Source organism: Cinclus cinclus, chromosome 5 (assembly GCF_963662255.1).
Source record: "Cinclus cinclus chromosome 5, bCinCin1.1, whole genome shotgun sequence".
NCBI lineage: Eukaryota > Metazoa > Chordata > Aves > Passeriformes > Cinclidae > Cinclus > Cinclus cinclus.
Window position 1 is genome coordinate 3,548,578 of NC_085050.1, and position 576,716 is coordinate 4,125,293.

The following is a 576,716-nucleotide window of genomic DNA, read 5'->3' on the forward strand; positions in this document are numbered from 1 at the left end:
ATTTGCGCATACAAGAGGTTCTAACAGTATTTGTGACACCTTGTGGGCTTGCTTCACATAATTTCTAAAATATTTCCATATTTACATCATATGGTAGAGTAGCCAGAGATATTTTCACGTGGTTATTCTGCAAATGTACACCAGGAAAGTCTTCTGTATCTCTAAGTCTAAAGGGGACAATATAGGGAAGAGTCTCATTATACTGCCAAATATTTCTATAAATATATACTTTTAAACTTCTAATTTACATGTGTTTCAACAGTCTTACAGAAGGTGGTAGCAGCTACCCTAAAGAAAGCTTTGAGCCTCTTGCATGACTTCCTTTTCCAGGAAATACACGTCTTTTTTCCAGCTGGAGACCTCTTTGCTCTTTAATCCTATACAGGTTTTAGAGAGGAAGCATTTGAATCACTCTTTTCAAGTGAAAATATGTTAAGGAATAAGAACATTTCATGTGTTGTTCATGTGTTTATGACCAAAAAGTCAAATTTAAATCAGAATCTCAGCATCATAATCCTTTAGCAAATGTTACCAGCTGTTCAGCTCCACACTTTCTTGCTTCTTGAAGCAAGTAGGAAAGTGAAAATCCATCATATCAGTCAGCTAGAGGTTCTTAGTCCCTTTACCTTTACAGATGATATATCAGAGTGCCTGTCTTTCTGGAAATTTTAGTTTTAATGGGCTGGGATCCATCTTCCTGCAGATACTAAAATAAAAATATGCATCAAGTCATTTAGATGACTTAAGCCTATATATATAGACTCACTTTTAGATGTTCATCTGAGAAATAGAATTAACTTTTCTTCTTTGTCTATTTATTATGTCACAGAGCATTTTTCTTCATTGGAATGGCCAATGAAAGCAGCATGGCTGCTCTGCTATTATGATACCCTTCCAAATGCTAATAAGTGTGAGATTATTAGAAAAAAAAACAGAGGTGTACGATAGGCAGAAATATTCATCTCAGTGAAATTCTGAGAAGTTTGCCAAAAAAATTAATGTAAGAGAGGAAAAACAAAATCATGAAAGGGCAATAGGAAAAAACCGCCCCACCCACCAGGGAAAATATTTTCTAGAGTGTTACAGTCAATCAGATATCAGGAAAATTCCTTCTTCAGACACATACTATTCTTTATTGCATATAAACCTAAATTGCATGTGTAAAATAGAAATATATTATTTCCTGTATGGTGTAATAGCTACTCTGCATTCTTCTCTCATAGCTGTGCAGAGCCCTGCATGACACAGTGTGGATGCTAAACACCCTGTTAGATGATACTGTAATAAAGATCAATATACAAATTTACTGCAATAAAGACAAACAAATTATCCAGGGGTGAGCGTGGCTTTTGAACACTATAATCTTTGTCCATGCAGCAGCAAAACAATGTTTAACTCTGAACATCTGAAACCTGGGAAGTAAAACAGCCTCTTTTTTCCACATAGTTGTGACTCTGGTGGCAATGAGAAATAACAGACAGATTACACTGTAGACTTCAGGTAGCACAGAAACAGTCCTGGAAAGAAGGGTTTTAAACGTTTTCTCCCCTCTGGCAAATAAGAATTACTGTGAAAAATGATCTGAGACCTTGTGCCTCATGTACCACCCAGGGTGGTAATGCCACTGGGGCCTTTGACAGGAAAATTGGATAAGGAAATGAGGAAAACAAGTGAGGCACGTTTATATCCATGACTTTTTGTACTGGTATTTCTCATATCGAATCATTAAGGTTGGAAAAACCCTCTAAGATCATCGAGTCCACCCCATAACCCAGCACTGCCAAGGCCACCACTGACCCCTGTCCCCAAGTGCCACATCCCCATGGCTTTCAAATCCCCCCAGGGATGGGGACTCCAGCACTGCCCTGGCAGCTGTGCCAGGACTGGAAAAGCCTTTGGGTGAAGAATTTTTCCCCAGTATCCAACCCAAACCTCCTGGCACAATCTGAGGCCGTTTCCTCGTGTCCTGTCACTCGCTGGTTTTGAGAGGAGCCCAAAGCCCAAATCTGGGAGAGTTGCCCAAATCAGGAGGGCTCAGCTGGAGCCCCCAGTGCACCTCTCCAGCAAAGAGTGGCTTCTTGGCTCAGTGCTCACACCCTAGCAGCTCCCAGATCCGCATTTTGGATCCATTAACCCATTAGGACTCCAACCTTTCCCAGCATTCTCCAAATTTCTGTCCAGCTGTCCATTCATCCTGGATCTCCACACTGTCCCTTGGACTGCTCTTCAAACGTAGGAGCATCAAATTAAAATCCAAACATCTGTTACCTTATCTTTCTTTAAATCCTGGTTTACAGCTCATTTTTCTCATGCAACCTACTCACGTTTTCCATTTGCTGCTTGTTTACTTCCAATCGCTACTCTGCATTAAATGCAACAGAAGTACTAGAAATGCCTAATTATCTCATCTCATTTCCTTTTTGTTATTGTCTGTGGACTGAAATATTTTCTTCTGATAATTCATTTTACTTTCATTTCTAGCCAGCCTGGCAAAACATGAAAAAAAAGATTAAATTATTTTGACTTAAAAGAGTATTTGTTTGACCTTAAACAAAGTAATTCAAATTCTTTCTTAAACTCTATTTTTTACTATAAAGAAATTGACTTTTTAAATACTACTTTTAGTTTGAAATTATCCTTTTCAGCTTTATCCTTTTTTAAACATTATGCACATATTTTGCTTGATATAATTCAGCCTTTTAGTCTCATCAAAAAGATTTGATAGCAAAATATCCCATACTCAGAGACATAAATGGACCACGAAATGTTTAATACTTTACTATGTTCATTTATGTGCAAATTCAGACTTTGTACCCAATTTAATGTGTTTTTGTCTTAATCTACAAAGTTTGCTGGGCAATGATGCCTCCCCTTAGTATTTGTGCAACACCTGCCACAAAAATGTTTGGACCTTAGTGTGGATTTTTTATTCATAGACCAAACCAAGTGCCAGGAAAGGATGGAAATTGTCTACTTTTCTTGTCCTTTCCAGATTTAAACTTGGGTGAGGCATCTGTCAGCAAATATCCTAAACAGAAATATTCACATGAATAAAAGCCTTATTTATACAGCCAAGAGGGAGCACTTAAGGGTTGTTTAATGTCTAAGTACTAAACAATTAACAATAACATTATCTTTACCAAGAATGGTGGCAAGAGATGATGTATTCTTTCAAGGATTTATCTGTACCCATTCATTTAGGCCTTTAGCAAGAGGCTAAACATCAGAAAATTTAGTTAAGGTGTCAGTTTAAGGGCCTGAAAAATGTTGGAGAGGGTTTGGACAGGAAAAATCACCTTTTGTTATGTTTGGTGTGTTTTAAATAGCTCCCAAGCCTTGTGGGCCATCAGTATGCAGTTACTTGAGGAATATTGAGTTGATTGCAGGTGGCTGCTGTTGGGAGATGAGGGTGGAAGAGAAAATCAAACAGAACTGGTTGTAGCTGTGCCACCAGAACAGGCAACTACAGAAGGGCCATCTAATTTTCTGAGTTTTTAAGTTTTACCCACAAAATAACACTGATCCTGAATTTTAAGCTATGATGGAATCAAAGAATGGTTTGGGCTGGAAGGGAACTTAAAAATCATCTCATTCCACCCCTGCCATGGGCAGGGACACCTTCCACTGTCCCAGGTTGCTCCAAGCCCCATCCAACCTCATCTTGGACACTTCCAGGGATGTTTGGCATCTTCATGTCATCAGAGCCAAATTATTTAAGAAACAGAAGAAAATGGCACAGCATTAGCTGTGTCTCCAATGCTCCTCAGCTGAATTATATGACAACTTTTGGAGACTCAGGACTTCCAGCTGTATGGAAATGTCCCATTCAATGGCAGAAATGCTGGTGGGGAGCAATGATCTCAAATTTCTGGCCTATTTTCAATTGGGATCTGCAGTGTCCTTTTCTGGTATAACACAAAGGACAGCGAGTTTCAGCATATCCTTGGGATATCATATAAAATAACTGCACTAATTATTCCTAGCAGAATTATGAAACGATCTAGTCCATTTTAAACAATATTTTTATTACCCCTTTCCCCCCTCTGATCCAGCGGTATTTTGCAGGTTTGGGATATAATCAGCAATTCTGTGTGAAAATTTATCACCCAATTAAACACTGTTGGTTCAAGTTGATAGGAAGAATTGCCTAAAAATAATGAATCAATTTTGATCCAAGGGTACTTTTAAAACAACTACTTGAAAGGGATAGGGTAATGTAATTAGTCAGGGATGTAATTAGAAATATTTTGGTGATGGCTTGAGTGAATGACATTTCTTGCTCAGCCGTGCATTTTGGAAATGTTACACCCTGATTCAAGTTCTCAAAGTAACTTCTGTCTTGAAATTTGAACATGGTGGAAAAAACAGCTGGCATATGCTTTGAGGGGATGCTCTTCTGAGGCTCCCCAAAATGCCTTTGCTACAACCTTGCCCCTGTGTCATGGCCTTTATTCAGATTGAAAGGGAATTTCAAGCAACAGTCTCATGTCAACTTGAGCAAAGACCAGACTTTGGATCTTGAAGAGATTTAAGGAAGCAGCATCTAGAGACACAATTAGTGATACTTGGGCTAGGACTGACTTTTGGCTCATGTTCAAAGATCTGGCTGTGGGATAGCTTAAAGTGACACAGGGCAGGGCTGGATGGGATATTGGGAAGGAATTGTTCCCAGTGAGGGTGGGCAGGCCCTGGCACAGGGTGCCCAGAGAAGCTGTGGCTGCCCCTGGATCTCTGGAAGTGTCCAAGGCCAGGTTGGATGCGGCTTGGAGCAACCTGGGATAGTGGAAGGTGTTGGGGGTTAGATTTACCTGGTCTTTATGGTCCCTTCCCACCCAAACCATTCCACAATTCTATGACAGCTTAAAATTCAGGATCGTTATTTTGAGGATGAGACTGAAAACTCACAAAATTAGTGGCACTTTGTAGTTGCCTGTTCCAGCAGGGGTTTTGTGGCCAGATTTTATCCTTTAATTTCTTTAGCAGAAACACACTGAAGAAAGGTGTATTTTGAAGGGTTAATAAACATGAACAGAGCAATATGAAATGGATCAGGATAGAAAAGATTGATTGACGGTCAGTGTTATGGATTGTTCTGCAGGAACTTTAGGAAGGCAATATGGTTTGGAATTGAGCCTGGGACTACACCTCTAAGAACAGGTTTGAGTTGGGCAATGTAAAATCCCAAGCCTTTTATATGTAGGATCTGAATCTGCATTTATATCTTTAATTAAATAATTTTCTTTTTAAAATAAAACTTATTTCCTTTGTATATTTGAAAGCTCTTCATTGTAGAACAACTGATATTTTTAATGACCAGCTGTTTAGAAACAGCCTTGTACACACTAAAAAACTGTACATAAATTTGCTTCTGTGTAAACAAAGGAAAAATTGAGTATTTTCAAGGCTGTTTAAGCTGTTCTTTTTTCCCCCATTAAAGCTGAAGGGTTAAGCCTCTCTGTAATTTGGCAAATCAAATGTTCTTTCACCCAATCAGTGATGGATAGAATGTACAGATGTTTCACCATCATTTAATACTGAACAAACCCCTCCAGATTTCCTCCAGACCTCCTTATCTGTTATATAGTAACTGTTTAAAACTATGAATGATTTTTTTTTTCCTGTATTAAATCCTTTCTGTAGAGTGACTTTCTTTAACAGGATGTCATTGATTACTTTTCTGTTTAAATCTTTTTTAATGTCTGGCTTTCTGGGTTTTTTTTTGTGTGGATGGCTTTTTGGTTTTTTTTACTGTTTGGAGGGGATGTGGTGTCTGGTAAGGCGTTTTGGGATGAGCCTGTCTTTCACTGAAGGTAGTATCAGCTAAAACTCCTTCCTTCTGGGCCAGGCTTGGTATTTGTGGTGGCTCAGCAGAGCACAGGGAAGGGTTAAAGAGCTGTATGATGGCAACTGCTTGGCACAGGGCAGTGAGTCCCCAGCTCAGATGACACTGCAGCCACTGTGGGAGAGACTGATCAACCACCAGTGCCTCAGAGGAAAGCTTTGCCTTGCACCCTGTGACTCGTTTTTCTTGCTTGTGACACGGTGCAGGCTTTTTGTTTAAAATGTGCATAATTTTGTAGCTGCAGTAGTTACAGACTTTAATCAGCAGTAAAGATAAAACAGTATGGCTTTTGTTCTCTTGCTAAAGCTCTTTTCATGTGGTGTCTCTGGCTGCTCCACAGCCACATTTATCCTGGATGTTTTGTCCAGCCTGGCCAGTCCACGAGCAACAACATTCCTCATTTTTTTTTCTTCCTACAGCAAACATTTTCCACACATTTCCTCTCCCATGTTTATGAACCATCATCAATCTGGGAGTAACATCTGTCCTTGCTCATCCCACAGCTGTGTATGACCCCCCAAAAAATGTCAGAGCACAATTCCCCCACCATTCCACAATGCTCTCACTTTGCTGATGGACCTGAAAACTCTAAAACTGAAAATGTTTGGCTAAAAACTCCCAAATGTGAATGGTGGAAAAGGAGGTCAATTTGATCCCTAATGAGATGGCTCTGACAAAATCAGGTAGGAGGATTTCTTTTTCTTTCACACAAGCAGATAAGCAGAACAGAACCAGCAAGTGCCAGATATCAATCTTATTTGAATGGAATAACAAAGCTGTCTCCCATCTGATGATTTGGCCCTTCATTTCTCATTTTATTGACAGAAGGGAGAAAAAAAGCTCTTAAGACTTTTCATCAGTTGTGTAGCACTTGGATTAAGACGGGAAAACTTAAATGAAAACTACAAAATTTAAATTTCTCATCAGAAATTAAAAGCAACGTGCTTCCTTTTTTCCTCCTATGCATCTGGCCCTTTTGTTGTTAATTTTTTGCTGTACTGGGGATTATGGAAACAGAACTGAGACAGTGGACTCTGGTTGCACTGTGCTGTTTAGGGATAGTTTTGTGCTCCCCTCATAGCAAGGGACAGGAAAGAACCTGACATTTACCTCTGTTTTTTTGCCAAGAGCCAGCTGGTGTGACAGCATATGTGTATTAGCAGGACAACTGGCAAAGCCAAGCTTTGTGTAGCATGTGCTCGTTTCTTGCAGGGAGGGGGTCAAAAACCTGGCACAATAAAAGCTGGAGATACTTTAAGATTTTGAGGAGAATGTTTAGAAAATATAGAACAGGAGTCCACAGAAAGGTAAGTCTTTTAATGCTATTCATAGAGGAGCTTATTCTGTGCATAACTGAATATGGAGGTCCATTAAAATGAGTTTTCCCAGGAAAGCTGCAGTACCTTGACTGTTTTAGTCTCTCAGACTTAAATAATTTTGAATCAATTCTTGTTAGTACAGAAAAGTCTGTGCCTGAAAGATTTTTCTTCACTCTCTTTAAATTGCTGGTGCAAAAGTTGATGTCTCTCATTCTCATTAGTACTGGGTTTTGTCTGGGAAAGGGTGTTCGACCTTACAGGACAAAGATGAATTTGGCAAGAGAAGAGGTAAAAAAGAATTTGGGTGCCCTAAGCTGCTACCTGATTGTAAGACGGAGTTCCTAACAGAGGGATGTTGTTGTAGACTAACTTAGAGGAGTGGAAATTAGGAACCTAATTTTATTGCATGTGCTGGAACCTTCTTGTTCACTGAGCAGAAGGAGAGGGTAAGCAGTGTCCAGACCTCCTGTCTGGCATGAGAAATGAAGAGCTGGGAAACCATTTATTGCCTAAAACTGTAGTCTGCTGGTCTGCAGTCCACTTTTCCCTTTAGCACTGGAAGATGGCATCTCTAATTTCCATTTCACTGACACTGAAGCGGTTCTAGGATGAAATGTGAAGGCACAGAAGGCACATCTGAGCCAGCATGCAGGAGGTCTGTGTGACAGCCAGAGCCAGCACCTCCTCTGCTGTGCTGCAGTCCCACAGCTAAGCACACATAATTTTCCAAGTCTCTATCATTATGGTCATTTACTTCAGCAATTTAGATTGACTCATTAAAACGCTTCCCCTTGGTCTTCCCAGATCAGGCAAATCTACTGCGTGTGTTACACAACCTCACCATCATCACAACCTCACATCAGCCCTACCAGGGCTGCTCTGAACTTACGTGAAGGGCAGATCAGCTCTGCTCCACCACGTTTATCTAAGCATCCAAGTCCCATTTTGAAGATGCCAAGTCTTCTGCCAATTACTATTCTGGTCACTTTTTGAGTTGCATTACAATTTCTAATGATACAGTTTTCAGAGGGAATTTGGAGATAAAACATGGAAGAGATTAGGCAATTTTTCAAGAGATAACCACTGTCACCTTAGAGAGAGGAAAAAAATAGGAGATTTAAAGTAAACGTCCTCAGTGTATTCGAATGCCTTGGAAGACCTGAATGTTTGCCAACTAAGAAAACAGTCCTGAAACTTAGTGTTTGGAAATAACATTACAAAAGAAGTCCGAGAAGGGAGATGTGAGATGCAGAACAGGGTATTACTTAAGCTTATTTGCTCAATATCTTACTTTTACAGTTTCAACCTGTATCTGATGTCCCTGCAGCTGTAATTTATCAAATTCCCTTGTAATTTACAGCTTTGCAATTCCTGCAACTCGTAACAGGCATGAGAATTAAGGTCTTAACTGAACAGGTGGAGGATTTGGAGGCAACTTTTGCTCACTTTTTCCCTTTTCACCCCTGCCAATCCCATTAGGTGCTTTGTTGTATCACATTCAGAGCACGTTATTCCTTTATTCTTACACCACCCTGCGTTGTGGGCAGTAACCTGGAGCCTCCCTCCTCTCATCCTCTCACCTCCTCCTGCTGTTTTAATGGGAAACAGGGAGTTTTTATCACGAGGCAAAACAAGGGGCCAGTACACATCAGCATCAGCATTGCACTTTTGAAGCACTGAAGACAAATATTTCAAGATAATTTGCCATTGATATATATATTAGACCACATCCTGTGGGTGTTCCTCGGGGTTTAGGCAGACCAAGGTCAAAGGATATCACAAAATAGAGGATTTGGACCCTTTTGCTGTGTTAGCTCCTTCTGTACTGCTGGGATTTTCCTTTTAAGAGGGACCCACGTTGGAAATGCAGACTACATAAGCCTTGACCCAGTTTTGGGGAAGAAATGTTATTATACATTACCTTAAAAGGCTCTTAAGATATTTTTGGCCACTCAGTCCATAATGAAAATATATATTCAATACTTTAATGCAGCATTTCTTAATATTCTAAATGGGTTAAGGCACCACAACCACACTGACTTTAGATAATGCTAATTTTTTTCTACTTGTTTGCATGTCTTTTCTTTAAACCATTAGTAAGATTTTCTTAAAGCATTTACAGCGTCAAATAAATCACAGGTTTGGACTGCTCTGACAGTGTTTTACTGCTGGGTAAGTTGAGGTATTATCAGTAATACAGAGTTGAGCACCTCGTGGGATGGTCTGTATTGGCCACTCACCTTCAGAAAATCAGACACTGAATGGTAAATTTTGCTTTCTTGGTTGATTCTTTCCACATCTTCTGGAACATCTCTCTTTTGTCACTTGCTTTCACGATTCCTATGACTCTGCTCCCCAGACATGATTACACCTAGTGTAGCAATTATAGATATTCTTGGCACTCATGTATTTTTTATTGGTACATTTGCACCTGTTAAGGCTTGAAATGAGCTGTGTTACACCAGCTGACTCCCAGTTTTACATGTATTTTTCAATGTCTTGAACCCAGCTGATTGTCTTAAAGGCTCAGTGACAGCAGAACTCTCTGGATAAACAAGTCCACGCAATCAGTTCTCTATATGCCCAACACATGCTGACACTTAGAGGAAAAAGCTGTATATAATAATAATAGCTAATAAAAAGCACCTGATATAGACTGTTTTTTCAATCCCAGCACAAAGCAATAACAAACACACCTAAATGTGTGCTTCAGCAAGTATCCTGTCCTCGAGCCAAATATCCTTTAAGAGAGTCAGGGCCCTCCCATAAAACACTTGTTTTCTCATCAGCTTTATATAAATAAGCAATTTCCCAGGAGCACTTTCCATTTGACTCCCTATTACTCCAAACTCTCTCAAACCCATATGCATTTATAACCTGCTAACATGAAAAAAAGCATTGAAGCATTATAATAAAAGTATAAAATATGTGTATCTTGGTCCTTCGAGTCAACTGCAGAAGTTGTGTTAATGTCAGTGTGTGGGGGGGAGGAAAGAGTGAAGTTAACTAGAGCTTGAATATATAAAAAAAACAAACTAGGAGTTTTTCTAGAATTTCATGATTAGAATCACTTTTCACAGGGCTCTGTAACATCTCATCACAGTTCTCTTGACCACCTTTCTCTTCCATTCCCACTGCTTTGTCTCTGAGACAGCTCTGTGGCTTGGGGTACAAAAGACCAAGAGAAAAGCCTGTGCTCTATTTCTTTGAGCATAAAGCCTTTCACCATGTGCTGAAAAAATGTAGGTACCACTAGCTCCTGCAGTTCTTCATCTCCTTGATCTTATATCAGCTCTTTTCCAGATGCTTTTTCAGATTATTCCACTCTCTGTTGCTTTTATTTCAGTGTGGTCTCTGCTTGTTCCTTGCTTTGGGATATTCCCTTTTCCTTCTTTCTCAGCAACTTCACATCAGCAGAAAATAAACTGCCATTCATCAAATGATTTCTAGTTTCCTGACAAAATTCAAGTATTTATTTCTGCCATGCTGTAGTTCTTGAATCACTTTTTGAGAGACCACAGCACAAAGCAACACAGATGTCAGCCCCTCTGAAGAGATACCAGCACTTGATAATCTGTGACCAAACTCATGCTTAACTCATGTGTAGGACACATCTGGGTTAATTTAAGGGAAGAATATATATGAATTTTAATTTAAAAAATTGCTTTAACTGTAATTCAGCAACTTTATTACCTCACACAAATAAATTCTATCTTTGGCAACTCCTTCTTCTCCAACTTAAACACCTTTCTTCTGATGCAAAAAATCCCAAATCTGAAAATACCCAGTCCTTTCAATACCTCTGAAGGAAAAGACTCAGCTGCCAACTTTTTTTTTTTTTTTTTTTTTACTTACAGTGGTCCACCTGCAGAAAATGAAATTAGTTCCTTATGTGGGATTTCATCAATGATGTCTGCATGATAAATCTGTTATTTTTATGTCTTTGCCTTTGAGATTTCACCTGATTCTTATTTACAAATGACTAGATGCAATTCCCTGTACTCACTTAGATTTCACTTAGCATTTTACTACTGAAACAAACCCCCAAAACCAACGACATTTTCTGGCAGTGGCTTGTGCTTATTGACTCCCAGTTCAGAAACTACTAGAAAAGGTTTCACCAATGTTAAATGTCTTTTATTTTTTCAATCACTGTTATACGGAGTAGAAAATGAAGTCAATTAAACTAAGAATACTGTATCTAATGACATTACTTATTTATAAGACTAAAGCTATGTCCTTGTGGGTTTATAGTTATGCAGATCTAAGTCACAGAACTTGAAATAAGCCTTCATCTTGACTTTGGCAAATATTTTTTAAAAGCCCGCAAAATTTTTGTTTGGACAGAAATGGCTTCATTTTGACATATTTATAACACAAAACAAAGCTAAACGATTTGTAGGAACTGTCATAGCAACATGCTTTGCTTTAAATTGCCAAAATTCTGTAACAGAAATCACTCAGGTTTTATAAAATATTTTAAGTAGTTTGCATGAAGAAATCATAAAATGGAATGGATCCTACTTTATTGTCAGAGAAATTCCCCCATTAGAATAGTGGTAGTTTCCCCCCCTCCCCCAAACACATTATTGCAAGTCCTGTGACCACTCTAGTTTGCTATGTGTCCCTTCAATATTTCTGAGCAGGTTCACCAATTTAATGAAAAAGCACTTTCTATTTTTTCCTTTAGTTTTTTTTTTTATTATTATTATTTTTTTAAGGGGCAGTTCATTCAGCCGTTATTCAAAAAGGAAGAATGATTTGAAAATGTCAATATTCCTGCAGTGCCTTTCCCATTTGAGGTGAGCTTCATGGAAGGCCTGTGAGCCCTTAGGTAGCACTTGACCTGACTGACCAAGAGGTGCAAGCATTTTCAGAAGCAATAAAACTGCTTTATTCAATGGAAACATTCACAGCATTTCTGATACTGAAATCAAGGTTTTTATCTAGATGTGGCACCCTTGTTTTACAAAGAGCGTTCTTCTCGCACTTCTCTCACAATTCTCAGGTCCATGTGGGTTTTTGGAATGTCATTTTCCTTCTGTGTGAAATTACATCCATCTTCAGGCTCCAGTGGATGAGCCTGCTGCTGGATAACTGCATAACCCTGGGATCATTCACACACACAAACACAAAAAGCAATTATTTAATGAGGACTGGCCAAAGGGGTGTGAAATACTCCAGGCTTCTTGCTCATGATCCATTAATATGTTCAGGATAAAAAAAAAAAAAACCAACTGAATTTTATGTTGCTGTGTTATTCTGTAGATGAGAAAAGATTTCTTAGTTGAAGTACATGAACCTTAGCAGAAAAAAGGGTTTGACCTCTCTAATGAAGTTAATTACCAAGGAAGACTCTGTAAATTAAGTTAAAATGTCCATTAAGATACAAGAAAATTCCAGCTTACAACACACTGGTCACCACCAGTAGTAGCTCTCGTCATCAGATATATGTATTTTAGTTTTTTCTTGATTTTTTCCTCCTCTTTAACTTACAGAACCTGCTCCACTAGCAAAATTAGCTTTCTATCATTTTCCTGACTCATCAAGGCCTGAAGGAAAAAACCAGAATCATCCACAGTCTTCTAATTTGTGACACAGACTATTAACAACTTCATTAACTTTCTTCAGGCCATGTTTTAGCTCAAAGTCTCTTGTGCATTTTTACAGGAGTTACTGGAAAGATGCATTCTCTTGGGCTTCTGTCAAGAGAAAAAAAAAAGGGAATTAGAAAGTTTACATTCTTTTAAGGAATGGGAAATACTTCCCGTAAACATTATTGTAAGTAAAATCTTCATCACTGCTTTGTGCTCAAAATACATTTGAAAATACATTTTATTGTTTTTCTTCTCTTTAGGAAACAATGTATCACAACCATCTGCTTTAACCCTTGATTAAGCACAGAGAATCATTAATGTAGAGCAAACCAGAAACTATAAACAAGAAGTTTCTAAACCCAAGTTTCTTGTTCTATACCTAGACTACCAACATGCAACATTATATCAGGTATAAATAATCCCTGTCATGTTCTGTCCTCTATAAATCTCATAAAGGCAACAGGAGTTTCTGTAACAAAGCCTGAGAAAGGATCAAAATTTAGCCTAATACTCATGACACTGTTCTGGGGTACTGAGGAATCCAGCAATTTTCACTGTGATGAGCAGGTATTGGACAGCTTCCCATCATGCCACCTATGTGTAGAAAGCACAGCAGAACCCAATAATGGAAAAGCAGAAGGTGTGAGGGCAGTAACTCCCCTGAAGGGGAGCAAATCCATTGGCTGTTTTCCTCAAGAGCAGAATAATTCCCCAACTGCATGTGCAGCCACGGCAGCACAGAAACCCTTCTGCTCCTCAGACTGACAATTCTGAAGACAATCTTATTTTGTGACAGTTATTAAGATCTGGATATTAATCCTTCTCCCCACGCTTTTCTTTGGCTGGGAAAAGAAAGGGATTCTAGGGACAGAGAAGTTCCAGAAGACAACTTTTAACTAGTTCTGCATGTGCCAAAAATACACCCTGCAGTTCCTAATCTGTGCACCTTCTGCCTTGTTCCTCTGCCACCTCCTGTCCCTTTTCTCACCCACGCAGCCCAGTTCCCTCCTCCTCTGGTGTCTCCCTCTCCGTGCTCTGCCCCCTGGACAAGGCTCCTGAACACAAATTGTGTGCACAGATGAACCACGATGAATTACAGCTTACATCATTGTTTACCTCTGACAAGTTCCCTTAATTGAGAACCCCAGCAAGAAAAAAACTATTCTGGCGTTGCGTGGGCTTCCCAGTCATGGACAGATTTCCTGTTGTTTTGATGCAGTGTGCAAACATAAGAAAATAGAATTTGTTTTCCAAGGAGCTAACAACATCAGCAGCACAAGGCATGAAGTGTTTACAAACAACAGATGGGAGACAAACAGCTCGAAGGTGGCGGTCAACATGGGAAGCAGCACTCTCTGCCTAAGAGCTGCTTGACTGAACAAGGGGTTTGTAGGGAAGAAGAGCTCTGAGGAGAGATAGAAAATGATTTTTTTTTCTGATATATGTACAATTAAGAAAGCTCTGAGGCAGAGAAAATGAGGCAGCTTCAAAGAAGTCAACTCAGTTATTCAAGAAGAGCAGAGAAGATACATTTTCCTGAGTCTCAGTCTTTGGGACAGAAACACATTCATTCATTTGATAAATGTGAGAAAAAGAAGTTATGGCATTTGAACTGAATATTCTAAAATTTATATCACATTCTCTGAATATATGCATAACTTCTAAACCCTTCTTTTTCTATCCCCCTTTGAAATACAGAGACCCAACGATTCCACTGCAAAGTGTCCTTCTTGCAATTAAAGGCTGAGAGATGATCTCCACAAACACACAACCCCCTGTTCTGACAATTGGTGGCATCAGCTGAAGTTCAAAGGAAAATTCTGACAAAATCTAAAACCTGTTCCTATGGTTTTGAGAAGAAACTATTTAAAGAAAAGGCTTTTTAACAGCCTGCTATGGTGGGCATTGATCTAGGTCCAACACCAGCAAAGAGCAGGTGTATTCTTTGTGTTTCTTTTGAATTTTCAAATTCAGCTTTCTGAAAGCAGTGACGGTATCTGCCCCATCCTCACAGACAGACCCCCTGGGTTGTTTTTTTGTTTTTTTTTTTTTTTTCCCATACAAAGTGCATCTGCTGCTTGTCTGAAAATCACTTCAGGGGTCTGAGGCAGGCTAAGCCCCTGGATGCTCTGCCTGGCAGGCTTCTTTGAGCCAGAGAAAGGGGAAGCAGAGGGCAGGGCAGGCAGGCGACTCTGTGTCACAACACACCTTGCAAGTGACTCTCCATCCAATATCCAATTTAAATATCCTGCAGGAGGGGGAGGCTTCACTGTGCTGTTCACGGAATACCCAGCACAGAAGTGTCTCACTGCACAGGAGAAGCAGGAAATATTTTTTGACTCATTTACTTCAGCAATACAGCACTCAAGTAAATGTGTCAAAAAATGACACACCCAAACAAAAATACAGACACCCAAACGAGTTCAGGGACAGGGAGTGATGTTAGTCAACCCCTGGATATTTATGTGCACTCAGTCAAGTCCAAAAGGAAATGTCTTATTATACAAAGCACTGAAAGATCTTTTCAGAGCTGCTGACAACCTGCCTTCAGCATAGGTGGCCAACTATCTACATTAAAGGAACAAGTTGGTTTGTCTTTAAAGATCACTGGGCCTAAAAGGAGCTTAAAGTATTCCAAGTTCTACCTGCAGCTTTCAAAATCTGGTTGAATTGCCTATGAGATAGAGCCTCCTCAATTTCTCTCACTTAGATATTAAATTATTCTTTTCCTTAAAAACCTCCACTAGTCTTAGTTTGCCTGCTCTCTAAAATTCTCTTTTTCACTAAAGGACAAATGCTGTACAAATAGGAACAGGCATTCAGGATTAAGTGGTGAAGAAAGCCCATTTAGACACAGAGGTAGTGAGATAATAGCAGAAGATGTAAGAACTCAAAAAAGTTCATGTTCTTGAAGCAAACGATCAAACTGTTTTTCAGTAATAATCTCTCTTGCTGCAGCAGAAAGTTCTACAAGAGAAGAGATGAGTAAAAGGTGTGAAGAGTTTTCTTGTGTGTACACAGACACAATGCTGAGACTATGCAGGGGAAAGGGGGGTTAGTACCTGCTGTGGTATTCTCACAAGAGCAACATGTGGAGATAAAAAAACAGTTTGTAATACTCCAAGAAGCAGACTAAGCTACTGTAAGACTGAAAACATGTCAAATATTAAGTCTAACTGAAGAAGCTGGTATTGTGGAGGACTTAGATGCAAGGAAAATACAAGAAAACAGAGGGAAGAGATATATTGATTGCTATATTAAAAAAAAAAAAGCCAAAAAGCTAGAATTAGGATGAAGAAATTATGTGATCATATTTATAAAACATGCTCAGTTTAATTTTGTATCTTTCTTCAATGTAAATTCTTCTGGTATGCTGGAAAAAATAAAATTTTTAGATTATTATCCCCATTATCAAGGTAACTTTGTCAGAGATCACATGTCATATGTAATTTTATGGAGAAAAATCTGTATTTGGTGGATTTTAATGGTATTCAAAAAAAAATTACACTACTCTACATCATGTCAAGATCCCTCCTTTCTAATGCTGTCATTAAAGAAAAAAATGCAAAAGAGGATTCAGAAAGTCAAGTTAAGATCTGTCTGTGCATCAACAAACTGTAGATTATTGAAAACCAGGACTGCTGTGAGCTGAAATTTGCAGTGTGGAACCATCAATCTGCCTGTAAAGCCACAATTCCCAATGTAGAGTTCCTTGAGCAGAGAAATTTAAGCCCCCCCCCCTTGATTTCCTTTCCTTGTTATCCCAGGGACCACACAGCTTTGAGTTCTTCCAAGAGGAATGCACTCAGAGAACCTAAATGCTCATCCTGCCACGTGAATCCTGTGAACTGTCCCCAGAGCTCACAAGACACTGGGAATTGTCCTGTGCCTGCTCCTTCTGGTTGGTCACTCTGTCCTTACAGAGCCAGGTCCTGCACTGGTGTCTTTCAACAGTGATCCCACTCCTTCCCTGATGGCCTTTTCCATAGCTAAGGACTACTCCACCGAGATGAGGTGAAGGGGCACAGTCAGAGATCATCTTGCACAAAACCCACTTAATAACTGGGTTCTAGATTGTGACAGACATCTCCACAGTTGACACAGAACTAAAAAAAACCCAACAAAAAGCATCCATGCATATTTCCCTTAGGCAGAACAGTCCTTTTGTCTTTCTTGCTACTCCAAGTGCCCAATATTTCCAATGGTTTGGTGATGTTTCTTCTCTCTCCGTAGCTGGATGTTGGCAGCAGGTGATCTCGGGGAGTCAAAAGCATTTCTTTAGAGCTGTCATTTGGCCTCCCTTGGCTGGTGTGAGCCACGTTCACTCACTGAGCAGCTTAGCAGCTTATCTCAGTTTTTAGTAAACAGTGGTAACAAATTCAGTTTTCTTCCTTTTCTTTAAGACAGTGATAAAAATAAGGGCGATTTCAAAAATCACTTAATAACCTAAAGGAAAGAAAGAAAGAAATGACAGAGCCTCTTTCAGGACCATGAAAAAGTAAGTTCATACAGCTTTTCAGATTTCTTCCTGGCATTCTGGGAGATTTCTTAGCAACAGTCCAGCAATCCAGGTCTTCTCTCAGATAAAAGTGATCTGGACTAGGTAAGTAATCTCGTTTATTTCTGAAATTAACACACTTTAAACGAAAAAATACAAAACCAGCTGAATGAGTCCTTGAGTTCAAATTTACAAGAGATGTATTTGAAGCCCTGCTACTGGTGAAGGGAAGAAATACTATTTTTCATAATCATGCTTATTTATTATTTGTGGTCTTACACGTACAATATAGCTCATGCTCATTTCAGTCAGATGCCTGGAGGAACATTTAGCTGACATTCAATTAGCAAAGTAATGCACGGTGATAAAGCAGTAGGTAATTTACCATGTTCTGTTTGGGAGCATTCCTTATTGCCATTAATATTCACAACACCAGTTGTGAATATTCACAGCCAGTTCCAAAGGAAAGCATTGCTCCTACCTAGAAGAACCAGCAATCCAAAACAACTGGATTATAAAAATATATGCAAGAAACAGAAGGTCTGTAGGTAACAGTTTCCTAACATCACATGGCTCCATTTAACAGGGTGGGAAGGACAATAACAGTACCTAGAAAAGGAATTTGGTGCCACCTGGGAGCCCATTAAAAACACAAACTAAATCCCCAGTTTGCCTTGCCTCAAGAATTTGTATCTCATCATAAAGGGGAGATCAGACTAGCACAGCCTCTGTTCACACCTGACACTGTGAGGTTAAAATAATTCAAAGTATTTCTGTACACTATTGACTGTGACTACTTCCAGCAACATGGCTGCACCAAGTATGTGCCACGAAGCATTTGGTCACATTTAAATTCACATTTAAATGAGTTCTCGCCTAAGGATTTTTTTTTTCCTGGCTTCAATCCCTGAGAGAAGGTTCCTATGCAGCTCCACTCCTCACTTATTCACTGTAAGCATGAATATGGATCCTGACTATATTTTTATATGGGAAGAGAGAAGTAAAAGACTGGAAGCTGCTGCCTCTACTTGAGGCCTAACAGGCACCTGTACCACTAACATCATTCCCATACAGGCTGAGGCAGGGAAATTGTTTCGGCAAGATCCCTGCAAGCCTAAAACTGTCAAGCAAAGGTAAAAGCGTGGGAGGACTCCTCCCCTCCTTGTTGCCTGTGAGTTTAGGTGGAAGCCAGGGAAGCAGATGGATGCCACAAGAGGTGCAAAGGATGCCTGGAACAACAGCACTGTCAGTGGGATTTGCACTGCATGGGAACGGCAAAATCCCTTCACAGCACCCACGCTCCACAGGGATCCTCCACCACTGGGGTTTTCAGGACTTCGGGCTCAGCGGTTTTGGAGCAGGATGTCCAAAAGAGACAGCAGAAGGTGCTGCCAGTGTAGCAAAAGAAAAAAAAAGTTGGTAAAATGAGCAATACAGTTGAAATAAGTGGGAAATCGAAGTGCAAGGCTCTGCAGAGAGGACCGGACACTGGTATTTGGTGCACAGAATCGGCAAATCACAGGATCAGTGAGGTTGGAAAAGAGATTATCGAGTCCAACCTATGACCCAACACCACTGAGGGCCATGTCCGGTCTTTCCTTAATCACCTCCAGGGATGGGTACTCCACCACCTCCCTGGACAGCCCATCCCCACGTCTAAGCACCCTTCCTGTGAAGAGATCCCTGCCAGTGTCCACCCGAACGTCCCCGGCACAGCTCAAGGCTGTGGAGTCAGCTCATCCTGACTCCCCGGGAGCGGGGCCCGACCCCGCCTGGCTACACCCGCCTGTCAGGTAGGGCTGCCGAGCCCCCAAGGAACAAAGACACGCACTCAGAGCTTCTGTAGTTTAAGAGAACAGGACAACTGAGGCTCTCGCAGTCAGTGCTGACGGTACATCCAGAACCCAGGGATCCCATCCATGACCGCCCTGCCAGGCGCCTGGAGCCGCACAGAACGCACCCGGGGAACCGGAGCCCGCAGCTCTCGGCTCCAGCCCTGCTGCCACAGCTCCCAGCGCTGTCCCTGGGCCCCCCACTGCCTTCAGAGAATCACGGAACGGTTCGGGCTCGAAGCCCATCTCGTTCCATCCCCTGCCCTGGGCAGCGACACCTCCCACCATCCCAGGTCGCTCCGAGCCCGTCCAACCCGGCCTTGGCACGGGGCGAGCGCAGCTTCCCCGGGCAACCTGTGCCACGGCCTCACCGCCCTGGCACGGAGGAATTTCTCCCTACAATCGAGCCCAAAGCCGCTCTCTTTCAACGCGAGCCCATTCCCCTCGCGCTGTCACAACCCGCTATCGTAACCATCCCCTCTCCATCACTCCCGTGCCTCCCCGCCGCTCCTCGCCTCCCTCTCCGCACCGCCCGCGCCGGGGTCCGCGTTCCCCGGTCCCGCAGCGCCAGTGCCCCGCTCTCAGCCCCCCACCTGCCTCAGCCGAGCCCGCTCCATACTCACGGCCGGCCCCGGAGCCGAGAGCGGCGGCGGCGGGTCTATCTCTCCGTGCATCCATTCATCCATCCCTCCCTCCCTCCCTCCTTCCCTCGTCGGCAGCGCCCGGCGGCGCAGGCGCGCTGCCGCCTCCTCCCCCCGTGGCTGTGGCGGGGCGGCCGCGGCGGCAGCGCCCGGCTCCGCTCAGAGCCGAGCGAGCGCGGCTCGGGCCGGCGGCGGGAGGAGGGAGCGGGGCGAGCGGGGAGGCGGGGACCGGGCGAGGGAACCGCGCCGCGCACCCGGCCCGTCAGTGACCGGCGCTGCTGGGGAGGAGGAGGAGGTGGCGGAGGAGGAGGCGGCGGCGGCGACGAGAGATTCTCCCACCCCCACCCACCGAGCTGAGGTGAGGCCAGGGCAAAGCATCTTCCTTTCTTCCCTTCATCCCTTCCTCCCTTTCATCCTTCCTCCCGACCTCCTTCCTTTCATCCTTCTTTCCTTATCCTCCTTCCCTCCTATCTCGCCTTCTCCTCATCCTTCCCTGCGCTTCCTGGTCCTCCTTTCCTTTCTTCTCTCCTTAGCCACCTTTCTCCACTCCTCCCCATCCCCCAGGCTCCTTCTCCCCGTGCCCACATTTCGCACCCTCCAGATAAAATAATCTTGCCTTCCCCCCCCCCCCCCCCCACCCCGCTTTTCCTTTTTTTTAAAAAAAAAATTTAAAATGCAATTTCAGTTCTCGCGCAGTGAAAGACTGGGAGAGGGAAAGAGACAGAGTCGGTCACAGAGATAATCCCCCCTCCTGTAAAGAATGGATTTGAATTAATGGTCATTTTGTGGTGTGTGTATTATGGGAAGGGAGGGGGGGGGAGAATTATATTTAGGGAAGAAAAGAAAGGGTCAAAGGTGTGTTGTTTCACTTATTCATCTATTTACCCGCCATCACTTCGAGGTGAAACCTGCCTCCGTATTATCTTAAGTATATTTTTTGGGGGGTATTGTTTGAAATTATTCTCCTTTCTTCAGGCGTCAGAGGCTCCTTCCTCCCTTTTCTCCATCCCCCCGTGCGTCCCTGTGGTTTGCAGTGGCTGCTGCTCCGATCGTGTGAGCCGGGAGCCGGCGGGGAAGGGGAGCGGGGCTGGGGGCTGCGGGCACCTCCTGCATCCCTTCCATCCCTTCCCATCCCTGCCCTTCCCTCTAGGCCTCTCTCTCTCCCAGGGTCTGAGACCTTCCCAGCCGCCCGCTGCACATCCCAGCCAGCGCCCAGCCCGAGAGCCGCCAGCTCCCAGCAGAGGATCTGCTCCGGTGGCGAGGAGCGAAAGTTTAAAGCGTGGCTTTGTCTTTGAGAGGAGCCGTGGGGATGTTGGCTGGAAGGCGACGGCAGCCAAAGCGTCTCCTTGTGGGGCTCCTTGGAGTGGAAGAAGTTTTGCTCGGCCGTGGTGGTGGTGCTGGGGGGCTGCCAGGCTTGCCTGGCTGCCGTGCCCATCTGGGAGGTGGCGTTGGGGATGCTCGGTGGGACATCCGTGCGCCAGGGATTTGGGAAAGAAACTTTTATAGGTATTTACAGCAGGGTGTAGCGTGAGGTGGCAGGAGCTTCCTTCTCTGCAGGTTGGAGGGGCAAATGCCCTCCCTCGTGTCTCGCTGGCTGCCTGTGATGCCTGGGTTCTTTCTAAGGTGATGCTCTGTCACTTGGTGGTTGTGTCTCTCTCCTGTGGAGCATTTACTGGATTGTGAGCGTGCTTCAGAGAATTCCAGACTTGTCAAACTTCCGCTTGCTGCATTTGAAGTTACTTCATACTTCACCAGGATAGAAGCGCTTCAGCCCCCTGTTATTCTAGAAATCCACAGATACCACAGCAGCCGATGCTACGGCACAACTCTGTGAGCCTGGATATTTAACGTCTGTGTTATACATTGCCTTGGCGTGTATTCCTGAAAAATGTTGGACTTGTCCAGACTGCCGTGAGTGCTGTGTGTGTTTTGGAGTGCTAGGCAGATGAGGAGCATAAACGGGGGCAGGCTCAAACAATGCTGCTGATGCGAGCACCAGGTTTTCCTGGCTTTGTGGTTATTACAAGGCTGCTGGTTTTCCTTTTTTAACCTGTAGTGCCTGTGGTTGATACAGTGCATTGTATCATCCGTTTCATACTCCAGGTCAAACAGGACTCTTTCTGGAGGAGAAGAAGTACTGATGTGAAGGGTGAAGTTCTGCTCTTAGTTGTGTAAATGCCTGTTTACAGAAGTACCACCTCAGCTGGGTACAAGGTAGCTGTAACTCCATTAATGGGCTCTGCTGATGACAGAAGCCTCAACAGGAAAGCCCCAGTGTCACTCGAGCCCTTACATGGAAATACAACTGTCATTCATGCAGATTTTCTGAGAGCTCTTTTAATATTAATGTTGAGCATGGTACTACTGAAATACCTTTGAAGCATTGAAAACTAAGAGTATTGGTAGGCTGAGGCTTGAAAGCCAAAGGAAGCAATTAGATCTCCTACTCTGACCCCTTGACTGTTGTAGTCAGTTGGATTTCATCCAGTTATTCTTGAACGCAATAACTTGCATTTGGCTGAAACATGTTTTCCAGAAAAATTGGAATTTTGATCGGAAGACAGTTAGAGGTAGAGAATCTGCTGTTTATTAAGTTATTTGGCTTCAGCTGCTAGTCACTGGTTATGCCTTTCTCCACTGTGCTAAAGAGCTCAAAGTATTTTCTTACCATGGAAGTATTTATCTGCTGTAACCCAGTACTCCCTCTCTTCTCTATTTGAAAAACCAAGTGAACTGAAATTCTTTAAATTTGTTGCTGCGTGCATTTCCCTCACAACTCAGTTTCTGGGGATTGTTTTTTTCCAAATCCACTTTTTCAGCATTTTTATGAAAACGTGAGCTGGATGCAGCACGCCAGAGCCTTGTCTCATGAGTGTTTTGTGCATTTAAATATTACCTCTCTGGTGTTACTCTCCTGCTTCTGCATCACATTTACATATTAAACCTTCATTTGCAGCCCTGCAAATTTTGATCTCCTTTTCTCTGGGTACTCTCACTGTGGCAAACCCTTTGCAGGACTATTTCTTTCCACAAGAGTTCATCATTCCCTCCACAGGCTTGTGCTTTCCTGATTGCAGCTTTGTAACTTTGTACATGGCTTTTTTAAATAACATTTTGTTTCTAGCATTGATGGATTATACCCGACACACCTGATGGCTTTTTGGAACCGATTTATCTCAGTTATTGTAGCACTCTCTCAATTTATACTTGTGCAGATTATGTCATGATTTGTGGTGTAGACTTAACAAGTAACTGAAAAGGTGTTTTGTGGTAGTGGCTCCGCCTTTGGGGAACTCCATATTAATCTGAGTTGTGCTGTGATGAGCTCTTCTCAAAAGCTGTTCTTTTTTCTTTTTGAGATGTCACTTAACCAGTTCTTCACCAGTTTAATTGGTTCTGTTTTGTTGCCAGGCTCTCACAGAACATTGCACCAAGTGCCAGAGAAGTTTATGCATGCAGACAGATATTTCTGCCAATTGGAAGTATCAGTCATATAAAGGAATTAAACCAAAATAATTTTAGAAAGTCAGCTTTCGTTATTTTACTTCCTATTATTTATTACAGTGCTCTGACACATCAGTTGAGTCCCATATAATTTATCTTAAATGATTGTTTTGTTCAGGACTGCCGTTGTTCTAACCTTCCTATGGCTCCAACCACTGTCTCACTGGAACTTTCAGAGAGATGGTTGTAACAGAAGTGTTCATTCAGACTTTTGGAATTTCCCCAGGATTTTCAGAATTTTCGGAATGTTGGTAGGACCGATAACTCCTTGGATACTTCTGAGAGTACTTCTCCATGGTGATTATTGGTCCTGCTGACCAAAAATATTTACTGCAGAGTAACACTGTCTTAACATTGTATTTGCAATGAGATGGAAAAATAATATTCTCATGAGGTATCAGGAAATAATCAACTTCTTTGCACATGCAGAATTACTTTTTGAACATACGTGCCCTTTTGCACTATTGGTGTAAAGTCCCTGTTCAGCACCACACCTGTGTGACAGCTGAGATTTCTTTTGTTCCTGCAGTTCCCCCCTGCTTTTCTTCCTGCTGCCAAGAAATGTCTTCATCCTCACCTATTAGTTTTTTACACCTACTGTTTCAAAAAGTATGAATTTTTTATCCCTTAATGCTTTTCTTCTTGTTATATATGAATTATAACCATAGTATTTATTGAAATCTGTTTTGTGGCCAAACTGCAGTAGTTATGACAATGCCTTGCAGGTATTACATGCTGTCTGAACATACCAGCGTGAGATTTTTTTTTCTGTGTACATCCATACAAAGACAATTTCTTACATTTTAGGTGAGCAGGCTTTGCTTTTAGTACAGCATATTCCAAGGCTTGGCTAAAGAAAGTTGAACTCTTCGTTCACTTGCTCCACAGTTTGTTCATAGGTGTATAAAGCAAAGGAATACTTTGAATTTAGATATAATATCAAATGGTCATGGAAAGATGAAGGGCAGCTGTACAAAAATAATCATAAAATCACAGGATGGTTCGGGTTGAAAGAGACTTTTAAGATCATCCAGTCCCACTCCCTTGCCATGGACGGGGACACCTTCCCATGCCCCAGGATGCTCCAAGCCCCAGTGTCCAACCTGGCCTTGGACACTTCAGGGATCCAGGGACAGCCACAGCTTCTCTGGGTACCCTGTGCCTCACTCACAGGAAAGAAGATGGAAATAAATATACAGTATGCAGTTGTGAAATGAGAAGGGCACCATGCAGAAATAAAGAATAGAACACTAAGCTGTTAGTAATTAGAGTGGCATGTGTACGATATGAATTAATGGGAGGCTTTCTGGCTCGGGTCTGTTGGAATTGTTCCCTTAGAGCTGCTTTAGGTAAGATGCAAGGAGGGGATAGAAAAAAGACCAGAATGGGATGGGAAGATGAAAATTACAAACGGAAAGTTGTATTTCACAGGAGGGTGACAGCGACACCTGACTAAGATAAACGTGTTGATTTTGTATAAACACTACATTTATTAGGATTAAGTGCTCTGAAAACATTCCCGAGGCACAGCTTTCCAAGCCAGCAGGCTGCTGCAGGGAGCAGGAGCAGCTGAGGCTCTCCTTCCTCTTTGGAGCTCCAGTATTGATAGGTGAGATCCTCCAGCTGGATCAACCAACACCGCCTGAACCTGGCAGGGAGCAAACTGCTGCTGAGTCCAGCCTGCCTCCAGCAGTGTTGGAAAGTAAAAAGACAGGATTTTTTTAGAGACTACAGTTAGCAAAAAGTTGAAGAAGTGACAAAGACCAGAAACCAGGTTTTGTCTTGTATAAAAAAAGTGGTTGATGACTAAATTAACAACATTATTAGTTCTGGTGCCTCCAGTATAAGAAGGATGTGAAACTGTTGGAGCGAGTCCAGAGGAGGGCCAAGAAGTTGCTGAGGGGGACCAGGGCATCTTCCCCATGGGACAGGTTGAGAAAGTTGAGGCTGTTCAGCCTGGAGAGGAGAAGGTTGTGTGGAGACCTCACAGCATATTCCAGTATCTGAAGGGGCTGTAGGAATTCCAGAGTGGGATTGTTAATCAGGAACTGTAGTGACAGGACAGCAAGTGATGGGTTCGTACTGAAAGAGGGGAAATTTAGGTTAGAAATACAGAGAAATTGTTTCCTGTGAGAGTGGGCAGGCCCTGGCACAGGGTGCCCAGAGAAGCTGTGGCTGCCCCTGGAAGTGTCCAAGGCCAGGTTGGACAGGGCTTGGAGCAGCCTGGGATAGTGGAATGTGTCCCTGGCCATGGCAGGGGGTTGGAACAAAATGGTCTTCCAGGTCCCTCCCAACCCAAGCCACTCCATGATTCTATTCTAAGCTATTGTGTTGTAGCTTCTTCCTGTTGTAGAGGAATCCATGGTACATCTAAATATATCCTGGAGCCATAACACTGTTGAAGCAAGTCTTTGGTTGGGCAGGCTCAGCACTCTACAGCTGTAAATTAATTTTGTATCAGGTTTCTGGGTAAGAGCTCTACATCTCAGTTTTCTCATGGTTTCCTCAGCATCACACACGAGCCACTGAGTGAGCAGTGATATCTGGTTCCAGACAGTGGTTGGATACAGAATGGCATTCCTGAATGTTTCCAAACACTAGCCTAGGCTGAAGTCATATTTATACAACAAAAGATCAGCTGCTCTGGGGAAATAAACTGCTGTGACCATCAGTTACCAGTAGAGTTGATTGGAAGGCAGGATTTTTGTGTTCTTTGTGTTTTGAATCTTTCTTTTTCTTTTGGCAGGGCATGAGCAGGTGAATTTTAAAATTGCCAGCAAAATGAACAATCTTTCCCCTAGCAGGAGTATCCCTTCTCCCCCCACCCCCCTTCATATTTCATTGTTTCTCATGTCTTGTGCTGTCATCAAACAGAGCATTTTGACTTTGTAAGGGGCAGGAGGAAAGCTTTCCTGTAGTTTTTCATTGGTTGTGTGGAGAAAGCACACCTTTCCTTGAAGTACTTTAACTCTGCTGAATCAGCATTTTCTGATGGCCAGGCTTATTCCCCCCTCCCCCCCCCCCCCCCCCCCCCCCTTCCTTTGGAATATTTTTTGTTTAGCTGTGCTTTTCAGCCACATTACCCCCTGCATTAGTATTCTGGTACAGAGAACAGTGGAGAGACATTTTCAGTGTTGCAGCAGAGACTGCCCAGGTTTTCAGGCTTCTTAAGTAATGAGAATTACTCAATTAAGGTGAAGCTGAATCCTGTAACATTGAGAACAGCTCACAGGGACTGCATTTGAGAGGTAAGGAAAGCAGTAGATTTAGTAGCTATTCAAAAGAATTTCTGTGTTCAGAGTATTTTAAAGATATATTTGTAGATGCTCCAATCTGCTGTTATTACTGGTGTTCCAGTCATTATGATGTGACATTTTCTTTCTCCTGTGGACTTGTCCTTTTCTTTGAAGCTCTTTATTAAAAAAACCCAACAAGCATATGTTACAATATGCTTAATGCAGGCAGGAATATTCAAATGGATGGCAGTTTGAATGTAAGTGGAACATAAATTCTAAATACAAAAAGTGGAAGTGGTTTTGGTCAGGGAAGGCTCCTAGTTGCCCAGGTGACTTCTGCAAATGGGGATTAGGCTTTTAAGTTACTTAAAGCTTCTGAATGGATTATTCACTTTGCCCTTTTCTAGAACTAATCAACCTTAATTTTTAATATGCTGTTGTTTACTAACAAAAGCCACTCTTCCATATTCCAGTGAATCCCTTTTTATGGCAGTTTTCCATTAAAGCCCATTCAGCACAGCAGGAGCAGCTGAATCTCTCAGTTGTGCTTGTAAGGAAAGGATCAGTTGGAAGTATTCCTTATGTTTTAAATACAGAAGCTGTGTCCATCCTGTGCAGAGCTGACAAAATCACTTTTATCAGTTCTCTGTGTCTTTGCAAACATCAAAAGAAACTCCAAAAGGCTTCTTCCCAGAGATCTGACTTTCAAGTTAGACTGTGGAGTAAAGCATTTAAAAAATAGAGTAAAATTTTGGTAAGCACTGATTTTAGTTCTGTTGTAGTGTCATCATGTCAGTGGCAATAGTTGTGCCCTTTCCAGAGGATCCACACTAAGAAAAATGAATTAACTCTTTCATAAAGAGGCATAAAACTTATATACAAACAGATAACCTGAGGCAGATGCTTTTATTACGTTTTTTTCCCTCCTTTGCTACTTCAAGAAAAACATTTTTTTGTTTGCTTTTTGGGATAGCGAAATTTCTTCTTCAAGGCTGTTTTGTAACTTTTAAATTACTTTGGAAATTTCTGTAAAATAATAGTTTTAAGTAAATGAATGAATATAAATCAACAGAGAATAGGTGTGATGTCCTCTATCGTTGAATATTAACTTTCATGAATGTTATTAGCAGGTCTTTCTTCCAGATATAAAATTACCAGCTGTGATAAGTTATTCATGGTTAATTCTTCATTATATTTATGGAGAAACTTTGAATATAGAACCCAAATACTATTTTTTTCTTCTGCATCTCTGTAAAAATCATGGGATGGAAATGGTTATTTAATTTTTTACAAAAATAGAACAGGATTGAGTCTAACATTTTTATTGTGACAGAATATTTACATAAAATTGTGTCATCTGTGCTTGGTTTTGATAGAGAATTTATCAAAGTGCTTCATAAATTGTTATCCCATGCTTACAAATGTTGACTGTTCAGATAACAGACTGTACAGGCTTATAAGGAAAGGTATAAAATAGATAACAACTAAAATATGAAGTGAGAAATCCAGGGTAAGCAGGAGGATAGTTCTTCCATTTGTATAATATAGGAAAGCTGGTTACTTTAATTCTTGCAATTAAAATCCACAGGAGACTGTGGATCTTTAGAAAGAAGTTAGAGAATAGCAAGGAAACACTTCCACAAAAGTTCCATTTGTTACCCTTTGTTTTCCCCTGTAATGGAGTCAAAGTGAGAGAGATTCATGTATCTTTATTGCAGCATATGATCTCCTTTCTAGTTCTTGTGCAGATAGTCTTCAGTGCTTACTATAATCAAGTCAGAAATGCAAATTCAGAATTACAGCTGCTTAGTCTAATTTTAAACGTCTCTATTATCTCCGTCATCTACATTCCCAGGGCTTGGATGCTCCACAGAAATACTTCTAAGAACAAGAAATTGTCAGGAAGGCTGTGAATGAAGGAGGATGAGGTGGTGCAGGGAGAGGACCAGGATAAAAATGCTCTGACCAATGTCCTGCTTGGCTGCAGAGTTTGCAGAGCTGTTACTTGGCTTACATGGGTGGCCCATGCTCCCCCTAAAATTCAAGCTGAATTTCATTCGGCGTGTTTTGGGACTCCTGGCCTTATTTCTGGGTCACATCTGATACCTAGCAAGAACAGGAAGGTGAAAAGAAGGAAAGAGAACTATTTCTGTCCTATGATTTAATTCTCCTTGCGTGGCTTAGGGAGAATTCTGTGCAATCCCTCTATGCGTTAATTTGCTCCCGCACACTGATTTCATCCTGGAGCAAAGTTGGGTTTTTTTCCCTTTCGTACTCACATTCCAACCTTGCATTCAGGCCTGAGCCCAGGGGATGCAGGTGAGTGTGGAGGAAGTGCTCAGGTGCTTTCTAGGTGCTAAAGAGCAGTGGGGACACAGGTCCTGGGCAGGATTGTCTTCTGCTCGTGCAGTGTGTGGGTGAGAACCAGCATCAAATCTTAACACACATTTTATCATTCTCTGCATGCTTTTCTCATCTTCTGATTAGCCTAAGTGCATTTCCAGTGCATTTTCTGCACATACTTTCTGGTTTGCCTTGTTCTTAATTCTGTACTTGCTACCCACCTGTATTTTGTTTACAAATTCAGCCTAAGAACTAGAAAATGTCTGGGGTATCCGTGTTCAGATATTTACTTTCATTTGGCTGGGTAAGAAGCAACATTTGATTTTTCTTTTTAATTATATTTAATATATTTAATTATAATTTCCTTAATATGATCAGTGAAACTATCATTTTGCTTCTTGTGGAGTCTTCTTGGAACACCAGCCAAAGGTATTGAATAGTCCCAGGTGATCTCAAATGCTGCAGCACAACCTAATTTACATGACAGAGCAGTATGGAAGCATACATTTTGTGCAAACATAGCCAAAAAGCCTTCAGAATTAATGTCTTGAAGTAGTTGAGAAAACTGAGTGACTGTAGTAGCCATGGTAACTTTTTTCCCTTTTGCTTTTAAGTAGAAACCTCACTGATTATAAGACTCTGCATGAGCTTTTGGCTGGGGATCTGCTCAGCAAACTACAAATGTGGTGGCAGCAAAGGAAAAATCATGGATAACTGGACAGATTGAACACAGGGAGGGAGAGCAGTGTGGATTGGATGCAAAAATAGTAGGCTTGCAAACACAATTAGGTTGAGAGCTCTAATTGTGGCAGAGATGCTTTTTTGGAGGCTCCACACTCCATGTTCTCCTTTTTTGCTGCTAGTTTTAGAACTGTTTTGGCTTGACATGTGCTGAAGCTGCACATCCCCTTTAGCTCAAATGCTGCCAGACACTGACTTTGGACTGACAGATCCTTGCAAACTTGGTTGCATCCTGAGGGTGGAGTCAGCTTTATTTTAATTGTTTTATGGCTTTTGGGTTCACGAGAATGATGCTGAGATGCACTGACAACATGAGTGTGTTCAGGTCTCTTGTCAGCTTAATGGGTTTATTTTTGCTGGGTGGTTGACAGTCAGCCAAAAGAAACAACAACAACAAAAAAATACATAGCCCAAGAACAGCTTCTTGGCTGGTTTTTCATAAAAAGATCAGTCAGGAGGAAGAGAAAACACTAGAGATAGATATTTTGAATATTTTTTTAAGCCAGTTTTCATGATGGTGTAAAAATGGGGATCTCTTAATTTTGCACTCTCTCTGCACCACAAACTGGTTAGAGGTGGTGTGAGGTCTGTTCTGTTGCCACGATATCCAGAAGAAAGGTTTGTGCCACCCTTGAGGTGCTGCAGGGTTTGTGATGTCTAAAGCTTTCCCTGGTCAACCCTTGGGAGATAATCCACAGTAATTAAATATTTCTGGTAGCAGTGAGATGGGCTGTGTAATGATTAGGACATGGGTGGATCAGAGTAGTCAATGTTTGATTACACAGTCAAACAAAAGCAACCTTTAAGGCAAGACTGAAAACCACATACCCCAGAGAAATACCATAGGAATTTTATCAAGGGCAAGTCCTGCATTCTGCACCTGGGATGGGACAGCCCTGGGTGTGTGGACAGACTGGGGAATGATATCCAGCTCAGGATATTCCGTGATTCTTTAAAATAACACACTGGAGTTTAAACTCTTCAGGTGTGCTTGAAATTACTGCTGAAAATTGCAAAGACTGATTGCATCTCCCAAAAATTTTCTACACTCGCCCCTTGGCTGGGCTGGTTTGAATGTTTCTCTTTCATTGCTGGTTTTCATTAGTAAGTAGTTTTTCACTAGGGTGAAAGCAAGATGAGGAAAGAATTTTGAAATCACTCCTTAAAAAAACATAGTTTTGATAATTTCCACCTAGCTTTAATTAGAAATTGGAATGGAAGTCACCTTTGGGCCATTGCAGCTTGGGTATGGGAAATACAGGCACAGCACAGCTGCTGTGGGACATCTACATCACTGCAAGACTGAACGGCTTCAAGTTCTTAGAGATCCTTTTACTAAGAGGAAAGTATGTAAATACAAAAAAAGAAAAAAGTACTGTGTAAGAGCAGGTAAACCTCCTTTAAGCATTGAAATAAAAGCACCCATATTGATCTAAACTCTGGTCTTCACTTAATCCTCTTTTTGCAGTAAATTCAGTGCCTTGAATCCGAAATCCGTTTCTCCAATTTCAAGAAATGTGCAAAACATGAGGAACACTTAACAAGGACTGAATAGAAAGATTTATTTTACCAGGAGCCTGTTCCAGCATTGCAGATGTTTTCTGGCTGTCTTGTCTAAGGGACTAGTTTGGGTATTCAGATTATGCAAGATTAAATCCTTGATCCTCTGAAATTAATTACAGAATTTTCATCAGTGTTGCAAAGCTCTTTCCCAACACTTCTGGAGCTGGTTCTGCCTTTGGCTGTGGATTGTGTCTGTGTCTTTTAAGTGTAGCTGGAGCCAGTCCTGTGTACTATTACAGTGATACATAAATTGCTTCTGTCTCTGGAAAATTAAAATGTTTTTCTGTGTTACCTTTTAGAGCAGTCTTGAGCACTGATTGTGTCTGTTGCATGCTTTAGAAAGCAAACGATTTATGTGAGCAGGATCTTTTTTGCCATTTTAGCATTAAAAAGAATTAGCAGTAAATGTCTGGTACAGTGCTCTTTGCATCTGATTTCTGAGCTGCTGCAAATACACAATACATGCTGCTCAATCTCTCATTTTAATGAGCTATTTTTTGTGTTGTTGATTTAATCTAAAGGCTGCTTTTCCTCTGAAGTGAGAAGCTTCTTTTGTCACGTTGGGCGAGTAGAAGAAAACATTACACGTGGATTGAGTTCTCTAAATATGACAGAGAAACCTTGCAGCGTTCAGCTTTGCTCTTCATTAGGGCACGAGTCTCGTGCAGGTCTGATTCTGTACAATATTCTGGGTTATAACTCAGTGCCAGAAACGACCCCAGCCACAGCAAAGCACTGAGTTACTTGATAAGTTTCACTGTGTTTCTCCCCAAAGATGGGTGGAAAGATGCCCTGGGAGGAACCACAACTCAGGGCCAGTCTTTAGTGTGGCAGGGTACATGAAGTGATGGTGAAATTTTCATGAGACAACCAGGATTTCAGAGAAAATTCAGCAAAATAGTAATAGAATTTCAAATGTCTAGCACAGGTCTGTAACACCCGTAATTTATCTCCTGTTGTGTGTGATGAATCTGAATTAACTCTGGGCCTGTGTTTCTAAACACAGAGTACTGTGGGAAACATCACAGGGAGAGATGCAAGATCTGTCAAGGGCAGTGATCACAGTCAGTGTGTTAGAAAGGTTTCATTATTTGTTTCTCCAAGGAAATGTTGGTGACTGAAGAAAAGCTGTTTTGTTGGCATTTTTGGATCCCACTAAATAAAATAGATGGATTTGATGAAGGTGTGTAATCACTTGGATTTCTTCTGTCCCAGCAGTGAAATCATACCACCATGTGGACAAACACGTACGGTCCTTGCACATATTTCATCACCATTAAAGAAGGTGTTGAGTTTTCAGCCATGTTTATCAAGGTGTTCTCTTGTGAAAATGCAAAGCAAAACCTCACCATCACCTTCTACTGAAAGGTGTCCCTGCCCATGGCAGGAGGTTTGAAACAAAATGATCTTTAAAGGTTCCTTCCAACCTAAACCATTGTGTGATTCTGTGAGCCTGTGATTTCATTCTTTTAAGGAAATAATTTTGTTGAGACTCATTCCTAAAGTCAATCTAAACTTCAGACCAAAAAAGTGTATGTCTGTCTATTTCTAAATAATGGAGTGCAAATTAGCTGTCAGTAGTATTTTTAAAGCTAAAACCATTTGAATGTGTTAAAATTGAATTCTGCACAGTATTGTGAAAAAGCTGAAAAATAGGAAAACGTTTTTTATTATGATAAATTATTGAGCTTCAGGTGATTTCCAGATATCTTACGTGTTAAAGCAATGAGCACTTCCCATGCTGAATTAGTTTTTGCTAAGTTAGGTTCTTGAGCCAAATGAAAAATTAATTTTAAGAGCTGCATTCTGTGAAGGTTGTTACAAAATGTGAATCACTGTAGTGAGGCCCCAGTAGAATGCAATCTATTCTTCCTCGTGTTTGATTTCAGGCCAGCTGAATGTGGGGAGATGCTTTTTTGCTCCACACGGGCTCACAGTTGCTGCAGTCCAATGTTTTCTGTCCTGGTGCTATTTTTGTTGCTGCTGTTTGTGTTGAAGGCTTGTGATTTCATTAACAGTTATTTTAAAACATGAACAACCTGACAGAGGGCTAAATAGAGCATAATTCTGTTTCCCGTGTAGATAAGCTCAACAACACATGAATAAAAATCAGGTTGGCCTCTCCTCCACGCTTCACAAGTCTCCCGCGTGGCTTTGGCAGCCTTTGGGAAATGGGCCATGTTATCTATAATTTTTAAAATCATTAGCATTACTTTAATCCAAAGTGTATTTCTAGATGAATTTGTGAATAATAATAGTTGAAGATTCCTTTCTTGCTGGCTGTTTTTGTCTGTGTTCCTGGCGTGGGGGAGTGGGATCTTATGCCATGAGCCACCTTCCCTGGGTGGGAAGCCATGCACTGAGTGAAGGAGTTCAACAGTTTTCCCAGACTTTGAACCCATGTTAGGTTGTGATAACCCTCAAACCACCAAACTTGTGTTTTACATGTTTACTGCACCTCTGCAGGTCATCCTGAGAGAGGGTCTTTGTCACTCAGGGTGTCACAGCACAGGCTTGTGGTTGTGCTTAGAATTAAGGAACTCTGATTAAATTACAGTGGCTCTCCTGATCCTCATTTTCCTGGCCTTAGGAACGGTAGGGTGACCTTCTGCTGGCACTACAGGGAATGTGGGCTTTGTTGATGAATTCGAGATCTGTCCCTGAGGTTTCAACCAGAGATGCTTGTTCTACAGTGCCAACTTTGTGTTTTGAGGTTATCACTGTGCCATTTGCCCCTTCTTCCACATTAGCTTCCATGTTCTAATACTTGTATTCATTTGGTGTGATTTGCACAATACACGAAAACAAGCCCATGCTACATTTAAGTGAAGAGAAAAAAATGACTTTTTCTGGAGTGATGACAATGAGCTGTTTATTACCACAAGCTGTGCGTTCTATCTTCTTTTACTTAGAAAGCAGTGATTTGTCTGAATTTTTGGAGTGTTTTTTAAGTGAATAATGATATAAGAGCCTTCTTACTTGAGGCTTCTTATAAATGTAGTTATTTATATGAGGAAAAATTGTTCAAGTGTGGATTATTTATGCGGAGGAGAAAACTGGCTCTGGATTGATATAATTTTTCTTTCCCATCTGCTCTGAACAAATTTGTTTTCTCTTCCAGCAGTGAGTGCTTGCTTGCAACTTTGTTTTAGATACTTAGGAACTCCTTTTAGTACTTCCCCTAATAAAATGTTCCAATTCCAGCCTCACCTTTTGTTCTTCAAGACCAACTTTGTTCTCTGATGGCTTCAAGGAAGTGTTGTGGCCTTTCCCCTTTCATTTTTAGCAGACCTGGTTTCACCAGGCGTTTAAAAAAGTAGAACCGAACTTTTTTTTCCTTTGGCCTGGTGATATTGTCATGTTTTTTCCTTTTTTTTTTTTAATTTCTTTTGTTTTTCCTGTTCTCTGCAACAATTAAGATTAATTGCGCTTTGCCCCCCTCCCCCTCTTGATTTCAGTTTTGATGCCAGTCCCTTCCTAAGCTATGCCCAGAACCTGGGCTCAGCCTCCTGAGGGAACTGTGATATCAAACTACCCACTAGATTGTTTCAAAATGGGTAATTCTGCCATTGGGAATGTGCAGTTGTTGGTTAAAAGAGCATCCAAGCAGCCTTCCTAAAGCATTGTTAATTATTGACTGTAAAGGGAGATGTGGAAGGCTTTACATCAATAAAGATCTCTCCTACCTACAGCCAAGAATGACCTGATTTATTTTATTTTTTTTTTTTTTTTTTTGATACACCAGCAGGATCTGTCTGTAAACAGTTTCTAAGCAACAGCTCCCTGTCCTCTGGAAAGGATGTCACATTTTATCCCTGACTCCTGGGTTTTACAGCCCTTCTGCCCAAATCTGCCCTGGTTTAGGGGGAGGTTGGAGGAGCTCTTCAGCAGGGATGATTTTTCTCTTTTGTAGCACCAGCACCCACCCAGGGCTCACTGAGGTGTTGGAAATTAAATCCCTGTCTCCTTTAGTGCTGCTTTGCCAACAGCTTTGCTGTCACAGGCCAGCACTGTGAATTATTTCTGTGCAGCTTCATAAACATTCTGTAATGATCAAAGAGCCCATGTTTCTACTTCCATTTAAATCCAGGAGGTGACAAACCAGAAACACCTAGGTACATTTTTTTTCTTCAAATGATTACATGGTTTGAGCTGGTTTTAAGGGAAAAAGTGAGTTTTCCCCACAGCACAAGTCTATATTTTCACCAAGACTTGTGTGTCATCTGTCTCAGACTGGGAAAATTCAGAGGTAAAGAAAGAGAGAGCTCTTTGTCATCAGATTTTTATTAATCCCATCCCTGGAAGTAAGTATTTAGTTTTAGAAGATTTGGGAGGAAGAAGAGTAACAACCCATCTGTTAGCAGAGTATGGTAGGACCTACAGAAATGTTTTGTTCATTTTACTTGGTTAGTTTTAATTTGCTTTGTTTTCTGCTACTGTTACATAGTATTTCAGTTTGAAAAATGGTCTTGCTGCTTTTATTAACAGAGAAGACCTGTGGATGTTGGAGCTGTTTGGATGTGAGTAATGGTTATGATTGATAATATAGGCTGTAGCCTATGGCCTGATTTAAAGCAATTGTAGAGTTTATTTCTTTTCTAGATGAGGCAAAATGATAGGTCTTGTGTTTGAGAAAAACAGAGCTCCCTGAATGTTTCCTCTGCTATTGTGAGGAGCTGTCTAGTTTCTTACAACTCTCTTTCATTTCAAATCAAACAAAGGAAATAGAGATTTCTGCCACATACAGAATGGGGAGTGAAAAAGTAGTGGAGGCACTTTTCTGGCTTGCATTAAGAAACAAAAATGAGTAGAAGGAATTCTGAGAGAGAGGTTAGGTGTTATGATGTGGAAGTGGAAAGCACAACAAGAAAAGAAGTTTAAGATACCTGTCTGTTTAAAACTTAACATCAAAGTCAAAAAATCCGGAGTTAGAAGATGGATGGAACACGAGCTTTTGAATAACTTTTTATGAAAAGGGCAATAAAACTAAGATTTGTGATGTTCTTACTGTTTAGGGGCTGCTAGGGTGGCTTCCTGTCAAATACCATAAAAAGAGGCTGATGAAAGACCGAGAGTAAATTCTGGTTTTTACTGTTTGCAGCGTTCTCGCCTTCTCCATTACATTTTGACCAAGAGTAGTGTATCATCATAAAATTCAGACTGAAAGTGAGCTTTTGGGGCTTTGTGCCTTTCTGTTGATTTCTTAGGTAAAGTAAATGGTCATCTCAGTCAATCCCTACCGATATTTGGCTGATATTTCCCTCTAGCTTTGGGCCAAATTTACCTGATTATTTGTCTTTCATGTAGAATAATTCCTCATTATTCTCATCATTTCTCTGTTATTGTGTAAGATGTGGATGAATCCCACTGAAAGAATATCTCTGTTACTTAAATATTCTGCTGCATACTAAGTATTCTTTTCTGTACAAGGCAAATTCTTGCACCTTTGCAAGCTCTGGGTTTATAGAAAAACCTCGCTTTTCATAACCAAACTATTGTAGCTTTGTTTTCTGCATATATTAACAAAATGTTTGAAGATTGAAGGGAGTGAACATGCAGTGAGTCATCTCATGTGGAGAATAAAACCTGATAGATTTGTGAATGAAATCCAGCTTTGTGAAGGGGAGCATGCAGTTTATTATTGCTGCTTTTTGGGTTTGTTTGGGTTTTTTTTTTTTTAGTATATTTTCGCCTTTAACAGATGCGTGAGGAAAGTTTTAATTAGACTTGGAAAGTGCTGTCTTGTACATTTGTAAATCAGCAAGTACTGGGATGACTTGAATTCAGTAGAACTTTAATATGGCTAGGAATATCTGCCTGAGATGTTCTGTAGAATTTTTGGAAGTGCCTCCATCGACTCTATTTCAGGACCATTGATTCTTAAACCTAAACACAATGACGTGGATGCCTAAAAGGTTTGATAGTGAACTGAACACTGGAAGTTTGATAAAAGTTCCTTGGCTGTTATGTGTTAGAACAAATGTAGGATTTTAGCAGAACTGTGGGTTGGTCTGATGACATCTCTGGAATGCCAAACTCTGCCCAAGTCCAAGCGTGTGTTGTACAGAGATTTTTGCAACTCAGGAAATACTAAACATGCTGATCACAGGGAAGGTTAATAATAAAATCTGTCCTTCTTTCTGTGTTGGTGTTTGGAAACAAGAGGATATGCACGGTTTGATTGATCCCTGGATATTCCATCCAGCCTCTAAGAACCAGCTGTTTATGGACTCTGAGTCTCAGGGCAGCAACTGGACCAGAGTCTTTAACTGAGGACAGATCTGTTATTGTTTCATAGATTCCCTTGTTCATGTTCACTTCTGAAACAGCCTGCTGCAATTGCTCCATGAATCTGAGGGGAGAAATGTCTGTTTGATAGTTTGAAATCTGATGAGTGAAGACTTTGAGGTGCATTTAAATTCTTGTGTTGTAGGAGCTGCTGTGAGTTCTGTTCACCTCTGTGCCATCTGTCTTAGCACAGAATCATGGAATGGTTGGGGTTGGAAGGGACCTTAGAGATCATCCAGTTCCACCCTCTTGCCATGGCCAGGGACACCTTTCCCTATCCCAGGTTTCTCCAAGCCCCATCCAGCCTGGCCCTGGACACTTCCAGGGATGGGGTGTGCTTTAATCACATTTCTTCTTTGTGATTTATTTAATATTTGATTAATGAGGTACGTTTAGACTCTCTTCTAAGGGAAGGCATTCCATGTTCCCTGTCATGGAGACTTTATAGATATATCTTCTGGTTCTGCCAGACCTTGGTGGAGGAGGAAAGACATAAGGAATTAAGGATATAGATATGTCATAGATTTATGTGGTGACATACAAGTATTTCCCTCTGCCTTCTTTTCCTTAGAAAAGCTGTGCAGAACTTTAGGTTTTTCAGAGGTCTCTGGGATCAGTTGCCATCTTCAAGCCAGCCATTTTATACCTAAAGCAGAGATGCTTTTCCCTGTGTTATTCCCACACTGTTCTCTGTTTTATGCACTGGTGTGAAAAATGAATTTTCATCAGCCATTATTGCCCCTGGTCACTGGGGTTGATAAGATCTACAATCTGAACAGGGAGATTTCTGATGGAGTATTCTGCTTTACTTATTTGTTTATATTAATAATTAGAAATAGTTCACCTTACTCTTCACCTCCCTTTTTTCAAAGTGGTTACAGGAATTCTTTCTGAGGACTGTTGGTACTGTACAAGTTACAGAGGGAAGATGGGAGGTTGTGCTTTACCTTCCAGAAAGCTCAGAATCCATTTAAATAAAGGAGTTAATTGTTTTAACAGGCAGTATGATTTTGTTGCATGGACTGAAGTTCTGCAGTGAAGTAGGAAAAGCTCAGTGAGGATGAGGCAGGATTTGTCTGAAGACAACTTTACTGAAGTGTAGTCAGGGATCACAGGAGAGGAAAACTTGGCTTTGAATGAACTTGGGACTAAAACTGTGACTGTTGAGAACATCTGAAACAGTGATCACAGAAATTTTGGTTCAAAGCCTTGTAGGAGATGGGGGGGAAAAGGCAAATTCACTGTGGTAGTGTTTAATCTCCAAAAGAACTACACATACAGGGAGATATGATTAAAAGGCAATTAAAAAGAACACTTTGGGATTTTGTTCTTGAGAAACTTCACAGAATCATAGAATCATTTAGGTTGGAAAAGACCTGGGAAATCATGGAGTCCAACCATTTCAAGGCAGTAAGGAAAATAAATAATATTCATTAAAATAGAAAGTGAGGGAAAGGCAATGAGGACTCAGGACAGCAGTGGAAGCTACTTTTAGATAAGAGAATTTTTTTAAAAAGGTATCATAGTGTGGAAGTGTTCAATGCCAAAAACCTTTTACGGGAGGCCTAAAATAATTCTGCAAAAACGTTCAAGACGTGAAAACCAATTATGAATCTTTTTCAAATGCTTTGGAAGCAAGAAATGTTGCAGAGAGTTAGCACTAAGGCAGTAGAAAATGGAGGTAGGAAAGGTAAAAAGGCAAAGAGGATGAAGCCCAGAAAAAAAACCAGGGATAGTCTGAGCATCCTTGTTGTGAAGCAGCCTGTGAAGGGTGTTACAGGGAAGCTTCCAGAAAAGATGGCTGAGACTGAATTGTCGGTCAAAGAGTAACATCATGTCAGTAAAATGGAATGAATTTCTAGCTGACCATGTATTCATGTTGGGTCTCGCCCTTGTTCCCCTGTCTCAGATACAGCAGCTGCCTCAGGGGTCAGGTTTCATAGCACACAGAGCATTGATTAGATCCCGAATTGACTCTGGCTGCTTTCTGCCAATTTTTATCACTACTTAATGTATTGCTTAGGTTGGAAAGGTGCCAGTTTCACCTTTTTTATTTTTTTTTTCCATCATAATCCTAATAATCCTATGTGGAAACTCTCTCTATTCCACTGAGGTGCCTGTAATAATTTATTTACCTGATAGTATGAAAGTTTCTTTGCCTTTTTTGAGTTCCTTTGTTTTCTTAATCTTCGCAGAGATTAGTTTTTCAGAGACACTGATCAAAGATTCACTATCAATCTGTATATGTAAAGTTCCTCTGTGGAAAAATTAATCTGATGTTAGGAAAATTGCTTTTTTTGAAGGACTGGCATTCCATTGTCACCTATTTACTTCTCACATTTCCTTTAGCCTGCAAATACTAATCACTTGTTAATTAATCCCATCAGAATGCAGGTTATTATGTATTTATGCAAGAAGTTACTGCATGTTTTAATGTTGGTAAAGAAGAAAATGCATCTTCTTTCTCCTTGTTTTGGGGGATTTTCAGTTCCAGGAAGAGTCAGACTGGAGAGGTGTTTTGAAGACTGAAAACCAAATTAGATATGTTGTTTTCCTCTGTGGTCAGAGCATGGAGTGAAGGTAATTGCTTGGACAGGTTGCTAACAATTCAAAATACAACTCTGCAGCTACTGTACCATTTACTCTTGAATTTTCTGTTAAATATCTCTATTTTTTTTTTTTTTTCTGAGTTGGTCCTATTCACTTCTGCATTGCTTCTCGAGATTCTTCTCAGGTCCATTAGTGGTGAAATCAGTTTCCTTCTGAGAATAACACCATAGCATCAGTGAAAAACTGCTTTAAACTCCTTAAAATGCCCTTGCACTGAACCTCATGTAAAAAGTTTGAAATTTTTTTTTGTGTTTAAAATTTTGGTTATTTTGAGAACAGGTAATCTTTAAAATTTCCATAATATTTTTGGAATGGGCACTTAGAGGACGTGGCAGTGCAGAACCACAAGCATCTCAGATTTATGTCATCTGACCATATGGATCTGCCTGTTGCTTTTCCAGATGAATGAATTTAGAGGATTCTCTCAAGTGAAATACCCAACAGTCTCTCTCTCAGTGGAACTGTACAGCCTGTAACCATGTATGTTTATAGATGTCTCTTGGTTCAAAAAGTACTGTTGTAGAGTGATGGATATTTTAAGGATCAACCACTGTTCTTCAGACCTCTTTATGTAAGAGATGCAGAAAAATTCCACATTTAAATGTTTTTGGTTTTTTTTTTTCTGGTGTAGGGATTTGTCTACGTTTTAGAGGTCAGCCAGGTTTCTTCCCCCTGTGGAGCTAGGACAAAACCAAGTAAGCTGAGTAACTTCTGTGTATTTGTCTCATACCCCGCTGCTCTCTCCTTCCCAAGAGCAGAGATTTATATCTGGAAAGCCAAATATTTTCTCTCTGCCATTTCCTTGAGTGCTTTCCCAAGACAAGTGCTGTCCTGCTTCGGGTACAAATGGATAAGGTTAGGGCAGCTTCTAATCCATGGCAGTTCCAGATTTCTTTGAAGTCCATGGGTGTCCTGAGCATCCTCTTCCAGGCTCAGCAGAGGGGATGTTTGAACAGCTCTCTCAGCAGAGCACACTTCCCACCAACTCCACAGAGTTGCTGCATTTCTCTCAGCTGTTTAAAATTCATGTGCTCCCAGCTTATTAAGAGTGTTTTTCCTCTCCTTTCTCTGTGTTTGTGATTCTTTCACCTTCAGTCAGTAGTAGGAAATCCTGTGCAGATTGAAAAGGCTGTAGAACCCAGATGTCAGTCATTATGCTGCAGTCTTCCTTCAAAATCATTTGTTTTCAATGGACAAGAAAATTGTTCATTATACGTACATTTAATGAAATCACATTGCTCATTGAGTTTTTGCAGGTTTGCCTAGGGGTGGGAATAAAACCATGATCAATTTAAACATAGCATCAGTTTCTGTTCAGCCTTACTGTAAAAAGGATAACAAGGTTTTCATTACAGTCTTCCCTTTTCCAGAGGTTTATATCACCTACTAATTTACTCATTATAAGAACATTACATGGAAGGTTCGTGTACTAATCAAATTCCGTTTGCAGAAAAATGCTCTCCAAACAGCCTTTCCACCTGCTCTGGAAGACAGGTGGTTTGCAAAAATTGCACTGAAACTTCCAGACACTTTGGTTCAGAGAGAAGGAGGTGCCAGATCAGGGTTCTCTGTATCGTGGTGCAGGAGCTCCCGTGTTCCTATTCCTGTGTTTCATCTCATCCTAGGACTTCTGCCATATGAGAAAATGCTCCAAGGGCTGGAGCCCCTCTGCTCTGGAGCCAGGCTGGGAGAGCTGGGGGTGCTCACCTGGAGAAGAGAAGGCTCCAGGGAGAGCTCAGAGCCCCTTGCAGAGCCTAAAGGGGCTCCAGGAGAGCTGGAGAGGGACTGGGGACAAGGGATGGAGGGACAGGACACAGGGAACGGCTCCCACGGCCATAGGGCAGGGCTGGATGGGATATTGGGAAGGAATTGTTCCCTGGGAGGGTGGGCAGGCCCTGGCACAGGGTGCCCAGAGAAGCTGTGGTTACCCCTGGATCCCTGGAAGTGTCCAAGGCCAGGCTGGATGGGGCTTGGAGTGACCTGGGACAGTGGAAGGTGTCCCTGCCCATGGCAGGGGTGGAATTGGATGATCTTTAGGGTCCTTTCCAAGCCAAACCAGCCTGTGATTTGATAAAGAGTATATCAGCACTCCAGATTGAATTTATGTTTGAAGAAAAAAAAGGGAGATGGGAAACAAGAGAACTTCACCTTGATGGTTTCTGTAATGGCTTTTGTGACTCTTTGAGAGAGAAGGGGAGGATGGGGTGTCACTTCCTCCAGTACCTTTGGTTATGAGTCTTGGGCAGCATTCCCACTCTGTGCCAAGTGCAGTGTAAACACATGGCAAATGCAGACTCACCCCCTCTGTTCCAAGTGATGCTGGATTTTTTCAGATGGAGAGCAAACACGGAGTTAGAATTGGTCACCAAGATAAGAGTCAGTGATAACCCATCCCAGTCCCAGCCATGCTGAGTTTCCTTCCATGCTGCAGCCAAGTCAAGCCCTGGGAGGAGGCTGAGAGGGAGCAATGAGGGAACAGCTCTTTGGAAGAGTTTCTGTGCAGGTGTCAAGCCCAGCCTTTGAGAGGGTGCAGCATTACCTGTTTAACAGTTTACTCAGCTGCTGTTTGGATGTTTGGAGCTGAACTCAATGTCCTGTTGCAGAAAGCTTATTTTCAGTAATTCTTTAGCTCCAGGGCTAAGTCAAGCAGCTGCTGTTGATAATTCTCCTTCTGTGCCAGCTCCTGAGCTGTGCTCTGTCATTTGTGCACAGCTGATGTGTGCTAAATTCACTTTCATTTTAGAAATACTTTTTCCAAAAGTATGTTTTTGTTTTTGTTTTTTTTGTCTTGGTTTCATTCAGTTCATTCTGCACCTGAACAAGTCCTTGTATGAGCAGAACTGGGAGCAGACCATGTGGACAGGGAGAAGTGAGGAACAGGTGGATGCAGCTGAAAACCATCAGTGCTTCAGGAAGGAAGGCTCATTAAATTGCAGCCCAGTGGGTGTCTGAGTGAAGTCTTGAAATGCTTTAAAAGTAAGGTGAGCAGAGTGATGCAGAGAGGTGATTTAGTTCATGGAAGAAGTTTGAGAAAGCACTGACTTTACAAAAAACTGAAGTACCTTTGTAGTAGTTTTCTGAGTACATGTGATGGAATAAGATTGCTCTTAACAGAGTGTGCAGACAGTGAGGTGCAGGATGATAACATCAGGAGGAGGAGGGGGGAAAGCAGAGCTCCAGGTATATGGATGAGTCAGAATGTCACAAGAGTAATATCTTGGAAGATTTAGGTGTAGGTTGGATTGGACAACATAAGAAATCCAAAAATAATACCCATATAACAGGACAGAGAGATAATAACTTCATTTTTGACTGGGAGTGTGATTCTTCAGAGAGGAGGTTTAGAAGCCACATGACTTCTTTCTGCACCTCTTGTTTCTTGGTAACTGTTCTAAAAGCTGAGTATCCAAACTGAATGCACCATGGCAGTCCTGTTGCTTTCCACACAGCCTTTAAAACCTTTTAGTCATTCCTTTCCACTCTGTTCCACTCCCTTCAGAAGTAGTTTATTTTGTTCTTTCTTTTTTGTTTTGTTCTATTTTATTTTTTTTTTCTTATATTGTATCAGTTTCCCTGAATAACTCAGATTTTGTGGCTGAACTATTTCTAGTGTTCTCTTTATCCTTGTGGTGATTGCAATTTCCATCGCTTTACCCATTTTTTCTTTTTTCTTTCTTTTTTAATTCTTTCTTCTATAGAAACTAGAAGATGCTTGGGAAAATACTTTATTTCAAGTAATGGACAGCCAGCCTCAACAGGCTGAAAATCTTTCTTCCAAGAAATCTTAGCAACATTTAAGCTGATTTTCTGCAGACAGGTGGATAATGGATTGTGTCAGGAGGATCTCTGTGCTCCTAGCAGGTCTTTAAAGCATTTGATTTGGTCAGTGCTTGTTTGTCCTGGTGAAAGAAAGATAAAGCAGTAAAACATTATTCGGAGTGGTTATTTTGGTCACCTGAATGTTGATGTAACTCTTTGCCAGTAATTCCACATTTAACTTGGGGGTGCAGATATTCTTAAATCTCACTTCTGGTTTTTTGTAGCAGTGAACATAGTTCTGTTGCTTTGGGGGGTGCAAATATTGGATGAAAATGCTGTATATTGATATTTTAGAGCGAGTGAAAATTTAATGAACAGTTTTCTACAAGTTACCTGCAAGGCTAAACATTCTATGTGGATTAAGGCTGAAGTCATAATAAAATCTCAGTTTGAATGTAGATGTGTGTTATCCATAATTGATAATTTCAGTATTTCGCTTGAGTTGTTTATTGCTGTGTTCATAGTGTTAGTCAAAAGCTAGACAAAAATATAAATCATTATTAAATCTATTAATTTCTGCCCTCATGCATCCTTTTGAAGAAACTCTTAAGTTATACGTGGAAGTTGGCACAGAAAGTCATGAGGTGGAACGTATTATGTTAATACTTGATATTTATAAGGCAGTAAAACTATAGTCAAGCTCTTCCATGGTATGGTTGTGGTATTAAAAACTTTTCTCAAACACTTTGAAGTCAACAGTGTACTCATGACTTGCAAAAAATAAGTAAATGACCAAAAAGGAGAGAGACAATTTGCAAATCGTTGTAAAGTTCTCTCTGTATAAATTAAATAATTATTGGGTTGAAAAGAACTGCTCATTTCCCTAAATGCTGAATTTCTCATTTGTACAGCAAACTTTGTGTGGAATGAAATCTTAAATGATTGAGAAATCTCATCTGGGACACGCTAAGGCAAAGCTGGAATAAAAAGACAGTTCTGGAGACACTGATTTCTTGATTTCTTTCTTGGAATTATAGAACTGTTAAGGTTGGTACAGACCTCTGAGATCACTGAGCCCAACCATGGATTTGATGGCAAATGTATGGTGAATTTGAGCTGTGGGATTGACAGAGGAAAAGCCTGGGCCTGGTGTTCCTTACAAGAAATAATTGCATCAGATGTATTAATTTTTTTTAATTTGGAATTAAAACAAAAATGTTGGGCTTTTTTTGCCCCGCCTCTTTCTTGTTGTAATAGATCCCTCTAAGCCCTTAGAGTAATAACACTTAACGTGGCCAGGAATTCAAACCAACAAGTTCATTAGATAAGTTCCAGTTCAGTGGCACCTGAAATTTCCTCCCAGCTCTTCCCCCACCAGCTCAGTTCTGACTGAGGCTGGGAACAGTTTGCTGATGTGTTCACACCAGAATGAAACGAGAAATTAGAAGCTGCAGTTTGCAGTTAACCTGTTTAGTCCCCGTGTTTCGCTGCCACCGTTCCGGCTCTGTTTGTGGTTCGCGTGCTCTTGTCCTCGGAGCGTGCAGTGGGAGCAGACTGGGAGATGCAGCTCCTGTGGTAGCCCGGGTGAAAGGGATGTTCAGGCTGCACCTGGGCATGGGGCAGGAGCAGAAGCCCTCCCACATCTACAGAACAGCAAAGCACTGTTTTTGAGATGTTCGATAGTCCAGCACTGCAGCGCGTGAAGAAATGTTGGTGCATCGTGGAATGGTTTGGGTTGGAAGGTGTGGGTGGGTACCTTGAAGGGATAGTGCAGAAGGCTGTTTATTTTAGGAATTTAGTAATTCATCTTACGGAATGAATTTCAGCTGTACTGACTGCTGAGGAGTGGAAACATCTGTGCCTGCCCGGTGAGTTTGGGTGTTACAAAAGAGTGGGTTAGCTGGCCACGAGTTACAGGTGCAGTTAGAGCTTGGGACTCCGGGTGCTGCAGTCCAGGATGGAGTGTGCTGGCTGTGCTGAGAGGGGGTGAGGGACACGTGGCTGTGCAGGGGACAGATAAGGTAAGAAAATGTTGTGTGAGGGACAGTCAGGGTAAGGCAGCTGGAAACAGAATAGCTTGGGGTTTAGCCAGCTGTGCAGAGAGGAGAGAAGGAGGCAGAGCTGTGTGCAGCTGTCTGCAAGAAAAGGAGTCAGTGCTGTGGGAAGCTGCCATGAGGAAAGGAGTCAGAGTTGTCAGAGAGGTCCACAGAAAGAAGGCATGAGAAGTTTTCTAATAGAGAACTGGTGGTGATGCCAGTTGTGTCTGTCTCAATGTCATTGCGATGGGAAGGGACCTTGTGGAACGTCCAGTTCCACCCCTGCCATGGGTAGGGACACCTTCCACTAGCCCAGGTTGTTCCAAGCCCCATCCAGCCTGGCCTTGGACACTTCCAGGGATCCAGGGGCAGCCACGGCTTCTCTGGGCTCTCTGGTCCAATGCCTCATGACCCATTTAGAAATTTGTTGCAAAAATATAATCTGAACCTTCCCTCTTCCAGTGTGAAGCCATTCTCCCTTGTCCTGTCCCTCCATCCCTTGTTCCCAGTCCCTGTCCAGCTCTCCTGGAGCCCCTTCAGGCCCTGGCAGGTGCTCTGAGCTCTCCCTGGTGCCTTCTCTTCTCCAGGTGAACCATCCCAGCTTTCCCAACCTGTCCCTGTAACAGAGGGGCTCCAGCCCTCAGGTCATCTTCTTGTGTGGCAAAAGACATGGGATGGGATGGGATGGGATGAAATGAAACATGGTGCGAGATGCCCAGACAGTTTGTCACCATGAGGTTGCTGTGGCAGCACTGACAGGCTGTGCTGGACAGGTTGTACTGAGATTCCAGATTCCTGAGATTACAGGTGGACTATCAACTAGAAGAAAAGAAAATAATTTCAGTTACAGCTCTAATGAGATTTCTGAACAGCACATCCAGCTGGTTCTACTTGAAGAAAAAGAAATGGCTTGCAATATGTTGTTTGGTTTTTATTTATTTGGATTAAGTTTTGGGCTATGGCCAGACCTAATTGAGATAAATTCTGTTATTTGACTGTGGATATGAAGGTGATGCTCTTGTCAAGTGTAGATCAGAAATCTCTAAGTGATGTCACAAATTCTGTTTCCTAAGAGAATTGGACGATAATCACATATTCTTTTTTTAATGTGATACCACCATGTTCTGTCTAAAAAAAAATTAAAAAATTAAAGTATGTTCATGAGACAGCTTTTCTGAGTAATTTGCTTAATCTGCTCCTTTTTTTTCCAGTATGTATAATTATTATCATACCATTGCCAGCATTATTTAATTTCTGTAATTATCAGCATTAAAATGAAAAGCCTTGGTGTTTTTGTCAGGCATTTTAACTGATTCCTCCTCTGACAGATTTCTCTTTCCTCCTTTGGTCTGTTTATTGAAAAGATTGGCAGTTCTGTAGAGTGTGGAGTTTGTAGATGCACAGTGATTTTCATATATTAAGGAAAAAATAATTATCAGTCTTTTAGTTCCGTTTATTCCCGTATCATTCCAGAGTTTCAGAAATGGGATATTGGGCGCGTGGTTTATGTTACTGTGGCACGTGGCTGGGTTCAGATGCTGTGGAGGGCAGCCTGCTCCAGAAATCTGTGCTCTTTTCCATCACACACATGGAAAATACAGGGGATTTGCCATTTCTACAGCACAGAGATGTAGCTTTGAGATGTTGTATTACACTAGGAGGTAAGGAAAATGGGGGTTTGGACATCTTCTGTGCCTCTTTGTTTAGTAAGAGGTGCTGAGTTGACCATCCCTGTTCCAGGAGGTGAAGGTGCTTAGGCTGAGAGTTGGTTGGAGAATCTTTCTTTGAGGCAGAGTTAGAGGTTACATTTCCATCCACGTTTGTCCAAGTCCAACTCGGTTTTCAGATCCCAAAAAATGACTTCCCCCCCCCCCCTTACTGAGTCTACTGACAAATCGTCCTCTCCCCAACATTTTAGGTCACAGGGATTTTTCTGCTTTGGCCTTTGGGGTTGGTGAATCTCTTACTATTGAAAATTAGATTGATCAGTCCTTTTCTCCTTCCCCCCAGGTTTTGCTTTAGGAAGTCACTGAATTATTCCTGTTAAAATCTGTCCCCTCCCTGCTCTCTGGAGCAGCAGTGACCAGGGCAGGGATTGTCCCCCTGTGCTGGGCACTGCTGAGGCCACCCCTCGAATGCCGTGTCCAGTTCTGGGCTCCCCATGACAAGAGAGATGTGGAGGGGATGGAGAGTCCAGGGATGGGGATGGGGATGGAGAATTCCTGAGGGAGCTGGGAAAGGGGCTCAGCCTGGAGAAAAGGGGGATCAGGGTGGACCTTGTGGCTCTGCACAACTCCCTGACAGGAGGGGACAGCCGGGGGGGAATTGGGATCTGCTCCCAGGGAACAGGGACAGGAGGAGAGGGAATGGCCTCAGGCTGGCTGGAATGATCAGATTGGAATCAGGAATAATTCCCTCATGGAGAACTTGTTAATCATTGGAAGGGGCTGCCCGGGGAGGTGTTGGAGTCCCCATCCCTGGAGGCTTCTGAGGAATTCCTGGATGTGGCACTCGGCGCTCTGGGCTGGTGACAAGGTGGGGGTTGGTTACAGGTTGGACTCCATGATCTTGGAGGGCTTTTCCAACCTAAATAATTCTGTGATTTTTGTGATTCCCGTGCAAACCAATCACAATCCACAGGTGGCAAAGCACTAATGTCACCCCAAGGAGCCAAACTCAAATTTACAAGGACTAAAAGTAAAGGCCATCAGGGAGATATTTTATGCCACCTTTCCTCTGGCGGCATTATACATGAGAGAGATGCTGCACTGCCTAGTTGGAATATATTGCTCATCTTTATCTCAGCTCTGTCTTCTTAGAAGTTCTGTTACATTTCAGCTTGTTTAAATTCAGAATGGCTTCAAGTGACTGCTTTAAATCTACATTTTATTGTTGCAAAGTACTTTTTTCTTTTTATTTTAAAGATAAAGGTTGAAAATAACTGTAGACGCTAGCCTAGATGTTGAATAGTGTCTGAAAAAAAACAGCAATAAATTGTAAACATAATTATTTTCCTTGAAAATCCCAAAGCTTCATTTGATAGAGATGCTCTTAGGTAGTTAAAGAATAATAAAGTAGGCTTGCCCTATCAGTGAATGATTGTAGCATTATTATTATTATTTCACAGTATCTTTCTTTCTCACCATATATTTCCAGATAATGCACAGTGGATAAAGCTTTTTAATTTCACTTTGTTTAGATTAGTAATTATTCTTACAAACACGGACTACTTGTTCTGTATTTGATATGGAACCTGATAGCCCATTTGTATGGAAAGGGAAGTAACAGATACCTCCGTGCTTTTATTTTCAATTATTAGGCAGTGTGAAAGAACCCAGGAATGCCACATGCAAAACCTGTGTGACATAAGCACACGCTGCTGGCAGTCACAACTTGAATTTCAGAGGCCATCAGCACTTGTCTGGGTTTTTTTTTTTTGCTGATGTTTTAGGCAGTGGAGCTGTGTCTTAAACACTTCTTGCTCTGTTTTGCTCTGGGGTAATGTGTGATCCTCAAGGCTCAGAATTGAAGCAATTAGAGTGGGGGAAAAAAAAAAACCTGTTGGGTTTTATGGCTTATTTTTTTTGACAGTGCAGGATTTTATCTCTTACACCATGTTTTCAAATGTGTTGTAATCACAAATGATCTTCCTAAAAGTTGTTTGCACAGTTTCTAAATGCGGATCACCATAGGAAAGGCGTCGTGTGTCTCATTTTTGTGGTTTCCTTGTTGTACTTCTCATTCATATTAAAGAATTGTGATTAGAAAAAAAATAAAAATTGAAGTTTGTCCCATTTTTCTCCTCATCAGTTACTTTTCTAAAGGCAAATCATTCTTCTTGATCAGTGACCTCTAAAACTAGTTGATTTACATTTAAATGCCATTTGCCATTTACATTCTTAATAAAAGGGCCACAATATTCACATTGAAACATTAGTTTTCATCTCACTGTGAAAACAGTTTATTCTAAGCCCTGTATCTATGGAAAATACTAATATTAAAATTGAAATTAGAAGTCAGTACTTGACAAACTGACACAATGTTGTTATATTCTACATTTCTTTTGTGGTCTTCCACTTTTTCTGCCTGCTTATGAGCTGTTTAAATTCCTTTGCCTAATTTTTAATTTTTTAGAATAATTTGCATTTGAAGAATGCTGAATAATATTATTTGATAGATTTTTTTTTTTTTTCATTTAACATTTGGATGGAAATTTTAATTAACATACAGAGAATTGGCATTTAAGTAGTTCTTGTTTTAGGACAATTTATATGCAGGATGAATGCATTATTTTTTTACTGTTTAAATCTGTAACAAATGTTATGTGTAGCTGTAGATGATTTTATTTATTTTGAGTATGTATGTATATTATCATATCCTTTTAATTTTAGGAGTGGGAGAATTCTGGCTATTATACTGATTTATTTTTTTTTTTCCTTCAAATGCTGAAATGAATAGAAGAAACAAAACTTTCCAGCATTTTCAAATGCCACTTAGAGCCTGAGCTTTGAATGAAGGTATGAAATTAGACATGACATAGATGTTATAAATTCCATAGCTGGAATATAAATCCAACTGTGATTTAGAGTATATGCATGACACTAAAAAATGCAGATGGAGTTCTGACCTCGAGAGCTCCTGCAGAGAATAAAGAACACTTTTACACTCTGCTCTCTCTGTCTTTATTTTGCATGGGAGTAATAAACATACTGAAGATTGGCTTAAAATTTAATCTATTACTTATTAAAAAAACCCAACCAAGCAATAAAATATGATTTTGAAAAGTGTTCCTGGGTAAAGTTTCCAAAAGCTTGCAAAAAGGAAGCTGTAAAGAGGTTTTATCTTCAGCTTCATTATGAATTGATGAACTTGGGATTTAAATTAGTTTTGCTCATTAATTTTCATGTTAGTGAGCTGAAGTTCATTGTATTGATCAGAAGTTCTAAACCTGATGTGATTAAACCCCATAAGTGCTATAAGAGAACAAACACTGGGGTTGATCTCTGATGTGATTTCTTTTTCAAATTAACAGGATCTTGTTAATTTGCTCTGATGGAATAGATCTGGGCAGGTTTAATAATTCATCTTACAGAACAGTTGTCAAGGGCACTGGGTGACACATCCTGCCTCACTGGTTCTAATTTTTGAGGCTCAATTTAAGATTAAAACTGCGAACTTAGTAACGGCCACTGCCTTTTATATTGTTCTGAGAACATCTCTCAGCATTATGAAGCCAAGTTTCACTGCAGAGCTGTGTTGGGCAAAAATGAAGAAGGTGGAGCAAATGCTGTTGCAGCTGCTACTGGCCCATGGGCAGATTTTTGGTTTTTGTGTGTAGATGTCTGAGTAAAAGTGACAGAACCAGCCGTGTTTCAGTTGCCCCTGGAGAAGTTTTTGAAAACTTGCAGGAAGCTGGAGAACAGCGCATTTTAAAATGTTTTTTGGGCAGATTTGGAAAAGGTTTTCTTTGGTCCTGCCTTTCTTCCCCACTCCTTTCGGGAGTCAGTGTTTATCTCTGTTTTGTTTTATTTTTAAGTGACCTCTGTCTCTAGAGTAATCAACTGACTGCTTGATTAAAATTGGATGTTTTGCATCATCAAATGAGCTTTTTGGCCTTTCTTGCTTTGATGTTTGGTTTTAGTGGAGACCTCAGTGATGCTGCTGCTGCTCCATATAGGATCTGGAAGTTCTAGTGAATAGGATTTTGTTTAATTTTGATGGGGATTAATACCTTCCTATAACTGATCATTTTTTAGAGGTTGATGTGATTAAAGAGAACCTGAGTTGTGCTTTCTATACTTAGGCTTTTCACATTCTAATTTCCCTTTTATTTTTTTTCTTTATGCCATCATTATTTATAGACCTTTCAGTGTGAATAATTTACAGGCCAAGGCCTTTGGACTTTAATACATTGGGATATATTTGGTTTTCCTGGTTCTGCAATATTTTGTTTTAATTTTTGAATCAGTGGTTAAAGGAGCACAGGGACACCTTGGAGAATCCTCTTATTAATGCCCTGATTTTCTCTCTGCTTTCTGTAAAGCTTCTGTACTCCCTTCAGTCAGTAATTTTGATTTTTCTATGACTTTGTGATCCATCTTAAATAAACATATTGCACACTCCTTTTTCCCCTTTCCACCATACATTTTCTCTTGAAGTTTACATTCTTACATAACAATTCTCTGTCGTGTTTAACACATCCCCTATAAATGTGAAAAACTTTGAGAAGGATGAGCCAACCTAAATCTAAAGTTGGGATCTTTGTGTGTCCCTATGAGTACCTGCGAGGATCATTTCTGAGACTGTAAACACACTTGTCTGTGTGCTTTTAATCAGTGAACAGTTTTGGTGACCATTCAGTTATAAAAACACTCTTGGTCTTGGTTTTGATTGAAAACTTTCCTTTTACCATTAACTCAGATGTTGCTGGAACATTGGATGCTTTGATGTCTCTGCATTTGAGTGTCATTGCCTATTAATGAATTCAATAAAAAACCCTCATCCATCAGTAACCTGTAGTGCCTTAAACCCACAGATTTCTTAGACTCGCTATTATGAACTTCGAGGTAGCTTCAATAATATTGTTTAGACATCCTTAATTATTATTTTTTTCGAATATGTCATCTGAAGTTCTAGAGAATGATAAAAAAATGGGTTGAAGTTAGTGTCCCTTGTCTTCCCAGCCACTGTTTCACATGGCATTCTGCTCTGAGTGGGGCTTATTTGGAGTCCTGCTGATAACAGATAAAAATACTGATAAATACTGTGGGCTCCTTCAGCAATGTTCAGTATTGTAGCAAAGAATGACTTTACCCAGGAATAGTTTAGCTTTTAACACAAATCTGGTGGCCTCAACAGAAGGACAAGTAGGGTGTGTAAAAAGACACAAACAAAAAAATTGCTTGTGAAATGTCTGCATTTTCTGGTTCTGATCTCCAGCCTGGTTTACCAACTTACCTTGAATTCTGTCATGTCAGTAAAATTATTCTTGGAATATGCCTTTGTTCCTATGTCAGGGGAGTTCCCTAGTCAGAAGAGGCAATGAGATTTTGCTGTGTTGGAAAGGAATTTTCTCCTGAGAAGAGCTATCTCCCTTTTTCATGTCAGGAAAACCAGTACCAATATGTTTTGTAATAGATAAGAATATAGCCAGGTGCATCTTAAGTAAATAATATCACTTAAATGATCTTATTCTGGAATATCATGCTTCTTCTCAGCTCTGATGTTATAAGACTAAATATCCTGTATTTTGAGACTAAGATTATAGTAAAGGTTTCCACAGTAGAATCAAAATCTCTTCTGAGATATTTGGAGCTGATAGTTTGTACTTGTACATCCAAAAGAATGATTATACTCTACGCAGTACACTCGTAGTAATATCTTGTTGTGAGAGAGCAAAGCGTGCAAATCCCCAAAGATCTTACAAAAATTAATCTACTCCAAACCTTAAAAAATATCTAAATGGAAAAAGAAATTTTAAAACTCTATTGCTCTCAGTCATTCTTTACTTGGGTATCTTTTTGCTGTGGAAAATTATTTTTTGATGTCAAAATCTGTATAAATTCTATTTTTGCATGATGTCACTGTAGTTGTTTTGAATATTAAAGCAAATTCTTGCTTGTAATGTCTTTAGAATCACAGTTCCTCTAGGGATCATTTGTCTGGTGAAGTTAAGTTTTTAATAATAAGTTTCTATGAAATTCTTCTTGCCCAGTATAAATATTCCCACTTGAACATAGATAAAGCCAGATTGAAAAAAAATAGATAAAGAAAAGCCTTGGTCAAAGTCCATAAAATTTTATAGTACAAATGACTGAACTGTGTTCCTTAGAATAGTTGCTATGGAAATTCTTCTGTTATTTTTTCTTTTTTTTTTTTTCCCCCTGCTGGATTTTTGTTGTGTATGCAGTGAGGCATTTAAATAACAGAAGGGATTACAGAGAAAGTTTGAAAAATAGGAGTCAACCTTTTATTGCAAGTACTCGAAATAATCATCACATCCTGGGTCACTTAGCACTGTCCCATCCCTTTTGGCTTTAGAAATTTTGCTCACAAATTGTCTCTGCACTTCAGAGTTAGTGGTATAATAGGAAATTGAAAATTTGGCTAAAGATAATAAACAGGCCATATTGCATATTGGCTTTCTGGTCACTGGTTTTATTCCTGACTAAGAATATGAAATTCAATTCTGCTAAATCTTTTGCACTTCATCAGCTTGATATTATAAAGGGTACCAAAAGGAATCCAAATTTGCCCTCACATTTATTTGTCTTTTTGATAATTAATTTTATTTCCAAACAATTAAATGTGCTGGGCTCAGTGCATGTTTGACTTAAAAACAGACTAGAAAAAAAATGCAATTATGATAATCAGAAACTGTCAACAGAAAGAAAAATGTCTTTGAAATTCTGCATTGATGGGAAAAGGTAGTTATAGAAAAGTTTTTGAAAACTACTAAGAAGAGAAAGAATTGGGACAAGTCACCTGCTATATCAAATTTAGAAGTGTTCTCCAAAGGTTGTTAATAAAGAATCATGTGTATGTGTAATAAAAAGGAAATGGGAAACTGGAAAAAAATAGCTGGCTTTCAAAGAGACCAGGGGTTAAATCACATTGGGGAATTTTTTGGTGCTTTTAAGCACCATGAAGTCATCATCAATCTTATATAATAGGAAGTCAAATCTTTTACTGATTGAAGGCAATAGAGAAAATTACTGATGGCTTCAATAAAGCAGGTTTAGAGCCCGTGTCATGCTTTGTAAGGGGAGACAGAAATCTCTGCTCTTGTAAGATCCTCTCGTGTCTGACACTCCTGAATTGCCAAGCTCCTGATGAATCCTATCTCCATCTGCAGCACTCGGGTCGTAATTGTAGCTTAGATGTGGTGGATTGACTATAGCACCAGCAAGTATAGCCTGAAAAGAAAACTAAAGTTATTTCAAATAATCTGAAAATGAGAATGTATGAGACTTGAGTATCGGGTTTTTCATTGGATTCATGATAAAAAGTCTGAAAAAATCCAATTAGAATCTAGTTTGTCTTTGAAATTCATGTAATATAAGTAGTTTTTTTGAATTTTGTTTTGCCAAGCTTTTTAATGAATCTTCTGCGATAGCATGACTCAAGTGAATAATCAACTGTGTGGATTGTTTCAGTTATTGCAAGTAACTTCAGCACTGAGAAACTCATGAATTCAGCAATGCCAAGTGCAGGGTGCAGCACCTGGCTCAGAGCAGTCCCAGGCACAGACACAGCCTGGGAGTGGGAGAGGACCTGAAGGAGCATTGCCAGCAGGTGGGGAGGATCCTGCCCTCTGCTCAGCCCTGAGAGGCACCTCTGGGGCACTGTGTCACCTCTGGGATCAGCAGGACAGCAGGGACAGGAGCTCCTGGAGTGGGGCCAGCAGAGGCTGCAAAGGTGATGGAGGGGCTGAAGAATCTCCCTGATGAGGAAAGGCTGAGGGAGCTGGGGCTGCTCAGCCTGGAGAGGAGCCCCAGCTGAGAGGGGCTCTGGGTGTCCCTGGGTGTCCCTGGGTGTCCCTGGGTGCAGGCAGGGGCAGAGCAGAGCCCAGGTTCTGCTCCGGGGGCCCAGCAATGGCACCAGAGCCACGGGCAGGGACTGAGCCCAGGAATTGCACCTGAACAGGAGGAAGAATTTCACTGAGAGCGCTGAACAGATTGTCCAGAGAGGCTCTGGAGTCTCCTCACTGGGGATATTCCAGAAGTGCCTGGACACAGCCCTGGGCCCTGTGCTCTGGATGGCCCTGCCTGGGCAGGGAGCTGGCACCAGGTGACCCCACTGTGGTCCCTCCCAGCCTGACCCATCCTGGGATTCTGTGAGTTGAGTTGAAAAATCCCAGAATCACAAGGTTGGAAGAGACCTCCAAGATCATCAAATCCACCTCAACTAAACCAAGGCACCGAGTGCCACATCCAGTCTTCTTTTAAACACATCCAGAGCTGGTGACTCCACCACCTTTCCAGGCAAAGCATTCCAATACTTTATTATTCTTTCCATGAAAAACTTCCAAATATCCAGCCTGTATCTCTCTTGGTGCAGCTCGAGACTGTGTCTCTGGTTCTGTCAGTGCTGCCCAGAGAAAGAGCCCAACCCCCAGCTGACTACAACCACCTTTCAGGGAGTTGGAGAGAGTGATAAGGTCACCAAAGATTTGTAGATATTTAAAAAGTCTGATATACAATGAAAAGTAGTGATAATAGAGTCCTCCTTTTTTTTTTTTTTTTTTTTTTTTTTTTTTTTTTAAATTATTGAGCTGCCAGTCACTTCAATGACCAAGTCCTCTTACTTTGGGTACACCAAAGTTTTATTTTAAATGTAATATATATTCTCCTTTCTTGAATAACACAATAGCTATATAGCTGGAATCATAACACTGAATGTGTTACAAAACCAAGTTATTTATTTATTCTGTCCTTTGGCAAGCTGGAAATGCTATTTGTTGCAAAGAAAGAGAATGGCACAGATGAGGTGGCATCTTGAAATTACTAAAAAAAATCAAAAGCTGAGGAAGGATTTGAAACAAAATTCTGTGGCTTCTACTCCAGTGTGGCACACACCCAGAAGGAAAATTACTTGTGGTGTAGAGCTGGCTCTCAGAAGGTCTCTGAGGAGAAGAAAAGGTGAATGTGAGGTGTAGGAGTTGTTCTGGTAGTAACAGCTCCCTGCAAGCTTCTGGCCTTGGGTAGGATGAGGCATCCTGGACCAGGATCCATCTTTTCACATGGACACTGCAGAGTTGTAAACTGTGCAATTACCACGATTTATTTTATTTCTGGCTGCCATGACTTCCATCCACAAGTAGGTTGCCTTCATCTTGCTGTAGCTGGGGCCACCTTGCATTAACAGGCTGAGCTAATGTTCTTCTTGGCTGAAGAATTTGGGCACTGTTGAGCTGAAGAGTCATCGAAAAGCAGAGCTGTTTCCTTGGAGCAGTCACCACCATTATTGCAGGATTCCCTGTTAATGAGCACAGTTGAGTGAACTGCATCACTGGCATCCAGAAGTGTCACTGTCTGTAGACAGCCAGGCTCACTGGTGTAAGCTGTGGGACGGATACTTTTCGGGTTGTGATCCCAGAAGGATTTTATAAATAACTCCAGCTTCACTGGGAGGAGGTATCTGTGACTGGCATCGGTGGTGTAATTCAAAGTTATGCATTAGTGTGGAGGTTCTGCACTGAAATAAATGTTCCTGAAAGGTCAAATGGAATGTATGCAGTCAGGTCTGGCCCTGTTCCCAGAATTTATGAATGAAAACATAATATTGGGCTTGTAAAATCATATCCTTTCTCTTTTAGTGGAAAGTAGTCCTTTTAACATACTTCCTTTAGAATTTGTAACTGCTTGTGTAATCTGGTGTGAAAAATGAGAGTTTGCTGTTCTGTTTCCTTGGGTACAAGGTTGTCTTCTGTGTGGTCCTTTTTTCAGATGATCGCTTCCTTTGTGTTTCACAGGGAATGCCATTCTCACATTTTGGCATGAGTAAACATCTGTGTAAGCCACGGCAGATACTGGAGCTCTTTCCTTGTTCAAATGTCTCCTTGATACCCAAGGTTTCCATAAATGACAAAGGAAAACAACAAGAACAACAACAAAAAACAAACCTAAACAAACTAAAGAACCCAACAAACTTTAAAAAAAACAACCCAAACCAAAACTAAACCCCCAAACACCCAAACCAAGAAAAACAAAAAAAAGCCCATAAACACTGCCCTGCAAAAAAACCCAAATCAAGCAAACAAAACAAACAAAAAAAAAGAACAAATAAAAAGGGACAAATTAACACATTTTTCTGCAGTACAAGTAAATGACTTGGAAGTTTCCGTGGGAGTTACACAGCATGAAGCAAAGCTGAAGTGCTTTATAATACCAGTCCTCAGTGAAGTGTATATATATTTTACCTTGATTTGTTCTGCTCACTATTTTATGAAATCTAGCTATTTTTTTTTTCTTCCCCAACACCTTTCATGAAATGTCTTGAAGATCATAATCTGGCTGTTGATGGAAACTTTGCTTTTTGTTTAGTTTTTTGAGAGTTGCTGGTGTATTTTAACTGCTTTTTCCTTCCCATTGTACCTTCCAAAGTAAATATGCATTTGAGAATCTGGTTCTGTATTTTGCTTGTAATCTAGTTTTGAGTATTTTATCGTCTACAAACTCCCTTAATTACCTGTGGAGTTTCTACCCAGGTTATAGGAAAAGTAGCTGCTTAAGAATGAAATTGTGGCACTGGTATGAAGGCAAATGTGTGTTCTGTGCTCAGAGGATGTCACTGTGACTGGTGGTGGAGTCATTAATCAAATATACTTCCCTATTTTCCTGATAAAGGAGGGGAGAATGGGAGTTCAGAATATGGAGATTTCAGTGATTTGAGTGGGAGAATGCTCTGCCTTTTGTTTTGTTTTAGTGAATTTGAAAGTGCCATTCAGCCTTATCTGGAACTTCCATCCAGCACTCTCAGGTTCAAGAGTTTTAGTGGTGCACTGAGCAGGAATAATGTCATATTTGAAACAGAGTTCTTGTGCCCTTCAGTTCCTGTATGTGAACCTGGTTCAAAGTGTGTCGTGTTTCAGGTGAAGCGAAGGAGACCTTGGTGACGTAAATAGCAAATGAAATACTTGGTTAAATATCAGGCAACACAGATCTTGTCAAAGAACGAATAAAATATTCCAAAACACAAATGCTGTTTTCTGGCGGAGGCTGTGCAGACCAGAAGATATGCAAATATTGGATTTAAAGGTAATTTGTGTAAGCTAACGCTGCTAATAATTGGAATTTACGTATATGCTGGCATATGGGAAACACTAATTAACCACTCATGCCTAATGTTGCATAATAGGAAATGGTAACTTGCAGGCAAATGCATGAAAAGCTCATCAGGTTCTTGTGAGCAGGAGCCATGATTCAGATTTTGGGATTCAGGCTGGATGCTGCAGCGTTCTGTGGGATCTGCAGTGTGCAGTGTTGGGCTGTCTGTGAGTACATTAAAAAAAACCAAACCCTGCGAGAAATCCCATTTCAGCCCTGGAGTGTGTGGCTGGAAAAGTCTGAGGGACTCCTGTGAGGTGAGATTGGGAATGGGCTGTAGCACTCCCAGTCCTGGCTGGAAATCCTGTAGGCACTGGGAAGCTGGGAATGGGCAGTGGGAAAGGCAGGTAATGCCTGGAACATCCCAAAACTTTGAATTGAAATAGACTTTGGAAGAGAATTGAAATAACTTTGAAATTTCCTCATCCAGCAGTCATAGGGCATTTTTGATATTGAATGAAAAATGCAGAATTGTGCATTAAAATATATATATATATATTTATATGTATTATTTTGAACCAGTTATGTGCATTTTTTTATTTAAACACTTAAGCAATTATCACTTTAGAGAAGGATGTAGAGGGTGTAGAGCTGCTGATTTGTAAGTTAAGGCTTCTTCTTGTTTAACCATGAAAGGCACAAAAATGTTGAATTATCTCCTATGCTAGAAAGCTGGCTTGTACAGTTTTGTGTTCTTAATAATATTTATTCTTGTATTATGTTTTCCTGTGAAGGATGTGGAAATTTAGAGTGACTTGTCAAATGATTCTTTTTAATTTCAGGAAGAACTATAAATGTTTTTCTGTTCTTTTTAACTAGAAGGAACCACTTGAATTTCCCACTTCACTTAAAGTACACATTTTTATTTGTTTGTTTTGCATTTACAGAGAGTAAGAATAAATAAAAAAATTGAATAATTCCTAAATCAACAACAATTTTTCAGCCATATAAATATATTTAAATTATCTCCCAAGAAGGCAAATTAAATATTTAGTATATGACTATGGATTTCCATACATTTTCAGCTGTAATTTTAAGCTGCACTTTACAACAACAGTACAAAATTGCACCATTGAGACAGGGTAATTTATGAGATATGTTTGTAGTTTTGCAGCTGATAAGGACAGGATATGAAAAGGAAAATCACAGCCACAGTGCAGTGAAGTGACAAAGGAGACAAATTTATGTGATTCAGACAGGACGGTGCAGAAGATTGTTTCAGGGAGCAAGGTCAACTGTGTACAAAGCTGCTCCTGAAAATGTTACATTTAAATTAATTAAGTTCATTTTAATGGAACTCGGAGTGACTGAGTCCACACCAGGTGTGGCTTTTATCTGCCCAGGATAACTGAGCTACTCTTCATTCCTCTGCCTTTGGAAATATGAAGCATTGTCTTAAGGCTGAGAGAATGGAGCAGTGGATGATGGATAGATAACTCTGAATAGGAGTCAGAAACAGCAGTGCTGATTAAAACACTGATGGTATCAAGAACATTTCAGAAATTATCGTTTTCCCCTCCTCTTATATACTTGTCCTACTGATGGCAGGATCAAAATGAATTCCACAAAATAATCTCTTCTGATTCCATGCTTTCTTCTCAGGCGCGAATCCCGTGTTTTGAGAGGAAGTACAGAGCATCAAAATTGTTAATGGGAAGAGATAAGTTTGTGGCTCCCTATCTGAAGAGAATTGTTTAGGAAATGCAGAAGGTGACAGGAGTGGAGATGAATGCTGAAGGTCTGTTCCCTTTAGACCATCCCATTCCCAGAGGCAGTGCTGCCTTTGTCCTGAGATGACTACAAATGAGAGGAGGGCCCAGGACATGGCATAAACAATGCCAAAGAAGCACTATTAACCTGTCAGATAATCAGAAATATTTACAATAACAGCGTTATTTGGTCTACTTGAATGTAGATTTTGAGTGTGAGATTTCAGTGGCAATAGGAGTAAAATATTAAGCCTTTTATAAATTGTACTTTCTGTTATTATTTTTGTAGGGAAAATAATAAGCTGAGTTGTCTTAGTTAAAAATAATGCATGCGCACGTATTGCTGTGATGCTCCTCTGACCCATATTGTAATTTTTAACAAAAGCTACCTTAAATTACCCTGTTTAGTTGTAGATTGCAGACCTGGGTTTGTGTAAACCAATTTCGCCGCGGTGAAATTCTGGGATTAGCATTTTGTCTAATTCAGTTATAAACTGTACAGCAAGGCTTGAATTTGGCAGATATCCATAGGTTAGATTCATTTATGGATTTGACTAAATGTGCTCATTGTTGTTACAAGACTTGTGTAGCTAAGATTTATCTTAGGTTATTATTTTAATTTACTTTGCTTACTTGCAGTAAACTGGTGGAATTGTGTAGAACTAGTTTTTTCTTCCAAAATTTTATCAGCTACTACCAGTCCTTGTTCAAAGGTTTCCTTATGAAGCCAGCCCTGTGGTGATGTTCCCAAATTTGTATCTAACAAGGAATTTCAAAGTAATGGAAGTTCAGTACCTGGGGTTTCATACTATGACCTCATATATAATTAATTTTTCACCCACTGTGAGAGTTTAGGAATGGTTTTTTTTGTGATGGTAGAAATAGAACAGTAGTAGTTTATTGATATATTTTTGATTATAGTGTATTTTATATATTTGGAATTAAATTAAAGTTTCAGAAGGCAAGTATTTTCTTATTAATATCTGGTTTCAGTTGAGTTTGCTCTGATTATTAAAAAAAATAATTGCTGGTAGGAATGTTTGATTTCTCTTCTGTGATCTGAGGAAGTAATTAAGTGCTGTTAAATAGAATCCTGTGTCTTGAAATGAGCTCACTTTCTTTTGAATTTCCTCATTAGCTGCTATCTTACAATTAAGTAATTGTGCAAGATCATCATGGATTAAAAGTAGTGTGGAGGATTTAAATGTGCATTGCTGCTTTTGGGAATGTGTGAACTGTTGAGGGGCTAGGGAAAGGAAGAGGTGCAGAAAAAAAATGGGCATATTTGTTTTAATATGGCTTTTTATTTTCCTGTGAAACTAAAAGGACAGTAAGGAGCTGATCAACCTGAAAGCGACTTAGAGATGGTTTTTATATTTCTCTGCTGTCAGGAGGCACGAGGGCAGAGAAGGGGACAGTGGGAAACAGCCTCAAGTTACACCAAAGGAGGTTCAGGTTGGATTGTAGGAAAAAGTTCTTCACTGAAAGAGTGGTCAAGCATTGGAACGGGCTGCCCAGGGTTGTGGTGGGGTCACCATCTGTAGAAGTGCTCAAAAAAATGAGTATATGTGGTGCTTAATATGGATTAGTGGGAATGGTGATACTCAGAGGTTGGACTTCATGATCTTGGGGGTCTTTTCCAGCCTTATTTTGGTTCTGTGTTAGAAGACAAAAAAAGGCTTCTCTTTCTGCTTGATAAATAGATCTTATATAACGTGTATAATCTCTCTTCTCTGCTGTGTTTTCTGTGCCCTTTGGCACCAGTAGCCCATGGAGAGTTGTGTGAACCTCCCTGTTGTAGGATGTGAGGACACTGACTGCAGAACAACTGTGTCACTGCCGTGCAGACAGTGGAGAAGATGTCACCACCACTTCAACCCTGGAGCTTTTTCTGTGCCTGCCCTTCTCAGTAGTGATTCCTCACTTCCAGGAACATCGTGGGTCTGTGATAAGAAGTAATTTTCATGAGTGCCTCTGTTCGAAGCTGAATGGTTCCTCCATGCACCTCTTTTAGTAAATGAAGCTGCTGATGCTTGAAAGGCAAATTGGAGCTGTCATCTCTGTGTTCCCTCTCAGATCTGCTGGGTTCCTTGATTCCTGATCCTGCCTGTCAGGGCAGAGCCGTTCCAGCTCTAACAGCCTGGCACCAGGTGCCCTGCTTGCTTTATCTCACTTGAAGAGGGAAAGGAGTAGATTTATCTCACTCCTAAGAGCTGGCCCAATCTCTCTTGCCCTGGAGGTTTCCTTGTCTGCTGGAGATTGCCTCCAAGTGATTTGTCTTGCTCTCCATACCAGAGGAGGCAGCAGGCTGGGGTGCCAACAGTTTCACACTCCATTTAATGAGGGGGTGAAGTGGTTGATGCCTCTGAGTGAAACTGGAGGGAAGCACTGATAGGTTTCCTGTACTTCTCTCAAGCCTCAGGCAGCCTGCAGCTCAGCAGCTTCAGGGCAGTCTTTTGGGGGGGGTTTGTCTGTTTTGTGGGATTTTTGCCTTTCTGTTCTCTTTCATGAATGAATTTTTATTCATTAAAGGCATTTTATGAGCTGATGTAAACTTCTTACATCAGTAGTGCGCTATGACAGGAAGTTCCCAAACCTTTCTGGATAATGTTAAAAGGGTTTTGTTAATTGTTTTGTTTTTTTTCCATTGGGAAAGACAAAAGCAAAACATTGCTTAATTTTATCTATGACACAACAGGTGGTTGTTATTATTATTATTATTTATTAGGAAAAGATTCTTCCCCCAGAGGGTTCTGGGCACAGCCCTGAGTCTGCCAGAGTTCCAGTAGGGTTTGGACAACACTCCCAGGGATGCTCAGGGTAGGATTTTTGGGATTCACCTGTGCCAGACCAGCAGTTGGACTTTGATGATCCTTGTGGGAGCCTTCCAGTTTAGGATATTCTATGTTTCTATGATTTTAGGTTTTCTTCTGTTCTGCACTATGAAGATGTTTTAATCTCTGTAGTTTTTCCTTGAAGTCCTTGACTGCCCTTGTTGCCACTGTATTCCTCTGCAATATTCTTTGTAGGAAAGTGATGGTTAAATTATATTAATGATATGGATTTATAATGGCATAATGGTGTTTTCTGGTTTGTTCTTGTTCCCTTTTAGAATAATTCCTCACCTTATTTTTGTTGCTGCTCTGTGTTAAGCTGACATGTACAGAAAGCTATTATAATTCACAGATTGCATTCCTGGGTTTTAATAACCAATTCAGAGTCCATCATTATGTATGCAGGCAGGATCCTGATCCTTCCTGTTTTTTATCACTTTGCATCTATCAAAGTTAAATTTAATCTGTCTTTTTCACTGCTGTCATAAGAACTTGAAAGCAATCCTGCTCTATGGTTCTTGTTTGTTTGGAAGGAAAGAAGGGGGAGGACCAGGTAAATGATCAAATTCTGTAGGCTGACATTTTGCATTTCAGTAATGTGTTCACTCCTGAGATCAGTTAATTTATTGTCAGTAACTAGGTTTCCTGGAAGCACAAGAGGAGAGGGAAAGGACATGAAAGTAAAGGAAAATAATAAATATTGGACTATCTATGTTTTGAATTCTTTCTGTATGGTGGATCAGCGAGGCAGCCTGAGATACAGAAGTGAGAATGGAACCTGTAGCATTCCCAGCAGCCTGATGCCTTCTGAAGAGTAATGAATAGATCCCCAAATAGGTGTCCTGCCCATGTGGAGTAACAGAGGTGGAAATGGGACTTTCTCAGGCTGTCAAAGACATGGCAAAATATGTTGCTGCTACCCAGCAAGCCTCCACAAAATGCTGGAGCTGAGAGCAAAGCCAAAGGAAAAGCTCAACCCTGGAAGGATGGAGATGAAAAGAGACCCATTTGTTCATAAATCCTTTAAATTTTGATTCTCTCTTCCTGAATTTTCTTTATTTTAGTGACCAAGCTGTGTTCTAATAAAATCTGGTTTTACTAATTCAAAGCCCTTGTAGTGTTTTTGGTTCACTTAGTTGAAAGAAAAGCTATGAGTAGATGTGGCTCAAAGTAGGGGTTGGCACAGGGGCCAATTAAAGTCTTAGTGATGAGACTGAGGAATTCTTTCAGTCACCAGCTGCAGATGTAGTCTCAACTGCACACTGATTGATTGAACTGTCTTGTCTTCACTTGTGGTCACATCATAAATGTCAGCAGCTAAAGTAAAGAAAGAAAATTCTGAAAATTTCTAGAACAGTGACCATAAAAGTTCTAGATGGTAGAATTAACACATCTTTGTGTATGACAGTTGACTGATGAAAACTAAAAAAACTCCAAATTTGGTTTGCCAGTAAACTTTTTTTTTGTTTTGTTTTATTTTTAGGTTTTTTTTTGCCTGTAAGGTGTTTTTGTTTTGTTTTGTTTTTAGTTTTTGTTTGTTTGTTTTTCTCGTTGATTTTTTGGTTTGGTTTAGTTTTGGTTTTCTTTTTTTTCTTCACTGTTTTTTTTTTTCCTCTCCCTGTTTCAGATGTTTGACACAAATCTGAGGCAAGAAATTTTTTTATAAGATATGATGCTGGGCCTTTGTACAGCACTACATTATTGAAAAGGTATTTATGTTCTGAGGGTGGTGCAGGTCATGGTGGCTTGGACTGCAGATTAAAGCTAAGAGGACAACACAGTTACATCTCAGATAAAAAAAAACCTCTCCTTCGTCCTTGAGATGATTGATTTCTTCATGGAATAGGTGGGGAAAAAAAACATGTTTAGTTCTAAGTACTACACAGAAATCAAAAAATATGGGCTGATGATGATAAATTAGATTTTTGTCTTGCAAATTGGAGCATTAAGAGAATATAGTAGATGAGAAACAGCCCTGTCAGTCTGCTGTCAGACAGTAGAAAGCTGGAGCCACAGTGATAAGAATTATTTTTGAAGAAATAGTATGGCACAGTGGAATTAGTGAGGACAAATGGGGAATTTAAGGAGTGGGATGTAAACATGTAGTTAAAACCAAGTGAACAGCAACAAAACAGCCACGAGGGATAAGCTCAGAGTGTTTTGTACGTGGCAGCAGAGGGAGGGATAGGATGCCATGGATTAGTGAGGGCAGCAGAATCACCTGCTGCCTGCCTGTTGGGATACAGGGGCAAAACAAAAAAGAGCTAGGGCTTAAAGGCTGAACATCCCTTGATCAGGCACAAATGGTGGTTCTGGGTACTTTCCATGGCTGTGCAATGAAGAGAAACTGTGATGACACTTGGCACTATTGAATTATCTGCTTCGTTTTCTTTCATTCTGCTGCAAATACCCCACTAAAGCCCAGGAACATTCATGCATTGTTGTGATGGCTGGCAGCATGCTCTGGAGTTATTAAAGACAGGGCTGTGAGCCAAATCAAAGAAATTTACTGTCTTGAAAACTGGGATTGTTCATAATTAGATGTAAAGGAGGAAACTTAAAGTATTGGTATGGTTGGGAAATTAATGACTGTGTTGGTGAGTTTTTATGCTCCTGCTGTGTATGTGTAATGAAAATATCAGCTGCTACTAGACTGTGATTTTTGTGTCTGGAAAGGTGTTTGAGGCCAGGTTAAACAGGGCTTGGAGCAACCTGGTCTAATGGAAGTGTCCCTGCCCATGGCAGAGGGTGGAACAAAATGAGCTTTAGGTGCCTTCCAGCCCAAACCTTTCTGAGGTTCTGTGATTATATCATCTCTAGCCCTGTAAGTAATCACTTTATTTGGAGAAATACAGCTTAAAACAAACCACCTCCAACGTGTCCATTCCAGGATGAAACAGTTCTGAGTGTTTTATGGGTTTTTTTAAACAAATAGTGGATTGCACCAGGCAGTGCCACTGCCTTTCCAGCTCTGTGAATTGTGTTGCCGTGGAGCATAAATCTCCTGATGTCACTGGCCTGTCTGACCCATTCCAGCACATCTGTAATTAGTGGGAACTCTTAAATCTCTATGTTCCTTATCTTAATGGAAGGTAGGGCTGTAGATTGTGTGGTGTTCACTGCTGGAGTTCAAGGGGTCTGGAATTCAGCTGGATAAAAGCAGTTTAGTTATCGCTGGAGCGTGGGAATCGACTTTTCTGGAGACTTGGTCGTTTTTTGGGGACTGCAGAATGACCTTGAGTGTGTTTGTATGGCTGTGCAGGACTTTTTGAAATGAAGCCAGATCCCATCCTCTGCCTTTTAAAAACTTTTGGTTGACAGTGTCCTGCAGGAAGGAAGAGATGTGTTTAGTGTAATCACCTCCATATCGTGCACCTTATCTTCTAATGAAGTCAGTTCTGTTTAAAGTATTCCTTATCTTGGAGGCAGTAAAGTTCTGAATTTAAAATAAGCAGGGATGAACAATCCATCTCAGGTCCCTGTTCCTCATACATATTTTTTCCCTATTTAAAAATCTTTTAAAAGTTGTTTATTTGTATGAAGAACCTATTTAATTTTGGCTTTCATCCACTTTGCCTGGATTGGAAAGTCTGTTACAATAATTGGTTATTTTTTGTTTTTGTGATTTCTGAAGTTTTCTTAAATAAAAATCTGTAAATCTATGATACCAAATTTAATTTTGTTACCCCCATGTAATACTTTGTTGCGTGTTCAAGTGTCTGCTAATCCTGCTGTTTTGTAAGAGGTTAATGTTGAATTGTCTGCCTTACTCTGAGATAATTCTGCTTCTTTTCTGGATTGTCTTCAGTACTCTGCATACTCAGGAAAAATAAGAAAAAAATGAAGATTAGTCCAAATGTATAAAGTATTAAAGAAATAGGGCAGGTGCTAGAAGCCTTGTCTTTCTCTCTTTACATGATATTTTTCCAAAGTTGTGTGTTTTTGTTTTTCTTTTTTTTTTTATAAAGTTACATTATTTAAAGGCTTCCGATGGCATCTTTTACTTTAGAAATTGTACATATTCTGTGATTATCTGCATCCTTTCCTTTTGAATAAAAGACTGTTCAGAATAGGAAACACAGAGCTTTATTATCTTTATTCAGTTAAATCAGTTGAGAATAAAATGGTGATGCTGTTCTTATGCCACATTGTATTTCAGTTTTTCCCAGCTAGCAGAATTACAGCAAATCCCGTGAGCACACAGCTGGGGAAGATGAAACTTTTTGGATATCATCATGCATTGTGCTTTATTTAAAACATCCATCAGCATAAGAATAACATCGGGAAAGTTTTGAATAACAAGTGACCAAACAGAATTAAGCAGTTTGGTTCTTATTCTTAACGTTTAGTTCTATCATTGCAGATTTTTACTTTGTTCTTTTTTTGGATTGGTGGTGAATAATTACTGAGTAGTAGCTGTGGCTTGTCTCAGAATGACGCCTGTTCTGAACAGGTTTTTGTAAGGATCGAGCAACTTTCTGTAAAATGTTTAAAGGAAGAGCAGATTTGATGAACACAAGGTTAGATGATAAATACCTCTGAAAATTTTAGGAATTTCTCAGAGGCAGCTGATGAGCAGCTGGACAAATGCAGATACAGGACAACGTGACATCTGGAAGTTGGTGGGAATGTTCAGAGAGGTGGTTAATGACCCCAGATATTAATTGCTGAGGAAAATGTGAAATGAGGAAATGTCAGCTGTGCTTCCACTGGGCGTTGTTTGAAGCCAATCCTATTTAATGTGTTAATTATGGAGTTGGAAAATGGCACAGCTCCTTCTCCATACTGTGGAGGCTTGTGGACTTTCCAAGGGCAAGGGGAAGCTCTTCTCATCCTTCTCATCTCATCTCATCTCATTCTCATCTTACCTTCTCATGTCATCTTCTCATCTCATACAGTGAAACTGTACAGGCTTTGGGATGGTTGTGTCTGTAGTTCACATAGCTAAAAGATTCTTTTCTGAGCAGGAAAACAGTGTTGCACCTGTAGGAACAACAGAAAAAACCCCTTAATTAAAATTATGAATAATTGGATAATTTAAAACTTAGTGAAAGAGAAATGTGTGTAGAGGTGCTACTACAGCCTTGCCATTCTAGTAAAACCAGCAGGGAAACAGTCTCCTGAAAAAGCCAAAAAAAGCTCAAAACCCCCTGAAGCTTTGACTCTCCATAGGAAAATCTGTCAGTTGTTTCATTTGGAGGCAGCAGTGGTTGATCTGCCTGGAATAAAGAGTTCTCTCTCAGAGAAATGAAGAGCAGCTGCAGGGTAATACAGAGGTAAGGTTAATTGTAGTTTCCAAGGATGAGGAATTGTAAATAGGATTCTTTCAGTGAAAGGATGACCCCTACATGCAGAAGCAGAAGCTTGCAAAGTCATGGTTAGGATTAAGTTCAAGAACTCTTTTTGAAGAACTGTTGGAAATTAAGAGACTGATTCTGTGTTGTAAGGGGAGCAAATGTGTTAATTTAAACCAAAGACTCCTAATACTTCTCTGCCTGTGTAAAATGTGAGCTGGTATTACTAATGGCAAGTTCTTACAATGAAGAAAAATTAAAAGTGAAATAGAAGAAGTGAGTAAGTTTGGAATTTTTTTTTCCTGCAAGGTGTGTGATTAATGTTGCCTTAAGTAGAAGCAGAAAAAATAAGTTTCAAAACTTAGGGCTTTATTACTAAAAAGGAAGGTAGTTTCTGTAAATCCAGCGTATCTACAGTAATTTGTGTCTTTTACGGATATTACTTTGCTGTATGTAGAAATTTGCATCATTGAGGGGAAGTGTGATGGATAGAGAAGGCAGATTGTAAGATCTGCACAGAGGACCTGATTTAAAATGATTTGGTTTCCCTGGGCTTGCAGCATGACCCGACATGAACCAGGCTCCCAGCAGCACGGAGCTCAGGGGCTTTGATCACATCCAGCTCTGTGAGAGGACTTTTATTAGGAGGTGGTGAGGAGCTGTGTGAATACAGAGCAATTTGTGGGAAATCTGTGGTTGTACAGAAGAGACTGGACAGCCTTTTGCTGAGTCCTGGGCTGCTTTGTGGTACAAATTCCTTAAAGTCTTCTATTTCACTGAGCTTTTTGGGTAATTCCCCTACCTGTAAAAGTTACTCAGTGGAAAAAAGCATGCTTGTATAAATAATGCAAGATGAATTATTTGAATATTGGAATTTTATGTATGTCTGTTCAAAGCAGCTTTCAAGCACTTTGATTGCTTACTCGTATTGGAGTAAATTACTTTTCATGTGGTTCTACTTGTAATATTCATTAAAGCAAAGAAATGTGAACAATCCTATTTTTCATCCTTCCTAGGGATAGCGCTCCCTAAATCACCAGGCTCCTCATGGAGAACCAAACATTAAAAATTCAGGTGTTTACCGCTAGAAATTCAGGTGTTTTAAGGGTTGGATATTGGATATAACATCCCCCTGGAGCTGAGGTCCTCTAAACAATAAACTTCCCCTGTGTGCTGAATGATGGGAGAGCCCAAACAGGCACTCAGACTGCACTGGAGGTGCATGAGCCCTTAAAGTAGAATTCTTTTCCTGGGACATAGAGTAGATAAAAACTATTCGGACACTGCGTGCAGCTGAGGTTTGCACAGAATTTGGAGGTGCATTCTCACTTTGTAGTGGAAGGAGCAGGTCAAGCAGGTGGGTGTAGGTGGGAGCTCTCTGTTACTCCAGCCCTTACATTGGGGTTTGCACCTTCCCTGGGAGATTTTCAGGGCCTCTTTGATTTCTGAAGGCAATTTGCCCTCATGCTTGATGCTGGTTAATGTGACTGAAAAATATGAATCACTCCACCATTGGCTATTTTTAGATTTCCAGTTCCCATGTCGGGGCTGTCCAAGGTCTCTGTCCCCACGGTAATCCTCCCCTTGTAAATCCCTTTTCCCTCCTTCCTTGGTGGTTTATTGGGAAGAAATCTGAGTTTGCATCTTGGGCTGCTTCCATGTAAGAACTTGGTGTTGTTGAGGCCAAAGCAGAATCTCACCCCACTGTGGAGGGTTAGCAGAAGGGGAGAGGGCTGTGAATCCAAAAGGGAGTTGAGAGCTCAGGAAAGCTCCAGTTAAAAATCCTCTGCGTGGTTAAGCTTGGGAGTCAGGCCTAAAGGTTTAGTTTGGCTTGTTCCTTTATGTTTTAGGAAAGCAGAGAGGAGTCACATTCATGAGACAAAATAAACGGGTATGTCAAGAAGTTGTTGTTCAAGTGTGGAGATGGATATTCCTAATACTCCTCCAAACCAGCCCGCTCTGTTTATTGTTTTTTTCATTTCACCTTTCTCCATTTTTTAAAGCAAGGTGATGGGAAGTGCCCGCTGGAACTCTGATTGTTCCAGCCAGATCTGCTGGAGGCTGTACTGGGCTGTCATTGACTAATGATAAGAGCTTTTTATCTGCAGAAAGGCATGTTCTCTATTCCCTTTCCCACTGCACTTTTACTCCTCATTGTAAGTCTCTGTCCTCTTAGCATTCCTCCTTTATTTCCTTTCCTTGCAACTGTTAGGCGCTCCTGCTTTTTGTCCTTCGGTCTCTATTTGTATTCTTGTGTGAGTAGAGACAAAGAAAGAGCAAATGGGTTGGGAATTGTGCTGGAAACCAGGCTCCCTTGAGGATCAGAGCTCTTGCAGCTAGGATGTCTGCTGCTCAGGTCAGAGCAGAGGTGCAACTGCATTGCTCAATACTGCAGATAAATGTAAGGGAACAGAATCCTGGCTATATATACCAGGATTCTATACATAAATAGATCTATATATACAGATCTCAGTGCAGCCCCCTGCCAGCCCGCTCAGCCAGGAGTGGGCTCTCCAGGGCTGTGTTTGTTGGGATTTCTGATGTCTGAGCTGCTTTGTCCTGTGCTCCCACCTCCCCTGTACCTGAGCTAATCCAGAGCCAGCTCGTGCCTCTCTGAACGCTGCTATGCTCTGTGGGCAGACTCAAGGGTATAACCATTCACGTGTTTAGATTTCTACCTCCCAGTGAAGCAAATGTCTGTGAAATCAGTCAGATTTTTTTTTTCTCTGTCTGTCTCAAGAGACTGTGTATCCTGCTGGAAGGAATTCCGTATTTCTAGCAGAAGTCTGTCTCTGTGCAGAGAGGTGTTTGTTTTGACGCGGTGCTCAATCTTCAGATGCGAACCAAGGAAGTGCAGATTGTGTTGTTCAGTTCTTAACTCCTCTTAAACCAGTTCGTGTCTGGAGAGGCTGCCCTGTCCTCCACCTCTGCTGTCCTTTTCAGAGCTTTGGTTGTTAGCTGTGCTGCTGTGAACATGGCTTCAAGGGCAGGCATGGAGCTGAGCGCTGGTTTTCCTTCTCTGGGGTCACTTAGTGTTCAGCCGGGTTCTGTGCCTGCTGGAATTCACAGCCCTGCTGCCAAGGGAAAAGGGTAGGAACCTGCAGGAAGAGCTGAGCTGGGAGATCAGGTGGGTTTAAAGCACGTGTGGAAGTGCCCCACTGATCTGGACACAGGGACTGCAGTCCGGGCTGGTGACTGATGGGGGACAATCAGATGTAAAACACATTTTCTTCACTAGTGCATATAAATGCCTCAAGCATTGGGTACTAAACACTGAATATTAAAAAGTTAGCATTTTAACTTTACTATTTGGAAGGAAGAACTAAATTATTACTATTTCGCCTTTTGACCCCTCTCACCTTAGTGATTTTCTACCTTGCTGGACATCTTTCTTTCACTAATAAATACAATTTTTTGCCTTCCGGTAGCAAATAGAGTTTTGGAAGTACAGACTTGTACTGCCAGCACTACCAATCTACTCTTGCCAGCTGATTAATCCCACAGCTTTGCTATGAGTCAGGTAGAAAGGGTTTTTAGTTTATTCTGGATAAAATGTTTACCATCTGTCTTTCATGTCTGCATTGCAGATGTGAGCTGGGCTAACAGCTGGAGGCCTGCTCAAGACTGGCAATGTTTATATTTCTAAAAAATTATCACTCTGCTTCGGCAAACGTTGCTTTTTCTTGCGTAGATTTTAAATATTTTTACTCTTAACACTGGACTTGCAGCACAGAAATGAGCTGCACTGTCACTGGTGAGCAGCTCTGAAAACCTCAGAAAGCTCCTCTGTGTAAGTCACACACAGAGTGGATCTGTTGTGGAGGAAAACAGGGAGTTCTACTGTGACAGACAAACAATTCCACATGCTGAGGGTACGTAGGATGTTCCAAAAAGTAAAATTATGCTGTGTGAAGAGGCTGGTGGTAAGGGTGGTGTGGGGTTAGACTTCTGGGGACTGTTATGTAATTGCAAATTCTACTGATGTGGATTTTGGCTCCACTTGTTCAAGTAAATTCTTGTTAGTATGTGCTGAAGTAAACACTTGTTTTCTTTACAAATAGGCTTTGAAGATGGACTGGCTGAACAAATGCTCACACTGGACGTTACTGAGCTGGATAGAGACATTTCCATATTGCTGTATTTAGGAAAAGCTAAAAGCTTAGAACAAGAGACATTTTGGCACATGCTCAAGGAAGAAGAAACACAGGCAGTAGAATTCCTAAAATATATTTTTGAAGGAAGTCTGGAGTTACTTTCAGGATTAGGACTGCAGTGTCTGTGTACTTGTATGCAGTCTGTGCTGTATCACTACAGCACTGTTAACTTATATTTCCTTTCAGTGGAGTATTGAAAGCTGCTTTTGGGAAATATTTGGTCAAATAGTCAAAAAATACTCTTAGCATCCTGTCCTTTATCCAACTGAGCAGTCCCTGTTTGATTGTTTGTTGTAGGAAGTTCAGTATAAAAATTGCAAGAAAGATATATTCCATCTATTCTTACATAAGCTCTTGGGCAGGTAACTTCTTTTTAGTCTTGTCATTTGAAATTGCTGTTGTGACAGCAGCTGAAGTTGAGAAAAATCCATTAATTTTACTTTTCTTTTACTTATTTGCTGCTGTGGTGTGGATTTGACTGTGAATGAAAAACTGTCATAAGTTTTTAGTAAGTTTTTTTCTTGCCTGAACTCTTTTTATATTTGAAAGCCACAGTCACCCTTCCATATTGAGGTCCGAAGGATATTTTATGTTTTAGTGAAGGCTGAACCCGAGCCTGTATTCTGGCTGTAACAACTGAACTCCCAGGTTATTTTTAGTATCACCTGCATGACTGCCATCCACTGAAATTAATTTGCTTTTGTAGGCTCTGGACTATGGTACAGCTTTGAATTTGTTTTTGAATTATAACAAGTTTGAGTACTCATGGTAATAGTCAGGAAAAGTGTGCTTAGAGAAAAGAAAGACTGTGACACATTTGAAAGTATCATAACTAATAATTAACCAATTAGAATAATTGTCTACTTCTGACTTATTTTCTAAATTCCAGAGGCCAAGTGGAGTGGCAACCAGCTTTATATAAAAAAGAAACGGGCTCTGAAAGATAATTAAATACTGTCTGTTGGAAAAATGATGGCTCCCACATCAACCATGTTTACAGCAACTAGAAACTGTCCCACATTTTCTTTAATCACGCCTGGGTGTTTTCAGCAGTGTAAAACATGAAACCTAATGGGTTTTTGTGGAAGAGTGGAAACTGAAATAGTGATTTTAGCACTCACTAGGTATTACTGACAATTCTGTTACCAAATGTTGGCAAGTGAGAGGAGGCTAATGGTGGTTTTATATGTGATTTATAAATACATTGATTAGGGCGTTCTGATATGGCTCCCTTTTTGAGCAAGTATTTTAACCCAGTGAGAATCTTGTGCAGAGACTCACCAGCCTGTTTATACTGATTGATAGTGACTACTCAAGACGCTCTCCTGAGCAGAGCAGTAGAATTTATTTTGTATATTCTGGATAATGCTGCTGAATCCTGAGTAAATACCTTACTGAATTATGCTTCAAGAAGTGGATTGTGATTCAAGGAGCAATAGCTGAATTTCTTTTGATTTTGGTCCCTTAATTACGGTGGTGATTCATTCATTCATTTATTTGTAAATTTTATTATTGAAATTAGCTTATTGGTTAAAAATACTGCGATAAAATACAAAGGTTACTAAGTTAAAAATACTAAAATTGTTTTCTTTGAGAAAACAATTTAAAACTTTTGGGATGCAGAGGGGCTTGACTTGAATCTCATATGATGTCCAGTATGATATTTCTAGTTTGTCTTTACCTATTAAGTGTCCTTATGGTGTATGGGACCTCTAACTTTTCACTTTAATTTTAAAATAAAGGGAAATATTTAAATCAGAATTACTTAAAATGACCATTTGTTTCATTAGATTTTTCTGTCTTCTTGGATTTGGTGGACAATTTAATTTCTATGTGGCTTTGCTTGTCACCAAGTACTTAAATCACTTTCCAGCTCAATGAGGTGCATTGGATGTCTCTTACAGCCTGACAGCCAGACTTCTCTGTATCTGGATTTTCCAAAATGAAGTCAACTAGAAAATTGCATGAAAACCTGAAATAGTGAATAAAACGACAGCAATTTGCTGTTGTCTTTATTTTGGGCTTTGTTTAAGCTTTAAAGCCTAAGGTGGTCTGGAGAATCTGTTTTGACTTTAAATGAGTACTCCTCTTCTTGATGCAAAATTAAGAAATGCTGAATGCCGTGGGGGAAGTTTGATTCAAAAATCTGAACAGAGTTGTTGGATTTGTTTTAATCCTGACTCTCCCAGTTCCTTGTCTCTCCCACTCCAAGTGGCACAGGGACATATGGGGCTGTATTAAGTTCATAACACTCCTGCTCCTTCCTGACACTTTTCCCCTGCTCCACTTTGGGGGTCTCCTCTGTGGGATGGAGTCCTTGAGGATAAACCTGCTCCTGCCTGTGCCCTCCATGGGATGTGGTTCCTTCAGGACACACCCATCTGCTGAGGTGTTGGAGGTAGGCACAGGACTAAAAAGAATTTGGAATATAAATGTCTAAGCACCCAGTGGATGTGGCAGTGTGCCTGGGAGTTGTTGGAAGTTGAGGAACACCAGCAAGATTATGAAGTATTTTATATGTGGCTATATATATTTATTCTTTAAATAAATGCTATGTTGTATGGGGATATTGCAGTAATAATTTTCATGCTGTGCAACTTTATTCCAGGGAGTATGACTTCTGCAACTTCACCTATCATTTTGAAATGGGACCCCAAAAGTTTGGAAATCAGGACTCTCACAGTAGAGAGACTATTGGAGCCACTCGTTACCCAGGCAAGTAACTTGGGTTTGTTTTTTTCTTCCTTCAGCCTGATGCTGTGTTTACTCTTCTTAAGTAATTATCTTAATAGTATTTGATAATAAAAACATGAGCAGTTTTTGTTTGTGATCTCTGTTGGAAAGCTGTGTTCAAACATGTTTAGAGACTCTTGTTCTAAATAATTTATAGTCTCAAAATGTGAGCAGGAATACAGTAGCAACAGCTATTTACTTATGTCTGTCTTATAAAGCAGTTTAGAAACTTAATGAGCAGTCAGTCAAAGATAGGGATCTGACTGAGACATGCTCTTGGTTTGTTATTTCACCATGAAAGACAGGTTCAAAATGAAAACAAAGCAAAACCAACCATCCAGATTACAGAAACTATTAAAACCTGTTTCATTCTGTCCTGCCATCACTAGGAGTGTATGTAGAGGCCTGGTGCCTTTCTGTTTCTGAGTTGCTGTTAATAATGGAAAGCTGCTTCTTTAATTCACCTAAAATGATGTCTCTGTATGGTTCCTCTGCTCTTTCAGTGAGTCACTTTCCAAAGAAATGACATATGGTTGTCTGTCTTTGTTTTTGAGAAAAATAAATGTTATTTCTCTACAAATTATTCTGGAAATGAAAGTCTCTGACTGTGTACATAACTTTACCGACTCAAGGCAGAGAGAGTTCTTCCATTCCACATGGTGATAACATGGTAATTAACGTCCATTATAAACCCTGATAATTTTGTTCTTGATATAAAAGACAGACAAAAATCCTGAATTCACTGTGAAACCAACTGAAAATGAGGTTGCCAGTTCTCTGTTACTCTGGTACTGATCAACACCAGCCCGTGAAGCTGCTGTGCACCAAACTCTGTTGTGAAACCTGTTGCTGGCTCTTCTGTGAGGGAATTTCATGTTTTCCATTTGCTTTATTTCCCACTGCTTTGCCCAGAGAAGAGAAAACATCAGCCCAGAAGGGAAAGTAGCATTGTAGCTCCGTAGTTGCACCAGGTGCTGGGTTAGCTTTGGGCTCAAGCTGCACCTTTGTTTGATAGCATGCTTGAGCAAATGTAAATCAAGAAATTACAAGCTGAGCTACAGGACATGGATTTCTTCAGTGATAAAAACTCATGTTCCCAGGATTGTATTTTGATGAGGAGCAATGTGTTTCTATTTTAGAGCGTGTCAAGGAGACCAGGGAAAATAAAATGCTGTCAAGAGAGGGTAGAGAAATGTTAGGCTATTGTTTTATTCAACTTTTATGAATATTTCCATTCTGGTTTCTTCTTTTCATAGGTTTCTAGATAATATGAATAAATAAATAAAACCTCCTTCTTTAACATGTCATTTGATTTCTTGTATTAGGGAAGTCAGTAGTTTTACTTATTTCCCTTTACTTTGATTCCAGTGGAGTATGTTTGACTAAAATGTGTTTTATATGTTCCACACAAAAGTAATCACGAAAGCTCCAAATGATGAAAAATGTGGTACCTTCAGATTGCATTTATCAGTTGCATTTCTAACTGAGGCTATTCACCTGCTCTTTCTGTTTTTCTCAGATAAGTTAACGATCATCTCAGTTTTAAAGACTTTTTATTTTTTTCCTCTGCCTGAAATTGTATTTGCAGTCTGGTTGGGTCAGGAATAGTCTCTGGTTTACCTCTGCAGGGGCTTTGATCACAATCTGCCTCTGCAGTGGCAGCCTCCAGAAGATGCCACATGCAGAGATTTGGATCTCTTTAAAAAGTTCCAAAGCAATTTCCTTCCTGAGAGAGAGAACATCTAATTTGAAGCTTTGTCTTGGCCAATAAATAAATAAATAAATAAATAAATTTATAGGTATTTAATCCCATTCAGTTTGAGCTCTGAAGCCCACTTGTGGATTCAAATGGGATCATAGAGATGGGAAGCTCTTCCGTAAGTCATCGAAATAGGTCACTGAATAGAAGAGAGAGATTTAATGGCCACAAAATGCAGCAGAACTTTCACAGAAGTTCCTGAGCAACCTTTGAAGGCAGTCCTACTTCCATAGAGTAATTCAGGTGGGGGAAGCTCTCCAAGATCATGGAGTCCATGCTGTGACCAGTCCCCCACCTTGTGCCCAGCTCAGAGCAGTCAGTGCCACTTCCAGTCCTTCCTTGGACACCTCCAGGGATGGGGACTCCAGACCTCCCTGGGCAGTTCCAGTGCCTGACCACACTTTCAGTGAAGAAATTCCTCCTGATGTCCAACCTGACCCTCCCCTGGCACAGCCTGAGGCCATGTCCTCTCATTCTTCTGCTGCTTGTCTGGGGGACGAGGCCAGTCCCCACCATGCCTCCACCTCCTTTCAGGGAGCTGTAGAGCAGTTTTGACCAGCAGTTTGGAGGAGATGAAATCCTGAGTCCCCTTCAGCCAAAGTTTGCCTGATCCTTTGATTTCCATCACCACCTGCAGAAATTCACGTTTTGTTTTGGCATTTGTATTTGATTAATCAGAGTACCCTCTTGTTCTCCAAGCGGTGTGTGATTGTGGGTACTGCTGGAAAAACTGGAAACAACTGTACACAAATTTTAGGGCTCCAAAAGTGCTAATTTAATCTTTTGTACCTGTGAACTTAGGCTCTTAGCACAGTGTATGTATAGGCACATGACTGACAGATTTCCAAATGATGGCAGATCCATTGGTTTTTGCTGATACTTCAGAGATTATTGCAGAAATGTGATGTGGGTTTGACAAAGAACACCTCAGTGAGTCAGGGTAGGAAAATGGTGCGTTAAAGTGAATTTTAGACAAGCTCATTAGTGTTCCAGATGAGAAAATATGGATAACCTAGAAATTGATTTAGAAGAAATTATAAGACAAGAAGGTTGTCTGAGCTGGAGGCAAAAAAAAAAAAAAAAAAAAATCCAAAAATCCATTAACTGATCATGAGAATGCATTAGAAATGACAGAACTGCATTTATTCTAGGAAGCCCTGAACTAGCAAACTAATTAAAACTTTGTGTGGCTGTCAGAGATGTGAGAGGATTGGGGCTTGCTGGGGCACCCTGTTCCCAGTGCTTGTTGTCATGGTGGAAGAGTAGCAGGTAGGGCTTGTCACGTCATTTATTAACTTGCCATTACTGAGATTTTCTAAGAAATACGTGCTGGAAAAAAAATCATTAGAATTTCTGTTCTCCACAGCGTTGAAATTACTAATTGAAATGTGTTTATTTTCTCTGGCTTTAGTGTCACGATTAGCTAAAAAAGCATAAGGTAATTGTATTTATTGCTAGTTTTGTTTTCTGATTTCATTTTAATTCTGTAATTTTTGATTCCATGAGATTTTTATAAGGAAATCTATAACTAAAGCATATTCTCAAGGCTTGCTGCCTGTTACTCTCGCCCTCCTGCATAATAACCAACTGGATTGCTGTTTTATTTGTTAGACTGTGGGTGGTTTTCCAAAGAAAAAAAAGAATTATATTTTTAGGAAGATTTTAACTGCAATTACACAATATTTTATGTATACCTGAAAAATAAGACTTTTGGAGGTTCTCCATAAAGTGTCAGGGGATAATTTTTTGTTTCTGGTGGTTTTGAGTGCTAATTAAATAAGAATATGGATGCAATAAGGATATGTTGAGAAGAGAAGAGAAATAAATGCTAACTATAAACCACCAACATCCATGCAATTGTTTTTTGGAAAAACACCAAAAATAATCATGTATGCACACATGGAAGAAAAGACGAAGAGGCTGTGTCAAGCTTTTGAAGATGAGATTTGCTCTTTTGCTGAGATTCAATTTTTCTAATGTCAGTCTGTGTCTCTTTTCATTAGTTTTGCCTGGGAATTTTAGATACTCAGCCTATGTGGCTGTTTTACAACTGTGCCTTTTTTACCAGAGCCATGCAGCTGCTGGGCCTTTTAGGATCCTTACATTTTTGGACTGTTCCTTATTATTGCAGAGTTTTAACAACAGCACAAATAATTGTGAGTGCTGCTGTTGCAGATTGTTCCTGACTGATTCTGCTTTCCTTCGGCGTGACACACTTTTGTCCTTCTAGATTTGCTGTGGAGAGACAGTTCTGAATGCAGTGCATGTTTTGTGGGTTTTTTTATTTCCAAATAAATTAAAGATGGCAGTTACAGCATCTTAAAGGAAGCAACAATCTGTCAAGGCAGACAAAAATAATTGATTGATGATTTTGTGGTTTTTAAAATAATAGCATCACTCAGTAAAATTAATTGCCTATACCTGTGAAATAAGTAAGTCATTGGGTGAAATTCCAAATAGTTTTATTTCATGTAGCTTATGTAGAAATTCGTAATAATAATGGCTAATGTTATTCTTCACAACTTCCCTTGTACTCTGTGTTTGGAAAATGGACAAATTTCTATACTGTCATAAATAATATGGATATAACTGCATTCCAAACCATTCCAATTAATTGGATGCTACTTGCATTTTGTGAACCTTGGTTTTATTGCATTTGAAACCTAAATCTGGTGTGCTCTTTTCCATGGGAAATACATTATTTATTAATCTTGTCAGCTGCATTTGAACCGCAGCTGTACTTTTGTGGGGTTGGTGAATGCCTTTGCATATTTCAAACAAGTTTGGGGGAAGGTGGGTAATGGAGCACTTTGTGCCTGCTACCTGTTGCACTAGTTCTGGTAGTTGCACTGAATTCTCCAGCACTTTCTTTCTTTGATAGCTGGATTCACCTGAAGTCACCTTCAAGACAGACCTAAGGGAAAATGAATTATAAAGGTTTATTTTTTTGATCATTCAAGCTCAGTTCAGTTGTATAATAAGGTCAGTATTGCTTTTTTTTTTTTTTTTTGCCTGAACAGAACTATTCTTCCAATAGTGAAACTAATTATTGATCAAGCTCTTTCTGTCAGAGTCCCAAATCTGTGGTGTTTCTGGGAGTGTGGGAGGCTGGACTGTGCACCAGCCTTCCCTGGCATGGATTTGGTGATTGCTGTTCCATGTCAGGGAGACAAAGTCAAATGGTATCACAAAAGGAATATGGAACTTCTCCTTCTGAAACTGAACTTCAAACATTTTTATGCAGTTATTATGTTGAATAGGAAGAGAATCCTCCTTTCTTTCTCCAGCACTGTAGAGTCTCCATCACTGTAGAATCCAGCATTGTAGAAGGAAAAACCCTCTGAGATGATCCAGTCCAGCCATTCCCCCAGCCCTGCCAAGGCCAGCACTGACCCATGTCCCCAAGTGCCACATCCACATGGCTTTTCAATCCTGGCGGGGATGGGCACTCTGTCACTGCTCTGGTCAGCCTCTTCTAGTGCTTGACCACCCTTTCAGTGAAGAAATTTGTCTTGATAAAAAATCTAAGCCTCCCATGGCACAACTTGTGGCCATTTCCCTTTGTCCTAGGTTTTTGATACGCATTACTTAAAATAATTTCTGAACTGAAAACTACCAGCTGCCTTTTTACTTCAGGATGCTTTTTCAACTGTTAACTCCTGCTAGAAGCATCTGCTGCACTCTGGCCATCCTTGTTTTTTCTCTGAAATTGGATTCTGTAACATCCTTGCCTCTGTGCCACCTCTCGGCATGGAGACGTTTTGTGCTGTATAGGAGAACCTTTAGCTAAATTTTGTCTTTCCTACTTTTACTCTCCATGCTTGAAAGCTGCAGGGTATTTTTGATGTGCAGTGTCCTGTAAGGTCTGGACCTTGTCAGTCTGTGCCTCCCATTTTTTTTGCTGTTCAGAGGTGTTTGTGGGTGTGTTTGTACTTTGGAGTTTATGCATGTCCAGGCTGGCATTTGCAGGGGGCAGAACAAGGACTCAGAGGGCTGTAGGTCTCATCCATTACTCCCATGTTCTGCTTTTATGGAATAATGGTTCTTAACTCAGAGCAATGCAGTATGATGGCTGCTTTTTCTCCTCTCCTGCTGTACAAGCCCATGTGGAGAGATGGTGAGAAAATTTGCCACTGGTGTATCATAGCTGGAAATGCAGATTGTGCTGGGGGTATCTTGGGTGAGCAGTAAGCTGTGGCTGGAAAACTCATGGCTAAAATGAACCTGCTTGTAATTTTTAGTTCTTAGTATTAAATGCTAGATTTTCCATGCATTGGATAACTTTTCAATTTTTTTCATCATTAGGCAATTATTAGTGGCTCAGGGTTACCAGAAAGTGTTTTTGTCTTTATGTGATATGGACAAAATCATTTTCTTAGCAGAATGGTTTGGTTGGAAGGGACCTGAAAGATCACTTTGTTCCAGCTCCCTGCCATGGGCAGGGACACCTTCCACTATCCCAGGTTCCTCCAACCCCTGTCCAGCCTGGCTGACTTTCCTGTAAGTGTAGGGAAGAATTAATGCAGACAGTTTCATTGCTGGAGCCGAGGAACATCCCTGATCCTGTCTCCATCCTGAAATAATATCTTTGGAACTTTTCTAGACAGCTTTCTAACTCAGCCCTGTTTCTGCAGATGGATTTCTGGCAGCTTTCATGGCAGACTTTTCAGAAAATGTTCTTGCCTGGGATTTCCAAACTCTAATCAAGAAGATCAAACTAATTATTGAAGTGTTCTTCTTCTGCTTGTGTCCTTGAAGATGTATAGAGAGGTCTAGTGAAACAGGGATGAGCCTTTTTCATGTCCCCAAATCCACAACTCAGCAGGTTCTTAACAATCCTGTTGATTTAATTTGGGTCATCCCTGTAGAAGGGGAACATCTAAAGGTTTTGAGGGAAAATTTGCTTTGGTTGCATTTTTTAGATGATTTTTCTGCAATTGCTTGAAAAGCAGTTTTCTTTTGTTGTTTTTTTTTTTTTTTTCAGAATATCTTGTGAACTGCCTGTCACTTCCAAAACTTCTCAGGGTCAGCAAATATATTAGCAAATTATATTCATCTTCTTTTATGTTAAAAATGCTAATTAAAGCAGGATAGGTATATCACCTTGTGTTTTAAAAGATAATTGCATAGTTGAAATTGATACAAAATAAGAAATGGATTTTCATTTTAGCTGATAAGGAAATTCTTGTTGATAGCATAAACTTCTGTTTACTCAAAGTGTTTGAATAAATTAAACACTTTTTTTTTTTCCAGTGGTTAAGGACCTCAGAGTTACTACAGCAGGTACAAGTGTTAATATAATAATTTATATAAATGGAATGGTTCTAAGTCTAGGATATTTTTTGTCATACAAATGTAGTGCTTTAACAGGGGGACAACTTGAAAAAATGTTTTTAATAATGTGAATCAAATGTATTAAAATAAAGAATTTCAGTCACATACTGTATGAACAGGGTCTTGGTATGATTTGTTAAGCAGCAACTTCAAAATATCTGTTCAAATATCCAACTGAATGTGAGCTCACCATAACATGATGAAATGGTCCTTAAGTGCATCAGCTGCTGGGTGTAAAGTAAATTTTATTTAGGCATTATTGTTGTAACATAGTGTTTGTTAATGAGATTATTATTGGAAGGGTTTCCCCTTCTCAGAAAAGCTGTTGACAAATTGGAATGAGATCAGAGAAGAATGATGTGAAATATTGCACTTTTGTCTTTTAAGGGAAGCCTAAAGACTTTGGATGCATTTCATCTGTATCAATTAAAAAGAAATTGTCTTAAATTTGCTGCCAGTATAGATTTTGAGACTATTTTGGTAGCACTTACAGTGTAAATAATACTTCACCATCCTAGTCTAAATCAAAGTCGAATATGGGATTCACACCCTGAAACTAAAACATCCCAACACCCTCAGCAAGGATTTTGGAGTAGGTGTTTGCAGGACAAGGAGTAATTTAGTAAGTTAAGAGGTATTATGATCTTAACCAATGTATGTTTGTGTATCAGCAAGAGGTTGTCTTGTAGTGAAAGTTTTGTTTTAATCCCACAAAATCCTTTGGCTTGAGAACGAATGGTAAGTGAATAATAAATGAAGTGTAAATTACATACAAGCTGCAATAGTACTCCTGGAAAGATGAGAAAATCACTGCTACCTGAACCTTTAAGGAAGAATTGGATATATTTTTGAAGTGTGATACTCATGAAGCATTTTAAATCCTGGGGTCAGTTTGGGCCCCTCGTGACAAAGAAGACATTGCTGGAGAGAGTCCAGGGAAGGGTCTGGAGCCCCAGGAGCAGCTGAGGGAGCTGGGAAAGGGGCTCAGCCTGGAGAAAAGGGGGATCAGGGGGGACCTTGTGGCTCTGCACAACTCCCTGACAGGAGGGGACAGCCAGGGGGGATTTGGGATCTGCTCCCAGGGAACAGGGACAGGAGGAGAGGGAACTGGGCCAGATTCAGGTGGGCTGTTGGGAAAATTTCTTCATGGAAAGGGTTGTTAAGGGAGTGGAGTCACCATCCCTGGAAGTGGTCAAAAACGTGTGGATGTGGCACTTGTGGTTTAGTTGTCCTCAGTTAATGGTTGGGCTGGTTGATCTTAGAGGTCTTTTCCAACCTTAATAACGCTTTGAGATGCTTTAGTTCCACCAGGAGTGATGAAACTGGGAGAATTATTACTGGAAGAGCAGAGCCCTGCACTGATGGGTCTTCTCTCTTTCTGAATCAGGGAGGAAGCACGGAGCAGGGTTGCTTATTTTCTGTCATCAGATTTGCCACGGAAGAGAGAAAATAGATACCCCACCTCTGTGATTAAATATGTATGGTTCTAATGACTTTGGGAGCAATTTGGATATTGAAGTTTGCAATCAATCTTAGCTTCATTCTTCAGAGTGATCTGAAAATCTTCCTCACTTTCTTCTTTTTCATTAACTTCATTAGCTGTGTGTGTCATCAGCCTGCAAAAGTTAGGATAGAAAATAATCCTAATTACAAAAATAATACCCTAATTACAAGATTTTGCTTTGAGGTGTTAATTAACCTAATTCTAATGATCCATGTTCTGAGAAGCAGTGGCAGTTTCTGTTCCATTGCCCTTCAATACTTGTTTCTGAAGACTGACTGATTTATTTGCAGTTCACACGATTCAGGGCATAGGTAGATGGATATTTTAATGGCTCCAAGTAGACTTTTTTGGTAATCTTGGACTGTTTTATTAAATGAATTTTTCTTTTCTTCTTTTTTTTTTTCTTCTTCTTTTTTGTAACTAGAGAGATCTGAGCTTTTGGTGTATTTTAAAGATGACCTTGATTTTCAGCCAGAGAAATTTAGCTGCAGTTTTGCCTTAAGAAAATGGTGTAATTGTGCCTTAAGCACATGGTGTAAATTACCATATGTATTTTCCTGTTTGCTAAATTAATTTTCAGTATCTTTTCTCACAAACTCATCAGTGGTTGGTGTTCTTGAATATTATGTGTCTGAGCAGCAAATGCTCAGATTGGGAAGAAATATCCGCTTCATCTTCTTTCAATGGGATGATTAATATTTTCCCCTTTATAAATTGGAATTTCTCTCTTATTTAGTCTATTTCTTTGTATTCCTGTAGTACTTTGGTACTTGTTCATGAGACTTCAAACCATCTACTAATTTATAACGAGGTTGTTAAGGATATGTAACTTAGCTTATTCAGCACAGATTAATTCTATATTGTGCAGATGACCTTTGATGAATACACAAGGAATATTTCTCTGCTGAATGGAAATTTTCCTTTTTGTAGATACCTGTTTTTAAAAATAAGTCTTTTTAATATCCTAAATGAAGTCAGCGCTAAAATTTTCATTCTCATTCAGTTTCTTGAGTCAGTGTGGAACAAAGGAACTATCTCTACAAGTTTCCTTTCTTCCTTCATGAATAAAAGGGTGTTTAGCCAAAAAAAAAGCACAGTCATAACAAAGTAACCTTGAAACTTAATATGAGTATTGTTCTTTATCAACCTTTTTTAAAGATGAAAATAGATGAAATTGATTGTACGTAACATTTTAAACGCAGAAGCGCAGCTTAATTTTCACTGAAGAAACTGGTAGTGTGGAAAAGGATACACTACAATCGTTTATTATAAGTATTGGGATTGCATGGCCAGGTTTTGGTAGTGAGGGAGTGCAGGGTTCAGTGAGAAGCTGCTGGAAGCTCCCCCAAATCTGTGGAGCCAATTCCAGCCCGCTCTGGGATGGATCACCGCTGGACAAGGCTGACACCTGGGCACCTCCTTGCTCTAAATCCTTATCTCCTTGTACAAACAATTCATCTCGAAGTTTTCAGAGAAGGGTGTTGGATAAATGACATTTGCAACAGGAATTAATTGTTCTGATTCGTTTCATCTTGCTCTCTAATAATGAAAATGCATTGCATCTGCTTATGCTAATTATAAAAACCTCCATTGGAAGGGGTTCATGTAAAAGCATAATGAATCCAGTGTGCTGAATGGCTTCTGAATAGGGAGTTCTTTCCAGGGAATATGTATTAATGTATTCCATTTTTTTCCCCAGGGAATTACACATATCTACACCCTTAGTGTGGAATGATTATGCTTTTACTGCTCTGCTTGAAATATTTTAATAGGCAGGTAGTTTTATACTTTTTCTGACAAGGATGCAAAAATTTGAGGGAAATGCATGCATATGAGGGATAACATCTATATCTGTTTAAATATCTATATCTATATCTTCTTTTTCTTCTTTCTTTTCTGTCTTCTCAGTCCATATTCTTTAAATCTGCTTCATTCCTGCGTTCCACCTCATAAGATCTCCATGTATGCTTCCATTGGCTGTAATATTTATGTTTTTTTACTTCTTTTTAAGCTGAGGGACTCAGTGCTTTCATCTATATGCAGTGTGATATTGTTGACTATTGGAATGTGATGGTTTAACAAAGTTTGTGGTAGTGTTTTTATCCTTCATGGAAAAATGGTTTTTATTTGAGCAGTTCCTGTCTGACACAACCAAATTACTTGTTGAGTAGCTGGGAACCTGCAGGAGCATCCTTGGTGTAGTGCTGAGTGTGATCAGTGAATTAATTTTATGATGGTCCATTCCCTGTAAAATAAGCATTTCTTTCTGAGCCACTTATGTGATAAATAAATCCACTGTCAGATAGATATCTTTGTTTTGGAGTTTCTGAATTCAACAGTGTTCCAGCTTATATGTTCAGGATGTATCCAGGGTCACATCATTTGGTTCCAGCCAGAAATCACTGCCATTTTACACACAGCCCTTCTCATCCACAGCATATTTTTAATGGCATTACTGCAGCTCTCAAGAATCCCTGGAAGATAATTGAATTTTGCTTGTGTTTGAGCACAGAAGAAGAAAGTCCAGGCTGTGAGCTGCATCTCTCCCCTTCCCCAAGTGGCAGAAAGCTCTGGAGACAGAAGTTTCTACTTTCTTGCTGTTTTGCTTGGCCAATAGGAAGAAATCAGGAACATTATCTTCTGGTTTTTTTTTTTTTGTTTTTTTTTTTTTTTTTATTTTGGTTGTACCTTGTTGCTAGAGATTTCAGTCTCCTTGCTAGGGGCTTTCTTGTGTTCCCACCTTGGCTGTCTGTCAGGTTTTGTTCTCTCTACTTACATTTTAGTAGTTTTGAATATTGTGTAGAAAGTGGCGTTAGGTTTTCATTGAAGAAAAGGCGGGGAGGACACTTTTTGACACCGGTAAAAATTTCAGCAGTTGCACTGTCTTTTGGGCATTTGGTCTCTTTTAAAAATGAACTTTCTTCTGGCAGTAGACAAGCTGCAAGAGTGGAAATGATTATTGTAACCATCGTCCTAGAGCTTTTTCACATGTTTAAATTTTGCTGGACAAAAGTTACTAAGCACTTTGAAACTGAAGCCTGAAATTTTGAGCTCAGTGTAGCAGATCACTGCATAATATTTTATACATCTTTAATGAGAGATTAGTAATGCATTTGTTCTGCACACCTCTCAGCCTTTTCCACTGAACTGAAAAGTGTCCAAGAGTAAAACTGATACAATCAAGTTCACAGTTGTGTTCTTTTTTCAAGTGATTGCGGCTGCAGTTTTCTCAGTAGACCTTAGAGTCTGTGAGGACTGCTGGCTGTGGGGTTTGTGCTTTTTATTTTTTTTTTTTTTTTTTTTTGGTGGGATTTTTGGGTTTTGTAGTTTATTTGGTTGGTTGATTTCAGTACTTTTTATTTCTTTTCTTTGTTTTGTGACTGTTTTGGTTTTACAGCCCAGCACCAGCCCTTTAGGCTGGGCAAGCCATCAGAGACCTTAAACATCCATAGATCTTTTATTTTACATCTCTCATGGAAATGAGATAGGGAGCCTGGAATATCAGTTTGTACTGAGCTGTGTGAGTTTTGTGTATAATCAAATAGTGGGTTAATGCATACTTTTGTCAGCAGAGAAATTGGAAACCAATTATGTCAAAAACCAAGTCAGAATAAATTAAGGTGCTTTATGAGCTTTCCTTTTCATTAACAGTGATGCCCTGAAGTGGGACAGATCCTTCAAAAGTCTTCGGCAACCTTTCCTGCAAGACTGCTGGGACAGGGAACCCAAAGGATCTTTTAAGTTTCTGTAACATCCTCGTCCTCCTGGGCTTCCCTCCAGCCCTGGGCTCTCACCAATCACTTGGGTTTGTCCCCAGGCCCCATCCTGTTCCAAAATTCCTATAAAACTTAAAAATTTGCAAGAAAGCACAATTAAATATTTTTCAACTGGAAGGAAAACAACTAAAAATATTAAAGGTCTCGTTCTTTATGGGATGGAACTTTGGGAAGGAAAGCAGTTTTAGAACATTGGAGGTGAGGGTGTGAGAAGTTCAGTTTCAGATTTTAGCTTCCTGTAGTGACTTGATGAAGGATTGTCTTACTGCTCCCATTTGACCATTTTTGTCTATTCTTTCAAATACTTCCTGTGGCAAAAAAAAAAAAAAAGTTATTAGATTGTCAGTTTAGGTCCTCTGGTAATTTCTTCTCTTTTTTTTTCCCCTTCTTATTTTTCCTTGATATAACACCTGGGTACTCTTATTTTTTTCTTGGCTTTTTTTTTTTTTTTTTTTCAGAATCATTGCTTTAAACAAGAAAAATAAAATACATTAAAAATCACTGCAGTTTTAGCCCAGAGGTGGTTGTGCCTTTCTTCAGGCCACACTCTGTGGTGGTCCTTGATTTTCTCTGCCAGACTCTTTAAGTGGGTTCTTGCCTTTACAGTCATTGTGTCAGCGCTCCTTAAGGCTCCCATGGCAACATCTGCTTCCAGGTTCTTCTTTACCCTTGACTCCGACAAAGCTTTTGAATTTGTGTGTTTTTATTACAGGAAAGGGCAGAAATCAGCAGGGTTGCATTTATTAGTTTAGAATTACCCGTTTTGGAGAAAACAGTTTCAGGTTACCAGCCTGTTGGGTCTGGATTCGTTGCCTGGCTGCATATTGAGTTTCATGAGGCTCGTTTAAGGATGTCTTCACTGGGAACTCCATCACGTTACAATTGTTCTGTGGGACTGGCAGCCTGAGCTGCAAGCTGAGCTGCAGTTTCACCCTGAATTGCTGGCAGATACCAAGGAAGTGCACACTGTGGATGAGTCAACCCAGTTGCAGTGAGCCAGGAGCTCTTCTGCAGGCTCTGTTACTGATGTGGCCATCAGAATGCTGAGGCTGCAAAGGAAGGTAGAAAGTTGAATGTCATATATCAATTTTTTAATATCCCTCTTCTCCATCTCTCTGGCCAATACTGTACAGAGCATTATCTTATTGATTTCCTCGTTGGTGGCTGCTCTAAACTCGCACAGGGCTGTGTCGAGGTGGGGACGTGGGGCTGTCACCGTGCGCTCTGTGAGGTGATGGATTTGTCACCACAGCTCCTGAACACTCTGCAAGGAGCTTATTGAGCCACAAAATGAATATGTGTAATCAGCATCTCATTTCACTAAAGTCCAGCAGGGGAGCCTGTGCTGGGCTCCAGTATTTCCATTTCTGTAGGGTGGAACTATCAAAAACTTTAATTGTGGCATTAAAATGTGCCTTTTGCTGGAGTCATTAAGTCCCACTTTTGTCCACTGAGAAAATGTGGGAAACTTGATATTCATAAAGCCTTTATTAACATTTGTAATTTCACTTTATACTCCTGCACAGCCCATTTTTACTTTTCATGAGATTTTTTTATGATGTTGTTTGTCCTTGTAAATTTATTTATTGTGGCCTTACTATAGTAAATCTTGTACAGGTTACTGAAGAACTTTACATAAAAAAACATGATCTAAGGCTTTTTTATTGTGTTTTATTCTGGTTTGACACATTTTCTTTTGAAGTAGCTAAATCTCTGTATCTCAGATGTTTCTGAAACTTGGTCCATATTTTGGTTTAATAGATTTTGGATTTAGTTAAGATTCTGTCTTGATACAAGGTGCATATATGAAAAAAAAAATAGCATTTTGCATTACATTTTCTATATTGATCATGTTTTGTTGACCACATTGATCAAGTCTGATTAACCACTTGAGACTCGGATGCTCAATTATTTAATGGCAAGATTCACATATTACCCAAATATTTTTTTTCTTTTATGAAGGTGTTTTAGATGAGGGTGATCCATCCACACACACAGAAAAGGTGGGGGAAGGATGAAAGGGGAGGGGGGGGAAGTTTCACTGAATCAGATTGTTTGATGCTGGTTCTAAATGAATTTGGAAAATATGTTTTGAATATTTTCCCCCCATGAAAGACTTTTGATTATACCGTGTCCCCCAGCACAGTCAGTATTCTAAAATTACTTCTGCTTGGAGATGAGATGCAAAGGACGGTTCAGTGTTTATCAGGCATTTCTGTGTGCTGTGTCCTATTTATCCATTTAGCACACACCTTTGTTTTTTGTAAGTCATTCCACACAGGGAAGCATAAGGCAGCTGATCATTGCCATGGGAGGAGCGGGGAGCCAGTCAGCCCTTCTGCAGCTGGAGGGATGGGAGCTGGGTGTGCTGGGGAGCAAAGGAAGGGATCTGGCAAATCACGAGCTGAGATGCTCGTGGAATGAGTGCTCACAGAACAGCCTTGTCTGACTTTCTGTGAGCACCTCATCCAAAACAAAGAAGCTGCTTGAACATTTATCCTCCCAAGGTAAATTTTTATGACAACAGCGTGGTCCCTGAGTATCTTACCAGATGTGTATAAAGGATCAGCAAAATCTAGTCATAATGAAAATCTGACCTGCCTTTGCCTTGGAAGTGGCTGATTGGAATAAAACATTGCTGGATGAGACAGCTGAGCAGTCATCTTACCTCATGAAAGAAGAAAAATAACAAAAAACTCAAGTATTTGGAGAATGCCATAGGCAGTTTGAAAGTTCTGGAGCTCAGAAGAAAGATTGCTGTTTTGTGACACGCCTTAGAGGTGCTGTGGTACTGCAGGGATGATACTCCAGAATGCTCTGAAAGAAAATGTCTGTAAAACATTAGTGTTTGTCCATAGGTTTGTGCTAGTAATTGTTTTTTTCTTTGTTTTTTTTTTTTTTCCTGGCATGGTTGCCCAGCAGTAGGATACAATGAAAATACATTATTTTTATCCAAAATTTATCAGCTCACCCAAAATTGGAGTATTTGTAAACATAATGGAAATTGGAAGACTTGCAAGCATCAAGTTATTATTTTTGGTGAGGCCCTGGCACGGGGTGCCCAGAGAAGCTGTGGCTGCCCCTGGATCCCTGGAAGTGTCCAAGGCCAGGCTGGACACTGGGGCTTGGAGCAACCTGGGACATGGGAAGGTGTTCCCTGCCCATGGCAGGGGGTGGGATGGGATGATCTCTAAGGTCCTTTTCAACTCAAACCAGTCTGTGATTCTCTGATTCTCAAGTTATATATACACTGCTGATTTATGATCTGCACTAATTAAAGCAATGATTTTTTCTTAGAGTCTGACACAGGAGAGTGAAATTCCAATTAAAAAAAAAATGTCTGAAAAACTGAGATATTGGGAAAAAGTCCTGTGAGCTTTTGACTTGTTCCTGGTTGTTGTTCATTTTGAGATTTCTGAAGGAGATCACTTGGCCACGTTTTAGAAACACGTTCAAGGTGGAATGAAAAGCCAAAGCAGCCAGTGCCACATTGGGCAGCCTCTTCTCCCAGGTGCCTTCCAGAACTGCACCTCTGCCTGCAGGAGGTGGGGACACTGGGATTGCTCAGCAAACAGGCTGTAGAACACTGGCAAAAAAAAAACTATTTTAAGTGATACTGGTCTGGGAATGGTAAAACAACTGTTGATGAGCCCCTTCACAAAAAGGTGTAGTGTAATATCAACAGCCAGAGTGTGAAACTGGAGCAAGAGGGAAGATATGATTTCATGCAAATCCATAAATACTTGAAAGCAGATTATTAGTAGCAGATTGTCTCAAGTCTAATATTCTCTACTTATTTGTTTATGAGCTGAGAGGAATTAAATTTTATACTTTCTCTTCCTTACCAGTTTGTGCTGTGAGAAATACTGTGGCATTTATAACGTGGTATCTTATAGTTCTGTTGCATGACTCTGGGATTTACTGGTTCATTTTTATTCTCTTGATTTATGAAGGCAACTGAAACTCCTGCTAATTTTGCTGCAAGTACTTGTTTAGTGGTAAGGACATACTTAAGTGTCATGCTGGGTACAGGTTTTCCTTGAAATTCCTCCCTGGTAAGAAGTGGAACGTGCAGTCCTCTGTTTCTTTTTAGCTGTTGCTTGTTATGAACAAGAGGCAGTTAAAAGAAAAGAAAAAAAAAAAAAGGTTCGTATTCATTTTAGCCTGTGAAATCAGTAGGACTGTCTGGATTGATTTTTGTAGCTCTACTAAAGAGACATTTTTCTTAAGTGATACAATCTTATTTCTTTTTATAGTTGTGTAAAAATATTTTAAACATTTATGTTAACTTTGCTGTTAATGGGATACAGGAAATTGCCTGTAAAATACATGTTTAAAAAGCATTAGGACTGATAGAAGTTTTACCTTGTATATTCCACAAGTATCCCTAGGTTTATTTTAAATCACGTATGCTTTTAGATACAGATTCCTACATGCAAATGTAATATTAAATTATTCAAAGATAGAATAAACAGAATTGCTTTTCCTTGTGAAGGAGCATTATAGAAAAAACCTTTTAAAAAATTCTGTGTTTTGCTGAGGGAGATAATCAAGCTTTAAAATTCTGGTGGTTTTTTAGATGTTCGAATAAAAAATTGCACATCATGGCCTTAACTATGGAGAGACTGCAGAAAGGTAATGAAAATGATGCTGCAGCAGAGGTGTTTGTGCCATAGCCTGGCATGGCACGTGAGGAATGTTTTCCATCACTCACTCAGCTGCTCTAACACATCTCTGCTTTCAGCACGGGGAGATCTGGGCAGATTTCTGGCCATCTCTGAACATAGCCATGGAGCTGAACAGCTCAGTTTCTAAGCAATTCTTACACAAAATTTTCAGGTGGGATTCAACGTGGTTTTTAGTACTCTGGTAGCCAAGAAATAATTTTTCAATGGCAAAAAATTGGTTCTGTTGAAATTTTCTTCCAGCCTTCTAAGAGGATAAGGCACTGACACAGGAATTATCAGCTGCCCCTTTCAGAGGCAAAGTCCTGTTTTAAAAGCAGCAAAACCCCCAGGAGGATGGATGCTTTGCTGAGATCTGATGCTGGGAAGGGCTGCCAGGCTGAGCTGGGGAATGCCATCTCTCCTGTCTTTAGCAGTGTCCAGGGGCAGGTGGCTGTGGGAGATTGCTTGGCTCAGTAAATTTTCAGGGATAACTTGCTGGATCCCAGAAACCTGGGATTTTTGAGCTCTCTGTGCTTTCTGGCACTGACCCCTGGAGAACACTGCTTTTGATTTCAGGCCTTGGAGAAGGCTTCCAAATTGGAGTGATGGAGTTAAAGTCACAGGTATAAATAGAAGTGTGTGATTTCACATGGTCAAGGGTTTTAAGTTTGAGGTTTTTATAAGACAGTAATAGGTGTGGGACAAGGTGAAGGATTTTGGGTGGTGTCCCTTTTGGTGTTCATCTTCCTTCTTCATGGTTTGAGGTCGTAGTTTCTGCTTGGACAGTGAGAGCCACACCGAGGGTCACAAATATTTAGTTATTGGGTTAAAACTATAAATAATATAGGTGTTAATTGTCTTTTGGACTGTTTAGCTTTAAGAGACCTTGTAGCTAGCTGGATCTATCTCCATTTTGCTCACTTCTAGCAGGGGGCTAGGACTGTTGCAGAATACTGTACTTTAGATAAGATTTAATAAACAACCAAGCCTGAACACGAGAAAATTAGTCTCCTTCGTGTATTTTTTAATCCTGGCTCTGAGTGAAGATGGAAGAGAATCCAGAAAAAACAATAATTAAATGGTGCAAAACACTCCCCACTGTTACAATCAGTCTCCTTGAACCACCAATTGTCAGGAGCCAAGACCTCAGTTTTGGGCAAAGAAGGGGGTGGAACATGAAATTGGTGAAGCTTTCACAAAGGGGGTGTGCAGGGATGAAGGTGTGCTCTCACCAGTCACTCTCCTCCCTCCGTTTTTGTCCTAGTTCCACTGCCTGTTTTTTGAGGCAGTAATTTGATTCTCGGCTAATTCTCGTCAGCACTTTTGTGGTGTTTGTACAGGGTGTAGGAAATGTGGGTTTTTGCAGTTACCTCTTATATCAGGGATGAAACTTGACTAAGTGAAGGAGAGCCTGGTGCTGTGTATCTTGACTCGTTGAAAACTTTTAATACTGCCTGAAGTGACTTTGTCAGGGGGAAGCCATGGTTTAGGTGCAGCTGCTATGGAGTGAGATTTACCCCCTGGTTTCACTGTCAATAAAGGAGTGTCAACCAAATGGTATTCTGATTTTTTCAGTGTTTTAACTGAAGGTCCAGATGATGGAATGGAGAAATGCCTTCAACACCAAGCTTGAGCTGGGACTGGAAGCCTGCTGGGAGACAGAATGAGGAGTCAACATAACCTTGGCAAAGTGCAAACGATAATCTGAAAATATAGAATCTAATTCAGTCCAGACAATTAGAAAGCTGTGCCTTTGGCCAAGTGTAATTAACTGCATAAATACACATCAGTGACCTGCCATTGCAGAGGAGACAAGGGATTGCAGTGATGCTTCATACATGAGCATGGCAGGAGTGCTGTGATTTACTGAACAGGCCTACACTCAATCAGCTGTGGATCAGAGATAAACTGCCCTGAAAAATATTCATTCCATGCTTTTCAGCCCTGCTGGGGCTGTGCTGGTCAAGTAAGGTTGTAGTTGAAGAGAATATTCTGTGCTGGAAGGAACCCACCAGGATCATTGATCCAGCCCCTGTCCCTGCACACACACCCCAACAATCCCACCCTGAGCATCCCTGGCAGCATTGTCCAAACCCTCCTGGAGCTCTGGCAGCCTCGGGGCTGTGCCCATTCCTGGGGAGCCTGGGCAGTGCCCAGCACCCTCTGGATGAGGAACCTTCCCCTGATATGCAAAATAAACCTTCCCTGGGACAGCTCCAGCCATTCCCTGGATGCTGTCCCTGTCATGGAGAGCCGAAATCATTGTCTGTCCGTCCAAGATTTGATATGATGTCCAGTTTAAGCCCTGCACTGAGGAAAGATTTGAGTTATAGGGGGTCTAGATGAGAGTGATAACTAAGATTAGAAACCTTGAAAGCGTGACTTTCTGTGAAAGGTGGAACAAAATGGAGCAGTTATTCTAAGGAAAGGTGAGTGAAGTGGAATGTAGCAGTTCTCAAATACATGAGGAGGCAACGGGACAATTTGTTTTCTGTGCAGGAGTGGGTAGGAAGAGAAATAATGGACTTAATTTCCAACTCGGAAGATTGCAAATTGAGATAGGAAGAAGCTCTCTTGTACTAAGACTGGGCAAGCATTAAAATAGATTTCCCAAGGAAGTCATGCAGTGGATGGTATTCAGAGAATCACAGAGTCACCGAAGTTGGAAAAGACCTCTGAGATAATGAATTCCAACCATCAGCACAGCACCACCACATTCACCACTTCCCTGTGTCCCCAAGTGCCCCATCCACACGTTTTTTGAACACTCCCAGGCGTGGCAGCTCCACCACTGCCCTGCACAGTCTGTTCCAATGCTGGACAGCCCTTTCTGTGAGAAACCTTTTCCTGATCCCTGATCTACACCTGCCTGATGCAGCCTGGGGTCATTTTAAGGTCTTTAAAACCAGAGGAGATTTAAAACCAGTTCTGCTGTGCCAGTGCCAGGAAGGACAGAGAGCTGGAGCTGGTTCTGTTTTGGAGTGGGACAGTCCAAATATTTTTACACCCTTTCCATGTAAAGTGCCAGAATGATGGGGTTTTTTTTTTTGTCTTTTTGTTTTGCCAAATTTCATTCCTTTGCCTTTCTGACCATCAGTGATCAGTGGAAATCACAGCATCTCTTTGGAATAAAAACAGCTTTATGTATATCCTTGTTTTTTCCTCCTGGTGCTAACTTTTTATATTAGCATTGAAGTTTGTCTTCCATTTCATCCCTAAATGCAGCAAGTGTCCTCTGTGCTGCTTTGTGGTCAGCTTTAGTGTGATTAATTTCATTAGCATAATAGTGGATTTTATGAATACTGTGCCATCTGTTTCCTTTCCACTTTATTCATATATCAAATGCCAGAATTGTTCTTGAGTTCTTGGGTATCTTTTCACTGTCCTTTCATTCCCGTGTCCTTTTATTTGTTATGTCCCTTTATTTATTATCCTTCAGCTGAATTTGAAGTATTTCACCTCCAAGACCTCTATCATAGACCCAAGAGAGAGTAGGAGAACTGATGGAGACCTTTGATGAGCAGAGGTACTCTGTCTGTAAGATCTTTTGTCCAGGGATCTTAGCTGTTACATTTTAATTACATTTATTATTGAGCTATATTAATCTGAGCTTTGGGAAAGGTTATGATTGCAGTATGAGCAATTTCCTGAAAATTAAAGAAAAAAAAAAACCAGATGTGAACAAACACATGATATTAAGATTTTTGTCATAGTGCAAGCAGAAAAGGTTATGATGCTTTATTTGACCTTTCTCCCATTTCAGTTCTCAAGACATTTTTCATTAAGAAGAAAAAGATGGTCAGATTCTGCTAGTCTAAGAAAGCTGTAAGATTTTTATTAAGTGGTGGGATTGAGATCAAGGCCTGGGTCGAGAATAAACAACCATACCCTGTCTTCACACAGAGACTGATAATCAGAAATAATGAGAAATGCAACTTTAACTAAATATTGTGGGAGTCTTCGTGGTGTTTTCCCTTTTTTCTGTGAAATTTCTCTGCTGTCTCTGGAAGGGTGATTCTTTCCCCTGTGTTAAACAGAAGGAAGGAATGTGCTCCTCTGGAGTGTGTGTATGTGTAGGTTTTCCCTTTTTTTATTTTTAGAGACTGCATAGTTTCAGGCCAGCACTGAGACTTCTTATTCTCCTAACAAATCATTCCTTTCCACTTAGGCTGAAAGAGCCTAAATATTCTTGGTGAGGAAGTTCTGGCTTCCCCCTGAGCTGGTGCTCAAGTTTTGAGACTAATAAGCAACCTAATGCCTTCTTAAAAATCAGGGAATTCATCAGCTGGAGATAGATCAGCAACTCTTCTTGTGGCAAGAAGATTTTAAATGGGGACCTTATCTGTGAGTGCAAGCTGTGCCCCTGAGCCAGAGCAGAGCAAATTTGGGATTCATTACTCAGGCAGCAGCATCGTGTGCCTAATGAATAATTTTGGGCACCTTTTTGGGCTTCAAATCCCTCCCCAGCCTCTGCTGGAGCTGCAGAGTTTATCAGGGGTGTTGAAATAGCACGGGGACAACAGAGAGCCTCTGTTAGAGCCTTCAGAGCCTCTGTGGCTGAACAGGAAATGTTTGGGGTTTTCAGAAGTTAACAGGTGTGACAACCTTTGCTTGTGCAGTCAAATATTAAATAATTCTCCCGTTTATAACAGATTGTATTTAAGGGAGCATAAATACTTAACAGCTTGAATTCATTTTCTGGCCAAAAATATTTAAAGGATGTATGTGGGTTTCTATGGTAATTGTCTGAGGTTGTCTAACTTAATGTCCTTTCTGTGACTCCTGTTTCATTTGTGAATAAAAGTGAATATTTAAGCCTCATGCACATATTACTTCCACCTGCATTTGCCTGTTTGGGAAAACATGAGGTTATTTGGATCTCAGGTTTGCTTGGTGGTGACACATATGGGGAATATTGAAGGTGTGCTGTGTGTGAATTGTGTTCGTAAAACAACATCTGTCACTTAAAGGCAAATCCTGCCTCATTTAGAGGCAAAGTTTGTTGTTTGCCCCTTGTTTTCATGTTATATTATAATTTTTTTTAGCATGTAATTTAATTTTGTATCACCTACTCTATTGTCAACATTATTTTAAAAAATTACCCACAACATTTCCTATGAAATCTGAATTCACAAGAAAGCCTCTGGGGGAGAATAAACTTATCAATGGTTATTCCAGTACTGACCAGCTTCTAATTCTCCTGGAAATCTGAATATATTAATAAAAGCAATTTCTGCTTGTCTAATACTGCATGAAATCTTTGGGTGCTGACACGGGTTAATCTAGTTGCTTAAGAATCAAACCTTTTCTTCTGACTTTAATTGATTTGTATTCACAATCATGGGTGATGAAAATTATTAAAATCAACAATAACAAAAAATCTTGAATACACAAAGGAAAAGAGAGGGTGAGACCCAGGAAATGTAAATCTTTCTAATTATTCTTGTGTGGCACAGCAATCCGTTTGTCTTCCTGAAAACAAACACTTCCTTCTATTCAATGCAATCCCATCCTTAATTTCATATAAATACATCCAAAAAAGACACTTGTTCTTTTTAGACTCATCCTTCTTAACTGCTGATGCTTTCAAGATATTTTATAAGATGGTTGTTAAACTTTAGAAAGTTTTTTGTCAGCTAAAAGCAGTCCCTTCACAAATGAATAACTTCAGTAATTCTGCGGATGTGTTTTTGGGCACTGCCCTACTATTGCAGACTTGGGTCAGACTGCTGGGATCAGTGCAGTGAGATTGTTCTTCCAAGTTTTTCTTGAAGTTGTGGATTAACTTTCAAAAATGAAATATTTTTGTTTTCTGGAGATGGTGTTTTCCTGCTTCAGAAAAACTGTGCAGATTTAATAAAAATTTACTTAGCAGTTCGTAAAAAAAATGCAGATTCTTGGTTTGCACAGTAAAGTGCAGAGATTTGAGGAATCTCTTATTTCCATAAATTTCAGAGTGCTGATTTTATTTATCTAAAATGTATGCACTGAGCAGCCTCTCCTCTTCCTTGTATGATGCAGAACTGATCAAACCTTTTATAAAAGGGTTTTCCACAGGATGTGTTTCTTAGTTTTTTCTTCCAGTTTAGTATCAAAAACAGTCCAACAAAACCTCAAACACCTCAACAAGCTTTGTTATGTGTGTGCTTTCTATATCCCACTCCCACACCTACTTCTAAATCCTCTTCCCACCTTTCCAACAGTTTGTCAACACATCAGATCACATTTATTTGGCCTCAGATTTGTTGCAAAACCAGCTCACTTAACAAAGGCCTTCATACCTAAAAATAGGCATTTGAAATACTAAACAGTTTACTTAATTAATAGTAATAAATAAGCATAATTTACAAGACTGACATTTATTTTTCAGTTCGTAGGAAACTCCTTTTAGTTAGCACTCTGTCATCAAAACTTGTGTGTACAGGAAAGGTTTGGCTGTTTATTTTTAATGAAAAAACTTGAGGCAAAAAGTAGTAGAATAAAGTAAATAGTTGGAACAAAAGAGCAAAAGCAGCTTGCAGTACAATCCTGATGGAATTTTTCACTGGAGTGTTTCAGTAGATGGAATCTGAATGTGTTGTCCTGCACTAAAAGTAAGAAAGTTCATTTGCTCCTTCTGCCATTGTTCTTCTATTTTAAATGTCAAGAGTCCCAAAGAGAATTGCCTTGAAGAGGTCAAATATTTACATATTGAGTGGGAAAGGTGCAAGATGATAATTTTTGATAGCTAAATCCTAAACAGCTTCTAAACGCTGAAGTGATACAAGCAATCTTTGCCTAAGGGCTCTTACTTCTGCCAGCACTATATTATCCTGTATATTAAATCATTTGAGCAGCTTGGTCTTGGTTTCAAATTCACACTAATTTGGTTCACAGTGGGAATTGCACAAGTTTAACTCGATCAGTTGGTGAATAAGACAATTTATTTGAGCCAGGTGGATGGAAATCTGGTGTGGTTGTGGCTGCTGGTGGAGCAGGACCAGCGCCTGCCAGCCATCGAGTGCTGTTCATGATGGGCCAGTGCTGCTGCTAAAAAGGATCCTTGTTGGGGCTGCAGATCAAACAAAAAAAGCTGTTCTTGTGGGAGAGGAGAGGCAGTGGCAGCTCTGGCAGGGAATCTTCCCAGTACAGTTTTGTTAACAATCAAATAAGAAACTTTCTATATCTCTCTTATCCTGGTGGCACCTCCAAAGCTTCCTACATCTGCATTAAATGCAATTGCTCATCATTCTGTCATCCTGGTGGATAATCCCCATAAATAATGAATTATAGAATTTGATAGATAAATCTTAGTGAAGGTTCTGTTCAGTGATGTAGAATTATCTTCTAAATTGATTTAACAGCAAACTGCCTCCTGTTAACTCACTCCAGAATGTGCCTGGCTTAATCTTTTACTCTATACAAATGTAATTACCTTTAAAATTATAAGGGAATATTTCTCTAGTAAAAAAAAAAAAAATAGGTATTTTCTTCCTTCCTTGATAATACTATTCATATAGTTTACAGCAAACAGCAAAAATGAGACTTTATCTAGAGACAGTGCAGGTGATGCATTCATATTTAAATTAAACTTGAACCAATTAGCACAGTTAATAAAAAGAGGTTCATTATATCTAAGATAAAAGAATACAAACAATACCCAACCCAAGTATAAACATGCTCCTTGAAGCAGCAGTAGGAGCAGTACTTAGCCTAATGTGCTAGCTTTCAAGTAGAGTGGAAGAATTTTTATGTTTAGGTTGACTAAACGCTTGTTCTTTTAATCCTTTTTTCCTGCTTTGACTGTGGTACTTAACAAACATTTCCACTCATAGATACTAATCTTAATTTTACTATTCCCAGTCTCTGGAGTCTCCTAGGTTGTTCTATGGATGGTATTTTTACCAGCTGTTACACATTCCCTGTGGTAACTGCCTAAAACTTCTCATATTGTACATTCAGCTCTATTTATTTGCAAACTTTTGAACTTTTTTTGAGTCTATCCTTGTGGGGCTTTTTTTTTTACTACTTAGAGATGTACAGATTTCTACTGACTTTATGCATTGCTCTGAAGGCAGAGAAATTAAATTGCATCCCCAAAGACTTAATGTTGGGTTGTTTTCAACATTTCTAAGTGGCATTTGTGAAGAACAACCATTCCTTGCGAGCAGTTTTTAGTGGGAAAGGAAATTTGTGTTACAGGGCTTTGTGTTCTCTAACAGCAGTGTTGGAGAATTTTTGGCATTTTTTAAAGGTTTTTTCCTTTTAATACTTAAAGAAAACAGTTTAGATGTGCTTGTTAAGAAGCTGACTGAAAAGATCTGCTCTTTTTCTTTTTTAATTTTTAGCAGTAATAGCCTACTGAGATAATTGTTGTTAAAATGTAGTATGGAATTATGTGCTGTTAAGGATGACATCTCTGTTAAATAGCTTATTCTTACAAATACAGCCTGAAGTCCACATATTTAGTGTTAATTAATGCATTTCGGTTTTAGTAAAAAGCTTATTTTGTGTCTCTTTGCTTTAGTCAGAATGAGCTGAAAACCAATTTAATGTCACTTTGTGTTTCAGACACACCAACTTCTTTTTGGCACCTGCTGTTCTATTCTGCCAGTTGCCACTTAGTGCTGGGGATATATATCAGATTCTTTTCTTTTACATTTCTAAGACTTTTCTTGGCTGTCACTGCCAGTTGAGGTTATTGCCCTTCAAATTTTGTGATTTTGTTGTTTCCCTCACCACAGGGTTAAGTTTAATCCAGAGTTACTGGTGTTGTGCTGCTATTCAGAAAATCGATGCTGATGTTGGCAATGGCAAGAGACAGTGGGTCAGGAAGGAGTCTTTAATTTGCAGCAGGAGGGGAAAACAGCCTGAACTTTGCCATGGGGGAGAAAAACACAACCCCAAATCCAGGGATTAGGTGGGCAGACAAATGCCTAGTGCTGGGGTCGTCAGGGAGGTTTAGGTGCCATATGCAGTGGCATAATTACGTGTATTACTCATGGTTCTGTTGAAACAAACACAGGGGGAAAAAAAAGATGATGTCTCCTCAGCTAGATCTGTCTGTGGAGTGTGTGGGACAGAAGTGGCTGTTAATTCTGCGTGGGATGATGTTGATGCTCTCTGTTCTTCTGACAAAAAAATCTAGAACAGCAGGAGGAGGACAGAGATGGATCAGTTCCTGGAGAAGCCTGGGAGAAAGCCAGTGCTTACTTCAAGTTTGACCAAAGGAGGTTTCTGGAAATGTTCTCTCTTGCCATGTCTGGAATTCTGTCTCTGAACAACAGGCTGTTTGAATTAGCATCTGTACTGCCTTGGCAGGTCCCCAGTGATGAAATTCCGAAATAAATGTGCATCCAAAGGAGTGTGGCCAGCAGGTCAAGGGAGGTGATTCTCCCCTTTGCTCTTGTGAGACCCCACTTGCAGTGCTGGGTGCATTTTGGGTGCCCTCAATATACAAAGGACATGGAACTGTTGGATCAGGTCCAAAAGAGGCCATGGAGGAGAAGGGGACCAGAGAACCTCCCTTATGAAGACAGACTGAGAGGGTTGGGGCTAGAGAGGACAAGATTATGTGGAGACCTCACAGCAGCTTCCAATATCCAAGGGGAGCCAGATTGGGATTCTTCATCGAAACTGTGGTGGTAGGACAAGAAATAATGGGTTAGACTGAAAATGGGGAAATTTAGGTTAGCTATTGGGATGAAATTCTTCCCTGTGAGATGCTGGCACAGCTTCCCAGGATGCCCCTGGATCCCTGGAAGTGTCCAAGGTCAGGTTAGACAGGGCTTGGAGCACCCTGCGAGAGTGGAAGGTGTCCCTGGCCATGGCAGAAGATGGAAGCAGATGGTCTTTAAGGTCCCTTTCAGCCCAAACCATTCCATGATTTTATGATTCTGTGTTTGTGTGCCAGCTTAGCACCATACCCTTGTAATTCATGACATATGCTGCACTGTAAAGTGAGCACTCATCCCCCAAGCCTAAGTGGATGAGGAGGTTATTTCCAATGGCAAATACACCTTGTGTATGACTATCAAAAGATAGCTTTGAATCTCATGTTAGCTGTATAGTAATGACTTGAAAGCTCAGTCACTTGGTATTAAAAAAAAAAAACAACAAACAAATACAAAACAAAAAAAGATCCTAAGGAACCTTTCCACAGACTCCATCAAATCTCTCACACCAATTATAATAACACAATTCTGTTCTTTTTCTGGTGGTGTTTTTTTGCGGATAGTTTTTTTTTCCCCCTGTATTGCTGTGCAAAAGGTTCACAATAGAGAGAAACGTGGATGAAATATAGGCTCTGCCTTCTAACTGTGGATGAAATACAAGCTTTGCCTTCTCAGTGTCTCTACAATCATATGGGGACTACAAAGGAGGTCAAAAATTGGCTGGACTTCAATAGCAGGGGTGGAAGATTGATGGCCACCAATTGCAAGGGAATTCTGCAGGGCTTGGGGTCAAGCTGACCTTGTTTAATGTCTTGTCATTGGTCTGGGCAGTGGGGTGAAATGCACCCTCAGTGAATTTCCAGACAACACCAATTTGGGAGAAAGGTCGATAGGCTCAAGAAGAAGGGCTGGATGGGGAGTGTCTCAGCAGGTGAGGAAGAACCAAGGGAAGCTCAGCAAAAGCCAGTGCAGCGTCCTGCAGGGGATGGAGTCACTGGTGCTGTGATGTGGGATGGGTAGAGGCTGGCTGAGCCCTGCTGTGTGGGAACAGTGTCACGGTCCTGCTGGAAAACTCAGAACATGGGACTGGAGAGCCACATCAACATGGAGCTGTTCTGGTGGGTTTAGCATAAGAATAATAGAGGGTGAAGGGAAGCCAGAGTCCTCCTCTAAGCCACATCTGCAGGACTGAGTCTTTTTTGGAGGTCAAGAGTAAACCAGACATTGCTGTACTGGAACAAATCCTTATCCTACTTTGAAGGTGGCCCTGCTTAGTTGAGGAGCTAGAGATTGCAGAGGTGCCTTCCAGCGTAAATGGAGTTACGATGATGTCTGTAACAGCTGGGAAGAAGGTGAAGGCTCTAGAGGGGCCATGCGAGGAGTGGCTGAGGTCCCTGGGCTTGTTCAGCTGGAGAAGAGTTGGGGTCTGCAGCTACTCCCCAGAGGCAGCTCCAATCTCTGCTCTTTATGCCAGAACCCAAGGGAAGGGCTGGAGCTGTCCCAGGGAAGGTTTATTTTGGATGTCAGGGGAGGGTTCCTCATCCAGAGGGTGCTGGGCACTGCCCAGGCTCCCCAGGAATGGGCACAGCCCCGAGGCTGCCAGAGCTCCAGGAGGGTTTGGACAATGCTGCCAGGGATGCTCAGGGTGGGATTGTTGGGGTGTCTGTGCAGGGACAGGATGATCCTTCCAGCTCAGGATATTCTGTGATTCTGTGCTAATTCTGGAATTTTAAGTTGGCGATGTAGATTTTATACAGTGTGTGAAATGTGCAAAATAAACAACCTAAATAAAGCACCCTTCAGGGAATACTCTCTTCTGCCTTCCTGGGTGAGAATTCATAGGTGTTCTGGATTTGGGATCTCAGCAGGATATTCTTTGCTGTTTATAACATAAGCCTGAGTGCAATGGAACAGCATGAAGATGTTAATTTCATTATTATTCTTACTATTCAAAGTAGACCCCCCAGAAAGTTAAGTAGTATCCATTCCGGGGGAGTTTCTATTTAATCTCTGTATATAGAGTGGAAGATTGCTTGCTTCTGTTTTCTGCTGTTCTTTATGGGCAAGGTTTTCATTAAAAAAAAAGATATATTAGTTGTTACAGAGAAACCAGAGCACTAACTCACCACATATGTCTGAAATGTTTTACTTCCTTCACTTAGAGTACTTTACATTAACTGAAACAGAAACTCCTGGGAATCTTTTGCCTTTGGTATTTAGTGATGTATGAGATTGTTTTCAGTGCTGTTTAGGGCAGTTCACAAACAATAACATTACCCTGAGGAAGCAACTCCTGGTGCTTCCATCACTTGGAGCACCAGTGTCTCTCTTTTGGCTGCTGGAAGCCTGGGGAGATCAGCTGCCTGTAAGAAGCTTAAATATTGTTCCACCTGCCTTTGTAGTTGCCTGCTATCTTATTTTGGTATCCAGTTAAGGATTATTTAAATCCTTTTGTGTTATTTCTCCTTGTACAATGTCTGAGTCATTGGAGAAAAAACCTAAAAAAAGATAATATTGATGTTTCTATTGCAGATGTGGTATCTAGTAAGGTAGGAAATAAAACTTGCAGGTGTTTCATTCCCTCAGTGTAACTGTAGAATGGTTTGAGTTGGAAGGGATGTTGAAATCATCCAGTTCCACCCCTGCCATGGGCAGGGACACCTTCCACTAGCCCAGGTTGCCCCAAGCCCCATCCAGCCTGGCCTTGGACACTTCCAGGGATGGAGAGTCCACAACCCCAGAGTTGGTTTCAAAAAGCTGTAGAACCTCACTAAAGCAATTGGTATCTCACTTTTTCTTTCCTTTTTCCCCCCTAGCCAGTACAACTTGCTGCCTGCTCTGTGGTTTGAGTTCCTTTGATAACTACATCTTAAATACTGCTGCTTTTAAGATTGCTAACGGATTTTTAAGCCAACAGTAAGTGTCAAGAAAATACTGCATTAAATATCAGCTAAGAATTTCCCTTTGTCAGGCGTGTGCTGTTTACAGTGCCAAGGCTCATGCTCTTCTGCAGATCCAATAAAACAGCACAGGTACAATGAATCCAGGGATTTCACAGGAGTTTTGCTATTACTGTGGTGTGGTGTGCCCTCATGTGGTTAAATGCAATATCTTCCTTGGATCAGTCCGACACCCTTTGGATTTGTTCAGCTAAAGAACTGGCAGAAATAAAGGCTGTTGGTGGAGTGGAAGGCAGTGTGACACCAAGTAGGTTTTTGGTATTTTTTTTTGGTTTTATAGCTCTCGAGTGATTTGGTACTTTTGAGATGAGTATAAGTAAACTTGCATTTTTGTTCTAATTCAGCTACAGATGTGTGTGTTTCCCTTGTCTTGGTCTTTTTGAGATTTTGAGGATCCACTTACTAATAATTAAGCCAAGGTGACTTCGTTTCTGGTTGATTATTACTGATTGATTAATACTGAGTATGGAAATGAAAACTTGCTTGTTGATTTTCTCCCATATAATACATAATACCAGTAATCTTTTTTTTTTTTAATCCATTTAGTATCATGAGAGTTGATTTTGTTGTAATAACAGATAACTATTGACTACATATCTCACATTTTGCATGTGATGTAAGCTTGACTACTAGTGCTGTATTCAGTTTTGGAAGGAATTAGAGTTATTACAGTTATGATGGGATGCTTTATACTTTTTTAGTTTGTAACTTTTACTTTATCATTCATGTAGATTGTGGGCAGCTATTCTGGGGGCTTCATATCCTGACAGCAAACTGCAGATGATGATGACTTTTCTTCTACATCCAAAAGTAGTGCAACAAAGTTTTGCCCAAAATTAAAATTTGGTAAAACCATAGAAAAACCACTTATGGCATCAGTGACATTTACTGTTTTAATTAGCAAGGAAAATAACAGATGTCAGCAGGGGTTTGCAGTAGTAATAACTTATTAACTGCAAGAAATTAACTAAAGTTATTGAATGCAAAAAATTACTTTATCCTCAATTACTGCTCTGTGGTTGCCAAGATCATTTAACCCAGCACTGGAAGTTGACATTTCTGGCTGCTTTGAGGTCAGTGCATTTAAGTTGTATTTACTGATTATCAGGTAGATCCTAGCTTTCTGATTTCTTTTAGCTGGGGTAAGATAAATTTCATGTCTTATTCTTTAAAGGAACGTTTTGTGCATTGTGGTCTGTTAAACCAGTTCTGAGTTGCCCAGAGATGATCATTTGGAACCAAATAACTTGGCCTTTGGTGGTTTCAACATTTTGAGTTCCCACATGGATACGTGATGTTGTCTCACTTGAACAGCGAGAAACGGAAGGAAAATAGTGACAGGAACACAAGCAGAAAGGATTTGTCAAACATTGCTCCAATTAAAATTCAATGTATGCTATAAAAAACCCAGAAGGATCCTTGATTTGGAAGACTCAAAGGTTTCGAGGTGCCAAGTCTGTTTAGGCACCCTGCTCTGGGAGTGTAATCCATAAACAGAAGTTCCATGATAACTTCTCCTTTTCAACACATGGATAACAGAGGAGAGAAGCTTGGGAGTGAGATTTAGAAGATATTGTGGGAGAGATGTGAAAGGGAGCTTTTTGAAATCCTATCCCTTTCCAGACTTTGTATGGTGAACTCTGAGCCTGCAGAGGGGAGTTTACATCACACAGTGATTAACAGAGCACAAGTTTGCTAGGAATTAGTTTGCAGTCTTCCTTCAGGGGTAAAAAATGTCTCATTCTTCTCATTTCAAGCCCAAACACGCTGGTTGTTACAGCCCACCTTCTTATAAAATATCCCAGGTGCTAAGGTGATCACCTTAGCCTGGTTCACTTCTCTGTTGAGTCTGAGGAACTTCAGACCCACATTTCTGACCCCCAAGACAATGCTGTGCCCCCCAGTTCATGGCTTGGCCCCTAAGGTGGTCATCCTGCCAAAATTAGGCCATTGGGTGGGGAGGAATTCTTGTTCTTCTTTTCATCTTAGTAGGATCATGAACTTCTCTTATGCATAATGAAGAAGGAGATGAGAGAAAATGCATGTTTAACACAAGCCATAGATATGAATTTTTGAAATGGTACAGCCTAATGTGCTTTGGTGTAACATTAAAAAGAACGAAACAATGGGAATCTGTGGATTCTGTGCTGTCTTTGGCTGTTGGACTTGACTGGGATCAAGCCCTTTGGTGCAATTAGAAAACCCACAGTGAATTACACATTGAGAAAAACATCTTAAAATTTGAGTTTCATCTTTTTCTTGCATTTAAAGGCATTGAACAGATTTTTTTAGCAGTCAGATTCAGCCAGTGGTTTTTCTAAAGAATGTGTAGTTGCTCCAATTAAACACCTGCTTGAGCTTTTCTGTCTTGGCAAAGTCTAGAATTGCCAAAATTCCTGGCAAGATACTGGAAACCTGTATTCAGGAAGGGGATTATTTAGTTCTTTTAAAGTAAAGTTTTGCAATCCTGCCAGTACAGAGAAGGGATCTTGTAGTGGACGTTTCTGCTTGTGCTGTCGGTTCCAGGAGATTGTGAGCTCCAGGAGTTACCAGCTGACAACTGGATGGTGGAGGAACCTCACAGAATGTACAGGAGCAACTGAATCCTTGGGAAACCTGAGGAACAGAAATCTTCCGTCTTTCATCTGTGGAATATTAACATAATCTTTTTTTTTCCTGTCTACCAGGTAACTCCTGGAATTCATATTTGTCTTCTAAATAGCATCACAGTGCTTTAGTGCCAATTAACAGGAGAAATTTGTCACAAAAGGAGAATTTAATAATCTTTGTGCCTAACTTATTACAAATTAGAGGCAAATTGTATTATGGGAGGCATTTTATTGGCTTAATTTATATTGATACTTGTTTCACTTTTGGGAGAGCTGGAGAAAACATGCTGCAGGTTTTCATGGCTTCATTTTTCATGAAGATTTGTAGGAGGAACATAACCATGATTCTTCATTTAATTGTATTTTTCTAGTCTTCTTTTTCTTAACAATATGTTTTGTGAAAACATATTTCAGGCTTGTGTATCTGTTGTAGAAATTTTTGATATTTTTTCAGGAAGATTTGTGGGAGGAAAGTAAGTGTGGGGTGATTTGTTTATTTTTTTTATTCTTTTTGATAACATAACAAGTAGTCAGAAGTCCCACTGAGAATTAATACTTGCTGAAGAACTTTAGAAGTGCCATATATAATATTAATTCACGTTGGCCAGGATGTAAACCTCTTCCCGTGGTGGGAGCACTGATAAGAAAAAATATAAATTAGCAGCAACGGTGTTGCTATCACCAAATTACATCCTAAAGGTGCATCATGTGGGCAGCATAGAAATATGCAGATTTGTTCAGGAATCAGTGTTTGGCAGCAGAAGTGTGAATCAGAGCTGCTCGCTGTCCTCAAGCTACACTGGATTAAAATACAAAATATCCTGGCTCTAATCAGCATTGTCTCAGTTATCTGGGTGCTTCCCAGCCAAAAGGGAGGTGTGGCACTGGCATTTTGTAGCACCCCAGCTAATAATTTATGCATTAGGGAGAGGATTCTGCCTTTTTATGAATGCCTGTAACCTGTGGGTGTTTGCAAACACTGAGAGGAGCTGGAAGGAGAACAAAAAGCTGGGTCAAACCACTGGAATTCAGCGTGGATAAGCAAAGTTCTGTTCGTCAATGAGAATCCAAATACCCACGCAGAATAGAAGGAGAATTTCAGTTCTATGAATTAGGTAGACAGCTGGTGCTAATCGTGCGGAGATAATTACAAGAGTTAATTATGTAAGCTGTTATGATTTATGGGGTAAGGACAGTGGCAAATTACTCAAGTTGATAGGGAAAATTGAAGAGCTGTTATTATCAAAAAATGGAGTTTTGTTACAGACTGAATCATGCTCAGCACATCTGTGTTCTCACATATTGGTGTAATAGTGAAAAAACCCCTTCTTTTTGTGTGGCATAAGAGAATAAGCACAAGTATGGGAAAAAAACCCCAGCGAGTTATCTGCTCCTCTGCACAAATATGGAGAAAATCCAATTTAGCTGGTTTTCTGTTTTGTATGTGAATGGAAGGTAGTTGTTTAAAGCGTTTTCTCCTGTATTTTCCTCAGTAACACCTTGCAGGTGGAGTGGCATCAGCTAATGAGCCGCATTGTAGTTTAAGTCTTGGTGTGCAGAGCCCGGAATTAGTACAGCAAAATTCCATCTCTGAGCAAAATGCCAGCTCTGCTGCTGGATGGTCCAAGGAAGGTCACAAACACAGTGCTCAGGTCTGTTCTCTACCTCATTTGGAGCAGGGAATCAAATTAGATCTTCCCATGGCCATGCTGGTGCTGTAACCCCCAGCACAATCTGCTTCTCTCTCCAGGTATTTTGAAAGGTCTCTTCTGCCAAAGGAAACAAAACAAAACAAAGAAAAAGCAAACCCAGCCATGAGACAGATCAGAAAAAGAGATTTTGTCTTTTCAGACAGTTTCAACGATTTTTTTTTTTCCTTTGATGAAACAAACTTCTTTTGGAAGCAGCAGGATTTTGAGTGCTCGAGGGGTGATGAGATGGTGCACTGGAGTGGAAGGGCAGCTGATACCCAGAAGAGAAAGGGCCCTTCCACTGAAACCTCAGGGCTGTGTTTGCTCACGTCACTGAGGTTTCCCAGCACCTTGGTGATCTCTGAGTGAAGAGAGGAATCACTCGTAGCTGTTCACATCCAAGAAATGCCACTGGGAAGAACAAATAATATTTACTTTAAAATACAAGGGGCATAGGGGAGAATAGTGATTTTTTTTTTTCAAACACTTCTTTTTTTCAAATACTTTCTTCAGAGAAACCCTTTTACATTGATTTCAGCTGTCACAACCAGAGCCGAGTATTTGTGTCAATGGTTCTCACAACGGGCATGTTTGCAGAGATGTATTTTATTTGCCTGGTTTGGTTTATTAAAAACAAACAAACATGTAAATGTTGTCCCCCCTCAGAAAAACTCCCACCAGCCTTTGTCATTGATATTTAAATTTGTGGAATCACAGAATCATTGAATGATTTGTGCTGGAAGAGACCTTTAAAGATCACCTGGTCTGGTCCCCCTGCCATGTGCCACCAGTGTCCTCAAGCCTTGCTCCAAAGAGCTGCTCTCAGTCCTTCCATCAGCCAATCTGTGCTGAAAACACAACACCAAGGCATCTGTCCTGTGTGAGGGACCAGGGAGAAACCACAACAATTAGCAGGATAATTAAAAAAAAATAATAATTAAAAAGGGTCTATCAATAATTGCCTCAACAGTTGTCAATATGTGCTTGTTTTGTTTTTAATGTAGTTATGGGAAGTCTTGGTAAATAATACAATTCCAGCAGATACTGAGCAAAGAGAAGGCAAAGGGGGAGAACTACAACTCTTAAACTCGTGGCCCACCCCTTTCAGAAATCTGCAGGGGAGACAGTTTAATTCAGAGAGCCAGGAATGTTCTTGTGTGAGCTGGAGCTGCTGGCAGGGGATTAATTTGATGAGTGTGATCCAGCTCCATCCCCTTTCACTCCTGCCCTTCCCCACCCACACGTGACCTTTGCCATAGGGAAATCCATGCTAATAGAATTTTCTGCATTTAGCAAAGACATCCTCACCTTTGTTTTTTGTGCTCCTGGAGCTGGGTAAGGAGGCCTTAATTCAGGATGGGGCTGAACTATTAATTAGCGAAGTTCTGTTATTCCAGCAGAGATCTGTGCTAGGACTGTGTGAAGCTTCTTTAATAAAATAAGAGAGCAAGGTTCCCTAGTGTGATCACAAAGCCAGGATCATTACAAGGCTGCCAAATGAGCTTATGGTAATTATCAAGTGATATATTTGATAATTGTACAGAACTTTGGGTGAGTTCTGCATTAATTAGTAACACAAGCTGATAGAGACATTCTTTCCTTTGTACCACTTTAGGTGGGGTAAGATACTGAAAATAAACCACTTAGCTTTAAAGTTGATGGAAAACTGAGCTATTTTGATAAGATGAAAGGTTTTCATTACTATTTTTTCTTTTTCTCCCATGCAATTTATATAAATTCATAGGTTATTGGCTTTCTAAAAATGGGAAAGAAGCTAATATGCCATGGATTTTTCTGTCACTGGTATCAGATGCTTTCCTTCCCCTTTGCCCTATCCCAGTACAGCTGACTTTCTGGAATGGGAATTCTAATTTTGGAAGAGACTGCTGTTTTAGCTTTTTAACTGGTAATTTAATGTAATTTAAAGAAGCTGACACAAGGTGGGTAAAATGGCCATATTCCAGTTGTTATGAGTGGTTTTCTTCTTATGAGAGCTCCATATTATGCAGAACCCAACCTGTTGGTGCAGAGGCTGGAATCCAGAATTGCCCTTTTCCAAGGGAATGTCCTAGCCCCACACGGAGAACAATTTCTCTCCTTGCTTCATGTGAATGCTGTTGATCAGAGGGTGGTGAGATGTTGCCTTTATATTTATTTTTTTTTAAATTTCATGCCAGTAGAGATTTTTTTAAAATTTTAAAGCCTTTTCTTCCAATTTGCAAATCATTGAGGTTCATTGGCAAACAAAGCCTCTAGCACTGTTTGTGATCTTGTGCTCTCTTGCTGGCACACTTCCATGATTAAATTTGAGTCCCAGCTGTTGAGATGATGGAAACTTATTTTTTAATGGTAGAAACAAAATAAATAAGAGAAAAAAAAAAGAGCAGCGAAATATCTATTAAGGGAATGGGCTCAAACAGAATACACCAGTATTTCCTGTTGAAAAACAGGATGGACTTTGGGGGTGCTGTTTCCAACATGTGGTTATGAGAGTGGTAGAAAAAGTCTTCAACTTCTGTGGTAATTTGGATTTTCCTATGGACTGTGTTAGTTCTGGACTCAGCTCAGAGCATTTACAAAGGTTTTCTGCCAGTGCTGGATCCTCTTCATCTCTAAGGACCTGCACATGTTCATCTGTTCTGCACAGACTGACACAGAAGTTCTTAACTGAGAAGATTTTGACCACTTTTAGACAATTTAAGTGATTTTTCTCTATTTCTGCATATTAAGTAGAATAGGCTTAATATAATTTTATTTTAAAAAAGTCCTAAAGAAAATATTGTTAAATATTTTATTTTCATTTATAATTATTTCCCCATCGGGAAGTTCTGATAAACTTTTCTTGTTGTTTGGTGGTGGGTTAGAATTATTTGCATTTTTGTAGCTGTCCATAACCAGATGCCACTGACAATGATCAACTACGAAATGATCTTCAGGAAATTTCATGAGGAATATTTGCAAGGGAAAGCTAATAAAGAAAATATTATCTCTAAATATAAATAGTGGAAAAAAAAACCCTCTTTATGATGGATGAATATTAACATTCCAGTAGCCAGGCTGACTCCTTCCTGAAAATAGGCTCTGGAATACATTTTTTTCTCCCAGTACATCTATGCATATGGTGTTTTCAAGCCCTAATTGTATATATGGAAAGATATAAATATAAATATAGACATAAGTACATATATTTATTCTTCTAGAGTCTGTAGTTTTTAGATGTGGTTTGGAAAAAAAAAAAAAGACTGAAAGAGAAAAAAAAAATTAGCACAAACAGCATGGGAAAAGGCTTTTTGGTCAAAACTGTACCAAAGACCTTGTCCCTTTTTTGGTAACAGGGATGAGATGACAGTGAATTTTCATACTTGTTTTAGAACCTTTTGGTTTTTAGTAAAATGTATTTATTACAAAGACATTTATTTTCTTGCAGTAGATTTGTGGTTTAGAACACTGATGCAACACTGCAGGTGCCCTGGTGTGTATCCTGGTTAGGGAGAATTGAATCCCTGGGCATTATTGATCCAGTGCTAGTTTTTGTGCATTTAACACCTGATAGTGCCCAATTCCATATTCCTGTTTTACAGGGCAGCAGCCTGGTACTGCTGGAGTCATGCAGGATTCCCTCTGCCCAGCACTCAGCTGTGGGATGTGCACACTTGTGCTGTTTTTAAGCTTTCTAATCAGTTTATTGACAGCTCAATAAAGAATTCCTTTAGGGGATTCTACAAACATGGAGGCAAAGATTCCTTCTGTTTAAATACTGGCAGGATCATTTCACTGCCTGCTGTGGTTTTATGACAAAATATTAGGAATACAGTGAAGCAGCACTAAGGCAAAGAGTTTTAACCTGCACAGTCTTTGCAGTGAGAGCTCTTTTCCCCTTTCATGTCTGGAAAACACAATGTTTTTGTCACCACTTGCATATCACTGCCAGTGCATTATCTCAAGGGACAATTGCTTTTTGAATGGTTTCTGACCCTTGTGTGTTCAGCTTCCATTTTATCAGCGTCTTCATTTTTACAAAAATGAAAACCAGCTACACAAATATGTGGTGCTTTGGCACCACAGCCCTGCCATGCCTGGTTCTTATCTTTCTCTCTTTGCTGCCTGGCTGTGATTTGATTAGCCCAGACCGAGGAGAGGTTAAAAGGAAAACCCTATTTTGGGGGACATGCTGCTGGATTTTATACTTTCAATTTTATCTGTTCAAAACAATGTGGCCACTACATCCCATCCAGGGCCCAGAAAATAGTGTAAGGATTGAGTTAGGTGTTCCTATAAATAAAGTGACCAAAAATTTGTTTTTCCTGCCCAAAGGTAACGACTCTTGTGAACACGAGCAATAAAGGACCATCTGGCAAGAAGAAAGGGCGCTCGAAGAAGGCTCATGTTTTGGCTGCCTCAGTGGAGCAGGCCACTCAAAACTTCTTGGAAAAAGGAGATCAAATTGCTAAAGAGAGCCAGGATCTCAAGGAGGAGTTGGTTGCTGCTGTAGAAGATGTTCGAAAACAAGGTATGTGGGAAAAAATACTTGATGGGAGTAAGGCTTTGCCCAGTGCCAAAGCTTTCTGTTCCACTTTCAGCCTGTTTTTTATTCTGCTGTGTGGCAAAATGATGTGAGGTTGTTTTTTTTTTTCCCACTTGGCTTAATCTGAGCAGTGGTTTGAAGCCTGTGGGTACAAATGTAGAATTAGGATTATGGTACATATGTTTATGAACAATCTAACAATTACCAGCCAGATAAAACTGAAATATTGAAGTACTTACGGTTTCAAATATATTAAAAATAATATCAAAGACTGAAAATGCAGGTAAAATAATATTATTAAGAAAATTATTTTCTGGATGTTGGTAATAAAATAAATGGATACTCACAGTGTCTGACAATTTTCTTTCAAAAGATGAAATGGCTATGAGGTGCTTTCAAATTTACCTGTGTGGTAGGGGAAAAGTATATGTTTTATAAATAAAATAATAATATAAATAATGAATATAAATATAAATATAAATATAAATATAAATATAAATATAAATATAAATATAAATATATAAATAAATAACTATAAATAAGATAACATAAAATATACGTTTTCAATATATGCCTATGACAAAATGTTTCAGTTTTATTGACTTTGATTGTAATTGTCTTTATTGCAGCAGAATTAAGTGCCTTGCAGGTTTATTCCATTGTAAGTCCTATAATGTAAAGTTACCATCTGCCAGTATCATCAGCCCTGGGTTTTAGAAAAAGGCTAAGAGATCTCCAACTGAGATTTCAAAGGGAGTCTAAAGGATTTGGGTGTGAAGTACTGGTTTGCAGTGAGTTACTCCCCCAGAATTCATGCTGGTTTTGGGTTTCTTTTAACTTGTGAAAATTTGACTGAAGTGTTCGTGTGAGAAGGCAGGGTTAAATTTTGTGTATATAAGCACTGATTAGTGAATATTCCAGTCTCTTCTATCCTGAGGGTATTTTTTCCTCTTCTCCACTCCATGTATGTTTGGTTTCACTGTTTTCATGTTCCTGTGTGGTTTGGGTTTTCTTAAATATTCAATTGCCAGTAAGCCAGAATAAGTTAAGTATTTGCTGTGTGCTCTATGTACAATGATATTCCAATATTTGAATGGGGGTTTCTGGGTTTTCTTGATAATTTTTTCTGCTGGGTGTGTTGTTGTAATGGTGGGGTTTTGGTTGGGTGGTTTTGTTTTAGATTTTTAATGCTTATGCTTGACTGTTCTGGCATTAATTTTCATTTGTCAACTACTTCAGTTTCCTGTTGCTTACATGACTTATTTTGTGTTGTGTCAAGTTGTGGTTCAGTATCTTCAGTGGTTTCATGAGTGCCCATGTTCTCTCTGAATTTTTAACATTTTCCCTTTTGGGTTTGTGATGCTGACTCAGCTTTCTCCTCAGGAGCCTTCTCCTGAGGCATCAGCCTAAACTTGAACACTTTTTAAATAGATGGAATTTCTGATTTTTTACATGACAAAAAGTCTTTTCTTAACCTATATTTAGAATATACTAACTCAAGCAACAGTGAAGAAGCAGAGAGGAGAAAAAAGATCTTAAACAAAATTACACAGAATGACACAGACATTCATGTCTTGTCAACACTCCAGGCTGGGAAAAAAGCCTTTCAAAAAAGCAGAGCAGCTTTTTCTGTGGCCTGTTCAACACGATCCCATAATGAAGAGAGCAGGAGACACCACACACCATTATTAGCACCCATGAGCTGTGTAAATTAGACCAGCCCTGGTGTGATGTGAAATGATATGTTTAGCTTGGTGGCATCAAGAGCTGGATTAATGAACTGAGGCTGTGTTTCCCTGGCTGATTTCCTGGCAGGGTTCCAGCTGGGATAATTACATCCTCAACCTAAAATTGTCTGCAGCACTTACAGCTGCCTCTTGGTGTGCTCCTTATTTCCTGCCCTGCGTTGCTGAGGACTGTTATGTGCTGCTAGAGGCAGCAATTCACTCCAGGGACTCTCGCTTTCCATAGATAGGTGTGGAACAAATGTTCTGTATCATTGCAAAATGCTTTGGAATGAATGAGAATGTCGTAGTGTCGAGATTCTTGTTCCTTCTGCAGCGTGGAAGGGTAAATTCTATTGGCTGGAGAAAACTTTGGTGGTAAACGGGTTTGATTTATGAAACCCATTCTAAAAACACAAAGAGCAAAAAAAGAAAAGATTTGATGACTGAAGCTCATCCCTGTGTACCTCTGTAGCCCATAATGATTCCACAATAGGAACACTTATACTTCAAAACCACCTGAGATTATCCGATTGCTGGGCCATTAAGTGCTTTGCTGTGTGGATGTTTATTCTGATGCTGTCAGAGTTGTGTAAAAGATCTCCCAGAGGGGGGACAAAGAAAACCTGGGAAATGTGGAAGTTCATCATTCATGTCTTTTTATATTAGAGAGAAGGGAAAGCAGGACAGGGGTTGGAACCAGATGATTTGTAGGGTCCCTTCCAACCCAAACCATTCCATGATTCCGTCCCGATAAAGAGTGAAGCTGCAATCACTGGGAGGTTCAGGGAAGTGAAGAAGAGCTCACAGCAATAAAAAGTACAATATATGCTATACTCACAGCATAAGTGTCTAAATGCAACTGGTCTTTTATTGATCAGTAAAGAAGGAAATTCCATGTGGAGGACAAATTCAGGCCATGATTGACACAAAAATTTATCAAGAACTGCAGGTCCACTGGGCTCAGGTTTGATTAAATTAGTTAAGACACAGCCTGGGATGCTGCAGAAGGAAAAACAAGGAAATAGGTTATATTCATGTAAATTTATTCTGTCTGGTAAATGGCTTTGGCAATGTCTGTCTGTAGGTGTGTGCTGGTGACTGCCTGTTTTAAATGTAATTTTCCTGGAAGTTTTCTGACATATAGCTGAAACTACCATTAGAAACATGATTTAGTTTACCTGCTGGTTGTTATGTTTTAAATTTTCTTGCTTTTCAAGCATGGTAGATAACATTTCACACCATAATAAGAAATTCATACTTCAATCAAGGGACAGAAAATAGTTGTTGGTGTTTTTTGTGTTTGAAGACAGGGTAAAGTTGAGGTAGACCTAATTTTTTGTTCATGCATATTTATGGACATTGTAAAAAAGAATGTGACCTGTGTACTCTGTGACTATCTTGACACTGTGGATGAGCATCTCTGAGACATGAAAGTGATTTTGACTTTCCTGGCAATTTTTTTCTCTCTGACAGAGCACACTAAACATTGAGATTTTTAGTGCTTTAATGCGCTTAACCATCTAGTTTGGAACAGTTTTTGAATGAAGTTTTAAAATTAAAACAAAATCCTATGGAAGATGATTTCTAGAGAAATCTAGAGAATCTAGAATCTTTTCCTCTAGAATCTAGATATTTTTTTGACAAAAAAACCCTTGATATTTTCACTTAAACATATGTTCTCCTTATGTTTATTTATAAACCTTTTCACTGAAGTATATGAGAACATTTTTTTTTCTTACAAAAGCTAGCGTGTGCTAGTTCTAGAGGATAAAGTGTCTGTGGACAGAAATTAATGGAAAACAGGTTTTTATAGACAAACTAGAATTTCTCTTCTTCCTGAAAGGTGAAGTGGGGCATGTGGGCAGTCCTGCTTAATGGGAGAATGAATCTTGGCCTGCACTTTCGAAAGATCACATGTGTACAATAAATGCATTCTCTTTTTTCCAATAATATCTGTGATGAGGTGCTATGCAACTTGCTTTTGGTCTGGCTGGTGGCCCATGCCTGGGGTGGAAGCTTTTAGCACAAAGATTTGAAGTCTTCTATTCAGCAAGTCACTGGAGCTGTGGCCAGAAAACTCTTACCTTGTTAATAAAAAGTATTCCTTGTCTATTTTGAAGTACTTGTTTCATATGGAAGTGACTTCAATTGTTGTTCATGTTTGCAATGCTCCTCCTGAGAAATTTGGCCTTCTAAATGCCATTCCATTCAAATACTCTAACGCTGGCTCTTTCAGACTCGTTTCCATCCATTAATTATCTGTCAGCTCTCTGGAAATTAAGCTACAGAAAGACATTAAAATTCCTATTCTGAAATGATTTAAAACACATCTGATGAAGAAGTAGATGTTGTAGAGCATCTCCTAGAGTGGCTACACAGAAAAGTAGAGTCAGAGGTTCCCAAAAGCAGGAGTGAGGCTGCTGCAGCTCCATGCAGAGACTGGTCCTGTATTTCCAGTAGGCACATGCACACACACATATACAGCTCATGCATATATATGCATGCATATAATTTGTATTTATGGCTGACCGCACACATCAGGCACTCAGCACTCAGTGTTCTGTGATTCTGTGGGACACTGGAACTGTCTGCCCAAAGAGGTGGTGCCCCCTCACCAGAAATTCAAGGTCAGGTTGGATGGGGCTCTGAGCAACCTGGTCTAGCTAAGATGTCCCTGCTCATTGCAAGGGATGCACGAGGTAACCTCCAAAATCCCTTCTAACTCGAACTATTTTATCTTTATGTGAAACAAGCCCAGCAGCACCAATGTCTTGTCCTGCTCCCCTCTGTTCCTGATCAGGATTGATACTTGAAGAGAAAAATAAAGGTGGAGAAAAACTGAAATGCACAGAGGTGTCCCTGCCCATGCCAGGGGTGTTGGAAGCAGGTAGCCTTTTAAGGTCATTGCAAAAGCAATGATATAAGTTTGAAAAGTAATATCAATAAATGCATTTGGTGATTTTTAAATATTCTATTTATTTACATTGTCTTTCTTGAAGATTTTATTACTATTGTGGCTTTGTATCAGGATAAAATCAGAATAATTTTTTTTTAACACGCCGACTTCTGACAGCTGTCAAAAATAAAATTATACTCAGAAACTGAAAGATAGGGCAGTAGTGTTTCCTCCAGAAATATTTGACTTGAATATGAAAATCAAATCCTAAAATTACTGCTTGTTCTTTTAGAAGAAATAGTACTGTTAATAGAGCTTTTATTTGAGAAAGTATTGCAGAAATGCAGCAGAATTAATAAAAAAAATCCCTATCGAGGGACTGTAACTAGGCCATGTTTTGCAGTAAATATTTAACACCACCATCCATTAATATGCATGAAATTTGTGAATTCAGGTCAAATTTGGAGAATGGTTTCCCTAGGATTTAAATTAGGAAAATTATTAAAAGAAAAAAAAAAAAAAAGACAGATTTGAATAGATACCACAGGCAGTTATCTTGCCCTGTTCTGTCTTCCAGCAGTAATTCCCAAACTGGGTAGGCTTAATCCACAGTGAGCAATCCTCAGCACCATTTAATGTACAACCTTTTCAATTAAGTTTTGAGCTAACCATGAGCAATGTTCTGCAAGGAGATTTCCTCCATGCATGAAATCTGTATTTGTGTCCCCTGTGTGTGTAATTCAATGTGGAGATTGGAGCTGAAGTCCCTGACCCCTCAGAACAGTTCTGTGAAGCTGCAGAGCACCACAGGGTGAGCATCTCAACCTCCCCTTTTGAAGCTGTTCTGATCTTTGTGCTACTGGAACATCCTCTGAGTTGCAGCTGAGTGCTGGAAATGAAATCACTGTTGATTCATTAGGCAGAAATTCTGAACTGAAATTCTTTTTCCTTTAACGTTAAAAAAAGAAAAAAAAAAAAAAGACAGAAATAAAAAAGGAAAAGTTTGAGTCATCTTTGAGCTGGAAAAGTCAGTTATTTTAGTCTGTCGGATCAAAAGTATTTGGAAGGAAATTCCTTTTAGCTTGGCACAGGAGTGACCTCAGATGACTGTGCAGGTCGGTGATGAAAGTTTTTAGCAGAGCAAAGGAACTGAGAGTTTCATCAGCTGTCTAATGATGGACAGGGAAACTGGTGGGAGATCAGGAGTGGTGCAGAGACTTTGTCTGGGTTATTTAAATTGGGAAGTACCATACTGAAGGGAGAAAGTGTCAAGGAGATGAACTCAAGGTTCGCTCATTGCTTTAGGCTTCCATCACTGAGCAGTAAATTTTCAGTCTTTCAAAAACTAACTGGAAAATTGCAAGAATGACTTTGTGATGATTACAGACACACACACAGACACACACACACAAAAAAAATACTAACAAACTTTGACAATAAAATTCCATTCTGTTGAATAAATTCTGCAAAAAAAAATTGGTCTTTAAAAGTGGGATTTTCTGTGTTCAGAACGTACCTGTAACTACTGCCGTGATTCATCTAACATGTGAGAATCTTGGGTTTGGATCCGTGTTACCGGGAGTATTCCCACTTAGTTAAAAGGGGGAATGGCATTAAACTGAAGGAGGCTGGGTTTAGATGAGGCACTGGGGGAAGATGCTCCCTGTGAGGGCGCCGAGGCCCTGGCTCCGTTGCCCAGAGGAGCTGTGCTCGCGGGCTCTTCCTTAATGGCGGGAGCTTCCCCTCAGAGGCGGCTGCTGGTGCTTTGCAGCCGTAGCCATTGGTAAGGATGCAGTTCACAGTTAGTTTAGAGGTGAATTTCGGGAACTCTGGCGACAGCGAGCAAAGCCAGCGAGTCGCTGGGGTGAGGCCGCCGTGTGCCCGTGCGGACAGAGCGTTCCTTCTATCCCCACACACCACAGCGGCCGCGGCGCAGCCTGGAAATGGCAGAAACAAGCAGCGGGAGCGGCGCACGCCCCACACGAGCTGGAAGGTTTTTGCCTCTAGAACTGCTCTGTGGGCTCCTGCCTTTCTGGTACGGGTTGCTGCCATCTTGTCTCTTTGTTCCTGCGGCCCGCAGTCACCGTTTTGGAGGGTCAAGGTGTGGTGCCTTGTTCCCTGTGCCCCTCAGCCACGCGGCCGCCATCTTGGGAAGGCTGATTCCAGCACTTCGGGTTTCTCTTCGTGTCTGTGAGGTTTGTGAGATTGGGCAGGTTTGTGTCTAGCTGTTATTTACTGTAGTTTTTTGCCTGTTGCTGCTCCATTTGTTGGTAATCAGGTGCTTTTGCACTTACGTGTACTCATAATCTTTCCTTGCTGGTGGCAAGGGATTGGTTGGAGTTAAGCAGAGGTGACTGATTTTGGAGCGTGGAACTTTTGAAATGGTCTTAAACCGAGACACTGCCCCGTCGATGGAAGGGTTCAAGGCAAAGCTGGATGGGGCTTGGAGCAACCTGGTCTAATGGAAGGTCCCCCAGCCCATGGCAGGGGATGGAACAAGATGAGCTGCAAGGTCTCTTCCAACCCAAACCATTCTGTCGTTCTGTGATTGCCCGGTGTCATTTCATGAGGAGATACGAGCAGTCCTTGGAGCGCTAAACTTTTATCTGGGAGTTTTCCTTGCCCCCCTGCTCAGTCCTCCCATTTGCCTACAGTACATTTTCTTCTGTGTTCTTTATTTTTGACTGCATTTTCCATGGCAGTCATCCAGCTTCAAAAGTTGCATAAAAGCTTCTTTCTCCAATACAGATCAGGCTTTAATTTTGGATATGGTTTCAGAAAGGGGTATTCGATGAGAGGAGTATTAAAAATGACAGCATGAAAATTTGAAATATACTTTCTAATATCTGAGTCTTAAAAGATGCTTAGTCAGTATATAAAAGGCTTTAATTTATTGCCTTTCCATTTACCATTTGGAACACGTCTTTTTCTGAAATACATTTTTCACATGCTACAAAGGCCAGTAATACTTCACAGAGTGAGGCAATATAAAATGCTATAATCAAATAACAGGCTCTGATTTCCTCTGAGAAGTGTCAAATTATAGCATTTTGATCTCCAGCTATCTTGTTCTCTCTGTTTTAATCCCTTTATCAGAGACAAATTCTTCTTAGACTTTAGATCTGTGAGATATTCCAACTGCTGTTTATATATGAACATGGGAAAAGGAGCCTGTTCTGTATAGCTGATGTAACTCAGAATTATTTTTAGCTACTAAAAATAAAATTGTAGACTCCACTGATTTTAATTTTGGATGTTTGCAAATTTCATTCAGCTATAATTGTTATAATTGACTTTGAGATCTGTGCTTTTTTTTTCCTGCCCTTTTCTTTGGTATTTTAGTTGTAGATAAGTAAGTTTTTAACCTCTGTTCATGTTATGTTATTTCTACAGTGATGAAATATATGTGGTTTTTCTTCAGAAAATATGTCACCTCTACTTCCTTTTTACCTGCTTGTGGTGGACTTTATGGTTCGTTCCTTATTTTATTTATTCAACATTGATTTGTTTGAACAGAGAATTTAGGTGGAACTTGGGCAAAAAAGGACAGTCTGTGACCTTTGTGAAAAGGGAAGAAGAAAGCAGCTCCAGAAAGCTACAGGGACCTTTGGAGGTCATGCAGGGAGAAAATGGCAAAGGCCAAAGCCCAGCTAGAACTGAAATCTGGCTAGTGCCATAGAAAACCAATAAAAAAGGATTCTATAAATTCATTAACCAGAGGAGTAGAAGCAATTTTGGTGGCTTCATTCTGTTCCTGTCTCTGTCCTTCAGCTCAGAGCTCTGGGCACCTGAAGTACAACTCCTCTTACTGTTCGAGACTGGGGCAAAGAAGGTATTTAGTACCTCAGCATTTTCCTCACCCTTTGTGACTGAGTTTTGCTCTGTGTCCAGTAAAGGATGGACATCATGGAGTCATGGAATGATTTGGGATGAAGGGTACTTTAAAGCTCATCCAGTTCCAATGCTCTGCCACAGGCAGGGACACCTTCCACTAGCCCAGGTTGCTCAGAGCCATCTCCAGCCTTGATTCCCCTCAGCCTCCTTCTGCCATGCCCAGGTATTTATAAAGGACAATCCCAACACTCAACCATATTTTTTTCTATTACCTATGCAGGCTTACACAAATGATAATTTCTTTCTATTCTCATTACAAGTTTAATGATAATCATGTCTTGTTTATGAGCCTTTTCCTGTTCACAACAGCAATCTGCCTTTCTGGGTGTTGATGGAGGGCTATAGATTCACTTTGTGCTTTGATCTCTGGGCTGGAATGTAAGTTCACACCATGAAGTTCACCTACCTCATTACCTCTCTGCCCAGAAGCTCTTGCAGTTTTTAAACATTCAAGCAACGAGTATAGTTACATAAAGGAACTCTTCTATTCACACACAGGTGTCACTGCATGTATGTGAGTTCCCATTGAAACTGGCAATAAATTCTTAGGTTACTAAAATGTTGCAAAGTGAAAATTCAATGAAAAACTGCTGATTTTTGTAGTCTTCAAAAATTAATTTTTGAATATATTTCCCAGTTTTGGAGAGATTGCCAACCCCCAACAGAGATAAACTTAATTTTAATGTAAGCTGATGCTTTGAGCGTGATTTTAGAATCTTTGGTAAGTGTGTTTTGGGGAAAAAAATAACTGCATTGTATTTCAAATATAGGTTATCCCAAACAATGTGTGCAGATTATGTCAACTAATAGAAGAAATGAGATCAATTTTTAAAAGTGCTCTTGTACCTTCCATCTGTTTCTGTGTGTAAACCTGCAGGTGCTCTCTCTGTATTTTATGTTATCTTCCTTTTCATCTTTTTCTGATTGTAAGTCTATGCCAAAGATTTTCCCTGATCTGACGACACTCCCATGTCTGCTTTTCTCCTTTCTTATGCTCTCTCATACTGGAGTGTCTTTCTAAATTTTTGTATTTCAATTTTTCCTGTTATTTCTGTCTTGGCTGCAAATCCCTCAATTTTCCAACATTAACATGCCTGTCCTCTTAATCCCATCTGGGGTTGTGGGAAGTTTTTTTTTTTACTTTTAGCCATGTTTGTTCCCCAGATTAAGCAGTGCTCCCTGCTTCTCTTACTGCTTCTGTCAAGACATTCAGGTGGGATGTAGGTGTAAGGAGAAGCATAAATTAGCAGGAGTACAAAAGTGACCCTCAACACAAATAGGGAGCTGATAATCCACCAGACTGATCAATCTCATCATCAGTCCTTCCCCCTCCTCACAGTGACTCTCACGTGCTGACATTAGCAACTTGCTGCTCCTTCTTTTTCACGGATCACTGGGATTTTTTGATAAATTTTGTTATGAAAACACATCTTGCTGGAAAATATCAACCCTTTGAACTGAAGCTTATCTCAAAAAATATCAATTTCAAATAAACTCCTCAGTGTTTTGTTTTTTTTTTTTTAATGTGATAATAGAGAGTGATGGAACTGATTCTAATTATGATTTTGAACTTAGTTCACGGTGCCTTGGGCACAGATAGAATCTACCCTTGAACTCGCCTTCCTGTACAGTATTTGTGAGCCTCTTCAGGTCCCAGAATGAAAATAATATCCAGAATGGTGGAATCTCTGTGCCTAATGCTCAGTGCCACAGTTATTTTCTTGGAGTGCTTCCTTTTCCATGAATTTTGTGTGCTTCTCAAATGTTGTTCCCTTTTATACCTGATACATTATATTTATTAATGACAGTTCTATTTAATTTAATAAATTGTTATGTAGAAACCAATTAAATGATTAAATTCAAGATGTTAATCACTAGGACTTACAGATTTTTCTTTGTCAGTTCCATTCATTTTAGTCCTTTTTTACAATTATGATTTTAGTAAATGTACCATGCACAGTTCACCAGAAAGACAGCAACTTTTCTTAATATTTTCTACCGTAGTTTCTTGTTTAGATGATGAACCACTCTACTTTTTTAGAATGTACTTCTTGATGCAACTCTGCAGCAGTTGGATAAAGAAGAAAATACTTATTTTAATGAGAGATTCCAGAATTTTAGTATAAACATTAAAGTTGGGGAAAAATTGGTTGCTGACCTGCTTGGTGATAGGACATGATAGAAGAGCTTTCAACTTAGAGCAGATGTAGATGGGATATTGAGAAGAAATCATCCCCTGTGAGGGTGGGCAGGCCCTGGCACAGGGTGCCCAGAGAAGCTGTGGCTGCCCCTGGATCCCTGGAGGTGTCCAAGGCCAGGTTGGACACTGGGGCTTGGTGCAACCTGAGATAGTGGAAGGTGTCCCTGCCCATGGCAGGGGAGTGGGAATGGATGGGCTTTAGGGTCCCTTCCATCCCAAACCTTTCTGTGATTCCATGTTACTGTCAAACACTGTAGTTCAGCAGGGTGACTTTTGCCAGGTTATAAATAAAGCCACATTATCATTCAGTTGAGCTTGAATCTTTAAATTTGCCTCTGTATTTATTGATACCTCAAGAGTTCTGATGTGTTTTCATGTCCAAAGCACAGTGCTGAGTATGTAGCATGTTCATGTTGATGTTCACTGAACTCTCCAATTCAGTGAAGGCAGATCAGTTTAGTGTGTCCCTGAAGGGAGTTAATCCATGGAGTAACTGAGTTGCAGACAAAGAGGGATTAGATATGCTAATGTATCCTCACATCCCAAATGATTTAGTTTTGAATTGAAATTTAATTGTGTTTTATTGTTCGTAAGTGTATCAGTCATGTTCCAAATGCACTATTAATCTGACTATTAATTAGAAAAGTTCTTTCTAAAACATAACATTAATGGATAAATTGTCATAGATATTGGATAGATATCTTAAAAGTTCTGTATTTTTGCTATTTTCTGTCCCTCAGGAAAGAAGTAGTTGGGTTAATTAAAATTACATATTTTAATTGTCCATGAAGTGAATGATGTGGTATGTTCTTGGATCTAAGAGAGAACATTGGATCTAAAATACCTACTAGATTTAAGGATATCCATTGTGCTTTAAAATGCAGAGTGATTCATCTTCCATCGCTCTGTGTAAATGTCAAATGTAAAGTGAGTCAAATGTGAGTGAACTGGATTGTCTGGACAATCAGTTCCAGAGAGACACAGCTCCAGGAGCTGAAATGTGATGGGAAAAGATGGGGCTTGATCAGAGATGGCCTTTTCTGGCCTTGAAATCCATTAAAACGATGAGAACAGTGGTCATTCTCCCACGGATGGAGAACAAAGTCCCAGCTGCCAGTGGAAGAGGAGATGAGTTTAGGGGACATGGTAGTAAAGATTTAGAAAAAAGGTATTAAGGAACGGGAAGACTAAACAGCCATTTGTGTGAAGCTTTTAGAATCCTGAATAGAATTTTTAGTGCATATTTGTATTTAGTAAGTATGCAGGGTGAAATTGGTCTATAAATTACTTCCTACATTCTGATAATGTCAAACAGAGGTTAATACTGCAATGAACATCTTCAGTTATGGAGACTGGATTTTAACGTACTGTAAACAAAAGATGATGTTTTAAGAAATGTGGTAAATAATCACTGTGATTAATAACGTAGAAGGAATATAGACAGTGAGGAATCAACTATCCAAGACCAGATTAAGGTCATTATTCCTAAAATTTGACTGTTCAGATATATACTGAGATGAAAAGTGAGTGATCCTACTCTATTTGGTGAATTTCTAGACAAAACCAAGGGGGATAAAATTGCAGATCTTTGCATCCTGAAGTATTTGCTTTTTTGTTTCTTAACATGACAACATCCATGATGAAAGGAATAAAACCTTTATAATTTATATATACGTTATTAGCACCTATGGGTTGAAATCTATTGTATCATCATTTAGTATAACCCTAACTCTTTTATATGGAATCTACAACTCAGTTTGGGTCTACATATTATAATTTAGGATAGCTTTGTGACAGTGCTTTTGCTCTAGTTACGAGGCGAGCACTCTAAAATATTTCCATTATGTCATGGATCAGTTGTTCTGTCTTTTTAATCTTGGACATGTAGAACAAAAGGAAAAATCTGAAAGAAATGGATTAATTGGACTGTAGCTTTATTAATTTCTTCCATTTGAGACCTGTTCAGGAGGGGTGCATCCAATCAATTTGTCATTGTTCTGGTAATTATTTCCAGGTGTTTGGTGTATTGTCAGCATTCCCTACTGATCACAGCTGCTCTCTAGATCGCTGCTCTGTGCTCATCTTCTGTCTCTTAATAAACACTTCAAGGCTTTAGAAAAAATGACATTTCTTCTGTCTATTAACCATTGAAATCCTAGGTTCAATCCTTCCCTCACAGGTAGATGTTTTACTTTAAATCTGCTCATGAAATTCCAGTAGCCCTTTTTTGGTGACCTTTGCAATCATCTGTTGATAGATTTTTGCAGTTGTTAAGCTCTGGGGGTGTGGTGGGATTGTTGGGGTGTCCTGCGTAGGGCCAGAAGCTGGACTCAATGATCCCTACGGTTCCAACCCAGGATATTCTGGGATTCCAAGAGCATCTCTCATAGCTGTGAATGGTCCTAGAAACCTGCAGTTCTTATCATTTGTACTCCAGAAGCAGAATTGTTTCACGGGGCTGCTGTAATGATTATAGACATGGGTATTGTGTGCAGTTAGAAGGGACTGAAGTACTGCCTTTAATCTGTCAGGACTCCTCACAAAAATGCACAAAGCCAAAAAGGGACAATAGGGGCAAGAGTGGAAGAAGAGCACAGTGAAAGTGAAGGACAAATGGGACATGAGGAGAAAATGGATTTAAATTATCTACAAATACAGGCAGTGTGGCATTAAAGTGACTCTAATGAAAAGAACCTGTCAGATTCTGGAATTCATTTTGGAGTGAGTTTCCCACTTCACATAGGATTAATTGGGGTTAAATGACTGAGCTGTTTCTAAGATGGAAGCTTGATAAGTTTATGAGTACAACTATTATCATATTAAGATTATTATTAATTAAATTATCACTTGACTGACTGCAGTGGCAAGGAAGCAGATCTGGTGACTTCAGATGTTTGTGTTTCTTGTGTCAACTCAATTTTCACTGGAAGTAATTGAATATAAATTACAGAACAACTTGAAATGAATTTGGAAATAAATGAGTAGGTAAATGTAGAGTTGTTTTTTTTCCAGATAAAAAGGTTTCTCTAAAAAATAATTGGGCTAGCTGAAGCTCCACTGTTACCTTTAGCCTAAGAGTAATTTGATACCACTGCTGTAAAAGGATTAAAATATGTTAATTGCCACTGAGATAGATGAGCCTTGCTCTCAGTAACTGCTAGTTTCTTTGGTTATTTGATTCTAAATTATGAACTACTAGATCTTGTCAAGTTTTAAACAACCTGCTGTGAACTCATACTTTTTTGGTCTACTTATTTGATTATGTCTATTTAATACTTTTTGCTTAATTATTTTGGAGATTTATTTCACCTATTGTGAGCTTTCTGTGGTTAAATATCTAATTCAAACTCTTTTAATTTTTTTTTTAGGTTTTTTTCTTTTTTTTTTTTTTTCTTTTTTCTTCCTTTTGACCCTCTGTGCATTTTTCCTCTGCCCTTGAGCATTGATTTTCAAATCTTTTTGCTAGGGATATCTCCTTGGATATTCAAGTCCAATAAGATAATTTTCCTTCTTGCTTTCCTGGTGCCACTGGCCGATTATCAAATATTATTTCTTTCTTTCATAGTCCAATATAATTATTTATCTGAAGCTACACACTGCTTATTTAGCAGAAAACGGTAACATCTCTTCAGCACCAAAATGGCAAGGAAACAATTTGCAGGCATCTGATTCCAAAATCCAAAGCTTGCTTTGGCTGCCATTTCAGCTTGGATTTCTCTAAAATGCAGTACTTTCACTTGCAAGAGTTTTGCTGCTGGGTGCTTGGAATCACTTCCATCTCATCTGAATCCTACTTAGAACTTAAATAAGGGAAAGCCTTGCTGGGATTTCCTGTGGTTGTTCGTGTCCCCTTGGGTTCAGTCAGCTCAATATGCTCCAGGAATGCATTTTGGAGCAAACTTTCTATACCCAGTTCCAACCCAGGATATTCTGGGATTCCAAGAGCATCTCTCATAGCTGTGAATGGTCCTAGAAACCTGCAGTTCTTATCATTTGTACTCCAGAAGCAGAATTGTTTCATGGGGCTGCTGTAATAATTATAGACATGGGTATTGTGTGCAGTTAGAAGGGACTGAAGTACTGCCTTTAATCTGTCAGGACTCCTCACAAAAATGCACAAAGCCAAAAAGGGACAATAGGGGCAAGAGTGGAAGAAGAGCACAGTGAAAGTGAAGGACAAAATGGGACATGAGGAGAAAATGGATTTAAATTATCTACAAATACAGGCAGTTTATTTATGTAACTTTCTACACATAGCTGGGATTGTCGGTTTCCCTCAATAAATAATTGAAGGGAAGATGATGCCTGACAATGTTACATTGGTTAGATGAAGCCTGCCTTGCACTGGGATGAAATTCCCAGTCGGGAAACTCACATCTAACCCTTGCTCATATGCTGGGCTTTCAGCTGTTCTGTGGTCGCCCTCAGTATCTCCTTTTACATAAAATATTTGAGTCATTGACTAATAATAACAACAACAACAACAACAAAGAAATTTCGGTCTCAATTTTTAGCACACTCTCAGCCAAGAGTTGCGGATAAATTTTTCAAGCGACTCTTTGAATTAAAGTATGTGTTAGAAAAATCTTTCTAACGGCATCAGAATTCCTTGCTCCTAGTTTCAGTGATTTTTAGCATGCATGTAAAATATAGGGAAAGGTAGGGACAGCAAACTGTGGTCCTCCTCCAGAAACCTTGTTCTCTGCTTTACCTTGAATTTCAGCTCTGTGATGCTGAGCAGTAAAGCATTTAAGCATGTTTAGAAATTTGGTTTGTTAGCTTTTTATCTAGCTATGATTATTTTTTAATTGTCTCCTAAGAAATCTGTGGAGAGTTTTGCCAGCCTTAGAAAAGCTAAGAGGAGTGTGTAGCCTTAGAAATGAGCCTCTTGAATTGTATTTTGAAATTGCATATTAGCCGTTTATCATCCAAGATACACTGCTTGCAAATTACAATTTGAACACGCAGTCCTAATGGTAAATATAATAAGGAAAAGAGTTCTAATGGGAATTAATCACTGTGGCCATCTTAAATCTCCCCTCACTATTTGCATTGTCTTATGGGAAGTTTTGCCATCTGGGATTCTTTTTAATGTTGTTGTAATGATCCTTAAAAGCAATGTAAATATGGTTTGATTTCACAATAGAAGTTTTTTTTTTTTTGAGATTCCCCACTGGAAACAATCAGGATTTTTTTTTAAAAACAGCAGAAGTTAGGTTAATATAAAACCTGTGAATCATGGCCAGGCTAGGAGAGGTGGGGTTGTTCAGCTTGGAGAAGAGAAGGCTCCAGGAAGACCTTGCAGTGCCTAAAGGGGCTCCAGGAGAGCTGGAGAGGGACTTGGGACAAGGGGTGAAGGGGCAGAATAAGGGGAATGTCTTCAAACTGCCAGGGTGCAGGGTTAGGTGGGATATTGGGAAGAAATTGTTCCCTGGGAGGGTGGGCAGGCCCTGGCACAGGGTGCCAGAGCAGCTGTGGCTGCCCCTGGATCCCTGGAAGTGTCCAAGGCCAGGCTGGACACTGGGGCTTGGATTACCCTGGGACAGTGGAAGGTGTCCCTGGTGGGGAACTGGATGGGCTTTAAGTCCCCTTCCAACCCAAGGGTTTTGTGGTTCTCTGATTTTATTTCCCAATAGCACTTAGTTCAGCTTTTAGTGAGTTATTCATACTTCCTGGAAAAACAAAGACCACAAGGCTGAAAGCTAACCTGAGCATCCATTTGTGTCCCCTCCCAGGAGAAACGATGCGCATCGCCTCGTCGGAGTTCGCGGACGACCCCTGCTCCTCGGTGAAGAGGGGCACCATGGTGCGCGCTGCCCGCGCCCTGCTCTCGGCCGTCACTCGCCTGCTCATCCTGGCTGACATGGCTGACGTCATGAGGCTCCTCTCACACCTCAAAATCGTAGGTGTCGCTCACCTTCTCTCTTGGGTTTGTGCGCTGTGCGCGTGGAAAATCGGGATAGATCAGTTGGGAAGGTAACTGTCCGCGTTCCTTACTCTCCGCTTCGCTCTCTGGAAGCGCCCATCAGAGGTAGGAGGGGACGCATTTCTGCGTTAGTCTCGTTCGTTTTGTAATTCTGCAGAAATTAATATTCGAACTCTTGAAGCAAAATCTGTGAGCTGTCTTCAGTGACCAGACTAATAAACAGCTCTCTGACCTGAACTGAAGCGTTTGCTCCCCTCACATCTTATGTCAGTTACTTTCCCAGCATTTTTGTTTCCTGGTACAGTTTCTGTACTATAATTGTCTGCTCTTCTTTTTTATTCTCTTTGTGACTTCTGTATATATCTAAAAATTGAATGTTTAATTTGGAGAGATCCAAATCAAATATTTGTCTAATCAAAGAACACAGAGGAATTAAATATTACCAGACAGTTTGGATGGATTTATATTCACTTTTGACTGGAACCATTCACATTTTCATACAGAAGTATTAAAAAGATTTTCAGTTGAAACTAGGAAATGTGTTTTTCCACCATCCCTAGTTGCTGCACTGTTACATTTTTATTGCAGAAAGAAGAAAAAAAAACCAAAACCTCTCTGAAACAAAAAAAAAAGTTCAGAAAATCATATATAGAATATTTAAAGCCTGCAGAGTGCATATGTTTTTTAAGTTGCTTCTTTTTAGCAACTGTTCAAATAGTATTTCCTTTTTTTTAAATTATTTTTGTTCTTTTCTCCTCTTTTTTTAAAATTTGTCTTTTTGACAGGGTTACTGTACAACAGTCTAATGTTCTGGAAAAACAGTGAGAAGCCTTCAACTTGCAAACTGTGCAGATAACCTGAATAGCTGGAAAACAGTTTTCATAAGGAAAGATACAGATTTTTTGGCACAGGTTCTAGTGATCTCTGTTTTATTGAATAAAATGCTGCTCTCAGAATTGTCAGCACGTGACTCTGGTTACGTGCAGTGTAAGCAGTGTCTCTCTCCAATATGCTTTTAATTTTTCCTCTCTATAATATTCCATGTAACTGTAGTTCAGATTGTCCCTTCCCAGCAAGGCCAACACTTGAATATCATAAGTAGCAGTTTTTTTCCTGAACATTATCATGAAAATTTGTGTTCAAGCTCTTTCATAGGCAATTAGAAATTCTGTTCTTCCATCTGAGATTTCTTTTGCAGCAGAATGCTCTGTTATGTAAAATACAAATGTCCAGTGCTGGTCTGTCAGTGGGTGTATTTGCTTGTACAGTTTGCACCCCAGATAAGCAAGGCCCATGTCTGGCAGTGTGGTTTGTAATCTCTGCATTTATCTAATGGTATTACAGGTTCTGTTTCAGAAGTCAGAGATCTCTGGTTGTTTTCTGCAAAATTCAACATGAGGACCTCAAATGTGACTTTTATTTTCATGTTAAAAAGGGTAATTTATTTCTGAGGATTAAACATGTAAACATCCTTATTTTATCACTTTACAATGCTAACTGCTTTCAGACAAATTAATTACTAGGGGAGAAAGTGATTATACTATACAAAATTGATGAACATTCTATTGACTCAAATGTAACCTTCAAAGACTTGTCTAAGTTACCCATAAAATTAATGAACTAAAATAATTCTGCATGTCAGGGTAATGAAGTCTGATTTATGCTGAATTGTGCTGTAATCAGTTTTTTCTGAAAGCATGTCAAGGGCTTCCCAGGAAATGGTGCATTTTAATTAGTGTTTTAGAGGGAATATATGCAGGTGCTTTCTGGAAGGACTCATGGTCATTGCATTCAGGTAATCTTTTGCACTGCTAAAATTAGAAATAATGGTTATTGCAGAAACTTTTGTAGCACATTAAAAATCCATGTACCATGTAGTCATGCACACAGAGAATTACAGATCTATTGTAATTAACTCCAGGCTAGTTAATCAGAGGAATAGATCAATTGAATGTTTTCTCAAGGATGGAGAACTCACTCCAGTATGAATTTGTAAAAAAGAAATTGTAATAATAAAAATATAATTAAAAAGGAGCTCATGCTCCTGTCCTTTCTAGTGTTTCTCATTACTGATTTCTTCATTTTGGAATCTGTGGTCTTGAGCCTTGACTGACATGATAGAGTATGATCTGCATCCTTCGAAATCTGATTGCTGGAGTGAAATCTCTGACAAATTTTTCAGGAATTCTGTTTAATATGGACCAGGACTTCAAAAAATGTGTATCACTTTGGCATGCCTGTGCTTGGCATTACGAACATAATAAAGATGAAACTTTCTGGTATTTTAATGTAAATGTTTCTGGATGAAAAAGGAAAATGTGTGTATTTTTCAAGAAGTTCTGCAAAAGCAAATTATGTAATACAATGATGCTTTTGCAGTTTGTGTTAATGGTAAGAGAATCAGTTCATTTTTTAAAAACTCTGTTCTCCTCAAGAGTAAAAGAAGAGGTAACTTGGATTCTGAATAAGCTTGTAGCTTGTAAATCAGCAGAACTCGGTTTATGATTTCCAAAGTAACAGTATGAATTTGTGTTCCTGAATTATGCATTTTCCAATAGAAATGTATGAGTTTGCTACTCTACTGCCCTGTAATTTGTAAATCTGCATTAAGTAGGTAAAAGCTCAAAAATGAAAATATACTCTGTCACTGGTAGGAAAACACTGAGCAACTCAAGCAATAAAAAGACAGGTTCTGCACATGATTGTGCCTTTCTAAACTATTAGACACCAGCTACTGCAGAATTTATTAATTCCCAGCAGTGTCGGGAGAGCTGCAAACCTCTGCTCGTGCACAGGAGCTTGTCCCTATCCCAATACGCCCTTGCCTTTTGAGGGGAATTTTTGTTATGTGTGTTCTTATGAACTGCAGCTTTTAACTGAATGGTAGCCTTTAGCAAGAAGGATCTGTAGCATCTTCTCAGTTCTCAATATTTTTGCTTGGAATTGTGTTTTTATCTTGAGGGAGAGAAGTGCAACTTTGAATTCCCATTTTGTCACAGTAATGTTTCCTTTACTTCTTACATGAAAAGAGCATTTTATCCCTTCAGATAGCTTTTCTTGGTTTGCATTAGGTAAAGGTTCACAACACATTTGCTGGATCAACTCGTTGGTATAACAGGTGTTTTGTATCTTTGTCTGGTAGCTACAACATCACTGAATAAGTGCAGATGTGGTTTTTTTGGGTACATTCTTTTCTCAGTTTTAAATAATTAAAAAAGGAAAGCTCAGAGCTGAGAAAAGAAAGAAATGATACAGATATTCTGGGTTGAAGCTATCATTTTTTTTTCACAAAGATAGAGTATTTTGGATTTATCAGGGTAAATTTAAACTTAATGGTAAATTTGAATTTCCTTTTTAGATATTTCTTGTCCAGAAGTGATAACTCGATTTGTTTTCTCATAAAGCGTGTATCACACATTAAGAACATACTCATGTATTTTGTTTTAAACCCCTCAGTTATTAAATATTTCATCTGGTAAGTGTGAGCAGTGAAATTAATCCGGTGACATCTTTGACATTAGTTTTACATGATCACAAAGCACAGTAAGTGGACAGTAATGCAGAGTGACAGCTGCTCTATTAAAAACTTAATTAAAGTTCATGAGACTTCATAAAGCTTCTGTACAGTGATGGATGTGAAACCTAAATTGGGTCCATGTAAGCCAGAGCATTGGGTGGAATAGTCACAGACTTTGTCAAAGAGTGGATTAAAATGCTGACAGAGCTGATTCATTGTGTTGTAGGTAGAGGAGGCACTAGAAGCTGTGAAAAATGCAACGAACGAGCAAGATTTAGCCAATCGCTTTAAGGAATTTGGGAAGGAAATGGTAAAACTGAACTATGTCGCTGCGAGGCGACAACAGGTGAGTACCGGAGTGGTTGGAAAAGTTCATCTTCATTCTAAAGTTCTCGTGCTTCATGTCCAAGTCTGGTTTAAAATGTACAATGGACCATTAATTGCTATGCCGTGGCCTATAATTTAATCACACTGATTATTTTTGAATGTGATGACGTTTTTCAGAAGTGCCATTTCTTTAAGAGTACCTTCCAAGAGGCTTCCCTTAATAACAGATTGAAGGGTGAAAAGGGAAGTGATTCAGGAGGTTAAGGATAGTTTTAATTTGATGATTATTCCCATTTAATTCTAACCTATGCAGACTTCAGGTCACTCTGACAGCTGGTAAAGCATGAGGTCTTGAGGTTCTTTGCTAGTTCAGTATAATTCAAGTTCAGGAGGAACAGAAATATACTTTGTGCTTAAAGCCATTATTAATAATTTTCAGATTTTTTTTTAAATACTCATTTGTCAATTTATTCGTTACTAAGGCAGCTGAAAAAGAGAACAGAAAGTCACATAACATTTATTCAAGGCTGGTCATTGTACAGCTTTGCAATAAAGGTAACTTTCCCCTGAACCCTGTTCTTTTCAAGACATTGTAGATTTGTATAAGGTCTCTCCTACTTCAATTATACTTGGATACCATCAATAATTCAAGGATGGGCCATCTTTGTACTACATTGCACTGGATTTAGAAACCTGGTTTTCCTTATTCATCCACCTGTTTACCTTATTTTTTGAATTGCAGTAATGAAAATTTCCTTCTGAATCATGATTGTGGGGCTTTTTTTTGTGAAAAATAGCATTTTCAGAGTTATACTGAAATTGAAGCATTGAATATCTCAAGTTGGAAGAGACCTGTAAGGATCATCAAGCCCATCTCCCTACTCCTTACAGGACTACAGAAGAGCAAACCATCTGACTAAGGCAAATAAATTAAAAATGCAGAATCTAATCACCGTATGGAGAGTGCTCTTCTGTACATTCAGACAGAATGTGGGATAGAGCTGCTTCCCCTGTGCAAATAGAGCTGCAAATATGGGAAAAAGAGAAAAATGTGACAGTTAATTAATGTTTATATCTCTTAAGCTCTCACTGAATATACAAGAGTATGGCAAAAAAACTCTCTGAAAACTTTTACCTGTCAGCCACGTGTGACTGAAATTAATCACTGGGTAGAACCTTTAAATCCAGAATATCTGGGTCCTTTTTCAGTGTTGCCAATAGATTCCATGTGTGAACAGAAATAAACAATTCACGTCTCCCGACTCGTTTGTTCACAGTTCTAAAATACAACTAATCATGATTTGTTATTCTTTATGAATATTGTTAGGGCTGTCTTAATGTTCATAAGGCTTCCAAGGACAGTATGATGAACACTATAACTAGAAACAATCATGGGTTAAATAACAATAATACATAATTCTTATAACATATTGTGCAGTATCTGATTCTTGTTGTCAGGGGAAACAACAGAAAGTATCTGTCATGATATTCTAAATATGCAAACTCTAAATAATCTAAGGAATGGAACAAAATATGAAGGGATGCAAAATAGAAATACCGAGAGGCGTAATAAATAGGTGTTTAAGAACTAGAACCACATGGTGTTAGGTCATAGGTTGGATGATCTCAAAGTCGGATGGTTTTCCAACCTAGTTAATTCTTTGATTCTGTGATATTCATCTATGTAATACTTTTGTTTTGATATTTTAAAGGTTTACCTTATGTAATTTTATAAAGGACATGGGTGTAGTAATTAGAAAAACAAGGCAATTTCTGTAACAGGAGTGTTGCATTTGCATTGTTCTTACGGAATCAGCAAAAGGAATCCAGTTGTTCGGGAAGAGTAATTTTGAATGTTTTCTGTACATTTTTCATGGTTTTTTGCAGGAGGGAAGCGACTCTTTGGTAAGATTCTGTGAGTAGAACGTAACAGCTGTAGTGATGCAGAAAGGGGAATCGGAAAGGGGCAGGAGGGGAATCCTTTCAGTGGTTTGGGTGGGTTCTGCCATCTGTTCCATCTCTGCCGAACCGCTGCACGGCGTCCGTGCCTGGAAGCTCAAGGCAGTGCGTTCGAACGCGACCCCTTTCGTTTCCACCTCTGACAGCTGTGTGTTTTCTTCCAGGAGCTGAAGGATCCTCACTGCAGGGACGAGATGGCCGCGGCCCGGGGGGCTCTGAAGAAGAATGCCACCATGTTGTACACGGCCTCGCAGGCCTTCCTGCGCCACCCCGACGTGGCAGCCACCAGGGCCAACAGGGACTACGTCTTCAAGCAAGTGCAGGAAGCAATTGCTGGCATCTCCAATGCTGCCCAGGCCACCTCGCCCACTGATGAGAACAAGGGCCACACCGGCATAGGAGAGCTCGCTGCTGCTTTGAATGAGTTTGATGTGAGTATCAGCAGGGTGTGGAGAACGAGGCGTTTCTCCACGCAATCTACGGAGCTTTTAACTGAGTTGTTCTTACACTGGGCTCAAACTCCCCTTTTCATTCACACCCATTTCCTCAGACTGCAGAGGCAAAGGGCAGACATCGACTTGCGTTAGTTTTAGTGAGTAATAGTTGTTTGCTGCTAATGGACTGGAATTACAAGGGGGTATTTGTCCTCAGATGAAGTGGCTGGGATAGTGAGAAAAATAAGTTCTTGTTATCCTTAGGATCCTTGACAAATCCCACTACATGGTTCTAGAAAATGCAAAGTCTGATAAATCTGGCAGTTTAGTTAGGTGACCAAGATCTGGGGTTGCTTGAGTAGTAAAATCATGTCTGTCTAGCAAGTCAGGAAGACAGGACAAAAAAATGAAGATGGTGATGGAGCTCGGTGTCCTGGAAACATTAACTTGAATCATGAATTATGTTAATCAAATGCATGGAAAAAGCATCTTTCAGACTGAGTTGATAGCAGTCAGTTCAGCTGTGGGCAGAGTTCTGCAGCCTCTGTTCCAGCGATAGAAGCAACTTTCCTGATAGCTAATTGTTCAGCTGTTAATTTCATTAGCAGTCCTGTCTGATGATTCTCCCTATCTTGCATGTGAGGATTGTTCTTCAGGCAGTGAACAAAAAGTTTATTGGGGGCAGTCTCTGACAATATTTTCGTCTTTCATTTTGACTGCAGGCAAGGATTTGTTGAAGTTATTATTGGGGAATGGTGTCCTTTTCACTTTGATTAAGACACAAGGCTGCAATCCCAGCATCTGTCACATGCAATCAGGAGCTGCCCAGTCCTGCTGCATTTAGGGCTGGAAGGGGAGGTGTACTGCAGGTGGTTCATCCCACAGCGTGTTGGACTGGGCTTGTCTCCTCCATCTATTCTTACATCTGTGGCTTTTCCTGCACAATCACTGTGGGTTAAGATTTAGGGAATTCCTCAGGGCTTTCAGGGCCCTCTCAGCTCGCAGGTCCCTGGTTGGTAAGATCCTGGGAATAATATCCCTGTGTGGTCTGATGGTGCTCTGGTTTTTGTGTGGGACTTTGCACGTTATGGACAGCAAAGGTTTGACAAACAGGGACAGAAAACATGTGACTTGTCAGTCCCAAACTGATGATGCTGCCGCTGCCTTCTGGAAAAAAAGGCTGCTGTTCAATGCAAAGAGAGTCGCTGTGCTTAGTCAAAATAAATGTAGTGAAGTGTGTGCGAGACACCAGATATTGTCCCCTGCCTCTATGAGAATATTCATCCTTTTTCTCCTCAGGTAAAGTCTTTTCCACTTTCCGTGGTGTGCAGGAGCTGTGCATGCATGTGGGAGATGTGTAGCCATAGCAGCGTGTTCTGTTCATAATTACGTGTGGAAAAACAGCCTTTTTGGGGAATTCTCTCTTTCTCATTTTAGGAAACAAAATGAAAACTTTGATTTACAATGATGCAGAGTCTGAAACAATTGTATTGTTAATTTTCTAACTCACTGTTTAGCTGTTGAATGAGATTTATTCACACCTGATTTTGCAACAAAGATGACAATCCCCAGCCTCCAGGGAGAGTCAAAATTTATAGCTGGTGATGGTGGGATGATTGTGAATTTACCTTTATGTTTTACAAGCAAGAAAACAAGCAGTATTACCAGTCTAGTGAAACTATGTCATGAGGAAAAAGGTGGTGGAGAAAAAAAATCTTGCTTTTTATGGTGGCAGTATTTTACTTCAGCAGGGGAAAGGAACTTTGTGTTTTCTACTGCAAATAATTTTACAGAATATCTATTTTACACTCTTAGTCATACTAGGTGAGATCAGTTTGCATTTGGTATGAAGTGCTTGCTAAACCCTGCATTATGTGCCAAGATGATTGTTCTGTATTAAAAGTAAGTTTGCAGGTTTTTTCTATAATTTTTAAAACTTCTCAGCCTTCATTATTTCAAATTTCCGAATCAGTGTTCTGTGGCTGAGCGCTTCAAAGTAACTGCAGTGTGAATAATGTGAACATTTTCTCAGTCAAAATAACATCACATGGAATACAAATAATTATTCTACCTATTTGAAGCACAGCCATTGTGTTTAACTAGGTCTTTTGATAACTGTCACACTCTAAACATTGGGGGATTGTGTAGAGTCACTTGTGAGTTATAAGCAGCAAAGTTTTGAAGATAGCTGTCATTTATTGCTTCTCAGAGATAATTTATGTAGAAATAAGGAGAGCTCACAAATCCGTTCCTTAGTAGATTTTTTCATTTAAAGTCTTATTTGAAGTTGATTGATGGCAAAAGAACGTGTTTAATGCCTTGTTGCTTTGTCCTGTAACTTCCATATTGCTGCTTTAATCTTAGATAATTTAAAAACAGGTATTCCTGGTTTTACTTGTAATTTATCATTAAAAGTCTGCATATATTTTATGCTCATGAAATATTTCTGAGTTCTTAATGCAAAAGGCACAGTTAATTCACAGTTTATTTTCCCCTCATGATATATATGGCCAAATTTATGGAAGTTGCGTTGATAAAGTTTTGAAGAACTTACTGTGAACTCTGGAAAGGCTCTGTTTTCACTCAGGAAATGGTAATTTTGATCTGGTAAGGTTTCATCTCTTCTGGTTATTGAGGGACTGCTGTGTTGGCACATGTTAAATTGTGGGGTGGATTTATCTGCTGTCCTCCCCACAGTCCTCATGGTATGCAAACAGAGACAGGACCTACACATCAAACTGGAGTGTGGTGGGGAGGTAGATAAAAAGAGAATGAAATTATTGAGTGGGAAGAAATGCAATGAGAAGGACCAGGAAACCATGCTGGATGAAAACTGAGACGAAGATAGATGGTATCGACACCAGTGTGCATTTGGTAACTGCAAAGGGGTAAAATAGATGGGGATGTAAAAATATATATTTATATCTGGAAATAGAGGAAAAATTTTGTTCAGGGAAGGGAATGGAGCTGGGGAAGGGTCTGGAGCCCCAGGAGCAGCTGAGGGAGCTGGGAAAGGGGCTCAGCCTGGAGAAAAGGGGGATCAGGGGGGACAATTGTGGCTCTGCACAACTCCCTGACAGGAGGGGACAGCCAGGGGGGATTTGGGATCTGCTCCCAGGGAACAGGGACAGGAGGAGAGGGAATGGCCTCAGGCTGGGCATGGGGAGGTTCAGACTGGATATCGGGGAAGTTTTCTTCACCCACAGGGTTGTCCAGCTCTGGCACAGCTGCCCAGGGCAGCGGTGGAGTCCCCAACCCTGGGAGAATTTAAAAGCCATGGGGATGTGGCATTTGGGGACAGGGGTTATTGATGTCCTTGGCAGGGCTGGAGTTGGACTCAGTGATCCAAGAGGGCTTTTCCAATCCAAACACTTCTGTGATTCCATGATTGTCTGTGCCACAGCAAGGGCTGTGCACAGATTGTTGGAGAGCGTGTTCTCCATGATGGACTAGATAGGGGGCATTGAGAGGCAAAAATAGGATTTACTGGGCACTTGGGATCTCTGGTGAGTAGGAGGGTGCCTCCTCTCGGAATATGGACTGGGATTGCAATTCCTGAATCCTGAGGAGTGTAGCTGTGTTAGAGGGATGTGCTGACAACACCTCAGAAGTGCTAATCACAGTGGAAATTCAAATTCTAGGGGTTTCAGACTGTGTAACATACAATGCGTTACATTTTAAGCAATTCTAAATAATTTCCTTTAGATTTGGGTATGAAAAATGAGGGTAATCATTCTTGTACAGTACTGGGAGGGTGGGTATAATGGTGTTGTAAATATAAAGCTGTTTACTATGCACTCACCATAACTCCATGGAAAGGATTATTCCTGTGTTTGAAGCAAGGCTTGAATTATGTGCGATAAAATTAAATAGAATTTATAAATCCTCTGACTTAGAGAGGGGAGGAGAAGATATCTAAAGGAAAAAAGGACCAAAATCCCTTTTCTCCACTGATGCCAAAAGCAAATATCTGGTTTTTTTTTCTATATTACTCCAGAAAGAACTGATGAGATGCCTAGCTGACTTTTCTCCCTGTCTTTTGTGTTTATGTGTGCAAGTTCTGCCTCTAGCAATGGAATAAAATGATATTTTATAAACAGGCAAACCCTACAGCTGATGTTGTTTTATCTAATGTTTTACACTTTTTTTATCAATTTTAGTATTGGATTTATTGTTTCTCTGTAATTTGTCTCTAAAGTTGCAGTCCAGCAGTGTTGGTCCTTGTTCCATCTTGAACTGCTGAGCCTGTGGGACACCCCTTTACTCTCTGATTTCAGAGTATGAAAATAATCTGGTTTATGAACTAATTTAAAGGTGTATATGGGGAAGTGGTCACAGCACCAAACCTGCCAGAGTTCAGGTAACATTGAGACAATGATCCAGGCACTGGGTGGGACTCTTGCTGTTGTCCTGGGAAGGACCTGGAGTTGGACTGGTTGAGCCCTGTGGATCCCTTCCAATTCAGACAGGATTCTATGATTAGATAGGTTCAGAATTGAAAGAGGTGGTTAAAATGATTTTTTGTACTTGAGGTATTTATGTATTTGGGATAGGTCCCAGAGTACTGAAATTGTACTATTTTTTTGTCACGGGCAGCATTTGAACTGAGAAATTACAGGCAGAGCAACTCAATCTTTAGTGAATTTTTGAACAGAGCAAGTCAACTATTTAGGAGATGACTACATTGATGAGAAAGTGTCTGATGACACTGGTCGTTGTCCTCCAGGCTGTTAAATGCAGCTCATAATTAATAAATGGGCTATCACAACATATTTTGTGAAAACATTAATGCTCCTTTAGGAATATTTTGTATGGCAAGAGAATGCAGTGCACCTTAAATGGAGTGAAAGATCTAATAAGTGTGTAATGAGGGGAAAACATTCCAGAGAAACTGAAAAGACGAAGAAGTATCTGGGTATAGCAATAGCAAAGACTGCTTCCTTTTGGTAATAAAATTAAGGGCTGTCAAAATGTGTCAGAAACTTAGCAGACAGAAGAAATGCTGTGTCATTAAGTGACTACCTTTAAAATGTTCCTTTTTGGACAAATAACTGCTAAATAATCTAAGAATGGATTTTTGCAGAACATTTATGGAATTGCAATTTGCTTGTAAATATGTTCTTTGGAGAAGTGATTTGTGATGATGCAGAGAACAGGACAAAATGTGAACTTCAAAAGAAGAATTGAAATGTGTTTGTTTTGCTACTGAAATCCATAAGAAACAATTGCAAAAATATTACTGCACATCCCACAGCAATTTGAAGCCAGACTTGTTGAGCTTGAGTAGCTCTAGCCCAGGGAAGTGGCAATTTCTGTATAATAGCAGCTCTGTATTGAATTTACCTAGGAATTAACTAGGAATGCACTGGGGAAAGTGTGCTGAAAATTCAGATAACCTCATGTAGACTTGGATGAGATATTGTAGAAGCTCAGAATGGTTTGGGTTGGAAGGGACATTAAAGATCATCTCGTTCCAACCCCCTACCATGAGCAGGGACACCTTCCACTAGGCCAGGTTGCTCCAAGCCTTGTGCAACTTGTCGTCCTCCCTGTGTCCTGTCCCTCCATCCCTTGTCCCCAGTCCCTCTCCAGCTCTCCTGGAGCCCCTTCAGGCTCTGGAAGGGGCTCTGAGCTCTCCCGGGAACCTTCTCTTCTCCTGAACAGCCCCAGCTCTCCCAGCCTGGCTCCAGAGCAGAGGAGAGTGGCTCCAGCCCACTAATTAACTCTGTGGGTCTCATCTAGACTCACTCCCTCAAGTCCATAAATTTCTTGTGTTGGGAGCCCCAAAAATACAAGTTGGACTTTTTGTCCCTGGTGCAGCTGAAGTGGCTTTTACACTGCAGTAGTGTCAAGCCAACCATCTCCTGTGTGAAGGCAGCCAGGCTGCACCTCAGTGTTCCTAAAACTTCTATGCAGTAGTGAGATACTTTGGCTCCTTCTGCACTCCTGATGTGGGGAAACATCAGACAGGTCATTATTTGCATATTAAGAAAATAATAACTAACAGCAAAATGTTTTATTTTATACTAAACCCAAAAGCTTCACTTGTTTGCAGAGACATGTGTTTGAGGATGCTGAAATGATGTCTCAAATGAGGAAGAATCAGAGTAATGCTGAAATGATGTCTCAAATGAGGAAGAATCAGAGTAAAGTTTTGGGGTCCCGTTGATGCTGTGAGGCCAAACAAGCTTCTCCTTTCAGTGGTTCTTGCATTTCCCATTACAACTCCTTCTGTGTATGTATGGGCTTGTTTATATATTACTGTAGAAAGGGTCAGGTCTAGGGTACAAGGGACAGCACTGGAAATGTCAGGATTTTGGTAGCAAATGTGTGGCAAAAATGTGATATCAGTAAAGGGAAGTGCCCTGGGTTAACTGTGGCTTAGTATCTCATGGCTTTCATTCCCCTTTAGCAGTGGGAATGCTGCTGCTGAGCTGTATTTGCTGTAGAGGAGCACCATCTAGTGGAAGTCTGGTTTATTTTTTTATGTCTGTGAATTTATTTTTCCCCCTGAAATGCTCTTGTATAGTAAACTAGTATTGTGGAAAGGTTTAGCAATCAGAAATACTTGTTGGAGTTTAACCTTAGCACTTTGCTACCACTTCTTTTGGTGGTAGAAAGGGCCTTTTGCCAACACATCAACTGTTCTTCCCTACCAAAATACATGTAACCTGCTTGCAGCGGCCAGTTTATTTGCAAAGGAATTTTTGTAAAGAACCCTCAAGCACAAACTTGTTAGACATACTAAAAACACAGAAAAGAAACACACTTTAGAAACCTAATTATCATTTCTATAAGGAAATGTGTTTTCTGTAGCAGTACAGTTGCTGCATTATTTTTCAAATTATTGCAGTCTCTTATTTTCTTGTTCATGTAAGTATGAATATCTGAAGTGCTAAATCAAAAAAACTTAGTAAATTTTCTTTCAGGTTACATACAATAGCTCGAAAAGAGCACTAAGTGGAATGTTCTAATTAGACTACACTTGCTACTATTTTGTCTGTGTTTATTTAGCACCTCTGAGATGCTTCTGTAGCTTAGGTATGTGAGAAGTGAACACCAGCACTATTTCAGGGAAGCAGCATTTCCATTTCCATTTGGAGAGCAGTCAGGAGAGGGGGCTGGGAAGGTGGGGGGCTGTTGCTTCTGCTCGTGGTTGTGCACTTCTGCCTGAGTGGGATGTTTGTGAAGCTGCTGTGGATGCATCCACTCTGGTGTGCCAGAAGGAGAGGTCAGAGAATCACAGCGTGGTTTGGGTTGGAAAAGAACTTAAAGACCATCTTGTTCCACCCCCTGCCATGGACAGGGTCATCTCCCATTAGCCCAATATCCACCCTGGCCTTGAACATTTGCAGGGATAGGGCAGCCACCAACACCCTCACAGTAAATAATTTCTTCCCAATATGCCATCTAACCGTGGCTCTGACAGCCATTCCCCCCTGCCCTTGTCCAAAGTCCCTCTCCAGCTCTCTTGGAGCCCCCTGTGAATTGTTTCTGTGTTGTCGCATCTCTCCAGAGCAGTTCTTTGGGAGCTGCAGTGTAGCACTGCAGTGTCACACTCTTCCAGCTGCGTGGTGTGTCTGTGGAACACAGCACTGTGGCAGGCAGGAACATTTGATTTGTTGCTAAACAGGAGATCAACAGCCTTGTTAGAATTGCAGGAGACATGGACAAAGGTGCAGAAACCAAACCTGTGAGCACACGGCATTTGTTTTCGCAGGTGCAGGTGCTTCTGACAAAGAAATACATCAAACACTCTTATTTATACAGTCCTGTCTCCGAGTTACTCAAAAAAACGGGTCCCTAAGTATATCATATGCTGCCTTCTGCACAAAGGCAGTTTTTTCTGCTGTCTCGTGGTTGTGGCATTGTTTATCTAAAATATATCACACTTTGCAGTGGCTTTAACCTTCAAAACTGGATATTCCTTGTGCTAAGGGCAGTTGTGTATTCACTGTCTCTGGAAGTGTTAAAAACCCTGTGGATGTGGCACTTGGGGACATGATTTAGTGCTGAACATGGTGGTTGTGGGTCTGTGGTTGGACTTGGTGATCTTAGGGTCTTTTCCAGCCTTAACCATTCTGTGTTTCTGTGATTCTGAATCATTAAGAACCACATTGGGAAGTGGTCTCTGCCCTGAAGGTTTCACATTCTAAATAGATGAATTAAAATGTGTTTAACAAGGAAACAAGGCAGAGGTTCTGAAGAAGCTGCTAAAATTTCTTGAAGACTTTCTATGTTGACAAACCAGGGGATGAGCAGATTTTTCATGAGCAATAAGGCAATTGCACATAATAATAAAGTCATTTAATTGGAAAATGCAGGCAGTGATACAATAATTTGAGGGGGTTTTTTTTGAGTTGTCAAATTCTTTTAAATCATTAATGTAATGTTTTGCTTTTGCTTTGCATTATATTTCTAATAAGGACTGTGAGGAGTTTTTTGGTATGGTTAAACATGAGATTCTAATGCAGATAAATGTCACAATTTTTCAATAATTATGTGCTCTCTGATAATACAATGCATTTTTATAGGGTATGTGGTTACTTTCAGTATTTTTAGCTGAAGTATGAATAATTTATGCACTATTTTAAATTTCCAAAGTTGTGCCCTCTAGTTTATTAGTGTGAGATAGTTTGTTGCCTTCTGAACAAGAGAAAGTTGCTTTATAGCGGTACTTAGTATGAAGAGGTTTATTTTCAGAAGTCTTTTATATTTATTACAACACGGCAACTTCTCTGTAAACACGCCTTGATATAATTTAAGGAAAAAAGAAGAGCCGAAGAGAGAACAGTTAAATATATTTAAAGATGATTTTACCACAAGTTTTGACAGTTTTCAAACAAGTCTTCAATTAGATTAAATTTAATTTTCTTGGATTTTATTTCAGCAACTGCAGCCAAAAATGATGTATGTTTACAGTAATCTGAACATTTATAAAGAGGTTTGAAACACTTAATTATAAGGACTGAATTATGGTATCATCCTTGATTTATGGCTCTAATGTTAACTAATTGAAAATGTAGTGTTCCAGTTCATTTATATTCATCACTCATTAACTGGCTTTTAAGAAGTGACGGGAAATTGCAACTTTTAAAGAAATTTTTAGCCAGATTTCCTGCCAACTGTTTTTTTCTTCTTTCCAAGAAGACATTATTTCCTTGTTAATATATGTGTAGGAGTTTCATAGGTGTCAATAAGAGTCTGAAGTTGAATTTTGGCACCAGGTTCTCCTTGAAGAGTAGTAATAACTTTTGTAAGCAAGAAATTGTATTTCTTTGGTAACTGAACATCAGGAGCTGTCATGGAGCTGGTTCTCATCCTGAGTCTCCTTTTTCCCAAAACTCCAAAACCTGTTTTCCTTGTGAAATACTTGAGAATCAGGTAAACATCTAGACTATCATTTATTTATAGCCACCCATCAGAAAGAAACTACATCATTATTTGTTATATTTTAAGCAATACTGAATTTCGTGGTATTGGGCTTAGGTGCAACTGGCACAACATGATTCTGAGAAAATTCTGGATATTGGGAGGGGAAAAGTCCCACATGATCATCCATGAAGGTGATCAGGAGCTCAGACAGTAGGCAGAGTGGTTTTGAAAATCTCCAAGGATGGAATTCTCATTTTGGGTGGATGAAGCCTTGATCAACCTGGCTTGATGTTAAAGTTGAATGTGTTTTAAGGAGGTGTTTAAAATATAATCTCCAGGAGTTAATTCCAGCCTTGCTGTGTAATTCTGAATTGTCGTTAACAGATACCCCCCCAAAGATTTAATAATATTTAAGCCTACAAATGAATTATAAGCAAAAGGTTTTATGGGATATGGATGAAAAATTATTGAGTATAACTGAGTGACTTTTATATTTCATGAGCTAAGTTTTGATTGTCATAAAGGTTTCTCCTTAATTAGAAATAACCCAGAATATATTCCTTTTTACAGTTCAAAGTGAGGAAAGCTGGCTTGGTTTAATTATATACCCTTTGTGATACACAGTTTATTATTTAAAATCTAAAAGGTATTTGTATGTAGTCTATAAGAAATTCCTGAATTTATTCATAGAATATGATACATTTGCTTGTGAAAACGGTGAGTTGGGTTTCAGAGACTGAAGATATTGGAGATGTTTGATCTGTAGTTTGTTCATCTTCCAGGCTCAAAAAATTTGGAAGAATGCACAGAATCCCAGGATGGGTCAGGCTGGGAGGGACCACAGTGGGGTCACCTGGTGCCAGCTCCCTGCCCAGGCAGGGCCATCCAGAGCACAGGGCCCAGGGCTGTGTCCAGGCACTTCTGGAATATCCCCAGTGAGGAGACTCCAGAGCCTCTCTGGACAATCTGTTCAGTGCTCTCAGTGAAATTCTTCCTCCTGTTCAGGTGCAATTCCTGGGCTCAGTCCCTGCCCGTGGCTCTGGTGCCATTGCTGGGCCCCCGGAGCAGAACCTGGGCTCTGCTCTGCCCCTGCCTGCACCCAGGGACACCCAGGGACACCCAGGGACACCCAGGGACACCCAGAGCCCCTCTCAGCTGGGGCTCCTCTCCAGGCTGAGCAGCCCCAGCTCCCTCAGCCTTTCCTCATCAGGGATGCTCCAGATCCTTTACCACCTTTATAGCTTCTGCTGGATCTGCTCCATGAGCTCCATGTCTCTCCTGTCCTGAGGAGCCCCGAACTGCACAGGTTCTCTGATTGTGTCCTGCCAGGGTTGATCAGAGGGGCAGGATGCCCTCTCTGCACTTCTGGAAATGCTTTACCTGAAGCTCCCCAGGACCCCATTGGCATTCTTGGCTACCAGGATTTGCTGCTGGCTCAGGGACAGCTCGTTGTCCATGAGGACACTCTGGTCCTTCTCCCCAGAGCTGCTCCATCCGGTCACCCCCAGCCTCTGCAGGTGCCTGGGGTTATTCCTCCCCAGGTGCAGGACCCTGCATTTGCATATGCAAATAGATATGCACGTGCATATTTCCATATTCCCAGTAGGTTCTTGAGTCTCACAGGAGACTTGAGTGCAGGGTCTTCAAATCTAAGGAAAAATGTGGTTCATGACTTGCTGAGAGCTGTAAGATCTGTTTGACAATTGCTGTGTAGATCAAGAACCTTACACCTATGGCTGTGAGGAGGAGGAGGGAAATGGAGGCATTTCTGAAAGGATTGGTTAGGAATCTGAAACAAAGAGCTATTTTTTTCAATTTTTTTTTTCTTGCTATTTCCATAAGTTACTTATATAGTTTATTTTGTGCAATTATAGTCTTGCTACAGCCATATGAAATACGAGGCTGTGAAAATAAATTTATACAGCTGATTTCTGAAAATCCCAAGCATTACCCTTTGGCTTAAAAGCCCCATAACATAAATATGTGCAGGCCCAGCTCTTGGAGAAGTCATTTCTAATTTAGGTGCTTGTAAAACTGCTCTGCTTACTGCTCTGAAACACAGACCCCAGAAGATACATGTAAGACATTATTTCAGATTCTGGCTAATGCAGCAATTTTTTTCTGCCAAGTCAGCAGTTGCTGGAGTGGGAACAGTATGTTATCTGGTTAAATTTCTTCTATTTGCCCTTTTATTAAATAATAGATTTTCATAAATTCCTTGTGTTTATTACTATTTAACTGTTGAGGATTCAGTGAAGTTATAGATTTCTCAGGGGTTCCTTTCTCCGTATATTAATGAGAGTTACAGGGTCTGTGTGTGAATTGAAGTTTTATTGAGGAATAAGATCTTTTCTAAGAGCCTTGTCCTGCTGAAATTAAGAAAATATTGAAGTGGAGTTTGTCTTTAGCTTTGACTAAATCCATCGGAGCATTTTTTGATTAATAATAGATAAAATTTTCATATGCTAAAGGCACATGTTGGTCATGAGTCACATTCCTGAATTTTAATGTACATTTTGATGCACTTTGTTGGTTTTGTTGGTCATTTTTTTTCATCTTACTTGTATCATTTGGCTTGTACTTGCTGATTGCTCTTGGATGTTAAAAGAAACAGACTAATCATACAGTTATTAGAACATTGTGAAAATTAAAATGGTTCATTAACCAATCTTACGTGCTTTAAAGTAGGTGTGATTAGAAATCAGAATGCTTTTACACTTTTTATTCCTATTTCATGATTTTTTTAGAGCTCTACTAAAAAGTGCACAGCTCACAGAGCATTTTAGTCCACATACAATTACACTTGTTTGCACAATTTCAACAAAAGGTGCCTGAATTACACGGTGTTGTAAATGTGCCTGAGAGAGGGAGCAGGTGATCGTTGCTTTTCTGTTTCTTGCCATGAAATGCAAAAGGAGAAAAGCAGGTCAAAATATAATCCAGCAGTGACTCAAAACTCACAACTTTGCGTAAAGTTTTGCCGTGTTTTGTGTGCCATTATCTAGTAATGATTTTCTTGCAGTCCTAACTTCTTCAATTTTTTAAATTCATGAAATATTGAGGTAATATAATAAATTTCAGCAGTGTAGGCTGTTTATAAAAACAATCAAAATGAAATTATTAACGGAAAGTTATCAGTCGTATCTTCAGGAATAAAAAACTCATACCTTGGATATGAATGTCCTGAAGAGCCAAGAAATTTTCAGAATATTTGTGGAAAAAGAATACTGGTTTAGCACCATGGAAGGGTTTGGGTTGGAAGGGAACTTAAAGATCATCTTGTTCCAAGGCTCTCACATGAGCAGGGACACCTACCACTATCCCAGGTCGCTCCAAGCCCCATTCAGCCTGGCCTTGGACACTTGCAGGGGTCCAGGGGCAGCCACAGCTTCTCTGGGTAACAAGGTTTTGAATTTATATATGTATATACTTTTCTCTAATATTTACTTTCTCAGGAATTCGGTAGATAATTGCTCCAAGAAAGTTTTGGTAATCCTTTCGGTCCCTTCCAGCCCGGTATACGATGAGAAATTATTTATAGGAAAAACTCAAAAAAACCCTCTCGGAAGGCACTGAGAACGCCAAAGACCCGCAAAGACCGCTCACCCGTCTCCCCATTTCCCTTTTCCTTCCAGAACAAGATCATCCTGGACCCGATGACGTTCAGCGAGGCGCGGTTCCGGCCGTCGCTGGAGGAGAGGCTGGAGAGCATCATCAGCGGGGCAGCGCTCATGGCCGACTCCTCGTGCACGCGCGACGACCGCCGCGAGCGCATCGTGGCCGAGTGCAACGCCGTGCGCCAGGCGCTGCAGGACCTGCTCTCCGAGTACATGAACAACGTAAGTCACAACCTCTGCAGCTGCCTCTGTGTGCCTCCAAAGTACTGCCGCGGCTTTGGGCGCAGTGTGGAGTTAGTGCTGTTTAAGCTGTTGGACTTTTTAATACATTGCAGATGTTTGGCAGGAGTTGGGTTGGATCTGAAGCTCAGGGGGGTGGTGGTGTACCTGCCAAGGAATGCCGTGCTCCCCGTGAATTTGGCGTAAAAGTTTCTTCTCGTGTCGTAATTAGCAATTCCTTTGGAAGTAGAATACTTTAAAAAATGAAAACAGCGGTGCGTAATCTAAATGCAGAATTATTTTTCTTTGCCCAAGAATTATTTTCTTATTGAAGATGAGTATGGGCGATTTTCAGCATGCTTGCCCCTGTAGGATGGTCATTGTGTTGGATTTTTAGGATGTTACCCAAAGATATTCGTAAGAGGTTGACTGTTTGATGTGTGGGTTGAACTACTGAAGGTTTCACTTTCTGGTGGAGCTATGAAATACTCAGTTGCCATGAAAGTAGTGAGTTCAGCACTAGTACTGTTCACACGGTCTTAAAAACAACTCTCTGGGTAAGGTTTCCAGAGGTGTTGAATTGTTCAGTGCGGTGTGAACTGGCAGTGCATAACCTTTGTTCTGCACAGGTTGTCCCAGAAAATCCTCTCCACCCAACATAGTGTATTAAAACTCAGATGTTCTATTGCCGTGTCCTTTCAAGGATGTGGGAAAAAGACAAAAGCAACATCAGCAACCTGTTTTAAAATTAAAATGTTCACCATGAGATACAAAACTGAGCATCCTCTACTTTGCTTTTTCTTTTCTTTGGTTGCTCTCAGAGTATCAGATGACACATTTTGACACATCCTATTTTGCTGGAATCATCAAAATATGCCGAGGAGGGTGTTGGAGAATAGACCTTTAACCTTGTTATTTTTCATTGGTACTGTTAAAATTGTCAGTGTGATGGAATTCAGTATCAAGAGTGCAAACTTCAGTCCTTTAGTCACTTCATTTTACAGTTCAGACTTAAATGTTGATTTTCAAATACATTGTTCCATGTAATAGAGTCACCTCAAGGAATAGCTGTTTGAATTGAACAGCATTATTTGCTTCTTAGTTTTTCTGAAGTGATGGTTGACAGGTTCTTGTGGAAGCTTGAATGAATGTGAAGTTTTGCTGCTGTGTTATGGGTTAGAAGCTATAAAACAGAACATTAAATACCAGGTGATGAGGCTGTGGTGGAAAAGAACTTGCTGGGTTCCTTCCTACAAAATTTTACTTTATAGAAGCAATACTGGTGCAATCCTTTAAGGTCTTTCGAAGAAACTTTGAGAACCCATGAATGGTGACTTCTTATTTTATTGTGGTGCCTCTTTTTTGTGTAAGTGTCATTATGTAGTACTCATGGTATTGGTAACGATGGAATTTGCCCTTGGACCAGAAACATTCTTATTTTATTTCTGACTGCATTTACAGAGGGAGGAGAGTTTTAAATTCCTGCAGGCATTTATGACCACACTGAAGGTTGCTAATATTGTTTCATCATTTTTGCTAAAACACATAATGGTGTGACCAGCTGCTTTTATGGTTTCCACAGTATGTTTTTTGAAACAGTCTTTTTTTTTTCTCCTTTTTTTGTGTCCTTCTCAGTCTGTGTTGCGCAACCCCTGTAATTTATTTATTTTTCTACTTTATACTGAAATGTAGTGAACTTAAGTAAGATTTTTTTATTACCTACTGAGTAAACATTATGAAAACAAATTTATATTTAAATTTCATAAAACACATTACTTCTGATTTTACCAGACATGGTGTGGTAGAATTTGACAGTGATAATTTGCAGACTGCTCTTTACAGTTACAAGGGGTGGGATTAAGATTACATATTACTTTGCCTGAATTTAGGTTTTTTTGTACATAGGGAGAGGTAAAGTAGGGGGTTTCAGTTCAGTTCTTCAAGGGTGGATGCCATTTTAAGATACCAGGTTAAAAAATTCCACTGCTTGTTTCAGCACTGACTCCTTAATCTGCCTCTCCTTTGAATCCTCCGTGGGTTATCTTGTACCTGCCAGCCCCACTTCCATGTCATGTATACTCTAGGAAAGGACAAATTGCCAGACTTCTTCCTTGATTAAATAATTTGAGCCTCTGTTGCATAATCTCCAGTTAAAATTGTCAGATCAATACTGGAGATCAGATCAATACTGCCAAGAGAGCCTGAAGAGCCATTGAGATGACAGCTGTTATAATCTAATATGGGTGGGGGTTAAGTTAAATATCTCTAGACTTCTCTGATACGTTAATTCAGTCCCCACAGCCAGGACAGATCAGATCCTGAGCTTGTAGGCAGCTGCTGTTAACTAAGGATTGAAATTCATCCATTCTGCCCTGGCAGAATTTGCTTTGGTACTAAACCTATTTTCCTTGATACCTGTGGATTGTTTTTCATGGTTTCTCAGTAATTCTGAGCATGTTCATTATAACAAATGATCTCACTTGGAAGGCATTTTAAAGATTTCATGAGTTTCAAAAGGGTAAAAGTGAATGGCACACATCAAACATGACACAGTCCTACGTCTGATCAAGGTTGGTTTTGCAAAGATGGACATCTTCAACATCTGCCACTGTGGCTTTATCTGCAGTCCTCCTCTTGCTTTAGAGATTGTGAAGTTAATCAGACATTAATGTTTTGGGGTTTCTTCTGTTTGATGATAGCTGGAAAATGATGAGTTTTTTGGGATAATGGGAGTTGATCAAATGAGCATACAGCAAAGTAAATACTTTGTGGTGATATTTAAAGGATGCAGATGATGAAGGGCAGGGTGTTGGCAATGTGCTGTTCAGTCAATGTTAGTTCAGTCCTTCTCCAGCTTAAAATAGTTCATTTTCATCCATCTACTTCTATGACTTGGGTTCAGAGGGGTGTTTCTTACAAAACTTCAAGAGCTGAAGGAAAGGGCTGTGAGTTCAAGAAAAGTAGATACTTAAAGAGCTTTGGCATCCAAAGAAAAATCTGGAAAAAAAGTTGGTAGAAGGAAGGATAGGGGAGACTTCTACTTAGGTAAGTAAAAATGGCACTGCTTCTGCAGTTGTATTATTTACTGTTAAAAGGATGTGTTTTGGTTTCTGCTAAATTCTCCTCAGATAAATGTTGATTTGCTCCACTTCCTGCCTTTCAAATAATGTTTTTAATTAGTCCCTAGGCTCGTTACTAGTTCTGTGATTAATTATATATTTGTATAGTTCCTGCATTAACCATTGTCTCACAGTACCTAAACCCTCTGCAAGGGAGATTCCTGGGAGTTCTCTGCAAGAACTTCTATGGAAATGAGATATGAAGTGTTTCATTATTCTTTGTATATCCAGAAACATGCATGTTCTTCATTTGCCTTAGCAGTAACTTTGACAAAATCCTTTCTCTGTATGTTATTTATCATTTCTCTCATGAACTCATATAAGCTTTAGAATCTCTCACTTTTGGGAAGCAAAGGCAAGGTAGCTCTCAGTCTGCTGTGTCACATGATTTTTTTTTTTTTTGCCAGGGTCTCAGAGAAGATTGAGAGGATATTTTGCAGCTTCTTATGTATATGTGATAAATCCCGTAATTTATTTCAAAATAAAACATTTCTAGACTTCTGTCCTACAGAGAAGACCTAAATGCAGCTCCACAGCAGCTCTTAATGCAATTGTTTTCCACTTGTCTGCATGAAAGCCTTATTTAACGGATGGTTAGCTCTGACTGGGGTCTAGTTTCCTGCTGGTTTTCTCTCCTGGATCCTTCATGATTTGTATTGCAGGCTGTCAGAGAGCAAAAATACCAGGAACCTGGGAGTTCCTGCTCTTAAACTCCTGGGTCAGAAACGTGCTGCCAAACTCAGCCCAGTGCTGGGCACCCTTTCTAGCAAGACTCAGGGTGCTGCTGGTCTGATTAACATAAGAAAGGGAGGAAATTATATCTTTAGAAAAATATGCTTAAAAAAGGATGCTTTGAATTCCCTGTGACATCATCAGATTCAGTGCCAGAGACAGACTGAATGTTGTGTTGCTGGGGTGTATGAATGATAAATTTGGAAAGCAGTTGACAAGTGAGTAAACTGTGAGTGTTAAAGACCTCTGTAATCACTCCAGTACTGGCTTGGCATTAATTCAAATCTGCATTTGAAAAGGCATTTCCCAGCTGGTTCAAATCTGATTTTCTCCTCTAAAGCCTTTGGGCTGATTATTAAGCCAGCTTGCATTCTCCTGCCTTGCTTTCCCTCTTACCCAGTGTTCCTGCTTCCAGTCCCTGCTGACATTTCATAGGAGCTTGTTTTTTTTTTTTTTTGTGTTTTTTTTTTTTAATTATAATTGATTTTTGGGACAAATAATATTTCTGTGTGTCTGAGTGATATGATCAGTCCTTAATGGAGCTTCGTATTACTGCTGATGATTTAATGTTTACAAGTGAGGATCACATCTGAGCACCGGAACATATTTCCCAGAGAGGTTGTGGAATGTCCCTCACTGAAAATATTCCAGAAGCATCTGGATGCAATCCTGTGCAATGTGCTCTAGGAAGACCCTACTTTACCATGGGGGTAATGCTGCTTAATGTTTGCTCTTTGAAATCTTACTCTCTATAGTTACTACCTGTTCCTGATACCTGCTCACTCCTGAGTTGCTATAGGCTCTAATTCCTGTTTCCTATGGAGAACAAAATGACTTTTCTTGAAATGACAAAATAGCAGAAAAACAAATGAGAAGGCACAAGCCTGCTGGCAGCTTCTCTTCACAAATATATCAGTAAAAAACTGGAATTACTCAAAGGAAAAACAGACTGCTGCAGTACACAAAGATGAAATGTCCTTAGCAGACAGCTGGTTATTGTGCTTGACTGGAGAATGAAAAACACAATAGAAACTGAAAAATCTATTAACTCTCAAGGTACTGACAGCTGTCACATTGAACAGCTTCATCTGAATTCATATTTAAGATTAGCAATAATTGGTGTGTACATTTCAGCTCTGGAGCTGACTTGTGTAAGGCTAATCTGGGTGACAGTGAGCAGTAAATTACAGTTAGGAGACAGAAGAATGTCCAGAGCTGTCTTGAGATGAGGAATCAGGGATGAGTGACAAGAGATTGACTGCTGGAGGAGCAGCATTGACTGATTCAGGCATGGCTGGCACAGAAGGGTGGTTTTTCCATCGGTACCATTGTCAAATTCCTGCCTGGCCAAATAAATTTTAGTATTTTGAGCTGGAGAAGAGCTACTTTAATGTTCACCTGGCTCTTTTAGGGGTTGTATTGTCAGTTTTGTCTTTCTGCACTTGAAAGAAACAAGTAGAAACACAGTAGTTATTACTGGAGGAATAGGATGTGTTCCCAAGTGTTCTGTGCATTGTTTCTTGGGTGGTTTAAGATTTCTGCACTTGTGGATCCCTCCTGAGTTCCTTCACTGCTCACAAGTGTACATAAATCACTAAGCATGCAGCCCGCAGTGTGACTTGAGACACCTTTTCAGGAACCTTCTGTCTCTTTTATTTTGATGATGTCAGGTCCTCATCATAAAGCATGCCAATTATTTTTCAGCAGATTTATAGAAATGCTGCATCATTTACAATTGCACAATTTAGTTTTGATTTATTTATTCATTCCCAAATTTCCTGGTTTTGTAATTCCATACTCAGAGTTTGCTGTGTTTTTCTTATCGGATTCAGAGAACCACACTGGAGTTTACAATCAGAAAAAAAAATAAATAAAAAAGCTTTGAGAAAATGAAACTTTGTGCTTGGAAATTACAAATATCCTAAAAAATTGTCCTGATTTCAGGTTCTGGTGATTGCAGGTTTACACATCCCTGTTAGGACAAATAGATTTTTAAATTTACTAAAGTAATTTTCTCTTTACGACTACCTGTTACAGGTTACTCTAAAAGAGGAGGGTAGCCCAGGTTCTTGTTAATAAATCCCTTGGGGTGGATTAGAGTGAAACAACCCTGAATGGGTGTTTTTCGTAAATATGCACATGTAGGGTTTATTGTAGAATAGTCTGGTTGCAGAGGAAAACAGATATTTAGTCATTTCATTATCTTTAGTAATAAGACAATGTAAGAGCATGAAAATCACCCAAGAAAATGCACAAGAAAGAAAAGGATAAGAATAAAAATATTTCACCAGCCAAAGGCTTCTCAAAGAGAGTTGGTCAAAATGATGGTCACAGACAAGACCTATTAAATGGTGGAAAGAACCCCTGAAACTCCTCATCTGTTGGGTTTCTATTCACTCAGGTTTGGGTAGGAGCACCCAGGTTCCTCCCCTGGGGTGGGACATTTCAGCTGGATGATGGAATGTGGTGGGTCAGGGACACCTGGATGCTGGAATGTTGTGGATCAGGGACACCTGGATGATGGAATGTGATGGGTCAGGGACACCTGGATGCTGCAATGTGGTGGATCAGGAACACCTGGATGATGGAATGTGGTGGGTCAGGAACATCTGGATGATGGAATATGGATCAGGAACACCTGGATGATGGAATGTGGTGGGTCAGGAACATCTGGATGATGGAATATGGATCAGGAACACCTGGATGATGGAATGTGGTGGGTCAGGGACACCTGGATGATGGAAAGTGGTGGGTCAGGGACACCTGGATGATGAAATGTGGCGAGTCAGGAGCACCTGGATGATGGAATGTGGTGGAACAGGGACACCTGGATGATGAAATGTGGTGGGTCGGGAACATCTGGATGATGGAATATGGATCAGGAACACCTGGATGATGGAAAGTGGTGGGTCAGGGACACCTGGATGATGGAATGTTGTGGATCAAGAACACCTGGATGATGGAATGTGGTGGGTCAGGAACACCTGGATGATGGAATATGGATCAGGAACATCTGGATGATGGAATGTGGTGGGTCAGGAACACCTGGATGATGGAATGTTGTAGGTCAGGAGACAGTTTGGGAGAATTTGATGCCCCTCATTCGATGCAGCTGCCCATCACATCAGTGCAGCTGGGCCCATCATGGCCCATCATGGCCCATCAGCAGAGTGAACACCTTCAGGCCACTGTGACTGTCCCAGGACCTCCCTGGCAGGGGATTTACCACAGCTGGGTTCACTGATAAGGACAAGGAGACAGTTCCTGCCTCACAGGGCCCCCCTCTTTCCTTGTCTCAGCCATCACCAGCTGTCTTACTGATTTTTGACTCTGTGATTCTAATATTTATGGGAGGAAATGATGGTTTTGAACCAAAGTGCTGGATTTTCCTTGGTGCTATCAACCAGAGAACATTTTGCCTCCTTTTTACTCTTTGTCTTTAAGGGCAGACCATGACATGTCATTATAGAAGTGCTGTATGTTGTGTTAAATGTCAATAAATCACAGGAGATTTTTGGAGTATGAGGCTGAATCGGTGTATTAGGTTGAAATACTTCCCTCCAAATTAGCACAGAATTTGCTACACTGACAGTAAATCCAAACCCGATTTTCTTGGTTCCTGTAGGGCTTAGTCTGCCTGGGCCTCTCCTACTCAGCATTAAAATTGAGATCATGTCAGTCTGAATTCGTTAAAGTTTGAATGCCTTGCCATTCCCACATTAAAAAAAAAATCTGCATTAATTATATAATTGCAGTGTTTACCTTTGTTTGCCCATTAAACTGAAAGCTGGGAAAAAAACAGCACATGACAGAGTGAATGAGACAACAGTCAAAATGGTGCGGGATATTATTTTGATGATTTTTTCATTGTTTTTGGCCAACAATCCAAACTGCCTTCCTGTAAAATATTATGTTAATCTCTTATGTGCCATAGTTGGGAATAAATTATTCTGTAAGTGGACCCCAATTTTTTCAATACTCAAGAAACTTGCTTTTCTTGAGAAATGTTTTTGTTGTTCCTCATTGTTTTGTCTCATGTATATATGCATACAAAAAGTCTGCCTGTACTCTTGATACCTTATCAGGGTATTTGATAATTTTAAACTTAGTGTGTTCAGAGAAAATAAAAATGTGTTGTTTCTTCAAAAATCCCCAGTCAAAGTCAAAGCATACCAACCCCCCAGAATTGCATTTTCATGCAATGATTTTTGTATTCAACTCATTTAATTTTGCATTAATTAGTTGTTTTGTTTTTTCTAAAGCGTGTTCTTACAGAAATAATGACTTTGCACCAGTGGTTTTGATATGCTGGAAAGCATTTCCTCAATTTCAGATAAAGTCTGTCTGAAAATGATGTTGTTAAAGCTGCTTGTCCACCTGAAAGAAAGTCCTTTATCAATCTTGGCTATATAGTGTGATTCATAACCTCTGTAATTTTATTTCTACTGAAGTTACCATTTATGGGCTATTAATTTGTTATTTTTCCATGTCTGCAAGTCAATATCAATATAAGAGAGGTTTATAATATGTTTTATACTATGCCAATAATAATATGATTATTAGCTCTGTGGATACCTGCTCTTGGTGCCCAGATCTTACTTTTACTATTTACACTATCCATATTAACATTGCTGGGTGTTGTATTCTTTTGGACACAAAGGAAACCACTTGCAGTGCATTTACAGAACTACTGGGAATGAATCAAAATAAAAGAAACATGGACCTACTGCAGTTAGTGAGCTTTCAGCAAACCACATCAAAAATCTGTGTCTCCTTGGAGGGTACAGAACATGTTCTGTTGCACATTAAAAGTCCCTCAGTAATTGTATAAATGTAGTGTTTGACTGTTGAAGGGGGTGCAAAACATCTGCATTTTCAAAGACATGGGATTTACTTCCTTTTGAAATATTTCCTTTAAAAACTACCTGAATCTCCTCAGCAGTGGGACTGAATTTTTACTATAACTGGGCAAATTCCAAATGGTTTTGGTTTGCCTGTTGCACTGAAAGCAGAGGCAAAAATGACACATTATTAGATCAGCATTTGGATAGTCAAGGATGCACTTCACCTGAGGAAAGGTCAAAGCTCTTTTCCTATCAGTAATGTCACTGCAGTATTTACAGTGCCATTAGCAGTCTAAACTACAGAAAATATGTCAGTTTTGTGGAAACCTGCAGTTTATCCTGCTCTGGTTTGGAGTCTTTTTGTTTGTTTACGTCAGGAATGTTTTTACAAACAAGAGCAAGGCTCCGCAAGGCAGTGTTGGAAGGATTTGCTGTAATTTAGGGAATTTTCAGCTGAAATGATGGTGCTGGATATCCAGAAGAGGGCATGCTTGCACATCAGAAATGTTTTGTGCATCACTAAAGATCTTCATGCTGATGTGGTAGAGCTGTAATCCAAGAAAATGTAATAGTGCACAAAGAAAACATGTTACCTTGTTAGTAGCTATGGGTTCTTCAGAAACAAATAGATTCAAAAGGTTGTTTGGGAAAAGAAAAATGTATTTCAGTAAAATTAGTATTAAGTGGATGAACTGTCAGAAATGAGGTAGTAAGTTCTGCTTTTGGTAAATTATTCCATCTGTAGGTACATGAATGCTTGAGAACACGTGTATTCTTATTCAGAATAATTTCCAAGTTCTACAGCAGTGAAATGTATGCTAATGTGAATGCAGAAATATCAGTGTTTGGTGGGGTCTGATACTTGCTCTGGGAAATGATTTTACAACTTCCAAAGTGCAATAGAAGTGCTAGGGCATCATGTCTTGTGACACAGTAACTTGTTTTTGCCAGAGTTGTGGCTTAATCAGATGCTGGGGACACATGGAGTTGGTTTTTATATTTTCACTTGAGGAATGGAAGACAAGAGAGGTCTCTGCAGTTCCCTGAAAACTTGCTTAGTAAGAGTAGGAGGATTGTTTCTTTTTTTTTTTTTTTTTAAGATGACTGAGCTGAAGGAATAAGCAATGTTCTTTTTGGATTGCATTGATTTTGAATTTGAGGTATTGATTCAATCTTCATAATATTTGGAAATTTTTTTAGAACCTTTCCTTTTAACCGATATTGCAACTGTTTACAGTATTTTGGTTTACAACATTTTGGGTACAACAGAATGAAACAAAGCATTTTGTGAAATTAATTTGTCAATTAATTTGTCTCCCTGTCCATGTGAAGGGGTTGGAACTTGATGATCATTAATATCTGTCCAGCCCAAACTATTCTGTGATTCTGTACCAATGCTTTAGGCTTATCTGCTTTATAAAGTAAATTGTGTTTTAAGTTTAGGGTAACATACTGTCCTCACATTTTCACAATATCTGTATTTTATAGGATTTTTATATCTTTGTCAGATCTTTGCTGCCTTGCATTTATTTAAAAAGAAGAACACAAAAAGAATGGCAGCACAGACCGATGCATCATAACTGTAATTATGCATTGAAGTTGCAATGAAGCTTCTGTATTTCTGTTTACTAAAATACAGTTGTGTAGCTCTAAGTGGCCAGTGGCTGAGCTCTGAAGTACACAGGGTGTAACAGTGTGGTTACTGTGATACTGTCAAATGCATTTCCAGGGATGCCCTTGAATCCTGAGATCAGATGAGTTACATTTTAATTGGCTTTTAAGGCTAAGCTGAGCAAGTAGATGAGGTAGAATTAACCAGAGACTATTAATGCCATGAAACCTGTGGTCCTCTTAAGCTGTTGCACTGAACCCAGGGCGAGCTCTTGATGTAATCACAGAGTGACAGAACCCCTGTACCTGGAGCCCCTCAGCCCAGGAAGCCACAAAAAATCACATTACTTGGATTTTATTATAGCTTCTAGAAGGGAAAGGGGACGAAAAATCCCGAAGTTGAGTTTTCCCAAGCTGTGGGACCATTCACCCAGGGAGTTTCCTAAGATTATTGAATGGTGGTTGGTTTGTTTCTGACAGCAGAACAGAAACTGCTGTGATATTAAATGGCCAAAGCATTTGCTTGGGTATTTCTCTGCTCTGTGAAGTACCTTATGATGATTTTGCTGTGGAATTTTTATTTTTTATTGGATGAATGACCCTTTTTTCTTGTAACTTCTTTTTGTCCTCCACAGGGATGTAATCAGATTATTAGAATTTTTTAACAGTTACAAAATTCAAGCACTTGAACTCATTTGTTATTCCATTATATTATTTTTAAACACTTTTTTCTACTGTTTGAAACTGAACAATAGGTCTAATGACTAAAGGCCTTGCAAGGCAAACTTTATTATGAATAATTTATTATCCAAGGTAAAACAAGGGTCAGTGTCGTGGCTAGGACACCGTAGTAGTCTGTAAGAGTAAACGTCAATCTTTACCTTTTTAAAATTGCCTATATAAATTAAAAAGAAAAAAGAAAAATAGAAAAAGAAAAGAGGGCGTGAGAAGAGGAATTTTTTTTGTTGCTGTCTGTCTTAAGTCCACTAATTTGATAGCAAATTATGTCTTGTTCTTCTGAACTGGGTAGGTGAGTATGAAACCTTGTGCTTCATGCATTATTTCTGATTTCTGCTTACAGGATGAGGATATGGAGCCAAATCCAATGGTTGCCTAGGAATGTTGTTTATCCTTACATGTATTTGTAAGGGATTCAGTTCACCTTATATTCAGGATAGAAGGTGCCTGATTTCAGTATGCCAATATCCCCAGGAAAAGCAGTAAGGTTAACTCACAAAATTTAAAACTTCGTTGTGTATGTTGTGAGTCCTGGATTTTATGGGTTCTGGTCCCTCCTGGTGTGTTCTACCTGGAGAGCTGTCACATGATCCTTGCAAATACTCAATTATTAACATTTTGTCAGGATGAATTCTAATTAACATTATGAAATCAGATTTTGGGAAAAAAAAAAAAAGTCAACAAAAAAAAGCCCCAAAAATTTTAATATCAGGATTTAACTAGTGAAGTACATATTGAATCAGAAATACAAAGACTTTTAAAAACAATTTTCTGTTTTCTTTTCTGTCCTTTGACTGTAACTAAATAAAGAAGTGAGTGAATCAATTAAAGGTGTGCCTGATTTGGAGTGTGTAAGGCCAGACTTCCCAAGCAGATTTACGTCCATTTGTGTGTACAAAACAATAAAACTTGAAGGCTCATTAGCTTGGAATGACCCAACTGTGTTTTGTATGAAGGGGTCATTTCTTTACTAATGAGCCTCTAAGCCAGATGGCCAAGCCCACCGTAGTCCAACTGCATTAGGGTGATTTAGGTTTTTAGGCAAATAGCTTTGCTTTTCTGGTCTTTTTCTTTGTGTCCTACGACAGGAGCTAGAACGACAGCTTCTTCTTGAGCTCTGTACACACTGTTTTTACTCAGAACATAAATGGCTGAGGTGACTCAGCTTCTTAGAGTTTCATATAAACTTCTAATATTTTTTTCTGGTTTGTAACGTATCTGCTAGATATTATCCTCCCTAGAAACTCTTGTGGGTAAGAAGTTGTTGTGACAGTCTTCACCTCTTGGATTTTGTTTCAGTAGATGATTAAACTCAATCTTATCACCTCTTCTCCGAGCATGTATGAAAATACACATGAAATGCAAAAGTACAATGATTTTCAGGTGACAGTGCAAGAATGATACTTCCCATTTCTGGAAGTGTCCATGGCCAGGTTGGACAGGGCTTGGTTCAGCCTGGGATAGCAGAAGGTGTCCCTGCCCATGGCAGGGGTTGGAACAAAAGGAGCTTTAGGGTCCTTTCCAACCCAGATCACTTTGTGTTTCTATTATTTGCTTTCTCATATCTTTTTTCTGTAGAATTTTTGCTTGCCTTCATGAATTTTTGCTTGTCTTCATGAATTTAGGATGCTTCAAGTGCTTAGGGTAAGGTGCCCTGGATAATTTTCTTGGAATGCTTTTCTCTTACCGTGACTAGATCATACACAAGGGAAGCTTGGAAATGACAAAAATCTATGCATACAACAAACCGAAAGAGAAGAGAATTTAAAGGAAGGCGGCTGTTGAAGAGCAGAAACATCACGATGGTTTTGAAAGTGTGTTTCAATGACATTGTGCCAGTGAATAGCCACAGTCCTCTCAGCAATCCCACATTTCAGAGAGATTTGGATATGGCAAATTGTTACAGTGAATAAAATAACTTCATCTCATGATTTGCTCTTACCTTCTGGGATGTTAAATTTTATATATCATATCTTCATTGATGTTAAATAATTGTGTATAGGTTCTTAGCACTGAGAATTGGTCTTATCTTCAAAGAAGGTGGTTATATTTTGGGGGAATAAGAACATAATAGAGCTCAGAATAAAGCTTTATCTGGCCTAGTATCTTATCTCTGATAATAGTCACAGGGGATGACTCAAGAAGAATATAAGAACCTGGCAAACGTGCTGTGATTGTGATTCCTCTTTGCAAAATTTATTATCTTAGCCTCCAGCAATTTATGGTTCAGGGAGTTCCTGAACCAAAGGTGATATTTGCTGTTTAAAAGTGAATAATCCAGATACTTACTTAAAAAGCCTGTAGAGCATTAAGATTTTAAGAGATTTACACAGGCCTCTGGAATAGCTATTTTTGCATCATTTTAACCTAGTTGTCCTTTTAGTTTTAACTCTTTTTTTTCCTCTCCTGAGTTTTGCAAGATGCTTTGTCCAGGATGAGTTGGGAAGGGAAGAAATGGAGTCAGTTATTAAAGGAGAGTTGTGAAAACTTCTGTACTTTGGTAAAACCTTACTAAACCACGTTTTGTAGACATGATACACTTTAACCTGCATTTACTTCTCACACACTGAAACAAAACAGAATGTGCTGCATCATTTTAAATGTATCAAGACTAACACATTCAGATCCAATCACTTTATTTCCACCTGTTAAAATTTTCCTGCTATACCTGCCTCTCACTAGCACCAGCAGTTTCCAAAGTACTGGGAATTCCTGCTGGAGAAAATCTGTCTCAAACTGGCTGTGAAGATCTGGAGTGGGAATCTGGAATCCTGTACTCTTAACTGTGTGCTTTTTAAACAAACTTGATAACAAAAATACCACACCTTGTGGAGCACCTTTAGGGTGGCTGCACCGTGTGGTAAAAATGAAGATGCTGTCAATATACTTTTCTTTGCCACAAAATATTATAAAATGTGCAGTAAAGCTTTATTTCAGTGAAAGGGTTTTCCTCTAAGACAAGTTGGAATGAGTGCCAAAATACACTTCCTCCAGAGAGGGGGAATAAAACCAGTGTCAGATCATGAGCAGAGTAAATGAATTTTGGATGTGAAAGTGCACAGAAATGTTAACACTGTTGTGATTTGCCCATGCTCATAAATCTCCTGCCTTGAGAATTAGGACACGGGTCATTTTCTGGTGGTGACACTATTAACAGGGAAAAAGAAGGTTTTTTTCCTCTTTTATCCTGATTTCTGTTCATTCCTATTTAGCAAAGTATTGAGTAGAGGGTGTGTATGTCACATTTTCAGCTTCTGTCTCTCTTAATCAAGGTAAATGAAGCCTCTCCCTAAGTGTTAAGTGACAGGAAGAAAGTTATTCAAGTCCATCATTGCTTTTAAAATTTATTTGTGACGGTGAAACTTCTGCTTTATAATTGAGAATGGGAATCTGGTCTCCAAATCACACCTTAATCTGTAGTCTGGGAAATGTAAGTGGTATTTTATCTCTTTACTTAGTGTTGCCAGACAAACAGAATGACAATAATATAACTGGGTTTTGTCAAAGCATATAATTAAATGGCTATGAAAACTAAAGAGCATTCCATTCACTGAAGAGTGGTTACACTTGTGCTGCCATGTAAGCAAAATGGCAATAACAAAACGGGAGAACATCACACGCTGTGTACATTTTGATTTGTTAATAACAAATTTAAAATGATGAATACTTTTCCTACGGTAAAATTCTTACCGAATCCCTTGAGAATTCCACGGCGTCGTAAATGTAATTTGCAGTTCTTTACAATTATGGTTTAAATAGACCAAGTCTAAAGGGAGTCTGCCTATTTGATTTCCAAATCTGCATCACTTAAAATCCAATCAGACCAACTGTTTGGATTTTTATTAGATATGAAATACACGAATGGGTTCAAGGCCATGCTATGTATAGCAAACACATCCCTTGTTGTGCAGCATGGGTTATCTAACTCCTTCCTTAGCATGTGGTTCGACCTTCAGCCCACCCAGACTGCTCAGTGCCTCCTTGAATTGTTACTATAATAAACCCTTCGATTTTCAGTAACTGGTGTTTTACAGCCCAGCAGATTGCTTTTGATTTTGTGGATTCGCTGTAACATATTGAGTTTAACGGATTTATGTAGGAATGTAAAACCAAAATAATACAGCAGGCACTCCGAGTTTTCGAACACAAGGCATTAGGATTGCAGATGGCCGAGTCGGATAATGCCGTTGAATAATTTAGTGGGGAAGGTAATCTGGTTTTGACAGAATACATTAACATTTAGCTGATAGTACAGGTGTTGGGTACTGAGCTGCGTGCCCAATCTGAGGCACAGCAGAGTGACGGCGTGAGGTGCAGCTTTACAGCCTCACTGATCGTGCTTAAAAAAGAAGTATGTTTTCAAAACACACTGAAATGGATTTAGAAGACCCTCAGCATTCCAGTCATTGCAGTAACTTCGCACTGTCTGGTGTAATTTTTTTATTCTGGTGATGAGAGAAAAGGAGGAATACTTGTTTAATGGGCTTTGATTAAAATTGTATGTTCATTACAGGGTGGATCTAAGAAAACAAGGAGGAAGAAAGCACAGCAATTAAGAGATTTCTCTGCTATTCACATCTATTATGTCAAAACATGGCCTCTTCCTTTTCTCCCAAATTGACAGTGAGGCAGGCAGATCTTTTTTTCCATGACACTATTAAAATGTAGTAGACACAATGTTAATATGGGTAGCTGTGCTTTAGAGAGAAACAGTGAGAGTAATAACCTGGGGCTGGTTGAGCTCTGCAGGCAGGAGCTCTGTGGGTTGGATTTGTCTGTGTGTGCATTCTGGTAACGAGTGGTGCCATGGGCCTGCAGCTCCCTCTCCTCTCTCCAGACTCACAGAGCATCCAGTCCCAAGGGTTAGGCATGGAAGGACCTTCAAGGCCATCTCGTTCCACGGCCTGCCATGGGCAGGGACACCTTTCACCAGCTGAGGTTGCTCCAAGCCCCATCCAGTCTGTACTTGAACACTTCCAGGGATGGGGCAGCCACAGCTTCTCTGAGCACCCTGTGCCAGGGCCTCACCATGCTTGCAGGATAGAGTATCTTCCTAATATCTAATCTAAACCTGCACTCTTCCATTTCAGATCCATTCCCTCTTGTCCTGTCATTCCAGGCTCATGTCCCAAGTCCCTCTCCAGCTCTCTTGAAGCCCCTCTAGGCAGTGGAAGCTGCTGGATGGTTCTCCCTGGAGCCTTCTGCTCTCCAGCCTGTACAACCATGTTTGTTTGCTTTCTTCCAGCCTGAGGTTAGTTTACCATGGCTTTTTTCTTTGTTAACTGATAGATCTGGAAGAGAGTGACCAGTTTCTGCCCAACTTTTCAGGGAAATACACTGCTTTAAGGAATATTCATTAACTCATTGGATAATGAGTCTATAACTTAAATTATGTACATTTCAATTATTCACTTTAAGGCTGATATTTTTTCAGGCATATCCCAAATAATTTCTGCCTTAGCAGGGAAGAACCTGCCAGTTTGCACATTTTGGAGCTTAAAAAGCAAAACATTTCCAGTGTCTGTGAGTAAATGGGAACCTTTCTGTTGCCCAGCTGCAATGCTTGAGCCATGCATCCTCCCTTCCAAGCCATGACTGTGTCCATGACTGTACTGCTTGATCATCAGCAGAGTTCAACTATTCCAAATTTCCAGCTCTCAGCATGGGGAGATTACTGACGGAGACATTATGGCTTGATTTCAGGTGGAGCCTTGTGCAGGCTGGATCATTTTCAGGACCATTCAGGCACAGCTTGAGTCCCTAGTTGACTGGCAGTATTGAACCCAAAGAAGAATCTGATGAAAGGAGGGGAGGGAGCTTTCAGGAATACATAGCAGAGGGCTTAAATCAAGTTAAACTTGTAGTTGTCTGCATCTTTGGTCCTGCCTATTATAAAAGGCAAGAGCTATCAGACTTTCTGTAAGGAGCTAGCACTGGATAGAACCAAATGTGGAGAATTTGTGTTGAGCAGTTGAAATTTTTCAGTATCCTAGAAAATTGAAAACTAGAGGATGTAGGGAAAGAGACCTTAAAGCAGTTAGCACACGAGTTTTATAAAATAAGCCATAAGTCTTAAGAATGCCAAAATAGCCTGACCATGGTATTGATTTTATAATGTTGCTCCTGACTCTCGCCTTGCAGAGCAGTGACATTTCATTACACCCATCGGAGCCATAATAACTGAAGTGCAACACCAGCTGATGGAAATGAAATTAAATCTATCTTCAGTAATAAAGCAGTGATGTCCACCAAGAATAGAATGCAAACCTGTTTTCTAGTTTTCTAATGTTCTATTACAACGAGCTATAAATAAAAAGTAGGTATTTGTTGTAGCAATGCTTCTTGAATAGCTAACAACCAGATAACCTGATTTCTCTTGGATGTATGTTCTTGAAATGAGTACATCTCCATTGTGAAATTTGTGTTCTGCAAAATATTTTAAAAAATTTCTCAGTTAGCTTCATATTTGTGGTGAAAGACATAGGAAAAAAAAAAAAAAAAAGAGTCCCCAAACCACAAAGCAACCCTTTGGTGGGAAAATATAAATCTGGACCCAGACACAGTTTATCTGGATTTTTGAAGACTTTGAAATACTACATGTTTAAGAATTATATTGGCTAGGGAATTCATACTGTTAGTTTCAATCACTGAGTGACTGAAACATCACCAATCTGAGAGCTGTTTTATTTAATTTTGTTAAATAAAATTTCATGTCTTTTCTCAGGTTTGTCAGTGCTTTTCTTTAAACACAGTATTTACCCTTGATCAACAGCCTGATCTTCCAGGTCAGCATGGGGAGGAGAGACCCTTGGCTTCCTTATTGACTTTTTTTTTGAATACCAGCTGAAAGTAGTTCATTATTTAAATGTGGACATCCAAATCATCACTTGAGTTGCAAATTTTGCTTTCATTGTTTTGTTGATACCAAAGGCTTTTGCAAAGGTATCAGTTGAGTCTTGTTGGATTCATGGCATTTTGTTAAGGATTGTTGTAACTAGATTTTGTGCTTCCAAAGAGAAGAACTTCCATCACAGCCTAATGCAGAAGGGATAGTTATTTACTCTTGGGTTACTAAAGGACTGGACTTCACACCAGGTAGATGAATGGTTATGCGCCCAATTCTTTGCTTTAGGTTCTCAGCATTTTTTCCCAGCTTTCTGTGAGCTGCAATCCTCTATTAAAAGAGAGGCAGGGCAGGATATTTTCATGGTACTTTAGCTAATCGAGTAATGTTTGGGAAAATAAAGTACTAAAATTTACTCATTTTACTTCGTTCATTTCTTCTTTGTGGAAGAAGGACCTAATGCCAGAGTTGCTAAATGACCTTTTCGAAGAAGTTATTAAGAATTCAGAACAATTCTTACAGTTTTCATTTTGATCTTGATGTCTGTATTACTCTTACTGGAGCCATTTTCATTTCCCTGACTGCTTTCCAAATTTCCTGACACACAACTGACAGATTTACCTGGAACATAATGCGTGAGGACCTCAGCTGGAAGGGAGCAGAAGGAGCCTGACACTGGGATATGAAATGCAACCTTCACCTGTCACTTTATGATATTAAAGTGTGTCTGGCACCTGTGATCCCATTTCTTTGAGATGGATAGTAAAATAGTTGAAAAATGTTATAAACTTTATCTGGTTTTGCTTTATGATGGTCTTTTTTTTTTTTTTTTCTGTTATTTGCCTTGTATCCTAATTTTTTTGATTTTGGGGAACTTCTAAATATCTTCTGGTTTCTCTAGCTTCTAGAACTAGTATTTCTTCCTGTCTTGGTATATTTATTTTGTTAAATGAATAAAGGTGCAGAAGTGGATCATGTCTGTTGGGAAAACATGGTTTCTTCTTGTCCTTTTTAAAACTTAAATTCCAGTACCTAAAGGGGGCCTGCAGGAAGGCGGGAGAGAGAAATTCTTTCCTGTGACAGTGGTGAGGCCCTGGCACAGGGTACCCAGAGAAGCTGTGGCTGCTCCTGGATCCCTGGAAGTGTCCAAGGCCAGGATGGACACTGGGGCTTGGAGCACCCTGGGACAGTGGAAGGTGCCCCTGCCATGGCAGGGGTGGGACTGGATCATCCTTGAAGTCTCTTCCAACCCAAATTCTGGCGTTCTGTCATTTTCAGTGAGTTCTTTTAAAATACTTTTCTGTGCTTGGAGAGCATTGTGGGGTGGTGAGGGAGTGGAAATCATTATCTGATTTTCATCATTATTATTGCTGTACCAGGCTGTCTGAAGGACACATGTAAATTTAGTTGCCCATGAGCATTTTATTTGATGGGGCACACAACCTGCTTTGTTGTCCTGACAGAAGGAGCTTTTGTAGTTTAAAAGTGGATTTGCCTTCACTAGTGAAATGGAGGAAGAGGATGCAGGACAGGCCCCAGTGAAGTCTCTACATCTGTGGGAAGGATTCATCTTCTACTTGCTGGTTTCCTTCCTGCGTTCCTAACTAGCACTTGTAACTTCCAGGGAACTCCTAGCAGGGCAGTCTAAGGAAATACGAGAGACATCCCTGTAGTGAAGGGGTTGAACATTTCCCAGATTATCAGTTTTCCTCCAAGAGCAGAGTCAGGGATTGGAACAGGTCCAGTCTCCATCTGTGGAGCTTTTCAAGACCTGCCTGGATAAAGTTCTGAGCTCTGTTTTGGCCTCCCAGCTGACCCTGCTTGCAGCAGGGGATTTGGCTTGGTGGCTGATGAAGTCCCTTCCAGACTGAGTTATTTTATGATTCTGTGATATTTAAGAGAGTTTGGGCACAGTGACATCCTGAGCTCCTGTCCGTTTCCAGCTGACAGAAGTTGGTATTCCTGGCATTGCACAGAGTGGGATGGAACTGATACTCCTGACAGGTGGTGGAGAAACAGAAAAACAGAGTATTAGTTAAAATAGATAATGATTTCTTGTAGAAGGGTAGGGCGAAGGGATGCATAACTCCCAGTCAATCCCCATATGCCTGTGCAAATTTTTGAGCTAAAAGTTGGGTAATTTTTGCTGCTTAATATAATGGAGAAGGGACACAGTGTCAGTATGTTGCTTTTTTTTTTTAATTTTTTTTTTTTTTTTTTTTTTTTTTTTTTTTTTTGGTGAATTAGGAAAACTAAAAATGGCCTTTACTACACCGGCTGTTAGCTGTGTTTTAGAACTTACTGAAGTAAATTTATTAAAGAAGAAACATGCATTGATTCTTTGTCAGAGCCCTAAATTCTACAAGCAAAGGGTAGTTCAGGATAACACACATATGATTAAGACACTGAGTTTTCACTTGCAAATCATGATTTACTTCACCAAATTAAATTACTCTCTCTTTTTCCATATTATGACTGTATGTGTTTTATAAGAGAAACTTCGAGTGCTGAAGCCAACCAGGAATTCCCAGGCAGAACTGGATGTAGTAACTCGTCATTGTATTCTCTGCTCCTCAAAAATTTATTTGAATCTTTTTGTAGGATACCAATAATTAAAATGTACTGTTGAGAAATTTGGAGTTAATATTTATGATGTGTTAACTCAAAGTTAACACAAGTAGAATTTACATTGGAGCTTAATGGTGTTACGTGCGCCCATTTGCACTCATCACCTACACGGGAATTTATTTTTCTATTTCAAATAATTTACAGAGGAAAAGAACAAAAATGGTGTAAATATGCAATAATAAATTATTTTAAAGTGCTTAATAGGCTTTGAAAGATTTATTTTAAATTAGATTTTATTTTTTAGATTTTCGGGGCTTTTTAAACCTAAGTTACATTTCTTCTACAACTTCATATCAGAATAATTTTGGTTTTGAATGTTAGGAAATAAAATAACATGTGCAAGTGAGGCTCAAGCACACTTCACTGTGTTGGTTTGTAATTACTTCTAAGCTATCAGCAGATCTGTGTTCCTGCCCAAATGCAGGATTGCAGTTTGCAAATAAATTAGCTAAATTTGAAGCTTGAAGGCTCCATGCCAAGAAAGGAGCATGTTATTAACTTCTGTTACCTGTATCATTATAACTTCAGGACGCTTGCAGATAAATTCTTTGCCAGTTCTCATTTCCAATAGAGAGGTTGATTTATGCATATTCTGCCTGAAATGATGTTCTGCAAATCTTTAATGAAGTAAAAGACTAATGAGGGGCCTCTTTGGTTTAGAGAATAAATGGAGACTCCCAGCGAATGCTGCAGATTTCTCAGTGTCTGTATTTGTTGAGCAAATAGGTAAAACAGTGATTTGCATTTGTGGTTGTGCTAATTTACGAGCCAAGGACTCACCTTCAGGTCTCTGTTGCTTGTTTTTCTTGAATGTTCTTGGAATTCTGGCACAGCATCAGCATTTGTGAGCTGTGTTTTCAGTTAATCGAATTAAAACACATTTTATGTCACATGAACTGTGGTCAAACTATGAAAATGTGATTTATGAGGATAAAGGCTTTTCTTTACCTATTCATTTTTGTGATATAAGCACATTAAACTTTAAATTTTTTTAAACAGAATTCCAGTTTCAAATTAGTAGGCTTTTAAAGAGCCCCATCTAGTCTGATACCTGGTTGTGATACTTAAGGGGGCATTGGCAAAAGTGTCATTTTGGTGAAGAAAACAATTCACATTTGAGTATTTTAATTTTGCTGAAGCTTATTTAATGATATTTTACTCTGCCATCATGCATGTCATTAGACTTTCACCATTTTTATTTTCATAGAGAAAACCACAGTAATACAACTTTATATTGCAGTGTTACTGTTTCTAGACTTCTTTACTAATGGTATGCATTTAATTAATAAAGGAGACACTCTTAGTATTTTAAATATTAGTATTGTAAAAGTTCATTTAGGAACAGAAAAAATCCTGAAACCTTCTTTAGCAGTTGATCCTGTGCTGGAGATTCTGAGAGGTCTCATGTTCCACACAAGGGTCAGAAGAATTAACACATCTTTAAACACATGCAGAGATGTATAGTGGAAATAATCGAGTTGTGCTGCTTTTGTCCTGTGTGACAAGCCACTCTGATAAGATTTAAATGGAGCCATGTTGTTTACAGAACACTTGCTTTCCAATTAATGCTTAGGAGTAAGAACTTCTTGAGTTTTTAAATTCTGTTTTCATTCCCAAAGGAAGTTGTTTGCCACTCCAGGCCCTAAGCAGAGGCTCCTATGCCATTGTTCCACTCACTTTTCTTTTTTGGGAGGCTGAGGATGTGGCTGATCAGTAGAATTGGAATTTAATTGCTCCCCTCTGCCTCTCACCACTGAAATGTGTGGCTGGGAAAAGTCAGAGAGGATCAGAATCCCAGGCTCCCTGTGTACAGCTCGTCTGCTAACCAGCAACCTGACTATTTTGGGGGGCTTGAAAGGGCCTTTCACTGGTGTATTGAGACTAATTTAATCCAGAAAAATCTGTGTGTGAGGTTTGGGGGGGTAGTTTCCAGCACAATCTGCTTTAGTCTTCTATTTTATTTTTCTGTATGTGTTGAGTTCTTAATGGTTACTTAAAAAACCAAATGTTTCACAGACTTTGAAATACTCCTAAAGATAAAATGAATATTACTCTCTCTGGATTCTGGAAGAACCTTTTAAATCCATAATCAGTGTGGTAAGAGAAATCTCAGATTCTCTGTTTGCTTCTTTTTCCCTTGGGCTTTGTGGAAAATCAAGTCTTCTTTTGTGGATCTCAGTGTCTCATTCTTTTCACTCAGTGTTAAAACATTAATTGTTATCCTGCCTGCTGAGCACTTCAGGTGAATTTTGAAGGCATACTGATGATGTTATTCAATAGATAAACTGAAATGTGGGGAAGTCAGAGTTCCTTTGTTCCCTGCCTTCCCCGAAGTGAGGGTAAGTGACACTCTGCAGGACGTGACTGATCTGTTGCTCATGGTCCTGTCTTTATGCCACACAAGTTTGGAAATAGCTGCCTGCCCATTATAAATTTAGTGGGACATTTAGATTCTTTCTGCCTGTCTTTAATGAGCCACTAACTCAAATTTTTTTTTATGTCTAACTAATTTCTTCTTTAAAAATTAGAGATGAGTGCAGAGATTAAAATAAATACAAGCACTGAGGATTTTTTTTTTTCCCCTTCAGGGCTCTAGCATGGAAATGTAACCACCCAGGAAGAGATCTGGGTTCTCAGAAATGAGGTCACCTTGGCAGCAAAGTCTTGTGTTATTGTCTGAAAGTAGCTAATCAGTGATTTGGCAGAGCAGGAGAATGATGAAAGGGACCTCTGAGCTATTTCTTGTTTTTGTGGTCCTCTTCTGCTGTACAAGGTGATGGTGAGGTGCTTATACCAGAAGCTGGAGGAGGCTCCTGCCTTTCCTCAGTTCTCCAAAGGGAATTGGAGAACCCAAGAGGGATGGGATGTTGTTGTGGTTCATAACACCCCAAAGCTGCTCGCTCACTCCTCCCCAGTGGGATGGGGGACAGAATAGGAAGAAAAAAAAAAAAAGCAAAATCATGGATTAAGATAAAGTCAGTTTAACAGGACAGAACTGGAAGGGAAAATAATAACAACGATGATGGTAATGATGATAAAGAGCATGCAGAAGCAGTGGTGCACAGTGGGGTATGTCACCACTGCTGATCCATGCCCAGCCAGTACCCAGGCAGCAATCACAGTGCCCTGCTTGACTTCCCCCCAGTTTCCTGCTCAGCATGATGCCCTGGGCTCTGGAATATCTATCGCTCTGGACTCGGGGTCAGTCTGTCCTGGCTGGGTCCTATCCCAGCTTCTCGTGCCCCAGCCAGCTCTGGCAGGGCAGTGTGAGGAGCTGGAACATCTGCAACCACTGCTCAGTAAAATCTACATCAGTTTGTTATCAACATCATTCTCATCCCAATATCTTTGACCACTTTCCTTGACCAGTCAGGCAGCAATGGCTTGAAGTCTCTTCAATTTAAAGCCTTTTTTGCTTCACTTTTGTGTTTCCCCCCTCCTTCTAACAATTTAATTACGATTTTAAGGTGTCTGGAGCACAAGTCTGATAAGGAGCTCAGCCTGGAGAAGAAGAGGCTCACAGGAGACCTTGGTGCTCTCTACAACTCCCTGACAGGGGGGTGGATATATTTATGCTGAATTTACATATTTTTTCAGGTATCTATGAAAAATGACCTGTGTTGCTGACCATTTTAGCCTGCAGTTCTTATTACAATTGAGCTTGTAGATGAAATCTTGGCCTTCTGCAGTCATTAATGGCAAGATTTGGAGTTCACTGCCATCGAATGGAGCTGTGGAGGAGGCAAACACGTGCTGTAATTTGGGTGCTGTTCTCTACTGATAAGGATTTCCCACTGCTAGGCAAAGATAAAAGAAATGAATAATCAAACATTTGCATGCTTGTGTGAAAAACAAATTTAACAGAAGTGCTGTTTCTTCACACTTTTTTTTTGTGTCAATGTAATCAGCAGCACTTAATGAAAAATTAGGATGATAGTATAGATTGAAAGAACAACTCTAAGCATGAAGTGGGCAGGGAATTTGGTGCCTGTTTTCCTTGTTTTTCCCAACTCCTCACTGCCTTAATCTTTTTCTGTCTTCAAAAATTGTACACACATTTTTAGGCTGTTTTCTGAACTTTTTAGATTCCTTAAGTTTAACTTTTCAGTAGATACTGCTGCTGATAGGCCTTGTTTAGGAGACAACAACAGAAAGATTCTGAGGGTTTTTTTGCCATTTACTGTGTCAAAAATGATATATTTTATTTTACACTGGTTTGCATGTATTTTTCAGGGGGAGCACTTTACAAAAAGTATCATAAACCCACGTAAACATGTAAATATAGCACATTTTTGAGAGCAAGATAGAAAATGTTGGTTTCACTGTATTTTTTTTTTAACAGTGTGATGGGCCATGTAAATTGTTTGCATTTAGTGACAATATCCATTGAAAGCTGCAAATCAATAAACAGCAGCATCATGGTTTTAAATGCCAATATTCAGACAGGCAGAGATCAATGCTATTAAGATATACACAAGGCAATGCTTCCACAGTTATTAAATAACAAAATAAAAATCCATGTCTGGAAAAGCACTGCTTAAACAGCAAAGGAGTGGAGATTGAAGAGGATTTGGGAAAGAAAAAAGAGAGTGTGACAGGTGAAAAGGCAAATTCAAAGCTTTATGCAGCACTGGAGAAAGCAGAAAATCGTTGCTCCACATCAGAACAATGATTCAGCACTTACTTCAAAGTCTTACTTTTATTCTTTTTATTTTAGTAGGAGACAAACTGCCATATTTTTAAGGAAGAACACCTGTGGTTTAATTTTAAAGCTTTAATTAAAAATGCTTGTTGTATTCTTTATGTTTGAAATGTGTGAAAAGCTGGACAGAACAGCTTCCTTTTCAATCTTACACTGTTGAATTCAAGAACAAGGGAAAGTTGTTCTTACCAAATTTAGGAAAAAAATTTGCCAGGAGACAAAGCTTCTAATTCTCCAAAATTTGTAACAAAGAAAGTTAGGTCTAATTTTCAAATGATGGGGGTTCTATATTTAAGAGTAATTGCCTTCTTATGCCATAAAAATATTGATTTTTTTTTTTTTTATTCAGATAGATTTTTGAATTCAGCTTGACTGTCCCAGAAATTGTTTTGGTATTTTCTTGTGCTTTAGTTCCTGACATATTCTGAAAAAAAAATATGACATTGAGAATATTAAAAATATATATATATATAGATAAGATAAAATATATTTTAAAAATAATATAAACAATATTGATAATGATTATAATATGGATTATGTATTAAAAATAGAAAACTTTTTGTTATTTGTAAAAATAAGCAAGCAGAATAAAAAGAAGATGTCACCCTGGCACAGAATCCACCTTTCAAAAAAGAAAAAAGGGGGAAATAGAAAGGAATTTGCCATCACTTGAGCCATTGGCAGGTATTGAATATGGATAATTAAGGTGATTACCATTAGACAAAACACTCTTGAGGATCCTGCAGGATTCCATGTGGGGAGAGAGAGAGCAGTGCTGTCTTGAACTCAGTGTCAAATTGTGGTTGTGCTCGGCGAGGCGCAGACTTCACCTGCTGGGATTGATTTACAGACAACTGGCGGGTGCTGCACAGACTCTAAAATGATAATTTCTCCTGAGAAATTCACCCAGATCAGCCGTGGCTGCTCCTGGATCCCTGGAAGTGCCCAAGGCCAGGCTGGACAGGGTTTGGAGCAGCCTGGGATAGTGGGAGGTGTCCCTGTCCATGGCAGGGGGTGGAACTGGATGAGCTTTAAGTGATGCCTTTTTCAACCTAAAAATGAAATTTGAGATTGTATTCATATAGGAAGTAATATAAAATTGGATCTTTATTTGGAGGCCTCCAGGGCAGTTATGGGAATATTCGTAGAAACTCGCCCACATGGGGCAAACACAATTTTTATATGTTTAGCAAACGAACATAATTGACAAAAATGTACCAGTTAGGAGGACAAATGGCGATGTAATTTTTTTCCCAGGTCATGTTTCTTCTCTGGCGTCCCGCCTTTGGTATTAGCTGTACTTTGTTTGTGAAAATGTATCTCAAAGAGTCGTTCTTGACCTGGCTTCTCAGGAAGAACCAAGATAAGACAGGGGCCTTGTCTCCTCCAGGGCTTGGAGTTCTGGAATTTGTTTTGTCCTTTTGCCTAGAAAAAGGCCATGGAAAATTACTGAGAAAACTAGCCACGAAAACAATAGGCTACAGAGCTACAAATATAGCTGCAAACAATATAGAGAACGTATAAAAGGAGAAAAGAGAAAAATGAAAACCAGCATCATTAGGTGCCTTCCATCCCAAACCAGTGTGTGATTGCCTGGTTCCCAGTACACAGAGCCCTGGTGTCCTGCTGGGTCTGCAGCTCACTGTGCCCTCCAGAGCAGCAGTGCTCACACTGCACTGGTATGTGCATTTATTGCAGGCAATCAAAGGAAATGCTGCTGTGACAGACCCAGTCCGTGACAGACCTTGGACGTTCTGTATTACTGTTGGATATTTTCTTAAATTTCACATTTGCTTAGGGCTATCTTGTTTCTTTTGTCTTACAAATAACTTGAATTCCATCTTTTTTTGACAGTGAGTATATGAGCGTGAACTGAAAAGTTTAGACTGTTTTTGTAAGGAAATCTGAAATTTCTACATTTTAGCAGATTTTCTTAAAATTCAGAGTAGTTTTCCTTCACATTGGAATGAATGTCTCTTGCAGGTGAAAGGAAAACAAGCCTGTCTCTATTTTTTTGTCTGAAAAGAAACTACTTAGAAACATTTATTTTAAATATGAACTACTCTGATTTCCTTTTTCAAGATGGCAATAATGGATCAAATTGCTCATTACAGAGTGTTAGAAAAGCTGAAATAATTTTATAGCGCTTGTATTTCTGACCTTATCTCCAGTGAAAAATCTTTTTTTTCATCTCTGCAAAAGAGACTTATTTTTAAAGTATTGATATTCAGACAAAATCACTTTTATAGCAGACATTCCTTCAGCTAGATTTTTTTTTTGTTCCCACAGCGTTATCTTGCACAATTTATTTATTGAAAATTGTCCTGAAAGCAGTATGAGATTACTTTACATCTCTTGTTTTGTCCTGCCAAACTGTAGGACTTAATGAATTTCTGAACATAAGAGGGAAAGTCTGACTCACTGAATCCCCAAGTCAAAATCACTTGAAGGATTTGAGTGCAGGTAGTGTTGGAAATTTTTTCCTGCTGATATTCCAATTAATATAATGAAAACAAAGGAAACATCTCCTGAATGTCTCACAATGCTTGTTTAATATTAGGCAACGTTTTATTCTCGGTATGGAAAAGTGAACCTTTTAGGGAGCCTCTGCTTATGGGGTAGCCTACTTAAAAACAGACAGACATGATTCCCAACAGATCTCCTGAATCCATGGTAATCCCGTGCTGATCTGTGAAGTTATGGAATATTCATGAAGTGAAGGGAACAAAGCAAGAGGATCCAGAATGTTCATTGATTTCCTGCAAAATTAAATGAAAAAAAAAAAAAACAAAACCAAAAAAACCCTACCCAGGAAAAGAACGCCAAGCAAACACAAAATTAGTGGTTATTACATTTATTTTATTCCATAGTGTAATGCCTGGAGAAGAAAAGAGTGCTGTCAGCTTAGATATACAGAATCAAAGTGAAATATGAATGTAAAATGTCTGTAGAAATAGAAAACAAAATGAGTAGGTGCTGGACGTTCTCCTTCCATGCGTGAGCTGTTGCAGAGGCTGTCTGCAGAGGGAAGTGTGCAATTCTCTGAGGAATGCTGGTTCCACGCTGAAACGTCCCCAGCCTTCGCTCCTTGGCATGTAATTCACTCACGGTTTCCAGGTAGTCACTGAAGGGTATTCATACCTGCTCCTGTGGCAGTGGATGCTGGGTAGGGCCTCTAAGAATTATTATGGTTTTGTTAATGCTTTCCAGTGGTATCAGAGCAATACTTTTGTTTTGTGAGGCCCAGTTAATGAGATACTAATGCACGGAGCTGATTAAAGAGGCAGTAATTAGATCCAAGCATTTGTTGGTTAATGAGGAAGCTGCTTCTCCGAGCTAGACAATACAGTGGGCCTGTAATAGTTAACTAATACCTTCAGCTAATGATGAATTCTTAATGAAATGTGATTGTGCTTGTAGTGGCAGAAAGAGCTCTTACCATGCTTTTGTCTGATTACATCACTTGCTACATTAAGTTCATTAGAAACATGAAGCAGCAAATACAGGCCAAGGGAGATGAATAATTTTTAACGAATGATGAGTTTTACTGAAATCATTCACTGAGTAAGGAGGAATAATAGTTACAAATAATGTTGTTCTTCCTCTGTGGTCTACTAAAATACATACATTCCTGGGGTTTTGTTTTGGTGTTGTGTATGGATTCACTAGATGTCTTAGCAGAATAGTTAACCAAAGCTCAAGCTCATCTAATATTTTATTTTAATTTCCTTCAGGATTTTGGCAGTGCAAGGATAAACACTGATCTGAGAACTCGTGTGACAGTCATGTCATGAGAGAGCAAGAGATTGCTTCCAAACCTATCAGTCTGCTCTGAATTGTGTCTCTAGGCAAACTGAAGAGCAGAGGGAGAACACAGGACTGTGAAACCAGGTCAGATCCTGGCTTTGCAAACCAAGAGCTCCAGAAAATTCAGTGCTGGTGGCTTCTTTTAATGTATTGGAAAAAGAAATCCACCATGAATGCCCCAGTGGATCTCAACAGTGTCCTCCAGCATAAAGCATGTGCCCCCAACAGCATAAAGGTGGGCAGATCTCCTGAAACCCACTTTTCAACAATTTTGCATTCTGGATGTGATTATCAGTGTTCTTGTTTCCAAAGAGCTCATTTTGGACTCCAGTGTTTCTCAAATCAACTCCAAAAAAAAAAAAAAAAAAAAAAAAAAAAAAAAAAAACCAACAAAACACCCAAAACAAAAAACCCCAAAACATCAAAGTTGGCTTTATAGCTTGAGTTTGATTAATTCTTCATTCTTCACTTCTGTCACAGAACTGTTGAGATTGGAAGGGCCTTTGGACATCCTGTAATTCAAGCCCTCTGCTCAGAGCAGGACCAACTAGTCCAGGTGTTCCTGGTCCATGTCTGATAAATTTGGAATTTTTCCATTATCTCCCCAAATGTTTCTTTCTAAATACATTTCTCTGTGAACATTCTACTGCAAGCTAGGTCGAAATTGTTATTTCTTTGTGAGACTGGGTTAACCCTGGTGTATTGTATGTGTTTTTTTACTGCCATTCTGCTTGGCTCAGTCTTTTACAGAGTTCTCCATCATAATTTTTTGTTTACATAATAATTTCTTATTAATTTCCTCGTTTCTCAGTAACACAGCCATGCCTACATCTGAGGGAGGGGAATGTGTTTTTAAAAACATAACATTAACTATTCATTAATTATCAAGTATTTATTTCATATTGATTAATAGTTCTTGAAACTGTTTCTCTCGCCTCACATTATGCTCTGACTGCTGTTATTTTATCCATGTAGGAATCCTAAGAATGATAATCTGGTTCTGCAATATTAATCCTGATGACTAGCAACAGAAGTGACAGAGTTCTATGAGCAGATTTAAGGAAGCCTGTGGCTTTCTTTGGGAAACTTTTCAAGTCAGGGACTTGGGCGTTTTGTGCAAAAAAAATTTGCCTTGTGCATCTTGGGTACTGTCGAAGTTAAATCAATGCTACTATAGTTGAAAACCATCAGCATTGTAATATTTTTTTTTTTTTCCCCCCAGATTATTACACTTTTTAGGCCAGGTATATGAAGATGCTACTGAGATCCTAGCATTGTTAAAAGCCATTTAAATAAAATAAATGACACTCCCTTTAATATGCTGCTAGAAACTTTTCTAGTTAAGGAACTGCCTAATTGATCAAAGTTTATATTCCTAAGAATTCCTAATGTTTCCTCTGGTAACTCCGGAATTTCTCCCCAGCATTAACACCTGTCTTCAGCCAAGCTTATATATAGAATTCTAAGTCTCAATAGATGGGAAATAATTGAGAATATGCAAGTGATAAATTTTCATTTCTATAGTGCATTGAGGACAAACTTGCTCTTTAACAATTTTATGGTATTTTGGAGATTCAGTGTTGATGTACAGCTTGTGTGACTCAATATTGGGAAATTCTGGAAGATATATTTGCATATTTAAGGAGGAAGATTTTCAGTGACGTGACAAATAACATTTCCATTTCAAATTAATGGAGTAGAAAATGTGTAAATAAATTACATCCATAAATACTCTGATTTTTTTAATGGCTGTATTGGGTTTTGTTGCTGACTTTTCTTTATATGCTTCACTGCTTAATTAGTTTTCCCAATTGTTCCAGGATTACATGCAGGATAAAATACTTTAGTATTAGACAGTGGGATATGTGGAGTTTTAGAGGGATTTCTACTTTTCTGCCCTGGCATCTTCAGTGTTTGCACAATGAACCAGGCTGAGGCCTTTCTGAGAGGATTTCTTAGGGCAGAAAAAAACCAAAATTACTTGAGATGGTAGCCAAGAATCTCAAAGATGCCATAAGACTCATGACTTAAATTAAGGATGAAAAGGAAAAATAGGAAACAGACTTGAAAGTTTTTGTGGTGAAGTGACATAGCCAGGATAAAACAAATCTACGACTCTCTCTCCAAGGACTCCAAAGTCTTAGTTCTCTAAGACTGTTTCTCCAATTTTACATGATTTTGAAGACAAAAGGCCTCCAACAGAAAAATGCTATTGATTTGTGCATCAGATACTCCAGTTATCTTCATGCAAAGGACTTTTTGACTACTTTATGCTCAAACTATTACAAGTTTCATGTTGATCACTAGGTGTAACTCACAACCAGAAGTTCTTGGTTTTTCAGATGAGAAAGGTTTAAAAAAAGCTTAGAAATGTATCTACTTTTTCCTCTCATAAAAATCCCTGGTGCCTTTTGTTAAAGACTGGCTTGTAGCTGCAGAATTCTTGTTCTTTGTGTCCTTTCTCTGGCTGTCAGCTTTCTGTCCCCCTGAAGGTTGCAATGCCAGAGTTATTACAGGCAAATACATCAAATGGCTTGTCAAATCATGCTGATTCCCTTTCTAATCTCAGAGCAAGCTTTCACCTCTTCAGAGGTCCCGCAAGGTTGTGAAATTAAATTCAATAGTTAAAGGAAAATTCCTGTGCAAACGCAGAAGAGAGTCCCTGGCTCACAGCCTGGTTGTGCTGCAGGATTTACCATTATCCCAAAGGGAAGGAGTGGGATCATGGAATCACAGACTGGTTTAGGTTGGAAGGCACCTTAAAGAACATCCCATTCCTTCCCCTGCCATGGCAGGGACACGTCCCACTCTCCCAGGCTGCTCCAAACCCCAGTGTCCAACCTGGCCTTGGACACTTCCAGAGATCCAGGAGCAGCCACAGCTTCTCTGGGCACCCGGGGAGGGCTCACCACCCTCCCAGGGAACAATTCCTTCCCAATATCCCATCCAGCCCTGCCCTCTGGCAGTGGGAGCCATTCCCTGTGTCCTGTCCCTGCATCCCCTGTAAATTGTCCCTCTCCATCTTTCTTGCTGTGTCTCTTAAGGTACTGGGAGGCACCAATTAGGTCACCTCAAAGCCTTCTCTTCTCCAGGCTTGAACCAAACACTAACTGGTACCAAATAAGAAGGTGCTAATTTTTATACTTTTGTATTCATACAATTACTTCCTAAGAGTAGAATATGAAAGCACTATTAAAAATGCATAAATCACATTTATTTCCTTCTTTATTGTTTTGAAGGAAAAATTAAATCAAAAGGTATTAAATTCTCAGGCATTCACTAAATAATTTCCTTTTCTGAGTAAATTCAGACTAGAGAAGGTACTGACCTGCTAATTATAAAATCTGGTGCTTCCTTCATTTTTCTGATCCTTTACTTTTCTTCTTTTTCTTGCATTCAGTTTAAATGAGTTCTGCCATCTAATTACAGCTAAAAGGATTTGACTTTAATTACTTTCCACTGTAGGTGTGAAAATAAGCCAGCAGTTACCAGAGCCATTACACCAAATGGTGCAACGTTAAATTTCTGACCCTACAACTACCAGACAGAGCTGTTCAGTTGCAACAACATTTTAGTGTGGTTGAGTCTAATTATTGCCTTCTGTGAATGCTGGCTTTTGAACTTTGTGCCCTGGAATTGTCTCGTTCACAACTAAGAAATAACAAGTGCCTTCATCAAAGTGCAGTGAATTCTCTGGCATTTTAAAATATCTGCCAGAACCAGCTGGGGAATAGAAAATAATTGCCATTCAAATATAGAGTTTTTTGGGTTTTCCTCCCTTTTTTTCTAGTCTCCTGTGCAACGAGGTTTCTAAACCGTAAGTAGAGAGAAACATTTGGGAGGAAATCAATTCAGTTTAATTAGGTCCTTTTTGCAGGTAATGTCTCCCTGAAGTTTTCTGCACCTGGAGAACTTCTTTGAAACAGCAACTGTGGTTCTTTTATTAGATAAAGGTCAGTTCTCAAATCAGAGCAGACTGTATCTGTTACACCCCCCAGCCCCCCCGAGAGCCTGGCCATGGGGTGAAATGAGGGGTCTAGCCTGCTTTGGGAAGTGTCAGCCAGAGCTCTTCCAAGGACCCTGGGGATTGCAACCACAGTGCCAAGGTAACTGAAAATAATATCTTTTCCATCTTCTGCAGGACAGGATGGGACAAAAGCAGTATTCATTCATTCTTTAGCTACATTTCTTGATTGCTTCTGAACTAGATTTGTCTTAAATACTGTGTAAATAAGTAGAAACAAACGTTCACATAAATATTTCTCTCTTCATTTCCTCTATGAGAGAATGGGTTATAATCTTTGTTCAAAACACTGAGTGGAATTTCAAATGTGATCCAAAATGCACCTTCTGCTGTTAGCACCTTTAAAGCTGTGAAGAATTTCTAATGTGTGCAAACTCCATTTTTCACTTCATTCTTCTAAATGAACTGAAAAGCATTTTTCCCTGTTCAATGGGAAATGGTAATTTTTCTCTTTATCTGTTCATTCTAAGAACAGTATAGGTGTATTTTCTGTTTAATCTTCATTATACCTCCTCTGTGTTAATGTAGGCTTCACCTATATTTTAATACAATTATAGAGTTGTTTAGTGCTTCCATAAATAACTATGGTAACAATCTCTAGTGATTCAAAAAAATTCATGCTCAATTGCCCATATGTTATTTTGATTTAATTTCACTGATATTCATTAATATGTACAGCATGAACACATTCTCAAAAGGGAACACATACGTACCAGTAACTTTGTTCTCTCACCTATATTTGAGCTATTCTTTATAAACGTTGGAAAATTTTATGCATGGCATAAAAACATGGAAAGACAATAAATATTATCATTATTCTGCACATGCTTTCACCACACTGACTTGCAGGCTTGCCTCCTGCATGAGTTTCTTAGTGTATGTGGAAACGTGTATATTATTTCTTATAATATGGAATATGTAATAGGTATGTAATAAAGTAAATAATTTTATATAATACATATGTAAAACATATGTAATAATATGTAAGAAGTAATATGCATGTTATTTATTGGGCCTATCTTCTTATTTAAGGGATAAAGGTTATCTTTGCTTGATGAAATTTTCACCAAAAAAGAGCATTATTCAAACCTTTAAGCTCAGCACGTACAGAAAGCAAATGATTATGCCTGTGCTGGATAGTCAGGAGTAGCTAGTTACTTGCATTAATTTTTTGATATTATTATTCCACTCTTTACAACTGGAGTGTTTCTGATTTTCTTTGTTTGCCATATAGTCAGTGAGAGACCCTGTAGCTATTGCAGTTGTTCAGTTTTAGCAAATTCAGGGGAGGAAATGGCAATTTTATCAAAGTGTTTCTTTTTAAGTGTTTGCCAGAGATTGCACTGCATCCTTGTTTTGGTGTGCCACGGAAATGACCCATTCCACAAAGCAATCTGTGCTTCACTGCTGAATGAAACAGGCTCTCTGTCTGCTCTGCATTTGTCTCCATTTGAATATTTGTGTTACAGTTTGACATTGTGGTGGGGGAGGCAGTAAAGGGGGAAAGGAATGGGAGGCCCAACCACTGGTGCAGGAAATGCAGGAGAGGAGCACTGGCTTCAGCAACCTGCGGAGACAGAGATGAAAAATAATATTGATCTTAAAACACAATACAGCAAGAAGTGGTGCAAGATACATACCTATGTCCTGTTCTTTTCAACTTGTCTAGAAGTTAAAATACAGTGTGAGTCTTTAATTGGATCCAGTCTTTGCTTAGTTATTCCCCACTGGCTGTAGAGGTTGTAGAAGGTCAAGGAACTCCACCATGGAAAGAGCTTTTGTGTGTAGATGTGGCACTTGGGGACATGGCTTAGGGGTGGCCTTGGCTGTGCTGGGTTAACTCAGTGATCCTGAAGGTTTTCTCCAACATAAGTGATTCTATTTAGATCCTCTTTTTTGTATGTAGCAAGGGCAAGCAGGAGACAGGCCAGAATGTGTACCTGACTTTTACTGCCTCTGCCCAGCCCCAAGAAATCTGGTTGTGAGTCACTGCTGGGAGTTTGGGATTTTTATTTTTTTTTTTACCCACGTAAGCTTTCTTCTCCTGGAAATGCACAGGAAGGTGATCATGAAGTTGCTCTGAGGTTTTGTGCCATCACTGATTTCTCTTGCCAAAGGGAAAATCTTTGAAGACAATTTGTGCTGTACCTGTCTAAAGCTATAGTCCAGCTCACCTTTATTTTGATGAAAAGTACTGAAAAAAATTATGGCACTCTGTGATACTCTGATATCTTTTTAATATTGAATAACAAAATCAGAATCTGATTATCCATTTCAGTTTGATGAAAGAACAAAGCAATTAAACATTATTGCCTTTGTTTTATGTAAATAAATGATGAGATTGATGGAGAAGTGAGTTGAGAATATAATTTAAAGAATCTCAGTAATAGTTTAGATTCTCCATGTTTTCTCCAAGCCATCAATTATGGGTAGAATATTTCTGACAAAGAAAGCAGGGAATTTCCTGGTGTGTGAAAAAGATGCATGAGGAGCTGATAGTTCAAATTCAGATGGGGAAAAAGCCACTAGCTTAACTTTAATAGAAATAAATATACTCTAAAAGTGTTCATTTTAATTTTCTCTTGACCCTGTGTAGGTTTCATGCTACTCTTAGGAAAAAAATAGAGTTTAAGCTAAGTGTTCAAGAGGGTACTGCTCTGGAAAATCAAATGGGGATACAGACCATATTGGTATATTAATACCATGAATTATTTTTTACCCAATATGGCCATTCCATTTCTATTGTCTAAGGTTGTTTCCACATTTATGTTTTATCTATTTGACTTTGACAGAGAATTAGCAAGGAAATCTATATTTAAGATTTTAGAATCTCTGTACATTTTAATAAGGCTTAAATATAACATTCTGCTAAACACTGTGGAGAAAAGGCCAACTGAAATCACTAATTGCCAGCCACTTTTTTTAGAATGGCAGAATTATTTTTGCTTCACAGTAATCCTCTGCAGTTTGGAACATGTTTGACTACGAGTTGTTAAATGAGGTTATATCATTTAAGAGTGGCAGAAGAACATTGGAGAAAGGAATTGGAGTATATTTATTTTAAATAGGCAAATTAAGATGTTACAAATACCACCAAGAATAATTTCTAATTGAAAACCTTCACATGGTTTTGAAAAATAGCTGTTTAACCTGTGTGTATCAATATTCTTTCTGAATTATATGGTCTTTTCTAACTCTTTTCTTGTTTTTACTTTACTGATATATATTCCCACCTGATCTTTAGCTTGGTTTTATTTGTTTGCTTTTGTTTTGTTTTGTTTTTACATTTAAACCTTGGTAAAATGTGAGAGTATGAGACTTTCCTGTTGTGGACAATATATTTGCACGTATCTTGACATTAATCAGATTTTTATTGCACATTTTTTGCCTGTTCGAAAAATTCAGTGGGAAATCACAGACTCATTGAGGTTGAGAAAGTCCCCCAATACCATCAAATCCAGCCTTAGTTCAGACTCTTACAATACCCTAAGAAGAACCAAATTGATACTTGCCACTCTCAGAGCATTTTACTGGCCTTTCTGGGTTAAAAAGATCCATCACGATTATCTCCCCTGGTGGATCCATCCCTCCCATCGCTGCTGCCACCACGATGGCAGCAGGAGGTGTCAGGTGGGAATTGCAGCCCTTAAAGCTGCTGGGTGGCCTGGGCTGAGCTCTGCTGCTCTGGCTGTTCATGGGTATTTCCCCTTCTCTCACTCCCAGCTGGTTCCTCCTTTTGTCAGGAAAATGGATTTCTGTGTCGTGCAGCTTCTTTGGGGAATGGTCCCAGCAGCTGCATCCCGCTGCTGGAGTGTGTGTTCCCAGCCACGGAAGAGCTCTGTGCTGCTTTGTGTCTTTGGAGTTTGGTACCATGATGTGTTGGCAGGTGAGGAACAGGGTCACACTGAGATGGAAAATAGGGTTTTTAAATTAATCTTCAAAGAAATGAGCAGAGAAAGACTGAGCAGCAAGGGAATGGAGAGAAATGTGTATCATAAACAGCCGAGTAACCAGATGGGTGAGGGGGGGGTCTGTGTAACATGAGCTCTTGGGTGAAAAAGGGAGATTTTAGGGACTAAACCGACTTAGAATTGGAAAAGTTAAGTTAATAAACAGTGGAAACAATACCTGTGCACAGTGGAAGGAGAGAAAAAGAAAGGGAAAGGAAGGAAGGACGGAAGGAAGGAAGGACGGAAGGAAGGAAGGAAGGAAGGAAGGAAGGAAGGAAGGAAGGAAGGAAGGAAGGAAGGAAGGAAGAAAGAGAATGAGAGAGAAAGAACAAAAGAAAGAAAAAAAATAAATTTCTTCTTATTTTGAAGAAATGCGTCTTCTGAAACGATGCTTTATTTTGGGAATGAACAGGTTCCAGAAGAAAACAGTTTTGTTTCAATTTGTGGAAATTTATTCATTTAGTCATATGTTTCTGGAGGCAAATAGTTTACAGGCTTCCATCCAAACTGCTTATTGTACCTTGTAACTGTGACAATTTCCAAATTGTGAGAGAAGGGTTCCTTCTGCAGAACTCACATCAGAGGGCAAGGAGGCCTCAAAAGTTTCAAAATTAAGCTGGCTCTGTAAATTGCAATAACATTCACAGACAATAAAAGTGAAGAAAGACCCCACCAAACATGAGAAGAAAGGATGATGTACTTTAGTGATGAAGAACAATACATGAAATCACCTATTACGTTCTGAAATGGAAGTCAGTATATCCTTGTCATATTTGTTTTTCCATATAAAAGTAGGTATTGTCACTTGGCTGAGGATTTAATGGGGGAAAACATGAATTGATCGCAAAAATTTCTATCAAGATGGATCACTCAATATATAAGAACTCTGTTTTGAACATGAAATAGGTGGTTAGATATGCAATAACAGGCCAATGTGCTTATTTTTCTGGAGACAGTCAAGTAATACATCTTACTAACTTATAAATTCCTTGGCACACACATTCCAGATTTCTTATTAATAGGGGATCTTCATGTCAAAAGGTTAATTGTGTAATCACTTGCAGACAGGGAATGGAAATCAGTCACAAGTAATGTCCACTTTTCCAACATTTATTGCTTTCTTATGAAGAGTTGCTTTAAACATCTCATCAGAACTTCAGTATAGGAAAACTTGCATTTTGATGGTCATTTGTATAAACTCCCTGTGGTTCAAAGTTTAATTTAAGCGTTAATCAGTGCTCTCCGTTGTCTGTGGAGACCCAAATATCTGAAAGAATGACTTTAATTTTGTGGGAATCTTGAAAACTGGAAAAACTCACACCCAAACCTACTGGACAATATGATTTGCAAGAGTAAAGCTTTGGAGCATTTCACAGTGCGTAAGGTGGTGATGGATCCTTCATGGACTAGAGGCAAAAGAGCAAAAAATATCCCCAAAGATATTTGAACTTTTTGAATTTAGGTGTATATTCTGCATAGGAAAGAAAAAGCCAATTTTTCATATATTTCCCCACTCATCTGACATTTTGAAGGATGGTTTAGATTCTCTTTACGTGCAATATCTACATGGCTAAGTTAACAGTGCTTCAGAGAAGTATTTCATCCAACTCATGGAAGTGGAATTTCTGGGGTTCACATCCTTGTAGATACTGCACAGCCTTGTCATATATTTGGTACTTGAACTCCCTGAGAAATATAATTATCTCTTTTCTCTGAAAATAGACCAGATCTCTAAATATCCGTGAAAATATCCAAATATCAGCATCTACCAGACTTTGAATACTAAAGCAAGGAATGGAAAGTCCTGCAGCAACTTCAGCTGTCTGTAAAAGAAACCAAAGGATTTTAAAATGGATATCTAGAAGAAAAGCCTGAGGCAGAGTTCAATCAGCTTTGGGCTAAAACATTTTTAAATAAAATCAAAAAGGAAATACTGTGGTGATTTGGATGTTTGTGTTTATTGTAAGACTGAAATCTGGATTGTGTTCAGAAGTTAAGTAATGCCATGTAAATTTCTTAAAAAAAAATGGATAATCCAGTTACCTTTCCCAGTTAAATGTAACCTTGACACAACCATTCTAGAGTCAGTGTCTTAATTTGGGAAATAGTTTTCTCACAAAAAAAGAAAAAAAATCACTTTTATCTAATTGACAAATACTTTGGATGTCTCCCAGCTTCTGTTTTCAGAGGAAATACATTCACCAAACCAGAGGGGCTGTGGGGCAGGAGGAGAGAAAAGCTCAGATTTCCTGCAGTGCCAAAGCATTGTATGTTGAGTTGCCCAGGTGGGGCGTTCTCTCTTTACACCACCTTGGCACGGACACCTCTGGGTATTTTTGGGGGCTGTACTGAACATACACAGGGTGTCTGTTACCCTCAGAGAGGTGGAAACGTCTGTTCCTGATCCGTGGGTGCTTCAGGAGGGGGATTTAAAACCACAATGAATTTCTTTCTGGTTACATTCTAAGATACTTCTACAATATATGGTCTCAGTTAATATTTTTAGTGCATCTGGCAGGTTCTTGAGATGTGGGGATTGCAGTTTAGTTGCAGAATTCATCATCCAGCAAGTGGAACTATTAGAGGAGAACCCTCTGCTTTGAACGGGGTTGAAAAAATGCAGCTGTTGGATGGGCTCCCTTACTTAATTTGAATTTCAGGTGCAAAGATCCATTTTTTCTTAACTGTAGATCTTCAACTTTTTACTTTAATATAAATGCTATCTAGAAGGTATCCAATAACCCTTAACAGTTCTAGATAAATACTTTAACTTCCATTCTCTATTGGATTATACTTTCCTTCTCTCCCTCTGTTTTTTGAACAGATTGTCTTTAGAGCTGTTGTTCTCAGTTTAAATGTTTATGAAGATGAGCATACAAATAGCTGCTAATTGGTAAATCCTTGTGATTGCATAATGTTATTAGCTTGACTCTGGCATTGCTCTCTGAGGGATATTATTTCTTTCCCTTTGTCATCTTCCAAAATTTTGTGTAAAAAAGGGAAAAAATAGACAAAGCGTATTTAATCTTTTCTTTTGCTGTCATTGCCATGGAAACATTAAAAGTAAGAGGAATTGTAGGAAGAAGATAAAAAGGTAGAGATAAGGAAGAAGCTACAGAGCAGTAAATAAAAAAGGAAGGCAAGTGGCAGTGATTTACTTGTTAGGCAATATTCATATATCAATTTATTTGAAAACTGTGTCTTAGAAGAGCTCTACTTTTTAGGCCTGAAACGCATGTTAGCTTGATTAATTTGTATAAAAATAAGAAAATTCTTTTCATTCAGTAGGAAAAGCAAAAAAGTCACTTCAGTTAATGTCTTTTCTGATGTTTTCAGATGGTATTTTAACTCTGGGAATGGTGGATATTTACAGTTCAGTTTCATTACAGTGGGTTGAATGTTTCTGGGCTAGCATGTGTTCTGTTTGCTCTTCCATCTTTGTTTGTATGTCTTGGACCACTGCCCAAAGCCTTTGGAAAAAAAATAAAAAAATAATAATAATAAAAAAAAAAGTCTTTTCAGGTAAGCGCGGAGAAGTCGCTGAAGTCGGGATCCGTAAATGTGATTTGGTCTGAAGAACTCTGAGAGCGTATTGATGCTCTTTTCATCTAATCCAATGTTATCCGCATGCTCTTCCCATAAATACCACGCTTTCCCTTGTAAGCAGGCGCTCCCTGTTGTTTTCCTGCATCCAGCAGCGGTGAATTGCTGGTCCCTTTCCTGGCTGTGCCTTGCCGGGTTCCAGCAGGTGGCAGCCCCGCCGCGTTATTGCGGGCTTTGCGGGGCGGCTGAAGCTCTGCGCCGCAAATGGCTTCTTTTGCAAAACTCTTCTCATCCCTATCGTGCCTGTGATTTACACTTGGAGAGAATAATGTCCCCAGATCTCCTTTCTACGCCTGTTTTATCCTATCATGATGTCTGCTATCATATTCCACGGTAAAATGCGTGTATCACTTCTGTCGTTGTTGCTGCGCTCTTCAATCCCCTGTTGTGGTTTAACTCTAAAACACAGGCAGCAATTCCACTGTCTTAAGCTGATAAAGCCAATATTCTGTACAAAACCCTATTACCTGTTGTGTTTTTAATAAATAGTTGTTTCATGACTCGCTGCCCCCGTTTTATTTTGAGAAACCGGTCCCTTGTTTGCGTAAGTCCAGTGCTGTGCGGGAATGAAGTGGGATGTTGAGAGGTTTAGGCTGGGGTGAACATCTCTGTGTCCCCTCTCCAGTCCCCTCCTCATTACCTGATACAGCAACAGAACTCCCACTGCATCTCTTTTTCCTACTTATTTCATCTGTTAAGCAAACCTTCAATTTATCCGTTTTAAAAGATGTTCTGGTGTTTCATAAGCACAGGACAGAACTCGGTAATGTAGGGATTTCTACTGCCAAAGAATAAACAATAAATTTATGACAATGCATTTGTTAGAACTGTGGTTTTAAGCGTTCAGAAGCCAAAAGTGTGTGGTCTGTGTGACATAGTATCTAAGTCTTCTACTTGCTTTGATCCTTTAAGTCTTGTTTGGGTTCTGGAATGAGAACCTGCTCCTTGAGAGAGCAAGGACATAAAGCAGAAGAATCCAGCCTTCTGGATTAAGCACTGCTGTGGATGTCATGAATCTGCTGTTTTCTGGACCTACTCATACATATGTTATTGTCACAGCCCTTTAAATAGAGTCGGTGTTGCTAAGCAATATTCAAATCATGTAAAGTTCTTCTGAAAGCAGCGAATACCTGTTAACATTCCTTTGGGCTATACTCCCTCATTTACTACTGGTAAATCATGAGAACTGAACCGAGTTCATGCATCTTTCCCCGTTTTCCTTTTCCTTGTTTTGTTTTTACTCCAAGAGTTGCACTGCTGCAAAAAATTGAGCCCTGTGCGTTAGAGTGGGGAACCAGTGGGAGGAAGGTACCCAAGTGGGAATGCTGGGCTCATTAATGCACGTTTTCTGCTGTTCTGCTCCTTGAATTTCAGAAATTTAGAAAGTGGAGATAAGAATTGCCAGACAGTGTTGTTGCCTGGCAGCCTGCAGAAACCATATGATGCTAAGTGAGGCTGCCTGACCCAAGTGAAAGATATTTTAGCCCCTTTCTTCTTCCTGCTACTTCATGAAAAAAACTGTTGGGATACTGCCTGGTTATAGTGCTAAAAATTCCTCCAGTGAAGGGACACATATAGATATCAGTATATTTTTAGAAGTGATGCAATTCATATTTTAGGTAGGGTAGTATATTTTTACATTCTTAGTTGGAGATGAAAGGAGATGGTCTCATAAAGAAAAGCTTCATTGCAATTTATGATGGGAGTGTAGGCTGCTACTAAGTTGTGAATAATATAAGTAAGCGATGGATGTTGAGCTGTGTGGTGCATCAGTTCTGTTTCTCTGTAGAAATAAGATTTGATGTTAGTATTCTTGCTTTTATTTCAAAAGGCATTGTAGACTTTTCCTTTCAATTAATTAAATCTTTGTGGTGAATCATCCTCTTTAAAGCTTAAGGAGGTTGTTTTTTTCTTAATTTTTATATCAAATACGCACAAAGAGCAAAACAGAGGAATTCTTATTTTAACATGCTGCATATGAATCTCCCGTGTGTCAATACAGCTTGTTAAAGCAAGATTTAAAGAGATACCTTGCTGGGTAAATATGAGTTACTCTTTTTGTGAGCGAGTTCTAGTGAGGAGAGAAAAACAAACAAGAGTTTTAAATTTGAGAAACTCATTTATTAACTTACTGAACTTCTATTTTTTTTTCTTTCTTTTAATTGGATCTTGGAAGAAATATTTTCATAAGAAGATGGCAGTTTTAAAGCCTGGTGTTTTACCAGTGTGTTGTAAAACATCTACACTGGGTGCTGTTAGTAGTAATGATGATGACAGCAGTTTATTACAGAAGTAGGTAACAACATCACCCTTCAGAGCTCTCTTCTGGTGGGTGCCACACATACTAATTGGCTTAGTGCTTTTAGGAGGTGATTAATGAGTTTCTGAAACACACTGCAAATATTGCAGTGCTTTAGCAAATAGCAAGTTAACAAACATTAGAGGAAATAGCTAGTGAGAAAAATATTTAAAAGCCAAAAATATGTATTAAATATACATCTTCTCAACATTTGTAATGTTCCTTGGTGCATGTCAATGTTGTTTGTCTCCTACTTTCTTCTACCAAAGAGAAATAGGCAGAACATGCCCAGAGAAGCTGAGGCTGCCCCTGGATCCCTGGAAGTGTCCAAGGCCAGGCTGGACAGGGCTTGGAGCAACCTGGGATAGTGGGAGGTGTCCCTGCCATGGCAGAGAGTGGGACTGGATGGGCTTTTGATATCCCTTCCAGTCCAGACCATTCTGTCATTCTGTAAGATGTTGAGTAGTCAGCTGCTGTGTTCTTCATGAATTTTCTGATACTATCTGATTTGTTCTTCTGTGTTTTGAAGTGGAAGATGCTTTATAGCCAAAACAGCTCCACCCTAGAAATCTGGAAGGAGTTTCTCTCTATGGCTAATCTCTGGTTCACTCTCTCTTCTCAGGGTGTTTTTTTTCCTAAGTTGGAAGCTTGTACTCTCCTGCTTGGTTGTTGACAGTCTTGTGACTGCAGAGGCTTTCATTTATGTGACCCTTATTTAACTGCATTTCCTCTTTCATTTGTCTTGTGGTATTTATAAAAAAAATGTGACACTTCTGTTTCTTACTTTTCCAAGTACAGGTTTAGATAACCTGGTCCTAGGTTTTTCATTTGCCATATTTCAGCCAACAGCATTTTGAGATCCAGCGTGTTACCTGGGAATTAAGAAATGCCAAATGATAGCTTGGAATTGCCAAATTTTTGTGTTGATAGACCTTGCCTTTTAGCACAAAGTCCTGCCTTGAGGTAGTGCTTATTCTTCCATGAGCCATTGGTCTCGCAAAATTATATTTTTAGCTACTATCTTTCATCATTGCTTTTGTAATTTTCTAACATCAAGTAACATCTTCAGCACTAGTAGCAACGCTCCTTCTTGGATGTGAGAAAAGAAGACAAGAATCAATATCTAATTTTTCCCAGCATACAAATCCAAATCCAGCTTTGGAATATGGATCTAAAATGGGATTTTGTTTTTTTTTTTTTGGGCTTTGAGGGAATACTTTGCCTTTTTAGGGACAGTTCTGACCTCTGACCAAATTTTAGTGACACTTATAGATGTCCAACTCGTAAGTAATAAGGTGGTGATATTTCTTCTGATATTATTAATTATAAGCTTGCTGTTTTATTTACTTTTTTTTTGGACAACTTTTAACTGCTCAAAAATAAGAAGTCAGGATTTCAAAGACCCTGTTTTAAAATTCTTCTGACTCTGATCTTGATGGTTCTTGTTAATCAATTCAGGATTTCAGAAGCCTTGTAAGATCTTGCCTTTGTCTCAGTTTCTCCTGGTGCTGTGATACTTTGCTGCTTACTAACGTTGATAAAGCCAGCAGTGGGCAAAAAACACCAGAAAACAATCTCAAGAGAAACATGAATCTAATGCCTGATGGACAAACTCATTCTGTAAGAGGTATTTTGTGTTCAGATGCAACATTTACATACCCATTATCACATTTAAAAGGTTATTGCAAAAATCAGTAGTCAATTGAGGTCAATTCGCATCACTAATCAGGGTCATTACAGGGAAATACAGCTGCCTTTGTAATTAGGTAACTACTTTATTAACAAACAAGAAAATCTCTAAAGACAAGGGTTTGGCTGTGCTAGGAGAAGGAGATGCTGCTCCTGCAGTAACCTTGCTATTTTTAGATTCAGGTGCTGGTATCCCAAGGTTTGTCCCAACTTATTTAAATACTGGCCTTTTCATGACCTGTGATCTCCCAAACTGTGCAGCCTCAGAGCTTAATGCAGCAGGGGAAAGTATTTAAAGCTCCTTGTCAGAGAGTGAGTCCCCTCAGTGACTCAGCCTTTGACGTCAGGATTGTCAATGAATCCCCTTTCTGGCTTTGAAATACAAAGAATGCCCAGCACTGGCAGCTGATCTTATCCTGTGACTATTCCAGTGCTTATGTCACCCTAGGTTTGGAGTTTTCCTGCCAGACCTGGCTGTTATTCCCTGCTGGCTGATGGAGCAGTTGCCTTCCCAATACTTCAGGTTTTCTGAGAGCAGCACAGGTGATGAGCACTTTCCTTTTATAGCCTTGCACCAACACAAGAATCCTGACTCCTGACACCATTTTGGGATAAAAGAAGAGGATGTTGTCTTCTTCTTCCACAGAACTCCTGTCTGTTTAAGTCAAGGAAAAACATACTGCAGTACTTGTGATTCTGAGTGACAAACTTGCTGTAGTGTGTGTGTGTCTGTATCATGGATACTAATGAGCCATGTAAACCCCAAATTTGTTACTAACTTCGCAGTGATTGATCATTTGCATCGTGTGTGGATAATTACTTCCCCAAGTACAATTCCTAATATCATGACAACTCTCACGGCCCCCTCAAACTGATTCACTTGTGTAACTATGGCAGTTTCTTGTATTGTGCTGCAAAGATCGTCCAATTAGTAAGAAATTGTAATTTATTTGGATAATCAAACTTAATGTATGTAACAAGGAAACTTAATGACCTCTTAGTAGTTCTCTCCATGAATTTTATTCTCAATAGCATCATGGCATTAGAAGTTTTATTTCCAACATTAGCACAGAGAACTGAAGTTTAAGACTGCCATTACTGTGTTAATACAGAATCAGAGGATACCTTTCGATGGAAGGAACCAGGGGATGGTATCTGACCAAGTCTGCTCAAAGCAAAACTGCCTTCAGTGTGTGATGGGATTGCTCAGGGTCTCATCCTCTCACTCTGTCTCCAAGGGTCAACTCCACAGTCTCTTTGGGCAACCTTAGTTCTGTCCAGGGGTGCTTTCCCCCTGTCCATAATGGGAATCTGCAATAAATAAACTGCTTTGTTTTGTGAATCTTCCATAAAACAACCGTTTTTTAAAAATTGAATTTATATAAAGCATACATTTCCATTAATTTTTATTCTAAGATAATCAGTATAGAGATGCTGGAGGGGTGGAATCCATGTGCCTAGAAGAGGCAAGGGGTGTCTTTGGCACTGAGCTGACTGGATCAGTGAGGTGGGTTTGACTCTGGGGAAGCAGGGTCCAAAGTGCTGATGAAAAAGATGAGGGGTAGTGGATCCATGTCACTGATGGGGAGATTCCCATTAGAGACAAGGGGGAGATGTTTTCCCAACAGGAACAGTCATTTGGTATACTCTTCCCAGGGAAGTGGTAGATTCCCCAGCACTGGACACATGTGAGATACAGCTGCACAGGTTTCTGGGCCATCTTGTCTAGACTGTGCTTTGGCCAAGAAAGGCTGGACCAGATGATCCTTGAGGCCCCTTCCAACCTGGCATTCCGTGAGTCTGTGAAAATATTTGCACCTAAACTGAACGAGGTATTTTGCCATGAGGTTGCCAAGTCATGTGTAAATAGCAGACCCTGCTATTGCAGGCTCTTCCATGTACCCAGTATGGGTTAGCAATAGTAAACTGATAAAATATTTGATTGCCATAATTAAAGGCATTTGATTACATCAGCTTGGAACATTGTCTATAATGTGATTAAAATCATGCTGGGGCGCATTCAGCAGTTTTACACTTCAATAATACACAATATGGAATGAAAACCTGGCAGCAGACTGAGGGATTCAGTGTTGCATGCAGGAATACAGAGTAAGCACAATTACAGTGTTCGGGAGCAGACAAGTAATGCATTTCAACAAATTTTGCCTTTGTCTTTGCTTAGTCTTCAAAATGAAGCTTTGGATTTCACAAGTGCGCCTTGTAACTTGTTCAAGGTTCTTTTAATAGGTGTTTTTGAAAGTGTTGGAAGACCAGGATGCATGTTCTATTGTTTGTACGTACTTCACATTCTAAATGAAAAGCTTAGCTGTGTTTTTTTCTTCACTGGAACATCTTGTTTTGTTTGAGACCTCGTTCTTTTCTCTCCTTTCAGAACCTGTTTTTTTTTTTTTTACTTATTTTGTGCTTTGACTGTATTTCCCCCCCTTTTGTCTTTTAAATTACCTGTTCTTCATCTTTTTCATTCTTTGGTTTTAGCCAGTTAACTTCTCCCCAGCACAGAGAGCATCCATACTGATTAGACTTTAGATACATTCATTGAAATGGACTTTGTTCTAATTTAGAGGTCTAAGAGAGGCTTTCCTTCAGTGGTGTCATGTTTGTTTTTCTTCATTATGTCTAAATTCCCAGAAAGTTAGAGAAATGATGGAAAAGTAACAGGAGCTGAATTAAACCTTAAAGGTATTCAAAAACTTAGGAAAAGGGAATGAGAGAGCAGAGACAGAGCTGTCAGGAAGCAAACAGTAGAATGGAACAGAACTTCATAACAATGTTTTTTCTCATTTTATTAATCACCATTTTTAATACTGCAATATTTTTGAAGCAGTGTGAGTGATTTATTGGTACTAATCACCATGCAATCATTTGTTGAGTTGGGCTGACAACTGGGAAATCTCTTGCTCATATTATTGAATTTTTGTCAGCTAAATTCTTAGACAAGGACTAAGAGCTAACTTCACTCTGTAATTTTACTAGTATACATCAACTTCAAACTTAACTGAAAGTCTGAACATTGCCAATCTCAAGATTATTTTGAAAGGCGTTACCAAACCCAAAGAATTTCCTTGTGCTTTTGAAGTGGCAACGTCCTAGCACTAAAGAAGTGAAAGAACAGGCTCAGTGTTACTGTGCCAAACTGACCACAAAATAAAATGAACGTTACTCTTGGGTGTAAAGCAAGACTCTTCTGTTAAAGCTGAGAAAAAAAAAATCGGTGGAAAGCTGTGTGAGAGGAGAAGACCTGGAGAAAAATAAATAAGAAAGGAGTTCCCAAGTCATTTTTTCTGTGGAGTTTTATCTGTAAGGAAACACCTGGGAACATGAATCTCTACCCCATCCCAGTTTTGGAGTCAAGTACCACAACATTGTTCCTCTTGTTACACATTTTTCTCTTCACCGTCATGTTGTGACTGGTAGTTTCCACTTGATGCCTGTGTATCAAATCATCGTTATTTTCAAAAGAATTCACACATAATTTGAATTTCTAAGTGCCAGGTGTTGTTGTTATTATGTTCAAAGAACACAATTGCATTTAAACAAGCTGTCACTACAAAACTAAAGTAAAATATGAAAATACTAAATAAATCCCCCCAAAGTCAGTGCTGTTGCTCGTAATTTGATTTACTGAATTTTATATCCCTTTTCTGGTAGGTGGTAATGTTTGCCAAAATTAAATGAAATACTGTACTTTGTCACAGGACTGTGCATGCATAAAAAAAGCACTTTCCTGGGCTTGATGAGTAATTATTTTGCCATCTTAACCAGGGAATTTAATCACACAGATAAAGTACTGAAATTTTACGATATTAAAAATTTACTTACAGTGCATTGCATTTTGATTTCTATTGTCTCTTGGAAAAAAGTATTTTGCTCATATAATGGTTTAATTCCTTAAACAGATTTGATTTTGAGAGAACTTTTACCAGCACCTTCCGTAGATATTTTCCATGTCAGTTCCAACATTTAGAAAGATGTTTTCATCTCAGATGGTCTTTAGGTCTCTTACAATCCAGCAGCACATGAGCCAGGACTATCCCACAGAGGTAAACACGGCTGTGCTTGAAAATTTGGGGTAAATACCAAAGTTTGTATCCACCTGTCAAACTAAGCAGAAAATGCTTGCTCCTTTGCTAACTCCAAAGGTAAAAACAAAAGCCAAATTATTTTAAAGCAGATTTATTATTAAGAGAGAAACCCATGCAAGGAATGACTAAGACCAGGGCACAGCTGTCAGAGTTGGTCAGACCAGACCTTCAGCTCCCTGTCCAGTAAGAGTTGTTTAACAAAGAGTCCAAGGAACATGGAAAGTGTGGAGAGTGCTTTTTTGAGTTCTATCTTCCAAGCTTCCACAGGCTGTGATTTAGAAACTTCCTGAGTTGAAATTAGCATCTGAATCGCTGCTTTAATAGCCATCTGTGGACCCATAACCACTCTTTTTGCTAAAGACTTACTGAACCCACTCATATGTTTGAGCTGCCCTGCAACAATGAGTTTCTGAATTTAATTAGTTGCTGTATGAAATAGTAATTATTGTTGTTCATTTTAAATGTCCAACCTGATTATCCTATTTTAGATCTCTTAATTTATTGATTGCTGGCCAAGCTTCCGAATAACCATCTCTTACTGATCATTTTTTTCATTTAGAACCTGAACTGCTGCATCTACTCATCTCTGAAGAGATGATAAGCCCTCAAATATATATTTAGCTTTGTCATTTTGTTCTTAAGAAGAGAATACTGTGGTCCTACATTGTGTATATGATTATCCTTTTAACCTGTCATTTTACGTATAATGTTTAGAAACTTGGTGCAATTTAATAAGTTGATTAAAAAATGTGGAGGCAGTGCTCATATTCAGCAGAATAATATATTTGAAGGCAGATGTTGTGTTAAGTCAGGCAGTACAGTGTGTTAAATTTAGGTGGACAGTTCGAGAACTGCTTTGCATCTTCTCAAAGCTGAAAAGAGCAGTATCAGATTCAAGTTCCTACAGAATCATTAAGGTTGGAAAAGACCTCCATGATCAAGTCCAGCCTTGACCAAATAACACCATGGCCACTAAATCATGTTGTGGAGCTCCAATTCTGAATCTTATTTTTTTTCTGAATGCTTCCAGAGGTGGTGACTCAAATTCTCCCATGGGCAGCCTGTTCCAAGTGCAATTTATTGTCTTAAAATTGCCTTAAAATTAGAGAAAATGGTCCTAGACTGGAGTGGTGAGCTTCCATTGAGGGGATCTACTTTGCTCTTGTTATTTGTTAGTCATAGCCCCCAGCAGCATCCCTGAAGTACAACAGCAAAGTTTATGGTGGTGTCACCCAGTTTGCTATCTCTGAGTGACCTTTGTCTGAGAGTTAGCTACAGCTGAGTAATAGTGACAAATCAGGGTGGGTCAGTTTAATTTGTTTTTAATACAACTTGCTAATTACTTTTGAAATCAGATTTTCCAGAGGTTTCATTGTAATGTTGGAAAGGGATGTCGAGGAAGGAATTGAAAACTTGCAGCAATAAGCACAATGCCTTAATTTTAGGCTATTTCTGTAAAACATTACTGCCATTTTAACAACAAACAGGGGATCAGAATAAGAAGTGGATGCTTGAGAAAAAAAAATGAGGAAGTGTAATAAAGTTACAGCCAGCAGTTTAATGGGATGTTATGATGGGGAAATTAAGTTTGTGGGTTTCACATGCGTTCCCTCCATTTCTTCTACATTCATTTGTAGTGTTGGGTACATTCCTTACGTTTCCTTAATCCGTGTGTACTTTTTTGAGAGGAGGAACATTTAATGTGAGATGTCATATGTTGATTTGTTATGTATTAAGGTAATTCGCTTTGGCTGACATTATAGAAATAATTATGGTAGTGTAAAATGAGTTCCCAAATTAATTGAAGAGTAATGAGATTAATCATGAGTAGGAATGAGTCCAACAGAATTTTAATATGGAGGAGCAAAATGAGATTATGTGGAACAGACCATCTTTAATCCCCCTTTTGTTAAAAAAGGAAATATTCCATCATGGGAGTGGAATTCCCTGGGGTGTTCTGTGGTTGCTAAGCAGTTGACATTAAGGGATGAAAGCTCTGCCAGTGATTATATGATGTAGTGCTTTGAGTTTCAAGCATGCATGAAGGTAAGATATTGAGAGAACAAGGAGAAATTGCCTCAGGGTGATCCAGTAGAGGTGCAGGTTGGATATGGGAAAGAATTTCTTTGTTGAAAGGGTGGTTGAGCATCAGAATGGGCTCCCCAGGGAAGTGGTGGAGTCACCATCCCCACAGTGTTGCCTCTGTGAGGTGGAAGTGCAAAGAGCTGAGGGTGGAGGTGACCCTGGCTCCAGTTTGTCCCTAATCCAAATGGTTCAGGAATCTCCTTCAACGTCTTTCCTCAGACAGGTTCTGGACTCCTCTTCATGAGTTATCACTGGTGTTTTATTTTAACGTGGGCAAACTGGTGCAGAGCCATAGATTTACAATTCTTTTTGGGGATGAGAAGTGTTCAGGTGAGAAGAACTCAGCTTTTCTCCACTTGCAGCAAATCAATGTGATGGTGAAATACATGTTAGCAATTTTGGAAACTTCATTTTATTTCAGGTAATCAAACAGGCTAATTAGATAGTTGAATTTCACGGAAACGCTGTCTAATCAAGGGCTTGGGCAACAGGGGATTTGCAGAAATGAGCAGATCTTTTCTTGTTAAATATTGTCAAACTGTGAGATATCTCACTATATGGTACATTAGGGAAGACACTTGTCCAGTCAGAGACATCATTTTGCCATTTTAAGTAATGCAGAGAGAAATGTTGTGAAGGCGTAGACATTGATTAGAAAGGCAATAGGTAAAGCAATGAAAGTGGGAGGTTTGACTTTCCAATTAGTTGAACTTTTATTATTAATGAGGTAGAGCTAAAATCTGAAGAAAACCCCTGTCAGGGGCTGTTTGTTCTGGAGCAGGGTTTATGTTCGATACAATTCTAGGCTTTTCCTTCAACTCCTTTATAAAGCATTATAATTTTCTTCTGACAGCAGCACACAGTGCGGGACGAAAGCCTTAAGAGTGGCCTGATGTTATTTGGTACTTTCAGGCTGTGCTTTGATAAAGAAAAACAGCTTCGGACAAACAAATCAAGTGTTGTTATTACAGTAGATAGAACACAACATATTTGAATATTTGATTTTAAATCGTATTCCTCGTTGTGTCTTCAAATGGTTGATCAGCTTGGCTGGTTAAATGTGAAGCAGCTCAAGACATATCACAATAATCCTGAAGTTCTCTTGTTAAAAAGTAAGTTTCAGAGTACTTCAGGTAGTTCCTAAATTGTCAAAGGATGTCAGGGCTCTGAAAATACTATTTTTAGTACTACTTTGCTGGCCTGTCTCTTTCTTGAGCTCATTCTGGAGCATTTGCCAAGAAATGAAGTTGCACCCTAGACAGCTGCAGTCTCTATCCCCACTTACAATATCACAGGACTTTATTTGCCTTCCACAAGGGACTCTTGTTGGAGACATTGGGCACCACTGAATGTCCCATTTTGGGAGACATCTGATCTGCAGTCCACTTTGGTGGGTTCGAGTCTCTTCTGCAGGTCGCTTGGTGGCCTATTAAATTTTGGGAAAATTGGGAATTCTGTGTGTGTATAGCCCATGAGATAAGGAAGCTGAGGCAGTGGAGGTGAGGAGAGCTCTGGGACAGACTCACCCAGTTATACAGACTCTGAATGACATCAAAGTTGGGTGTATTTTGAATGATTGGACTTTGCATGCCACAAAAGCTTATGGAGAAGCATTCTTTATGTTAGCACTGTGTGACAAGGTGTGTTGGGATCATGGGAGTCATTTCTAGGATGCACAAATGGGTTTTGTGTGTGTGCAGCTGGGTTGCTGCTGTGGATGGAGCTCTTGGAAGCAGAAGGACCATCCCCAGGTAAGGTGAATTTAGAGTCTAATCTGCAGAGTCTAATAAATATCATACTAATTTATATATATATTTTTTTTTTTACATTAGTACTAGAAAAGAGGAGTAAGTTACCTTAAATCACTGGTCATTATTACATGATGTAGCTAAATAATCACAGCTAGGTATTAGACAATAGCTACCAGGCCAGACTGAAAGTACAGATCGATCAATATGTTCTTCTTTGTGCACAAAAACTGTTGGCAGCAGTAGGCCAGAGGTTCCCTGCGATTCTTTCCCCCACAGAAATAAAGTCCCAGAAATAATGGCAAAAATCTGTTCTGAAAAACACTGAATATTCCAGAGCGGGAGGGCTGTGTGTGCTGCCTGGGCATTGCTGAGCAGCTGGCCATTGATGAATACTTGCTGTGGGAAGTGTTTTGGTGTTTTCTGCAGAAATAGGAGGCTCTGGTGAATCTGCAGAGTGCTGGTTCTCTGCAGTGAAAGGTGTGGTTTCTTCCCTGCACCTGGCAGCTGAAAAAGCATTGATCAATATAAATAATGATGAGGAGAATGAACAGTAGCAATTGGCTTATTTCTGATTTTTCTTTTTTTGGAAAGATATTGTAAAACCCATGATAGGAACTATTATAAACCGTCAGCTCTTGCCCAGGGGATGTTGATCTTTTTCACTTTGACTCTTTTTGATGAGCGTGGTAGACAAATCATATTTTTCTTGTTTTCTGAGTCAGAATTTTGTCTCACCCTCGACTGCAGATACCTGCAGAGTGACAATTAGGTATTGGAATGAAAATATTTCTCTTCATAAATGATGGTACTTGTTGCACAACTGTGCTATAAATTTAATCATATTAATTCAAAATGTTAGTAACATGAGTAACTATTATTTATGCTTTGCAAGGTTTAGATTTTTTTTTTTTTTCTGCTTAACCACTGGGCTGCTGGTTCACTAAACTGGAAGAGGATAGATTTAGATTAGATATTGGGAAGGAATTGTCCCCTGTGAGGGTGGGCAGGCCCTGGCACAGGGTACCCAGAGAAGCTGTGGCTGCCCCTGGATCCCTGGGAAGTGCCCAAGGCCAGGCTGGACATTGGGGCTTGGAGCACCCTGGGACAGTGGAAGGTGTCCCTGCCATGGCAGGGGAAGGAATGGGATGTTCTTTAAGGTCCCTTCCAGCCCAAACCATTCCACGAGTCCTTGTCGTGGGGTGATCCCACACCGGGTGCTCCCACTGAGGATCTTCATTCCTGAGGCTGCTGTGAAAGCAGCTCCATGAAAGCACTAAGGAGAGCTGTGGGACACATTCGTGGGTTTGAAACCACTTCACACAATCCCTTCTCTGATACTGCTGGAGTGAGGTAAGATTTGGTAACGCCCTAATGGAACTAGGAATTCTAAATAATTGTGTTTCATTTGATTCCTCCCAAATCTCTACATTTTCCCATCACGCACCAAATTATCCCTGAAACAATTTGCTGTAGGTGCCTGGTTTGCCATCTCCCAGATGATAAACTAGGAGCAGGATGAATAGTTTTATCATGTTTTCATGATTGTTCTTTTTATCCTTTCTCTTGTCATTGCATTCCTATTCAGAACATCATAGTTCTAAAATAAGCCACATTGTAAACTACCTGCAGTGGTCACCTCAGGATAATCTCTCTCTTAAGGCATGTTTTGTATTCTTTAATTACCAAAGAGAATTTAAATTGTGAAAGGGCAAGAAAATGCACAGTGAAAATCTGATTTTATATTTTGAATTTAATCAGAGCAACTCAGTGCTGACCTTCAATGGCTCTTCTTAATATCCTGGATGAGTTCTATGACTGTGAGATTGCCAAGTCTTTTATGAAGGTCACAGTCATGAAGTTACTGAGGGACTAAAACCCACAGCTGTATTTAATATTTTAAAGATGGTTTTCTTTCCAATGTGAGTAAAAGACTGAATTGACAAGCTTTCTAGCATGGTGACTTCTCTTTGGCAGCTATACATTAGGCCATTTTGTAGAGCAAATTGAATATCAAAGTATGTGATAGAAAAAAAAAATATTTTAACTTAAAAATTAATTCATCCTATAATAAGAATTTAAATATTTTGCATTTTTTTTCCCCTCCGGTTACTTTCAGGTATGTATTGACAATTCTCTTGAAGATTATGCAGATTTGCAGTCCAGTTATAATTATGGTGGGAAATTAAACCAGTGCTGCTCAATATATGAAATGTGGTGACTTAAAATCTGAAAAAAATATTGCAGGAGGCCTTGTAATTAATAAAGAATTATGAAAATACTCAGATCAGAATAACTTAGGGAATTTTGAATATACAAAATCATTATTATTATTACTTATTATTGCTATTATTATTTTTATTGTCTGATAATATTACAGGAAACACTATATATATAACATTATATGTATACATATAATGCTATATATATGTTTGTGTGTATATATATGTATATATATATATATATATATTTATTTATTTATTTATGCCTTAAAAGATTAATGGAGCTTTGGGGTTCTTCTTGTGCTTTTTACATGCATTGGTATACATACATTGAAGATTACCTCTCCTATGAAACCCTTTGTTGTGTTGCTTATAAATTGTCATTTTTTTGGCTGTAGATTACAACCCCAAAGGAGTCCAGCTTCCTACTGTTCCCTTCTTCTTTGTCTCTGGAATTATTTTGGACCCTGGTAGTTCGTTGTCACTGAGTTTAACATTTGCATAATTACAGCTCTACCTGCATTTTTTTTGTTACCTCGTGCAGAAATGTTTCAATGACAACATCACATGCTCTAAGAGAGCAAGACTCCAGTAAGTCAATCCAGAAAGCTCGTCCTGTTGTCCTGCACAATAATTCAAGGGAAACAAAGCAAATCAAAGAGAAGACATTTATAGAGGCTTTAAGAAAAATGTCCCGGTATAATCATAAATTTTCTAAATTCTGTTTTGTGTTGAACCTGACTGTGATTTAGAAGTAGACAATTGCTGCATTTAGTGATCTAAAGCTGTACTGTTTGAGGAGTTAACGCTGTAAAATGCAAAAAAAAGTTGTAATTAAATAAAAAAGAAGTCAGAAACCCATATAATGCACATTTGTGTAGTGTGGTATGTTTTACATCAGTATTACTGCTGTAAAAGCTGAGCATGGACACAATAAAAATTGTGTATTGCTGGTTTAGAACTTAGAAGTATTAAAGGCTTAAGAATTAGAATTTTATTAAAATTATATTCCTAATTATATGGCCCACACCAAAAATACTTCAATTACTTTTTACTTAGGAATTTGGTTTTGGTATTTGTAGCAGAGAGATTCTTGTTTGCCACACAAACTCAGAACAAAATCTTCTGCAGTTGGATGGTGCTCAAATATTAAGAGATTCCTTCACTTTACTTAGAAATTACCCAGTGCTTCAGTTACACAATGGAAATTTATTTATTTATTGATTGGGAAGATCAGAGTGGTTTATCAACATCCTGTACAAAACAGATTAAGCCATGAATTCAGCTCGAGGTAATCTGGATGTTCAAATACAGGCTGAGCACGATGTTGACAGGGACAGCCAGGATGAGTGGGGGGATGTAGGATACTTGGAAAGAAAATTCCCTGCATAAAAAAAGTAAATTTGAACTATTTGGCCAATGCTTGAAGTTAATGAATGTCACCAAATGAGTGAGTGATACCTAATAACATTTAATGAGTCTTTCTCTGTTGAGGCAGGCAGGGAAAATGTTTGGGGGTTATGGCTTTCCCCCAGCTCCTGACAGGCTGCGTGCACGGAAGTCCTCAGACCAAGGCGAGATAGAACGAGGTGCCTCCAAATCCTTACAGCTTCTGTGATGTGCTTTTCTGTGATAGTTCTGAGCAGCGGGACGAGGAAAGCCTTGTAAATTTATAAATATCAAACTTATGAATTAGAAGTGCTCACTTTGATAGAGTTTTCTTTCACTCAGTGTCCCTGCCGCTTTGAAGTTTAAGGCAGTCGATAATAAAAGAGATTTTTTTTTTCCTCCTCTAATCACTGTTTCTGACAAATTCAGAACTGATGGAATATGTCATTAAGAAAGAAAGAAAGTAAAAAGAACAAGCAGAACCACTGCTTTGTGCCATTAAGGTGTTTTTTGTTTTTTGTTTTTTTTAACTTGGGTGACATTTTGGGGATAGGCTACAATTATTTGTTGAATACTGTGCTTTGGAGTTGAAGAAGAAAGAGATGTTCTCTCATTCTTTTGTTCTCCAGTGTTGATGATAATATTCAGTACATGTTCTTTTATTTCCCTTTGATATCTTGTTATTTGTATACATCTCTATTTGATCAGCTAAAGTATTGCTGCTTATTTTACCTCCTTAACCTACTTTGCCTCTAGAAATTTCTAACTGCCCTCACATGCTCCTGACTCCAGGACACTCTTTGCCTTTTTCCACTTCCTTCCTCTTGGTTTTAGTTCTGATTATCCACATAAACAGCTTTGTTGCTATTTTGTATTACAAAACTAAGACGAATTAGCCCACTGAGATCTGCTTTTCTTTTTTTTTCCTCTGGTTCTGTGGGACTTTTTTTGGCTATTTAAGGCTGTAACACTTCTCTGCAGGGTTGCAAAATAAATCTTACCCAGTTAACTTTCCCAACCCTTCAGCCAAAGGCAGTGAAGAGCCCGTGTTGTAGAAATGGAAATACCAAAAAAAAAAAAAAAAAGTAAAACATTAGGCTATCAAATACATCAATTTCTCCCATAAGGTAATTTGCCATTTATTGTTACTAGCTGGGCAGACAGTTAATAACCCTAAGGAAGAGTAGAAGAAAAAGTGCTTTTCTCTCCTTTAGTGTGTTAGTTGTCTGTGTGAGAACATGAAAGGGACCTTAAATGTGGGGTTCCACCCCCTGCCATGGGCAGTGACACCTTCCACAATCCCAGGTTGCTCCAAGCCCCATCCAGCCTGGCCTGGAACGCTTCCAGGGGTGGGACTTACTTAAAGTAATGCACAGTCCTGCATTAGTGTATTGGTGTTTTACACTGCAAAAGAAAAGAGACAAAAATACTCAGAAGAGTGTAAAAGCACTCTTTCTCTTCTCTTAGAGCTTTGCTTGAAATCCAGTGAAATCACTGAAGTGCAAGATGCACATGTGAAAATAGGGAAGGTGTCTGGGGATCACCGAGATCAGCAGAGCTCCTTGAAGCTACAGTTTGTGATCTTTCATTGGATTGATCCAATTTCCAGTTGCTCGTGTCCAAGTCGAGTTGGGGATAGGGAGGAGATTCATGGTGCTTTGCCTTGCTTAAATCACTGAACCAAAATTTTCTTTCAAGCAGGAGGCAGGCTTGAACCACAATTGCTCCTTTCAGCCATCATTTATCATGATAAAGAGAAATATCACATAACAGAGAGCTTGAATTACCAGTACTATATGTACAAAGAAATAAGGGTGAGATAGAGAGTCTGTTGAACTCCTTTAATCTTTGCTCAGAAAAAAATCCATGCACCTTGAAAGTGCATTTTTTAGTTCATCTTTGTGTTCCCTGCTATTCTGCTTCTCTACTTGAAACTATTTGTACCATATATAATAACATAATTGTTTAATTTTATGATAATTTTTTTGCATTCAAAATTGTACTCAAGTTTCTGCAGGAACTGGTACACTTGTAGCAATAGGAGGTTGTGGAAATATTTCAGAATAAAACAGAGCAAAATTATTGTTGTTTTTATTCATGACTTTTGAAAGGTTTGTTGTTTTTTTTTTTTTTCTCCTCTTCTGCCGTTGAACTGGGTACTTGTAGTGGAATGGCAGAAAGATATAATTTAATCAAAAAGAACATGCTATGTTGAAAGTGACTTCAAAGCTGTGATTAAATGTATTTACAATAATTAGTTTCAAAGCATTCTAATTCCTAGCAATGTTTGAAGAATTCAGCATCTAATGAAGTAAAATAAATTGCACACCACTTTGTTCATCGAATAACCAATTTTCTTCTCCTAACCACCATTTATCAACAGAGCCTTTCACCAGAAAACTTCTCAGCCTTCCTTTAAATAAAGTCAGCCCCAAGCACACTCCTTGTACCCCCTCCCACACACACACACACAAAATGGGCTCGATTATAACACCCTGGTTGGATTATAATGTACAAAACCCACTAGTTAAATTTGGATTAAGAGTTGAATCAAGAGAAGGGAAATGTTCTGCTATATTTTGCTTTAAAGGACTCCTGATAATATCAATGGAAGAAGACAAATCACAAATCACATTTCTCAGATTGTCTTTGCTGATATTCTCAAATAATGCTTAATTGAGATGTTCCATGTGCTACATAATGTGAACTGTAATTTTTTGAGAAGGAAAGAGGAAATTTTGTATTTGTCATCGTTGATTTGTAGCAGATCAATAGTGTTTTGGATGACGGAAGTCAAAAATACAGTATTTATATACCCACAAGTAATCTCCCTGGCAGTGAAAATAATCTCACATTTTGACCAAAGGATGTGAGCTATCATGTGATTTCCCCCACCAGAAACACATTTCAGCAGCAGCAAGAACATGTAGGGTTTTTTAGAGAAAAATGGAGATGTGTTCATGTTTGTGCAGCAGGAAAAGGGATTAGTTGGTGATCTCATAGCCTGGCTTGCTTGTTTTTATATATTTCAAGTATAATGAGCAAGTAAATTTGCTTGAAATGGTTCTGGAATAGAGATGATTTTTGGTACAAGTGATGTAGCAGCTCTTCTGCCTCTTGTCCCTTTGGAAATGCAAAAGACTGAGCTAGAGCTGGACTTCTTGTAGAACTGGGAGAATTCAGCGCATAGGAAATCCCTGATGCTGCTGGCACCTCAAAAACAGAAGGAAAAAAATAAAAAATGAAAGATACTTGGTTGTTCCTAGTGAGCCTGAAGTTATTAAGGTCCTTCATTTGGGTTTAATTTCTTACTGCCTTTTGAGATCATGCTGGATTATTTTTCCCGAAGTAGGAATGTAGTAGAGTTACTAAGTGCTCAGTAATTTAACAAGAAACCACTGTGCCCATTAGTCTTCCTGTTTTAGAATCAAAATAATTCACTAAGTTTATTCTACTGCAGTCTGTAGCATTTCTTAAAGATCTGTACACCTTGAAGACGTAGGATCAAGGAAGGAAAATACCCAACTTCTTCCTTCTCCAGTTTGATATTTTTCCTTTCTTAGAGGACTGGACCCAGCATTTACTCTTCCATTTAGTTATTTATTTAGTTACTTAGTTATTTAGCTACATTAGAATTTGTCTAGGTGTATTTGTGTCACAGTTCCTACAGGGGCTGTCTAAATGTGGAGTTTTCATGCTCTCTGTGCACACACTCGTGACCAATGTCTGTAATTATTCCTGGGCCTATTAACTTGAATAACAGAATTTTATGAGTGATGTAGTTGGAGTAAGTGTTTACTGTATTAGGCAGGTGCTGTAGAACAATTCAGAATATACCAGAAGATTAATTTAATAGCAATTTTGAGAAACAGTATGACTTATTTATTGCTAAAGACCACAACATATCAACATGAGCTTGCATCCACTTTTAAAATGTTAATTTCCAGTCTCTGGGAAACTGGAGGCAATATTTCAGCAACTTTCCTCTATAATTTTCCATTTTTAATGAGTATTGTGCAGGGACGTTGTAAACCCCCTGGGAATATTTTGGATATTCATGGATTAATCTGTGATATAACATTTCAGTTAGATAAAGTTATGAATAAGCAGTATATATATGTGTATATTTATGTGTGTGTGTGTGTGTGTTTGTGTGTTAGATACGATAATGTAAATAAACATACCATAGTAATTAGGTTTTATTACCAGATGTAGGCAGAAAAATAAACGGAGGTAACAGAGCAATAATGGCCCAAATGAATGAAATTCAGGAAATTAAGAACTGGAAGGAGAGGCTCTGTCAGTGGTCTGGATTGCTTACTGCCATTCTGTGTTGATTAGTCAGTGTGCACTAGTTATTGGAGAAATCCCAGCAATAAATACAGAGTTTACCTGCTCTTCACTGAGGACATGAAGGATTAGAGCTTTATTTTCTTATAAAATTGTAATGAATGGTCTTAACAGACCTTGTTATTGTTGTGGTATTAATTGTTACTGCAACGCTGGACAAGGCCTTGAATGCATAAGAGGAAACACACCCTGTAAAAGTTGTTCTTATTCAGCTTTGAAAGCTTTGGTTTCTCTGTTGCTGTGCAGAAATTTTAAGATTATTCTTGGCTATTCCATACTTTTGTTTTGATTTTTTTGCTTCCTGTATAGAAAATACATTCTGTTCTGCTCTACTGAATTATCAGACTTAAATATATATGCATATATACATATATACATGTACACCCATGGAAGCTGCTGTCTCTCTATTCCCAGCTCTGGAAGAAACCTGGTGAACTAGACTTTATTTTTTTCTGCAATTCAATCTGCCCAAAGAATTGCACAGATTCCTTGGATAACAGTTTCTAATAAGATTCCCACGACTTTCTGAAAACACAGAACAGCACAGGGAACAGGAGGTGTCTAGGAGGAAAATTTATCCATGGAACAAGTGTGAAGTGATTTTTGCCTAGAATGCTTCCCCAGCCTGAGCTAAATCATGGCTTGTAAGGGAAGAAGAGAATGAAAATGAAAATGCATTTGTTAAAAAGTCAGGGGACAAGTTTTATTTCCATGCTTCTTGTGCAGGTATAAAAGTGTACATGATGGGCACAGTTCTGAACTGTTGTGGATAACTGGATACTGCTACTCTCTGTTAAGTTTTTGGTAACTAAATCCAAATTTTTATCAGGATACATAAAAAGTGTTCTCATTGCTTCATGTCTAAGGTGGTTCTGTACATGTATTCTTCAAATTCATTCAGGCTGACTTAATGTCATATTTGGGAAATTGAAGCAAATACAGTTTGTTTTTCCTGAAATTTAAAGTTTACTGTTATATCAGCTATTTTTTTTCTTTAGAAAAATACACCTTTATTGAAAAACATAAAAGCACAGAGATGTGCAATGAAAAGTGTTTGCAAATGTCTTTACTCCTTTGTTGCTTTTTAGCATATTCACATGGTGTTTTCCTTTAGTGAGTCAATGGATTTTTTTATTTCTTTGGGTTATTGAGCAGCATCAGAAACAAGTTATAAAGAACTTGAAAAGTTCAAAGGAGACTTTTCGGGGTGTCTGATCCCCCTTTATGTTCAGAGATGGTGTTCAAGGTTATGAGGAGTTTACAACACTGAACCCCTTGGTTTTATATTGTATTTCTGCTTTTTTTTTTTGTATAAAAGCTGAGTTGTATCATTAATGCTGTCCTGGAAAGTGCTAAATTGATATTTTGTGGTGATTAGGATTGCTTTAGAGCATGGCCAGGAAAGGGAAGAACATATTTTTGGGGACCAAGAGCTCTGAGCTTCATGACCTCCTGTCAGATAATTTTCCTCAAAGATTAGGAAAGAAAATTGGTGAGATGGGACTCAGTCAATGTATTCGTGATCTTAACACAATCTCTCAGGCTGTGTAAATCTGTATAAATCAGCACTCTCACAGAAAACCCAAGTCTTAGACAAATTACATTATTTTCTTGTTAGTCTTCATACATGTAATAAACCCTTTTGATTTTCTACTGGACATATATAATATATATCCTAGGATAAATGCTTTTATTTCTAAGAATGCAGAATTTTGGTCTCCTAGCTCTACTCTTCCCTTCTCTTCCTCCAACATAATCTTTTGGGGTTTGGTTTGCTGGGTTTTACTTTTTCAAAAGTATTTTGTTCTATATTGATTTATGTAGCACAGACATAAACTCGAGAAAAGTATGGACACCTCTGCAAGAGCCCTTTAACCTGAAACTCCCTGGCTCTCAGTCACCTTGAGAGCTCCAAAATATATATCTTCAATTTCCCTATTCCTCCAACTCAGTTGCTTCCTCTTAGAGCTGTTTCCTTCTCTCCAGATCCACTTCCAGGCCCCAGCTGTTCCCAGTGGAAGTTGGAGGTGATGGGGTGAGGCTCAGCACTGTTGTTGGAGCTGCTCTCACAGGATTGAGAGAAATTACTCCAAGACAAGACGTAGGAATTTACTTTTTGGTGTACAGCTGAGAAATAGCAACCAGAGGGAAGAGGTTTGTTGGAAGTCGTGGTCCAGTTTTATTTACAGAACAGTAAAATCATCGGTAATGATTGAAAGGAGTAGCTAATAGGTAATGATTCCAAGAAAGATAAATAAAGAACTCTTGGTTTACTGGTTTTTTCTTCTTACAATTCTGTTTTTGTACAGAAAAAGAAAGCAGATTGTCTTTGACTACTTTAGCAATGTTAAAAAAGAAGTAATTATTTTAACATGTATAAAAACAAATATAGAAATAAAGGCAAGTACTGGCTAGATGAACAAGGGTAGTTTTATGGGATTTTTTTTTCCCTTTTTTTATGTAAAAGGCAAACCCTACTTGTCACTCTGCTGTTGGATTTTACAGAAAGGAGATCCGTTTTGCTGATTACAAATTTAAATCTTAACAACACTGGAGTTGTTTGAGGAAAACTTAGGAAAATTAATAATCTGTGAAGGTTTCAGGCCCTCTTGTTTCTGAAAATCAGCAAGCTAACCTTCATTCCTCAAGTTATACTGTAGATCAGAAAAACAAAAATACAATTATTTTCAAAGGTCATCCTAAAGTAAGAACAAATAAAAAAATAATGCATATATATATATATATATACACACACACACACATATATTTTCATGACAAATATACTCAGTGGTGTATGAGCCTATAGCATCTCCAGATTGTTGTGTGTAAATGACAGTGTTGCCCTCAGGTTGTTATTGAGTCTAACCTTGGATATTTGGATATAATCACCAAAACTCATAATACAGACACTCCTGACTATTGCAAGGTCTGGTGATAACTGTGAATGTCTTTGTATCTGGAATTCTTTATTCTGGCTTCTGTAAGTCTTTGAACAGGTAAGGTGAAAGATGTGGAAAATCTGAAAAACAATGGACCATAAATGATAGAGGGACATTAATAATTAAATGCATTGCAAGTAAAAAAAAAAAAAAAATCCGCTACAGCAATTCTTAATGATGCCTTCCATGGATCATTTAAGTAGATGAATTTCAAGTGCAACCATTTGTGCCAAACAAGGTTAAAATGGCTAAAAGAGTGACTATATTTTAATGTGCTCTAAAGGAATTAAAAGCGACCAGCAGTCCATAAAAAATATCATCCTTCAGTTCAGAATGCTCTGGCCATTTCCAGGGGAAGGTTTAGTCAATCCCAGGGCAATAACTTAACTCTGTGGTGCTGCAGTGAAGGTTGATGCAACTGTAGAACTGAGGCTTCTCAGTTCAAATTCCAGTGTTGCACATTCCTTTAGCCAGAACTGAAGTTTCTTCACTCTTTAAAGATGTATTATATTTTAAACTTTTCTATTTACTTCATTCACTTAATATACAGCTAATTTGTCTAATTGCTGGTGGTGTGGTTTTCAGTATTTAGTTTATTGAAAGGGATATACCACATCCATTTACTTTGTTTATCTCCACATTTGCAAATAATTGACAATAAATAGTGGTTAGTGTTATATGTTTCATTCCAGCATTGCAGTTAACCCCTCGACTGTCAGGATTTTGCTGATGCACAGTGTTTTTATGTGTTGCACTGCTTCAACACTCTGAGCTCACCAATAGTTTTGTCCTCCCTGTAGTAATTTAATTGATTAAAACCCATCGACAGCAATTCAGTCCAGATATTTGATTACCTGTATGTTGAAAGAGAACGTGGCCTGAATGTGGCCTCTTTTTTTTTTTTTTTTTTTTTTTTTTTGTTTTTTTTTTTTTTTTTTGTTTAATAAATGGTTTTAGAATTGGATTTAAGTCTCAGGTTCAGATGAGTTGCAGCTCTTGGAGTGGGACAGATTGTGTTATCACAGAGAAATTCACCGTTTGGTGTCCCAGCCATTGCACCCCTCCCAGGCAGAGGAGTTGCAGTGCTGTGTGTAGAGCTGGCACAAGTGTGGTCCCATCCTTCAGGTCAGGGGCCCTGCCAGTCCCTGCAGCTGAGAAATCGCGTGGGGCAACGGGCTTCACTTGGTGGGAGTCCAGAAAGGGAAAAAACACTTGGCCAGAGCAGAGTGAACATAGAAGTGAAGCTGGGTGATCCATCCTCCTTCACCTTCCTCCCCTCTGATCCCATCTTTATCTCTCCTCTCCTTTGTGCAGAACCCTGTGCTTGCTTTGGAAAGAGGAACATTTTTTCAATTCCAGTTCTTCCTAATCAAATTTAACCAGCAGGAAAGAAAGGAGTTTTCTCACAAGTTTCTTAGGAGCAACACGAAGTGGGGAGGAGTCAGTCTCACAGAGTGAGAAAAGTTGCTTATGAGTTTTCTTTCATGTTCAGTTTTGTTTTTTTTTTTTTAATTTCATCATGGCTGCTCAGCATCTCCTTCTGAGCAGTAGCAGAGACATCTGTCAGGCTTAGGAGGCAGCTACAGCATTGATATTCTTGCTTTCATGTTTCAGTAGTTATCTTTGCAACTCGAAATGACAGAACCTCTTTTAAATACCATTTAAAATAAAAGATACAATTCTGTAGACATTGGTGACAATCATGTGGGAAGGATTGCCACTTACCATGAAAATATGGCTTTGTTAAGTTTCAGATAAGAAATGAATGAGATTATTAAAGACAAAAAAATGGGTTTATTCCCTTTTTTGTTATTAATGAGTGTGATTTGATAAATACATGGTAAGTTTTGGAGTGACAGATCTGCTCCTGACACAGCAGGCTTCATACAAAACGAAGATTAACAACAAATTAAAAGAGAAAATCACAGAATCATGGAATGGTTTGGGCTGGAAGGAATTTTTAAAGGTCACCACCCAGCTCCAGCTCCTGAGCACCTTCCACTAAACGTGGTTGCTCCAAGCCCTGTCCAGAGTGGCCTTGAACATTTCCAGGGCAAAAGAGGAAAATGCCATCTCTGGGTGTCAGGAGCCCTGGGTGACAGGTGGGGTGTGCATTTTCTGACAGCGTGGTGATGGTGGGAGCCGGGCCTTGAAACAGCTGGGAGAGGGGAAGTAGTGGTGCCCCCTGTTCCAAAAACAGGAGTTACAGTTTTTCCAGTTAAAGTGCACTGAGAGGTAATGAATTGAGAGATAATGAACATAAGGACGTTTCAAAGGTGAGAAGCACAAAGAAGGAACAGACAAACTACACATTTTAGAATCATGGATAAACAGAAGGAATTTTTCAGAGTATTACCATTTATTAGTCAAGTACAAAAGGAATGAATGAAATGCGTGTTTATTACATGCATTACTTACATTACTATTCAGTAAGAAATGTGGAAGAATAAATTACAAATACATGGAACCTAAACCAGATTTTTTCATAATGTGAAAATAAAACTACAGTTGAGTGCATCCTCCTAAATCTAAGAGCAGAAGGAGAGTGGGAACAGAAGAACATGATTAATCTTTAACAGTAAACTTTTTTCTTGTCACTCTAAATCAAAGGCAACCATGCATCAGATGTTGAGTTTGAACTAAATAAATGATAAAAATGCGTGATTTGATGGAGTTGGTGAAAATTACAACAGAAGCCTCTATTCAGTTGTCTTTAACTGAATTGACTGGCTAATCCCTCCCTTGTTCTCCTACCTTTTTTTTTCCTTTTTTTTTTGAAAATTAATAAAGAAACAAAACTAATTTGAATTAAAACAGTAGGAAAGGGGAGGGGGTATTTTGAAATTTCCTGTCTGTAGAAGTAGGGTAGATCCCATGCAGGAGGAAACTGCATAGCTATAGTTGGATTTAGGGTTTTGCCTTTGGGGAGCAGACTTGGAGCAGCCATCACTTTGTTCCTACCTGGATGCTGTAGCATCACTTTATAGTCACCTGTTGGCACAGATTAAAACATTTCTGCCATCAGAAAATGGAGCACAGGAAAAGCCACTGAAGAGATGAGAATTCATCAGGCAGTGTTAAACAAATGTTGGGTCTTTGCTACTGTGTTGCAGTGATTTTGTAGTTGATTGTGTGATTCTATGACTGCTACTGGAAGTTAAAGTTGTCTGAAACAAAAATCTCTGTTTCTGAAACACTACCTGAAACCTGAAGATTTTAGCTTGGCTTCTTTGTATCCTTCTATCCACTCAACATATCACATGCCACCAAATTGTTAAGGCTTATAAATGAAAGCTGCACTATATTTTTCTGCTATAAAGGTTTGGGGGAAAAAGGTATCTTGGAACCGTCTCCCAGAATACCTCTGTTTTCCTGTGAGCCAAGACAAATGAGAGAAGGGCAAAAGCACCCACCAACAAAACCCTTTCTGCAGTGTCTGTTTAACAAAAATGGAACATAATTATATGTGTGCTTTGAAAGAAACTGAATTTCATATCCCATATATAGAGCTGGAGCCCATCTCTGGTGGTAGAGTAAATTAATTCCACCATTCTCTCAATTTTTCCTTTCTGAATTGCTGAGTACTTCAGAGAGTTAGTGCCGTGAGCTATGTCGGCCCAGTAAAATATTTTTGTTTATTTCAAAGCCAACACTAAATTATACTGCCTGTTTGTTGTCTATAAATTCATGGAGTTATTCTTAGAAATAGTTTTGCCCAAGAGGTTAACTGAATTCTGTGAGAATCTATATTCTTCCTGAAGTTGCTAGAGATTTGTTTGTCAGAAGATAATATGCTGCAGCACATGCTCTGGTTTTTCTGTCTTCTTAGTGTGGGGACAGAGAGTGAAACCAGGATAAATCCTCTGGCTTGCTTGTAAAGTTCGTTGTGGAAGAAAGACATAAAATTGTGGGCACTCTATGGAGTAGAAAACAAGTTTAATGTACTACAGTAAAATCTTGACTGTGGTACGTATTTATTCTGTTTTCTTCAATTGCTTTTATGGGATATTCATTATGACCTTAATAGCTTATTGTGCATGAGAAAATTGGCTTAATGAATAACTGGTAGGGACCTGCCCTGGGTTTCTGGTGCAGCCTGAAGCCCGTGTCACAAGACAAGCAGCAGTTAAAAATCTCTCCATTCAAGATCATTTATTCATGTTCTGCCTCTTAGTAGTAGAGTTGTAACAGTCTACTCTGTTCTGCTTTTGTGATAGATACCATCATTTCACTCAACAACAGCGGGAATGGCGTAAAAAAATAAACAAATACTCAAGTGTGTGCACATATGTATCGTGTGTCATCTGAAAGTTTTGTGCAAATTTCTTTACTACATAACACTGCAACAAGCCTGGTGAGAACGAGCTGGAGCTACAGCACTTCTGCACTGGAGTGCACTTCTTTCTAGTTGTGAGGTAGTAGATAAATGATATCGTGGAGTCACTGGATGCTTTGGATTGGAAGAGACCTCGACGATCATCTCATTGCAGCCCCTCTGCTGTGGGCAGGGACCTTCCACTAGAGCAGGTTGCTCAATAATATTTGCATTTTAAATGAACTGACCGTATCCTTACGTGACAGGTGAATCTCTTGCTCCAAAATCTGGAATTTGAAGGTGCTTCTCCTGAATTCTAAGACTATGTCTTGTGAAGGGGAAAGGGAGAGTTGTGGATGGAGCTGGAGTGTGTGTGCCAAGGCAGGGCATTCACTAATTGTAATGAATACATGTAATCACTAAATTGTGATTTGGTAACTGCTTTTAATTTGCTTTCGCCACGTGCTTCCTGGCAGCAGAGACTGTGCCTGGCCCACTAGGTGTGGAATCTCCTGGAATGTCAGGAATGGGATGGGTTTACACCTCCAGGATGTCCTAATGTGCTCTTGCAGGTGGTTTGCTCCCTACGGATAAGCAGCATCAGCCCCTGATGATGATTGTGACTGTTGAACTCGAAGCAGCCCTGGTTGGACTTCACTGCTTGCCCTGTCTTCTGATCCCTCATGATGTTGCTGAAGTCATGTCTGATTCTCAGTTTCCTATATGTGAAAATAAATAACAATATTTTTCTTATTAGCTGGCAGGTTCTTTTCCTTGCATACAAGAAGCTTTCTGTTGCTTTCTCCAGACTATGGAAATTTTTCCTGTTCCTTTCAAAGCTGTGAGAATGTTGTCACACATGGTGGCCTCGTCACAGTCGACTAAAGACACTTAGCATCTCTTTGGGAGATGATGGGGAGAAATGAGGCATTTTCTCCATCATATGTTAGTGAAAAGCCATTAATGTCAAAAAGTGAAGCTGTGGTATTCGTGTGGTGTCTGCAGAGCCAGGGCTCTGCCATCAGCACTTGGGAAGCTGCCTCTGGGAAGGGGAAATGATGTTCCTTAAGAACAGTCATAGTATAAAAGGATGTGGGTGGTGAACTGGATTCCTTCAGCCCTCAAAACTGTGATACTGTTATTTTAGACAGACGTGTAGGTCACGATTTTGTTGTCCCAAGTGTTTTGATGCTTCCTGAATCGTGGAATGATAAAGTGTAGTATTCCTGCTCTTTAGCACAGAGCTGTACTCAGAAAAAAACCTCACCCATGTTTGTTAGGATGGGAGGTAGAATTTTGAAATATAACCCCTCTCCAAAAAAAAAAAAAAAAAAAAAAAAAAGGATATATGTATATGAGATATCTGAATGGGAAGTAAAAGCCGGATGATAAATAGCTCTACTTTTAGCATTTAATTTTGTATCCATATTTAGCACACTTATTCTGGTAACTATTAAAGTTTCCATATATTTATCAGTGAATTAGATTTTTTTTTTTTTTTTTTAGTGTGACTTTTAATTAGCGGTTGGGGGAAAATTGGGAAAAAAAAATCACACCTAAATTTTCCAAGTGCAGAATTATTTGGAAATAAAAAGAGGCAAAGTCAGCCACTGTTAACTCTGTCCTTCACATGTATATTTACTCTTCATGAGCAAGCTAATTTTTGTGTTCTCTTGGTTGTCTTCACTCCCCTCCACCACAAGACAGAAGAACCCCCAGCTGTCAAGTTTTTTTGTTTGGGGTTTTTCATCTCCTTTTAATATCTCTCAGCCAGGTTTTTAAAATCTCCAGGTATATTTATTTCATGTACCTTCCCCACCCTTGATTTCTTATAAAGTGAGATGGTTGCTGGTGATACCTGGGTCGTGAAAACAGCTGTGCCCTGCAAATGAGCTGATGGTTGTTGCTGCAGTCAGGTGGAGCTGGGAAACTGAGGAAAAGTCTCAAATTACATATGAATTTGTTCAAGTCACACATAACACAGGAACTGGAACAAAAATACCCACAAAATTGTTTAAAAACTCAAGCAGGCAGAAGTGAAAAAGTAAATAAGAATTAGATATGCTGAAATCACCTGTTAGAGCCACTCAGCTTTTTGGCAGAATTATGAAGCCACTGGGAGACAATTCTGTATTTTTTAGATAGGAATTATAGGAATTCTCCATCCCAGATTTTCATGCTCTGTATCCGAGTTGCTTATTCCTAAGATGTTTATTGCTAGATAGGCACTGCTGGGCACCAAGGCATAAATGCAGCCATGCATTGTGATCCCATAACAAATAGTTTCATCTGAGAGATCCCTGTGTCCCATTTGCAATCAGCAGGAACAAGCACTGGAATGTGCTTAGTGCACAGTGGCAGGGATGTCAAATTGTTAACAGCAGCTTGCACCCAGAGCAGCAGAACAGATGATTCGTGGCTAAACTGAACCAGAGAAAAAGAAAATGTCAGTATAAGTTGAATTTTCAGACAGAGAGTGTCAAAGCTCTAGATCACGGAGTGAAGGGTTGTTTTGAAAAGCTGACAGCACTTAAATCCTCTTCCCTATTGTATTTTCCTACTTTCTTTTGGTCCACAACCAAAAATGTATCTTGTTGGGTGTTTTGTTTGTTAATTTGTTTGGGAAGTTCAAGGGTTTAGTTTGCAAGATTAATTCTTGCATAGGAGGATCTGCAGTTCTGTGACTCACTGCTTTTTGATCTTGGTGCAAGCATCATTATACAACTTTAAACACTGTATTCTACCTTTTGGTAAAATGTGGTTATTTTTTTTTCTCTCAATTTTTTTTTTCTCTCAATGTTCTTGATAAAATTGACCAAGAGGTTTGTCCCCTACATGTGCAGAATACAAGAGCCTGCATGCTGGGTGAGAGGAGAAAGCTGATGGAGAAAGTGGAAGTATTTTGATAGAGAAAGTAAAAGGGAGAGTAAAGGAGGGTAGATATATAAAAGAAATATAGATGGGGCAATTGAACAAAGATAAAGAGAAATGAGGCAGGAGACTGAAAGGAGGAGGTGAGATGTAGGTGAGAAGAATATCACACACTGTTTATAAATCTTCAGCTCTGGCTGCTTTTTATTTCAAGTAAGGGGTGAAAAATTAAAACACGGAATATTGCCCAGAACTGGACTTATTATCAGGCAGAAAAGAAAGATACTATTTGGTCCTGCTTTTCCACAGTAACACTGTAAAAATCCATGAGAAATATTTTGAGGGATAAGTGTCAGCACTGAGAACTGCACAGATGGAAAGAGCCTTAGAAGCAGTGTTACCCCAGGTATCCAAGTTTTATATTCTGTATGCCATGTAACAGTGTTTGTTAATAACCCTTGACTACCACATGAAGCTCACTTTGCCCTTCATTATTTCAACAGTTAAGGATTTGTGGTTTGTTAATTCTCATTTTTTTGTCTGCCACTCATCTCTTTTTGCCCAGAAGTAGAGCAGGAGGGGAGCGGGTAGCTGGAGTGGTTGATAGTTTTGATGTCTGCAGATGGTTGTGGAGCATTTCTAAGGGTCTGTATAGATCAGGAGAGAGACCAGAGCACTTCCAGGCATTCCTTTTCAAGGCAAGGTTGGAGACATGAATAAATACAATGCTGCTTTGTGGATGTTTCTTTTTTATCTGTCATTTTTAGGAGTGGGAAAAGCTATCACCTATCCAGAGATCCCTGTGTGACTGATATTTTCAATTCTTTCTAATAACTAACCAGTGTTCGACAAGCTTTCATCTTTTCTTTTTTGGTTCAGGTATTTTGAAGGCTGATTCCCAGCTCATCTGCTGCTGTGTTTGACAAGGTGTTGCTGTACTTGGAACATCTCTAAATAATTCTGTTTCCTGGTGTTGCTGCTGCAGGTTGTTCTGGAGTTTCTCTGTTTACATCTTTAGCCAGGCTGGTTTGAGAGCTGTTCCAGAAGAGCAGGAAGGAAAAATGGGCAAGAAGAAAGCAGCTGAGTGGTTGTGGGGTGCTTATTTCTTACTCCTTTAGCAGCAGGGAAAAAACAGGCCAGTTACACAAAATGAGAACAAAACAAACCACAAACAAACCCCAAAACAACAAAAAACCAACAAAAACAAACAAACAAACAAACAAACAAACAAACAAACAAAAAACCCCAACACATAGGTTTGCTGGTATCACTTCTTGGTGTATAACTTTATTTACTTATTTTTTTTTCTGGAATGACTGATACAGGCATTGATTGTGTTTTTTATCGTGTTGGGTTTCTCTGCAAGAAGTACTGATAGAGACTGAACAAACACTGAGCCATGACCTGCCTGGCAGAAGGGGCAGCAGCACAGGTTTGTGCACAGGGAAAATTGGAGAGGTGGGGGACAGAGAGAGACAAGAGCTCAGTCAAATTGCAGTTTAGGATTCCCAGGTCCCCAGGCCTGGCTGAGAGATGAGGCAAATGGTGTGTGGAGCTTTTGGACACTCACTTAATTTGGCTTTTCCAAAGTGGATTTTAGGCAGTCCTGACCTTCCTGCGCACTGAGGCTTATCTCGCTTCACTGTGTTTTGTTTTTTCCTTAAAAAGTGGCACTTGAACACAACCTGGTTACTATTTTTAGGGAACAAACAAGCCATGAAACATGTTAATGCTCCGTGGATCAATAATGAGGGATTTCAAGCCTAAAAAGACAAGTGTCTGGTTCTCTTTGGAGTTTGAATGGCATGCAAAGGTGAGGTGACATTTCCTGTGACAGTCTGCATCACAAGGGCTCCTCAGAGCTCACCGTACAGAAGTTCTGTAAGGGGCTGATGATCCTAAATTGCTGCTATTTAGTTATTTTATAATTAAACAGTGAGTAAAAAAATGTTATTTGAGGTCAGTAGGCCATTAGTTTTCCTGATGGATTTGACTGTAGGTTGTTAGATGGTTCTTTACATTAGGAATCTAGGAAATGCCACTTTGCAGTAGACTAATGGTCTTTCAGGTCATCTGTACTCCTGCAGATTTCATTACTTATAATATTTTTAAGCATTTTACCCATACTTCATTCTCTAGTTGTTTGAAATGGCCACCTCAAGGTCATGTTTCAGAACTTTTATTAGTGTTTATTTGTGATTCAGAAGAAGAAGAAGCATTCCCTAAAATCTCATTGTTTTTCACCAAGTCCTGTATAGCTGAAGGCTAAAAAATAGCCAAATGATGCCTTGATACTTGTATGTGCTCCTGACTTAATTATCAGACAGCCTGATGATAGAAAATATAATTTTTCTAGTGTATTTCTCAATCTGCAAAAACATTTTAATAATTAGAGCAGTGGCTTAGTAAAGGCCCTGTTCCTGCATCTCACAGAGATGAACATAAATGGACAGACAATGTGTTGCTGAAAGTCATCTGAAAGCAAACACTCAAAAGTAAAAGTTCAGACAGGTGTTGGATTGATTTAAGTTTTTAAGGGAAAAATTCACAACCTGGTTGTGAATAATATCTAGTTCCAGGAATGTTTTTGTTTTCATCCAGAAAAAGATACACTGGCAACTGAACTCAGTTGTTTAATGGCCATGCACAAAGCTTTCAGTGTTTAAGTAGTCAATTTGCTGGGAATCTGGGCCCCTGAACTGTGTTCCCACTGTAATTTAGAGATTCATTTACTTAGATAAGGCACTTAATCTCCCTGGGTCTGCTTCCCAATAGTAAAAGAGAAAAACTAAACCTCAGAAGTCTTAATTATGGGTATCTTGTTAGGTTTAATTAATTCGTAAGGGATGTTAATGTCAGCCTGTGAAAACTGGCGTGTGGGTGAAGTGTGTGTGTGTGTAATTCCATTTGACTCACACACACACACGTTGTTAACAGAGCTCTCTGAGGGCTGCAAGGCCAAGCAGGCAGGAGCAAACAGGAGTTTTGCTTATGGACGCTCCCTGTGACCTCTCAGGGTGGGAAATATTTAATGACACCATCATCTGCTGTCATCCCAGCAGAAAGCCTGTCTCATTCACTTCACAGGAGCTGCAGATTTTCACCTCCTTTAGCCAGGTGGATTCCCCTTCCCCATCTCCAAATGCCTTTGGGAAACCCCTGAAGGAATGGTTGTGCCAAGGTATTTTTTTGTCATTTCAAGTACAGTTCCTTGGCATTCAGCAGATGGATGTGTGTGTGAAAACAGTGGACCTGTCTTCCCAATTGCAGATACATTTGAAGAACCGGTTTCCAGCTTGGCTGGCAGGAATCCAGCACTGAGGCTGGCAGTAAGTTTTGCCCAGCTGGGATGTGAGTGGGGCACTGCAGCTCCAGGTGAATGTTGCAATAGCAGGTACTGAGCAGATGCCCCTTGGCTTTGGAAGAGATCATGAACTGACCCATTTTGTGTGGGTCATACAACAGTAAGACTCCCTCCCATCTGTTACAGTTCCTGTTAAATTTCAGGTCTATGAACCAGGAGTTTTGTGCCAGTGCTCATTTTTTTTTTCTTACGGTTACTCCTAAGACAGAATAGGTGTCTAGTACATGAGGGGTGACATCCATATTTCATGTTCCTACGATTCAGTCTCTTATATCCAAAAAACTGATGAGTGAGACAATTGTTTTCTAAAATTAGGGGATAGGAGATCCATGGAAAATATCACTGAAGGCAATAAAATGCAGTTACAGGATTTATTAGTGCAGACTTTGCATTGTATTTCCCCATGCTGTCGGGGTTCACTGATTGTTTTGAAATACTCTTTCTAAAGGCCAATTTTGTTTTAAAGTATTTGCTACTGAGGACTGCCAGTACAGCTAATCCTTTATCTAGCACTGGGCTAAAACACGGTATTTGCAGTGTTAGGGTGTGCTGTACAGTGCTGAACACCTTGTGGTGTTCAAATGTTTGAATTCAGTGAGGCTCACTAAATAGACCCTGCTTCATCCAGATGGGTGAATGGGTTATGGAATTAGCAGAAGTGCCATCATTAATACCTGTTTTTCTTTTGCTTCATTGGAAGATAATCATGCTCATTGCTTTTCCAAAAATAGAGGTGGTTTTCCAGGACACAAATTACAACTTTTTTTTTTTTTTTTTCTCTCATGTTTAAAACTATTCATTATTATGAAAGTAACAAGGAAAATACATGAGGACAAAATTGGTATTTCTGTTCTGTAGATTGAAAGTTCTTAAAGAGCCAGAATTTTTAGAGAGGAAAAGAGCTGTTAAATTAAAATATTGCTCATTTTACCTCGTGATTGGTACAGCTCTCATAGGATCTTTTTAAGAATTATTTAATTTCTAATTTAAATGGTATCTTGTTCTTGAGACACAGGCTGCATTCTAACTCCCCACCCAAGGCACACCTTGGACTCTAATTAAGCAGGAATAAATTAATAGCAAAGGCAGAAGAATTAAAGGACTACCAAAACAGAGGAGTCAGGATTATTTTCATCCCTCAGATCCACTTGCATGGAATGAATTTGGTCTCGTGTAAAAAACCTTTTCCCAGTCCAAAGCATTGGGGATGTGGAGCATGCCATGAACCTGCAGGATGCACTGCTGCTGTCACACTCACTTACAGTGGCTCTGTGCTGGTTATCTGAATTTATGTCACTCCCCTGGTTTGGAGCAGTGTCGCCATCATTTCCTGTCCTCTTCAATTGAATTGCACGTGTTCAATAAAACTCAAACACACCCTGATTTGGTAACCCCAGGTTTCTGTTTCTTGAATTGCCACATACCAAAGGAGCTCCATATCTGGGCTGTCCGGGTGGTGATGCTGGCCTGCATCCTTCAGGCTTTAATTCTCTCCTGGAAGAGGATGTAAGGATCTCTTCCTTAGAATAGTAACTTAAAAACCTCCAAAACAACAAATAGGACAGGAACATTTAATGCAATTAACAGCTGATATGTCAGTTTATTGTTTGATTTTGCAGCCAGAGGTAACAGTGACTTCAAAGGTGTTGTAGCCAAGAATGGTGCTGTTAACTCTGCAATGTTGATGAAAGCTGTGGAAGTGTCTTTTTGTGATGTGAAAAGTGAATTATACAGCACATATTGGCTGAAGTATTTAGAGTTGTTCAACTGCATTGTGTTTTTTTGCTCAAATAGCTCAAGTTCTAAGATTTTGAATGATTAAAAAAAAAAAAATCTGAAATGCCAAAACCATAATGAGCATTTTAGAACTGACCTTTAGAAGGTACTTGTGTACACTTTGTGCACTGATTGTTTTGAAAAATCAGACTTTATTTTAATTTCTCAAACCAATGTAATAAGGCAGGCCCTGTGTTAACATGGTGATAAACAGACACCAACCATAGTTACTAATTTTTTAAATACCTGAAAACCTGTAGATCTATGTGCTAACGGTCTACGAGTAATTTAAAAGTATAATCCTTCCAGGTGCTGAATAATTGCCAGGTAATATCAGTGTATTTCTGTGGCTCCTGTGGGCCTCTCTGTAATGCTGTGAACTAATTGTGGGTGCACGGGATGTGGTTTGAGTGATGAAAGAAATTTGTCTGAGCCACTGAGCTGGATGCTTGCACGCAGCAAGGTCCACGAGGGATCATGTCTAATCTTGAATGTGCAGCTGGTGAGGATTAGGTGTGAAAGGATGTAAAACCCAGCAGCAGCTGGGGACAATGAAGTTCATTATAAATCTATTGAATATTTTGAACTGCTAGGTGAGAGCTGAGTAAAAAATGCAGCAAGAGGTGGCATTTTATTGATTCAGTGGATGTTTTATTTAAATAAATCTTACTTAAAAGCAAACAACTCTTTGATGAGCATCTGCGGTACCATAGAGCTGGAATATATTTATTAAACTGATTGGGTTCATCATGTAACCACTCCTCGAATTTCCTGGATCTTGGAATTGAATATACACCTTAAAGGCTCACTACTGGAACTCAGCATGCTGCTAAACCTATTTCACTTTTCCTCTTCTACCAATAAACTTGGAGTGAACAGTGAACCCCAAATAAATTAGAAAATCTGAGGGGTCAGTAATGAAAAGTAAAAAAAAACAAAAAAAAAACCACCAAAAAAACAAACGAACAAACAAACAAACAAACAAAAAAACAAACAAACAAAAAAAAACCCCAGCAACAACAAAGGAAATACCCAACTTTTAGTTGTTTTTTGTTTTTTGTTTTTTTTCCTGTAGACTTCAAATTATTTTATAAAATATTGAATATTTGTATCTCAGGAGGGCAGAAGGGTGATGTGACCTGCACAGCATCACTCAAAGGCAAAGGGCAGAACTGGGAATTAGGTGCCTGTGCCTTGAGTTGCACTCTCTGAACACTGCGTGGGGTAATTTGGTGTAGCTGATCCATTGCAGCAGGGATTTACCAGTGGAAAATGACCCTGTTACTGGTCAGTTCAGTGGGGTCTAGGAGAGGCTGGAGAGGGGGATTGTGAAGAGAGAAGAATCCAGGGCTACCATGCCAAGGAAGTCACTTGGAAGCTGAGGAGAATGCAGCAAACAATTCCTTTGCTAAACTGGCTTTCCTCCAGAAAAATAAATTAAACATTGCATTGCTCCAAGACTTTGGAAAAGAAAAAGAAACCAGGGGGCAGCAGGGCCAGGACAGCTGACCCGATCTGGCCAGAGGGATATTCCACATCACAGAATAATTCATCATCCCAGTTTAGAAACTGGGGGAGTGTGCTGGGAGGGGCTGCTCTGTGCACTGGGCAGTGGGTCTGAGCAACTGCGTAGTGCATCACTTGTGTTTCTTGGGGTTTGTGACTCTCTCTTTTCTTCTTCTTCTTCTTCTTCTTCTTCTTCTTCTTCTTCTTCTTCCTCTTCTTTTTCTTCATCATCATCACCATCAAATGTTATTAGTAACAACAACAATAACAACAACAGTTTTATTTTATTTCAGTTCTTCATCTGTTCTCATCCCAAGCCCTGGGTTTTCCATTTTTGGGCTCCTCCTCTTCATTCCTGGGGCAGGGCAGTGAGTGAGCAGTGACAGGGTACTTTGTAGCAGTCTGAGGTTAAACGACAAATTTCCATAAAGCTTCTCTTTAAAATAAAACTTGTAACAAAGTCCTGACAAAATAACATCCTTATTGGTTTTTTTCCCCCTTCCTTCCAGCTAAATTGAGTTGATTCTGGGATTGAAATCAAAGAAGTTTGTTGCAGTTTGTTAAATCATGAAAAATATATTTTAAAGAAATATTTTTAGAAAAGAATGCAGATACTTTAGCTAATAAGACTTATTTTTTAAAGCAATCCTTTGGTCACTGCAGATGCCAGATTGGTGGTCCTGCTAAATAAGAAGCTCCAACCACAGCTGAAAGAAGTAGAAGCAATGGATTGGGATGCTAATTTCCATACTTTGAGCTTTAAAATTTTTCAGGACTTACTGTTTAAGCACAAAAGAGATCTTCAGACAATGCTGCTGCTCTGAAATTTTTATTCTTTTTCCCCTTCAGCTTGAAATGGCAAGTTAAAAATCAGTTCTCCCGACTAACTTCTCTTTGTAGATGAATCTCTGCTGAGGGTTCATACTGTGATTCTCATACATTATCTAAAGACATTTGTTCTTCTTTCCTCGTTTTATGTATTTTTATGTATAACTATTGACTTTAATGGAGCTGCTCCCAGTCTTCCCTGCGTGTCTGGCATTTATTTTATTTTATTTTTGCTTTTGCTTAGGCTGTATTGTGAAATGAGAATAGAGCCACCAGTTTGTTCTTTGAAAATATCCAGTATTATTGCTATTTATTAGAACTATTATGAAAACTATGACCTAAATGGAGATGATGTGAGGAGAATTCTAATTTTAGTGGCACACAGAATAGAAGCATTTGGGAAATGGTGGCTCTCCCTCTGGGGATCGGTTGGATTGTTCCTGTAGATATGTATGGAAGCTGATTCAATTATCCTCATTTTAGTATATTGATAAATATATTATTTATGGATAAAACTGATCTCTTTTTTTTTTTTCGTTCTAGAACACCAGGATAAATTATGAACTAAATTTTTATGTTTTCTTCTTTAATATAAGAAAGAAGTGAGTCCTATTCCAGATCTTTCCTTTTTAGAGCAGAGTGCTTTTATCCATAGCATTCCTATGCTTTAGGAATTGCAAGAAGACTCAGACTGTTGATAAATCAGGAAAATGCCAGGAAAATGTTTGACTTGTTTCTTACATCCAGGCACTGCACATCCTCTGTATCAAAGGTGAAGAGAGGTAATTTTTACCTTGTGAGTTGATGTGTACTGCAGACCATGAAACCCTGGCTGTCCCAGAGCTTATTCTTCATGAGGTCAGCAAAGAGACACCACAAATGAACTTGTTGGCAGCCCCAAAGTGTGGCAGCACTCAGACACAGCCCAGCTGCTGTTTTAATTGGCTGAGAGCTTTAATGAGTGAGGTTAATGTACAGCCCCAGCTTTGCAGCCCATCAGATTGACAGGGTTTCATTTTACTGTCACTTATCAAAATATGGCTTTTTCTTCCCCGCAATCCTCTCTCATTATAAGTTTTGCAGTAGTGGGGGGATGCAATTGATACGCAGTCAAATCATTCCTGACAGAGAGATTTGAAAAGCTTTTACATTGGATGTAAGGAAGGAAACCTTGTCTTTGCAGAGTCTGCTCAGCCCATCCATCTGCATTAAGTGTCTTAGAGTTACACTGAGCAGAAATGACACCTTAAAGAAGACTAAGTGCTGCTTAACGTTTTAGTGTCATTCTTGGGAGGTCTGAAGTTGAGTATTTTTCTTCTCCTGGTTGTGGTATCACTCCATCACTTTATGAAAAATAAAACAGAACTTGTGTTTTTAATAGCGGACTTTTCTATTGTTCCTTGTGCACCACAGAGACGGGAGTTTGTGCCTCATCTTAGGGAGTGAAAACTTCACACTGGGAATCAATTGATGTGTCCTTAAATATCTATTTATGAGAGAAGAAATAAAGCCAAAAAGAAGACTCTCACATTTCTTGCCACCAGACCCTAATCTTGAACACTTGTCTTCTAATCCTGCTTCCAAATCCATGAACATTGTCAGTAAAATTAAAAGTTATTTTTTCCTGACACTTCATGATGGGCTGTTTCAGAACCCCAGTCTTGTTGCTGTCAGAAATTTTGTATTTTTGGGATTGTATTTATTCCTAGTCAATTCACACTTGATTAATTTTCTGCCAACCACATCCCTCATCTTAGCTCTTAGTCTCCACCATTCCATTTCTTATCTTTCAGCAGAGCAGTGTGTTACAATGGCCCCCCACAGATTTCCTTTTGCTACAACTGCACAATCCCAGCTCTTTTAGCTTCTTTTTGCAGCCCTCCTAACTCCTTTTATTTTCTGCTTTGCTCATTCAGACTCCTCTTTTTGGAACATAAATGACAAGAAGTGTTCCAGATGAAAACTCACTGCCTTACTCAATCCCATCAATTATTTCCTCTCTGTGCTTGCCCGACACTCCTGGTATTGCACTTGCCTTATTCACAGGTAGATTAAACTTATTTAGAGTAATGCATTTTCCCTCCAGTACCATTTGCACCTGATGATTGCCTGACTTAAAACAAATTCTTACCAGTGGTCCCTAGATGAAGCAGCTGAGCTTCACACTCTTTGTTTCTAACCTGTGTCATACATTTAAACCCCCTGGTTATGCAGCTCTTCACAGTGAGAGGCATTGAGATTTGTGTTTTAGATTCTGTCCAGTTTTTTTTCTGCATAATCAAATTTTCTGACTGCCAGAATGGATGTGTGATTGTATAATATTACAAGTCTTATATTATAAGTCTTGTCTGCTTTTCAGTTTCTGCCTTGCCCAAGCCCTGCCCTGCCATTTCTTCCTTGGACATGCTGCAGCATCCTGCAGGCTGGAGCCAACAATATTCTTTTTCCTAACCCTGACATTACTATTCTGTGCTCAGACTTCCCTTTTTTGCCTCATTCCTGACCCTATTGCTTGCCTTTAAAAAAAAATATATATATATATTTTTATTTAATATTCATTTCAAAAACCATTTTAAACTACAGTTCAACTTGGAATCAGGATATATGAATATGGATATAACCTTCTTGTACACTCTTCTTTAATGAAACATCTGCAAAATGAAACATTACTTAAAGTCTTTATTTGTATTTAACGTTGGCTTCAAAAGCCTCATCTAATTTGACATTTCTGCTTCTGAGTTACACTTAAAGAAGTACAGAAGTACAGAAAAGGTCTATGATCACTTAATGTGCAGTGGAAATTACAGCTAAGAATAGTGCAAGGAAGTTTTGCTTTGGAGAAAGATTTATTTGAGAGGGAAAGTACTTAGCTATTCACAAGGAGCTAGGTCATGTAAGTATAAAAGTTATTTTCAACACTATCAAATTCAAGGTTAAAAGCTCATTCAAGTATTTTATATTAAAGGTAATATTTATAATATTGGTTACATTGGATTGTGCTGCTCGAGACATTTTAATATTAACAATGTAAATGCTACAACAATGGTACCTCTGAGAAATATGTAATATATGTCTGTGCTGCTAATACAATTCTTACTGCCATTATCTACTTTATCTCATTTCCATTAAAGTGATGGATATTAAGCAATATGAAATAGAAATGGCCATTTTCTCTATTTTCTGCTTTTCTAGCTGGCAGTAGGTAGCTGATAAAAATCTCATTTTATCAAGCACGTTTTAGATTTCAAATCTGGACTGTAATGGGTGAATAGTAGGAATAACACTAACAATGAGTTTGGTCATTAGTAGGGATATTAAAGAGATTTTCTGGGGGTGTTCAGTAATTTGTTTGAGAAACATGACAGTTCTTGTAGCCATGCATAATTTAAATACTCCTCTGCTGTTTGTAGTCATGTAACAAATAGATATGAAACTTTGTTTTTGAAACTATTCCTTTTGTTTTCTTTGTAACCTAGAAACGAAAGCCAATTTGCTGTCACAGAATTTAAAAATCCACATGAAATAGTTTAAGGCTTCCTTTAGTTCAGATTTACCTTTTCATGATCTTTTTAAAGAACCATAAAAGTACCTGCAAGTCACCTAAAAAATGGCCCTGTCCCTTATATTCATTTAACTGCAGAATATGATAGAATTCTTCCCCAGAAGTTGTTCTGCCAGCCTGCTGAGGTCCTCTGCAGACTGACTTTACTGATGATGTGCTAAATGTGCATCTACCCATCTTTTTCCTAAACTATTTTGAAGAATAAACAAAGAATCTCCTCTCACAGGATGTTCCCCATCTCCCTTCAAGGTGCTCATAGTTACCCTTTATCCATTCTCCAAAAAAAAATTCAGTTATCTTAAAATGCTCTGAACAAACTTAATGCTTTATGTGAGGATCCCTTCTCCATCCACTGAGTATTGGAATTGACTCTTCCAGTCATGGAAATGGCAGATATTTCCCAAAAGTGCTGCCTCTGAAGATGTGATGCGGGGGTGTACAGATGTGAGAGCCTCCCAAAAGCAAGGAAACAATGATTATTTTAAAATTTATCTGTATTTTTTTTTTTCCAATAGCCACTCAAAAAAAAAAAAAAAAAGCTGCAATTTATGTAATTACCACATTGCAGAGGAAATTTCTGGGGGAAAAGTGAAATGAATATGATCCATTAGTATGCAAAGCTGTGACTCAATATAGTAAAAAGAATTCAGGGGCTCGTGATTATATTCAGTGTATGTAATTGACTCTTCTTTATTACTTATAAACTGTGAATAAGATTTGACAAAGGCTCATACATACTGGTTTTATTAATCTCTAACTTTATTTTGTATTACAATTAAGCCTTAAAAAACCCCATCTAAGTCCTCAGCTCTCTGTTGCTATCACCAGCGTAACAAAAGCTTTGCGAGGTCAGGAGCCCCTGAGACCACCCCAAATACTTTGTGAAGCTGAACCACAGCTCTGTTCACTTTTTCTTACCTGTAAAATGATTAAAACTCTTTTATTCTGAGTCATTTGGCTGTGGTGTTTCTTTGTTTGTAGATGATAAACAGGACTGAGAGGAGTTACAGGCTCAGATTGTCCAACATTGCTGAGCATGAAGCCTTAGGAAATAAGTAATTGAAAATTGTAATTGACTTCACATAATTATATCCCTAATTTTCAGAACATTTGTATGTTAATCCCCAGGCAAAAATTGAAATACACTCTTCTGGGTTGTTTGCTTGTTGCAAAGGCAGAATATTAAAAAACTGTGTTATTCCCTTGCCTGGCTATGTAGTACAGGGTTGAAATTGTACAAATATAATGTTCTGGGACAAATCAACACTGAGCACAGCAGCCTCCCTGCTATTGAAATGCTGGAGACCTGCCAAACAAACAAAAATAAATCATTTCATATGACATTATTTTGACTACTTTGACAAAAGGGAAAAGCAACAAGGCATTAATTACAGTGCTCTGCCAAACTCTGCCACTGTTAGCAAAGTGTTCTAACTCTCCTTTGCAAGAATTTGGTACTGAAACGGTGCCAAAATCCGTATGTACCTTTTGGGTGCAGGTCAGTCCCATCAACCTGGAAACGGCTTCAGGAGCTGTAGTGACACATACACACACACACAAATCTTATTTATGAGTCCCACTGTGTTACAGTTCCACCGCTTCCCAAAATTTGGGGGAAAGGTTGTGGGCAGAGTCACTGAAGTCTAAACTGAGGGATAAGGACAGAAAAGAATTTGCCTGGATGAATTCTTCCTCAGCTTTTCCCTCTCCTCTGTCCCCATTCAGCTCTTCTGGAAATGCATTTTAACAGAAGTCTTTGCGATGTTTGCTTTATGTCTCCTTTGGGTTTTGTCTTAAATGCTTGGAATTGAAATCTGCTTTTTGTTTGTTTGTTATTTTGGGGGGGTTTATGTTTTTCTCTTCTCCACCCCCCCCCCCCCCCCCCCCCCACACACACACACACTTCTTTTTGCTACCTTAACCTCTTCTGAAATGCAAGATTTAGTTGTTGGTCAAAGGTGAACTCTTTCTTTACACTGTTTTTTAGCAAAATCTGGGTTAAAATTGGGACAGTTCAGATCTTAGAAAAAACTAACTCTGTCTCTCCTTAGTGAAGAGGTTATTTTGGGAAAGCTGTCACAATTCCATGAAGTACTTTAAATACTCCTGCACTCTACAGGCTTTTGGCCAAGTTGTGCTCAGGAGTTCCGATGGTGAGGTAGGAGGTAGGGTGTGCTTCTCAATCCAGAGTCTAATTTAGGGAAAGGAGAGCTCTTCACCTGAGAAATACACCCCCACAAGGGTCTGAAAGGAGCGTTAAGAACTCTTAAATGATATTTGAACACCACAGTTCCCAGGAGGACAGATCTCAGGGCACACTTATCCACGTCCCTTTCCTCTTGCTCGAGTGCCCTCCTGTGCCAGGGAGACAAAAGCCAGGCCAGGTTGTGTGGTGAGTTTCAGACAATAAAAGCACTTTGTCTGATTTTGTGCTCGTCCTTTCTGCTTGGCTACGTCACTCTGGTGGGGCTTGAGGCAAGCAAGGATGGGAAGGATGAACCTCTCGGCTGACCCGAAATCTTCCCTCTCCCTCTATGGCACCAGTCCAAGCGCTCTCTCCAACCTTCCCAGCATCAGCTGCCTTCAAGATGTCCAAGAATCCGGGCTGTGGTCTCCGGAGGGCTACGGCAGGGTCTGAGGCAGGGGATGCCCTTCTCCTCCCCAGTGTGGTGTCACTCCAGCTGCTGAACACAGACTGAGAACAGGCTGTTCCATGGAGTGCATAGGAAACCTCAGCAGGTGGGGATGGGAACTGTTTGGGCTCAGCCACCACTCTCACTCTGTGCACATTAAGCCAGAGAGGCTGCAGTCTCTACCAGGACCAGCATTGATTTATGGGATGTGTAGCCATACAGAAACCTCTTTTTTTCACTTCTTTTTTTCCCGTTGCTGTTGGTGGGTTTAAGTAGAGGGGGTGAAACAGAGCCTTGTGCTTGGGAAAGCCTCCCAAGTTTGAGTGGTGCTTGAAAATAGTTTGGTCAGGGACTGGAGTGATCTGTGAACAAATGTGAATGTTAAAGGAGCATCAGCTGAAGAAAGGCTGGTGGATTTGAGCCGATTTTTTTGTGTCTACTTGTTAAGTTTTTAGGCTAAAAGAGCTCCTGCAACTCCTCCTTTCTAGGTGGGCTCTGTAGCCAACATAGTCATTCTGAACATGCACTGAGGGACTCTGAAATCCAAACCACATTGTTTTTTTCAGCAACAGGGAGGAAGGGGCAAACCTCATTTAAATGTCAAGAAAAACATAAAACAGTTTAGAGAAAGTGAGTGGAAAAATATCCACGGGTGTGTTATAAACCGAATAATAAAATGACATCGTCCTCAGGTGAACCTCAGGGAGTTCTCTGCTGCTGATTTCTGCAGGTTAAACCCACTGTGCTATAGAGAGCTGTGCAAAGAGTTATGGCATTTCCAAATAATTATGAAAGCTTATCTAACATCCTGAAAATTATGGTAGGGCTCAAGGAATTGGATCAAAATATCTAAGAAAATTCAACAAACAGTAGAAAAAGGGTTGTAGAACTTGAGCGAAGAATTGTGAAAAGTGATTAAAATGGCAGAAACATACCATGCTTTTAAATAAGAATGAATAGATGAGTAGAATTAAAGGAGTTTGTTAAACATACATGCTAAACATGAAAGATATAGATTGAGGCACAATAATTGATCTTTTTTCTTGTAGTCTTGCATTGTGGAACAAAAGCAGAGACAAAGCACTAGAGCTTTGTATAAAGACTTTATGATTTTTTTTTTCATAGGTAAGACTTCAATCTCTTCCATTCAAAGATCCTGATATTTAATTACAATCAAGACCCAAATTAAAATATGCAGAGAAAGGTCTGCTTTTCTATAGTGGCAGATGAGTTACATGATACATCTTAAGACTGACTGTAGTACCAAACCTTTACCTTAAATATTTTTTTATATATGGTAGAGAAAGAAGGCAATCCAGAGTCAAGTAATTCAGTTTGGATTTCCAAAGGAAAGGTAGACAGCAGTGTTGAATTTAATTGGCAGTAGTGAAGTTGTATATGTCAGTACATTCTGCTGTCCAAAAGCTAAGAGTTGAAAAAGAGTATGAAAGTCTTTCAGACTGTGTAAGTAATCTTGATGGTAGTAAATGGACCACTCATCTTCTAATGAAGAAAAGGGACATGAAAGAAACAGGTCTTCTGTAGTGTGTCAGTGTGGTGTGCGTGAGTCTTTGAGACTGACGTGTCTCTGCCTGCTCTGTGCAAGAGATCTGCAAAACCTTCTCCAGAGTCGTCTCCCTGCAGAGCCTCCTGACAGCTCTGATGGGCACTGGAGCTTCCAGTCAGGTCCTGTCCATGGTGGAAAAGGGTCCTTAAAAAGGAAGGGAATCCCATTCAAAATGCTCAATAAGTGTCCTGTTGTTTATCCAGATTAGCAGAAAGTATCATTCTGCAGTTCTGTAATGGCTGATGAAAAACTGAACTCATGGTTGGGTCACCAAGAATGGAGAAAGAAGGTAAAAAACCTTTTAAAATAACTACAACCCCCTTAAGCCTAAAGAGGGGAGTCTTTTCTTCCTGCCTCAGTGGCTTGGAGCCACTGTTGGATACCTGGGGCCAAACAGTGTAAGAAATTCACCCAAACAAGGTAGGAACTAAAGCTTTTCTGTGTACACAGAAGCTCACCCTGCAGCCAGGTAAATACACTGAGATCCAGCTGGCTGCCCCAGTGTGCCTTAGGGGGATTGTGGTAAAATGTGGGCAAACGTGGGGAGATCCCAAGTGCTTAACCTTAAACTCTTCTCAATGTGGATGTGGTGGGCTTGCTTTTTCATTTCCCTTCAATCACAGTCCTGCCCAGGACTAGCTTATTAATGAGAGAAGGAGATTCTGACTGATCTCATTCTGAGAATGCATTTCCTAGGTTTTAGAAGTTTTGTCTCACTGAGGATGGGAAAGGAGGAAGAGATGCAGAGCAGGCAGATTTGGGAGCCTGCTAAGGACCCTGCCTGATCAGCCAGGCTTGTGCTGTTACCAGAGAAACAGGACAGTGCCTCTGAGTTTCCTACCTGGGTGTGCAGAGCATTTACTAAAAGCCTCATGGGTTATTAAGGCACAACTTGAAACGGGAAACAAAATCTGACATCTAAGAGTAAGAAAACTTTGACATAGTTTAATAGAAATGAGTAGAACTGTGATCTCCTTGAGACATGTTAATTAAAATAACACAACAAATGGTGCCTCAGTGCAGAGTTTGACATGCACTGTGGCTTTAAGTTGTTTATAATAAACATAGTAGACAGTAATATCAATTTAGGAAAAAAAGATAAGCAGGAATAAAATTCAAATTTAAATGCAAAGGTTAGAGTAGGACAGATGACTCATGTTTTATCTGTATTGAGGCAATTATACAGTGAGTATTCACAACAGTGGCTTTGGACTTATAAAGAGCAAATCACCATAGTGAGATTTATCTTCTAGCTAATTTTATGGGCAATACAAAAGTTTCTAAAACCTGCTACTTGAAGGATGGGTAAAAAGGTCATTGCTTCTTGATTTCCACCTTTTTTCCCCCCTGAAAAACTTATCAATCATTCATATTTACCAAATAATTTTACTTCTTTGCTGAGATTTCTTATTGAGGTTGTTGATTGCTTTTTCTGTGCATCTTTAAACTTTTCAAATGATATTCATGTCTGCTAGAAATGGCTGCCAGTACATTTGCAGTGTAAGAGTCTGCAGGCACAGTGATAAAGAAACGTGTTCTCTGAGGAGATTTGGGAGATTATTTAGCTTTTTATTGGTCCTTAACTCACCTCTGAGCATCCTGAGTGCTTTCTGGGACTGGTGGCTCTGTTTTCAGAAATGTTTGATCATAAAACAGAACAAAGACATTTTAGCTATGATGATTATAGAGTTCTTGATTGAAGCATTTTTAATGTCTGACATCAATAGATGTCAACCTGCAGCGAGGTAGAAAGTCAGATTACTGGGAGCCTATGAGTTGGTTTGCAGATGGCTGAAATGCTGCACCAAAACATTAAAACACACAATTTGTAATGTTTATTTCCCCCTCAATCAGAATTTATCATTTTGAATGCATTTATATTTTTCCCTGAATAATCAAGGTTAAAAAAGTATTGGTGTCTAATCTTGTTTTCTCTCTGTATTCAGGAAAACCAGATTATTAAATGCCATAATTAAGTGCTTTGCAGATCAGATGCTGCCTCCTTGGACAAAAGGAAGAAAAGATTCCTTAGATTCCTTAACCCTGGGGAGTGGAATAAGTTTTCCCTGTTTTAGGGAATAGTGCAGGAGTGCAGGTGGGAAGATGAGTTGTGGAGACCATCATCCTTCCTTGTGGTTTCTTTCCCTCTCTCCTCTGCATCCAGTTGAAGTAGGAAGAAACTCAGTGATCAGATCAGGATATAAATGGCGCTGGGATGAGGTTTGGGCTTCAATAGCTGAATACCTTTGTGCTGCAGGGAAAGTTTTTATGAAACCACTCATAAGTAGTTAAAAGGCAAATAAAGTCTCTAGCCTAATACCTGATTGTCATATTTACTGGTTTGGAAATAACTGACTCCTTTGAACAGCACTGAGGATTTATCTACTGCTGCCCATCTTCAGATTCCTCAGAAATATTTGTCAGTCTTTTAATCCACTGAGCAGACTATTTCCTCCCTCCAGCCACTCACGGAATTGTTTCAGTCTTCTTGGAAAATTGCCCTTCATGTTAAATTTTCAGTTCACTCCTCTAGTTTAGATAAAGCTTAACAGAACTTGCTTTTCTCCGTGGTGTGCTGTGGTGTTGTTCATAAACAATTTCCATTTTCATTTTGCCTGAGAGCCCATTTCTGCTGTCGTGGTAGAAAGGCGTGGGCAGCCTCTCTCCCTTTCTGGGATTGCTGGGATCAGTCCCCAGCTTTGATTCCTGCAGTGGGGAAAAGCACCTGCAGAAGGGGTGCGTGGGCAAAGGAGGGCTGGAACAAAGTTCTTGCAGGGTCAAGCTGCAGACACGGATGTGTCAAATAAATCAGACAATTTCTTCACCTTTTGGTGATACTACACACAAATTATTCCTAACATTTCTCCAGGGGGTTGGTTTATTTTTTTTTTTTTTTTGACATTACAGGAGGGAAGTATGGTGAAACATTGTTTGGAAACCTGAGTTTTCACCATGATTTCACACTTTTTTACATATCTATATATAGTAGCTGTATCTATCTCTATATATATCTGTATATGCATATGAATATATACCAGGATATATATAGATAGATACATACATATATAGATACATACATATATAGACACATACATATATATATAGATATATACATTTATATATAGATATATTCAGACACCTGCACTACCAAATATCCCTAACATTTTACCATTTTTGCCTGGGTTGTTAAATACTTCACCCATCATAATAAGAGTGCTGTTGTGATTATTTAATCTAAGAATAACACTGGTTCCTCTTACACTGTAAAAAGTTTATTTGGCTTTTTGCTCCTCCAAGCTCCTGTCTGTGTAACTTGGGATTATGCAGGTGGGCCTTACCAAAGAGTTCTTCATTGAGTATGAGTCAGCCAGTTTAAGAAAAAGTATTTCTGCACCCAAGCAAAAGATCTGCACCTTTATATCCCAGTGTATTTCTCTGTCTGGGTGTCCCTTTGTTCCACCCCAGCTCAGATGTTGTGCTGGGCTTTTTATTCAGTGCAGAAACACAGAATGTGATATTTTACATTGTGCTGAGGTGCCACAGCTAACCAAGTGAAGAGCTTTCCATTGGATATTTTGGCTACTACCAGAAGCCTTTCTTGTCTAGAAGGTGAATAAAAGCAAAAAAACAAAGTCTCCCATGCCTCTTAGTCTAATGTCAGCAGAAAGTAGTGAAGAGATGAATTTTATGTCAGTTAATAAACCATGCAATGAGAGAAAGGCCAGATAAAAGTCCTTTCAATGCACTATTTATTCCTGAAGTGGGGAGATAGAATATCAATGTTTCTTCCTCTTAGCATCACAAAATAATGCTGTCTTTAACACATTTCTTAAGAAAAAAGAAAAATCAACAAAAACAAAAGAAAACACAACCCCCCCCCCCCCCCCCCAAAAAAAAAAAAAGCCAAAACCTCCTGCAATTAGCATAAGGTAACCTGCAGGGCCAGAATATAAAACATTAGAGGTGTTGAGATTCTTCTGAAAGATTTCTAATTTAGCTTTTGGAGTTTTAAGAGTAGAACTGTAGTAATAAACACCTTTATTAAAGTTTAATGCATTTTATTTTAAAAGCAAATAGGTGAAAACAGAAGTGGTTTTTTTTTGTTTGTTTGGTTTTTTTTTCTATACAATATAGTTTTGTCAGCTAATCAATTAAGAAATACCCCAGGCAATAAATAATTTTGCAAAACCTGAAGAATAATAGCCCCCAGGGAGCAAGTGCTTTCAAGACTGCAGTGTGCAGGGATGCCTGGGCCCCAGTGCAGTCAGATGGCTGTAATTACTTGCAAGTATTTGCTAGTGAATGAAATAACCTTTGAGTTCTAAGGGAGAAAGATAAAGACATGGCAATAGAATCAAATAAAACCTGAATTCTGCTGTAGTATCAGGAGCTTTTAGAAGGGACTGGTTAACAACATGTTTAACCACGATTGGTTGCATGTCCCAGGATTTACATTTTGTGAGAACCAGGATGAGGATATCTGGGCAATTTGGAAGTTCTGTTCCACTTTCCCCATGACTTTACCCAAACTGTTGTCGTGTCTCTTAAAAAATGAGATTGTTAAAGGATACAGCCTCTCACATTCAGTGTTGTTTTCTCTGAAGAGCCACTCATATAAATTTAGATGGAGTTGTGGCAGATGGGCTCCCAGGCAGATCTGGCTGGGTGGAAGTTTAGGTAGTTGCTATGACATCATGAGCCCTGAAATGTTGGTGGGAGGATGCTTTTGGAGAACATACTTGGCATGCATGAGCTATCACCTGTACTATGCCATGAATAGTCTTTTGGGAGATCTGACAGCAAAGTGGCAACTTGAGAAAGATACACATTCATTTTGTGAAAATGCTCCACAAACATTTGTGAAGGGCAGGCAGACTATTCTAAAACTTTTCCCGCTGCTAGTGTCTTCTGGGGTTCAGTCTTGAGAAGGAAACAAGGAGGGACACAGACATAAAAAAAATAGCCTTGGACTTGACCTGTGAGGGAGGTAAAACCCCTCTTGTTTTGCTGTGTTTTAAAGGTCAGTTCTGAAAGGCAGCTGCTCTGTTACCCTGCTCTCCCTTCCCAGGAGACCTCAAAGACAAATCCTGTTTGGAAACTTGAAAGGGAAATCATTTAATGACACTGTGTTAAATGTTTAACTGCTGTCACTTTGAAAAGATCCCTGCTCAGGTGAGACCACACCTGCAGAGCTGCCTCCAGCCCTGGGGACAGCAGCAGAGGGATGTGGAGCTGCTGGACAGAGAGCAGAGGATGCCATGGGGATGCTCCAAAGGCTGGAGAGCTGGGGGTGCTCACCTGGAGAAGGGTCCAGGGAGAGCTCAGAGCCCCTTCCAGAGCCTAAAGGGGCTCCAGGAGAGCTGGAGAGGGACTGGGGACAAGGGATGGAGGGACAGGACACAGGGAATGGCTTCACACTGCCAGAGAGCAGGGCTGGATGGGATATTGGGAAGGAATTGTTCCTTGTGAGGGGGGGCAGGCCCTGGCACAGGGTGTCCAGAGCAGCTGTGGCTGCCCCTGGATCCCTGGAAGTGTCCAAGGACAGGTTGGACACTGGGGGTTGGAGCAACCTGGGACAGTGGGAGCTGTCCCTGCCCATGGCAGGATGATTTTTTAGATCCCTTCCAACCCAGACTGTGCTGTAATTCTATTTGTGGTTCTGTGAAACAAACCTGGCAGGTTATAGAATCACAGAATATCCTGAGCTGGAAGGAACCTACAAGCTGCTTCAAAATTCGTGGAATTTCCATGACATAAAGGAATTCAAGCAGACTAGATAAACTTGTTAATTAATGCAAAATACTTGAAAACCTTTGAGACACGGCAGTGCAGGGTATTTTTTCTTGTGGCAGTGAAAGGAAAGGTGCCCTCCACACGAATCAGTGCTGTTCAGCAGGTGAGCAGAGGAAAGTCACCTTCAAATGTGACACTGTCCGTGCTCTCTTGTGCCCCTTCTCTGAAGGTTCTTGCATCTTTAGTAGATGCAAGAGAGAAAATGTGTGAAAATTCCTTTGCATCAGGACAAATGTCAGCAACAGTGCTTGCTATAGGCTATAGGACAGACCCACTTCTGCCAAATTTCCAGGGACAGTAAGATCTGGCAGAAGGACAGAATGAGCAGCTGGAGAACAGGAGCATCTTAAATCTCTACAGCTGTGTGCTTCTGTGCAGCTGAGCCAGAACTTCAGTCAATTCCCCATTAGCTGGAACTGTAACAAGATAAATGGAAATCAAGCAAGGTTGCATTCAACTAAATCAAATTGTGAATAGTTAAATTGAAGCAGTGTTCTCATATAGATGAGTCCTATGATGCATTGGAAAAATAATTTAAAATGGAGTTAACTGCAGGAGGACTTCATTTAGGAGTCCAGATTAAGAAAAAAAAAAAAGAATAATCTCTTATTGAGTGAGTTTTTATTATGCTATATAAGACACACAGGGAAGTGTTTGGTTCAAAAAACATCTTCATCATAATTTAATCAACTTCAGGGGAAAACTGAGATGGGAGTTTAGTCCTTTACTCCCACTCACCAGTGTCTAAGCTGCCAACATAATGTAAATGCTTGATAGCCAGGTAGAGTAAAGTATTTATCTCATTAAAGTCAGCCTGGAGTCTGGGTTTGGGGTTGGCATGGAGGGTTTGTGTGCCAGAAGGAAGAGCAGCAGTTTTGTGTCATGTGCAGCGATGCCACAGAAATCCTGAATGCAGGGAGAAAGGTTTGTACAGAAAACCAGCCCAGAGGACAGGGAGAGGTGCAGCTCCAGCAGATTCACAGCCTGGATCACACCTGAAGTCAGCTGGAATCATCTCCTGGTTTCTTTTTTCCAGTAGGGTGATTTTGAAAGATAGAAGAAAAAAGAAAAAAACAAAATGAAAGTGATGGTAGGGAAGGTGAAGGAGCTGCTGGGAGATGTCAGGGCCTCATTCCAGTGGTTGTGATTTGCTCCATCTGGTTTCAGATTAGTTTTTCCTCAAACTTGTACATTGAATTTTCTTTACTGTCTACTGCATGGCACAAGCATTTTTTTTTTTTTTTCCAACCAGTTTCTTCTCCTTTTGACAGCTGTAGCTCCTTGTTGAAAATCAGGTGGGCTTGTTGGCTTTGCATTTTTTTTTTGAAATTATAATTCTTTATGGATCTGTTATATTTGAGAATTTTGAAATCAATGCCCTTATGAATGGCCATTTTTTCATGTAAATTATAATCATAAAATCAAATTTGAAATACCAATTTGTTTTAAAAGGTCCAGCTGCTGAAATCCCTACATTTTCTTGCCTTCATGATCATCAGCTTCTTCTTGCATTTCACTTCCACTGTAGTGAAGTATCTTCCAGTAATGCATATTTAGTGACATGTCAAACATCTGCTATGAACTATTTATCCTTCCTCTAATCCTTTTTCAGAGTAAAAATACTTTTGTCTGTAAGACAGGCATTGCATTATTAATGTTTAATTTCCTTGACAGTCACCTCTGGGTCTGCTTCCTCACCTTCCTGTATCTATATCTATAGCTTTATTTCTGTTTGTGTTTATCTATATCTTTATGTATTTTTTAGTAATTTTTTAAATTTACTGAACATAGGGATTTGCCTTTTTTTTTTCTTCTGTGGTTGGTTCATTCCCCTGCAGTTTGAAGCTGAGCAATAAAAACCTGTCTCCTGCAGTGAGGAGCTTTACCTCTGTCCCAGGAGTGAGCAACAGGGGTTGCTGCTCTTCCTGCAGATCCAGGGCTGGAAAAATCGGTGCTGTTCCCTACCAGGAGGGTGATGATTTCCTGCCCAGCAGGATGGGACAAACTCACAGGTTTAGGAAGAGAAAAAAATCACTTCTAAGTTCCTGAGCTAAAATCTACCCATGAGTTCAAGCTGTATAACTCACTGGAAAATCAATTGTGTTTAAGTCTAACTGCACAGATTTTTGTTCTTCTTTTTTTTTTTTTTTTTTTGTGGCTGCTTTGAGATGCTGTTCTGGATTCAGTTACAGTTGTAGGCAATAATTGAAAGTCAGCCCTTGTTGGCTGCTGGGGAGGAGCTGGGAACAGTTTGAGACGTTTCACTTGGTTAGCACGGGGCAGAATTACACATTACTTTGTTTTATTTTGACCTAGAAAAGTGTCATTGTGGTAAAGGATCATTGCTTGCACCTGGAGAAAGGCCAGCCCATGGGCACTGTGGGCAATTTGCCCTTCTTAGATGAGTCTCAGAGGGAAGTTGTAAACATTATCAATCCTGAAGTAAAGCAGGTGTGTTAAGGATCATAATCAGGTGATTGAAATGAGCCCAGGGAGATGATTTGCTAGACCAGATGTAGGTTCCAACACAAAATACTCAAAATAGCTTGTCATTCCTGACTTTCACTGCTACACAGTTATTTATTTACAGGTATGTGTGAGTGATCTTTTATTGGGTAAGAGATTTCTCTTGTGGAGTAAGAACACCTTGAAAAGTGAAGTTACTGTGATTTACTTTTTTTTTTTCCCTCTTTCTTTCTCTCTCTCTTCCCCCCCCCCCCCCCCCTTGGCTGAGTACAAAGTGCTGGTTCACATTTGGGCAGATTTGAGACAGTTAATTCTTAGAGAATTATTACTAAAATTTCAAAACAATCTCTACAGTCATGGATGAGGTCAATTTTTTATTCAGTTTCATAAACTTTCCCTTCTGAATCAAGAGGAGATGAGGGAAAAAGAGTTTAATTAAAGTGAAGTCTCTAGGCTCCATCACCTCTCTGTGGCAGGCAGCTGCAGATCTTGAAAAATTACTTCAGGCTGCTTGGCCAAATTCTGATTATTTGCTTGGCTGAGTGATAAAACCATTCATGACCTTCATCACTGGAGAAGACCACAAATCTTTTGTGGTGGAGAAAAATTCAGAAGCAGTAGGAGAACACTACAGTTTCTGAAGTGGAAAATTTCAAATCCTCTTTTATATGTTTAGGAAAGAATTGTGAAAATATGTTCTGTAGGGAGAAAAAAAAGCTATGGAAATTTCCAAGGCAGTTGATGTATAAAGCTCAGTTCTAAATTGTTTTATCATAATAAATGTAATATTTTTGGTTATTAATATTTTAGTTTATGCAGATAAATATCACTTCTACCTGTTGAAAAATATCCAGCAGTATATTACAAATAGGAAAATAGGCAGTAGTGAAACTGAATGCAGATAATTGGTCAAAGGCAGATAATGTGGACTGCCAAGCAATTAAAATACATGAAAAAGCTGGAGAAGTGCTAAGATGTGACTTCTTAGTAGCACAGACTGGGTTTGAGAGTTCTGTGATTCAGCCTTTCTGCTGTTCCCATCTAATGGACAGATAATTATTGCCAGGGCAAGTAATGTCAAAACCTCTTTCTGACTTGAAAATGAGATTGTGCCAATTACTGATCGCTGTGTTAGTCCACAGAAGGATCCCAGTGCAGGGACCATTTTCCCTTGGCAATTGTCATGACTTTGTGTTTTGGGTAAAATAGCTGAACGCAATGGGTAGTGCAGCTACAGCTGTCTTCACTTATGAAAATAAACCTCTCAGTCCAACAAATATGTATCTCTACACATCACCTTTCTGATGATGTTGGGGATGGAGATGAAGAACAAAGGCCCATACATTTCCTTTATTTGGGTATTTCTGGCAGCAGCAACATTTGTCTATGGATTAAGTGCTGCTGGGCCAGAGGAAGGCTGTACCATCAGTGCTGCCCTTGCAGCCAGAGATCTGTAGCTGTGTCCACAGGGGGCTGAGGGGTGGGCATTGCACTGAGCCCAGCCTTGTCAGACCACACCTAAAACAGCAGGGAAACATCGTTTCTGCTTAGACAGAGCATCAGAATGGTTTGGGTTGAAAGGGACCTCAAAGCTCCTTTTGTTCCAACCCCTGCCATGGGCAGGGACAGCTCCCACCAGCCCAGGCTGCTCCAAGCCCCATCCAGCCTGGCCTTGGACACTTCCAGGGATCCAGGGGCAGCCACAGCTGCTCTGGGCACCCTGTGCCAGGGTCTGCCCACCCTCCCAGGGAACAATTCCTTCCCAATATCCCATCCAGCCCTGCCCTCTGGCAGTGGGAGCCATTCCCTGTGTCCTGTCCCTCCATCCCTTGTCCCCAGTCCCTCTCCAGCTCTCCGGGAGCCCCTTTAGGCTCTGCAAGGGGCTCTGAGCTTTCCCTGGACCCTTCTCCAGGTGAGCACCCCCAGCTCTCCAGCCTTTGGAGCATCCCCATGGCATCCTCTGCTCTCTGTCCAGCAGCTCCACATCCCTCTGCTGCTGTCCCCAGGGCTGGAGGCAGCTCTGCAGGTGTGGTCTCACCTGAGCAGGGCACAGGGGCAGAATCCCCCTCCCCTCCTGCCCACACTGGGGGATGAGCCTGGGGCACAATTGGCTTTCTGGGCTACAAGCTCAAGCAGACAGTTAACTAATGTTGCTCATCCTTGCTTTACATGCACATCAAGAGATATCTGCTGTGCTGGTATATGGCATTTATTACATTTACTGTGTGATTTCAGCATTTTGCCCTGCTGTGTCTGGTTGTGTCCCCTTATAGTTTATTGATTGTCTCTGCATATGGCACTGAGTTACCCCACAGCTCTGAGATGGGATTATTCCTGTTACTCTCTTGGGATTTGTATGATTGACAATAGGAGGAAGAAGCTTCCAGAGGTTTTCCAGATGTTCTTCTAGGCAAGGGAAGGGGTGAGGAAGTCAGGACCATCACCAAACAGCAAGTCCTGCTGCACTTAACCATGACTTGTCACCCCCTTGGTCCTTGTGTCAGTGACTTGGCTGCACCTGGCAAATGAAGGCATCGATTGGCTCCTTCCAGCATAAAATAGCTTCAGTTTAGCCATTTTAATTTCAAATAATCAGTATTGTTTCCTGTAGTTTATTATTATCAGCTGAATGCATCCTTTCAGATATAGAATAGAAAATATGATCAGAATATAAATGCTGAATTAATTTGAAATCCATTAGGTTTAATATAGCAATGTCTCTATAACAGCTCAAAATATTGTAGAGAAGAAAACAACACATGCTCTTGCTGCAGAACAAATATTGGCTTTAGCTACTTTTGCAATACTGAAATGTCTTTCTTATTTTGAGTAGCTGAACTGTGTGGAGGAAACTATTTATAACAGCTTTTCAGCTCGAAAGGGGAGATAAACTTGGGCAATTATGTGTATTTGTAAATGAGTGGAAAAGTATGGTTTATTTTTAAAAGAGCCTATATGCTTGTATTAGTGTGTAGGTTTTGCATCCAGATAGTTCATTTGAACACTCTGTTATTTTGTTTTTCTGAAGTGAGTTGGGGCTAAATAGTGAGGAACTTCCTATGAGTAATGACCTATATTCACCTGGATTCATTCAGACTTTAGAGTGTTAAAGAAAAGTCACAGAATCAGAATGGTTTGGGTTGGAAGAAACCTTGAAAATCTTTCAGTTCCACCCCTTGCCATGGGCAGGGACACCTCCACTATCCCAGATTGCTCCAAGCCCCAGTGTCCAACCTGGCCTTGGACACTGCCAGGGATCCAGGGGCAGCCACAGCTTCTCTGGACAACTTCTGCTCATCCCTCCCCACCCTCACAGGAAATAATTCTTTCCCAATATCTCATTTATCCCTGCTCTCTGGCAGTGTGAAGCCATTCCCTGTGTCCTGTCCCTCCATCCCTTGTCCCCAGTCCCTCTCCAGCTCTCCTGGAGCCCATGGCAGGTGGTGGATGGAACTCCTAATGCTATATATATAAAGAGAAAAATGTGTTTCTGCTCAAGTTTTTTAAACTTAATTGAATCCATAAAGCAGTGGGAATTTTTAAGACAGTGTAATCTGAACTCATAAATAATTACATCAGTCTGACTTCTCTTCCTGATAATAAAATGATTGTCACATTGATTCCACAGAAATCCCTTGAGCAGTGGCTCAATGATCACTAAATCCACCAGACAGCTAAGAGGAATAACCCATTGCTAAAATAAAATGTTGGCAATAAACTCTTAAAATACACAGAAACTCTTTCTTGTAATCTCCAGAGTGTTTTTATACCCCTCCAATTTAAAATAAGATTTTGTAGCACCAAAATTCACCTGTCCCTACCATCACATTAATAGCTGTGGTCATGTAGGTAAGATTCACTGGCTTTTAATGTGTTTAGCTTCCAGCTTGCATACAAACACTACAGTTCCATAGTTGACAACTCCAAAACTGTGAGATTACAGCCCAAATCCTGTTTTAGTGTGTTTATGGGGTTCTTGCAGCTGTGGAAAGGTTTTGCACATAATGTAAGATAATAACCTTTCTATAGTCAGTCAGTGGAGAGACACACAGAGGAAAGAAAAAGTCATAAATTACTGAAGATACCTATTTGTGATGGGTTGAATTATCCTTTGGATCTGTCAAGTGTAATGATCTTTTATGCTTTCTTTTTCTAAAATAATATCACTTGGCGTAATATAAAGTTGGATTTTGAAACTCCATGTAACTACTCAATTTAGAAAAAAAAAGGCCATAAAAAGGATATGGATGAAGATAATTGCATTCCTCACAAATAAAGAATTTAATATTACTTATCTGTCTTTTTGCCTTTTATCTAGAGATGTCAAAATACATGACAAAGGATAAAGTATCACTTTTGAATTTTGCAGATAGGGAAAATAAGTACTGTCTTTTATTTTCCTCAAAGTCACGGAAGTCTGCAGCAATATATCCCAAGTTATTTTACCATGTCTAATGCCTTGTCCATTAAAGGATGCTGCTTCCAATAACTTTTCAACCCAAATGGGATTTCCATTACACTCACAACTTTAGGTTGAAACAGATATAAAATCTGTAGTGCTATTTACCAAAAAGAAAAAAAAAAAAAACAAACAAAAAACAAAACAACTCTGAATGACTTTCTCATTCACAGGGTCACATTCAAACTGATGCTTTGCAGAATTACCATTTTTGTGCTTTTCTTTTAGGGAAAGCAAGAAGGAATCAGCTTTTAGCTCCCCCTCTTCTTGCCAAAAATATTTTATCTTTTCTTTAAGCAAATTCCTCTTGTGCTTAATTCCTGCAGCTAACTTTTTCTTTCTTCTGGTACTCTGCAGCTGAAGGGCAGCTGCAGCAATGAGCAGAACTTCCTAGGAAGTGTTTTACAATGGCACTTTGGTATTAAAAATGAGAAGGTACTTTAAAAACAGAAAGAAAACAAAAGATAAATTTGTACTTATCTCAATGGCTGCCATTTATTGTGGTCATCATAGTGTTTATTAATGGTTTTGGACTTGTCTTAGAACCACAGAATCATTAAAGTTGGAAAAGATCTGTAAGATCATTGAGCCCAATTGGTGCCAAAAGCCACCACTGACCCCTGTCCCCAGGTGCCACATCCACACAGCTTTTGAATCCCCCCAGGGATGGGGACTCCAACACTGTCCTGGGCAGTTGTGCCAATGCCTGACCATCCTTTGGGTGAAGAAATTTCCCCAAATATCCAACCTAAACCTCCCCATGCCCAGCCTGAGGCTGTTCCCTCTCCTCCTGTCCCTGTTCCCTGGGAGCAGATCCCAAATCCCCCCTGGCTGTCCCCTCCTGTCAGGGAGTTGTGCAGAGCCACAAGGTCCCCCCTGATCCCCCTTTTCTCCAGGCTGAGCCCCTTTCCCAGCTCCCTCAGCTGCTCCTGGTGCTCCAGACCCTTCCCATCCCTGGAAACACAAATACCATACAAACTGTCATGCTTTCCCCCATTTTGTTGCTTTTCACCCCCAAGAATCTTCCAGGTTTTACTGCATAACCCTCTTTAATCACTAGAAACTCTTGAACATTCCTACAAAATTTAGTGCTAAATCTTCTCCCAATAGCCTTGTGTTATCATGTTTCACCTAACCCACCTTTATTTTGAATTTCTAGTGTCCTTTATCTTAAGGAAAAATCCTTATCCTTAAGATCTTTCCAGATTCCTGAATCACAGCAGTTGCTCAGCACTTTGTGAATTGTTAGGAAGTGTAATACACCCCTGGAATTCAAACTCTTCAAGCATTCCAGAGTTTTAAAAGATCACTAGTTTTAGTTTAGGGAGAGGAAAAAAAAAAAAAAAGAAGGTTTTCCAGTTGCTAGGGGAAAATAACAATTTTTACAGGCTAATGGGAATCACAGGTTTCACAACTGACCTTAGTTATGGTGAGAACTGACTCGGAGCTGCACCTGAAAAACATCATTTGAAATGTGGAATTTTGTTTCATTTTGCATAATCAGCTTCAGTGAGGGGTGAAAGGTATGAAAAGTTTTCCTATCCACAGGATTTACACAGGGGGTGACTTTGTGCCAAAATTAAGGATCCCTTAATATATATATTAATGAAATAGTATTTCCTCAAGTGTCTGTATTTTGTAGTAAGAGAAATATTTCAAACTTGGGTTGTTATGTTTCAATAGACATTTAAACACAGATAAATCTAAACATAGGTGTGTGTGTATGTGAGGAAATTAATAGCTTATATATATATATATATATATGTAATAAGGTACAAAAATATATATTAAATAGGAAAATTAAATGTTTGGCAGCAAAGCTGGATATTTACTGTTTAAGATACCTTTCAGCTTAATTAAAAAGCTGTGTAAATATTGCATCTGTTGTCCTTGGAAAGTACCAGAAAATATTCCTGATGTATGATGTGGGAGGAAGGATGTGGAAAGGATGTGGTGCTGAAAAATCGTACACTGCAGGAGAAAAAAATTACTAAACAGGAATTTGTAAAGCTTGATTGTAAAGCTTAACTTGGCTCTGTGAAAACTCCTTCCACTGTCTTTGGTTTCTGGTGTCCAGATCATCCATCTTTTCTCCATGTATGTGCTAAGCAGAATTTGGCTGTTGGCTTTTTTGGGGTGGATTTGTTGTACTTTGAATTATTTTTCTAACAGAAAGGATGCACCAATGAAGCTGGCATAGTCTCCTCCTTAGATAAATGAATGCAGATCTATAATGTGCTATTTTCACTTCTAATGCTGTATTTTACACATTGGGTCTTTTGCCTTTGGCCTAAAATAATAATTTTGTTTATTTTAGGTGAATTTAGTAGTTTAATACAAGTTTTCTCTAGTTCTCTATAGTGTCTTATATTTATTTCTTTCCTTTTTGTTTGTTTGTTTTGAAGCTGATGAATCTACTTAAGTTGAAAATGCACACTAAACAGAATAAGCTAAAAATCTTTAGTTTTTGATAATCAAATAGTTCTGCTTTAATGAATTGAAAGCAGTGCCATTATTTTTAACATGATCGTGTTAAATGATATCAATTAATTCAATCATTATAAAATATAAGCTAGAAAGATCTCAGGGGGTTTTTTAGTTCACTCCTCTGCACTACACCAGAGTTGAGACACAAAGCTTTGGTTGTGAAAAATGGGTATGATAAAAGATGAAATGGAGGGAGGGGAGCAGGGAGGACCCCAAAAATCAGACCTAGAAAACTCTGAAGTGAATGGCTGAAGATAAAGGGCGAGTTTCAGCTCTCAGGTTAAATGGCAGGGAATGGCCTCAGCTTAACTGGTCTTTTAATAAAAATTATTTCAGCCTTTGATAGGAACCACTGATCAGTGACTTCTGTTCCAAGATAAATCCCTGTTATATAATGAATGATTCTCCTTCTTTAGGAGATCCTTATTCCATTAATTACACAAGTTTAAAGGCTATAGTTGGAAACAGGAATAGGCAGCAGGAAAGGAAAAATGCAAGAACCCTTCTGGGTTCAATTTTGGTGTTAAATAATTTGCCAAAATTTTCTCTGTGTGGTATTGTCAGGGTGTGCAGCCTTTTCTTGGTGCTCAGCCTGAGCTCCACTCCTGACAACTGCTCTGAGAATTTCCATGAGTGTGGCTGGGAGTTCTCCTGGGGGATCTGAACCAGCCTGACCTCAGGATGTCTCCCCTTTGCTCTGCAGTGTGGCCAAGCTCTCTGAAAAGATGATTACCCAAGATGGTTGGGATTTCCTCTGTATAACCTTTTTCCGTGGGCAGTACTGATATCCAAAGTCTGTTTTGGCTAAATTTGGGTTATATCAGTTGTCAAAGATCCCTGCTCATTTTTTCCAGTGTTTGCTCATCAAGAGATTATTCCGGGTACCTCACAGACTCTGAAAATATTTGATAATTGAGTTGTAGCTTGATTTTCCTAAAAAACCTGTCATTTCTGCAGGATAAGAAATGTGATATTTGTTAAAAAATGTTCTCTTAATCTCCAGGGGTTTTTTTATTTGTTTGTTTTTTTTGTTGTTGCTGTTTTTGGTTTTGTTGTTTTTTTTTATTTTTTTAGGTAAGAATTCCAGTTCCATACAATCCTTACAGCATGTCTGGCTTGCATGAGACACTACTTGTGTGTTAGAAATATGTTTCTTCTTCCAGTTTGTCTAGTTGGGGCCCACCAGTAAGTATTTTGCCAAGCAAAGTGTAATCAAATAAAGAAAGTAGAAAATTGTGATCCCTGTGCTAAATCTGAAGGGGTTTTGCTGCATGCTTCTGGCAAGCTCTTGCAACAAAGGACTCAAATAATGAGATTCTGAAACTTATATTTTGGCCAAGTATAAACAGGTTAGCTTGAGGACGTCTTGATGGCTGATAAACTGTGGAAAGATTTCAGAGTACCAGTGGAATTATAAAAATGTTAGGGTTGTTAAGAAAGCAGAAACATTAATACCAGGAGGGTTGGTAAATGACCTTCATAAAGGGATTGATACTTTCTCCTCGTATCTTCTGACAAGTCTCAAGAGGACCTGGGGGAAAAATTAAAGTCAACATAATGCAAAACCGAGGTGGGGATATCAAGTTGTGAGGACATACTTCCCAAAAAATTAAAAACTTGAGATTTTTTTCCACAGCAGAGGTAGAAAGAAACTGAGTAATGGTAGTCTAGCAAAAAGTGAATGAGGATTATATTTCTTTTCCAAGTGATGTTTGGAGATTCACATGTATTCCTTCCACTTTCAGTCATCTCATTGGTATTTATTTCATTTAACTTTCTCTTTCTCTTTGTTATTGTCTTCTTCTCCTTCCCCCTGTTTTTGTGCCTTTCCCTCTCTTTTCTTCTTCTTAGGTGTAAAACAGCAGCAGAAGAATATCTACATGTGCCTCCTAAGATGCACTGCCTTTTAAAATAGTGATGAGTTTATCCATCCCTTTCCTCTACAAAGCAAACAAAATATTTCACTCACACTGGTTTTTGGTTATTGCCATGGTGCAGCCCTCCTTTAAAAGGCCGTAGCAGTTTCAAAAAGATACAACTACGTTTGGAAAATGTGCGAGAATTGAAGAATATTAATTACATTAGGGCAAAAATGTGGATGAGAAAATAATAAGCAAATTAGAATGTGGTGAAAATAGGGATGTTAGTTGGAATACTCTGAAATGCTTTGGAGGCCCATTGCAGTAGATATCAAAGGATCCTAAAGAATGCATTCTGCTCTAAAGAACCTGTGCTCTGAGCAACTCATGAGTAAAGGGCTTTTATCAATCTCGTTATGAAGAGCTGGGCTACATTGGAGAAGATTTTTTGCTGATGGTCCACTTTAATAACCTTTTACTACTCAAGTAGCCCCATGAGATAGAAAAGCAGTTTAACTGAGCAGCACTATCTTTGTTCCACAAGCCTGGTGCCATATCCCAAGTCAAGCAAGTCATCTGTTCATCAGTGGAGTGTCTTAATTACACCACCACCATTTTGTCTTTTTAAAATTCTTTCCTTGCAATGCCTCAATTACCAACTTCGTTGACCTCAAGCTGCTCAGACTTTGTGTTGGGCCATTTTACATCCTGCATTTTTAATTCTACTATTTTTATTTATTATTATTATTGCTGTTTGCTCATTGTCAAGGAAATTGGGACACTTTTTTCTTTCTCCCTAAGTATATTTTGCTGAAATAAATTGTAGCACGTATATTCTCTTTAGAAAGAGACTTCAGCCATTCCTGAGATGGTTGCTGCATTGAGCAAGTACTGATGGACCATTTCACTCACATGGAAGAGAGGAAGTGGATGAAATGATGTAAGAATGAGAGGAGATGTGGGTAGAGGAACACTTGCTCCATCTCATGTTCAGCAGGATTGGCTGACTCAGGAAAAAAAAAATATCAGTAGTAGTAGCTGGGCTTGTGAAGTCACAGAAGGAGATGATAAAATAAAATCTAAAGGAAAGGCTGTTATATCAGTCAGCAGGAGCCTGAGCTTGTAGAAAAGAAGAAAAGGGAGGGGGGGGAAAAAAAGCAGATTAAAGCTAGAAAATGGAAATAGAAGGGGTGGTAAAGTAGCTCTTGCCTTCTGTAGCCCCAGGGCGGAGTGTGTTTGTACAGATGCTGTGAAGGCTCTGTTTGATGAGGCCTTTTTCCTCCAGCAATGCAGAAAACAAAGTCATGTAACATTATTTTTGATGTTTTTTTCTTCAGGCCTCCCTTTACTCTCGAGAAAGATCCCTTAATTTTTCAGGATTAGAATAAATGTGTCATATAATTTTAAGAATCCAAGAGGATATTGCAGAAGTACAAGAACAGATGGAATTCTTTTTTCTCTTGAGTCAAGACTACCTCTGCTTCACTTCAGCAAATCACCCACTTGAACATTGTTTTTCTTCATTTTTTTTTTTCATAATATATCCACCTTTATGGTTGCATCGAAGGGGATGGAATTCTTTGAGTTATTATAATCAAAATCAACAGTTTCTGAACATTTTCTTCTTCAACTTGAAAGACTCAGCTGTAATTCCTACTCTTCATCTGCTAAGTCATGGTGCTTTTTATTGCTTACCATGAGAATGCTGTTTTGCTCCTCAAATGGAATAATGGACTTTCTTAAACAAGTAACACCTGTTTTCTTTTTAAAACCTACTTTTTAAAGTACCACAAAGTACTTTTTTATATATAAAAAGTAGTGCCGTAAAAAACAATTTTGGAATACTTTAGGGGAAGACTTCTACCATATTTAGAAATGTTTGGGGTAAAGACAGGAAGAAGTTCTTGAAAATAGAATTTTATAGCAGGCATAAATAGGGTCAGGAAAGAAAGAACAGGAGTGGAGGGGATTCTGTGAAAAAGGAATGGATAAAAAATGACATTCTGTTTTTCTACAGTTCTTGAGGATTGTGTAGGCATAGTCTCAACACTGAAAAAAAAAAAAGTCCTATATTTTCCTATTCCAGTTCCACTTTTTTTTCAAACTTTTCCAATCTTTCTAAATATTTGGTTTCTGTATATAGGGAGCTGGAACTTTTTATTCACATTTTCTACCCAGTCTCAAAAAATCATAGAATGTGGGGTGCTACCAGCTACAGATAATTTATATACTCAATACTCCATGGCCTGTGAGTGGATGTCTCTGGGAATTCCATTTCTCTGGGCAGAGCAGTGATGTTCTGGGAAATACCCACGTGGATCACCAGTGGTGTCTACTAAAATGGCATTTTTTGGCAACTGAATTGAGTTTCTCCTGTGTAATGGGTGCATCATCTGTAAATGAAAACATTCAAGTCATAGGGGTGTCCAGAGAATGTTCTTGTGGTGAAGGGACTCAAGAGACCAATCTCTGGTGATTGTGCCTTTGCCATGTCATAAAGTCTCAGGAAAATCACAGAGAGTAGAATCTGACTCCAAACTTCGATTGTCTCCAATGCAAAGGTCAAGTCTGATCTTGTGTTCAGCAGAATTATGTCCTAATCCAGAATATTTTCCTGGGATGGTTGGACTGCATCCTCTAAGGAAGCTGCCTTCTCTCCCATGTAAAGACAGCCTGGATAACTGCTTAGGCTGGATGGCTCCTTTCTACATGGTTATATTTAAATGAAATTAAACCAGCCCTTAGTCTATCTGCAGATTTTTCATATGCAAATGAATGTGTTAATGTTTCATCTTCATCTTTTTTTCCCATAGAAGCAATCATTAGGTATGACCCAGAGCTGATTGTGCTGCACCAGAGAAGCACATGGAATCACAAAGAGGAGAAACAGGTTAGGTATCAGTAGCACAGAAGGCAAAACTGAATACGTGTAATCAGATTTTCTGTCACTCCTTCAAAGCTTTAATGACTAAAAGCAGAGAATCCATCATTTCCTAAAGGAAAAGAATACCAGACTATCCAGTATTGATTTTTTTTTTTGTCTTTTTTAAAGGGAAGATTTCTAGATTTGTGTTTGTGGTTTACAACTCCTCCTCCACCCTTTTCTTTGTCAGTCTTTCCAGCAACTCCCAGCTGCCTCTTGTTAACATTCCTGCAGACATTGCTGGTACAGGAGGTCAGTCTGAAAGACTCTGTTTTGAATTAAGTTCTTTTTTTATAAGACACTTTATGCTTATCAATTAGATGAGTCATCGACTTGATTCACCACGAAATTTATATTTCCAAATAGTCATGAGAGAATTGCTTGAAGACCACGTGCTGAATCTCTAAATGGAAGTTGTCTTCTAAACACATAATGCTAAAATGCCAGGAATTTTTGAAAATGAATTATTAAAAACAGAAAGAGCAACAACAAAACCAACAAGAAACCCCAAATGAGTAAACCATGAAAAAAAAACAAAACATCACAATTAAGAGCGACAAAGAACGTACCTTAGAAATGTATAATAGCAATGGAGACATAAGGAAAATAAAAACATGAGCGCATGCAAGCTTTCCTTTATAGAATTCCATAGCTGCTGAGATTAATCATCACTTACATGATAGATGTAAACAGTCAGTCTTATGTCAGCATTACACATAATTCATAATATCTCTGAGATTTCCTTTCAAACAATTGCATTTTTGAAATTATTAGAACAGCTTTCATGGGATCATTTAAAAATTGGAGGACTATAAAGTCACCAGCATTAATAAATCATAGGATATTGTGCAGTTGTGCTGAATTAAGAGACTGTTTGCATTTACTTAGAAAATATAATTGGATATCATATATCCAGAGAGTTGAAGAATAATGATTATGTTTAACAAATGTATGTTCTGGTCGGGGAAAAAAAAAAAAAAAAGAAGCAAAGAGTGCTAATAGCTGAATATTATACTGGAAAAATATGAGTTCCTTTTGCTTTTACCAATGTGCATCTTCCCAGAGGGAAAGGTTATTTTAAAATAGTAAGTCTAGACTATAAATTGATTGATCCTTGTGGATAGAAGATGGTCCTTCTAGAAGAAGTGCCATAAGTGGATTTATTATTACTTTTTAAGGCGGGGAGGGCTCTGACTGAGGAAAGGCTCATTCTGCCTCAGTGCTTGTGTACCTTTGGAAAACAGAAGAGGTTCTCATTGATGAATCCTCCAACCATTTTCACCATCAAAGGTAGAGAATGGAACAGAACTGTTTTTCTGCAGACCTTGATTCATCCATCTTGGGACATTTATCACAATACAGTTGGCATTTGCTTTGTGCAGCTTGACAGAGCTCAGCTTTTCAGAGCTGCTGTGAGGTGGCAAAGCCAAGGCCAGCACGGGGGATGGCCAGAACAGCCAGGCACAGGAGCACCAGGTCTTTCCTTTTTTTTTTTTTCTTTTTTTTATTTTTAAACACATCTGCTCAGCATCAAGAGAACTTGTTAATTCAAAAAGCACCTTGGGAAGGAACGTGGGGTGAGAGCTGCAATTCACAAAAGCTTCTTCTTGTCCTTGACCTTTCCATTCCAGCGCTTGCACAGGCTGCTGGGTTTTGTTGTCAAATGCCAGCCTGGAGCTAGGAAGGGATGAAAAATTATCAATTATAAAAAGAATTGCCTTTCAAATGAAGATCAATACAAATCCTCCTGTTGAGGCAAGCAGAGCTACACGCGGAAGCATTCGAATGTGAGAGCAGGAGGAGGGATTTCTACTCTGAGTTCTGGCCCTGCTATATATAGCTATAGGCACTTTACATATCTGTCTGAGTAGAGATCTCTATTGCAATTGTATTTCTCTGCTTAGATCAAAATATTGGGGGATTTTGTTAATTATTGCTATGTTCCCTCACTCCTTACTCTCTTACTCCTGATTTTTGCTCTTCAAGCTTATGTTAAGTGTGAGCAAAAACCCCTTGCATTAACAGACATAAAATTCAGGCGTACATTTATTTGGGGGAGAAGGGAACTCAGGTGATGGTAGCTGTAACACTCCTTGAAACTTCTGATGCACTGCCTGTGCTCTGGGTGCTGTGATTTACAGAGGCTTTGTAGTTAGAAATCTTGTTTTCTGCTCCAAAAGGAAATACATTAAATCCTGATCCACTTTGCTCTGGGAAGCTGCTTGAAGAATTCTGGGGTACAGAAAATACTCCCTAAAAACTCTAAATTAACATATTTAGTAATAAATATTACGTAAGGGTGATAAAGGCTTAGGAATTTTTTAAGAGAACATGAAGAAGGCATGAAATATTTTCACCAAGATGCTGATCTCGTATCTGGTAAAAATCTTCATTTTAAAATGTTACAATAAGATTTTAATCCATTCCAAAGTATTTATCTCTAATGTCTTTGCGGTTGTTTTGAATTTTGTTTTTTTTTTTTGGGTGGGGGGGGGGGTGGGCAGGAATTTTTACTTTTGAGACTTTGCATTGTGCCAGTCAGGATCCTCCCTCTTGCCCAAGAATCTGTGATCAGTTTTGGATTGCAAATCTCTGGCAGGCTGTAGGAGCCCCTCCTAACTATATGTATTCCACATATTTTCTGAATTTAAGAGAAAGAAAAATGTTTTCAGAGAAATCTCATTTATTCTGGGGACAGACACATATGCAAATACAATGAAAACACACTTTCTGTTTGTGATTCTTCTAATTAAGCTTGTCAGCATAATCCCTTAATTGAAAAAAACTTGGCACATTAGTTTCTTTTTAGAATTGGTAGGTTAATTAATACTTTTAAATTATTTTTAAAAGTTTTCTATTGCTTTATAATGCTTACAAGAAAGTTCCATTAGTCAAGAAAGACTGTCCATAAGTCATGGGCCTGAAACTTCCTCTGTTTTAACTCTTTGATTCTCTATTCATCAAAGACATTCCATGTTGGAAAACAAAAATTAGAAGACAGTATCAAATGCAGAAAAAGTTGCAACAATTATAGAAATCCCCTAATTTTTCTCTTCTGACCTGCAAATTGCTGCTTGTTATAAAATTCGGCCAAAGAACAAAACACATGAGGACACTTAATTATCTTGAAAACCTTCAGGAATAAAGGTTTCTCTTCGATGCCTGCCTGATATTATTTTTTTTTTTTAAGCACTTTGGAAAACTGTATCTGAGATGAGATAAATGCAGCTGCACATTTAAATTAAGATTATCTTTAGGCTAATAATCTCATTTACTGCTCAGCAATTTGAATTGAAGTCAAGACAGTGCAATTATTTTCATCATCCTGCTGGGATTTCTCATTGCTTTATGGTTGTATTTACTGTTAGGACCAGACAACTCATATCAAGAATAAGTCAAGATAATACGTTATTAGAGGGAGAATATGTCAGTAAATTTTGCTGCTGCAGCCTGATGAGCTGGACTTCCCTTCAGACATTGATTTTCTGTGAGCTCTAACAAGAAAGTCTCATTAAAACACTTGACAAACTTAATAAATTTCCATTTCAACACAGAGATTAATTTATTTCAAATAACATTCTGGAAAGTGTTTGTTTTTTATTTTTTTTTTTATTTCCCCCCCCCTTCTTTTAATTGCGGTCTTAAAATTATAGTTGCTTTGAATATTTATATTACAGATATTAAAATTGTAATTTAGAATCGTAGCAGCTTAATTTTAACTCTTTTTTTTAAATGAAAATGTTTGTATGTGTGATTCTGTATGTGATCTGTGTCAGTTTTAGTGTCAGTGCACTCCCTGAGCCCCTCTAGTAATGTCCCCTTTGCCAAGGACTGTGAGTAGCCCATTCCAGGAAGAGTAAAGGTTTTTTTCCTGGGGTTTCTCCCCTAAATATGCTGCTGCTAAATTCAATAGTTCCCTGGCAGTAAAGAGGAGATCTTCCCACTGTCCAGTGTGTTAAGTCAAAAAGAGTGCAGGCACGGGGGAATTTTTTACAAGGAAAAGGTGTGAAGGAATGAACGAGAAGCAGAGGGAGCACATTTTAAACAAAGTAGGAGAGTTTAGGTTATGTTTGAATTGCATGGTTAATGAATAGCTTAGTGTCAAACTTAGATAAAAATTGTTTAAAAATAAATATGTATAGAGTTGGAGGGGCATGGCTGCGTATCGTTGTTTGGTGGGCAATGTAAACTGTGCAAAATGTGTTGTACCAGGAGCATTTCCAGTTTCCTGCCATAAAGATGTTAAATGTTTTAAACTGGTTTTAAACTTTTAAACTGAGCAATAGGATTTATTTGAGAGGGCTGTTCTACCAACTGCCTTAATGCTTCAGCAGGCAAAGCAGCTGGTGCTATCACAACAAGAAGTGGTTGTGTGTGATACACTCACACCTCCCTCTCTCGGTGTCTTTAGATTTCTCTGTGTTTTCATCATTAAGGAAATATTTAGAAAGACTGCTCTGGTCTTCTGTAGATCCTCCTCTATGCGTATTTGTGACCCAACCCTGCATAAGATGACTTCTAATAAAGTCCTTCTAATAAAGCCCTGACTAATAAATATGCTTCTCAAAAGATGATCCTTTTCTTATTTGCTGTTTCTTCTACTTGGAATATGCAGTATTTAATTGAGGGTATCTGGGTAAAAGGAGGGAATGGTGGTGAGAAAATTCCATGGAGCCTGGAGAATCCTACTCCAGCAGACTTGCTCAGGTCTGTTCTCTATAGTTTTGAGTGTGTTATGCACCATTCGTAAGATTTGTTACCTAGAATCACAGAATCACTAGGTTGGAAGAGATTTTCAAGATCATTGAGTCCAACCCAAAATCTGATCATCCAGTTCTGCAGTAGCAGATAAACCGTTGGAAAACGTCAGGATTTAGCAGATTGAGTAGAAAAATAAAAGGTAAAACAGTTCTGAATTGCTTAGCTAGTGAGGTTCTAGCAAAAATTGTAATTGAGGTTCACCTGTCAGTTGTTTTGTTGTAATATAATGTGTTGGTTTAATGCTTGCTACCCTTGCTGAACATCAGATTGTCCACTGAATTTTGGATTTTTCTTTGTTTAACTGAATGGCTCTAGCAACAACCATTCAACAGGGAAAACACCAGCAGAATTTAAGGTCATTTGAGATTGGTTCCAGATGTGCTCACTGAGCTTGGGACCAGCTGAAGTTATCCAAGAAAAACATAAAAAAAATAAGAATTAATGTAAGAACCTCCTTTTACTCTAAAAATAAAATCATCAGGTAAAAGCAGCACTTGCCAGAGATGTTCAGAGTTATCAGCAGGGCCATGTTCTGACTGTGCTGCAAAACTGGAAAGAGGGAGGGGAAGAAACACTGGAGATACCTTAGTAGTATTTTTTTTTTTTTTTTTAGTCCTTTGAGCATTATTTTAATATCTGACCATTTTATTTAATGTCTCCAGTGGCAAAGTGCGAGATAAAAATAAAGTCATGAAAAATACAGTGATTGCTATAGAGCCAGTGAGGTGAGATTTGATTCTCGTAAAGAAATCTAAATTAGAGCATTTCAGTCGATATTGGCATCCTTGGGCAGAATGAGATTCCATCCCCAAATGGAACAATTGTTCAGTAAATTGAATTGAAAAGATTTTGCCATTTCAGCTTTTGTAAACTCCAGTTGTTCATGGGTTTGTCTGCTCTTGAGCCTGGCCTAGACTGAAGGGAGCAGAAACCTCCTGTGGACAGCAGAATTACTGAATTTCTCTCTTGGGGATGTGGGGCTTGTGGTTTGGTTCCCTAGGGAGTGCTGGAGGTTGGGTTGACATTGCAGACTTTTTGTGACAATTAAGATCTGTCCCCTGCACTATCCTGAATGTGAATTTTCAGAGGTATTTTCAGAGCTGCTATCACCCTTCTATGAAATTGTAATGAAGCTGAGAGAGGTTTTTGTGGTCTCTTTTGAGTAGGATCATGTTCAAACTCACACAGGTATGGAAAGGTGTGGAGAAGGGGTCAGAGCCACAAACCTCAGGCTGCAAAGAGCACAGGAATCATATTCAACAAATACAGACAGACCTTCTGGTTCAGTTACCTTAATCTTAAAAGCCCTATGGTTTAGATTTTAGTTAGTAAATAAGTATTTAGTTGTGATTAGCATGTTGATTAAAAGTGCTTGGATTTATTGGAAAAGACTTTTATTTGACTAGACATGTTTGTCAGCTAGATTTGGATCCTGTGATGCTAAATGCTCTATAGTGAAAGAAAATTACATTTCCTGCCCTAAGGCAAAACTTCATTTATGTGCTTTCCTAAACAGAATATTGGATGCAATTTGCCACTGCTGCATTTTTTTGACTTCTTAATCAAATGTTGTTATTTATTTTACAGGCATTTCTGCAGTGAGATTATTTGAATTATAAAATGGCCAAGACTGTGACTTGGGGCTTTGTGCATCTTGGCAGGGGTTGCCTGTGTAGGCACTGGGAAATTCTCTATTAGAACCCCCCTTGCAAAGCTGTGACAGGCACAGAGCACCTGGAAAGACTCACAGATCCAGGGAATCTCTGCTCTCCTCAGAACATGCTCTGGTTCATGAAACTGGCAGATATTTCCATAAAAAATAATAAATACTACCAAAAAAACAAAAAACAAACAAAAAAAAAAAAAAAACAAACAAACAAAAAAAAACAAACCAGTTTGTATATTGTATTTTATATTTTATGTGTTTATAGAGGATTTGCAGGGGAAAATGGTTCAACTGGCTGTGTCATCTCCAAGGTTTGGAAACAGAGATGTGAGCAGATGCTAATGTTGGGGCCATCAGTACAGAATTCACTCTGCTATTTTATTAGTTTTTCAGGAGAAATATACTCTATATTTAGGGAGAGCCAAGCTATGCTGGTTTGCAGATAGTTTATTATGCATAAGTTTGCATATGTAATACAATATTTTTTTCCTGCTTACCATTAAGAAAGTTAAAGTTAATAAATGACAGGAAAATGTTAGATTATATTTGATACCAGTGCCTCACAAACATCTGGAAAAATTCTCGGTGTGTTCTTAAATTACAAAAAATCAATGCAATTTTATACATTAATACATTTATACCTTGACTACCAGAGTGTGTTTCACTCAGGTTTTGGTCTCTAGGTACAGTTTAAAAAACATCACAGAATCCCAGAATGGTTTTGGGTTGGAAGGGAGCTTAAAGACCATCTGGTTCCACTGCTGCCATTGGCAGGGACACCTTCCACTATCCCAGGTTCCTCCGAGCTGCACCCAGCCTGGCCTTTCAAACTCCCAGGAATGGGGACACCCACACCTTCCGTGGGCAGCAAATCAATTCCAAGTGATCATCTCATATATTTTCCATAGTTCAGTTACCACAATGCTGAGACCAACTTTCAGAGCAGGGCAGTGCAATTCAGTTCATGACACGTTCCAGCAGGAAAACCTGCCACAGTTTTGTTTTTTTGTTGTTTTTTTTTTTTTTTTTCCCCTCTGTGTTTGTTTTGTGTCTTGCACAAGAAGAATGTCAACCATGTGTGTTTGGAGCAAACTCAGGAGTTTTACCCCAAATAAAGAACAGCCTGTAATTGTGCTACTTCAGGAGCAAGGTAGGGATGAAATGTGTGTTACTCTTTATATGCATGAAGAAAAGTCATGGAAATCTGTCTTGGAGCCCATTTCTTTTCATTTCCCTCCAGTGCTGATTCAGCCACACTGGGCTCTTGCAGGTACAAAATCAAGGCCTGCCCTCCTGCACTTCACCTACTCTTTAGACAATTACAATTTAACATTTCAGTGTTCTCCATGTTGCCAGCAAAAGGAGACAAGAGGATAATTTCACAGAGCCTTAGGTGCTGTGTTAGCGTGGGAGGAATCAGGCTCTGAACATGCATTTCTCTCCTGTCTGATGTAATTTATAGGTACAACATTGGGGTGGCTGAGATTGGGTAATGTAAATGCTGTGCTCCTTCCCATTCTCTGCCTTCAGGTCCTGATCTGATTCTCTCTTTTTTGGGAATGTCCACCCCAAATTTACTTGGCAAGTCTTAATTTTCATTCACTCTTATTCACTTAAGTGGAGCATTGCCAGTTTGGGCAGTAGAATCACAGCCTGGTTTGGGGTGGAAAGGACCTTAAAGACCATCCAGTTCCAACCCCCTGCTCCATCTCTTGACAATGTTTTGCAAGATGAGTTAAAAATCATTTTAGGTCATTCATTCAGTTTTCCTAGAAAATCAGGGTTTTTCTCCTAGTGTGATATTTTAAAATCTGCCAGCTAAAGATCTGCCTTTTATCCTGGGAGCATATTCCACCTTCAAACAGGCACCGCTTGGCAGAGCCTGGAAGGTTTCAGGATTCTTTCTGAATGACTTTCCACCAGTATTATGATTATAGTGATAACTTGTGTTGGGGTATTATAGTTATCTGCAGAGCATTCTTAATTGTATATGTGGAAAGCAATATAATATTGCTCATTGAAATTTACTTTTTACTGTTATCTTTAATATGGTCACAATTCTTCCAGCAAAGTACAAGTACACCTGGGGTGATGACTCTCATCTTCCATGCTGTACACACAGAGCCATAATTCTGTTTTGTTAATTATATAATTTAGTTACATAAAATGTGCCCAGAAATCTCGTTTTACAAGTAATAACATTAAAAATAGTAAACTGTTTTATTTACATCGTGAATATGCAAGTTCTATTAATGTAGCTGTATGAAATAGCTTTAGTTAATATTTATGCATTAATATTTATAGATAAATGACATTTGCAATGGAAATTTGCTTGCAGATTCTCCATTATGATATAAAGCTGACTTCTGTGGAATATTTAATCAGCCTCACATATTGGCTTCTGATCTTTTGTCCCTACAATTTATGTCGGATTCCTCATAAACCAAGTTCTTTATATTAGAATTTGGTTTACGTGAATTCTTACTCTTAAGTTACATTTTCTAGAAATCAGTGTGCCAAATATTGCCAATGCTAGAAGTGGGAAGGACCTTATATTGCAAGTTTTCTTCCTTCAAACTTGTGTGGAACTTTATGTCCAATATGTACAAGGCAAAAATGCCAGATTAATTTTAGGGTTTATATATTTATAAATCTAGCAGTGACCCCTCTTTCCTGCCATTTAATGAATAAACAAATAAATGCATTAAATTAAATCGTCTGTAGAATTCCTTGATAATTTACAACCATGTATTTTAAACGGAGAATAAATTTTACATAACTCACATCATAATTCTGTCACTATGTGAAGCACCCCTATATTTTTATGCCTGCCTCCTAAGGAATAATTAAAGCATCATACTAGCTCACTGATGGAAAAACAAAATGGGTTTGGCATCTGAAGCAGGCACAAGTGTCTGAAAAACCTCATAAACCTCCATGAGGGTAGAGAAGCAGCGGTGCTGCTTTTAAGATTGTTCCTGGTGCTCACCTTGACACAGCTTTGGACAATCTTCAGAAGAGCTTTAAACACCCCACAAACTCACTCTGTTTAAAAGCTTGAAGCTGCAGTATGAGTTCTTTCATTTTTATGTTGTGTTTTGTTTTGTTTTATTTTTGTGTTACAGAACCGGGTGCTCTGCCAAAACCCGTAAGGTTTGGGTTTCTCTCTCAGTTAGATTTGACAGGAGATTTATCAGTTTACATTGCTACTGCACTCTCAGATAGCTCTTATTTAGACTTCTCTTGAGGAGTGGGTGTCCTTTGGCCACTGGAACAATGTGAACATCCTCCAAGAGATATCACAGACTGCTCCAAATAACTTCAAGGGAGATACTTGGGTGTGCACTCACAGGATCACACAGTGGTTTGGGTTGGAAGGGACATTTAGAGCTCATCTCGTCCAACCACCTGCCGTGGCAGGGACAGCTTCCACTAGGCCAGCTTGTTCAGAGCTCCATCCAGCATGGCCTTGGGCATTTCCCAGGGGTGGGGCATCTGAAATGTCCACATCATCCCAGAGAAACCCCAGCCCACTGTTTCTTCCATTCACACACCTGGAAGTTTGGCTTTAATGTGATAAAGTAGAAAATTCTGCATCTGCCTGAAACGCGTGGATGGGCTTAGTCCAAGTGCCCAGTAAAGTGCATTATTAGAACTGGGCCTGAACTGCAAGCCTTGATAGGAACCTGATTGCTTCTGCTTTCTCTGAAGATTTACAGCATTCCTTATTTGTGCTGTGCCTTGTTTTCCATGAATTATAATAGCAGAGCTAATCAAAACCTGCAGTAAATACTGATATCACTGGCATTAGATCAGCAAGGGGCATTAATACTCGTTACAAAAAAGCCCCGGAAGATAAATTATTGGAGGAAGGATAGGCATTTCAGCTGATTTTATTGTGACACCAGAAATTAAAATCCAGCACAATATTGGCATTAAAGTGTGCTCCTTGTTTTTGGATTTGCTCAATAATACAATCAGTAACTTTTCAGTGCATTTGTCATACTTAGTATGTAATAGCTTTGGCCAAGTTAGAAACCAAAATAATAGTCCCCCTCCAAACCCAGCCCAATTCTAATGCTTAAATCCTTATTTACAAATCCTATTCCACTGAAATATTTCTCCTTCTGTGTCTAGCAATTAAGCAGAGCATAATTTGGCATGCTGACATTACTGATCAAGCCATGAGCTGCTCTCAGGGTGCTGTTCTGTTACCTACTCAGTCTTTCCACGGGGCTCAGTTTGCTGCATTTACCAGCCAGGACACAGATCCTGCTGGGATCTGCAGTCTTGCATTAACTCAGCAGCTGAAAAATGTTTAACCTACATCTGAACAAACATAATTTTAAGCCTAGAAGGAATTAGCAGACCTAGGGTAAGGTGAAAAAAAAATGATTCTGTTTAAATTTGGGGGAAGGAAAAGAAATGTTTGAGAACAGGCATGGGCCTTGAGTTTCCTTCAGGCTGCTATCTGGAGCCTCCCAACATTTCTCTTTCCATGAGCCATATTCTGGAGGGGATCCGTGGTTGAGGAGATTCCCTTGGGCTATTGCAATTTTTGTTGTATTTTATTCTGGAAGGAGGGAGCGTTCTGTCTAGGAGACAGGGAAATGAAGCAAATCTCATTTAGAGAAGCTGTGCTGGTGCCTAATTTCTGTACTGTTAAAGCACAAAATTAAATTCTTGGTAGCTCTGCAGTTTTATATAATTGCCACCATTTTTCACCAAGCAAGGGAAAAAAATAAACAATGCTGCTTACATTAAGGACCATACAGATGCTGCAGGACCATGTGGCCAATGTTCAGGTCCTTGAGAAGTACAAATATTGATGAGTTTACCCCCTCTTGCCCTTAATCTTTTATTCCTGCAGTCTTTCATTTTTCTGACAACATTCCACTCTAAAATTCGTGATGTACAGCACTAGATTCCAAACCAGCAACAGCACCTCAATTCTAACAGTTTTGAGAAAAAAAAATAATCTCACATTCAAAATTCACGATCCTGGCTGACCCGACTTTTGTGAGGGAATGAGATTTTGCTGCTCTTTCTTCTCTGATGAGAACATCCTGATAAATTTCATGAAATGTGCTCACCAGTTCTTCCCTTGCATGTTTGGAAAGTGCAAAGGTCAAAGTCAGCAGTAATTGCTTGAGTAACATAATTTTGGAGTAGTTGTTTTTGTTTTTGTGGTTTTTTTTTTTTTTTTGGTTTTTTTTTTTTTTTTTTTTAGTCTGGTGATAGTTTCTGTTTGTAGGTAAAGGTTTCCACCTTAAACCAAAACTATCACAACATCGTTCCTACCTGCTGTAAGAAAATTCGTGAAGCAATTCCAGTCCTGGTGATTTGGATGCCTCTGAGCCTGACTTCAGCAATGGGAGTTAAAAACTGATTTATCCCTAAAACAGAAGAGTGTGTGTTCCCAAGTATATTGTCCTGAGGAGCTGATAGCTCCACTTATAGATTATATCTCAAATCATTGTAAGAAATAAACAGCCCCAGAAATTTAATCAAACAGGTATAAATCTCTTCAAATGTTCAGAGCCGGAGAAAAGGGATGCAGGAGTTAAACAAGGAGCCGAAGAGGAGATGAAATTGTTACTTAAATACCAGTTTGTGAAGGGAAATATGTTTAGGGAGCGCATTTTGTCTTGTATGTATTGAAAAGAAGACAGCATTAGGAGGAGATTTTTACACCTAGTGGGACTTTTATGTTGTTGTAGACAGGAATAGAAGAGCAGGATTGATGCTGTGAGTGTAGGAAGTGCATCCATTTCAAAATTTCCTTACATTTAGTAATGTAACCTGTTCTTCCCCCTTTAACATTTTAGAGCTTTATTTTTATTGGAATTCATTGCAGTGCCAGTATAAAAATACATTAAGCTATAATACAAACCTTGGGCTTGATCCAGGTATGATGAAGTCAGTAGGAGTCTTCCTACTGCCTTTGGATGAGACTTCTTGTCTTTCTCCCAGGAATTATTTATGCCTTCTGGAAAAGAGGCATTTTTAACACAAAAGTCTAACCTGTTGATAGGCTCATGGTGGAGTTCTCAAGGGTTTTATTTAAGCCACTCTAAGATAAGATACAACAGTACAGAAACCGTTGAGTCTCAGTTTGAATCTCAGTGTAATTTTTTTTTTATTTTTAAAATGGACAGAAAGGAAAGAATTTTCTATTATATCCATTTTTAGACATATGAATAAATTGCCTGATTGTTAGAGATACTAAGCATTCACACTTCAGAAGAGCACTTGGTGTTAGTAAATGACACAGGATGTTTCCTCCCCTCCAAACGGAGAACTAAGAAGCAAATGTTCTGAAAACCATTCACTGTGGCTCATTCTGCCTGCAAACAAGCAATACCTTGTGTTCTCCTTCATGTCCTCCTTTATGGCCTCCAGAATCACGTCAATTTGTGAGAGCAGCTTTCTGTCTGAGTGGTTTTTGCTGGGTTTGATCTTTGTGAAAGTGACTGTGAGGGCTTTGCTTCTCCAGGGATAGTGAAACTTGTGGGAGAACTCAGCATCGGAGAGGAGCCAATGCTGGTAGCTGTCACTGCACAATTTGGAGCCTCATCAAACAGGACAGAAGGAACTGTGACAGCCAAAAAGGTCTCTGTGGGCTGAGGGATGTGAGGCAGGAGTATGGGAAGAGCTCAGGGTGGTGTGAAAAGATTTGGATTTGGTATGGGTGGACCTCATTGCACATTGGGAGAGTTGGATGAGAAGAGATCTTCTGGATGATGGAAAGGAACCTGGCTTAGTGGAAAGTGTCCCTGCAGGGACAGGGGATTGGAATTAGATGGTCTTCAAGGTCCCTTCCAAGCAAAACCATTCTGTGAGTCCATGATTCTGTTCTTTGGGAACAGCATGGAGTGATGGGCGCATTGCGGAGAGCGGCTGGAGGTACTGGGAAATGTGGGAGTGGAGAGAAGTGAGAATGCTCACCACAAATTAAGGATGGAGTTTGTTTCTGCAGAGGTAGAGAGACCAAAGATCTCTAAACTGCTTCTGAGAGTAGATGGTAACAGCTCCTGATGTCATCAATAAGTTCTGAGTTATCCATTTTTTTAAATTCAAGGCATTTCTGAGATAAAAGTTGCATCTGACATTCTTGTGTAATAATTCTTGAATTTGTTCAACTGCTTTTGGAGTTCTTTAATATATGGCTCCAAGATATGTATGACAAATGTTTGTGCATTAGAAAGTATTTATTTTCCTCTGTCTAATCACTCAGTGCAGTTCTCCCCAAGGTCTTGTATAATGAGAGCAATGAATAATTACCTTCCATTCACCTTATCCATTAAATTTATAAATGCATGGGTCTGCCTTTTTTCTCCCCTCCTTTCTCCACAGAGCTCATTTTGAATGGAAGAATTTTCGTACCTTTATTACTCTTGTCTGTATTTTCTGTTCTTTGGCTCAGCTGTGGCACTGCAGGCACAGGTGTCCCCCACATCTTAATGGGTAATGGTCTCTGTGTTGTTTTCTAAGCCTTCCAAAATAATTCCTTCTGTTCATTATTAAATGTGCTTTTACAGAACAACTCAAGTTAACACAAGCTTTCCTTCCTGAGTGAATTGCTAAAATAGGAAATATTGTTGTAAATCTACTGTTGGGGTAATGCAACACTTTAATACCCATCTAGTTTTAACTGTGCTGAATATTTTGGTGTATATAATTTCATTTTGGATTTCACTCCTTCACCAGCTCTAGATAAATTAGAGACATAAAGATGAGAAAAGAACCAGATCCCTGTGGGATTCTGCTCATAATTTCCCCTCATTGGCAAAATTGACTGCCCTTGATCTTTTAACAGGATACAGATCTATGAGGGAAGTTTTTCCTTGTTACCAGATAGTTTCTTGAAGAGCTTCTGTTAATGAATCAATCAGAAAATTCTATTGATGTGGTACTGTTCAAGCCTTAAAATGTTTAATTATGTCTTGCTCATTTACTCTTGCCTGGTGATGTGTCTGTGTGGAGTAGGTGAATTTTAAAATCTCTAATGTGGTAATTGTGGAGAGAAAAACAGACAACAACATTTGTATCATTGATTATGAAAATGTTGATAGTAAATGGAAGAGAAACAGGAACTAAATCTGAATAAATTTAACAAAGATTTGAAGAAAACTATAAAGTAGTTTACTTAACACATTTTCCTAGCAGCAGTTATGTGAAAAAGTAATAAGACTTTTTATTTCCAGAGAACATTTATCTTGAAACTGCAACCTTTAGATATAACTAAGATTTGGAGCGTGTTTATGCAATATTCATCTCATAATCCAGGGTTTTCCATGATCATTGAGACTTTATTCCTCTTCCTACTTTGGTTTCGTTATTTCTCTGACTCTCTGTGCCTTGCTATGAATTATTGAGGAATCTCACCTAGAGATGTGTCATAGACAGGATGCTCCTGCTGAGATTAAGTTCACCTGCCTAAGGATGTTCAGGTCAGCAAATGTGGAAGCAGTAAGAATTTTTTCCTTGTTAAAAAGATTAACAAGGATTTTTTGTCTGTTAATGATTTTGGAACTGCCTCATTCCCTGTAACCCATTTGGTTAGGAGGAGCCAGGACAATATGGATGGTTGGAACCCCTTCCTGCCGTGGGGTTTACTTGTAACTTTTGCACTAAGAATTTTGGCACTAACTTAAGTATAGGGTGGGTTTCTTTAAAGTGGTTTATAATCTCTGAGGCAACTACTGCAGGCTGACAACTGGTCTGGTTCAATTTTAAGTTTAGAAGTTCTTCTGAGAGTCCAAGTGGTTTTAAAAGTAAATTCTTGCCAGTCCTCAGGTAATTGAATTACAGAGAAATGAAATTATACTAACAATAATTCAGATAAAATTTTAGATCTAACACCTGGCTTCTGTTACCCACTGTTCATTACTACCCATCCCAGCCATGCTAAATAACAGTTTCTCTGGTGCTTTATTATTTTGTTTCTGTTGTGTCAGTGTATTAATAAAAATGTCATCTTATGATTAAAGTACGTAATTCTATTCTGTCAGTGGGAAACTGCCATTAAAAAATAAATAAGGAATGGGGGAAATAATGACAGAATCATAGAATGGTTTGGGCTGGGGAGGGCCTTAAAGACCATCCAGTTCTCCACTATCCCAGGTTGCTCCAAGCCCTGTCCAGCCTGGCCTTGGACGCTTCCAGGGATGTGGCAGCCAGAGCAAAACCCCTGGTCATATAGAAATGAGAATCTTGAAGATGACAGAATACAAAGGGTTTATAGTACATATTTTAAGAAAAACATGTTCTTTGATTCCATTGTGATCTATCTCTTTTGCCATTAAATTTTAGTTCTGTTCACAGTTATACCCCATTTCTGTTTATTTAGGTGCATAGACCTGTCAAATCCCAGTGAAAACGTTGAAACTGAACGGGGCAAAAATTAAAACATTGCCAGACAATCTTTATTTAAAATCACGTAAACATGATGTTAATCAGCTTTTGCCTAACATGCTCTTCTGAGTTATTATGTTTATTAAAGTGCATTTTTCCCCGACAGAGCTCAAAACACAATCTTCTGTGCAGACAAAAAATACTGGTTTGTTGGGAAGTGGAAGAATTTCATATCATCTGTATCTTGAGACAGTAGTAATATTGATTATGTAAATAGCCATATTTTCCTACAGATGTCAGCAAGCATAGGATAGCTTAGGGAAAATTCCTCTGGTGCAAGGTACAGACCATGTTCTCAGCTTTATGTACCTGATAAATGTTGTTCAAGTTTTGTCAATGTCACAGGAGCCATTAGCAGATCACTTCAAAAGTTCAGTCATTTAAAAAGGAACTGAGCTTTCTTTATTGGCATCCATTATTAAAAAGAAATATAATGGAGTTTCATTTCACATCAGTTTCCAGTCCATGTAACTGTGCTGCCTTCAAGGGACCTGATCCTAATCTGTAACCATTATGGATTTTAAAGTCAAAAGGGCCATTCTGATTATGTGTAATCTGACCTTTGGCTTAACATATGACAGAAATTTCCACTTGCATTATGTCTAGTGATTAAGTCCCTGCTACTTTGAAAGGTGATGAATAATGTATCTCACCCAACTTCATCTCCCCCCCCCCCCCCCAAAAAAAAACAACCTGTCATAGCCTCAGCTCTCTTAAGTAAGTGGAAAAGAGACAAGAACCTTTCAAGAGTCATCCCATGAGTTCAGTTACTTAAAGTGTGACAAATTGAGCTGCTTGCTGAGGTTCTTGTCTGTTCCCCCTGCTTGTGCTCTGGTTTAGACTGGCCTTGTGTGTTAACCAGCTCAGACCAGTTGATGTAGAATCATGGAATTACAGAATGGTTTGGGTTGGAAAAGACCTTAAAGCTCACTTTATTCCAACCCCCTGCCATGGGTAGGGACACCTTCCACTATCTCAGGTTGTTCCAAGCCCCATCCAGCCTGGCCTTGGGCACTTCCAGGGATCCAGGGGCAGCCCCAGCTTCTCTGGGCACCCTGTGCCAGGGCTTCAGCACCCTCACAGGGAGGGATTTTTTCCCAATATCCCATCCATCCCTGCCCTCTGGCAGTGGGAAGCCATTCCCTGTGTCCTGTCCCCCCATCCCTTGTCCCCAGTCCCTCTCCAGCTCTCCTGGAGCCCCTTTAGGCTCTGGAAGGGGCTCTGAGCTCTCCCTGGAGCCTTCTCTTCTCCAGGTGAGCACCCCCAGTTCTCCCAGCTTGGCTCCAGCCCTTGGAGCATCCCCTGGACTCCTCTGGTCTCTGTCCAGCAGCTCCACATCCCTCTGCTGCTGTCCCCAGGGCTGGAGGCAGCTCTGCAGGTGTGGTCTCACCTGAGCAGGGCACAGGGGCAGAATCCCCCTCCCCTGCTGCCCACACTGCCCTGGATGCAGCCCAGGATGAGGCTGGATTTTGGGGCTGACCAAAATCCAGTACATCCAGCACATCTCTACCTTTCCCCTGCAGCTTTGATCCGAAGATTCCAGTGAGCCTTGATCAGTTTTCCTCTGGGTTTATTATTCTCACTTAGGGTTTATTGGTGTTCCAAATTTTTTCAGCTTCAATGCCCAAGTATTGAATCATGGAAATAAATCTCTATCTACCATCACAGGTAGAGTCAGAGTCTTTTCCTCCTGTCGAGAAGGGTAAAACTTCAGATGAAACAGCTTCAGAAGGACACACTATTTGCAGTCCATCTGAAGTTTGCAAGACACCTGGGATGAGTCTATTCATATGTAGGCTTTTGTTTTTGAGTCAATTCATCAAAATAAGCATCCAGAATGTTCCAACTGAATATTATAAAATGACTCGGGGAAAGCACTTGGATTATCAGTGCCTCAGATGTACTTAGAGCTTTTCAGTAGAGCTCTTTTTGTTTTTCCCATGTATGTGGATATATGCTGATGTGTGTTTGTCAGTGCTAACCTGCCTCCCCCCAGAGCTAATTTACCTGGAGTCATTAAAATAAATCCACGGAATTTGTTGCACAGTTACTGTTTCCAGTATGCTTGGGTGTTATATGTTTGGTGTCAAGTTATGGTGGATTATCCAAATTGTATTGATGTTAATAGGAGTAGGATGAAACTTTGGGCCTCAGGGAGTCCTGAGGTGCAGTTGTGGTACGTAAGAGTCAGGCTGAAAACATATTCAGAGCAGCTGTGATGATTGGGGATAACACCAGTAAATTGTTCTTAATTATTGATTTCTGCTGGTATAACAATGCATTCCTCTATATCTCAGCATTTTAAGCCAATTAATTTGAGAATGTATTTTAAAATTAATATACTTACTTTTTTTGGTTTTGTTTTGTTTTTTTCTCCCGCTGTATATTGATGTGAAATTTTCTGCACTGCTTGACTTGTAGTGACAGAACAAAAGCAAATGGCCTCATGTTGCGGCAGGTAAGGTTTAGATAGGAAATCAGGAAAAATTTACTCATGGAATGGGTGCTCAGGCATTAGAACAGGCTGCCCAGCATAGTGGTGGAATAAACCATTCCTGGAAGTGTTCAAAAGGTGGATGTGGCACTTGGGAAATTGGTGAACACAGTGGTGTTGGCTCAATGGCTGCACTCAGTGATCTTAGAGGTCTTTTCTGACCTTAATGATTTACACCTGCCAGCCTCAACCAGATAAATTTAGACAACTTTCCCTGATAATTTCTTATCCCCAGCCTGGACATGGAAAAGGACATTCACATTTGGTCTGGTTCTTTTTTGTTATTGCCTGAAGTAGCTCTGATAAAGGATAATTAATGCAACTGAAGGTGTGTATTAGGAAAGCAAGGTGTGAATCACATAAACCTTGTATTTTTGAGATCTCCCCTATTTCTGCTCTTCCTGCAGAAGCAAGCCCTGGGAAAGCTGAGCCCTTACGTTCCTTTATCCACTGCTATTCCAGCGTGTGGTTTTTGGTTGCTGGTGGGAGGTAACTGACCTGCTGACCCAGCTACCCATCAATTCCTGGGAAGTTTGCAGGGCAGTGAAATTTTAAGAAAGTTCAGAAGACCAGACAAAACATAAATCTCCTTGATATATAGGATTTCACTGTGTCCATAATCCATCAAATGCTTATTGAAACAAAAAACCCCTTAGCACAGAAGAGTCTGGCAGACTTACTTGAAAACTTGTTAAAACAGAGCTGTAGATGAAGAGAGATACAGAAGTGCTACAACTTGTTTGTTTCATTGATTATATCATACAAAGGCTTTTATTTATTAACTGGGAGTGAATTCTGTTTTCAGCTCAGTGAATACAATTTCTGTGCAAGAGTTCTGTGTGGAGGTAAATTAGATCCAAGAGTGGTTTTATAATTTTTATCATCTTTATCATTAAGATGATAAAGAATAGAATAAAGATAAGAATTAAAGATAAGAATAATAAAGTATTGGAATGCTTTGCCTGGGGAGGTGGTGGAGTCACCCTCCCTGGATGAATTTTAAAAAAAGTCTGGATGTAGCACTTGGTGCCATGATTTAGTTGAGGTGTTTGGGCATGGGTTGGACTTGATGATCTTGTAGGTCTCTTCCAACCTAGTGATTCTGTGATTCTGTGATTAGCAGTCAAGAGAAAATTTTCCTTTTCCAAGTGTTGCCAAAAATTATCTCATTGGTTGTTTTAAATTAGAAAAAAATAGTAAGGTAGTGAGGAAGCAGGTTCTTGATACACTTCTGAAAGGCTTTAGAGACAGATCCCATTGCCTGTGGAATCAGAATTTCTGAATAGTTGCTGAGGTGTTTGTTTCTGTGAAAGAGCTCCACAAACTGCCTGGTTAACAGATAGCAGCCCTGCTGGGTCCAGCACAATTGTCATACAGTATAATTTAATCAGGTTCTTGAAAACATTTCAGGGTTTTCCAGTTTCTGTGTGGTTCCCCTGTGCAAGTATAAAGCAAGTCTAAGCCAGAACGTTTAAAAGCATGCCTGGCAGTAGGCAGTTCATCTTTCAGGAGGCTTTTAGGCTACCACAGGTCCCTCAGAGTCTGGTCTTTGCTCTGTGTCCCCTCTGGCAGCACAGCTTGGACAGGGCTGTGCAGCCATCAGGCTCCATCACCTCCCAGCCCTCCTGCACATTCCTGCTGCACCCTTTGAACCACATCCATTCAGCCAGCAGGAGGTTATTTTATTAATAAGGCCAGGCAAGAAGGATGACCTTATTACTGGATATGCAGGCTATATAATGTCCTTGTTAAATACGCAGACGGCGACGGATCGCTGAAGGGACCGGATCCCATTATTGATGTCCTTCTGTGTCGTCCATCACTTCACATCAGTGCTTTGCAATCAGAGCCTTGCCCAAAGAACCGTTTGTGTCCTGCAGGATTGGTGAAGGGACAATCTCCTTTGTGAAGGCAGAAAGAGAGCAGGGTATGTTCAGGTGCTCGGTGCTGTGTGAAGCTGTTTAATGTAGCAGTGGTATTAATGTGCTGCTTTATGTGTGTGTTCACGGCCCGCAGCCAGGCAGTGCTGCCTACAGGTCACCTGTTAATTGAAGTTCCACAACCTTCAGCTGATGAATGTTTTCTGGCAGCAGTTATATTGGAAATAATGTTTTTTATTTGGGAGATGTAGGTGAAATTGAAGAGTCACATGGATATAATTGTCTGTTCTTCACAGTGAGCAAGAAGCCTGCTCCAAGAGGGGAGTAATTCAGGATAAAGAAAACCAAAAGGGAAACTTTGTTTATTCGTTTGAACCTTAATAGGAAATGTCTGTATACTCAGAAAGCCAGGCCCAGATGCTTGGTATCTTTTAATGAGGAATTACATTTAATCAGCGTTGCTTCAGAGTGTCTGCTCCTGAGACTTTCAGTTCATCTCTAGGAGGTGTTAGTCCTCTTAACAATAAATGAGAAAGGACTCATAATGACACCAGTTAATAGATGTGGGGGCCTTGTACAGCTATTTGTGGTCTGATGGGTCAGTTAAAATGAGACAACAAAGCATTCAAGTGCAGACAGGAACAATTTGGGCTCTTTGTGGAAAGATGAATGTCTGTGGCTTAACTAGCAGGAGGAGGAATGAGTTTGCACAGCCCACCCAATTACAGTTTCTTTCTCCCAAGAAAATGAAGTAATTTGGAGACTTTGCAAAGGTTGCTTTGTATTTATGTACAAAGATAAAAGGGGTATTTTCATGTGAGCAGGCATGCTGTGGCAGGCTGTGATCCCTTTGTGCAGCTCCTACATTTCCTGGACCAAATGCCCATTATCTCCTTATCATTACAGACAAAAACCTGAAGTAATTACTGTTCAAACTTTTTATACAACTGAAGCTGGCAGGTCTTTGAGGCCAATAGTTACAATGCTGACACTGTGGTCTCTTCTGGGCAAGGCAGAAATTCTGCATTTACATCCATGGCATTGGATATGGAAAGCATTTATGAGAAAACATAGAATTGTAGAACCACAGAAAGGTTTGTGTTGTGGTTTTTCTCACTTTTGTAGCCTGTTCCCCCAGGTCTGGTCCAGTCTCAGCATTATCCATGGAGGATTTGGGCTCAAAAGTGAAGAAGGGAGTTCAAATAATTCTTGCACCTTGATCATTACACTGGTAGACACTGTACAAAGTGTCTGAAAGTTCAACCACGAGCAGGTCTTGGCCATGCAAGATTAAAGTCGAACTGATAAACTCTCTTCTGGTAAAGCTCCATCCTTTCTGCACCATGTTAGAAAAACATCACACAGTTTGTGTTCCTGGTGATGCTTGTTAAAATACCACAAGATCTGGCTGATATGGAGTCATAGAAATCCTGAGTTGGAAGGGATCCAAGAGAATCATCCTGACATGAGAGTTTGTGGAAACATTTCTTTATTAAAGCCAGCTCTCAAGTCACACTTCCTCTTCCATTTTACAACCAACATGTGCTATTTAGTGATAGACATGCTTTTCTGGATTTTTCAAAAATACACACTCTCTGTCTTGGTTATGATGTGAATCCTTCTGTACTTAAAGGGAAGGGCAGGGAAAACCAAGCTGCCAACAGAGTAAATCTTTCTTTGTATCTGGGAGCATTAGATTTATCTCATAATTTGAATTTTCCTCAGTTTGCTTGAGTTGGTTACAGATCCCTGTGTGCTCCTGCAGTCTCTTTGGAGACTGGGCTCTTCTCACATCCAATTTCCAAATGTCTCTTAAAGAGGGAGGGATTTGTGTTTTGGGGGGTTTGACTGGGAAATGGCAAGGTAATTTAGTAAGTTGGGAAATTTCTGGTTAATGCTAGTAGTGAATTGATTGAGTGAGAAAAAATAGAATGGGAAAAGATGGGCTGTTAATTACAGGGGGTTCCCCATCCTGAGGGGTTTGTTCAGGGATACTGTGGGAAAAAAATATGGTTTTTAGGACTGACTTGACTGCTCCTACTGAAATCACAGGTGACAGTGTTGCTGTTCAGACCCCAACTACTGCATCTTTTATAAAGCACTGCTTATGAGGAAATACTGCAAATAAATGTACATGGAGGTCAGGGAGGAAAATCTTTCCATAACAGTGGGAATTTAAGCTGCTTCAAGAAGCCATTTGAAAACTCACTTGAAAAGTCAGCGTATGGAATTTGGAGTACAGATAGATGGTGTCACACTGCATTATTTGTCCAACATGCCAGCATTTTATGGTCATTGATATAGATTGGAATGAAAGAAGTTATTGTTAGGAAAGGCAAAGAGAAACTGTAGGGATAGAGATACAATAGAGTCCCACATGGCAAGTGACCCAGGCTGCACCATCTTTATTAATAGTAAAGGAAATTTTTCTGTGGAGTTAAACATTGGGAGGAGCATGGATGAAGTTGCAAAAAAATACTGAATCTCTACAGGGAGAGCTTTTCCCTTTTCTAACCATCCCCCCTGCTCCCCCCCCCCCCCCCCTTTTATTTTTGTTTTTACCCGTTAAGTTAGTTTGCTAAATATGATTCCCAAAAGTTACCTTTAAGTCAGAAATTCTGGGAAATTTCCCAGTCTAGCTCTTTTATGAACCACCAGAGAAAAATGTAGAACCATAATCATAGACTGGTTTAGGCTGGAAGGACCTTAAAGCCCATCTCATTCCAACCCCTGCCACCCATGTCCAATGTGTGGCATGAAGTCTGTACAAAATAAAATAACCAGTAATTCTGCAGTATTTTAAACCAACATTTTCAAAACTGGGCTATGGGCCTGAGCTTGGAAACATATTGTAAGTAATGAAGCAAGAAAGAATGAAAATCACTAGCACTTGGCCAGTGCTGCCTAGTTCCTTATCAGAGATAAATGTTTACTACATGAGTGTCTTGTTTCTTTGAGTTAGAGAATAGATGCCATGTCCTGAGATAGTAAAATGTTGAAGCATAATAAACTAAAAAGTAAAATCAAATTTAATTTGTGATATGTGTTCATTTTCAGGGTTACATTACAAAGTTAATTAAAAAGTAATATTATCTCGGTTCAGAAAGCCATTGATTTTTTTTTCATAACCTCTTCTAACATAAGCCGAGAAGTGTCCACCTTAAAAATACTTGTTCATACTCCCAACTGAGAAGTCATTTCAGAAACCTTAACCTTTTTAATGGTTATTTATCTTTGATTCATTAACTGGAATTAATCTATTGTCATATCTAATTGCTCTTGGGCAGAACTGCCCTCTAACTTGAGTCAGTCTTTGCTGCTCTTTTCCTCCAGAGGTATTGGCTGTTCAAAATACTACGTTCTTCTGGTTTTATTTACTCTTGTAAACACAGCAAGTCCCTCTGGGTCCCATTCCTGCACAGACAGCCCTGTGCTGCTGAATGCACTGGCATCAATTTTCTCTCAGTCCTTATATTTGGAGTTTATCAGTCTTGAACAGGAGTGATAAGATTTTTTATCACATTTCAGTATCAGTGGCTCAGACAGCAGCATCAATACCTTTTGATATTGATGTTACATGAACTCCACTGTACATTTGAAAACAGCATTTGTCTTGTAATTTTCTGGTTTGGAATCTCAGCTGAATGTTTGATTGGGATTTCTAATGACCAGAGGCTGATTTGAGTTGGACCAGGTGGGTTGCAAAGACTGCCTTAAGAAAGTCAGATCTCCAGAATACTTTAGGACTCTTGTGGGTTTGGTACTACCCAGCTTCTCCAGCTCTCATCCAAGCAATGTCAGCCTCTCAGCAATGCAGGTTTGATGTTGCTGTTGGTAAGTCCAGAGTATTCATTGAGCTCTCCGTAATAAAAACTGAAGGTTTTTATTACAAGGTTATTACCTTCACTGAAGGTTTTTTATTATTCTGTGAAATAATCACAGAATCATGGAATATCCTGAGCTGAAAGGGACCCACAAGGACTGAGTCCAACCCCTGGCCCTGCACACACACCCCAGCAATCCCACCCTGTACCTGAGATTGTTGTCCAAACCCTCCTGGAGCTCTGGCAGCCTCGGGGCTGTGCCCATTCCTGGGGAGCCTGGGCAGTGCCCAGCACCCTCTGGATGAGGAACCTTCCCCTGATATCCAAACTAAACCTCCCCTGACACAACTTCAGGCCGTTCTCTTGGTTCCTGTGACTGATTGTGTTTCTAGCTGTATCTCAGAAATGGTGTATTCATCCAAAAATAGCAGCATTCAGGCATAAGGGATGTCATATAGAAAGGCGTGGAACAGGTTTTGTTTTCCTTTGGAATTAGTTTGATGATTTTTATTTCATTTTTCCTGAGGATGTGGCAGCTTTCCATGCCTGCAAGAAAGTATATTTTCTTAGAAAAGAAGCTTAATTAAGAGTAGTGACAGTGACTGTAATAATAAGATACATGCATAAGTAATATATAGAATGGGAATTTATAGATACATCCCAAGAACTGAACAGAAGGAAGGACTAATATATAGAAATATTAATGTGAGATGTCTTCAGTGCCAGCGTTTTCATATTCCCAGTAGAAATACAGTGGTAGATGACACCTAGTGGAGTTTGGCATCAACTGCTGCAGGAATGGACCTGAGCCTAAAAAACTGGTCATCCTTGGAGCTAAATTTAAAAAAAAAATAATAATAAAAAGGTATATATTCCTGGAGCTGTTGCATCTCACTATTCCTCTTGTTCTATTTACAGATAGGAGGATTTTGTATCATTGCTGAATTATTTACCCTTCTAAAAAAGAATTAGTCACAATGGGACAGTAAGAAGAGGGAGCAAAAGCCTTTTTTAGCCTTTAATTAATTAATTTATAAGTATTTATTTTATACTTTATGAGGCTTTAGGATTTAGAATTATAAATACATCATTACTGGCTGTTAAAAATGTAGGTTTGTCTTTACATGGTACATTGGTGGGATTCTTGGGATTTCCTGGGTAGGACCAGGAACTCTGCTCAATGATCCTGATGGGTCCTTTCCAACTCAGCATATTCTGTGATTCCACATGGGAATTATTGAACCAATCCTTACTATGGAAACAAGAAAAGCATTTTTTCTTGGCAAAAAGCAGAGTATCTGTGGGGTTTTGTTATTGTTTTTGTAATTTCTAAAAAACTGAACTTTTTCAGGGTTTCTTTTGAGTCATGCATTTAATGAGAACCTAAAGCATTGATTTATTGGTGCATCGAAACACCTAGAAGGAAAAATAAGAAAAATGTTTTCCTCCCTTTCTGTAGATAGCTCAGGGGCAATGAAATAGGTGTGTTACAAAAAAACTTGATTCCCTGGTAAAAATACAGTTCAGTACTTAATTTTATTGAATAAAATTAACATCATAAATCACTAAACCATCATTTTCAGCATCAGATTCTTACCAGCATCCACATGCTTAGCTTTGTGGACAGTGGTGGTTTGTGTTTACAAGGTGATTGCATATTGGAAATTAGACTCTTTGGGTGTATGGGTGGTGTTTTTTTTTTTTTTTAATGGGGTTTTTTGTTTGTGTTTTTTTATTATTATTATTTTTTGGGATTTTTTGGGTTTTTTTTTGGTTTTTTGGGAGTTTTTTTGGTTTTTTTTGGTTTTTTTTTTTTGGGGGGGTTGATACAAGCTGAAGTCAGCTCTCTGGTACTCACTTCTTCATGAGCCACATTGAAGAATTCGTCAGAACTGGATAGTTTGGGTGTTAATGCCAGCTGAGCAGGGATGTGCCAGGAGGTTTTATGTTGCTTTAGTTATGTGTCTCTGCTTGTGGACATGAGAGCCATGGGAGCACTGTCACCTCAGAGACCACACGGTGCTGTGACACATCCAGGGGTGTTCCTGAGGGTGGGGTCAGGTGGATTTGTCCCAGCTGGAGGCAGCTGCAGCACTGCTGTGTCTTTCCCACCTTTTGTGTCTCTGGAGAAACTCCATTTAATAACCCATCTCCCCTGAAAGCTCCAGTGGCTGATGTTTGCTCCATGGCAGATGTGCTGAATTGGCCACAGTCCATTTTTATCTCTCGTTTACTCATTCTGGTAATGAAGCCTTGACCTCCCAGCAGATGGGACTTGCAGAGCAGTTCTGCTCACTGCTAACAGTGATCTGTGCCCAAGCATGAGGCTTTTCTCTCCAGTGGAGTGGCATTTATGGTCAGGGATGCAGAGTGCTGGAGTCACAGTAACTTGGAATTATTAGATAAACACGTACACGTGCACCAGAGCAAAATGAGTGCTGCAGTGGTCTTTGCTTTGCCATGGCCTCACCTCCTAAGTACTGTGTTCAGTACAAACTTGAGCTTCCAAAGCTGCTTAAACCCATTTAGATGAGCAGGCAATGCAACAGAGCAGTCCAAGTTGCCATTCTCTCCATTCCTGGAAGTGGCCAAGGCCAGGTTGGACAGGGCTTGGAGCAGCCTGGGATAGTGGAAGGTGTCCCTTCCCATGGCAGGGGGTTGGAAACAGATGAGCTTTAATGTCCTTTCCAACCCAAACCATTCCATGATTCTGCTGTTTGGAATTCAGAGAAATTGCATTACACAAAAATCTTCATGGACAGTACCAAGGTGTTACTGATAAATAAGGCTTTACAGAAGAGAGGCCTTGTAAAATCATGGCTCAAGCCTGTTACTCTGGCTAAGTATGAAAGGACTGTGGGGAAGAGACTCAGCTGAATTAGGGGTAGAACAAAAATTATAACCATGATGGTTATAACCATCACATGTTTGCATTGTAGTGTATGGTGGTTGGTTGAGTTATGTTTGTTATTACTTAAAACTTGTAACTGCTAATGGACTAACTGCAGAAAAAGTCCTGTTTTTTGCAGTAAAACAGCTCCCCTTTGCACTGCCTGGGAACTCTGCCTCACTATGGACCTTCACCAAGGGTCTAACAGCACTAACAGTTCAGTTCCTAACTTGGAAACACTCAGAGCACCTGTGGCAGCCAAAAATTCCATCTCTGCCCTGAATGGCCTTGTCCATTAACTGTATGAGGAGCCCAGACTACATTGTGGACTCTACTACATCAGTTTGGAAATGCCCATTTGTATCTTCCAGGTGAGGATTTGTTGATTCCAACCCTATGTAATGATAAAAGATGATAGCACTTTTAAAGTCCTGCTGGGACTCCTGGAATAATTTCTGGAACTGTTCACTTAACCTCTCCTGAAGAAGAGGCAGCCGTGAATGTTTTCTTCATTACAACATGTCTGATTTTAAAGTTGCCATGTACTTAAAGCAGTTGTGATATGCAGAGTTCTGTGGACTGGCACAGAAAAGTCTGGATTTCTGATATTTGAGTGGGTATATGTGAGTGTGCCATGCACCAGCTGAAGCAGGAGTGGGTTTGGTGTTTGACACCTGACAGAGAGAGCAGCCTCTGTGTCCCACAAGCTGGCAAAATCTAAAGCTAGGGGTTTGCATTCAATCCTCACAAGTCTTCCCAACTTCATTGACATTAGGGATCATGTTCTTGAGGGGTTTATGCAGTCTGGATGTCACATTACTTGGTGGGAGACGCATTTGCAAACCCTCTCTTAGCTGGGCTCTGCTGAGATTATTTTGCTGGCCATGAATCTCAGCCAAGTTAAATTCCAAATTCCCAGGATGTGCTAACTCAGCTGTCACCACTGCAAATAAATCTGAGCCCAGAGGTGAGATCCGAGTTTATTTAGTGTGTGCTAAGGACAGACCTTCCTCAAGTCAGCACTTCAGGGCCCCGTGCACAGTGAATAAACAAAAGCAAAAGATGGAAGTGTCACAAAACCATTGGTATCAAAAGAATAACCAGTGAGACAGTTTCCTGTGCTGATGCTGACCATGATTCCTAGAGTGAAAATAAATTAAAGACCTCTTTTGCACTGACAGAGACTTTCAAATACTAATCTTACAGCAGCCCACATAGCACTGAGGGCTTAAATACTTTATTTACCAAATTGGCACCGAGAGTCTGTTGCAAAAGCTTGGAAGGACTTGCATCAATTTATCTTTCAGCCGTACATCTTTAGGCAGGGCTGGCCCTTTGCATGTCAATATGAAGCTGCTGGTGTGCATTTACTTTTGTTTGATACAGGCAAGATAAAAACCCCGTCGTGATGTTCTGTAAAATCCACACGTGTTGAGAACTGGAGCTCTTGGTTCGGTATTCAGGTAATACCAGCAGCAATTTTGGATTGTGCTCCCCATTTTGTAGAATAAACCGTGGACTTCAGAGTTAAATGAAGCTGGGTGATGAGCCACAGTCTGGAGCTGTATCGGAGGCCAAGCTCCCTGTGGTCCCCATCCTTTTTCCTGGGTGTTGCAGGCTGTTGGAGCAGCAGTGATCCCACTAGATGGAGCAGGGGACCAGCACTGCTGGAGAGGTTGGGGCTCAAGGGCAAAACCACATAACTGTCTGTCAGGAAAAGAGAGAGGAGAGAATGGGGTGAGAAGCTGAAGAATGAAAAATGGAACACGTGAGGAAGCAAGGAACACGCTTCAGAAGGACAGTTTTTAAAAAAGCAAAGCGGAGGAAACCTAGATTTTGTAGAAATACCCATGCAGGAAAACAATGTGAAAACAGCTATGGAGTCTTATTTTTAAACCCTAAGTGTATTTACTCTTTTCTTTAATCCATATTTTCCTGTATTTATGTTTTCTTCATCTTTTCACCATAACTGGAAATAAAATCTAAATTTATTTTAACAGATAAACTTGTATTTTTATGTTGAAAATATTACATAAAGATGAAGTATCCTCAGGAATGCACTCAATTCAGGGATGTTTTAAAATCATCACTTTAATTGTTTAATTACAGTAGAGAAGGTTTAACTTCACTTGGCTATTCCAGAAATATTCTTACCTCACCGGGTGGCTGAGCTCTGCTTTTATTACTCTTGATTCTGTGCCATATTTTCTTGTTGATGCAAGGAAAATGGAGATGTTTGGAGGTGATTTTTCCACTGCTGCTGTTAAATACTATTGAAAATAAATGTTTTACTTACTACTTGTAACATGAACCCTAACTCAATAGTCAGGTGCTGAAAGTAGCCAACTCTGTTACAGAGTTTGCCTTCTTGATCATTTTGGGGTATTAAGAAGGTGTTAGGAGGCAAAAAAAAATATCTGAGGCAGTACATTGGGTCTATTTCTGAATGATCTGTATGAAATTAAAGTGGAATAAATCAGCAGAAAGTTGTAACTGAAGGTCTGGATTTTTTTAATGGAAGTTACCAAGGCATGCTTTTAACTCATAAATGCAGAATAATGGAAAATATCTTCCTCCAGCAACAAAGGAACTTCTGTTACAATAAGAAATCATTCAAATCCTATAAAAATCAGTCAGACTCTTTTCAGAAATAGGGAAGGCTTTGATCAGACCATCTGGTATTGAGGTTGTGTCCTTTATAGCATCATATATCCTCCATACATCCCTTACAGCATCGTGACATCAATTTCAGCAGAGTTCTGGGTGATTCTAATTTCTGCAACTGAAGATCCATATTTTAATCCAAGAGCAGCTGGGGCCATGCTGGTAATCCACTCTGGTTTACATAAAATTTTCCTTTAGGGGAGAGCTTCACATTTCTCTTTCTATGGTAAAGAAAAATGATTCAAGACTTCCAGTTTTCCTCTGTTACTCATTTTCTCTGTGGTGCTGTGGGAAAGCTGCATTCCAGCTGTGCTTCTCAGTGGAATTATTTATGGTACTTCATTAAAAACTCTATTAATGAAGACCAACAAATTGAAAAAAATCCAAACCAACCAAACAATAAAAAAGATGTGTCTTATCAGAGAATTTCAGGATAGTTTGGGTTTAAATGAACCTTTAAGACCACTTCATCTAGTTCCAGCCTCCTGCCATGGGCAGGGACATCTTCCACTGGACCAGGCTGCTCCAAACCCCTTCCAACCTGACCTTGAACACCTTCAGGGATGGGGCAGCCACAGCCTCCCTGGGCAAAACATCTCTGGTCTTTTCCAAAGACCAGATTTTTTTCTTAATCCAAATATTCTAAAGCTAAATATACTTGTGAATTTTGGCTCTCCAACATTCCCTGTGCAAGCTTTTGACATCTTTCAAATCCTGCATTTGCAATGGGGTTTCTTAAAGCTGGACACATGATGAGGTGTAGGAAATACATTTTAGGAAGAGATAAGGGAAAGTCAATCTTGAAGACAACCTGAAGTTGCAGAATCTCTGCCAGTGCCCATCATGAAGCAGGAGTTTCTCCATACTGGTACAGAGTCTCTTAAATGCTGTTACCTGAAACCAGCTATTCTCAGTGATCACTGCCTGGTGAGTCCGAAATTCAGAATAAATTTCCATAGATGCTGCAGACAGAGTCACTGGGCATCCCACCAGCATAAAAGCACTGGGTTTATAGTGGCAACAGAAATTACAAGTTCAGAATTAAGAATTTCTAACCCTATTTTGGGGGAGGAAGTAGCTCAAGAAGTTATACATGCACGAAGGTGAGGTATTAAGTGTATTTTGATGATTCATGCCCTCAGTGGGTTGTGAACATTGTTCACAAGCTCTCTACATTTTCTCTTGCTTGGAATAAAAAATTGAAAGAGTAGACACTGCAGTGTTAGAACTGTGGTATTTGGGAGTAGCCTTGAAAACGTTAACAAATCTGTAATTAGAAGCAGGAGTGTTCATGGGAATTGTGAATCATTTGCTGAGAAAAGCAGATCTGAGCAAATGAAATGGCTCCAAATAGCAAAGACAGAGAGCTATACATGGAATTTGGTTACAGGACTACTGCATCTCAGTACCCATGAGGTAACAAAGGGTGTTGGTGGTAAAGGAAGAAAAAGAAAGCAAGAGTTCCATACAAAAGAAAAGAAGTCAAGAAAACACAGAGCAAAGTCTGGTAGATTTGATGGTGCTGGAAAGGTTTCATGGGAGATACCCAGCTATCAAGACAGAATGAACAATTCAGATCCTCCTTGCCATTTACTCGTGAGACAAGCACAGAAAAGTTATGTTGCAAAGGACCTGTGAAAGTCTCTGTTCCAAGCCTGTGGTCATCTTAGACCAGATTGCTCCCACGTCTTACCCAGGCAAACTTGAGTATCCTCAAGGATGGTTATTCCAGAACAGCAGAGAAACTGCAATATGAGAATTACAGAAATGTAAAAAGGAGAAGTGATAAACAGGAGACAGAACCTCTTAAGAGACTGTGAGGTTGTTTTGGCAGCCCAGTACAGCAGAGGAGACAAGAGATGGACAGTGGGCGGATGGTTCAGCCCTCAGAAAGTCCTGGGCATTGGAAAAGAAGGAGGCTGAGGCTGTGATGGGTCAGACACCAAATGCAGCAGCTCTGGGCCTCCAGCAGCAAGGCAGGTGTAAGTGTAGTGGAGAACCAAAAAAGTACAGCAGGATGGGAGTGAAAGGGGCCATTATTAGACCCAGACAGGTGTAATAAAAGTTGGTACAAGAAAATCAAGGCAAACAAGGAGCAGGCAATTCCAAGATGATCTAGGCTGCTTCTGGTAGAGAAAAATCATCAATGTGAAGTCAAGTCTTATCCAATCATGAAAAAATAAACCAGAATTAACTCTATTTGAGAACCCCTTGACTGCTCTTGGAAGAAAATAAATTAAAATATGATAGCAGTCAGTACCTTGCCTTTGGGCTGAGCTCTGTACTGATACCTGTGCCCCCACAGGTCAGGAGATGCAGGTGTGGGAGGAATATTAACAGTGCAAGTGGATAAATAGGGTGCAGTGAGATGTATGGAGGTAAGGGAAAGGAACATGAGTTGCAAGTAACTGCAGTATGAAAAAGAGGCACGAAAATGTTTTTATTTTATATATGTACACATATATACACTGGGATGCACGTAATTGAAATTCAGAGTAGATACATCATCTCAGAATACACTGCATTATATCCCAGCACTCTCTGTGCCAGTATTTATGTCAGTAATGAACCAGTCTATGTCTACAATCAAGAAAATACCCAGTGCAAGGTGTATAGTGCTTAAATTATCAATAATATATATTTTAGAATAAAGTTGGAAAGATGGAATTTGCAGTTTATTGCTATAAAATGTACATTTTGTGTCTGTCAAGTGAAGCTGATATAGGCTTGCTGTGAAATAACAAAAATGCCTACAGTATATTGAAGCAATCCAGAGTTCACGGCCAGCATTTTCAGTGGCAGTAAATGATTTCTGTTATTTTACCTTTTGTTTGTTCTTCTTCATCCTACCTCCACAGACCTCCCCCCCCCGCCCCTCTTTTTTGACTTCCCAGTTTGAGACAACTTGCCATTTGGGACCCCTGAGTTGCCCTGCATGTTAAGAAATCCAAGGGAGCTTACCTTAAACTTTGCCCTGAGCATTTGAAGCTTTTTGGCACTCATGTATTCCTTTGGCTGGTGTGAGCTTGGGAAAGGGCACAGGGGAGTCAGCAGTGGGATGTGGAGTTCCTGCCTCTCTTTTTGCTCCTCTGTGATTTTACCAAAAGGAGAATTATGTCAATGTGGGAGTCTGGCTGTTTCCTAAAGTTCAGATATCTGGAAATTCAAACACATTCCAGCTCTTGGGAAAATGCATGAGAAGCACAGAGCAATAAAGAAACCAGGTTACTATCACCAGTATATATGCAGTTTATTTTCTTTTTGACATGTGTTTGGGTATATTGCAAGTTTCCTTCCTTCCTTCCTTCCTTCCTTCCTTCCTTCCTTCCTTCCTTCCTTCCTTCCTTCCTTCCTTCCTTCCTTCCTTCCTTCCTCCCTCCCATCCAACAGGGCTAAAACAAATGGAAAATTAACATCTGAACAAAAGATGTTCCACACCCGTGAACAAAAAAAAAAAAATCTTTCTGAATTTATATTGTGAATTCATTATCAAGGAGATTGTTTAGGTTTCAAAAACTATCACTTTCAAAACAAAGAGCAGTTTGCACCTCCTCTTTCCCTTAACTCAATGTGGATGTTGTGCACAAGAGAGCTGACACAGAGTTATGATATTATCAGCATCATTTAACTTCTTGCACTTAATTTACCTCATTAACATTTTTATTACATTTTGTTACTATTGCATCTTGAGAAAACCCAGTTGTGAAGTCACCCTGCTCAGGCTGAGCACCAGCATGAGCTCAGGGGTGCCAGCGTGCCTTAAACTGGATTAAAAGTGAAACCTCCCAGCTGCTCCAGTGCCCATCCTGTTGGCAGAGGTGTGGGATAATTTACGACTCAGGGTTTCCCAGTTTTCCAGGTCACATTCCTGCAGTCTGACCAAATGATAATGCTGGGAAGAAAAATGGTGTGTGGGGTACGGGACGGGTGTTTGATTTCAAGCCTTGATGCACCAATACCTCAGTGGGAAATGGTCTCGCTAGGATGGGATTTACAGTCTGGCCTCAGACACCACGAAGGCTGTAAATTCCCACACCTGGTGCTCCCCTCTGTTTCTTACTGATAATAGGTGGGAAATGTGCATTTATGATATTTTAGTGGTTGAGTCACTGAAGGTCACAGATACTTGAAAAGATGGGGTGATTTTCTGCAGTGGTGTTACAGATTTTAAAGAGCTTTGTAAAAGAATGTTGGTATTACAGTATGGTTCTGATAAGTGTGCTATGTTATCATCCAAACTTTTAAATATCCAGGAATTTGGGGGATGAAATTCTTCTGGAGTTCTTGTGAATGCTTCCAGTAGGTTTTTGGTTTTGTTTTGATGGAATGTGAATGCAATCTGGGTATTAGAAACATGTAATTTCACCTTAATTTCTGTTCAGTGGTAAAGAACTGAAGGTCATGTCATTTATTTCAAAATCTCTTTTCCTTCCAATTTTTTTGGAATGGTCCTTGTAGCTTTTATGGACTGAGTGCCATGACATTTTAATGATAATAGAAATTATATAGGCTGCAATTTTATTTTTTTTTCCCCAGAGTTTATAACAGTCTGTAACTCCAATAGAAAGCTCAATTTAACCTTTAAAACTCAGTTCATTTGAAATGGGTGGTTAAAACAGTTTCTTAGATTGGTGATGCCTGATGATTTATTATATAAATAATTTCTTTTAAGACATAATGACATTCACTTTGGATATCAAAAAATAAGTAAACATACGCTGTGGAATATTGCTTTGTTAAGAGGCTTCTGAAGCGAAAAGGGTCTCAAGCTTTTTTTTATAAACCCTCAGTCTTTGCAGAAATTTGGCTAATGAATTTTCTTTTCAATTCTTTTGATTGGGAGGGATTAATTTATTTTTAAATTCCTCCATCATTCAGTCAATGCTAATAGGTTAATTTGTTTTCAGCTGTTACTGTTGGTTGTTTGGCAATGAAACAAAGTGTGGCCATCCAGTGATCTCCCCCAGCCCCTCCAGTGAAGGTCTCTGTGGTGCTCCCAGGGAACTCCTGGGAGTGGGGTTCTCACACCATGCACTTAATATTGAAATTCCTGTTCTACTGATTGTCTGCACTTGTGCTGCTTGGCCTAAAAGTAGCTGCTGGTGTCTCTGCTTTATCAGGGCTCAGGTACACAATTTGGGAAGCCTGAGTATGGAGACAGGACTTCCCCCTACAACCTTCAGTGCAATCCTCGGATTTTCACAAATCTTTCTGAGAGTGGCGTTGATTTCACTGATGGTTTCACTGCCAAGTCTGAGCACCTTTCTCAGCAGCTTTCAGAGTCAACACCCAGGTTTAATTTTCCCTAAATCATTGTTTATTCATACAGAGGGCTTGGATTTCTTTGGGGAATGCATCCCCATCTGGTTATCACTTCTGTGCTTAGAATTAGACTTCTCTCATCCTAAATCAATTTCTTCTAGCACGTGGAAAGCCATAATCCCTTTGGTACCTGGCAGCAGGCAGAATTAAATGCATCAGGTGTGGAGTTTGAAAGACTCTTAAGGTTCTTAAAAATCAATTGAGCCAGATTCTGGTTGGGTTATACATAGTCTCAGCTCAGGTACCATCTGAAAGCTTTAATGTTTGTGTCTAATGCTCAAATGTCTAGACTTCAAAATATATGCACCTTCCTAAAACAAAACAAAACAAACAAACAAACAAAAAAGTAAAAAAAGTAAGCTTTGTTCATAATTGTACACAATTGTACAGTTTTATGGCCTGATTTGCTCAGATTATCTTTTCCCCATCTTCTCAAAATGTGCATTATCAGCCTTGAGGAAAAAATATAGGAGGAGAAAAGCTCACATCTCTGCATGATCTGCTGTCCCAGCTTAGCCACAAGAGATGTCAGCCTTGATGATCTGCAGTAGTTTATTGAGAAGATCCAAGAAGAGCTTGTTGCCTGATTAATCAAATAATTAAGCACTGCAGTTATTTAGCCTTAAATTAATATTAATAGAGTGCTATCTCCATTAATGGAACTAATCTGTTTCAGTCAAGTCACAGTTTCACATGTTGCTCTGTGGCTTTCAATTATGCCTTTCATTTGCCTGTTTCCTGTGAAGGTACATTTGTGTTTATTTACACGTGTGTGTGTGTGTGTGTGTGTGTGTGTGTGTGTATACCAGAAAAAAATCATTGAAAATGAGGGTTACAAAAGCCATTTCTTATGCCATGAAGGTTTTTTTTTGGAATGCAATAGGTATTTTGAAACACAGACCCACACCAGCCTTTTACCACAGGATAACTGAAGTACAGGAAATGCTGCACCTGATTTCATGCAGGAATTTGGACCTGGCAATCAAAACAATAAAAGTGTGGAATTAGTGTCTCCCATTGCAGCTTGCAGTTTGCAGACACAGTTAAATGTTCATTGGTTTGCAACAAGGGGAATGATTTATTCTGCCCTTTGTCTGTTGCAGCTATTTTTTTTTCTGTCTTCCTCATTTCAGAGAGTGAGTTCAGGAAAGGGAAATAAAATCTTGACAAAATTGTCCAATACTGATGAATCATCATTTTCTTATTTGAAAAGGAAAAAAAAACAAACAAACAAACATTGACTTTCTATGGGGAATTTTGTTTTCTACTTTCTATTCTTCTACAGAGAGCTTCCTTTTAATGTTACAGAGAATCACAGCATCTTTTAAGATAGGATTAGAAAAATATGCAGGTGGAAAAGTTATTGAATTGTGTGATTTACGTAGGAGTTCCCAGTGCTGTTGTTTATGTGTTCTTTGAAGGAGAAGATTAGTGTGGAAAAAATGTGTGTCTGTGGATCAGTTTATCTTCCTAGAGGAGCTCTGTTGTCACTGTAAGCTTGAGATGCAGAGTATCATGAACAGGTCTAGAAAAATTGTGTAGCCAGGCTAATGAGTAATGGGTTTATGCCAGAACTATCCCTCCCTTTTAATGAATGAATTCAAGTAATTCATTTATTCAAGTTTCTTACGGGTGTTCCCTGTACATGCCTTTGTAGCACTGACTCTGAAATTAGCTGAGGAACAGTTTGGAACTACAGAATATTTCATAACACTGCAAAAAAAAAAAAAAAAAAAAAATTGAAGGAACCACATCTCTTTCCTCCCAGGTATGATTTCAGTTTATTTGCAAAGCTGTGGTTGTTATATTCAGAGGACTTTCGTATTGTGTCCCTGCTGTGCTCACACCAGGCTGATTTCAGCCATAAATGCAGATCTGCATTACACTCATTTTCCAGCTTTGTTCTCATTTTATTTTGTAATTATTTTCCCTGCTCGTATTGGAGCTCTTTATTCCATACAAATCTCTTTAACAGAAACAAACGTGAGGAGTGTGAAGGCTTGCAGGAGTTAGGAGCATGGGGAAGCAGGAGTGCAGACTGTTCTGCAGGCTCACGTAAAACATTTGCTGTCAAGCACCCACGGCGCCAGTATTAGTACAGGTATTATTATGAACTTGTGTAAAATATTCTCCTTTAACCCACCATCAAACCCCAGGGTTAGAAAGTAGGGAGCTGGAAGGGCTCCCTGGTTTAGAGGAACCCATCCTAGTTTATCATCAGCTACCAGCTTACACAGCCCCTTCCCTGAATTTTTTATCCTGAACATCATCTATTCCAATCCCTCGGCAAGGATATTTCTCTTTTTCCTTTGTTGTGTCCACTTGTTGATGCATACTATCAACTGAAATATCCTGACATGTATATGGAAAATCCATCCTTAGGAGGAAGCACTTCCCTTTTTTTGTGGCATGAAGGACGAGGAGAAATGTTTTTTTGGAAGATCTGGATGGCTTCCTAACTCAGGGATGATAAGACCAAAGCTGATGCATGAGTAAATTTGGCATTTGTTAATAGGCAATATTTCGGATTAACACTGTCCTGATATTGTTTGAGGCCAAGTTATCTGGATAAATTACCTCAGAAATTCTGTGATTCTGTGAAATTCCATGCTGTTCCTTTTGCACTGATTTTTTGGTAGGTATTTTGAAGTCAAAGACCCAGAGACACAGAAAACTTTAGGCTTTTGATTATCAACAAGAGCTTTTGGATCTTAGAGTGACCCTCAGAACTGAAAACAAAAGTTTCTTTGCAAAATGTGAACAGAAACATCAAAGGTCTCTGAAATGTAGGGATAATAAGGTCCAGTATGTAGAAATCCCACATTCAGCCAAAGGGAAGATGTGAGGAGAAGAATTAACTGGATGTGATTGTACAAAAATGCTTCATGTCTGCTGTGTTTTCTGTCAGGTTTAATGGGTTTTGTCACTTTGATAAGCTTTTCCAAGCAAAAAAAAAGTGGAGTCTATGAATAAATAGCATTAGACCATGGCTATCAGGCAATGGCAGGTCATTTAGCAGCTGGGAGACTCCTTTTTTACTTCTCCTGCTGATCATGTTTTGTACTGAATTTAATCTATCATCAAAGGAAGAGCAACCCACAACCAAACCCACTTTTTCTTGGCTGACTTCAAAACTATCCACAGGAGGAGAATTCATAGGCCACCTACTCAAGGATGTGTTTTTGAGCACCTTCTAAGAAATTTCAGTTCCTTAGGAAAATACCAAATGCTACAATTAAAAACAGGCCATTAAAAATTGCTCCTGGATCCTGGCAATAACGAAAGGTTAGTTGAAAACTTCTCCAAAAAAAAAAAAAAAAAAAAAAAAGGCAGGGAAAGGAACCAGGTGATCCATTCTTAAGTGGGGAATTGTAAAGCAGCCTGGCGGGATGGATTCTTTGGGGTAGTGGCCAACAATTTGTGCCATGCTGTTTCCCTTTGAATGAAAAATCAGCCACCTCACAGACTCTGATTGTCCTCCACATTCACTGCTGTAGCCAAAGCAGAAATGTTTGCTTGTGTCTTGAAGTTTCCAGCACAAAATGGAAGATAAAACAGCATTCATAAAATAAAATTGAGTTGTTAGCTGGTATAAATACTCTCAGGAAGCTGCTGGAAGATGCTGACAATGGCTGTGATTTTTCTTCGGAATGGTGGGATTTTGGCTGGGGTTGGGTTATTCTTGAAATGATGTAAGATCATTGGTCACCAGCTCTATCACTGGTGAAATTATCAGGAAAATTTAGCCCTGTACATCCCTTTTTTTGGGTGCCTTTTGCTGAGTGCAGGGAGGCTCTGCAAGCCCTATACATGCAGTATAAGAGCACAGATCAAATATTTATTGGCTGCTACACACAGCAGATTTCTAAGCTAAATACTACTCAGCCAAGCATTAACAGAGTCTGCCCTGTGCTGCCTTGGAGGTTTTCAGCCAGGTGGGGAAAGGTTCTCCTTCATTGCTCCTTGGAACAGGCCTCCAGCTCCTTGTTGTGATTTTTCTTTTCCTTAAGATTTTTAGCAAGCTTTTCACAGAAATACTTTCCAATGCCCAAATCTTTGAGCTGTATCTTCGACTCCAGGCGAGGAGATAAAATCCTGCAAGAGTGCTGGGAAGAGGAGCAGGTAGGGAGGCTGAAGGGCAGAGCTGGTGATGGAGATTTCAGTGGGGGAGAGAAGGGATGTGGGCTTGACAGCAGCAGGAATGGAAGCAGAGAGACAAAAATAGTCAATACAGAGCCAAATACTTGGTGGCTAGATGAAATCTAATGAAATAGGGAAAGAATTCAAGGCTTTTTCAAGTAATTCCTTTTTTTTTCCTCCAGGAAACTGGAGAGTGAGCCCAATGATTAATTTTTTCCCATGCCATCAAGATACAAATCAAACAAAACCAACCCCTTTACAACATTATTTTTATGAAATTTTATCTTATGGTATCTTGAACCATTAAAATCTTTCAGTTATCCATCAGCTTGCCATTACTGTGATGGAAATTAGCCCAGCTCCTCAGAAGTTGATGAAATTTGGGAGCTCCCATTAAGTGTGAATTTGGTCCTCTGTGTCTGATACACGTCACAACATTCTTCTGTGGGCTTCACCTCAGGCCTGTGAGGACTTCCCTGCTTATTTCTGAGCACAGTAAGTCAGCTTGCAGCTCTGGACAGTCCCTCACTCACTCTCCTAGCTTCAATAATTGCTTAAATTGCATCCTAAAATTGTCTGATTTTAAAACTCTGACAGCTTTTTGTAAAAACTGTATATACACTTCTTTTCACTTCCATGCAATATCAGTGGATAAGAGAGATGGTGGTTTGGATAATTTTTTTGGCTCTTTAGGATTTTTAAACTGCTGGTTCATCCCCCGCAGCTGCCTTGCATTTTATAGGTGCACTAAATTTGATGACCGTGAAGGGTTGTTAAACAATAGACTGTGATAAAAATAGTTCCCTTTGCTGACATTCTATGTTTTTTTTCTAAACTAGCTCCATAAATTACATCAACAAAACTACTTGTACTCGTTTATTTTTTTCTAGCATTTGAGACTGGTAAACTGAATTGTCCCTGTAGGATCAAGAGCAAAAAAAAAAAAAAAAAAAAAAGCACATACAAGTGATGGACCTGGTAGTTGTTCAAATTAAATACCCGTTTTCTTGCAAATGTGGTTGTTTAAAGACACTGAATTTTCCACACCACTGTTCCTGGAGCATGTACCCAAGAAACTCTTACACAACATCCTTCTTACAAGGTTTTTGTAGAGCTTGACCCCTGAATACAATTAACAAATTCCTGTATGAATTTCAAGCTGAATGAATTAATGTGATGTTTGATAAGTGAACTGGAAACATTAACTGACTCTGGTGTTTCTGTAGAAATTTCCTTTCTTGACAGGGTTACAGAAACTCGCGTGTATCGTATGTGGTGTGAAATAAGGCTGATACTGAAATGAAACTTTAAATGGTATAATTTAAACAAGAGATAAGCATTCCATTACCTTCATCCAAGAGGTCAGAGAGGAAGGACCGTGAGAGATGCTGGCAATTTCAGTGGAAGAAAAGTAAAGGAGAAAATACATTCTCCTGAGTCAAGGAAGAGATTACAACAGAGAGAGGAGTATTTAGAGAGCAGGCAGTGTGAGGAAGCTGATAATAAACTGTATCATAACAGGCAAGGTCATTTGGAGAAACAACTGCCTGATTATTCAGCTAATCAGAAGAATCAGCCAGGCTCTCTTACCTGCCTGTTCTGCAGATCCATACAAGGACACAGACTACCTGATAATAAAAGTACCATAATTACAAGGCTACACTCTTGTCTTCCAAGCCTCATCCTTCAGATTGGAGCTGTGAGGTCAAAAAGATGATAGAAGTTGTAAAAGAGGAAGGACAGACAAGAAGAACTGGGTGAAAAGTTTTACTTTGAGAAGTTAAATGCTGGAATTCTTGAAATGTTTGTGTACTCAGTGAGGTGTCTCTGCCTAAAATGAAAAGTTGTAAAAATTACAGCCCAAAAAAAATCTCTGTTAGAGAATCCCCTTTTCCCCTTCTGTTTGGTTTGACTTTTGAAATGCATTTTTATGTCCATTTCTCTTTGTGTACTTTCCCCCCTTCCACCTCAGAGTACTGACTAACTAGATCTGTTAATATTCTCTAACACAAACCAGTTAAACATTCTGATTCAGTTCTCCAGCTTCTGTTGGAGTTACTCTTTAATTATCTTCCTTCTTAACTCTGGAATTTGAAATATTCCATTATCAGCTAATGTTTTATAAATACCAAAATATTCATTGAGCATTTGTCCTCTTTGGATGATATCAATGTTAGATGAATTATTACTCATCTTATTAATCATGTTCTTAGTAGCAGTGTGCTAATTAATGATCCAACAACTCATTTGCTTCTCATAAAAGTCCTTCTATTAAAGTAGAATATGAGCAAATTATCAGGTTACATCTAATAGGAAACCAACAACCAATAAATGAAATAAATAAAAAAGCTAAAAGTCACACTGAAATCCAGAATCCTGGAAAAAAGAGAAGATGTTTGAGACATTCAGACTCTGATCATTTGGAGTTCTTTTAGTTTTGCTTTCTGTTTGTGTTCTTTCCTTAGAGTACTTGAGCTGTGGCATCCAGACAAAAACTTGATTTCAAAAGGCAGTTATAGATTTACACAATTTGATAGTTCTTCTTGAAATGCTGCCCTTTGTTCTGAGGATAAAAAAACTGTCTCAGCTTGTGTACATAGTGTAGGAAGGGGGGAAAAGTTGACAAGATGAGCTCATAAATCAGTGATGATGAGGAGAAATCTGTCATCGGCTCAGCTGAGTTACAAATTGAAAACAGGAATTTCACAGTTGTCAAAAAGAGTAATAATTATGCCAGATTTCCACTTGTATGGCCTGGCTTGAATTTTTGTCATTATTTTCTTAAGATGTATGGATATAAAAATGGTATAGTGATATATTACAGTAATTAAAAAAAATAAAGCCACTTTATTTTCACAATTTTGTTTTCCTGTGTAATACCATCTCCTTATGAGTCACCCACCTTAACAGTGGTTGTTAAAGCATGTTCGATTCAAAATTTAAAGACAAGTTTGAGCTCTGTATTTCTTTTTCCAGAGACCATGAAAATTTCCTTTGAGCCACAGTATCACCTCATTCCCATTATATTTGTGAAGAGAAAAGAAAGCAGACCTGACATTATTTGTCAAGAGTGCCTTTGCTGTGCCTTGGCTTCACAGCTTTTTCTGCTCCAGTGATGAAAATTGAACATAATTCTCATATGAGCCCTCAGAGCAATGAACTGTTTCACCCTTCAGAGCAAAGAAACAGAAACCAATGTTAAAGAAAAAAGAGGTTAAAAACCTATTTTTGGAAAAGTAGGTAAGTGCAGCTGAATCTGATCCTCCCTCCAATCATCTCTCAGCAATTTGCTTGGGAAGATGCTGGAATATTACATTTGGCAATCACTGCCTCTGTGTAAGGCTCAAAAATGCTTGACATTGACATCCTGTCATGAAGAATTAGTTCAAACATTGGATGTGGAGCAACTCAGGAGGATGTGATATGTATGTAGGTGTTTGAAAAGCATGGATATGAAAAAAAAAAAATAGGAGAAATTGTTTCAGCTGATTATGTAACTCTTAGTTCCAGTGGTTTGTGAGAGAATTAAATGAATACAAGGAGGATTAAAGCTGAAAATCCACAATGTCTTGACTAAGAGGGTCAAGACGAACGTGGACTTACTCCAGCTCAGTGAACATAATGAGTAAAAGTCCCTTGACCAGTTTGCTTTTAGATAAAAATAATGTCCTTGTACTGGAAGAAGTAGATCTGATGCTGAAGTCAATGAGATATTGTTGCCTTCTCTGAGAGCTGTGTAAGTACAAGATGAGTTTGCAGATGTCTTCTGGTTTTGTTTTTTGTGCATCTGTGCAAATTAACTGTTTTAGTCAAGACTTCCTTACAGAAGGACATCTTTCACCAAATAAAACTTCACCATTTTTAAGATAAACTTAGCAATAGATAAAACTCACTTTGTTTAAAAGTCTGAGATTAAAAAAAAAAATAAAAATCCTCCAGCTGGTACAGGTTCATGACACAGTTACACAGAGAAAGGGAAATATTAAATAGCCTTCAAAAGTGCCAGCTACACCTGTTCTCTTTGACTGTCTCATTGCATCAACTCATTAATGACACCTAAAGTCTGAGGAGATACGTGGTTTTCCCAGAATCCACCTCTGAAAAGTTAAAACCTGCAGAATCAATTTGTTCTGCTTAATTAGGGAAATAGCCTCTCAGGAATTTAAGGTAATCTTGCTGTAGATTAGATTTGTATTGTATTCTCTATATACCTTCTTCTTTTCCCAAAAGCCATCAAGCCAAAAGACAAAAACAGCGTAGTGAAATGAAGTTTTGAGATGCTTCTCCAAACATTGAGCATCATCACTTTCCTTGAAAGGTGACATGGCTTTGTCTGGTCATTCAGACAGAAAAATGGAAACAGTCCTAAAAGCCAAGTCGGGATCCCCTTCTGGAGGGTTACACAGATCATTTGTCACTGAAGTCCTGTTAGTCTGGCTGCTGGCGAGTCAGAAGGAAAGATGTTTTAGCAGAGCCATATAAAGATCCTGACAAAGGGGCTTTCAGCAGCAGCATTATTATCTGATGAGGATGAAATCCCTTTGGGCTCTTTGCCACTCCTGACTGGGCATCACTGCTGGGCCTTCACCAGTGTTCTGCATTTGCTAAAGGTAAAACAACAGCTTCAGTTAAATTAAAATGGATAACTAATGAGGGACTAAAGGAAGTATTTTGTCTCTGTCCTTATAATAGAAACTTCTCCTAAAGGCTCTCTCTCTTCACTGCATCTGTATTTTTAGCACTATGGGGACACTCTCTGCTGGTAAAATTAGTTTTAAGAGCTCCAGAAGATGCTGATAAGTATTAACTACTTGATAATATTAAATTATTGTAAATGCAATACAAGAAATTCAAGAAATTCTTAGGATTAGTCTTATCTGACTGATAGTGAGTAGCATGGCTGGAACAGAAATAGTCAGCATGAATATACATATCCATATATATATATTTATATAATATTTATAATCTTATATAGACACTTATGTATGGGGAGGGAGAGAGAGAGGTGCTGGGGGAGATTATATATGGGACTTACCCTGTCTGTGCTAAATCAAACACTAAAGATTGAAGGCCAGGCAGTGAATTCATTAATTCAGCTGGGGATTGCATTGGAATGAAGAGATGAACTGCTGCTTTTAACAGTCCTGGAGTGTCCATGTGAAATAACAAGGATGGTTTATCCAAATTACTCAAGTGAACTCACAAAAAAAAAACAAAAAATTGATTGGATTCATACTCTTGGCATCCTTGCTCTGAAGTCTGAAAATGAGACAGTTTAAAAAGAATGTTCATAAAAATATGTATTTAATCCTGAATATACCAAATAAAGTTGTTAATATCTTCTAACCAGCATTTCTGTCTGCTTCCACATGGGAATCATTTTTGCCAAAAACTGTAATGGAAAAGCAGTAAAGCTCAGGATGTACCAGGCTGTGGTTACTCACATACATGTACAAAAAAAAGTGTCTCCAATCAGATAATCTTCAGCCTTAAATCATATATATATATATATATATATATATATATATATATATATATATATATATGTATATATATGTATATAAATGTTTTTGTTAATAATATGTCTCTAGATTATTTCTCTGGATTCATTTACGTCATGGAAAATTCCCAGTGTTCACAGATCGAAGTATTAGGTCAGTCTGGATTTAGTCAGATTTCATTAAATCCAGGCAATTTTTGCCTGAATTAGGACTGAACAGGAACTTCCTACAGACCAAACTTTTCTAAATGCTAACTGTGATACAGCTTTAATGCCAAAGTCACAAGTGACAATAACAACAACAACAACAAAATTCACATTAAAAAAAAAAACAAACATATTATGAAATGTTACATTCAGCATGAAAATGAAGACACAAAGCATGTTCCAGAGACATTACAACCCAAGAAGAAACTGGAGCAAATATCTGGAAACCTGATATTACAGCTAAACTTAGAAATTCAGTATATTGGGAAGGCATTCTAGCTTAATAAGTGGTTTGAATAAAAGTAAGCCTTGATGAAGATGCAATGCATTTGCAGGACATGTGTGCATCAGATTAGCAAAAGAGAAGAAAAAGACTTTTAATAGATAAAAATTAAAAAAAAAAAAAGAGGATGTGCCTAGATAAGGACAAATTAATGATAAATTCTGGTCTGTAGCCAAGGGCCACAGATATTGAGAGACCCTTTCTGGACTGGTCCCAAGAAGATGTTTTTGCTTGTGATAATGTGGAAGGGCATAAAGCTGGAGATAGAGAGAAAAATGAGGAGATTGTGGTGCCAGGTCTGCAAATGCACAGGATGGGATGAAACAAAAAAATTCAGGCAAGAAAAGTGTGGAGAAGAAGCCATTTGCATGGGAAGGGGCATATGAGGCAACAGCCCAAAGTTGTGAGCCTTGGAGACAAGGCAAGGGAGATTTGTGTGCACACAGCTCTTTAAGGCAGAGGGGAACGAAAACCACAGAGAATTTGCGATAAAAATCAGAATTTTGTGTGAGATACCTTTGTGTGTATTGACAACTGGGGGCTGATCCTTGGCTGGTTGATATCAGGACTAGAGGAAATCTGCTCTGGGAGAGCTGGGGGTGCTCACCTGGAGAAGAGAAGGCTCCAGGGAGAGCTCAGAGCCCCTTCCAGAGCCTAAAGGGGCTCCAGGAGAGCTGGAGAGGGATTGGGGACAAGGGATGGAGGGACAGGACACAGGGAATGGCTCCCACTGCCATAGGGCAGGGCTGGATGGGATATTGGGAAGAAATTGTTCCCTGGGAGTTCCTGGCACAGGGTGCCCAGAGAAGCTGTGGCTGCCCCTGGATCCCTGGAAGTTCCCAAGGCCAGGCTGGATGGGGCTTGGAGTGACCTGGGACAGTGAAAGGTGTCCCTGCCCATGGCAGGGGGGTGGAACGAGATGGGCTTTGTGGTCCCTTCCACTCCAAACCACTCTGTGATTTTGTGATATGTGAAGTCTCTCTGCTTCAGTGACCTTTGAATCAGGTCATTACAGATCTTTAGCTTTCACATCTCCCATCTGAATATTTACATTCTCATTAAAGCATTATTCCTGAGATGTGCTCTTTGTTGTTTTTCCTTTTTTTTTTTTTTTAATTAGAAATGTTTAATTAAAACCTACAACAAAGATCAGAGCTGAAAGTAGTATTTGGGGCGTGATTTAACCCTGTTTTAAACAATGCAGAACTATCTGATTTTGTCTGAGGTATTCTGAAGTCACCTTTGGCTTTTCATGAAAATTAATATAGTTCCTCTCACCTCAGTGATGTGTCTCAAATGTCAGCTTACTTGGGCCACATCCAAAGGAAGCACTGCAGTGCTGTCAGGAGAGCTGCCATTCCATAGGAGGGAGAAAGAAGTGCAACCAGTTCATATGACAAAAAACCCTCAATACACTTATAAAATGGTATTGTTTGGTACTGTCTTGCCCAGTATATAATAGTTCTGATAAGTAAATTATTTTCTGAAACAAAATTTTCTTTAAATAATTTCTGAAAGTCTTTTCTAATATGGTGCATTTCCAGACTGCAGGTTGTGAGAGGAAGGACTTATTATTTTATACTGAATGGCTTATTCCCAGTTTAGGTCACTGTAAAGTGTATTTCTGGGTAAGGATATTTCTGAATAAGTGTCTGGCTGAAATAGGAATATAAATTAACAGCTCTGCTTGTGCAAATGTATTTATGTGTGATCAATTTAGATGAACGAGCTGCTTCACTCAAAGAAAAATGGTTCCTTAGAAGAATGTGGTTTCATGTATACACAGTATTGCCAGAACTGAATTTTATGAATGCAACTGGGATATTAAACAAAACACAGACTACAGTGAGAAAATAAAAAAAAAAAAAAAAAAAAAAAAATACTAGGAAGTGTGGATATGCTGAGCTTCTATATTTACTCATAAGAAAGCAAAATCATAAAATTACAGAATGGTTTGAGTTTGAAGGACCACAGAGCTCATCTCATTCCACCCCCCTGCCATGGCAGGGACACCTCCCACTGTCCCAGGCTGCTCCAACCCCAATGTCCAGCCTGGCCTTGGACACTGCCAGGGATCCAGGGACAGCCCCAGCTTCTCTGGGCACCCTGTGCCAGGGCTCACCACCCTCACAGGGAAGGATTTCCTCCTAACACACCAAATAAATCCACTCTGTGGCAGTGGGAGCCATTCCCTGTGTCCTGTCCCTCCATCCCTTGTCCCCAGTCCCTCTCCAGCTCTCCTGGAGCCCCTTCAGGCTCTGGCAGGGGCTCTGAGCTCTCCCTGGAGCCTTCTGTTCTCCAGGTGAGCACCCCCTGTCCTCATAGCAGAGGTGCTTCAGCCCTCTTGTCATCCTAAATGTCTTACCTTGATCTTCTTCCCTTATATCTTTACCTGTCAAAATATGCATTTTATAAAAAGGGACAGCAAATCCGTTGTGCAGTGATTCTTTAGGAAAGGTTGTCAGTGAGTTACAGTGCACCATAACCTGTTCCTGGGCCAGCCAGGTATTCAAAGATACTCTAAGCACAATATACCACCCCAGCACACAGGTAAGAATGCTGTGTCACTCTGGGGTACAGACTTCAAGAAGGATAAAATCTGATTGAAAAGGAATGTAAAAATACTGATAGAAGACCTCAAAAAAAAAAAAAAATCTATGAGAGGAGGTTTAGTGAACTGGTGTTTTGTCTGGAGAAGTGAAAATAGCACCCATTTTTCCTCCAGATCCTGAAGGACAAAAAATGCTGCTGCAAATTGGAATAGAATAAACAGGTTTCATTTTGATACTGGACGGGAGAAATAGTTCTGGAATAACATTGCAGCAGGAAAGTTTTAGATTAGAATTAAAGACAGTGTAATAGGAGTAATGAGAATACAGCGCAGAAGGATTTTGCCTGAGGATGCTGCAAAATCCTTATCAGTGGCGGGTGTTGATAATAGCCACATTTGTCAAGAATGATACAATTGATTTTGACTTTTTGCAGGCAAGTAAGCTAAATAGATTCTTAAAATGCTTTCCATTTTTTTTCCTGACATTTTAGCTTCTGAATAATAATGTTTAATACACTTGTGTGCAGTATTTTAGAAAATGCAAGTGTAAAGACATTTCTGAATTAAGCTGTTCCACATCCCTGTTGTCAAACCCATTTGGAATTGTTAAAATTTTAGTCCTGCTCTGAATATGAACAATCTGAGTTAGTGATGCCCATTCTTTCTTCTGGCAATCTTCCTACTTTAAACTGAAATAACAAAAATTCTTGGAATGAAAGCAACTGAAAAAAGAAGGGATCAAAAATAGTCCAATTTATAAACTAAGAGCTTAATAAAATAAACCAGGGATTTACAGCTCTGTCCTACTCTACCTTTATGGTTTTTATAAAACAAGGCAATAGAATAAAGCTGACAGCATGTCCTTGTTTCAGTCTCCAATTACACTTTATTTTCCAAATCACTAAGCAATGGTCTGCCTGTGCTGTCAGTCAACAGGAATTTCCATTTCCTTGAAGACCAGCCGTGTTCAGTCTATCCAGAGTGAATTAGTGACAATATACGGATGCACTTGCAAGGAAAAGTGTGAGTTTGTGCCCCTCTGAGCGACACCAACTTTTCTATCAAACCTTGCTCTGAGCAGAGCTCTCACTACAGCTGCCCACGGACCTGCTTGGAGACCAGTCAGGAACTTCACACCTCAGAATCCCAGCACAGGGGTTTCTACACACCAGCTTTATTGCCAAGGTTAGCTGTTCCCTGACCATTCCCGTAATCCAATTTAATGATTTAAATACATTTCCGTTTGTGTGCTGTCAGAAACTTGTGAATACACACACATGCACATATATATATTACACTTAAATACTCGTGTGTGCAGGTTTCTTTAAATTAAGAAAATATTATGAGCTGACGTAAGTGAAGAAGGTCTTAATTTTTCAAAGTAGAATGCAAAATGTTCCAGTTCCTAAAAAGTAATATAATATTGACAGTTATTTGCCAGAGTCTTAATTCATTTCAGTTGCAATAAAGGATTAAAATGCTGAAATTCTGGGCACAAACAGAACTTTCTTCATCTTCTGTGCTAAACTCTATTTATGATTAGCAAATGCTTTCTAATATGTAATCCAAATCTCTCTGGTGCAAATTGAGCTGATTGCTTCTTATCTTACTCTGCGTAGAAGAGAAGGAGATTGAACAGCTTCCCTTACAAAAGACTTGAAAATCTTGTGTCCTTTTCAGAGCCACTTTTGTCTGGAATAGAGTTTCTTATCCCGTGAATATCATCTGATGCAGTTCTACAGGCTGGTGACACCAGCCTAGATTGAAAGTATTCAATTAGCTCTAATTCAGCCATTTTATATGCTGGTGGCAGTGCCTTATTACAAAGAGTTCTTTTTTCTGACATTAAGCAAATCTCTATTTTCAAAAGACATTACTTACCTACTTGAGGAAATTTCTCTGAAGTGGGATGTGAATTTGGAGTGCAATAGTTGGCGAGCCTTGCTGGGGAAACTTGTATTTCACAATCAGTCAGAGACAAAGGACCTTGCTGGAGGTGATTTCAGTTATTTCAGTGGAATTTACTGCTGAAATTATGGCTCTTCTGGAAGTAGATGTTCAAAGTCACTTTCAGCAGGCTGCTGTCCTCTCTGGTGGAGTGTGTCCTTGTGTGGATCAAGACTGCTCCTTCTTGACTCTGAAATGTGAGACCACTCATTTGCTATCCATGCAAGGAAATGTGTCCAGAGCCCTGGCTTCACACTCCCAAGAAACCTCCAGATACCTGGGGGGAGCTGATACTCCCTTGCCAGTATAATTCTGGAGAATTTTCACTTATGTTTGAAAGATCTGAAGTCAGCCAGCTGAATACACAAATTTAGCAGAAACTTCCAGAAGAATTAAGACTGTAACATCACTAGAGGAGAAGAAACCTTCTGGATGAACCAGACTGTGATCTGAGAATCATGTCTCTTAGTTACCATGGCAGAAGTAAAATATTTTTTTTTTCCTTTGGTGGCATTGATGTGTTTCAAATCTTTAACCTCTTTCACAGAGTTTTAAGGAAATGGTCTAATCACCAGTGTTTGTGTTTTATTAGCTGTCTAATAAAGCAAGGTAGCCCCTGCCTTGAAAGAAGACAACAAGGTTGTTTAGGAGCACTGCATTGACAGCTGAGAATTGGAGACTGGTGTGAGATTTAGCCAAGCCCTTGATGGCGTGATGTGTCTGAGGAAAGAAAAAAAAAAAAAAAAGAAAAAAAAAAGAAAAAAAAAATCTGTCTCCAGATCTCTCCAGCCATGCTCTAGTTTAATCAGCATCAGCCATGCTGAGCTCCCATCTGTGGAGTGAGGCAAAGGGAAAAGCTCCATAACCAAAGATGTTCTGGTTTCTCTGTGATCCTGCATCCAGATCCTGTGCATGATCATTGTCAGTCTTTTAGATTCCTGTGGTAAACTCAGACTTGAAAATTAACTGAGCTGAGCTACCAACTTCTAAACCTAGGACAGGTCTAGAAATAACCTTTTGGCTGTGAAAGCCCTACATGGAATGGGAAGATTGCAATTTATGCTCAATTAGCTTGGCTTCCTCCAGGGCTCCTGTGGTGAGGGGTGAAATCAACTCACCTACAGATTTTGTGTTTTTAGACTTTATTGCAACAGCAGTTCTAAGCCAACCTCCATTCCGTGGGAAAAATCCAGCACTTGATCCATGTTTGGACTGGGAGACATCCTACTGTTCACGTTAGATGGGAACAGTAATGCCAATGGCACCTTCTCCTCAGTGTCCCCGGGTTTGTGCTCTGCCAAAAAGTGTCACGTCTGAAACAGCAGTGACAGAATCAGCCCAGCACTATGAGCCACCAGTTTGTGAAAATCCATGCAAGCTTTGTCACTGAGCACTGAATTCAGGTGTAGAGAGTTGGTGCTTTATTAACCACCTCTACTGTATTTAGAACTCCGGTGTCTAAAACTGGGATCCTTGCCTGTGAATCCTCCTACTCCTTGGCAAAGATACAGAGTCAAGACTGTGTATCTTGATATAGGTTTGTGGCAAATGCCAAATGTGTTCCTGCCTGATTTTGTCATGTCAGCTGCCATTCTGCCTGAAGAACTGTTGAGGAAATGAGGCAGAATTTGACTGTAAAATGCTGAAGTATTAATTCAGTCATCATGCCAGCATAGGTATCCTTGTAAGATAAGATTAACATAATTAAGAGATTAATACTAATTAAGATCATTAAGATTATTAGAGATATAAAGACATTAAGAGAGTGATATTTATTTTGAAGGAGGCATATACTTTATGATACATTTATGTTTGTTCACTTACATTAAGATGGATTCAGTAACAGGCTGAATTTGTACATAAACCTGCTTTACACAGCATAGGATCTTCCCATTACCCTTCCCTTGCTTCTTGATTCAGTCCTGCACTGAACTGAGTGCTGAAAATATGATGAGGTTTTTACCTCTCAAATAATCTGAAAGTTTTTTTCTAAAAATTGTTCATCTGTTTCTCAACTGGCATTTTTTACCAGCTTTCCAGTGACCTTTCTGGCTTCTGCTGGCCCTACTCAGAAAGTGTGTGCATATATGATGACCTTCAAAGGTCTTTCCAGGGATGACGGACTTGACTGTGACATGTTTTCCTGTCCCAGATTTCCTAGGAGGCATCATTTAAGAGCTGGTGGCCAGTCACTAGTGGTGCCTCTCAGGGGTCTGTGCTGTGGCCAGTTCTGTTCAATATTTTTATTGTTGACATGGATGGGTGTGTTGAGTCTTTCGTTCGTAAATTTTCAGACACACTAAGCTGGGAGTGTGTGTCCATCTGTTGGAAGGCAGGAGGGCTCTGCAGAGATAACCTGGAATGGTTGGATGGATGGGCAGAATCCAATAGGATGAAGTTTGATAAATTCAAGTGCCGAGTTCTGCATTTTGGCCACAAAAACCCCCTGCAGCTTTACAGGCTGGGGACAGGACAGTGGCCAGGCAGAAAGGGACCTGGGGGTTCTGACTGACTGACAGCTGACTGAACATGAGCCAGCAGTGTGCCCTGGTGGCCAAGAGGGCCAATGGCCCCTGGCCTGGATCAGGAATGGTGTGGCCAGCAGGAGCAGGGAGGTCATTCCTCCCCTGTACTCAGCACTGCTGAGGCCACACCTCAAGAGCTGTGTCCAGTTCTGTCCCCTCACTTTAGGAAGGACATTGAGATGCTTGAGCACATCCAGAGGAGGCAACGAGGCTGGTGAGAGAACACAAATCCTGTGAGAAATGGCTGAGGGAGCTGGGGTTGTTCATCCTGGAGAAAAGAAGACTCAGGGGTGACTTCATCACTCTCTACAGCTCCCTGCAAGGTGGCTGTGCTCAGGTGGGGCTGGTCTCCTTCTCCAGGCAGCAACCAACAGAACCAGAGGACACAGTCTTAAGCTGTGCCAAGGGAAATGCAAGTTGGATATTGGGAAAAAGTTTTTTACGGAAAGAATGATCAAGTACTGGAACAGTCTGCCTGTGGAGTCACCATCCATGGATGTGTTACAAAAAGATTGGATGTGGCACTTGGTGCCTTGGTGTAGTTGAGGGGTTAGGGCATGGGTTGGACTCGATGATCTTGGAGGTCTCTTCCAACCTTGTGATTCTGTGATTCTGTAATTGTTAGCCATATTGTTATTATGTCTCAAATTCCACAGGTGCCAGTAGCTCTTTTGTATGGGAATTAAATACTTTAGATCTTGCAATGTACAGTTTCCTTAATTTTGTGAATGTCACAACACTCTGGTGTGAGCTAAGCAAGTTAGTTCATTTTCTGGTAATCACACGAAGAACACAAAAGTGATTTAGGTAAAATCCTATTGCTCTGATCAATCCAAGAGGATCAATGGGCAACTTCTGAAGCTGAACATGGAACTTAACATTTCAGTTAATCTAAGCAAGTTTCCAATCCTGTGCTATAAATAGATGAACATATATTGCTTAAAGAAAAGATAGACTTACTCAAAAAAAATGTGTTTCTTATGAAGAAAACCAGGGGGAAAGGAAGGATTTGAGGCAGGAATGGTATTTTCTAAGTGGCTTAAAACCCTCTTCATTATTCTCCATTGTCCTCCTTGCCAATGTCACTATGAAGAGTTTTCCTCAGCATCTTTCCTTCTGGTTGCTTCAGTGTTCTCTTTTTGCTGTGTAGACTGTTCCTTTGTTGGCTCCCCAGGTTGTCCGTATTTGAAATCTCAAGCAGACCAATAGGCCAGGCTGGGAACTGCTGCTTCATATGTTTGGTGTCACAGCTATTTAGACACTTGCAATTTCTTTCAATTACCCAGTCTTATTGGAATCTGTTACTGTGGACTGCTAGCCAAAACAAGGACTTCACTAAAAAAAAATAATAAATTGCTGGCTAATATTATTTGCATGGTAATTGCTTTGCAGTGCCTATTAAATCAATGTTTCTGGCACAGCTCTGTGATAGCAGAAGTACAGATATTAAAATACTATGACAAAAATATTTTCTTTTTTTTTTTTAATTAATTATTATTTTCCCATGGCAGGGCTGGGTGGGAAATGGATCTGTTGTTACCCTCAGCTCGGTGGGATTGTGACGAGGATCATTACATGTGCTGGAAAATCAGTGATGTTTGCAGATGTTCAAGGAAATGTTTAATGGGACCAGGGTCAGCTCAGTCACAGAATTCTTGTACCTTTATAGCCCAGCTGATGGGCACAGGAGCAGACAATCCAGGCTGCTTCCAGCTTGAAAATACCTGCTGACATGTGCTGTTCATCAAATGCCTGCTGTGCCCCCTCAGCGCAGTTGATCTGCACGTGTGCTCCTAGCCCAGCACCTTCTGGCCTGGCTGCATTTACTCTGTGCCTTCGCTGTGTGTTCAGCACGGCCCCAGTCATTGTGACACACCATGATGAAATGGACTCTTGGCCATTCCACGCAGCACAAAGGTTCTGGATTTCCTTCTGGGATGTGCAGGCGAGAAATGAATGAGTCCCAGGTAACTCCCAGTGCAGGATGGATAAAGCAATGGTTGCCTTGTGATTTCATCTCTGTTGAATTTTTCCCTCCAGAGTGGTGGTTATATTGAGGATATGTTGTCTGGGAGGGTCTTGAGAATCTGACTGCATTTGTTAGGTCTGCTCATAAACTCTCATTGGTTTAGAGAGCCTTTGGTAATGTTGGGATTGTGAAACTTTTATCAACATTTTTTAATCTTATCATGGAATCACAGAATGGTTTGTGTTGGAAGGGACTTAGAGCCCATCTCATTCCAACCTTGTCTATGGGCAGGGACACCTTCCACTGTCCCAGACTGCTCCAAGCCCCATTCAACCTGGCCTTGGGCACTTCCAGGGATCCAGGGGCAGCCACAGCTTCTCTGGGCACCCTGTGCCAGGGCCTGCCCACCCTCCCAGGGAACAATTCCTTCCCAATATCCCATCCAGCCCTGCCCTCTGGCAGTGGGAGCCATTCCCTGTGCCCTGTCCCTCCATCCCTTGTCCCCAGTCCCTCTCCAGCTCTCCTGGAGCCCCTTTAGGCTCTGGAAGGGGCTCTGAGCTCTCCCTGGAGCCTTCTCTTCTCCAGGTGAGCACCCCCAGCTCTCCCAGCCTGGCTCCAGCCCTTGGAGCATCTCCTGGACTCCTCTGGACTCTCTCCAGCAGCTCCACGTCCCTCTGCTGTTGGGAATCCCCGGGCCAGAGGCAGCTCTGCAGGTGAGGTCTCACCTGAGCAGGGCAGAGGGGCAGAGTCCCCCTGCCCTGCTGCCCACAGGGGGGGGATCAGCCCATGGGGGTCCTGGGCTGGGGCATGTGCAGCTCTCACCCTCCAGCACCCTCACATCCTTCTCCCCAGGGCTGCTCTCCATCCTTTCTCCACTCAGCCTTGTGTTTGTGCCAGGGATTATCTCGTTCTGGGGCAGGACCCTGCACTTGGCCTTGCTGAACTCCCTGATGTTCTCACAGGTTCCTCTCTGAGCCCTTGGATCCCTGTTATGCCAAGTGTTCTGCTTGAGACATTTCTGAGATGCTTCCTGCCAAAGCTCTTTTGTCTGTAGTGATCATTTCACACCAATATTTTTGTCAGCTGTGATTTAAAAATGTTACTGGAAAGACACAATCACATATATTCTGTATGATTTTTTTAAGTGCTCACAGGAGTCACTGCAATTTGTAGCTAGTTTAATTACTTATTAGGCATATATAACTGCCAATCAATAATTCAGATACTTTTGGCTCACAAGCTTTTGAAAGAAGCTTGGTTTACGAAGAGTGAACAAATATACCATTCCATCTGTTAGCCAAACCACCTGGCACAAAATCATCTGAGGCATAATTATGTAGTTGGCAAGAATTCTTTTTTTAAAAAAAGTGATTTCTAGAGTTTTCATCCCAAGTGATGCTTTACTTCATAGTGATGGAAACCTGACTAATGCAGCAAGGACCAGTTCTTTCTTGGATGCTTTTTTTTTTTTTTTTTCACACCACTAAATAAAATAACTTGTGTTCACCTTGCAAAAAATGCCTTACATGACAAATATAGGAACCAAGAGACAGGCAATAATAATGAAACAATCCTCAGCCTAATCACAGGAAGGGAATGGGAGCTGGCCTGTTCCTGCAAGCAGTTGAAAAGTCGTGTAGGAGGTGCATCATTGTCCTTTTAATCTCTGTAGGAAGAGACTTGGGACAATTTGGAAAATGATTTTACCTTCTTGATGGCATTGCAAATGCTTTTTTAAGCTCAGGGTTTTACAAGATTGCTACATCTGCAAATCTATTTTCCTGTTATTTCAGTGACACAATTCCTGCTTTTATCTACTGGAAGCACAGAATACACAAATAAGAAACTTAACAAATAATATTTGCAATGTACAGAAACTTTCTCTTTTTAACTCCGGGAAGGAGAAAGCAAACTCATCCAAGCTTATAGGTTAGATAAAACTCTTGAAGTAGGGGCAAATAGGAACACTTATTTAAAAAGAAAAATAAATTGCTCCAAAAAACCATTTGCTGGTTGCAAACAATCTTGATGTGTCCAGGTGAACATAATTTGTGCTGTAAAGCTGCAGCTGGGGCAGGGCTGGTTTAGTGCTGTGAGTGGGTCCTCAGGCACACCAGGGGCTGAAGCAGGTGGTTAGCAGAACACTTGGGGTTTGCTTTTCCTGGTTTTTTCACTAAAACCAGTGAGAATTTCAAACAGAACCCAGACCTTGCTTGGATTTTTCTGATTTTTCAGAGCGCATCGTCACTTCTGACATGTTCTTGTCACTCTGAATGCTACAGAAAGGTAAAAAATTGTAGCTGAAAATGCAAAAAATTGAAGTTGTTGAAGAGGGGTCTTACTTAAGAATATGAAAAGCCTTCCTAGAATAGTTTGCTTTCTTAAGGTTTTCTGCCTTTTGGTAAATCTGTGGCGTGCCAGGTTTTAGTGTCTGGGGAGAGAGCATCTGTAGCTTTAATTCTTAGAGTGGTTAAAGTAATTCAGTTATTGTTTGGTTTAATTAAATAGCTTTGAAGATTTCATTTTATGGAAAGGAAAAGTGCTCTGTCGTTGAAATTCTGATTGAATGTTTTCTGTTTTTTTTGGTTTTGTTTGTTTGTTTGTTGTTTTTATCATGGTAGTTATTTGGTAAAGCCTTTGAGATAACTTTAATACTAAAGAATTGTTTCTGGTACTCCATAAAGTGTATTATCTAGAATGAAAAAATGATATTTTAATTAACAAGTGACAAATTAGTCTGGAACTTGTCACTTGATTTACTCCAGTAATGAGATACAGAGTAAATCACAGGTTACACTTGGCTATCATTCTGAAGAAACTCCTTTTTTCAATGTCAAGAAACCCATTGCCCTATAAAAAAATAGGGTTTGCTTTTTGTCAGCTGGAAGGATGAATACAGGAAATTTAAACAATTATTTGACAGAGTGAGACGGAGAAGTTGTATGGCTGAAAATACGAATCTCTTGTACAAAGCTAAGTGTATTATTTCGTAACCCAATGGGTAAAAAGTCTCCACCCAGTGTGAGATGCTCAGCCAAATACCCCAAATCTCTCACTTCCAATCCTTTTTGTAAGTATCAGAAATATGTACAGGATTGTGTGGAAGTATTGATGCAAACTTAGATGTCATGGGTGGATCACCTGGGTTTCTTTCCTTATGGGGCAGAGATTCAGCTTTCTTTAGGATTCCCTGCAAACTTTTCCTGATACTTGTACCCATCCCCACAGTGCTCGAGTGCCTTTTGTTATTTTTTTAAATTGCTTATGGAGTCCCTTACGTTCTCATTTTTTAATCTCTCTTGACAGAGGGCATAATATGAATAAAAGAGTTGTCTGGAATGGTAGCAGTAAGAAATGGACTGTCAAACTTGTCCTCATTGCAGCCATTAATTAATTAATTTGGTAATGGAAGAGCAAATTCCTTACATCATTATATACAAATCTTTTGAATAATCTGTTGGCTGACTATTTTTAACAAGCTCACATTATCAAGACACATTGAATATGGGTTTATTTTTTAAGATGTGAGAAGTCAAAATGTGCCTTGTTTGTGATTTTATTCTTCAGTTTCAGTTAAACAAATTAATTATTCAAATTAAATTAAGGGTCTCCGAACTCCATGTGAGCCACCATAGGATACAACAAGGCACCATCTCAGAGAATCAACAGGTAATTTCAGAATAATTTATAGAGGGCAGCAGCCCTGCTTTAATTATTAAAACACATACAAGACTGCATAGTGTCTTACAAGCCTTAATTAAAAATACATTCTTAGGTAATTTCTTGGCAAATCACCTGTATAAAGTGTTAATATTTCTCCCTATCGATACATAAATTTACCTGCTGCATCTTAAAAATCACTGGTAAGGGTGGCATTTGAAGCAGGGATTGAAAAAACTGAAGTGATGGAAAGATTTTTACCAGAGGCAAATTTAACTCCTTGTGACTTCTCATCTGCCCTACAAGCACAGCTTGGTACAGTGGAATTAATTAATTAATTAGCTTGAGGATGCAATAGATGCAGCTGAAGGATGTTCACTTCTGCTCCAGGTTTCTTCTGTTTTTCTTTATTTTATTTTATTTATTTATTTTTTATTTTTTGGTAGAATGTGCAAGTATAACAAAACACTCAGCTCACCATCTCCTCAGTCCACAAAGTGTTCTAGGGTAGATTGTTAAAGAATAGCAGCAGAAAATGGTTTGTTATATTCAATTATTCTGAAAAAAAAAAGTAAAAATGGGGATTCTTCCACTTTTAGTACATGTCCTACAGAGGAAAGAGTAAGTGACCAAAAAGAACGTGTGTGTGTTCAGACTGTGAGGATGTGAAGGGCTCACCCAGCCTCTGTTTCCCCAGGTGTGCAGGTTGGTTGGAAACGTGGAAATTCAGTGACTGGTCCATGAGTAAGAAATTTAAAAAAAAAAAAAAAACAAAACAAAAAAACCCAACAAAACAACAACAACAAAAACAACAACAACAAAACATTTGTATTGTATGATATGCACTGTCCCAGATGCTGTTCCTAAATCGATTTTAATCTAAAAAGTTTTAGGGATGTATGAACCAAATTAGTTCCATGTTCCCATTTCTGTACAACTGTTCCTTGTTTTTAAAGCCTATTTTTTGCATCGGTGATGCCTTGTACAGTAAGTTCCAAATGTTATTTTTTTTTTTAATCTTATGTTTGTTCCTGATGCCAGGCTGTGCGTGGCCCCTGTCACACTCTGTATCCTCTTCTTGCAGGCAGGTAGGGGGGAAAAAAAAAAATAAAAAAAATAAAAAATAAAATCCATCTGCACAACAGCTTGTGCACTGGGTAACGACAAGAAAGAACGCAAGAGTGCAGCAGGAGCTTAATGAGGAAGAGCAGATTAATAAAGTACGGTGAGGCGAGGTCCGGGTGGATGGGGCATGGAAAGCAGGGGGTGTGTGCTGGGTTCTGGTTCTGGCCGCTGCCCGTGGTTTGGTGCTTTCTGCAGCAGCCGCTGGGGTCTGGCCGCTAGAGGGGGGGTGGATCCGCCTTTTGCTCTCTGCTGCGCTTGGCGGGGCTGCTTTCCTCACCTCCTTCCTCGCAAACTTCCCCAAATCATTCATCCTTTCACCTGGCAGGAATTTATCCTTATCTAGCACTTAGATCCTTTTCTGACTTAGCCTTCACAGAATTTTCTAGCTGGAGCCATAGGAGTGATTTATATCACACCATTTAATTTCTTGAGAGCTGTTCCATTTGAGATGATATTCCACTTTTTTTTTTCCTTTTTTTTTTTCCTCTCTGCACGCTGGGCAGAGATTTTAAAGCAATGCCCTGGAAGACAGTTATCCAATTGTTGCCTGTAACTTACATCACCGAGGCACGGATGAACAGTTTCCTTTATATCTTGTCTTTTACTTTGTATTTGACAATTCAGATTTTCATCCATCAAAGCTTATGTAAGCTTCAGACTTTGGAAGTCCCTTTGCACATCCACACCATTTTCATTATTTTTCGCAATATAAATAATCTGTCATTTGAAAAATGCCATCTATTTCCTGATCATAGCTGAGATGATTCAGCAGTCCCAGCCCTGGGACCACACTGTGCTCCATTTTTCCCTGTATGAATAAAAGGCTGCTGTATTTTTGAGCTCCTACCTAGTTTTCTATGACAATGGAGCTTGTCTTATTTATGGGAAACTGAATGTCTTGTCAAAAGCTCTTCAAAAGTCCAAATATGATCTGTTGTTTTAAATTCCCTAGTGCTTTATACAGTCCTTCATTTCCCAATTGCCAGTACCTACAAACAATAGATCTGACACAGATTTTAGCTTGTTTGTTTCAAGTTTGATTTTCCAAGACTTACTCACCAAACCCTCATTAAGAGTTTTCATTAATAGCCATAGCTTGACTCCTGTGCTAATGAAAAATGACAGATTGGGGCTGGAGTATCCTACATGGGATAAGAAAGGGAAAAGAAAGCCACAGTGGGGGAAACAGTTTTCAACTATTCTTGTTAAGAAAGATATTCAGTGTAACTTTGTAAAACTACTCAGGGAGCTTTTTGGGAAGTTCTTCATTCTGCCAGCTGGAATAACCTCATGTAATTTCCAAAGTTGGTAGAATCAGAGAACTAGACAGAAACTGATATAAGAAGGTTTGCTTCAGTCTAGAAGTGCCACCCATCAAGAAAGCAGCTTTTGGCTTAGCATATTCCCCATGAAGCAAAAACATAATCTCCATGAACGGAACAGTTCTGTGCGTGACAGCAATGAAAAAGCAAAATTTTGTTAAAAATTTACCAACAACCCAATCATGACAAAGCCAAGGTGGACAGAGGAATAAGCCCAGGGTTCAGCTGCCTGGGACTTCCTGGATTTCTGTTTCCCACTGCAGATGCAGATTTATATAAACTCATTTTGTCATCAAAAATCACCACAGAGCTTTGTTATCCCCTGGTGGGGATCAGCTATGTTGGTCATTATCTAATTCTCTTTCTGATTTATCTGTTATGGGCACTGCCTCCTTTAAAATTCTCCCCTCTATTTTTTAGCAGTGATTTCCTCTGTCCCTTGTAATCACCCCATTTTTTCAGCAGGTCTTCTGTGCCCTCCAGCTTCCTCAAGCACTGTCCCAGTGCAGTGATTTTGTTTTGTGGGCTTTCCCCAGAGAGAGAATGTCAGCTGCATTCCTCCTGCTTCTTCACTGTCTCCATGATTTCCTTCAGGCCATAGGATGCACATGCAATATATTAGACTACAGCAATTACATAATAAATTCATGGTATCCAGTTGTTTTTTGGGGAATTTGATCTGACAGGAGCAGCAGGTTCTGGGCTGTTTGGAATTGTAGTCATGGTGCAAGGAGAAGGTTTGTGAAGGTGCAGTTTGCTGGTAAAGAAACACAAAACGTCCAATATGGAGTGACATTTGCATGGAATTAAGGTAAACATTTGACATCCAGTGGCCTCTTTAGCATGAGGATTGCAAACCTTTGAGCAGCAGCCACAAATGTATGTTTGCTGCAGAAAAAAAATTGCATTGGGAAATAATGTGGACCAGAGAAGTGAATTTTCTTAAGGTAGACTTTATTATGAAGCCAGTTAAAAAAAAAAAAAAAAAAGGGGGTGGGGAAAAAATCCCTAGATGGTTTATCTCATTATTATTAACATTCTTTAATATTTACCAGGCTCTCTAAGTAAGCCAGGCTGTCAAAGAGGCACTGGACCACAGAGACAGATCCAGGTTTACTCCTGGGAGCTCACTTTACCTCTCATCCTGCAAAGAGGGTTGATAGCAGATGTGTTTCAAAGGCTGACAGTTGTAAAAAGACTCAGAACCTCAGGAATTCAATAGCTGTGGACTGTTCTTGCAGCTTATTTTGGGATTTTAAGGGCTCTCCTCTTCCTCCTCCCTCTCTCGTTTTCTGATTCACCCTGCCTGTGAGGCTCTGGGAATGAAAAATGTGAGAATGGATAAGAGGGGTTAAAAATTAGAGGGAAAGTATATATTTTGAAAGGTATCCAGAAACATGTTTTCAGTTTGAGTCCTCCAGCTCTCAGGAGGATATTTGCTCATGCCTGACTGTAGCCACTTGGGTACAGAGGTGTGCTACTACAGGAAGATCTGCTATACATATGCTGCATTTTTTTCATTGGATCAGCCCTCAAATCAATTGGATGTGACCATGGATATTTTTTAAAATCTTTGATTTTACAAAAAATACACTTTTCAGCCCTCTCTGGTGTTGTGCTCTGCTTTGCTCTTAGGAGAAAGGCACATCAGCAGAAAGGGCCAGATTAAAGTTGGTAATGAATGAATAACTGGGTTTAGTGTCTAATCACATCTGTCAGAGAAGTCTGCTGTGCTAAAAGTGATAACTCAGTGATGAAGTAGATTGTTCTACTTACCTATTGCCTTTGAAATCTTGGATTTAGTCTTTGTTAGCTCAGAAATTGAAGGGAATTGGTCATGTTCCCATAGCACCCGTGCTGAAAGACATCTTCCTGGCAGTAGTCAGTGTGTATGGTGAGGATGTGAAGAACATGAGAGCAGGGAAATGATTTAAAATCAGAGTGCCTTAGCAGAATAGTAGGTGCTGTTTGGCAAGCACAGAGGTGCACAGTATTAATCCTTTAACCACTGCCACCTATCTGATTTTTATCAGCCTTGTGCATATTTGGGTTTTTAGGAACAGGACAGATGGGGGGAAAGGTGAAAAGCTGGCATTTATTTTCAAGTGAATTTCTTCTCTTGTGATGCAAATCTGGGACTTGGAGCTCAAACTCCTTTCAGTGCAGCCTCTTCTCTTGGACTGTCTCCCCCAGCTATCACCCCAGCAAAGGCGAGTAAGAACAGTAATTGCTTTAAAGCCTCAAGAATTGTGCCTGAATGCCAACAAGTGACGTGATCTTTATTAAAAAAAAAAAAACAAACCAAACCAAATAACCCAAAAAAACCCAATTGCCCTGTTCTCACGGAAATGCAGATTTCATTGCAAATACGTTCACTTTAGAGCAGACAGGGTGCAATGAAATTACAGTGCTCTGCAGCATTCATCTCAGCTCTTCACAGCCACCCACCCAATTACAAGCTGTGTCTTGCCAGCAGAAGACTGTTGCTTGGTTTCTGTATTATTTTTATAGCTTTGCTTTCCTCCTCATAACTTTAGAGGTAGGCTGTGCTTACTCCTTTCCTTTCACCAGGTTTTTCTTCTGCTTTAAAAAAAAAATAAAAAAAAAAATTGGCTGGTATGGAAAGTCTTTTGCATGGCTCTAAATGTGATTTTTTAATGTAGAATATGCTCTGAATAGTTGTTTCTAATACTTTAATAGCCGTGGTTTATGTCAGTAATTACATGAAAGGTTAATCTTTAAATCACCAGCATTTCCTAAATTCCTAATCAACTTCATGCTTGGAAAAGAACCTGCATAAATGCTCAATTTGTTAATATTAAACTGGGTTGAGCAGGTCAAGGAAAAGTATAACCTTGGTGCCTAATGGTAAATTGAACACAGCAAAAATATCTCAGATCTGTTTGTCATTAGAGCTGTGAATGTGAAAGCTGACTGTGAGTGTAGATATAATTAGCAAGAGAATCCGCAGTAGCTCAAGATCACCCATCCCTCTAGATGAGGGTTTCTTCAAAAAAAAAAAAAAAAAAAGGTAGAAAAGTCCGATTTTGTAGCAGGTCTGTGCTGTGCTGAAGTGGCAGAGTGATGGATGAGGGGCACACTGTGGTGCCAGGGAACAGGGATGTGCTGGGGGAAATGACGGGGCTGCAGGCACGTGTGTTTGGGGAAGCGTGTCCCACCGCGCCTCCCTCCCTGCCCTGCTGGGAAAGGCAGGGGCACGGAGAGATGCTGGGCATCTTCCTGAATCCCTGCTGCTGTCCTTGCTGCAGCCCGAACGTGGGAGGGAAGACAGGGAAAAATCTCCTTCCCCACGTGTGCACAGTGCCCTCCTTGCCTTCTCGCCAGCTCTCATCTTCCCTTTCATCCCTTCCCTTCGCCCCTTCCTTTTCTCTCTCCTGCTGAATGGAGCTATTTAGTGTTGTACCCTCCTTTGCAGAAGCTGTTTCATCCCTGCTTGCACAGTTTTTAAAACTGCTTTCTCCACCCACCCTCAGTCTTGGTTTTTCATCTGTGGTACTTCTTTAGGTTAACCATCTTTACAAAAGGAAAAGGCAGAGGAATCCAGTGACACCCTGATTTGGTTGCCGTTACTCCAGTCTTTCCTCTTATCTTTTGTCTCCTCTTAATTTCATTATTATCACTGCTGTTATTATTATGATAGCACTAGAAATGAGCTTCCTCATTAAACACTCCCTTTTTGCCATTCTGAATACCACTGTAGAAGCTGGAGGGGGGAGGAGGGGGGACTCAGAGAGTCCTTTTGCTGTTAATGCAGAATGAGACTCACACAAGGAACAAATGTAGTCCATCTCAAAAGCAAATAAGGGTTGTTTTTCGGGTTTTTTTTTTCTGTTTTTTTCTTTTTTTTTATCAGAGCTGAAGAAAATTATCAAATAGACTTGTTTCAACTACCTCTCAGTGCCTTAGCCGTGAAAACATACAGAATATATTAAAGCATACAAACATATCCTTAGCGATGGTTCGTGGTGTTTCTGTGGCACAGGTGTGCAGGGGGATGTGGCAGCCTGGTACAGAGCATCCTTGCTGTGATCACAAGGAATGGGTCATCCCTTGGGCTCACCCCCTGCAGCACCCAGACATGGCAAAGGAGGGAATTGGCAGCTTTAACAGAATTTCTTTGTATTTTATATTTTCAGGCCAGAAACAGAATGTGGTACATTAGCATTGATTCTGTGGTTTCATACCATTTTTTTTTTAAACTAGTACAGAAAGGAAGGAAAAAAAAGAGGCAGAAAGGAAAATAAATCATCCCTTATATACATTCAAAGCATACACAGCAACAGTTCCTTCAGCAGTGGTTGCACTGAGAGTAGGTATTGATGTTAGCAGCAAGAGAATGCATATTAGAGATTTGTAACACTGGTACTGTTAACCAGCTTCAGGACAGGTAGTGCTTTTGCTTGCCTTTCACCCTGTCTTGAGTGCAAAAAGACAGTTAAATATAAAAAAAATAATGTTAATTGCCTAATTATAAATGGAGATTAATCCTATTAAGTGGAACATCAAAATGGGAATATTGAAAATATTTCCCTTCCTTTGATATTCCCCAAGCATTTAATGGACAAAACACTGTTCACAATTCAACCCAAAAGCATATATATATATATATATATATATATATATATATATGGTTTTTTTCTTCCTTTTGATTATAGAGCCATTTAATAGGCTAGAATAAGGGCATCAAAAGAGAGTGAATAACTTGTCTCTGGGCAGTTGTTGAACATGAAATTTAGAAGAAAGAATTAGGGAAAATTTGTCCCTGCAGTTGCTCTAAATGCAGTACAAATATAATAACTCTCATATACACCAATGCAAGTAGCCTGGAGCAGGATGAATTACTGGATTTGCAATAGCTGGATTGAAACGACATACCGGCTCGTTTATTTCTTTATTACCCACATATATTTCATGTAAACTTTCAGCCTGGATGTGGGCACCCTGTGGAGTGCCTTCATGCCATGTAACAGCAGTGACACCCTCTTTTCTTCAATAAATATTCAGAGGATGTCAGGATCTCCAGAAATCCTCTGGGGATCACCAGGAGGTTGTCTCTAGAAGGGATTACCCTTAGAAAAGATTTCTGCATGAGGATTTTGAAACAGATCCTTTAATAAGTGCTGTGCTCTCCATGGAGGGATCCATCCATCATCCTGCTCAGGATGGCAAGTCATTGGTGGGCATCACCTCTCTCCAGGAGATGTGGCAACAGGCAAACCCCAAATCAGCTGTCAGTCAACAAGTCACCGCACCTTCAAAGAAAAATGCTCTGTTCAGTTTACTCGGGCTGTCAATGCGAGATGCACGGAGCACAGAGGTGAATAAATTCCAAAGGCAGAATTGCTCACGTCTTTGCAAACGTAGTTGGAGATTGCTAACACCAATAAACAGCAGGGATAACTCCAGAAGGGTGCAATCACTCGCGTGTTTCAAATACAACCCACAAAAAATGCTAAAAATACACCAAAATACAACCACAGGATGATTGTTTGTTGGTATCAGGCTTGTCTCAGGTTCACAGGGGCAAAAGCATGACTGCACCAACACATTTCCTGATAGCAACAGGGGTCATTATCAAATCAAGCCAGTTCATATTTCATTTTACCATATGCAGACAGTATTAAAGCAACCTTGGTTGATTTTGGAAGCTTCCTGACAGGTGGCTGTAACCAAGTGCTGCCTGGGGGCTTGGGGAACACATAGCCCAGTCCAAAGTTAGAGAGCCAATTTTTCACAGTTAAATTCCCTATTGATTTCAGACAAGGGTTTAATGGGGAAAATCAATATAGCTGGGCCCTCAGTTAGCATGTCATAAAGTACTTTTGCTTCAAACACGGTCACGAACCCTTGTCAGAGACGAGGGGCTCTGTACCTGCCCTCTGCCCCTCCTGTTAGGTTTGTACATGGACACTCAGCCCCTCAGGTCACTTGGGAGTTTCAGGATGGATCAGGCCCTTGTGGGCTTGAGGCACAGAGAGAGAAATGTGCATTTGTTTAAAGAGAGAAAAGCCTGGGTTTAACAGTGCTTGCTTGTTTGAAAGCTGTGGGTGAATTTGTGGTGGCTTCAGGGAAAAAAAAAAAAAACAGTTGATTTTCATTAAATTTTCTGTGAAACTGCCCTATCCCAGTACATAATCTCATTGCTTTCACAGATGACAATATAGTCTCAATGAGTAAAAATTGTGATTAAGAGGCTATTTTCATGCTTTATAATGCACAGTATGAGAGGTACTAAATAGAGAAAAATAAATTCTGACTCCTTAAAAATAGTTTAAGTCAGAAAAAAATATAAAATTCACTCTTTACATTTAAAACCTGATACGCAGGAAAACAAATGATTCCTTCTGTGCCTGCTTTCAGCTTTATAAGCCTGCTGTACCCTTGTAAGAGTAGGTAGCAGTTTAATGCAATGAAAAAGGAAAAACCTGTGTTACATTAAAATACATGTCAGATTTTGGAATTGTTCCTCTCTTGGTGGTAACCTGAGGATGGAGAAACATGTACAAAGCATAGAAATGTCACCCAGTTCATTATCCATAACACTTCATTCGCATGTAATGCTGTAGGGAAGAAAATTTCAAGATGCTCTGCCTGATGTTATAAAAGTCCCTCATCGTCAATTACTGTGAGAGGAGCTGCTGAAAAGATCAATCAGTTGCTTGTTCACGTTCTAGAATGAAAAATCCAAAATACAAGGAGAGGAGGCCTTTATTTAAGGGCAGTCAGATAAAACAGCTGTGGGATTCTACATCATGAAATCACTGCTTATGTCCATCAATGCCGTTTTTCAGTCCTTAGTAAGGAGGGTACATCTGCGTCCAGCCTCTGCAGAGGTTTTGGGGTTGTTTTGTTAGTGAAGGCTGGTGCTGAAAGGGAGGGACACGAGCTGGGCTTTGCCAGCACTTTGCTACAGGACCCAGAAGGGTGCACTGAAAACTCTCTGTCCTACCCTGACAGTGTTTTTTGCTCTTGAGTTTCAACACTGAGACCCAAATAATCGCTTTTGCTCTTCTCCATTCACCATGGCACCACAGGACACAAAACAAGGGGATCTTTGCTCTTGGCATAGCTCAAAACAAGCATAAAAGTGGGAAATGCAAGTAAAAGCCCTTAAATTTAGCACTTATATATATAGATATTAAGGAAAATTCTAATGAGCACATTTTGGCAGTGTTTCACCTGTTTGGGTTTTGTTGGTTGTTTTTTTAAGTGAGTTTTTGCAATCTGATCGGTTTTGATACAAAATACTTTTAGGGACTATAATGCAGCTTTTATGGATCTTACAGCAACCAACAAGTGAGCTGTATTAAAAATCCTCAGAAATCCTGTCCCAGGGACATGGTCAAAACTTCAGCCTTTCTGAGGTGCTCTGGCTCCTTGTTGTACTGGTGTCCAGTTACAGGTAGCACATTAACAAAAATAGAATTCCAGTGTCATGCTTCATATCTTCAGCAACATGATGTACGTGAATGTGTGCTAATTACAGTGGGAAGCCAGCTGGGTAATTTTAAGCTTTCTATTTTACGTGGCTTCTTTGCTCCTCGACTTTTCAACACTCAGCATGAAGAGAGAGAGGTTAAACTGTTGCATTTTGTATACAGGGAACCATTCATGTAATATACACCAGTCTGTAAAAACTGTAAATGCTATTTTTTTTTATTTTAAACAGTTTTTCTTTGTTTACAAAAGATCAATAATTGGTACCTTTTTTACACTCTCAGATTCCTGAATATTGACAGATTTTCAAAGGGAGTATTAGCATATGAAACCTTAAGATTGGCTGTCCTGAAGGTTTTTAAGACACGATAAAGCTAAAATATCAAGTCTCTTGGACAGCCCCTCTTAAACAATTTGGGCAGGGGTGCAAGTCAGAAATCACCAGCAAAGCCCAGCACCACCCCCCACCCCGTGCCTCTGTCTGCCTGCACGCTGTTATTTGGTTGCACACTGTTTAAATCCCAAAGGAAAATCACACCTCGCATTCCCTCGCTGGCTGCTGGTGACAGGAGCAAGATCCGTACTCATTAATGATCACCAGGGCTCCCTCAATGTGGTTGGGTTTGTAATCAACGTAATACTCCTGGGCTGACATGGCAGCCATTTGGTGCATGGTCTGTTTTTGCTTCTGCTTCCTGCGCTGTGTGACAAAGCACTGTCTTAGTTGCCTTAAGCCGGCTGGGAAGCACTTCCAGGAGACGTACAACACCAAAACCACGATGAGGAAGGAAAAAATCAGTGCCATGGTGCCCGTCACCACCTTGTGAATCTGCACGGCATTCTCGGAGTTCTCGCCGGGCATGGTGATGGTGACGGCGTACGTGGTCCGGTCCTCGTCGCCGTCGGGCGCGTCGTAGGTGGCGGTGGCCGAGCCGTAGCCCGGCGTCTGTTCGCTGTTGTTGGTCACGGGGGAGAAGGTGTTGACGCTCGTGGGGTCGGCGTTGTCCTCGCACAAGTGAAAGGCGTAGACAGCATCCAAAACATCCTCTCCCTGGGCGTACTCGGGGGTGGCACAGAGCAGGTTGCTGTCGTAGCGACCCTGGAAGTTGCTCAGCCAGGAGGCCAGGGCGCAGACGTTCCGGCTGCAATCCCAGGCGTTGGCAGAGAGGCTGATGCTCGTGAGGGACTTCCAGGAGTCGAGGACTCGGGAGTCGATGTAGGTCAGCCGGTTGGAGTCCAGCTGCAGGGATTTGAGATGAGGTACACTTTCGAAAACGTGAGGTTCGATGTATTCGATTTCGTTGCCGGAGAGATCCATCTTTTCGAGTTGCCATATCCAGTCCAAAGTGTTAACTACGATGGTAACTTTATTCCTTCGCAAGCAGAGGGAGTGCAGGGAGATGAGCCTGGGAAAATGGGCTAAATTCACTTTCACCAAGTCATTGTGCTCGAGGTGCAGCTCAGTGAGTTTGAACAAGCCTGCAAAAGAGTTTCGAGCCAGGCTCTTTAACTGATTGTATCCTATGTCTAGAAACTTCAGGCTGCGACAGTCCTGAAAAATTCTCACTGGCACGAACTTGATGGCGTTTGACCGCATGTGCAAAGTTGTCAGTTTTCTCAGCCCGTGGAACAGGTCAGGCTCCAAAGACTGTAGGTTGTTGTATGATAAATCCACACTGCGCAAGTTTGGCATGGGGCGGAAAGTGGTGTTGGGCAGTTGGGTTATTTTGTTGGAACTCAGGGTGAGCTCTTTAACTCGCCGCAATTTTTGAAAGGCATTCCCCTCCACTGAGCAAATGTGATTGTGATCCAGATAGAGCCACGTGAGCTGCATTAACCCTGTGAACTGTCCATCATGCAGCTCTGAAAGGCTGTTGTACCGCAGAGACAAGCCCATCATGCCCGACAGGTTGCGAGGCATCTCTGTGAGATTCAGTGATTCACAGTACAAAAGCCTGCCCTCACACCGACAGAGCTGTGGACACCCACTATTCACAGCTGGAAGCATTTTAGAAAAGATACCCAGCGTACACAATATCAACCCCGGGGGCTTCCTCAGCAGCCAGTTTAAACAGAGACCGATAAGAAGGAAATCCATTAGCAAGAATATTTCCAAATATGCTTGAGAATGTCCATTGAATCTTTTCAAATTCTACATCATATTTTATTTAAGAGAGGAAAAAAAAAATAAAAAAAGGCAAACCAACGAAACAAAGCCCGAAAACCAAAGCAAAACAGCAAACAGAACAAACACAGAGGCAAATATTTCACTTTACAGCATGCAGGAGCTGTGCAGCATTAAAGTTCACAGACATTCAAAGGTAAAATGATAGTGATTTTGTTCATGTTAAATGCTGCAGCAAAGAAAAAAAAAAATCTTTCTTCATGAAAGAATTTAATTAAAAAGTGTCTTACCCACCCTTTTCCAGAGAGTGACAACCTCCATTCAGTTGCTTCCTTTGTGTTTGGACTAATTATATGCAGAGCTAAAAAAGACCCCTCTGTGCTACAAATTCAGTCCCTTTCAATGTTGTGCAAGGCTGGCAAGCTCACAATGTCTCACTTCGCTTCTGCTCAACGAGCGAAAGGCTTGTCCAGCTAGCTTTTGAGCTGCCTCCTACGACCTGCAAGTTTCAGAACTATGTACATGAGCTTGATCTTCTCCTTCTCCCTCTGTCCTTTCCTCTGCAGTTAACACTGTGGCGTGAAAAAAACTCCAAACTCTTTACTAACGACTCCACAGGATTTGTCAATCTGTTTAATGTCCATCATTTGCAACGAGCATGGACCGGCACCACCTTTACTCCAGAGAGAGGTTACCATTCATTCACTGACCGGCTAAGGGTCGCTTTATTTCCCATTCTTTGTTCGCTTTGCTTGTTAGGTGATGCTTAGAGCAGAGAGAGACAGCAAGAATCCCTTCCCTTCAGCTGAGCAGTATGTTGCTAGAGCATGCAGAGGCACCCAGTGTTCACTGAGTGTCGTAAGCTGCTCATGATTGTACGCCTGCACTGTGCATCTCAGACATGGGCAGATTGAAAAGGGGTGGGCATAAAACCAACATCGGAGCGAACCAGGAAAGTAATATATGCTCTTTGATGAAATGGAAAATACTTTAAGCCTATCTCGCCATTTCTCAAACAGGCACGCACACACAGCCGCACAAATCATCAAAAGCGAGGCAGTGCTAAGTAGGAAGCTTGAGAATTAGGATTTTTTTCTTTTTTTTTTTTTTTTTTTTTTTGTCGGATGCTTTTGTTTAAAGTCTGAATTTATGAGCTATTAGCCGGGAGAGGGAGAGACTCGATTACTTGATTTGGGAAGGAATATGTAAACCAGTCTCTTTGGATTGCTTTTTCTCTCTAATTCTGATGATGAGATTTGCCTTTTGGTCTTCGGTGGGAGGTTGAGGGGTGTGTGGGGGGGAAATGTGTTGTTTTTTTTCTTCTGACATTGTCTAAATAGAGCATGATTTGAAATTCTGTGCATTCTTTCTCATAGAAATGCAGCCAGAGCTCTGCAAATAGGAGTGTCTCATTTCATATAAGCTTTAATTACATTTGGTCTTTTTCCATCCTGCATATTTTGTGTGTTCAGCACATGCCTTTCCTAAAGTCTTTTTTCTTTTTTTTTAACCTTTTTCTTTGCAGTGTATGCTACAGCAAACAGAACTCAAATTCTAGCAGCATAAAGATTACTGTGCTTTTTGAGTAAGATCAATGCATAGGTTGCTGTGAACATGTCAGCAGCATGCAAAGAGGGGGTTTCAAACCCCATTAGTTATTAAGTTTTGCAGAGCATGCTGTTTTTTGTTCCATGTACCAAAAAAAAAAAAATCTTTGCTGGGTAATTTGCAGTCCTCATTCTCTATGGGAGAGGCATCATCAATGAGCTCTGTAATTTTTACTGGCTGAAAAATGTATGATACTTCTGTCAGGGAAACGCTGGCCATCTTTTCTTATTATGAAATAGTCTCAAGCCCGTGTGCTGGGGAGAGCGATCTGAGCTGGCAGCTCCCAATTCTGCATCAATACCCAATGAAGAAGTTCCACACGGATTTAGGATACAAGGATTGCAGAGGATCATGCTGATTTTAACTGGACATCGGATGCAAAATGCTGGAGGGACAGGGCAAAATTATTGTGTTTGCTTTCTTTTCTCAGCTGTGTTAATTTAAAAGAAATACCTTGTTTTGGAGGTGTCTGTTGCAGAGCTAAACATTGTGTTTGAGTGTGGCTGCTGTGAGTGCGTGCTGGGAGAGATCAAGGAATGCAGTAATTTGATGCAGTAAAAGTTGCTTTGCAGAAGTCCTGGCAAACTTAAAGCTCTTGTGCATAAAAATAAAAATGTGTGAAGGAGATTCATTACTAATGGATTTGCCAGAAACGTTCTTAAATAAATTACCAATATGAACCTTTTAAATTGCGGTTTCACAACCTGGGGATCAATGTGCTTTTATGCTCCCTGTTCAGTTTATTTACATTTTTCTGCTCCTCACAGCATTTCAGTGGTCTCAAAGCAAAAATGTGATGCTTTAATAGTCTGTGAACCTCATCTGTGTTTTAGCATTTGGGCAGGAGAGCTGAGGGTAGTTTTCCTCTCCCCAGATCATGCTGTTTTATTCAAAGCAGGCTGTTTATGCAAGTGTCCACCGGTTGCAGCACACCTTAATTCTGTTTCTCAGTACACAAAAGCAGGAAGGGAAGCAGTGGCAGAACTGACAGAAAAAGCATTGAAGCAGGAGAGACTAAAAAATCCCATGCAAAAATATATTCCAGATTGCCTTGATGAGTATTTTGGTGCAATTGGCAGGGGAAAAAAAAAATTAAAGGATGACTTGAACTTAACAGATACTGACAAAAAAGCTTCAAAGCAATGGGGTTGTGTCCCTTAAAAATCTGCAACCCTACAAGTCTTCATGGGGGAAGCCTTAATGCCCTCTCCCATGTAAAAATTGGGGGGAAGGTCTGCAACGGTAGCCCTGAAAATTTCAGTTATATCTTCAAGGAAAGCTACCATTTTCTGCAAATCAGATGATGATGATAAGGATCACTTAGTTACCATTTAAATGCTATGTATAAAGACTTCTAGTAGAGATGAAGCTCCCTGATAAATCACTGAAGAGCTGATTTTTTTTTTTTTCCACCGCTTCTCCTTGTTATCACCTGGGATACAGCTTGGATCCCAACCAATGTGCCTGTTCCCACTCTGGCATATAATCCATTATCATTTGGTTTTCAAAGGCAGGAGTTAGAGCAGATAGTAACAAACCAATATGACGGCAGCTAGAAGACTGACAACCAGAATTAGGGACCCAGAATTAATGGCCCTAAGTGCACTCTCTCAGAGCTCTGACAGGGCTACTGAATAAGAAACTCTGCTCCTCTCCAGAATTTGGTTTTGAAAAAGAATCCAGGTAGGCTTAAAATGAGAGACCTTTGAGGCTGTGATGGCGAGGTACAGTAATGACCAAATTCAAGAACTGGGGCATCCGAAATATCTTTTGTAAATTGATGTACTACTGTATTTTTGCAATGTACCCTTTTTGCAATCAAACCAGAAATCCACTTTGAAGATGATTGTAATGCAAAGGGCTTAATTTCCACTGTCTGAGCTGTTATCACATCCAAACTGTTAAGTTTACACATTTTGTGAAGTTTCAAAGCCTCTGGCAAGTCTCTATAAATTAGCAGATTTAAATTAGCTTTATTAAATGTGCTGTTATAAAACATTTTAAGAATGGCAAACTAAGTTTTTTGTGTGTTTAAAGGAGCTTGATTAAATCAATGTAAAGTAGGTTACAGAAGAACAACATGAATGAAGTTTTAGAGAGTTTAGGTGGGAAGTTCCTTCTTGTAGTCATCTCAAGGGTAATTCAGTGGCAGCAATGGTCAGAATTGTCCAAGCTGAAAAAGAAAAACACCTTCCAATGTATTTGCTCTACACATTTTTAATATTGTGTTCAGATTAATCATAGAATCATCAAAATTGGAAAAGACCTGTAAGATCATCCAGTCCAACCATTAAATTAACTGGCCTCAGAATCAAGTATTTCTTGCTTATTACTTGGATATTCCTTTACTGTTTGTGCCTGGATATTTACCTTACCCTAATTCGCAATCCAGTACAGATGGGGTTGGGGCAGAGTGCATGAGATCAGAATGTGGCTGCTGATGTCTAACTCTTTATATACACATTGTTTAATAAATTCTCCACCAAAATACAAAAAGGCAAAGCAACCTATTAAATTCTGAGTATACTTCTTCCTTTTGGCATTTTCTGAGTGGTTTCTATCAGAATAATAAAAAGTGTTGCTCTTAGTGATGATTTTAATTTCCTTTCATGAATGGAAGGACTCAATCCTTGATCTTTGATAGTCTTTAATTTTCAAGTGTGCTGAACCATGGCATTTTGTATAAAGGAAACATTTAAAAACAGAAAAGGGGAAAAAAAGACATGACTTAAAGTAAAGCAAACTGCATCTGTTATTTCTCTTGTATTTTTGTCTTGGTCATCCTGAACATTTATTGGCTGTCCCTTCTGTATAAAATTTAGGATTTCAGCTGTTAAGATGTCCAGTTCTATAACATATCTGTTTTACTAGGTATAAAAATAAGTAACATTATACAAGATTTTGACCAAAATAGTCCTGGTGGCTCCAGGTGTCATTAAATTCTTACAGCACCTGACAGACACATTGGATTTGTGTCTACCTTGGAATCAGATATTGTTATGTAAATGACCTTACTCTTTTTGACAAGGTGATAAACATTTTTCTGTCTCGTTGAAGATATTCTATCCTCATCAACCGCATTCACCTGCAGGTCATACATAGCTCTAGAAAGTCACTGTCAGAAGGGACCCATGTGCAGAATTGTCAGTGCAGTGCAGAAATGTCAGTTTTTAGGACAACATATCCAGAGTATGATGAAGTAACTCTCTCCTCCGTTCATGACTGGTAGACTACATGAATAAGCTAAAAAATAAAGGACTCTTAAGTATGTGTGAAAATACCTTTGGATTTCTGGACATGATGGAAAAGCTCTTGACAATGTTACTGGTTCTGAATGTCCAGGGGTAATGGGAAAAAGACCAGAAGTGAAATGATCCTTTTGTGATTATTCAACACATGAAGATCACGCAACATCCTGGCTAGGCAAAGGCCGGTGCGTTGCTGTCACGTTACCAGGTTGGTGGAACTCCTGGTGTACAGGAAAAGTGAAAATTTAAACCTTGGGTTTTGATTAACCCTTGCTAATTTATATGTCTAAAAATGTCTTAGGAAGTCATGGAGGAAGCACATGTGGATTAGCAAGTGTGAAGGTTTTAGTTGGTCATATTTGACTGGAAATCAATTTGTTCTACCTTCAGAAGTGCTGAGCGAGATGCTTCACAAAGGTTTATCTCAAGACCTTCCCAAGCATTTCTGGAGGCAGCAGTAAATGAACTGTAATTAATTTCCAATTCTCTTGAAAGCAGGGAGGGCCACAGCTTAACCACACTCTTGAATACATCTACCATGCCCTCTGCTACTGTTGATAGTTCATCTGTGAGGATTATTTTTTTGATAAACTCTGGTGCTAAACGGTCTTTTATTTGTGCTTTGAGACTCGTTTCGACTGAAAGGTTCTGTTCTTCCATGGATGTCGCTTCCCCCAGATGTTGCACCTGTGGTTGGTCGTTGCACCTGTGGTTGGTCAATTGGCTGGTTGGTTGGTTGGTTGTTGGTTTTTATTACTCAGACTTACCAAGAGGGTGGATGAACTGCCAGAACAGCAGGATTGTTTTGGACTGTGAAAAATCCCCCATGTAGCCAAACTGGTTATGGCCCTAAACCCATCATGTGTCCATGTTTTACCAGCATTTTGTGTCCTTTTCCACAATAGCTTGCATTGCTTGGGAAGTTGTGAGGTCTCACCAGGGCATGCAGGTCACACCCTGCTGTAGAGAGGTCATCGGTAGTACATTGGGATAACCTTAATGATGCAAAACCCTTCACTCTTTTTACCAATGGCATAACTTGAGGGGCAGTGGACATTTCTTAGATTTCCAAAGTGCAGGACATACGGAGGATTGAGAGGAATTTGTGGAATCAATTATTAAAAGCAAGGATGAACAAGTTAAAAGCTGCTCCTGGCAGTCTTCTGGAAAGTCTTTTTACAAGTGGACGAGCTGCTCTTGGAAAATTTTCTCAGAACAGAAAATCTGTTCTCAGTCTTAGACCAGCTCTTAATCCATTTCTTGTGCTTGTTTCTAAATGTATTTTAAAGCACAATCAGAAAAGACAAAAAAAACCTTCATGGTGGCCTTTGTGGATACATTATTTCTAGAAATAGAGGTTAGTTATGAAGTTGGTGCTGATATTTTGAAATTGAGTAAAGACTTTTATTGAGTCCTCTTCCATCACATAGGACACCCTTTGAACTGACTCCACAGAAGAACGGAATCATAAAATTGGAGAATAACTTGGGTTGGAAGGGACCTTAAAGACCATCACCTTCCACGCCCTGCCATGGACACTTCTCACTAGCCCAGGGTGCTCCAAGCCCCATCCAGCCTGGGCTTGGACACTTCCAGGGATCCAGGGGCAGCCACAGCTTCTCTGGGCACCCTGTGCCAGGGCCTCACCACCCTCACAGAGAAGAATTTCTTATTTACCATAAACCTGCTCTTTTCCAGTTTGAACCCACTCCCCCTTGCCCTATCACTACATGCAAAGGGGCTCTTCTACAGAAAAACTCTGGTTTTAGGAAAACGATACCAGTAAATAATGGATTTTGGAATGCTCTTAGATGTGACTTCTGGATTTACTGAAGACCTGAACAGAAGCTGGGTCACATAATCATGGAATTATGGATTCCATCCATAATCACGGATGCTGGATCAAGCAGGGCACCCGTAGGGACCAGGCAATGGCACCTTTGGCAGGCTGTGGCATTCTCTGTTGCACGTGCCTCTTGGGGAATTGTGGCAGAAAAGGAAGGCAGGATTTTTATGCTTTCATCCTCCTGCTCCAATGATATCCATATTCTGAAGGGAAAATTCAGGATGAAATGCATTGAAATCCTGGTTGTGTGTGTATTGCATCTTACAGGGAGATTAGAGGGCCTCTGGATCATTAGCTCATAGACAGAATTAATAATGCAGAAACCAGGTTGAAGACTCATATTTCAGAGAGGAGTCATTGTGATTTTTGCAAGCCTAAAGACGATGGTTTGTTGACTACCTGCAATATTTATGGTTTCATTACGTTTTATTTGCAACTGATGTAATGTCTAAGAGAAATAATCATGGGTCAGGAGTCTCACAAGGACATATTTAAAGGCGTAACAAAAGATAGTCATGCCTTCTAAAAAAAAAATTAAAAATAATAACCTGACCTTCTTTTTTTAAACCAACTTAAAAATACTCAAGGCATTGCTTAGAGTTTATATGGTGGAGGAGGCTTGTGTGTGAGGTATGTGTAATCTTAGAAACTCAGCTTAGCTCAACTACTAATTTAAATTTGTGAGATCCAATGGTAGTTCTTGAAATATGCAATGCTTGAATATGAAATTCCTTACTCTTGTTTGGTTTTGTTCCAATGCATTTTGAAGACTTTTCACGTCTTAGAAGGAAGAAGCATACAAAGTAATCAAAATTTGTTACTCTTAAAAAATATACAGAAGGGCATAGAAAATTCTAATAACAGATCCAAAGATCCTGAATTTTCCAAGGTTTGGAAAGATTATGCCAACTACATTCTCAAAATCTGAACAGTAGTATGAATGTAAATTACCCTGCCATTAGATATCTTTTTAAAGGTGAAACAGCAGATTTGGGGGGCAAACAGTAACAAAGCTTTTGGGTTCACTTCAGCTGTGTTTCATAATCACATTCCCTCTTCTACTGCTGTGCTTTTGAATCTTTCCTCTTCCTGTAAAATGAAGAGCTTATTGTTTCCTAAGATTTGATTTATATTTTAAATGAGTGGAAAGATGCGTAATCAACTTGAAAAGGAAGGAAAATATCATCCTGTTTTTCAAGATACAGGACATTTTACAGAGCGTTTTGAGTTCTAGAGACCATTTTTAAAGAATGCTTGGCTTGGTTCTGCCTTTTTTTTTTTTTTTTTTTTGTAGTGCAAATTAATTATGATTTGACAAGAGTGTACTTGATTTTCATCTTCAGATTTGGTGCAAAGCCAAGCTTTATTAGTTAGAGCCTCTAAATCAAAACCAAAGGTCAGTATCTGTAAAATGCTTGTGGCATGAGATATATTGTAGTTTTCTTCCCATTATTCAGATATTTTTGTCTATGACAAGGTGTTTATATGTGTTTAAGGGGATCTTGAGTGCTGCACACAGGGCTGTGGACAACTCCCCACTTTTCATGATTGCATCAGTAATGTTCCTTGCAGCAATCCTAAAATTTTGGGAAACCACTGGTGTGAAATGATGAATGATCCTCCCCTTCATGCTTGCTGTGGTCTGTGAATGCTGGCTGGGGGTGTTGTGTACCCATGGCAGGTAGGGGACAAAAAGTGATTCAGCAATGCACAACAGTGAGTGCCAAACCTGCTAGAAAACAATCCTGGAAGCAGGTCCAGACTCTCATTTCACTTCTTTTAATAGTATTTTTTTTCTTGTTTTGTGCCCTATTTCTTCTTACATCTAGAGCTCTTGTTGATTTTTGTTGGGTTTTATTGTTTCCAGTTCTTAGTTTCAGGGATTGTCTCTTCATGTGTCCCTGCATAATGTCCAGTATGGACTATCTTTTGTTGTGTCCTGATCAGAGAATCTCAGGCATTTTGGGTTGAAAAGGACATTAAAGGGATCATCTCATTCCAACTTCCACTATCCCAGGTTGCTCCAAGTCCCATCCAGCCTGGCCTTGGACACTTCTAGAGATGGAGCAGCCACAGCTTCTCTGGGCAACCTGTCCCTCATAGTCAAGGATTTATTCTTCCCAATATCCCAACTATCCCTGCCCTCTCACAGTGGGAACCCATTCCCCCTTGTCCTGGCACTCCACACCCTTGTCCAAGGCCCTCTCCAGCTCTCCTGGAGCCCCTTTAGGTAAAGGGGCTCTAAGGTCTGTCTGGAGCCTTTTCTCCTCCAGGCTGAACACCCCCAGCTCTCCCAGCCTGGCTCCATGCAAGCGGTGCTCTAAGCACAATGAATATTACAATAATCAACACAATTCTGGTGTTCGAGGCAACAACTGTTGGGCAAAAATTCAGTGTATTGCAATGCTCCAGGTATGGTATCTGTACAGTGAGGCTTCTGCAGCCTGTTTTGCAGCTGAGCTTGGACCATGCCCTGACATCAGGCCAGCAGAACTCAGCTGTAGCTGTTCCTATGAGGGTCGTGAGAGCAATGAACAGCGGAAGACATTGAAAACGTCGTGGGAAGAAGCTCCCTAGTGCCACTGGGATGAAGTTGGGTGGTACTGGCTGTTTACCTTCAGCCCATAGAAAATCCACTCTGAAAGGATTTATCCTTTGATCTGTGCTGCTTTTCCTTGGTCCTCACTCTGCAGGACTGTGGAGCCTGTTGGAGGCATCTGCAGCACTGCAAAGTAGTGCTGACCTTGGGATACTTCCCTGAAACACATTCAGAGGCTTCTCAGCTGTGTTCTCTGACTGTCTGGATTTTCTGGCACTGTTGTATCCATTAAATACTGATTAGATTTAGGAAATCCAAGAGACTAAATAATGCTATCATCTCTTCCCTACTTACCTTAATAATATTGCCAATAATATTCCAGTATATCAATTCTAGGATATTCTATACCTAATCTGGTGCAGGGAAACAGGAACATTGTGGGTTTTTTTTTTTTTTGTTTCAAAGGCAGAAGAAAGCCATTTTATTTATTGATTTGGTTTTGCTGTTTTGCCTAAAGATGGGGTAAAAAGTAAAAGCTGCTTTCAAGGACTGTTGGAGAAATACATCATTTTTCATAATGTTTAATGAATTGCTTACAGTACTTACTTTACTTAAAACTGCAATTAAAGATCACCCTCTAGTCAAAAGAAAACTGTGAGAAGAACGTGACTTGAAACTGGGTAGAACATTTTCGAAAGCCCTTTGGGAGTAATTCCAATAATTATTCAATCTGACGTTTTCCAGAGAAATAACCCTTTATGTATGAACTCCATTAATCATAATAACACAGTTCACATGTCAGATACTTCTCTCCAGTCACTTCATTCTCTCCATTTATTAAGAGACTAATAAACATCTTCACTAAATATGAGAAAATATTAAACTGCTTGCAGAAAATCTTAGTGCATAGTTTTGATCTTGTGAGGTGGGACATGATCTGTTGACGGCTGCAAATACCTTGAATTTCCAGGCTGTAGCTGCTATCAGCACCAAGTCTCCTTTCTTTTCATTTCTGAAACATTTCTGCTTTCTTTTCTCCTCTCAGCTCTCCTGGAGAGGTCTGGTTTGTCTGTCTGACCAGCTTTAAAGACTTGCTCTGTAAACTTCCTTTCCTAAAGAATTAGTCTTTTGCAAGACCTGGGATTAGGAAACAAAAATTCTGCTTTAGATCATCTACAAGCACTAGAGTGAATACTTGAATACTTTTTTTTTTTTCTGGTATGAAATTACTACACATTATTGGAACAGCAAAATTAGTATGGAGTAACTTTCTTTGATTATAAGCAGCTCTAAGAAGATTTTTGTTATGTTTCTTCTGTGTTTCATCAGCTGAAGATATTCCTAAATATTATCTTGTATTAAAAAGTGGTGGTTTAAAAATGCAGTGGTGATTAGATGCCCATATTTGAAGAATTTATAATTCTCTCCTTTTCAGATTCTGACATTCTTTTGTGCTTTTGAAGCTGGCAAGTGCAATTATCAGTGTTCTGATGAGGAGTGATAAATATAATCTATTGCTGAGTGGGGATAAAAGATGCAGGCAAATAAGATTGGCTTGACACAGCCTCCTTGTGCATCTTCTGACTTCTCAAAAGCTGAGTGGAGAATAATTCTTTGATTTGGAGATTTACTTTGTAATATTTGATTGGGTTTTCTGTGTGTGTATTTTTTTGTTCTGGAGCAAACGTGACATACCTGGGCTGTTACTGTGACTAATGCTTGAAATTCAGGATTTTTTGCATGGCAGTTGTCATTCGTTGCACATTCCAGTAGATGGCAACTCCAGTCTTCCTGACATTTCATCTCCATTCAAACCAGTAATATTTTCTGTGCCCCCGCCCCCTCCCCTGCATCTTGTCCGTATAAATAGCTGCGAGTTTCACAGAAACGTGAGTCAATATTACTTTTATTGAAATTACCACACAGTATCTGATTTCAACTCAAACAGTACCAAAAAAAAAAAAGATAAAAAAAAAAAGACCTGTAAGTGCCAATCCTGGATCATAAAGCACACAGTGATTCCCCCGTAACTTTAGAATGTATTTTAGGAGTTTTCATAAAAAGGATTAGTACCCTAAACTTCTTTTTGTGTGAAGTAAGGGGAGGGGTTGGCTGCAAGTACAGCACACTGGCTTTAAATTTGATAGTCTAACTATGAAGTGTATCTCCCCCTGATTAATGCCAAGTTATTTATTTATTCTGTTCATAGTAAACATTTGATCAGACCTGTAAAAAATTGTGAATTTCATAATGATATACCTGGTTACAACTTTTTTTGGGGGTGAGGGCAGGAGTAGGCTCGGGGGTTTGCTGCATGGTTCAGCCATGGGAATATTCTCCAGTTTCCCTCCTGCCTAAAGCACTGCCACACTCAGCCTCTCCTATTGTTGTATTTTTGTGCTCCTATTCCCTCCCATCAATTGTATTGCCAAAGCACCAATGCAGAGGAGCCTATTTCTGGTTTTTCCTCTGCTGACTTTCACAACTTCAATACTTGCCTGTAGAATTTGAAGCCATAAAGCAAAGCATCTCTCTGTGAGTGAATGCCAGACATCAACCACAGGCACAAAAGATTGTGCTTGCTCTGCCTGGGATGGAGGGTAAGGATCATAACAGTCACACAAAGGGTCCTTTATGTCTCTCTATCAAGACTGTAATTTAATTTTCAAATCGCTTCCACTGTGTCTAGCAAGGCTTTATTTTAAAGTTGATGGTTAGAAAGGGACAGAGTTAAGGACAGTTATTTTTTAAAGAAATAACCACAATTCTAATTTAAAACTAATGCATGCTACACGTCATAGCTTTTTTACCTACTTCATCCATAGAGAACTTTCAGTAATCCCATAAGGAACTCTCAGTGTGCCGGAGTCTGTAGGAAATTTTGCTATTTCATACTAAATCTTATGGTCACAGATGCAAACATTTCTTGTTTAAAAGAAACTGAAGAAAAGTTTTAAAGTAGAGCAATGTTTAAAGCCAGATTTATATGTTCACACTTTCATTGGCTTAGTAAAAACCTTGATTTTCAACCCAGACTTGATTAGTCTATGGATATTTTTACTTCACAGAAACAGTATTAAAATAAATTACACTCATATAGGACAAGCAGAATATTGGTCCATTTAAGCCTGACTGATTTTTATGTAACAAATTAGCGAGCAAGGTAATTAAATCTTTTTTGGATGCCTGTTTCATCTCTGGAAGGAATCCCAAGAACCTCAGAAAACTGACTTTCAGGTTATATACAGGTCCTGGGTCTATTGCAGCTAAGTGGCTTGTTTCTCATTATTGCATTTAGTGCTGCAGAAATGACTCCACCAGAGTCTTTATTAAAACTTGCTTAAGGCCAGCATTTTCCCTTGGGTCAATAATGACTTTAGAGGAATGGATGTAGAAACTGGATTTGTTCTGGAATGAATTATGTCTCATTGGGGCCCCCAGGCTTGCATTTCAAATTTGCCACCAGGCACTTCATCCAAAATTCTGTTCCAGTACTGGAAAGACCTTGTTGCTCCTATTAGGGAGTGCAGAGCATACATTTGTGTATCTTTCCCTGCATCTGGACTATATGACTCTAGTTTTTTCTCTGCTAAAATCCCATGGAGTACCACCTGCATCTGTGAGGATGTGGCTTAGGAATGTGTCCTGAAGATCTTGTGCATTGGGAAGGCTCATTGCCAAGTTATTTCTGACTAAAATACAGAGCAGAGCATTAGTTAACTACAGCTAAAAGCCATTCAAATCCTACAGCTCCTGGTGTGAGCACAGTGTTTATGAGAGGGGTAATAAATGTGTCCTGAATTCCTTGCTCATCAGTAATCCAGATATTGCTTATCACTGCACATCATGAAATCTCAGAGGGCTTTGAGTTGGAAGGGACCTTAAACTTCTTCTCTTTCCAACCCCTGCCAAGGGCAGGGACACCTTCCACTAGCCCAGGTTGCTCCAAGTCCTGTCCAGTTTGTCCTTGGACACTTCCAGGGATGCAGGGACAGCCACGGCTTCTCTGGGCACCCTGTGCCAGGGCCTGCCCACCTCATCCTGGTTCCATCTTACTCCCCACCTGTATCTCAGCAATTGGGAGTAAAAATCTCTTTGCTCAGGAGCGAGGATAAATGTTCACAGCATTCACAGGCTGCCCCATATGAGTAAGGAGAGGACATGAGGATATGGGATGGAAAATCTATCTAGCCCTGCAAAGGAAGAAGAGTCATCAAAGGGCTGTTGGGGCTTAACCCCAGCCAGAAACTGAGCACCACACAGCCACTGGCTGTCACCTTCCCCACTCCTGCTGACTGGAATGGAAAGAGAGTTGGGGAAAAATATTAAACTTTGTGGCTTGAGGCAAAGACAGTTTATTAGGACAGTAAAGGAAGAAATAATAATAACAACCATAATAATAATGGACAAAACAAGTGATGCACGTTGCAGTTGCTGGTCACCCACTGACTGATGCCCAGCCCATCCCCAGCAGTGATTGGCCCCTCCAGCCAACTCTCCCCAGTTTATTCACTGGGATGATTTCCATGGTATGGGATATCCCTTTGGCCACCTCAGGTCAGCTGTGCTGGCCATGTTCATTCCCAGATTTTTATTTTTTTTCTCTTGGCAGAGCAAGGGACGCTGGAAAGGTCGTGATTAGAGTAAGCAATAACCAAAACATCAGTGTGCTATCTATACCATTCTCATCCTAAATCCAAAACTTAAAAAAATAGATAACTCTATCCCAGCCAAAACTACAACGCACCTTCTTAAAAAATTTCTGCCTTAAAATTTCTGTCTCAGTCATGTGAGCAAGTATTTCTAAATCCGGTAACTCAATAAATTTTAGAAAAATAAGTTTGTTTTTTTTTTTTTTCTAGTTTGTAAAATCTTCTCGTGTTGATGATCAGATAAAATAAAATATGGCTTAGATTTGATCTTTATTTTATGAACCCAAACCGAAATTTCTGGTTTTCCCTTTGCTGGTCTGGTTTTAAAACACGATCATGTGGTATTTATAATTGCAGTACTTCGGGATTGTTTGTTCTCTTATCCATTGAAATGCAAAGGTGTTTGATATTAAATGAGATTGGTAGTGGATAATAGGCAGACAGGTGTTTGGCTTTCCTTTGTGCTTGTCAAGGACAGTTCCTTGGATGGCTCACAAGCACATTCATATCCTCATTTTTTCCTGCTGACTGGATTTTCCCTGAGTGCTCTGTTCAGAGATTGCAAATACGACATTACCTAAGAGGCCCCATCAGAATCTGGAGCAAATGGTGGATGTTACAGTGGATATTGCACTGTAACTGCTGTGTCTGTAGCACAAGATTAAATATAAATAATTGCTTTTATATATACAGTGAAATTCCCCCTATAGCCATTTCCATGGTTTATTTCTAGCCTAACAACTGAAAGAATTGAGAAAAAAATATACTTTTGCTATATACCATACATCACACTCCTTACTTTTCATTCTGAGGTCGATTTTCCAGATGTTTCTCTACAAAACAGAATAGAGTAGTTTAGCAACTACAGGAGACTGTAAAAATATATTTACTTTCTTGCAATGTGTTTATTTTCTATTGGAATTTTAGAGAATACCAGTTTAGATAACATCGTGTCAAGGCTAACAGAGTAAATTCTGTGTATAGTTATGTCTTGTTTGACAGTTTATGAAGCTAAAACAGCATTTCATAGACTGGGAATTAAGAAAACACCCTCATATGAAATGTGGAGTCCAGTCATCTTAAAATATCGAGAAACAGAAAAATATTTATCGGTGCAGTAAGTGCAGAATCACAGAATCATTTAGGATGGAAAAGCCCTTTAAGATCATGCTCCAAGGCCACTTCTAAACCAAGTCCACAAGATTCATTTCTCTAATGTTGCACTTAATCCCTAAGAAAAAAAAAAGTTTTAGTCAATATATAGGACATCATTTTTGCAGAAACTTCTGCCATTAGTTTCCACTTTAACCAGTAAAAATACAACAGTGGAGCTTTTTTAGGGCCTTATTTTATTTTAATTTTTAAAATATTTTTACTTGAAGTCTAAAATAAGTTTTACTTCAGTGCTGAGGTTTTTTTTAGAATATGGAGAATAAACAGAGTTTAAGAACATGTTCTGATCTGTAGATCCTCTGGAGCTGAGGTGGATTCTCACCAAAATGATGGGATTGGAGACTTCAGCATTACCTTTAAAGCTTTGAGTCTCAGCCCCAACCATATTTTGGCGTCTCCTTATAAATAATGCTTTACTTGGAGGTTCCCATCTAACCCAGTCTTCTTAAAGAAATATAAACACCTCTGAATAAAAGTTAAAAAGTCGTTCAGCTCCGTTTTACACAATTCTTTCTATCAGTTATAGCTCAGCAAGTCCTTGCTTTATAAACCCTCTTAGTCCTTGGAAGTGCAGTGGATTTAAGAAATCACCTGGTCCATGTCTTTGCTCTAAGGCAATATTCATCTGGTCACTCCTGACACATCTGCTCCTCCTGAAGGCTCTGAAAACTTCTCAAGGAAAAGTTCTTCCCCAGAGGGTGCTGGGCACTGCCCAGGCTCCCCAGGAACGGGCACGGCCCCGAGGCTGCCAGAGCTCCAGGAGGGTTTGGACAATGCTCCCAGGGACAGGGTGGGATTGTTGGGGTGTCTGTGAAGGGACAGGAGCTGGATCCAGCCATCCTTGTGGGTCCCTTCCAGCTCAGGATCCTCTGTGATCTGTAATTCTGTGATTCACTTCTCAGATTCCAGGAGTTTAGCAAGCCCAGCACACCCAGGCTTCTCCTGTTGGTGCAGTCTTAGGCTGATCTTTGCTAACTGCTTTTGGTCTGGTTTGGATCCCCCCTGAACTGCCCATATTTGCTGTATCACAGTGCCAAAACAAACCCCGAGGTGTTGAAGCTGAGACCTTGCTGATGGGGAGGACAGGTTCTCCTGGCTGCTGCTGGGTTTTGCTGCTGGAGAAGGGCACCTGCCTTTGTGGCAGCTGGGTGACACTGATGGCTCATTGTCCCCCGTGATGTGCAAGAGCCCGGGGAGCCTCTTCTGCGGATTTTCTACAGAGCTGCTACTTATTCTAGGTTTTCTAGCTGTTATTCCTGACTGGGTGATCATCTTGCACATGACCCTGTTGGAATAGCATCTTTTTTTCTTTGTTTTGTTTTCCCTTTTGAGGACATAAGTGCAATTTGTCAGAATCAGAGTAATTTTGGATTTTTATTCTGCTCTCCTGAGCATTTCCAGTGCTTCTCATCTTGGTGTCACCTCCAAATGTAATAAGCATAATCCATGTGCTATCACCCAGGTCATTAATGGTGATATAAAACATTGATGGACCTAGGGAAAAAAAAAAAATCTTTCTGTGTCATTTCTAAGTGAATTGCTGTAGGTAGAATGCTCATTATATAGCATGGATAATTATATTATGTTAATGAAACTGTGTAAAGAAGGAAATATCTGCATCAAACAGTGATGATGGAAGAACTTGCCTACACCAAGATTTCCTTTTCTCCTCTCAATTTTTGCCTGAGCTGAAGTTACCTGACTGTGCCTTGGTACCATCTGAGGCTCATGAGCAGGACACAGGAAGAACAAAATAGATTTCCTCCTAGAGCTGAGCTGATCCTGTAATGATCGACTCAAGAGAAGGAAAGAGTGTTTAGGTAACATGCAATGCATATTTCATTCCTCTGCCTGCCCAGAAAGTCTGTAGAGTACGAATAAACTCTGTAATTTAAATAAGGAAATTTGCAAGAACTCACAATAAAAGGGATTTTCTTCGTCTTTGCTCTGATCCCACAGGTGCCCACACAACTGCAACTCCCATTTCCATTTCATTGTGTAACAGCCTTTCCCACAAAGCTTGAGAATTGTAAGCATTCACTGAAATGCAGAAATAATTTTGTGCTGAATTATGGATTTTCCTAAATTTTATTTTAATATGAGAAAAAGATTCTAAATAAATACACCTCCTCATTTCTAGCTGCTGAGCTTCTGTGAGAAGACTTACTACATTCATGTATTCTGTCTCTATGAGCTCAGTAGAACATTTGAATTACTGATTATCTGCATTATGTGTAAAAATTGATGGAGCTGGACATCTGTGCCCCTGAGGAATCTCAAAGGCATTAACTATTGCAGTGAAGGCTTGGAATATATTATGTGCATTAAGTTGCAGGTATATTTGCCTGCCTTCAACTTCAAGGTTTTCATCCCTGCTAGTGACCATCTCACATGCAGAATATGTTCAGCAAGGTGACCCTTTGGCACCTTTGGTTTTCTGAGCTGAAATAAAACTCCTGTTATTTTTTGGGTAATGTTATTCTTCTGGGAACATACCCAAAGATCTTTGCTTTGGTTTGGTTTGCTGGGATGGTTATTTACAAGCCCACACACACACACAGAGTAAATGACAAGCTGATAGGATTTTTTTTTAATTATCAAAACTGCATTTCCATCAACTTTGGCTTATGTGGAATGATCTATTATAATATTTCTTGCAATTTATTTGACACCTGTCCAATACTCCAGGCACTTCCAGCTATCTAAAGTACATCTGCAGCTTCCAGTGCAATAGTATTTTTGCATTTCCATTACTTTTCTTTGTGTCATTTAACTTCAAAACACCTGCATGAAATATTCTTGCTTATAGAGAAGGTAAACAGAGACTAAACAGAAGAAACACCACACAGGATTCGTATGCTGAAGCAGAAAGTTTGTGCTTCAGAAGTCATAAACTGACACCGTGGGCATCCGACCCTTTTCTCATGTAGTTTGTAGCACGAAACATCAGCTCACCCCCACCCAGAGATTTGGTTTTCATGCCCACAAGGTCGTAATACCTTAGTGAGGCGTGCAAAGAAAAAAGAGCAGCTTGTCCAGAGCTGGTTTATTCTTTTGTATTCTCATTCCTTTCTTTGTATCTCAGGTTTTGTTCTGTGTGACCTGCCTCTCTGAAGGGGTTCATTGTCACACGTGGGCTGGTGACACCAAGGCTCTCACGTGGCCCCTCTCCCCAGCCCGTGGTGAACCAGATAAGTTGTGCTGTTTTCCAGGCAGAGATTCCCATCTGGGAATGGGAAGGGGGGAAAGGGCTGGCAGCAGGTGGACTCAGAGCTCTTCTGCTCCATCTTTTTGACACCACAGCCTTAAAATCTCTATGGAAGTGTTCTGCTGAATCATGCTACAGTTTCTGAACGCTCTGTATAATAAGAATTTTCCCTCAGTGCGCCTTCAAATCTCATGTCCCTTACTAAATGCTTAGGGGATTTTTTCCCAGGGTGGTAAAAATCCATTATCTCTCTTGCTAATTATGATCTTCTCATCTTATCTTGCTGCTACTCCTTCCTGCAGGACATGAGTCCTGCTTTGTTTCAGGGGGTTGCTAGCAGGATGGCCACACAAGCTGGTAGTGGTATTTTTTTCTGCTCCTGAGCACCAGCTGTGGAGAAGCATTTGCAGAAGAAATCCCGAAGGCAGATCCAAATCCTAATGCCTTTGGGATCTGTATAACCCTTGAAACACTTAAGGCAGAGTGTGTCTCATTTAGCACCATGTCTCATGAATTAAAGGAGTGAATAATTAAAGGAGTGAATAATATATTATAGTACTATAATCTTTAGAAATCTTTTGTTTGCCTGGACCCACCTGTGTCACAGACACGGGGAAAGCTTGCCTGGAAGGAGGCTTTAGCACCAAGACCTCCCAAAGAGCAATTTTACCCTGCAGATTAATGTATTATTGGGGCATGAGCTTCCCTCCTTGTGAGTTACAAGTTCCCCTCTCAGTACTTTCTCCCTAATCTCCCTGTTCTTTGTCCCATATTTTGATTCCTAAATGAGGCCAGATGATTTGGCCAGAATGGAATCTCAGACCTGGCACAGGACTTGCAATTTCAAGGAAGGAACCACTGACAGTTTTTGCAACCCTTTCTTCTCTCCTGTGAATCTCAGATACTTGTGTGGCCAGAAAAGCTGAGCTGGTGAAGGCACTTTGGCTCTTTGGGAGGGGTTGGGTTAAAGGATGGCTTGTAAATGGAGAAATAGGAATTACAGCTGGGTTTGAAAGGCAGGAAAGTACTGGCTGTGAATTTGTGAGGTTGTAGTGATGAGGAGTGAGAGAGAAGAGAAAATAGAGGCACAACTGACTCAGAAGGATTTAAAACAGATCCGGAAAAATACAATATTGGAAAAAAGTAGGGGGAAAACCCCATAAATTTACAGGTACTCTCATTGTGAGGAAACTTCAAATATTTCTTGGAACTGGTAGAAATGTTAGTTTTGAGACAGAGGTTATGTAAATATACGTGCCCAGTGATCTAATATTTAGAAATTTGGGAGAAAAATGTGCCCAGTACAACTGGTGCTGGTTCCTCAAGGTCTGCTGAAGCTATCAGCAGATCTGAACAGTTCTGCAGTCTGTTACAGATGTACAAAGATCATATGCATTGGTTTTACTCACAGCAGAGAGGAATTTAACATATGGGTGATATAGTTTAACCTGCTCAGCATATGGAGAAAACACTATAATGCAAATTTCCTGTTACCTTGGTACATTGCGTAATAATTTAGGATAGTTGAGTGTGCAATTAAAATTAAAATCTGTGAACATAAAGATGCTCAGTAGCCTTGGAGTAATGGAAAAAAAAAATAGGGCATTAGCAGTGACAAAGTCTAATAGTGGAAATTTAAAATGACATTTAAATCAAATTCTTGCCTGCGTTTCTAAGTGTGGCAGTGGTTAATGGGGCTCTGATCAGTGCAGTATGGTATCCTGATATCAGCACAGACAGGAAATTTGTTCACAGTGCATGAGCAAAAGGTTCCTGTGGGGGGTGTCCCTTTATCACCAGCACTTGATTTAAATGGGATGAACGAGTTAAAGATGGGTCTGTGGGCACAGAGAGCCAGGCTGAAAGTCCTTTCTGTTCCTCATGAGAAGCTTCACAGAGCTGGTTCAGGGCTTCTCTTGGAGCACCCCAGAGCACAGGAGAGGTTCAGACAAGCGGAAAAGGTCATGCAGTGCCCCAAAGAAATTGCTCTGCATCATGTAATCTATAGGGGAAATCAGGAATATACAGCTATTTTGTTTTTGTTGGGGTTTTTTTTTTCTTCCCTCTCCAGAAATTTATCCTACATTTCTGCTTCGAACAGATGTCTTCCAAAATCGTGTGGGAAATTTCCAGGAAAGTCTCATGCACTTGAATTTTATTATGTTTCTCAAGTGTGATAACGATTTCAGAGATTACTGATGCTATTATTTCATCTAGTTTGCAACATTTTGTGTTTCGATTCCTTTTATTGAGCTTGCACAAATACAATTAGCTATTGTACTTGTCACTGTGCTAAATCACTGATTAAAAAAAGAGAAATACATAGAATTTAATTTTTTAATACTTTCCTAGGCTTGTGAAATGTTCTCTTTTGTTGTTTCTTTTTTTTTAAATCTTTTTTCCAGATTTGATATTCATGTGTCTCTGTGAGGTCAAAACATTCAGTCCCACTGTTCAAGATAAGCCTTTGTGTTGATCCTGTATTGTAGGAGAGAGTGAAGGCTGAAAAGTCAATTGATCCAAGGATTTGGGGCAGCATTGAAGTAAAGAAATGGAAGGAACGAGGCAGAGGAGAGTGTTTAAGTGGGATATTTTGAGGGGCTGCATTTACAGCTTAACCTACCAGGAGGTATCTCCATGGGAGCCTCTTGGGCTCTTCAGGTGTCTCAAGTTCAGAAAGTATTTCATGGGTGAATGAGGATGACTTGGATGAGCCAGGAGGCAAAGAAAACATATTGAACCATGGGTACATCTGAGCCAGGGAACAAAAGCCCTGTTCTGGAAGCAGAGCAAATTCAGAGCACACACAGGTGTTCTGTGACAGTCTGTCAGAGCAAACCCAGGTTATTTAGTGGGTGTACGGGAAAAGGGAAAAGAAAGGAATGTGAAAAGAATTATGACGCTATTGCGAGGAACAAACACGAGCCAGGCAGTCAATTTGAGATTGTTAAAATAGATATTCAGCAATAAACATTAGACCTACCACTTAGAGGAGCAAACCTTGAACCTGTGGGCAAGGAAAAGTAGAAAAGATGTAAGAATCTACAAACTGGAGGGACAAAGGACTGAGCCCTACAGCCTGAAAGGAGCCTCTGTGACAATATTATTGCCAGCCTGCCCTTTCCCACTCACTGCAATTCCCATCCCAGTCAGACTCCTTGGCCTGGGAGCTGTGAGTTTGAGGATGCTGACCTTGAAGGAGGGGGTTGAGTTTCGCTCTGGAGGAGTGTCTCTGTGCTTATCCATATGCACAAGGATTTGCATGTGTTTGTGTAACATCACATAAATGTTGGGTAGCATTTGCAGCCTTCGCTGAAGCAATACAGAGGGAGTAGGTGGCAATGCCCCAGAACAGGGAAGGGCTTTGATGATGAGGTAGGAGGATGGAAAAATAGTATTTATGTTTTGTGGTTGCTGTAGCTAGCTCTTCTGTTTCCATATCTCCAAATATTTCAGTTCCAAGTTCCTGTGTCTTCGTTTCATGCAAAATGTTCCTAATTTTGTTTTAAGAAAGGAAACTTCTAGCTGATGGCTATGCATGGAGATATTTGAAGCACAGTATCTTAAGACATAAAAAAAAACCCCAAAAACATAACATAAAAATGCCTTTTTAAAAAATGTTTCATTTTAAGCAGCATTCTTTTGGGTTTATGTGTCTATTTCAAACTCTTCAGAGTGCCATTATTGTATCAATGGATTTTATCTTTATTAAGTTGAGTACAGTGGGCTAATGCCACCTGAAAGGGTTTTAAAGAGGGGAATCATCCCACAAGAGCTCTCAAAGACGAATTTTGAAAAGATAGTAAATGCCCAAATTTGTTAAAATTGTCCTACTGTATTTATAATGTTCATTCTAGGAATCACTAGAGGGGTTTATTCCTCTTCCACTGGTTTGCTGGTTCAATGCAAATCCTGCAAATGGATCAAATGAAACATGTTTTATGGATAGTCTTTAGTGGTCATAGGACATTTATCATTGTAAGCTGGTTGAAGCATCATTTAATTGTATGAATGCTCTCTGATGCTATAGTAATTGGCATTTAAAGAAGGACTTGGGTAGAAGAATGTTTAGGTTATTGGCTTTTAAAAATAAATATTAGCAGATCATATTTGCAAAACAGTATCTCACCCTCTGTTTCTGAAGCAGTAAACAGGTCTGTTCATTTTTTATGCATTCTTTTAAAAAGGTTATTATACTTAAATGCTGGTTTTGCAGTTCTCAATTAAATACAAGGCATTACTTTAAAAAATATTATTTTTTACTGTGTGTAGCTGTGCAGGAAATCAGAAAGTTGCATTTTTTATTATTTACAGTTTAGGTGGAGTCGTGCCTTCTGTTTAGCAGTGAGAGATCATATCTGAGCCCAAATTCTCATTGCAATTCACTGAACTCCCCAGCTGATCCAACCACTGTTGTGCATCTTTTCCCAGCAGAGCTCAACCAGGATCTCAAAGCTACTCCATGGAGTGGGAGAATGGGAGGAGGCAGAGAGAAAATCTGGGACATTTCTAGAAATATAAATTTTGTTTCTTAGACTGGTGAATTAATTCTCATTCTGGCAATACTGAGGGCAGCTTTTGAGTAGTTTCAATTACTCTGTTTAGGAAAAAAAAAAACATGCTGAATCAAAAATACACTCAGAATCCAAATAAAGCATAGAATGGACCTTTAAAGATAATTTGGTCCAACCCCTCTGCTCTGAGTCAGGAAATCTTTCACTGGATCAGAGCTCTGTCCAACCTGACCTTGAATGAATGCCCAGAGATGGGGCATCCAACCTCAAAATGTGACCTTTGAAATTCCCAAAATACTCAAGAAAAGAAAAGAAAAAAAAAATCTCTGAGTTTATGTATTTATTTCAACATAACATCTGCAGAATAAAAAGGCCCATAAAATCCATGTAGTATAGAGAAACACAAAAAGCAATAGGAGCTCTTGTCTTACATTCCTTCTACTGGTTTGTTTTTTTGGGAATTTTTTTATTGTTGTTTTGTTGTTGTTGTTGTTGTTTTTGTTTGTTTTTTTACTAGAAACTGTGCTGTGTAAAAGTTTGTGATCTCTTTCAGTGACCTCTGAAGCAAGTGAGCTTTTCCACTAAACATCATAAACTTATTGTCAGGCACAGGATATGAGATGTGATCATGATTTCTAGTCCAGGAAACCGAAAATTGGTCTATATTCATGAATGTGCTGTATAATAAGCTGTTATAAATCCAGTTGGGGTATTAGGATTTATTACAGAAGGGAAGAATCATGGTCACACTTAACTCACTGGATTCAAGGTTTACAGAAATAACCAATCCCAATAATGCTTGTCTTATAAGAAAAAAATATCAGCAGTGATAACAAAACTAGTTAAGTCAATGTAACTCAAAAGTTGATTTAAGCCATAAGTCAGGAGGATACAAAGCCAAAATATTTAATCATATTCTGTATCCAGAAGAAAATATTTTTCCACATCAGTTTTTGCTGTTCTAAATAGTTTCTCTGGGCACAGGGAAGGTGTTTTGAGAGTGGATTTTATTTCTGGTTGTCCTACTCTGATTTTCATGGTAATAAATTAAACCAGTTTCTCCCAGTTGAGTCTCTTTTGCCCAAGGCAGTAACTGGTGAAGGATCTCTCCCTGTCCTTATCTTGACTTTATCCTGTCCAGCTGAGGAAGGCAGTGACATTAAAGAAAAAATGGCAGTTGAATTAAGATACTTAACACAGTACATAATACTGGGCACTGTCCTTAGTATTGAAACTATTAATGATACCAGTCAAGAAAACATGTCTATTTTGATTTATTTTGATGGTTTGATGGTAAAACACGTTGTATTTGAATTACAAAAGCATTACATATGCACGAATGCATAAATATGTGTCATCCAGTTCTTTTCCTCTTGATAAATTTTGAAGTTATGTAGCATTTTGGAAATAGCTTTCAGAGACAACAACTCATTCTTCTGCACATTGTTGCAATTTGTTTCTGATGTCAAAAATGCGTTTCTGTAGAGCAGAATATTAGAAGGAGAGAATTTCACTAGGAGATGCTATTTGTTGTAATAAACTACTCTGAAGTTCATCAGTCAAAGTGAATGCTGGCATTGGCAATCGTTCTACCAGCCTCATTTTGCTTTTTTAAAAAAAGCACTCTTTACCAGAATTTCTACTCTTTAGCTGTATTAAATGATTGATGGGCACTCTTCTCTTGATTTAGCAAGTCATCTAAGAAATTTTATTTTTGAGTTTAAAAAATCTGCAAATGTGTACACAGTTGTGCACTTAAGACAGTTTTTTTTTTTTTTTTTTTTTTTAGAAATAGATCTCTGTCTAAAGAGAAGCTGATGAATTCTTGACTTGGTAAACTCATCCCTTTTGTTTTGCACGAGCATGTGAGATTAAACATGCTCATTTATCGGAGACATTTATCAGTACCTTGTCTGACGTGGTCGTGGATTTGAGGTTGTCCATGCCCAGCAGGAGTGCAGCCATCAGGGAATGTGGCTTTGAAAGTGGCCTTTCCTGATGCAGCATTGGTGACTTTGTGCCATTTTCCTACATGACAGGGAAGCTTCCAAAATGACTTGGCATTTTACCTCTAAATACAGGCTAACCCCACCTGACAATTACTGTATTTGGAAGTACGCACCTTTATGAAATTATTTAAAACATCAAACTAATTTATTGAATTATAAAATTTAATTATTGACCTAATTAAGTAATAAAGTATCCAAAATTGAAATTAATAACATGTAAATCCAAAAGTCCATTAAAACTAGTGTTTTCTATCCATTCCCCTCCTGATGCCAGAGAACAAGCTATGAACACGCAGATATCTCAGCAGAGCTCCCTTGGTCTGTTTAGAGTCCTGTTCTGCATCACTTCCAACTGCTTTGCAACACTGACTTGTTAAACACTTTCCTGTGGCCAGCCCTAGTCAGCCCATCTGTGTTCTCTGAAGTTCTTCTGAAGGTCAAACCTCCAAGATAGTTTCAGGACAGATGCCAAAATGACTTTACACTCCACAGATGCACTTTTGCTCTTTATCTTAGGAGGTCACTGAATAGCTCTGAGTGTTGAGAAGTCACAGCCCTGCAAAGTATAATTTGGATATCCATGTGATATTTAATTTCAGGAAATAACCCTTTCTGATCTTTTTGCAATGAATATTTTATGTGTATGAACAAAATTAAGAAAAAGGCGGTATTGCATGTTGTTGAAACAAATTATTAAGGAAAAATATTTTATTTTGTTTATTTATTAAGGAATCATGCTTGTCAGGTATTGAACCTTATCACCTTATCTAAGATTCTCCTATTTAATCTCTGCTATCTCTTGATTTTGATCTGGACTGAATTTCACATGAATGCTGCATAAATATTTTAATATCTGTGTAATTATCCTTAAAGTAGACAGCAGTATTTAGCCAGGTCATTACAACCAATTTGTGTCATCTTTTGTCTTGGGGAAAGCTCCTCTTTTATTCTTAATGGTTTTCCCCTTTCTTCTCCTCAATCCTTGCAACTTTTAATAATAGTTGTTAAAAAAAAAAGAGAGAGAAAACAGCCTTTTCTTCTTGCAGCCGGTTGTTATGCATCTAGGTATTAATGAATGGCAAGAATCCTCTCTGTTCTCTCAGAAGCAAAAAGGGTATTTTCCTACTCCATGCTGTGAGGTAACTTTTTGATTAAAATTACCTTCTTTTACCTCTAGACACAAGACTGAGGGACAGATTGGGTGTGTGGCATGGCATGATTGAAAGACAAACTTAAAGCAAGCATTGTTTCGGCATTGTTCCAAAATCAAATCTTCCCTCAGGTGCATCCCTCAGCACTCACAGAAATTCTGGTCTTTGACGTAGGAGATCACAACTCCATCCTACATTCCTTAAATGGGGAGAATCACCCAAATATATTGATAATTTACTGAGTTTGTAGTGGTGAACATGACAGTGCTGGGTGAACTGTTGGCCTTTATTTTAGAGGTCTTTTCCAACCTTAACCATTTCTGACAGCTCATGAAACTCTAGAAATTCTCCTCGAAACCCTAGCACAGTACAAATAGTGGAGCACAGCACAGTTTCACAGGTTGAGTCTTTACACTTCTCTCCCACATGCAAAATCATTAGAAAAATAAAGTTTTCATTCCTGCGATTGCTCCTGCAACATAAAGAAAAAAAGGAGGAAAAAAAAAAAGGCTGTTCACTTTCTACCAGAGAGGTAATATACATCATGGCACTACTTCGGGATGAGATACTTCCTACCCATTTCACACTTTAGAAATAATTACTTAACAGCCCAGCAGCCCAGTAACTTTTTCTCAGTAATTTACTTGGTGGTTTTGAAGTGAAAAGCATCATGTGGTGTGGAAAGCCACAGAGCTTCTCCTGCCGAGCTTTAGTTTGCTTTTTTTTTTTTTTTTTTTTTTTTTTTTAATTTCTTTAAGCGTTTGATCATCATGGAATTGACTCACCCTTAACACTAATTGCATTCTGAAGAAAACTTCACTAACATGTAGTCTATTAGAAGCTGGGGCTGGGAATCAGGAGTAGAGTCAAGTTCTCATAGAATGTGGATTCTGTTGTTCTCCTCTTGGTGCACATCACGACCAAGTGGAACACGCAGAAGTTCCTCAGTTGTTCTTGTTTTAGTGAAGTCATTCATTTTATAGTAGCTATTTATTCAGTTACAATATCGAAGATAATGCCAGTGAAATCATAAGTTGTGGCATATAAGAATAGAGTAATAAATAGGAAGTGGGGAATGCTGCACTGTATTATTACAGAAATTGATATTGAAATCACTGAAGGGCCAAATTGCTGAATTATTAGAATAACACTATTTAAAATGGTTTATTTCCTTAAATATTAAAAAATAAGTTTGATTTGTAACATCAGGTTTTTTGGGAGGGAAAGGATCAAACCAGGTGTAGTGGTCAGCACTTCTACCACGTGCAATTAGTTCTGTAAGCATTTGTCATTAAAAGGGGTTCCAAACAGCCGCAGATGTCTGTGGCAGTGCACGATTTGTACTGAGACATGCAAACAACCCCGTTTGTCTTGATACAAACCATTACCCATTCCTCAGGGAAAAATGTCCTGCAGACAGCAGCTCTGTACAGCCCTGGATCTGGAGTTCACCTCCAAAGCCAATACTGGTGCTAATGGAAGGCGTATCCAGGGTAGGTTAAGAATTTCAATTCCACAGACTTTCAGTCCTTTCAAAAATGCACACGTGTCTCATTGGATGAATTTTCAGAAGGATCTAGATGACTTGGATGAATTTTCAGAAGGATCTAGATGACTTGGACAGATATAAATAACTTTGGAGCTGACAAACCAAACCCAAGCCTGTTTTAATGTTCTTTGGATGGCCGGTCTTCCTCTGGCACCTCTGAAGTCTCGTTCAGTTTCATTTATGAACATCAGAGTGAAGGTGGTGCCAATTAGCATCTGTTTCAAATTCATTTCAGGTCTTGCACTGGAACCACAGGTTTCAGTCTGCTGTGATTTCATTTAACATTCCTTAACATTTTTTCCACTTCATTTCCTACAAGACGTCTTTGTGGCAGTCTACCAAAAGTTGCTTTTAACCCTTTCTGAGTTTTAGTAGTACCAGAAGATGAAGGTGTGGCAAAGAAACTTGGAGAAATAGCATTAAATTTTAATTGTCACTGTTTTAAGTGGCCGAGTGTCAACTGTGCGGTGGTTTTGCATGTTGCATATTCACATCTTTTCTTCCTTTCCCATTAGCTGTGAGATGGGCTCCAGTGGCACTTCCCTTAGGAATTTTGATGCCATCATTTCCAGTGGGGCAGAGTTAACTCGTCACACTGCACAGTCATAGTAATAACTCTTTTTGGAGGCATTTATGTGTGCTGTGCAGAGCTACTCATTGAATTACCCTGTGGACCAGGCAGGGATGGTCAAATTAATTACTATCTCATGAATATAGAAGATAAAGGGCCAAATCCAATTAAAGACCTCAGAGTCTCTGAGCTCCGAATTACAAGATGATAATTTTAAGTGATTTTACCACAGGGGCACCTAGACCTGGGCTATGCATTGTGGCTCTTGAAAAATGTGAACTCACCTTGTTCCAGGAGATTCACTGTGCTGAGTAAAGTCCAGGCCCTCATCTCTTCTGGATTTCAAAAATCCAGTTAGGTCTGGAAGGAGAAGGCTTTTTACAGCTTTTTTTTCAGTTCTGTCCTGAAGACATGCATTGATAGGGGTATTAAAAAAAAAAAAATTCTAACACACATAGAGGTTATTCTACCCTCCTATATTTTAATTTTAATAGTTGAGGATCACACAGGGCTTCAGTCTGTTTTCCTGTCATGGGGATTCACAAGTCCTTATTTCCTTCACACCTCTGAACTGGGTGTTGTTGGTTTTTTTTTGGTTTTTTTTGTTTTTTTTTTTACCTATTCCAGTGAAACTGAGCTCTGGTGCAGATTGGGGTGAAAGAGTCAGAGGGACTCCAGGCACAGCGCCCACCCCACATATCCCATCTGGGGACTTCAGGCAGGGATTCTGGGGCAGGTTTGCATTTGTTTGTTCTTTGGAATACACCAAATCTGCAGCCCTGCCTGCAGCAGGAGAGGGAACCACCCCTACCCTTCCCTGCTCCCATTTCACCTACTTAGTCCAAGTCATCTCCTTGAGGATTCAAAAAATAAGTATTTTATTCAATGGAAATTTGGAGTGTCCATGAAAAATGAATGCTCCAGTCATTCAGTGGAAATAATGGTAAAACTACTGAATTGAGAGGGAGCACAGAGAGGATTTGTAAATGCACCAGTTATCATTTCAGTAAAGGTCTTTATGTATTTAATTTTATTCTAATAACAAAACAAAAGCCAAAAATATTTCTGATGTCTGCAAGAAAAACTAAGGCCTCTAATCAATCTCTGGAAGTAAAGCATTATTTTATGCCTAATTACTTTGTAATAGCATTTCGAAAGGGTTTGTTTTTCTGTAAAAAAGACTGTTGATGAAAATGTCACAGAGTTATTTTCAACAGGCTTTTGCTACAGCTATCCCACATGGACATTCTGTTATTTTGTGCTGGCTTTTACACTAATGCCCTGTAATTGTGTTTCACTTCCTCTGATTAAACTGACAAGTAATTTGAATGGCTATCACTTACCACATTGATCTGAGAGAGAGGCAGGAATAGACCAGGGCTTTGCTCTGTGAATACAGAGCTGGTCCTTTGAACATGAATTCTTTTGGAAGTCTGGCTGGAGTTTAAAAACTCCTTTTTTTTTTTTTTTGTTTGGTTTGTTTTTTTAATTTTTCTTTATTTATTTTTTAATTTTATTTTATCCCTGTTGCCTCACATCTGTGATGTCCTACAAAGGAGTATGTGGACACAAAGAAGCCTGTACTCCAAGTGAAAGGTTAACTACCATGATGAGGATTGAGATATTTTCTTTGCTCTCTCTCCATTCATTCCCAACAGGAACTGAAGTTTTGGTACATGTGCAATTAAAGCTCACACTCACTGTTTGCTTGAAGGTGGGATTTTCACAGGAGAGTGTCAGAGTGAAAACCATTCTTGCCAGCACATTACTGCCCTCAGAAAGTCTGACAAATCCACAGGTAATTGTGGAGGCCACACAGGAGGTGCCAAGTCGGGTCCAGCACTGGAAAGCAACAGTGGTTTCACTGGATGCAAGAAGCATCACCCAAAATTATGTCAAATATTGTCTGTCTTACTGTGTACTGTAATTAAGTGTTCAGAAGAAGTTGGATTGTTAAAGAGAATGCACAGAGGAAAACCCCTCCCTGGGTGGTCTGGAGGAAACTGGCAAGATAAAGGGGGAAAAAATTAAGAATTAATTGGATAAGGCATTTAGTCCTCTGTTATAAGTAGAAATATTGAGTTGACATTGACTTTCAGCTGCCTGCCTTGATGAACACAGTTTTGATTGGACATAAACAAGACTTGTTTCCTCATGGATCACCCAAGGAATATAAGCACGATGCAATTAAAAAGAAAGAAATGCAGATGTAAGAGTCAATACACTTCTCATCCAGAGGTCTATGCATAGTGACAGATGCAGCCAACCAGTTGAAAGCCTATTTTTCAGTGATATTTGTTAATCAAAGCACTGTAAATGCAGTTAAACAGTTCTGTGCTTCCAGGGCACAGACAGGTGACATTTGGGGAGGTTGAATTCTGAATAATACCCGTCTTTGTGCCGTGGACAGTAATTCTGGACCTAAATAGAACAGCAGAGTTGGAGCTTCAATATGTTCATGAGAAATGTTCATTTTATACCTGTAAATGTGAACGATGTGCTGTGATGAACTCCAGTGGTCACTTCATTTGTCAGAGGTGCTTATTTGGGTAAAAAGCTCCTCTGCTAAAAAAAAAAAACAAACAAAAAAGGCACAATAATCCACACTATGGAAGCCAACATTACAGACAAATGTTGCTATCAAATGGAGCCTTTTTCTTAAATATCTAAACATAAAAACCCAAAACTCTTTGCTTGTAACCAAATAGTATTATGTGGTTCTCTTATTCCTCTGAGAGAGAGCTGGAAAATACTGAAAGGATGTTTTCAAGGAATGCTGATTTGTCTCAGGGAGTCCTGCATTTAATTCCTGTGACTCCTAATGCACCCTTCAGTCTAAAACCAACCAGGAAGAGAAGAGCTACAGGTGCTGTGGGATGAATAAAACATAAAACAGACAGAAATGGCAGACATCAATATCACCTCCACTAAGAGTTCTGACAAGTATTTCCACTAGTCTGTGACATGGACGTAACAAAAGTTTACTCAATGTATTTCATAGTTTAGGTGGGTGAAGTATTGTTCATTTCTTGTTGTAAGACATTCTGTACTGCTCTACCCCTCCTCTTTTTTACTTGCCCGTGTTGCATCAACTTTTTCACCCACAGAATTTTAACAGAATGCATGACACAAGGCTTTGTTAATAACTAGATATGACTCAGGAACATCATTATGCTTAAAATAATAGAAGAGACTTTTCTCAAAAGCTCATATTAAAGTAGGTAAATTTTGACATTTTTTTATTTGCATAGTCCTTCACTAAGGGCTTTGATACCTGAATGGAAAGAAAAAATTATGTTCTACCTCATTTTTTGCATTATTTTGGATTAAGAGAAAGCATCCAGGAGCAATTTAAAAGCAGATTGCAATTTACAGCTGCAAAGCAGTTAGTGGATAAATGAAGAGTTTGTAGTGGACCCTTTGCAAGTAGAAGTCTGTGAAGAAATTAGAATAATTTTGAATTCTGGAGTAAACATTTCTGACCTTCTAAATAGAAACATCTGCAAGATTTTTTGCTTAAACGATGAGTGGGGAGATTCTCAGCTGGTGTAAATTAGTGTGGCTTCAGTGAGGCTGATGTTTTTATAACAGTTTACATCATTCACATTTCTTTCCTCAAAAATTCCTTTTTTTTTTTTTTTTTGTAAGCATTTAAGCATAACAGCATCGATTTTCTGTACCAGCATCTTCTGAATAGAAATGTTCAGTTTCGTCTGTGAAAGCCTTGATGTTTTCCTCTTTGAGTCCTGTGAGCAGACGTTGCATAGAAAAAGATGGTTTTTAGCTACAAGAAATATTCCGTCCGATTAAAATTCCGATACCTGTTGTTATAAAAGCACCCCTCTAACAGGGAGGAATGAGGGGAAGCTGTACAGACATGGGCTCCCAAGGACAGCAGGACAAAGGAGGATGGGAAGCAGGCTTGCATGCTGACACTGCCATGCCCTGCATTCAGAGCCATAGAGTCACTGTGCACACACTGAGATCTCTCCAGGGTGCAGCAGAAAACCTCTCAGCTTATTGGGCTTGGCTCCTCCAGCTCCATTCCCTTGTTCCCCCCGTTAGCAGCAAACTTCAGCTCCAAATTAGGGTGGTGTTGCCATATGTCTGTTATCTGATCAGAGAAATACAGAGAGAACTTGAGGTTTTTGTTTTGTTTTGTTTTGTTTGTTTTTCTTTCTTCGTTAAGTTGTGGTGTTTCTGTGACCCAGTTCCCTCAGCCTTTCCTCACATGGCATTCCAGTGCTTGGATCATCCTCCTGGCCCCTTTCTGGACCTTTCCAGCCTACCTGCTTCTCTTTTGCCTGTTTGAAAATATTAAACAATGTTGAGCCAAATATTGATCCCTGAGGGACCCCACTTGTGACAGGCTGCCAGCTTGGAAAGGACCTGAAAGTGTTAATATTCAATGCTGAATCTAAATTATGAAATGTGTTTCTTTCAGACAGTGGGAAGAAGGTGGTGGTTTTTTGGGTTTTTTTTGTTTTTTTTTTTTTTTTTCAGGACCTCAAAATATCCCATCCTGGGAGGACAGGAATGTCTTATGCAGAAACTTGTTAAAAACCACACCCTTATAATGCTGTATTTTTTAATTCTTTGGAAGAAAATCATGCAAATCACACATTTATCCAAATTACAATCTCCAGCTTGATCCTTAGGAGGGCTGGACATCCATTGCAGCTATTAAATAGGCAGTTTCTCTCATGTAACTCAGTATTCTTTTAAGAATTAATCATAAGTACTTCAAGCTCCCCTCCACTGTCAATGGAGAGAAGCAATCCCCTGTGATGATAAATACTCTGTATTAAAATAAGTATGCAAGACAGATGGGTGCTCTAAAAATGCCTGCCACTATATATTGAATATAGAAGGAGCTAAAATAACTAGATTTGATTCAGTATTTCAGAATGGTAAAATTAAATGGGATGGTCCTACCCTGAGCACTCTCACTGCTTTCTGGAATGGCAAACTGTGCTACGTTATAATCTGAATTTAATTAAATGACATACCCCTTAAATGATGGCAGGCTATTCTTGCCAGGGGGAAGAATTTCTTATTGCTGGATGGCTTTCACCCCCTGTTAAAAAAAAAGCCCTGAAAACAATGCATGTATTTTATGTGATAAAAATGAATGAGATTTGGAAGTTATGTCAGCTTTGTCACTTAGGAAGGTCCCTCCAGATGCCTTTTCTGAATTTTCAGTGCCTCAGAATTCTGTAAAATCCAGTCTTGGCTAGTAGCTAGAAAAGCACAACCACAGTGATCTTGGAAAGCCTTGTTCAAAAATACACAGAAATACAGAACTATTCAGTGCATCCTCTAGAGATAAAAATAAAAAACTAAGATCACCAAACCCAGAACATTGCTGCCTTCACTCTCAAGAGTGAAGAAGTTCTCCATTTTATGCAGCCTCTAATATTATTCCAAATGTGAATTCTTCTGCCAGATCTTGGTTTTTTTTTTGTTGTTTTTGTTTTTTTTTTTTTAGATTCTAGTATGTAATTATGGGTAAATATCAACCAATAATAGCAGCTGCCACCTGAGAACCAGTATGATCAAGCCTTAATCCTAACTGGTGTTTCAAATCCAGCTGCTGCCACTGATGACATTTCTGGAAATCTTTGGTTATTGCCAAAAGACAAGAAGTAGTTACAAAAGTGAATTATGCAAAACAAGAAAAATAATGACACAAACCAAATAAAATACTCCCCTACATACAAGTTTTCCCAGTTTGGAGATGTTAAAAGAAGAAACTGCACATGACTGGTACTAAAAAACAAACAAACCACATTTAATTCACCAATTCACCACTTGAAGGCATTCAGATATTGTGGTGATGTGGCCTGAATAAAAAAACATACATAAAATATAACAAGAGAATCTTCAACCATTAATAGGTACAGTTTTTATTATTTCTTTATTTTATTACATACTTAGTTTTAATTATGTACAGACCCAGATAAAATTTGCTTGGATGCAGGCCAAGGATAAGATTTGCACACCTCAGGTACTGATACTGTGTCCAGCTCATGATTCATTTTAATTTTATTGACTTTATTTACTATATGAGCTTGCAAGGATGTGGCTTCCCCAGCTTTCTCCATAGCTGCAATTATTCATGCTACCCTGGAAGCAGATAAACTCACTGGCCACAGGGTAATTAAACACTGCTGAGAGCAGTTGTTTTATTTAAGAAGAACTTATTGTCTGTATCATACATTTATGAGCAGATTATTTAGTGAGTGGAATTCTGGAACTGAGCATTTCTGCAGAAGGGAAGGGAAGGGAAGGGAAGGGAAGGGAAGGGAAGGGAAGGGAAGGGAAGGGAAGGGAAGGGAAGGGAAGGGAAGGGAAGGGAAGGGAAGGGAAGGGAAGGGAAGGGAAGGGAAGGGAAGGGAAGGGAAGGGAAGGGAAGGGAAGGGAAGGGAAGGGAAGGGAAGGGAAGGGAAGGGAAGGGAAGGGAAGGGAAGGGAAGGGAAGGGAAGGGAAGACTTTCCAGTTGTATTAGACAGCTATAGGGTATGGGAGTTTTTCATCAGCATTTTAGAATGAGAAAAATACCACTGAAAAGACAAGATGAAATGGAAACCAGGGTGGGGAAAAGGAGGCTCAGGGGGGACCTTGTGGCTCTGCACAGCTCCCTGACAGGAGGGGACAGCCAGGGGGGGGATTTGGGATCTGCTCCAGGGAACAGGGTCAGGAGGAGAGGGCACGGCCTCTGGGCCAGGGGAAGTTTAGATTGGATATCAGGAAAAAATTCTTTACCAAAATGATCATCAAGCTCTGGGACAGTCTCCTATGGAAGTTGTGGAATCCTCATGCCTGGAGAGATGTAAAAGCCATGTGGATGTGGCACATGGTTTAATGATGGCCCTGGAAGTGCTGGGGGATCTGCAGTTGGATTTAATGATCTTAGACAGAGAGCAGGTTTAGATCAGATATTAGGATGAAAATGTTCCCTGGGAGGGTGGTGAGCCCTGGCACAGGGTGCCCAGAGAAGCTGTGGCTGCCCCTGGATCCCTGGAAATGTCCAAGGCCAGGTTGGACACTGGGGGTTGGAGTGACCTGGGACAGTGGGAGGTGTCCCTGCCATGCCAGGGGTGGAACTGGATGGGCTTTAATGTCCCCTCCCACCCAAACCATGTTGTGATCCACGATTTCTGTCTTTTCCTTTCTCTGTGGTGACTCAGCCTTTTTCCTTTGCAACCACCTAAACAAAGCTCTAAAGACCTTACTACACAACCTTTTTTACCCCCATTTTGTGCAAAATTATCGTTGTTTGTTTTTTTTTTTTTCTCCTGACCAAAATAATGAATTATTGAAAGGACATGGGAACATACAAATTTTAGTTCCACAGGAGGGTTTCCTATAGCAAATTTGAAGCTGGAAAATGGGTGACTGCAAAACCTCCAATGCAGTTCCTTAGAATAAATTCTAAAACCAAAATAATTTATGTGAGTAAAAATACGATAAAATCACTGAACTGAGTAAAATAACAGTACTTCACATTCATACCACACTCCCAAGAGACTTCTTAACATTCAGTCTTTCCTTAAACTTATTATTTTAAGAAGTCATCTACGTCTCTTCTCTAGAGGAATCACACAGATTTTGTAAAACTTGTTTTCCTGACCCATCTCCCTAGAAAATTGCTAGAATTTTCAACTTGCAGTGAAATTTTGTCTCTACTTCTCCTGGAATATATTGTTCAGCCTTTTTCTGACCCAAAATGAATGGTCTTCTGTCAGAAGGGGACTATGTATTGGTATGTTTAAATCTAGATTTCTGCTTAAAAGCACGGATGCAGCCTATGCCTTGTTGTTCAAAATGTTTTTCTTTTTAGTACTAAGCTTCTCTTCATCACTTTTAAAAGGGCCATTGAACATTGGCATAGTTTTAAAGGAGTGATGTTCAACGTTTAAAATAAAATATTAGGACCGATATCTTTTTGAGCAGCAATTTACGCCTTAATAAAACATTGTGATATTGAAGTTCTGAATAACCTGTAAATAATGGAGCCCTTTACCTAGGGGATGATGAAAATACAGAAATAGATCAGTGTTTGGTAGCTTTTGGATCAATAGATAATCTTTCCAGCTGTCTCCTGGAGGCTAAATTACTTGAAACAGTAGTGAGGGTGTCTCAGACATGCAACACTTGATGTTTTTGGAGACTGAGCTCTCCCAGATATTTTGGCTTACATCTGAAGCAGCAGAGAAAAAAGAGGAATGTCTGAAAATGGTGGTTCCAAAACATCCTATGTAGATTATTGTTATTAACATTGTTACTGTTTAATTGAAATCCTGAGCTTCTAAATTACAAATTTAAAGAGATTTAAAGGAAGATTGTGTTCCTATCACTCCTTTAGTTGTGATACACACTGGGGTTTTGACTGTGATATGATTTTCTAGGCCTGCAGTTGCCCCACTTTTTGTCTATTTCTTGGCACTTAATCCCCTTCTTTTGCAGGTTACTATTGTCAGCCTTGTTCATCTGGCATTTTTTTTATAATAATGTGTTCAAAGTAATTTGAGCTTTGCTCCTCATACAACTGTAAATGATCCTAAATTTTCAGTGCAAGGATATTAATTACAATAACATCTGTCTTTATAATAATAATTTTGGTAGTAGTAACTTAATCTGTTTCATGTGCTGATATTTCAGCTCTGTGATTTCCTCATTAGTGGTAAATGCAATTATTAAAAAAAAACCCAGGAACATGATTCCAGTCTGGAGCATCCTCTTGCAAGGTTGACCATATCTCATCTACAATGCACTGAGTCTCTGGGCTGATGGGCCTGGCTGTCCTTGTCTTGGTTCTGTGATGTTCCCTAGGGTTAGGAAAATGTCCTGTTAAGTACCTCATGCTGATCAAGAGAGTTCTGTGATGAGCAAACTGTGGGATGTGAATGTCCTTAATAGTTGTGATACAGATTTGGGGAGCTTAATATTTTACTCTTAACAGTTTAAACTGTAAAAAGGAAAAAAGGAAGCGGTGGAAAAGGTCTTTGTTAAAAGGAGAACCAATGCTATACCTTAGCAGAGATCTTTCTAGCATTCAGCAGATGCTGAGATTTCTTACCATCCCGAAGTGCTTTCTGTAACTTTATTTCATTTCCTAACCAAATGAAGTTGAAGTTCCCTGTTCTAGGTTTTAGCCTTAATACCGTGCAGTTTTACCTGTAGGACTTTTCAGACTTTGCTTAATATAAATGACCGTGTTCTGTCTTTGTTGTTCAGGAAATACTGCTGACACTGGTTGAGACTGTAGGCATTTTCTGGAGTAATAGAACAGTCAGTACTTTGATTTCCTCTACTTAGCAGACATGGATGTGTCGAGAAACTACACAGCTTCTCATGTAAGGTAGCAAATCAGGCTTAAAAACACTTGAATATTATATTCAGGGAGCTGGCTCTGACCTTGAGTGACCTTGGAGGGAGCTGCAGCCTTGGGGTAGAAATGCAGTTGGAAGACCCTTTCCTGAGCTGGGGGAGTCTGCAGCCAGCACAGCCCCTGGTCAGAGCCTGTGGGAATTGGCACATGCTGAACTGAGAATAAATCAGATGGACAGGGAAAAGCTCTAAGGAAATTAGAATGGAAGCAACTCAGACTGAGAAAATTGTTTGAAAATATCTCGAGTACAAGCAGTATGCAAATGCTGTTAATGGTCACAAGAAATCAGGGACTTGATTAATATATTCTCGTGTTGCAAAGTTCTCCTCATTACACCATGAATAGATGTAATTCTGTCCACAGGAACTTGAATATGGATATTTTGGCATTCAAGGAATTCTGTGCATTTCTCCTCCTTCTCCTTTTAACCTAATGCCAGCAGCAATTTTTATTTCCTTTTCATCCCGAAGTATCTTTCTCCCCTTTGCAAAGAAAGCTTAACAGAGAAATTGCAAGTGGCTCAATACCAAGCTTTTTCATTTTTTCAGGAAACGAATAAATTCCTTTCTATCCCTTCTAAGAATGAAAGCCAAAAATTTATCACAGAGCAACAATAAAATAAGAGTATTTAAGGACTTAAATAAATAAACTTTAATAAACTTATATTTTCAGCACAGAGCAGATGGTGTTTGACAGACCTGCCTGAAGCTATGTAGCATCACATGCCACTAGTTATTTTTCAATAATGTGACTTACTGAACAAATGTCTTTGAAATCATACAGTGAAGAAGGAGGTTTGTATATACAGACTAAAATGCAGTAGCCATTTTATAAGTAACGGGTGAAGAACACTTAAAATTCCTGGATTGGTAAAAATGGTGAAGAATGGGAGACTTCAGCCATATTTGTGTGAATTTATAAAATACTGCCATTGAGAGAACTCAGTTGGATCTTATGTTTTGCTTTAGTTTTCCATCACATCCCATTTAGCATCTCAGGCAGCATGGAGGCAACAATTTCAGTAGCTGCACGCAGCAGTGTGAGCAGGCTGTGCTCTGTTTTGGAGGGACAAGGGACTGGCCAGATGGATATTGACAGTTTGTGTCGTGTGGCCTGAGGGTCACAGAAGGGCTCCCAGTTGTTTTGTGTTTCACAATAGGATTGTACCTTAAGGGCCACTGTTTATATAAACACTGCTTATTTAAAACTGGAGACAAAAAGTTACCAGATAGATTTGAAGGGGGGCTCAGGAGGGGTGTTGGACTTTGGCTGCCATGGGCCTGCTCTCAGCAAGAGGTTCCACCTGTGAGACATACAAAACACCCAGATTAGGAACCTAAATTAAAAACTTTGAGGTCAATCTCAAAACTTCTACTTTTTCTTTTACTTTCCCGGCGTCCAGGAGCCTTTTCCTCTAAATGGTGCATTTAATCAAATGCTTCATTTATTTAGTGTCGCTGTATCCCATAGTTGACTGTCCTGGAAGGATTTCCAAGTTCCTGCTCAAGGACAACTTTCTGAGCCCCTAAATGGGAGCCAAGCATTAATTGCTTGACCTCACCATCTTGGTGGTGCATACAGAATATATGTGCCCTGCATCAGATCAGTGAAGAAGAGTTGTGAACCACTTGTTTTATTTGAGAGCTATAAAAGCTATGTAGGCTATGTAGTTTTGGTGTTTGCTCTTGGATTATTTACATTGTGTTAATACTCACAGGAATTTTGGCCTGTTTAGCAAATTATTCCCCGATTTTATTAAAAATAAGGGAACCAAAAAAGCCAAACAAAGGTTATCTTTGCCCTGAAAAAAAGTCTTAACATATCTTCTGTTGCTATGGATCTTTCTAAGCCAGTCCATTAATGCTTAAACGATGAGAAGGAAGAGAAGAATTTCAAGAGTATTAGATAAATTGAATTATTTGACTGGGAAAATAGAGCATCCCAGAACATGAATGTCACCAAGGGAACTTGGTTCATCAGCTGCACATCACACAGCTGGAGTTATTTTCTTTTTTCCTAGGTTTTCTTAGAATATAACTCTGTAGTATAACAAACTAGAGCCTGGCTGAGACTGGCTCATCTGGCAGTCCCTGCTGTACCATTCCAACAGTCAGGAGAGGCTTCCTGAACCAAACTTTTCTGCCTCAGCTTTATTATGAAATTTCATCTTGAAAAACCAGCTCGATTGTGTACACACATGACAGCTGCTGTCTTGAACAAAATACCGGGGACTGAATTTGGGACAACTAAAACCAAAAGCCTGTGCTGACATTGCTCAGGCTAAAGAGCTGGGGACCAGAAGAACTCAGTCAAAGGATGAATGCAAGAAAAGTGAGATAAAAATATCAGCGGGTGACACAGATGCCTCCTCTTGTGTGATAGCAAATGCTTTCTCTCTCTGTTTTCTGGTGTTAATTTGTGTCATCAACTCCAGAATTTGTAATGGATCCCTTTTAGAAAGCTAAGAAGTAAATTTATGTTTTGTATTAAATTCTGGTGGCACTTGATATCGTTATGTTTGAATTTTTAAATAAAAAAGGGGATGGGTTTTACAGATTTCTAAATGATCATAAAAGCTTTGGCCTCGTGTCATAATTGGAATTAAAGGCAGCAACAGAAAGCAGGTGTTCTCTGGAATGAATGCCTGAAGCAGAGGCTGGAACAGAGGCCTCTTGCCAACGTGGGGCTGATAACTGTGCTGTACATGTGAGAGGATATCATTGAAAGGGTGCCTTTAATCCCCATCCCACCCCAGAAATGACTTCTCAATAGCTCCCAGAAATGTGTGCTGTTAGGCTCAGCTGGAGAGAGAAAATCGCTCTTAATCATATGCAAGGAACAATTCTAAATAGAAGCATTTGAAAACAGCCTTGGGAAGGAAAGAGTACTGCCAGAAAGAATGGAGGATCATTTTGATTGTTGATGAAAAGCTTTCAAACGGAGCTCAATGTGCAAGAGATGTGAGAAATCTTTAGAGAAGTAGTTTTCTCTTAAGAGAAAGGTAATACAGCTAACAAAGTCACTTAATGCTTTTTGTGCCGTTGAACCTAAAAACCATATTTTTCCCCCATTGGTTATAAGCCACAAAAGGCTTTTTCCCCCTTTTTAATCTTCGTGAGGAGTTTTGCTTTGAGACTTCCAGCAGTAAAGTGTTTTAAGTGGAATTCTTCTTTATACTGAACCTAATGTCTGCCAATATGATTCCTGTTACAGGCGTAGGGACCATTTTCCTTCTGTCCTCAAGCTGTGTTGCTGCTTATTATCATGTTTAACATTCCCAGTGCTTGGCAGATTGAAGATTAGAAACTCCTAATATTCATTTTATAGTGAAAAGTCTTGCCAGATTTTTTTGAGTATTAGCTGTAATATATGCACATAATTTATTGGTGGAAAAGTTCTGAACTCTCCAGTGAGTCACCTTACTCTTTGTTCTTATCACTTTAGGATTGTTTTAAAATAATCTTCTGTGCATCCTGCACATAAACACGTTAAAAACATTACTTTGGAAATAACAACTTGATGATAGCAGACAAAAAAACAACAAAAAATTTCCTTTGATGAATTGTTTACTATTTTTTTTTTTTAAGTTTATATTACCTGGAGGTTTTTTCTCTAACTCCAGAATTTTGGGTTTTTAACAGACTGGAAGGAAGGAGAAAGGAGACCCACTCAACATTGCCATTGACAAGATGACCAAGAAAACACGAGACCTTCGGAGACAGGTGAGCCATGTTTTTGATAATGCTTAGTTTTCCAAGGAAATCATTGCTTTCCAACTTCAGACCGGTTTCACCACGTGTGGAGGTATAAAGAATTGGTGTCCATCCAAAGATATTGCTCTGCATTGCACATGACATTAAGCAAAGTAGCAGCATTTCCTGAGACAAAAAAAAAAAAAAAAAAAAAAAAGGAGAAAGAAATGCATTCCAAGTGTAACCCCCAATGGTCTTTCCATGTGGGAGGGGAGGCAGATTGTCCAGACCTTCCCTGCCTTGGCAGCCCAAAAAGCCCAGTCATAAAAACACTGGCATATGTGCTTATTTGTGTTTTATTTGAATACTGTCACTGGAGTAACAGGAAAGATAAAACATGAAAAAGAAAAATTATCAGAGTAGAATATGTTCAAAGAGAGCATCCAAGCTACTTTATGAAATAAAGATCCTGTGAAGAGACAGAAAGTTGTAGTAAATACCAATTTTCCCAGAGAGGTGGATGCCCCTCCCTTTAAACACTCGGCCAGATTGGATGGGTCTGAGCAACGTGATCTCATTGAGGATGGCCCTGCCCATGGCACAGGGAAGTGAACCAGACCTTTAAAGGCCCCTTCTAACCTAAACCATCCTATGATTTTATGAATAACTGCAAAACCTAGTTTAAACCATAAATTTTCTCTTTCTTCTAGTACATCTATCATTGTGTTTTGTGATAAGAAAGAAAGGTTAATTCAAAAAGCTGAGTTGGAAAAGAAGTGAAAGGAGATGGGCAACCAAAGGGGAGAAGGCTTTAGGTTTCTCTTTGCACCTTCAAGTTAAGACAGGACAGCTTGCCTCTTTTGACCTCTTTTTTCTCCCTTTGAGATGATCCCAATTCTGCATTTTCTGTAAAGTGATAATATGTAATAAATTGCTACAAAGTAATAATATATAGTAAAATATAAGTAATATAGTGATATAATAATAACAAAATAATAATAATAATAGTGAAAATTCTACCAGGGCTCTGTGAAAATGATCCCAAATCAGAAAACTGCCAAACCAAGGGAAGATTTAAATGTACCTTCAGGTACCTATTTAAAGCACGATAGTTTTGGAAAGAGTGGCCCCTGTAGGCATTTTGAAATCCATGCTCTGCACTGCTAAAACTCAGCTCATTTCAGCTCTTCCTTGTTAACCTTTAGCAGACGTGTTTGAAGATCATATTCTCAGAGCTGGTTTTGCCAAGTAACAAACCCATTGCAGTGGACTTACAGACAATATGAATCACTGAGTCTCCTATATAAAGCCTGGTGTCACATCTGCTGCTCAGCTAATGACAGAAGAAAGATCTCTGCTGTTCTGACCTCCAGATTTGTGGGATCCTCGGTTCTGCAGTGGAGCTGGGACCATGTGTTGCCTCCCACCTCTGTTCTCACTGCTTCAAGGAAGTAGCAGACTAACACATGAGTTAGTTCTGTGTGAGGCTCTCAGCAGTTGCCTGAATTACTCATCCCTAAAGCCAAATTTACTCTGAAACGTGATATAAAAATGGCACCTTTCTTAATAAGCTGTGTGCTTCTCATGTGTATTCACCCCTGTGGAATGTTCATCCTCAGAGGGGTTGGAACTCTGGATGTGGGTAAAGTGAAGCACAGATTTTTTTTTTTTTTTTCCTGCTTGGAGATGAAGCTTTTAATGCAGTTTCTGATATTTAGGGAAGTTACTCATGTAGATATAATGTTTATTAAATTGGGGTAGTTGCTAGTAAACTAATCAAGATTAAATCATAATTGTGCTGGGTTTTACACAGACATAGAGCAAGATGGAGTCTGCTTTCAATAATGTGCATTCTGACTGTAAATCATGATCCTTCAGAATCATAATCAATGTTCTGCTTCATCACATGAATATAATCAGCAGTGTACCTGTGTGTGGCTGCCCAGCCCTGCCTGTGCACTCCCTGCTCAATTCCAGAATGTGAAGGTGTCCCTGAGGGCTTGGTTTAATGGCTGGGGAGAGATGCCTGAAGATTCAGAGGAAATGAGCTGCTGTGGAGATTACAGAGTCCCATGATTTTTATTCTGGGCAAAATCATTGGAGGAACAACCAACTTTGAATATCATGATGCCTTTTGTTTTTAATGAATCCCTTTTAAAGCTTGCTTTTCAGACTTTGGAAGTTTAATTTTAACACCATAAAACTAGATAACCTACAGCAGAAATTTTGGTGATGAAAAATAGATAGAGATAGAGATAGAGATAGAGATAGAGATAGAGATAGAGATAGAGATAGAGATAGAGATATAGAGATAGAGAGATAGAGAGATAGAGATAGATAGAGATTTTTTTTCCCCTTCCAGTTGGTAGTCAGGCTCCCTTTCAACTGTTCAGTAATCACCCATCTAACGCTGATTTTTCATTTTCTCCCCAGGTCACTTAGCTCTTTATTTCAGAGATTTGATTTCATTATCTGCATAACATGCAGACATGGGAAATGATTGTGGATAGAACACATGGTGCTAAAATTCCACCTCACATTTCACAATCATTTCAATATTTCTAATCCTGATGGAATTACATCTTTCAAACTCATCATTTAAACTATCCTGGGAATTGGAAAGCCATTATGAAGATCTAATTATGTGTCTTACTATAAACTGCCAGTAAGAACATCAGCCTAAGTCAGACTGAGCAAGTTCTTGGAAGCAGACACACCTCACCAGCCCGTGGCTTACTGCTGCCATTCCTTACTGGATTTTCATGGAATCACAGGGTGGTTTGGGTTGGAAGGGACCCTAATACTCATCTCTATCCAACCCCCTGCCATGGGCAGGGACACCTTCCACTGGCCCAGGTTGCTCCAAGCCCCATCCAGCCTGGCCTTGGACACTTCCAGGGATCCAGGAGCAGCCACAGCTTCTCTGTGCCAGGGCCTCCCTGCCCTCACAAGGAAGGATTTCTTCCTAAAATCTAACCCAGGCTCCTCAGTACAATTTAATCAAGGAGCTACTGGAGAAGGTCCCGCACTTGATGAAGATGATCTGACAAAGATGATGGAGGGTCTGGAGCATCCCCCTCATGAGGAGATGCTGTAGAGCTGGGCTTGTTTAGTCTGGAAAAGAGAGTAAGAGGGATCTCACCAATCCATATAAATATTTCTAAGGCAGGAGTCACAGGATGGTGCCAGACTCTTTCCAGTGGTGCCCAGTGACAGGACAAGGACTAATGGCCAGAAAACACGACAAGTTCCACCTCAACATGAGGAAGAGCTTCTTTATGTTGAGGGTGACAGAGCACTGGAACAGCTGCCCAGGGAGGCCATGGAATCTCCTTCTCTGGAGACATTTCAAACCCACCTGGACACATCCCTGTGTCACCTGCTCCAGGTGACGCTGCCTTGACAGGGGGTTGGACTGGATGATCTCCAGACAAAGACATCTCTTTCCAACCCTAAACATTCTGTGATTCTCTAACCCTGCCCTCTGGCAGTGTAAACCATTCCTGCTGTCCTGTCACTCCATGTGCTTTCCAAAAGTCCCTGACCAGCTCTCTTGTAGCCCCTTTAGGCACTGGAAGGTGCTAGAAGATCTGGAATCCTTCTGTTCTCCAGGCTGGATCAGTCTTTCATTTTGAACAAGCTGGAGAAAGCACTGGGTCTGATAAAAACTCAATTGGCAAGATAGTGTGGAGTAGGAAGTCCTGAAATAACTGCATTACCAGTTGCATTTTGATAAATACTTCTGAACATTTAGACTGGCACAGTGGGCTTTCACTTTAATGGAATGTATGCCTAATAGAAATTATTCTTACTGTTAGATATCTAAGTTTGGGTGTGCAGCATCAAAACACATTTTTTTTGCCACCTGATTATGGTTTGGTGGCCTTTGTGGTTGTTGGGTAAAATCCAGCTCAACCTTTTGGACAGGTACCACAAAAAGCAGAATAACATCAACGTCCTCTTAGTGGCTCTGTACAAGTAGTTGCGAAGATGATGATTTTGAATATGGAAAAAAGAATTCTTCACACCGCTGGCTGAGGCAAATCATTCCACTTTAGCACTTTTTTTTTTTTTTAATCAAAAATGTCCTCAGATTATCTTTTCCAGACAGCATTCTAGAAACCTCTGAGGAATTCATATTGAGTAGACACAGGCCTGAAAACCAAAACTGTGAACATCTTAATTAATGAAATTATACTTTCTATAGCATTGTACTATCTGTTCAGGGCTTTCTACAGCAATAATCACAGGTCCTTGAGTCTCATGTTTCCTCTCATTTTCACCTCCCATCATTCTCCCTTCTCATTCCTCATCATGTGAGGCTCATTTGTTACTCCAGGTGAAATGCAGAGAGTAATGGGCTGGTTTTGGTTCCTGCTCAGCTGGTACCTGTGCGGGTACTCTGGCCAGCCAGCTTCCGACTTCACATAACAAACTTCCCTCCATAGGATGCTGATTTGGGTCACTCTTCTCCTACCCAGACAATTTTCCATCAAACTCCAGCTATTCACCATCCTTAAGATGTTTTTCTCTGTCAGATGGTTTTAAAATTGGCCAACTGATAATTATGTGTTTGAAAAAAAGAGGGCGGATTTAAAGTGATGAGCATCATTCCCTCAGAAAACCAGTCCAGAAAGTAAAGCCCAGAGTATGGTTCTGTTCTCTACCATCTGCAACTGCAGTAACATTGGTATTGTATAACCAGAGCAGGTTACTATTCATAAATAAACCCTTTATGTGATTTCCACAGTGGCATGGAGCTTGCTTTCCTGTATGATTTCCCACAAACAGCTTTCAGGTGTATATGGGGTTTGTCCTTGTTACTGGTGATTTAATCAGAACTCCTTTGTAGGCTGAAAGCTGTGAGATAGGTTTTCCTAAGATTTCTGCATTGGTTAGGATGAGTTTTCCTTCTTTCTGATGGGTTAGGATAAGGATTGCTTCTTTACAGTGTCTGCTTTTCCCAATAGCCCCTATCAGTCCCCTAGGAATGGGGCACATTTTTGGGTACTCAGGATCAGGTTTGGCCATTTAGGCATGAACTAATATTCATATTGACCATGCTGTGGTGTCTTCCTACCAGGAACACACTCTGCAGAAACCAAATTAAAAAAAAAAAAAAATCTGGGTCATATTTGCCCTTTTTATACCTCTAATCAATTCTTTATGTATAATGCAGTAAGTACATCCTTTCACATGACCCTTATATATATTTGATCAGTCATTTACATTCCCCTGTGGTAAGATGGGATCTTGCAAATTCCTTTTTAAGACACTTGGTGGACTCTGGGCATGATTTTCATCAGCCTGTTATCAGTCATATTCTTTAACATCCCTTCAGTCTACAACTATTATATTATCTTTTAGTCACAGAATATCCTGAGTTGGAAGGCATACACAGTGATCATTAAATCCTTGATAGTACTGTTTCAGGAGCTGTATTAGGCTGCAAGTCAAGCTTGCAAAAGCTTTACAAATATCTCCTGTAATTTATTAATGCAGTTTTGGTAAAACAAAGACTTTGGGGACAAACTCAGTTTGTTATCAACTTCATAGGTCTCTGAAAGGACTTGCAATTTGCTGTCCTTTGTTTAATATGGGTTACACAGTTTGAACTGGATCCCAGGATTCAGCATGTTCTTAGGCTTATTTAGCATCTCTCTTTGTTCCAGCCCTTGAGCAGCAGCATGTCTCCATTTGCTCTTTATGTCATTCATTTCCACGTAGATTAAGTTGTATCACTGTTTATGAATGCTATTTAGGGTAGAAAAAAAACCAAAAAATTATCACTTTGAAGCCTGCCAAAAATTGGTGTAGACTCTAGAAGGACTCTCAGAATAAAAAGCATGAATATTAACTTTTGGAATTAGACTGATGGAACACCTAAAACCTAAAGAATGTGTTTTGTTGGAACAGATTTTATCACAGCTAACCCATACAATGTCAATTATATTATGGATAGACACTTACATAATATTTTCAGTCTGTGGGCTTAAATCTCTCTGCTCAAGGATATGCACAGGTTGCTTCTTTACAGAAGGTAAATGCTTTGAGGAAAACACAGGACTTCCTCCAAAAGAGGAAATCTTATCAACATCTTATTGCAGCAAAGCTACTGTCTCACACCCAGACCAGATGACTTGCAAATGCTGTAGGGAGGGCCAGCAGCACCTAGAAATTAAATCTTGGTGCTGTAAATCATGATTAACTGACTTAATTTTGTTGTTTATCCTCTCTTTACTATGCTCTGGGAGGACAAGCAAGACTCACTCTCTGGTTTTTAGAAGAATAATCTGAAGCTCAGAAAATAATGTCGCTTCTGAAGGTGAAGCTGCCTCACTTGAGGTATTCTGTGTTGTACCAGCATTAGGAGGTACACAGCATCTGAATATTAAGATATAAGCCCAAGGGAAGCATAAGGGCTCAAAAAAGCAAAACAAAATCTTCAGTGGAAAACAGCAAACCGAATTCTAATCAAACTTAATGTACATTAAATAACAAACAATGAAGAGCACTCCCAAAGAAATAAAAACTCATACTGAGGGGGCAGGAGGAAGAGGAAAGAAAGAACTCTGTAGATGTCAGTTATAGAAATCAGGTTGTGGTGATATAAAGAAGTGGTTTTCCTTCAGCCTCCCTTACAGTCACTGGAGAGTTCCTCTCTGGAGGGTGACTGGGGGTTTCAAGGATATATTTTGTATAAGTTCTTTGTAGAGGGGGAGTCATGAACAATCTAATTTCACATTTAGGCACCCTGAAGGTAGGTTTGTGTGAGGAGTCCTTTGGCTTTCCTGCTCTCCACTAGAGCCCGTTGGTAGTGCAGCAATCAGTGCATTTCTGGGAGGGCTGGTGTTCTCTTCTGATGTGCCCTTTGTTGCAAACAAGAGGGAATTGGGTAAGGTTATAAATCCTGCTGGGGCCTTTATTTATTTATTTATTTATTTTTAATTCAAGATCTGTATAATTTAAATAGTGGAAGAAAACAGAGAATGTGAGAGTCACAGACCTTCCTGAGTTCACATAATACTGTGAGAGTTTGTAAGAGTTCATTTAATGTTCTGAAGGTGAAAAACTTCATGCAAGCGTGCAGTAGTAGCAGAATATCCAAGGAGGTTGTAACTTCAAAATTTAGTCTTGCAGAAATGTTTATTAAGACTTATTTTGTAAAGGCAGAGTTGAAGAGAGGTCACACTTCAACAGATGATCCACAGGAGTGTGCTGTGTGAGCAAGGAGGAGTTCCTGGCTGTTTCAAGGGCAAGTGCAGTGTTACTGCTGATTGCCCCATCCTGTTGCATGAAAATGTATGTTGAAAAAATGCTGCCATTTTTTTAAAGGGAGCCAGCCACAAATGAAGCTAAATCTCTTTGAGCCCAAGGCCACCTGTGGCATCAGCTCTTGCTTGTGAGAAACTCAGCACCTTTTCCTTGTTGCTTGATAGGTTTGATTTTCACCTTCAGTGATTCCAGTGCTCTTGAATATGGAAATCTGGAAACTGGCTTCCCAGAAGCAGTCTATCAAATGCTAATACAGATTCCTTTATGTGCCAGGGCTACGTGTGTATGCCTTGCATTCATTTTGTATGGGAGCACTGCATTGTGTGCAGTTGTTTTCTAGCCTGCACAAAGGTGTTAGGGCAGAGTCTGGTGTGGCACTGGCTCAGAAGGCAGAGATAGCAATGCTGCACTTGATCAAGTCCTCTGCTCTTCCAGCTTCCACTGAATTGATGGCCCCAGCAGTAGGGACATTTTGAATGTTACCAATGTGGTCTGAAAGAGCTGTGAGCCCCTGGAATGCTGATCAGTACTTCCACCTTTTGTCTGCTCCCATTTGGTAAAATAACTGGTGACTTGACTTCAGGAAAGGACTTTTAGTAAAATTTTCAAAAATCTGTTCTAAAGAATTAGGGAAAATGCACTTTTATTTGAGGCACAATCAGTAAGGATTTTATTTGAACTTCTTTGAACACACATGTCTTTGTTTCCCTCAAAATGCACTTCTAGGTGTTTATCACTGTGACATTGAGGTTTTTATGGTGCTCTGAAGTGCTCCAGAGGAAATGGAGAGTGCTTTAATACTGCTGATTTACTCTTTCAGGTCTGCAGTAATTTCCTTACTGCCTAATTATAAGGCTTGGTTTAATTTACTCTACACATTATGTTTACTGATGCACATATGGTGCCATATTTCAGGAAACTATGCCCATATCAGGTAGTTTTGGGTAGGACTGCAGTATGTAACACCTTCATCAAATGAAGGAAACTTTGATCTGCAACATAATACTCATGATGGGGTTTTTTGTTTATATTTTTTTTTTGGCAAAAGCCACAGTGTAGTAACCGTAGCTGCTTTTGTTTTTTGAAATAGGGACTTGATGTTACTTTTTTTTTTTTTTTTAACTGAAGTTGCGAGCAGAGGGTTGGCCTTTCAAAGTACCTTGAGAAGAATTAGGAGGCAAAACTCAGTTACAGCTCTATTGCATTGGAAGAGATTACTGCACGTAGTTTGTGTACTATTCCTCAAATAATGAGCCCTTGTAAAAACTCAGGTATTTCAAAAAATCTTGGTGTTCAGAAGATGCCTACCTCTGTAATTGGTGCAGAGGAGTAAGCATGGAGTTTTTAAAATCTTTTTGATAAAAGACAGTGTAAATGTGGGAGAAGCTCAATGGAAGTGTATAATGTTGTTACACTGTAAGTTAAAATACCCACAAACTATATTAAAAAAAAAAAGACAAAAAACCCACCAGAAATGTATTTCAAGATATTTCTGTTAATAATAGTTTTACATAAAGAAGCTTTCACTGTTCTGTAGTGTCATCTTGAGAATGACCTGTAGTCACATCAGCTAAAGGAACTTAGAGAAGTTTGGATTCATAACAACAGCTTCAAATACTGGTGCTCATTATCAATAATTCAGTAGCATGAGGTAGGGAGCACTACAAATGTGGAGGAAAACATAATCCTTTTCCAAAGACTTCTCTAATTCCATCTTCCTAATGGCTTTATGAGCAATGGCAAAGTACATAGAGTTTAATTGCCAAATGGGATTTCAACATTACATTAGTTTCTTAATTGACATTAATTTTGTTCACTAACTCTATTTTGAAGTGTTATGAAATGTCTTTATTATTATGATCTCCTAGTAATTAAGCAACCAGATACAAAAATGTTTCCATTTTTTTACTGTGTAAAAATTACTGCAAAGGAGAAGAAAACAAAGTGTAAGCAAAATGAGAAAAAAGACAACAAAACAAACCCAAGAACAAAAGCCAGACTGATCTCGCTGCTGAAAGGGCTTTTTGAAAGGCATGGATGATGATTGATGGTATCAGATATCAATCATCCCTGTCCATGGGGCAGGGTCTGCTGGTGACTTCGAGTGACTCTTAGACAGGATGATGAGAAATCCATTTTGAGTCGTGTTTCAGCCATTGTCTGGCACTTCAGCAGACAGGTCTACCCAAGGGCTGTCACCAGCTTCCACTGGGCTCAGTGTCCTGGTCTTGGAGAAGCTGATGGCAATGTTTGCTGCTCCAGGCTGTTCGTGCAGCTGGGTTAGGTGGGACTGCAGGTGTGACATTTATGGTATTCAACCTGTAAAGCTTATTGGATCTGACTGCTCATAGTATGGATAACCTTGTGAAGAGCTTTTGTAGAAAATTTCCTTCCCATCTTGACCAAATAGCTGCTTCATCTCCCCAAACCAGCTTTTTCCCCATTTTATTTATTTATTTACTGTATTGGATTAAAAAAAGCCATAAAACTTCAAAGCTGCTCTAGTTGATTTAAGTATAATTTCTACAGGGTCTGAGACAGCATACGAAGCTACACAATAGGTTATGGTTCATAGTTTAATCTTTGGATTTTAAATCCATTTTCTCTGTTCTTCCTCATTGCCCTCTTCTTTGTCTCACCTCTTTTACATCAGACTCTTCAGGTCTTCAGTTTTGGTGACTTTTTTAGACTTTGCAGTGCTCTTCAGTTTTCACAAGGTTATTTTTCAAAGTCTTATCCCCTTTTTTATCTCTGCTAGGATAGCCTATAGTTTTTCCCTTCTTTGTTCCTACCTGTAATTTCCTGTTCTGCAATTTCATCCTCCCACATTCACTTTATCACAATTCTACCCTCTCAGGTCATACAGAATGCAGAAGTTAATCACTGTCTTTTCACTTCTGGGTTATTTTGACTTCCCTAATACTTTTCCCTGTCTGCTCAGTTCCTACCTGTATTTCTGATTTTCCCACATTTCTGATGGGAATATCTGTACTGTCCTCTACCTGTTAATCCCCTATATATTTTTTTTATTTTTGGAAGTAATAAGTATTTAATAGAATCCCAGCACTGCCATCAGAGTTGGGTCTTTATTGTTCTATCCTTCATACTCTGATAATCCTCGCGTGTTTTAGGACTTTGTGGTTATCATTCCCCCAAACATACATTTTTTTTCTCTGTTTTTACATAACTGCACTAATATTGCTAGCAAGCCTGAGGCTTGCTCTCATTGAAAAATGATTTTTTGAAAGGGTGGTGTTAAAATTTCCTGCCATTAAAATTGATAAACCACCCATCTTAGGTCCTCAAAAAAAACCAAAACAAAAACAACAAAACAAAACAAAACAAAACAAAAAAAAGAAAAACAGCAAACAAACATTTAAATCAATGGGGATTAAGTACCTTAGCACTTGGTAACTGGGTTCTTCCATGCTTCAGGCCAGGAATTATTTTGGGGAATCTTTTGTAGTGGCCTATGACTAGGAGGAATGTTTTTGTGTGTGTTTCTTATACTCACTGAAATTTTTGATCAAAAACTGTCACTTCAGCATTCTTCCTGTTAGTAAATTCACCCCAAATCTTTCCCTGATTATGGCAGCTTCTCTGTAGAGATAGGGAAGCTCACACAGGGAAAACTATATTCTAAAAGGGAGCAGGTTTAGATTAGATTTTAGGAAGGAATTGTTTCCTGGGAGGGTGGGCAGGCCCTGGCACAGGGTGCCAGAGCAGCTGTGGCTGCCCCTGGATCCCTGGAAGTGTCCAAGGCCAGGATGGACACTGGGGCTTTCAGCACCCTGGGACAGTGGAAGGTGTCCCTGCCCATGGCAGAAGGCTGGAACTGGATGATCTTTAAGATCCATGCCATTTAATGATTCTAATAAATATTGCCTGTCTTTGTAACAGCATTTCTTCCTGATTTATCTTTGGCTCAAATCATACTTTTTTTTTTTTTTTTTTTTTTTTGTTAACATATTCCATAGATCTGTAGTTTGAGTATCCAAGTGTGATACATGTTCCAAATATTAGTCTTTTTGCTGTTTAAGCTGCCAAGACACTATTGGTGGTGTTGCTGTCCCCATTCCCCAAGTTTCCAGTCTTTGGTCACATCCTGCTGGGCACAGTCTACAGAGCTGCCTGAGACTTTCTCTTTAGCACTGCAGCTGCTTCTAATGGTCACTGCCTTGTTCTCCAGAACTCAATTTCACAGCTTATTGGAGGTGACACACCTTAACTGCAGTGGAGAAGGCTTTATTTTCATCTCTTTCAGTTGAATTGCATCGTGTTTGGGAGTGCTCTGCAGGTGCAAACTAGAGCTGGGGTGCAACACATGTTAAATGGAAAATGGTGAATAAGGTGCTCCTTGGTAAACTTTCGTTACAGGCAGCTCTGTACTGCCAGGCTTTATAGAGTTTAACAATCTGTTGGAGTCATTAATCTCCTGCTGTGGCTTTACCTTCCAGTGGCAGAATTAGACATTTCATTCTCTACTAGACTGTAAGTAGCACTGAGACGTTTTGGTTCTAAAATTGTTATATAGCCATGGAAAACATCCTTTGGGTGGGCATTTAACCTCTTTTATCTCAATTATGGCTGTGAACTGACTATGATAAAAAAGCCCTAAATAGTGCTTAGAACAGTAGAGCATGATGCTATCAAAACCAGCAACTTGACTGTGCACCATAAACTGACAAAATTGACTGAACTGGAAAGATGGAAAAATGTAAAATCTGCCTGTGCACCATTCATGCTTTAAAAAATATTTGCAGGTTTTGATGTTTTCCTTCTATATTTTTTTTTGTTGGTCTGGCAAATTTATTAATATACACTAATAAAGTTTTCTCTCTGACAAAATGAATTAAGCAAGACTTCAATTTAACATGCTTCCTCCTCTAATAAATGAAGATTCATGTGGTGGAATGTGTGCTTTGAATTCATCTCTAAATTAAAATATCCAGTGGGGGGTAAAAAAATCCCTAAAGCGTTGTCTTATGAGTAATAGTGTGTGTCATAATATTTACATCAGAACGCAGCACAAATTAAGGCATTGCAAAGGCATTTGTTGCTGCAGGTGTGTGAGAAGAGCTCTGGTGCTGGTTTCGGAATAAAACACGACAGGCTTTTGCTGCTTGCTTTATGACCATTCCAATTCAAGTCACAGCCTTCTCCCATCCCCTTCAGAACAGACATTACCTGGATGAAACAGAAATCTGGGTGCACAAGCCATCACTTAGACTGGACTTTGTTGCAATATGCACAGGAACACACAAGATTGCTTTTCCAGTAGTTATTTACCTTGATGAATAGCCCTAATTGGATCGAATAGACTGGTAATGGTGAGCCAGTACTTTTAAATGTCTTGTCTTGTGCCATTAATATTACCTTGTCATGTATCCATTTGAGCTCTTGGATGAATGTCTTGCCTTCATACTGCTGTCACATTTAACAAATGGTTTTGTCAAGTCGTTCTTTACAGCTTGTGGTGAAGGATGGCAAAATTTGTGGTCTCCTGCGTACGTAAAACCCTTTAACTCTACCTTTCAACTTCAATGCAAGGGCATCCTAAAACTCAGATAACAAATTCCAAAAGAAATTATAATGCCTCTTTACAAGAGGGGCCAGAAATATTTTACTGACATCTATGATTAACACAGCAGAAGAAAAATAGAATGTAATTATTTTGAATTTATTAAACCTGTGACAGAATTCAGATTCTTTCTTTTTCAGCTGCTGCAATTATGAACCTCAGAGGACAACACAGTTACCATTAGAAACAAGATACCCATTTTATTCATTCATTTTGATTCAGAAAGAGCTCTGCTATATATTTACTATGGTAAACCCCAAATTGCTGGTTAGCTGAAGCTCTTGCTGTCCTTTTTATTGATTTCTGCTGTGTGGTTGTAGGCTGAAGATATTTAACACTGATGAAAATAAGCTGCTTACTTGAACGTCCCGAGACTACTGTTACAATTCCATGGGGCATATTGTTATAACCCGATCTATAACACCACATTACCTTAGATTAAAAATGGAATTGCTTGTTCACTGAATAAATGCAAGCCTTTGGAACAAATCTCTCCTTATGGCAGGATACAAACAGAAAAGTGTCGGTGCTCATTTAGTGTTTAGAGGAAGTTTTTTTCAGTGCAGTGGACAGTAGGTTTTCACTGGCACATATTGCACTTGAGCAAGTGGAATTTTTTAAGGATCCTTCACTGAGAATGAGCTGGAAGCCACATGGGATTTTTAAAAGCTTTGTGTGTTCTTTTGGAAATGCTACCTTTTGGCCTTTTTTGGTGCAATGGGCATCAAAATCTAACTATGGGTACACAAATGAGGCATCTGACTTGCAGTATGCCTGCAAGCCCTGGGAAATGGATGTCTGCAGAGGAAAATTATACAAATTTATGGTGCACCTTCTCTGGCAGTATTTCTCCCTGAATGCTGGCTGTAGGTGAAACTATTGCTTTAATAGGGAATCATGGAATATCCTGAGTTGGAAAGGATCCACGGGGATTATTGAGTCTAACTCCTGGTTGTCCTGCAGAGCAACCCCAAGAATCCCACGTGTCCAAATTTTAAGGGTTGTTTTTTTTTTTTAATTTTTTTTTTTTGTGTCGTTTTTTGGTTTTTTAACATTGACTGGAAATCTATTAACCATAGAATGCAGGGTGCTGTGCTACTGCAGTATTCTCTAATACTGAGCATCTTAAAACATTTTTTTTCTTCTTTTTCTTGCAATTTTTTATGTAGTTGGAGCAATATTGGTATTTCTATTGAGATGGTACCTATGAAAACTATTCCTGAATCGGGGTCTCATTGTGCAAGACGCTGTGCAAATAGACCCAAAGTGTGGTCTAAAGAGCTTTTAACATAAGAATAAAGTAAGAGTCAGCAAGTAGATATCAGCAGGTTGATGAGAGAAAAAATAAAGGGTACAAGATGGAAATGTAATAGATTGTAGCAAACACACACCAGCATCCAGAGTGTTGGCTGGTCTCTGATAGATTATTCTTTTCTTCTTTTTGTCTTCTTTCCTCCCCCTGTTTGTATGTGTTACTGAGTTAGCTATTCTGAATGCCTTTCATCATTTTGAAAGTGGAAAAAACCACAAACTTGCCAGGTTGAATCTGAGTAGAATTAATTTTTAAAGGAGAATTGAGAACTGCTTAATACATTGACTGCTTCAGTTGTGATGGAAATAAAAGGAATACCTCCTACAAGCACATGTATGCTATTTTGCTTTGCTTGTTTTTACTGCACCACTCAGGGAATGAAGGAAAATATTCAAAGTTAGCTTTCCCTTTATTCAAATACAGCTGAGAATTGCTGTCATCAAACAGCAAATCCATCTTGGATTGTGTTTTTGCAGTGTCTGACAATAGGCCAGTTTTCAGTGTGATTGGGTGTTTTGATGGCACCTTGTCTAGATAAAGCTTTTTGTCTGGGCTGCAGAATAGAGAAAATTACCTCTCTGGATGCTTCATCTAACTAAAAATGCATGATTTAAGGAGACTAATGGCTACCCAAGGCTCCAGGCTGAATAGCTCGTAGTTTCTGTTTGAGTCCACAGTTTTTCATTCTTAACCACCCACAAGCTGGAGAAAACATAACCTAGATGTTTCTGATCCACAATCTTTCGGAACAATTAAGCTTCCAGGAAGAATTATTTAAGATTTCAGTCATCTTTGTGGCTGTCTTTCAAATTTTAGTGAAGTTTGACATTAATTAGTGGTCATAATCAAGGTGGAAAAGAGGCAAGTGACATCATTCTTACAGTAATATTGTTTCAAATAGATGTTTATATGGACTAACAGGTGTTAATCTTCAGTAACTTGAAAGGTGTTTTTTTCTTCCTTTAAAATAAATTGTAGTATGTTTTCTAATCTGCCTGGAAAATGCTCAAAAGGTTTTCTGTTTATGCTTCTTGGAGCTATTCAAATGGGAATACAAAGCACAAGGCATCTGCTACACAAAATATTAATTATTGCATGGAATACTATTCACTGGAGGAATTAGAGAAGGCTTAGCAATATTCAGGCTAATATTTTTAATGGTTGCTTGGAGTTAAGCGCCTTAATCCATATTTGGCTTTTTAGTGAGCTGAACTGTTTTTTCAAGTAGTGTGGAGCTTTCAATTCTCATCAATTTGCTGTGTGTTACATGAGTTATCACCATCATTCTGTACAGATCCATTCAGGCCAGTAGGATTAGGTGTATGTCAGCACAAATCCCAGGAGGGCTTTGCTGAGCTTAGGCCCTCAAGTCTTTAATTTTGCTCACCGGAACTGTTGGAGAAAAGAAAGCAAAAAAAGTCCAAATTCCCACATAACGGTGTGAGGTGCAACACATCAGTGCTTAAATATGAACAGTGGGCACATATGCTGATGAATGTCCTTTATTTCCTGTTCTGCTCTCTTTGGTCACAGCTCCGGAAGGCAGTGATGGATCACATATCAGATTCCTTCCTGGAGACCAACGTCCCCCTGCTGGTCCTCATCGAGGCCGCGAAAAGCGGGAACGAGAAAGAAGTGAAGGAATACGCTCAGGTCTTCCGTGAGCACGCCAACAAGTTAGTGGAGGTAAGTGACCTTATTGACACGTTTCCATCTGGCACCTCTAGTGTCGGGATTTGTACTTCTCTTTTAAAGAGCTGAGCAGTTCTTAGTTGCTATAAAGTGGTTTATTGTAAAGGCGCGTCAGTCTCAAAAGACAAAGAGTCCCAAGTGTTGAAGTCCGTGCTAAAAGCTTTCAATATAGAGTCCCAAACAGAAGTGAAGTCCCAACTGGAAGCAGAAGCAGCTCCTGGTGCAAAGCCCTGAGAAGGCTGAAGTTGCAGCCTAGTACAGAATCCTGAGCAGAGGCTGCAGCCTGGTGCAGAGTCTCGAGGCAGATGCTCCCTGGTTTTTTACTTCTTCTTTGCTTCTTATTCTTCCTCTTCTTCTTGTGGTGGTAGTGATGATGATGATGATGATGATGGAAGAAGAGAGAGAAAGAGAGAGCTCTCACTCAAGTACACAGATTCTTGTTTACAAATTGCCCAATGAGCCAAAAAAATGAATCTGAAGCATTTCTTCTAAACCTATTTGAATTCTAGTTTCTTAGTGCAAAGGTTTACATATAAACAACACATACAGCGTTGTCTGTCCTATCTGAAAAATGTAGGCAATATCCTTACTGTATATTTACTATGTCTAAAACTGTGTTTCGGACCTCTCACAGAGACTTGTTTTTGAGACTTGTTTTCTACACTAACATCTAGGATATGTTCTCGAGCTCTCACTGCAGCTTGTTGATCTGTCTCTCAGGAACTCAGGCCTCTGTTTTTCAGACTCCAACACTCTAGGAGAGGCAGGAAAAGTTACATACTGGGTGAAATGTTAGAGGTGTTGTTTCAGGAGTTTTGGTCAATTTTATGCCAGTGATGGCCCAGGAAATGTTTGGATGATTGGCAGAGGAAAGTGCTGTGTTCTAGTAGTTCATTTAAGCAATTGAGCGTGTTAGATATGGTGTTTCCAGCAGATTTTCAAAAGACATCAGCAACAAGAATTAAATTTCAACTCGGCTCCACTAACAGTACAATTGAGCTGAATGTCTACTAAGTAAAAAGACAAATCAGTGTTTCACAATCTGGTCCTGACCAAGGACTGCTCTAGACTTAATTATTTTTTCAGTCTGAACTAAAATAGGGAAAAGGATCTACAGAGAAGAAACAGCCTTAAGAACATATATGGTCTTGAAAGATCTGTATTTCATACATACATACATACATACATATATATATATAAATATTTAGAGTATCTTCTCTTTCTGAAGAGACACACTGTAAAGTCAACCAGTGATAATTACAAGTCTTCAGGGACGATACTGGAACAGCTTAATTCTACTATGAGGAGTATAAAATATAATGTTTGAAATCTTGGATACTCATGGAACGGACATCTAATAAAATCATGATAATGTGAATCTCAGTTTGCCCTCCCAAGAGGCCAAGAACTATGAAAAATTCTTGTGTTTTTAAAGATAAATATAACTCAGTGGTTTGCTCAATAACATTCTGTGGCATTTTTCTGTACTAGCACTGTTTTGTAGGCTTTGTAGCCCCTTGGCATCATATTTTTTTTGTCACACAATGAGCTATTTAGCAATGGGAAATGTAATTAGGGAACTAGTGACCTGACAAGTACTGAACTATACTTCTGAATGTCTTAAAACAGGACTCATCCTAATTCTGTAGAGCTTGAGCTGAGGCAAAGAGTGAGGGTTTCTTGGTTAATATTGACTAAATCTGGATAGTTCCCTGATAAAATAAGTGTCTGGATGTGTTTTTGCAGTGGGTGTGTGTTTTCAAATGTTTCAAATGGAGCAGCTCCTTCTTGCCATGTACCAAACAGGGAGTCAAGATATCTTACTCTGCTCTGGAAATCAGGTGCTTGCTGTAGAATTTAACTTGTAGGTGCCTCAAGGAAGGTCTTGAGGGTCTAAAATTTCTGTATAGTGCTGAATCCATTAAGGTTTATTGCTGTTGTGTGCAAGAGGATCACAGGGCTGTCAGCAGCCTTCAATCCCAGCCCCTCTGTATATGCAAAGATTTATTGCTGCCTCCTTGTGACTGAAGCTGTGGCAATGAAATAGCTGGTAGGTATATAAAGAGAGGGAAGAAAAAACCAAAAACAAACAAATGGAAAACCCCTCCACAAGGTTTGTTCATAGTTACATTATCGTGGCAGTGGAGTTGTAGGCTTATATGCAGTGAGCATATGTGGGGTTAGTGTTATAGCAGTCACATCCTCCACAGATTTGCAACAAAGTGTTGCAGTGGCAGGTCTAATAGCATTATTAAAAAAGTTAAAAATAGCTAAGTAGATATTTTAAAAATATCATAAGATGTAATGGCATAAAAGGAGGAAAAATACCTTTTAGGAGTGTAGCTAAAAAAAGAATAAAAAGCCAAAAAGTCCCTGCCAGAAAAACCCACAACTTTAATGGGAAGAAGAAAGAACTGTAATGCTGTTAAACTGTCAGAGGGAGAATTTAGATTTGTTCTTAGGAGGAAATTCTTTATTGTGAGTGTGGTGAGACCCTGATGCCCCAGAAAAGCTGTCCCATCCCTGGAAGTGCCCAAGGCCAGGTTGGACAGGGCTTGGAGCAACCCAGGACAGTGGAAGGTGTCTCTGCCCATGGCAGGGGGTTGAACTGGATGAGCTTCAAAGTCTCTTCCAACCCTGGGCATTCTGTGATTCTATGAAACCAAAAAAAAAAACCCCATAAAATAATAATAAAGAAAAATTAGTCTTGGTTTTACATGCCTAACACGACATATTTGTATTTTACACCAAACTGGAGTTTGGTTAATGATTTTTGATACGTGGTTAGTTTGTACCCCACCAAAAAGCTACAATATTGGTATCAATAGATGTCTTGGGCCTAATAGCTATTATTTTTATTCTATTTAGGTTGTTCCAGACTATTAGAAGCAGATTCTTAATTGAATCTTATATGTCTGTGACAGCTGGTACTGGCTTGTGGGTGCATTCTTACTTTTTTTTCCAAGAATGGTTTCTTTTAGGTGGATCCTGCCCTTTTAGTTGTAAAAACTATTTCTGGTTCAGGTAAATAGCCTCTTGAAGAAATGAATATCTAATGCAGATGAAATTTTTAACCCCAAATTTCAAGTTCGTCAGTCTGCAGAAGCAAATAACTTATTTGGAATATACTTATGTCTCTTTTATACTGGATTTTGCACTTCAAACAATTTCATCATTTTTACTTCCTGTTGCACAATGGAATCTTAGCAGATGGACTTCTCTGGTTTTGTGGGTCAAGTATCTTGCAAATAGTAAAATGTGGTTTAAAGATGAGACATAATCAAGTGACTGTGAAATGTAAGATGCTTTCCCAGGCACGGGGCCAGAACTGCTTGTGAAGATAAGCAAACACAGCTCTGCTCAAGTGCGTGGAGCTGCACTTGCTCATGTTAGAGGAATCTGGCACTGCCAGTTCAATCCTGGGAAAAGTCTGTAGTATTAATCACTAATTTTGAAATATGAATCTGAATTTCTTGGATGTCCTACCAAGCTCAATAGACAGCCTGTCAAAAGGTCAGGAAAAATAATGCATGTTTTAATATTTCTTTACACCAAACCTACATTTTTCATCCTGAGGGGAAAAAAATTGCACTCCTTGATATTTGTTGAATACAAATGGCAGAATTTTCTCTGCACAGCCAATACATTTTTAAAAATATATTTTGTCAGTTTGAGCCTTAAGAGGTTAAGTTTCTTTTATAGTCGATATTGCAGGATATTTAAATCTTCTCTCAAAAGCTGATTTTATTATATAATATTTTCCCTTCCCCACCTCTTACCATAACATTAATAACAACAAAGATGGATTTTCAATTTTTGAGACATTCACTGACAACTTGATTTGTCTGTGGGTTTTGTTTGAAACAGAGTGAGGTGTCACTTAACTATAATGTAAATCATACAAAATAAATCAAATTGTCAGACAGATTCTGGAGGTAAAACATAATACTACAATAAAACAGAATTTAGATGCTATCACTGCAAGCTTAGATGGGTAACTTTTCTCCTTGGAATGTTTTTTCACAGCCATCTCTTTTTTTTTTTTTTTTTTTTTTTTTTTGGCCTTCTGAAACTGAGGTTAGAAAAGTGATGGTGCCTTTCCAGGTCATGACCTTTACCTCATGAATCGTTTTATGGGTTTTTTTTAATAAATTATCTGAAATGACTGAAAGTAAATGCCTGAGTTGTAATGCCAACTTCAGATGTGTTCGTGGGGAGTCATTTTACGTCTCTACCCCTTCATAGTATCATAAGGTTAATGACAGATAATTCTAATACTTACCACACAAAGACCCTTGACTGATAAATCAGCTCAGATTTATTCAATGCATCTATCAAAGCACTATAAGGAGGCTAATTGATTAATTTTCATTATTCTGTTTAGTATAAAGGTTTCTTGATTTAACTGTTGGTCCCCTGGATTGTTTCTTGAAAAATTGAATTATTAAATCTAAATTGTTTTCCTGGTAGATGAAATTCAGCATCCAGTGAACTCTTAAGAGCCATGGTAGCAGTTCAGTTGGAATTCAACTGAATTCCAGTTGGGAATGGATCAGACTTTCCATTCTCAAAAGGATGGACATAAGTCCAAGAGGTTTCTACTAGCTGTTTCAGTTTGGGGAGTTTTAATGCTATTATAGAAATACTTCACCATTTTGGTGGTCAGTGAACATTTAAAAGAGTTAAGCCCAGTTGCATTATTCTTATTTCCAACAAAACCTGAATTAAGGGCTTTTTTCTTCTTCAGCATGAACGGATGAAGCACCACATTTAAAACACCTGAAAATGAACTTTTGCAAAGTCCCTTACCACTTCTTCATGAGCTGATATTTGTGAAGAATTTTCCAACATGGATCTATCAGTTTCACCTCATACAAAATTAAATGATTTCTGGAGACACAACAAATAATCAAAGTTGCCTTGTAAGAACACCTGGCCAGTTGAAGAAGTGAGTTAAGCAATGGTTTATGGTGATTTAAAGTTGATCTAGTGTAAGCACATCAATAATATCCAAAGGTTGGATGGTAATTTGTAAGAGATGAAATCTAACAGCACCATTCTGGTTTTGGTTTATAATCTCTCTGTCCATTAAGTTTTCAGGAGCCTTTATTAATTTTCTCCATGTCGTTGCCATTTTGAAGAGGATAATGGGGTTACTTTTGGGAGGTTAGGGGCTTGGGGTTTTTAATTTTACAGAAAAGAAAAAGAGTTTGAACTTTTCTTTTATGTGACACAATACAAGCTTCCTTTTATTTTCTAAGTATTGGATTATTTGGAGCTCCCTAATTCAGACTGATTGCAATAGTTCCCATGAAAAAATGTGGAAACAAGTTTGCATGCTGAAGACAGGAGGGGAGAAAAAAACCACTGTCAGTATGGAGAGCACACAAACAAACAGCTGGGCCTGCTCAGTGACCCCTTCTTAGTTCATTTGGTAATGAGAGAAAAGGGGGAAAGTTGTCGAAGATTTTACTTTGATGGTCAACAATGGTTTTAATTCTAATTTACATCAGCATTAACAGAACTAATATCCAAACCAGTATTTTTAATTTCCAGAAATAACTGTCAGACAAGCACAGAGTATTTGCTTCATAAGAAATGCAAAATCAGACACTCAGGTAGGGAGTGAAGATCATCTGTGTAGCTCTGCAGTGCACTTGAGGTCAGTGGAGCGCTGGGAGTTCACGTGTGAACTTCAGCTCACTTCCAGGAGGCACTGGTGGCCTTCATAAGGAATAGATGACAGTGCTTCTTTGTGCTTTTGTAAATATTGTATAAATTCATGAACTGACAGATTTTAATTTAAGACAGACAAAACCCAGAGGAAGAAGCCCAAGAAAAAAATATTGGTTAATTTATTTCTCAAGGAACAAAGGCTGTTCCTGCTGATATTTTCACACATAATTGAGATGCTCTATTCTTTTTTTGTTTCAGTGCACACTGCTGCTTCATCAGAGTACACACCTAGCTGTTTGCCTCTGATGATGGAGGAAGGGTGTCAATATTCTGTCGTAGCTTCTGCATCCAACTTGCATCCTAAAAATTGTGTACATCCCTGGGTTTACTCTTAAAGACTGATCAGCTTTTACTCTGCACTTTTCTTTTAGCTGACATTAAGCTAGATAGGAAGTACTATTTAGGAGGTGGTAATCCTTGCTTCTAATCAAGGAGTGGTAAGAAGGTCATATATTAGTTTAATTCAAGCTCTTCAGGTTGAGAGATTTAATTTGAAATTAAATCTGTGAGCTACCTTTGTGTCCTAGTGTTTCATCTGTTCAGTTTTAATTTCCATCCCAGGCCTTTCTTCCCTGTGTGGACAGCAGATGTTCCTAATAAACATCAGGAGTGTATTGACATAGCTAAATTAGTCCAATTATTTGCAGTGAGACAAAGAAAAGTTTGAACTCTTTGAATGAAGTTCCTGAGTTCTCCTTGTAGCCTGTGCTGTTTCTCCTCCTTGGAGGGGTAAATGCCTTTGAGGCAAAATGAACTCCAATTCTTTCAGGATAAAGGCTTCTGGTAATGCAGTGTCATGGGTGAACTCTATCCTGTCTTTTTTGCTGACTTTAACCACTGGATATTGGTATTCCACTGGGATCCATGCCAGCGTCATCTTCTGGTGTCTCCATTAATGCTGAAATGGAATCAAAGTGCCTTAGAAAAGGTGAGACACAGAAATAGCTGCTGCTTTGTGACTTTTAGAGCCTCTTGTGTTGCTGTCTCTGCAGAAGGTAGGTTATTCAAGGGGGTAAATACTCAGTGTCTGCATTGTCAAGACTGTTTTTGTCCAAAAGCCAGTGCTGCCTTCAGGCAGAAGGGTCCAGCTCTGAGCCTTGGTGTCTGCTGTGAGGGGGAGCAGTTGCAGAACCTGTGATCTCTAAACTGCATTGTTGGCAATGAAATAGGGGGGAAATGAAACAATTGGACACGGAGAACTTGGCTCCAGCAGATGCTGATCCCTCAACATCTGCCCTGGGCAGATTTCTAGTGAAACCAAGGAATCCAGGGTGGCTGGAAGGGAGAGGAGCTTCCATATCTCATGGCTGCTTTGGCAATAGGGCTTTCCTTCCAAAATTTCTACCTACCTATTTCTACCTACCCTGAGTAAACAAGCACACCAGTCAGTGAGACTGTTACCATTCCCTTGAGTAATTATTTTCTATTCATTTGTCCCTTTTTTTCTTAGACTCCTGCACTTCCGCATTTCATAGCAACACCAAAAGGCTCGAAGGATAATTTTATTTGTTCACATGTATTTCTGTAATGTAAATAAGAAGCAAATGCTACATAAAGTTAGCAACTTATGGGTAATGATGATGTTTTAGTTCCTTCCCTGGAGAGTACAAGATTAAAAATTAAATTTGAGAAAACAAATACTAACTGGGAAATTGCTGCAGAATCCCCCATGTCAACTTGAAAGCATTTCTAGCTTTGGGACTATAAACATAAAACCAGTGCTGTGCTGGTTCTGTTATCTGATTTCCTAGAGGTCATCATTCAGTAGCAAATTTCTTATCATGTGGTTTTACACATTGGGAAAAAAATATGCTGGAGGATTTCCTACCAACAAAAGTCTAATGCAGCCACTTCTTCACATTTTTTCTCTAATTCTTTCACATTTTAAGTGTTCTCTAGTACTTATTTTTATGAGAAATACCTGGTTATCTCCTTGCAGTGAAACTTATTGGTAATAATTTCCCAATATTTTCCAGGTACCTGTTTTTTTTCTTTTTTTATAATTAACTTTTAACTATGCTTATTTGAGGCCTCTTTAAAAGAGATAAAATAAAATTACTCCCTTTTTAATCACTGATACTTTAAAAATATTTTTCTAGTGAACAACACCCTCTGAGCAGGGGACTCACTTCAGTCTGATCATGCTCTGTGCTGTGTGATTCATATTTTCCCAAAATAACTGGACTCCTACAAACTCTAGTATCCATTTATAACTGCTCTCCCTTACAATCTGATCACACCCCAGTCTATGTGATTTGTAACTTGTCAGTAATACAATCAAGAGCACTTGATATTTTTGTTAATTAATTGATTGCATAAATTAATGATTTAGCTCCTCCAAACCAACTGTTTGAATTTGTAACCTTAGCATACCATGGTGCAGTACAACATCTGGCATGTTGGATGTTCAGAAAGATTATTTTCTATACTGCCCCTCATTCTTTATTTTTTACTCTCATCTCCTATTTGGTACAGTGTTTTATTTGTGCCCTAACCAGAAATGATGTCTTTTTTTTTCTCTTGTACTTCTTTAAAATGGGTACCTCAATCTGTCTTCTAAAATCTGTGCATGTTGGATCAATGTTTGCTACTGAAGACAGGTTAACATTTTATTACTCTGTAAAAAGTTTAGATTCTTGGCTTTTGTTCTGTGATGTATTAGCAGGGTTATATTTCAATCAGTAAATATTACTGATTGAAATTTAACCACTGTGCTTTTACATGAGCATCTTACACTGTAAGAGCTTAATTAAATAGCCTGTCCTAGAGCAGAATGTGTCACAGAAATAATGGAAATGGCAGGGAATGAAAGGATGAAATACAGGAATCAATAATGTTATTCCAAAGTCACAACAAAATAGAAAGAAATTAGACAAACAGCTCTAATTATTACAGAGAAAAGGGAAATTGTCATTAACAATTGAGCCATTTCAGGGCAGGAATGGAGGGGGATAACTATAGAAGTCAGGAAGTTCAGTAAAAGCTGTAAGTACTTCTGAGGAAACTGAAAAAAAAAAATTATTTACAAGGAAAAATTGGAGATCATTCAGGCCTGATCAAAAACTGAGTAGATATCCAGAGAAAATACATGTCAAAGATTTAAGCACAGAATGGCATGTTTAATTACGGAGTTTTGAACTGATGAAAAAGAAGAAATTGCAATCCTTTGTTTAGCAATCTCATGATCTTGAAAGGTTACGACACCTTTGACTTTTAAAGATTTTGCAAGAAAAAATTGCATGTCAAATATTCAAATACAGACCACTGACAATAAAATTGATTTCTGAATTTACTATTCCAGAATAAAATATACACCTAAATCTCAGTATCAAGGTACACTGAAGTTGCACTGGAGTGTCTCTGTTGCTTCAACTGATGTAATGTGTGGGTCATAGTGGATTTTAGCCTGGTTTTTTCCCCTCTATCCCATTAGCTGAATTCTAACAAGGTTATGGTAAACCATAGGTCTATAATGGTAAAAATATAGGTATATCCCACATTGCTTCTTTTGTGTGTTTTCCTAGAATTCCAGGTGTTTGCAGAAATAAAAAGCACCTTTTGCCATTTTGGATTGGTTCAGTAACTGTTGTTGTGTTTTGACACCAATAGTCTCAGCTTTAAATTGCCTGTGCAGCTTTAAAATATTTTTTCTGTCAAAGCAGATCCTCAAGATAAGTAGTAGAGTCAGATAAACCATGTCCTCGTTTCCCCCAGGATAGCTGTTATTTGGACAAAATATTCATCTTTCGCTGGAAGCTTTTGCTGCAGAATTGCATGAAGGAAATTTTTTGGAGAAATCAGGATGATGGTATGAATGGACACAGAGCAGGCTGTGAGAAATAGGATTTGGGAGAGGTGCTGGGGCAAGAGAATGTTTTAGGTTGAATTTTCAGTGCATTTGTTAATATCTGCTTGTAATGCTGCTGCTGAATGTCAAGCACATACAGATTTTTTTTTTTTTCCCCGCATAATTTTTTTTTTTTTTTTACTTATTGACAACCCATAGGTTCAAGATGAAAATTCATCATGTCACGTAGGTATGGGTCCAGAAAGAAAGTATTCTCAGTCAGAATCATCCAAGGTGAAAAGTTGAACTCAGTTATGAAGCAGAAGATAAGTTGGAAAGCCTCATGAGATAAAAAAGCAGCAAGCTCATTCTCTACATATTACTGAGTAAAATACCATACGCCTAATAACAGCTCTCCCTACTGTTTGAAAATTTATTTTTTACCTTAATTAAATTTTCAAAGATGAAACCAACCACTTCATTGTTGTGTTAGAATAACATCATAACAAATGTGTGGATCACGCTTCACTAGAAAATGTGAAATATTGATGATAATAAAGGAGTATTGGCTCCATGGCTTAGCATGAAAAAGCATTGGTTTCACTGCTTTATTTCCAAGCTTGGCCTTCTGAAAATCAAATAAAACAATTAAGTGGATTTTCTTCAAAGTTCCAGGAAGTTTTTCCTATGGCCTCAGAGCAGGCAGGAGGAACTTCAGCCTAAGGACAACTTCTTTAGAAACTTTTAAGTAGCAGGAAAAAACGATTTTAGCATGAAAGTGTAATCTCAACAGTAAGTTTAGTTTCAGAGTACACAGGTTATAAAACTCCTATTTTGATGATCCTCAAATGCTTCCAAGACTTCAAAGATTGAGGAAAAGTGGTTCTGTAAGCCTTAATCTCTTTACAATATGTTATGCTTGAAAAGGCACAAGATAGAGAAGGGAGGAAAAGTCAAGATTTTATCAACACCTGCACTTCCTGCAGTGAAAAGGTTTGTAGGATTCAGGTTTAGCTTCTGAAAGATGAGTAACTGAAAGGCTGCTGCCATCACCCTGATGATGGGGTCATTATATCTGGGTGACAGAGTCAAGTCACTGCTTTGTAATGAGAACCTTTTATCACAGAGCCAGAAATGGTGGTGGTGCTGTCTCTGTAATTTCATACTCGTGCCCTTTGGGGCACCAGTCAATGGACTCAAGTTTTTCTTTCAGTTTTAATGAAATAAGGAGAGGTTTTGACTGTAGCTATGCAGAGCGTGCAGCCCATCAGCTGTTACCTTCCCAAGACACAATTTATACTGTTCATAGCTTAAAGGGATTTGGAAATATCACCATGCCCAAGGAAATGGATAAGAGCAGCCGTCAGGTGTGAGACCACTGTTTGTGACATGACTGAAAGGGCCATGGGTACATTTTTATTTCAGAAATGGTTCTTGCTGCAGTGTCAGAAGGAACATGAAGGTGCTCAGCAGTGCGTGTTAACAAAAAAAAAAAAAAAAAAAAAGAAAAAGGACATTTTTAAATGGGAGGGGGGGAAAGAGAAAGAAGCAATAATGATATCTTATTTGACTCAGTCCTCACTGGGATAATTATTCTTGCTGAGATGCCAATATAATTGTATAGTTTATGCAGGAGAGGAAAATCCCTGAGGCTTTGTGGGACCCCTCTCATGTAATAACAATATCAAAGGACATCCCTTTGAACAAAAGTGTTGATTTTGTTGGTTTATGTTATAAAAATTAAAGTGTAGGTAGGAATAGCTGCTACTGACCACAGTTCTTACAACACTGTGTAATATTAAACCTCTAATCATGCACGGTATTGCAGCTAATCCCTGAGTTACCTTAACACCCACTGGTTTCATGAAAGTCAAACACAAATAGGAAGCTGCAACACTTCACATTCCCAGTCTGTGTAAGAGAAAGCAAGAGCAGATGAAATTTTGTACCTTGGCTTGCACACAAATATCTCAGTATTCCTGTAGTCTTTGCCCATTTCATTGGATACTGGTAAATAGCTAAATAGGATGAACAGATGACTGGCAGCGTTATACAAAAGGTTCTACATCAATGTAAGTGTTAATTACACTAATTTTAGACACATGATTTTCAAAAGCCTTACAGATAAAAGCATTAAGGCCATAAATCATTAATTTAATCTGATTATTTCCAGTCAGTCCTTTATTTACTGTCCGCTCAATTTAAAATTGAGGTTAATTAATCTTTCAAATGTACTTTAATATTCTACTATTCATTAATTCCCCCTTTCACCCCAGATAAAAGTATATCTTTTTTTTTTCTTCTCTCCGTCCCTTTTTACATTAGATAGGCACTTCTGAGTCACACCATATATTTTCATTTCTGAAAGTTGCTGATAGCAGTTTTCCCATCTGAAATGAAGTACAAAGAATGAGATGGCAAAAAGCCAGGCAGCATTTGCTCTGGAGAGCAAATGTGCAAGTACAGTTTTACCTTGGGTCTTACCTTACAGCTTTCAGTCTTTGCCTTTTGATGCAGAAGTTGCCTTCTTTCTCATCCATATCTTGGCCATAAATCCTATTTTACTTTAGTTTTATTTCTAATAAAACTCAGAATTCTGCTGCGGAACTTGCATTTTTGTCCCCATTTTTGAAATTTGCTGATTTGCAAATGAATGAGGTGTTACCCAAACATACCCAAAATTGGTAGCAATCATCGGAATGTTTCATCGTTTCTATTCATTCCAGTAACAAATACAAGAAAATTCTTCCCCAGTGTTTTTGTTGAGTCCAGTCCCATTCTTTGTTGTTACCTGCCTTCATAAAGTCTTTGTTCTTGTAGAGGAGAATGATTTCCAACATCTTCAAAGCAAAAGCAATTTTTATTCCTTCCGCTTTTGCAATGTTTGACACAAAAGAGTTTGTCATCTTGCACGCTGTAAGGTGAACGTGTAAAACAAGGTGCTTGGTTGGTGTAAAGTGAGAAATCTTCCTCCATCTTCACAGACACAGTGTCAGCATCCATCAACCAGGTGTAAATCCAGGGCTTCTAGCTTGTCTGAGCTTAGAACTACAACAGCTCAGGTTCTCTTTGGGTGACTCTTTTTGTCTCAAACACTTTGTAGTGCTCAAGAGCACCGAATGTCTGTCTTGCATCAGTTTTGGGGTTTTGGAGTGTTTTCCTCTGCTTTTTGTTTGTTTGGGTTTTTTGGATTTTTTTGTGTTTTTTTTTTAAATCAAAATGCTTTTTTAGTTTAATCATTAACATGATCTCCACTTTGTAGGCAATATCCTCTTAGTGAACCTGTGGCAGGTGGAGAAAAAGGATCTGATCATTGTGATCCATCAGTGGTTCATCAATGAGAATTTCAGACTCTTTGTTCCAGTTTCTGGATGTTAACTGTAATATCTTTTGACTTTTGGTTGACTTGCTATTTGCATATCACTTAAAATAGTAGACTAGATACAAGTGAGCAAAAACTTTGAGCATTTAGAAACCATTAGATGCAGCCTACTCTTTACTATATTTAAGGCAGTAAAAAGTAAACATAGTACACTTCCAGGATTAATTTTAAGTAGCTGGAACCTTGCTAATATACAACACAAAATTAATTTTGCCCAACTTTTGCCTTTAACCTTTTAGATGGCAATTGTCTGCACCCTCTGGGACAGCACAGTAGGGAGGTGGATATTTAGAAGTTGTTTATTGCCATCCCAAAGTAGAGGAATCAGGCAAATTGTGTGGGATGCATTGATTGAAGATCCCTTTCTCTCTTGTGCATCTTCCTCGGGATCTGCTATCTCTGCAGCTCTCCCCTGGATGTTTTCTGATAGCTTGAGATAGAAAGCTGTTAGAAAGCATCCAGGGGAAGAGCCATGGAGATGGAGAAGGATCTGGAAGAGAAGCTGCACGAGAAGCAGCTGCTATCACTTGGTTTGTTCTGTCTGGGGGAGACTGAGGTCAGACCTCATCAGGGTCTGCAGCTCTGATCTCTGCTCCCTGTGACAGGGACAGCACCCAGGGAATGGCTGGAGTTGGGTCAGGGGAGGTTTAGGTTGGGTTTTAGGGAAAGGTTTCTCATCCAGAGGGTGCTGGGCACTGCCCAGGCTCCCCAGGAACGGGCACAGCCCCGAGGCTGCCAGAGCTCCAGGAGGGTTTGGGCACCAGGGATTGTTGGGGTTTGTGTGCAGGGCCAGGGCTTGGATTTGATGATCCTTGTAGGTCACTTCCAACTCTTGATGTGATTCTGTAGATCCTAGACAATTAGGGGCAAAAAACCTCTGGTGAACCTCTGCAATGACAAAAGTCATGTCTGTGGCAAAAGCTTTTCCCACAGAAGATGCTGCTCTTTCCTGTGGTGTGCTTCTAAATCTGCCCTCAGATTTCTTGCAGAGGGGATGCTGTGTGCATGTAATTACCTTCTGGTGAGAGCTTGAAATGCTTCATTTACATCAAATCTTTCCCTTGTAATAACAGCATAATATCAAGTCTCTTTGCAAGTGAGACAACCAGTGGCATGTGTGTCTTGGGGGAGCATCAGCATTTCCCACCTCCTGCAGACTGAAGATATGTTTCCCTGATATTTTCTTTTAAGCTGCAGCAAAACAATAACATTCTGCAGCTACTGCCAATGGTCAGTTGGGTCTTAACCTGTTGGAGCTCCCCAAGTTTATTCTGGTTTGCAGTGTCTGTGAAAGATGCTCCTGTTTCCATCTTGCGTGCGTGGAAAGCTCTCTTGGCATGTAACTCTAACACAACAGATGGGACACACTGCATCTTGGCTGACCTCTGCTTTCAGCATTTAAATAGCAAAACTGATTTTATTACCATCAAATAAACCTCCAAGAACTTCTTACGCTCTAGACCAAGCTAACAAGTGCCAGCTGCAGCCCTCCAACTGGAATAGCTGAGGACAGGTTTCATAGTGGTTTCATGGGAGTCAAAGATATTTCCATTGATTTTAATGAGAACCAAAGGGATGAAATGCCCGAAAAACTTTGATTGTCTTCCAACAAAAAAGGAGGACATGAAAATAACGTTGTTAGGAGTGGATTTTACTAGTAAGAATTTCCAAAGTGATTCTCATGTTTTTCGCTGTCCTTGGGTAGAGACTGAAGACAACCAGGGCTTGGAACATTGGCACCTGAAAAGTGGTGCTGAAGAAATGGTCAGCACACTTCATCTCAATCTGCCATTTTTTCTCTTTGCTCTCACTGTTCTGTTGTTTTCAGCTTGTGATGCCCCCATTTCTTTGGGATTTCCCCTCCTTTTAGGCTGATTGTAGGACCATTAGCTACCAGCTCTAAATCTTGAGCAGGCCAGGTTTTATTTTCTAACAGAGAATTCTGGGAGGAACTCAGGTACTCCATTGCAAAACTCAGGGATGCAATCCCTTCCAGAAAAATAAACACTACACGTTTCTGTATCTAGTAAAATGTAAAAGACAAGAGTTAGTAAAAAGCAGTTGGAAAGGCCTGTACACCTTGGCTTCTGGGAGAGGGATTAAGGTCTCATTAACATTTTCTTACCCTTTTTACACACTTTTTTTGTCTTTAGAGATGATTATTATTACACCCTTTCACTAGATTAGTTTTTCATACATGGATTTAGTCTTCTTTCAGCTCTTGTCCCATTTATTGGGTGGGAGTGTGAATGCACTTAGCTAAGACTGACTGGGGGTTTGAGTATTATATATTATATTTTATTTATTTATTTATTTATTTATTTATTTATTTAATAACCATAGCATCATGTTTTAAAAAAAAATGTTTGACTTTCTTTAAAATTGAGCAAAATATATGGAATGCTTGTATTTAAGAAACCAATCTGACTGGGACAGCACAGCAGCATATTTGAATGCTTGCTCCCTTTGGGGTGCTGGGAAGATATCATGTGCTTTGTACAAGGGCCTTTTATTCTGATTTCTTCAATTATACCAACTCCAAATGTTACACACACAGTTACAGATACAACCAGATACCACCATCTGATTACACAGACACTGGAAAACTGATTTTCTTTTACCAGATGTGAGCACACTATTAAGTCTAGTTCTAGATGACTTTTTTTTTTTTCGCCAGTGTTTTCAAAAAAGGGACAGAACAACTTTATGCAACTAAACAATACAGATGGTTTCAATAGAAGTTATTGCAGTAGGGAGGCAGAAATCTATTTCTTTTACTCACTGATCCTGTTCCCTACAGCTTTTTCTGAACAGGTTTTTGTACTTGTTTTCATTCTTCCTGTGTGAATTTTTCTTCAGTAATAGAAGAAATAAAAACAACCTCTCATGTGTTCTTCTTCATGTCTTGTACTGCAAGCATGTTGTAATGTAAATGTAAGACATTTTTGTTGTAATACAGATTTGAAAATAGAAAAAGCCCAGCTACATTTCTGTGCATAAAGAAATGGAAATCTCAGTCTTACAAGAGGGACTTCTTTAGTCTTTATTGAGATGATTCATAGAAGGTGTGGAGGAGAGAGAAATAAAGGAAGAGTATTGTGGTTTAAAACTCTACTTTCATTTCATAAGCAACTTTATTACAAAGTGAGGAATACATCTTTGTAATATAAATAATCATCTTCAAGAAGTTCTATTGATTAAATTTCATGTTTATGCCTCATTCTGCAGCTCTGTCATGCTTATGATAATTATCATTATTATTTTTTTCATCTTGATGTCTAAGAGAGCCTTTTATTCTGTTAGAAGACAGGGCAGAATTAAAATTTAAAATTAATTAAATTCTTCTCATAAGATATATGAGATCCTGCACTTGCAGAGCAGAATACTTGCTATGAAGGTGGAGGAGGCTGCCTGTAAGGACAAACAAGACTAAAACAGCAAACAAACAAACCAGAAGCCTAAACAGGTGGCAGTTAAAACCCTACTTACAATAGGCTGAATGTCAGACAAATGAACTGCAAGAAAGTAAATCATCATTCAAATTTTCTAAGTATTCAATAATCTAATTTGTAATTACAGTCCAATTTCTAATCTGTAAAATCCAGAAAATTTCAAGCTCTATGCCAGAGCGATTTGGAAAGAGATTCCAGAATTTTATTCCCATAATGACCAGAAATCTTCTCAATTTTGTTTTTAAAACCCTACCAGAATGTGAGCCCTTACCTCGGATGCATTTGTAAAACATTTCTGCAGCTTCCTCTAATGTCCTGTTTTCCCAAATTTCCTGGGAACTCTTTGTGCCTCGCAGTTTCTGCTGCTCTTTTTACACATGTGACTGTTCTAAGTGAAGTTTTTCAATGGTTTGTAGTAACAATTAACAATTGTATTTTTTTTTAAATATCACTATTTCTTCAGCATCTTTATATGCTCCTGTCTTGATGCTTTAGCTCTGATCTGGTTTGTTTAGGATTTAAAACTGCTCTCACAAATATGAGTCTTACAATAGATTATCTGTACTTGTAACCTGTCAGGATTGTTATCACTCCTTGTGATTGATCAGGCAATAGAATTTCTATTTCTGCTTAATCTTTTCCCTGCTCTGCAGTTACTTGGTCTGATGGGCATCGAGGTAATCCAGGTTTCTTTGGCAGTTCCTCAGTGAGCTAAGTCCAAGCCTTTTGGCCTTGTAGATATATCTGTAATTCGGAATAAAAGAGGATCAGAGAGCTCATGCAAGAGCTGAGATAATTCAATGGAATTCTCTTATTTAACAATGCAAACGTAGAATAATATCTTTCTAAAGCAACCCTTTACATCCCTTGTTATAAGAGTGAGTTGCATTTTAAGGGAAGATCTGCTGGGAACACATGGATAATCTAAGGGGATAGTGTTTAATCATTTGTGGAAATTGCTTTGTGCCTGGAGACTCTGGTGATACTGTCCTTGAAAAGAAAAGTTCCCTCCCAGAACTGTTTGTTGAAATGTGCACAGGCAGGATGATCATGATAAGGGTAAGAGCAGCTGGTATTTAACCACATTTTTTTTTCTCCCACCTAATTTTTTTGGTTTCAACTGTTACAACTGTTTATTTCAACTGTTTTTCATGCTGTTTCAATTATTTTGCAACATCCTGACATGTATTTTGTCACATCAGTGCCCTGAAAAATCTCAGGAATTCATAAAATGTCTGTGAAGCTGGAGCTCTCAGGTAATTGATGATAATGGTTTGATAAATACACCTGGATTTTACTATATGGGGCTGAAAAATGGCAGGATGGTGCAGCAAAAATGCAGTTCCATGAAACATAGACAGAAATTTTCAGTGAAAAGAGTACTGAAAAAATTAGACAGCTCATTAAATGTTTGGGGTGATGTCAGATGCTAACCTAAACACTAAGTATATTGCCTTGATAATAAAGGGTGAAGCTGGCAGGTAAAAGTAGTGATTTTATTTAAAAATAACGGTGAGGGGATGGGGGGGGGGGGGGTGCAACTCAGAAGCTGCTGAATGAATCCATAAAAATGAACACAAAACCTCCTGACCCCTCTAAACAAATGCATGTTGGGGATGTTAAATACAGAAATGCATATTGTAAAATTATAGGTTTGAATTATTCTGGGAAAACCTGGAACTTGAGAGAAGCTGTGTGAAATATCTCCTATGAATGTTTTCCTGGTAAAAAAATACACCTTTAGGTCAACATATTTGTAAAAGTTGGCTGCATTTGGCCAATAGGAATTTACTTGATATCAACCTGACACAGTTTTTTTGTGCTTATTTTTTTCTTTGCAGCCACCAAACATAAAACAAATATTATTTAAACAGCTATCTTTTTGGCACATATTTCACATACAGATCATATGTTTGTCACAGTTTCTTTATTTTTCTCTTTTTATGGAAGGATTTTCCTGAATCTGACATATATGTTTATATTTAATCTCAGCCCTCAGCCATTTATATTTTCTACATCGATAACAATAATGATGTGGAGGAAAGACACGGGATAAATTACTGTATTAGTATAATCTTTTGAAACTGTGTGGGAATTCTTGCATATTTTTGAAACTTGGTAATGTTTCCTGCAGTAGTGTGTAATATTAAACATAATGCACTGACTAATTGCTGTTGGAACTATTTTACTCATCCCCCTCAGTTTTGTTTAGCTTCATTTCCTTCCTTAAGATCAAATTTGGAAGTGCCGGGGTTCTTTTGTAAATAGCTGATAAATTCTGTTATAAAAACCACCAGACTGTTCTGGGTAAAAAAATATATTAATTGTGAGTTTGATAAAAAACACCCTATGGATAATAGATAAAGTTGATCCTGATACTGTATTTAATGCATGCATTAAGGGGGAAATGCAATAGCAGGATTATATGATCTTGATCTTGATTATTTCTTGATGTAACCTTTTTTTTTTTTTTTTAATGCGCTCAGAGAGTCACAATTTTCAGGAATGAAGGAAATAAATATTCATATTCAGTTTTCTGTGCTTGTCTTCCCTGTGAGGGTGGTGAGCCCTGGCACAGGGTACCCAGAGAAGCTGTGGCTGCTCCTGGATCCTTGGAAGTGTCCAAGGCCAGGTTGGACATTGGGGTTTGGAGCAACCTGGGACAGTGGAAAATGTCCCTGCCCATGGGAGGGGATGATCTTTAATGTCCCTTCCCACCCAAACCATTCTATCATTCTTTTCACCTGGAAGTCAACATACTGAGGTATGTGATCTATGATTTCAGTTAGAAAGGAAATCCTGTATTTTACTTAGGTTGAAGAAATATAATTGTCTTTGTTTTTTACAAAAAATCCCCTAATATTAGAAAAAGTAGATATGTTAGAATTTCTAAACCCTGTAGCAGTTTAAAGAAGGATCATATCCTATCAACATAAAGGATTAAGGATCATATCCTATCAACATAAAGGATTCTGTGTAATTACTCTCTTTAGTTAAGTTTTGCTCAATGTTGAAGAAATACACCATTTATCAAATTCTGACTCATTTTTCTTCTTAAGATATAAACAGTTAGATGGGATTGCTTTGATTTTCAAGAACTAGAATTCCCTCGCTTTAGCACTTTTTATCTGCTTTAGCCTGAGTTTTGCCAAAGAATGACTCTTTTATTTCAAACATCCTTTGAAGGAGGTTCAGAATTATGTGCAATTGATTTTGTTCGAGTTTGGAACAAAACTTCTGCTGATTTTCACTGAATCCCAAAGGTTTTCCTGCAGTGTTTAAACTTTGCTACAAAGGCAGTGGGGAGAAGTGAAACGTGCTCTGGAGCCTGGTCTGCAGAGGTTGATGCTCTTTGTGCACCCACAGGGAAAGCATGGAAATGGTCCAAGATGTCTAAAATTTAAGTTGTTGTACAAGGATGGATAAATAACTCTTCTTCCCACCAAATTCCAAAACCAAGGAGACTCCACTTCAATTGGGAAGGTGGAATGGGAGAGGACAAAGATTCTTACCTGCTGGAAAATGTCACCAGCTGTGATCCTTTGGTACAGAGGTTTCTCCTTTGGTTCTCTAGTTTGTGCTGTTAGAGCAGAAGCAGTAGAGACTCTGTAAAGTTGGTTTCTTACAAATTGCACTGAGCTGCTGAAGCCAGTTTTTGCTGCTAAGGCAGAATGAAAAGCCTGAGCATTCCTTTGGCTGCAGAAAGCATTAGTAACCTGAGAGCCTGAGTAAAAATAATTTTTGTTTTGATTTTTGTTAAATAGATGAAGTTGAAGAAAAATGGATACATTTTAGGCACACAAGTTTTTAATAATTTACAGTAACTGAGTTTTAAATTTGTAGTATTATAGCCTCTCTTCTGGAACTACATTGCCCTTCATTACCTCCTGACATGTGGAATTAGCTTGGAAAAAATAATGCAGCACTAGGAAAAATATTACAATTCTTACCATTTCTGGTTCACCATCATGAGACATTTTGTTTTGTTAACAAACTGATGCAGATTAAGACATCACTGCAAAGTTTAAATGTTCTCCCCGTTTAGACCAGACATGCTATTATCCACCTTTTCACAGTGGACATGAAGGTTTAACTTGTTAAAAGGAGAAAACTGCTTGATAGCAGCAGCTGGGCCATCAGTAAATATTGAGGATGATTCTCCTAGTTAATTTGGAAGCAGTCTGCAGTCCAGAAAAGCAACAGCCACTCCAAAATCCTCATGGATTGTTCTCAAGTCGGGTAGAATACTTATCACTGGGGTTGGATGGGAATCCTTTGCTAATTGGCTTATCTACTGTATAAAGGATTTTTTTTTTTTTCCCTCAAAGCAGACAAAATCAGTTTGCTTGGTTGTTTAATAAATGTTTAGTTATTTAATTCACTTAATAATTTTACTTTATATTCTGCAAGTAAAGATTAGACAGCTTGTAAAAGACTCTCAGGGAGCTGCTTGAGGCTCATGGTTTGTTCTGTTTTCATTCATATGTAGGGAGTTTTATGAAAGCCTTTGGTCTCCTATAGTGACTTTGGTCTGCAAAGCAATATCATCAATCTACGTACAGGTCTCACGGAGGAAGGAGCACAAGGTTGTCACATTTTGCCATTATACACTCACCTTGCATATTCTGATGTGAATATATAGAGAACTGGGCAGTAGAGACTGCAATACCTTGAGGAAAAGAGCCATTTATTAAAGGAAAAACTGAATTTTGGTTAATACATGAGTGCACTTCTAACATGAAGAATAGCTCACTAAAGCCAATGAGTGATTCTGGAAATGGATAAAAATGCTTCAAAATACTTGAGAAGCTTTCACTACTGTAGTTGGGCATCTAAATTCCAATTTGAACAGCATTTCTTAGGAGAAAGAACTGCCACTTGAGCCCTCTCAGCAGCATATTTGGCATTTGACTGAGGACTGAAGATGGGCTTCAATTGCACTGCATAAATCCAGGGTAAGAACATGAGTTCAGTCCAGTATATCTAATTATACCACTGGAGATGAATGCAGTATCTGCACTATTCCAGGTTTAGGATTTTTCAAAGGAAGATTTATTCCTGGCTGGAATGTTTGTTTGGATGCCAGTGTCGAATGTCCACTGAAGTGTTAAATGTTACTTTGAGTGTCAAATGTTAATTTGGGTGTCTGCAGTTTGAATTTGGGTTCCTCTAGCCCATGTAGATGAAACCAGCATTTCTCAGGCTGTTGAAACACTGTAGGGTTTTGGTTTTTTTTTTTTTTTCCCCCTGTCATAAATCATGAGAATTCAAGTAGAACATTAAGACTTTCAAGTTGACTGTGTTTGCGTTTAAGCCTTTCTCTCAAAATGAAATCGAGATATTAAATTTAAATCACCTCTGTGCTCCCTGCTCAAATTGAATGCTTCCCTAAACTGGGAATAACAGAATGTGAAAATCAGCTGTTCCACTCTAAACTTCTGAAATGAGTAATGCTGATCTTAAATACACCAGTGTTCTCTGTCCTGTTCAAATACCCTCAGCACAAATGCATTTGCCTTTATTTCTACTGGGTTTTGACAGTTAGGAAACAAAAATTTAGGAATTTTGACCTCAACTGATGAGCTTAAAAATATTTTTTCTGTTTGAAATTTTAAAATTTAAAAAATCCTGAATGGCTGCATAACTATTGGTGTATGTGGTTATATTTTTCAAATGTCACTCTTTTGTTACTGGACAGTTCTGGGTGATTTTATCTCATTTCTTGATGTGTTTCTTAAGACCACAGTGTAATGTTGGTGTAAGTAGCAGTTAATATCCTGCAGACAATTTGTCTGTCATTCCCTCAGAAAAGGTGGTTTCTCAGGTGGGAGTTGCCTAGAGTAAGTTATATTTCCAATGCCTCAGAAATTCAATTGATTTCCTTGATCTTACACAAATAAACATTTTTAACAGCTGTTACCCCAAAACCACTGAGCTCATTTTTCCTGTCACTCACACCAGCATAAATCAGGATTAATTCTCCAGTGGCAGGTGACCCTGAAATAGAAAATACACAGAAAGAACCAATAATTTGATATATCAAAAACACATTTTTGGAGAAAAGCAGGGGAAAAAGTAGGACTAAAGCTTTTGGCACTGAGAAGTTGAAGCACGTGCTTCTCTTTGGGACCTGTTGTCACTGGGAGGAAGCCCTGTCACACACTTGGCACAGCCACAGTCAGAGCACTGCTCCTGTCCCTGCCCTCTCAGCTGGCAGGAGGCTGTCAGCAGGGCAGCTGTCAAGGGCTTTAAACAAAATAGTAATGGAAAGAAAGTAAAGATTTTATATATATGTGTGTGTGTGTGTGTGTCATTAGCTTACTGACAGTGAGAAAAAAAAGGGTCTTTAAGCACTGAAGCAAAAAATACTCACCTGACTCTTTGGCTTATTGTTATTCTGGCTTCATTTTAATGCAGTTCCTTCCTGTTCAATATCAGTTTATAAAGCTGTGTTCACTTACCCCCAATAACTAACAAATCCCTCTGTGCAGCTAGATGAATAAATTCCAGTTGTGGTACTGCAAATGTATGCTGATGGCTGTTCAGTGAATACATAACACATGAATCATTAAAGAGTTGTGAGAAGAATAAAAGGATGTAGGATTGATGTATTTCTGTAATACACACGTGCTCTTTGGCCAGCAAATCATGCCTTGTCCATGCCAGTGAAAGAAAAGCTGTAGTGATCAATTGTCACATGTAGAAAATACTATTTTATTATTAATTTCAATGCATAGAGTGGCACTACAGAGACACTTCTACATGGAGTGTCTTGAACATGTCCGGAATGCCACTGTGCAGATGGAGAAGTGAAAACACAGAAACATTTGCATATTGTTGGTGGATTGATTGTGGAATCCATTTCTGCCTCAGTTTTGCAAAGCTCCAGTTCGTTGACCAGAGTTCTAGGAGCTGGAGTAAATCACTGCAGCTCTGCTGCTCTACCTGAGCTGAGGATCTCCAGCTCTGTCTCAGGGCATGGATTGAGTGAAGAGGCTTCATCATTTTGTGTGGGCTTCATGGGGTTTGTGTGTGTGCTTTGGAATTACTGAGTGAGACAGTGAATAGAACCTTTACTGTGGAAGTGCTGAATTGTTTGTTTGTAGCTGCACTTGAAACCCCTTTATCTCCTGCTTTCACACACATAACTTAAAGAATTCGTATTTAAAATTTGCTAACTTTTTAATGTGTTCAGAGCTATTGCTGTTTCTCACTCTAAGAACAGGGATTGGTTTTCAGAATTGAGTTGACTGCAATCCACTTTAAACAACATGAGTGGTGATCGAACTTTTATCATTATTTGTGCATTGTTTGGGGAGTCTGAGCTCTTACAGACATCTGAGTGGAGCCAGCAATAACACAATAAACACATCCGAGGCACCAGTATGTCCCCTGTTCTGGTGATGAAAAGTTCTCTGAGAGAAGGAAAAATCCTTCAAAGACATGGTTTAGTTCTATTTTTTTCTTTGATCCTCCAAGTGCATAAAGATATTGTAAGAACCTGGGTAACATGTGGCAACTTAATTTAAAAGATTCATTGTTTTAGACTCAACCAATAATCCCTTGGGTCATATTCCAAGCACAAAGATGTACATGCAAAAAAGACAGTATGAAGGGATGTCAAAACTTCTTTTAGCTTAAAATGTTACCTCCACTGGTGGTATCTTCTTGGCTAGGTAAAATATTCCATTTTAAGTTTTTTTGGTTTGGTTTGGTTGCTTGCTTTTTTTTGTTTTGTTTTTTTTTGTTTGTTTGTTTGTTTGTTTTAGTTTTGTGTGTGTGTGTTTTTAAGGTCCTAAAGTTCTGTGAATTTACTATAAGCAAAAATAGCCCTAATGGATGCAAATATCTTTGTTGTACAGTAGATAAATGTGATTTTTCCTTGTCCCCCTTGCTCATAAATTTGAACAGACCAGACCTAGTTCAGCTCACAGTGAGTCTGCAAAGGAGAAATGTGCAGAGGGGTTTTATTAGGTTGGTTTTTTTTGTTTGTTTTTTTTTTTTTTTTAAATTTTCCTCTTGCTGTCATTACTCAGTCTCTTAATACTCATTTGAATGTGCCCTGAGCACAGGCTGGTGCACACTCCTTGCAGTTGGTGCACTAAATCTGACCTCGTCGCACCCTGCTGCTGTTTGTTTTCCCTAATTAAATGCTCCATGTACAGAAATCCATACAAGTGCTATCAATGCAGGCTCTGAGTGAAACAAACACCTGCCAGCAGTGGTTTAGGCACAGGAGTATCATCCGTCAGGTTTCCTTTTGGCTCCAACTTCCACAATTTCTGATGCTATTATATTAATATCAGTTTAGAGACATGGATGTTCTGTGGTGTCTGCTGTCCTGCAAAACCTAATCAGACTTAGCCACAGTGTTCCCAAAATTGACATAAACCTGATTTGCCTACTCCAAAAAAAGGACAGAGGGCTATTCCCTGCCTGCTTCAAAGATGGGTAATCTGTAGATTAAAAAATATAAATACAGGTAGCATCCATCACCTTACCTGGACATATTATTGAGTGAAATTATCAATTCTCAAAGCAGCATGAGAGAAGACTTTTTATATACATTTTATTGTATATGTTCTTCTCTTCTCTTCTCTTCTCTTCTCTTCTCTTCTCTTCTCTTCTCTTCTCTTCTCTTCTCTTCTCTTCTCTTCTCTTCTCTTCTCTTCTCTTCTCTTCTCTTCTCTTCTCTTCTTTCCTGTTCCAGGTTGACATCTCAGAAATCATTTAATCTAAAAACAGTTCTTGGGAAACTGAATGATGTGTGATGAAGGATAACTTGCCAATAACAGAGGGAAAACCTCTTCTCATCATTCATTCACCTGTGGCTAATTTTAAAGATGATTTACTGAAAGGTTCTTACAGAAACCTAAAGCCAAAGTGCTGGAGCTACTCCTTGGTGCAGTGCAGGTTTTCAAGCATCCAGGGTGATGTTAAAAATCTTCATTTCAGCCGATCCCAAAGGTCAGGAAGCCCTGTGGAAGCAGAGTGAAACACCTTCCAACTCCAAGCCTGTCCTCATGTACCCAAACTCTCCTGCTTCCCAGTCAGAGGTTCTTCAGGTGTGCAGTTCTTGCTGTGGTTTTTTAGAAAGAAGGATTTTCTTCTCTCAGACAAGCAGCTCAGGAAACACCAGGCGGGATGAATCATGGTTTCTTGGAGATTTGTGGTTTGTGGTCAAGTGTCAGATCCAAGTGAAGCTTTTCCCGCAGATTTTAAGACATTTCTCAGCTACTCAGATTCCCCAGTGCAGGCCATGAGGTAAACTCTTTCCTCAGTGAGGTATTAGGAGGATAATAAGGTTTGTGTCCTCAATAGAGTTTCCTGTTTTCACTGAAATTTAATTTTCATTAAATTTTGATTTTTCATTAAATTTCATTTTCACTGAGGCTTCTCTGTTCCTTTGATTTAAATTAATCAAAAGCTTAAAAAATTAGTAAGGTAGAGAGACACTCTGCAGCTTCATCATGGACCTACTGGCCCTTTCAAAAGGCAATTTGCAAAAAAGCCCAAACTCTATTGCTATTGCCATTAAAACTAACAGCAGAGACAATTGACTTATTATTCTCGTCTCCACATGCCAGGAGGAGTATAAATCAAAACACAGTGAATTAAAGATATCTGCAGTTCAGTTTAGAATTTTGATGTCAGTATTGTTTTCTTAAATATATGTTTTTTTCTATTTCTTGTTTAATGCTGAAAGTCACATGAAGAGCTCTTGATGCAAAATCTCATTATTAAAAACCAGTTGTGCATGAGTTGCATTCATGTGACTTTTTTCTTCTTTTTTTTTGAGCCACAGAAAAAGTCAAAAACATCACTTTAATATACAATAAATAATCTCGGTTTTGTTGAAACGCCGTTGGGTGTTTATCAGTTAATTATGATCCTTTGCAAAGGTAATCAGCTTTCATACACATAACTGCAAACGTGACAACTGGGACAAAAATGTAAGACTGGCTCAGCCAGTTTTTAGTGAAATAAACATGATTGAGTTCACAACTAAGATGAAAATTTCTATGTTTACTATAAGAAAACCAAAATTCTATGCAAAACCCTCTAAGAGTGCAGTCTTAAATTAGGAGAAATTATAATTTGAGGGTATACATCCCAGCAAATAGAATAATTAATACTGTGGGGTTTTTTTTGTGTGTTCCCCATTTCAGATGAGGAGAGAAACCTCAATATAAAAGCAATTTTTCTCACCTCATTGTCATAACTTTAGGAACACATGGAGGTATCTCAGTGACATCTTTCTGCCCAACATCTTTTTAATAGATATGCAGGAGACCACGCTTAATATAGAAGAGGTAATTCAGGGTAAAGCTGTGCCTAGGATTATGTTTGTAGTTGAAAAAGGGGGATGAAAGTGTGCAGGTGCTCAGGTCTAGGTTTACCTTACTGGTACATATGTAGCAGCTGGTGAACAACTGTATTTAAGAAATCTCTTTTTCTGTTCATAAAAAAGGGTAGGCAGTGGCAGGACAAAAAGTCAGGAATAATGGACTGACGGGTTTTTTATAATACAAAACTCGGGAATTACCTCATAGCAATGTACAGCTTTTCTGCAAAATACTCTGGATATTTGTTTCTTGGTGTCAGACATTCCTATTGTAGGGATAATTAGCATAAATATCACTTTTCCGAGAGAAAAGGCAATTTATTAGCACAAAAAATGGCTCCTGAGGAGAAAAGTAAACTAAATTATGTTTAGAGCCAAGATGAGCTCTCTCCATGCCAGGGTTAAAGCTGACAGGAGGAATGGGAAAGGGAACATCCAGTTCTGTTGCCTTGTCTACACATTCTGGTTCTGGGCAGATGAATTAGTTTTGCATTCCTGTCGAGCCATTACTAAACTGTTGTAAAAACATTTCATAAACTATTCATGCACAAAACCCGAATTAATGTAAAATCAGTCTTTCTCTGAATGGGATTTTGTGAGCCTTTAAAATATCACTCCAAATTGAATTTCTTCACTCACCCCTAAGAAGGAAATCAGCCCTCTGGTTGTTTCTGTGGCTCTCCTCTGGACCCACTCCAGCAGGTCCACATCTCTTCTGTGCTGAGCTCTGCAGGTGTGGTCTCACCTGAGCAGGGCAGCACCTCCCTCAGCCTGCTGGCCACAGGTGAAGTTGTGCTGGCTGTCCTGAATCACCTCTCTGTTCTCCATGTGCCTTAGCAGAGCTTCTAGGACGGGATTTTCCCAGGCACAGAGGTGAGGCTGACAGGGTGGTAGCTCCCAGGGTCCTCCTTTCAAACTTTTGAAAGATGGGAGCAATGTTTTCCTTTTTCCAGCCACCTGGGACTTCCCCTGCCTGCCACGACTTGGTGAATGTCATGGAGAGTGGCTTGGCAAGCATCAGTTCCCTCAGGGCTCTGGGATGCATCTCGCTGGATCCCATAGATTTGTGCATGTTGGGGTTCCTCAGGTGGTCTCAAACCTCATTTCTCTCTCAGCAGAAGGGACTTTGCTCCCCCAGTCACTCCTCTGGGAAGAGAGGTTGCTGTTGAGCACTGAGGAAAAAAAGTTGTTGGGTACCTCGATTTCTTCTCATGTACTGTTGCCAGTCTTGTTATCGGGGGATGCACTTTCTGTGACCTTGCTTTTCTGGCTGATGTACCTCTACAAGCCCTTCTTCTTATTCTTTGCATCCCCTGCCAAGTTCAGCTGCATCCACATTGGTCAGCTAAATAAAGTTGGTTCTATCCAACTTGCAACTTATGTTTCTTTAGGGATCAGTGATTATAATTTGTGCTTTGTTTATACCCTGGGGTGTCTGATATCACACTGCTAATGCCTTCAGAGCTTCTCTTAATGTCTTGAACTTTTCTGAGTTCCAACACAGTCCCCTCTTTTTTCTTCAACAGCTGTCAAAATACAGCTCCCTGTTAATATAACTAATGTTTAATTATCACAGCCTAGTCAGGCATGCATCCATGTCCCAGGGTCACTGAGCAGTTTGCCAAAATAGTGGACTGTTATTAGATAGATGGATTGCTTCGGTAACTACTTGCTATTAATATCTATTAATTACAGCACTGCCAGGGGTATGTTGTCAAAATTGCTTTATGGGATCGACTCACACACATTGCAGTGTTGTAAATCTTGTTTCCATAGGACACCAACTGCCCTCTTGCTCCCTGGATATTTCAGGACACATTGCTCATAATTCATGACGAGTTTTAGTAGCAATGGTTGCAAATTGACCAGAAAGGATTAATACACCAAACTTCCTGGGTTTTGTTGATGTACCAGACTACGAAATTCTTTTGGCTGTTTTGCACGGTTTGGAATGTAGCAGTCACTGTTGGGTAAAGGTTCTGTTGTCTGTGGCAGTGTCTCTGACATTTCAGAGATAGTGCTGTAGTTTTTGTTGTATTCCTCTGCATTCTTTGTTTCACTGGTGTTTCACTGTGAATAGACCGGTAATGGAAGAATAACATCTGAAATCCTTTATCTATTGGGTCTCTGGTCTCTGACCTCTACAGAAGGAATTCTTGCAGTAGGGCATTTTACCTTTGTTTTCTGTGGAAGGAAGAAAAAAGTGTGTACCAATGTGATGTAAAATGCAGTTTTACCTGTAACTCAGAAAGTCAGTAAATGAAATAAATCACTTTTAGCTAGACTGTCTAGACTGAGCAGTCATGTGAGTGGCATGGTGTAGAACAGGATATCTACTCCATGATCCACCTGAACAGTTGAACAGCAGGGAACAGGTCCCCTACATCTTTACAAGCTGCTTCCTTGTAGGAGAAAGACTCACTGCATTCTATCAGTTCAATGCTATATTGCTCAAGGTCAGTTATAATTCAAGTACAAATCTGGTCTTACTGAAGTCCTGCTTTTCCTCTTGGGTTACTCCAGCTCTTTGCTGTTTATTTCTTCAGCAGTGGGTGCACAGGTATAGGGAGAAAATTCAGAAATCACATCAAAGTAGTGAGCAAATCATTGAAGGAAATTGAAGCAAATCACTGAAGCTGAGCACCTTGCTCTGCTTCCCAGCTCCTGGGGGAGTGAATCTCTGGAGGGAACCCCTTTCCTGCTGCCCTTATCTCTGGGCTCCCCACTGCTTCTGTCATTTAGGTCTATTCCACCTGAATGGCTCACAAACACACCCTAAAGAAAACAAGGGAAGATCATCCATAATTCCTAAGGGAGTTTTCAGTCACAGCACAAAGCATTTCCACTGGTTTCAGCTCTGGGGATTAACATCCACTGCCACTTTTAAAGTCCTACAATTTCAATCTATTTAGAGATGCAGTGGAACAGAGAACTCCTGACAGTTGTGGACCTGGATTTTTAATTGTGAGATTGGACCTTCAGATAGGAACTGGGCCAGTTGCTGTCAGGCCCATTGGTTCCATCTGAGGTTGCACTTGATAGTTCTGGGCAGTGCTCTTCTGCAAATGTCCAGCAGCATTGCTTGAATAATTTTACAAATGAAAGTAAACTAAAATTGAAACCCTGGAAAAAAAAATGGGGGAGGGGAGGAATAAAACTGAAGTAATTTCCAGAATTACTTTTCACAGGTTCAAATTGGAGAAATGCCCTGAGATGATCACCTGCTTTTTTCTTTAATCAGTTTGCTTTCTCTTGTTTTCCATAGAGAATTCTTGGGATGATCCTGCTGAAAAATCACAATGACCTGGAAAGATGGTCTAAAATCAGAAATTGTCCCACTCTTCTTCTAGGAGGTCTTAAGACACTGCAGGGAATTTGCAGTCAGGCACATTTACCACAGTTGAGGCTCATCAATGTGGTGTAAAAACTTGACATGTTTCAGGAAGACAGAGTTTTGTGATCAAATTCCATATATAAAGAAAAAGGAAAGGAAAGGAAAAGGGAAAGGAAAGGGAAAGGAAAGGGAAAGGGAAAGGAAAATATGGTATTTACTTCTACTACTTTTTATTTATATCTGAAATCATTATTACTGTCTGTTATTAAAAGTAAAGGATCAAATATAATATACCTTTTTCTTCTGCTCTTCACTGGTAGCTCTATAATTGAACATGAGCCAATGTTGGCTTCTCTTTAGTTATGAAAATAGTTAAGTAGAAGGACTTTTCAAGGTACTTCATTTTTGATCTCCCTTTTATTCCATCCTAGAGGCCTTGATTTTGGTATGCACCAGAATGGTCTTGGAAAATGAAGGAGATTCAGAATGATTTAACGACTCTTCATTTAAATAGTCCAAAATCAGGATCTTCTCATTTAGAGTTGAGCTTTCTGTACACATGAGGCTTCCAACACTCAGGTTTCCTTCAAAAATATTTGACGAAGACCCGGTGAATTTATTGAAGTTGGAGGTACTTGGAACATTAACAAAAGCAGAAATCTTTTAAAGCTTTTGCAACTAATTCTGATACAGAGCATGTCTCAAGGGAGTTGGAGTGCATGGAAAAGCCCCATTCTTGTAGTAAGTACGAGAGAAAATGCTGTTAACCTTCTGAGAGTGAAAAGAGGTTTTCATAGGTTCAGTGGGCAGCGTATAAGACATGAAATAAAACATTCAGCTGTTGTGCTTAAAGTGCTCTGTGGCTTTCTAACATCCTGCTGGTACCAATCTCCTTAGATACATATTGTAAATGTCTGAGCAATTCTTGTTAAATATATTCTGGGCTTGGTGCTAGAAATTTTTCAAGTAAACATCAAACTCGGTAAATCAGGTCGATATTAATTTAGAAAAGAAATGCCTTTTTTTACTGCTTTGCATGCAGTTATATTATTTAATAGATGTGAAATATATGTACAGGTGAACTTAAAAATCCATCTCTTATTTAGAGAAGTGACTGGTTAATATAAATGAGGGAAAATTGGCTATATTATCCAGAATGAGGTTCCCCCCATGCCATATGGAATAGGCTGGGAGGGAGAGGCCACAGTCTAATATTGTCATGGCAGTACAAGCTGGCACTGCAGTGCAGGATGAGGAACAGGAATCTGCTGCAATGTGTACTCTCAGTGACATTTTGATTTTTTTGGCACTTGTTTGTGTATGTGCAAAAACACCCTGTCTAGTGATAAATAGAGTTTTGCTCATAACAGAATGCTTGAGTGAGTACAGTGAGGATAAATAAGTTGAAGATCTTGGGTAACTTGGCTTCAACTGTGCTCTCCTTTAGAAAAAAATCTCTTCTTTGTGGCTCCATGAATATCACTGGGCTGCCTACAGCAGTACCAACATTAATATATGTCAGAATTTTGAAGGACTCAGATATTGAAACAATATCTGGATAAATTACTAAGTGAACGGATAAATAATTACAAATAGTTGAGATACCACAGCTCAGCAAGTTACATCTCATCAGCTGAACATGATAATTGATTATTTGCTTGGCTTTAGTCCCCTGTGAGTGCTGCAGAAGTCTCTGACTTAAACCACTTTCAACTCAAGCAGAATTACTCAAAAAGTTTCAGCTTCTCAAATGTGTGGTGTACCCATATAAGTTTACCAGTGTCTTGGTACCAGGCTTTGTGTAAATTACTCTGTATTTTCCTAAATAAAGAATCTTTTCTGACTTTTTTTTTTCTTCTTATTACTTCCACCAGTTAATTACAGTGAAGACATAAATTGCATAAATAGAAAAATGTGAATTAAACTATTTAAGAAGAAACCACATTTTTTTTAAAAAAAAAGTTTGGAAAACTGAGAAGCTAAGATAGAAATAGATTTCATTCTCTACATTTGAATGGTTAAATGGTTGGGGAAGCTGAATAAAACCTTTTCAGTATCATTTCTTCTAAGAAATTCATGGTGAGAAAAAAAAACAAAAGGAAAATGTTAAAAAATAGGATATTCTGCAGGTTTTGTATTGCCGTTACTCCTTTGCTGTAGATTATACTGCTCCTTTTTTTACATTTTTGCTCTAAGCAGTAGATTTTTCTTTTGGACCTTTTCACTTAGGTTGAATTCCAAATGGCCACGTTAAATCTTTGAATTTAATTTTGAACCAGAAGACAATGGATTTTGGTAGTCAGAAGAGCACAATACATCTTGATAGTCATAGTTACCTTTAATAATACAAAGGGCTCAAGTCAAAAATCGAAATAGCCTCATTTAAAAGCACAGTGAAAGGTAACTATGCTTGATTTTAATCAGTGCAAAAATGAAGCAAATTGATATGAAAAATCCTTGATTACCTTTGTAGTTTGGAGAGCAATTTTGTGGTAGAAATAAAGTTTTCCTGTCCTAAGTTCACCACAAAGAGTAATAAAAAGTTGCATTAGAAACAAAGTCATTCCCCACCCCAATCTGCTTATCCAGCATGAAACTGAGGCTGAAATTAAAAAAAAAAAAAAAAAAAATGCAGACAGATGAATTTTATAGGAACGGTTCTGTATGCATTTAAAATAATTGAAACTAGTGGATCTCCTTGCATGATTAAAGACAGATACTGGCAAGGTGCAGAAATGCATTTTGGGCAATGAGTGCTACTGATAGAAATGAATATGGAGGAGTCGCTGCTTTTTCACATCCCCAGTTCAGGGACTGGTTCTGTGGATTTGGTGGTTACAGAAGAACACAGCATCACTGGAGCTGGAGGTTTATCTTCTTGCTCATTACCTTTTCATTATCTTGCAGGACAGGTTTGAGGCGTTCAGCAATTGTTTTGATGGTATAAGAGCATCTTAGCAGACCTGAAATTCTGAACAATAATGTTCATATACACAGCAGTTTCACTACTGTCAAGTTCTTCACATCTTTTTGAGAATGATTTACAGTTCATTGATTTTGGTGTTTAAAATGTGTTCCTTGATATAAGTACTCTTCAGACAATTCACATTAATCTCAATACAATCTTAAATTCTGTTTAGGCACTCAGTGAATTCAGTGTTCTCAAGGAACTTAGTGAACAGTAAAAAAAAAAAAAAAAAAAAAAAAAAAAAGAAGAAGAAGAAAAATAAATTAACTACCTGGTTGCTTCCACAGCCTCTCGGGAAACTTCCCCTTCAATGCTTTGGTGGAGACAGAGCATTTGAAGTGCGAAGGTAAAGGCTTCAAATCAAAGTTTTGTTAAATTGGCAGCTGCACTAATACACAGCCTTTTTATTTTCCTTTCCAAGCTCTCTGATCCATCCAGCCCAGGAGTGGCACATTAAAGAAACTCCCAACCTCAAAAGTGTCTGTGTTCTTCACAAAACATGTTCTGTTAAATATACTTATGCCAAATAAGTTATAATGCACCAGTAAAACATCTTTTATTTCAGTAATACCTTTTTCAACAACCATCACAGGCAGCCCTAATCTAAGTTTAAATAATAAACTAGACACATCTAGAGGATGAGTAAACCAGGCACCTGGAGCAGCCCCTGGAAGGGCCTCCCTTTTTTAATCCATTGTCCAGAGGAATCAGAATGGCAACTAATCCAAATGTCTCAGCTAAGTGGGGTGCAATTTGGTCTGAACTTTTTTTATTCATAGTTTTAGGTAGGAAAAATATCTGAAGTTGCTGAATTTATAATAAGCTAAAGCAAGGGGAATTACCTTGTGGTTTCTATCAAGTCAGAGCATGCATGTGGACCTTGCTGTGCCAAGAATATTAATTGATGGTGACTTGACTGCGTATTTGATAAGAAAGTGAATCAAAATCATTAAAAAGTGAGGTATCTGGTGGCTGAGTGCACCTAAAGCTTGTGTCATTTTACAGATCCATGCTTATGCACTGAAACACGGGCTTGAGAAAGTAAAGGCTATTTCTTGCCATCTTTTAAAAACTAAACTTGGGTGAAGTCATAGGTTTGTAATGCTGAATTCAATTTTATCCAGATTGCATCTGCCATTGTGGAATTTGCTTATCTCTATGTTTGTTTGACATAATCAGATCTTGCTGTGGTGTAGGCTGGCACATTCCCTGCCGGATTGTGGGATAGTATTGCTGCCTGACTGCTGATGATACAGGGCTATATTTATGCAAGGCTTGAAATATATCACAGAAACTATTAAATTTAGGATTATACCTGATGTTTATCATTTATTTTTTAAACATGACTGTAATCCTCTGTGATACATATTTAATGCACCAATAATTGCATTTGTACTCCTGTTTTGGTAGTAACACCCAAAACAATGTACTGAATTCTATTCTACAAAAATAAGGGGAAGAAAAGATTTCTCTGGTGTGTCTGTATCCTTCTCAGAAAAAAACAGGGCACTTTGCAGCATCCAAATATTATCACATTGTATTCTATTTAAAGAGTAATTAACGGACGCAGAGAAGAAGTAAGTTTTATTTTTGCTGTTTATATCTGCAGTGTTCCCTTCCAGAGGAACTCAAAGGCCTGCTTTATAGTTCGATGGCCATTTCATGACATCCAGCCCCCTTCAGTTACACATTTCTATCTGCAAAAAAGTAAATGTTACATCTGAAGCCTTGGGACAAATTCTCAACATATTAATCAGAAAATGTAAGGGCAGTCTGAAAAGCCACTTAGTTCCAATACAGGAAGGTGGCTCTTGCTAAACTTAGTATCATTTACTAGTTTTTAGAGTCTGTAATTTCCACTCATGTTAATGAACTCTAAATATTATCCTGCTTAGCTGTTATTTCTGGTGAAGATGAAAGTGTTTTGTTTGATGTGTGCAAAGAAGTGACTACAGAAAATAGTAAATTAATTGGAAGATGTCAGCTCAGAAGAATGTTTTTGACATGAGGGCTGTAAGGCTGTTAACAAACAGACCAACTCATTTGTCTGATCATTAAATGAAAATAAAAATTACAACATTATGATAAAATCTTGACTAGGAAATGCCTGCGAGACTCTTTCAAGCCTTGGGTTCTTTTCTTGCCTGGGCTTTGGCACTCTGATTTATGCAAACCATGCTGCACAGAACTGGAACTGAAATAGGTTCTATGCAGAACAGATGGATCAGGGCTAAGGCAGAGATGTGCACTGCAGATGAGAACAGATTAATACCACAGGGGGAGACTGGAGGAAAATTGGAAGGATGAGGGCATTTGAACTAATTCATTAATCATTTCCAACTGATAACTATGCCTTCAGGCACAGTAAATAATACCGAGGAAGCATATTTAAAATTTTATAAGTTTGTTTTAATGAAGATTAGAATAAAGAACCATAATTTTGAATGAGTCAAAAGTATCCTGTATTCCCCTATCCCAAAATGTGCCTTAATGATTTAAATATCACAGCGTGCACTGGGATGTGAATTTCTGTTTGGAAAGCCCAGGGCAGATTCATGGAGTTGGCACAAACCTTTTGGGAATGGGATTTTTGGAAGAGCTCTCTGAGCTAGGAGAACATGCTCCTCCACTTGAATCCAAGCCACAGAGATGCAGCTCTGCTGTGTCTGGAGACGTGGTCTGATTTCTAGATCTCATTCAGATGTCTCTCCAAGTCTTCATCTTATCCAAATAGCCTTCAGTCTTTGAGGTTCAGACTTCCCAAAGCTGTACCAGGGTAAGTAAATGTGGATTTAAAGACCTTTGAATGACATCTTCAGATCTATATTACAGAACAAGGTTTCAACTGAGGTATTTCACATCTCTAAATTACATTACCGTTACTAGTGGTTATTTTACTGTGGGGCAGACAAATACATACAAAGAAGTCCACCTGAAAATTAAAATTATTCTAACATGCACAAAACCATCAGAAACAATGAAGATATTTGAGAGATATGTCAATGCCCAGCATCAGTGAAGAGAACAGTTTTGATTATGGGTTGGAAAGTATGATTCTACATGTTAGGACATCAAAAATCCTTCCTTTTGCCAAGCTCAGAGTATGGATGAGTCTGACTACCTACATTAATAATGAATATAGTTCCTAAGAGGAAAAGGAAATTGAGAAATAGAAATGTACAGATAAATGTCTAGGTGTTCAGTATTCCCTATATGACTTCTCAGCAGATGATTTTTAAGCTATAGAGGAGGATGTGAAACACTTGACAGTGAAGGAAGATTCTGAGAAGATGGGTAGTTCAGTTTGCTTGTAAGGAAATAACCTACATGGGTTTCTATTCACCTGCACAGAAGATGTATTATTCCTCTTGTAAAAAATTCTTTCATTTCAGGCAAGCCTTAATAAGAACGGAGAAAGGTATAGAATGGCTCACTCGCCTGAAACTTGATTCTCATCCTGATGGTTTCATGATTTCATTGCAGGTTGCAAATCTGGCCTGTTCAATCTCCAATAATGAAGAAGGTGTGAAGTTAGTCCGTATGGCAGCCACACAGATTGATAGTCTGTGCCCACAGGTGAGTGCAAATCCCTGCTAAAATGTACTTGAGAAGCCTTTTAGCACTTAAAAGCATTAGAAGAAGAGCATAGCCTTGTCTTTGTCATGAGATTGTTGCCTGATTTCCACCAACTGTGAAGAATGCATCCGTATCTTGAGACCCTTCATATCAAATGGGTTGTAATGCTGTAATTTTTAACACAGTCCAGAATCTATTGGAACTTTCCCAATGGAAAAGAAAAAGAAAAAAAAAACAAAAAAACACCAAAAAACAGGAACAAAAAAAAAAGAAAAAAAGCCACTCCTCCTCTAACAAATGGGTTTGACTAACAGGTCATTAATGCTGCACTCACGTTGGCTGCCAGACCCCAGAGCAAAGTAGCCCAGGACAACATGGATGTGTTTAAGGACCAGTGGGAGAAACAGGTGCGAGTTCTCACTGAGGCCGTTGATGACATCACTTCAGTGGATGATTTCCTCTCTGTTTCAGGTACTGAGGTCAAGAGACTTTTCTACAAATACACTCCTAAATTAAAGTATTGGGTCAGAATGGATAAAAGCTATAATTAGTGAAGCATCATTAATCTATTAGTCTGTCTGTATTGGAACTCTGATCTTCTGTACTCTGTACCATGCCATGTTAATTAATCCCTGGTAGCAATGGTTGGCTCTTCACCTCCCAGAAAATAGCCCCTATTTGTGCTTCTATTCGTAGGGAAGCTTTGTTTCAACTCGGGCACAAAGTAGGAATTTGGCCACCTTCTAAAAATGTGTTCCAGACTTGTTACAGGCTGAGAATATTTGTATGAATTGTTGGAATCCTTGTGCAGCTGTGGGCAAGAGGAGGAAAGGTGAACTTTACAGAACCACAGGATGGAATGGGTGGGGAGGGTAAAGGAGGGATGGAGAAGAGAAGGACGCTGACCCTGGGTCACAGTCTTTTCTCCAACCATCCTCCTGGTAAAGTGCTGCAGCTTGTGGCAGAGTGTATTGTTACAATTTGATCATACCCAGTGAATGCTGTAGTTGCAAAGTGTTGCGTGGCTTGGGTTAATTTCTGCTGCAGGAAACTCATTTTTCCTATTTTGCTTAGAAGGGTGCATTTCATTGTTGTGAGTATAGAGGGCTTTGCTTACGTGAATGTCTCGGAAGAGCCAAACTTCATGAGACAGTCTGGGCAAAATGTTGTGTTTCATTCTACATTATTTTCCTTGATATTTCCTAAATTTAAAAAAAAAAAAAGTTTATGAGAAAAAAATATTGAAAGAAAAAATATTTATCATTAAAAAAAATTCCTTCATTTTATTTTTCTGCCCTCTTTATCTTGTTTGGTTGTATCCTGCTACCCTTATTAAGAGGGCAGTGGTTTGGTTTGGTTTAGTTAATTACTCTCCTCTGTTCAACAGCCCTGCAAGTGTTTCTTACAGGCCATGGCAAGAAAATGTAAATGGGCTCTCTGAACAGAAGGGTACTTCAGAATATGGGAGCTCATTGATTTTTATTTGAGATTTGGAGTTGACAAACATTTTCTGGCAGAACTAGTTCTAAGAGAAAGGGATGACCAGACTGAAAACTGCAGACCCAGCCTGTGTGCCAGAGTTGGAAATCTGGCTCAAATGGCCATTTTCTTCTTTGAGTACTTTGCTTACTCCAAGTGCTTGTATCTATAAAACAGAAGTAATTTGAATGGATGATGGGGTTTTTAATTTATTTTTCTCAATTAATTCCTTCAAACAAAGTTTTGACTTAGACCCAAACTTTCCAAGGCAGCTGAAAAGTATTATTTCTGTAAAGTTTGGATTCTTTTTTCCTAATTCTTTGCACAGACATCTCTGTTAAACATTAGGAAACAGAAAGCCTGTTGCCCTTGCTGTAAAGCTTGGTAGCCTCAGCTTACACAGAGTATTTTTATTTTTGGATGTTAAACCAGTGAAGCATTCAAAATGCCACTAGCTGGTTAAATGTACCTCCTGCAATGACACCTCCTCCTCTTCATATTGACTGTCACATTTGATGGTATGCTTTAATAATATGGTGGCTATCAGAAGAAAGTTGACCATAACTTTAAGAAGTTATTTCACATTCCAAATGCATTGTCCAAATTCGTGTATCACTTGTTGTTGGGCAAAATTTGTTTATGCCATGGTAAAAGCAAATTGGTGATGTTGAAATGGAAACAGTGAAGAAAAGCTTTACAAAGCGCTGCTTCTTTATTCTGAGTAGGGAATGTTTTAAGCAAAGAATTTTTTCTTGCATGTTGCTCAGATTCACAGCTCAGGGGACTTTAAGTTTCCACCCAAAGTTGTTGCAGTGTAAAATTCAACATCATGTAAAACATTTCTGAAACCCTCAAATGATCCAACCTTGGAATTTTTAACTGTGAAGATTAGTGAGTCATTCTTTTTAGTGGCAAAGGATAATTAACAAAAAACAGTTGCTGAACTGATTAATTCTGTTTTACTACTACTCCAAAGAACAGCATTTAATTTTTGATTTAGACGTGTCTCTAGCAGAAAATCAAGTTGCTGTTTAGAGTCACTGAGTGTCTCAGACTGAGTTTGGTCAAATAAGAAATTCAGTCATGGTCTTACTAAAGCTATATTTGACTCTACTGACTGCAGAGAAATAATGCCAGACCTAGTCAGAGTCCTCTTCATGCTTTCACATAATTTGTATGTGAGAATACTACATAAATTCTAATACTGCAGCACGTGAGAGTGGGTGGCCTGATTCAGAGCCAGAAAAATAACAATGCATCTCCCAAGAATCCAATAAAGGGTCTCGATATCACCTCCTCTTTACAGAGTCACTGTTGTCATCTCTTGCTTCAGATTATGCCAAGTCACATATAATTATAGTGTGTGTTATTAGAAATTCCCAGCTTATTCTCTGGCATACATGGAGTGAGGGAGATGCCCAGGTTTTGTGCTATCTACAAAGGCCATTTGCTGTTGTCTTTTCAATGTGATTTTTTTTTTTTTTCTGTCTTATCTAGGCAAAAAAGAGCCAAATGTAATAAACATTTTTTGGGAGAGTGTAAATTCACCTTCAGAAAATTGCCCAACTGTTTATTAGAGAATCTACAAAATATTTGACTGCTTTCCCTTTTGCGTTCATTTTAATTGCAATTTAATTATGATAAAATTCAGTGCGATGTTTGAAATTAACAGGACTGGTTTTCAAGGAATTACAGGTTGGGACACACAGTACAGGTAAGATGATGTAGCCCAGTCCCTACTAAAGATAAATATCACAGATTTTTCCTATTATGTGACAATATCACAGAAGTGCTTTTGTTTTTCATCCTGGATAAAGGTAGATATCATTTTTTTTAACATACTGAGATTTGCCCAAATCAGTAAGCTTTGCTATGAGGAAGAGTGAAATGGAACGAGCTGTATTTTTAACATGGATTCCAGAAAACCACATCCTGGAAGATGTGAACAAGTGTGTGATTGCTCTGCAAGAGGGGGATGTGGACACGCTGGACAGAACCGCGGGCGCCATCCGGGGCCGTGCAGCCAGAGTCATCCACATCATCAACGCAGAGATGGAAAACTATGAGACTGGGGTTTACACTGAGAAGGTGCTGGAAGCTACCAAACTGCTCTCTGAAACTGGTGAGTTGGTTGAAATGCTGAAATAATTACTGAAATACTCTTTATTTAGTCATTTAAAACTCTCAGTTGATTCTCTGAAATCCGTAACTCAGAGAGAAATCTGTTCTTGAAAGCAAGGTATAAACAAATGAATTCATGGCCCTGAGTGTGTTTTTTATTCTCTGCTCAGTGCTGTTGCAGGAGTCATACTGACAGGAGCCATGTAAGAGAAGAGGTTCAGTAACACATCAAGACTAGGACACTACATCAAAGTTTCTGTGATTTAAATAAATAATACAGAGCCTTTTTTTCTGAGTTGATTGATTATGTATTATGCATCTCCAGCAAATATTACTCTTTGGTCCATGCAGGTGAATGTACTTGTTGATGACTGAAGTATTGCTAAACAGAACAACTTTTCCTTGAAAAATACATATAAGTAACTGAAAATGCATCACCTGATTGAAACAATATAACAGTCTGCTAGATTGTGTAAAATATGTAGATTGTATAAAAGTAGAAAAGTCTGGGAAGACTGGGAAGAAACATTCTTTTTTTTTTTCTTTTTGATTTTATTTTCAATCTGTTTTTGCCTTGCCAGACCAGAGATTGGATTCATCTCAGTGTAGGTCATTAGGTCTGTGCTGGTCATTTTAAAGCCCTTTATCTCAGTGCTCTCAGTAATTCAGTGCAAGCTGTGCTACCAAGTGCTCTCATCTGAAAGCAGTGGGTTTGGGTGGTTTAGGGTGCACCAAATTTCATTGACTTCACAGGCTGGGTCTCCATGCACTGATCGGGTGCCCTGGTGGGATAGAGATGCACAAATTGTGGGTGTCTGGAAGTGTCTGAGCTGATCCTCCCCTGCCTGATTGCACTTGTTCATCTGAGGTCTGAAACCATCAAGACTATTTTAGAAGGAACAAAATGAAAATTGCACCAGTTCAGGACATGTCAAATGTGACTTTCAAACCAAAAGCCCAGGAATGGCCCTGTGAGATGGAAAAGCAAAAAAACTGTTCTAGATCTGTAGTCTCTGTGTTTGCTTTGAGAACAGGAATCAACAAAATAATCTAAAAAACTGATTTGGGGATGATTAAATATTACTCGTGGTAATGTAGCACCCATATTAATGTCAGCCTATTTTTACTCCCCGGAAAGAGATCAGTGGAATAAATCCTGTAAATTTAGCTTCCTTTTAAAAGTTTATGAGCTGGTTCTATAATTCACAGAAGGAAAATAATCTGTTCAGTTTGACGTGGTAAAATATTTTGTTGCACTATTCTGTTAAAGTCATCTTTTAGTCAAGGAGGGGTTATGAAGAATTTTTCCTACCATTAAGATTTATTAAACAAAACAAAATGCATGTTCAAGCTTTTTATTGAGCTAAAATTTCTGACCCAAGATTCTATATGTTTTTTTTTAATTGAAAATTTTTCAACAGGCAGGTGTAAAGTGCCATTACATAGATCAATAATATGCACAGTAAATACTTATATTCCATATTTAATTCACTTTTTGATATAATTTGAATTATAACCAAGTCCTGTAAACTCTGGACTGAGCGCATCTTGAAAATGTCAATGTGTTAATGTTGGGATTCAATAGTTAAGAGTAAGTCCCTCTTCCTGCAAGTCAAAGGTACCTATTTGTACCTCTTTTCTTATTTTATAAAGTGGAGATAAACTTGTGAGTATTTAAAAAAATTTAAAAGATTATTTTTACAATATTAAGAACTTTATATCATGTACAAATTGTGTAGCAGTAGTTGAGGGGAGAGAAAGGACCCAAATTCAATGAAGCTGATGAAGCTTAATCCATTTTTGCCAGTAGTGAATGTGGATCATTAATATTAGAGCACAATTTCTATCTGCAGCTTTTCAGACCATTTAAAAGGCATTGATTATGATTTCTGTATGATTTTAAAAAAAAAGTAAAATTAACTGACTCATTTCATCGCCTTAGAATGAAGTGGTTAAAATGGAATTTAGACCCCACTGTGCCATTCTGGAATCACCATCCTTGGAAGTGTTCAAAACCCTGCGGATTTTGAACCTGTGGATGTGGCACTTGGGGACCTTGGACCCTGGTTAAACGCAGGGATAAAGGCAGAAAGGGAAGGAAGTAAGAGGAAACAGCAGAATTGCTGTTTGAATATTGAGGACTCATCCTGCTCTGTACCCAGAGTGACCAAAGCCAGCTGAGACTTTCCCATTGCCTTCACCCAGGAGGAGACTGAGGTGTACTCAGCAGTTCAAAAGCTGTAAAAACTGAAAGCAAGAAGCCTGTGCTTCTAAACAAATAAAAAGAATTGTCCCTAGAAAGAATCCAGGAACAGGCAATGAGGCCAGATCGTATTTTCCAAGATTTTTGAGGCTTAGGAAGGAGAAAAAGCCATGACATTCTTTAAAGGTCAAGAAGGTTGGATTTAGGCTGGGAAAACTGGAGTAGACTTTGCAGGGTTGTGATGAAAGGAAGTGAATGGGAAATGAAAGGGATAAGAGCAGAACAAGTAGGACTGGAATTGCCTGGGAAAGGCTGTGAAAACTTCCCCAAAAATTTTTTTTTTTTTTTTTTTTTTGCTCCAGTTTGCACTGGGGTGTCTGGAAACCATCCTGGAACAGCAAGTACCATACTACTTGGGTTACTTCTGTGAAGGACACTGGAAATTTAAAATCGTCTGATTCACACCAGAAATTGGCGTTTCAGCTTTTAGCATGTTTTAAAAATATCCCAGTAACTTTGTAGCTTGCTGGTTTTAAGTAGGTCACTCCAGCTTCTGTTTTGACGCATGTTTTTTTATTTTGTTGTTATCAGAATGGACTGAAGTTGAAAATCAGCACTACTGGCAATTCAGCAATAAGCCTGTGAGAGTTTTATCAGTGTGAGTAGGGCAAACTTTAAAGATATTTATCACTAGGAAAAGGCAGCTCGATGTTATCAAAGCTAATACTAAAATGTGGGAAAGATGAATTTTTCAGCAGTGATATGAAGGGAAACAAAATGTAGAAGCAAGAAGATGAATTTAGGCATAGCTGTAATCAAAAAAAAAAAGCCATATTGAATCTGAGGGAGAGCTAAAATATGTGAAATGGAGCCTATTTAAAAAATAAATGATGTTAAATTCATGCTTTATGGGAGTTCAGGTAGTTATAGTAAAACTTACGGATACCATCATCCTGAGAACATGAGATCATATATCCAGGAGTTTTGATCAAATTATGACTTTTATTCTGCAAAATACGTGTAGCATTTTCTTTAAAGTTTTGCAAAACTGAAATCAGGTCAAGGTGTCACCAACAAAAAAACAATAATGCATTATTAAAGAAAATGTACTTTACAAAAGGACCAGAGAACACCCAAGATTGCGTTCCAAGATTGTTTGATCCAAAGAATTTTTTAACCAGAGAAACTCTGATCAATATACAAAGGAGTACACTAAGAAATCTTATAAAGTGCATTATGAAGCAATTAAATGAGACATAAGAGATGAGTAAATTACCACGGTAGCTCAAAGCTGAAATGCTAGTTCTTTTTCTTTTCACTTTTAGAGTTTAAAAATGGAATACAGTGCTAAAGGAGACTATAATGTAATTGATCTACATTTTCAAAGGCTTTTCCTAATGTCCTGCACATGCAGCTGTTTTGCAAATGGGTAACCATGGGGTGAGTGTTAAGGCCTTTGATGGATTAAGAGCTGGTGACAAGGCACAAGCAAAGCACAAGTGATCATTTCTCAGCAGGCAGGAAGGGAAATCTTGTGACACTTCAGGGAAGTGGTTGGTGCACGTTGCATTCATGAACAGGTGAATAGGCAGCAGCAAAATTTGCCGAAAACAAAATGCTGTGTGGGCTGGTTGGGAGAGAAAGACAAGACTAAAAGATATTTTCATTTAATCTCTCTAGGTAAATGGAAAATTAAATCTATGTTATATGCATTGAAAGAAAGGTTCTGAGCTAATTCATCATCTCAGAAAAACTGTAGCACTGTAATGGGCAGCTGAGAAATCTTACTTTTTTCATGCTCAACAGCCTCACATCCGTGCTGAAGATTCTGGTTGTGCTTATAGGAGGATATTCACTGTATACACCAGGTAGATATTTCTACTTGGTTCTCCACAACCCAAAGATACTCTAGAAATGGAAGAAGGTCAAGATAAGGATTACATAATAAAAGAAAATTCAAGATTTAGATGTGAATTCACTCAGTGAGAGTTTAAAAAACACCAAGGTTATCTATTTTGGATGTGTCAGACACCTTGTATAATGAATATTGGGTTAATATAATAGAAATGTTCATTTTCATAAACCAGTATTATTTAATCACTGTTCAAATCTGTTCTCGAAAACACTTCAGGCTCTTAAAAGCCTTTTTTTTTTTTTTAATAAGGAGGGTGGTGGTGGTAGAAGTAGAAAGAAATTCACCAGATCTAGAAAATATTGGCAGAGAAATGGAGTGAACATCCATCCACCAACTCCAACAGAATGTTTTGTGAATACAAGTGTGAATTGTACAATAATGTTTTAAAATAAAAGCACTGGTATTCCTTGCATCCCCTTGCCTACACACACCTACATATTGATATACACAAGCTTAGAGCTAAGCCAGGAAGGGTGGTTTGCTTTTTACATAACCTACTTGGTCTCCAACAGCATGAGACTGCTTTCTTGAGGGAATTTTCTGAAGAGTTTGCTTTAATTTGAAATACTAACCTGAAGGGTGCTCTGTTTGGCAGGAATATTTTGAGGGCGCTCACTCTGTGTAGTCTTGCACAGGTAGACAGGAGAGTGAGACAGCTGAAACTGGTGAGACACAAATATCCCTGCAGCTGATGTTTGTTATCCTCCTCTGTCCACTTTGGGATGTACCTGTCCCCAATCAGTGGCTTCCTGTGCTGGCCAGGTGGTGAACAGCACCTACCTGGCTTCTGCCCTGACATTTATCTTTCTGTGAATGGCAGTTCAGTCAGGACAAAGTTTGAAGGTGTGTTTTCCCCTTGTGTGTGTGTGTGTGTGTGTGCGCGCGTCCCTGTCTCCCAGCACGTGGTAACATAGCTCCAGACATGTCATTAATTTCTGTTAATGTCCATCTCACCTGGGCTGCACATGAGCAAATCCATTCCTTCCATTCCCACGTCAATCTGCTTGGTTGCATAAAGTTTTAACCTTCTGAGAAATGCCAGAAGACTTAACACAAGTGGGCCAAAGGGTCAGGACTTGGCCATAAATTCAAGGAAGCCTGAGAACATTGTTTTTATGGGCCGTGGCTAAATCAGTGTTTGGCAGTGAAGGCTGATTCTTCTTGAAAGTCTTGTGCTCACTGCAAACTCTATAGGGTGTGGATATTCATTGTTCTACAGCTCACTTTTAACCACTTCACCAGTGTGAGACACAAGGGGTTTGATATCCAAAACAGAGCTGGGGAAGGGTCTGGAGCACCAGGAGCAGCTGAGGGAGCTGGGAAAGGGGCTCAGCCTGGAGAAAAGGGGGATCAGGGGGGACCTTGTGGCTCTGCACAACTCCCTGACAGGAGGGGACAGCCAGGGGGGATTTGGGATCTGCTCCAGGGAACAGGGACAGGAGGAGAGGGAAAATGGCCTCAGGCTGGGCCAGAGCAAGTGCAGATTGGATATCAGGGAAAGTTTCCTTCACCCAAAGGCTTGTTCAGTTCTGGCACAGTGCCCAGGACAGTGCTGGAGTCCCCATCCCTGGAGGGATTCAAAAGCTGTGTGGATGTGGCACCTGGGGACAGGGGTCAGTGGTGGCCTTGGCAGTGCTGGGGGAATGGTTGGATTCCATAATCTGAGGGATCTTTTCCAACCCAAACATTTTTGTGATTCTATGATGTGATGTTATGTTTCTGTAGACTTTTATAAAGCTTTTTCTTTTAGATTAGCAGTATAATAGTCATGACTGAAACGTAAATTATATCAGACCAGGTCTTTAAAACATTCTGTGAAGTATTTAAAATCTTCTGATAAGGAATGTACAGTTCTTCTAGAAACAGGCTTTGAAAAACACTTTGAGCTGAATAAGGTGTCTTATTTCATTCCTTATGCATCCTTCAAATGAAACAGAAACTTTGCTGTCTTTGACAGAGGATGTTAGTTGTCCCTTAGGAATGATCTTTTAAATACCTGTTTTAATACGTGAACATCCCAGTAGATTGCATTCTTTCTTCAGTTATGTAAATTAACAAATTAAAAACAAAAAAAAAACAAAAAAAAAAACCCACACAGACACAGAAAACAACAGAAGAAATTTTGTCCAGAGCCCTGAATTTTTTAAGCTGTAACTTTGTGAATGTTTCATTCTAAAACCTCTTAAATGTGGATAATGGCTGAGCATTTTTTTTCTAAGACACTATATATTTTTTTTTTGTAATGTAATGGATCATTCATTTCTATTTTTCTCCTATGATAGCCTTAAGTTTACAATCCTGCCCATCATTCTAGATAATTTTCTTGATTTATGTGACACAAGCAGCTGTGATGTTTAGGAGAAGCACAGACATTTTCAGGGATCCTGGAACTTTTAGCAGTGTAGTAGTCCAAACCTTTATACTACCATGTAATCCTTGAAAAATCCTACCCACAACTGACCAGATTTTTATAGCCATTTAAGGGCCACGTTGATAAGGTGATTGGCACTTTAAATGATGTGTCTCTATCAACATGGCATAGGGGAAAATCAGTTTTCATAAGGACAGGTACAAATTCTTGAACGAATACAGAGCCATGAGGGCCAGCCAGAGGGCAGAGTGGGGTGCAGTGGTACAGGAAAGCAGTCACTTCTCCATTGGAGAGCAGCTCAAATATCTGATTTGTCTGGCTCTAGGGAACAACCCCTGGTCTTTGAGAAAGAGCTGCCCTTGGATCCAAATCCCTGAATTCTAAAAGGAGTCAAGTAGGTGCTTGTCTTTTCAAAATGAAGCTCTAAGAAAGAGCTCTGCTGGTGCCTTTCAAAAATTGTCTTTTGGCCAGAAAAATGCCCCAAAGATGAGGCCCCTGGGAACTCTTCAGTTCCAGTGAGACTGGGAGGGAAAGGAGCCACATTGTGCTCAGCCTGATTCAGAGCCAAAAGTGTGCCAGGATTTGGTGCACAAATGGGGCTGATTTATGCCTAAACTTGGTTGTCTGAATCAGACATCAGGTCCAAGGCAAACACCTCCCTCTCTGTTTAGTGGGCACAGGAAAATCAGAATTTTATCCAGCTGAACTTGAGTTTTTAAAGTAGGGTAGGTTTGATCAATTGTCTCATGGAAGCATCTATTGTTCTCTGCCTGGTTTAAGGAAAGAGATTTAGAACTTTCAGTTGTATGATGTCAGACAAAACCAGACCAAATTTCCTGACTCCCATTGATGCTACTAAGAATTAGAAACACAGGCACCTGAAGGGTCCTTGACCGTTATTACTTTTTTTGTGTCTTAATTATCCCTTTCTACATTTCTGAGCATTCACATCTATTTAAGATTCTGAGGAATTCAAGTTCCTAAATAATAAGGCTATAAAAGTCCAATCAGCAAGGCATTCATTTAATCTTGCATATTAATGAGACTTTTTGTTCTAATGCTACGAACAAGAACACCAAAAGTTTTTTTTTATTTTTTATCTCAATAATTTTATTATGTAACCTGGCATTTCTCTGTCTTTCAGGGGTCTTATTGTTCCTATATCACCAAACAAAATTTACAGTGATGTTTCTAAGTACAAAAATTGCAGTACAAACTGATTGCCATGGGAGAAGTCAACAGGGAATATATTTTTAGAAAACAGATAATTACTTGATAGCTTTATTATGTAGGAGATATAAGTGGGTGGGAGAAAAACAAGAAGTGCTTTAGAGAAAATATTTTCTTTGTGGAACAGGGTGGTTCACAAAAAAATACAAGTTTGATCTAGGCATGAATTCACACGTGGTCAAGTGCTGGTTTTCTATTATGCTGATAGCAAAAAAAAAAAAACCAACAAAAAAAAGCGCGAGTATAATTTAAAAGAATTAATCAATTGATAAAATTGAAATAATTTCAGCTTTGCCGATTTCTATTTTTCTCCAGCAACGTAGATTTTGTTGGCATTGGTCTTGCTTTCAGTGCCATTGGAAACTCGCCCACAGAAAGGCTTTAAAATCTTTATTTTGTTGGAATGACAAAGTCAGTGAATTAGAAGTGTTGGTATTAACTTGGGACCTGATTCTGTCAACATTTATGCAGGTGCCTAATTAAATTCATGTAGTTAGGCTCAGAGATGTTAATGGACCACATTTTTCAGTCTAAGCATATGTGTGACTGTTTTCAAGGCCACAGCTCAAACTAAGAAACCAATGTTTAATTTTTCCCCAGAAGTATTGATTTGCTTCTGAATCTAAAATTTATAGCCAGTTTCTCTGTGCATAATGAATGAATCATTTTCTGATGCATTTACAAGTTTTAACTCCAGATTCAAATGCACACCTTCGCCTGAATTTTACTTGTGGTTCTTTCACCTTTGGCACAGGAATATCCTTCTTTGTGTGGTAAATAATAGAGGTGGAAGATTGGAGGGTTTTTATTTTCATGGAGCTTAATAACCTTAACTAAAAAATAATACATTTCTTAACTCAGTTTTCAATTTTCAAAATCTTCATTGCATTAAATGACAACATATGCTTAAAGAAGCAGTAATAGCCCCCTGTTAAAGGTGTTCTTTTCTTGCTTGTCCAATCAAAAGTGAGCACTGAGGTAAAAATAAGATTGGCAAGCAATTCATAAAACAGTTTAGTAACTATTCCCATTTTGAAACAGCAGATAATGTTCATGTGTAGTAATGTAAATTAGAGACTAAATTATAGCCAGGTCAGCAAAATCAGAACTGATCAGAGAAGCTTCCACACCCAGTGGAGGCAATAAATGTGGCCAGGAATTAATACCTCATGTTCAGGAATATGAATGAAGTGTAACTTTCCACCTTACAGTCACTGAATTTAAATTTCCCTTGTTTTGTTCTAAGAATGTCATGTGTGGCCATAACAAAGTCCAGCTGTGTCGTGTCTGCTTCCCCCACTGTCACTGCCCTGTCAAGGGAAATACTGTAAAAGCTTGGTGCAACTTATTCCCACACATCTGGTGCCTGTCCAGCATCTGCTGATTATTTACAGATAATTAAACATTAATTGTTCCACAACGTGCTTCATTTTATTTTTGGGTACTGAAATTTTGTTGAATATAGTATAAATCTTCCTTCCTATCTTCTCTACCTTTACATGAACCTTAAGATAAGGATTATATACCTTCATCTAAAATAGACAAGTGCTGTACTTTTATTTTTTTTTTTCCAAATCCCTGGAATTTTCACCATTACTGTTTTCCTTAAGTTCTCAAAAATGGTTCAGAAATTGTTTTGTTTTTTTTTTTTCTTAAGAACTGCAGGATAAATTTTACTATACTCTGTTAACATGCATACCTATGTAAAAGATAAATTTCCTTATGCTTATGTAGACATTCTTCAAACTGCCCATTCCTAATTCAGGCCTGTTGCACCCACTATTAATTATATCCAATACCTGACCACCTCTGGTAGTTAAGAGATTTTGGACAGAAATTTAAGCTTAACTTTAATTCAACCCTAAATATTAAAGTTCTTTACCTCCTTTTTTAATTGTTGTTATCATTATTGCATCTCTAGTTTTTCTTGTTTTATCCCAACAAACCAAAGTAATTTTTCTTTTATTTTTTAGAGTTACTTGTTTGCATTGTATTTTTAATAATTGCTTTTTGATACTCAGGCTTGCAACTTCCTAATGCAATCATATTAGTCTCCTACTACACTTTAAAGTGTTCTATTAATTAAGGTAATTTGATATATGAATTTATTAAATACTCTTTCCAAAACGTCAATCTCTCTCAAATTCCTTTTCTAATTAAAAATGTTTCCCCTCTGCCTGGCAATGTTTTGTTAATGTTTACTTTTTTTAAAGTCTATTGTTGCTGTTGCTTCTTCCTGTTTCTCCAGTGTATCCCAGGAACTTACTGAACATTGTCTGCATGGAAAATACAAATCTGTTCTTTCATCTGTCTATATGAATATATATATATACACACACACACATGCATATATATATATATATAGACACACACACACACACACATATATGTATAGTGATGTATAAACAAGATTTGAATCACAATATCCCTTTAGAGGTTTCCTCATTTGCATCCAATGCATAATATTTAAATGCCAGAAACAAAGTTTGAGTTTGTGGTTGCTGCCACTTCTTCAAAATGCAAACTATTCTTCAAATCGTGGCTTTCTGTGGTTATACTTGAAGTCAGATACTATAAAAAAAATTGAAGAACATTCAGTCAAGAAGAAAATGTAATTTCCTACCACAATAGAAGTCCCTGGGAAAGAATGTCACTGCTCTTGATGCAAATAAGACTGGAAATTCCCCTTTGTATTCATCAGTTAGGTTCAGGTTACCAGTAAGTGTATTAAGTTATCCTTTTCCTAAATTAGGGAAAAGGTGGGCAAAAAAGGTAATATTTTAACAACCAAAAAATGGCAATAACTGTTGTGGGAATCACCATGATACGTGATCTGGATACCTAAATGCTAGAATAAAAGTGATGTGAATATGATGAAAACATGGCTATTTGTAAATCTTAAACTCGATTCAGGTTCCTTTAAGAATTAATCCAACTACAGTTTTTTGTCCAGGTTTCTAGTGAAACATTGATTATGTTTGTCCTCTATGAGTACAGTCCTCCAATATTAATGTTAAAATTATGAAGGGGAGTAAACAAGTGCAGGAATGTAGGTGCAGTATGATCAGTGGCACCTGATGTTCATGTTTGTAGGATTTGGGTTTGAGTTGTTAAAGAACTGATTTGGGGAAGAGTTGTTTTCCTGCAAACACAATGTGCAGAAAATGATTATACCTTCAAAGCAATCCTCCGCGAAATTTGAAAAAACTCTCTTGCTACTTCAAGCAATGCCCTGAAACCATTTGCAAAAGTCAATATTTGCTTTCAGTTGTGTATTAAACAAGTTCATAACACATTTTATAATATTTTTAGCCAATATCTATGGCTATGTTTTCTGTTATATACATCGTGATAGTGAAGGAATGGAAGATCCATTTAGGTGTCTTCACAAAAGTATATCCTTGATTTTGCATTTTGTCCCTTATAAAATTATTACTGATTAGTATGAGCGAGAATGTAAATTATGTAAATTAGTAGGCATAATGGCTACAGTTTGCTTTGATCTCTTGATACAAATATTTGCTGTGCTCATTGCAGGTTGTAAAGCTCTTAAATGAACTTTACTGACAGCTCAGGTACCTTGCAGCCTTTTAAAAGCTAATAAATCACAGTTTTTGAAGGAAGTTTTGTATTATTTGTTGCACGGTTGGAGAAGAGAATACAGAGATGGTTATTCCCATGCTGTCAGATAAAGTTCCAGTGAGCCTCCCTGAACTTGGGAATTTCCAGGACAGCGTGCACTGTGCCTCCTGGAAATTATCCATGCCCCAGAGCAGCAGGAAAACGTTCAGGAGAGAAGGTGTGCGATCCTGCTGCCTGTCCTTGTGTTTAACCCAGTGATGCCACGTTTTGCTGAGCAAGTGGAGGTGGCCATTGAAGCCCTGAGTGCCAACGTGCCCCAGCCCTTCGAGGAGAACGAGTTCATCGATGCCTCCCGCCTGGTCTACGACGGAGTTCGGGACATCAGGAAAGCTGTCCTCATGATCAGGGTATGTGAAGCACCTGGGGAGGGAAAGCTGGGATTTACAGGGAGCTATCACGGATGAGAGGGATGCAGAGGCGCCTTGGAATCGACATTGTGTTGTAATAAGCCAGAAAAGCTTGGCATTGGAACAGCAATGAAACAGAAGTATATGTGACAACAAAAGAATTAGTAAATAAAGAGATGAGGTTATTTAGTAGATGAATCACAATTAGTATGTTAATCAGCTAGGAGAAGACTTGATCACAACTGCCAATAGATGAAAACTCCATTACTGTTTCCATAGCAATAGCATTCATTTTCCAAGTTCTTCAAAGTTTGTGTAGATTTTTTTGTTGTTTTGTTTATCTGGGTTTTTTTCCCTAATGTATGTGTACTGCCTGAGATGTGAGCTAGATCTGGTTAAAATCTAAATTAATAAATTATCTTGCTGCTCCAGTGAGCCACTGCAGGGATGTTTTTAAACATCTACCAAGGTAAAAAACATGTCATTTCAATGTTGACTAACCACTTGATTCAATTTGCTTAGACATATTTTAATAAAATAAACAAACAAATAAAAGACACCACAGAACAACAGCATTATTGTGATAGTAGGTGTGTGTTGCTTTTCACTTTAGTCAGCAAAGATTTAAAAAAGAAAAGCAGCTAACCAAACCTGGTCTGGACATCTCTTCAGCAACTGCAACTGTTATTTGAAACCCAAATTACCTTGAATCTGCCCTAATGAAAGCCATGTACAAGTAAAGCTGTGAAGAAAATCACAGAGGAGACTTTTGAGGCAAATAACAGGGCTGAAACATCAACTGATCCCTTTGAGCAAAGAGGTAACGTGCACTTGTGGTGGTGAGTGTATTGTGGCACTGATGTAAGACTCAAGGCAGTTGGAGCATTCCAAAATAGATCCATTTAGTCATCTGTCACTATCTATTAACATTTACAGAAAAAGCTTTTGACAGGCTTAATTTTATAACTGCCAAACAAAAATTCCATTCTCATGCCCAGTGCTCATCCCAGGTGGCCTGAATTATAGCCATGGCTTGTGATGGGGGCAAACCCATCCTGTTCTCTGGGTGTGCAGCATTAGAGGATTGGCAGCACTTCTGGAAGGGGAGAGAAATCTTGACTTGAATTACTTCCCTGTGAGGGTGGGCAGGCCCTGGCACAGGGTTCCCAGAGAAGCTGTGGCTGTCCCTGGATCCCTGGAAGTGTCCAAGGCCAGGCTGGATGAGGCTTGGAGAAACCTGGGACAGTGGAAGGTGATCTTCCTGGAACTGGATGATGTTTGAGGTCCTTTCCAACCCAAACCATTCCAGCATTCTATGATTCTGGGAAATGAAAGATCTGCATAGTGAAGGAACTCTGTTTTCCCTTTGATTTTCCAGTTCCTTAGTCTGTAACAACAGTTCCCAAACTTTTCTTAGGACAAGAACAACTGCTTAGCACATCTTTTCTAGTCACTTCAAGTTGTGATTGTGTCATAGATTCAGTCATTGAGTGGGATCTCCTACAAAACCAGGTTTCCCTTCCCCTGCACAGAGTTCCTGCTTCCAGCACTCCCCTGTACATCAGTTACTCCCAAGAGTTTGCCAGGAGATGTCCATCATGGTGACATGTTTCTAATTTTAAATTTTGAACGCCTGATCACTTACTTTGCTGCTGCCTGACTGCTCTGTGTACCTGTGTACCATTCAGGCTTCTCAGTCTCCTTAGGAAAATCCCAAGTTTCTTTTCCCATTATATCACTACTACTTTCCACCTGTTGTATGGTGTGAGTTAATGAAATCTGTTTGCCCAGATTAGGAGGATTTATTTTTGCCTTCAGACAATTAACTTATTTATGGAGCTCAGTGTAATACTCCTTATTCAGGTAGAGAACTAAAGCACACAAATGGACTCATTATCCATGTGAGTTAACTGGAAAAATCCATATATATAACTTAAACAGGCCAAGGTTTGCTGAATCAGAACCTTATTTACTGTAGAAAACAAAATTAGTTTCACTTTGAGATATTCTTTAACGTTTCCATCTGAACATCTCACACTGAAATGGGATGTATAATTAAAGGGTGAGGCTATAAAAGCCTTCAGAATATTTTTATCTAATAATTTATCAAATATTATGCACCCTTTAATTCAGGTGGTAAAACTTTTTCAGAGTTACAAAAAAGGAAAAAAATCCAATCTTGCAAACTTTTTAGAGCATCTGACACAATTATTTTCAGGCAGTGATTGTTTGTGTGCAAGCTGTGAAAGATTGAATTTATCTGAGATGAGTCCCCTCATTTCAGAGAGTAAATAAAGCCACTTTTAAAATTAATTTTGGTTGGTATTATTACTTTTAGTAAGCTGAAGGAAAGGGTGGGTAGTCTCTGTTCTTCTCTCCCTCAAAAGAGGAAAATTGATTGTCTCTCTGGAGGAGAAAGGAGACTAATTTTTTCATTGAGTACTATTATTATTATTATTATTATTATTATTATTATTATTACAGAAGAAAAATAACTCTTCCACAAGTTAAGAAGTAGTATAAATGAATTTAAGAGGATAATTATAGAACCTAGAAATAAAATAGAAAATAGTAACTTAATTTTGACACCTTTCCTATTAATGTGTAGAGATGAAATTGCACTTTGTGTTTTCATAGCTGCTTAGGAAATTCCCTCAGTTTTTGGCCAGAAACCCTCTATACAGTCATGAGGACTCACAATGGCACTTTTCTCATTCTTATGCGTCTCCAAGGCCAATTTACTGTTATTTGCTGTTTTTAAACATGGACTTTGCCATTAGCAACCTTGCCTTGGGAGGCATCTACATCAACCTGAGCGTTCCATTTGCTTGGATCAGGAGTGCACTGTTGGAGCCAACGTCCAGGTGTTCCCTCCTACTGTGCTTTAGTTCATGTTACAGAGGAGATTTTAAACATCTGTAAACTTGATTCTTCGGGGTGATACCTGGAGATGCTCTCTGGGAGCCTCTTGGGATCTGAGGGAATGGCTGGAGTTGTGTCAAGGGAGGTTTTGGTTGGATATCAGGAAAAGGTTCTTCAGCCAGAGGGTGGTTGGGCACTGGAACAGGGTCCCCAGGCAAGTGGTCACAGTAGCAGGTGTTAAGATCTGGTTATTAAAATTGCTAGAGAGGTGCCTCTGCCTGAATTAAGGCACAAACGAAACCGTATGCTGAAGTTGGTAATATGGATTTCATTTTATAATTATGTGAGGTAGAGAGAGAGAGAAAGAAAAAGAGGGGCGGGGTGGGAGAGAAAGAGAGTGACAGATTAAGCAGAAAATATCACCACTTTGTAGAGCCTGACAGCATCTCATTGATCCTCTTCTTCTGGTCTTCTCAGTGCTGAGGTTCCCACAAAACACAGAATTCAGTGGATTAATGTGTGTTGGAGCCAGCTGGGAATGCCTGGTGTCTCCTCTTTTTGAAACTGTCTGCTGCAGCAAACTCTGCATCTGAGGCATCGCTCTGCATCACGTGCAGTTCTCTGCTGCAAGGCCTCAGCAATGAGTCTGGGTTTTTTTGGAGGTCTTTAATGGTTTTGTGATGGTTTGTGACCCCTCCTCTGCTGCCCCTCATGTGAATGTCCCGTGGATGTGGCTGCCCCAGGGTGGGTGGGTTTTATGACTTGTGTAAGGCAGGGTGGGTGTTCACTCCCTCTGTCACACACCCAAAATCTCTCCTCCCCTCGTCAAACCGAGCCAGAGCTGGTTCTCCTCCCCCAGCCCTCTTCAGCTCTCCTTACACCTCTCTTTAGACCTGGACTACAGTACCACCTTTACCTGGGCTCAAGTTCCCATCAGGTGGCTTAACTCATAGACCAGTTCCCCTCAGGAGGCCCATTGGAACAGGGCTTTGATGGTCACACTTCTTTATACAATAAATGCATAATGCATAATGGCAAATAGTATACATAATGGGAAGGTCCTTTTTTAACAGTGTTTAAGCCATGAACCATTTCAGTCTCTCACACCAAACCTGACAGAGTCCTGGAAGCATTTGGATAATGCTCCCAGGAAGAAATTGTGACTCTTGGGGATGTCTTGTGCAGAACCAGGAGCTGGATTTTGATGGTCCTTGTGAACTTCTTATTCTATTATTAACTCCATTTCTGCTCTACTCTGTCATTAAGGGATTTTCAGTCGTTGGGAGAAGACCTCATCAAAAATGACTGTGGGCTCCTCAGCCCCAACTGTTTGAGTGTATTAATGCTCTTCTCCTCTGCCACACTTGTCAGGTTTAGCCACCATCACCTCTGGGGCAGCCACTGTGGTGAAATCCAAAGTGCTGCAACATTTCGGGTCCTCTGTAAAACCAAATTTGGTGCAGATTCCCATCATCATTTGAAACATCCTATCTCCAAAGGGTGTTGTGGGGTCCAGTGTTTCCATTGAGTGCCTGCTGCTCCTCAGAGTGAATTTGGAATGTTAGGTTTTACTGTAAATCACCAAACAACTGAAGACCTGCAGTGAGAGAGGTTCTCTGAATGAGGCACTCAGGTGCTGCTTGCAGCTGAGTCACTAAGGCTGCAGTGGTACCAAAACAAATGTACAGAATAACATGGAGTTGGATTTAAAAGCATCTTTTAAAGTTTGGGGTTTTTTCCCCTTGTCTTCTAGAATTAGAGGGAATTATCATTGTAAAAAATAAGGGAGTATCTTTTCATCCCTTCAGTCTTTGCTCTCATTACAAGGTTAGCTTGACTTGGTGTTCACAGTGATGAAATTCTTGTAATTGCATCTTAGGATTTTTAAGTGCATAGCAAAGTGGAGTTTCTATCTTCATCAAGTACATTTGAATTGGTGAAATATGAAACAAATAGCATTTATAAATCTGCATATATATGCCATTTTATGACTTATACTTGTATAATTCACGTTTTCATATTGCAGTCACAAAAGGAAAAATATGCCATAGATGGAAAATACTTTGTTCACAGCAAGCTCTTCAGTCAAACAGCCAGAGAGATATTAAAAAACATATATATATTCCAATGCCTGGAAGTTGAAAGTCACCACGTTCATATTAGAAATAAAACATGCATCTTAAAAGAGAAAGCATATATTTATTGTGTGATTTATCCGGGATTGTGAAAGATTCTTCTTCACTGCGAGACTTCCTCTGAGTTAGATGAATGTTGTGTGTAGTGGAGATACTGTATTTGGAAAAAAAAAAAAAGTAGTATTGGGAAGTCTTATGGCTTGTGCTACAAAAAAGATTAAAAATTATGAAGACGATCCATTTTTCTGTTGAAATCAATCAGTGCATAAAATCCGTTCGTTCTGAATATTACTCTAGCTTCTTCTGCCACTGGTGGCTGTCAGCTCTGTTTGGAAGCTGTCTCCAGTCTCAGATCTCTGAATCCTACATTTGTGTAACCATAAATCCAGGTGTCTGCAAGACAGAATCAGTCCTTCTGTCTTCCAGCTCAGAGAAATGAAGTCTCAGACTATGTTGTCTTGGAAACAAGGTTTTAAATATCAAGGTCCTGCTAGTTGTACACAAAAATTAGAGTTGTTCTGGTATGTTTAGAAGGCTTTGCTAAGAGTAGTCCTTTAAGTCAAATTTAACATATATATATATATATATATATATATATATATGTATATGTGTATATTTTGTACCTTTGTGTCTAAACAAAGGGGAGACCCTATTTTATATGGGCTGCATCTCCAGGGGATCAGCTAGGACAAAGCAATGGTGCAACAGTGAAAAGCATGAAAATGTTTGAAATGGCAGCATGCAGATGAAAGTTAACCCCACTTCTCCATCCTAAAGCAAAATGCAGCTTTTTGGGGAAGAAAATGAGAGTGTAAAATTCACCACACTTGAAAACATGAGAAGAGTGTACCTGAAAGATCACTTTGAATTAGCTCTCACTTGTACAGGGGGGAAATGGGAATGTCTTGTGCTTGTAGTGTATTGCTAACAGCTGCATTACTTGCCCTTTTGGTTTGCACTACATTTTCTCCAAGTTCAACATTTATACCCATTACATTTCAGTCTTTTAAAGACCACAGGTTTTAAGATCTCGAATGTCAGACAGTACCAGCAGTACATTTTTTTCCCAGGATATTTCTTCAATAAGTCCTTGCATAGAACTTTCAGAATATTTTTTTCTTTTTAAGAGGCAGCCTCATGTCCTTACTAGTCACTGTGTTGAGATAAAATATTTTGAATATTACATTTTTACTTCAAATCTGACTATGAAAGCCTTGGAAAGGACTGTACATTATGTTTTATAATCTTATTTACAAAAGTGGAGACGGAAGAAACTAAGAGGAGTATATTTGGGGTGTGAAAGGGTACTGGCTTTACAATGATCAGTGAAACTGGCTCTTTGAGTGGACTTGTAGGATGGGGAAGAGCCAGCTGGTTTATTGAAGCTCTCCACCCTGTTCTTGTTCTGAACAGCAAAACCTAGGGAGATAAAAAGCTGAGCCTTGTGATAGAAAATACTCTTTGCTCAGGGAGTTGTAGGATTCTCTTTGTAGCTTGCTTTACAATGACAGATTTTAAGCTCTCATCCTGCCCTCGGGCAGCTGAGCAGAGGGAGCAAAGAGATTAAAGGTGATTGGAAAACAAGACCATTGGTCATTATAACGATGGGTACCAATCCTTCTATTTTACCTGTGACAGTAGAGAGAAGGTAAATTCATTTTTCATCTGAACTTCTTCTCGTGCCTGTGCTGTTACACACACTCTTTGTGTGTGCCTCTCTTCAGAGGTGCAGCCTGAGTTTCATTACCACACTTAGTTATTTCTTCCTCCAGCACTCAGCACCAAAACACATATTTAATTCATACTCTTCAAGTCAGACGAAGATGGCTGTGTTTTACTCTCCCCATCCTGTGCACTTCACCATGCAGCTACAAACAGTGATGTGCACTTGGTGCTGGAAGCCAGGCTGGAGCAGAAATCTCGCCAGAAGACTCCTCTGCATTCCTTAGAGAGTTTGGAGCCGTTCCTGGTGTCTGAGCATCCTCCAGACAGAGCTGTGATGACAACTGGCAGTGATTAGCACCTCTGCTAGAAAACTTGACGTTGCCTCCAAGCACCAAATGCCAGCCTGGATGATTTCTTCTGCAGTGCTTTGGCCTTCTAGGCTGTCACGGGGGGTGGTGGGTGTCCAGTAAGGTGGGGATTTCTCTGCAGGTGCTGTGGTTTTCTTTTCCTGTTACCTTTGGCATGTATGGTACCCGCAGAACTTACTCATGGCCAGGCTGTTGTACCAGATGCTCTTCAACCATAAAATGGAATACAATCTTCCTCCTAAAGATTACGCTTTTTTGCACCATCTGTATTAAATATTGTACTAAATAGTGATTTTAATCAGATTATCTCTCTGTATATAAATAAGTACTTTTTTTCTCCAAATTTTTTGCTAGAAGGTGAAAAAAACCCGGATGAACAAGTCCACCAGTTTCTTTTTTCTCCTTCCATCCAACATTTTAAACAATCCAAAGCTTGAAAATACATAACTTGATTTAATCAATCTTCCAAGAAACCCTCCCATCATTCATAGCACCAGCAACAGTGGTCATGGTCTCAGCTGGGGGATGAGTCAAAATCCAAAGCTCTGTAAATGGAAAGGGCCATGTGAGCTAACAAGATTACACAGATTAAAAATTTCATGTTTGTTTCAAAACGAGTTGACATCATTTACAATTTCTTTCAATGGGAAATTTTGTATTTACTTTGATAAATTTTTCTTCCAGGATGTTAGTTGCTTTTTCCCAGGTATTTACTTTCTCTTTTGAAGATTACATGTAGCTTCCAGTAACATAATAGTGTTAGTGTCCATTTATATATGAAATAACATTATTTTGAAATACTGCTTTCCAGTTGTTAGTGTTTCTAAAGGATATTTCTTCCTGGAACAGCATTCATCATGTTAACAGAGTTAAGAGAAATTGCAGCAAGAAAAGTTGTGGCAAGGTAATGACAAATGCCATTTGTAAAGAAAAGTAGGGTTGAAACAATTTAATTTTTAAGACAATTCAATTTCAGTTCCTGACTGCTGGGGCAGACAAATTCATTTCAGAGGAGAACGGAACAGCATTTCCTGGGCAGGTAGTCAATGAAATAAGAGCTCACTGTGCACAGGACTTGGTCTGTGTCCTTTTAAAGCTTGTCATCTCCTCTCTGTGGTTGTCCCTCCCGTGTCTCTCTCTCCAGACCCCAGAGGAGCTCGAGGATGACTCAGACTTTGAGCAGGAGGATTATGATGTGCGCAGCCGAACCAGTGTCCAGACTGAGGATGACCAGCTCATTGCTGGCCAGAGTGCAAGGGTGAGTACAAACCTGTCAGTGTCCAGCAGTGACCAATACAATTTCTGCCTCAGAAGGCAAAGGCAGTGATTTCCAGGCCTCAGGGTCATTTAAGAAATGATGGGACCAAGCTGACAGAGGTGTTGAAGTTTTTTTTCGTGTCAAACCTATTTAAGTAGCATTTATTGAATGATCTTGAGGCTTTTGTGGTGCCTAGTATCAGCTGTTTTCTCCAGCTAGTGCTGTAAGGGAAGGCTTTGCAGGTTTGGAATGTGCTGAAACCGTGGGAGTAGTCAGCAAATTTAAAATAAAAAAAATAAAAAAAATCCCATCAGGGCACCATGTGCTGTATCCAGAGAAATCTTACATTAGTCATGTTTCCCAGTGTGCAAACCTGTCAAGAAGATCTGTTTAAGCTACTGAGTAGTCCCTGTAATTTAATTGTAATTGAAGACATTTGCTACTGAGTCAATGTAATTTTACCAGGGTAATTACATCATGATAAACTCCAGTCACTGTGATTTGTGGCCTCAGCTTGTGCATGGGGATTGCAAATTAAGCTGATGAGTGCTTTGGGGGTCACAGGTGCTGGGGAAGTGAAGGCTGTTAATACTCAGGAACATTCCTGTTAACACTCAGGATTATGCCACCCTCTGATGAATGTTTACATTTTACTCAGCTCAGATTATTATGAAAAAAAAAAAATCAGAATATAATTTTATGCACCATGAAAATATATTTGACTGAAAAGAAAGGTGTTTTTAAAAGAAAAGCCTTTGAACATTTTCCAGGAGAGGACCAGTGGGAAACTGGGCATTATCTGAATGATTTTTATGGCTCTTTCACACAAGTCTGGTTTGTTCTGATGTGCTAGAAGTGAAGCTCTGGACTGAATAAGGAGCATCCTCCCCACAAAGTTGGTAACTGGAATGAGGATTTCTTACCTTGGAGTCTGGAAGAAGATTTTTAGGGCTGAGAACGTAAAGACCAATAGGCAAAGATGCTGCAGAAGCTCAGAGGACCAGGACAGAGGAGTTTTCAGCTGCTCTCAGTTGGGACTTGACACAAAGGTTTTACACCTTGGAAAGAAACAGTAGAGTAACAAAAATCTGAAAGAAGATTACTCAGAGCTGTGGGAGAAATGCAAGGCATGGATCGCGTGGAACAGGCAGAGATTTCTTTGTGTCTTAATTTTTTTTTTTCTGTGAATATTGAATATAGATGGTAAACAAAAACTATATCAGAAAAACTGGAGTTTTAGCATGACATCTCTAATGCAAAAAAATACCTGGACTCCTTCCTGTGAGACTGGTGACAGAACTGTTCTGGATGTAGTTGACTAGCTTTTGTGATTTTTATATTTTAAAGGTCATAAATTCCTGTTAGAAATATTCAAAGTATTGGCTACTAGAGCAAATCTCAGTTATGACAGAAATGAGATACAGTACAGATTATTTTGTCAAATTTCACAGCCTTTCTCATCTTTTCGGTTGCATTTAGGACTGAGTAGCATGTCATCCTTTCTTGACCTGAAACCCAAGTAAAGACTGCAGTAATTTTTCTTACTAGGAATTGAGTTCACCTGGGGATTCAGGAGTATTAAATTCTATTACATTTATTGTGGTTATTATTATTGCTGCACTTAAACCTTCTGCTTTGATCAGCTACACACTGTATCAACATAATATATCATAAAGACAGTCCCTGAATAACATGGATTGCAATGTGGTACAGGAAGCAGCAAATCATAAAAACCCAAAAGGGAAACATGCTAAGCAGAAGCTTCCCAGTCGCCAGTCTGGAGTGCTCAGCAGAACAGAATTGTATCTGAACCTTTTCTGTGGAAAAGATGTAAAAACACTTGGATTTGTGCAATGCAATGGATTTGTTTAATATGCTTACTCCGTAAGGCTGTTAGTGGTTCAGTAGAAAGACTTGTGTTGATCTTCAGTAGAAATAAAACTGGAATTTACAGGCTGCATTTGCTATAGGATATGGCTGCCTTGAAAGCACATCAGCAGCTGGAATAGAAACACTAAAGCTCTGTTTGTCAGTTTGAAGGGTGTTCAGTTGAAGCTGCCACTTGTAGAAACCACAGGCAAGTCATTCAGATAAACTTCCCAAATTTCACTACCCCTATCACATTCTTTTATCTTCAGTTAATTCCTCAGTTCTGTTGATTTATGTGCATTTTATATATTTATTTATTAGCTTGACTTACACTTCATTTTTCTGTGCGAAGACTTATGCTAACATTTGAAACTGCTGAGTTACATTGATAAGGCCTAATTAAAACTCGTCTTGAGTTTTAATTTGATTAACTTGCAAATTTCTCATTTTCTGATCTACTGTGTATAGCCCTTTTTAATTTCAGTTTTGGAAAAGGTCAATTACGAATTTTTAAAAGCCAAGAGCATTTTAAGAATATGTAGAAAAAGACTTCAGCTGATTGAAAGTGACATAAACAAGAAAAAAATGTAATGACACTTAAGTATGTGTCACACCCCATTAAATGCATAATGTGGTCTTCAGAACCCCTAGAGCCAAATAGTAGCTCAACTTGGAAATCATTATTCAAAGTGTCCATTTGATCTTCAAAAGTAATTATTATAATTTTTTAGGGTTTCTTTGGAGGGGGACAGGAACTTTGTGCTTTGTTCATGCTGAGGCAGATCAGTACAAACCTGTTCAGTGCCTTTTTGCATCTCTTACACGAGAAAATTCGAACACTAAATATCATTAAAAAGATATGTTTGTTACAATTCACTTCAAATGTATTGTCTTGTGTGTCATAGTTTATTTTAGTGTTGTGTTAATCTAAAATCCTCTGTTTCTGACAGAGGATGAGACTAAAGGAGACACAACAATTCAGTCTGCCTTTTCCCATAAACTTCACTCATTTTCTTCTTCCTCATAATTGAGATTTAATCCTCCTTTGTCAACGGGTGAATAATGACAACATTATAAATATAAATTTTATCAACTTGAAAGTGCAAGAAGAGGCATATACATGCTGTGAATGTGCTTTGGCCTGTCCTGACAGAAATCAAATGCCTACAGGATTTTGCTTGGTGTCTTCAACTCCCATGAAAAGAAACTCAAGCTGTTGGGACCGCTGGAAAGATCCAGTTTGTAGCTTCCTTATGTCTATACCCAGCTCCTGTTCTTTCTCCAGGCCATCATGGCTCAGCTGCCCCAGGAAGAGAAGGCAAAGATTGCTGAGCAGGTGGAGATATTCCACCAAGAGAAGAGCAAGCTGGATGCGGAGGTGGCCAAGTGGGATGACAGTGGCAATGACATCATTGTGCTGGCCAAGCAGATGTGCATGATTATGATGGAAATGACAGATTTCACCAGGTAAGGACAAAATAACCCAGAGAGGAGCTCAGATGTGCCACATCTTCCCTTTCCTGCTTGATTTGGATCCTTTTGAGATGATTTGCTGTGGTTTTGGGGATGCAAAGCCAAGGAGCGCTGATCTCATGCACCGCCCTGAGTGCTTGTCCACATGGGATTAATCACATGAAGTTTTTGTGCGATTTGCAAGTCTCTTTTATTTGCAGATCGTTTTGTATTTCAGCAGCAAAGTTAGTCTGTGACCTTACAGACGCTCAGTGACATTTCACTTAGTACCCATCCAAGTGCATGTGCCTCTCTGAACTTTCAGCATTTCAGCACAATTTGTGTCAATCAAAAATAATGGCAAAACTATTTATATCACTTGAACACTGAACTACCTTCCAAAAAAATCCCAAATGAAATGAAACTGGTTTGATCTAATGCTTCATGGGAGTCTGTCAGTAATGATTTTTTTTTTTTGCTTTCATTTTTTTGTCTATTGATGTCTTGTTCTTCTCTAATTGCAGAGCATCCAAAGGCCATTCATTAATGATACAATGTAAACAGAATTACTGTCTTTAACTATGGTCATATTGTTAATCACACCAGGGAGAATGGTTTACAAGATCCTGTAATTTCAGATCACCGTAGTAAATTAAATTTTGTTCAGTGTTTATTTTTTAAAGTGGGTTCAAAAGTTTAAATGGTATTTATCAAAATGCGATTGCACAGAACAGGACAAAAATCTTCCTGGTTTTCTTCAGGATTAAAGTCAGACATCCATTTCTTCATCTCTTTTTGTTGCCCCATCCCTGGAAATGTTCAAGGCCAGTTGGTTTGGGCTTGCAGCAACCTGGGATAGTGGCAGGGGGTGGAACTGGGTGGAGAGGATATTCTACACAATTCTGTGTTACTCTTGTGCTTGTATTGTCTTGGTATTTCTGATCCTTCTGCCAGCAATAAACACAGTGAAATCTGCAGACAGTGTCATTGTATCATGGAAGGACAAAAGGATGGCCTAAAGCAAAGCCCAGAATATGCACAGTTTCTGAAACCTCCTGGAACAGCCTTTGATATACTGAACATGAAATTAAAAGTTTTATAATTATGTTTTCTAGCATCAAAAGGACAAAACTAATTTGAGAATGAGATAAAAACTACTGACACATTTGAAGTAAATTAAAAGAAAAAATCAAAGTTCACCTTTGTCTGCATCAGATTCAATGACAAGTTGTTTAATATATTCCATTAAAACAGAAACAAGCCCTTCACACATTTTTGGTTGGCTCTAACCTCAGCAGTGTTAGAATAGAATAATTTTTCAAATGCATGGTGTTCGTGACGGTCTGAGCTGCTCATGTAATTAATGTAGAAGCACACGAGGTCACCAAGAAGTATTTTTGCTGCAGTTTAAGTTCACCACAAGTGGGATACTTGTATTTCATCTGTTTAAGGTGGTAATCAAAGCCTGGAAAGAAGATTAAAGTAGAAATATGTTTCAGCATGTTATCCTTGCCATTACAGATTTTTAAAAAATCCAAAAATAATGCAATGTTGTGCTTAGAAAAAATGCCTTCTGATTAACTTAAAAAATGTACAATCATATTGTCATTTTCCACATTTAAAAAAATGGGAAATGAACTCACTTCCAGCTGAGACTTTCTCAGGAGCAGCAGCAATTTTATTGGTACAAGCAGGATTAAAGTTTTGAGTCTGAGGCAAACTCAGGAAAGTCTGAGGAGACCATTTTCATTAATGCATTTTGATAGCTTTAATGACTGAAGTCAGAATTTTGTGCATCAGCTTAAAAATACAGTGAGAGATCGGGCCTAAAACTTATTATACATGTTTTAAGTGTAACATTCAAGTGTGTAAAATAATGATTATGCTTCTCCTGTCTATTTTCCAACAAAAAATCTACTAAAAAAAGACTTTCTAAAAAGTCACATTCTTTCCCTAGACACGATGGACTGAACATTTAGCACTGGCTTGGGAATCACATGATTTTGAGATAGTTGTGTATTCCAGGAACAACATTGGCTTAATGAGCACTTAAAAATGCATGTACTATTAAGTACAGCTCATGTGCTTGAAGGCATCATCGGACTAAATTGCCAGTGAGGCATTTTGTACGGGAGAGGAAATACAGCAGACAGATTTCTTAATTAAGCTGTACTATAAAGTACTTAAAAGGCAAAATTGTCATAAATTAAGAAGACATTTGTGTTACTATTTTAAAATCGAGCACTCAACAGGGTCACTAAAACTGTTGCTTTTCATGATTGATTGAGACTGTGGGTAATTGTCTTGTGTTTCACAGAGGGAAAGGCCCCCTGAAGAACACATCCGATGTCATTAATGCAGCCAAGAAGATTGCAGAGGCAGGATCCAGGATGGACAAATTGGCACGGGCAGTAGCTGATCAGGTAGCCCCAAAATGAGCTGAAATCCTCTATGGATGAGTGGCCTTTTGCAGGAAAAGTCTGTCTTACGAGAAAATTCCCTGTTGAGAGTCTGGATCCTGATCTTCCTGTTGGATAGAAGTTGGTTCTCCTAGACCCATCAGCATTTTGCAGAACAGGAAAGTCATAAATGAGTCTCTCCAAAGCTCAGAAATGCCTGACTTGTTCCCCAGCCTCACTTCTGGGCCTGTTAGAATTAGACAGAGACTCTTTCAGGTTGGAAAAGACCTGTGAGGTCATCACATCCAAAATGTATTTGCTGTTAAAAAAGCAGCAGGGATTTGGATGCTCCATTCCCTTTGCCAACTGCCAAGGAAACCTTAGATCCTTTTTGTCTCATTCTTCCGGCAATTTTCCCTTGATTTGGCACTTTATTCCTTCAAGGTCCTCTGACTCCCTGTTTTCTGGTTTCTCAGTGTATTGTGCATGTGGTGGGGTCTGTGTCCTCACTTCCTTTACCAAATGTGTGTCACAGCTGGACAGATGACCTTGCTGTATATGTGTTTTCAGATTGGATTATCTGTTCATCTGGAGAGCAAGAGCAGGTATCAAATTAAAAGTCAACGGTCAAATTTCAAATCCAGGTCCTACCTAGCTACTTTTAGATTCAGTCAAATTAAATTTCATTTTATTTCCCGTTTGTAAATTTCCTATTGTTTCTTTCATTTGTCATCAAGAGAAAATTTGCTGGAACTGATCAGTTCCTTGCCTCAAGTGTTTCTCTTCAAATTAAGAAGTCATTTTCTTATTCAAGTAAGAGTGTGATAGTGGCAGTGCCACTGCCAGAGTGGCAAGAACCCCAAAGCTGCCCATTTTCCTGTAACCTCAGAAGTGTTTAGTTCAGGTCTTTGTCAGCAGCAGCAAGCACTTTTGCTGTAGTTAACCCATTCCAGTCCTTCAAATATAGCATCTGTTCATTTTAACACAAGAAAGAAGAAATCCATCTGTCAGCTGATGAAACTCCTAGTCTGCAGTATTTGCAGAGGTGGAATATTTTAAAGAAAGAAACAGAAGGAGAGTATTTATGCTTAGAGTGCCTTGACTTGAGTCACATTTTACATTTCAGAGGACTGTAACCCTAATAATAAAAAGTGAAATTATTTTGAGAATGAAGTATTTGTTTTAATGCTTGCACTTTAATGATATTTCACGGAACTCTGGAGACCCTCATGCAGTATGAACTTTCTGTGGACAGTTACATTTGTAATTATTGCTCCAATAGAGAGCCCTTGCACTTTTTTCACTCCAAGGTATTTATATTTAAAGCCTTTACAGCTCTGAAGAGGTACTGCTTTACATCAATTCCTTTCAGTTCATAGATTTCAAGAACTGAGTAATTCTTTTTGTATTAAATTGGCACCAGTAGGGAGGTGTTTTAGGGATTAATGCCTGAAAGGTGTGGCAACTGTCTGAGGAAGAGAGGCTCTGTAGCAGCCACAGTGAAACTCCAGCTTTGTTTATTATTAGTTTTAAAGGGTGAGAAAAAAACCCAAGTGACTCCATTTGGGGTTATAGACAACAATATATCCAACTACTTCAGCATGAACACATTCCTTGCCAACATTAGCTGCTGGGGCCAGAGCAGTGATCTCAAGGTAGGAGCTGTGATGTTGTTGACTCATGTGCATTTAATTCTATCAGTTTTTCTTGAAATGTTCTGATAATATCTTTTTTTTTTTTTTTTCAATTGAGCATAAACTCTGTAAGGTAATAAAAAGGCTTATTTGAAATAATTGTTCCCCAATTTATGCAGGGCTATTGTCAGCCAGACTTTGCTGGGTAGCCCCAAAGAGCATTTATGGGAGACATGCTGTTAGCAGTAGACCCTTTTAGCCCTGTTTCATCAGAGTGAATTACTGAGGTCTGTTCTCCTGAGGCAAGACTTTGAATATTAACTACAAGGCTGTTGTTTGTTATGCTGTTGATATTGTGAGGGATGATGCAGTTTCTATTAACAGTCCCAGAGTCTATGAATAAATTGTACTGGGGCCCTTTCTAGTTCTGTTGGTTATGAAACCCTCACAGCATCCAGCACACTCGACCTAATCTCATCCTCTGAACGTCTGCACGAGTGCCAGGGGAGCTGCCAGGCAGACAAGGGTTGGCCTTAGGGTGGGGGTAACCACTCAGAACTGTGTTTATCTGGACATTAATGGGTCCATGTTTGATGTTAACTTGTTCAACAGGCAGCCTGGAGTTTCAAGTTAAACCTGGTCTTTTGGCTGCTCAGTACAATTCCATAAATGAATGCAGAGTGTAATTTAAAATTATTATTTTCATAATGCTGATAAAGTGGTTTCTCATTTTTCATAAAGGTGGAGTGCATCTTTAGGTTGCAATTCAGAAATCTTGAGTTAAATGAAAGGCAGAATTTGAGTTTTCACATTTTATCTAGTACCTCATGTAAAGACAAAGTGGAGCAGATCCACCTAATGCACATACACTGCCACTATCTGACTACTGTCTAATCTCATGAACTCAGCTCCATGTAACCAGCATTTGTGTTGTCTGCAGTGCCCAGACTCAGCCTGCAAGCAGGATCTGCTGGCCTACCTGCAGCGCATTGCCCTGTACTGCCACCAGCTCAATATCTGCAGCAAAGTGAAGGCAGAAGTTCAGAACCTGGGAGGAGAACTCATTGTGTCAGGGGTAAGCTGGGATTTGTGTTTAGCCATTTATTTCCCATGTAGCACTTGAAAGGGAGCATTTTTGATTTCAATAATGTACAAAACAAAAACCCACTGATTCATAAGCAAGGTTGTTTTTTTGGTTTGTTTTTTTTTTTTTTTTTCTTTTTTATTCTATCACCATTATTCCAGGCCTTACAGTAACTTCTGTAGAACAATTTGATTTTCCAATTACCCTTTGTTTATACTAACCTTGTAGAATCTTCATTCTTCCAAAAGAAAAGTAATTTCATAGCTTAGAAAGTCATTGCCAAGCGGTGAATATTATAATTATTTGGAGCTTTTGTATATTTGCTCATTATAAATCTTCTTTCCTTTGTTACTACTGGTAATTTCCTTCCTCTGTGCAGAAGCCAGCTCTGTATGAAGTGCATATTGTTAAGATGGTGATGACTAATGGGATTCATTCACTCAGGTTCCAATGCACACTAGATTTAGCAAAAGACTCTGGAAGGCCAGCAAAATATTTAAAATTTTGATGTATATGCTGTTGTCAAGTACTATTGCAAGCACAGTGATTATGTACCCTAATACCACCCAGTTACTTCAGTTATTTTCCATGCACACTGCAAACTTCTTACACACAACCTTTTGTAGAAACAAAGACAGGCACCAGTAATATTATAAGCAATGAGATTTTACATTCTAATTTTTTTTTCCTTCTCCTGTGTTGGCCTTTAAGCCTCTGGGAGTATGCTGAAACGAAGAAGCAGCAATGACTGCTCTTTGTGATTTTTTTTGTTTTTCACACTAGTTTAGCCCCATGACACCTTTATTATCCTCTAACTCAAGTACAGACCATTTGTGTGTAAATTTGTAACATATCCACTCTCCTGAGTGTTTCCAAAATGACAGGGGTTTGTGAGACCCAAGATGCTCAAAACAAATTGTTTCCAAATCTGATTTTGGAAAAGCACCCTTCCATTGTTTAAGCCCAATCAAGTATGAAGATTATTAGGACAAACTTGTGCCCTTCATTTCATCCATGAGATTCCCCAGTGGCATCACTGGCCTTCCTCAAACATATCAGAAGTCACAGAAAGTGTTCTCAGTCACATAACATGTTTATTTATTTTTTTTTTTTTTTTGCAAAGCACTATGGAAGGTCTTAAACATTTGCCAGGCTTTCTTGGATCAGGCATTCTGAAGTCATATACACAATCCTAAAAGGAGCTGCTTAAAGGCTCCTGTATCTGTCCTGCAATTGGTCTTCACTTCTTGACGTATGTACGTATGTAATTTTAATACCTTGATCTTCCCACAGCAATGAAAAGATCCTCTTCCCTTCTCCTGACACCAGTGGCTGATCTGTCCTTGTATCACTGACAGCTGTGCTGCACTGTAATTGCAATGATCCTTTCTTACCTCCTGCCATCTGGGTCCAGCCTTTCATACCCATCCAGTTGTCATGTTCATCTCTCTAAAACAATTCCCCGAATCAGTGCTTCTCCTGGCTTGGCTTTTGTGGTTGTGTGTGTTTCTTTTTTCGAGTCTCTTTATTCAGTGTTTGTGGATGCTGAATAAGCCATTGTGAACCTTGCGCATCTCCTTGTTTCTGGAACATCCCCATCCGTTGTGGAACTATAAGTGGCCAAACTGCTTGAGTTCATCATTCCAGTCTGGCATTGTTGGCACCCGCTGCTTCCCAGGCTCCATCACCATTGTGTTTCTGTTTGGTGGGGTTTTCACAGTCAGTCTCAAAGGCAAAATGAGCTCCAACCACGGAAATTATTTGGGTCTGTTCCAAAGATTCGGTAAAACTGACCTACAGAAAATTTGAAGATTGCCCAGCCTGCTTCTTCTGCTGGTGCTCTGAGCAGGAGGAGGTATAGTGAGTTGAACTCCTGTGCATCCCTTTGTGAGAGCATTATCTTGTGATCTGACATGGCCCAGTCACTGCAGAGCTTTCCTGGCAGTGTTTTCTGAGCTGTTGATCTTCAGGGTGCTGGGTACTGTATGCTCCTTTGCTATCCAGAGGTCTGGTATCCAAGTGCACATCCACATCTGCTTGTCTACTTGCTGCTTCTGCTTCCATCTTCTTCTTCATTCTCTCTTGGATAGCCAATTACAAATAAACAGTATTTTATTTATACTAAAATGAAATACCATTATTTGGCAACTTGCATACAGTACAATGTTAGAAGTATCATAGAAATCCAGAACTCAAGCTTCACAACCTAGGACTACAGAAGTAAGTTTCTGTGATTGTGCTATATTTAAACGTTTTCATGTAAATATCAAGCACCATGACAATTATTACAATACTGTAATTTACTACTGTGTTTACAAAGAGCCACGAGACAGTTGAGATTGATCCAAAAGATGATTTCAGAACTATTATGGGGAGTAGGATCTCTGCCTGAATTGTTCATTATTAAGAATATTAATCAATATTTATAAATTAAATGAATGTATGCATATGTATGTTTGAATCTTTGTGTGGGTGTATGCATATTTATATATAAAGGAAATAGACATAAAACCAATTAAAAGCTAAAAGACAGATGAAAGCCACCCCACAGTTCTTACAGTTTTGTTAGAGAAAAATATGTTGCAACAACTTCAAAACTAGTGTGTACATAACATTTAATGTGCCTTATGTCTTTTGATGAAACTTCTATTTCATTTTTTTCCCCCAAGATTCAGTAGTTCAGTGTGGTTTACCTCCGAAAATATGCATAAAGCTGATCTTGTTTGCTTTTTTCCTCTATAGATTGGTATGATTCTAGCATAGCATATGAAGGGTCCTTTTTGGCATCAGTGACTTTGCTGCAAATAGGAAAACAGATCAAAAAGTAAGAAAATGTCACAGTCCTGAAGTGAAAATTATTTCAGTAAAGAACCCACTGTTGTTTTTCCCGTTCTTTCTCCCATTCCTTTTCCCCTCCACTCTTTATTCTCTGATCTTTCCCATCAGACTCCCTTCATGAAGATAGCAAAATTATTTTTGCCAGTTAAGACCTGGCAATTGGGAGTTACGACACATCAGCTAATTCCTCATTAATATTAAGAGGGCAAGGACAATTTCCATGTTTGACTTGGCCCTTTATGTTCCAAGGTGGGACTCTTAGTTCCTGGTTCCAATGGGGTCTTAAAAAGAACAATAAGGAAAAAACTCTGATACCAGTTTTTCAGTGAGGAGCCCTGGAAACCCAAAAAAGATTGCAGGGAAATAAATAAGCAAAAATGGTGAGGAGGATAGATAAAAGCCAAAAGAAATCAGTATCAAAAATTGCAAAATGTTTGAAAAATATTTCTGACTGTGTACGTGATAGCCTTGTTCCTTATAAAACTCTCTTTGACCTTGGTCCATAAACAGATATACATTTCTGTAATTTTAGATTTCAATATTCAATTTCTAGTTCCCCTGTGAGAACAAACAACCTCCTTTAATTAAATTATAGAGTAAAAGCACTTCAAAATAATTTGCTTTGTCTCTTGCTTTGGTTTATTTAGGTAATGCATATTTGCTTCATAATCACTTGCAGTATTGTATTGGAATGAATCCTCTGAGGTGCTGAGAGTACCCTGCTCTCATTGAAGTAAATCCCATTTACATATCCTTAGCTCTTGCTGATGGCCTTGCCTTTCTGTGGGAGCTACTTTTGTTCAGTGGAGTTGCTTTTAATGATGTTTCTTATTTGGATAAAAAAAACAATCTGACTAATAACTCTAGGGGTGCTTTATTCTTCTAGCATTCCTGTCTGTCTCTTGTTAGCAAGAGAATTACAATAAAACAAATCCATATATTCATTTCCTATTCTAGAATAAATATCCACTTGTTCTGTTTACTGCTGCTCAGAAGCTGATCAACTCATTTACCTACTATCCATTTAGGCTGTGAGCTTGTATTTTTTAAAGTTCTTGTTTATGTTAGTAGATTCGCCACAGTTTTTCCTGTAGGATTAGACTGAACAGAATTTAACAAAATCCCTTATCCAAGGCATCTCCTTATCATGTTCAGGTATGATTTAGAGCCCTACAGATAAAATCAGCTGTATTATCAGAAAATTTGCCAGATTCTTAAACTTCTGAACCAGGCGGATATGCAGCATCGTACAAAGTAGCAGCCACGTGCCTTTGAACACTGTCCAAAAGTGTGGGATCAATAGCTAAAGCACACTCCATACACTTTACCTGCATCCAGTTCCCAGGTATTTTCCAAGTCCTGTTTATCTTAACCTAATAGGCTCAACTGTGATACCCAGAGAAGGATTCCTATATTCTGTTGAAGATACAAGACAGTGTAGTTGAGACTGTGAGTTTATCAAGGAGTTCTTGCCTGGTGTATTGAAATGAGGAGTTTAGCATGAGCAGGAAGGTGAAAGGGCTGGAGCTACCCTGTTAATTTTGGGTAGGACATGATGAAAATGGACATAACACCCGGACTGGGAGAGTGGATACATAAAAGTATGAACACATGCAGATATACTACAAAATAATTATGTGTTTATTTGTGATCAGTGGTAAGAGTAAGGTAACCAGGAAGAGCCAGTCCTCATCAAATATGAATGAGCCTCATTGTTTATCAGAGAACAACAGTGAGCATCCAGCAGTTATTTCAGATGAGCTCACCAGTGGTTTCCCTGTCATTTCTGCCTATGGATCTTACATCTAATAAAAATGGCTTCAGTGTCCTACTTTCCTTTTAATTAAAGCTGAATCACTCTAAACTACCTCATACTGTAAAAGCAAGTTGGTATCATGTGGGCAGTAAAGCATCAAGTTATGATCTATTAATTCTTTGGACTCAAAGAAAAATCAGGTCATTTGAAGTTCACCTGCTATTAAAAATGAGCAAGTTCCATTGAATTTGGATTAAGAGCAGTTACTTAAGAGCCACTGATGGGGTGTTTCATTTCCCTGAAACAGACAGTCTTTCTGGGTAGTTTTTCTTTGTTTTAGAGTTGGCAGTCAGAGAGAACCTTTGCATTTTAAATGCTTAAGAGAATGGGAGAAGTGTTGATTTGGAGTTTGGTAAATAGAGCAATTTCATCCTCCTGGACCAAGCAATAATTGTGGATTATGTGAAAGAAAAGTACCTGAAGGGAGAGTTGCTAAACTGACAAAACTCTTGAGTTCCTTCTCGTCAAGATTCTCAGGAGTGCAAAAAGGTTACTCAGCTAGCAACAAACTGAGTTTTGCTATAAATTTATAGCAGCAATGGGGTTGCTGGCTCACATATCCTTGTCTCTAAACTGTAGAGAAGAGGATAAGGAGTTGGCTGCATGGTCACACTCAAAGAGCTGTAGTGAAGGGCTCTGTCCAAGTGGACACCAGGGATGAGTGTGCTCCTCAGGGCTTGGTGGTGGGACTGGCACTGTTTAACGTCTTTGTCACCGACATGGACTGTGGGATCAAGAGCACCCTCAGCAAGTTTTGTGAAAACACCAGGCTGTGTGGTGCCACTGGCACTCTGGAGGGGGAGGCATGTCATCCAGAGGGTCCTGGACAGGTTTGGAGAGGTGGGTAAGGACCCTCGTGAAGCTCAGCAAGGCCAAGTGCAGGGTCCTGCATCTGGGTCAGTGCAATCCCTGACACAAACACGGGCTGGGAGGGGAATGGGCTGAGAGCAGACCTGAGAAGAAGAGCTTTGGGGTGTTGGTTGATGAAAAGCTCCACATGACCCAGCAATGTGCCCTGGCAGCCCCGAAAGCACACATTGCCTGAGCTGCATCCAAAGCAGCATGGGCAGCAGGGGAGGGAGGGAGGGACGGGATTCTCCCCATCTCCCAGGCCACCAGCCACAGTGAGAGAGAACACAGTTTTAAACTGTGCCAGAGGAGGGTCAGGGTGGACATTAGGAGGGATTTCTTCACAGAAAGGGTGATTAGATGTTGGAATGGGCTGCCCAGGGAGGTGGTGGAGTCGCAGTCCCTGGAGGTGTTAAAGGAAAGACTGGACAAGGCACTCAGTGCCATGGTGGTGCTGGGTCATAGGATGGACTCGGTGAGCTCAGAGGTCTTTTCCAACCTTGTTGATCCTGTGATTCTGTGAAAGCAGAGGGTGAAGAACAGCACTTAGGAAATAACAAGGAAGTAAGCCAAAGAAATAGGAGATATGAAATGTTCAGGGGAAGAAAGCCAAACCAAAAGCAAGATAGGAGTATGAAATCAAAGAATTGCAGTGTTGGGAAAGGACTGAGATGTAGTCAGGACTATAGTTAATTGAACTCCACAATAATCTCTACTTTCCTAATGTAAAAAGCAGGGAGAGAAAATAAAAAATTCAGGGTCTTTACTTTGACATTGTGAAAAGAAAACTTCCAGGACAGTAAGGCTGGGGCTGGCTTGTGAAAGCAAAACCTTGATTTACACTGTATATTCAAGTAGCTCATGTCTGCTTTGGGAGACATTAAAGACACAAAACATACAGAAAGGTGTTTTAGCTGGACAGTTTGTGTTGGAGATATATTGAAGTAACCTCTGCATAAGTGTTTGAATGTATGCAGATATATGGATACGTGTGGGGGTGAAATACAGCCATAGTAACTGTACTCAGTTCCAAAATATATGACTATGTGAAGCATATATACTTAAACAGGTTTGGGTAAACCTTTATCTGGAACAAATTTGTTTGAACTAACTAATTTAGGAGCCTCCAAATCCTGCTGGCACAGAATGTCCCTCAGTACAGTGTCCATGAAGGGACTAGCTGATGATGTGGTAACAAAAAATTTACCCTCTTGACACTGAGTCAATTTACTGCTCCAAAAGGACAAAGGCACCAGTGAGTTATGAAGGTTAATCAAAATGAGTGCTGATAAAATCCCTCATGGTCATATATTCATTATATATGATGCATTTTACGGAAGCTCTGTCTTAGGGCTTTCTCAAAGTAAAACAGTGAAGAATTCCTAATTATCCTACGAAACATCTTAAAGATGGTTACATAAAAAAGAGGCATAAATAGATGTACCTGTAGTGGTATTAAGCTGTTTGCTATACCTCTCCCAAATATCTGGCAATAGTAGGAATTTAGTTCTTTATATGTAGCTTACCTATTGCATCCCATTAAAGGGGGCATGGACCAGGAGCTCAGAGACTTTATGCAGCTGGCTTCTTTGGAGGATTCAAGCCTGGAGCAGACAGTGTAGCAGCTGAGAAGATCTAACGTTGGTAATCAACTCATTTCGAGTTAAAAGTTATACAAGAGTCCTCCAGAGGCATCTTTTAAGTAACATTTGTGCAGTGTTTTGATTCAGCCAAGTGAAAGATCCTGCAGAATCTTTTTCCTGTGTCAGGGAGTTCACAAGGTTGGATATAAAAGGTGCGGGATTGGATGATAATGCATACCCTGAGCTTTGGGCATCAGGGGGATCTTAACTGTGATCCACAGAAAAAACTGTGCAGAAGCCTCTGGAAAGGTTAATTTATTTTCATTGGTGTATGGCTTTTCCTTCGAAGAAGGTGGATGGTGGCAGACAGAGTTTATGTAAGGAAAAGCAGATGAACAAAGCTCAAGACACAACTGAAAGATCCAGCAAGAAATTATTTTTGTGCAATAATAGTGGTTCTTTTGAAGCTCCATTTTTTTTTATATAAAGCTATTCTTAGGACCAAGAAAATGCCTCATTTTATATGAATGCATGTGTAAACACACATAAATATGAAACGATATATCCTGCATAAATGGAAAGATGCTATCTAGAATTTAATTTGCAAAGAAAATTACAATGCACTTGTCTTCATTAGAATATATTCATGGAGATAAGAAGCACACACACCACCTATATGTCTGCATTGAGTAGGATTAAATTTAGACAGGTCAGACTTTTATCCTTATTAAGAAGCATTTTGGCTCCAAGGAACATGCTCTTCTGCTTTATCAAGTGACTAATATTAATGCATTTGTGAAGATTATATTTATTGAAATTTCTCATTAGAACAATTTTCTGCAACGGAAAGCATTTCCGAATAGCAAAGAATATTAAGCCATATAATTCCTTGAAAAGAATGCAAAATGTTACAGGTTCAAGATTGAGACTTGGAACAAATATGACCATAGAAAAAGGTTAGAGAATTGAAGGAAATACTATTGTATGTGCTTCATTACATACTGCATTTGCTTTAAAAATAGTAGGCACTCAAAAATTCAAAGCTCTCCTGCTACAGTAGTTACAGCTTCACTTAAGCCTGTTTTCCTATTCCAGGCCATGCTGAATGAGCTGGAAAGAAAATGGGAATATAATGGCTTTGTGATACACAAATTACACCAGCCCTGCAATAAATAGCAGAGCTTAAAGACCATTCTAACACACCCTAAGATATGGTCCCAAAGGGTTATTTCTGTAAGAATTACTACAAAGAAAGAGAGGACTTTGGTGCTATCACTTGTTTTTTCTGTCTTACTGCCTTTAAAATAGATGATTTGGGACTAAGTGTCACCATTTTGTATTAAATAAAAATTCCTTTCCCCTGGGGCATTTCAGTTTGCTTCCCTAATGCACAGCATAGATTGCTAATAGGTTCATCCCAAAGCCATAAGTGAAAATGAGGTTTGTTTCTTTCACATGGAATTACGGGGACTGAATTTCCATAATGACAGATTTAACCCACAATAGGAGATTTTGGATTGTGTTTCTTGTACAGAAGTACATCGTGTTGCTCTTGAAATTATTTAATTCCATGAGTTGGAAAGTGGTGGCACTAGATCCCACTTCTAAAAGTACTATCAGATATTAAAAAAATAGCAACTAAAGTTCAGACTCATCAGTTACTTTGACTGTAATTGTATTTCTTGACAACCAGAGTTTCAGACGAGTAGTACACACACAGAACTATTCACAGACAAGAAGATGTGCCCTCAAGGGAAAACATCAGCAGGTTTTTCCAGCCTGAGCAAGATCAACTGCAAATACTGAACAACAAAGTTTTTAATAAAGCTTATAACAAAGTTTTTTAATAAAATCCACAAAAGAGATGAGTGTCTGTTAATGGAGGGAGGTCATCATGACCTTTAGGAAGAGAGCTAACTGAGTGAGGAAGGTAAAAAGTAGCCTTCTATCTTTTACCTCTGAAACATTTTCTTCCACACTTGGGACATATTATTATTATTATTATTATTAAAATTATTGTTTATATAGCTCATAGAATCAAAGGATGAATAGTTCTGTTATCACATCTAATCTTACATGACTGATAAGCAGCTGCTTCAACAAAAAGAGTTTGTTTTGTATAATGTGATTAAGACATTGATATGAGGTCAAAGTAAAAAGCTATCCAATATCAGAAAAATCAATCCAAACCTCTTACTGTTAGATATTCTCAAAAGCTTTCTTTTGTTCTTTCTGATTCTGACTAATACATGATCAAAACCTTGTGAACTGGGTTACCAGGTAGATAATAGTATGTCTAGAAAGTGAGGTGAAGTATACAAGTAATGTGTCCTAAATCTCATCAAAAATCAAATTAGAATTCTGTAAAACTGGATTAGAGCATCCATAGCTGAGCCAAAAGACTGCAGAAACATTTTCATCCCCTTTTTATACCTGCATCTGGGTTCAACATTTCCATTGTCAAGAAGTTCAAGAAGTTACAGCTTTACTCAGTGTCAGGTAGGATGTTTTGTATTTCATCATTCCCTAACTATGACAGATAATGTACAAAAAGAATTTTCCCACTTATCCATCATGCTGATACCCTACAACAGCTGGCCTCTTTGGGTCAGAGGTGTGTCTGTGTTAAGATCTCAGACTTTTATGATATGTATCACTTTGGCATTTTTACATGGCCTTGTCCAGCTCTCGTTTCAGTTCCTTACAATCCATCCTTTTTTGCCTTCTGTGTCTGTACCAGTCTGGGTAATGCTTCTGCCTGGTGGCTTCTCTGTGCTCCAACTTCACAGACAGCACCCAGAGGTACCTGTGTGGTGCCTGCCTTTCCCACCATGTGTTCATCCTTGTGAGCAATAAAGAAAACACTTTTTTTTTGTTTTTTTCATCAGATCTTTGAGATCAAACTAAACATGGACCCTTACTTTGATTTCCGGTGCTTGGGTGCAAGTCATTAAATCAATTACTTCACCAGCATTTACATGTTTTTGTTATGCTGTTAGGCTTAACTTGCATCCCTTAAGAAGACATTTAATATTAAAGTCTTCATTTACTGTCTCTTTGCATTTCCATGCATTCATTTAATTAATCTTGATTGTGTTCCTTGGAGCATTTGGAAGATTTCTGCACTTTCTTTTAAAAACACTTTCATGAGGTGTATTCTTTCTCTGCTTCTATTCAGTAATGTGTTTAAGTCTATTTGCACAGCTCAGTCTTAACTTTGCTCTTCACTTAATATTCTCTTTTTTCTACTACAGATATACTAAGCAGGTCAAAACAAGATTTCAGATTTAAGTAGTACTAGCCCCAAAATGCCATCTGGGGTATAATCTGCCACCCAATCTATTGAATAGTTTATACCACATTATCATGGTGGAATTTTCCATATTTCTCCATATTTCTTATCTTTTTACTGGAGAATATCCTTGACCATATTCAGTCCTCCAGGATTTAATGGTGCTTCTTCCATATGTTTCATCCCAATAAAAGACAATTTAATTATTTATCTCTCTGAACCTTCTCTTTAGAAGATCTTAGAACTTCTTTTACATGTGTACTGTTTATGACATTTAAGGTTATATTCTCTGAACATCATTCTCTTTATCAGAAGGAGCAACCTTGCTTAGGCTTCCTGAGGTGTGGTGGTCACGGGAGTTTGAAATATGTTCCTACTTTATTTGGCAAAAACAACTGTGGTGCATTAGTCCAGCCATAGGTTACCTAAGTTATGAATTCACTCAATACTACTTGGTACTTTTTACCATAAAAACCTTTAAAAATCGGATTTTTCTCTTTAGCAGGCAATTCAACATAAATATTAATAAGGAGTCAATGCAGTACAGGGGACCAGAGGAGGTTTTCCTCCTCTCTGTCTTCAAACGTGCAAATAGTTTGTAATCAAGAGATGATGATGTACAGAGAAAACAATTAAATTGTGAACAGCACTATCATCACTTAGCATTCCTCAGCTGCAGCCTAGTTTTGTACTGTGTTCCTGCAGTTGAATTTCATCTCTAACAGCCACAATAACTCTTCATTTCGCCCACTGGGCACCCATTTGTTGAGTTTTTAATTCCAAAATATTAATTCCAGATACTGCAGGATAACCACAATGATAAAAGTGTTGAAGCTTAAGAAGGAAGATGCTTGAGTCTGTTGTTAGGTGGAGTGACTGGTACTAGACATGAGTCACACATTCCCTTTTTTCAGTAGGAGGAAAGGAGAGAAAAACAACACACTGACAGAGCAGGGAATGCACATTAATCGATATTAAGACAGGAAAACTAATCATTATTAGATTACAACTCACATGAACCTTGCAGCACCAAAAAGCCTGAGGGAAAGCATCAATATTTGACTCCATGTGCTTATAATACATACCCTTAAAAGACATTTAAAGAGTATTTACTTTTCTACTTCCAAAAGGCAGGCTCTTAGCTAGCAGTCTTTACTGGCACTGAATAGCCCCTCAGTCTCTAAGTAGTTTTATTTAATGGTGTTAGTTGTAGCAGCAGAAAAAAAATATATACTATTGTTTTCAATTTTACTCTACAGCTAGGTTATTAAGAAAATCCCAGTGGATAATACAAGCAATTATGTTTACTCCCAAACTTGCTTTTGGATGAATTTGGATGATAAATTACCATTTACAATAAAGTAGACCAAATATCCCATTTTAAGTCCCCCAGTTTCAGTCCTTGGGATGTTGTTTGAAAAAGAAGTGTGCCTCAGCCTATACAGCTGTCATTGTCTAAAAATGTACATCTTTAAAAACACCACCTCTTTGCAATTTTATTGATATTTTCTGGAACTTGAAAGTGTGCTCTGTAAATAAATGTATGCCCAGAATTTTTTATACTTCCCTCACTTGTTCCTTCAGCACAGTTTGTCAGTTCTCATTTTCAATGCAAGAAAACCATAATTCTTTGCCTGACCTCCCTCATGCAGTGGTGTAGGAGGCCCAAGGGGGAACACAAGTGTAATTCCTGTTGCAATCACTGGGATTTTAGCTGCTTGCACTGGTGTGAATGTTTTTGTGCAGTTTGGCTGTACAAAACCACACATAAAATAGAATCACTTGGGAATCTATTGACCAACATCACGCCCAACCTGATGTCAGTCAGCGTTTAATTGGGACAGAGTTCTCTGTCCTCTCTGGTCGTCATCAAAAGGTGCCAGAAATGTTCCCCTTTCGAATCAGCAAGCCCTGAGGGGCTGGCAGGCTGAGGCTGTGCTGTGGGAAGGAGTGAGAGGAACCCCCAACAGTGGGGTTACTCATCGTGGAGGAAGCCCTGTGTCCTTGGCCAAGCATAGCTCCTTCAGCACACGTTCCCCTCTGTCCTCACCTCTACGCTACGGCACAATATTTCTCTTGCTCTCTCTCTCACTATCTCTTTTCTGTATCTCTCGGAAATCAGACTGGAGTTCAGAGCACTTTCACTGCCTTTTATGAGGTAGAGTGTGATGTCATAGATGGGGGCAGGGCTAGTCAACTTTCCACCCACCCACCCACCTGTGCTGAGGGAGCTACGCTTGAGACTGGAAGCGGTGACTCCTCAACGGTGAGTAACCTCCTGTCTCATCTATGTCTTTATAGGTCTGGGGGTGGAGGGGAGACACATGAGAAAGGGGTTTTTTTGATAGTTTTGTTGGGGTTTTTATAATTAACCATAGGACTCACAGAGTTAATTGCATGTGTTGTCTTAGTCCTGAAGTCCCAGAGTTAACTTCACCTGAAAAGCAATGGCCACGTTTCTCTGCACGGGTGGTCCATTGGCTGATGGTTAAACTGATCCTTCCAAGTTTATCTTGCCCTGTGAAAAGGCAGGCTCTGGTCCCCTTGAACTCAGCTGCTAAACTTCCATTAATTTAATTACAGTATTTAATTACAGTGCCGGGCCATAATTTTCTTGAAGTTCTTTATGATTAAAGATAGATGTATTATTTATATATTTATAATTATTAACTGTGGATAATGGCTGTTTTTATGGGACAGGATTTCTTCTTTTTTATATTCTCTATTACTGTTTTTTATTCACTTTATCCAGAATATTTATGAAGCTGTGTATTGACAGTAAGCCAATTATAAGACCTTTTTCATAGATGAAATAAAATTCAAAGGTAAATTGTGGAAGACATAAAATTAAGTAGAAAACCCAGAAGCGATGTAACTCAGACTTGACCTTTGAAATTATAAATCAAAGCATTTGATTTTATTTTTCTTTGCTAAAAAGTTTTTTTTTTCTTTTCTTTGAGATGGGCAGGGATGCTGCTGACTGAATTTCTTGGTGTGTTTTTTGTCTCACTACCTAAATGTTACAATTTTACTTTAAAGCATTGTCTTGGTACCTGTTTCCCTCAGCCCCAGGTATTACTGCTTCACTGTTTTAATATCCCTCAGCATATTAAAAAGACAAGATGGACTACGAAGACCTTCCTTTCTTGTTCTGCCTTCTGGGTATCTTTTAGAGCTGTCAAGATGTCAGAGCTCTCATACTAAAGGGCAGAAGAAGGATCATATGAAGATTTTGGGCCCTAGGGATACTGCAAATCTTGCTGTTCTTGTTCATTTAAAGCTCTTTACCAGCTTCATGTGGGGTCTGGTCATATCCCAGCGAGAGGCACTAAAAGGCAGCAACACGTCCTCGATAAATCAAAGAAAGGGAGTGCAGTCCCAGCCTTTTCAGCAGAGGGGGTTCATAGTCTGATTGATGAAATACTTCTATTTTCAGGTGACTAGGTGGCTTTGAGCAATTGGATAAGGGCGCAGACCATTCCATCTTCTGGTCAGTGGCACTGCTGGGAATTGGTCCGTGGTGATGGATAGATATTCCTCCCTGATGACTCAGGGATGCTCTTTGTGTCAATGCACAGGACATCTAAATGGAGTTCAGGGAGGGTGAGAGTCTTGTTAAAAAAGCTACCTACCAACACTTTCACAAATGGTTGTTTCCCTCCCTGCCAAAGAGAAAAATAATGACAAAGACTATAAAAATGTCCCCGTGACAGGTGGTAGCTTGTCTAACTTTGAATAATGTGCACAAGGTGTTTTATTACTATTGTTTATTCCTTTAGTAGATACCAAACACTGAAATTTCCAAATCTTCCTTTGCAAAGCCACAAACTTGCCTGGCCAATTTATCTTCCCCAGCAAACTTTAATCTTTTCAGGAAAGGAAAAGGTAGAACAGGTTAGTCAACCTCTACTGTTTCACTGGGAAAACTTCATGGGAATTGCTGTTCTTAAAGATGATTTGAAGTTTGCTCTTTTCAGAGGCAAATGCTTGGAGGTAAAATTTGATTTAGATCCTAAGCACATCCTTTACTGATGAGTTTATCAAATTGCCTTAGCACAGAATTATTCTTGCATAATGCAGGAGGCTTCAGCTTTTGCATGGAATTGATAAAACACAAAGAGCATCTGTACAGTGCCCTAATCTCACTTCAATGATACAAAAGCATTTTGGTGGCATAGAGAGGGAACACTTTAGGACTGATATAAGTATTGGGAAAAGGGAATCAGACTTGGTGTCATTCAGTAACGATGGTGAATTAGAGACAATGATCAGCACTAAGGGGATATCCTGGAACAGAGATGTCAGTGGATTACTTTGAATCCAGAGAAATTTGCATTCTAAATTTATCTTGTAAGATTAACAAATTAGCAGTTGGCTAATTTCTCTATAGTGGGGAGTTTATAGAGGGAAAGATATTCCAAATTACATGAACTGTTGCAATAATTAACCTGAAATCTTTCTGTGCCAAGTCTAATAACAATTTTTTGTCCAGGTAACCCAAGGCTGTGAGTTTGGCTGAATAGCTTCACATAGGGAGAATAAATATAATAATGTTACATTTGCTGAACTAATTCCCTTGTTAAGTTATTTTACTGGCAGCTATAACTAAAAAACATTAAAATGTCTGAAGTGCACAGATTCTTACATGTACAACCTAGGCTTAAATGTGTATTTAGTCAATTACAATATTTGTTTAATATTATCTACAGGTACGTTATATTAAATTTAAATATAAGGCCTAGATTTCAGCTGATTTTATTTAGTGCTTTATATGAAGATCTTTAAAGGAAATATCTGAGAAATTTCTTCCACTACATGCTGATTCAAATGAGTTAAGTCTTCATAAATTATTAGCAAACTGAAAGTTAATTTTTGATGCAGTATTCTTAAAAATTTATACAATTTTATACAATTTATACAAAATTTATACGATGCAATTTATATATTGCAAGCACGTGTGTACAGTCATCTCAAAACAAACCAAATATATTAACTATTCTTTTTACACCTATAAATTTAAGGAGATCAACTTTTAAAGGAAAGATTTATTCCTCACTTATAATGGCAAAGGATGAACAATAGTTTAATGAAATTTAAAGATCATCTACACAGATCGAGCATTTTTTTCAGTATGATTAAAGCAGCTATGTGAAATTCCCAATTTTTCTCTATTTGCCAGGCTGGTTTCTCTTACAAGTTGAATTAAAACTTTGTGGGTTGGTTCTTACCTTCTTTTTCTCTGTGAGAAGTGAGGGAGAGCTGTGAAATGCACCATCTGTTCCCAAACCATGTCAGCTGGCAAAGAGATGCTTCTCCCCCTGCCCTCTCTTTCTGCAGTTTTGGGCTGGTTTAACACCATTGCCTCAACATGAATTGTGTGGATTTAATCTCGGATAAGCAGGAGAAGTCACAATGATGATGCACAGCATTCTAGAGGACTCTTCATGTTGATTTAAATTGCATTCCTTTTAAACCCTGACCTCAGCTTGTTTGAATTTACCACACAAATGCTCCATATCACTTGAACTGAGTTTAGTGGATGGAGGAAACCAGGGCTGCCTTAACACCCTGGACTTTCTGATCCTGGGACAGTTGCACTTAAAGGCATTAAATATGATTGTCTTAAATCATAGTCCTTTGGATTTTTATCAGTCCCATCTGAGTGTCTCAAAGCAAACACATGGTGTACCCTGGTGAAACTGAAAACAGAAGTAAATATTGTCATCATTACCTTTCTAAAAGTAATGCAAAGCCATGCTCAAGGCAGAAAAGTTCTATGGAATCATGATGGATTTCAAACACTACACACTCCTTCATGACTCAGTTAATGTTCAAGGCCAGCATTTCTCTGTCTTCCATTTGATATTCTAGTTTTCTCTCTGAATGGCCTAATTAAAATAAAATCCAAACCAACCAACCAACCAAAAACCAAAAAACAAATGAACTACAAATACTACTGTCCCTGTCCCCATCACCCCCCAGTAAACAAACAAACAAACAAACAAACAAAAAACGATAGGAGAAGGACTTCACCCAAGTTAGGTATGGTTTGGAAAAGATAGAATTAGAAAGAAATCCTAAACAGTGGGAGGCTGTCCCACTCAAGCTGTACAAAAAGATGAGAGTGGGTCTCTGGTGTAATGGAAACTGATTGTTTTATTATTCAGAAAGATTTTAATTGAATTATGAAGAGGTTTTTGCTCTCTATTGCTGTGTGAACACTGACTCATCTAGCCAAGTGTAAACATCTGCATCTGAGATGTTCACTCCACCCTTCCTTTCTGTGGAACTCGGGAGCCATTTCCAGAGGGCAGAGATTCTTATTTCAGGTAGACACTGACAACTGTTTAGGTTGGTAATACCTTAAAACATACAGAGGCATAAGCAGGTGAATTAAGCCATGTGTACAGAGCCAGAAGGTTTAGCCTTGGGCTTCTTTCAAGTGTTTATATTGATATGTAAGTAAATTCAACTTTCTTTGAACTGAGATGATGCTTAATTTTTTTCTGAACCTAAATTTTTAAATTGCTTATTAAGGAGCATTTATCTGTGTAAATTTTCTGTCTTGTTGTTCTGATCTCTTCAGTTTCTGGAGGCTGGAGAGATTTTCATGTCTTGTAATTTGTGGGTTTTGCCCATTTGACGCTTTTGGGGACCGAAAAGAGAATTAAGGAAATGTTGTTTCTCAAAAACATTCATTAAGTTGTTTGAATTCTTGGACGACTAAGTCAAATCCAAGGACAGGTTTTTTTACAGATGTTGAGCACCTGCCCGGATTCACTGTACTATCCTTAGGGTTCTAAGGCAATTTAGGATCTCTAAACTGAGTTTAAAAGGTGAAGTGCTCTGGCCCATCTCCGCACAGAAAGATCCCATGAAAGATCTCGAGTGTTTGATGGTTCCTGGTCTTCTTCACCAAGCACAAAAGGAGTCTGGAATCATTTGGTCCAGAACAGGAATTAGGTAGGTTGAGTGAAGGATAAGACTTAACTTGTAGAAATGAAAATTCTGAACACTTTGACTCGGTTACCAAACACACCAAATCAATGGGTTTTAGGAGCAGCCCTGTTTTTCCTGCTTTCATTCCTAGAGGAATCGGTCAGTAAGAGGCATCTGAATAAATTCTGGGGGTTCAAGTGACACCAGCCAAAGTGGACCATGACTGATATTTAAAGACACTCTGTTTGAATTTTTCTGATGCCAACTAAGTGCAGTCAAGTCTGTAGGTAATCATGACTAATGCACACTGTTTAAATAAGAACTTCATAAGAAAAGAGCCTCTGCAAATGCTTTTTATTTCACCATTCTTCTTCTGAAGTCTGTGCCTTCATCTCCAGGAGGTTGTCCTGAGGTGAAAAGCACAGGAACCATTTAGATTGAGTCACTGAGGATACCAGTACTTCTGCACTTGTTGCTCAGGGAAAATGTTACCTGAAGTACTGAACTGCAAAGGAAAAGAGACTCCAGGTAAATTCATAATCCCTAACACAAGTATTTTCTGAAGAGAGTAGTACTGGACTTAAACAATTTCAGTGAGCTATTAAAAATATGTCAAAAAGTCATATTTTTTCCTCCTTTTCGACAATTATTCTTTTTTTTTTCCCCTTTGGATAGGATACTTGCTCTTGTAGCAGTGAAAATGAGATTGCCAACATCATCTAGACAGGTCATAGATACATTTGCATGTGTACAGAGAAGGTTCAGAGAAGATATTTTTGTCTACAGCTATCTCTGAGGAGGGTTTAGAAGAACCAGATCCAGACCTGTCAGAGGTGTATGGTCATAGGGACAGGAAAAGCAGTAAAAACAAGTTTTCACATGGGAAATACCAATTAGATATAAGGTAAAAAGTTTAAACTGGAGAGTACTGAAATTCAAGTGCAGGGTGGAGTTCTCTAGCCCAGAGATGTGAAATTATCCATCCTTGGACATACCTGAGTTTCAGCAAAATCCAGAACAACCTCATGTAATTCAAATTTTCAACAGGGTGTTGCATTAGATGACTTCAAATGATTCTTTTCATCCTTAAAGAATATTTGCATAATGAAACACGTGTAATAAAAATGAGCCCTTAGAAGTCAGAGCAAGATTTTATTAATTGCAATTTATTCTCAATTTGCTGTCATCTGTATTTGTTTTTTCCCTGTGAATTGCAACAGCCTTTACAAATGTTTCTGTTTTGTTCTGGTTTCATTTGCTTGCAGTAAGTAAGAACAGGTCATTGTTACCTGTTTTAATGGTTTTTAATGACATTTAGGGTTACCTAAAGTTAAAAATCTAATGAATGGATGCATTTACAAATTATTTGTTCAGTAATTGATCAGGGAAAAACTTCCTTCTAGCATGGAACTCTTGTTACTTACTGAATGTTGTTTAACCTTTGATTGAGTTTGCCAAATAATTAGAATAGTTAATAATGAGTAATTTATTTGGTATAAAATTATTGAATTTCCATTAGAAATGATTTGTTATCTATTATAAAGCCATCTCTGTCTGACTGAAATAGAGCTTTCCCTTGACGAATATTGTGGAGTTTTGATTTTTTTTTTTTCTTTTATTTCATTGCACACTGTTGTAAAGTCCTGGAATGTGCTCAGAGAAACAAACAGAGAAAGGAATATTTTCACTGATTGAGTTGAGCAACAGGGCAAGGACTCTCAGCTCCAAGAGAGTAAAATCATTTTAGCACCTCAAAAATAATCAATATCTTGAATGATCGAAGCCTTTATCTGCCTCCACAAGATATAAAATATACATGAACAACAGCAGGCAAACATCAGGAAACCAGGAATAGTTGTCCTGGTATCGTCTTCCATTCTACAACAAGATTTGATTTGATTTGATCTGATCTGATTTATTCTGATGTGTTTGATGCATTGTTTCCAAGCCCTTTCCTGAGAAAAGCCAGCTGTGCTCGTGGAGCACTTATCTTCAAAGTGTCCCTGTGCTGACCTGGCAAGAATGACTTTCCAGATAGGAAAGGAGCTGAAGGAGCAGATTTGCCTCAAAAACTGGCAGATCCTCATAGCTGAAGATGTGGGGATAAATCACATACAGATACTGCTCTGACACTTGTACAAATTAAAAAAGAATTTGGGGAATTAGCACATTTCTTAGCGTTGCAGTCTTAAATCCTGCTTTATGCTGCTTTTAATTTTGTTTTCTTTGAGACAAAATCAGGAGGAATAGCAGGAGATATCACATTTACTCGTGTAAAGCATAGAGTGTTTCTGTGCTTTATTGATTTCTTTTTTCATCCAAATCTCCTGCATTTTATCTCTGAGTACAATTTCCAGCCAACCAGACATGATTCGGACTCCTTTCAGGTAAGAATCTTAGAAAGACATGTTTTTTTTTCTTTTTATGTTACCTGTTCTCTAGATAAAGAACAAGCAATTTGCTCCTAAAACTTAGCTTGAAAGAGCACTAGATTATTTTAGGTTTTTAAAATGTTTTTCTATCTTCAACTTACAAGTCAGAACTCCAGTTGGAAGCAGGGAGATCAGTAGCACAGATTAGTTAGTTACTTGGATATCATCTCTTTCCTCTTTTTTCAGATTTAGCTGCAGTTGGGTATGATAATGGAAATGTGTGCTAATGTTTTTGACAGAGACCTGCCTGTGCTCCTCTGTGACCTCAGGTTCAGACAATGTCGTGTCTTGGGTAGACTTCAGGCAGGTGAATCCCTGTGTAAATTAGTGTAAATTGCTTTTTTATTGGGCTTGATACTGAATTTTGACAGACTTCCTACTCTAATTTTCTTCAGGAATCCTTGTGGCAACATAAAAAAAAAATAGTTATGGAGTTTGCCTCTCCCATCAAATAGAGTTTGGACTTTGTCTTGCTGCAGATGTTTTATCTGGTTGAATATTTGGTTTAAATCAGTCATACAAAATTCTATTTCCTGTTAATCATCCAAGAACTCAGAACAAATTCCATGGGGCAGAATGGTTTTGAAGCTGTAAATGTGGTTGTGCCAAGTTTGCTTCAGGTAGTGTTGGAATTGTGATGGCATTAGACAATCCTGCTCTTTGTCCTGCACATTCCACCCTTGGCATCATCCTCCAGACATTCATTCTGTGCAAAACAAGGAAGATTTGGAAGAAAAAGCTCTCAAGTCATCATGACAGGAGACTCATTCTCCTATTTCTCAGCTGTGGGTTGATGTAGAAAGTGTTTCTTCCTCTACATTCAACCTTAGCAAAGAAAACGTGTAGTATACAACTGAATTTGTGGAGTGAAATCCTGTCCCCATCCACAAAACAGCTGAATCTGTGGATTCAAATCCTGTCCCATCCACAGAACTCCTTCAGCTTTATTCACTGAGGATTTCTTCCTTGTCCCGAAGAGTTTTTCCAGATATTTTGACATTCAGATTGTTGTGAAATACTTTAATTCAGCAATAGACTCTGAAAGCTCTGAGACAGTGCTGTAGCATGAAAAAGACTGCTAAAGCAAATGAATTTTAATAATTCAATTCTGTACATGATTGCTTCTCCTTACAGAGTTTCTGATGATTGGTAAGACTTGTACTTGTTTGGCATCTTTTTCCTCATGTGAAATGGCAGATAATGAGCCGAAAGAGAAAACTAAACATTTTTTGAGAGACTTTTTTTTTTTGTTATGGATCAAAATAATTTCCCCTATAAAAATTCTGGAAGGAATGCAACCAGATATTAATTAAATGTTAAATACTGAGAAAATAGCCTACATTATATTTGGAACTACAAGAAAAATTGTATTTTTTTAAAGCAATAGTATTGGAGAAATAATTAATGCATTTGTTGAATAGAAAAAAAATCTAATATCTATCAAAAATTCAAAAATGTAATTTCCTCTTTTGGGACATGCAGGATGGAGAGACACCAGTAATAGTTATTTTCTAGAAAAATAATTAGGTAATTAGTTAACTTTCAGGTGTTTCCAGTTGTCTTTTTGTCATTTCACCATTTCAATTGTTAAAATATGAACTTTCACATTAAGTGTTCTTCTCAAAGCAAATGAATTAAGATCTAATTTTGTCATTCCTCCTTTTGCTTTTAAAATACTAAAATATTTGCTTGGAATAAGTAAAGCAAATGTAGAAATGCATTTCTATTATGCCTATTTACCTTTTACTGAGAATGTCAGTTCTGGGAGTATTTTTATTTGCTTCAGCTTTTGCAAATTAGCATACAGCATTTGGTAATGTGTTTTAAAATGACAATAGTCCTTAGAAGACAAAAGATACCCATAGTGATTGCTGTATTTTTGTGCTTTCTGCTCTCCTTGGACATGGCAGCCTTTGTTTAATGCAGCCAAATGGGCTTGGGAATCCCTTGGGTTTCTCACCTGTAATTGAAAAAATGCAGATGAGTGTGGTTATTCAGTGGATTGGGCACCTATAAAACACAGCTCCCCCCAGAATGAATTAAACATTCGTCATGTGTAAAGGAGAAAGTTAATTGCAGTCAAATGCGAGAACAAACAGCTGGGAAAGGACAAGTATGATACAATTTTCTCTGTGCAGCTACAGATCCATTTTTAACATTATTGTGACCACATTGCGTTCCAGACAAAGACTTCTTTTGAGAGAGAGGTTTTCAGGTGTACAGGATAGTTTTCTCCAAATGGACAGTGGCTAGCAAGAGCCCTGTGAGCATTTTGAAGTGACTGACTGCAAGAGAGCCCCGGCCATTGCAGGGCAGTACTGCTGAAGGGCAGAGGTCTCCTTCCAAAGGGAAGAGAACATCTGGATAGCAAGCAGGCCATTCCTGCACTGCCTCTCTCTAACAGGGACATGTTTTATGCATGAAGTGTGCCACAGAAACGTAAGATGTCATTTTATAAATAAGATCTTTTTCCTGCATACCTCTTGTAGGTATGGATTTACTGTTAAGCACAGCTGAGAGGAAAAAGTTATGTTGCATAAGAATACAGTGTGAGAAATCTATGATAAACCTGATTTATCATCCAGGTTCGTAATTGCATAATTGTAGCCTTGTTTTCTCTGGAGACTGCTGATTGACTTTTGGGGTGTGATAAGAGCAACTGTACCTTGTCCAGGAAGGTGTGAACTTCCTTTGGAAAGGAGGAAAAGCAAGGAATTCACCCAGAATTCACAGAAAATCTTAAGGGCTTGGCAGTGCCTAAGTCACCTGCTAAAGGTGTGCAAATCAAATCAGCCAAGAGTATGAGGAGCTACAGGTTCTGTTTCAATGTGTAAAATAAATTATATTTGCTCCTTCCAATCTGTACAAAGTGAACCAGACCAAATTCTATTTATCAATAGCTCCTAATACAATTTTTTTTTTTTTCATGCCTTTCAAGGTCAGTAGGGGGCTGTTATCATCTAAGCTGCCTTCCTGCATAACTGATGCACAGGCTCCCTGAATTGATGTGCACTAAAAATGTCCAGTAGTTAATACATATTAAGTAAAACCTTCCAATATTGATTTCACAATTTCAAGAAATAGAATCAATCTTTCATGAGTTCTTGTGATTAATTAATATAACTGCCAAATGAATAATTTCAGGTAATTAATAACTAAAATGACCTGCTTCACCTCTCAGCCTTTAAGTTTTGTTTAATCTTTGTCTAACCTGTGGAACTTGAAATATAATCAGCTTTGTTACTATATACTTGCTGATTTCAGTCAATTCACTTCTTAGTCATTCACCTGAAAGTGGGAGAAACAGAGCTGGCTGAGACTTTCCCACAAAAGATGTTTTTTGATACTGAGTTTCTTTAAGTTTTTTCCCAGCTCCTCAATATTGTTCTTGCATTGGGTACAGGACTCATTGTCCCATAACTGTGGACGATGGTAAACTCAATATGATAACTGAACCTATTTCATCAGCTTCCTCCATTTTGGGTACTCAAGGAGTGCTTGCCTGGGATCCTGCAGAGAATAAAGTTCCTTATTGTGTAATTAGGTATCATCTGCTGTAGATCTGGCCAAAATTAAATCTACATTTGTGGCTTTTAGCAGCTAATTAGATATCAATCACTTGCCCTCTGCGTGACTTGACACTTTCCCAATTGTTATCTGCAAATTTCGTCAAATGAGTGACTCCTTTCCAAGTTTTTAGTAGAAATATTAATATTGTGAAGCCTCTATAGGTTTCTCCAAGACCCCACTATGAAATTCACTGTTGAGCACTGATTTTTTATTTTTTTTTTTTTTTTTTGTGTGTGTGTGTATATAATTCTGGAAGCAGCTGCTGGAGAATCTGGAATCCTTCTGTGTATGTGTCTTGTTAGTTTTGTGTCAACCGAGTTTTTAATCAAACTGTCATGTATTACTAAGCAAAAGACTTTTCAAAGATCCAATTATACCCACAGCATTATTTTAAGCAATTCAAAGTTTAATCATACCAAAATATGATGTAGGTTACTTTGAAAGTATTTTAACCCACATTTGTAAGTATTTTAAGCCTTTTGCTTACCATTAACTGCATTTCTTTCCTCTATTTATGATGTCTGTCACAGACATTGCATCATTTAATTTGGGAGTGCAGTCAGCTGAGCTGGCCTATAATTTCACAGGTTGTTTTATTTTCATTGCTCAAATATTTTGAGACTGGAAACTATCTACAATTCTTTTGATGGTTTCACCTAGTTTATATGGTTTATTAAAATCAGCAGTAAGAATATAGAACATTCTTAAGCAACCAACTGTTTTAAAACTACCTATTCTGCATCCTTACTCACTGGAAATATAGATTTTTTTTCCCCCCTCGATTTCCCTTAGTTTTTATAAATGTTTCTTATTATAAATATGAAGACATGTCTGGAAGTTAGATTGTCTCCTTTCTGAAACATAAAGTACAATTCTTCCCCATTACAGCAGTGTGACAATGCAGGGAGAACATCTCTTTTCACTGCTTTACTCTTAAGGACAAAATTTTCCAGCTTTATTCCCTCCTATTTCTTCAGCTGTTTTGCTATTGCAATTGCTGATTATTTTACTCAGATTATGTGTATATGTAAAAGAAGCAAGAAATCTTGATTATCTCAAGATGCTGGGAAATTCTGCAAATAATGCAGGAAAATTGCAGAACAGATGATAAGCAGCTCAAAAACTCCTCAAAACCTGAAGGATTTTCTCTAGTGGGAAGAAAACCGTGGAATTATATTCTTGCCAGATCTTTTTCCAACCTTAGTTATTCTAAGTGACCAGGTCCAGTGCAGTTCTTCTGAAGTTCTTTATGAATTTTGAATTTTCCTCAGTATTCACTGTTCTTACAGTTTTGTGAGACAGCAACCTAAGTTCCTCTATTATGGTTGAGAGATTTTTCCTAAAAGCAGGCAAACCTATTTTTAAAGAGGTCTAAGCAGCAGAACATCATTATTTCGTGCAGCAAGTCAAAGGCTCTGTTGGCTGTTAGGGCCAAAATCCATCATTAAATCTATAATTCTGTGGGTATTGCAGGGAATAAATGTTGTCTTCTGCACTGTGAAGTATTTTTCCTAGTGGTGATTTTATTAAAAATGTTAATTTTCCTTCTTCTGATTTTTTTTTTATTATTAACATAATTTTGGAAACGTGCATATGCTTCTGTGCCCAGTTTTTGTAAAGAATTAACACACTCAGGGCTTGATTCACTGCTGCCTCATTCCAGCTTTGTGCCAGTGTGGCAAAGCACAGCTTAGAGCTGGAGCATCACAGTGGTGTAGGAAGATCTAAATGTTAATTGGAATGATGTTTAATTCTTCTTTACTGAGCCATAATACAAGCAAGGAGCTGGAGGCAGTAAGAAAATCACTGGAAATGCTTAGGTGGCCAAATTGGATGCATGGAATGACCACCAGAAGATTTTGGAGAACACTCACAGCGTGTGATGGGGTTTTATGTCTCTTTTCTGGTTCCAAGACTTGGAAGTGTTTTACAAGATAAGTGGATATTATTGTCAAGGACTGAGTATTTGCATCTTAAAATGTGATTAATAATGGGGAAAACAGGGACCTCTTATCTACTCTAACAGCAACTTGAAACTGAAGAGAGTGAAAATGGCATAAAAATGCAAAACGTGGTTTCCTAAAAGGTGTCATTGCAGCCTGCATCTGATCTTGAAGAAGTGCAAGATTCTGCATGCCCTTGCCACTACAGTCCATGAAATAACTGATTACTGTGTTCAGAGGTGTAGATTCAACTCTGTGGATGGGTTTAAGCATCTAATTTTGGTGTCCCCTCATTTAAAAATGCTTCCTTTAATTATTCTGTTTCTTAATGTGTGTAAAACTGCTTTTCATGGTGGAAAATGTGAAGCTGTTAGAAACCTTCAGCAACCAGAATTCATTCAGGAATGTGCAGCTCAATCCAGTCAGTTTATCCACACTGATTATGAAGTAAACACGATTTGATGGTATCACTTTATATTCAATATCAATCCACCAGTGTTTCAAAAAGAATCATTTAACAATGAATAATGCTTGATTGTAGGTCTCTGTAAATTAGAATATCCTAATTTAATAGAGTGTGATCTGTTATTTGCCAACAAACATACAGATTGCCTTATAAATCATGCAGCAGTGTGGTTATAGAATAACACTAGACTGGATTATATTTCATTACTCCCTATTGAACAATCATGTTTCTGCCATGTAATGTGATTTTCCATCTTTTAACTTCATTTCTTTTACTAACAGAAATACAAATTAGTCCCAAGGAAAAATATTTACTAGGGGCAGGCTATTAACTGTGCATTTCAGGGAATGGCACCACGTATGTGAATATCATTAAAATGCTTTCTTTTTTTTTGGTTTTCACCTCACTTTACGTAGCTGTTTATGTATTTGATGAACCATAATGAGTTTAAGGCCAGAGCAGAGGAAATAAAATACCCCAGGTAAGCATAGATTAAAGTGGTTTCAAATGCAGGCTTTCTGTAATGTCTATTTTTGTTCACATCAGTCACTGACACTTAAGGAGGAGATTTCTCTTGAACTCTTCTGTTAATGATTCAGAATGCTTGAGGTGAAGTATGGTGTGGCTTTTGTTATTGCCTTATGACTGTTTGTCCTGCTTAGAATTTATATTACAGAGCCATGTGCTCCCAAAATAGGGAGCACGGAAGGTTTGGAGGGACACAGGCCATTTGTACTAATTTAAAATAACTAAAAACTTACTGAACATGTGGGTGGAATCAAAGAGGTAAAGTAATAGTATATCATTCCTACAGTCTGGGAAAGATGTAAATAATTGAAGCAGCTTCCATGGTATATCTGAAAGGCTTTGTCACCAAAAAATGTGTATCCCACTCGTCAGTATTTTAGGAAAGGGATAATTGAACATCGTAAGTAGTAACCTGGCTTGCTACAGTCCTTAGGAGCATATTTTTAAGACCTATTTCTTTGAGGATCTGGCGAGTGCCTGATTCACATCGTGGAACATTGAGACATTGCCTTGGAAGTCCCTGTTATATGTTGAAATAATTGGACAGTTTTGGCCAGGGGTATGTACTTCACCTCAGTGTATGATGGAAGCTTGCTGACTGCAAGTCCCAGTGTTTTGAAGCTCAGCAAGTCCTGAAGGTCTCTTACATCCTGAGGACACCCAGGAACCTCAGGCAGGTTTGTGCATGGGAGAAGCACAAAGGTACAAAAAACCTGGGAACCACAAAGCAGCATTCCTTGAGACCATAAGTGACTCACACATTACAGGAGCTGCCAAAACCTGCAGTTAACAGTCTCATCTTTTCATTTCTGTAGGGGTTTCAGAAGCTCCTTTCATCTTTTCAGATGGGATTCTTTAACAAGCTCAGTGCTGGCCTCACACTGTTCCTGTATACATCACTGGGGGTGTTATCCTGGGCTAAACAGGAATAATTAGAACAAACTGGAACACTTGGGAAAAATCCCTGTTGACCCGGTTTGCAGTTGACGTGTAACAGTAAATTTTTAAAGGTTTAAGTGAGAATAAAGGGGTTTTTGTGGGAAAACAGAAAACTTCTTAAACTGTGGAGAAAGAATCGACAACCAAAAAAACCCAGAGACAAACAAAAAAACAACCCACAGACAACACAAGCTTTTCCTTTAACCTATTTAAAAATTTTAATGTGAGGTGCCACAGTCTTACCTTTAGTGTTCAGTGCATGATGTTGCCAGTGCTGGATACTCCAAGGTACCCCAAGGAAGAGGATTTGTTCCATCTTTAATGAGCTCTGGGAGGATTCAAGCTCCAGTCAGGAAATGGCCCAGTGATCCAGCCGTGGAATGACCTTGCTGTGTTTTGTTTTGGAGTAACCTTGCTATATTTCATTTTGTTCTCTGTTTGTAGCTGGATAGTGCCACTTCTCTCATCCAGGCAGCTAAAAACCTGATGAATGCTGTGGTCCTTACAGTGAAAGCATCTTATGTGGCTTCTACTAAATATCAGAAGGTCTATGGCACTGCTGCAGTGAACTCCCCAGTTGTATCTTGGAAGATGAAGGCCCCTGAGAAGAAACCTCTAGTAAAGAGAGAAAAGCCAGAAGAATATCAGACAAGAGTGAGGAGAGGTTCCCAGAAGAAACATATTTCCCCTGTACAGGCCTTAAGTGAATTTAAAGCTATGGATTCATTCTAAACCACTGAGCTTTACCAGGAGGGTTTTATATTCTTTTTTGTATCCGTACCTGCCGACTTGTGTGCGTCTGGCATGGGGTGGGGGGGACAAAGTGACAATTTGCATGTGACCTGAGACTCTATTCCAGTAAATAACTTTCTGCAGTGCCCAAAATTCAGGGTGTTGCCTTCTGATATTAAGTGGACTTGACTCCAAGCTTCCTTTTTAAACTAAACTATAGCATTGAATTGGCCAAAGAATTTGCATCACGGGGGTATTCGTGTGGAATAAATGATAAATTGAAGTCTAAACCCCAAAATTTTTATGCATGCAAGAAACATTAGGTTGGCAGGTATATTAAGTTAAAAAAAAAAAGGAATTGTAATGGTAGACCATAAAGCTTGTATTGCTTCTGTTGCAGTGCAAAAATGTACTAGCCAATATGCTTCAATGTGTGGCCCAATAATTAAATGATATAACTTTTAAGTCATCTTCATTATAGTATGTGAATTTTTAAAACAGATTCAAACTAATTCATCTTAAAAATGCTTCTTTTGAACCAGATTTTGTTCTTTATATTCTAGTAGTGTTATGATTGCTCACATTTCAATTAATCCCATTAATATGACCAGAGGTTTACTTTTGCCAATTGAATTCCTTATGGTGGAGTATGAAGCACAATATGGTGATTGACATTGCCTTTTATATTCTGATTATTATTCTGATTATTATTATTATTATTATTATTATTATAATATTAGTAATAGAAGACCTGGTGGTGGAATGTTTAGAGACACGGAAACTGACAGTGTGAGAATTTAGAGGCAAATATGTAGGTGTAGCTTGGATTACAGGTATCTGACATACCATTGTAACCACTAACTCAATAAACTCATTTAACCTTGGAATCCTCAATGTGGCTAATCTCCTTTAATGCACAGGTATCTCCTGAATCATAGTTGATGTATAGAGTTACTAATTCTGCCTTGTGATTGCTTTTTTATTCTTAATTTAGGTGAATTTTCTCATTTTTAATAACCAGAATAAGCCAAACATGGTCAGTGGGCCAAAACCAGAGTTTAAATCTGAGACAGATTTAGTCCTCAATACATAAGAGACATATGTGTCATGTGGGATGAAATTATTTGTTTAAATGCAACAATTCAGAACAGTAAAAAAGATAATTCAATTTATTCACTTATGAGGCTGACACTTCAGAACCTTGGAATCATCTACTGTGCCACACTTTACAGACCTGTGCAAAGTCCACTGCACAGATACCTACTTTTATTTCCTTTTAACACCAACACTTGCTTAACTACAGAGCCTGTATTATCAAAATGTCTGGGTGTATATATAAAAGAAAAACAATGTGCATCTATTAATTTTCCTTATAATAAGATCCTGTCGAGTTAAGGGAACATTCATGGCCTCCCAGGGGATTTGAAACACTGTGATAAACACTTGAGTTGCACCAAATACTAAGCGTAGCCCTTGCAGAGTTTTTGGGAGATGTTTGGATGTTGTCTCAGATACGCTGATTATTCCTCAGAATAGCAAAGCACCAAATTTTGTTCTGTTGCCCTCCTACACAGTCTATGTAAAGAAATGTACTCTCAGAAGCCTTTTAGGAAATGACTATTTTTGCTTTGTTTAGTTGTACTGTTCCCCAGTCAGAGCTGGAGAGTGTAGACATGAGCAAAATACATGAGATGTGGGGAAGTCCTTGCAGAGTTTTCTCTATAAAGCCCTGGAGTCTGACAAAGACTGACATTGCTTGCAATAACAATTAACCCCCTAAAAGTAATTGGGATCTTTACAAATGAGATTACAAAAGACAGATACAGAGTCTAAAGACGAAAATAGCAAATTACAGACAAATGTCCTGGCATGCTGCATGAAAAAGGAAAATAGGCAATTTGCTGTGAATAAAAGTAATAGTTCTTCTTCAGAGTGTTTTCCTCTAAAACTCAGATGGATTACCTCGATGGTTGCTTTGAAATTATGTTGTTGCTCTAAAAGGCATCTCGAATTTGGAAAAGTTTGGAGGAAAGCACATGGTCTAATGGAATCTGAACATGTGGACTCTCCCATGCTGGGGTCTCCATGGGTAAAGATCACAGTGAATGAAATCTGTGATCAGTCACTCACTCAGAATAGCGACTGAGTCTGTGAAATGCTCCAGGAAAATCAGAATCAGTGAGGGAAGAATCCAGAGTGATTTTGGGCAACTTCATCCACGACCATTGGAGTCCTACTTTTGGACGGATTATTTGCCTTTTGTCCATCTATGCTCTGAATATCTTCATGGTCACACAATAAAATGTAGTGTTGATAAATGATAAAGTAAAGCACATGAAAGAATGGGCCAAGCACCAACCAGGATGTGCCAGTTCAGTGCCCCGCTCGTGTAGTCAACCCAACAGGATGAGGACAGGCTTGATAAAGAAAAATATTGGGTGCCTGTATTTGAATTGTTCATGCAGTTTTTATCCACTCGTCTGAAACAAGGGAGGTAAAGGTACATGGAAACATGAGAAGCATTACAAAATCTGGAATTGCTGTCATGCAGGGAGATACTAAATCAGGTAAGGCACTGAGAGGTGTGAGCTATGAGGTCTTTAAGCTCCCTTCTAACCCAAACCATTCTATGATTCCCTGTAATTACTAAATAAGCAAAAAGTAACCACTGGCCCTTACAACTTAAAAAATCCAGTGCTACAAAGTGAACTGTCAGACAGCAAGTTCAATATTTTAAAAAAATATTTTTTTCTTAAAGTAAGTGTATTGTGAAATTCATTTTCACAATGTCACAAGTGCCACAATGATAGTTCCATTAACTGCACCAATCAAAAATTCATGCCACAGACTTTCCATCTTGAAATCTTGCAAATCTTACAGATCTAGAAGAATTTTCAGTGTAGTATAAAAGGTAGGCATAAAGAAACAGTGTGGATTTCAGAAATGTTCTCTAGAGACATTGAAAAAGGAAACTCCACACCTTTGCTCAGAAATCTGCATCCTTTTCCCATGACTCAACCAAATTGTGTGGGTGTCACACACCTTCCTGTGTACCTACAACCTGGAAAATGTTCAAGTGGTACCTACAACTTGAGAAGAAGAGAAGTTAATATATTTATGTATTTCTTAAACACAGAAGTTAGTTATTTTAAAATAATTTGCTGCTTGCTGATAAATATACAGCAAATGGCTGTTTTGAAGATCAACATGAAGGTCAGAGAGGCCTCCCTGAGCTGGGGACAGTTTCTAGTGTGGTTTTAAATTCTGTGGTCACTCTTCTCATTATTCATATGCCAAGCATTACATTTTCTCTGTGACAATTAAACACCCAAGTTAGCAAAGTCAGTCAGAAATGTCTGTAGCTTTTCACCTATGGCCATAAGAAGAAGGCTAGAGAAAGTTTTTGGTTTTCCATCTTGATAAACTTCCCATTTTGGCTTTCCCATTTTAATAAACCATGGGAAAATGTCCATGAAGATGTTTCAATTTATAATACACATCTTCAGCAAGGAGACACTTCCCAAATTAAGAAGTGAGAGAACACAGAAAGCCTTTAGGTAATTTTCAAAATAGTTTTCCTAAGTTCCCGTGCCCCCCCCCCCCCCCCCCCCTTACTTGTTTGTTTATTAAATTGAGAATCTGAAAGTGAAGAGTTAACATAGCTAATTATGTATTTTAGGTCAAGGAGCTACTGAGCAGGTCATTGTTACAAGAGAACAGAGGTTGGAAGTGAGCAAAATGACTTAGTCCATTACTCATTTCTAATCCTTAATTCCCGCTGATCTCAATCTTATTATCAAACTCACACGAGTTTAAGTGCTTGGCTCCATGTAAATGATAGTTTTAAAGTTGAAATGATAGCTGAAAGTTGAAATGCTTTGTCAGTAAGGGAGCAGGGGATGAAGCATCTGCAGAGATTCACTTTGATCCAGTGTTTTCCTGCTACTCTGCCCTCAGAGTATGAAGTGCTGATCTATAGTTCAGATCTTTTACACCTCGGAAAGAGGTGGACCAAGGTGTGGAAACAGAGGGAAACAGTCCCAGGAAAACGAAAGTACTGTGTGGATATTTTTATATCTGGTGCTTTGTTCAGTATCTCAAAGACAGCTGGTCAAAGCAAGGTTCCTGTGTCTCTCTAAAACTTGATTTTAATACAGAGGATGGATATTTATGGACTTAAAATTACATTTCTGCGTATAAAAAAATTCAGTCAGATTTTCAAGCAAAAAATTAGTAGGTTTAGGGTTCATATTTTAAATGAACCCCCTTGTATGAATCTGAACTAAAGGTTTATAATGGAAATAAGTCAATATATCTCCTTTCATTCTTTTTATATATACACTCAGTTGTTTTTATAAACAACCCCTCAGACCAGACTGGGCTGTTCAGTTAATTTGTAAGATGATGAATATGTGTGTGGAGAAGGAAGGAAGCTGGAAGAGACAAAAAGGATGAAGTTTTTTGGTTGACAATTCACCAGGAGTTTGCCCAGAAGTGCAAGGTCAGGTCTGAAGCTGTGTCCAAGGGCAGGCACATTATCCCACCCCATCCCAGCAGGGACTTCAGGCTCCTGTTTGGGAGCTGAGCACACCCTGATCTTGCTGCTGAGCTGCACCTGCAGACATCAGGAATAACCAGGAGGTTTTCCTGTTTCTCACTGAATGACCAAGTGCATCCTCAAGCAAGGGTTCATACATTTCCCCTGCTTTAGATATTTTTCCCTTTATGACTCAGTTAACACCAAGTTATGGAGAACTTGACAGCTTGATAAAAGCTGTGGGAGGTAGACATGTATTTTCGTGCTCTAGTTATACCTTTAAAGGAATAAATGTTTAATTACTTGAGGAACGTTTCCTTCTTTTGATAATGTTAGGTGAGGTGTCATAGGTGAGTAGCTGTTACCCAACCTTATCTTCTCCCTTTGGGCAAAATTTCAACGTTCCAGTGTTGTTTGGTAACTCCTGCATAATAATGGGCTTGAAAAGAGTGGAATCACTGTAGAATGTGAAATGTTTATACTTACCTGCTTTATCCCAGCTCACTAAAAATTAAACACAAGGAAGAAAGAGAGATAAAGTAGTGTTTCCAAAGCCTCCTAGAATATTCAGAGGTAATGACTCTACCAGCAGGATGTGTTTGATCTATTATTTTCTTTTCCTGAAATATTTAATGCAGAAATTATTATTTTTTTGAAAAGGTTCTTCGGCCTGCATTTCAAGGAGGTCATATTAAATTATTTTTATGGCTCTCTTTCCTCACCAAACCATAAATTTGGGTGCTAGCAGGAGGATAAATGAAAACAAAAATCCACTTTTAAATCTTAATCTCTCATAATCTACTTAAATATTTTTCTATAACTATCTATGAGTATTTTTAATTACGGATACTCTGGGTGTGCTGCACAAAAAATTCCCAGGATTCAGAGAAATGACCAAAAATCTGACAAGCAGAAATCTACTCCCCAGGAAGAAGGTGTTGCATTTATTTAGCTGTAATATTGCATGAATGTCACACAGGACCTTTCTGGATGGGATGTACTGAGTTTTTTAAGACCTCTGCAGATCCCAATGCCTGAATTTGTGTATATATTTATGTATATATATATATGTGTGTGTGTGTGTGTGTATTTATGTATATATACATGTACACTGGGCCACTCACTCCAAGGCAGACTGAGGGGTTGGAGAGTCTCCAGGGAAGGGAACGGAGCTGGGGAAGGGTCTGGAGCACCAGGAGCAACTGAGGGAGCTGGGAAAGGGGCTCAGCCTGGAGAAAAGGGGGATCAGGGGGGACCTTGTGGCTCTGCACAACTCCCTGACAGGAGGGGACAGCCAGGGGGGATTTGGGATCTGCTCCCAGGGAACAGGGACAGGAGAAGAGGGAACGGCTTCAAGTTGTGCCAGGGGAGGTTTAGATTGGATATTTGGGAACATTTCGTCATGTAAAGGGCTGTCCAGCCCTTCCCAGCTGCCCAGGGCAGTGTTGGAGTCCCCATCCCTGGAAGGATTCAAAAGCTGTGTGGATGTGGCACTTGGGGATGTGGGTCAGTGGTGGCCTTGGCAGTGCTGGGGGAATGGTTGGACTGGATGACCTTGGAGGGCTTCTCCAGCCTAAATGAATCTATGATTTTAAATACATATGCATATATATATATATATGAACCCAGAGAGGGCTTTTTGTGGGTTTCTATTTGGTTTTGGTTGCGTTTGGGCTGTGTCTGGTTCTGTGTCCTCAGCTTGGCAGCAGCACTGAGCGTTTCACAGCCCCTGGATCCTGCAGGAGCTCCCAGACACCCTCTGCTCATTGTCAAACACAAGTGTCATTATTAATTAGGCTGAAAAGAATATCCATTATTTGGTGCGTAATTGTGGAATAAATCATGCACTTTCTCATGGAGGTGTGTGAAGCCCACGTGTGTCTGAGGTTCTTCTGTTCCTTCAGAGCTGTAAATCTGAAGAGTGCACAGCTCAGGGCTCAGGCAGCTCTGGGGGCTTTCCCTGAGTCATTTAGTTGTCCTGCAATAAAAGCTCCTCCAGCTTTCCCCAGTGCCCTGATGTAAACTGATTTTAGTACTCACACAATTTTCTATATTAGGGGAGCAAAGGGCAAAGATTTATGATCTCCCTTCGCTAGCAGTGATGACTGAAAAATCCCCCACACACTGTGGGAGATCCCTGTCACTGGGAGCAGTTTAAACCACAAGTTTGTGTTTGTGTGGATTAGTGGAAAAATTCCCTGCCTGAAGGCACCAGGTGTGCTGCAGGTATCTCAGACATCAGCTTTAGTGCACACTGAACACGAGTCACCAGTCCACAGGAGGAGATTTTAGCTTTTCTCAGTGTGTGCATCTTCAAGTGCTTCTACCGCTCATAGAAATAATCTTTCTTTTTTCCTTTTACCTACAACGGTGACTTCGTAAAGTGGTTGTGGGAAAAAAGCCCCAGTTTACATCCGAGGTCCCATTTTGCATGGACACATGAAAGAAGTATCTGTGGGAAGGAGTGATATAAGTTCATAAATCACAGGTATTTCCTGGAGTCACAAAAACTGTATTGGATAAAACCTTGCAGGTTGCCTTTTCTCTCTCTTTATTTCTTTATATCTTCTTTCCTGTTTTGAATTATCCACTTCTACCTAATCTTTCTTTTTTTCTGAGTAAACTTCCATCACTTCAGCCTGAAGAAGCTGGAAGCATCTCTCATGATTGATGGGAACATAGATCACCATTTCACCCACTAAAATTCTAGGGCTGGGATTTGATTTTTTTTACCCAAATCCTTCCTTTTAATTTTTTTTTTATTTTTTATTTTTTGCTTTTAAAAGAATAATGAAAAGGGAATTACAGTCCATATCTCTGTGACAGCATTTGTGTGAAAGCAATTACACTTTGTACCTTGAAAACTTTCAAATTAGGATCTTTGGGAGGAGAAAAAGGATTTTGCACTGGCATCTCTGAAAACACTCTGGAAAGAAGTCTCAAAAAAAAAAAAACATCCTAAAATAAAACAGGACATGATTAGGTATTGTCATCTTGAAGTTCTATGACTATTTCTGTGGAAATGAGAAAGAAGAAATAGGAAGAACAAATAGGTTAAAATAACTTTAGATATTTATTTCTTTTAATGCAACTTATTTGATGTTAAATTTAAGAGAGATGTAAAGGTGTATGGAGCCTTTATAATTTAAATTTTAACAGATCTTAAGGAAGAATGTAGGAAACATGGGGGTTTGATCCATCTTCAATGTTTCTCTTCACCCATTTTCACCATCCTAAGGATTTTTCGTGGTGAAATTGCAGTCAGATAAGCATATTGTGCTTATCCAGGCTGATGCAGGGTTTCCCATCCCACTCTGTGTCATTATATGCTGCGTATTAAAGAAGAAAATAAACCATGTTTTAAACGTCTGTAAATGTTTTATATAAATTTTCAGACTAAAAGAGGCCTAAGCCACTGACCACTGTCTCCCCTGAATAAGACAGAGACATGGAAGCCTCTCACTGAACCTCTGTAACCAGGTTGATGGTAAGAAAAATAAATTTGAATTAGTCTAAGTCTACACCCACACAGATACTCACATGTAAACCAGTAATCTCTGTTAATTTTCTAGAGATATTTCACCAGTAAAAATATTTTTTGTACTGTTGTGGGTTGCATTTTGAGACACATCTTGTTACTGCATTCTACTTTATCACCATCAATTTCCTCAACTAATATTTATTGTGTGATTCCTCAGAATTTTATGAAAAAATAAGTTATCTGTAGTGGATTTTTTTTTTCATGGTAAGGCACAAGTCAATAGGAACCACTCAGAAAGATTAAAAAAGGAAAAATAAAGAAGAGCACCCTGATACATATTTAGTTGCCTCTTGATTTTTCCAGATAGCAAATCTACCAATATTATACCACAAACCCAACACACAACACCTGCAAGTCCCCTCCTGAAAGGGCTGCCCTCCGTGGTCACCATCCTACACCATGAGACTGTTCCATCTTTCAGATTCAGATTTTGTGGATTGTAGGAATTTTTTTTAAGTCTCGGTGTGAAGTTAGATGGCACATGTAAGCTGATTTCATGGATAAAGGTTTTCACACCAGGATTGTATTGGCCAGGCTGAATCTGAAAGAATTTATGAATTAACTTTACTCATGTGCTCAGATCATTTAATTGTGAACAGCCAGGCACAAGGGTCTTTTAGTTGCTTCCCTCACTACAGAAAATAGAGCAGAAATTTGCTTTCAGATTAAAATATAACTGTAAAAGACTAGTGTTTGTTTCCATTTCAGAAACTACTGCAACTACTGCCTTGGTTTAATAAAAAAATGTGAAGAAAAACTCCTTAAATTATTTTTTTTCCCCTTAGCGTCCTTCTCAAATGCCTTTTAAACTTGGGGAGGGGGGAGGAGAAGAGAGAGAAAATTACTAGGGCAGCTCTAAAGCCTGTTAATTTACACTGGTTTTACTCCCAAAAAGTCTGGCTGAGAATATGGTTTGTTAATTGACCTGAGCATCATGTGCTGGGCATACTAAGTTGTCCTGATAATGCCCTCCTCATCAAGGTTTATTGCTTTGGTGCAGCTGATTAGGAAGAGAGGGCGTCAATTAAACTTCAAAAGAGAAATGGGAAGGCTGCAGCTGATGTGGGAATGTCCTGAGTGCTGCAGAGAGCATGCTGACCTTTGCTTCCCTGGGCTTTGGTTAAGATAAATACAGAGATTTTAGCCATTAAGTTTAATTGCTCCCCTGGAGCTTCCCCAGTTGAATGGAGGTGGTTCCTGGCTCTGAGGATGGATGTGGGCAAGGTAAGGCTCTTGCCAAGGGAGGGATTCACATTTATCTGTTTGGTTTGGGGGCTCAGAGGTGATGGCAGGAGCTGCAGAGGCTCCTCCTTGGCTTGTTGGAGCCGAGCAGCAGAATCTGTCTCTTGAATATGACAAAGGCAGCTTGTAGGAGGTAACCTGCATTTACAGCACTTCTACAGGAAAAAAGGAGCCAACAGACCTCATTCAGAGTCAATGGCATTTATTATTGATGAAGTATTTTAGATTGCAGTGACAGTTTCTTTTTCCTTTCAGGATTGGTGTTTCTTACTTGGGAGGTTTTTCTACATTATTAATTCAATCCTACAGAGTACCTTGCTCTTTTATTTTCTGCTTTCATTTTCTTTTTACTCCTTCCAGCACTGTGAGATTTTTAGGTTTGCAGTCAAACTATTGAAAACTCTGTTCTGGCTTAAAGAAATACTTGAGTGCTGATTATTTTATTACTTATTTTTTCTCCTGCCTCCTCAGCATCGGGTGGAAGCATCATTATTTATATTAACTTCATTGGGTGGACATCTTATAATTCTCCACTGTGATGGCAGCAGAAAGGTTTTTGGTTTTGTTTTTTTTTTTTTTTTTTTTGTTTGTTTGTTTTTTGGGGGCTTTTTTTGTTTGTTTTTTTTAGTGGCTTGAGGCAGAGGAAACGTTGTCAAACAGCTTTATTCTTTATCACACATTTCTGCAAGAGAAAGCTTGGGCTGAGTGCATCCATATCACAAAGGTTTTAATGGCATCAGGATTCTCATGGATCTTCACCTCAGACTATTAGATGGGTTCAGGCCTGTGGGGTTTTTTTGAGGTGTTTTCTATCTTGTGCCATAGAAAGTGACTTGGAGTTAACCAAACTGGCTGTGCCTGAGCTGCAGCTGAAACCAGAGGCAATAAAATGGCTTCACAGCCTTTTTCTGAGCAAATAAATCCCTGATAAGCAGCATTTTACAATGGCTGAAAAAGTTATCCAGGGTTTCAACACAGAAAAGGCATGATTTTTCTCTACAGTAATCTTTTATAAGGAGATTAACTGTAAAAGTCGAGATTCATTATGCCATAATATGTCTGAGCTAAAATGCAAAAATGTCTTGAGGAAACAGGATAGTCATAAAAAACTCACTATGAACAACTGCAGCTGGCTCCTTGGATTCAGGCTTGTTTTCCATCAGTCACTGGCTTTGTGACTGGAAATTGTCCTCAAAGAAACTCCCTTCCCATTTGCTTTGATGCCTGTACCTCTCTGTGCCCTTCTCTGCACTATGTGCTCCCTCCCTTGTCTTTCTCCTTTCTTCTGTGTTCTGGAGCACATTTCCCTTTCTCCTGAGATCATCTCCCCTCCCCACCACTTTTCCCAGGCAATCTCTGTCTATCAAAGCTGGCTGGGAAGCCTCTGCCCCAGGTGTTGTAGGGTGAGGATGTGCAGCTCTGTGTCTCAGGTGTGTGAACTAAGATTGTCCAAAAGCAGGGCCATGCCAGACCATCTCCAAAGCATTATCTGTCAGAAGCAAAATGTTCTTTTTGCATTACCCACTCTGTGGTGATTAACCTGAGAGAAGGGCTGATAGCTGGCTCTGCATTATCCTGTTAGGCTGCAGTCAGCAGTGACCTGAGACCCTCTTTGCTAAACCACTGAGCTCGATTTGCTGCCTGGATACAGGGACCAACTTGGGTGGGATACCCCAGGAAAACACCTCAGGGGCTCCACACTGTGGACCAGCACTGTAGAGTAGGAGGAGAGGAGTCCAGTATTTCCCTGAAGCAATTCCATACGCTTTTGGGACACTTTTCCCTGCTATTTCAAATTTGAAACTGGACTGCTGCTCTCCTACACTTTGGTTCTGTTGGACTTGGTGGGGGTTTAGATTTTTATTTACTTCCTGTCAAAATGTGATTTCTCAGAGCAGGCTTTCATGAAAGAGATTAATTTCCATGTTTTATGTTATGGGACTTGTGTGTTGTCTGAACTGAAATTGTGCCTTGCCTGGGACAAGTGCAACTGTGGGAGCCAACCATGCAGCACTGGCCTCTTAACAAGAGTTTCCTTTGCCTGGAAATCTTTTTTCTCCTGGGATTTCACTCTCTCGTAGGTAGACCCTGCAGTGCTGGTGTGTTTGTTACAGACACTTCAATTTCTCCATTTTTAGATTTGTGCCTTTGTAAGACTCACAAAACTTGCTTGCAGACCACCGTGCAGAAGTGTGTGCTAGATAATATTAAACTGTTGGGTTGTTTACTGCAACTAGGGCACAAAAGGCAGCATTTGGACATTTAGAATAATAATTTGGGTTAGGTTGCATTTGGAGGTACAGCTAATCTTTCCCCAAGATATCAGATTGCTTAAAAAATACCCAGAAGTCTGGCAGACATGGGAACTGGTGGTGGAGATGGTGAAGGAAACCAGACCATCGATGGAAGGCAGGTGTGGGACCTGAGTTTTTCTGACCTCTGCAAAATGCTCAGAACTTCTGCACTAATGGGGGAGTTTTGGGGTCGATTTTTGGGATCGGGTGTGGAATATCCTGCTGCCTAGTGTGTGTGTTGGGATGGGCCCAGGAGCAGAGTGTGTAGGACAGCACAAAGCTCAGTGAGGGTTTGTTAAACCTGTTTGCTCTGCCTTTATTCCCACTTCTGGCTCCTGTCTCATTAACCTGAGAGATCTGACACCATGTCTGTAGGAGGCCACTTGAGCACAGAAACTCTCTCCCTGTGGAAGCTTCAGAAACCAATTTAAACTTGACAAGAAGTGGTGGAGGAATTGCAGGATCCTCATTCCTGAAGTCATAAATGTATATCAATAAATAGGAACTTCATAAATATGCCATGTAAGATCTTCTATCTGCAATTAATTCTGTATTAAAATCCATATATTGGCAGATTAGACACCAGTAAAATACAGATAATACTGAAGCAGTGAATTACATCACCAGTGGTGAGGCCTCTTGTGAAGAATTTTATCAAGAGTTTATATTAACATTTTTGAAATTGTCACAAACATCTTTTATTCTAATTATCTTTGTCTGAGGTTCTGGTAAGAAACCATGCATCATTTTGTAATACAAATGCTCCATAACTGTGGATCCTTGCCCTGTGTAGTAGAATTAAAATGACTTTATATCCCTTATGTACACAAATACAACAGCAGACAATTCAAAATTGCCTCTCTTTATCATAAATTGATTAGAATTCTTTTGCCAAAATGACCTCTCAGTCATAAGTTAGCTTAGCTTACAGTGCACTGATACTGAATAAAGATTCTGTTCTCACACACCTATTTTCTCCAACAGTAGTGATTTGACCCCACTTGAAATTTGTGCTAGTAAGAGCATGTTTTCCACAGTGTCTTTTTGTTCTGCTTCGTTGAAAGAAGGGAAGGGAATCTTTCTTCTAAACAACCTAAAATCAATCAATGGCAACTGATTAACTTTTTGGAATCCTGTTGTTATAATGGATTTTATGTGTGTGTGTGTGTGTGTGTGTGTGCAAAATGTGAGATGCTCGCCCAGATTTTCCTTTAGCATTTTTGTCAGAGGGCTCTGGGAATGCTTGGCCCCTGGAATGCCTGGCTGTGGTACAAGGGGCAGTGCCCTGGTGACTAACACAGATTGTGCCTGGGAAGCACTGGGTGAGGGGGTGGGAAGCTGGTGGGTTGGGAGTAGCTGAAGGACTGTTTGGCACCACGGCCGGGATCCCTGGCACGCAGAGCATGTTCCAAGTGCTTTCTCTGCCTTTGTCACTGGCAGTGTATTCACTGAGTGTCTTTAAAGGATCAGCAGCTCCATGAGTCTTGGATTCTCCGAATGTGAAAGCACTTGAGGAGTGACTCATGCCTGTTGTGCTCTCTCCAGAGGAAAGGGGAAATCACTGGTGTTTGACTGGAGTAATGCAGCCCAGATTCATCCACAGTTTTGTACTTTTCTTTTTTTTTTTAACAACTTGTAGGTTTGTACATACCAATTTGTGATACCATCTTTTTTAAGGAAGTATGGGGAAGAGAAGGCTCTTGGAAGAGCTTCCAGTGCCTAAAGAGGCTCTGAGAGAGCTGGAGAGGGACTTTGGGCAAGGGTCTGAAGTGATGGGGCAAGAGGGAGTGGCTTTAGGCTGGAGCAGGGTGTATTTACATTGGATATTATGTGGAAACTCTTCTTTATGAGAACAGTGAAACAGAGATTGCCCAGAGAAGCTGTGGCTGCTCCTGGATCCCTGGAAGTGTCCGAGGCCGGGTTGGACATTGGGGCTTGGAGCAACCTGGGATAGTGGGAGGTGTCCCTGCCCATGGCAGGGGTGAAACAAAGTGAACTTTTAAGGTCCCTTGCAACCCAAATTACTCTGTGATATGTTCGTTCTGTGAATATGGCCCTGTATTCACAGCTTTGGTTTTAGCAGCAGGTTGAGTCAGTGAGTTTGGATAAGCTAAAAAAATACCCTAACACTAAACGACCTACAGCTTCTAAGGTATGCAAGCTGCAGGAAGCCCTGTTTATTTGACAAAGTCTTGCTAAGAATTCTAAATAATAAGATCCTAAAAAGCATTCTGCTGCAAGCACAAGGAGCATATTTCATCAATAATTGAAGGCCGAGTGTTAATATTGGCTACAGCTCATCTTGTGTGTATCTTTTCATTATTGCACTGTTGCTCCACCAAGACTTCTGATCCTGGGGCCTTGCTGCAGGCATTTAAACTTACTCTCACAAGCATGCCACAAGTACAAGGCACAGAGCTAATGGCTCTGAGCATAAAAATGAGAAGGAAATCGGAGATCTGAGTTACCAATGAGCTCCTGTCTTTGTTGAAGTTGGAATATTTGAGAATAACTCCTGAAACACAGAGCACCTTGACATCAACGCTGTTAGATGTCAAGCAGGGGAAATATAGACAGGTAGAGAGAATGAAGCCTGGCAACCATCAAGTTTCTGTATTTTAAAATACTTCAGAGCAAATTGAGGAGGCCCTTGCCACTCTCTGTGTTCCCAGCACAGTTAGAGATGACTTGTGATGCTCCATGCCCAAAAACAGCCATGGGCAGTCCTGGTCTCTGCCTGACAGCCTCTGGCCTCTGTTGCACAGAGCCTGGATAATAATTTTCTGAAGAAGGACAAGATATTATTCAAATGATGTACCATGTGAACACCTCTGTCACAGCAATGAAGAATAAATTTGCCATAATATTTTAAGAGCTAGAGGTGAAGGGTTCAGTTTATAGAATTTATTCAAGGCAGGAAATATTTCTGTGCTCCACATCTTCCTACTGTATCTTTCTATAACTCAGAGCAAAACTCTTTACTTTGGTGCTGTGTCCTTAAGTAAAATCCTCCCTCTCTCTGTCAGTTCCATCTTAAATAAATAAAAGGCATGTTTTTAAAATATTACCTGCTTTGAATTGCAACATTTTCAAGCAGACTTGGCTAGGAAATTGTTAGTATTTACTTCTAAAGGAAAAATATTTGTTACATTATTTCATAAATATTTTCTTAGCATATGATTTAGGAGGGAAAAGTCCAACAACTAATTTCCCAAAATGCCAAATTTATTTCCACTCACAATAAAAAAAAAAACTATACTGAAGCTTTGAAGGGTTACAGTGAGCAACTGATCTTCCTGTTGTCAAACTTTAAATCAAGCAAAGCTTTCTTTAAAAAAAAACAACCAAAACCAAACTTTTTTTTTTCTATGAGGAAAAAGTTAACAAAATATATTTCTAAACAGGTATGTTTTGAGGAGAATCAGCGACTTCTTCACAAAGGACATCCTGTGATTTAAGCCAGAATAGCTACACTGTCATCAGAAGTTAGTCTTTATAATGCCTTTTAAATTTTTACCTTGTAGGATTTTTAGAACAGGATGGCTTCTGCATTCTTCATTTGCAGTATTTTAGGCAAGGCTCTGCGTACTGGATCCCTTGCCCAATACACATGTTTAAAAGAACCCCTTTTTTTTTAAATGCTGGCCTTTTTGCCAAAGTATATCCTTTTAAGCATAACGTTTTCTATGCTGTGTACTTTTGAACCAGCTGAGGAAAAAAAAATAGTCTGGATTAATTCTGTCCCATTTGAACCACAGAATTATTGAGGTTGGAAAAGCCCTCTGAGATCATGAAGTCCCACCATTCCCCCAGCACTGCCGAGGCCACCACTGACCCCTGTCCCCAAGTGCCACATCCACAGGGCTTTTACATCCCTCCAGGGATGGGGACTCCAGCACTGCCCTGGGCAGCGGTGACAGGGCTAATTCTTTTTTTCTGAAGAATTTTTCCCAAATATCTGACCTGCAACTCCTCTGGCAGAACCTGATGCTGTTTCCTCTTGTTCTATTGCTTGTTATAAATTCTCGCTATGAGTTAGAGATTATTCTGATTTTGTTTTAGCCCAAATAGTGTGTGATGGCATAAAAAAATGCCTTGTACCAATCTCAGTATGCAAAACTGACACCATACACTTTAATAATGTGCAATTTTGTGAAAGGAGGTGTTAAATTAGCTTGATAGGATCACTTTCAAAAACAAAATGTGATTTATAGCATCTTGTTTTAGGTCTTTATCTGCTATATTTTGTGTCAGCCATTATTTTCCTCAGAACCAGTGTCAGACTGATGTGCCTGTAGTTACTTGGCTTACCTAAATATTGATTTATCTAAATACCAACACTCTCTCCATTTGAAGGATGTGCATGCACAGCACACGGGATTGCCGTGTTTTCAGATTTATTTTTTCCAGGATAGGAAATCACCCACATTCATCTGGGCTAATGGGGACACGTAAATCTTGCAGTCAAAGATGACACTGCTGGGTGCAGCTGAGCTCCAGTTCATTACGTCCTCACACATAATCATGAAATATGTGAGATTAACCGAGCCCTGGGAAATGCCTCTTTCTCACTGTTGGTGATGAAGGCAGTTTAGGATGATTTGCTCAGAGGTGTCCACACTCTGCCAACTACTCAAATTAAATATTGTTCAAAGAAAGTAAATAGGACAGTGGAAGGATACCAGAGCCTGTCAGCTGAATAATATTTCTGAGGGAAATGGAGTATGATGAGTGACTGCCAAGGAGGAAATCACACGGAAGCAGGCAGACAGAACATTATTGACAGCACATTTCTAATATAGCAAAATTAGGCAAAACTGGTAATTAAGATATCTGACTCTCTGCTACCTGCACAGCCAAATTTCAGTTCCCAGATTGGTATATGGGACAACTTTTAATTACTTAAGCACAGACTTTTTTTTTTTTTTTAAGCAATATTTTGTCTTAATGCACAAGTATGATGGAATTCTGGGAATAGGTCATGGCTGCATTCAGAGCAGGCTGTGTCTGTCATACTTCATCCTCTCTTTCTGTCAGCAGCTGGGCTGAGCAAGCCCAGGGACACTGGAAGGGGACACATCCTTGTAGTGAGGCAGGGACTAAATGAGATTTCAACCTCTGCATTCAATTACCCAATGCCCAGCAAGTCACTTAAACCAAACTTTGCACAAATGGTCATTAATTGAACATCCCTCATTTCCAGGTCTCTCACCTTCACATCCCAGATGGTGGCTGGCAGTCTGAACTCCTGCAGTAGCAGCCAAAGGCACTGAGTGTCTGCTTGAAAAAAACCAACAAACCAACCCAGGGTATAGGGATAAATACCAGTTCCAGGTGTTTCAGGCTGGACAATCCTTATTATTTGTATTTACTTGATTTTAATCTTTGTGTTTCAGCTGCCCCTTGGTAGAATGGACATATGTTGCCTCCCAGCAAGGGTAATTTAATTAATATTTAAGAAGTAGCTGGTTTCTGCAGTGATGAGCACACTAGATGGTTCAGCAGGAAATTAATAATTATGTTTTTAAAGCTGGAGTTGACTAGGGCAGAGTAAATACAGGATGGGCAAGTAAACTGAAAGATGAGTGTCAAATGGGAGCTGATTAAGTGAGCATTTTCCTTCCAGCTCTAAGGATGAGATGTGAAACACAAGCAGTTGTCTTTCTGTCCCTCCTATACCCCAAGAAATCAGATAACTCTAAAACCGGACCGTTTTTTCAATGGAATGTTATGGTGAACACTTGCTTCAGGACATTGTGTTACCCTGGGAAAATAAATTACTTTTTCTTACTAAAATGATTTGAACGTTATTCAGAATTTCTTTTTTCAACTGTAAAGGAGAGAAAAATTGAACAAAGCCTTTTACTCAAGAAAACACATTTTCAACATTTTGAACACCGGAAGGAGACACCGACCAAATTCCAAATCTTTCTCTGTTTTAGTGTGCAGGCTTCCGTGAAATCGCGGAGCAAAACATCAATGCAGACACAAAGTTCATGTATTAACCTCTGTGCAAAGCTGAGCACCTGGCTTCGTGTCCCTAAGAAACACAAGTTTCTGTCTCAGGTCGTTCTTCACAGAATCAACACAGAACTGTGGAATGGTTTGGGTTGGAAGGGACCTGAAAGATCATCCAGTTCCCACCCCTTGCCATGGGCAGGGACACCTTCCACATTCTTGTGGTGTGAAATGAAGCAAAGATGAGTCAGGTAGTAAGGAGGTGTAAACTTTATCCTATGATCAACTACTGGAACTTAGGTTGAGGGATTTTTGTGAAGGAAGATGTACTTTAAATCCCTGATATTTTGTGTATTCAGCGCATTTGTGAAAATAATGCTGTCCTGGAATAATTGCAAAATATCATGATGATATTTTTGTAATGAAAATGCAAATGTACGAAACATTCTCTAAGGGTAAGAACAGTGATTCCTATATAACACTTCTCATCACTGGAATATTGCTTTTCTAAAAAAAAAGGAGAAAATAAGCAGAACCATTCCCTTTGTTTTACAGATACATAAATTGAGGTCAGATACATTACAACCACTACAGACAGCAGAAATTGAAATATCATAAAATGCCATTTCTACAGTATCATGCATCATAAAAGTAGAGTACAGAAATTTATGTTCATTGCTCAATTCCATAAGCTAGGAATTATTAAAACTTACAATAGATTAGACATTCTCTCTGTGCCAATTAAGTCCTCATTCTTGTGTGCAATATCTACCTGCAAAAAAAAAAAAATTAAATTGCATGCTGCTATCAGACTTAATAGTGCTGTTTGAAAATATTCTATTGAACAGTTCCTTTTTTAAAAAAAAAAAACTTTTGCTTTTAAGATTCTGACAAAAAGAGGGTTTGGAATTGGGTTTATTGGCAGTTAGAATTAGTGAGGGTTTATTTCAGCTTTCAGAAGGAATGCTGCATATTGGTAACAGCCACATCTAAATTAGTTAAAGTAGAAAAGTACTAATTTCTTATTTCCCTTTCCCCGAAAACGTATTATTTTCTAAGTGTTATAAACAAAGATGTTTGTTTAATCTGTCAAAATTTAGATTGGCAGATGATTTGCCTATTTTCTATGAAGAGTATCACGTACAAGAAGCATCTTTGTTTCACTTGTCCACAAGACTAAGCAAACTGCTTGTGTAGGGTGAAATGTCAAAGGCAGAACCTAGCAGCTTTGCCTTGGGAAGCACAAAGCCTTATTGTAGGGGGTAAAATCATTGCTCAGGATGAGCAAAGGCTGAAGGATCTGCTCACTGGCAGAGATACCCGTGAAGTGTCGTGACTAATTGGACAAGTGATTCTGAAATTAGCATTTGCTGAATGGTTTAATAAAAATCAGCGTGGCAAGAAAAAAATAACAGCAATTACTGAGTTGCATAACTCTCAGGAAACATCTATCAGACATCACAGACTAGCTGGAGATGTATAATTTAGCGTTCCCCTTCCTCAGAACTGCCTGTTCTTGCTCAAGATGGTCTCTCTCCACCATATCCCCCATCTGCTCCACCCCCGCTTCCTATCCTGTCTCGTTGCTTGTACACTTTTTTTTTTTATATTTATATTTTATTATTTTTTTTATTACTGCTATTCATTTTAAGCGATCAGTATCAGTCCTCCAGTTGAAACTTCAGATTGCTGATGGCCTGTGCCAGCTAAACTGTGATTTCAAGTCACTGGTTTCCACTTAATCTAGCCGGGCCATGGTACTACACTGCTGTCTACCAGTGGTATCAGTGCTTGGGTTGCAACTGTTGGCAGGGAAATGTCACAGAGGAATCCCTTCTCAGCAGAGCTGCTTTAATATCCTGTGCACAGTGCTGATTCTTAATTTATTTGTGGTCAAGGGAGTAAAATGTCACAGTCCAGAGAGACTGAAGGAGGGTGACTGGGAGACATCAGTGTGTCCTCAGGTGAAATACACCTTGTGTATATTATTTTTATAGTTACTATTATTATTGTTGTTGTTGTTTTTTTATATATTTTGGGCTGTGACAGTTTAAACTGAGGGTGCTTATGACCAGGATCTTGAGGAAAGTTTATAAAGACTTGGCCAAGGCTTCCTCCCTTTGGGTGATAGCTCACCACTGGTGGCAGGGACTGCAGAGGGCCTGAAGGAGCTCCCTGAGGTGCAGCTCCTGCAGGTGGAGTCCTTGTGAGGATGGAGAGTGTGAAACCCCTGACCCAGAACTGCTGCAGTGGCACATGGGCAGGTGCTGGAAAAGCAGGATGCAGTGATCAAATCTCTCCCTGCCAGCAATGTCTCCCTTCCCTCCAACAGCCCCAAAGACTCTTGATGCCCCTTAGCTCTTCACACTCTTCCAAAAGATCTTCCACATCTCGCAACTCCTGCCTCTGACTGATGCAAACAATTTGACCATGTAAACTACTTGATATTTAATTCCTAGGAATTGTGCCTATAAAGGTTTTTAAATCACCTAAGATAGGACTTTAGTTTGGGTTGAAAAATCTAATAATAGCTTTGCTGGCTCAAAGATAGAATGGGTCTTTTAGATGAGATTCTGAAGAGGTTATTTGCTGAATTTAGGTACGTCTAGATATAATAAAATCTTTTTCTAATGGAAACTGACAATATGTGAGCACATAAACTCCTTGCGTATTTTCAGAGGTCTCAGTTACCAACATTTCCAATTTGAAAGCACACCCCTCCTAGACCACACAACCTCCTCTTTAAATGTCAACAATTTGCCAGCTTCCAGCCCTTACAGAGAAAAACACCTTCTACAGTGTGTGGATACAGCATGTGATAAAATAGACAGAAGCTTATAGAACCTGTTTGTGTTTTATTGACATTTCTGACGTGTAAAATTACTGTAATATAAAGAGGGTTAACCACAGTGTTTAGCTGAGAGACTGTTCAAAGAGTGACTGAAAACAAGTGTTTCCTTAATAATCACAGGCAATTAAAACGAAAAAAAGTTAAAGGAGAGGAATCTTGTTTATCTAATAAATAGGTCACTAGAGAGAAACTGGTAAGAGGGGGTGAAAAAAATCAATGGCTGACAAGAGTGGAAAAGTAAAAACCACTAAATTTTCAGTCCTAGTCTGACAACACCACTTGTCTTGACAGTGTCATAATTGTTTGGGCAATTTTGTGTGACAACGAAATTCTAGTTATGCTGGAGGAACTTTGGTGACCTGTTATTACAATTCTAAGTTTCCATTAAACAGCTGCTCTTTGCATTTCCCTGCAATTTGTAGCTCCTACTTTTGACCACAGAAAGAACTCTTCTGGTTGGTTTGTGTACTGCATAATAATGAAAATCTTACACTTGTCAGTAGCAATGGAACAGGACTAAGCTTTGAGAAAACAGACTTTTCTTCTCCACTTTTTGTTGGGTACAAGGAGTACACAGAGAATAAAAAAAAAAAAAAAAAAAAAAAAGAAACAAAACCCCATATTCTCACAGCCAGACTTTTAAACGTGAGTCACATTCAATCATAGACTCATTTAGGTAATTTAGTCCAACCATTAACCTGGCACTGCCACGTCCACCACAAAACCATGTCCCCAAGTGCCACCTGAGGAGTTTTTGTGGAAAGAAGTGGGAATAGGTGGAAATAGATTATACGTCTGTGTAAAGCAATCTGGGGGAGCTACATCCTCCAGCTTAGCTGATGCAAAATGAGGAGTAATAAATAACACTGGGAAAAATGAGAGGCTCTGAAGAGAGTGCCCTCCCTGTGCTGTGCTCAGGGGATGATTTCTCCTCTTGAGGAAAGTTCTGGCTATTCCTGTGTGCTGGGGGAAGGTGCTGGCTGCTGTTGTCTCCTGTTCCTGGGGGAGGTGAACAATTGCTGGCATCACTGGGATTGGTTCTGCAGAGATTCTGTCCTCCTCAAAAATAAACTCCGTGGTATTTTGGGAAAAGGGAGCTATTGATAAATCCAGATGTTCTCCAAAATTTTGTTGGATGACCTGAGCACTGTCGAAGTCTGATATCAGGGATGAGGTTTTCCTGACCACACAGTCAGACTCTGCAGATATTTAAATTATTGCAGTGAGTCACTGAAGGCTCTTCTTTTAGCAAAAGAAAAGAAGCAGGTGACTGTAGGGTGCTGCTAGTTGCATCCTAAAGCAGACAACTACCTTTGGGCAAGAAGATCACACTCTAAAAAAGTTATTTTTGCCTTTGACAGGGAAAAAAAAAAAAAAGAGGACCCTGAGGTATAATGCTCAGGTGTGAAGATATATAAAGTTAGGAGATGTGAATCCTAATCTGCAGGCATTAGGAAAGAGAATATTGGGGAATGCAAAGGCAGGTGAGGAACTGACATTTAATGAAAATAAGAGGTTAAAATACGATGACAAAAAATATCAACATGTTTTATCTTAAATAAGAGGCAGGATAATTAGAAAAAAATATATTGTGAGTTTTCCTGTCTGCGAAGGCTGTTTTGAGATGAAAATGAACTTTGCATCAACTCTTCCACTGAAGGATAAATTAAGCTTGATGAGCAAATAGATGAGTAAAGCATGTTCCATCTTGTGAGAAGAGTTTTGCTTTTTCAAGCCTTTTTGCAGCTAAGGAGGCCAGGATTAGCACTACTGTAATGTTTTTTTAAGTAAGTCCAGCATTTCCTAGTGCAATATTTTCTAAAAGATGAGTGTTGAAATTAAAAAGAAGAGAGCTTTATGCCAGCATTTACAGAGCTGCTTACTTTACCCCTTGGAAACAACACATGGTTCCCTGTGTGTTTTCTGGTGTTTTTTATAGGACAAATATCTCTCAGTCTGCAGCCTAAATTGATATATCTTCTTCCTGATTTTATCTATTTTCCTTCAATCTTTAAATATTAGAAATGTCAATATTTCATGTTATATGTAACAAACACAAATAAAAACATATTCCTCTTCCCCTCATTATTAAGTACTGTAACAGTGTCTCAATGTGAAATCAGATAATGCTGAGATGCTTTTTGGAAATTGGTTGTTGGTTCAGGATGTTGTTGCTGGAAATTATTCCGGTAATATGAAGGAGAAGAAGAGCACGTATTAAAAAATAAGCTGTAACATAATATTAGTAGACAGATATTCTAAATTAGGGATATCTGGAGGTTCTGGTCTATAGCATGTTTGGGGCTGAATTTAGCCATATTTCACAAAAAAAAAAAAAAAAAAGAAAATACAGTAGTGGTGTGAGGAAAAGTCTGAAGATTTAAGTTAGAATACATTTTTCCTTGTTCTCTTTATTCTTGCCTCCGTACTGTGTAAGATACACTAACATTCCCTGGACCAGAAAACACAAATCAGAATTTTCCCAGGTGAAGTCATGAACCAGCTAGGCTCGAGATTTCAGCTCATTCTATCCCTCCCTTCAGTCTAATCTTTAATTTCATTATATTAAATTAAACCTAAAAGGAAGAGGTTAGGGATATACTTTCCTCTTTCCACCCTGGAATATTTATAATCTGGTGTAGTGCATTCTCCTGGAGAAATTCAAGTGTTTGAATCCTGGGAAGGAAAATCAGGCATTTTTTTCTGCATCCTGGCAGGGTGCATTAAGTTCTAAGCTAGAAAAAAATGAGAAAATTTTCCTTTCCTGAGTAAGAGCAGGAGCTGAAGAATAAATTCAGCATCCAAGACTCCTAGTCACACAGCCTGGGAGGGACCACTGGGAGTCATCAAGATTTGCCTTCTGCTTAGGACAGGCCATGGAAGTTGCACCTAACTTATAGACCCATTATTCAGAAGAGAAATTAATGTTCATGCATGGTATCCAGGATCCTCTTCTTTTTTAAAAAATAGCATCATTGAGATTGCTCAAAAATATTCATCTTTCTGGTGACCTAAACATCAGAGTCTTTTTCAGATCATTCATTGCCAAAGTATGCAATTTTTGCCTTTTTAAACGCAAGTCCAAAGTGTTTTAGGCTAACCAAAAGTACTTCTGAAAATTCTGAAGAAGCATTGAATTTATGTACGTAACACCTAAAACATTTAGTAATCTTCCATGATGAAAAAAATCTGTGAAGAATTATTTCACAGTGAATATATGGACTTGGCTAGGGATAGTTTTACAGATTTAGGTGAAAGGAGGAAATATTTTCTTATCACAAAATTTAGTCACCTTAGTTATTGTGTTCTATGTAGAAGTAATGTTTCTTATTCCTGTAATGGCTCCAAATGTGCAAAAACACAGGTTCCTGACAGGATGTGAGATCATCCTGTCACTGATCTCACAGTCTGCGGATGATATTTTCAAATTGGTGTATGGACAATAATACAGTCAAAAAACATGGACAGAGAGTGACCAGAAAATTCAGAAGAGCTGAGACTCATTCACAGACCTCCAGAAATGCCTTTTTGTCTTTCTGCTCCATTTTCTGTGTCTTTTATTGGAGAGCTGTGAGGATGCCATTCACAACCTGTGCACTGCCTGTCATCATAACTCCCATGGTCTTGATTGAAGACTCCATGTGCAACTGCAAGAGAATTAATAACAGAAAAACGACCAGCAAAGGGCAAAAGAAGCAGTGGAAAGATGGGTCAAAACCAGGAACTGATTTTATACTCTTCAAAATGGCCAGGTTTCAAAGTACAAGTGAAAAAAGGGGGAAAAAGAAAAAAATAAAAATGTGGCACAAATGTTACTTGGAAGGAAATACAATAATCTTGTTTAATCCTGAATCACTGTTGCAATCAATTCAATTTTGTAGGTAAACTCCCATGGCACTTCTTTTCCAAGAGCTAACAAGAGACAGAGCTGAAATATCAACAGCCCCAACAGGAGACCAGATTTTCTCTTATGATGAAAATCTCTGCTTGGAGAGTTCTCAGATTGGCGTGATCAGTGTGAAATTGAAATTACTGCAAGTGATTTTGATGAGCCACTGTCTTCACAGACAAACTGTTTGATGTTAATGAGAGAAAGGAAACAGAGTCAGGAGACAAAATGAAAGTTTTGGGGGGAGGGAGTAAGATTTTTTTTTTTTTTAATTCACTGTAATTCCATGTGATAGAATTTAAAAAGAAACAAAACAAAAAACCAACACACCAGAAAAAGAGAAGACTATCAAGATGAGCAGGGTTGGGCAGATATACAGGGTTTATTCTTTTCATAACAAAAGAAGAAATGAACAACAGCAGAAGATAATGTTCAACAGCACATCAAAAGCTGAACTCTGCGTGTATCAACTGAATCCTTCATTTTGAATGAACAGAGTATTATCTTAAAATGAAAGGGATCTCATGTGCTTTCTGTAACTCATAATAACGAAGTTCCTGCCTTTAGTGGGGATGAGATCTTTTAATCTTACTCAGCATTCATGCTGACAAACAAGCCAACCCATCAACATCAGCCAACTCATTCATCTCCTTTATTAATTTGCATCACCAGCAGCTCTGACTGAAATTGAGCCATTCTGGGATCAGGAGCTGGTGTTGGGCAAGGTGATGTTTGGTCTTTTCCTCCTGTTGGGGTAATAATATTTATTGAGCTGCACTTAACTCTTCCTTCTCTGCCTTGTTTTTTAACTGGGGTTCTTGAGATTTTAGTGCAAAATTTGGTGTATTTGATGTAGCAGGTAATGTCTCACTCTCTGAAGGTAGATTCAAGTATATGTGAGAGTTTTATTTCTTAAGATCAGACTTGAGCTTTCCTAAGACTGAAGTTTTTCAGTTTCCAGAGCTATTATTTAGCAGCTTAGCACACAGAGCTGTCTGTAGCCTTCACAGTGTAAGGTCACAGAGTATTAGCAATGTGCAATAAAACTGGTGGGTTTGTTTGTGTAATTTTCATCTCAATTTGACAATAAGATAAATAGTTTTTAAGTTTATAAAAGCACAGAAGACCTTTAAATACCACTATTCAAACTATGGAGACAGTTGATGGAAATGGTTTTAAACATTTTTGAGGGGCCAGGCACAGTTTTTCTGCCCAGCAAGCAGAGCTGCAGCCAAATTGGAAATTTGAGGAGTTCAAAGACTTGCTTAATCCTTGCTCTGGAGGTTAGAAAACAGTGCTGGCTACTACTTAGCATGACTTAGTTCTTACATGCTCACTCAAGTTGTATGAGCTCTACCTGCTGATATATTGGCAAGATGGAATCAACACTTCATGTGTTTTGATTTTTTTTAAGTGATTTTTATATAGTTCAGCCTCTGTGAAAGAAAATATAAAAACAGCCTTCTACTGCTGACAGATGCAGCAGTATCCGAAGTCGTGGAAGTAGGAATTTCACAGCTATTTGCTTTGGAAAAAGGATGGCCAGGAAAATCTGAAAGTGTTCTTGCTTGCAAGAAGAGCACTGGTTCTGTTTCATAAGGCTGTGGCTCTTGAATGACTCATGCCAAAGCAGTTTGTCTTCAGCATTGCTTGCATTTTTTGCCTTTTTTTTTTTTTAATCCTTTAAATATTTATTATATAAATTACCTTTTTTCGTCTTCTTCTTTGGGCCAGAATTTGTAAGTTCTGCTTCCTAGATAAGCAGGATAGCAACGTTTGTGCCATGCAATTTATGCTCTGGTTGGTCTGGGTGACCTAAACTTCTGGATTAATGGAATTTAGGTCTGTGCCTGTATCTTTGTAGTTACAGACAGGGAAATATTGTCTATTTTGTTGTTTTCTATTTGCAATTGCAGAGGACCTGAATTGTCAACAGGTTTGGGTGCTTGAAGAGAAAAACTGGGATCTAGAAAGGTGAAAAAAAAGCAGGCAGATATCCATGTTTGTCATGTAGTTTAGTGTTTCTCCTTCTGTCAGACAACAAGATGCAGATACTCCTGAAAAATCTCTTTAGCTGTGCCCCATTAGACAGACACCTGCAAAAATCTGCTCCAAATGCCTTTGATTCAATGAAGAATCCCAGGAGGCTTATGGTACTGTGCAATGGGCAGTATTTGATAGAGAGCTCTTTGAAGTAGGATATGACAGGATTGATTTTCAGATACCCTCAGCACACTCAGCTTTCCTCCTCTTGGAAGAAGCCATGGTTGCTCTTTGATTTGTATTCCCCTTTTCAACTTGTTGAAGGAATTCATGTCGTTGCTTACTAATACCTTCCCCCAGTAATGTCTGGGGGATGTGTGATACTTTCCCACCATGCACACTGCCTTGTGCTCTCCAGTGCCAGGGTATCTTCAAAGTAGATTTCACATATGAAGGAAATTCAGTAGAGTATAAACCAAAGGGGATACGTGTCCCTTGAAAGGCCTGAACATTTAAAATCAAGATCAACTATGTCTTGTGGCTGAATAATCTAATTGTAGTTCTCATTGGTTTTGAATTATTTTTTTAAAGGAAATAAATAGAATTAATTTGTAAGAAAATAATCTTCTTTAAAAATTAGTTTTGTTTATATGGTTCCTTTTATTCGAATGGTTACATAATCTTTAATAAATTGACTGTGTGCAGAAGTCATTGATATAAGGTTTCAGTTTAAACTTAAAGAGGGTAAATTGGGAACAAATCTTTACTGTGAGAATGGTGAGGCCCTGGCAGAGGTTACCCAGAGAAGCTGTGGCTGCCCCTGAATGCCTGGAAATGTCCAAGGCCAGGCTGGATGGGGCTTGGAACAACCTGGGCCTGTGGAAGGTGTCCCTGCCCATGGCAGGGGGGGGATCTGGGTGGGCTTTTAGGTCCCTTCTAACCCAAACCATTCTGTGATTATTCCATGATGCACAGCTGTGGGCTGAAGCATCCAAATGTTAGGACTGGAAACCATCCTGTGCATGAATAGGAAGTTTAATGTGCTTTTCTCTCTTTGGCAACATATGCCAAGAGAACCAGCAGCCAACTGATCTTCCTGAAGTATGTTGGTGTAAAGAAAATAGTTGAATGTGTAAGTCTCTCTTTAGAAATTGTCTTTGAATCAAGACTTACCTGTTCAGTGTGCAGTAACTTTCAGAGACACGTTATCTCCAGGATAATACCCATAAATACTGATTAAAATAAGGCTGAATGGCATGAGTTGCATGAATCCTTGGTTTCTACTTAGGGATTCGTGCAGTTCAGTGGAATCAAAAAATTACTGGGTCAGAACACACAGAATCAGACCACACTGAATCAGTGACTGGCTTTTTTACCCAGGGTGAATCAAATAACCCTTCTGATGGGTGCAATATCACAGCACTTGGAAAAAACGATGCATTACACTTGCCATTCTCTTAGATGTACTCACAGGGCCACCTAGCTTAACTTGTGAGTGGCAGGGACAGCCTGGGACAATTTGGCTGCATGCACCTTATCAGCCTCTGTGGGACAATTATGTTCATCAGAAGAGAATCCTGTTGCTAAAAGCCCAACCAAATCACTTTGAAAAAACTGGAATAACTGCCATAGGTTTTTGGATCCAACCCCTTAATACAATCTGGATGCAAGAAAAGCTGCTAAATTCGGATGGAATTCTTTTAATCCAGATGAAAGATGAGCTCTTACTGGAACTGTGAACTCCCAAGGGGAGAGAAATGAATAGAAGAGTTGTTCAGACACAATGGGCTCAGTTGTGCCTGACCCTGGGTGGGTGCTGGGGGAGTGGGAGATGAGTCCAAACAGGCTTTGCAAGCTCTCCCAGGAGAGCCTACTCCAGGCTAGACACAGCTGTGGTCCTTGAGATGAGGGAGCCCAAGAATTAGCACAGAAGAAAACGCCTGGGAAAGGGAAGGGATGTCAGGATGCAGGGTGGTTTACCCCCACTGGCAGATTATGAATCCTTTAAAGCAGGGCAGCTGCTGTCACACACTGGGCGGGATGCTGGCATCAATAAATCAGCTCAAATTAGCACATGCTTAGAGTTGCACATAAACAGATTTGCCTAAGAAGATTGGTTTCTGTGCTCCCAGGAAGCCTGGCTGGAATGGACCAGGGCTTTCTGCACAGGGCTAGCACTGGAGAGAGATCAAGCAGCTGAATGTGAAAGGAAACAACTGATAAAAGCTCCACAACATGTTTTTAAAAATATACAGTCTTAGATGGTCTACCAGCATGTGTGTACTGCTGCTCTGTGAGGATGTACTGCCTGTTTCAGTGTAGAACAAGAACCACAATTAAATGGTCTCAGTGAAGGAGGAGGACAATGTATGGTTCATTGGTATGTGGGAGGACAAGGGGCAAGGGCTTTGAGCTGAAGGAGGGCAGATTTAGATTGGATGTAAGGAAAGAATTGTTCCCTGTGAGGTTGGTGAGCCCGGGCACAGGGTGCCCAGAGAAGCTGTGGCTGCCCCTGGATCCCTGGAAGTGTCCAAGGCCAGGCTGGACATTGGGGTTTGGAGCAACCTGGGACAGTGGCAGGTGTCCCTGCCCATGGCAGGGGGTGGAATGAGATGAGCTTTAGGGTCCCTTCCAACCCAAACCATTCTGTGACTTTATATGTCCACGACAGCAGTAAGTCCCAGCTTGTCAGACTGGGAGTTGTGCTTCCTTCTTCTGCACCTCTGCACTGGTGTATAGAAATGAGCTGTGGATGTTTTACGGATCTGAAGGATCAGAATGAGGCTTTCAAACCTAGAATTATCTTTGTAGCAAGAGGTGAGTCAGCTCCATAATTATATTTTTATGGTTATGGGGTGAATAAGGCTGGAGGGGTGGTCAGTTAAGCTCACTGAAACTAAAGCAAAACATTTGGTCCTACTGGCAGTTCATGGACTCTTCAGCAAAGATAGTTTTTCTCTGTCTAGTTGCTGTATTTTTCCTTCAGCCTTTTGACCTTCATAATCAACAAGAAAAGGTCATCAATTCTGCCTTTTAGTGAAAGAACATTTCCCTTTGTCACTGAGAGAGAGAAGTCAATGGGCCGTTTTTTCCTGAGCTGGCACAGCTCCACTAACCAATATTTTTTCAATGAATTCAGGATCTGTGATGATTGATTCACCCATTTAATGACAAAGCAGGCAAGTAGTGTATGGACAAGCTTCAGGAATGATCTGGAAGGACCATGATGAGAAAGTAATTCTTTCTTTCTTAACTTTAACTTCTTTCTCCTGCTGAACCTGCTGCACAGTGTCAGCTGAATATTCAGCTCATACATGGAGATGTGCAGAAAATCCAAACTGTTTCAATATGGTTTCAGCTGACCATCTCCAAAAATCTGGTTGTGTGTAGCCTCTTTTAGACCAATTCATGCTGATTGTGGGTGTAGTGGAAAGGGATATCATTTCACTGTGCAAAATTGAGGAAACTTGCTCTGAGTATATCAAACAAAAATGTCTTGGCCTTTCTGATGTGCAGTTATTTTCTTCTTACTTAAATTGTTTGAGAAATGTGATGTATCTTTTCACATCTCTGGGGTCAAATATAGTCAGGAAATGTTTAAGCTCATACCATTGAACCCAAAGGTTATGTAAGATAAACCACTTAAAATCATTAGAAAAACTTCAGTGAGCTTCAAAGAGCTTAGACCTGTTTCCTAAAATGAATCTTTTTGCCAATGGACCCACTCCTTTCTGTGCCTATGGTGTCATGTTCTGAAGCATTTGCGAATTCTACCAGTGTTTCTTTCTTTTTTCCCCTTGAGACAGGGCTTAGTCAGAAGCCCCAGCCATTTGTCTTCAGCCCTAACTTGCAAATGAAAGGAGTAAAGTTTAAATACTGCAAAATTCTTTCTGACTCCAGCACAGCCACAATTTCTGTCTGAAATGTTGGATCTTTATACAAGAAGAAGAATCAGTGACATTTTGCTGTGTCACTAAATCCATGCAAGCAGAAGTAACTTTTGCCAAAGTGAAGAATATGAAGTTGTTACACACAGTTAAGCTTTAAGGGTTATGCCAGAACAATTCTTTGAGTCTTTCTAAATCCAGCTGAAGATGGCATCAAATTTATCTTCCTAGGCCTTATCCAGGAGGATAAGACTAAAATATCAAATCTGTCTCTGAACTAAATCTTTATTTAGCATTCAGTATTCGGTCTATCTATACGAGATGTTTTATATGCATATTTATTTATATATATATATATATATTTATTTTTTATTGAAGTTGGATTTTTTATTTAATTAACCATTTGGATTATATATCACAGACTGTTGAACAAAAGACTCAGCATACTTATTTAATCTCCTACAAAATTATTAATAACTATACACACAGATTAAATATTTTAAACTACTTTAAACCGTTCAGCGGTCACATCTCCTGGAAGAATTCAGGCTACAGTAATATAATTTGGTAACAGGAAGATTGTACTTGCTGCTACTTATTATCTGTTATACCAGATAAATACTATTCTAAAGGTGGGGTTTTTTTTGTCATTCCCCTTTAGAATATTCTGGCAGAAAAGCACTGAAGTTATTTGAGGAACTCCCTTTCTGTGTTGTACGCCCAATATTTTTGCAAAAAATAGCAACATTTGGATTAACTGTATTTAAGAATTTCCTCTTATAGCTCATTTTCCCAGTTATTGCACTGTTTGTGTGATTTTTGCTGTATCTTTAGAAAAAAAACCCACCCTTATATGTTTACTTATACTTAGCTCTTGACATGTATTCATTATGTTCACAGTGAATATCATTTTTCTGTGTGGGAATGGTATAAAGAAGAAGTCGAACAAGTGAAGTGAAGCTTTGGAAGATGAACACAGCCCACTGGGTGTTTCTCTCGTGACACCGGTGGGTTCTCCCTCCCCTTCCCGCCCCCTCTCTCACCTTCCCCTCCTCTCTGTTCCTTTGAGCTCAGTCCTGTGGGCAGCTCCCTGCACTCAGGGTCCCGCGGAAGCAGGATTGCAGGTGGGCATTTCTCACCTGCACACCCTTAGGGAATCATGGTTTGTATGGGTGGTGCCAAAGTCATGGCTGTTCTTTGGCACTGCACCAGGCTTAGAGGGCTGTGAGAGGTGTCAGATGCTGAAATGATCCAGCAGCACTGCTGAGGGCACAGAGAGATGTTATTTAAACCCTGAAAAAAAAAAAAAAATACCTGAATGTGTATTCTTAGATGAGCACAGAGCAAATTTTGAAGTACAGCATGTGAGAGAGATTCCTCCTTCTGTTGTCCATTTTCCATGGAAGTTAGGCTGTACCAGCACCCCCTCGAGCTGCTCTGACCCATGGAGAGGGTCTGGACTACCTGTGTCAGCTGCAGTTTGTGCCATGACTTGTCCTTTGGAGCTTCCTGCCTTTCCCACTGCCTACATGGCACCACAGTCACCCCAGCCCTGGAAATGCCCAAGTTCAGCTGGGATGGAGGCAGCAGCAGCTTGGGCTAGTGGGTGACATCCCTGCCCACGGCAGGGGATGGAACCAGATGATCTCTGAGGTTCCTTCCAACCCAAAGCATTTCATGATTCTATTTGCTTTAGAAAATCCATAAGAATTTATTAGGAATATGATTAGATGATTTTCTTTTTTTTTTTTTTTTTTGGTGGGTAAATTAATTTCCTTTGGTTTGCCTTAATGAGTATTACAGATAGGCTGAAACAAAAGTAATTTTGAGTCTAGACTGATACGGAATAATTTTAAATATGTTTATAAAAGACTGTAAAAATCCCCAACTGGCTTAAAAATTAAAACAAATTTATATTAATAATTAACAGTCAATTTTAAGAGGATGTTTAACATATGGAAAGTGGGAAAACAAAATTAATTTTAGTTACATGACCACAAAACAAGTCAATCCTATTCAGTTCCCAAGTGGTTTAGCACACCACTAGAAAACAGTTTATTTACCCAGTCCAGATTCGGTGTCTTGATTTGTGGAGTTTCCTTCTCATTTATAACTGATTCCTGTAGTTCTCACCACTCCAATTTCACTCCATCTCTACACAGAAATAACTTCTAATGTCATACAGCTATTTCTGGAATAGATACACTTTGATTTAGCAAATGTGTTATTGTATCTTAGAATCATAGATTCTGGGAAAATGCATTAGGTTTCCATGTGAGACTTGAAAACTTTTGTTCTATTCAGACAGTCAAGGATTCTGACTGAGGTGACAAAAAAGCCAGGTTTTGATCAATTTGTAGTGAAGTATTCTGGAGTTTTCCAACTGGTTCTCTACGATGCAAAACCTCACCGGCAAGATCTGAAAAACTTCTCAGACAATGGCAGTAAAAACTTCAGGAATGATCTGAAAGGACCATGATGAGAAAGTTATTATTTCTTTCTTAGTTTTAATTTCCTCCTCGTACTGAAATAAAATCGTCATTTTTTTACTGGTGGGGTGGAGATCTCCCTCATCAGCTGGTTTCCGATGGCCACACAATCTGGGGGCTTCCCAGGCAGGAGCTGGGGGTTACACCTGGTGGTACCTCGAGATCTCTCTGTTTCCTGTGGTTCAGCTGGAATGCAAACCCAGCTCAGCCTCCTGCCAGTGGCAGAGGTTGAGTGTGAGTGCTGCCCGAGTCGTTCAGAAGTGTCACATTCACTCTGTGAATGAAGCAGAGGTTTTCATAAAAATTTACCCTTGGGATTGCTTTGTCGGATTTGACTTCCTCAGTTCCCGATGCAGACTTTCAAATAAATAAAACATAGCCTGGTATTACTTAATATCACTCCATACAATTGGTGAAAACTAATTTGATGATCTTGTAGAGGGATTCTTTATTTCCCAAAAGAGCCAAAGGATGACATCTATCTAATTTGCCAGTTAAAATTTGTACATGCAGATTCTGTGAGAAAATTGATTGGAACTCGCTTGACTATTGAATGAGATTCACAACAGAAATATACTGACTGCGTTAGTATTGCCTAAACTTTCAAACCACAAAATAAATTTTGCCTCATTTTATTTGTAGAAGAATGACACAGTAATTTTGTGAATAATCAACTCTTCAATTTAGCTGCATTTCAATCCTATTATGATAATTAAAATTGTACCCTTCTGTTTAGATTATTTGAATGAAATAGTAATTTCTCAGCCCAAGACAGTAGATCTTTCTTCTTTAATCCCAAACTTCAGAAAATAGGGTTATTTTATAATCAGATGTGGGTTCTATAGTTCTGTTCAGTCTTCACCTGGTTTTTCACAAGTCTATAATATAGGTACTTGAAGACCTGTGAATAAAATTCAAGGACTGTATTATTTAAATTACTCTTTATGGGAGACACCTTTCCATTAGACTATTCATTGGAAAGCAGGAATTTTCTTCAGTCTGCAACTTAAGCTTCATTTCCTTCAATATCTTGTGCTGCTTGGTGGCTGGCAGATAATGCAGAATATTGTACAGTAGGCAGTTATTGATGCATGGCATCAAGGAAAGCTCCTTAGCAAATGTGGAGGATTTATATCTATATTCTCTAATACTTATCTATTCACTATTTAAAGCTCTTGAGTAGAAAGACTTAAATACTTGCTTTCTGTTCTTGAATGCACTTTGATCTGCTTATGACTCTCTACCTATTGCTGTGCTGGTCCTACACCCAACATTCCAGCAGCACGAGGGGTCTCCGGAATATCTGCTCAGCTGCAGACTCCAAGAGAGACGCTCCCCTGTGTCCCCAGCCTGGAGGAGAAGAGTTTTCTTGGTAATCCTTTCTGCTCCATCCATTTTTCTGTTCAGCAACTAAGCAGGGTAAAATACAGAAATGACACACATATGTCTTGTCTCCTCCACTTTGGGAAATTTCCTTCCTTATTTCTCCACCCATGAGTGCTCTTGTTCTCTGCCAAACAGCAGAACTGATACCTCACCTCTCCAAGTGCAAACCAAGAGGAGGATCTCTGCCAAGCCCAATCCATTATAAAACTTCAGCAGATCTGACACATATGGGTTGATGAATCTTCTGATGTCTCATGCTCTCACTTCTCACAACAGCAACAGGAGGAGATGATTGTCTCAACCTCCCCAGTTTCAGCTCACACAGCTATAAGCCTGCTCTAAAACACCGTAGTGGTTAAACTGATATTATACAGAGATTTATTCGGGAATTTTAACTCTATGAAGTAGCTAAAAAGACACCTGGAAGATGTCAGCAGAGCAAATAACCTGAACAACCTCCTGTTCTGTGCTTTGGAAGCAGCTGTGGCCACCACACAAAACCCTAAATGGGAGTAGTATTTTGTTATTTGTAATAGAGCTGTGAACAGATTTTATATAAGGACAAAACAGTGTTGCAGATGGCAGGAGTGCCCAGCACCTGGTGGCACAGGCAGGCATACTGCTGGACTATAAAACAATAAACCTACCTTGAGAAAATGCTTCTTTCTGCATCAGTAATCTCAGTTCCTCTCTAGGTACAATTCAGAGCTAAGTAATAAAAAAACCTGCAGGGTACATTAATATTCTATGATGCCACAGAGTTCTTTTGCACATTCATTTACATTATATTCCTATGTATATGTTTGCCCAATTAAATAATTTAGAATGGCACATTACAGGAGAAAGAAAATTAAATATCCTTTTATCCTTAGCCTCACTATATGAAAAACTGCATGAAAAAAAATCTCATAATAGGTAAGATATTAAATAATCTTATTAAGTTCTCTACACCTGGTCATCTGTTTTATGAATGACACGAAATCCAGTGTGTACAGTATCCAAGCATCTGTAGCACATTAAAAGCAACATCCACAGTAGTGCATAATCAATTAATACTTTCTGAAAAAGGCTCTTGTCTAGCAATTTGTACTGGCAGCACAACCTTGTGTTTGGAACAGTAGAAATGTGTCAATATTCGACCTTACTGCAGATTTTGAGAATGATGACGAATCCTTTCTATATCTCAGTCCTCCTTATAAAATGGGGATAAAAAAGTTAGCCTTTTTCCAAAGGGTTTTCTAAAATGCAGTCATAGAACACATATATGACATCAAGATGGAACAAACACATTCTCTTGATTCACCTGAATCATTACAATTTTTAATCTGTGGAAACTACACTCACTTTCCATGTAATTTCTGAATTTTTTTTTTGGTCTTTTTAAGGAAGTTTTGAGCCTCAAGCCTTTGCAATATCACGTATTTCTATGGTATTTCAAGAAAGTAAACAGGCTGAAATTAACTCTAGATTTAGATTAACTCTAGATTTAGATTAGATTTAACTCTAATTTCACACAGTAAAAGAAGAAACATTTTTATACCATTATGGCCAATCTGAAAAAAAAAAAAAGAAAAAAAAAGGTGGGATCATATTTCAAGTATTTATTTCTGTTCTAATTAATGTATAAAATTCCATACTGAATTTCTTTTCAAGACTGGAAAAGCCGGAAGACTTTTCTTCTAGGACTGTTCTTACTTTCAAACTTGACATACATATTCCTTTTATGGCTTGTGTATTTTGTTACACTGTGTTATAATTGTCATTGAAGCCTGTCAACTTGTGCTGAATTTTGTGCAAACCCAGAGACACACACAAAACTTGCACTGAGGAATTTTCACCTAAATGAACAAGATGGGCAGTATGAATAGAAAAGGGATGGTCATGGTAAAGAGCAAAGGCTAAAGGTGGAAAAAATGCGTTTTTGGCAGAGGAATAACTTCAAGAAAAAGGAAACAACATGAACTGAGCAGGACTCCATGGAGAGTGTGAGACAGACGTGGGGTGTCCCCAGTGCAAAAGGAATGAGAACATGGGGGAAAGAAAAGTCAGCCAACACTGCAAGTACCACTCTGCAAAGCAATAAAATATTTACCTTTTTTATGCTAACTTTCCTACAAGGTACAAGCTCTTTTTCCTCCTCCTCTTCATGTTTTTGTTCACCTGTGACAATACAGGAATAAAAGGTTCCACAGAGGCTCTCCTGCACGTGTTCCACACACACGGTTTGGGGTAAAACCACCAAAGACAGGATTTCACTCTGCATTTCTCTCCTCCTACTGCAACCGTATCTATTCCACTTGCTCCTGCCTCTCAGACTCCCCTTAGATTTAATCAATCTGCTGTCTCTATTACAAAAAATTCCAAGCACTCTGAGACAATATTGAGGATCTCATCAGCTGTTTCTGCTTCAGTTGCTGAATTCTACCAGGTTGTTTGCACAGCCATTGCCTGCCTGCCTTAAGTGCAGCACGTGAAGAGAAGTGTTAAAGTAGGTGGAATTGCCCTTCATTTCCCAGTGAAGCTGGCAGACCTACTGAAAGTTGACATGGTTGTAACCAAAGAGTAGTGTTGAACAATCACCAGGAAGTTACTGGAAAGTTCTAGAAAGAAAAATAAGAATTTAAGTAGGAAAAAAATCCACTTTTCCTCCCTGTTACTTTTGTATTTTCAGTCTGGAATTTTTAAAAAACCCACTAGAGTGCCTGCTAGGATGCAGGCGCCCGAGAACATGATTATTTGGCTATTGTTGTTGCTATAAATAACAAAATTAGGAGTTTGTGATAGCTAATCTCTGAGGTTTCTGAGGGTTTGTTTCATGATTTGGACTCAGTGGGGCTAATTCGATGTGGTTTGCTGCCTGCCAAATGACTGCAGTTGCATGGCACTGAGACCCAGCTACCTGCAAAGTTTTTCCCAGCTGAGAAAGGTCAGCCCAGCACTGGAGCTTGCTGTGCACTGGGGCTGCTGGGTTTGTGACTCCCACCCTTGGCTGGAGGCCTTTCCCAGGCAGAGTCTGCTAAAGCCCCTGAATTACTTGGTGTAATTCCAGCTGAGTTTATTTCAGCTGTGATGTCAGCAAAGATGAAGTTTCTAAAGCCCCTAAAATTCCACTTAGAGAATCCAAGGTTTAGGCAAAAACTCATACCCCAAAGCCTCTTTTTACCTTCGAAGCTCACCTGGTACAAAATCCCATCCTAATTTAGAGTTAACGAAACCTAACTGGGTTGAAAAGACTACTGTGAGGCTGCTGTAGTTAAATACCTGTTGAATTAAATTAATTCTGTCTGCATCAGATTCAATAATGTTGTTTCCTGACTCTCCTTGATGTAAATCTGTCTATTCAGATTTTTATAACTTTACAAGATTCAGTCTGGTTTTGAGCCGAAGCTTTGTATTCTGGTTGACTTCTGGGAACTGAATTTTTTGTGACAGGTTTTGGAGAAGGAAGGACAGCCACAGAAGTGTCTGCCTTTCCCCCCCTACGCTAAAAACAAATGCAGGCATGCTAATTCAGGGAAAACTATCTTGTGAAAAAAAGTTTGATAGGATTATAGCTTGAGGTTTGGAGATCAACAAATTGGGATGAGCATCCTGATAACAGGAAACAGGAGAGAAAAAGAAAAGATCTGGGGCAGATTGATCCTAAAGTGCTGGTTCAGTCCTGAGACTGTCAGTTCTTTGATATTCAAGGAAATCTGTATCTCCTCTGCAAAAATAGTAAAGATGGAAAGGGCTTTTCTTTGAAGAGAAAAATGCAAATATGTATAAACTATTATACAAATGTGTTTTGAAAGGGAGATGCAAAAAAAGCAATCTTAATCACCCTCTACCTCTGTTCCCTTTCAGTAAAATGAGGACAATGGTATTTTTCATAAAATCTCAGAATGACTGAGGTTGGAAGAGACCTCTGGAGATCATCTGGTCCAACCACCTGCTCAAGAAGGGCCCACTTAAAACATTTGTCCAGGACCATGTCCAGATGGATTTAAATTTCCACAGAGATATTTTGAAAATTAATTAATGTTTTTGAAGCATTTGGTTACTATAGTAATAAGCACTGGAGAATTCAGGAGGAAATTGAGAAATTGAGCACTCTCGTCTCTGTGGAAAGAAACAGAAGAAAATTAACATGAACTTATAAAATTAGAAAATATACTAGAGTGCACACTGGAGTCCATTTTCTGATTTTTGTGACCTTGGTAATTCTTTGGTGCAATTTATGTGTTTTTGATTTGTAAATGCTCTAGTGGTAAAACTGGCTAATCCTGAATATAAAATATTTTCTTTATTATTTTAATGCTCAAGTTATCTTATATTAAGGCCTTGTGAGAACTCTTGGAGTGCTTATGCATGAATAGCAGGAAATAATGTGCTGCTTTCCCTGACATTTTATTTGTTATGTGTGTAACATAATTCATGGTCAAGTGAATCAATGCACACTGAATTTGCTGTTGTATGAAGAACATGAATCTCATAACCACTCCTGCTGTATTAGCTGAGATTTCGGCCATTTAGACTCATTCCTTTTTTGTCTGGCAGTATTTCTGTCAAACCAGATGAACTTTGCCCTCAGTGTGAGATTGGGAAGTGTTTAATTAGGACCAAAATGAATGCTGTACCTTACTTCTCTTCAGTTTCCATAGTTTCTATTTATTCAGTGCAAAAATAGAAAATAATCCTCTCCTATTTTAGCTGTATTCTGTGAATGAACAGAAGGGAAATAATAACACTTCCTAATCCCTCTTCATGTTAAAATGGGGAGTATAAAAGCTGGACTTCTAGCACCTTGCCCTCTCTGATTTGTTCTTGTGTGCTGCTTCTTGCCGTATTTCTTGATTTCCAGGTATGGATTTTTGCATCCCCACCTCCACTTTATCTGTTTAAGAAACACTGATCTGAATCCTTACTCAGCTACAATAGTTCTCTAACTTTAAAGATTTTTTTCTTTGTTTTTCTTTTGTTTTTTGTTGTTGTTGTTGATTTTATCTTGAATCAGACGTGTTTTGAATTCGGTATGTTGTATTGGTAGAGTTGCTTTAACATTTTGAAATGCAATGAAAAAGTTAAACCAAGGATGATCATATCCACCTCCATTTTGTCACAAGCTTGTTCCATTTGTCTGCATTTGCAGTGGTTTTTGCTGGAATATCTTGATGAATCAGATGGGTGGGATGGAAAAAAAGAAAGAATTTCTCTGGAAATGCGTGGGTTGTTTTTTTTTTTGTTTGTTTTTGTTTTTGTTTTTGTTTTTTTGTGTACGTCTTAAGGAACCGAGAGGAAAAGGCATAAGACAGTCACTGGTATATGAGGAGTGACACTTTAATGTGTAAGTGACATAGTTCTCTCCTGGATGGGATTGTCAATCTTTTATAGAACAGATTGCACTTGAGGTTCCAGTCTCAGCCTTCACTTCAGAGCAAGGTACAAGACTGTATTAAGAGGATTGTACTTTTCCTTCCCTTTTTAGCCAGCAGTGCAAGAGGGTTTTGGCCTGTGCAGGAGCATGGTCACTTAATAGCACCCCAAAATTAAGCAGAAAATTGGGAAGGTTGGGTCAATCTACAGGGTTCTTTTTACTGGGTAAAATCTGAGGCAATCAAAACAGGAGACACAGAATCTCAAGGTCACGTTTTCTTTATGCAGCTCTCCTCTGTGTAAGGACCAGAATAATAAATCTCTCAGATTCTGAGAACTGAGGGTTTGGCTTCCATTCAGCAGCCATCCATCTCGGACATGTACAGTTCACATCACCTCCATATCTGAATGTCTCACATCCGTAATGTATTGATCCTCCCAGAAACCCTCAGAGGCAGAAAAATGCCATTTCCCCTACTTTAGAAACAGGGAATTTAGACACAGGACATAAGGCCTGAAAGTCACAGAGCAAGTCTGTTGAGGTGCAGAGAACTTAACCTGTCTTAAAAGTTGTAAGGCCAAGCCCAACCTATCCTCCACTTATCCTAAAGGAAATGAAAACCTCTGCTATAGTAAAGACTCCGTTGTGCTTTTAAACATTTGTTATTAAAAAAAAAAATAAAGAGGTGATTTTAACTTCTAACACCTTTTTCTTTTTTTATCAGCTATATAAATACATTCTTGTTTTCTCTGCTTCAAAAACAGAACTGAAAAATCCTTCATCTTCTTTCAAGGCTTTTGGGTTTTTTATGTGCATATTATTTCAGAGCTCCTTCACAAATTATCTTTCAGTAATATATTTTAACTGGTTGCCATTTTCAAAGCAGAAAAAGATCTTGATCACATATAATGCAATCAAAATATTTTTCTTTTAATTTGGTAATCTGTTTTGAGATTGAGATTGTATTCAGTCAAAATAAAATGTAACAGTTTTTACATCATTCTAATCTCTTCTTCATTACACCCCATTATTTGGACACCCATGTAAATTACAATCAATTTGTTATAGTCTTAGTAGTTATAGAGATAAGCCAGTCAGCTGTGTTTAGCTGAGAAGGTTTAAAATTAAGTTCTTCAGGTGAGTTGAAGATTTTATGGAATTACCATGAGTCTTATTTTTCAAGAGAGACCAACCAACCTGGGGGTGGAATCTCCTGTCTGTGGGGGTCTCAATTTGATAACAATTGTTCCTTAATTTAGGCATAAAGTTAGAGGGATTTAAAACTGATCAGGAATAACTAATGAAGACTGGGATTTTCTTCAGGCTATTATTTTTCCTCAGATTCTAGAGAGACCAGGGGTCTGCAGGTTGACAACTGATCAGAAAGATCAAAGGCGATTGAAGGGGTTGCTGTGGGGCCGGGGAGTCACTGAGAGACTCGTTTGCACACGAGAGCAGGGCAGAGAGGGGATCAAGGGGCACTTACTGAATAATCTGTTTAAATCCTGCTGCAGGGGAGATCTGTATGTGTGTAGGACCAACAGTCCAAATCCAGTGTGCCCATCTGCAAATTTTACATGATGTTCTTAACTTGGAATCTACTTTTTCATTGCTCTCGCTTTGACAGTGGCCTGGGAATTTGGCCATTTTATAGGATTCTCTATTTTAAAGAAAGCTCTCTATAACAGGCATGTCAGTGAAGTTATTCATGCCAAGTATTTCTCTTTCTGTCCTATATCACAGGTTCCTAAATTATAAACATATGCTTCTGTATTTGATTAGAGGGGAAGTATTCAGGCTGAACACCTTTATATTCCAATCCTCACTCAAAAAGCATTGCTATTCTGGAATATACTCAAGGCTGGCTAAATTCAATGAGACTGCCACCAGATTAAAAGTAAACAAATAATGTGCTTTATCGAGTTAGGCCCATTATCTGCTTTCCCAGTAATGCAATTCCACCAAGTCAAACCAATTTTTGACAATTGGAGGGAGAGAAGGATCAGTGTCAAGGTCCCACATTGCTCTCCAAAGTCAGTAATTTACAGGGGAGTGGGAATACTGACAACAAATCTCCCAGTGTCATTAAATTCTTTTGAGACTGTGGTCTGAAAGTGAAATGGGATCTCCCACGAGTGAAAAATGTGGAGGGTTTATGGAATTAAACCTGGTGATGGTGACAAAGGTTTTTCATGAGCAGACTTGCATTGTTTGGGCTAACCCCAATCTGCAGTGTGCTGTCTGGAGCAGCATGGAGATGGGCTGTGTGATTTTCCAGTTGTGTTCTCAGAATGACTTGTGATAAGGAGTAAATGCAGGGAGTTTTGGTTGTTTGGTTTTTGGGTTGTTTTTTTTCTTTTGATGGAAAGGAACTAAAGCTGAGTTCTCTTCATCCTGCGTCTTTGCAGACAAGGTTTTGAAAGGGGTCCCAGGAGACAAGAAAGTAACCTCAAAACAGGGGAATAAGCCTCTTTCATATACAGAAGGGAGAGCTGGAAGAGCCAAGGACCATCTCTGAAGTAAATTTACATTGATAGAAGGAAAAAGAACAGAAGGCAATGAACTTTGAAGGGAAGTTCAATTACAGAAACAAAGATAGGTGGGTACTATGTAGATAAGAACACGATTCCATAAAAAAAAATCATTAGTGACAAAACACTTCCCTCAATAAAAAAAAGAAAAAGAAAATATTTGATTGATCTAGCTGTAGGGAGTGTTTTACTAAGAAAAGGACTGGCTACAATTCATTAGTTTCTACTGAGTATTTGGTGTCATAATTTTTTCAAATATTTCAAGAGGTTGCTTTTCTTTGCCTCCTCCTTAGTTATGTTGAGAAGACTAAAACTTTCATGCATCGGTTGGGTTCCGTCCTGGTTTTGCTGGAGAGGTCAGCTAAATTTGGCTGAGATCAAAGCAAGATGTGCAGCATGACTGGTAGAACAGGAGCTGAGATTTTAAGCTGCCATTCCTTGCATTGCATGAGTTCAAAGATGGCACAAGTCAAGACACTGATTGTGACGTGAATTACTTTAAAAGAACTTAGAAAAAAAATCCTCTTCTGCTGCAATACAAGCTGAAAAACAAATCTGCAAATTTAGATGTTATCATTTCACAAATGCTGTAAAATTCTTTTTTATGTTCTTGCCCTACTGAGTGTTTTCAAACCCCCTATGTTTGATATATTTCAGCAGAATTAACAAGATAGATTCTTTCTTTTTTCTTTTTCTTTTTTCATCCCCCTTTTTCTCTTTCAAGATTATGTAGTGAATACATTTAACAAAGCTGACTAAAGAAAAAGGGGGAAAAAAAATCACACCTAGTTTAAAAATATTTGTTTACCCTCCACCCTCTTTCTGAAATTTGAAAGCCATGTGAAAGATCTAAAAGTAGCTGTAAACAACACAAGGAAGAAACTTTTATGAAAATTTTTCTGCTCCCTACTGGTTGAAAAGAATGAATTCTAGCAGGGAAATTTCATTAGCATTTGAAAACCTTGAGTAGTTCTAAGATCCAGTGTAACCCAGGTACTTAGAGTTACTAGTGGTCTTGCTCCTCCTGCTGCACTCCTGCTTAATAGTTTTTTCTATTTTCCCTCTTTTCTCAGATTACAGGGCATGGATATACCTGCTGGTAAGCAAATAAAATTTTATGAAGTATTACATCAAATGTCTGCCAGATTCCAGTGGGTCTGTGAGATACAAAACTGAAGGATCTGAATATCTCTCTCTCTCTCTCTCTGTCTTCATTAGCAGGATATAATTTGTCTATCATTATTTTTTTTTTCATGAGTTCAATAATGTTTCACAAATGATCATTTAGAGAAATATAAATAAATTACTTCTAGAGAGAAGAGACTGTAATCAGCATTTGTTCTACAGAGGGAGATCAATTCCAGACTTCACTGGGCTAATTTCTGTGCAAATCCAAAGCAAAAAGATCTTTCTTTTGTTTAATTTGATTTTTAATTGTAGAAATATATAAAATAAAACCTTTGTTACCAGATGTTTGAACGTCAGAGGATAAGGTAGTTTTCAACTATCTCAGCTGAGAAGACTCCATCTTATTTTTGGTTTATTTATGTCCTCCCAATAAACCACAAGGAACTGTTGGTGTGAATTTGTCCTCTGGACCCTGGTCATTTTTGCAATCTTTATTACAGTGGCTACAAAGTGTCACAGTGAAGAGAGGTATTGATGGGGACATAATAAGGTTTTAAAGAACTGTCATAGATGTTAGCAAGAGAGAGGCTCAAGACAGATGAGATGAGGACAAAAAGTCACCAAAGAAACGTCACAGAAAAGGAAAAGAGATTTCCAAAGTGTTAAGGTTTGATTTGCTCTAGAAACAGAGAAAAGCAAGTTAAGGGTCATAGAATCATGGAATGGTTTGGGGTGGAAGGGACCTTAAGGATCACCCAGTTCCACCCCCTGCCATGGGCAGGAACACCTTCCACCATCCCAGGTGGCTCCAAGCCCCATCCAAACCTCCCCACCCTCCTAGGGAAGGGTTTTTCGGAATATCCAATGTAACTCTACTCTTTCAGTTTGAACGCATTCCCTCCTGTTCTGTAACTCCAGGCCCTTGTAAAGTCTCTCCCCATCTTTCCAGTGGGTTCCCTTCAGGCACTGGAAGGACACAGTGAGGTCACCCCAGAGCCTTCTCTTTTCTAGACTGGAGAACCCCATCTCTCCCAGCCTTTCCTCCCAGCAGAGCTGCTCCATCCCTCTGATGCCCTTGGTGGGTTCCTCTGGACTCGCTCCAGTGAGGGGGAGAGTTTGGGGACAGAGACACAAACAAATCAACCCCTAGCTATGTGGAGGAGTTAGGGAATGAAGTTGCCCACAGCACAGGAAGCCAGGAGGAAAGTCCTCTGCTCTATGTGAAATACATACTCACATCTCTAAGATCTCAAAATGTTTAATTAAGGCAGTAATTTAAGGATCATTGCCGTCAGGAAAAGCTAACTGTCTGCCCTTTCCACAGTCACTGGAGGATTTCTGACTTGGTTGCTCCTGAGGACCTGGCATCCTTCAGTGCTTTGGTTTTTATTCTCTGATGTGAACCTACCACCCTGCGTGGAGAAGGCAAGAGAGGTTGTACAAAAAGAATGTACAAATTTGTATATCCTTTCCAAAGGATGGAAAGTTGGTTTGTTTATTACAACAGGTTTAATCTATTGCATGTAACTACAGTATGTAAGAACCATGTTATAGCCAGGAGAAAACAAGTACTGGAGCAATCAGCATGGACAACCTGTAAAAAAAATCCAAATTAAAAATTGCCCATTCTGTCCCCTGGTAAAAAGAAAGGGAAGAGAAGGGGAGATGGTGGGTGTTATGCTGGCAAAGGTCTGTACAAGGAAAAATGAGAGAAGAAGGTTTTGTTATTCAACTATTAAATTGAATATATGTAATTAAACTTTATTTTTTTTAAGTGAACTTGTTGTTGAACTTGTTGCTTGCAGTTAAGCTGTAATTTTTCTTCCCTGCAATTAAGACTGTAGATGAGAGATTGGACCTCTTAACTTTCAGAAAATGCCTTATTGTCAGGGATAAAAATACATGCAGTGAGAGGAAGGTCTAATTGCAGAGATGTTCTTCTTTCACTCACATCTCCTTGCACATGCTCAAGTTACTTCTAACTTGCTGTGTGTGCTTCCTTGAGATTCCCTCTCTGTACAGGTGTTTCTATGCAGACATTAAATAAAACATCAGGTTTCTGTGTGATGCTTTGTGTGGGACCATGATTTGAAGTAGGGGATATGCTTTTCCAAGTGATGATTATCAGAGTGTTTTATTTCTTTGTGCCTCCCACTTTGATTGCCCATACTGTTGCAGCCAGGGGTCCTTAACTCCCTGTAATCAGCCTTGGGAAAACACACAGGATGTTCACATATGCTCTTGGTGCTCCCCTAAGTTTCCTTGCCCAAGTACAAGTGGGAAATTGCTGTTTGGATGTCTCCTCTGAGGGCAACAGCTTGAAAGGTCTTGAAGGTGTGGTTCCCACCAAGGAACCATTTATGTTTCATTTTTCTGAAATTAAATTTCAGATTTTTTTCTGCAATGCCCCATGACTGTTTGACCCTAAAATCCAGTGGGGGTCAATTACCTGAATTTCCGAGCTTGAGCTCTTAGTGGCAACCTCACCTTACAGTAAAGTCAGAAGGGACATCCCAGCAACTAGGATTAGTTTAGGAAAAAGTGCATTTTGTACTGAGAGTCGTGTCAGATCTGAAAAGGAGAGTTGGTGGGGTGGATGGGGAAGCTATAGCATCCATAGATCACTGTACTGCTTGTGACAGAGCCCCATTCTGAAGGCAGTAAGGAAAGCAATACATCATGAGGTGACTCTTGAATTTTCTCTGTGTCTCTCGTGTTATATTGCCTGACCCTCAAGACTGCTGATGTATGCTCTCCTCAGATGCTGCTTTTACCCCCAGTTGGCCTCTTTCCACTGCACCTCATTTCATCTCAGAACATTTTGGCATAGTCACTCCATTTAGAATTATTTTTTTCTTTCAATTGCATTTGATTTTATCATATATCATTTCCAGAGTGTTTGTTCCACTTTGTTCGCTGATTTCAAATTCTTCCTTTCAGGAAAGACAAAGAAATCTTGCTGTTGATTTCAGTGTAGATCAGTTGGGTGAGGCTTGGTCCATTTCTGTGCATTTTGTGTCATCCGATTCACTTTTCTCGTTTTCACTTTGTTCCAGAATTTTTACTCCTTCTTTTGTAGCATTTAATTCCTTCAATTTCTTCTCCTGTCTCTTTGTTTACTTTTCTTTCCTGATTTCAGTATTTCACTGTGAATAATTTTGACAAGCTGCTGTCCTTTTCTTTTCACTGCACCTCATTTTATCTCAGTACATCTGGTTGCAGTCACTTCATTTGCAAATTTTCTCTCTTTTTTTTTTTTAATTGCATTTCATTTGATCATATTTTCTTTCCTGAGTGTTCGTTACACCATTCCCACCAGTATTTTCAAAGTTAAGGAGTAGTTCACATTTAATCAGATCTTGAAATTCAAGCAGAATTATCTAGAAACCTGTGTTATCAGTACTACAATCTATTCCCTCTAAGCTTCAGTCTGAGGGTTGATGGGGTAACAGCATAGGTGACAAAGAAAAATATTGCATAAAGGTCATTCAGATAGACTTAAATTTCAATACTGAACCCAATTCTGCATGTTAGAGCAGGTTCTAATACAAATAGTAATGCTAAAAACTAAATATCATTAAAAATACCCATAATTTTATTATCACGAAAAAAAAAGTAGGATACATATTTCCAGGAGGTTTTAAAAGGAAATTAATCACTGTTGTGAGATAATAATTAAAAAAAAAAAAGGATATAAAGGAGAAAAACAAAGCCAGAAATTGTCAGGGGTTTGAAAATACCCTTAAACTCAGGGAAGGTGGGTATGTCTACAACAGTAAGATTTAGGAAGCTACAAATATCAGCACTGCAAAATCAGTCCCGAAGCAGAATCCCACACTCTTAAATCTTTCGCCTACACTTGTCATTAGTAGCAGGACCTGAAATGTTAATGAACATGCCCTGATACAGTAGCCCTGGGAATTGCTGCCATTACTAAATTAAAGGTGTAGAAAATGAGGCAGAGAGACCTGTGTCCTGTAACTTCATGCATCTACTCTAAGCTTGTCATCCAGCTCCCATCCAGAGCTCTTGGTGACACAGCAGCACAGCCACAGGGCAATTCAATTTTCCTCTGCTGGCTGCCCAGAGCCATTGAAAAGCTCAACTGTCAGTTAGTTTTCAATGAATCCCACTTTAAGTGATGCTTTCAAGGACATGCAAACCTTCTATGGCTCTTTGGGGAATTGAATGCAAATTTGTTCCTTATGCAACTCAGGCAAGCACATCATTTTTCATAATAGTGCCATAGATATCAGGAAATTCCTGCACCAACCTGAGAAAGCCACTGAGGGTTTGGATGGAAATGAGGTGGAGAGGTGCAAAGCATCTGACTCTGTTTACATTGGGTCTCAAAACCTTGTGGTTCACATGGTGAATGAATTTTACAAAATTAAAAAAAAAAAAAAACAAACGTTTTAGTTCAATTAGGGCCAAAACAAAATCCATATCTAAAATAAATACATATTCCGATTTGTTTTCAAAAAAACCCCCAAACTGTTATTTTTCTCTCTCCTTTCATTTGGTTCCATGAATTTAAATAAACAAAGAAATTGCTAGTTTTCTGCAATCATAGATCTCTTTGAACAATAGAAATATTTCTTAACATCTACAAACCTGCTAGTGACAACTTTGTGTCCAGTTTATTATGTGGCATAAAATGCTTCAAACACTGACCTGATCTATCAGGATCAGGAGCTGTTCTCTGAGACAGTCATCTCTCTGCTGGAAACCTTTGCTCCATATCATAATTAATCAAAGCTTTTAAAAGTCAATGTAATTAAGAGCAAGGCAGTTCTAATGGACCCTCTGCAAGCTGTCTGCTCTACATCTAAATAAAGCAACCAGTCAATGTAATCATTTCCTTGGCACAAAGGAAGTTGTCTGACCCTTTTCTTGTCTCTCATCTCCAAAAATGTGTGTCCATGTGCTCCTGCTATGCTAGACAATGTTTCCCCCATTTTAGAGAGAAAATGAGATGCCAAAGTGCTGATTCACTAGGGGAAATGACCTTGCTGGAAAGATGAAATCTGAAAACGAACCATCCTGCCACTGGTGAGTGTCAACAATAAAACCTGCTATTTGTGAGCCTCTCAGGGTAAGATGTACTTCAGCAGGAATGGATCTGCAGCGTTCCTTACGGAGAGAGGAAAAATCATTGTTCTCTTGTGATCATTTGTTTTTATACTGCAGTAATGCATTCAACATCCAATCTTGCATCTGTAAACTTAATGCAAATGAAATTTCCTCTGGATGTGTTTCTAAGGTGAGCTGGTAGGTGGATCTGTATGAGGATCCATAATGTATATTTGACCTCGCATCCTCCAGCTGGAGGCATGTCAGCCATTAAGCACATGATGATTTCTGCAGGTTCTGGGGACTGAAATGGGGCAAAATGAGATATGAAGGGAAAAGTTAATTGAATGAAAGCTAGTAACAAAACTTCATTGAATTTGGCAGGAAATATTTGATAATATAAATGATTCAAGATGCTTTAAGATGATCATATCCTAGAGTTATAGAATATCTGAGCCTGGGGATCTTAAAGATCACCCAGTTGCACCCCTGACATGGGCAGGGACACTTTCCATTCTCCCAGGTTGTTCCAAGCCCCATCCAGCCTGGCCTTGGACACTGCCAGGGATCCAGGGGCAGCCACAGCTTCTCTGGGCATCCTGTGCCAGGGTCTCAATACAGTCAAAAGAAATAATTTATTTCTAATATCCAATCTAAATCTTCCCTCTTTCCATTCAAAGCCTATCCCCCTAGTCCTTGTTTTGTTTGCTCCTTAAAATTGATTTGACTTGTTTAACTTTCCTCAAGCTTGCTTTAAGTGATTGGCTGTATCTTTGATCCCTGTCCCCTGCTGGAAATGCCCACATCCTACTCCCCCCCAGCTCAGCATCTCGTGCCAACGTGCTGTGTCTGATGGCATGTCTGTGACCCAAAGCTGTCCATCAGGACTGCTGTGCTGCAGGGCTGTGCTCCCTGACAGCCAGGCACGACAGGGATTTGCTGAAGGATGCTGCACAACTTCCATCCCTGGTTTTCCTTGTTTTCCCTGTTTTCCTTGTTTTCCCTGACAAGTGGCTCTAACCAAACCTGAGTTAGGTTGGGCTGATTCAGCCCAGGGAAATTACATGGACTGTTTGGAATTTTATGCTTCTCAGGATCCCTGTTATTTAGGATATGTGTTTAAATATGAGCTCTCAATAAAATTGATGAAAACAGATTGTTCCAAACTATTCTGAAGCCTGAATGGATTTGGAATATGTTTAAGATCTGTATCTCCTCTGCACCAGTGTAATGCAATAATCCTCCTAAGCCTTCCTAAACTTTGATTTTTGGCTGTTTTATTCCTGCTGCTGATAGTGTGTTTTCCAACTGGCATAGCTGCACACAAGAAAGCTGTTCAGTAACATCTTATTTCTGTGCTTCATTATCTTATCAGTGCACTCATACACAGACAGGAACAAAAATATTTCAAATACAAAGTTACATTCTATGCTACAGTGTGATCACAGAGCATTTTTTTTCAAAGACCAGTGAGGACCTATATTTTAATGCCTTTGGCATTTATTTCCCTTATGCTATGTGGCACAAGTCTGATAAAACTTCATGGGATGCATTGCAGCTTTAAGATATTGCTGTGAAATGCTAGCCTCACTCAGAAACCCAAATGAATCCTCACACTTCGTTTATTGGCTCTGTATCGGCAGCAATAATTAGCAGTAAATATTAATGTGAATGCAGAGGTGTGTGAATCCATTAGACACAGCATCTGTGAAGCCTTTATGCTGCCTAAAGCTCCAGAATGTGACAGTTGTCAGCTGTGTACACAGACAGAGCCACAGGAAGGTCACTCGTGATGTGGATGAGATTTATACGTTCTTTGGCAGATGAAGACAAATTGCTGATGATTTTTGTACCAGTTTTCACAGAAATTCTCTCAGGACCACATGACTAGGCTGGAATAGAATACATAGAATACACTAATTTATAGTATGGTTCAATATTTAATTGCTGAAGTTGGAAAAACTGCCTTTTTATTATTTTTAAATCCCTGCCCTGCCCCCCCCCCCCCCCCCCCCCCTTTTAAAATAAACCCAGTGATTAACTCTTCATTTAAAATTGTCTTGGACGCAGAATTTTTTGCTTGGGAGTTTCTGACTGAGAGCTTGAGGATGTAGTCTCAATTATGCAATTCTTTCTCAAATGCTGTTCCTTCTCCCTCTTCACACCCTCCACCCCTCAAAAAGACACAAAACCACCACAGATGAAAAACCAGCACGTGATAGCCTCAATATAGACATTGTGTGACCTGAAAGATATTATGGGAAATTGCTGCTTTTTTACTGATTAAAGTAAGAATGTTTTAGGCTCTTGGGAAATAAAAAGGCAGTGAATGTGAAAGCACACCAACAATATGATATTGTAGACTGTATTCTTCTAGCTCACCAATAAGAATAAAATTATGATTATAGCTATGAATTTCATTTTCTTAGTACAAAGAGACTGTTTTAATACCGTTGCTGTTATCAGAAAAAAAATTAAAACATAAATTTAAAAGACCATGCACAGACCACTTCTTTTATTCATTAGCACAAGTTCATTAGGTGGAGTTCAGATTACTCTGCTGCCTCCCCAGAACATCAGCAGTAACGCTCACAGGTTTAAGAAAGAGAAAATACCCAGCTGATAAATAATAATGCAATGCAGATTTTTCCACCCAAAGAAGCAATTGTTCCTGATGTCACTAAACTGCTCCTGCCTTGTTGGAGGCCTCTGGAAGCTGGGGGAGCGTGAGGTTGGGAGAGCTGTGCCAGCAGCTGCTGGGGATGCTCTGCTCTCTGCATGTTCTTGAAGGTGCCTGTTGATATCAGAATTTATTTGCTGAGTGTTGCCATCTTCACTGCTATCTGTAAAAGGTGGCACTTTTGCAGTCCAGAGCTGCAGGGCTGGGCAGGAGAGCACAGCATGGAATAATAAGCAGTGAGTTATCCAAGAGATGTGCAGGTGATCCTAGGGGAAAGCCAGGGACTCAGACTGTGGCAGGTGCCTTCTTCAGCAGTTCAGCTCTCCCCTTTCCAAGGAAAATTGGATTTAAACAGTGTGCAATAATTATTGTGATCCCTCTTCTCTAGGACACCCCACCTCTTTCCCTGCTTTTTCCAGGTGGGTTGGACTGGATGGTTTTAAAGGCCTCTTCTGTCCCAAACTATTCCATGATTCCCTATAAAAAGTGCATAATCTGCAAGAGCAAAGTGTTTGGCCTCCTCAGAAGGTGCAGGCAAGATATTATTGCCATATAATTTGTGTTCTTTAGCTGGCAGAGTGCTAATTCCATCAGTCTTGGAAGAATATAAGGACAATCTTTATTTCACACTAATGAAGGCTCTTTGTTGGTGCCTTTCCAGGTTATTGTTTTTCTTAACAGCAAAAGAATATTTGCCTGGGGAGATAAGAGTCAGTTGAGTACATGGCTTCCAAAGTGAAAGAATATCTTAATCCCTTGCAGCACTTGGTAGAAGCAGATCACTTGCACATCCTTTGTGCAGGGGGAAGGGGAAGTTTGGGCAAGTGGGAAGTAATTACACGAGGCCACCTTGCAAAGCAAAAAGTAAAACCCGAGGCATTTGGGTCCTGACTAACTAGCCAGTTCAGTGGCAAAGCAACTATTTTGTGAGGGCAGAATATTATCTGCACAGGATGGCATTCTTGGTGTGATCCTGTGCAGGGCCAGGAGCTGGACTTTGATGATCCCTGCTGGTCCCTTCCAGCGCAGGATATTCTGCAATTCTACCTCCAGCAATCTTTCCCAGCTGGCTTTGGTGCAATACAGTTAATATTGGTCCTTTGATATGTCTGAAACCTTATTTGACCACAGGAACAGAATGAATGTGCAGGGATGGGGTAGAATTCAGTTTTCCTAAATTTAGCCAGGAAAAGGACTGGGAAAAGTATTGCATCATGAGTACAATAACATGTGTGAAAGAAGGCTGCATATTCCTCACTTTCCATCCTCATGCCCTTCATCCTCATCCCACCATTATGTATAACCTTGATACAAGGCATCTGCAGCTACCTAGGAAATTGCTACTCCCAGCATGGGCAGAGCAGGCAACCTCTAGCAATTATTAATTATGTTAATGATGCCAAGGGATGAGCTGGAAAAGGCACTCTCTAAATGAAGGTGGGAAACGTTACACATCCCTGTGATAGCTATGGCTGAGCACCTACCCAGCAGCATCCAGTCCCTTGCAGCTCTCCTGAGTGCCTTCCTTCTCCTCACACTGAAATAGGAAACTCAAATTTATATTAATGTCACTTGATCTGCAGTGCTGCAATTATTTTCAGGATTCTTCCACAATCCAAGTCACTTGTGGGGACTGTGAGACTTTGTGTTCTCCTCCATTTCCCCCTCTGTATGTTTGGGGTGGGTGATTTGGTCCTCACTCATGAGTGCCCAGGGCAGGTTCTCACCAGCAGTGGAGCATTAAAATCTGCTCGGACAATTTGAGACCAGCTGACCCTGAATTTGAGACCAACTGTTTTCCCATACCTCATTTTAAGAAGCATTTTGAAAGTTTCCTGACTCTTTCCTCCTCTGTATTTAGATTATACTATAGGTTTTAAAATAAACCCTGGTAGTAAAATATTTACAAATCATTCTGAGTACATCTGTGAGTCCAAAACATATCTTTGGCCGTGTGTCAGACAGGCTTATTGATTAAGAGTATGTTCTCTTGAATCACCAAAGTCTGTGTGAAAATTGGCTGGTTTAGAATTGCTCTGCTTGGTAATTTTGATGTCCAACTTGCAATTTATTTCCTGTGTCCTGGTCCATTTTTTTCAAGTTCATTTTCCAATATTGTTTCTTCAAACAAGCATCGGACATAACACAGCAGTAAAGATTAATAATGAACAACTTCAATAATCTGGAATATGACCAGAGCCACTGAAATTTGTTCCAGGATGAATTTTGAATATGTGTGCCTCTGTTCAGATCTCTTAATATCACCAGTCCTTTTCTTAGAGGATCCTTTGGATTATTTAGCAAAATTTCAATAAAAAATTCCTTTACTTAGGAAATTCTTTCAATTGTTTAGCATTATTTGAGTAAATCTCTTTATTTCCAGGAAACAGAGATGATTGGCATTCAATGAAGGCAGTAATTTAGATTTTGGTGAGAGTTAGTGGTGTATGTTGTAAAGATCTTGAACACACCAACTGCCACTAAAATCATCTGATTTCATACAGAAAAACCTTAAGTATTAGTTTTACCCTTTATGCGAGAAAATGTGTAAAATAATCAGTATTCTTGAAATACTTTGAAATTTTAAAAAGGGTATCCTAAGGACTTGGGTCCGTTCGTGTGGGATTTCACACACACACACACACACACACACACACACACACACACACCACCTATTGAAGGATTTTAGGATTGTTTTAATCTCTTGTTGTAGCTAATTAACTGCATTCTTGTTTTCACTTGCTTTGAGACTCGACCTTTCTCACTGCCACACACCTTATGTCTTGCACACAAATTGTGCTACTTCTATTCCCTTATATATATTTTTTTTTAATCTTGTTCCAAAGTGTAAATTGTTTCCTGCCACTCTACAGGATTTTTCTCCCTTATTGATATGGAGGGAGATAACTACTCCTAGTGCTGACAGAGGTAAGAGTACTAGGATAAGTAATACCTCAGCAGCAGAATGATCTACTGCTAGTGGGAGTAAACTCCAGATTCATATCCCAAAACACTACTTAGTCTATCAGCACTTCTGCCATTATCTCAGCCACAAATCCAACGTTTCAAGGTCATCTGAAACTGTATTGAAAATCTGGATGTCTAAGGAAAGCCCAGTGAATTAACAACCTTTTTCTGCCCTGATTTTGTTTCTGCTCTGAGGCTGCTCAGATGCCTCTGTTTGGCTAGATCAGTGCAATAGGATAGGGGTAAATATAAAGCCTACAGAGATAATGTCACATTTTTGGAGAAGTCATTTTTGAAAAAAATCAGGTCTTTTAGACCACAGAAAGTACAAGGTCAGAAGGAATTTTTTTGTTGAGGCTTCCCTAATTACCCCGTGCATAAACATACGTCATTAATACTGGCACCATGATAATTTGTTCAGAACAAAGACTGGTTGAATCAATTCAATTAAACCTGGATTTAAGTGTTCCAAAGTCTTAAGAAAAAAAGGAGTAAAGGGAAAAAAATACATACTTAGGCTCAAAATTTGCATTTAGTTATAAATAGTCAACTCTAACATGGATCAACAGAAGAAGAAAGCAAGAAGTGTGATAAGAAATTAAGAAATGTTGCCACTGAAGAATGCTGGAGGGATCTGGGTTATCTCTTGTAGAAAAGAGGAGACATAATATGCAATGTAAGTGCTACTGCAGAGGGGGAAGAAAAGAATAATGGATGGGAGGCTGGTGACAAACTCAAGGTTACAACTGATTTGTTGGCCAAACTTTCCTAGTGAGCTAGCATACACACAATCTTGCAAACTCAGTGCTTTATTTACTGCATGGTGTAAACCTGTCTGAAATAAATTTCCCATTGGTATCAAACTCCGAGTCTCTCAGCAAGGCAGATCATCTTTTGCTTTGTTCTTGTTTCCCAGCAATCTATTAGCATGAGTTTGGCACTAATGCTTCTTCCTACACATGAGATAAGGGACTGTAAAACTATTGTATGAGTAAACTGTTCTTCTATTCATATCCATCAATAAATTTGGAACTGAAGTGTACATGCTCAAAGTAGGTTTTAACCTTCATCTTAACTTTTTGAGTAGCTTTTTACATTAACATGCTATAGCTGTCTCTTAGTCTCGCATCACTATCTGAATTTAAGACTGAAAGTACATCCAGTTTCAGCAATTGCTTGTCACTCACCTGTTGAAATTTGCATTTATATTGCTAATTAATCTGAGTGATTTCTCTTCCCTAGCACTGTGCCCACTACTGTACTACCCTCACCTGAACTGGCAGAAACCATTTTCCCGAATAGGTCAAGAGAACTCCAGAATAAAATTCTTTCAGCTAATGCAAAAAGGTTTGTTGGGATTTTTTTTTTTTCTTTAGTATTGCAATGCTTCCAGCACTTTCTCCTTTTTGTGTTTCCTCATGTTCCCTGGAATGTGGTTTTAGATGAAATGGAAGCACAGTGGATGGATGTCTTCTTCCTTATCACCTGAAATTGGCTTCAAGCAGCCATTTAGGAGCAGTGCTGATGAAACTTTAAAGACTGTATGTGATTATGTGCTCGTGTAACTTCTCAGACCAGTCATTTGTACCATGCAGGGTAGGGACTGAGCAGATGGAGCAGCCCCGGGAGGAGGACTTGGAGGTGCTGGGGAGTGAGAGCTGGACATAACCCATCTCTGAAATCCTTCGTGTCCTGGGCTCATCCCCCAGAATGGACAGCAGGGGAGGGGAGATTCTGCCCCTGTGCCCTGCTCAGACACACCTGCAGAGCTGCTCCAGCTCTTGGATCCCAGTACAGGAAGGACATGGAGCTGCTGGACAGAGTCCAGAGGAGGCACCAGGATGGTCAGAAGGATGGAGAAGCTCTGCTGGGAGGAAAGGCTGGGAGCACTGGGATTGTTCAGCCTGGAGAAGAGAAGGCTCTGGGGTGACCTCACTGCAGCTTTCCAATGCCTCAAGAGTTCAATAACAGTGGAGAGAGACTTTTCACAAGGCATGGAGGGATTGGACAGGGGGGAATGGATTCAAACTGAGAGGAGGTTTAGACTGGATATTAGGAAAAATATTGTTCCCTATGAGGGTGGTGAGACCCTGGCACAGGGTGCCCAGAGAAGCTGTGGCTACCCCTGGATCCCTGAAAGTGTCCAAGGCCAGGCTGGATGGGGCTTGGAGCAACCTGGGATGGTGGAAGGTGTTCCTGCCCATGGTAGTGTGTGGAACTGGATGGCCTTTAAGGTCCCTTCCACCCAAACCATTGTATGGTTGTACCTTCTGTACTTAATTTGGTATTTCAGATATAGGACCTCAATAGTCACCCAGAAGATTGCTTCTCTGACAAATTTTCCTACAGTGCCACTTTGTGTAAGAGTCTGTATTGTTCCTTCTGATTTCTTATTTTTAGCTTTTTAGCACCACATATTGACAGTATAGAACAGCTTGGTATCCCTCCAAAGAGATGATCATACTTAGCATTTATATGAAATGGGAGAATCTTTATCCCAGTCTTGAGCTCTCTATTTTAGATGAGCTTTGAAAGATTGAAGCAATGCCTGGGAAAGGTACAGGTTTGTTATTTGCTGCAAGGCTGAGGCTGGAGTCCTCTACTATTTGGACAATCTTTGCAGACAGTAAAGTGGTCCTAGAGTTATGGATAAAGCTGGGCATTTAACACATATTGCAGTGTCTGGCATTTTCTTTGAGCACTTGAAGATCGGAGACTAGAAAAAATAATAATTTTAATTTTCTTTCCACTTAACTCTAAATAGTGTATTTTGATAGCAGCTGACATATGGAAAGCTGGGGGAAAAAAGGGCTTTGAAGTGTAAGTAATGTTCGTCAGAAATAGAAGCCATATAATGATATGACAATATCCCAAACAGTTTGAAGGGTGCCTTAACCATATTATTTGTTTTGATTTGACTGCAATAGAAAACACCCATCCACAGACTCTGCCTGGCTTGTCAGTTATGTAAAATCATAAACCCTAAATCAAAGCCATCAGGTGCTTTTTTCTATTAAATATCAGCACAATCAAACACTACCACCTGCAGACACTGTCCTGTATCTCAGTCCACCTCTGCTGAGGCCAGCGAGCAAGAAGAGCCTACAGAGTTAACTACAAGTCCAAAGAAGCTGTTGGCTGTATTTATGGATTTAATTTGCATATATTTAATTCCACCTTTGGTTCACAATTTTGTATAGTCTGCAAACATGCAAAAAATAGGTTGTGAGGGAATAATATAAGGTCTGTAGTGAAACCTCCTGTGCAAAAAAAAGGATTAACTCCAAAGTCAGAGCGTGTTACTCAGGACTTTGTCCAGTTGAATGTCAAAAATTTCCAAGGATGAAGGTTTAAACCACTCATTTGGACCTCTGTTCTGGCACTTAACCAGGTAGTGGGGGCTTTGGCAGCATTAGGTTAATAGTTGAACTCAATGGTCTTAAATTTGCAGACTAAATAATTATCTGATTCTAATGCTTCTTCCTCAGTTTTATTTTGTCTCAATGCTTGCTGAGGCACACACAGTCACCCCCCCTCCTGCTCCTCTATTCTGACGAAGTGTAGGAAACTGGAAAAAAAACCAAATCTCTATACCTGCAATGGTAATGAAGGACCCATGTTGGAGGCTTGGTGTCCAAGAGAAAAAAAAACTTGCTCTCACACATCCTATTGATGTCAGGCTGCTAATGAATGCCATGCGTATCAAGGGAAAGATAGAATTCAAATGTCCTGCACAGATAAGTACATGGCTCAAAAGCTGTCTGGAGGTGATGGCTGTGGAAAAGATTAAAATAACACCTATGAAGGAAAAGCAACAAATTTGGAATAGAAGCCCAACTCAGAGACATCATGTCCTGGAATTCTGATCATGATTATCCCTGCTTCAGATCCAAGGCTCTACATCTGAGATACAACAGAAGCTGCATTTACTTGGAGAGAGGGAAGACTATTAAAAAAAAAAAATCAAATGTGTTTTATATGGGATTTATATTTGGAATGAATTTTCTGCAGAAGCTGAGAAAGCAACAGCTTTGCCTGATAGATCCTCCCAAGGGAACTGTGGCTCAGAGCAGTATCACACTTGTGCTCATCTTCACAATGGAGCAATCCTGGCAGTAGATAAAGTGCACATTGTGAACACCTAGAAGAAAGGCTTAAGTTTGCCAGTGATAAACAGCATTCATCCAAAGCTAGGGAGAGCTGTTTTGGGCGGGTTTCTCTGCTTTTTTTTTTTTTTGCTAAACTTCAGTCTGATCACAGCTCGAGCTCAACAGAGGTTTAAAAGCTCTGAGAGCACAAAACGCAGCCATCCTATCATCCAGCTTATGTCAGCTTATTTTGATTCAATAGAAGCATTGGAGACAGACATGGCGCTGCTCTAAACTCTTTGTGGCTGCAGTTTAGTGCTCAACCCTCCTTTACAATGCCCAGACTTAAGAGCTAAAGGGAAGGGAAAGACAAGGGGAGAAAAAACCCCTCACAACCTTTTCACTAACTCTGTGAATCCATATGGTTTCTGAGGCAAAAAGATGCAATGTTCATGATGGTGCATTTGGATTCCTTAAGAAAAGCATCTCCCTCTTGGATTGATCCCACGGTGGAAATAAGGCACTGAACTTATTTTTAGATACAAAGCAAGTGGTTCACAGGCACCTCGTTTAATGAGTTTCTGTGATATACTGCAACAGGGGCAAAAATCTCAAGTGTAGGGCTGTAAATGAAGTCTCCTGGCTGAGGAAGTAATTCTGTCACTGCAGTGCCCATGTAGGTTAATTCCTAAACCCAAAGCACTGAGGTGTTTTCAGAAGTGGATGTCTGTAGGAGGGCAGGCTTTCAAAAGCAACTCATGTACCCAAAGCTGTGAGGATCTCCCTGTTCTCTTCCTGATGCACTACAAAAGATTTCCTAAATACTCTTAAACAATTAAACATTATCTGCCCCCTCTTTGCTATCCTCAGGACCTGGAATACAGGACATCCCCACGATGACCTAAACCTGGGCCCTTAACCTGGTAAATAACTTTGTGTGAAGCAAATTCCAAACACAATTTGGGAGTCATGACGTTACTGAGATAATTCCCAACAGTTTGCAATCAGTGACAGCCACACATCCTTTCCAGATCTCTTAACTTTTGGGGCTGTAAATGTCAGCAGTACTACTGGATTTAGCATAGAACTGTAACCTTAGTCTCTTTGACTGTGTCTGGGGCTCATGAGAGAGGTCTGTAATTATTTGTAGACATTTTTTGTCCGGGATTCAGACTGTAGCTTCTTTCTGCACATTTCGTCTTGCTGGATGTTTGTTGACTAAGCTTCTTAAAACATTTGACATATCAGATGGATGGTTGTGAAGTCTGAAAACTATGAATAATACCTGGTTGTTTGAAGCCACAGAATAATGAACAGAATTCTGAAAGAAGCAGAAGGTCAGAAGATGCTGGTATCTGATGTTTTATACATGCAAAACCATGGGCATAGCAGAATTAATTTCTTTGGGCAGCAAGGCAAGGAGCAAAGGAAAGAGCAGCTTAGATGGGAAAAGGTTGAACTATGAAATAAGCAAGCTTAAAAACATAAAATAAATATTCATGGAAAGGATGTTACTTTTAACATTTTAAAAAAGAAAAAAAAATTGATATATTTTAATATGTTGTAGGGATGACTGTACTGCTACAGAACAAAACACCTTTCTGATTAAAAGGCTTCTCTTGAGGCTCAAATCCTCCTAAATAAATAAATAAATAAACAAACAAATAAATAAATAATAATAACACATTTAACTTATTTATGCTGTAGAAGCTATATAGGTAATGGTCAACAACATATTGCCTGCAGAATTTTAACTCTGTCCTCCTGCACACACATTAAAATGGAAACTTAACTGGCAATTCCTCTTGAGCCCAGGTTACATGAGTATTTCTTTCTTATTTCATACAAAAGATGTAAGAGCTTTGTATTCAGCAGGGAGCAGAAGATTACAGATGCAGACTGTATAATGTTCTCCTCTATTTTGATCATACCTTAAATTCTGTAGGTACTAAATGAAGGAATAAAAACAAAGGCTCTGTATGTTCCCAGCTGCTGAAATCCATGATCAATGGGATCTCTCATATCATATTCAGCAGCACAATGTTAATCAAGGTCACTGTCTCTCATTTTTTTTGTTTTTTTTTTTTTTTTTTTTTTTTTGTGGTGATTAAGGGCCATGTCATAGAAGACATATTTCTTTGATTGTTTATGTTATTCACATCAGTTATGGACTAAGATCACTCATTCCCAGCTAGATGTTCCAGCCTGAGGCAGTTTAAATGGATGCTGTGACTTCAGCAATGTTTTTAGTTCAACTTTTGCTGTACGTGCACATTGTGTGGGATTTTCTGTGAGACACACTGGAATTTTAAGGATTATATGTTGCCAGTGAACACATTCCCTTGATTTGGGTGTTTTGATCTTCCTTGTCTGAAACCGTCCAAAATCAGTTTGAGAGTGATAAGCAGAGTTTTCCAGGTGTCCTTTTCTTCACCTGGCCTTAAAGGAAGGTCTCTGCTACACAGTTTCTCAGAAGAGGGAGAAAATGTGGCTGCTAATTGCATAAGAAGATCATTATTCACAATTCACAGCTAATTGGCAGCAGCACACCAAAGGACAGTTGGCTATTTTAACTGCTACGGAGGAGTCTGTGGAAAATCTGACAGAATCCCCCAGAAAAAGAGAAATTGGTGTGAGTATAGCATAGAGGGCTGGAGGGGGGAGCACAGGATTGAGAGAAGTTGCAAGGGGAATTAGAGCATCCTTCCTTCCACTGCCTAAGGTGGCACAGAGAGAAGACAGAGAGTCTTGGGGTTGCACAATGAAAGGTCATGAGGCAAAAGCCACGTTTCAGTGGTGGAAACTCACACTGGATTTTAGGAAATTCATTTTCCCTTCAGCACAGGAACAGAGGCTCAGCAAGTAGGGAGCAAAATCACAGACCCTGCAGATTTCACAAACTCCAGAATTGCCCAAGAAGGAGACAGGACTAAGGGGAATGGCTTCAGACTGGAAGAGAATAGGTTTAAATGAGATATTAGGAAAAAAAATTCTTCCCAGTGAAGATGGTGAGGCACTGGCACTGGTTTCCCAGAGAAGCTGTGGCTGCTTCATCCCTGGAAATATCCAAGGCCAGGTTGGATGGGGCTTGGAGAAACCTGGGATAGTGGGAGGTGTCCCTGCTCATGGCAGGGGGTTGGAATAATATAATTTATAAGATCTCTTCCCACCCATACCATTCTGTAATTCTGTGACTCCATGAAATCTGATTTATTTTTGAGGTTGCTCCTGCTTTGAGCAGGAGTTTGCAGAACAGACCTCCAGAGGTTGCTTCTGGTCACAACTGCTGTTTGATTCTGTGATTCTGGTTGTGAGCAATCTCTCCTGGGGGAAGGGAGATCCCCTCTGAAATAAAAAGTGACACTGGAGAAGCAGGGAATGCAATGGATTTTAATTATGAGGATGGGATCAAAGGGCTTTCATCAGCTCAGTTCAGAATAGTTACATATGAAACACAGTTCAAAAGCCAAGACAACAAAAGTTTCAGGGATCTATAAACACCTTGGAAATCTCCAGGAGCTTTCCAAAGGATATATCTTCTGTTAATAAACCGAGCATTTCTAATTAGTGTAAGTGACCACAAAACTCTAACCAAGGAGCACAAATTAGAGAGAGCACACAGCCTAATTTAATGACTCTAGAAGTTATTACCTGCCTATACGAAGCCTGACATGAGGAGAGTGCTGAGTGAATTATGTGGATTGAATGAGAAATGTGGTGGGTTTGTGCCAAGCGGAGGAATGAGAGGGGAAGAGGGGGGAGTAGCTCATTTACCCCGATCAGAAATCCATATGCTTGTTAAGCAGGCACTGGCTACATCCCAACATGAAAAATGAAGTTTACATTGTGTGTGTGAACCAGTAATTTGCATTGATTTGCACATGATTTGTGTCTAATTTGCTAATCGTTAAATTCCATGTGATATGTAAATAGGTAGAAAGGCTTTAAATTCATTCACTTTGACAATTTAATCTGGCTGGCAGGAGTTGCCTTCCCTCACAGTCTGGGAACACTGAAGGTCACACTCCATGGAAGACTTGCAAAAAGACCTTTCTCTCATTGGTTCCTTCTATTGCTCCTGGCCAAAGACAACTTTTCCAGCAGTGACCTATTTTTTAGGATTTTTGAGAGGCTTAGATTATTCCACAGCTATTTATATGACTTGTGGGTCACCTGTTTGTGACACTGACCAATACAGCTAATCATCCCTTTGAGATACCTGAAATATGGATGGAATGTAGAGCAGAAAATGTAGGAATGACAGAAGTAAAAACAACTGCTTGATGGCCCTGCAAGACTGGTGGTAATGTGAGCAAGACCAGGCTGAAAATCTTCAACCAGACATTCTAATATTTCAGATGAACACGAATTGGTTTATTTTAAATGTGTTTAAATGCAAAAGGACAAACACTGTATGGCAACAATAAACAAACAAACAAACAAAAGGTAGCAATGTGGTAGGGTTTTTTCCTGAGATAGAAATAAGAGGTGACTAAACTGGGATATTTGATATTATCAGTACCTCAACTCTCTTGGGTGTTTTCAAGATCATGAGAAATATTAATATCAAAGCTGGAACAAAAAAAGGATGATCAGGTTTCAAAAATCCAATGGGGTTTGACCTCCTGTTGAAGAAAGGCTTGTGAGCAATGTATGAAGTGTCAATACCTTTAGTTGGCTGTAGGAATATGTTAATGTTTCCTGACGGCATAGGAGAAAAAGATGGTATGTAAAGGAAGTTGTTTCATGTGTGGGTTGTTTGGCACTTTTCTTTAAAACAAAACAAAAATCGATCAAAAACATTTCAAGAACACAAAAAATCACAAAGTGTAACTCAGTGAATAGAGCACTGGATTATAAAATAAAATAAATAATAGTTTTATTCTCACTTGTTTGTCATGAGTCTGTAACTCCCCAAACTGAACAACAGGAGTAATTGAGTATGACACAGGATGGAGAAGAGGTTTCAAAGTGGGCTCTGCAGAGCCAATGAACACCAGCCAATGGATAACTCATCAGTTGGCCTAATCCTGCACCAGTGAAACCATTGGAAATGTTCGTCCTCACTGGGTGCACAAGCAGACCTTCGAAGGTGAGGTCAGATTGAAAACTGCCAGCAATGCCTTGTGAGTCCCTGGCTGCCCTTCCATTTCACTGCCCTGAGCCTTGCAGCCTCTGCATATTGGACCATCCATTGATTTAACGCTGTTTTGATGATCTTATAATGCAAATGCTGACCTTGATAGGGGAAGGTTTTCACTTTCTGACTTTTTTGGTTTGTGGTTCCCAGCATAGCAATTAATGCATACTTAGTAGAATCCAAAATTAGTCACTCCTGAAGGTAATTATGTGCTAATTATGCAATTATTTTATTTTATATAGGCAGCAAAAATTTTTAAAGTACTTCAATTATAGTTTCTTCAAAAAATCAAGTCAACTACTACTTGACTTAAATAGTAATTTATAAAATAATTTGTCACTTGACATTTTAAGGCTTGTGAGATTTTTACAGCATTCTTATTGTGTATCTAACAAAACCATTTTTCTTTATCTGCTTTTTCCACCCCCAGTATTAGAAATTTGATGTGGCTTCACCTTACCCATCTGTCTGAAATTAGCAGATTATATGTTTATATAAATTACTTATTATCAGATTAGTATATGTTTGCCTGACTCCTAGCAGTTTTGGTGGAGTTGGAAATAAACCTATTAAACAGATTTGAAGAAAGATGGCCAAATTTTCTGTGTGTGGCTGATCATATCAAGTTTTCTATGTACCTGATGCTTCATTTCCTCTTTATGCTTTTGAATGTGCTAACTATTGTTGCTCCATTATTCAGAAGTGGCAGATGGAGAGAGATAAGGGTCAACATTTTTGGTGAGAATTCTGAATAGGCAAACAACCCAAACCAGAACTTCCAACCAAAGAAAACCAGATAAGCTCAACCTGTTTTGTTTGTCCAGCCAGTGTTTCCAGCAGCACAGCCTGACTGATGTGTGGGCAGCTTTAAACCAGACACAGCTCCCCAGGGAACAGCCCAGATCCATGACAAGGCAGCTGGAGCATCACAGTGGCTTTCCCTGTACTGATTATTGCAACAGGGAAACGATTTTGGGAACAGGTGATGAGGGAAAGCAGTAGGAGATGGGTCTCCAATACACAGGAACACAGGATTTTCTAGTTCTGCTCCTTATGAATTACTTTAATTCTCCTTTAGGAGATGTATCCACAGTGCTTTATCTCCATAAAAATATTGTTCCAGACAGTATGTGCTGTGCTCAGAGGGAAACTCATTTGTGTACAGGAAACAAATAGCATCAATCAAATCACACTTATGACCCTTTCTGCATAATAATACAATAATAGGGGTCGAGTTCAGAGTTACTCAGACTACACTGGTAATTAGGAGTTCAAGTGAATTTGAGTCATATTATTGCAAACAATATGGAAAGACATTCACAGAAAAATTACAAAATAATGTTGTGCTATTTGATAGCTGGGAATTTAAGGGCAGGGAGGGGTGAATTATACACCCAAGATTTTAAGTGCTTGTTGACTCTAGCACTGAGTAAGTCTTTATTGATACTGAATGAATTTTTATCAGCATCAAAAATCAAGCAATATTAAGGTGTTCTCATTTGTTAAAAAGGATTTTGCTAAAACCGTCATAGATCTTGCACAGGAAAGCTCATCTTTGCATGGAAGCTGCCCTTTCTCTTCCCAAAGGAAGATTTTTGTTCACCCTCTTGAAATGTTGCCAGTTGCTTGCATCTATTTGCTCTGGATATGGTGACTCTTTTGAAAGTTTTACGCCATTCTTGTCAGCAAAAGTACATCTGGGGAGAAGAGTGAGATGTTCCTGGAGTCCTTGATCCCATGCAGCAGCTGTCAGCCCAGACAGTGCTCCCTGAGGGGCTGTCTCCTGTAACCCAGCACTGCTTCTTGCTCTTCCCTGAAGGAGGTGGTGGTGGGGCAGTGGGGATGTCTGTGTGTGTCTCATCCGAGCTTCAAATTAGAAGAAACAGCTTATAGGGATTGAATCTTTATCAGCGGCTGCATGAAGAGTTGTGTTGTAGGGAGTCTGCTAATACTGAAATATGAAAATATTCTCTAGAATTTATCTCTTCCTTCAATGCCTTCTGTAATCAGCTCCCTTATTCTGTTTTTGCCTCCCTGACTCGTGCTGCTGTCATTGACTGGCAGGCAGAGACCACAGCACTGCCAATTTACATTTGCAATCAATAGAACGCTTTGGTTTTCAATTAAGTTATTAACATGCATTTGACAAACAACGAAGTTAACTTTCAGCTGACATTTATGACTATGTGCTGAAGCAGAAACACTTAAAATTTGATTATACAGAGCTCTTCCTGGATGCATCTGTCATATACACCTCTGCTTTGCACTCTCCTTCTTAGACTCCATTCAGGACTCCTCCCCTGCTGACAAGCTCCAAAATGTTTTGCCTTCTGACATCAGTGAAAATATGCATACTATTTTAATTGAGAGCTAGTTAGCAAAAAAACAAGGAGCTTGGACACACCCAAACATAAGGACAGGGTGCAAATTCCTTAGTGTGTATTTTCTGGGAACTCTATCATTGAATTAATGTTTGCCTCCCTAAGTCCCTTTTGGTGATCACCACCCCGATTGGAGCAGCAGGTTAATCTGGCCCTCAGCACCTACACCCTGAAGATGACACACAAGGAATCTGACCTTTTCCTTGTGCTAAGCCACAGTGAGGGTGTGGGCCTCCCTCTCCAGTCTGCTGGGTACCGAAGGGAGGGAAGAGCTGCTATCCAAGGCTAACTGAGACAGCACATCTTCTTCTGTGATCCTTTGGGATGTGCCAGTTTGAAAAGAGATGGAGCAGGAGACAGTGTGCCTGGTCATGAGAGCACAAGCTAAAAATGGAAGTAAACAACTGTCAGTGCAAGGGGATAATTTTCCCTCATTTCAGAGTATGCAATTCTATTTCTTTGAGCTCCAACAAGCTGTCCCAAATTCAAGCCCCTAGCTGGGATAACTGTGAAAACACAAATGCAGGCTGAAGGTTGTGCTTGATCAGGGGGAGACCGAGAACAGTTGAGAGTGAGATTCAAGGTGCACACAAGAAATGAAGCTTTGTAGTGAAAGCACAGCTTTACTTTCACATTAGAGGAACAGAAGGTGGAGGGAAGAAGAAAAGAAAAGCCAGCCTGTAGAAGATCACAGGATCAACCCTCCCTTGTCACAGCATGCATAAGCTGTGAGAAATAGGTTGTACTGGGGTTGTGTGGCCAGGTTTTGGGAGCAGGGGTGATACAGGGGTGGCTCCTGGAAACTTCCCCCATGTCCAAGGCGTGAATTCCAGACAGCTCCAAGCCAGACCCACTGCTGGCCAAGGTCGAGCCCATCCATGATGGTGGTGGTGCCTCTGGGATAATAGACTTAAAAAGGGGGAAAAAAGCCCCAAACTCCGGTAATTTCTCTTGGAGAGAGGAGAGAGAACAAGAAAGAGAAACAACTCTGAAAATGCCTTGGGACTAAGTCTCTTTTTTTTTTTTTTTTTTTTTTTGTGGGGGTTTTTTTCAGATGGAGAAGAAAGATTTCACAGGAAAATTGTTTAAAACTTAGAGGTTTTGTCAACTGGGATGGCACAGCTGGGATTCCTTGTGAGGAATATTAGAAGCAAGCTTCGTATGAAATACATTTATGAGTTCTTAATCAAACAAACCAAGACTGTGTGACCAAACAAACAATTAGGTATTTACATCACCATATTTTGGAAGTTTCAGCATTTATTGTAAGCATTAGAATTCCAGAATCATAGAGATTTGAAGAGGCTAGCAATGAAGACTCTAAAATGTCTCTGGGCAATCTATTCCAGCATTCAGTCCCCTTCCCAATAAACTAGATTTTTCTCATGTTTAAATTGAATTTCCTGTATTTCCATCTTGTCCATTCAGTCACCACCACAAAGAGCTGGGCTCTCTTCTCTTCATTACCTCAGGTGTATATCCACGTTAAGATCCCCCCAAGCCTTCTCTTCTCCAGGCTGAGCAGCACAAGTTGTCTCAGCTTTTCCTCATGTGACAGATGCTCCAATCCTTTAATCAACATTGTGACCCTTCCCCACTCCAAAACGATGATGAGTCTTCCTCGTGCTGAGTAGAAGGAAAGGATCAAATGTCTCATCATTGCTGTGTTTTCAGGCTTTTTGCATTTTTTGGAAGACAATGTCTCTTTTCCTCTTATTTCATGTTTTGATGTTGAAAGCACAGAGAAAAAAATCCTGTCTGTGGGTAAATGGCCATGGAAGGAGTGGTGTGGTGGGAAGAGAAGGTTCATCTTAGGATTGCAAACTTAAATTCTGGTTCTGGAAAGAAAAAAAGTAATAAAGTCTGGTTTTGTAGCAGATGGAGGATTTCAAAGCTGTCAACTTTCGAAATACTCTTATGTAATTATATTTTTGCTTCTATTTCTTCTAATGATAAAAGAAAGAATAGTGAAGGAGAATGAAAAACCCACCTAAGAATATGAGACATTTTTTTAGGAAGTGTCAGAATAAAATATTAATTCAGAAAGAAAAGTAATCCAGAGGACAAGAAAACCAAGCAAATTTGGTGGCATATGTTTTGAAACATTTTACAGCAGCAGACATATAAAACTGGACTGAATATTTGAATTTATTTTATATTTTGGTATTTTGAGGTTGTAAGATACTCTCTGATATGAAAATATTAAGCAATTTTCAGTACTAAATACACTTTAATGAAGAAAAAAATAGAATATCTTGTTAATTACTTCTGTGATTATTTTCCTTTTATTTTTTTTTTTTTTTTGAGTACTGAGTAGACCAGGAGTTGAATTGTCTCACAGTGGAAATAAGTTACTATGATGTTCACTAAAATAAGTTTGTTCAATATGCTGAGATTAATCATTCAGATGTGAAATCAAACATTCCACCTGCAGTTCCTGTTAAGATATTTGGCTTTTCTCTGCTGTTAAACTGTTGGGGTTTGCATCTTCTTATCATAATAATAATTAAAAGTTTAAAGAAGTGCATTTCTAGATGCAAATTGATTCTGTCAACAGACAGCAAAGGAGAGATTAAAATAGCTGTTGTGATACAGATAATTTTGTATTTGGAAATTATGGGCTGATTTACATGGAAAGAGTCGATGGCAGGTCCAAAGCATTGGCCACATGAGTGGGAAGGATGCACACTATTGCTATTGGCATTTTGGAGTCAGGAATGGCATTATGGAGTAACTAAATTGGCCAAAGGTCTCTGAAGATGTTGGCAATAACCTCACATTTGCTGAACCCTCATTTCCCAGCTGCAAGGTCATCTTTAATCTCAGAAATTAATTGTCTTTTTTAATAGAGAAACAGAGACACATTCAAATGTGTGAGTGAAAAGAAGCTCCTTTTTGTACAAAACTAGATGTTCTTCCCATGTTCAGATGATATCTGAACCTTCTTTTTTTCTTTTCACCGTGTTTTTAAAGTAAAATATGGAGATTTAAAATTTATTGTACTACAGGGGTTTGTACTGAAAGTGAAAGAGGAGACAGGGTCTTCTCCTTAGAAATTGTTCTCTCCCCAAAGCCAAAGACACCCCATGCTTTCATGATCAATGATAATCTTTAAGATATATGTCTGTTCTGCTGAGTAACTCCTGATTTCTTTAGCTTGGTCTCCTAATCTGTTTTTTACTGGATATTGATTTCGGTTCACTTCTTTTCTGGAAGTACTGTACCAAAGATTATCTTTCAATAGACTTCAAGCATGAGTGGCTTAGTAAAAGTCTCTCATCTTATTAGAGGTTTATATTCTTACAGCAGGCTCTCTTACTTTTGTAACACACAGGCTGGTACTGCAGACAGATATATCTGTAAAGTCTCTCTTAACTCTTTAGGTAAGTGCTTGCAATGACATTGAAATGTTCACCTTATTTCAATAGGAAATGCAGATATTAGCTTTGTGCTCATATTTTGCTCCAAATTTTGTATGAAGTTCCCATTAAGATGATTTCTATCTGAAGAGTTTCGGAAATAAAGATGGAAAAAATATGCCCATTTTTTTTGTTTTTAATAATGTAGGTTGGTAGACACTGGAAAAATTAATTAGGAGGATTCAGTTATAATCAGGCAGACTGATGTGTGATTAAACAGAGAGTGTCCAGGAAAGCATTCTAATTCCGACATAGTATTTCCTTAATCTCAGGTAAAATTAATTAATTTCAGATGTGTTAGAGTGACTGTTTGATGACCAGTCCCACACTGGGGACAGAAAGGGACTCAGCATCTCCAAATCAAATGACCAGAGATAACCATTTGAATTAGGAGTGAGGGGCAAAATTTATGAAAGCACCAAGGTACTTAGTGTGCATTTTGCTGTCCAGTTGTGATCCTCAAAAGTTTAGAATGTTTGTCTATGTGGCTCATGTGTGATATTTCCCTTCTCAATTTAGAAGCGTTGTCTATGTGGCTCATGTGTGACTTCCCTTATGCTCAGGTCTGCTGCGAGATCCTGCCCAGCCAAGACTGCCTAACACACAGCTGGAGTGAGCACTGCACACCTGACCCTGTTGGAACTTTAACCACTTCAGCTTAGAAAGAATGAAAAGGTCAAAATTTCATTAAATCAAAGCAAAGCTGAGCAGCGTCACTGTGCAAAAGAGATTTTAAGGTTCTTTGGAGGAATCAAGCCACGAGCTTGTGTTGGGGTGAGAAACAAGATTTCAAGCTCTCTTCTGGCAATGTTTTCTCTATGAATACAAAAAGTCACCACTGGACTTTCTGTAAGGTGATTTAGTGCAAGGATACTTCTCTCTGGCTCCCAGATAGTTTGGGCATTCTGCAGCTTACCTGTACTAACAGGAAGGTTTGTGTCCTCGGGGTTTGGTCTTTCCAATGTTGAACTCTCGAAACTCCAGGAAACAGCAACCCTGGGCTAAAGATGGGTGTCACTGTGGGACAGCATTCCAGAGAACATTACCTGGATTGTGTGCCTCCAATTTGCCATGTGGACACCTGACTCCCAGAGACAGACAAATTGATACCTATCAATTGTCATATCGATCTCCCTGCTAAGCCTGGAAGCTGTTAAAAATCACTTTATAATTAGGACGCAGTGGGAGTGTGATAAAGTCTCTTCAGCTGTATTAGTCTTAGCAGTTTTTGTGCCTGGGTGTGCATGTCGCCTTTACACAACTCTTATCTACATTTAGAAAACGAAATAGAGCAAATGTGAGGATCTCCTGTCTTGGACTGAAATATTTTGAATTCTCAGAAACTTAACAGAGCAAGGGCTGGAGCACAACTGTGGGAGAGTTGTGTATCAAGTAAACTAAGAATGTCAGTTGTCATGATTAGTAAATCTGATGAGGAGAAAAGCAACCATGCAGCTGTGAAGAAGGCTGGACATTAAACACATGCTCTGTATGATGTCCTTGGGCAAGGGTTTCTCTTCTAGAAATCCCAGGAGCAGTCTGGGTTCTTTGCTCTGATTTAACAGTTGCATAAGCTGAAAAGATCCCAAATGTCTGTGCTGTGATGCCTCTGCTGAAAGACCCTGGAGGATGCTAAGTCGGATTAAATTGATTTAGTTTTGCCTACAGGATTTTTTTTGGAGTCAGAGTCTGAATTCTAGTAAAAATGCAACTGCAGAGCAGTAAGCCCCCATTGCAATGCAACCCTCTTGAAAGCCTTTGGCTTATTAAGAAGTAAGAATATAAATTTCTTGAGAAGGAATAAAATACAGTTTACCCACTTGAGAATCCAACTGCTTAAAGAAAAGAGGAAAAAAACACCCAAATACCTAAGGGTTTATTCAGAATTCATGCAGAATCCTAAACTGATTTGATCAGAGAAATAGCAGTTATTCTTCCTTCTCACTTTCCTCCTCCCCTGTAGAATGAAGACAAACAGTGGAGAGGAAAATCCTCATCTTTAATTTGAACTTTATAAAGCCCTGACAAATCCATCTGCTTCATTCTTTGTAGGAAAAAAAAAAAAACAAAAAACATGCTAATGATTCTGACTTCATTAATCATCAAAACCCAAATTATCTGAATTCTACCACATCACAGAATATAATACACAAAAGATTTCTACATATGGTGTCTTGCTCATAATTAATACTCCTATCTTTTGTGGAATTACATTAATCAAGAATATTTCCCTTTTCCAGTTTAGGTCATGTTTCTTCATTTTTAATTTTATTTTGTTTATTCGATTTTCGATTTCCGGGGCGGGGGGGGGGGGGGGGAGGGCATTGGTTTAATTTTGTTTTTTATATTTTTGTGCTTTCAGCATAAACTCTGCCTTGAAACAATCTGTTTTTAGTGAGGCTGTGTAGCAAAATTAGACAAGTGACCCCTGCTGAAATATTTGTTTTATTAAGAACCAACTTTTGTTAAAGTTTTTTTTATGAAACCTCTAGTTTTTAAGTCAAAATTCCTGAAGTTTATTGAACCCTTGTTATGTATAACAAAAATTGCGAAGTGAGAGTATCTGATTTGGAGATTTAGAATAAAATTAACTCACATTAAACTGATATTCTCACTCTGACTCACTGTGGAAGCACCTTAGTAAGAAAGTAAACAATGGGTGCTACTGTTCTGATTTCAAATTTCATAATTTCTCATGTTGAGACTTCAGCCATAGAATATTTAGTTTTGGGTTTGTTTGCAGTTTTCTGGTTGGGGAAGTGGATTTCACAGAAAGGAAAGCAATAACACGACCTCTTATCTCTTACCTGCTAAGCACATTACAATACACACTGAAGGAAAAAATGCAGTCACAGAGTTACAGAGATGTTAAGTCTGAAAGGAACCTTAAAAATCACCTGGTTCCAACTTTTCTTTCACTTTTCATTATCCCAGGTGGCTCCAAGCCCCATCCAACCCAGCCTTGAACACTTCCAGGGATGGGGCAGCCACGACTCAGTCAAACTTCATTGTGTTTCTTTTCCAAACACAGGAGGCCTCAAGTCTAACTTTGTTCTTTTAGAAAGAATAATATTTTTGAACATGCAGAGGACCAAAGAGCTGGATTTACTGACAAGCTCTTCAGGTTTAGGAAGAATTTGAACTGTGAAAAGTAAACCATCACCATACCTTAGGAGAGGAAAAAGCATCGCATGACATTTGCACTAAAGCTGATTGAGAATTCCAAGTCATATTCACCAGCTTAATTGTCTAAAATATTCATTGGCTGGAATATTCACTACCACATCTTCCTCTTCTCATGCCCTGGACTAGGTTTGTTTTACTCTACAATTTACATCAGAAGTTCCCAGTAGGAATGCTTCCTACATCATTCCTCTGATCCTTTTACCCATTTTTACCACATGTCTGTGAGCTCTACTTTTCCACCTCAAACCTAAACAAATTTTTTTTTGGTTTTTTTTTTTGTTTGTTTTGGGGTTTTTTTTGGTTGTTTTTTTTTTTTTTTTTTTTTTTTTTTTGTTTGTTTTAAGGTTCTTTCTGATCCGGATTCTATTGAGTTCCTTAATTTCTTTTAATGTGGTGAGAAGTAGTAATTCTAGTCTAATTAATTTTCCTATTTCTCCTTTTTTAGTTCTCATGCACAGACAGTTTGCACACAGAAGCCAAAGGAGCAGAGAATATGTACTCTGGACTCTGCACTGAACTCTTAAATCATTTCCATACGAATCCACATCGTGTTCGTACCTGTTCATTTTTTTGTCAACTAAGTCTTATTTAGTGAACATAATGTTCTCAAGGTTCAATATTTTAAAGGTGTTCAGGTGTTTTATGTTCTTGAACATGTTCCATATCCTGTGTCCTCCGGAATGCTCATAAATCTGGGCTGGTTGGATGCCATTTTCTCAGTGTTTCACTCCAGTCATACTGCAGCCTTTGTGGGACAAAACTGAATAGTTCATCACATTTCCAGTCCATTTGAATGTAATTCTGTCACTGAACATAGGACTGTTTACTGTCCTCAGATGAATAACACATTCACAATGGGAAAAGAAAAAAGATTTTCTTGAAGCTGAAGGAGCTTTTTTCTTTTTTTAATTGGTGACATTAATCATAGACTTGCTTTTGGTTTCCTGATGGGCTGAGCCTGCTTTGGGAGCTGTAGCATCAGCTATTTCTCCCTTACTTCTGTTTTTTTGGAGGGAAGAGACAGGAGAAGAGCTCAAATAGCATTTCAGTAAATGCCCATGTCTCTTTATCGAGGGCAGTAAAACATTTTCCTTTACTGTTTGTTTTTCCCATCCTCAGTCTGTTAATGCCAATATTTCCCCCTCCTCTCCTGCTGCCCAGCAGTACATGGGGGCAAAAGCACCCCATCCAATAAGGAAGTTGGTTATTTTGAGCTTCCATTGCTTTTCAGGCTCCCCATGGATTGTAGGAAAGGTAGATATTTCCTGGGATGTTGAGCTAATCCCTCTTCTTCAACAGGCAAACATAAAAATAGCAAACTCCATTTTGAAATTAATGAAACTCTTTATCCGTACCTCGTCAAATTATTAAAATCTTTCTCTCCATGATTAAATCTATTGTCTTTAAGATTTCACTTCAGTGTCATTTTTATGCCATTTATGTTTCTTGAGGGCTTTTTTATTGTACTCCAGTACAATTATAGAGCCTGCTAGCACAGTTAGTAGATGAAATAACCTGGTGGTTACAGCTGCTATTTAAACTCTGCTCTAAATATTTTTATTTCTAAACCAGTTATTTTAGTAAAAAAAATAATATCAAAACAGTGATAAAATGGTATCAAAGCTGTGCTTGAAGAAGCCTGAGTTAACAGATTTGTAAGTCAGGTAAAAGGTATTATAGTTTTTGACTGTGATGTTTTTCATCTCAGAGGCTGTGGATCCCCACATGGTAAGAGCTAAATCACATCCATATGAGAGTACCAGGAGAAATTATCATTCTCACTGCCCAGAGTTTGACCTTTCTCCTGGCACAGCTGTCCATTTTGTCCAAGATGTATTCAGTCAATCTGGTTTCCATGTTCAAGAAATAATTCTTTGGGTTCTTTTCATATATATTTTTTCTCATTGTACTTTCAGTAGCCAAACTCACTGAGATTTCACAATCACTTTGAAGAGTTTTCAGTTTGCAGACAAATAGTCATTTGATATTGAGTATAAATTCACCTCCACTGAATTTCCAGCTGTTTTTTTTTTTTCCTTTTGCTTTGCTTTTTCTTTGTTTATTAATGAAGGCTGTCCCATCTCTGCCACCTTATAAATTAAAAATCCTTTCTTTTCTTAATGCTCAGTTTTGAAATGCATAGGGATAGTTATCATCTTTCTCCCCCAGCTATCATTCAACTACACAGAACATAATTAGTTCTTTTAATCTTTGCTAATAATGCATCATTTCATTAAAAACCAGCAAGACACTTATTATAAAATAGACTTTCATTCATTTCAGCAGAACTATGTCATGTCCTAGAAAAGCACATGCCAGAGCAGCCTTACATGTCGTCCTTGCCAATTTTAAAGTGGGCAGTAGGTCCTGCAGGTAATAGAAGAGGTTTTGCTTAATGACAGTTCAGCAGGAATCACTGATTAGTTCAGTTAGATTTCCTCCCTTCTTGGTCTGAACAATCCCCTCTGCTTGACAGACAATCTGAGCAGAGAGAATGAGCACAAATAAAGTGCTTGTTCTTTTTTTTTTCTTTTTTTTTTTGGGGGGGGGGGTGGGGAGAAAACAAACATATACCACCAGGTTTGGTGTGAACTGTAGGCCTACCTGAGCTGTTCTTTGCCCTAGACATTTCCTCATGCCTCTTGGCAGAAATCCTCCTATGCCACGTTGCATCACTTTTCATGGAAGTTTAATGTGCAAATGCAAGACAGACGCGCTGTACCTTTCTGCTTATACACAGAATATTCATATCAGAAAGAAAATAAAAGATTATTATATTTAGAATCCATTGTGCTTATATGCAAGAGCAAGACTAGGAAGCATCAGAGACAGATTAACTGTTACTTTTGTAAGTGGGCAAAAGATAATTCTCCTTAGTCTCAAAATACTTGCCTGTATTCTTAATTCAGGGTTTTTTTTCTACTCAAGATCAGGATACGAACAACCTCTGGGATTCAGTGTAAAATCATGGAATCACAGAACAATCCATCAGACAGATTGGAAGGGAGCTTGAAAGATCACCTAGTTCACCCTTTGGAACCTACATGGGATTATCGAGTACCCTGCCCAGTCACCTCTGAGAGGTGCCAGCGATGGGGACTCTACAACATTCCTGGGGACATTGTTCCAGTGGTTGTTTGCTTTCAGTGTAAAATATTTCTTTTGTATACTTGGGTGAGTCCTCCTGTGGTACCACTCGTGCCTGTTGTCCCTTACCTTCTCCATGGGCTCCCTGAGAGCTTCCATCCTCTTTGCAGTCATCCTATAAGTACTGGAATTCTTGATGAGGGTCCCCCAGAGCCGTGTCTCTCCTGGGAAAAAAAGACACAACTTACTCTGTCTTTCTTTGAAAATTTTTGTGGCCTCTTTTGGAGCATCTCCAGTCTCTCCACACCTTTCTTGAGCTGTGAGGACCAGAACTGGCCGCTGTACCCCAGGTGTGGGAAGTCACATTGAAAACTGGTTTGTATTTCTTTCTGAAAATAACTTATCAGGTGGTATTATTGCAGACCTAATAAGATGGATTTGATCATGAGGCTTTTAAGTTTTGGTGGGTTTTTTTATGCCACATCATTAATCCATACCTTTCTTGGCAGTGTGTTTCAGAGTTTTAAAACTTCTCTCCTGTCTTCTTCCTTTTTGTCCTCAGGGAACTATTTTGTTTCTGTGTTTTTCTAGCCTGCTGCTGTGTGGAATATAAGACTATAAAATCTCTGTGGAAATTTTGCCTTGTTCATTATTCATTACTCTTGCCACTACTGATGGTGACAAATGTCATTACTTTAATGGCCATCGTTACCCATTGTCATAATTAAGGGAGATCATTTGATGACATGAAATATAACATTCCTTAATGCATCAAATTAAGAAAAGATGTCATGAGTAGGTACACAACTTCACCCATAATTTTTAAAGATGAATTAATAAATTAAACACTTTTTCCTCATTAATATGACAACATCATAATTTTAAAAGTTCACAGGGGCAAAGAAATAGTGTGTCAGATGGTAGTTTTTTCTCATTTCCTCCCAGTTTGGTGTTGATTTGGGAAGATGGATTCTTTCACCACTTTGGGGGGCTTACCAGAATGTTTTGTGATTGCCAGTTAGGCCTGGCTTGTGTATGGCTGCACTTCTCTAAAGAGTCCATTAGTCAAGTTATCCTCAAGTCAATGTAGCTCAATCATTGTTATAGCTGACAAATGTATCCTTAATTTAAGTGATGAGGATCTGGATCTGACCTGCAGCAGCTGGTCATGAGCCATCGAGCAGTGGATTGTCTGGCAGATGTTTCAGAAGGCTTGAAGAAGTCTCTAGACCACTTCTTGATAGAAACCATGCTGTATGGTAGCAGTGCTCCATAATAGAAACGGAAAGAATCCTGCATAACAGAGAAAGCTAATGAAGGTCTGGTCTTGGTGTCAGATTCTTCCATGTCAACAGGTGAGGTCCACAACTTAGAAAGATTCCCCACCTTTGTTGGGTAGGTTTAATGGATGGACACTTATTTGGGCTGTATGCCGATGGTCTTGATGTTCTTTGAGATCTTGTAAGCCATCAGTGATAAGATATAAGAAGGAATTTCTCTGCAATGAGGGTGGTAAAACAGACCATCCAGAGAGGTGGTAGATGGCCCATCCCTAAAAACATCAGGTCAGGTTGGATGGGGCTATGAGCAACCTGGTCCAGTCAAGGATCATGGAATCATAGAATGGTTTGGGTTCGAAGTGACCTTAAAAACCATCTTGTTCCATCCACTGCCATGGACAGGGAAACCTTCCACTAGTCCAGGTTGCTCCAATCCCCATCCAACCTGGCTTTGGACATTTTCAGGGATCCAGAGGCAGCCTCAACTTCTCTGAGCAACCTGTGCCAGGGCCTTACCACCCCCACGGGGTAGAATTTTTCTCCTAATATCCAATTTAAACCTATTTTCCTTCAGTTTGAAGATGCTCCCAAGGTCCCTTGGGGATGTCCTTGTAGGGTGTTGGAGTAGATGACAGGTCTCTTCCAACCCAAACCTTCCTGTGGTTCTGTGATCTGTGCTGACACAACAAAGGGTGTGTTCTGATCATGGGAGTCTGGATTTCTGTTTGATGGCAAGATCAGGAAGAACACAACATATGGTAAGTGGGCACAGGGGAAGAGAAATTTAGAGACAGAACAGGAAACGAAAATAAAAGATTGAAAGATGGGAAATGAAAAGATCCATAGAGCGTGGGTCAACATGTGAGGAGAAACATTGGCAGGCATGTGGAAGGAGGTTTAGCCATGGATTGTATTGGCTTTGTGACAGATTGAGGACCTCTAGAGTCATTTGTACAGTCTACAACATGTCTAAGCAATGGAGAGACCTTCCTTCTCAAAAGGTGTGAGGTTCCACTGGCAGGAACACAGATCTTGTTATCACTGACTGAGAAAGAGCAGGAGAATGGATGATAAGCAGCAATTAAGAAGAGGATATACTTTATTGCAGCTCTTGAGAGAGGAACCCTTACCTCAGAATGAACGTAATTGTTGAAACATTGATGTTGTACGCAGCCCGTGGAGCTGTGTGTGTGTTAACATGCTGGAAGATTTCTGTCTGAATTTTAGCAGGTAATGACTTTTTTAGCTTGTGAATCCAATGAAATCAGTGCAGTGGCCCAGCTGCAAACTAATTGGCTACCTCTAAGTCATATTCTGTGATACAAGAGCAGAAATGTCTGTAGGTTTGCAGTTCTGATTTAATACTGAGACTTATTGCTGACAGAATAGTCCTTTAAAATATTAAAAACTAATTAAAATATTAAATGTTATGCTCTTCAGGTCTGAAAAATTCTGAAAAGTTTTTTTTTTTTTTTTTTGTTTTGTTTTTTTTTTCCCCAGGACATGCAGTCATTTATAAAAACTTTATTAGGGTTTTACAGTAGATCAGTGGACAGTTAGACCTGCTGATTAGGATTCATAAACTGTAAAAAGTGTTGTATGTTCTACAGATTTTTTTTTCTCTTTGAGTAAAAAGAACTCTTTGAGAACACTTTCAGCCTCAAGGACAGAATACATAATAGTGTTCATGAGATAAATCTATCACAATAGGGGAAGAATTCCCTTGTAAGTATTACGTACAAGATTTAGGGAAAGAAATTTTTTTTAAATAAGAAAGATTAAAGTACATTCTACCTCCCCATCTCACCCTTTAGATCTCAGCTTTCACCATAATTTAAATCAGAAACCTGCATAGTGGGTAAACTGTGTCCAGCCATCTCACACAACTCACTGATCCTCAGTCCATGTTAAACATGGCAAACTCTCCATTTCTGGCATCCCATGAAAACATGAGAATCTCCTATGGAAAAGGAAACAGACAAACAAACAAAAAAAAGGCAAAACAAATAGCCTGGCAAAAGTACTTCTTTCTCAAGAGACCCTCATTTTCACCCTCTTTGTTTTGGGATGGAGGACTGGGTTAAAGAACAGCTGTGAACTTTACAGTGAGCCTGAGAGGATGCTGAGTTTTGCTCTGCTCACACCTAAAGTAGCACGGGAAACCAAGAAGTTGTAGATCAAAAGTCCCCATTTTTTTCACTGTCATTGAATGAATGGATCTAATCTTTGTTGAATTAATTTATCTGTCCAAGTAACAGCTTAAGGAAAAAGAAAGCTGCCAAACCACCAAAAAAACCAAAAACCAAAACAAACAAACAAACAAACAAAAATAAAAACAAAAAAAATTCTCTTTGGGGGCTGTGTAGAGTGCTTCCTTGAAAGTGTTTTTAGCATTTTAACTGTGATTGAGGGTGAGTCCTTTTTCCAGTGCTAGAGATTCAGCTAGAGACATGGACTTCAGGGCTCTGCACCTGCAGAATGCAGGAAGAGGCTTTCCCTTTCCTAAAGAGCTACTGGCCATTAGATAAAACAGGGTGATAACAATGAATAAATTAGGTCAAATATTTCTTTATGCTTCTATCAATTTGCAGTCAGCATCCACAAAACCACATTTAACTTACTGTTGCCTGAAGTGTAGCATATCCCATCCTTCTCAGTGGAATTCTTCCTTTTTTGGGCTCCATTTCTCAGTACCAGGTTCATGCAAAGTTGTTGGCCAAACACTCTTCCACTACAGAGGCCATACAAAGGAGCTGAATCAGTGGAGATCTTGTAAAGTTATCACAGTTCCATTCCATTTCAGTGAACGTATGAATTTAATGCATTTTAAACATTTTGTCTGTGAACACCTTTGACAAAATACCATCATGTTACACTGGACATTCAGTAAACCTAAGGAAATTATCTGGCCTTGCACCAGGTAAGGTGTAGATTAGAAATTAGAAAAGCATTCTTTCACAATAAGGGTTGTAAAACTTTGGTACAGACTGCCAAGGGCAGTGATTCCTGGAAGTGTTCCAAAAAAACATGCATATGGCACTCGAGGGTGTGGTTTAGTGGGGAACATGGTGGTGGTGCTGGCTTGAAGGCTGGATTTGATGATTTTACAGGTCTTTTCCAAATTTAAAGATTCTATGACATAATGATCATAACCTCTACACTGAAAAAAAAAGGGTGGGAATCTATTAGATATGGAAGTTCTGATTAGTATATATTGAGACATAAATAGTTCTGGATACTTGCTTTTCAGGAAGATTATCAGGATTACCTGAAGTTGCCTTCACAACAAACTGACTGTTTCTGTGAATCTGTACTGAAAAGTCCTGTTTAAGATGAGGCATTTGGTGAGGTGAGGCTCTGTCTGCTCAGTTCTGAGAACTGTAACACTTCACTGACTCTTTAGAAGGGATGGAAAGAAAGAAAATCAGTTAATGCAAAACATCTAATTTTGCAATTTAATAGAATTTAATAGAAATGTGTCTCTCAGAGCTGCCAGGGTGTCTCTGAGTACTTCTTGTTATAGGCAGCTTAAGACATTTTTATTCAGGACTGAAGGGAAGGTGCTGGATGTGTGAAATTCTTTTCCTAGCTCTAGTGCTGAGTTGTCTTTTAATTTCAGTGTATCAGTCTATAAAGTGGCAAGTCATGATAATTTGCCTCTCAGGAATTCTGCAAGATTTCATAAATATTTTCAAGAGTTTTGGGATGCTTGGATGAATTGTACAATAAAGTGAAAATGAGAAGATATATAGAGTTCATGTGTGCTTCTTTGTTGATGTTTGATGTTCTGACTGCTGTGTTTGGCTTAGGTTGTCCAATATTCTGCCTGGCTTTAGTGCTGGACCCCACAGCAGCTCTAATGCCCACCTTAGTTTAGTATCCAGTGTGTGTGCTTTCTTTTCCAAGATAAGAAGATGGCGTATAGATATAACATTTTCTTGTTTGTGAACAGATTCCTTGTATGACTGAGGAAAACAGGAAATGATGGGAGCAGCTGGGAATTAAATGCTGGCAATGAGTAAAAGTGCAAAATCTCTGACCTCCTGAAGATCTGCTACATCTACTGCTGCCTTTGTAGCCTTGGGAATATTCTTCACGATTTTGTCTTTCAATTTCTCTTAAATTAAACGGAGATCAGCTTTTTTGAGTGTTTTTGTTTGGTTTGTTTGGGTTGGTTTATGGGGGTTTTATATTTAGATATCTCAGCTTTATCTTCTTCCTAAATGATGTTTTCCATGATGAAGCAGTGCTCCTCTTTTATTACTTCAGGATGCTGCATCAAGATGGAACATTTTTTCTTTTGTTTCCAGGTTCTGTCATAACAAGTGAGCATAAGGAACCTACCTGAGAAGGCAGTGCCAATATTTGTATCTTGTACCTGCAGACTTGTGGGTATTCTGCTTTGAACTCTTCTTTTTAACCTCTTTTCCCTGCTTGAACAATTTAACTTGATGCCAGCTTTGCAATATAATTCATCTTATAGCTCCAGGTAGATTTATTCTTGAGTGCTCAGAGTGTGATCTTTAAGTACCCTGAATAACAGACCTGAGAAATGCAGTTAGAGTGGTTCTGTCACTAAAAGTGAAATTGTGAGTAAAAGTCCAGTGATATTCGTGTTTGAAGTATTACTGTGAGCTGATAATTGGAATGCTGGTCTCCTCTAGAAGGAGGTGCTTCACATTTGTAGCCTAATATTCTCTTTCTAAGGGCATAATATTTTAATATTTTTGAGCTGTAGTAGATCAAATATTTTTTGGCGTATGCCAACCTTATTGTGATTCCATCCCTATAAGGTACTCTGCTACTTGTTTCTCATTTTATACCTCTGTTCAGTCATTTTTAAGACAATAACACACTGATATTTTTTTAAGTTGATGGCATAATTAGAAAAATTAAGTTTAGCATGGCATAAAGCATGTTAAAAATTGGCTTGACACTACCTTAAAGGTAGTTTTAAAAAATCTGCTATATTGCCATGTATTGGAGATGGTCTGGTCATTTCAGTCCTCCAGTGACTAGTTTTAAATTGAATTCTACACATGTATTTAATGGTAATTTTGCTCGTTTTGGCTGGGCTAGTTTATTTTGTTTCCAGTGGCTGGTGTAGCCTTTGCTTTATTTAATTGTTTTTGTCTCAGCCCATGGGTTTTGTAGCTTTTACTGTCCTGGTTCTCTCCCTGATCCCACTGGTGGGGGAATGAGCGAGGGGTTGTGAGGGGCTTGACTGCTGGCTGGGGTTAAACCATGGCAATAATATAACCAGAAATTGCAAGTTTTGTAGTATTCAAACTTAAGTACAAGTTTGAAGATTTCCTGGATTCCCAGAAATTGCTCAAACGCTTGGGGTGTTTTACCATATCAGTGCAATTAACTGTGTAAGACTTAGATCAAGTGAGAAAATATCTGATACTGGAAGGGTCTTTGAACCAACAGAAGCATCTTAATAGCCAGGAACTCAACAGCAGGAGCTGGACAAGTCCTGGGAAGGATACAACAGAGCTTCTCAGCAGTGAAAGAAAAATCCAAATGCTCTCAGTTTAGGATCACTGTGAATCAAGACCAAGAGATTTTCTTAAGACATTTCACCACTCGGCTATAACATCTTGATTCTGATGCTGAATTTGAACAGGCTCTGAGGCCTACACTAATCAGTTATTAATAATTCACTGTGTGCTTGGAAGTCCTGCATAAAAAGAAAACCAAAAAGATTATGTAGTGCATTCATAAACGGACTCAATCTTATTTTTAATAGGCTCATATCAACGTATCTTCTTCAAAGATTACACTCAGATTTGAACCACTTCAAAACTTAAATTACTACATCTTTCTTTTTAACCAATTTCAGTAAGAAGCCTTGCCTATTGGAAAGTTTTTGAATTCATGACAGAAACTTCCATACTGAGCAATTTCAAAGCAGGTAACAGTGATTCTTTAGGGTTTTTAATAAACCCAGCACTAAATTTTAAAATTACATTGTACCATCAATGCAACACAACACAGCACACAAAGACTGTTTTTAATCTTCATGAAAGATTTCATAACATATTGTAGTTCTTAGTTCTTACATATTCTGTTAATGAATGAGCTGCAGGTATGAAGTGCAGCACTTTTGCTGTGGAGTAGCCATCTGTTATGATGTGGCCATTGTGACAGTGACTCATTCTGGGGGGATGAAGCTGGTGAGCACTGGGATTCCTGTGATCTTTCATCTGCACGACATTTCATTCTGTATGGAACCCTACTAAGTGTCTGGAGCACAGCAGTACTTGGATGCCTGTATTGTTTTCAAAGACACTCACACATTTACAGATTAGGCACATTTTACAATCCTGCTTTCCCTCTGGGCTTGTGGGAGGACTGAGAAAAATCTTGAAACTGTGCCTCTTCCACACAGAATCACACTCTCCTGATTCTGCAGAGCAAACCTCTTGCATATGTTTCCTATGTCTTACTTCTTCACCCATGATCCACATTTTAAAAAAAACCCCTCTACTTTCCTTGTTTCCTGGTGCTAAATGTCATCTAGGATTCCAGCATTTTAAACTGTGGGACTGATAAATGGAGCTGAACAGGGGTGCTAATTCTGATGCCTTAAACTGGTTTTGTGCTCTGTGACTAATTACATACCTCGTTGAAACCAGTAGGCTTGAAAATAAACTGTCAGGAGCTCTGTGCCCCTAGTTGTTTTGACATTCCAACCTTCTGATTATCACCAAATCAATGTTTTGCTCACTGAGGCTTATGCCACTTGATGAAAGTTGGAACCTGGTAAGCTCCTGTAAGGTGCAACCCTGCTATGAGCTACTAAGGACCTCACAAGAGGCCAGGTTACACTTTTCTGGTCACTTAAAGCTCAGTGTTTGAATGAAAAAAAGTCTGTCAGGTCTTGGACTCAAGGATTTTGGAGCAGTGCAAAAAAAAAAAAAAAACAAAAAAACCAATTGAAAGTATTTTTTCTGTTGCTAGACGGGCAAGCAGGTACAAAAATACCACAGAGTAAAATTTTCAAGCCGAAAATTTTAGTTAGTTAACTATGTTAAAATCCAATCTTTTTATTTTCCCCTTCAGATTTTCATAATTATAACATTTTCTTAATTAAAGAACATTTTAAATATATAAAATAATTTCAGTTCTCTCAATTCACTCTGGTAAGAATAGCTCTAGAATTTAAAGAACAGTGTCACTTGCCTTGGAACTCTTTGTGCACAAAATGTGAAAGGTAAAGTTAAAAAGGAAAGTTTGCCTACAAGTTTTAGCTTGGACCATAAATACCTGGTAGATTACACTCAAAACAGCAGTGTTTTGTAACAAAGCATAAGGCAATGCTATCTAAGAAGCTTTGTGTAGCTTCCAAGGAAAAATGAGGACAGAAGGTCTTTAAGTTACAATAGAAAATACATGACAAAGCAGGAAAAAAGTGCTGCATTAATGTCTACTTCTTCAAACACTATTTTACTTGGTTATTTTCCATAGCAAAGCAGGAGGGAAATGTCTCTTTCTTCTACCCTGCAATTTAATTGGTTTGAAAAGTGTTCAGCTGCAGGATTAGATGCGTAAACCAGTGGCCAGTGTGGGCACATCTACCAGTTTAGGCTGTCAAAGTCTGTATTGTAGTAGCAGGAGATCAAATCATCACAGTTGGTGCAGCCACTCAGGTGTCTCACAAGAGATTTGGTGAGTTCTAGAGTGTTTTAGATTACACTGACTGATTTTGGTGACCTGTGACAGGATCTCAGGGAACGGCTGGAGCTACGGCAGCATTTTATGTGGGATGTCAGGAAAATCTTCTTCCCCCAGAGGGTGCTGGGCACTGCCCATGATGCAGAAACAAAGGTTATCCAATTAGTTAAAGTTAGGAAGTGGTATGTTTGTTACAACACTGGGCACACCTGGGAGAAATTTCCCACAGAAATGTGCAAAATACGCAGAGCTCTTGCCTTCTTTTATCCACAAAATCTTACATATTCATATAATTACCCAGCACACCTATAAATATGCATCACCTAACCCCTCCTGCCCCCGTTTCATATTAAAATTTGCTCAAAGTCCATTTGTGCTTGTGCAGCTCCTTCCTACCAATGGGTCGGTGGGTCTTTGAAATGGGTCGGTGGTCTTCTAAAATGAAATCAGGGAGTCTTCCTCACCTTCAACTTTTCACCTCTGTCTTGTTGCCATGCTCTCTGGCCCTTTGGCCATAGTTCAAGCTCCCAACCTGGTTCTGGCTGCTTTCAGGGCAGAAAGGTGAAGTTATGGTTTCTTCACTTTAACAATATCCCATCCTGACACAACAAAGCCAAGCAAGTGATCTATTGTCTTCTCTACTGGCTCAGCAATTAATTATCAACTTTCTGCATTGCTTGTACTCTGAGAATTATAGGTATAGCTTCTATTCCCTAGCTAAGCTCTTAACCCTTTGATTTTTGCTTCACCCAGGCTCCCCAGGGAATGGACATGACCCCAAAGTTTGTACAATGCTCCCAGGGATGCACAGGGTGGGATTGTTGGGTTGGCTGTGCTGATCCTGGCGGGTCCCTTCCAGCTCAGGATATTCTATGCTATAATTCAGTTTCTGACACATACACTCCCCAGGAAAAGCCCTAAGATGTTCAAAGGGCCATGATGAGTCTTTTCCAGATGTTGCATCTTGTCTGCCAACCCCAGCACCAAGCTAAGTTTTGAGCATGTTGGTCAAAACTGATTCAGCCTGCGCTGAATATCACTCTTTGTTTCCTTAATTCTGTGTTTATGTAAATCTTTTTGTTGCTCTACGTTAGGGAATTTTTAAACTTAAGAAAATGTATTTCAAATTGTGATGCAAAACAGACAAAATTGGGCTAAACCAAAGATGTATATTCTTTCAAAATACTCCTTGTCTTTGTATGAGACAAGCAATAATGTTCAGAGGATGAATTCCTCATTAAAATAGGAAATACAATGCTCTGTGAAAAACCAAGGCACTACTGACTAAAAATAAAAAATTGTTATTGCCTATAGATAAAGTAGTAAAGAATGAGCATTGCTGGATGAAAAAGGTTCAGAAATGTAAAAGCTATAGTTGTTCTGGGAAAGCACCCTAACAGTAATAAATGAATAAATACATAAAACATTCAAGCATTTAACTCAGCAAATGAAGGTTAAGAGAGGACTTGCTGATGTTCTATGTAAATTCATCCTCTGAGACTTCTGAAAGTGAAGGGCACTTTAGTCCGTCAGAATAAAAAAGAAGTATAAGAAACTGCATAAAATGCACAAGTTTAACAATTAACATCATTATTCATCAGAACAACAACTCTTATAATTTGTCTTTGGACTGAAAATTAATGATTTCCTAAAAGACACTCTAGGTCAAGTGCAAGTTTTTAATTTTGGTGTAGCAATAGCTTGGAGAAATTTTCTAGTAAGATATTCAAAACATGGAGTTAATGAAGTGGCTAAACTGTGATAGTTTACAGATTAAAGGGGGAGAAAAGATATTTTTATTGTCAAATAACCAGATAATCTCCTCTGCTTTCATCAACACATGACAGCAATATGCATTAGTTAGATTTTTAAGAACTACATAAGATTTTACTTCTTGCCAAGAGCTATATCCTTGTTTTCCTGAGTTCATTTTTTAGAATTATTTTTTTATCTAAATCTCTGTTTTCTACATAAGATGTGTATTTGCTTGAAAACATTTAAATGGTAGAACAACCATCTAGTATTTCAGTTTAAATCCAATTGCAAAAAAAAAAAAAAAAAAAACCAAAAAAAAAGATAAGCAGTAACATACCTACTTATCAGACCTGGAATTGTATTGTCAATTATACACATTTCTGGCTTTGAAATAATTTTGGGCTAAAAGTAGGTGAGAATATAGTAATATATGGCATATAATACTACAGTATAATATTTTTGTTATTTCCATATGCACATTGACATTGACCAATGTATCACTTTGGTTATTAACATTTGCAACAATCAATTTACTGTTTTAATGTATTATTTCAAAAAGAAACCAGTCAATTTGTACAGTAAGAAATTGGGTGACTGGCAACGAATTTTTATGTATCGCAAGACTATTCTTAACCATTTTGACCTTCTGCTTTGCAATTCAGTGTAGGAAAATGCAAGAAGGTAAAGAATTAGGTAATGCACTTTATCTATTTTTTAATTCCTGTGTACAATAAATCACACGTAGTAGAGGGTCTCTCTAAAGAGATAATTAAAATAGGAATTAAGAAGTATGACGCGCTTCTTTGGAGAAGAAATGAGAATAACTGGAAAAATAGTGATTCATTAGTGTGATCCATAAAGGGAAAGTGGAAAAAGAAAGGGAAAGAAAAGGTCTCAACACCCTCTTCTGATAGGAGACTTATAAAAAAATCTACTGACTAATGGTGGTTTGTGGGACAGATGGATGGAATTCACTTACTATATTTCTTGCAATTATTTAATGTCACAGGCATATATAAATAGTATGTATTTATTTTCCCTCCTGTTCTCTTTCCCTCATTCATAAGCTTCAGCCCACCTCCAGTTTTGACTATCTGAAACCAAAACTGCAATCCTGAAGTTCAGCTGCCACTTTACCCCAGATGCTCTTAAACTCAATTTTTTAATGGTTATTTTCCCAAGCCTCTGAAGTTCTGCTTCTTGGCATGACCAGACCCTCAAAGCTTTGTATCACCAAAAACATGGATGTGAACATCCCACCTCTGTCCTGCTGTAGAAAATTCACCTGCTGGAAATTGTTTTCCCTTTTGTGTTCAAGTGTGGATTAAAAAGAAACTGATTTGATGGTCATGGATCAATTTCAATACAAGCTGGAGTAGATATGGACTCTCTTTGCTGCACCTATACTTGAACTTATCTTCCTTCCTGCTCTTTTTTTTTTGTCAAGCATCTCACACTTCTATGTTTTTTCTTTAAAAGAAAGGCACATCTGCTGCTGTGATATTGTAAGTTAGATCACAAAGACCTTCCTCTAGTAAATGGTTTGTGCTGTTGGTGCCTAGTGACAAAAAAACCCCATCTTCTATTTGAACTGAAGTCCTGGAGAATGGCTGGATTTTAAAGGTAACCTATTTTTAGTGTAGGACCTAAAGTAAACAAAGTGTAGGGCTGGCAGGCAAAGAACTAGGCAGAAAAACTTAAAAGTCAAAAACTTGCACATTTTTACTTGCACTCTAATAAAGAGTAACTTGAATTGTCTGACTGCTTTTACATAGCCAGAGTATGGTTCTCTGGAAACCGAGGGAAATAAAAACCAAAAAAACAAATAACAAAACTAAAGACAATAGAAGAAAAAAGAGCAGGGGATGTGACAATCCAAACCACAAGAAGTGAGAAATAAAGGTTTACAAAGGTGAATTAGAAAATGCCCCTATTTCAACAGATAAATTATTTCTAGGAGTCTATAAAAAAATCAGTAATTAGAAAAGAAAGTGAAGAAGAAAACCGAAGGAGGCAGGTTTTGACCTAATAACATCAAGAAGCAACACAAGGACTTACAGTCCCCTGTGGTGAGACATAATGTTTGAAGTATCTTGCTTAATTATAGCTCTGCTAATTTGTAGTAGTTGTTAAATAAATTTACTGTATCCTGTAGTCTTTGATAATGAAAGACTGGTGAAATGGCATGAGGCTTTATTTTTGCTTCAGAGTCTCAGAGCAAGCCAGAGGAGGCATTTTCTCACATGGCTGAGGATGCCCTGCTTGCTTTTGTTTAAGCTCTCCTTGGTGAGCACATCAAAAGGGTTTTCTCAGTTGGCAGCCCAAGCAGATTCCTCATGTGGGTAATGAAGGTGAAGTCCCCTAAAATTAGGGCTTCTAATATGGAGCATGGTGATACATAAATCCTCATCTGCATCTCAGATTTAATTCTCCAAGACAAAAACTGTTTTGCAGCAGTTGTGCAGTAATTTTGCAGTCACTTTGGATGCATCCTGGAGTCACACTTGACAACAGCATTTGATTGCCAGTAACACAGGCTTAACACTAGGAGTTATGAATGGGGAAGTGCAATTAGGTCGTGGAGAAGAATTGTTCCCCCTGGTATCTCCTCATTTTAAACCAAATTCATTTAAAATGAAGCTATGCCTCATAGTTTTTAAACAGTCCCAAGAGGCTCTGGCAGCTGGACTAAGCAGAAATTCATCCTGACGGTAACACAGTGATCAAAGCACTCCGTTATGGCTGCATGCTTACCAAATGTATTTTTACAAAAGCATTATGTATGTATTTTCCAACCAGAATAAATATGCTGGCAACTGAAAACTGGAAGCCCGTTACTGGAAATTATTTTTGCAAACTGTACTTACCCAGCAGCAATAACACATTTTAACATCTGCTGTTACCTTCTTGGAGTGTGTGGAGTTAGCTATTACTAGGAACTTAACAAGCCCAGTGCCTTGATCAGCTGCTTTCCAAATCACTTTATCATAGGAGGAATTCTTTAGGGAATTGCAGCCATGGTGTGTCATAATGCATTTAGCAAATGACAAATGAAAACATGGTGAAATGCATATACAGAGAAGGAAAAATGCATTTCCTGGGCTGGATACTCTTTCACTGTGAAAACAGTATAAAATAAAGCCCTAGAAAGTATCTTGTATAAAACTCCACCAAAATCACTGTGTGTGGAAGCAGATGAAGTAGGTGATGGTTATAAAGTATGTGCAGAAACAGGCTGGGTTCATCAAAGTATTCCAGCTGTTTTACTCTGAGGGTAAGAACCAACAATCCCAGTTCAATTAATCTCATGGCTGATTTGTATTTTTTGACTGAGACAAAGCATCTCAAAGCAGCACAGCATTCCTTAACTGTTTGTATCTGTGCAGTGCCTTGATGCTTGCTTTGCATTGCCCCTCACAGAAGTTTTAGTTTTGCTCTTTCGTAAATCATTCTCAAAACCAATGAACAAAGGTAAACAAAACTAAATTCTTAAGCTGATCATTGTAGCTCTTATCTAAGAAAAACTTTCTGGGATTTTGGACTTAGATGCTCTTCAGTGGTGATCTGGGGCTATGTTAGAATAAGTCTTAGAGGACCTGTTTTGTTGTAAGAGAGTCTTAGTTCTCATGTTCTTGCATCCTATTTCTGTCCGTTGTTTGTGTTATTTCTCGTGTTTTTTAGAACTATCTGTTTCCTCCCCTCTCCTATGCCTTATCAGCCATTTTAAATATCTATATCAGTAATAAGCAGAGCTAATTTCATCTAGAGACTTTATCACATCCTCAGTGGAATATTGGATCTTTTTATATTTAATCCACTTGCTGCAGACTTTAATATAACTTACATTATCACGGAGTTTCCGAAATGCAGATAAAACCATTCTGCATCATAGAGTCATCTCCTGATGTCCTTGCTTGGCAGTTCTTTTGGGCTGGGCACGGCAAAGACTCCTCCCTCTCATTATAGTGTCTGCAATGTTTTAGAGGAATCTGCTCTATGATAACTTTCACCAAGAACTGGTGTGGAAGGCAAGCATTTTCACTTTATGTCTTCCACTGCTGTCTGTATTCTACAAAATTCCACCTTCAGCTTCCAAATCTTGAAAATCTACTGCAGTCTTAGAGCAGAGATTCTACTTTGTTTTTTATAAGGCCCTGAATGTACCTTATATTGGAACTGTGTCCTCTTAGCATTTCCTGCTCGTTGCAGTGATTCTGGCATCCAGCAGTCACAAGGAGATTATTGTGGAGGCCTTTTCAAAATGAAAGGAAAGAACACTGTCCTCTAAACCTCAAACGTTCCAGCTGGTTTGGAAAAGTCATCAGAGGAGTAGATTATTCAAAAAGGAGAAAAAAAAGATTGGCACCAACCTGCTCAGTTTTCTTGGTGTGGCTGGGCTTGTGTCCCCTTGGATTGGTACCTTCTGCATGATTCTGGGAGAAAAGTCAATTACTTGTATGACTGTGCTGAAATATCGATCAACCAAGGCAGAGCAAATGGATTTCATTATATAAACTCCTAAAAAGTAATAGAATGCAGGTCTACCCATGAATTATAAAGTAATGACATATGTAATAATAAAAGTTTACTGCACTACTGCAGGGATAACTATGGAACAGCAGCTGTGGCATCTTATGTACACATTCATAGGAGAAAAGTGAGGCTGTGGCTCTAACTACAAGCTGAAATAACTTCCAAATATTTACCCATAGATCTATAGTAGCATTTCTTTAAAAGAGTGTTGTGTTGTGTTGTGTTTGTCATAAATAGAGCATGGAATTGTTATTTCAATTCCCTAAACAGCCACAGTTGCTGCTGATTTATGAAGACCAACTTGATTTCTGTCATATAAGTAATTAGCAATCTGTTCCTAGATTACTGATTTATACTTCATAGAGTTTATATTTCCAAATCACCTTTCCTTGGAAGAGGCCAATGTATTGTATCTCTTTTAGCAGACTGTAACTGTGGTATCTGACCTTTTACACTTCCAAGTCTCTCCGTCACTGATGAGGAATGAGTGGTGTGTGATGCTGGTGCTGGCTGGGGTTTAATCACAATACAGATTTAGGACACGTAGCAGCAAAAAGTCAAATGTTTCAAGAGGCAGGTGCAAAGAAAAGCTCTCTATGCAATGTGTTAAGTGTTCTAACAAACTTGAATCTACATTAATCTTCTCTAGCTTTCAAGTTCAAAAAAGCAAATGAATGTGAAATCACCTGAAATCAGGTTTTGAATATCCCTTTTTCACCGTTGTAATTTTGCAGGTCACAGGATTTACCAAAGGAAATTGAATCCTATAAAACATTAAAACAAAAAGAAGGCAAAGAAAAGAATTTTAATGAAACTATTAGGAAGTCATGATAAGTATCAAATCAAAATTATTTATCTATCAGTCCTCAAAGACAGCAGGGAGGCAAAAACATATAAAGACCCTATGTCTTAGATATAGTGGTAGATTTAATTTAATTAGGAAGAGGCATTCTCAGCTGGGCAGTAGGAATTAATGTCAGAGTGCAAAGAATCATGTGGGGAACAGACCTTTGCATGAATGAGTAACTGAGGGTCAGGCCATGACTGTGCGTTGCTGAAAAAAGGAGTCTGGGGATAATCTTTATTTTAGAGAAATTCCAGGAAGCCAAATCCTTTGAAAATATGTGCACATATTAACCTGCTAGAGGACATCAGCAGTTATGAATTCAAAGTCCACGGTCTCACAGACCTGACTGCCATGTCCACACTGAGGGTTATTCTCTGCAGGTTCATCAGATCAGGTCCTGATTGAAAATGTCTCTGTTTCATGGCTAATTGTTTCATCTGCTAGCTGCATGTTTGGCATCTGGGCTTGAGTGCTGGTGTCTGTCAATGCTGCTGTAAGACGAAATCAACTCAAATTGCACCTGGAGGGTTTAGGTAGGATATTAGGAAAAGTTTCTTTGCTGGAAGGGTGGTGGGGCCCTGGAACAGGTGGCCCAGGAAAGTGGTGGAGTCCCCATTCCTGGAGGGATTTAAAAGCTCCATAGATGTGGCAGGCACCTGGGGACAGGGTTTAGTGCTGGGTTTGGCAGTGCTGGGTCAAGGGCTGGACTCAGTGATCTTCCAACCTAAACATTTTGATGAATCTGTGATTGTATCACACTTCCATGAGATCTCCAGGAAATCCTCACTCCAGACCTTCCCAGCATTGTCTCTGTGTCCATGCACCAGTGCCCATTTTCACCCAGTAGAGTTAAACTTGGAAACACCAGAGTGACAGCTCTTCCTGTGATAGTAGACACAGCAACCTGGATCTCAATAGCAGCATAACTGAGGGAAAGTCAGAATTAATTAGCTCCAAGTAAACCAGAGGTGCAGGTTTACCCAGCTGATATAAAATATGTTGTGATCCTTTACCAAAGATCATGAATCTACTAATAATTTTCTATGTCTTCAGGCATGCTTATTAAGAGTAACAAGAGGCTGTTGTGGGCAGAATGACTCAGTACACTCAGTACACTCTTTATGCAGGAAATAACATTTAGATTATTTTAGAAAAATACTTTATTTCATGATACAATTTGATCATTCGCTGAAAACATTGACTTTTAAAGAGCTTGAAATCAAACTAGAAGGTAAAATGCTTCAGTGACTTCAGTACAAATGGCATAAAGTGATTATTGTAGCAATAGGGCACTGGGCAACATAAAATAACATTTTGCCAGGAGCTGAGAAACCCAGCTCTACCATCACCACTATTTGTGGTGGAGCCCAGTGTTCCTGGAGTTTGCTGAACTCCTCCCTGCCCACAGGGAGCAGGCAATTAGTTCCTCACTTTGTTTTTCCTGGAATATAAAAATAGATATGTTGGAATACATCTATGTTGATTTTTGCATATGTTGTGTTCCTTTTCAGCCAGAAAATGTAGCAATTGGAACCTCTATTGACATTTACATGTTGAAAATGTTTTTCTTGTCAAAGGTAAAAGCCCAAATAGTTCGTGGCAGTGCTACATTCACAAGGATATCACAGGGACTGCATCCCAACACATTTTGACATTTAACTCAGTTGCAGAACCAATGTAGATGACCCCTTCCCTTCTTAAATATCTTGGGAATTATCCTGATAGTGTGTCTAATAAAAAGGAAGTTTCTCCAAAAAATATTCTCTCCCATTCACCATGATAAAAATAATAAAATAAATGTGGCATAACATTGCATTTCTGACTGTTTATTATTAATGCTGAAAATTCCCTCCTTCACAGATAAGCTTCGTTATCTTTTGCCAGTGGCTCTTGGAACTCTGGAATGGAATGGTTGTGAGTAGGCACATTTTACATTTGCTGTGCAGAAAATCAGGCACTGGACTGATGAGGGAGTGAGGATTATCTAGCTTGATTAAAAACTGGAACATATCGTCTCCGCTTTCTGCTTTGTCTCACATTTTTAGTGTGACTTTTGTACATTTTTTTTTCTGTCTGTGCCATACTCCATCGTCAAAAATGGGCAGAGTGTGGCTTGATTTCTTTCACTCTTTTGCTATTTAAAGTGTCATGCCTTGTTATAACAGTGCTGCAATGGAGGTCCAGTTTTAGTTTCTGTCACTAGGTAAATCCCAAATACCATTTTTCTGATGTGGGAAATATGACCTGAAGTGGTGAATTATGCTCCCTCTCAGACCACAGCATTGCAAATACAACTTTTCTCTTACTCTATCTTTAGTCCCTCTCCAAAACACTTAAAAAGATTTACCTTGGAAGCTGGCAGGAAGAGCAATGTGAAGAATGGACTGTTAGAGCTTCAAATTAGGAATGGCATTGAGCATACTGAATTCTTTTCTTTCATAGCAGCACATTAGTGAAGAGTCAATTATTAACACTGCTACTTGATTTATTCCAACATTTTGAATGTGTTAGAGGTCCATGTATTTAAGTTTTTTGTTTTGTTTTTTTTTTCTTTTTAATATTATTATTTCAAGTGGAAATTAGGTTCACAGAGGTTAAATAGATTATAATAGATCCCAGCTCCTGGGCCCATGCACAGCTGTGTCAGTAGGATTTACTGTAATCATACCTTCAGAGAATAAGAATTAAGTGTAATTTTCACTTTTAGTTAATGAGATTATGTGCTGTTCAATAGGTATTTTTAGTGTGATTTGATAGTGAATTCTTACTGAGAGATTCAGGCTTTGGCTTTATCAGTACAGTCTCTTAATTTCTGTTCACTTTTTTTGTACCTTTCCAATTTGAACTCACATTTCCATTTTGATATGCAAATTTATCATCAGATAGAGTTTTAGTGCTTCACTTGTAAGAATATTAAGCTGTGTAGGCCTAGTGAAAGCTCACTGAACAGCTGACTAAAGGCAGGGAGTTGAACAGCTGAATAAAGGCAGGGAGTTTGTAAATATGTTTCATTTAAGAGTTAAATAGGTGAATTATAGATTGGAAATGTTCAATGAATGTTCAAATGTGTTGATAAGACACATGCATTAGCAGTGTTGGATTGGTGTTGGATCTGACAATCTTGGAGGTCTTTTCCAACCTAAACAATTCCAAGATTCTGTGACACTGTGATTCTATATATCCTAAAAAGGAGTGGAACGAGACACCACCACTTGCACTGCTGGGGCAAAACCTCAATGTGTAAATGATCCTGAGAGTATTGAGAACATTACAGAATTCAGTGTTTATTAAGTTAAACATTTGTAACCTCATAAATCTTTTATTGCCCTGATTTCATTGAGGTGTAATGATGCAGAAAGCTTGAATTGATTCAATTTATTAACTGATTTACTGTTTACTCAGAAACTGAACTCATATGCTTATTTATTGAACTAGCTGGATTGTTTTTTCTTAATTCAAGCAAATGCAAACCAAAGCAGTTGCAGAATTTGCTGTATCCACTGTCATAATATGATATGACTATTCAGACAGAGGAAGGGATCAGATTGCTCCTGTGTCTTGTTTAGACACGAAGTGGGGAGAAAGCAGCAGCAAAATAAAATCAGAGTTCTTTCATCTATAAGCTCTGAACCAATCTTGCTTAGCCTTTGACATCAGTCTGGAATTCTTGTCCTTACTGCCACTGAGGACCAAATTAATTTGCTTTCTAACTTTGGTGCAAATAATTTTTTGATAGATAATACCCCTCACTGTGTAAGAGGTAAACATAATTCTGGTTATTTTCAGAAGCAAAAGGTTTGTAAAAGGTTTCTGGGTTCCTACTTTGGCAGGTCCTTGGAGTAAGGGGTACAGAGAGAAGTGGGAAAATTCTGAAAATAAAACCTGTTCTTCAAGAGACGTCAGTTAGAAATACTTACGAGCTGCTTTGTCTTTGAGTGAGGATGGATTATTGTGGGAAAAGAGGCAGATATTGAGGACATAGGTAGAATTTTTTTATTTTATTTTTTTTTCACTTTGACGATTTCTCATGAAGGCTTTGGTATTGAGGCATTTATGACCTCTGACTCACTCCCCACAACACTTCTTTTTTTTTATTATTATTATTTTTTAAATTTGTTTATACTTTCAAGCAGAGACTTTCTCTGATAGTTTTTCCAGATACAGATATTTTATCAGAAAAATAATCCATATATTCCTGCAGCTGCATGTGGAGTTCAACAGCCAGAAAAATGTTGGAACTGGAAACATCTTCTGATTTGCTTTGTCCTAATACCTCTTTGGTCAGCGTCTGACAATCTTCCTGATCCAAGAAATTACAACACAGGAAAATTTAAAAATCTCCTACCTGTAAATTGCTTGTAATGTATAAAAGAGAGATTGATTTTTCTTCGCAGTTATAAATGATATTCAGAAATTTGAAAAGGTTATTTTGAGAATCAGTGTGAAATATTCTGATAATCTATAAATTGGGGGGTTTTATAAGTAAATATAGACCTGACAAATTGCAAGGGTCTTTTGTCTTCAACTATGAAAAAAATTCCAACATTGAAGTAAGAATCAGACTTATGCATCTTCCTGAATCAGAGCCTGAGAAAATAAGACAAAATAAGTAAATTACTGCAAATATGTAGTAGAAAGCAATTTCCTCATTAAAGATTTAATTGAACTTGGTCTCTGGGGACAGCAATATCATATTGTCTCAGTTTAGGAAGAAATGAGACCTTGCTTTGGAATTTCTGATCATGCCTTGGCAATTTAACTTTGGCCCTAAAACAGAATTCCATGAAGTCTTGGAATTTCAAAAAATCCACCTTCCTTATCAGCTGAAACTTCCATTATCCTACAGAAGTGCACTTCTGTGTACCATGGATTCTTGGAAGGGAAGAAGGAAATCTGTAGATTCTGACAAAATAGGAAGGTTTCTCATTGTGTTGGGTTTGAGCCCTACTAAAACTGTATCTAGATCCTCATCTGGTGTTATCTAAAATTAACTTCAAAGGAGAAAGAAATCTTAAAGTGCATCAGGTAAGGATCTCCCTTCAGGATAAGAGTAGCATCTTGCAAGCATCCAGGGCACTTCAATTTAAATATTGCATCGTGCTGCAAATGGAAATTCCATCACATAAGTGGGAGCTGCAAAAGAAAAGGCAGTTTGCTGCTTGACAATTTTACAAATTATTTAGATAATTATTTGTTGCTGGGGAAGTTAATGTCAGGACTGTTTGGTGTTTAAAGTGGTTTCTTATGTTGTTGGTGGCTTATGTCACAGTTGTTAGCTCAAGGAAAGAGCTGGGGTAATGGTGGTGTTCTTATTATCAAAACTTATTATTTATTAAGGCTGTCACTTTGAGTGGTACATAAAAAATACAAGGCAGGGCAGGTTTTTCCTGGTGAGACTTGGATGAACTCATTAAATAAATCCTGGCTGAGCCAGAAATTGAAAATAAGAAAGGGAGATGGAAAAAGAGAGGTCAGGCACAGTCAATAAAATTGTTTATTCAGAGTGTAAGCTGTAAATATGGACAGGTGAAGAAGCTCTACTGGGGGGGGCTGATGTGGGTTGATAAAATCCCAGGTGATGAAGAGGAAAAAGGAAGAAACAGAGATGCTAAACCAGAGTAGAGATGTTTCTTTACTGTGTCCTGAATCAGCTGATACGTTACAACATGATTTCCTTATTGGCCATAAACAACAGCAAAAATGCTGCTTAAGTTTACAGGAACAGAAAAACAATTAAAAATACTTCCACTGAAGTATAATGGAATAAAAGAATTAGAGCCATAATTCATTTGTCTATTGATGGTGTTTTTTGTTTTTTTTTCTTTTTTATTATTACTGTATTTCCTACAGATAATACAGACTGAGCTCTTGGATTCATCAGCTGAAAGATTTTGGGAACCAAGTTTCCCAGAAGCATTGTTTGGAATATTCATCAGACTCTATTAACAGAACTCTTTCATAATGAATTCTTATGCCCCATATAATTTTGAGTTGATTTTAATGGAGAAATTGTTCTTGAAAAAGACTGTGAAATGAATATCTTATTGTTATTCTGAAACAGTTTCTGAATTATGATAACTTTATTAAATAGGTTTAATGCAAATTAACTAAAATAAAGTATTCTTGAACCTGTGTGAGTATATAAAGCCACATATGTGCAATTCTGAAATAACATCACTTGTCATATTACTTATGAAGATAAATCTTGTGTATAGAAGTATGACAGGGCATCTGAACAATTATAATTATTAGAATATCTTTTCTATTGTCCTGGGAAAAAAAAATACCTATTCATTTGGAACATAATAATTACTTCTAACTGCAGAGTGGTCTGAAAATTTTGACTGTCGGGCTCCACTTCCCTCCCAGAGGTGGGAAGATGCTGCCAGAATTCAGATGTTTAGAGGAAGCAGGTTCAGAAGAGAGGGTTGGCCACAGCATATTTGAAGGTGATTGTGAGTTCCTTTTTCAAAGGCCCC

General features: G+C 39.2%; 2 protein-coding genes across 6 annotated transcripts; one reads left to right on the forward strand and one right to left on the reverse strand.

Annotated features, from left to right (window-relative positions):
* The first annotated feature begins 75,240 nt into the window (after positions 1 to 75,240).
* On the forward strand, positions 75,241 to 479,049 carry CTNNA2 (catenin alpha 2). Of its 5 annotated transcripts, XM_062493295.1 has the most exons (20): positions 75,241 to 75,342; positions 113,628 to 113,823; positions 130,291 to 130,457; positions 134,225 to 134,344; positions 136,449 to 136,715; positions 149,729 to 149,936; positions 282,746 to 282,763; positions 362,299 to 362,312; positions 366,598 to 366,678; positions 382,350 to 382,502; positions 418,996 to 419,088; positions 419,403 to 419,559; positions 422,489 to 422,689; positions 434,245 to 434,396; positions 442,571 to 442,684; positions 445,839 to 446,020; positions 448,323 to 448,428; positions 450,979 to 451,113; positions 463,623 to 463,766; positions 478,762 to 479,049. In XM_062493295.1, exons 1-20 carry the CDS (start codon positions 75,241 to 75,243, stop codon positions 479,047 to 479,049), a joined length of 2,898 nt encoding a protein of 965 aa, XP_062349279.1. The 5 variants fall into 5 exon arrangements, with proteins under 5 accessions (XP_062349279.1, XP_062349280.1, XP_062349281.1 ...); XM_062493296.1 differs by lacking the exons at positions 282,746 to 282,763; positions 362,299 to 362,312 and having other exon boundaries at positions 149,729 to 149,932; XM_062493299.1 differs by lacking the exons at positions 282,746 to 282,763; positions 362,299 to 362,312; positions 463,623 to 463,766 and adding an exon at positions 80,295 to 80,301 and having other exon boundaries at positions 75,274 to 75,355; positions 113,651 to 113,823; positions 149,729 to 149,932.
* On the reverse strand, positions 323,902 to 326,047 carry LRRTM1 (leucine rich repeat transmembrane neuronal 1). The gene has a single exon (XM_062493294.1). The coding sequence runs from the start codon at positions 325,465 to 325,467 to the stop codon at positions 323,902 to 323,904; it is 1,566 nt and encodes a 521-aa protein (XP_062349278.1). The 5' UTR covers positions 325,468 to 326,047.
* Positions 479,050 to 576,716: the final 97,667 nt, after the last annotated feature.

Coding starts and splice junctions, on each gene's coding strand:
- CTNNA2 (XM_062493295.1), top strand. CDS start 75,241: ATGACTTCTGCAACTTCACCTATCATTTTGAAATGGGACCCCAAAAGT. Junction 113,824..130,290: donor AGAAGATGTTCGAAAACAAG/GTATGTGGGAAA, acceptor GTCCCCTCCCAG/GAGAAACGATGCGCATCGCC. Junction 446,021..448,322: donor GAAATGACAGATTTCACCAG/GTAAGGACAAAA, acceptor TGTGTTTCACAG/AGGGAAAGGCCCCCTGAAGA.
- LRRTM1 (XM_062493294.1), bottom strand. CDS start 325,467: ATGGATTTCCTTCTTATCGGTCTCTGTTTAAACTGGCTGCTGAGGAAG.